This window comes from Astatotilapia calliptera, chromosome 23 (genome assembly GCF_900246225.1).
Source record: "Astatotilapia calliptera chromosome 23, fAstCal1.2, whole genome shotgun sequence".
Taxonomy (NCBI): Eukaryota; Metazoa; Chordata; class Actinopteri; order Cichliformes; family Cichlidae; genus Astatotilapia; species Astatotilapia calliptera.
The window spans coordinates 31,831,394-32,408,109 of NC_039323.1; the positions used below are offsets into that span (position 1 = coordinate 31,831,394).

Consider the following 576,716-nt stretch of genomic DNA (forward strand, 5'->3'; position numbering starts at 1 on the left):
CACTTCACCCAACTTACACCAGAATTCCTCCTTTGAATCACCTTGTTGTTGAATTGTGCTATACAAATAAACTTGCCTTGCCTTGCCTTTTCTTCTGGCATCCAGCCTTTATTATCTCCCTTCAACAATCAGCATCAAACCTTGGGTTACCAGCTACCAGTGTTGGGAAGGTTACTTTTAAAATGTATTCCATTACAGAATACAGAATACATGCCCCAAAATGTATTCTGTAACGTATTCCGTTACGTTACTCAATGACAGTAACGTATTCTGAATACTTTGGATTACTTAATATATTATCATGCTTTTTACAACAACGTGAATGTACTATTGCTGTGATTTATTACTATTACTGAAGGTCCGCGACTCCGAACTGTAGTAAAGGGACCTCTGACTAATACGGCGGGGTCCCTGTCGGCTTGTGTGGGTCGACTTTGCTAGCGAGAGACAAAGAGAGGCGTTGAAAGGCTGCTCCAACGGAACTTATTGTTTTCGGAGGAAAACACGAACACTGTGTACAGTCGAGTCTTAATAGCTTACTTACAACTGGGCTCGTCAGGCACTCTTATTGGCTGAAGTGGTTATTATTATATTTACATGCTTCCAGCTCCCGTTTCTGCTCGATGACAACTCGTACCTTTCCACTCCCCTTTTTCTCCCTCCTCGCGCTCAGAGACCCATAACGTGTATGGCAGTCCATTCTCCCAGCAATACGGACTACACTGCCCATGATGCTACATTCTTTAGAGCTATAAATGGTAAATGGCCTGTATTTATATAGCGCTTTACTAGTCCCTAAGGACCCCAAAGCGCTTTACATATCCAGTCATCCACCTATTCACACACTGGTGCTACATTGTAGCCACAGCCACCCTGGGGCGCACTGACAGAGGCGAGGCTGCCGGACACTGGCGCCACCGGGCCCTCTGACCACCACCAGTAGGCAACGGGTGAAGTGTCTTGCCCAAGGACACAACGACCGAGACTGTCCGAGCTGGGGCTCAAATCAAATCAAATCAAATCACTTTTATTGTCACATCACATGTGCAGGCACACTGGCACAGCACATGCGAGTGAAATTCTTGTGTGCGAGCCCCACAAGCAACAGAGATGTGCAAACACAACAACACAAACGAGCAAAATACAAGAATGGCCAACCTGAAACTAATAAATATATGTACAATATATAATAGTGTATGCATTTCTGGATGTGTATACTAAATATCTTCCTACGTGTGTGTGTGTGTGTGTGTGTGTGTGTGTATACACATTTTTACAAATTAAATAGTAAAAATAATAATAATAATAATAATAATAATAATAATAATAATAATAATAAAATATATAAAATATACAGAGGCTCGAACCGGCAACCTTCCGATTACAAGGCGAACTCCCAACTCTTGAGCCACGATCGCCCAGAATGCTTGTAGCATTCTGCCTGTTAGCTTAGCACAACAACAGCAACAACGAAAAGGTGCTCTCTCACCCAGGAAACACACAGTCGCAGAGAGAGAGAGAGAGCGTCGCCCTGTAACCATGGCAACCGTAACGCTGCCGCCTGGAACAACAGAACGTAGCTGTCAAACAAAACCCAAACAGTCCTGACCCGCGACAAAATGAAACAGGAAAGTACCGCAGTGTAATCCATTTATTTCAACAAAGTAACTGTATTCTGAATACCACCTTTTTAAACGGTAACTGTAACGGAATACAGTTACTCATATTTTGTATTTTAAATACGTAACGGCGATACATGTATTCCGTTACTCCCCAACACTGCCAGCTACAAACTCATTACCCTATGTAACCTTCACCTCAACAACACAATTAACATACTCTTTCTTTAAGGTTGCTCCTACTGCATTTTGCTTTTTCTGCTTCCTACCATTGTAGAACAATTTGAATCCAATTCCAGTGCTCCTGGCTTGGCTTGCCTTCCACCAGATCAACTGCACACACAAATACCTCTACCTTTCTTCTCTCCATCATATTAGCCAGCTCTCTTGCTTTACCAGGCATAGTGACTACATTTAAAGTCCCCACTGTCACAGCTTCACTCCTGCCTTTTCTTCTCTCATGCTGCCTCCGAATAGCCCTTCGACTGCTAATGATGGAATTACAATGATATTAGTACAGTCAATTTCTTATATTGTAACATTATCAACTGAGTGATAACAAAGTTTGTTTGTTAGTTTGTTTATTTGGTTTTTTTTTTGGGGGGGGGGGGGTAATTAAGATTTACTGGGAAAAAAAAACATTTTAAAGGAGAAAAATAATCCACTCTTTGAAATTGTGAGGCATTTATTTTTTCATTTAGTTTTTATTTCATTTTCAGTTCTGGACATGACAGCATGACCGCATGTACAATACAACACTGAACGAAGAGGTTTCTAGAGTAATTTCAACACATAAACACACTTTGCAAACTTTCCAAGCTATTAACATTTCCCAGTCCCTCCTCTCCTGCTTCCAGTTGAACATGTTTCTGTTAAAAGGGGACCTATTACTCTTACCAATCTTTTTTTGTTATCCTCATGCACAGATATAGCTTTGCATTGTCCAAGCTAGATTGTAGGGCATTTTATCTCATGTTTCTTTATGCTCCCTCCTTTCCCAGTTTCCTCTGATTGACCAGCTTTCAGAAGCCTGCAAAGGGGCATCCAGTGCCTTGTAAACATCCTTCTTGTTCCTTTTGGGCATCAGCTGCCAATTTTTTTTAATATAAATTATTCATTTTCTCTTCAGCTTACAGCTTGAGCATTCTGCTTTCAGCGATTAATTTTATGTATGTTTGCCTAAGTATTTGATCCTTTGCTATACATGAACAACAAGCATTAATACATTACACATATGACATAAAGTAAGGCAAAGAATAACAGGTCCCCTTTCATTCTTAGCAGGTAGGTAAACTTCTGTATTGAACAACTATCTCCGACCATCTCATACCTTTGTTTCCCTGAAGGATCAGCTTTACATTATAGCATTCTTGCTAGCTACTAGCAAGGTTTTCACCAAACATTTGTGCTTTCTCTCTCTTTTTCACCTTCTTAACAGCTGGTTATATATTACACATGTAAAGCTTTAGTTTAGTTAAACATGAGAATGGTTGACCTCTAAGGTGCCGCAAAGCCTCTAAAACTGCTGCTGAGTCGCTACAGTAGTTGCTTTTGATTTGGTGAGTTTAAGAAGAAACTAGCTAAATATTCCCAACTAAACTGTTGCACTTTGTGCTGCAGAGATTTCAGGCAGATTCACATTTTCTGATATGCGCTTACCACCAGGCCTCAAACAAGCAGAATAAGTGGATGAACAGTCCTCACCTCTTTCATTAAAGCTCTCACATTAGTAAGTATATGAAGAGATATGGATTTTTGGGCCATTTATTGTACACGTTGAGGTTTTTAATTACATAGAAAAATTAAAAACTTGTGTTCCTTTCTCCTTTCTGTAGTATAAGAAAGTGTAGTGGGGGGAAACATTTACCCAGTTTACCCAAAACAGCACAATAATTAATTAACCTCCTAGGACCTGGTGTCCACATATGTGGACATCACATTTTTTTGTTGTCTAGACCAAAATATAAAATTTTGCTCTACAAGGGCCTGATATCCACTTACGAGGACGTTAGACTGCCACTGTTCTATCAAAATTTAAAGCGAATGTGCTCGTATGTGGATCTCATTTTTCTCAGAAACAAAAATCAGGCAAAAAAAAATCATGTAATTCTTTGTTTTTACATTCATCAGGTCCCAATGAGCCCAAATAGCAAAGAGAAAATATAAATGCATGCCATGAAAAAGTTCGGGTCTTAGGAGGTTAATGATCAATTATGTCATCCAAAAAACAATATTATACTTCATTTCCATTAAAACTTTTACTTGTGGCCAAATACAGGGAGTGCAGAATTATTAGGCAAATTAGTATTTTGTCCACTTCATCCTCTTCATGCATGTTGTCTTACTCCAGGCTGTATAGGCTCAAAAGCCTACTACCAATTAAGCATATTAGGTGATGTGCATCTCTGTAATGAGAAGGGGTGTGGTCTAATGACATCAACACCCTATATCAGGTGTGCATAATTATTAGGCAACGTCCTTTCCTTTGGCAAAATGGGTCAAAAGAAGGACTTGACAGGCTCAGAAAAGTCAAAAATAATGAGATATCTTGCAGAGGGATGCAGCAGTCTCAAAATTTCAAAGCTTCTGAAGCGTGATCATCGAACAATCAAGCGTTTCAATCAAAATAGTCAACAGGGTCGCAAGAAGTGTGTGGAAAAACCAAGGCGCAAAATAACTGCCCATGAACTGAGAAAAGTCAAGCGTGCAGCTGCCAAGATGCCACTTGCCACCAGTTTGGCCATATTTCAGAGCTGCAACATCACTGGAGTGCCCAAAAGCACAAGGTGTGCAATACTCAGAGACATGGCCAAGGTAAGAAAGGCTGAAAGACGACCACCACTGAACAAGACACACAAGCTGAAACGTCAAGACTGGGCCAAGAAATATCTCAAGACTGGTTTTTCTAAGGTTTTATGGACTGATGAAATGAGAGTGAGTCTTGATGGGCCAGATGGATGGGCCCGTGGCTGGTAAAGGGCAGAGAGCTCCAGTCCGACTCAGACGCCAGCAAGGTGGAGGTGGAGTACTGGTTTGGGCTGGTATCATCAAAGATGAGCTTGTGGGGCCTTTTCGGGTTGAGGATGGAGTCAAGCTCAACTCCCAGTCCTACTGCCAGTTTCTGGAAGACACCTTCTTCAAGCAGTGGTACAGGAAGAAGTCTGCATCCTTCAAGAAAAACATGATTTTCATGCAGGACAATGCTCCATCACACGCGTCCAAGTACTCCACAGCGTGGCTGGCAAGAAAGGGTATAAAAGAAGAAAAACTAATGACATGGCCACCTTGTTCACCTGATCTGAACCCCATTGAGAACCTGTGGTCCATCATCAAATGTGAGATTTACAAGGAGGGAAAACAGTACACCTCTCTGAACAGTGTCTGGGAGGCTGTGGTTGCTGCTGCACGCAATGTTGATGGTGAACAGATCAAAACACTGACAGAATCCATGGATGGCAGGCTTTTGAGTGTCCTTGCAAAGAAAGGTGGCTATATTGGTCGCTGATTTGTTTTTGTTTTGTTTTTGAATGTCAGAAATGTATATTTGTGTATGTGGAGATGTTATATTGGTTTCACTGGTAAAAATAAATAATTGAAATGGGTATATATTTGTTTTTTGTTAAGTTGCCTAATAATTATGCACAGTAATAGTCACCTGCACACACAGATATCCCCCTAAAATAGCTAAAACTAAAAACAAACTAAACACTACTTCCAAGAACATTCAGCTTTGATATTAATGAGTTTTTTGGGTTCATTGAGAACATGGTTGTTGTTCAATAATAAAATTATTCCTCAAAAATACAACTTGCCTAATAATTCTGCACTCCCTGCATGGTAGTACTCATTCAAAAGCCATAATATCAAGTGGGAAAATGGTCATAAATAAATAGGCTAGTGATTAATTAGCATTAATATTAATGATAAGATAAATGATTAATGAATATAAAAATAAAATAATAGTAATAATAATACTGGCACCAGAAAAAGATGCCCTGAATGACTGAAGATGAACAAAAATGGAACCGAAATCCTTCCATTCGCAGTAGGTTAGCCGGTCTTCATTATTTAGCAGTCTCCATCAAAACGTTCACCTTAAATAAACTTAAAGACAGAATAATATGTACACAGAATTTATATTTTCAACATAGTTTTCCCACTAAAATGTCCGTCCCAGCTAGCGAACAAACAAAGCCACACAAAGAGCACAGGCACTTGATGTTCTTTTCAGGATGCAACAAAGCAGATGCTGCTAGTTAAACTGGAGTAAAAGGATGTCACCAAAAAGAAACAGTATTTTCTCCACTTCACATTCTGCAACCATGCACGAAGAATTTAAAGAAGACCTTTGAAAAAGACCTCTAAGCAAGGGCATGGATATTACTCAGCACATGACTCACACCATAATAAGATGAAGAGTGACAAACAGAAGATTAAAAAAAAAAAACAGGGAAAAAATAAAACAGATGGCACATACACTGTAACCACAGCCACTGATGCGACCACCCGGCCCTCCTCGAGGCTTAGCAGGTGCCGGTGGTGCTTACAGTGGTGTAGCTGAACTTGGACATTGAGGTCGCCATCGATGTGCCCATGGAGGTGGCATTGATGCCGTCTTCCCCACCTTCCCTCCCACTGCACCAACAGCATTTGCGGCACAGACGGTTGCGACTGCAGCAGGCAAAAGTGGACAGCAGAGCCTTGCGAAAACGTGTGTTCATGAAGCAGTAAATGATGGGGTTGACACAGGCCGACGTGTAGGACAGGAGGTGGATGAAAGAGATGGGTGCTCCTGAGAGGGCTTTGGTGACAGACTTCATGTCAAAGGCTTTCCAGGTATTGACTGTGAACAAGGGCATCCAGCAGATGAAGAAGAGTGCTACGATCACCATCAGCATGCGGATGACGCGCCTCTTAGCCTGCAGCTTAGCCTCGGAGGTGTTGCTGCGGGCGCGCTCAGTCTTGACCTGCACGGTGCTAGATGAGGCAGAGAGGGTGGGAAGCTCCACAGAAGAGGAGGGCTTTTTGGATACCTGGATGTAGCAGCCATCATCATCGTCATTCGGCCCTGTCAAAGGTCTGTCTACACCATTTTTCTGGCCTGTAGAAGTACAGGGGGAAAGCGTAAGTTTGAGTCACCTTAAATCACGTGTCATTAACAGAAACAGGTGACACATGATTACAATACATTTTGGCTTCCTGCAGCTGACACAGCTGCAGACAGTTAGAAAAACCCCACCTCCCCTCACTAACAACTGAAGTGGTTAAATTTCATAACACTGAACAAACCCTTTAGGAGGAATTTCAGGGGTCGATAAATCTCCCGTTTGAACAACATTTAAGTATTAAACAGTTATCATAAATGCTATCCTGGCCAGCACACGTTAACATTAGCTGTTTAGCTATACCGATATTTTGACACATAGCTTCAGTATGTCCAGAGTTTGGAGAACTAATTTCACTATTTGTTTATTAGTAGGTTCTAAAAATATATTCTACCTCATGATCTTTAACGAAATAATCATCAAAATCAAAGTAATTTGTAAAATGAATAAAATTGTGGCTAGGATAGGCTCCACCCCTCCCTGCAACCCTGAATTGAATAAGTGGAAGAAAATGGATGGATGGATGGATGGATGAATGGATGGATGGATGGATGGATGGATGAAATAACATTTCTAAACTTAATCTTAAATACTTATTTTGTTAAATCTTACCCTCAAACACTCTCTGTATGTATAACCCATGTGAACAAGAACTAGTCAACGGCGGGGATGAAGAACTCCCTTTTAACAGGAAGAGATGTCAGGCAGAAACCAGGCTTTCCTCTGATCTTAATCATGGATTAGCAGGTGTGTTTGGGTTTACTTCACATGCAGTTCTTGGGTGTAACGTTTCCAAAGTTAAGCATTAATGACATTAGATTTCTCAGTAGTGTAACAATATAACAAATTGCTTGGAGCACTTTAGCCTTCATTTCTGTTTGTTCACACTTCTACAGTGGAAACAATGTGGCAATGGCTTTGAAAGGTTCATTTCCATTCTTACACGCTTTCATCTTTTTAGAACACCTGAATGAAACACATTTAAACAAAATGACTGTGATGCCAACCAAAATGTAAAACCTGATTTGCAACGCACCGTCTGCTAGTGTCTGAAAATTGCATAATTATCCTGTAGCTTAAAATAACCCTAACCCAACTCTAAATGATTCAACTCCATGTGGAATTCCATGCAAGGATGGAAGTTTATTTTGCTACGATCTATTTTCTAATTTTATTTCAGTAATAAATTACCATCACTACTGAATTCTGTTTCACATGTTCCCCACCTTGATGAATCACACTCAAGACTGGACTCCATGGAAACTGGTGCTGCTGATACACACAGTTATAGCAGCAGTTATAATTGACCTAAAGTGACCGTATTTCAGCTATAGCAGATATATTTTTTTCTGTTTCTGTTTAAATGGAGAATATCAGCCGCAAGACAACAACCCGAGTGGTTCCAAGGACAGTGGAGTATATTTTTGGATGGAACAGGTGCAGAACCTCCAGGTAGCAACAAAATATGTCATTCTCTGCTTGAGGCAGATTACACAAATGTCCCTTTGTATATGTGTAGAAATATTTATTTGCTGCTGTTGCCTGGAAATGACAGTGTGCTATCTAAGTGCATAACAATAAAACTCAAGTAGGCACATGTTTATTTTCACAATAGCATATGTCTTATATTTACTAGCCATTTATAGTCGGGGAACATTTACTGGCCCTTCTGATTGTTTCCTGCCTTCCACATGTAATTTATGGCAGCCCCATTTGGGTCTGGAGAAAGTGATTTTTCATCTTCACTACAAGTTAAATCAATGCAAACAACAATCCTTTCACAATTGGATTAAATGTATAATGGATCTCACCAGTTGCCTCCTTGCTCTGGCCCAGCTCAAACTGAATGCCCCGGTAGAGCTCTCTGGAGATCAGACCATAGGCTATACTCATCACCACTCCCGGGATAAAGAACAGAATGAGCAGCAGCAGCACGTACCTGAAAACAGCCAGAATGGAATAAAAGGGGTGTAAAAATCACAGATTTGCAACTAAATCAGTCCTCAAAGCTGAAGAAATCCAGCTGAAAAATTTGCTTGTGAGCGTAACTGTTTTTCTCTTGCCTCTGTATTGCCATGCACATCCAGGAGATGGGCTAAAGGCCCTACAGATGCTCCTCCCAACAGTTATCTTTACCCCCTTTGCTTCTTAGCAAAATGTACTGCAGCATCTCAGGTCAGTTCTGCAGCTCCTCTCTGCAGACCATGACCCCCCTCAGCACCCTGCAGTGTAACCCGCCTTTACACTCTGTTTTTCTTTGAGCTGTTTACCTCTGGTGATACTCTTGATGCTGCAGCGTTTGTATATATCACCAGTAGTGGGGTTTTTTTGGGTTTTTTTGCCGCAGCCTTATTGGAAGACCAGAACAACAGTATGAAGTTTTAACTTACTTACTGTACATGAAGACCAACTGGCATAATAATTACTACAAATTCTTTCCTTAAACACCTTTTTGAGATGCATGACACAACAGGGCTTTGCACCATGCTTTTTCCAGTGTCAATATCCCAACATATGTAGATTAGAAGATCATAGTGTAGAAAGTACTGTTTTTGTTTTGTCATCAATCAGTACAAGTTTGAGGATCTTAAGACATGTCTGAAAAACACTGGAAAAATACAATCCTTAGTTTGATAAGTTGGCGCTGAAGAATCCTGTCCATGCAGGACTATGTCATCTGCATAAAAATGTATTTTATATGTTTAGTTTTGCTTTACTTAGAAAAATGTTTGCTAACAAAAAGACTATGATCACCTCTCACCCAGTAAAAACTTGTTCAAAAGACAAATTTCTCAGTTTCTCAACATTTTCTACAGGTAAAAGGCAAAAATATCAAATATTACAAGTTATAAAACTATCCATCCATTCTTACGGCCATGGGTGGTGTCTAAAACATTGCCAACCACTATACTGCCAGGTATAAAATATAGTACATTTGAGTTAAATCTTTTTGGTAGTTGTCTTTTTTTGTAGCTTCAGCACTGTGAAAAGATATTTGCCTGCTTCTTTATTTCTTAGTTTTTTGCACATTAGCCACACTAAAATATAAATCATTTCCAAAGCATCTCAATCTGATTTGACTCCGACTTTGACAAGGCCACTCCAAAACCTTCATTTTGTTTTTCAAACCATTCACACCATTGCTGATGTATTTCAGATCATTGACCCACTGTATAAGTGGGTGCACAAGTGCACTTGAGCTTCAGGGCATGAACTGATGGCTCGGTATTCTCCTTCAGGAGAATCATTTATATCATTGTCTGATAGAGAGCACAAATCATGGTTCCATCAATTATAACTAATTTGTATCAAGTCCTGAAGGAAGAAAGCAGCCCCGGCCCACTAGCACACTGCCACCACCATGTCTGACTGTTGGTGTGAGTTTTATGCCAAATGATGCATACGTCCCAAAAAGCTCATTTTTGGTTCTGCTCAATTTTTGTCTCACCAGTCCACAGAGTATCCCAGATGTTTTTTCCCCTCAAAGATGTGATTGAGTTCTTTTCAGTCAGCTGTGTTTTTCTTCTTAGAACCCTCCCATGAATGCCATTTTTGCTCAGATTCTTTCGTATTATTGAATCATGACCCTAACTAAGGCAAGTGAGGCATGTAGTTCTCTGGATGTTGTTCTGAGTTCTTTTGTGACCTCCTGGATAAGTCATCAGCGTGGAGTTGGAGTAATTTTGGTAGGGTGACGACTCCTGGGAAGGTTAACACTGTTTGAATTGTTTTCACTTTTTGGATTAAAGCTCTGACTGTGGTTCACAGGACTTAGAAATGGCTCAACAAAGCCTTAGAGATGTCTTTCCCTTTCCTCACTAGATATCAGTGGCGTGCTTTTCAGTTGTTTCTTTAGATTATGGCATGATGTGTTGCTTTTTGACGTTTTTAGCCTATTTCGCTTTGTCAGACAGGTCCTGTTTAAATAGAAATCGGGCCTGGGTGAGGCTAGTGAAACTGAATCTCATCTCTCAGGTTTCAAAAAAATAGTGGATAATAGCAGTTAATTTATGACTTAAACAGGAAGTTAATTACTTTACCACCTCGGATCAGTTTGGTTTGGATAGTTTTTTTTTTCCTTAATAAATGAAATCATAATTTAAAAACTGAATTTTGTATTTACTCAGGCTATGTTTGTCTAGAATTTAAATTTATTTGATGATCTGAAACATTTAAATGTGATAAAAGGCTGCAACTACTTTTTCACACTGTTTCAACTACCATATTCAAACAACAACATATACATAATTCGGGGTTAAATTGAGCACAGTGCCACAGTGGTTTGCCTCACAGCAACAAGAGTTCAATTCCACTCTCCGGCCGGGGCTTCCTCCCACAGTCCAAAGACATGCAGTTAGTGGGGATAAGTTTATTGGAAACTCCAAATTGCCCATAGGTGTGAATGTGAGTGTGAATGGTTGTCTGTGTGTTAGCCCTGGATACGCGGCAGAGCCTGTTCTGAGAGGTACTGTAGCTGTAAAGATGAGATCCAACCTGTAGATACTATAAGGATAAAAGGTAGAATTTAGTGAGTGAATCTAATCAGCACCAAACTGTCTAGTACAGTATTATCACAAAATGAGTTTAGACCTACTTCAATTTGTTCTGCAAAACATTTCACAAAAACATAATTCAGCAGCACAGCATGCATAGATTCAATATCTGACTTAAAAACTTTAAAACGAATTAGAACAATGGATTTGGTGTGCAGTCCTAACTTTTGAAAATAACCTCTCATCTTCCTCTCCTGTGCGCAACACTAAGAGTGGGAAACTCAACATTCGCTAGCAGGCACGCTGTGCAACAAACTGCACCGACACAGTTTGTGTGTTTGGTCATGTTTGTCAAGCTGTTTGAAAAGTTCCAGTGGAAAGGACTTGGCACCTAAAAAAAATCCATTTATGCTTGCCTGTCTTCAGTAGCTCCTATCTGGATGCTGAGTATCATAGCATGACTTAAACGTTGTTTTTTTTACATCTGCACCATAAACGCATCACTGGGAAGAGAAGGCCAAATGAATGCACTGAAGATGTAAGCAGCCCGTGGGCTAACAATATTTTCTTATTACTGCAAGTGTTTCCATACCGCCGCGGGAAGCAACAAGAGTCTGCAGCACAAGTAAGAACTGGTCCATTTGACAGTCATTCGCATTATTAACCTGTCTACAAGATTCTATTGCTCACTAATTGAAGGGGCCAGAATGCCATTCTGGATCATTTCAGCCCAGTTTAACACTTGTTTATAATTGCAATGGGATTAAAAAGTCCCAAACACACTTATGTCTCAATCATGTCTAATACTCAGTACCCCAGAACTGCTAAACACAAACTAGCTGGAAAGCTGTCTTAAGTGAAGGGTAAAGTGACCTTAAACAGCTTGAATCAGACCGTTGATGAGTCGAATGAAAATTAGATAAATAAGCTACTAATGCTGTCCAGGTAGAAGCGTGTAGTTGTAAATGAGCATTTAGTACACATCAGCTGTTTGCTGCAGTTAGATAACTTGGTCATTTGAGATCAATAGCAAGAATCTCCACTCAAACCACTGAATAACGCCAATGATTTTAATTGTGTTCCACTTTAAACCAATGTGCGAGAGTTAAATATTAGAACTTTCTGTGTGGCTCTTATGCTGCTGATAAAAAAGGCTGTAAACTATTAAACCCAGAGTGTCCGGTTTGTATGTAAATGTGCACATAACATTTACAAATACAGTTAAAAGATTATCTAATTATTGGGGATGTTTTCAACTGATTTAGACTGGGTACACGAATGTTTTCTATTCACAGACGACAAAGAATACCAATCCCAGCTTTCTGCAGTGCTTAGATTGGTGGCACATCAAAGAAAAAGTTATGAACTGAGTGTAGAGCAAAAAAAAGAAAAAAGCAGAGCAAAATGTTGACAGAGGAATTTCTGAGTAGTGCAAAAAGGTTCAAAGGGCTTAGAGCCTCTGTCAGCTCTGTCACAGTATCTGACGGAAACCCCTCCGCACATATTCTGTGGAAGTCCTTCGACGCTCTGGAGCTTTGTTTGAAAGCTGCTGAGTTTTCCCACCTGGGACTGGAAAACCAGAGACTGTATTAGTGAATCGAATGAACGAATGTGTGTATTAGAGAGAGAGGAGAAGGTGGCGTGTACAAGTAAAGCAAAACACGAGCACGCACAAGCAAGGTAATAAATAAATGGACCGGCGCTGAGTAGATGCAGCCAGATCTCCCATTTGATTGGTAGTAATGAGAGAATGCTCTTCTTAACTGCCGGTGTCTGCGGTGCATCAGTCAGCACATAAAAGCGACAGCACACAGGAAGAGGCCATGTTTCATTCATTGTCTGATATTCTAATGTCTGCTTGGGCAACTCTCTGAACTCAGCACTTCTCATTAAAAATAAAAAAATAAATAAAGGCGTCTATCAGCTGGCAGTTTAATACTGTGGAAAATCTGTTAGACAAAAGCTGTGTGGAAGTGACCACGCGGGAGTGTGGAAACAGCATTTAAAAACAGCAGTAGTGGATCTGCGCTTGTTTTGCCTCAAAGGGAAAACCCAGATGGGTAGAGCTGAAGCAGAGGGAAAAAAACATGTTGAATATTCATAGCTACCTCTTTTCCCACATCACCTGAAAGCAACATGATTATCAAGCAGGAAAGATGCGTTTGGCTCGCATTAATCATCAAAGAAAATGATGGTGCATATGTCATAAATTTCTTTTGCACTTTTAATTTCCAGTCCTGTTCAGTCAGAGCTGGAAAGCACTAACTCAGCTAATAGTGCACCTGCTGGAGGGTCGCCACAAAGCAGGAGGCTCTTTTTTTTTTAATGTAAAAGGCTTTATTATTCAGACCAGAAAGTAAATGAGCAAAGCATAGCAGTGTTCAGAAAATAAAACACTGATTGTATTAAGTCAGACTACAGGTGTCACTCGCCTCTGTCAGTGCGCCACAGGGCAGCTGTGGCTACAATGTAGCTTGCTATCACCAGTGTGTGAATGTGTGTGTGAATGGGTGAATGACTGAATGTAGTGTAAAGCACTTTGGGGTCCTTAGGAACTAAGTAAAGCGCTATACAAATGCAGGCCATTTACCGTTTACAGGTGTTCACGGCGCCAAAAACTTGAAGGTTATCAGAAACGAACACGTGTAACAGCAGCAAGTAGTCGAGTCAAAAGTTCTCCAACTAAACTAAACCGACTCTATAAAGGAAGATTCTAAACTACATGTTTCAGGGTTCAACTTTTTATTTGCTCTGCGTGGCGTTTTGAAACCAAAAACTCTGATGTTATAATGACAATAACCGAGGCAATTCAATATTAATAGAAACCATTTTCCTAAAATGTAACTGCAGGTCACTCTGGTGACCCGTGTGCCCTATCTCTTGCCTAATGACAGCTGGGAAAGGTTTCAAGCAGTTGAGGAATTGGTTGGATGGTTTGATGGATGGAGGTCATAATAACAGCTTGCATTAATGACTCATTCAGTTGGATTCCAGGGAAGGAAATTAGAGGCAATTTTTAAAAAAACAAAACAGATAAACTGTAGAGTTATTTGGGCCAATAGACCCTGGCAGTAAATCCTAAAACAGATTTACAATGAAACAAAGAGCCCTTTTGAAATGTTTAAATGTTGCATTTACAATGCAGCACACAGTCATAAATGATCAAGGATTGTCAAGCTAATTTAATATTTGTGAATGATGCAAAATATAGTTTAAAAGCAAACATTTTCCCTCAAACGCATTCTCGCCCATGTAGGCCAATGTGATCAGTGAGCTGACGCTTTAGACTGGCCTTACCCCAGAATGCTGAAGTCCTGAAGTCCCAGATTTTTACTCATAACATGGCGTACGGATTTTCTTCACCATCAGTTACAGTGAAATATGCTGTGTTAGGCAAAAGACACCTGCTGCAGACAGATTATCTACAGGCACAGCACCGATGATGAGGCTGATGATGATTACTGTTTTGAGTGCATGAATCCTTTCAAGTAAGCACACAATATTTAGTCATATAGCACTTCACAGACAAGAGTCAAAGAGTGCTTTACAGTTTGCAGTGTTTTAAAGGTTAGAGTCACTAAAAATGTCTGGTATCATTACCATCTTGAGGGTTGTTTTTGGCAGTTTTCCCTTTGGGAATATTCTTCAAAAATACTTAGCATATCTCACGGCTCTTTATTTTTGCCCATTTATATACTATAATCGAACCCACAGAGGCTGATGCTCCAGAAAACTTAACAAGCCAAATTTATTGCTTTTTAATTAGCACAACAGTTTTCAGTTGTGCAATCATGATCAATTTGGTCTTTCACGTGATCAAATAGCATTAGGGAACCCAATGTGTCACTGAAAAAAAGGAGTGATGGCTGTTTCTAGGCCTACACAGATTAAACCATTTAGTCATTAAACCATTAATGATTTTATAATGATTGATTACATCTGTCTGTTTTCTTAGCCACTCACTCAATCCAGGGTTGTTGGGGGTGGCTGGAGCGTGTCCCAGCTGTCTCTGGGCAAGACCCAGGGTATGTCCCAGTCAGGTTGCTAGTCCATCACAGGGCCAACACAGACACAAAGAAACCATTACAGCTGATGTAGCAGTTACATGGATGTCTTTGGATTGTGGGAGGAAGCACACGGAGAAAACCCATGGAAGCGCAGGGAGAGCATGGACGCTCCACACAGAAAGGCCCGACCAGCTGGCAGATTCAAACCCTTGCTGTGAGGCAACAGTGCGAACAACTGTTCCACTGTGTCATAATCATTATTTTCCATTCACAACAATTTTGGTCAATTTAATTTTAAATTAGAGAAAAAAAATATGCTTTTCTTTCAAAAATGAGGACATCTGAGAATGATCCCAAGCTTTCCAGCAGTAGTTTATGTTAAGATCAAAAGGGGGCTCTTCAAAACTCTTCAAATGGCTACAAAGGATATTTGTTCAGCTTTATTTATATCTCAGATTTTAGTTGGACGATAAGGTCGAGAACTTAATACATCTTCAAATTGTCTCTAAGGTTGTGGATTTTAGCTGTATGGTTATGCATCTGAAAACTACTAAAACAAACAAAAAGAAGAATTAATAAATTAATTGCAAGAGTCATCTTTAAATAAAATTGTAAAATCCAGCTATGCTTTGCTTTATTAAGTCTGAGATAGAAGCAGAGATTGTACATAAAAAGAAATCCACCATAGTTTCACTGAGTAGGAAGTCCCATGGTGAAGCCTCCAGCAGAATTTATGGTACCACATTAGTCTATGTAGTTTTTGGCTCCCAGAGTGATGCCTGTGTGCAGAACTTAATCTGCCATTGATAATGTTTTGCGTTGGTAGAATGCTAACTGGTTGAAGAAGTGCTTGAACAGGAAAGGGAGTGACAGCGCACACCTTCATGAGGAAGAAGTGCAAAATGATAATAACGATCAACATATTACACTGGCTATAGTGAAGAGCTGTCATTATTATTAATACAGTTTCACGATAGAGAAAATCTGTTCTTTCGTGACTTTTATTCTGGCTGCGGCAAGAGCTAAATTGAAAGGCCAACAACAGAACAACAAGTTTTTTTGCAGTTGCATTGAATGTTAGATAGAAAGCACTTAGGCATAGAAAAGAGTGCCTTTATGAATAACATGCTTTGGGTGCTCTAGTAGAGTAGAAAAGTAATGTAATGTGAGAACCAGTCCATTTACCAATCACCTAAGTCACCTACAGATAGCTATTAAAAGGAATGCAGATGTGCAACACTAACATAGGCTTCTGTTTTAGACCCAAATCTTGCACTCGTTTATCTACTGAAAATCAGAGCTCTGATCTGAATAGTTGATCAGCTGTAATTTAGATACGATTTAGATGTATTTTAGGTCTAAATAAAGGTCCAACGCTGATAATGAAAAATCGACAGAGTCAAAGACACTCCATTCATAATGTTAGAACCATACAGTTTCCTTTTTAATGCAAAATGTTATCTGCTCAGATCAAAACGTGGAGTGAATAATGAATAAGATTAGTCATCGTTTCAGAGTACTTTTTGCAACTTTGTCAGTGAACATGATGTGTAAGTGCAAATATATACTTTGCTTGACTTTGACTTTTAACCACTTTATGGCTCTTTTATGGATCTCAACCTAAAAATGGCTGCTTCGGTGATTAGGTGTCCATTTCATCTAGCGAAAGCTAGATTGTGTTATCTCTTAGGAAGCTTTAACCCCTGACAAGGAATTAAAAGTTGAAATGTGCTTGTACTCTGTGACATGGAAACTTTTGACATCTGAGTCTTGATTGTCTTCTCCTTCCTCCTCCACCTCCTCACTGAACAGGCTAATTAACTGCTCTCCCACTGCCTCATCTTTCTCAGTGAAGCTTAAGAGCTTGATAGACAGTCAGAGAAAAGAGAATTCGTCAGTGTTCCACCACAAAAGGCTGTCAAAAAGAGAGAAAAAGAGATGTACAAGTTCTGGCCATGTTCATCTTCTTCTTCACTTTAATTGCACCATCGTACAGAATCCAAAGTTTTCACAGACAGATCTATAAAAATCCCTGAGTAGTATATCCCAAGAGGATTTAACGTGTCTTCTCTGAGGTGGTATCCATCTATTTGGGGGAGCTTTTGAACAAGAAAGCTGGTTTTACTGGCCTTTAGAGAGCTATAGATGAATAGATGAATTTCCTAACGTGGAGCAATCCAGACTGTAACGGCAATAATCGGTTCTCTCTTGACCTTCTCATAAGATTTGCTCTTCCCTCTTTCTAAGCAAAGAGTAGGGAAAGAAGAAATTATTGCATTAATTTAAAAAGACAGTGAAATGATCACACTGAGGGTAGACACATTATCTGCAGAATATTTGTGTAATAATGTAGTTATTTCCTTTTTTTCCTAGTGCCTCCATTTATTGGTATAACCCCTGCTAAGCTACAAAAGTGATCCATCTCATATTGGCTCTCAACAGGAACTGCCTGCTCACTAATTTTGTCTTATAAAACTTTCACCTACTGATTTCATTCATTTTTCAAACACCCACTCCATAGCCACCTTAGCAACTTCAGCCCGGGGGCTCATTTCTAAAATGACAAGAATTTAAGAGCCTTCTCTTTTTTCATCCCTCTCACATTTCTTTCTGGCCAAAGAGAAAATCCACCAAACGCTTGGACACAGCAGCATTTATAACTGTGAAACTGATCACCAAATTAATTTCATTTTAAGCACCCTCACATTCTGTGAATCTGTTCAAAGGGTTAAAGTAGATTTGTACAAAGTTATCGTGTCAAGTTTGACTTCATTTTAAAATTAACACTTGCAGCTTGAAAGAAGAAATGTTTAAAGACAGTTAGACCTGACGGTTTTTAACAATAATGCTAAAGTACTGTCAGATTTGCAAACAAGCTAAAAACAAACAAACAATCCAGTTAGCAAGCTAGGGGGACTTTTCAAAAAGCGATTAAATTGTAAAAAAAAGTTCAAAAAATGTAACACTGTACTTTCTTGGCACCATAGAAATGTACTATGCACAACACTGGCTTTGCTCATAGGAGAAGAATTGTTTGAAGATAGAAAACAGGAGTTTATAATAGAAATGTGTCTCGAGCAGTGTTGGTCAAGTTACTTGAAAAAAGTAATCAGTAACTAATTACTGATTACTTCCACAAAAAAGTAATCCCGTTACTTTACTGATTACTTATTTTCAAAAGTAATTAATTACTTAGTTACTTAGTTACTTTTTAAAAACACGATTTACAACCTGAAGAGGTGATAAAGTGATAGATCTTTCAGCCCAATTCTACGTTTTCTGCATAATCCATCATACAAAATGTAATCAAATGGAAAAGTCTCTTTTTAAAACTTGTTTTATCAGCTTTAATCTTTCAACTTTATGCATCAAGCAAAAATTTAATTATATGCAACATTCTCTGACTGGAAGAAATTTGTTTAATATTTAAACCTATTTTCTGCACATTCCAGCACATAAAATAAAATATTTTTTGTGTTTACACTCACTCTTTCAAATAGATGCAAGTAAAACACAGCAGAAAATAAATAAAGTCAAAGACTCAGCGGTCCTGTTGCTCTATTTTCACCTGTAAAGCAGGAGCGGGGTAGGCGGAGGTTTACCCTGGTGCAGGTATGCCGCGGTCAGTTGAAGAATCCACGAGTTTCTTTGTGAATTTCCCATTATGTCATAGTGCACTCGGTGCTTGCTTGGAAGTTTAGGGGTTATTTTCGCAGTAAAAAGAAGTTTTCTTCCCACGCACGATGGACGCTAATGTTTTTGTCACTTTTTATGGAATCAAACTCAAAGTAAGGTCAGTACTTCCACGCTTAAACGCTGCACGCTCATACTCTCTCCCACAATCGATATATGATCCACTGTTGATCTGCACACAGCTGTTGTCACTAACGGCGCACTCACTTACGTCACTGTCGTGAGACATTCTCGCAAAAAAATCACGGTTTTAGTAATCTAATACGGTTCTGCCCAAATAGCAAAATCACATTAAATTAATGTTGTTTTTTTCATCCAAATCATCATTATGGTCAAGATTGAAATCTCAATGCTAAATAAATATCAAATCAAAGTTAAAATATTGATGAAACCTGACAGTGTAATAGTAATGCCATAGGAAAAATATTGATTCAAAGTTGTCCTGTTATAATTAGCTACTGAAAAGACTTTGATCTATAGTTGACCAGATTATACTGGCAGGAGATGGATTTGTAGTTGACAGGAAAATTGTATTGAAATGTCATCAATTTATAGTCGAAAACTTGATTCCCAAAAAGTTGATTCTGCTTATCTGGACGCAGCGTTTTCAGTAAAAGAAACTTTTAGTTACTTCTTCTTGGTCACAAATGACATAATTCCACTTAATGTAAGTGAGAATCCAAGAATTTCCACACTTTTGGAAGCAAAGCCATGGAAACTGTATTCCATTTCCATTGCATTCATATTTTACTCACTTATCCCTGTCAAGGTTGTGAAGACATCACACCAAATAATTGTAATGCATGTGAAGTCTTGCTTTTCACAGACGCTGGCAAGAGTTTATCTATTGAGAATGGTAGATATTATTGCTTTAAAATAGCTGGCAGTCATCATTTCCAAACTAGTCATCCAGCCCACACAGATATTTTTTTCTTTACATAAAGACATGTCTGATAAACTGATTACAGACCATGCTTTTTTTCACCTATCTTTTATATTTCTTTCTCTGGCGGCAAATAGTTTAACATAACATGTTAATAAGCACTTACCAGGCCTGCTCAGATTGTGGATTGGGCCAGTCCAAGCGGCACATGCGGCCCACAGTACCATTATGCCTTGGGAAAGACTTGAGAGTGCTAAACACCGGATAGGGCACCATGATTAACAATGACACCACCCAGGTAGCAGCGATGACGCGATAGGCGTGAGATCGGGTCTGCCATGCACGGGATTTCAGTGGGTTACAGATGGCACTGTATCTTTCGATAGCAATGGCCACCAGGCTGAAGGTGGAGATGCTGACGGAGACTCCTGGAAGAGAAAATAAATGAGACTAAGAAAACATTTGCAAAGCCAGTCGACTCACTTCTTATACACAAAGAGACACATTGTTGCAAAATTTACATTCTACGTTCGTACTTCTCAATAGATAAATCATTTGGTTATCCTTCAGTTTGGACTCTCCACAAGATTCTCCGGGTGCCACCCTGAGATACCGAAAAACATCTGAACTGAACTAAAAGCATAAAGTGAAAAAGAAGGCAGACATATTTGTTCATTCATTTGACTGAAAACATGCTTTACTCCTGACTTTTAAGTGGCACACCTGGCAAAATCGCTCTACATCATGTTAAAATTGCATTTAACATTTTGTATTGTGCTGCTTAATTGGATCCCCTGTGTCCACAAGAGGAAAACATGAGAAAGATAATGTTACCTGAATTATTTTTATGACATAACCCATCCCCTTGGAATATCTCACAAAATGTGCCATCACTTTTACTCAGTATAACAAATATCAACCTGTTGACAAGAAACATGTCTATGTACTAATGGCACATTTTGGAAATAGAGCAGTACTAAGCACATACATTTAAGTCTAATATTTGCTCATCTTTTAGTTAACACTAACAAACAAATTGTTTGTTTAAACATGTCATAAGCAGCCGTGACTATTTACAGAGGAGAAAAGTATGTGAAAGAACACACCCTTGCAATACAAGAGCCTCCTAGTTCAAAGTCAAATAAATGTCAGGCTGCTCCATCAACAGTAGCAATGTGGCCCTGTTTTCTCTGGACCAAAACTGACTGATGGCAACAGTTCAGCCACAGATCCAACAGGATACTTTTCAATGCTGTAACTAAGTGCCAAACATCGCCCAGATTAGGTTTAAAGTCTCTGCTATCTGGATATCAGTCAGACTAGAAAGCCAATTTAACTTGTGGGCTTTAAGCACCCTTTTAGAAATGTCAATGCACTATGCACTTTAGACGTGAAGCATACAGAGCATAATTTATGTGATAACAATGTTACCAGTGATGCCATCTTCACTGCCTGGAGAGTGACATCGCTACCCAGACTGCATTCCAATGTAAGCAAGAACTTTAGCTTAGGAATGAAAGGACCTTTACAAGTCTAACAGGTTTTTGGTATGAGTTTTAAATAGCTGATGTTAAAATCCAGGTTATGGTCACATTTTGTTTTAGACACATGGGAAACAGCAAAAAAGGCTAAAGGATGTTACATTTCAATTAAGTCTTGTAACGAGTGAAAATCAGCTAAACTCAAACTTTACCACAAAGCCTAACCCAGGTCACCAGAGACCTGGTGGATGTTTAGAGTTTACAATTCATTTCAACTTTATTTATACAATGCCTAATCACAACAACAGTTGCCTCAAGGTGCCTTAAATTGTAAGGTAGACCCTATAACACAACAAAGAAAGGGAGGCGACCCCCACGTGGGGGTGGGAGGGAGGCCTCCCATATTCAACGTGCTGGGACATGATGAGTTTGTTGTTGTTGTTGTGTGTATGTGTGGCTGGCAGCTGAAAAGCTGCAACTGGGGAAAAAAAGTGTGTCAAAAGTGTGAACTATGTGGTCGGGTCCGTCCTTACTCCCACAGACACAAACCAAGGCCAAGTTGAATTTGCAATAATCAGCTGAGGGGGAATGAAATAACTTGTTGTGTGTCTGTGCTCGAATTGTGAGTCCAGATGAGGCAAAAAGCACACGCACATACCTGTGTGTCACAAGCAGGAATAAATTCCCTGCGCTGAACCTCTGTTGCTATGAGAGGCAGCAACCTCAATCCTCCATTTCTTTGTCACGCAGCATATTAATCCCCATTCATTGTTCCTCCAGGACGGAAGAACATATCCTGCCTAAACCAGGGCTTTACGTTATCACTCATGGGAGGAAGTCATTCTGCATTCTCCTGTGAGCACGGTGCAACTCAATTTACAGGAACAATACTAAGCTTTTGAGTGGTGGTCAGAAACTGTTTCCCTTCATCCTTTGGTGCAGGCTTTTCCTGCAAACCTGTGATTAAAAAAACCAAAACTGTGTTCCTTTCTATTGTGATAAGCTTTTCTATCTTATCAAAGGTAAAAGATTAAGGATGTAAGTATATATTGAGTGAAAAACGCAAGGATTGAAACCCCCAGAGAAAAAAAAAGGGGAAACAGCAAGGATAGTTGGTGTTGGATTTGATGTGGATCTGATGGGAGCAGGGAGGAGCTGTATCTTATTCCTGCGCCACCAGAACAAAGGAGCTGACTGGCAAAGATATTCAACAACAAAGAGAACATCAGCTGCACAAAAAGACGTCTGAATGCCTTTTCTGTTCCATGAGCTGTAGAAAAAACAGTATTTCAGTTCTTTGCAAGACGGGTAACCTTTTGATTGCTGCTTCACTTGCATGAAACCTGAAGGGATAACAAAGCTGCCCCTTGATAATCAGGCAATCATTAGTCCAACCAAATCAGTAAACCCAGTGCAGTAAAAAGTATTTTCCCCTCCTTGATTTCCTAGTTTCTTGGTATATTTGTCAGATCATCAAACAAATTTTAACTCTAGACAAAGATATTCTGAGTAAGTACAAAATGCATTTTTTAAATATTATTGTAGGGTCTTTGCCTAACAGTATAAAGCACCTTGAGTTGACTGTTGCTGTGTGAAAAAGTACTTGCCTTCTAAACCTAATAGCTAGTTTTGCCACCCTTTACCGCAATAACTGCAACATGAGTCCTTCACATCGTTGTGGAGGAATTTTGGCCCACTCATCTTTGCAGAAGTCGAGCATTAAAGGCCAGTTGAAGGCCGTGGAGAAGCATAAGTCCGGTCTTTGACTTGGCCTTGGACAGAAACCTTCCAAACCATCCAGCTTTTGTCTCGTCAATCCACAGAACAATTTCCCGAAAGTTGTAGGGATCATTAAGGTTTTGTCTTTTTTCTTGTGTTCTTTTAAGTCAGCAGTGGTTTTCTCCTTAGAACCCTCCCATGGATGCCCAGTCTGCCCACTTTCCTTCTTATTGTTGAATCATGAACACTGAGCTTAATTACAGTCAGAATCAGAATACTTCATTACTTACTTCAGGGCCAAAGGTATAAGATAAAGCGGATATTTGAAAGAATACTCATCATGCAAAGCTCCTCTAGCAAAATGTAATCTTCCTTTTAATACTTGAACTTGATTTTTTATGACCCTCGAAAACTATATGAATAGTGAAATTATTATCCTAAATATGCAATGATTATTTGAATACTTTGGCTTAGCACGAGTGGGGGCATTCAGACTATAAGGTACTCCTCTCCCGTGGGGTGTGCAAAAATACCGCAGTGTAAGAAATGTGCGTTGCTTTGTAAAAACTGCAGTGCAGCTTGTTGATTTGGCCCATCGCTAATACTGTCAGACTCACATTATAACTGTAGAACATCTTCCTGCATCCTTAATTTTGTGTATGTCATGGTTTTTGTAACAAACTACACTTTTAGTTAGAAGTCCTGTTTTTTCTCGTTTTGTTTCTTTGATGGTTCTTCCCCTACTCTTTTATCTGTTTTATCTGTTGACTTTACTTGGTTCACCCTTTTAGTCTTGTTAGTTCTTGATTAGTTCTTCTTGTGGTTTTTTTACTTTTGCCTTCCTCTTTTGTTCTTTTTCCACCCTCATCAGTGTTTGAGTGAGTTCACCTGTTTTTATTGCCTCTCTCGGTCTATGGTGTGTATTTAGTGTGTCTCAGTTTCCTCAGTCTTGGTCTGTTTCCCATTCCTTTTGTCTCCACTTTGTTTAATTCTGGCTTGCACCTTTTGGTAGCTCTACTTCTCTTTTAGATTTCTTCAAGTTTTTTGTTTTTCCAAGCACGTTTGTATAAGACCTTCTGTTTAAATACACAATCTTTGAAATTACTGGCAGCCTGTTGCCCTTTTGTCTGCTTTTGGGTGAGTCAGTGAGCTCATTCAACAGGGCCAGGAGCATTACAAAAAGAGTTGCTAACAGGCAATTTGATCCCAATTGTAATGGTGCCAGTTTACCAAAATATGTAGAAACTGCATATGCTGCACAATGTGCAAACATAATGTATGTTTACAGGGTACCCTGTATTGTGTCCATGGATTTTTTTTCTATTAATCAAGAAGAGCAGTATGACCTGTTACCAGAGTGCTAAATATGCTGTTACACTTTTTGTCAAAGAGACTCTGACTGTGCCAGCCTGTTTCCATGAAAGAATCCTGACTGCCATCATTGTTGTCCACTGTCCACTGCATGTCTACGCAGAAGGAGGTGGGTGGCACAGTCAGCACATGCAAATCTTAACACAGAGCACAGACACTGTAAGTCGTCTCACACTGTAAGTCTCTCACGCCCACATGTCTCTTTCAAGTGCTAAGCACAGACATGGAGAGAGATCAAATCGCACACAGGGGTTTTCTTTTGTTATTGCTTGAAGTCGGCGATGCTCAGCCACGGCACCGGCTTACACTGATTGCAGAGAAAGGGAACACGGAAAGGGAGGAATGTTGTTATGTTCATTCTTTCACCGCAAGGCAAAGAAGAGGTATAATCAAATAAACAATGCAATGATGGAGAAATGCAAGTGTTATTTATATAGCACATTCAATGGTGCATTAGAAAGCAAACAAACAGCAGGATTAAAAGAAAGGGCAGTAAAAATCATTTGAAGTCAAATGTATTAAGTTTGTATTATGTTGTGTGTGTTTGTGGATGTAAGTTATAAATGAACACATGGTTGGGGACCAAGCCAACAAACATGGAAGATGCAGGTTTTAGGAATGAATGACTGCAGCAGTGACACTTTCATATATAGCCTGTAAACTGCATGAGGACTTCTGAGGACATATTAATAAAGATAAGTAGGTTTATAGTCATTACTGAGGCCTGTAGAGTCACAAGTTCACATGAGTGATGTTTTTAAACCCTACACTTATAGTAACTGATGGCCGTGAGGCTCTGTAGATCCATACTGACAGGAAATGCACTTTCAGGTGATGTACAGCACTGATCCTTCAGTGATTTAAACTCATGACACTGTTACACAGACAGCACAAGGAAATTCAAACCAGACTAATGTGCTCTTAGTCGGAAAGTTTGGCCCTAATTCTTCAACCCTTTCAATATTTCAGAGAAAAAAATATCAGACCATCTGTTTTATTACAGCCACTAGAAGTCAACACTGAGATGAGATCAGCACCATCGATGGACCGATTTATGAAACCTCTAAAGAAAATTAAACTCCAACCAATACTGAAGGGGTTCCCCCACACTGGCCTCTGAGGTGTATTTTTCATTTAGCATTTTTCAGGTTTTTGACAGGACAAAGCTACCTACAGTGGCCCCCTCTTTCTTATTTTTAAAGTTCAGTCCCTCCTAACCAGGTAGAACTGCTTATATTGGTTTCGTAATAGCTGGCTTGTTAGCCAGGTTTTAGCTGTGCTCGGTATCATTCAGCCAGGCACCCTACTCCAGAGAGGATCTGTGCTATGAGTTGTAGAACCTGCAGCAAATAGCAAAATGGGTAAGCAGAGTTGGGGAGTAACGGAATACATGTACCGCCGTTACGTATTTAAAATACAAAATATGAGTAACTGTATTCCGTTACAGTTACAGTTTAAAAAGGTGGTATTTAGAATACAGTTACTTTGTTGAAATAAATGGATTACATGGCGGTCCTCTGTAATTTTGGTCATTCCACGCCGCGCATTGCGGCTCGAAACCCAAACAAAACACGCGAGAAGAGGCTGTAAAAAAGAAAAAAAAGCGTCCTGTTGGTGGCGTTAGTCAAACAATGGAGCCAGAGCCAGCCGGAGCCAGCCAACAGAGTCAGCAGTGCACGTTGGGCAGGAATGCGTTTCAGAGTTGGAAGTTCCAACACCATTTCATATTCAAAGAAGAAAGGGATGGGCGGAATTTCACAGTGCAATGCAAACTCTGCTTGCCAGCAAAGAAGATGCTCTCTGCGTCAAAAGACTCCACCTCCAACCTAAGAAAACATCTGAAAGTAAGTTATTTTAAAAAAACTAAAGTTAACATACTGCAAATATCTTATTTTAGTTGTGGTAGCTACCTAGGCTATGTGCCACTTCAGTAGCTTCGATATAATATTGCTGTGATTTTAGCTAACATTGTTAGCTGGCGTTAGCTAACGTTAGTTCATAGACGGGTAAACTTGATGGATAGCATTAACGAGCTGTAAATTATGGTGTGCAGTTGTGAAAGCCATCCCAAAATGATTAACAGTAGGGTGGACATTAAGGTTGGGCGAGATTAAAAATTTTTCCAACCGACAATCGTCAGTCAAACGATAACCAACATAATCGTGCAGGTGACTTGTTAATGGGCGGAGCAATGTAATAATGCACGGACTGATTTGCGCATTTAGAACATAAATAGAAAGTTTAGTTTTGGGGGGATATTTTTTCTTTTTTTCTTGTTGGAGTTTCTGTATTAACATAGCTACTTTTTGGATTATTCATTTATTTATTCGAGATGCACCAAATTGCACAAAAAACTTAACTTTACCTCTGATATTTTTTTATGGTCGCTGGAAGTGACATTTTGGTTTTTAACTTATTTGTTTTTTGGTCGAGTATCTAAGACATAAACACTGGAACACAGTTAAAGTGGAAAAAGAAGTCAGTTTAGTATTTGTTTTCCAGCCATCACCCAAAGGAGAGTAAATTCCTTGATATTTGACTTCATAGTCAATGAAGTGCAGCCCTTTTCTACCGTTGAGAACACCTCATTCCGTAAGATGGTTGAAGGACTAAGTGGGGGCAGGAGTCCTGTTTGCAGAAAAAACATTGATGACTCACATTGAGAAAACCTTTCCAAAAATGAAGGAAGCAATAACTGAAATTCTTCTACATACTCAAAATGTGTGCACAACAGCAGATATCTGGACTGCGCATCACAGAAGTTTCATTGGCATTACATGTCACTGGATCGAGTCAGACACATTGGATCGCAAGTCTGCTGCACTGGCATGTGAGAGGATAAGAAGCCATCACACTTATGATGTTATTGCCGCCAAAATAAGTCAGGTTCATGCTGAATTCCAAATCCAAGGCAAGGTTAGTGCTACAGTCACAGACAATGGGAGCAATTTTGTAAAAGCTTTCAATGAATATGGAGATTCAGAAACAGAAGATGATCTGGAAGACACAGATGATGTACAATTTAATGATGTCACTACAGTACTTGAGGAGGAGCAAGAACACGAGGAGGTGAACTTCTTTTTGCCACCACACCATCGATGTGCTGCGCACACACTAAATCTCATTGCCACGACTGACCTTGATAAAGCTGCTTCACAGCAGGGTGTTTCCAGAAAATTATATAGGAGTGCAAAGGCAAAATGTGCAGCCATCTGGAATAAGGCTCATCGCTCATCAGGTGCTTCTGATGTAATTGAAGAAATTGCCCAAATGAGATGTGTTGTGCCTTCAGTGACTAGGTGGAGCTCAGAATACCATGCAATCGAGAAGCTAATGAATCTACCTGAAAGTCAGCTCAATGAAATCTGTGAACAACTGAAGGTGGCAAAACTGCATCCTCAAGAGACAGTGTTTCTCAAAGAGTATGCAGCCACTCTGAAACCACTTGCCTACTCAGTCAACCTGCTCCAGGGGGAAAAGAACTGCTATTTCGGATATGTGATTCCCACCCTTCTCAGTCTGAAAGCAAAGTTATCTGAAAAGTTGACACAAGTGCAATTTTCAACTCACATCCTCTTAGCAATCATCAAAGCAATTGACACTCGATTTGCAGCTGTATTAGCCTCCCATGAAGCAAGGATGGCAGCATCCACCATCCCAAAATTTCGACTCTGGTGGCTTGCTGATGATGAGAGAGAATCCATGAGAAGAACAATGGTCCAAGAGGCCCGTCTCCTCAACACAGAACCTTCTAATGACACCAGCACCACTGGACATGCCTCAGTGGGAAATGAGCCGGAAGATGATGACGACAGCTTCTTCAGTTTTCAGAGGACACAGGTGACCTGTTCTACAGCGGAGGATGAGGTACAGAGGTATCTTCAAGATTCAGATAAGACATTGACCTCATTAAAGGGATATCCATTGATCAGAGCCCTCTTCTTAAAATACAATACAACTCTGCCGTCAAGTGCTCCTGTCGAGCGTCTCTTTAGCCACGTGGCATGCATTCAAAAAGCAGCACCTCATATGTTTACTGCAATTGTTCGCCAATTATTTGATTTTTGTGGCCAATTAAGGTTTTCAACCAAGCAGTTCAGCACTGACACCTTGGACAGTTCTTTGTTGCATGCCTTTGTTAAATGGCCATAAGGTAATGTTGCTGAGTTGCATTAAAACATATGTCTTGTTTTAAAAATTATATCTAGGGGTAAGGTTTAAAATGTAATTTCTCATTGTTACATTGAGTTTGAATATCTGAGTTGTATTGAAAAATCTTTTGTAATTTAAAATTATTGGTGGAAGAATAATATTGACAGTAAATGCCAAAATAATATATTTTTCATTTTTGAGTATAATTTTATATATTGCCTTTTTTTGTCCTAATAAGAAAACAGTCATTGAAAATGCTGATATTTTTTCTCCTTGTGCAAGGCTACTTTTTGTTTTAACTAAGTGATGTTGGTGACCATAACAGTAAATACTTTTCAATGGCATATTTTATGTTTGTCTTCCACTTGTCAGCTTTATAAATAAAAAAAATGTTAAGGAAAGACTATGCTTTTTTTATTATCTTTAAGAAGACAAAACAGCTTATACAAACATACCCAAGTCTTTGCTCCTCTACATTACATATATTATCTTAAGTTGGGCCTAACAGTTAATTGGTAAAGAAAAACAAACAAGGATTTGTAGGATGTGATAGCAACATTCATGTAGTTGTAAAAAGCATAACAATATATTAAGTAATCCAAAGTATTCAGAATACGTTACTCACATTGAGTAACTTAACGGAATACGTTACAAAATACATTTTGGGGCATGTATTCTGTATTCTGTACTGGAATACATTTTAAAAGTAACCTTCCCAACACTGTGGGTAAGCCAAGCTCACCAAGGCTGACAAGTAAAGGACTACCAGCTGCAGCCCAAAATAATGGAGATACTTGGTGTTGATTATTAAATTCACTTCTGGGACCTTATGAAGTGGAGTCAACTTTGGATACCATGGAAACCATCGGTACATCTCTTAGAGTTCAGTGAAGGCAAGCATTAAGCAGGACCGAAACAAATGTCCCTCACATACCAAGGGTAAGAAAAAAACTGGTGGTCAGTGGTAGTTACAGTAAATCAAAGGACATTTAGAGTGTTTTTTACTTGTTATTGTGTTATTTTCAGTTGAATTCCTGTTTCAGGTCCAGTTTATCTTTAAAACTAGGCACAAACACAAGATGAAATGTCTGGAAATTTGAAGTATCTAACTTGATTTGCCCTAATTTCCTTTGGGATTAATAAAGTATTCTGATTCTGATTGATTATCTTTCTTATTGCTACTTTAAAGTATTTCATCATATTTTCAAGCTAAATTTTAAAGGTACATATGTGGTTATTCGTTTATGTGCTTGAATGAGAAGTCTTAACATCAGTGTTGTTTTTAAGGCAGTATTTGGATCATTTTTCTCTAAACTTACTATCTTTATGTTTGTCAGAGCTGATAAACTGATGGAGGAATTTGTGGAGCCGAGTAACACCAGCAGCCAAATGCTGACAGCGGCAGAGGTAAGTCACTTTAACATGACACATTAGATAAGGAGGAGACATGGCATTCCAAGTGTAACCCACCTAAAATTGCCTCATGAAAATTAACTGCTGATCCCAAGGAATACCAGTAGGTGGCGCTATATTATGTAGTGCTTGTGACCTTGAGTAGCGAAGTAGCGAAGGAAAACAACGTTAAGGCTATTAGTGATGGGATTTCCGGCTCTTTTTAGAGAACCGGCTCTTTTGGCTCGGCTCACTAAAAAGAGCCGACTCTTTCGGCTCCCAACCGGCTCTTCGGGTTGTTTTGTTGCTTTATCTAATTTATTATTAACAATAATATAAAATTATGCACAAAAGGAATTACTAATGTAAAAAAAAAAGTGGTTTTATTTATATATTCATTCATTCATTCACTTCCGCTTATCCTTTCCAGGGTCGCGGGGGGCGCTGGAGCCTATCCCAGCTGTCCTAGGGCGAGAGGCGGGGTACACCCTGGACAGGTCGCCAGTCTGTCGCACATATATTTTTATATATAAATATATGTGGTGGCCCCTAAAGACAAAACATGTACAAACTCCAAAACACATTTCTAGCATGAACTGAACTTCCAAAACAGAGCTACCTAGATCACTTAAATTACACAATTGAAAGCATATGTGTATTGTCTGTGTATTTATACACAAGCACTCATATATATTCAAATAATTTAAAAAAAAATGTTCATTTACCTGTTACTACCACACACCAAATCCAGTCGTTTGTACTTGCTGGCTTCTGTAGCCACTTGGTAACAAAAGATCAACACTGCGCCTAGCATCCTGGAGCACTTCTGTTGTGTTTTGTACGTGCTTCAGAGTTCTGACGTGTTTTGAAGTTTGTACGTCCTTTGTCTCTTGGGGCCACCGTAAATATACTTTTATTTATTCACTCCACATAAAATGTATTCTCTGTCATATGGGCCTGCATGAATAAACTTTTTGAATCCTTTATCATTTTCATATAACTGAAAATAGTTGTGGATGATTACTATACCTTTCTAATGTGCCATTGTTGTCCCTGGCTCTCTTTCTCTCTCTCTCCCTCCTGCTCTGTTCCTCCTCCCCTCTCATCCCAGCGTAAGGCACAAGACTCGCATGTGGAGTGAAGCGGAAAAAAAGTGCGAGAGAGGGTGAGAGAAAGGAAAAAAAATCGCACCCACGGCACGCGATAAGGAGCCGGCTAGTGTCGTTCAAAGACCCGGCTCTAAGAGCCATTTCGTTCGTGACCGACACATCACTAAAGGCTATGTATGCTGGTCGGCGCAACTCACTGGGAATTTTTCCTTAGTCCTTGTTTAAAAAAAAAAAAGTTATGTGTGAAGACACGAAGTTGGATTTTACTCTTCCGCCTGTTGGGAAATGGAATTGTTGATGCCGATGTACCTCTGTTTTTATGATTCCTGTTCATTTCCGGTGAGTTGACTAACTTTGCTAGCATAGCAAGCTAATCGTTAGCTAAATGTAATGTAAATTTTATGTGTTCCTTTTAAGTGCTGTATTATCCTTTTTTTTCACTTGTGAATAATCTAAGCCAATTGGAGATGTTTTTTTTTTCTGAAAGATAGGAAGTACATTTTATTTCCTGTAAGGAGATGATAAATATGAGCAGTCTTTGGATAAATAGTACTGCGACCACGTTTTGCACTTCCCTCATGCATTGATAAGGTGCATTCTCACAGTTCAGTAAGAGCTGGTTTAATGTGACTGCTGTTCAAATCCGATATTTTCAAATCCGACCTGGGTCACTTTCGTATGTGGTACTGAATCCGATACATATCTGATGTTTTAGAAAGCGACTGCTGTGTGAACGGTCATGTCGCATTAAATCCGTCTTTTACGTCACTGACACAAAACAGACGCCAATTATCAGCGCCGGACAAGACATCGTGAGCGCTTCCTGGCCATCCAGTGAAACTGTTGGGAAGACAACGTTGGAGAAACGTGAACATTTTATTTGTACTGTATAATCTGCAGATTCTGACAAAAAGCTGCAACTATCCTTTGAAGCACCACTCATCTCTAAAACAGCAATAAGGATAATTATTAGGCCATATGTAAATAACAAAATAACTTTATAACTTAAAGAAAAATTGGGAAACGTAAAGTCCGAAACAAGTCTTTATATTAAGGCCATCAGTCAAACAATACTGTTAGGTCTGGATCTAACCAGAGCACGTTGTGTGTGATGTCTTCTTTTGCGCATGCGGGCCGCTTTGAGGGTTCACACTAGAGCGCGTTTGTTGTCACATTTTATTTGTAGTGTGAACAAGCAGACAAAAAAATCAGATTTGATCAAATAATCGGAATTGAACATTAAGACCTGCAGTGTGAACGTAGGCTAAGTCTCTGTGTGGCCAACACCAGACAACTTGCCCACATCGTGGCCTAAACCAATCATGAATGTGCTGCTTAGAGATCGACAGACCACGTGAGTTTCGCGCGTTGCATTGTAGGTACTAGTGGCAGCAAAATTGAAACACTGCATCAAGCACTAGCATTTCCAGCACCGGTAATCATTAATTCTGCGGTTTTAATCCATACCTGCATTTTATTTGCCCCAAAAACAATTATGTACAAAACGAAGGAGAACACAGCAGGTCTGTACAAAGACCGACTTGACAAAAAGGCAAAAACAAAGTATGAGGAAAAAAAATCAAAGGAGTGAAAGGGTTAGACCCATAGGAGCATACAGAATGGAGTAAAGACGTTAGCGTGCTGCCTAGGGCTGCCACGATTAGTCAGCTAGTCACGATTACGTCTAATTTAACAGTCGACGCGTTGTTTGACGCTTTGTAAGATCCCAAAAGACGCAGGAATAAGTAGTAGTATTTAAGAGTGTAATAACGGACTGAAACAGAAGATGGCAGCACTGTATGTACAAGGATGCCAGCTGCCGTTAAACCCCGAAGAAGAAGACGCGGTGTCCCAGAATTCATAGCGCGGCCCAGCTCAGTTGTCAACAATGGCAGCAGCTAGTTAGTTTTAATATTACTCTTATTATTCTTTCTGGGTCACAAAATAAACGATTAACATATTTTCAGGTCAGAATGTAGCTGTGTAAACTTCAAATATCTGCTCAGTTTATCAAGACACCACATATTTTCAAAAGCACTCCAACGTTTTCGGAGACGTCTGTTACCCACCAGCTCGATAGCTAGCCGGGGTTCAAGGCTAACTAGAGTTTGTTGAGAACACCGGACTCCCGGCAAATCGTTTTCAAACCCTCCGCCGTCTTTCGCTACTCAGGTTAAACATGATATATAAGTTACTTAGATAACTTAAAAATGTTATTGTTTGGCTTTTTTTAGTATTTTATTTGTTCCTGATTAAATTGGTTTGGCTGAGATTAAAGTTATAGTTTTTACCCAGCTGAATAAACGTCAAGCAGATTAAACTCCATTGAAACAATCTGCAAATGTTATTAAAATTTAATAAACTCTCATCTTGTCTTTATTTTTAGCTAGCACATACCTTAAACACTTATAGCTGTAAGCTAATAATAGTTATATAAGAGCAGATGCTGGTGCAATAAGCTGTACGTTTTACGTCCAATGGATGCATGATTTAATTAGTCGACTAATCGCAAAAATAATTGGTGACTAGTCGACTATCAAAATAATCGTTTGTGGCAGCCCTAGTGTTGCCCAACTTTCATCACGCACATATTTATTATTATATGGTCCTAAGTGTGAGTGCATACACTCAAAAAATGTTAAGTAACTTCAGACCCCTGCAAAAAGCCCAGGTCCAGTTTCTTTGGTGATTTGGACTATTCAATTTCACAGCTGTTGTTAAATTTTTTTCTTTCTTCAATGCAAAAAATAAATAACCATATCAATACAACATACTGGAAAAAAGTTATTCATCACTTGATTGCTTCAATACAACTCTTGGGCACATATATGCGGGACTTCTCGTGGCTGTTTTGATGTCGCTCTCCCGCTTAACCGATCAAATCTGGCTGTGGTAGCAGCTTTAAACTCCGTATGACCCAGGCTGATAGAGGGTGCCCAGTCTGGATCGCATTCCAGGATTTTGTAGGCTGGTTTTCCTACAAAACACAGCAAACATTAGCCCGCAAAGCCACAGCAAACAAAGCAGCATAGTGCAGCGAATTCAATTCAAATCAATATAAGACTTATTTGTAACCTATATCAACAATTTTGTTATGATAAATTACGTAATAACTACAAAAGAAGACTTACCTTTGTGGAAATGCTTGGAGCAGACTAACATGTGAGCTGGAGTGTTCTGGAATGTTATATTTGGTCTTCGAATGGCTGCAATCCAGGCCATCCGTTGGCTCTTTGTTACTTCGGAAACATGGCTTGAACAATTTCTCTTCCACAACGGAATCCGATTAAAACCAATCTCTCTACCCGTCGGCTTCCCGTCACTGTCATGCAACCGGCTATTGCAGTTAATAATACAACAGCTTTTGGCTATTCTTTGTTTCTTTTTATTGCTGTGTGACTGTTTTCTTGTGAAAGCCTGCGTGCGCTACTACCACTTGCCACTCGTACCTACAATCCTTTGCGGTTTTGATGTCACATTTTCAATCTCTATATGAACACGCTGCTGAAGTGCCGCAGCACCGACTCCGTGCTGCTGCACTTTGATCTATTTGTGTGTCACGCGCGTGTCCCTGCACAGACGCACAGAAAGGGGAAATTGATGGGTTTAGATTTTGTTATTGTCATTTGTATTAAGAAATATTTAACCATATATGCTTAGAGGTGTATAATCATTTGTAGATTGAAAGAATGTCTCATCCTAGGAGGTCTGTAACAACTCTGTGTAGCACGAAGAGGGGGGGGTGCGTTCACTCCTCTACAGAGTGTTCTGGCATAGATTACACACCTCCTAGGAGAGGTCGTATCTTCTCTTGTTGATATATGGCACATGTATATCTCTTTAAGTATAAGAGCCTTTTGTTCAGATGGACCCGCTCCTGGCACCAGCGTTTGGGGAGTCTTCACAGGGTTGACCTCACACACACACACACACACACACTATTCTTTGTTCACATGTATACCTATGTAAGATGTTATATGTTAATGACCCTATGCATATTCATGTAACCACAATAAAAGGAGTGCTATGGGGAACCTGGCTGAGAGTCTGACGGTGGTCAAGTGGTGGAACGACACTTGGCCCCAGCCAGGTCTCCCTCATGCATGAGTAAACCAGAGAACTTTGGTGCCTTGTGTCTTGCTTTTTGCTGCGTAGCAGATTGTCCTTAACGTTCCAGCGAATAGGTTTATGCTACAAACCTATCAGAAATAACATAGGGAATTACCACAATATCCAGTAGCGCACGGCGACACCCGCACATTTTGCCAATGTGCTGCCAAAAGAATCCTAGGTTGCACCGGTGCTACCAGCCAGCTCGAGTAAAAAAAAAAAAGTCTCCGCAACTCTGTGTGATCAACAACAAACATATTATGCCCATATCATGGACTAAACCAATCAGAGATAGTCAAAGGCTGAACCTCTCAGATGCCCATGCCCAAGGTAAGATGTTTAGATATTGAGATGTTTGGTTCGAATCCTTTGAGGCATTATAAAATGTTGACTTTTTTCATTTTGACTTTTGACCGTATTTTTCGGACTTTAAGGGGTGCTTAAAATCCTTTCATTTCCTCAAAAGTGTGCCTTATGCATGAGTTCTGGTTATGCTAACTGACCACGAACTGATTTTATGTGGTACACGGCACTCAAAAATCTGTCAAAATGTTTTAGTACGACTTTGGTAAGCTACGAAGCCGCAATGCTGACAGCCCTAAATTTTGGGGGGAAATTAGTTTCTCCATGTATGGATTTCCTCTGTGTTGTAAACGTGCAAATCAGTCCGTGCATGATTACATTCCTATCAAAAAGTCTGTGTATGTGCAAATGTATCGCCCATCGTTGATTATTGGACTGACGATTGTCGGTTGGAAAATTTTTACATATCGCCCAACCCTAGTGTGATACACAGTAGTAAACTTGACTGAAATTTGCCAAACTCTCTCTTTATTGCTAAGAGCTTTTACTCTGAAATTTATACACTCATTATGTTTACCTATCCCCCTTATGTGCAATATCACTAAGTGCAATTTTTCTGATGCAGCATAGTATTTTATTCTATTTTATCTTGTTCTACTCTATTGTTTTTCTTAATTTTTGCTGCTCTTAACTTTTTACTGTCCACTTTCTGCTGTGAACAAACAAATTTCCTACGTGTGAGACTAATAAAGGTTTATCTTATCTTATGTGAAGGTGAAAGGTCAACAGTGACATAAAAATGTTGCCAAAGTTAGTTTAGCATTTTTGGCATTACAGGTACAGCCAGGATATATTTTTACTTACCTTTCACTAAAATTGCATAATTGACTCCAATTATGAGAAGGGGGTAGATTCAGTTGAAGAACAGCTGGATCTGCGCACGAAAGTTGACACCAAACAATACCTCTGTGAGCAGTGTGGGAAAATGTTCAAAACATTAAGTTTGAAGGTCCATCAGCGTCTGCACACTGGATAAAAACCCTACTCTTGCGATAAGTGTGGCCAGAGCTTTGCTCAATTAGTTCATTTTCAGGTACATCAGTTTGGGCACAGTGGGGAAAAAAACATTCCTATGTGAAGCGTGTGGACTTACCTTCACTCACTTAAGTCCTTTGAAAAGACATCAACACACCCACACAGGAGAAAAACCATTCCCCTGTGATGAGTGCGGAAAAAGGTTCACTCACTCAGGTAACTTGAAAAGACCAGTGTACTCACACGGGAGAAAAACCATACTGCTGTGATAACTGTGGCAAAAGCTTCACCTAATCAATTCATTTACAGAGACACAAGTGCATGCCACAGGTGTAGGAAGCGTCCCCCCTACATCGGCATTTCCACAAATGTTTATCAAACTATTTCATAAAACCATTAACATAATTTGCAAGCGTTGTCATGGTCCGGGTGTGTGCTAGTGTGTCTCCCTCTGAACTGGCATCTCCACCCCTGGGAGGGGCCTCTGTGTTCTGCTGATTGCTCGCACCGGTGGGTGATTAAGCCGGGGACTCATAAGGCCAGCGCACTCAACCTCTCTTCACCAGATTCTCAGCTAACCCTACTTAGTGCCGGCCACCACAGTGATTTTGAACACGCCTTGAAAACTACCATGTCTCATCGTGTATCTTTCTTTCATAGCCACGCACCAAGTTAGTTAGTTACTGCTTCTTTTGATAGAGTTTTCAGATGCACTGATCAAAGCTTCACTCTCTGCAACTTGGCAGAATTGTGAGGATTTTGTTTGACGAGAGGATTTTCTGCTGCAATTCTGGATGAGGTGCTGACAAATTAATTACTAGACAACTAACCGAACCAAATGTTTACATTTCCCCCCTGCACTGTCTCTGCTCCAAATGAAGATGCTCTAATCCTTTTTTTTTTTTTTTTCATTAAACCTGACTCGAGTCAACACTCACAGCCTGATAACTGGCTTTTGAAGCTCTGAAGTTTGTTGTTGCAGATCTCTCGGCACACCTGAGCCTGGGAGAAAAGATTTGCATTCCTCGGGTGAAACCATGCCTGTTTATTCTAGTAACACCTATGTTAGGTTTTGTATTGTTGATTGTCATTTATGCTTAGAAATATCTACTTATATAGGCTTAGAGTTTTATAATTAGTTGTAGATTGGTAGAGGTTTGATCCTTAATAGTCTGCAAACTTTGTGTGCATTCCAGAGCACTCTGGGAGCATGGGAGAGGTCGTACCTTGTCTTATTGTTTTATGGTAGGATAAACGTATCTATATCTGTTTTAGTCTAAGTGCCTTTTGTATAGATGAACTGCTGGACTTCCAGACCAGCAGGTTTAGGGAAGTCATTTATGGGGTCACACTCTGACCCCACACACACACACACACACACAAAGGCAAGGTACTCTTTGTGTGTATGTATACGTCGTACGTTAATGAACCTATGCATATTCATGTAACCTCAATAAAAGAGCAGTGTTACGGGGGAGCAGACGAGAGCAACTGGGGTCAAGCGAAGGAACGGCGTTTGTCCGGTTCTCTCCCGTGCACGAGAAACATGAAGAACTTTGCCTACTTCGTGTCTTGCTTGCTGTGTAAATATATTGTCTTCAACGTTCCAGCGAATAGGTTCAAGCTACAAACCTATCAACCTAATTTTCTGCTTAAGGATGGCCTCAAGAAGTACAAAGCTCTTAAAACTGTACCAGTGGAATTAGTGTGTTACAGGTGCCAGATATCCTTACAGCTGTTTCTGTTCAGAAGTTTACTGTAAGCCACGAACCTCCCAAACTCTAATGCATTAATGCAAAGTGCACCTCAGAGGAATTGCATCACACAGCCAGCAGCAAAAACACAAACATGGATGCCTAAATATGATTGAAGATTGTGCTTGTACATGAAAGCATACTCTCTGAATATTACAACATCAATCTCATAACTGCCATGGAAACAGCACAGGGGCTATTATTCATATGATTACCGAGCTGGGGCAGATCGGTGGATGCTTAGATGAATGGGCAAGTAGAAGGATGAATGGTGTATTATACGTCTAGTGTGTGGCTGTGTCCCAATTAAGAGACCGCACGCTTGAAGTACGCATTTTGAGTGCGATTACGTCACCGCCACGCGACGACAGCTGTCCCATTTCGAAGTGTACTCCAAATGCGCCGTCAATTTCCCCAAATATCAAGCGTGGTCCGGTGCATGCGTCGTGGTCCCATATATCCCACAATCCATAGCGCGGCGGTGGGTGTGGATAATTTTGCCGCAAAATACGGCAGACAGCAGAAGGGAGCGGCCGAAGAGTGAACTGTCAAAAGTAAGTACTGAATATGATGTCACGTATTTATGTGCAAATGTTTAATAATGAAGAGCATTAAAACATTGCTGTTGGCCACATGTCGGCAAAGTTATGTGACAATAGTGATGTTTGTACTTTCAGCGTTAACTTGGTTTTAAAGCCTCTACTTCAATATATATATATATATATATATATATATATATATATATATAGTTGACCTTAATCTTACAAAGAATGTGATGATTTTATGGAAAATTAAAACACAACAAGCTGAAAGTCAGTGATGCTGCTCAGTTTGCAGTCCTGAATATCACAGCACAAGCAGGATTCACTGCACTGTTAATGTTAGCCATGTTATATTGCTGCCTCTGTTCGGTGGTGTCGAGCCAAACGGACTTTAACGTGTGTTTGAACGAGCTGACGGTTCACTCGTTAAGCTGAAAGTAAGATGCTTTAATCACAGGAGTCACACATGTGTCCACTGTACCATCTGGGAACTCTTCTTGTTTAGCACTCGTAATAACACAAACACTAAATCCTCCTTCTCTTGTGCTGTTGTGTAGCAGTGTATACACCTGAGACTGTCACCTGTCACCCAGCTGTATATAAACTCCGTCATGCTAGCTAGCACGCAGTACGAGTTATTGTAACTGACTATAAAAAGTCAGCAATATATGAAATATGAAAATAAACTACACCTAAACTTGGTTTATATCTGACCCAGATAGACTGCAGGTCATAACTTCTTACCTGGAGTTCAGTTCACCTGACACTTGCACCGGTGGCCGCCTTGAGCCTCTCCTCCTCCTGCCTCCCCTTTCCCTCATCCACATGCTGGCCTCTGTGGAAGCTCTACCATGGTTACCACCAAACAACTGAGTTATTTTTACACATCGGCCAGCATCTTGCCAATACACCACCTTTCATTGTTTATACAGTTACAGAAAAACCAAAACATCGGCTCATAAAAAGAAAAATCACCACCGGCCCGGAGCTGTGGCACGCGTGCCCAGGGTTGCTGACCCCTGGGCTAGATAGAAGATGTTGCTCTTGGAAGTAATGGATCAGATGCTCGTGGGGAGTTTGACAGGAGATGTTAATGTTTGTATATGAACATTGTGAGGAGGACGTGAGATTTTTTGGGAGAAGCTCAGGGTAGAGCTGCTAATCTTCCACATGGGAAAGGAGCCAGCTGAGGCGGCTGACTAGGATGCCTCCTGGAGACCACCTAGGTGAGGTTTTTCAAGGATGTCCAGCAGGGAGGAGACCCCAGGGTGCATGCAGGACATTCTGGAGATACATCTCTCGATTGCCCTGAAAACAGCTTGTTTATCCTAAATGATGGGTGATTGAGGAGAAGGAGGCATGGGCAGCTCTGCTTAGATTGCTGCCACTGGGCCTCAGAGATGAATAGAAAATGAATGGATTCTAACCCTCAGTAAATTGAAAACCATTCTTGCCTAAATACAGGGACAGGGTCAGAGCACTTGCCATCTTCTTAGACATTGCAGGGTTCAGAATCTTGGTTTAAGAAATTATTCAATACAACCATAGGTCAAACACATGACCCAAAAATGGCAGAAAAATCAAAGGTTTAAAACAAACAAACAAAAAAAACCTACAGCTCTCAATATGACAAGCAACTATAATAGGGGGATAGAGGAAATGCCAAAAAGAAAGTTGACTGTTAATAGGACTCTTTAAGACAGGAAATTATGAATAACACTTTGTTTTTCAAGACTGAGCTCAGGTCCTTCCTCTCCTTTTCTCTCAATATCTGTTCCCATTTTCTAACTTTCACTAGTTTCTGATCTCACTGCCTGATGAGACCAGGGCTATGACTGCTGGGATTTCAATTGTACTGCATCAAATATGAACTGGCCTGACAGAAGTTTGGTTTCTTGCCAGTCCAGTCATGTGTCTGTGGCAATTAGGGATGGGTATCGTTTAGGTTTTATCCGATACCGGTGCCAAATCTGTACTTTTGAAACGGTGCCGGTGCTTAAACGGTGCTCGAACCGGTGCTTAAAGAATGGAGAACACAAACTTTGTCCAAAAACCTATCATGTTCAGCTGGTTTTTTTTGTAAAAAGATAACAATGTGTGCCTTTTCTGCAGCTATGTGGCATATAAGGCATCACTCTTGGCTGGAAGCAGTGCTTAAACAATGGAAAAAACACAAAATTGGTCCAAAAACCTCTCATGTTTACCTGATTTTTTGTAAAAAGATAACAATGTTAGCCTTTTCTGCAGCTATGGGGCATATATGGCATCACTCTTGGCTGGAAGCAGTGCTTAAACAATGGAAAAAACACAAACTTTGTCCAAAAACCTCTCATGTTTAACTGTTTCCCACTTTTTCTTTGGTCATTTTAGCCTTTTTGGCCAGGGTGAAGGGAGTATCTGCCATCAAACAAGAAGACAGCCGCATGTAGCTATGATGATGTTTGCTAGTTCACCTTACATGCATTAATGTAATAACGTGGTTAGCCTACTCAACGTAAATTACACACGAACAACATGAAGCTACTCACGCAGAGAAGAACGGCTGCTGCTGCCATCATCATCCTCATCATTTCTGCTACACTGGCAGGGCTAGGGGCCAGGACTCTATTCTTCGGGTTTTTGGGGGATGTTGCTCCGGGTCCGATAACTGGCAACCCACCCGACGTGCACGGTGTGAGGTCTCGCAGCAAGCTATCAAATACGGTGCATTTCTCGGCTTTTAAAAAAAACGCTATGCGTCGCCAGCTGTTTCATCGGATTTGAGGTGTTACCTCCTTTGACAGTATCACAGTATCAGCTTAAAGCACTTGTTGCAGGCTGCTGAGTTTGCATCTTTTGCTGTGAAGTACAGCCAGACTTTTGACTGCTTCGCCTTGAGCATTTTAATCTGTAGCTCTGCTCTAACAGAACGTACGTACCTGGCCCCGCCTACTATCCTCGGAAACGTAAAATTATTGGCTAGAAATGTATCACAGCTCAGGAAAAAAAAGCACCGAAATAAAGCACCGAAATGTGCGCTGCTTTTCGGTCTGGTTACTACCGTTTATGTCAGAACCGGTGCCATCATGGCACCAGACACCGGTACCCATCCCTAGTGGCAATAATCCAATCAGACCACAATTTAAATGGAGAGATTAGGTGCTGAGTTGGGGTGTCGGGTTCGTTGAAAAATGAAAAATCATCCCTTCAAATACAATGTTCTGATGAATTATTGTTATCTTTTATTAAATTCATATTATCCAATAAAATACTTCCTTGAGTTTCCAAACACAAAATGAGAGGCAGAGCTTTCAGCTATCACACTCTTCTCCTGTGGAACCAGCTCTCAGTTCTAATTTTAAAATCAGTCTTTTGATAAAGATTAATTAGTTTAGATAGTTGGGCTTGAAGCCGGTGGCCTTAAACTACTCTGCAGTTATGCTGCTACATTATGAATATTAAATCACCTATCCATGGTGATGGGTGTTCCCATCACTTCCATGGCCACAGGTGTATAAAATAAAGTATCTAGGAATGCAAGCTGCTCCTACAAACATTTGTGAAAGATTGGATTGCTCTCAGGAGCTCAGTGAATACTGTCATGAAACTGTCATGAGTCATAAAATTTCCTTGCCGTTAACTATTTCACAATCCACTGTTAGTGGAATTATAACAAACTGGAAGAAACTGGGAAAGACTGCAACTCAGCCACAAAGTGCTAGGCCATGTAAATTCACAGAGCGGGCTCAGCAGAGGTCACCAACTTTCTACAGAGGCAATCACTACAGACCTTCAAACTTCACGTAGAGTTCAGATTAGCTCAAGAACAGCAGGTAGAGTGCTTCATGGAACGAGTTTCCATGGCTGACCAACTGGTACAAACCATGCTGCCACTGGACTCTAGACTCTTGTCCAACATCAGTGTCTGACCTCATAAATTTGCTTCTATAAGAATGGCCAGAAATTCTCATAAACATACTCCCAAACCTTGTGGAAAGCGTTCCCAGAAGAGCTGAAGCTGTTATAGCTGCAAAGGGTGATGTGGCATCATGTTAAACTCAATGGATTAAGAATGGGATTTAACTCGATTTCACGTGAGTTTGAAGGCAGAAAATACTTTTGGCGATAAAGTGTATTAATAAGAGATGGCCTCTTGGTGTGCCAGCAGTTACTTTACTGTTGGAGGTCTCTTCCTCTTAAAAGGGAGTTTGTTTTTCCCCACTGTCTCCAGTTTTGGATTGTTACAGTTATGCTCTTATATTTTATGGTCTTCACCTTTCAATAAAAAAAGCTTGTGCTGTACTGATCAGCAGCAGAAAACTGAATATGTATCAGGATGATCACTGTATTTCAGTTCACCTGGTTCTAATGTTGTGTCTGATCGGTGCATTATAATGAGCAGTATTCTGAAGGATGGGTGTACAAACGTGTACACAATACATATTTTTTGACTAGGTATAGTGACATGTTAGCAACCATGTCCAATCCAGAGAATAGAAAGACTAGTGGTAACTCTGTAGATCATTTGAGGTTATCTCACCAAGAGTGACTCCTTCAAATGCATTACCCTGCTAGAAGAGTTCCCTCATCATCTTTTAAGACATCTTAATCATTTCATAGGGAGAAAATGAAATGCTTTGACAGTTTTTTTGCATAGATGCAGCAAAGAATGATCAACATCTGCAGAAGAAGACACCATGCTAATTCCTGTGGTTCAGTGCTTCATCATTTCACTCATTCATTATGAGACTACTTTGTAGCTTAACTAAAACAAGCATAAAATTAAAGAAAAGTGATCAAAAAACCAAAAAGTTTGTATTTTAAGTCCAAAGCAGCTGCCCCTCCTGCTCTCTTCCTCCTTATCACAGCTGAGAGAGCCCAGTAATTGAAAAGGAGATTCGGCAAGCCTGTCCTCACAGATGGTACGTTGCATTTCTGAAACAATAATAGGATTGCGATCCTGACCGCTCGATATCGTTTCTCGACCATTCAAAAGCTCAAAGTGGAGCAAAGAGACAAAGTACTGCAGTCTATCTCAGTTTCGTGGCACTCTCTTTTGCTTTCAGTCTGACTCAGGCCTCACGTGGCACCTCAACTCTGGCCTGATGAGAGCCAGCTCATCGCTAAGTCACACTCCTGAAGATGTGTGACTGTTCGAGCACTTTCAGAGTGATGGTTAAAAGAAGCCAAGAGAAAAGCCTCTTTGCGAGACAGACCCTTGTTAAATATCAAGCAATTTTCGGCAGGGGGATCACAGGGTCTGATCAGCTGTGAGTCACAAAAGAAGGCCAGATTTCTCTTTTAGAAGAATAAAACACATAAAGCCCAATGACCAAATGGATCTCATATATTTAATTTTAAAAAAAGAACATGATAATAATCACATTAATGTAAACTCTCCCTTATTCTGGTTGTGCTAGTTGTGTAAGATTTCTGAAATAATGAGCCCAATCCGTATGTAACCAGGTCATAAATTACATATTGTTATATTTACACAAAATGTGTTCTAGACAAACCGTTCCTTTTATACCTGATTTTTAGGACCTCCAAGCCTGTGGTTCATTATCAGTTAGAGCCCTTCCTCATTCTTCTTCTTCGGTGCAACCCTATAAATACAGGGTAACCCTTTGGCCTCTCCCCTTTTCTACAATTCCCCTGTGGGAGAGGTTGGTGTCATTTCTTTACCAGCACTGTAAAACACACATATAATTTATATTTAGCCACCCTGATGTTTCCGATTGTGTTTTTAGTTCAATTATTGTCATCACTGTGCCTGTCTTTGCTAGATGCTGTAAATGTGTAGTACATGTCTGCCACATACGTGTTATAGGCACAGTCTATGCTAGCATGAATAGATCCTTCTTGCTGGCTTGGAAGTTGTGGTGGGTTAAGCTAACCCTCTTCCATACTGTTTGTATTTTGTTGTAGGAGCTGGAGCGGGCAAGTTAATGACTTGGAGGTCTGTGTTTCTTTTACCATTCATTGTCAGACACAGAGCAGGAACACAACAGTTACACGTACAAAAGTGGCCTTTTTACTTTTCTTATTCCATGCAAAAATACATAAATCAATAACGTTTTATTTGCATAAAGTAATTGAATTCATGAATTGTTTATACCACAGCTTTTCACGCTGTGTTATTAACCTGACTTTCTGTCACCATTTGAAACTTGATCAAAATTCTGTTGTGTGAATCAATGGCCTGAAGTTCTCCTCTAAAAGAAGAAACAGACATAGAAATATGTATTCAATATCTCCTCCTGTCCTCTCTTTCATACATCTTTCTTTCCTGAAACATAAAGCAACCCTGCTTGAGCTACTTGATCACAATTTTATTGGTGTCTGTATGAATGCATGGTAGGGATGAGAAGGAGAAAAAAAGAATGTGTAGAGTATACAGGTGAGACTGTGGGGTGACATTACTTTCTGATTTGTTGGACGAGTAAGTGCATGGGATTGCCCGGAAGGAATACCAATATTATACAACAAACTGGCTGATTTAATAACTCTTAATAAGGGTGTCAGATGCCGTTCAGGATCATCCCGGCCCACTTCATCCCCTGATTACCAGCTGTCACATTAACATCAGGCTCCTTTTCTGTAGTGCACCTGAATTGCAAATGAATGGATGGATGGATGGATATATATATATATATATATATATATATATATATATATATATATATATATATATATATACATATATATATAGTGCCTTTCAACTCTAACTGAGCACTCAAACACTTTTTAGACTACAAACCACATTCACCCATTCATAAAGTCTGGGGTTTATTATTTTGCGGAAGTACACTTCAACATGTAGCCTGGAGGAGCTGGGGAATAAACCACTGACCTTCCAAGTAGCACACAATGGCTGACGCATCCAAAAAAATTGGCAGCAACTCTGGAGCATGAGCAATGAGTATAGAGCCAAGGCCCACCTGTATTCATATTTACATAAAACAACTTCTTTGGTTCTTTTCCTCTGCTTTTGATTACACTCTGCTAGCATATGGCTTGCTTCCATCTTGTAAACCCCTTTTTCAAGTTACTCTCAGAGGGTTTGTTTGGTTTCCAAGCTCCACTCTGCCGATAGATGATCATCACAGGCAAATAAATGTCACATCTCCCATTCAGCTAAATCCATTAAACAGGTAGCATTTATTGTAGTGACCACAGTGGGTCTTGTTTTTACTAATTTCTTTAGAGTGTGAGACTTCTGCACTGTTTTAGCTGCTGTTGTTTGCTGCACACAAGACAGTGATCCATTTTCCCTTCCTACAGCAATCCGCCTCACTGTCAATCATGGCTTTTGATGTGTTGTGCTCTTATAATGAGCCAGCTTTGCAGTTCAGTTATGTAGCACCAGTTTATAAAAACAGTTGCTCAGAGCATGTTATACTGTAAGATAAAGACCCTAAAATAGTCCCTACAAACACACAGGTCAGATGATCCCTTCTTTGAAAAACAGCACAGGAAGTGGATCTCTTTAAATGCCTCATATACTAAGAGTGTACAGTTCAGCTCAGGTTTGGTATCAAAAGTCTCATGCTCACCCATTAAGTAGGTGACAATCTTGCACATGGTGGCTCCAAAGATGAAGTCCTCTAGCATGTTGGGGATAAGTGTAAAGGGCATACAGAAAATGGCCATCATCAGGTCGCTGACCGCCAGCGACAGCAGGAAGGAGTTGGTGACCGTCCGCATGCGCTTGTTCAGCATCAGGACCACGATGATCAGGAGGTTGCCAAAGACGCTGAGCAGGAAGATGAGCGAGTAGAGCAAAATACGCAAGGAGTCCATCTCTGATAGACACAAAGAGACACAGGGCATTTTCAGTTATAGGGAGGAATATTGTAAGCTTCTCTTAACAAAAACCTCAGTTTCCAGGAGGAAGTATTTTGTGCTACTGTAGTCCTGGGAGAGAAGAAATTGTACTTGTAACAGTAATAAACAAAGAATAAGAAGTGGAAAAGCAAATAAAAGCAGCATAAGATGAACACGGGTGCATTAATTGAACTGGCTGGCTGACAAACGTCTTTCACCAGGATCTATACACCCAAATTAATCCAAAAGCAGTTTTATTCATTTGCATGCAAATGCAAGTAACACTTTAATTATTCATGCAACCCTTGTATTAAATTAGATATGAATTAATAAAAAGAAAACATCAAGATAAGAAAATTTAAAAGGAGATAGTTGCATCAATACATGAAGACAACAGCCTGGATCAGGTTGTTCCCCTGGGAAATAAGACTCTGAGCACATAAACAACACCAAACCCTATTACAAGGCAGAATAACTTGGCTTAATCAACATCTTAAATCGTGCTAATGTCAATATTCCTCTCCTCACCCTGTGAATGGAAGCATTAGTAGTAATCTTCAAGAAAAAGATGAAGACAATATCACAAGCACAGAGCCGACCGTGTCAGGTGGCTCACTTGGGAATACAACCCAAACTGGAAAAACAAGATCAAAATTAAACAGTTCTCTTTTCATCAACAATAATATCCTTTCAGTTTGTAGGGGCAGGAGGAGGAGCAAGATTTGAGCAACAGCCAGATGTAATTCCAGGCCACAGTCATCAAAACAATTACAGTGAGACGCAAAAGCGACTAAGAAGAGATACAACTGACAAAAAAATCATAAAGAGACATAAATGACTACAAATTGATGCATAATGACTGAAAATAGACACAAAGTCACTGATTAGAAGGTAAATGACAACTGAACAACACTAACAAAGTTACAAAAAAAAACAGTTGAGAACTACAAATCAAAGATAATGACTACATGCTTATGAAAATAATGACACAAAGACCCAAAATGCATAGTGACTACAAAGGCTCCGATACAGATACAGGGTTAAGCAACAACATAGACTGGTTTAATTATACAAATTGATCATACAGACATGTGGTGGCATGCACTGAGATCTTAAAAAAAGAATATAATGAAACAGTCATCTACAGTGTGTTTCATAAGATTTCCTTCTTTCAGCGCTGCCATACAGCTAAGCATCAGTGGGTGCTGGATGGCCCAGCCAGAGGGTTTTTGGGATGCTCCCTTCACTAACACCGGCCTGCCACAGCGAGTCTGTTTGAGAATGAGAGTATCTGACAGGACAAGGCCGGGGCTGGCCATGTGCTGACTGAGTCCTCTGATTAAACACAGAGACATGCGAGAAGTCCGGAGGTTTACAGCAGAGCCTGCGCACAGAATGTAGCACATCACCTTTAAGGCAAGCATTGCTCATCAGGAGTAGAAGCAGGACTCAAATAGCGCGTGTTTGTGGGGCTTAAAACGCATCTTTGTGCCACAGTGAACACTGAGACAGCCCTAATCCTGTTAAAAAGAGAGGTTTTCCTTCCCACTGTCGCCATCTGATTGTGGGGGTTTCTTTCTAATATTTTAGGGTCTTTATCTTGCAATTTAAAACACTTTGAAGTGACTGTTGTTGTCCTCCCACACAGATGCATATTTTGAATTTCAATGTTTGCAAAACTTAAAGACCCACATAAATGACCCAGTTTTTAGAATTTGACTCAGTGCTTTTAATAATAAGGTATGTTTGATAGTATTTAATTTAACTACACACTTGAAAGCCTATTGCCAGAGCTGTTGAGCCGCAGCTGCTACGGTTATGTGACTTCAGTGTGCACATTAAAATGATGTATTTTTGATCTTTTGTCATTATTGTTTTGGTATCTTATTACCAACTTGCCCCATGTCCTCTGCTGTTTGCCTAATAGCTGTGCTTGTCTCTGTGTGGGTGTATTTACAAGTATTTTATGAAACACTGTGGGATAAATTGTGCCTTATGAGTGTGTGCAGCATGACATTACGTTTTAGTGTGAGAAAAAAAAGCTCTTTGTATCGTTGCTTTTATCCTGCTTCTGTGACTTAACTCTAAGCTTAATTGGCTGGAGAGCATCTTGCCAAAGGAGTGAAGATGAAAGTTGATTCAAACTGGCATATTCATAGTAATGTCCTCCCTATAAATAGACAAATTAAATAACATTTTTAAAGCAAACTATGAAAAAAGTTTGTCTGCAGTAACAAGTACAGAGTGATTAGACGGTCCGGTTTTGAACCGAAGACATTGCAGGTTAATGCTGATCACCTCTGCCACGTGAGAGATTCTGTCCCCCTTAACTGCAAGTATGAATTATTCCTTTGATGGAGAAGAGTCCTCTGCTTTTTGAAGCTGTTTCATTAGCCAAAGATTGCCCCATTTCAGAGATGTGACAGCATTCTGCCATGCTCTGCCATGGGCTACTTTTACGTTAATGTTCCTCATAATAACAACTTTTTAACTACAGGAGGGTGAGCATACCTTTAAACATTCTATTCCGTCCAAACCTGGTTCGCCCAGAGTTTTCTTCCAGTTCAAAAGGGACTTTTTTCCTCCTTCCAACAAGTCCTTCCTCATAGGTCTCATCCGATTGTTAAGGTTTGTCTCTAATATTTTAGGGTTTTTGCCTTACAATATAAAGCACCTTGGGGTAACTGTTGTAGTGATTTGCTGCTATATAAATAAAATTGATTAGAGTTGAGTTGAGTTAAATTCCATTCTTTTCATCATTTGAGCAATGTGTGGATGTCGGATGCTGCAGATGTTGCTATGCCCCTCTCACACAGGGTCAAAGGGAAAAAGCCTTCTTCTGGATCACAGAGGATTGTTTTAATCTTATTGCATTTTTTTTACTTGATTTGACAGGTGAGGCATGGATAGTTGTGATTGCTGTCATGACCTTTAAAGCAGGGGTGTCCAACTCCATGCCTCAAGGGCCGGTGTCCTGCAGGTTTTAGATGTGTCCTTGATCCAACACAGCTGATTTAAATGGCTAAATTACCTCCTCAACATGTCTTGAAGTTCTCCAGAGGCCTGGTAATGAACTAGTCGTTTGATTCAGGTGTGTTGACCCACGGTGATCTCTAAAACCTGCAGGACAGCGGCCCTCAAAGCCTGGAGTTGGACACCCCTGCTTTAAAGTGTTCAGTCAGACACAAAGCTAACGCATTCAGATCCCATCACATCAGGGGAACATATACTCAGGGAAAAAAATTATTTGAACCCCTGCTGATTTGGTACGTTTACCTGCTAACAAAGAAATGATCAGTCTATAATTTCAGTGGTAGGTTTATTTGAACAGTAAGAGACAAAACAATAGCCAACAAAAAAATGCATTTCAAAAAACTTAGAAATTAATTTGCATTTTCATGAAGGAAATAAGTATTTGACCCCTTTGCAAAACGTGCTTCAGCACTTGGTGACAAATCACAGAGGTCAGATGTGTCTTATAGTTGGCCACAAGTTTTGCACACATCTCAGGGGAGATTTTGTCCCACTCCTCTTTGGAGATCCTCTCCAAGTCATTAATGTTTCATGGCTGATGTTTGGCAACTGTAACCTTCAGCTTCCTCCACAGATTTTCTATGGGATTAAGGTCTGGAGGCCACTCCGAAATCTTATTATGCTTCTTCTTGAGCTTCTTCTTCAGCCTTGGCCGTGTCATGTCACGCTGGAATACCCACCCACAATGCATTTTCAATGCCCTGGCTGAGGGAAGGAGGTTCTCACCCAAGATTTGATGGTACATGGACCCATCCATCCTCCATTTGATGCAGTGTAGTCCTGTCCCCTTAGCAGAAAAACACCCCAAAGCATACTGTTTCCAACTCCATGTTTGACGGTGGGGACAGGGTTCTTGGAGTCATAGGCAGCATTCTTCCTCCTCCAAAGTTGAGTTGATGCCAAATAGCTCAATGTTGGTCTCACTTGATCACAACACTTTCACTCAGTCCCCCTCTGAATCATTGAGATGTTCAGTGGCAAACTCCAAACAGGCCTGTGCTTTCTTGACCAGGGGAACCTTGCAGGCACTGCAGGATTTCAGTCCTTCACGGGGTAGTGTGTTACCAAATGTTTTCTTGGTGAATATGGTACCAGCTGCCTTGAGATCATTGACAAGTTCTTCCTGAATAGTTCTGGGCTGGTTCCACACTGCTCTTATTATCTCATTATCATGAGATCTTACAAGGAGCTCAAGACCGATGGAGATTAACAGTTATTTTATGGTTCTTCCACTGGCGAATAATGGCACCAACTGTTGTCACCTTCTCACCCAGCAGCTTGGCGATGGTCTTGTAGCCCATTCCAGCCTTGTGTAGGTCCACATTCTTGTCACTGACATCTTTGGAAAGTGCTTTGGGCTTGGACATGGTGCAGAGTTTAGAATCTGAATAGATACCTGCGTAAAATAAACCTGTGAGCCAGAAATCTTGCTGATTGATATTGAGGATCAACTACCTATTTCCTTCATGAAAATGCGAAGAAGTTTGTAACTTTTTTGAAATGCATTTTTCTGGATTTTTTTGTCTTTGTTCTGTGTCTCACTGTTCAGATAAACCTACCATTGAAATTATAGACTGATCATTTTGTTGTTAGTTAGGGCAGACTTAACAAATCAGCAGGGTTTAAAATAAATCTGGCGGGGGGCTAAAGACATCCACTTTCAGTAACTAATAAGATGTAACTGGAACATGCGTTTCATTTTCACATTCAGAATCAGCACTACATTGTGAGGCTTTCATCATTAATTCCAAGCAGTAAGCTGTCACTGGCTCAGCAGCCTCTATCGTGTTAGATTTTACGTGATCCAGCCAAATGAAAATGGAATTATGTCTTCATTGAGCACCAGCGGTATACTGGCTCCCTTGAGCCTTATATCTGCAGGACAATTCACTTTGCTTCCTTTGACTCCCTCAAGCGTGACAGCTGTGCACAAATCAAAAGGCATCTAAAAACATGTGAATGAAAGGACAGGGTTCACCTCTCAAATGTTCAAGCCTTGACCCAGGGCTGGGTCTGTTTCTTTAACCTTTATATTGCTCTATTTGCATCCTATTGGCTGCTGCAATGCAAACTGTAATTATGTTTTCCCACAAGGTTCATTTAAGTTTCATCACATCACTTCACGTTGTCTTATCTTTACGAGAGGATTAGCACAACTTCATAGGCACAGCAAGCCATTTAAAAGTGTTGTCATTTTTTGGCTGTGGATTGTGCAGTGAGAGGAGTATTTTTTTTTTCTCCTTTCACTTGAGTGATGGGGCCGGTTCTCATCACGATACATGAATAAATCGCCACAAAGTTCATGAATAATGGATGCTAATAATCTGCAGGTCTGCGGTTTTGAACTATCCTTTTAATCACAACCTTACCGTAAGGCTGCAATTCATGTAGAAAGTCCCAGTGAGATGATGAAATAGTCCAAATTGTTAGAAATTGCTGTCATCTCTATCGAAATATGATGTTTCTCCTAATTACAAAGGGGTAGAAAACCCTTTGGAAGTGAACCTGAGAACCACAGACATGAATAAGGAACTTGCGGCAATCAGCAACAACAGGATTTGCAACAATTTGCAACACTCAAAAAAAAGCAACAGATTTTGTTATTTCAGTTGATTACTTGAGCATTCACTGAGCATTAAATTCGTTAATTAACGTCTACTGCTCATCAATTATTGGACTAATCTTTCCTGCACTAACATAAGCTCCTCTACTTTTCCCATTCCCATTTTTCTGTTTAGCCACATATATGAAAAACCAGCAGCCCTCATGTAAAGGTCTTCAATAAGTGGGTCTCTGTTATGTTTGTATCATTCACTAAAATAGCACAATTCACATCCTGCCATGTTCACGTAGCTTTATTGAGGAGTGCTCGCACTGCATGCAAACAACACTCCATCTCTGCTTGTGATTGCAATGCTCTGAAAACCTGAAGGCATCATGGGAAGCACACCAACAACATCCGTTTTGATGCACTATAAATAAATCAATATTGAGCGCACAGCTACACATATAATAGAATATCTATAGCAACTGAAAAAAAAGTAAGTTTACCTCCAGTAATATTCATCTCGTGTCCTGTTTTCTGACAAATACCCACAAAATGCAAAAGAGACTCTATGACCACACCTGTAGAATTACACAATTACACAATTAGTTTTTATATTTTGGTTTAATTTCTGTGTTATAAACATGTAACATCACAGTTACCTTCAATACCTATCATAGCTAGAACAACAGAATGACGGACAGAACGTGTTTCTACCAGTTTTCTCAAATTTTCAGAGCATTTCAGTGCATTTTGTGGAAGAACTACCTTATTGAACTCCAGTGCATATTCCATGGGAACAGTCACTGACTGCACTAATTAATTAAGTCATTAAGTAATGTGTCATTAGGTTGTAGGGAAAAATAAAAGCTAGCAAGCAAACCCAAGGGTTCAAAATTAGTTTTGGTGAGCAGACACTAATAAAAACCCAATAATACTTCTTTAACATTCCTACGAAGGATCTGATCACAGTGTATCTGGTATCTGACTGAGGACATACATATATCCATAGGTTGCCAGTTGACGTCTTGGTCCCTCTCTCTTCTCTCCTCACTGTCATCAACTTTTTCTTTCTGTAGCTTTTGCAGTTTTGTTTGTTAATTATGAGTTGAGTTGGGAGACTCTGCCAGTCCTGTTTTCAGTTTTGGTTCTATTAGTTTAGCTCACTAATATTGATTCAGGGAAAAGCCAGAATCTGATGGCCTTTCATGTGATTTGTTAATTGTCTTCTTCCTCTTTTCTTTGTTGTAGCGAGGGCTCTCATCTCATTATTTCGCTGTGTTCTTTATAAGTAACTGTACTTTCATTATACAAAGTTTGTTGAACTGCAGCAGCATGGTGGCGTCTCAAATGTTGGGTTCCCTTTGAGCCAACATTATGAAATCATAAGGGTGCGCTCTGTGCTCACTGTAACATTAGAGAAACTGAAGAGGATTCTTGGCCCTGTCATTTTGCATTTAGTTCCTTTACATTCATGCAGTACAAACAAAATCTGCTCGACCCATCCGATTTGATCATTTTGGCAGGAAGTCAGATACAACCAAATCAGTCAATGTAACCTTAGCCTCGAATGAAGAGCCTTTCTCCATTCTTTGCTGTTATTTCCCATTTATAGTGTTCCTACACTAAAGACTGCATGAAAAACAAACTGACTGAATTCATGTAAGAAAAGGCTGTTTTGAAATTGATCCATGTTGGTCTGATAGGCTTTCCAGGCACAAGACCCTATTGGTTATCACATATAAATTTCCTTTTCCTTATAACCAAAAGTGGCCGTGTTTTGGCGTCATTTCGCTGTTAACTAGTAAACACTCCACACTGTGAATAAACTACTACAAGCACACTTGGCGTTTAAGCTTTAGAGTGCTTCCTTCTAATGCCTCGTTTATTGTGTCCACGCAGCCAGTAGGTCAGCATCTTACATCACTGACTTCCTGTCTCTTTAATCTGCCACCTTGAAATTGCAAAGGTTGCTTCAAAGAGTTGACAGCCTGTCTCGTATCCAAAAAGATTCACTAAAGAGATAGGGATCAGGGCAGGGTGTCACACTCCACGCTTCTCTTTACCGACAGAAGAAAATCACTGAATCCCCAGGACTGATTTCACCCAATGACAAGTATGTAATTCTCTTTTCGACTTGTCTGAAATGATAAAAATGGATTCCTGCATTTTGGTGCACATTATCTGGTGGATGGATTTTAGCTTTACACAAGCCTGACTGATTTCATATTTAACCTCTGCACTACACATTACCACACTGTGATGCTTAGCTTTAAAAAAAGTGGTAGCAGATGAATCCTTTCACAGTAATTTAGCTCAATGTGCAGAAATCAGTCGACGTGTTGCATTTTACCACTGTAATGAGGTGAGTTACTGTAGCTGTCAGCACAATTCAACTGAATTAGTCTTTCCACTATGGCTCCCCATGAGAGAGGAATATTGATCCTACATTACTTAGATTTTTTTTCAGAAGTTGGAAGGATCTTGTTTGTACTGCAAGAACAAACTCAGCATGTATTCAATTACCCACAATGCTCTCTGTCTCTGATATTTTCATTTGCTTCTGATGCCACTGATTCCTTTTTTTCATCACTAACATGTTTTATTGCCATTAATTGAATGTTTTTGCTTAGAATCATCCAAGCAAACCAACCCACAGATGAAATATTTATTACAGCGGAATATGTAAAGTGTGAGAAAAACTTAATGGAAACAGCACATCCATAGTAGCAGTATGTGTGTATTTAAAGAAAAGCCGCTAACAGGCAGACAAATGTTGAGTACTACACAGTACCCAATGATGAATGAACTCTTTATTAAATTACTTTTTTTTTTAAATGAGACTTTGGAGGTTTGACATTTTCAGCTAATGTTCAGTGGCTAGCTAGCTTATTAGAAAGGTCACTGTGGTACTGGGTGGGTTGCTTGTTCTGGCTAGTGAAAAGCAGCTAAACTCCTTCTTAGTTTGCTCATCTAACTGCTCAAAAAATGAGAATAAGTTTATTTCCTCATACTTTACATTTGAGACCTACTTGCTTCACATAGCTTTCTTTGATTGATTAACATTTCTTGAGTTTAAAAAGTGTTTCCATATAAGCTAGTTTTTTTTGGTCTCTTCTTGTAAATAGGCTCTTAAAAACTGATTTGTGTGGTGCTATATGAATACGTGTTTCTTTGTGCTCTGGGTGAATCTAAAGCCCTGTCCACAGAACCGCTCATCAGGCATCACTGTATCTAGCACATGGCTGGTCGCTAGGCAACATTCCAGGATCCTGTTGGCTAGTCAACAGTCTAATGTATTTACCAACCATATATCAATGAATGGTATGTTTCATTCTCTTCAGTGACTTGTATGCATGTCAATTAATTGCATAAAACCTCATATAAGTTTTAAGGCACAGTAAATCATTTTTTGAGGCTATTTAATAGAAAAAAATTGTTGTACTCAAATATACATTGTTTACTGTGTAACTACAAATTAATGTATTCTCATAATCTTTTTTTATGTATGTGGCTAGAGACCGACCACATATGTAATACGTCTTATAAGTTACTTGTAGTTTAAATTTAAAGATTGCAAATAGCTTTTGATTGATTGATTGAATCTTTATTTTGAACATGTTGAAAAAGTACAACAAAATAGAATTAAAAAAGACAAATGAACAAAGCAAAACAAAAGGAAAACGAGCAACCACAACTCCAAATAACGTTCATGTTCAAAAAGGAGCAGGAAGAAGCATAAGCCTAATTAATCCCACCCCTTTTCCACTATCTAGTATAAATAGACTACAGAAATACCTCCTTGCAATTACATTACATGTTATGTGTAACATATATATATAAAAAAACACCCAGCACGCCCCTGCGGGCGGTTTATCCTTCAAGCTCGGGTCCTCTACCAGAGGCCTGGGAGCTTGAGGGTCCTGCGCAGTATCTTAGCTGTTCCCAGGACTGCGCTCTTCTGGACAGAGATCTCCGATGTTATTCCCGGGATCTGCTGGAGCCACTCGCCTAGCTTGGGAGTCACCGCACCTAGTGCTCCGATTACCACGGGGACCACCGTTACCTTCACCCTCCACATCCTCTCGAGCTCTTCTCTGAGCCCTTGGTATTTCTCCAGCTTCTCGTGTTCCTTCTTCCTGATATTGCTGTCATTCGGAACCGCTACATCGATCACTACAGCCGTCTTCTTCTGTTTGTCTACCACCACTATGTCCGGTTGGTTAGCCACCACCATTTTGTCCGTCTGTATCTGGAAGTCCCACAGGATCTTAGCTCGGTCATTCTCCACCACCCTTGGGGGCATCTCCCATTTTGACCTCGGGACTTCCAGGTTATACTCGGCACAGATGTTCCTGTACACTATGCCGGCCACTTGGTTATGGCGTTCCATGTATGCCTTGCCTGCTAGCATCTTGCACCCTGCTGTTATGTGCTGGATTGTCTCTGGGGCATCTTTACACAGCCTGCACCTGGGGTCTTGCCTGGTGTGATAGACCCCAGCCTCTATGGATCTTGTACTCAGAGCTTGTTCTTGTGCTGCCATGATTAGTGCCTCTGTGCTGTCTTTCAGTCCAGCTTTGTCCAGCCACTGGTAGGATTTCTGGATATCAGCCACCTCCTCTATCTGCCGGTGGTACATACCGTGCAGGGGCCTGTCCTTCCATGATGGTTCCTCGTCTCCCTCCTCTTTCTTGGGTTTCTGCTGCCTGAGGTATTCACTGAGCACTCGGTCAGTTGGGGCCATCTTCCCAATGTATTCTTGGATGTTCCTTGTCTCATCCTGGACTGTGGTGCTGACACTCACCAGTCCCCGGCCCCCTTCCTTCCGCTTAGCGTACAGCCTCAGGGTGCTGGACTTGGGGTGAAACCCTCCATGCATGGTAAGGAGCTTTCTTGTCTTTATGTCAGTGGCTTCTATCTCCTCCTTTGGCCAGCCTATTACCCCAGCAGGGTACCTGATCACGGGCAGGGCGTATGTGTTGATGGCCCGGATCTTGTTCTTACCATTCAGCTGACTCCTCAGGACTTGCCTGACCCTCTGCAGGTACTTGGTGGTTGCAGCCTTTCTAGCGGCCTCTTCATGGTTCCCATTTGCCTGCGGGATCCCCAGGTACTTGTAACTGTCCTCTATGTCTGCAATGTTGCCTTCTGGTAGTTCAATCCCCTCAGTTCTGACTACCTTCCCTCTCTTTGTTACCATCCGACTACACTTCTCCAGTCCGAACGACATTCCAATGTCATTGCTGTATAGCCTGGTAGTGTGGATCAGTGAATCGATGTCTCGTTCACTCTTGGCATACAGCTTGATGTCATCCATGTACAGGAGGTGGCTGACAACTGCTCCGTTCCGTAGTCGGTATCCGTAGCCAGTCTTGTTAATGATCTCACTGAGGGGGTTCAGGCCTATGCAGAACAGCAGTGGGGACAGAGCATCTCCTTGGTAGATCCCGCACTTGATGGTGATTTGTGCTATGGGCTTGGAGTTGGCCTCTAGTGTTGTACGCCACATCCCCATTGAGTTCCTGATGAAGGCTCTTAGGGTCCCATTGATCTTGTACAATTCTAGGCATTCCAGTATCCAGCTGTGGGGCATTGAGTCATAGGCCTTCTTGTAATCAATCCAGGCAGTGCACAGGTTGGTCAGTCTGGTCTTGCAGTCTCGGCTGATTGTTCTGTCTACCAGTAGCTGGTGTTTTGCACCTCTGGTATTCTTGCCAATTCCTTTCTGTGTCCCGCTCATGTATTGACCCATGTGCCTGTTCATCTTAGCCGATATGATGCCTGACAGGAGCTTCCATGTAGTACTGAGGCAGGTTATTGGTCGGTAGTTGGAGGGGACCGGTCCCTTCTTGGGGTCCTTGGGGATCAGGACCGTCCGGCCTTCAGTTAGCCATTCCGGGTGTCTCTCGTTAACTAGCAGCTGGTTCATTTGTGCTGCCAGACGCTCGTGGAGTGCAGTCAGCTTCTTCAGCCAGTAGGCGTGAACCATGTCGGGCCCTGGTGCTGTCCAACTCTTCATACTGGAGACCCTTTCTTGGATATCTGCCACTGTGATGGTTACTGGACCCTGTTCAGGGAGGTCGCTGTGGTCTGCCCTCAGATCCACTAGCCACTGAGCATTGCCGTTATGGGTTGCATCCTTCTCCCATATGCTCTTCCAGTATTGCTCCGTCTCCAGCCTTGGTGGTGCTGTTCTCTTATTGTTCCCTTGCCACTGAGAGTACACCTTTGCTGGTTCTGTGGAGAACAGCTGGTTTATTCTCCTGCCTTCTATCTCTCTGGTGTACCTCCTCAAGCGGCTGGCCAAGGCTGTGAGTCTTTGCTTGGCAGTTTCCAAGGCCTCAGGTATGGACAGCTTGCTGTATTTCTTAGGCACCTTATTTGTCGCACCTTTCTGCAACTCTGTTAGTTGGCTAACCTCCCTCTGTGCTACTTTGATCTTGCCCTCTAGCCTCCTTCTCCATGGAGGGTACTGCCCCTTGTGGCTGTACTTGTAGCCAAGCATCTCACTGATCACTGCTGCCGTATTGTAGATCAGCTTGTTAGTGTCGGTAATCGTGGTTGTAGGTATTGCCCGTAGTGCTGCATTAACATCATCTAGCAGACCTTCTGAGGGTACTTCACGTAATCTTGCCCTGCCCTAGTGCACAGGTGTACCTCAGACTGCCCACAACAAAAGGCCACCCTGGAATGTGCAGTTTTTTGCGCTATTGGGGGTCTGGGGACCCAGAACCGGTCAGTATCTGGTGTGACCACCATTTGCCTCATGCAGTGCAACACATCGTCGCATGGAGTCTATCAGATTGTCAATTGTGGCCTGTGGAATGTTGGTCCACTCCACTTCAATGGCTGTGCGAGGTTGTTGGATATTCGTGGGAACTGGTACACGCTGTCGTATACGCCGGTCAAGCACATCCCGAACATGCTCAATGGGTGACATGTCCGGTGAGTATGCTGGCCATGCAAGAACTGGGACATTCTCAGCTGCCATCTGCCCTGAACAATGTGAACCATGATTCATCCGTGAAGCGCACACCTCTCCAACGTCCCAGACGCCATCGAATGTGAGCATTTGCCCACACAAGTCTGTTATGGCGACGAGCTGGAGTCAGGTCAAGACCCCGATGAGGACGACGGGCATGCAGTTGAGCGTCCCTGAGACGGTTTCTGACAGTTTGTGCAGAAATTGTTTGGTTGTGCAAACCAATTGTTCCAGCAGCTGTCTGGGTGGCTGGTCTCAGATGATCTTGGAGGTGAACCTGCTGGATGTGGAGGTCCTGGGCTGGTGTGGTTACACGAGGTCTGCGGTTGTGAGGCCGGCTGGATGTGCTGCCATATTCTCTGAAACGCCTGTGGAGACGGCTCATGGTTGAGAAATGAACATTCAATGCACGGGCGACAGATCTGGTTGACATTCCTGCTGTCAGCATGCCAATTGCACGCTCCCTCATTGCTTGTGGCATCTGTGGCATTTTGCTGTGAGACAAAACTGCACATTCCAGGGTGGCCTTTTGTTGTGGGCAGTCTGAGGTACACCTGTGCACTACTCATGATGTCAGATCAGCATCCTGATGTGGCACACCTGTGAGGTGGGATGGATTATCTCAATATAGCAGATGTGCCCACTACCACACATTTGGACTGATTTGTGACCACTGTTTGGGAGGGATGGTTATATTGTGTATCTGGAATGAATTTTAGGTCTCTACGTCCATCCCATGGGGAATGGGAGCAGTAACAAAGGTGTTGCGTTTATATTTTTGTTGAGTGTATATACCCATACCAACATACCTGTGCACCCGCACACACGTGAAAATATTAGACAAGAACACCCTATCAAATCTCTGCCTTTTCCCTGTACCCTGTAAAAACCATATCCTTAAACCACTTTTTAAACTGCGCCATGCTTGGACATTGCTTCATATCTTTACTTAGTCTGTTCCACAGCTTCACTCCACACACAGAGATGCAAAAACTTTTTAATGTTGTACGGATACGAGGATGTTTTAAATTTTATTCCCCCCTCAAATTGTATCCCCGTTCCCTTTTAAAAAACATTTTTAGAATATTGTCAGGAAGCAGGTTATTTATTGCTTTATATATAATTTGTGCAGTGAGAAAATGAACCAGATCTGTGAATTTTAGAATTTTTGATTTTAAGAATAGTGGATTTGTATGATCTCTGTAACCAGTTTTATGGATTATCCTTATGGCCCTTTTTTGTAATATAAAGACTGATGATAGCGAACATTTGTAAGTATTGCCCCAAACCTCTGCACAGTAATTCAAATACGGTGCAATCAGGGAACAATAGAGAATGTGGAGTGATTTGTGGTCCAGAATGTGTTTTACTTTACTCAAGATTGAGACACTTCTTGAAATTTTGTTATGTATATGATTTATATGAGACTTCCAGTTTAATTTATCATCTATAATCACACTAAGAAACTTATGTTCAAGTACTCTTTCAATTTCCACACCATCTAAATGAATCTGCACCTGTGCATTTCTAAGGGAATGCCCAAATAAGATAATTTTAGTTTTACTTAGATTTAGCGATAGTTTGTTCCTGTTAAACCATTTTTTAATTTTGCACATTTCTGAAGTAATTGTATCCAGCAGCTCCTTTAGATTCCCCCCAGAACAAAAAATATTTGTGTCATCTGCAAATAATACTAATTTTAATATATCAGATGCCTTACAAATATCATTTATATAAATAATAAATAATTTTGGACCCAGTACAGAGCCTTGTGGAACACCACAAGCAATGTCCAAGCATGATCAGGAACGGACAGCCAGCTTCACAAATTGTTTCCTGTCACCTAAATAATTTTTCACCCATTGCAGTACAATCCCCCTGATCCCGTACTGTTCCAATTTATTAATTAATATGTCATGATTGATTGTAGGGCTGCACGATTTTGCATAAAATGAGAATCACGATTTTTTGGCTTAGAATTGAGATCACGATTCTCTCACGATTTTCTTTTCCAGTACAAATATTTATTGCACTTATTAACTGCACATCATCTTCGTAACAGTTGAGACTGAACATGAAAACAATAAATAAACATAAAAACAACAAATGTCTCACAAGTTTTGTTGTTGCCGCAAAATGTTGTAGTGCTTGAAATTCCGTCTTCACCGTTGCTCGACACTGCGTGTATAGAGCAGGTAGTGCAGCAATAGAAAAATAGTTGCAGGACGGCACTGTGTAGCGTTTGTCTAGGGTGTTGATCATTTTCCAAAATCCCTCGTTTTGCACAGTGTTGATGGGAGCCATATCTTTGGTCAGGTGATAAGTAATAGCCTCCATAATTTCTTTGTGCCTGTGGGAGTTCGACGTGTATAGGGAAGCGCTGTATAAGGTTCCCGTTATTGATGTTTGGGTGGTTGACCGGGACGGATTTTCTCCTGTCACTTTCCTGTCATCCCTGACGTGCTCTCCGTTGTTTTTTCCCTGCTAATTTTAGCATCACACAGCTTCTGTACCACGTGGTATAAGGCTCCGTAAACAGGCCTGTAATTTGTGAAGTGGCGTCTATCCCCGGTTTTATACAGCGGCACAACTTTGGCTATTTTCATTTTGTTTGGCACTTTTCCCGTCTGAAATGATAAGTTGCAAATATATGTTAGAGGTCCTACAATTCCTTCAATGACCTTCTTGACGATTTTCATGTCAATATCATTACAATCAGTAGATGTTTTATATTTATACATGTGTACAATGTCAATTATTTCTTTTTCCTCCACTGATGTGAGGAACATTGAGTTAGGGTTCCTATCAATCAGGTTTTCACTACAGTCTACTGATGGCAGTGACTCAGGAATTTGTTCTGCCAGTTTTGGTCCAATATTTACAAAATAATGATTAAAGCTGTTGACCTTATCAGCAGTGTTTTCCATATTATTGCCATTGTCGATAAAGTATTGAGGATAAATTTGTTGTCCAGAATTATTTTTAATGATACCGTTTAAAACATCCCATATTCCCTTCATATTATGTTTATTGTTGTTCAATATTTTACTATAATACTCCTTTCTACATACACGTATAATATTGGTCAACTTATTTTTGTATTTTTTATATTTATTTTCAGCATCTTTTGTTCTTTGTTTTAGGAATTCCCTATAGAGTGTATTTTTCTTTTTACATGCATTTTGTAAACCCTTAGTGATCCATGGTCTATCTGAATATTTGTGCTTTCTGTTGTATTTTATTGTTGGACAGTTTTTATCGCACAACTCCATGAATATTCTTAAAAATATGCCATATGCAATATCAATATCAGCTTCTTTGTACACATTGTCCCAGTCCTGATTTAATAGATCGTTCTTAAGTGCATTCACAGTTTCTTCTGTCCTTACACGTCTGTATCTCAGTTGTTCTTCATGCTGATTTTTCTTATAATTAGTGTCATAAACTGCAAAAACTGGTAGGTGATCACTGATGTCATTAATTAATATTCCACTCACAATGTTGTTTTCCATATTGTTAGTGAAAATATTGTCAAGTAAGGTGGCACAATCTGGTGTAATTCTGCTAGGCCTGGTTATTTTAGGATGTAAACTCAAACTGTACATAGTGTTTAGGAATTCGTCGGTCATTGTATGCTTTTTCGGATTCAACAGGTCAATATTAAAATCACCATAGATAAACATAACTTTTTGATTTGTTTTAGAGAATATTTCCTCTATGAAGTCATTAAATACTTGAATACTAGAGCCAGGTGTTCTATATATACAGCTAATTATTACATTTTTTCTCTTTTTCCTTATAAATTTCAATTGTTATACATTCTAGTAAATTATCAATTACAGTTGTCATACTTTCTACCACCTTGTAGTTTAGGTTTTTATCCACATACACAGCTACTCCCCCTCCACTCTTGTTCCTTCTATTTACAAAATTCACTTCATATCCCTCCAGTCCAAAGTCCATTCCTTTCTCCGCATTGATCCATGTTTCATGGCAATAATTCCAAATGGATTTGTCAACTCATTTAGATATTCCTTTATATTGTTGAAGTTGGCATACAGACTTCTGCTATTAAAATGGATTACTGATAATTTCTTTTCCGTGTTGATGGTGTGCTTAAACTGTTCATCAGTGAAGTAGCAGCAGTTACTGCTAATGTTGTAGAAGAAATTATTTTCCGGGTCTATATCCTTTTCTAAGTCTAGAGCATTATGGTCTGTGTATCGAAATGTTCTCAGTTCCAGATTATCATAAAGAGAATTCCAATGAGTTATATTGATATTGATATTGTTGCCGGATGCAGATGAAGTTCTTTTGGACTGTGCCATGTGTTGTGTTGTGTGTCACGTCACATGTGTATTCATACCTCCAGAGTAAGTTGACCTCAGTATTTGTCCAGCTCCTCCATATTTCTGATGACCAACACTTTGGCTTGTTCCGGTGTTCCATTGAGTTTAATGAATACTTTGCAGTTGGTGGTCCATGTATTTTGAATTTTTCCCTGTTTCTTCAAGTAACGTGCTTTCCTGGCAATGTCCGCATTTCTTTTTATCAGATGTTCGTTCATGAAGACATCGGATCCTTTCAGTTTCTTTCCTTGTTTTAACAGTGCTGTTTTGTGTTTTCTGTTTGCAAATCTCACAATGATGGCTGGTTTGTCACTGTCATTTTTTCGGGGTAGAGGGTAGCAAGCCTCAATGTTGTTATAATCCACTTCCACACCTTTGGACCGTAGAAAGGTAACCACTTGATGCTCCGTGGAGTTGACATCTTCCTCTAGCTAGTTGATGCTAGCATCCTTCCTCTCTCTCACCGCTACGGTTCAAAAACATCAACTTCTGAGTTTTCGAGAGGTCGCAAATGACGAGCCACCACTTCTGGACGGTTTCCCACACACGCTCTCAAAGATTAGTATCCACCAAACTATATATGACTATTTACGTATATAAATCTTGTAAACGTTTATGTACAAGTTACTTATAAACTTGGACCTATTCCATTACAAATACATATGAGCAGGCTGTTCATAGAAGCCACCATGTTGCCGCGTTGGACCGTGGCCAAGCTGGGCGTTGCCTTCTGCCTAATCACATTTTATGTAAGTGGTTAGAGTCGGCCACATATGTAGTACACCTTAGGAGATTATTTTAATTCAAAGATTTGAATTTCACAAGTAGCTCTTGCAAGCTAAATATGACCATTTAACATTCCTGCATTTATTTTAATTGTCTCTTTGTGGTTATGTCTTTCCCTTCCTTTTGCAATTGCTTATTGTCAGCAGATTAGACATGCAACCCTCCCGTTGTTAAGTGTTAGGCTGAGTGCCCTGAAAATCACACATTCCCTCTGATAAACAGCTTGATAACATTCTTAAATTGTATGAGAATTTAAGTGTCTGTGTAAAAAAATATTACATCCACTTCAAAGAAAATGTTACTAATGCCAGCTAACAATGCTCAACAGCAGCTAGCAGAGCTAAAACAAACAAACAAACAAACAGCTGCAACCCCAGTATCACTGTCATCAGTCAGAAGTGAGCACATTGACTCATATCGGACTCCTTTCACAAAAATGTACAGCTTTCTCTATAGTAAATAGATGTGACACTCGGGATACGGACGCTGCAGTCATATTGACAGCTGAGGTAAACAGCAGACTTACAGCCTGAACTCACTACAGATGAACAGTGACCAGAGATGTTTGTCCTTCAGCAGCCACCATAGCTGGGATTATGAATTTGAATTGGGAGGGGTACAAAACCAGAATTAAATTAACTGCAATTTGTAATCTACTGACATCTAATAGTGAGATTTTACCCAACGTTTAACTCAGGGTCTGCTCAGGATCATCCCTAATAGATATGTTGCCTGTCATCACTAAAAGTGATTGAAATTTACTGGCATTCCAAGGTTTGTGTTTGCTACAGGACTGGTAGTCTCTTTCTGTTTGAAGACCCATTAAGAAAACTTGCTGATCACTATGGAGTAAAATTCCTGTCAATGAAGTGTTAACCAGTAGGGGTAAAAGTAGGGGAATTCACTGTTTGACCCCCAATTTACTGAAACTAATTCAGTGGTGTTCTCATTCGCTTCTGTGTTCTCTAATTGGAGCCAGCAACTCATAGCTATTACAAGAGCTTCCCCTTTAGGGATTTCTGTGTTGAATTAAACATTCAGTCAAGGCGTTTGCCACTGAAATTCTATAAATCACGCTGTAAACTGAGCCAGCAGCGAGGCACCAGGAGACACGATGCAGCCCAACTACTAATTGGAACCTAAAGTTCACCAAGTAAGAATCAATCAAATATTAAAGCTCATATTTTAGATTCAATAAACTTCTTTTTTCATGTGCCACAGCTGTAAACAGGTCTTTCTTTTGTCTCTAAGACCACTCTGGTGAATCGCATGACAAAGGATTAACTGAGAATGACATTAACCACCCATTACAGTGGGGCAAAAAAGTATTTAGTCAGCCACCGATTGTGCAAGTTCCCCCACCTAAAATGATGACAGAGGTCAGTAATTTGCACCAGAGGTACACTTCAACTGTGAGAGACAGAATGTGAAAAAAAAATCCATGAATCCACATGGTAGGATTTGTAAAGAATTTATTCGTAAATTAGGGTGGAAAATAAGTATTTGGTCACCTCAAACAAGGAAAATCTCTGGCTCTCACAGACCTGTAACGTCTTTTGTAAGAAGCTTTTCTGTCCCCCACACGTTACCTGTATGAATGGCACCTGTTTGAACTCATCATCTGTTTAAAAGACACCTGTCCACAGCCTCAAACAGTCAGACTCCAAACTCCGCCATGGCCAAGACCAAAGAGCTTTCCAAGGACACCAGGAAAAGTATTGTAGACCTGCACCAGACTGGGAAGAGTGAATCTACAATAGGCAAGCAGCTTGGTGTGAAAAAATCAACTGTGGGAGCAATCATCAGAAAATGGAAGACATACAAGACCACTGATAATCTCCCTCGATCTGGGGCTCCACGCAAGATCTCATCCCGTGGGGTCAAAATGATCATGAGAACGGTGAGCAAAGATCCCAGAACCACACGGGGGGACCTGGTGAATGACCTGCAGAGAGCTGGGACCAAAGTAACAAAGGTCACCATCAGTAACACACTACAACGGCAGGGAATCAAATCCCGCAGTGCCAGACGTGTTCCGCTGCTGAAGCCAGTGCATGTCCAGGCCCGTCTGAAGTTTGCCAGAGAGCACATGGATGATACAGCAGAGGATTGGGAGAATGTCATGTGGTCAGATGAAACCAAAGTAGAACTTTTTGGTATAAACTCAACTCGTCGTGTTTGGAGGAAGAAGAATACTGAGTTGCATCCCAAGAACACCATACCTACTGTGAAGCATGGGGGTGGAAACATCATGCTATGGGGCTGTTTTTCTGCCAAGGGGACAGGACGACTGATCCGTGTTAAGGACAGAATGAATGGGGCCATGTATCGTGAGATTTTGAGCCAAAACCTCCTTCCATCAGTGAGAACTTTGAAGATGACACGAGGCTGGGTCTTCCAACATGACAATGATCCAAAACACACCGCCCGGGCAACAAAGGAGTGGCTCAGTAAGAAGCATTTGAAAGTCCTGGAGTGGCCTAGCCAGTCTCCAGACCTCTACCCCATAGAAAATCTGTGGCGGGAGTTGAAAGTCCGTGTTGCTCGGCGACAGCCCCAAAACATCACTGCTCTCGAGAAGATCTGCATGGAGGAATGGGCCAAAATACCAGCTACTGTGTGTGCAAACCTGGTAAAGACCTATAGTAAACGTTTGACCTCTGTTATTGCCAACAAAGGTTATGTTACAAAGTATTGAGTTGTATTTTTGTTACTGACCAAATACTTATTTTCCACCCTGATTTACGAATAAATTCTTTACAAATCCTACCATGTGGATTCATGGATTTTTTTTTTCACATTCTGTCTCTCACAGTTGAAGTGTACCTCTGGTGCAAATTACTGACCTCTGTCATCATTTTAGGTGGGGGAACTTGCACAATCGGTGGCTGACTAAATACTTTTTTGCCCCACTGTATATGCACTGAGCCTAACCGATATTGGGTAACCTTATATGACTGTGGCTTGGGCTTCATTCCATTCTTCCGCTGTCGTGAGTTAATAAAGCCAGAGTGCAGACAGAGAACATTACAGATCAATACAGCTATTCCAAGGATTTGAAACCGTGCTCCTGTTTGATGTGATCTTCATTAGTGCTGGTGTCACTATACACCGTGTAGATCTGTGATATACAGATGAGGACAAAATTATTAACCCCCCTTAAAAATCTCCTATTTTTTTAAGCATTTCCCAAATTCTTTTAAATAGAGCAGGGAATTTTTCCAAACCTCCTACTTTTATTTTGGATCCTTACATTATTATATATTGTGCAAAAAAACAAAATTGTTTCACAAAAACCAAAAAACTCATGATTAGCCCCCTTGATGCTAACAGTATATCCTTTACTGGATAACAGTCTGCAGACACTTGTTGTTTTCAACAAGTCTCACACATGTCTCCTAAATAATCCCAGTCCAGTCTTCTAGGGTGAGTCTCTCAGACTCCTCCAGACTTGATGGTCTTCCTGCATGGACCTGAGTTTCCAGTTCATCCCAAAGATTTTCAAAGGGATTAAAGCCAGAGCATTGTGCAGGCCATACAATAACATTCTCTTTGGTTTTTTGGAGGTAGTTCTCCAGAAGCAATGTATGTTTTGGGTTGTTGTCATGTTGGAAGACAAAGCGATGACTCGGAATCAGTTTTGCTACAGACTGCTGGAGGTTTTCTTTAAAAAAATTTCACTTATCTTTCTTTTCTCATGATTCCTTCCACCTTGACAAGATTGCTAGTTCCAGAAACACTGAAGCATCCTCACAGCATAGTGCTCACGCCGCCGTGTTTCACTGCAGGGACAGTTCTTCATGTTGCATGCCCCTTCTTTCTCCAAACATAAGCAGCATTTCTACGGCCAAAGAGCTCTAGTTTCATCTTATGTGACCAAAGGACACACTTTCAGTATACATAATTTTACTCCAGGTTGTTCTTAGCGGTTTGAAGATGTCTCTTCTGCAGAAGTAGAGATTGTCTTGGTCTGTAGCCTTGCAATCCAATCCTGTGCAGGATTCTAGTGATTGCCTTCTTTGGCTAAGTCACTCACTAGTGTCTTGGCAGTTTTTCTGGGGTCTTTATACCCATCTCTCACTAGTTTCTTTTTGCCAGGCTTGTTCTAAACTTTGTGACCCTCTTTGAATTTCTTCATACTTCTCACTCCAGGTCTTGACACTCAGAAATGCTCTGATAACTTTGTATATCTGTCTCCAGCTTTCTTTCTGGCATTATGCTTTCTCAAGTGACAACTCAAATCCTTGCTGAGTTTTTATACTATGTGTAAATGAGAAGAAAAACCTCTGTTTTAACTTGATTTTAAAAGCTTTGAGCGTTGAGTTAAAGCACATCATTGCACAGCAGTGGTTTTTGTTATGGCTCAATAAAAGGGGGCTAATGATTCTTGCTTTTTCTAAAATAATGCTGTTCTTGTGTGCAAACAGAAAATTCTAATGGAAGCTAGTATGTTTAAAAATGCTATATTAAAAATCCCTCACTCTGCAGAAAAAAGCACTTGAGAATTTTTTTGACAGAAGCTTTAATTCATATGTGGCCTGATAACTTTATTCTCATCTGTATGTGCTGTTTTAATGGAGTAACCTGATGAGAGGGCAAAGGCAGGAACTGTTTACTAAGAGACCAGGATTTTATCAAGATGTAGCTTCTCATTATCAGGATGATTCAAATCTTTATACTCACAGTGCATTCATGCAATTTGTTTCACCTCAACAAGTTGCTTCAAAATGTTCCAATTATTAGCTCTGATTACTGTGATCGCGTTATGACAGACAACACCACTATGTAAACACCCCAAGGGGACAAGATTCTAATTTCTTCCACAAGATACAACATTGTAGAAATGGGTACAATGTTAGAAACTCCCAGCTCTTTTACTGTGTATACTGTGCACAGCTGACTCTGCAGCAGCACGTCTCTTGTCTTGCTCTCCGGTTTTTCCACTTTTGCTCAGTGCCCAAGGCGACTTATTGGATTCCTTCTAAAAACAAATGTTCATTTAATGCTCATGAGATCCACTTCAAGATAACTCATCGCAAGACAGGGTGAGCTCAGCAGAGTGCCACTTTGAATCATCTGGAGAACGGAGAGTGTCTAAGCATAGCCAAGGTGCAGCTACAGATATTCCACATAAGCAGCACCGTGTCTGAACTGAACTGCTCTCAGGAGTCCAGAAGGATTATTTTTGAAATGATGCATGTCCGATGTTGTTTTAGTTCTGTGCAGTCGGTATTTTACAGCTGCTCTATCTGTTAAGCAACTCTTCAGACAAGCGGTAAAAACATGTCAGTCATCTGCAGAATGTAAATTTAAAAGAAAACCATACAAAGAAATCAAAATCAGAAAGAAAAAGGTGCAAGTGAATGAAAGCAATATATTCTTCCCACTGACCTCAGTGTGGACATCCTGAATTTCTTTCTTTTTCTTTAAAATCAGGTATAGCATAAGTCTTTCACATCCTGCCGGTTACTTAAATAGGGTAGGCTGGTTAAGATATATTAACCTACTCACAGTTTCTGTTCAACTGTCGCTTTGCAGCCCATCTCGACCTGAGGGCCTCCTTCTTTGCTGCCTTTGACACAATCACTGTCACATCTCATGTCACTAACGCCTGCTCTGTTCTGTGTTCCAGCTTTTCTGTTGCACTCGCTGACTTATGCACATCCACATGCATGTCTAATCCAGGACAGAGACACATAAATGACTGCAGATAACAACAGAAGTCTTCTTTTGAGCTGCCCTAACTGAAATCTGTTGGTTCTTCTGTAGTTAAAAAAGAACAAAACATTAAATACACCTTCTAAGTGCGTTTCAAGATGTTTAGTTTAATAATGAGATCCCTGCAAAGCTTACGCCATGTGATTTCTAAAAATACATTCATCGTATATTCATGTTCAGACCTGCCTGAGTGAGTGTGGAATCTACTGTACGCCAGTTTTTTAGAACAGCAGCATGCTCCCATTCCTTTCACGTTGTACAGTAGTTTGTGTCACGTCTCTCTTTTTGCTCATGCTTTAAACTTCCATTCCAGCCCAGAGAGGTAAACCTCACGACTTGAAGACTTCTATAGTAACTAAGAGAAAAGGAAATGCTTAACAGCGCAGGCTGCAGTTGTGATATAAAGCTGAATACAGCACCCTGTAATTGTTAGAAATACAGCTATAAACCACCCAACCATCACTTCTGACTGTTCATTAGACAAAATAATTTATTTAAAGATCCCATTCTGGGCTACAGAAAGCTGTGACTGGGATCTGTCACTATACAATGATGTCTTATAGGAGAAACAAGTGGGAGAGGAAATGATCTGCTCATTATTCTATAGTGAAAACATAGATTTCAGGAGTTCAGGAGGGATGCCAGGGACAAAAAACATAACTGTCAGCACAGTGACTGCAGATTTCTGTGTTTTCTTTTACATAAATAACATTAATAACAAAGTAAACAAAAGATAAATGAAGCATTCAAATGAGTCAAAACTCTCCATAAAGTTTCCAGGGTGAGCATCCCTCTGGTCCTCGCTTAATGCCCAACCTCCAAATGTGCAAACAAAACCTTCACCCATGGCGGAAGACAGTTACTAATTAATATGAATCTACAGCTACACTGTATAAACTAATGTGGCTTTATTTGAAATGTTCTCCCATTTTTGAGTTGATGAAACTGATTGTTGCTAAATAACTGAAGCTACTTTGTAGAGTAAATGAAACCCACTTCAGTGTGTGAGAATATATTTGCACTGTGTTCATCTACTGTAATAACTTTTTAAAATGAATTTCACCTAAACTACTTTTGATGTGGAATTTAACCTTAAATTTAACACTTTATGTTGAAAGCTATCATCAAGGTCCATTTATAATATTAAATTGATTTCTTTGTTTCTCTCCAACATCAAAACAAACCATTTCTGTTCCTTTTGCATCAGGAATTCAAGTGACGGGGTGGGGCTTTAATTTACTGCCCCAGCTGTGGATATCTGAGAGTAACAATACACATTCATATCCATCACTGTCTTATGGCCTGAGGAGACCCTGAAGGATGAAGATGAATAAAAAGAAGTTTATGTGCCAGCCAGCCATGTGAGGTGGACGTAGCAATGTGACCACAATTCTCACAGTGTTAGATTGCTCTCTGGGTAGATCACCCCACTGATGTTGATGCCTGCCTCACATATAAGGTCAATAAAAGTAATGCAGCACACAAGGAGGAATGGCTCTGAATTATTTAGCGAGGAAAGATTTGAAATTTTCTCGATACTGCAGCAGAGGCGGGGGGTGGGAAAAAAAATTAAAAAGAGCCTCTCAACCTCATTTTCCAAATCAGCCTGTGTGCTCAACTGGTGTCCTGATAGACTTATTGTGAGAGCCTTATCTTCTCTGGTGTTGGGCTTAATCTCCTGCCCACTTTGAGAGCGAGAAGAACAAACACTCGGAATTAGAGCTGCTTTTCACTCTGCACAAGGCTGCCGCTGCTGCTGCTGCTGCTCATTCTGATTGGGGCGTTATTGATGCAGAGAGAAGCAGCAGTAAATTGGAAAGCTGGGTGATTGGTTACATACAATGAGGATGAGGAGAGCTGATTTAAAAAGAAGAAGAAGAAGAAGAAGAAGAAGAAGAAGAAGAAGAAGAAAGAAAGAAAGAAAGAAAGAAAACAACTCCTGATTGCAAATGGCTTTCTTTTAAAAATACAGATCTGACACAGTGTGGGGGGGGAAATGATCTGTAGGTAAAACATCATTTGGTGTTCTACATATCTGAGTAAGGAGAGGAAATTACATGAGGTCTATTGATTGCATTTTTGTAACCAAGGAATTAGTCATTTGTCTGTTTGTAACTTGGAGGGAATCACCACTGTTAAACAAGAAATGAAAGCTGTTTTTTTTTAATCACTCACATTTAGTTTGTATGAAAAGATGAATATTGAAGAACAATGTTGGCAATTTAAGCCAAATCAGACTAATAACAATAACAATAACAACAACAACAACAACAATAATAATAATAATAATAATAATAATAATAATAATAATATTAATAATAATAATAATAATAATAATAATAATAATAATAATAATAATAACAACATTAGGGTTTAACACCTTATCTGTTTATACCGGGTCTGGGGCCAGGTGTTGGTGCCATCTGTAGCGGTTTAACACCTCAGCCTGGATGATTCATTTGTGGAAAACTGTGTGCTCTTACCTCTGGCTCTGGCCGGTCTGCTGGGGACGGAGCGGTTCGTGTTGCTCACGTTGTAGTCGCTAACTTCCACGCTGAGGTTCCCCCACTCCGTCACAGTCCCGTTCCCCGTCCGTAGAGCCATCCTCTCTTCGCTTCTGGTTTCACACCTGCGCTGAGTGACTGAGCCGATCAGCCCGCCACCTTTTCCTTCATAACAGCCGGAGAAGGGGCGTTTAGGAAACTTGGAGGCGGCCCAGAGTTCTGTTTGCTTTTCTTTTCCTTCTTCTTCTTCTCTTTTTAAAATCTCGAGCACGGTGGAATAAATGGAGACCAGGCGGAGTGTGACAGGGTTAACTGATGGGGAGCCGTGAGGGAAGCCCCGGGAAGCGCGCAGTACAGCGGACTGAAGCCCGACTGTGGAGGAATGAGGCTGCGCTGCTAAGGCAACTGAGGAGCTCTCACACTCTCTTCCTCTCTCTCTCTCTCTCTGTTCACACCACCGTCACTGCAACAGTTTAGAGAAATCATACACAAACTGGCTGCTGCTCATCCGTAGGTGGACTGACTTCAAGCTCGATCAGCTCCAGAGCTTCCTTTTCTAAGTGACACCACAGCAGTGGTGGAGACACCGTTTATATGAGGGTGTCCATGCAGGGCTACGTGCTTGGGGTGACGTTGGATCTCCATCCATTTTAACAAGATTTATTAAGAATTTGTGATAAATCCATCTGACCAAACCAATCATTTTCTTTATCACTCACTAGTTCTGTGCCATACTTATTCACTTGGTATTGATCTGATGCCAAGTAAATATGAGTATCTATCGCCAATACAGATATCGATATTTTCAGCTATGTAGGCAGATTATGTAGGGGAGAGTAGTATGTCATGATTTGTGAGATGAATCATCAATAATTTGAAAAGGTTCAGACGTTTTTCACAGTGTGTGTTTGAAGGTTTTTTTTTTCTTTTCCAGAAAAATAATTTGTTGAACACAGATCAGTGGGCTGCACGCTGAGGACAGAAACAAAGTAATCAGATACCAATACTGATTACTGATATTTGGATCGATCCACCCACATCTGTGTCTCACATTTGTCATTTGAATTGGCCAAAAAGCAAAAGGACTCATGTAGAGGAGGTACTGCTACGCTTGCATCCAGTGCTATATTTTCAATTCTGGACTCTATAGATTCACTTTGCATGATTCACAGCCCATTTTTCTTAGATGTGGGCCTTGGTGCAGCAATGTCAGCTCATCCTCTGTCTAAAACCAGCTGTTTTAGCACCTTCTCTTTAAGCAAGTTTTTTTTTTCCTGATCTACTGTCCCTCATAGGTAGAAGGTTTAAGCATCAGGTGTGAACCAGCATGGCAGCGTTTGGCTCAGTTGCATCACTTGTACATACACTTGTCTCACTCTTTCAATATGGCCTTGTTTGATATGAGCTCCCATAAGTACATCTGTATAATAAAAAATGGGGAAACACCATGCGTCTGCTTAATTATTATAATTTAAAAAGAGTGTTTTCATTGTTAAAATGTTTTTGGAGGAGACTGAGAGCGGTGTACCCCAGGAGAGGCCCAGGCGTTGTCCGCATCCCTGGGGCTGGGCCTGTGGTCAAAGCACGGGCAGACCAACTGCAGGCCTCCACCATCATTCCCATCCCCAAAAGGTCTGAAATAGACCATCTCAATGACTACAGACCTATGTCCCTCACGTCTGTAGTCATGAGGTGTTTCAATAGTTTCTCACCACATCAGAGACTGCTTACCTTCCTCTCGGAGTAAATCGGTCCACGCAGGATTCCATCACCATCACATAGCACTGAGCCATCTGGAGAACTGGAAGAGCTACATGATGCACGTCATGCACTACAATTCAGAGTTCAACACCATAGACATCCTCACCACCAAACTGGACCACCCTCAGGTCCCCTCTGCCACATTCTCCTGGATCAAAGATTTCCTGACCAACAATCAGTACTGCCACGAGCAGTAGAAGTAAAAGACACCTTTTCTTAAATGAACTGGTTGTAAAGCAGAGGTGCCAAAGAACAGATAGCTCAGTAGGTAGAGTGGTGGCCCCATGATCGGGAGGTCAGGAGTTCAAATCCACTGAACGGCTACCCTGAAGTGCCCCTGAGCAAAGTACTGTCCCTACGCACTGCTCCCCGGGCGCCCACTGAGTGAATGGGTTAAATGTAGAGAGGAATTTCCCCACGGGGATCAATAAAGTATACGTTACATGTTGCACATCCTGTGTTCGTGATGAGAACATATTACTGTGAATGTTATTGTCTTGGTTACATATTAGCTGTTATAAATGATTGTTTAAAGCGAAAGAGTGTCTCGGTATTTTCTCGTAGCCTGTGGAACAACTTTAAATGTTCCATTTAGCTGTTTGGCTAACAGGAGAAAGGTGAGACCCTCTGAGACCCCTGATGGGCAGCGTGATGGCTTTGTTTATGAGGAACAATCTATAAGCACCTCTGGGTTTCGTTTAGTTCATGTGCTGCTGCTTGAGAAATGATGCTTTGAAAAGTGTCTGGAGGTAGCGGGGGAGGAGGGGGACTTAGTTTGCACTGTGGGGGAGGAAGACTACACTATTTGTGTTTGTGATTTGTTATATGGTTGCTGTCAGTCCTGGGGATGGTTTTACAAGTACTCTTATTGCTTTTGTGCTGCTCCTATGTGTGGGTGGTGTGTGTGTGCTCCAGCTTGGCTAACACGTGTTGGTGGTTTTCCACATTTTGTAGGATAACGGCTTATTACAGTAATGCCAAAAGTCTCTCCCTTCCTCTTCCTCTGGAGCCTTCAGTGTTGAGAGTTTGGCAGCTGCTCTGCATTGATTTTCACTAGATAAAGGTCTTCACGCAGGTCATGATCAGCCTGTCTGATGAGATGGGGAATTTGCCTTTTGATACACGGGAGTGTCAGAACCTCCTCTTCCTTTTTGTAAAACTGGTGGAGTGAAAATTCACTGAAAGAAAATGCAGTTCAGCTAAAGCACTCAAGCTCCTGAGAAATTCAAACAGGCCTCTGTCATTCCACCTATTGTAAGATTTCATAAGTAGCTGAAAACACCGTAGTGAATATTAACGAGCATAGACCAATCTTCCCTAAAGCTAAAAAAAAAAGATGAAACAAACTTTGCATGAAGTATGATTATGATGTCATAATACAATCCCAATTTGAAAAAGTTGCTTTGCTGTCTGTTACGCCCCTCTGCAGCCCCTAACCTCTTTGCAGTGTTCAGCTGTTGCTAATTGACCACACCTGGTGAGGTATGGATAAAGGCATACCTGAGGCAGGCTTTCAGGAAGGCGCACCAGTCTTTGTCTTAGTGGTACCAGCTGTTTAAGCTAACTTATTATGTAATTTAAAATAAAACCTCTTCTTTGTGGAATTCTGGTGTTTATTTATATTGCAGCTTTTAAGCCAGGTCATAACATGTCTAAAATGTAAATATAGCCAAACTCATGAATTCATATTTTATCAAAAATAGAACATAGAAAATATATTAAATTAAAAAAAGGTCACTCTGAATTTGATGGCGGCAAAAAGTCTCATAAAAAGGTGGGACAAAGGCAACAAAAGGTAAGTAAGTGGTACTAAAAAGAAACAAATGGAGGGACATTTTGCAGCTAACTAGGTTAATGGAAATGGATCAGTAACATGCCTGGGTGTAACAAAAAGATCTTAGAGAGGCAGAGTTTCTGGTAAGTAAAGATGAGGAGAAAGACACCAATTTAAAAAGAAATCCATTTACAAATTGTGCAATCTGGAGAAATATTTGTGTGGCTGACATAAACGGTAATAACCACACCGAAAAGCAGCGCACATTTCGGTGCTTTTTTTCGGTGCTTTATTTCCCCTGAGATGTCACACACTTTGAATTCTAGCCAATCATTTTACCTTTGCAAGCGTAGTAGGCGGGCCCAGGTACATAGGTTCTTTTAGAGCAGAGCTACAGATTAAAAAAGGCTGAAAATCAGTGTTGAATGTCTGTGATCTTCAGGCCCTAAAGTGGCACTGCATTGTAACAGACATGATCCTGTCACATACACCATCACATAGGCTTAAGAACACCTCCAGAAGTCTGTGAACACAGCTCAATGTGCTACCTACAAATGCCGGCTATCATGCGAAGAAGAAACCATAAGTGAACATGATCTACACATGCTGCCTTCTTTTCTAAACCAACCTCCTCATTAAAAGTGGACTGAGGCAAAACTGTTCTGTGGTCAGAAAAATCAAAACCTGGCATTGGCAGTTTGCACAACTGGAAAGGTACTATCGATGCTGAACGGTATATATAGGTTTTAGAGCAATACATGCTCCAGATGGGTTCTTTGTCAAACCAAATACTACAGCTATTACAACAGCATGGGTGCAAAAGCAAGAATTGAGCCACATTCCTCTCCCAGAAGTCCAGGAGCTGGTCTCTTCAATTCACAGATGTTTACAGACATCTTCAAAGAAGGGGGGATGCCACAGGGTGGTAAACAGAGAACGCGTTACTGTAATCGGATTACTTTTTTCAAGTAACGAGTAAAATAAGGGATTACTATTGCAAAAACGGTAATTAGATTACCGTTACTTTCCCGTAGGAACGCTGCGTTACTGCGTTACTAAAACCGTGATTTTTTTGCGAGAATGTCTCATGACAGTGACGTAAGCAAGTGCGACATTCGTGACAACAGCTGTGTGCAGATCAACAGTGGATCATATATCGAGTGCGGGAGAGAGTATGAGCGTGCAGCATTTAAAGTGTGGAAGTACTGACCTTACTTTAAGTTTGATTCCATAAAAAGTGACAAAAACATTAGCGTCCGTTGTGCGTGGGAAGAAAACGTATTTTTACTGCGAAAAAAAACCCCTAAACGTCCAAGCAAGCACCGAGTGCGCAACGACGTAATGGGAAATTCACAGAGAAACTCGCGGATTCTTCAACTGACCGCTGCGGCACACCTGCACCAGGATAAACCTCCGCCTACCCCGCTCCTGCTTTACAGGTGAAAATAGAGCAACAGGACCGCTAGTCTTTGACTTTATTTATTTTCTGCTGTGTTTTACTTGCATCTATTTGAAAGAGTGAGTGTAAACACAAAAAAATATTTAATTTTATGTGTTGGAATGTGCAGAAAATAGGTTTAAATATTAAACAAATTTCTTCCAGTCAGAGAATGTTGCATATAATTAAATTTTTGCTTGATGCATAAAGTTAAAAGATTAAAACTAATAAAACAAGTTTTAAAAAGAGACTTTTCCATTTGATTACATTTTGTGTGATGGATTATGCAGAAAAAGTAGAATTGGGCTGAAAGATCTATCGCTTTATCACCTATTCAGGTTGTAAATCGTGTTTTTAAAAAGTAACTAAGTAACTAAGTAATTAATTACTTTTGAAAATAAGTAATCAGTAAAGTAACTGGACTACTTTTTGGGGGAAGTAATCAGTAATTAGTTACTGATTACTTTTTTCAAGTAACTTGACCAACACTGGTGGTAAACATGGCCCTCTGCCACCTTTCAGAGATATGTTGCTGCCATCAAATTGTAAATGAGCCAGTATTTTTGCTGTGTGGGATCAGTGTGATGTATTAAAATGGAACCCTGTATAGCTTGTAAAGCTTAGATTACCATTATCGTAGCGCCTGAAATTTAAATTTAAATTTAAATTTAAATCACAGCAGTTTAAATAAAACCATGTAACTAATCTTCAAAACCTCCTGTACAGTACATAACAGTAGTCATATAAGCATGTCATAATCTTGTTTTTAAATGAGTAAAAGATATTTATTTAATTACTCAGTAAATAAATGTTAATGGTACCTTTTAGATCCAAGAGTGAGCTGGTGTTCCACTTGGATCAATCCTAGAACCATTTCTCTTCCTGCTGACCATTTTCCAGTTGATTGTTGGCTATTTCTGCTGGTAGATCCGTTATGTTTGCAAGTTCAAAATATATGTTTCATAGAATGCATGCACGAAAATATTTTAGAGAAATATCAGCATAGACCAATATAGCCTTTGTTGATACCAGCATATCAGCAAATATAGTGGTATTTACCAGGATCAGTGTTATGTTACACAAATTTTGTGCTGGCAAAATCTTTAAAAGCTAAAAGAGTTCAAAACATTCTAATTATTTTGTTACACTAAAGACTTCTTTGTATCCCTCGGATAAAACAAAAATAAGAAAAATGAAAAAAGTATCGACTATCGGACAGATTGTTGTAAATACTGGTATCAGAACAGGAATTCACAATCACTATTATGATACTGAAAACATCCTGTCAACTCAATAAAAACCAAAAGTTCATTTAGATCTAAGCCCTTTCAGTTTTTGGTGGACAATGTTTGGAATCTGTTTAAACACCTAACACCAAATTTTTTTCAGCGTTTTTTTTTCTACTGATTATCTATTTATAGCTGTCTGGCAAGTGATCAGTTAGGAAACCCTGTCATAGATGATGTGAAATGTATTCTCTGCACTCTGCTTCTCACATTCACAGGTCTGAGAAGGTGTCTTAGCTGCCAAAGCTAGCTACAACACCAGCTGAAAGTAAAATCTCTTACACTTCCAGGATCCTTAAAGGGTTTCAGATTCTCTCCTCAGATTGAATTTAATCAAAATTCTTTAAAATGGCCGCCATAGTGATATAATTACTGATTTCATTATGGCCAGTATTATTTCTTCCATCGATGTAGCTGACAAATAACGACCGACTTAATCCCTCTTATGTAACAGAGCATCTATCTAACAGGTGTACAGGTGTGCATTGCCTTAGGTGTGTGTATTTCAAGGTTATTAACACAAAAAGTGTTTTACATGTTCTTTACTACACTTTCTTTTTCACCCAAAGGTATTCTTCTTATCACAATTACCTTAACTTAAAACAGACAGAGACTGGCTTCTATCCAGAAACACAGACCAAAACCTTTAAACTTCATCAGTTAGACGGAGCACTGCAAATACCCCTTTGAATATTCACAAATATAGCAAATTCAAAGAAGTACTGAAAGATATACGGTACATTTGCTGCTGCCTGTGCACAATAGTTACCATTTCTGTTTTAATAAATGTTGTGTCCAGTGTCACAGATGCCTGCTCTGTTCAGGGAAGGGATAACTGCAGATGGAAAAACAATCTTATTTCAACTAAAGTGGTCCTGACAGCAATTTACTAAGTTTACGTACAGACTATGTTACCTTTTTATAAACTCTCACTAGCTGTTTGTCTTTTCTTTTCAGTCTTTGCCAAGCAAATAAAACCATTTTGTTTTTCTGGGAGATTCCCTTCTTTGTTTTCTCTCAAAGTACATAACCACCTCCCCTAACAGGAAAAAACATACTAATGGGGGCTCATTGCTAAAGTAATGAAGCCTTAAGTGTTTCACAGAATTAGAGACAAACACATACTTGCACAAATGCGAGTGCAGCTTGAGCAGGCACTTCACTTCCTAAAACTATCTGACCTATAAGAACCCTACGGCGTCCAGGAATGTGCATCAAAAACTTGCCTGTCTTCTCAGCTTTTGCAGGCTGCCCAGATGTTGACACAGCTTTTCTTCCCCACATGCACGCTCCAAATTTATTTCCCCACATAAAGCAAAGAGTCCAAGGCTGAGATAAACTGTTGGAGTGACCAGAAAATGTTTGACAGAAAACTGTCAGGCAGTGCAAACTTTGGCTGAATGTGCCTCCTGAAACGAGTCCCAAATACCCTGAGTGTTTTAAGCATCCAACTTAATGCAGCTCTAATCCTCAAGATTAATCTTTTTTCTCATCTCTGCACAAGCCAAACTTTGACATATCACTGGACTTGAGGTACTGTGTGTTTGCACACACACAGTGTATTTAAAATGCTGAGGCTTGTGTCTGAGTCCAACTGAACTGCCTGCCTCGCTCATCCAAGAGTAGTACTTTCATCTATGATAATGAAGAAAGAGAGCATAAAGTGAGCTTTGATTCTCTATCTGGGACACACACACATACTGAGTTTGAGGCCAGAGCTCAGACAGGTCTTGTCTCTACATCTTATGAGCAGTAGCTCCCAAATAGACATGATGCACTTGTCAGCAAAGGCGCGGGAACAAAGGCTGGGGTTGCTGGAGTGTAGTTAACATGCATGCAAACATTTTGCTGTCAGTGTATAACCACACAGCAGACAGACTGAGACAGAGAGAGCTCAGAATAAAGAAAATACGGCATTCCTACTCTAATTAATCTCAGCGGGCTTAAAATTGAATTAAAAAAACACATTGGTGAGCATTATGCAACTTTAGTTCTTTATGACAATATAACAATTATAAACACTCAGGAGACCCTGTTTGAGAGACCTTTAACTTTTGAACTTCAGATGGTGAGCGCATTCTGTACTGGGTGCACAGGTGCTGTTGTTTGAAAGCACTTCTGCCTCATCACATATAAGCTTGTCATAGAAACTGTGTTCTATAATAAGTATCTTAGCGACCTCTGCTGGTCAGTATCAGCATGTATGATAAGTGTTTTGTGTAAAGAACAGACCATAATTTCAAAATGTGTCTTATTTTAGTCAGAAAAACTGTTCATTTAGAGTATTTTATCATTAGGTGAACAAAATTTAATGTACATAGCCTAAGCCTTTTGCTAAGTTGTTATCGTTAAATAGAAAATTCTGTTCTCACACGCCAAAATGCCAAACAGCTAATATGTCATCTTCAACATTTGACATATAAAGTAAAGAATGCTTGAAAAAAAGTTTTTAAAAAATGTAAATATCTATTCAATTACTCAATTTTTAACTCTGAAACAAAGTTACATTTAGTCATTTTTTGTTTTGTTTTCATTTTGTCTTTTAGATTTGTAAGATTTAAGATTTAGATTTACTGTAAAGTATAAATTATCAACTGCACTATTATTATTTATGATTCTTAGGTTTATTTTATTGTTAATATTTATGCGACTGAGCCAGACCCCACACGAAGCTCAGGTGATTGTTTACATTTGCTTGATTGAACACAGTGCTCTTTGGTTCGGCACCCGTTCTCAGTTAGGCCAGCTGTCCAGCAGACCTCACGTTCAACATACCTCCCTCTTCAGGTCCCCGGCGTCACTGAAGACTGGAAGAAAATTACTTCCACCTGCCCCCTCAGCCTCCCTGGCAGTGCCCCTTGAGCCCACTGCACCACCCCTACCCTGCAGCAGCGCCTGAAGACCACATGTTGTTTTTATTTTTAATGCTGATAACATACTCATTTTGAAATAACAGCTAAAGTCAATCAGGTTATGTTCAAAGTTTAGTTTCTCATTTTCACAGCATAATCTTCATGGATGATATTAAATATCATCCATGAAATTCGGGATGGGTATCGAAACCTGGTTCTTGTTGAGAATCGGTTCCCACTGTTTCAATTCCTTGGAATTGTTTGTCATTTTTACAAATGATTCCCTTATCGATTCCAGTCGCCCGAATGATGTCACCACATTGCGGAGCGTCATTTACCTGGCAGGAAACATGGCGGCTCAAACGCTCAAAAGTTTGGTTATACTTTAGGAGAACGGATGACAACAGGGCAACTTGTAATACTTGCAAAGTAGATATTTCATTTAAGGGAGGAAACACTACGAATATGCAAAAGCATTTGCTCACAAAACACGCGATAACCTCGTGAATCTCAACCCAGCAGCAGCGGTAAGGTTTGCACGTCCTCTCCCGGAAGGTAACTAATCAACTAACGGTGCATATTATGTTAGCGCGATCTGCCTTATTACAAAACCTTCCATTACTGTGCATTTAGGTGACCATGATGAGAGAGACAGACAGAGTAGGGGTGGGTTTTGATTACCGATTTATCGATTAAAATCGATTCTGGATAACGTGATATCGATTCATTAAAATCCTGAATCGATTTTTTAATATAAATTTATTTTGCCCGAAATACCAGAATATCAGGCTAAACCTTACTAAATTTCAACAACCACCAAACAGCTAAAACAGTAAATGAGAGCAGGAACACGGATTCTGCACAAAGACATAAACACAAAGCACGGACTCGCCGACACATCAGAATCAGATGTCGCCTTTCTCACCCGACGGCACGGACACGGTCGGGGCTGAAAGCCGACAGCTCGCTGATTCTGATCCGTCGGCGGGTCCTCGCTTTGTGTTTACGCCCTTTTTTAGATTCTGAAGCTGCAGGTTTTAACTCTCTCCAGACAATATTGACTGAACGAGCAGCAAAAGAAGATCCAAACTTCACATAAACATCATCATGAATTCCCTCTTACTTTTGTTTTTTTGCTTCCACCATAATCACACTTCATGCACAGCTCTCTCTCTCTCTCTCTCTCTCTCTCTCTCTCTCTCTCTCTCTCTGTATACTTCAAGAACAGTTTCCCGTCTAAAAATCTGTTTTCTGCATTATTCGCTTGCTTGTTATGCACAAGTCGTTGTTTACAGCGCTGTCAGCCGCTGTTTTTTTCCTTTTACTTACTTCCGAAAAGAAAACCTAATTTCTGCCATTCAACAGGCTACTGAACAAATTTAAACTTTTTGAAATTATGCAAAATTGCAAAACGCTTAGCTGTGTCTCTAAAACCTCTGTAACTTTGCTCTGCTTCACTTGAGCAGCATCAGGTACTGTTCATATGTTGATTAATGACTTTCTTTCATTTTTGATCTACTGCAGAATATTTTTATAAAATCCCAGGCCAGGAAAATCACCTTCATGTTTTTCTGTGTTCTATCCTCAGCTACTTTGACACAAAGGCATCTGCTGTGATGCTTACACCTTTGATTAAGTCTCGCAAGTGTCAGCTTTCTTTTATAAATATAAAATTATGGAAATGTAATGATGCATGATCTGAATTATAGTATTTCTGACTGTCTGAGGCTAAATTTTCCCGAATCGAATTGAATCGATTCAGGACCTTGTGAATCGGAATCGAATCGATTCTAGAAATCAGTGACGATACCCAGCCCTAAGACAGAGTCTGGCTCAGATGCTGGCAGTTCTCGCTGCAGTCTACCGGTAGCGTCTCCTTTCAGGCCAGGATTGACGAATGTCACCGAGCAGTGACTAAGTTTGTGGTCAAAGGCTTGCACCCATTTGCCGCAGCAGATGATTTTCAGTAAGTGAATGTGTTTAATTGTAGGCAGGGACATTACTGGATATTCTTGTGTAATTGCTACAGAATAATTTATGTTATACTTTGTTATTGCTACAGAAGAATATTTATTTTATTATTTTACATTTACAATTTTTTTTTCCTGGGGACCCTGTGACACTCCATTGAAGAGGCTGTGGATCTCTTAAGATCTCACTGTTGGGTTTGTAAGGCCACGTTACTCCTAAATTTCTATTATGTTCAAAGAGAAGATATAAAACAAAGTTCTAAGCTAATGGACCTTAGTGTTCTCCTTTTTTAAAAAGAATCGATAAGAGAATCGATAAAGAATCGAATCGTTAAACAGAATTGAAAATGGAATCGGAATCGTGAAAATCTTATCAATACCCATCCCCCACTACTGTGATGTAGTGATCAACACTGAGATGAAAGCACTGAGCAACATCGTTAACATAACATTCACTTTACAAGGACAAAATGACTTAACCCTTGTGTTCCCCTTTGGGGCAGCCCCAGACCCCGGGGGTCCCAAAGTACCCCACCCTCAGTAGAGACAGGTGAATGAAAATGAAAAAAACAGAACGATCATTTGGGGTCGAAGAGTGCCCCAGAGCGATTCTAATGGGTTCGTCAGGGGATCGGGAAAGAAAACGTAGCACTTGGGGGCCATGCACAGAAGCTGCTGCGGCAGCGTGGGAGTCATTGATACCCCAGTACATAAAAATGAAGCATAATCACAATAATGATAATAATGATAATAATAATAATAAGAAGAAGAAGAAGAAGAAGAAGAAGAAGAAAAAGAAGAAGAAAAAGAAGAATACAACACACAGACGCTTCTGAGTTTTATTTCATTTTATTTGAAATTACACTCACGATACAACTGAGGCAATCTGGAAGGCCATACCTTTTAGGGACATGCGCAATAGGGAGGGTGCATTTTTAAAATGCCTCCCCCCCTGTATTTTTGATTACAATATCAACAAACTGTCCGTGTTTCAGGTGCTCGGTGCTGTACAGTGCCTTCGGTGGCTGTGAATACATGATCAGGAGACGTTGAATGGAAGGTATGAAACTCGGCGTGAGGAGTCTTTTCCTGATGCTGTAATAATGTTCAGCGTAAAAGTCATCCTCCAAGTGTCACAGCGGGATGGAACGGACACACGCGCAGGCTCTGAGTTGGGAAACACAAGAATCTTTATTACAGCACACCAGGTGATCTATTTACAGAGGTGAGGGGGAAGCCGGGCTCCGGGGCTCCACACACAAAGGGAAAAGACGCTGAAAGTCCACACGCACTCCGTCCACTCCTCACGCTCCTCTCCACACTCCACAGAAAATACGATGATGTACTCCACTCCTCGCACACTCAATCAGTCAGGAAACACAGGGGTTGGTCCAGGGAATGCGGGTCGGCAACGGTCCAGCGACGAGAAACACAGAGATGCCGTCTTATAAAGGAGCTGGAACCCTCTCGTAACGAGCCACAGGTGCGTGATGGCGACCAGGTGCATGGACCAAGGGCAGAAGCTCGACCGGGTAGGGACAGGGACCCTGACACCAAGACTCGCAGACACTCATGTTGTCTCTGGCTGGGGTGATTGGTCTTGCACCCGTTGCATGCTTCGGTGCGGTACTCGTTGATCACTAGGTCGAGTAGGTGATACACCTGCGCAGTTTTCACGGTATCGACGAGTAAAGAAGACGCCCAACCGTCAAGCTCGGCGTCTTTAACTGAGAATATCCAAGGGCTCCACCGAGCCCCACGAGAACATAAGATGTAAAGTACACTCCTGTGCCAAATAATCCCAGGGAAGCGAGGCGGAAAAATTTACACCGCTCCTTCAATTCGATCCTCTCCTCTTCTTCCCTTTTTCTTTGTTCTTCCTCCTTTCTCCTCTTCAGCCTTTCTCCTTCGAGTTTCTTCTGGGCCGCCTTATACATCTCGTTGGTGTAGTGGTTTCCTCCATTGAAATCCACCATTTCATCTATTTCATCCAAAAGACAGCCCCAGAGTGTCGATCACAGCGATATTTCTTCCGTCTTTGCCCTCTGCCTCTTTTCTGAGACAGCCGTCGGTGACAGACTCAGGCGAAATGGTGTTTCCGGATGCACTCTTTCCCGATCCTGTTTTACCGACCAGGAGGAGTCTCAGTTCTTCACGGGTCGCAGAGCCTGCGGGGTTGGGGAAATGATGGTAAATGGCCTGTATTTATACAGCGCTTTTACTAGTCCCTTAAGACCCCAAAGCGCTTTACATATCCAGTCATCCGCCCATTCACACACACATTCACACACTGGTGATGGCAAGCTACATTGTAGCCACAGCCACCCTGGGGCGCACTGACAGAGGCGAGGCTGCCGGACACTGGCGCCACCGGGCCCTCTGACCACCACCAGTAGGCAACGGGTGAAGTGTCTTGCCCAAGGACACAACGACCGAGACTGTCCAAGCCGGGGCTCGAACTGGCAACCTTCCGATTACAAGGCGAACTCCCAACTCTTGAGCCACGATCGCCCCTCCCCCTGATAGTAACATTTGAATCATTCTAGAAAAAAATAAAATAAAACACTACGTTACACTAGGCTATTCTTTTGTTATCTTTGTATTGATGTTGACAGCAAGCAGTTTGTCCACATAAAGCGAGTACCACAAGCAGCACACAACCCTGGGATTGCACTTTACCTCTGTATCGATGTTGACAGCGAGCAGTTTTCCCACATAACGCCAGTAGCACAAGCAGCACACATCCCTGGATCCGGCCTTTGGTTGCCAACGTTTTCAGTAAGCTAAGAAAAGAAGAAAGAAAAAAGAGGTGAAATTAAGGCACATTCAAGGAAAGTATTTCAGATCAGATTAGCAAGTTAAACCACACTGAAAATGCACGTTGAATAAACCATGGCCCCAAACTGCACGGTTGTCCCATGTGTTTCCCCCGTAGCTGCTCCAGGCTCACACACAATGAGCCCTGGTTTTGCGACGCAGGCGTAGCAACAACCTCCTTCTACTCCTCACTGCCTCCTGTATGTGTGTGTGTGTGTGTGTGTGTGTGTGTGTGTGTGTGTGTGTGTGTGTGTGTGTGTGTAGGGGGTACTGGGTTCCTCACAGACGGTGGTGTTCGTGAAACCCACCCTCCCCAAAGCTAAGGGCTCGCCAGCGAGGCGCGTGAGAGCGAGGAAAATGTTTTTAAAAAGGGAAAGGAGGATGAGGAGACACTGAGGGTCCGAGGTCTAAACGGAAGGCTGTGTTCAGGTAACCCGCCCTCCGCAGACATAAGCGTACGCTAGCAAGGCTCTTGAGAACGATGTAGAGGGAGCAAGGATGAGGATGAGGCAAGGAGTGTCTGAAGTCCAAACGGAGGGCGGTGTTCGTGTAATAGGCAGGCCACATAGCTGCTCTTTCACTAGCGAGGCAGATGAGAACGAAGGCGAGGGAGCAAGAAGGACGAGGGGCATGGAGAGCCCGAGGTCCAACTGGAGGGTGGTGTTCACATAATAGGCAGGCCAAGCAGCTGCTCTTGCACTAGCGAGGCGCTTGAGAACGATGTAGAGGGAGCAAGGAGGATGAGGAGCAACGGAGAGCCCGAGGTCCAACTGGAGGGCGGTGTTCGCGTAATAGGTAGGCCAAACAGCTTCTCTTTCACTAGCGAGGAGCATGAGAGCGATGAAGAGGGAGCAAGGAGGACGAGGAGGCATGGAGAGCCCGAGGTCCAACTGGAGGGTGGTGTTCGCGTAATAGGAAGGCCAAACAGCTTCTCTTGAACTAGCGAGGCGCATGACAACGGTAGAGAAGGAGCAAGGAGGATGAGGAGCAATGGAGATCCCGAGGTCCTCACCGAAGGGGGTGTTCGCGAAACCGGCCCTCCACAGACCTAAGCATACACTAGCGAGGAGCATAAACGGAGGGCGGTGTTCGCGTAATAGGCAGGCCAAACAGCTGCGCTTTCACTAGCGAGGCCCTTGAGAACGATGTAGAGGGAGCAAAGAGTACGAGGAGCAACGGAGAGCCCGAGGTCCAACATGAGGGCGGTGTTCGCGTAATAGGAAGGCCAAACAGCTTCTCTTTCACTAGCCAGGCACTTAAGAATGATGGAGAGAGAGCAAGCAGGACATGGAGGAATGGAAAGCCTGAGGTCCTCACCGACGGGGGTGTTCGCGAAACCGGCCCTCCGGAGACCTAAGCATACGCTAGCAAGGAGCATGAGAACGATGTAGAGAGAGCAAGGATGAGGAGGAGGCAAGGAGTTTCTGAAGTCCAAACGGAGGGCGGTGTTCGCGTAATAGGCAGGCCAAGCAGCTGCTCTTTCACTAGCAAGGCACTTGAGAGCAATGTACAGGGAGTGCAGAATTATTAGGCAAGTTGTATTTTTGAGGAATAATTTTATTATTGAACAACAACCATGTTCTCAATGAACCCAAAAAACTCATTAATATCAAAGCTGAATGTTCTTGGAAGTAGTTTTTAGTTTGTTTTTAGTTTTAGCTATTTTAGGGGGATGTCTGTGTGTGCAGGTGACTATTACTGTGCATAATTATTAGGCAACTTAACAAAAAACAAATATATACCCATTTCAATTATTTATTTTTACCAGTGACACCAATATAACATCTCCACATTCACAAATATGCATTTCTGACATTCAAAAACAAAACAAAAACAAATCAGCGACCAATATAGCCACCTTTCTTTGCAAGGACACTCAAAAGCCTGCCATCCATGGATTCTGTCAGTGTTTTGATCTGTTCACCATCAACATTGCGTGCAGCAGCAACCACAGCCTCCCAGACACTGTTCAGAGAGGTGTACTGTTTTCCCTCCTTGTAAATCTCACATTTGATGATGGACCACAGGTTCTCAATGGGGTTCAGATCAGGTGAACAAGGTGGCCATGTCATTAGTTTTTCTTCTTTTATACCCTTTCTTGCCAGCCACGCTGTGGAGTACTTGGACGCGTGTGATGGAGCATTGTCCTGCATGAAAATCATGTTTTTCTTGAAGGATGCAGACTTCTTCCTGTACCACTGCTTGAAGAAGGTGTCTTCCAGAAACTGGCAGTAGGACTGGGAGTTGAGCTTGACTCCATCCTCAACCCGAAAAGGCCCCACAAGCTCATCTTTGATGATACCAGCCCAAACCAGTACTCCACCTCCACCTTGCTGGCGTCTGAGTCGGACTGGAGCTCTCTGCCCTTTACCAATCCAGCCACAGGCCCATCCATCTGGCCCATCAAGACTCACTCTCATTTCATCAGTCCATAAAACCTTAGAAAAACCAGTCTTGAGATATTTCTTGGCCCAGTCTTGACGTTTCAGCTTGTGTGTCTTGTTCAGTGGTGGTCGTCTTTCAGCCTTTCTTACCTTGGCCATGTCTCTGAGTATTGCACACCTTGTGCTTTTGGGCACTCCAGTGATGTTGCAGCTCTGAAATATGGCCAAACTGGTGGCAAGTGGCATCTTGGCAGCTGCACGCTTGACTTTTCTCAGTTCATGGGCAGTTATTTTGCGCCTTGGTTTTTCCACACGCTTCTTGCGACCCTGTTGACTATTTTGATTGAAACGCTTGATTGTTCAATGATCACGCTTCAGAAGCTTTGCAATTTTGAGACTGCTGCATCCCTCTGCAAGATATCTCACTATTTTTGACTTTTCTGAGCCTGTCAAGTCCTTCTTTTGACCCATTTTGCCAAAGGAAAGGAAGTTGCCTAATAATTATGCACACCTGATATAGGGTGTTAGACCACACCCCTTCTCATTACAGAGATGCACATCACCTAATATGCTTAATTGGTAGTAGGCTTTCGAGCCTATACAGCTTGGAGTAAGACAACATGCATGATAGACTACTCATACAGTAAAAACCTAGAAACTACAATATTCTCTTTAGACGCAGAAAAAGCATTTGACAGAGTTAACTGGAAATTTCTATTTGCAACTTTACACAAATTTGGTTTTGGATCCTCTTTCATAAACTGGTTAAAAATATTATATAATTCCCCAACAGCTTGTGTTAGAACAAATGACCAGACATCCTCCAGCTTCTGTCTCTTGAGGGGCACCAGACAGGGATGCCCACTCTCCCCTTCACTATTTGCAATTTTTATTGAACCACTAGCAGCAGCAATTAGACAGAATTCAGTAATTAAGGGCATAAAATGCAAGAACGTGGAACATAAAATCAGCCTTTATGCGGATGATGTGTTACTCTTTCTCCAAAATTCACAAACCAATATCTCTGGGGTGATTGAATTGATAAACTCTTTTGCAAGAATATCAGATTACTCAATTAACTAGTCAAAATCTACAGTCCTACCGATTAATTGCTCCTTCCATAATTCCTCTTCTACACCACTGCAATCGGGAAATATAAAATATTTAGGTATTAATGTTTCTCCCAAGCTTGCAGATCTAACTAAATTAAACCATATCCCACTTTTAAAGAAGGTAGAAGATGATCTGGCTAGATGGAAATGTCTACCCATATCACTCATGGGAAGGGTTGCCGCTATAAAAATGATGGTCTTACCAAAAATAAATTATTTATTCTCAATGATCCAAACTAAACCGCCACAAGATTGGTTCAGATCTCTAGATTCATGTATGTCCAAATTCCTTTGGAAAAATAAACCCCCACGTATAAGCTTAAAAACACTACAAAAGACCAAGGATAAAGGAGGACTAGAACTGCCTAACTTTCAGCACTACTTCTTAGCCAACAGGCTTCAGTTTATCTCAGGATGGCTAAAACACACCCTCTTAGATGAACCTTGGCTAGATGTAGAACAAGCACTCTGCAATAATCTAGAGATCTCAGACCTACCATTTATCAGCTCAAACATCCAACGACATGAATGCTTTAAAAGCATCAACATCAGCTCTTCTCTGACAGCATGGTGGGAGTTTCTAAAATTGACGGCGTCTTCATTAATCCCATGCAAACGTACACCTATCTGGAACAACCCTGACATATTACAAAACAATAATATGATAAACTTTTCAGATTGGAGTGATAAAGGAATCAAATATTTAGAACATATACTAGAAGGAACAGAATTTATTTCATTTGACGGACTAGTTACACAATATGGGATCAACAAGAAAAGATTTTTAGAATATCAACAAATTAAATCCATAGTAAAAAAGAAATTTAAACCGGGTCAAGTTGAACTACAAACACCACCAAGTGTGGTTCAATTTCTTACTCTTAAACCCCCCAAATTACTATCCAAAATATACAGAATGCTTTCTAAAACAGATGAATCAATATCACTTCCTATTGCAAAATGGGAAGCGGATTTATCAGTTAACTTAGACCTAAACTTCTGGTCTCAGATTTGCTTAAAAACCTTTCATCTAATTAGAAATCCCAGTCTTCAATTAATTCAATACAAAATATTACATAGAGTACACTATACAGGTCATCGGATGTTCAAGATGGGCTTTACGTCTACCAACAACTGCTCACACTGCCAAACCAATTCACCGGACAATTATATCCACGCTCTTTGGTTCTGTCCACCAGTTCAGAAGTTTTGGCGCGAGATATGTGAAGACTTATCAAAGTGTCTGAAATGTAACATTCCAACTTCCCCCTTAGTGTGTTTGTTGGGCAGCTTAGATAATGTCACTTCAGAAAAGAATATCGCCCATATGGTTTTCACTGCCCTATGCATAGCCAAGAAAACAGTCCTCATGAACTGGAAAAATAAAAATGATCTTAATTCTAACCAATATAGAAATTATCTATTAGATTACATTAGTCTTGATACAGCCTCTGCCACCACATCAGATCAATTGCTCTGGGCTCCTTTGATCAGCTCCATCACCTAGTGGGGGTGGGGGGTCATAGTTTGGTCCCGCCTTCACTGTTGTGATTGGTGTGGGGGTAGGGACAGGCTTAGGGCGTCGGGGGGTTCCCCGGAGGCATCTTCCTTGGGGGGCTCAACCCGGGGTAGCGGTCATGTCCGGTTAGGGGCTCTGTTGGCTCTCCGGTGACTGTTTCTTCGCGGCTGCGTGCAGCGGGGCTAGGGGAGGGTCTGTGCTGACGGACGTGGGTTACTGACCTGGTAGCCTGGCTGGCCCTGGGTGGGTCCGGGATGGGCGTGAGGTTCTGGGGGCGCTCCGTCTCTGGGCTGGGACCCGGACCGGGCCTCGGGGGCTTGGGTCCTGGTTGGTGTGTTGCCGGGGTTGTGGGCGGGTGGGTGCATGGGGGCCCAGCCCTGGAGCAGGGTGCCGCCGGTCCGTCGAGCCACCTGGGGGGCTCTTCAACTGGTGGGGGAGATGGTCACATCTTGCAGGAGCTTTCCTCTCCTCAGGAGCTCCCTCTGCAGGAGGGGGAGATACAGGAGAGGTGGAGGAAGATCTCAGCCTGGGTGTTTATTGTCTTATGTAGTCTGGAAGATGAGTGGATGGTGGGGTGGGTGCAGTTTTCTCTGTGGTGGGGTTGGGTGGACTGTCCCGGGCTCTGTGGGGCCGGGCGGCGCTGCTGCACTGGGCCCGGTCTGGATGGGCCTGGGCCCCCTTTCCCTGGCGGGTCGCGGAGTATGGGGGTGCCTACTGGGGTCAGCGGGGGAGCTGGCCCCAGGGAGGGGTCACTTGCCCCTCCCTTCCTTCCCTCCCCATCTCCAGCTGCCTCCCTCTTCCCGCTCCACCACAACCACCCACACATGCAGGGCCTTGGAGTAGGGGTATGTCACCAGGGTGCAGAGGAGGCTACCCCCCCCCCCCCTCTGTCCCCTTCTGGCTGCCTCTGCCTCAATTTTATCCCACAACTTAGACATTCACATTACTCACACTCTCATTACACATACATATAGGATCTTGGGGGTGGGCACGATACACGGAGTCCAAAGTACCATCAGGGTGTACACCCCACCCCTGGCATCGTTGCCCACCTCTCAATTTTAAATACACGTAGACATTGAGGGCTAGCAGGAGGGACCATGCGCTTACCTGCTGCTCTCTGGCAGGTAGCTCCATGCCCTCCTGGGTTTTAAATGCACCTTAGAACACACATGCATCAACATTACAATGAGCGGGTGGAGGGAGGTTTGGAGTCTTCTCTCACCCCCGTTCTCTGCGACCTGCTGGAGCAGGGGGGCTAGGAGGAGGAGTTGGCCGTCCGACTGCGGTCTGGAGTGTGGAGCCTTCCTGCTGCTGCGGAGTCGGGGCGGTCTGCCTCCCCCCACCGCAGGGAAAAGGGAAACACCACCTGGGTCTGGGTGCAGTTCCCCCCTCCAGGGGCGGGGGCACCTAGACCCGGTTTGTAGAGTACGCTTGGGGAGTGTGATCGTGTGTACAACGTCTCTTTATGTCTGTCTCCACGTTGGTTGAGTGTGGAGTAAGTGCATATGAGAGCATGAGGGTGGGAATGGATGTTTGTATCTGTGTGTGCCTGTATGTCTGTGTCTATATGTCAGGTTGGGTGTCAGGCGCCACCTCTCTGGGGACATCTCAGGCCCTCCAAGGTTTGGAGGCCTATCTCCCCCTACCACCACTTCCCCTGCCAGTGGCGGACCCCCTCAGACATCGGTGCGTTGGTGGTTCTTTGTGTCCGGGGATGGGCGTCCAGGTACACACCGGCTCACTCCTTGGCGGCCGCTTATCGGGGCCTGGAGCCTGGGGCTCGCTCGGGCCACTTCGGAGGTGGGGTGCCCCCGGCCTCTCGGCCTGGGGCTCGGTCACTCAGGCGCAGCTGGCTGCCGGCGGAGCTCACGGGCGCGTCACTGCAACTCCCCCTGGCTTCTGCTCCGCGGCTGCTGAGTGAGCCCTCATCTGGGACTCTCCTCAGCTCTTCAGAATCAGAATCAGAATCAGAAACTTTATTGTCATTGTCATGAGAACAACGAAATTAAGAATGGTCCCCGATCATTGCATCATCCGCCGGGACAGTGGCGCAGCTGCCCCTCTGTTGGTCTTCCTTGGTCTCTTGTGTTCTGGGGGCCTCTGGATGTCTGGAGTTTTGATCTCCTCCACACCTGCTTCACGCCCTGGAGGACGGGGCTGTGGCCCCCCCACACCCTCTAGCAGATTATTACATGAAGGAACCTTTTAAAAAAACAAAAAACAAGCGCGTCCATGCTCACAGGTGTACACACGGGTGATCACACCCACAAACTACACCCTTTTTGGCTCCTACCTCAAAGCACACTGTGTTCTGTTGATCTTATGTGCTGCACAATAATGTTTAACATTTAGTATTTACTGTCATATTCCCATATATCATTGTGATGTTGTTTATTCTATTACTCTTGTTCTCTTCTGCTTGCTTTCTTTTTTCTTTCTCAGCAGGTGATCCAGGTGATTGATATATGCATTTTTTTTTCTCTGCCCGTTCTGTTGGTTTTTGTCTTTTGCCCTTCTCCCCCGTCCCTCTTCTCAGCTGTTTCTCTTTCCCTCTTTCTTTCTCCCCTTCTTTCACCCAGTCAAGTCTGTCCCGTATTCAGTAAGTGAAAATAAAATAAACAATAAAAGGTGAATCAAATGGACCATTACGGCAAGGCTGGGATGGTCAGTTTGGTAAAGTAAATCCGTTGGGCATCTTTCTTTGCCTTTAGACAACAATTCTGATGGCAAAAGAGCCAAACGGGACAGGCCAAAAAAAAAAAAAAAAAAAAAAAAAAAGACAACATGCATGAGGAGGATGATGTGGACAAAATACTCATTTGCCTAATAATTCTGCACTCCCTGTAGAGGGGGCAAAGAAGACGGGGAGCAACGGAGATCCCAAGGTCCTCACCGAAGGGGGTGTTCGCGAAACCCGCCCTCCGCAGACCTATGTGTATGCTAGCGAGGATGTAAAGAGAGCATAGATGAGGAGGAGGCAAGGAGTGTCTGAAGTCCAAACAGAGAGTGGTGTTCGCGTAATAGGCAGGCCAAGCAGCTGCTCTTTCACTAGCGAGGCGCAGGAGAATGATGGAGGAGCAAGGAGGACAAGGAGCAACGGAGAGCTCGATGTCCTCACCGACGGCGGTTTTCGCAAAACCCACCCTCTGCAAACCTAAGCGTACTCTAGCGAGGAGCGTGACAAGGATGTAGAGGGAGCAAGGAGGACAAGGAGGCTCGGAATGCCCGAGGTCCAACTGGAGGGCGGTGTTCGCGTAATAGGCAGGCCAAGCAGCTGCTCTTTCACTAGCGAGGCGCAGGAGAACGATGGAGAAGGAGCAAGGAAGACGAGGAGGCAACGGAGAGCCCGTGGTCCTCAGGTCCATTTACGCGTAACCCAAGGCCCATCCGACAAAGCGCTCACCTGCGAGGAGCAGGAGAACGGAGCAGAAGGAGGTCGCAGGACGGGGAGACAGGAAGAGTCCGAGGTCCTCACTGAGGCCGGTTTACGCGAACACTGCAGAGAAGGAGACATTGATGATGATGATGATGATGATGTGAAGTTGAGAGTTGTTTGCTCCGGCGGTTTGGGGTCCCTCCAGACCCCAGTGTTTGCCATCGTAACTTACGAATGTGCATTGGGGTTGTGAAATACCCCATCGTGGGTACACTTTGACTCTATAGTAATCGTGGAGTAGAGAGCATCCCTGGTCCTCGCGAAGGCCAGTTTACGCGTAACCCGAGGCCCATAAGGCTAAGCGCTCACCTGCGAGGAGCAGGAGAACGGAGCAGAAGGAGGACGGGGACTCAGGGAGAGTCCGAGGTCCTCACTTAGGCTGGTTTACGCGAACACTCTCGAGAAGGATACGATGATGATGATGTGAAGTTGAGAGTTGTTTCCTCCAGCGGTTCGGGGTCCCTCCAGACCCCAGTGTTTGCCATCGTAACTTACGAATCAGAATCAGAATCAGAATACTTTATTGATCCCTGGGGGAAATTATTTTTTGTTACAGTGCTCCATTATAAACAAACATTAAGACAAGACAGACAATACGCTAACTAAGAATAGTACAATATATACATATATATACTAGAGATGGACCGATCCGATATTACGTATCGGTATCGGTCCGATACTGACCTAAATTACTGGATTGGATATCGGAGAAAAATAAAAAATGTAATCCGATCCATTAAATATCACGAAAGCACCTCACAAAACGTGCAACACGCCGTAACTCGCCTCAGAACGTTAGCACGTCGGAGCAGTATGCATCACGTGATAGAGCGGCTGTGGCATGCGGGACCTGTGGTGGTCTGGATAGCATTTGGAGCTTCGCTAGCAACCCGGCATTTCATCTCCGACAAAGTTATCCCCGAGAGAAGTAAAGCAAGTGTGTAAGTCCGTCTCTGAATGTTTGTAAAGCATTCCTGCGTTAAGCTTAACAAGCGATATATGGTGCGAGTGCCTCTTCTCTCCCCCTCCCTCTCTTGCTGCTACTTCAATCATGAAACTGCTTAATGATCAGCTGATCGGCTTTTCTGTCGCGAGTCCATCTCTCTGGTTTGTTTTTGGCCCACTTTGCACCAGAAAGAGGAAACCAGCGGATAAACAATAGCAGCACGTTTAAGCTTGATAAGCTGTTGTTAGAATTTATTTAATATTACTTTCTACACCAGGATCTTTTTCTACGCAGCTGACGCTGGTAACTGTGCAGGGGCGGATCTAGCAAAGTTTAGCCAAGGGGGCCGATAGGGCATTAACAGGGAAAAGGGGGCACAAAGACATACTTTTCTTTCTTATTCTCATTTAAAATGTCTAGCTTTTAATAAATAATTATCTGAATCTTACACCCAAAGTTTTAATCTGATGTAAAATGTATAGAAGTCCATTACTGTATATAGTAACTGTTAAGTCTAATATACCCTAGTAAGCTATAGTACTTTTTCCTTTGGGAAAGTACCATCTGTGCAGTCTGCAATTCTGTTGAAGAAAGATGTTGAATCTATTTAATTATTCTTGAAAAAATAATTTATTTCTGTGCTTTTTTTTAAATCAATTAAGGTTGATTACATCGATTAAGCATCATGAGGTGGAGCGTGAGGGGTGGTTCCCTATTTTTTATTTATTTATTTTTGTTGTTGCTGGGAGTTGGAACCCTATTAGTTAGGTTGCTTAATATTTACGCTAAGTACTCTTTAAAATACCAGAATAGGGAGGATGGTGTAGGTTTAAGTTTATTAGATTGATCAGTATTGCTGAACTATGAAATATTTTTTTTTGCATACAGGTATAACAGAATAGCTTTAGCGTAGTTGTTGTTTTAAACTTGAGTATGAACTTATACAAAATGCAGCAAGATATTTAAAAAAGCAGTTTTGTTGATTAAAACACACTATATCGGATTCATATCTGTATCGGCAGATATCCAAATGTATGATATCGGTATTGGTATCGGACATAACAAAAATGGTATCGTGCCATCTCTAATATATACATACATACATAAGTCACTCATAAATAAATAGCTGGAAAAGAAACGTGTAGTTGTAGCAGTAACCAGTGTGTTAAGTGGATGCGTTGTACAGGGAGATGGCCACAGGCAGGAAAGATTTCCTGTGTCGTTCAGTGGTGCTTTTCGGTAATCTCAGTCTCTCACTGAACGTGCTCCTGTGACTGACCAGCATGTCATGGAGTGGGTGGGAGGTGTTATCCAACATTGTCTTTATCTTGGACAGCATCCGCCTCTCCGACACCACCTTGAGGGAGTCCAGCTCCATCCCCACAACATTGCTGGCCTTACGGATTAGTTTGTCAATGTGTAGTCCAAGGTATTTATAGTCCTCCACAATGTCCACACTGACCCCCTGGATTGAAACAGGGGTCAAGTGTTCCCTGGTCTTCCTGAAGTCCACGATCAGTTCCTTGGTCTTTGCCACGTTGAGCTGCAGATGATTCTGCTCACACCACGTGACAAAGGAGTCGATCACAGCCCGGTACTCTGTCTCATCATCCCTGCTGATGCATCCAACCATCGCAGAGTCATCAGAAAACTTCTGAAGATGGCAGGTCTCTGTGCAGTGGCTGAAGTCTGTGGTGTAGAGGGTGAAGAGGAAGGGGGAGAGGACAGTCCCCTGTGGTGCCCCTGTGTTGCTGATCACCTTGTCAGACACACACTGTGGGAGACGTACATATTGTGGTCTTCCTGTCAGGGCGATCGTGGCTCAAGAGTTGGGAGTTTGCCTTGTAATCGGAAGGTTGCCAGTTCGAGCCCCGGCTTGGACAGTCTCGGTCGTTGTGTCCTTGGGCAAGACACTTCACCCATTGCCTACTGGTGGTGGTCAGAGGGCCCGGTGGCGCCAGTGTCAGTGCGCCCCAGGGTGGCTGTGGCTACAATGTAGCTTGCCATCACCAGTGTGTGAATGTGTGTGTGAATGGGTGGATGACTGGATATGTAAAGCGCTTTGGGGTCCTTAGGGACTAGTAAAGCGCTATATAAATACAGGCCATTTACCATTTACAGGCCAGGTAATCAACAATCCAGGACACCAGAGAAGCATCCACCTGCATCGCTGCTAACTTATCACCCAGGAGGGTCGGCCTGATGGTATTGAAAGCACTAGAAAAGTCAAAAAACATGACCCTCACAGTGCTCGCCGGCTGGTCCAGATGGGTGTAGACACGATTGAGCAGGTAGATGATGGCGTCCTCAGTTCCGAGACGAGGCTGATAAGCGAACTGAGGGGGATCCAGATGTGGTCTTACTAGGGGTCGCAGCTGGTCCAGGATGAGCCTTTCCAGGGTGTTCATGATGTGGGAGGTCAGTGCCACGGGCCTGTAATCCTGGGGGCCACTGGGACGTGGCGTCTTTGGTACAGGGACAAGGCATGATGTCTTCCACATCACTGGGACCCTCTGCAGACTCAGACTCAGCATAAACAGTTTATGAAAGACTCCACTCAGCTGGGGGGCACAGGTCTTGAGGACGAGGGGACTCACTCCGTCTGGTCCAGCAGACTTGCCTGAGTGAAGTCTCCTCATTTGCATCTCAACCTGGTATTGAGTGAAGGTGATGGGTGGGGGAGGGGTGTCAGGAATCTCACAGGAGGTAACAGCGCCATGTGAAGAGAGAGGCTGGCACAGTGGTGTGGCTCTGGATTCCAGGCTGACTACAGGTGAGGTTGTGGGGGTGGGAGCAGACACTGTGGTGTCGAATCTATTGAAAAACAGATTCAACTCGTCGGCTCTATTCTCACCTCCCTCAGCTCCCCTGCTGTTGGTTGGCCTGAATCCAGTGATGGTCTTCATGCCCCTCCACACCTCTCTCATGCTGTTCTGCTGGAGTTTCCACTCCAGCTTCCTCCTGTAATTGTCCTTAGCCTCTCTGATCTTGTCCTTTAGTAACACCTGGATCTTCCTCACCTCCTCTTTGTTGCCCCCTCTGAAAGCCCTCTTCTTGTTGTTGAGGAGGGCTTTGATGTCCTTAGTCACCCACGGCTTGTTATTTGGGTAACAATGAACAGTCTGAGCTGGAACAATGGAGTCGGTGCAGAAAGTTATGTAGTCTGTGATACACTCAGTAAGCCCATTGATGTCCTCGGCGTGAGGCTCACAGAGTGTTTCCCAGTCGGTCACCTCGAAACAGCCCTGTAGTTCCGCTATTGCCTCCTCTGACCACCTCCTAACAGTCCTGGTGGTCACAGGTTCCCTCCTCACAATTGGCACATAGCGGGGGGTGAGGTGAATCAGGTTATGATCTGACCTACCAAGTGGGGGGAGGGAGGAGGAGCTGTATGCATCCTTGACGTTAGCATACAGTAAGTCTAAAATGTTCTCTCCCCTGGTGGGACAGTCCACATATTGTTTGAATGTTGTTAGTGTATTGTCCAGTGATACATGGTTGAAGTCACCCGAGATCACAATAAAGGCACTCGGGTGCTGAGTCTGTAACCGAGCTATGGCAGAGTGGATAGTGTCACATGCAGCTGTGGGGTTAGCAGAGGGAGGAACATAAACAGTCACCAAGATGACGTGAGAGAATTCCCTGGGTAAATAATACGGCCTGAGTCCAACAGCACACAGTTCAGTGTCCCGGCAACAAATCTTTTCTTTGATTGTTATGTTGGCAGGGTTACACCACCGGTTGTTAACTAAAACAGCAAGCCCACCTCCTTTCCGCTTACCGCTAGCGATGCTGTCCCTGTCCGCCCAAACAGTGTGGAAGCCTTCCACGGAAGCATTCTCATCGGGAATGTCCTGGTGCATCCATGATTCGGTGAAACACATCAGGCTACACTCTCGGTATTCCCTCTGACTCCGTACCAGTGCTGAGAGCTCGTCGATTTTATTTGCCAACGATCGCACATTTCCCATCACGATAGACGGCAGACACAGTTTATACCTCCTCCTCGCTTCGAGCCTCCGCTGTCTCACCGTCTCCTTTTTTCTTCTCTTCTGTCCTTGACCTCTGCATCCCCGATGTGTTTTCCTCCAAATTTCAGCTGGTACTTCTGCGGGCCTGGCCAGCGAGCCGGCCGGCATGAGGGCGATCAGCTGATCTCTGGAGTAAACAGTCCGTGTGTGTAGGAGATGTGCCGCGGTCCCGCTCCTTGATAAAAGTAACAGTTCCACGGCCACCAGAAGAACAAAAACTCTCTCAATCCACATGATTGAGTAAGAGATAATAAACGGATGAAAATACAAGTCAGAAAAAAAAAAGAATACGTAAGAAAAAAGAGCTAAACTAAGAGAAAAGCAGGAGCGACTGTAACAGGCTGCACGCTGGTTGGCGCATGCGCACATTGGGGTTGCGAAATACCCCATCGTGGGTACACTTTCATCCCATAGTAATCGTGGAGTAGAGAGCATCCCCAGTCCTCGTGAAGGCCGGTTTACGCGTAACCCGAGGCCCATAAGGCTAAGCACTCACCTGCGAGGAGCAGGAGAACGGAGCAGAAGGAGGAAGGAGGACGGGGAGGCAGGGAGAGTTTACGCGTAACTTGGGGCCCAGCGCTTGCCTGCGAAGAGCAGGAGAATGGAGCAGAAGGAGGTAGGAAGGCGGCAGGGAGAGTCTGAGGCCCTCAAGGAGGGCGGTTTACGCGAATTCTGCCCTCTGTAAAGCCAAGCGTCCAACAGCGAGGCCCAGGAGAACTGAGGAGAGGGCCGGTTTACGTGAAGACTACCCTCTGTAAAGCTGAGCGTTTGCAAGCGCAGGGTAGAAGGAGCAAGGAGAAGGAGGAAGGAGACGATGATGATGATTATGTGTAGTTGAGAGATGTTTGCTCCGGTGGTTCGGGGTCCCTCGAGACCCCAGTATTTGCCATCGTAACTTACGAATGTGGTGTGGGGTGGCGAAATACCCCATCATGATCACTAAGGGGTCACAGAGTACCCACGGAGCACGGAGCGCCCGCGGTCCCCACTTGGGCCGGTTTACGCGTAACCCGGGGCCCATCCGGCTAAGCGCTCGCCTGCGGGGAGCAGGAGAACGGGGGAGAAGGAGGAAGGAGGTCGAGGAGGAACGGAGAGTCCGAGGTCCTCACTGAGGCCGGTGTACGCGAAAACTCTCGAAAAGGAGACGATGATGATGATGATGTGAAGTTGAGAGTTGTTGCCGTGGCGCCTTGGGGTCCTTCCAGACCCCAAGGTTTGCCATTGTAACTTACGCAATCGATGGAGGGTTACAACCAATTAGGTGCCTTTGTCCGACGCTGTGACGAGACCCGCTGTAGCCGGGGGTCCGCCTGACCCCCATCTGCCCCCACCGCGAACCAGTGCCCTGTTTCGCGACGAGACCTGGGTCCGCGCTGCCGGGGTCTGCGTGATCCTCCCCCCCCCCCCCCTTCTTTTTTTTTTTTGGTCCAGGGCGCACATGGGTTAATATAGCCACGGAGTGATGTCGGGGTCGCGGTGGAGCTGTCCGTCCACGTACAGCCGGTCCACAGTGATGACAGCGCGGGAGCCCTTCTGGATGAAGCCGCATCGGATTGGGAAGAGGACCCTGCATCGTTCCAGAATCTCTTTGGGGAACTGGTCGTTCACGCTGAAGTCCGTTCCTTTTAATTCCCTGCCGCGGCTTTTCACAATGCTTTTGTTTTCATTCTAATTCTACTGTTTTTATTCAAATTCCATTGTTTGTTATCAAATTCTGTTGTTTTCATGCAAATTCTTTGGTTTTTGATCAAATTCTGTATTTTTCGTTCAAATTCCATTGTTTGTTCTCAAATTCTTTTGTTTTCATTGAAATTCCGTTGTTTTCATGTTAATTCCGTTGTTTTCATTGAAATTCCGTTGTTTTCATTCTAATTCTACTCTTTTTATTCAAATTCCATTGTTTGTTCTCAAATTCTGTGTTTTTCATGTTAATTCCGTTGTTTTCATTCTAATTCTGTTGTTTGTTTTAAACTTCCATTATTTTCATTCTAATTCCATTGTTTTGATTTAAATTCTGTTGTGTTCATTCAAATTCCATTGTTTTGATTCAAATTCTGTTCTGGGGTCCGTTCTTCGTACCTCGCTAAGTAAGTTAGCTGGATTTGATTGTTGACGATTTCGCGTGATCTTGGATCATTCGGTTCTCCGAAGCTGATCTGGGACTTGCTGTCATAGCAACAGATCCGTAAGCGTAAACCTGCTTTGGAGCAGGCTTACTTTATGTAAACAGGATTAGATCGCGGCCACGCAGGTATGTCCACTTCATTTACACGAAAGCAACAGCGATATTTTACCACTGTTTGTCCAAAAATAGATATTATCAATGTAACTAAAGATAATGCAGTATTTGATTCTTGTATTGATTTCATACAGATACATACAGGTCATTTCCTAAAAAAAAGGGAAATGTACTATTAATCATTCTATTTCATGTATTTGATTATTTCAGATGTAATTCATATTTTAGAGTATTAATTAGAGATGGACCAATCCGATATTACGTATCGGTATCGGTCCGATACTGACCTAAATTACTGGATCGGATATCGGCGAGAAATAAAAAATGTAATCCGATCCATTAAATATCAAAAAAGCACCTCACAAAACTTGCGACATGGCGTAACTCGTCTCATAACCGTAGCACGGAGCAGTGTGGTCACGTGATACAGCGGCTGTGTGTATTTGTAGTCTCGCTACCAAACCAGCATTTCATCTCCGAGGAAGTTATCCCAGAGAGAAGTAAAGCAAGTGTGTAAGTTCCTCTCTGAATGTTTGTAAAGCATTCCCACGTTAAGCTTAACAACTGATATATGGAGCAAGTGCCTCTCTCTCTCTCTCTCTCTCTCCTGCCGCTACTTCATGAAACTGCTTAATGATCAGCTGATCGGCTTTTCTGTCGCGACTCGTCTCTCTTGTTTGTTTTTGGCCCACTTTGCACCAGAAAGAGGAAACCAGCGGCTGAACAACAGCAGCACGTTTAAGCTTGATAAGCTGTTGTTAGAATTTATTTAATATTACTTTCTACACCAGGATCTTTTTCTACGCAGCTGACGCTGGTAACTGTGCAGGGGCGGATCTAGCAAAGTTTAGCCAAGGGGGCCGATAGGGCATTAACAGGGAAAAGGGGGCACAAAGACATACTTTTCTTTCTTATTCTCATTTAAAATGTCTAGCTTTTAATAAATAATTATCTGAATCTTACACCCAAAGTTTTAATCTGATGTAAAATGTATAGAAGTCCATTACTGTATATAGTAACTGTTAAGTCTAATATACCCTAGTAAGCTATAGTACTTTTTCCTTTGGGAAAGTACCATCTGTGCAGTCTGCAATTCTGTTGAAGAAAGATGTTGAATCTATTTAATTATTCTTGAAAAAATAATTTATTTCTGTGCATTTTTTTTTCACACTGCATCAAATTAAAGTTGATTACATCGATTAAGCATCACAAAGTGGAGGGTGGAGGGTGGTTCCCTATTTTTTATTTTTTTTTGCTGGTAGTTTGCAACCCTATTAGTTAGGTTGCTTAATATTTCTGCTAAGTACTCTTTAAAATACCAGAATAGGAAGGATGGAGCAGGTTTAAGTTTATTAGATTGATCAGTGTTGCTGAACTATGAAATATTTTGGGCGCAGTGTACTTTTTACACACAGGTATAACAGAATAGCTTTAGTGCTGTTGTTTATTTAAACTTGACTATGAACTTATACAAAATGCAGCAAGATATTAAAAAACAGTTTTATTGATTAAAAAACACACTATATCGGATTCATATCGGTATCGGCAGATATCCAAATTCATGATATCGGTATCGGTATCGGACATAAAAAAGTGGTATCGTGCCATCTCTAGTATTAATAGTAAATTACTTCATGTGATCAAGATGAGACCACGGCTATAAAAGCGAAGGTGGATTTGGGAAGTCTGTCACAGCCATGTCCTGTCCGTACGCAAGCCACCCATTGCGGAAGGTGCAAGATTGATATGGAGAGTTTTCAGAATTCAGCGTATATTGCGGGATAGACAGGATCCTTTAGCTCAGCGTGACAGTGTGCTCATAGAGAGATATCGATTTTCCCGTGAGGGTATCATTTACTTAACCAACTTGTTGACGAGGGGGTGCAGGACCACAACCTGTCTTTTTTTGCTCTGCCCTTTTCTTGGTTGCTGTTATAAACAAACAAACAGATTATTTCAGGGTCTCTTTTCAAGAGACTAAAAGCAATATAAGTGATAAATATTACCATTCTGTAGAATATTCTTATATTTCACTTTTACTTGTTCCCATGTTCTAGTGGGTCCTGTTGTGGCTCTAATGTGGAAGAGGATATAATGTAATATAATATAATGTGATATAATGTAATATAATATAATAAATTTACCCTACCGCCTACTGGTGTTGGCCAGAGGGGCCGATGGCGCGATATGGCAGCCTCGCTTCTGTCAGTCTGCCCCAGGGCAGCTGTGGCTACAACCGTAGCTGCTTCCACCAGTGTGTGAATGTGAGAGTGAATGAATAGTGGCATTGTAAAGCGCTTTGGGTGCCTTGAAAAGCGCAATATAAATCCAATCCATTATTATTATTATTATTGAATTACTTTAGTATGTGAGGACTCAGGGCTGTGTGTCGGACAGGGTCGTCTGCAGTACGGGGGCCCCACAGGGAACGGTTCTGGCTCCGTTCCTCTTCACCATCTACACTGCAGACTTCTCCCACAATTCCACCCAGTGCTTCCTGCAGAAGTTCTCTGATGACTCTGCAATAGTCGGCCTCATCACTGATGGGGACGACAAGGAGTACAGAGGTCTGACCCAAGACTTTGTGGACTGGTGCCAGCTGAACTACCTCCAGATCAACGCCAGTAAAACCAAGGAGCTGGTGGTAGACTTCCGCAGGCACAAGCATTCTCCACTGCAACCACTGAACATCCAGGGTATGGACATTGAGGCTGTGGACAGCTACAGGTACCTTGGTGTTCATCTGAACAATAGACTGGACTGGACTCATAACTCAGACGCCCTCTACAGGAAAGGGCAGAGCAGGCTGTACCTGCTGCGGAGACTCAGGTCATTTGGAGTGGAGGGCCCACTCCTGAAGAAATTCTATGACTCTGTTGTGGCTTCTGCTATCTTTTATGGTGTGGTCTGCTGGGGCAGCAGCATCTCTGCTGGGGACAGGAAGAGACTGAACAGGGTGATCCGAAGGGCCAGCTCTGTTCTAGGATGCCCTCTGGACCCAGTGGAGGTGGTGAGTGACAGGAGAATGGCGGCTAAGCTGTCATCCCTGATGGACAACATCTCCCACCCCATGCAGCAGACTGTGACAGCACTGAGCAGCTCCTTCAGTGGGAGACTGCGGCACCCACGGTGTGGGACGGAGAGATTTCGCAGGTCTTTCTTCCCCACTGCTGTCAGACTCCATAATAAAGACTTTAACTGATCAAGCACACACATCCATACATATGCAATAATACTAAGTGCAATAATCCTTTCTGTCATCGTTGTATTTTTACTCAGTTGTATATAGCATTCGTATTCTATTTTTATCTTATTGTATATTTTTATTCTATTTTATTCTACTGTATATAGTATATTATTTTATTCTATTCTGTACAGCTGTGTACTGTATTTATTCTTATTGTATTCTAATTTTTGCGTCATAACTTTTGCACTGTCCACTTCCTGCTGTGACAAAACAAATTTCCCACGTGTGGGACTAATAAAGGTTATCTTATCTTATCTTATCTTACGAGTTTAATTTGTCAGCAACATTCTGCCAGCCCTCTCTCCTTGCTTTTGCAGCCTTTGCAGTTTTCCCTTGCGTTTTAATTAAACTCTGAAACTCCTGAAATCCCTCAATCAAGAGTTCTTGCTCTGCTGCCGAAAAATACTGAGCACGCTCCTTCGACATTTTCGCCGACCAATCAAAGGGTTGCCGATCAATGTTTCTACTATCGATGCGTAGCCCCTGTTAAGCCACCCAGTGATCTCACATTACTTCATCCAGCTATACTAATCGTCAACAACAGGTGTGTTCGGAGAACCGGAATAGCGAGCTGAAAGTTGGCGCAATTGATTTGATCTTGGATGTGTCATTTGATCTTGGATGTAGTAAACGAGGTACGAAGATTCCGTTGTTTTCATTCTAATTCCGTTCTTTTCATTGAAATTCGTTGTTTTCATTCAAGTGCTTTTGTTTTCATTCAAATTCCATTGTTTTGATTCAAATTCTGTTCTGTTCATTCTAATTCCGTTCTTTTCATTGAAATTCCATTGTTTTCATTCAAATGCTTTTGTTTTCTTTCAAATTCCATTGTTTTGATTTAAATTCTGTTCTGTTGTTTCAAATTCTGTTCTGTTGATTCAAATTCTGTTCTGTTCATTCTAATTCCGTTGTTTTCATTCAAATTCTATTCTTTTCATTCTAATTCCGTTCTTTTCATTGAAATTCCATTGTTTTCATTCAAATTCTTTTGTTTTCATTCAAATTCCATTGTTTTGATTCTAATTCCGTTGTTTTGATTCAAATTCTAATCTTTTTATTCAAATTCTATTGTTTGTTTTAGAATTCTGTTGTTTTCATTAAAATTCCGTTGTTTTCATTGTAATTCTGTTCTGGGCCCTGTTTCAGGAAGCCGGTTTAGAAAACTCAGAGTGAAAAACGATACGCAGGGTTGAGTAACCCCGAACTGTCCAACTCGGAATATTCGGTTTCAGAAAGGCTGATAACAAGTAGTTCAGTCAACGCGGAGTTGCTTTAACCCCAAGTGAAGCGCGCGGACGAGGATACATAAAGCCCTGATCAGTGGAGCACAGATTAAGCGAGTCACCATGGAGACGGAGGGAAAGAAGGCGCGGTCAATGTATTTTACAGCGCTTGAGGCCGAAATTCTGATGGCAGCATATGCCGATAACATGCAAATTCCGCGGAAAAAAGTAACACAGCGACAGCTGCAAAAGAAAGTGAGCATGCATGGCAAAACATAGCCGACAGAGTCAATGCGTGAGTGTTAATTTAAACATTGATCTAGGGATTTCCACCCATTTAACACGTTATTTTATCATATGTTATTTTATTTGTTATTTTATACATTTTATTTTGTGACGTGATGTGAGCGCAGGTGCAACCCAACAGGCCCCAAACGTTCCTGGCAGCAAGTAAAAATGAAATATAAAAATATAGTCCAAACAGGTAAGGTGTAATTGTATTATGAGCCATAGTGCTTGGTCTGTTTGTCCGATGTAAATCAATTGCAGTTAGAGGCTACATTAATTTTCTTTCTGTAAGCACTTATTGAAATTATCTGAGCACATTACAAGTACATATTTGCTTACTCTGTATGCTCAAATGTGACCCGTTATAGCCAACAGAAAAAAAGCGGAGGCCCGAAAAACAGGTGGGGGTCCTCCACCACCACCACTCACAGAGGCTGAGCAGTTGGCCCTCAGCCAAAACAGTGGGCGCCCTGTGGCCGAAGGCATCTCTGCGGGGACATCCTCTGAGTCAATAACCCCGCAAGACACAAGTGCCTACATAGGGGGTAAATTCAAAATAATACATGATGTGCATACATCCTTTCTTCACAGTCACCTTTGCAGTGCTACTCATTCATTTGATAAACTCTTTACCATAATGGATTATTTTGTAGTGAAGTTATTTTCCTACTGATTTTGCCTTCCCTCAGTCTTGGTTGTCTTTGAGAGCATAATGACAATGAAGTGTAAGGTAATTGGTATGTTTGTTAATTGCCATTTGGTCCCTTGTAAGTTATAAGTGACCTGTATAAACCTCATATTCTATCAGTTGATGGTGATGGTGTACTGCATCTGGTGCAGCCTCCTGTTGAGCCAGACCAACATGCAGTTGTGAGTACTCTTAATACTCCACAGATTATATGAGTTTACAGTAGAACAGCAATGTTGTTTATTTCTTTACTACAGGAAAATAATGAAGAAACATTGACAGCTGTTACAGAGGAGGAAGCAACAGAGACACTTTATGAGGTTTACATCCTTTAATACTTTGTGTACAGGAAATACAGGTGACCAATAAAGCCAGTTGAACAAAAAATCTGTTTATTCTTCTTTCAACATGTTGAGGTGATGGGTCAAAAGAAATGATTGTGACATATGGTGTCTCTGACTGCACTTCCATCTTGTATGTCCGTGGGAGGGTCAGGATGTTCATGGTTTGGATCACTGCTGTTTGGTTCAGAAGGACAGTGTTCTCCTCTAATTGTGGCAATGTTGTGAAGAATCACACATGCCACAATAATGTCACATGCCCTTTCTGGGGTGACCCTGAGTCTTTGCAGGCACTGGAACCGGGCCTTAAGCATTCCGATAGTCATTTCAACTCTGGCTCTGGTCCTGCAATTAGCCAGATTATATCGCTGCTGTGGGCCCGGTTCAGGGTCAGGGTAAGGGGTAAGCAAATAGGGTAAACATGGATACCCCCTATCACCAAGCAAGTAGCCAGTGAACTCTCCTAAGACAGAAGGATACACTTCAGTTCAAATGTCCCTGAAGCAATTGGTCTTTATATATTTTAAAGTATTCTCAACTCACCATGTCCAAATTTTGTGCTCAGTGTACATTCACGGAATATTTGTGAGTCATGGACAGAGCCTGGCCACTTGGCTTCCACATTTGTGATAATGTTGGCAGCATCACATATGATCTTCACAGTGCAGAGAACACAAATTAGCATCCATTACTATGATGAAATAATTTGTTAGTTTGAAATGCTACAGGGAACTATGTACCTGTACATTAATGCTGTGGAAAGACTTCCTGTTCACATAGTCTCCTTCATTTACTGAAGGAGCAATGATTGGAATGTGAGTACCATCTATACAGCCAATCACGCCTGGGAACCCTGAAAATAAATGTAAAATTTAAGTAGTAGTTCAAGTATCACCACATCATAAATTAAGTTTTGGTCATCCTGATACCTGCAATTTTGTGGCATCCCTCTTTGATGAATCTTGTGGGTCTATGACCGGGGAACACCACAAACGGGTACAGGAGACGTTTCAGTGCAACTGTAACATTCCTGACTGCCCGACAGACGGTAGCCTTGGAAACGTGCTCAGCATCACCAATATTATACAGAAAGCTCCCGTTTGCAAAAAACCGAAGTGCAATACAAATAATATGTACAGAACTGAGAGCATGTCCGCGATGTGTCACATGCGTAATATATGGCCTGAGGATGTTATCCAAATAAATTATAGATTGTGCTGAGAAACGGTAACATTCGCACAGACAATCATCAGGAAATGATAAAATGTCCAAACGCGCTCTGATCACTCTCTCCCGGCGGAGAGCTCTGCGGAGAATTTGGGCTTCACGATCTACTGGCTCTTCAAGGAAGGGACACGCCATGTCTGACACTTCCTACTGTCAGGTTTCCGACAAAGGGGCGGAGACAGTCAGGGTTAGTTGTAGTAAACCTGCTAGGGGGCAGGTTAGCTTCACGGCGTGTGTCGTCATAGTGACTCACTGAGGCTTCAGCTGAACTCGCTTTGTGAAACCGAAAACCCAGAGTTTTCGTTAACTCAGGGTATACTTACTCAGTTTTTCCACTAAACCGGCTTCCTGAAACAGGGCCCTGTTCATTCAAATTCCATTGTTTTCATTCAAATTCCGTTGTTTTCATTCAAACTCTGTTCTCTACATTCTAATTCCGTTGTTTTCATTCAAATTCCATTGTTTTCATTCAAATTCCATTGTTTTGATTCAAATTCTGTTCTGTTCATTCAAATTCTGTTCTGTTGATTCAAATTCTGTTCTGTTCATTCAAATTCCATTGTGTTCATTCAAATTCTATTGTTTTGATTCAAATTCTGTTCTGTTCATTCTACAGTTTTTTTAATTGGTTTGTTACTATTTTCATAACTAAAGTGTGCATTTTCAAATCTCTCAGTACAAAACTCACATTTGATCACATTTGTAACACCACTAGTCATTCTTTCAAATCTGATGTCATGATTTCATTGTATTTGCACATATTTTCATTCCACTTAATCATTGTTGCAGAACATATGTTCATTGTGATATATTCTGAGAACATTTGCTTTAATCACCCAAGCAAAACCGTAAGCTCTTTTTTCAACTTAGTAGTTTTACCAATCATTTCATTCAGGAGCAAATAATACAAGGTAAGCGTTTCAAATTGTCCTTGGTGATGAATGAGTGTAACTGAACTGTAAAACTTTACACAACAAATTATTTACATAAGCACAATATATTTTTATTTTATTTTTACCACTGTTACACAATTAATCAAGCCGGTCATTAACATTGGGCCATAAATTTTCATCAACATCACAGTGGATGTCTTCGTTGTTCAGGCACCGTGGGAAAAATCTCTTGCCACGACGAATCCAGGCTTGACATTGCCCAGCAGTTATATCACCACAAGCTTCACACATGGCTTGAAGAAGGGAGACATGCTCATGGGGATGTCGATCATACACCTTCCACCTCCATGTAGAGAAGAATTCCTCAATTGAGTTGAGGAAAGGGGAATATGGTGGAAGATAGAGTGTCCTCTGTGTCTAGTTTTTGCCAGATTGAAACCGGCCTCATCAACAAAAATATACTTGTGATGATTCACAGCAGCGTCCAGCTCCATCACCCTCTAAAATGATTATTTAGTTAGTTTTTTTACAACTAGTAGTTGTCAGTACTGTCACAGTAATTGCATGCCAGTTTAGTGTTGTACCTGAATATATTCTGAACACAGTTGTTTCACCCGGACATTGTTCCTCTCAAAAGGAACCAAGTAAATTTGTTTCATGGAAACCTGGTGCTTCTTCTAAAGCCGGGCAATCGTTGGAAGGCTAATTGATGGCACATTGGCAAAGGTGTCATTGCTGTTCTCAATAGCCTGTTTGATTTCAGACAGACATGTCATTCCTTGCCCTGACCATTTCCACCACAGCCAACACCTGCTGGTCAGTCAAAACACGTGGGCGACCACCACCAGGTTGTCTCCTGTTAATTCTGAGGACAATCATATACTGTCAATATTGAAGTATTACAAATTACATTACTGTAAACTGACAATTACATGTTGTTCATCTATACAATAGAGTACTATATTTTAGAAGTGAAGTTGCTATAGCAGACATACCGGTTTTCTTGGCGAAAAGTTCTGATGATAGAGCTGACAGTTGACCTTTGTAAATTAGGCTGTACCAACCTGGCAGCCTCAGCCATGGTAAAGCCTCTGTTAACCACATGGTCAACAATGATGGCCCGGACTTCATTAGAGATGATGGTGCGTTGTCTTCTGCCTACATTTCTCTGAAGACCACCTCTCTGTTGAGGAGCACCACCACCTCTTTCTCTTTGTCTGTGCCCACCTCTCTGTCGAGGAGCACCACCACCTCTCCCTACGAGTCTATCCTGCTCCATATTTGAACAGTGCAAAGTCTCAAACAAAGTTCTACTTATATGGTAACTAATTGTGATCATCAGGGGGAAACAATTAGCAATTAGTATTTCTCGATTGAAAGCTCCTGCAGCAATGTGTAACTTACAAATGACCAGACAACAATCAGTCAAGTTGAAAATCCATGGACATAATGAAGGATTCATTGATTAAACATTAAGATCAGTTGAATTAAATGATAGACAAATGTATTAAACTGAATAATAAGAGATGCAAATCAAAAATTTGATAGTGATAACATTATGAAAGGCAGTAACTGTGAACAAAACATTTATTTAGATGAAACATTTATTTTGTGTAGTGAAAAGGATATTTTGTCATAATGTGTATTGTACTGACACAATTGAAAATATGCTGAAATGTTTGAAAAACGTGCACTTTTGATGATCTGTTGTGATATAAGTACTAAGAGTTTTGAAAATGTACCAATTGCTTCAGCTTCTTCAGGCAGAAAAACAAGCCCTGGTGAAATGTGGATGGTTTCGGACAACACCACAGGCCCGCGTGTAATGTGGATGGCCCCTGACAGTAACACAGGCAGTGGTGTTGTGAAGATGGCCTCACAGGAAGCACTGGTAGTGGTGTAATGTGTATGGCCTCAGCCAACAACAGTGGCCCTGGTGAAATATGGATGGTATTGGTCAGCACCACACACCCTGGTGTATCATGGATGGCATCAACGAGCAGCAGAGGCCCTGGTCGGGTGAAGATGGCCTGACAGGAAACACTGTCCGTGGTGTAATGTGGATGGTAGAAGCCAACAACAGTTGCCCTGGTGAAATGTGGATGGTATTGGCCAGCACCAAAGGCCCTGGTGTAATGTGGATGGCCTCATCCAGCACCAAAGGCCCTGGTGTGGTGATGATGGCCTCACAGGAAGCACTGGTAGTGGTGTAATGTGTAATGTGGAAAACTGCGCCAAACCAATTAAAAAAAACTGTAATTCCGTTGTTTTCATTCAAACTCTGTTCTGTACATTCTAATTCCGTTGTTTTCATTCAAATTCCATTGTTTTCATTCTAACTCTGTTGTTTGTTTTAAACTTCCATTGTTTTGATTCAAATTCTGTTCTGTTCATTCAAATTCCCTTCTTTTCATTGAAATTCCATTGTTTTCATTCAAATGCTTTTGTTTTCATTCAAATTCCATTGTTTTGATTCAAATTCTGTTCTGTTGATTCAAATTCTGTTCTGTTGATTCAAATTCTATTCTGTTCATTCTAATTCTGTTGTTTTCATTCAAATTCTATTCATTTCATTCTAATTTCATCTTTTTTCATTGAAATTCCATTGTTTTGATTCAAATTCTTTTGTTTTCATTCAAATTCCATTGTTTTCATTCAAATTCTGTTCTGTTCATTCAAATTCTATTCTGTTCATTCTAATTTTGTTGTTTTCATTCAAATTCTATTCATTTCATTGTAATTGGTCCGTGTACTTTTCGGTATTTGAAGTTTTGTTTCAGAAACCAAAACGAAAAAACGATATTTAAAAGAATTTTCATTTTTTAAATTTTTGATAAAGAATAAAATGGGCGAAAATAACTTGTTTTTTCATTCGGTGGTAACAAATAGCCGTCATACACTTAAAATTAGACGTGCTTTTTTGGATTTCTTCGTGATTCAAATAATGAAAGTATACTAGCGCAAAAACAAAAAAATAGACGCATTTTCAATGTCTGAAACGGGAAGTACTTCTTCTGCGCGTTTTTTTATGGCGCGCGCACACCGTCCCCCACACAAGAGATCGACGGCCTTAAAGTTACACTGGAATAAACAGAGGATGGACCATTACGTTGTTTTTAGGAAAACTAAGAGAGTGACACTCCGGGACGAAGACATGACTGCAGAAAAACTGGGTCGCATCTTTCAGGTAGATATGTAAACTTCGCAAACTTTGCTTTCAGCAGTTTTTTTATGAACGTTATTGTTCTTCCTTACTGCGGAACGGCTAACGTTAACATTTGGTGATTTCATGTAGGCCTACTTTTACTAATACTATGTCTAGCCGTCTTTATTGTGCTAATATGTGAATTGTGCACATGTGCTAATGTGTAAATAGTTATTCATTGACTTTTACCGGCTACGAGAGGAAGAATAAAAACAAGCAATAGAATTTGAATAAAAAGATTAGAATTACAATGAACAGAACAGAATTTTAATCAAAACAATGTAATTTGAAAGAAAACAATGGAATTTCAATGAAAACAGAAGCATTTGAATGAAAACAACGAATTTCAATGAAAAGAACGGAATTCTAATGAACAGAACAGAATTTGAATCAACAGAACAGAATTTGAATCAACAGAACACAATTTGAATCAACAGAACAGAATTTGAATCAAAACAATGGAATTTGAATGAAAACCACGAATTTCAATGAAAAGAACGGAATAAGAATGAAAAGAACGGAATTAGAATGAAATGAATAGAATTTAAATGAAAACAACAGAATTAGAATGAAAACAACGGAATTTGAATGAAAACAACGGAATTAGAATGTACAGAACAGAGTTTGAATGAAAACAACGGAATTAGAATGAACAGAACAGAGTTTGAATCAAAACAATGGAATTAGAATGAAAAGAACAGAATTTGAATCAAAACAATGGAATTTGAATGAAAACAACAGAATTTGAATGAAAACAATAGAATTTGAATGAAAACAATGGAATTTCAATGAAAAGAACGGAATTAGAATGAAATGAATAGAATTTGAATGAAAACAATGGAATTTGAATGAAAACAACGGAATTAGAATGAAAAGAACGGAATTTGAATGAACAGAACAGAATTTGAATGAAAACAATGGAATTTGAATGAAAACAAAAGAATTTGAATGAAAACAATGGAATTTGAATGAAAATAATGGAATTAGAATGTACAGAATAGGGTTTGGGTCCGTGTACTTTTCGGTATTTGAAGTTTCGTTTCAGAAAGTATAATTTTAAAAAAGAAAATGAGACACTTATTTAATTCTCAACTTAAAAAGCTAAAATGAAAAACGTAAAACAATTGTTTTTTTCATTTTGTCCTTTCGCACATCAGAAACGAAAAACCCAAGAAAAAAGAACGAGAAAGGGCCCTTTATTTATTTTGTCTGAACCGGAAGTTTTAGTAGGTCTACAACCTGTACAAGTGATGCGCAAACTTATGGCAAACACTGTAGTGTGGACATCATGACGTTGGAAAAATACTCAGACGTGATCATGGAGATGGCAAAACAAGGCCTGTCATCGGAAATTATATCAGAGCGTCTGTCATATGAACACGGGGAAGTGAGAGGATTTTCTGCGAGAAATGTTAGAAAGTTTTGTGCTGAGCAAATCACTAGCTGTCGACTCTCGGACACACGGTTGGAGCTTGAGGTGACACAAGCTATAAATGAGGTAAGGTACTTTCTTCCTTCACCTTATGACTGTGTATGGTTGTCTTAACTGGGTTGTAAGGGGGTTAGTCTAGACTGTGTGCGCGCGCCCGCGCGTTTTAGCGTCTTGCGGGTGGTGGGTAACGTTAGTTATTTTAAAGATGTCTCTCACTGGTATTTGTACAGTTAATTAGCACAATACTTTAGCTTTACACATTTGCTTTCAGAATAAGCTACTTTACATTTGTTGTTCTAGTAGTAGCATGATCTTTTATTTTAAACAGGTGGGCCCAACATATGGCCGCAAAATGATGAAGGGCTATCTGTCCACAAAAGGGGTACATGCTGCAGAGGGACGAATTGGGTCAATTTTAAGAGAGGTGCATCAACCTTATCATGAAGCAAGACGCCAGGTAGCCTATGTTATTTAATCTTCCACTAGAACTGTATTCCAATGTTCTTTGTCATATTTGTGATATACATCATGTAATGGTAGGGCCTAATTCTGTTTAACAGATGTACGCCCTGCTTTAACAGTTACTTGACTCTTCCTCAAACGTATGATCAAATCTGCCTTTATCCAGTCAGCTGTCATTTATTTTTGTGATTTTTTTGTAAGGGAGCTCGGAATCTTAATCCCACACCGTACCATGCTGAATGCATGGGGCACAAGGTTCACCTGGACCAAAACGAGAAACTTGTAATGTTTGGAGTCACCCATGTTTTAGCTGTAGATGGATTCAGTAAAAAGATTGTGAGTCATTCCACAATGCCAATCAAAAACAACTTGAGCATCTATGAATATGTTTTCAGGTAATACAACCTCTCAAACCATTTATTTCATCTTAAGTGTTTTGATGGACATGTTAGTCATATTGGACATGAGCTGCACCCAAATTTACAATATTTGAATTTAAATTAGACATGCAACAGATGGGTCTGGTTATGTTCCTGAATATAATATATTAAGAACTTACCAAACATTTTGATCAACATTTTCTATTAATGTAAAAATAAATAAAATGGAATTGCACATGAATCATTTAACTACTTTATTGCAATTAATCAGTGTTCATTTATGAATGGAACAAGGTTCTTGGATTTCCACATATCTTTCAATTGTTCTGACATACATCTAAAGTCTGAGCATGACAGTGACATTGCAAAGAAACTTAAGAAATATATGTTGTCCTACTACAACTAAAATATTACCCAAAAAAAACATGAATGAATACATTCAAAATAATAACACCTTTGCTGGTCTTAAAGCAAAATAGTTAATAAATGTTCTTTATTTTTCCTGTACCAGACCTGCAGTGATCACCTATGGTATGTGGGACCAGGTGCGAGTAGACCATGGAAAGGAATTTTATTTAACACTGTTCATGCAAGAGATGCTGTCACATCATCGCTTCAATCAGGAGAGACTGCCTTATTTACAGACCTCATCCACAAGAGTAAGATTTAAGTACCATTAACATCAGCTGAAATTCTTATACTATTACGTGTACTACTACGTACATTTAAGACATGTTTCTTTTAACTCTTTTAGAACCACACAGTTGAAAGGATTTGGCCTGAAATCAACAACCGTGTCAACTACCCACTAAAAACTGCCCTACTCCAGCTGATGGACCAGGAGGAGATAGATATGGAGGATAACCTTGTGCGATACTGTGTGTCCAATCTAACCTGTCAGCTGTGTAACATTGGTCTTGCAAGTGTGGTAGAATCATGGAATGCTCATAGAATCCCAGGTAAAAAAAAAAAAAAAAAAAAGTCAGATTGCTTACAACCCTGATAATGAACATTTAAACACCTCCTCTATTTTTTACAGGAAAAGGCATACCAAATCACTTTGCAGAACATGGGTGTAAAAGAAGAATTTCTCCAGAGCTCTTGCCAAATGCACTTGAAGCAGCAGACCTTTACAGGCAGCACTTGGGATCTGCACTCAAAGAATATTCGACTTTTGGAGTTGATCCCTTCACAACCGAACAGGACAAACTTAGAACAGAGAGTCATTTTGCAGAAAAATATCCTGATATTTCACATTTGTTTTTTAGAGCCGTAAATGGTGACTTTATGCCATACAAAGAAGCTCTGCTCTGTCTCATAAACATAACTCAGAGAAATGTATGAACCACTGCATCTGTAAACTGTACAGAACAGACAAAAAAAAAAATCAACTGACTGTAAACATTTGTGTGTACACACTACATTACTCCTCTGCAAAAAAAGATTTCAATACAGAAAATGCAGCTGTTAGACCAGTAATTTGTAGAACTCCGTTGTTACTCTCCCTGCATTTTGCACAGTGCTGTGATGTCTCTTGCCACTGTTCCACACATGTCTTGCAGCCAATAATGCTTCTGCAGCACAGTGAGAACACTGGATCCTCAATGATGTCTGCAAAAGTAAATCAGATAAGTGAGACTGTTATCCATTTATGTTGAATTTAGTTCAAACTATAGGTTCAAAGTCAGTCTTGACATAAATTTACAGACAGCATGCAGAATATTTTTGGTTATTCTGTAATTCCTCTTGTTCACGCTGTTCTGAGAAAGTCCCTGTCTATATTTTTGTCTATAATTGATGAGGGGCAAAATCAGTACATTTTCTCAATTAGCAAGCAAGAAAAATGAAAAAGTTACAGGTACTTGATTCAATATATGCAACTACAGTCCCATTTTAAATGTGAACTTTTTAGTTTTACATTACTGTGAACAGTGTACCGTCACCCATACTGACATTGTAATCAATTTGAAAAGCTATACTTTCATAGTCAAGATTGCAAGGAGAACCCAAATTAAATGTGCATGTAAACTTTTGAATGTTATGTTACAGTAGACCTGCATCTTGATTGTCTGTGCCTAAGTATTTAAATGGACACTGCTGAATAAAGAGCCTATGTTTGGTAAAAAAATGTTTGTCCAAAGTAATGATTGAATGTGGTTTGACATTGTTTTAATTGTAATTAAAATGTTAGTGTAGATGTAATGTATTTACTAAGCAACATTTGAACATACTCATACAAACCACGCAGCTAAATCCCTCCTTGAGTGTCTGCAGCTTGGGGGTTGTGACTTTCTGGGCAACTGCAAGATCAGTGAGCTCTTTGATTGCTGCTGTGACAGCTGGCAGACTTTGAGATGCCAACACCAACTCTTCTATTTTGTCACTCACTTCTCCCAAACTGGCACTGTCATCATCTTTACGGCTGCTACAAATAAAAATGGATAATCAGATGTCAAAGCTACTTACTGGCTTAAAGAAACATCACATCACTTACTGATAGATGATGATTTATGTAGTGATGTCTTACTGCTATTATAGGATTTAAATCAAATTAATTCTTCTATATTGATGTTCATCCTATAGTATATACATATTTATTCACATACCTCAGTTTCTTCCTCTTTGTTCCCTGGAGGCAATTAAAGTCTTGTTCAGGCACAGCAAGAATTTTTCGTGCATTTTGTCTCCAGTACTGTGACCCTACAGATGAAAAACAAAACCAAAGAAACCTGTTTAGAAGCCAATACCATATTACCCAATAAATATTACAAAGAGTCTGGTAAGACATGTCTCTCCATAAGATATGGGCTTTAGCTGTAATATTATGGCTCACCTGTTGTGCCCTCCGACTCCAGAATTGCATTGCCCTGTGCATCTGTCAAAATTATTGGGTTGTAATTACCAATGGCATCTTGCACTTTTCCTACTATCCCTTGAAGCGTAGCCTCAGACTCCAGGAATCGTACAACCACCATTCTATTGGGAATCAACCTCCCACCAACTACATCTGCAAAGTACACTGATCTGTAAAACAAAACATAATAATTTTACATATCTTGTAAAAGACAGCAGGCCACAAATCCATTCAGTGATTGCTATAGGCAAATTGTACTAAAACAGCTTTGCTATTCTTAACAATTCAACTATCCATGCACCTTATGTTTCTTTTTATTTTGCCTGTTCTGTAATTTAATATTCAAGAACACAGACTCATCCTACCTCTGAAATGTTTTGGAGGACATAGGGGAACTTGAAGTAGCCTGCTGTGAACGTGAAGGTGCAGACGCTGCCACAGCTGGTGCTCGCATAAATGCAAAACGCTGCCCGCTGGAACCTGCTGTTGGAATTGACTCCATGTCTTCTCCGTGGACTTCATAGTGACCTCTGGGTGTAAGGTCTAATGCGCTGAAAACACCAGAGACCGCACCGGGGAACATAGCCACGTTTGAATCATCCGTGATGTACAGAGTATGCGCGGATACCTGTTTAAGAAAAGTTTCCGTAAATCACGTTGCTCTGCTAACGTGTTACTCCTGTGCACACGGTTAATAGGCTCTAAAGGCTTACTTATTAGCTAGTACAGCAGATTTATCAGTCAGCTTAGACAAAAACTTCTGGTCTCAGGTATACTTAAAAACCTTTAAATTGATTAAAAATCCAAGTCTGCAATTAATACAATACAAAATACTACATAGAGTGCACTATACAGGTCATCGGATGTTCAAGATGGGCTTTACATCTTCCAACAACTGCTCACGCTGTCAAGGCAATACACCAGACGATTACATTCACGCTCTTTGGTTCTGTCCACTAGTGCAGAAGTTTTGGCACGAGATATGTGAAGATTTATCAAAGTGTCTGAAATGTAAAATTCCAACCTCCCCTTTAGTATGCTTGTTGGGAAAATTGGATGAGGTTACTACAGAAACTAATACAGTCCACATGGTTTTTACTGTCCTATGCATCGCCAAGAAAACGGTCCTCATGAACTGGAAAAATAAAAATAATCTTAATTCTAGCCAATATAGAAACCATCTAATAGATCACATTAGTCTCGATATAGCCTCTGCCACCACATTAGATCAATCCCTCTGGGCTCCTTTGATCGGCTCCATTAACTAGCGGGGGTAGGGGGTCGTGGTTTGGTCCCGCCTTAGCTACTGTGGTTGATGTGGAGTTGGGACGGGCTTAGGGCGCCTGGAGGACCCCTAGAGACGTTATCCCTGGAGGGCTTAACCCGGGGGTTGTGTTCATAACGTGGTTAGTGGCTCTGGTCGCTCTTAGAGGTTGTTCTCCTCGTGGCTGCGTGCAGCGGGGCTGGAGGATGGTCTGTACTGGTGGACGTAGGTTACTGGCCTGGTGGCCTGGCTGCCCCTGAGTGGATCCGGGGCAGGCATGGGGGTTTGGGGTTCGGAGGTGCTTCGCCTCCATGCTGGGGCTCTGGCTGGGCCTTGGGGGCTTCGGTCCTCGTCAGTGTGTCACCGAGGTTGTGAGCGGGTGGGTGCACGGGGGCTCAGCCCTGGTGCAGGGGGCCTCTTGTGCATTGGCCTAATTGGGGGGCTCTTCAACTGGCGGGGAGGTTGTTCCATCCTTGCAGGAGTCCACTCTGCAGGTGGGGGAGAGACACAGGAGAGGTGGAGAATAAACTTAATCTGGGTGTCTGTTGTCTTGTGTAGTCTGGGAGATGATTGAATGTTGGGGTGGGTACAGTTTCCTCTGCGGTGGGGTAGGGTGGGCTGCCCCGGGTCCTGTGGGGCTTGGCAGTGCTACCGTAGGCCCTGGTCTGGATGGACCTGGGCTCCCTTGCCTTGGTGGGTACCAGAGGACGGGGGTGCCTACTGGGGTCAGCGGGGGAGCTGGCCCTAGGGAGGGGCATCCTCCCCTTCCTCCTTTTCCTCCCCATCCCCGGCTACCTCCCTCTTCCCGCTCCACCACACTCACCCACACAGGTAGGGCCTTGGGGTGCGGGTGTGTCACCAGGGTGCAGGGGAGACATTCTCCCCCCCACCTCTGTCCCCTTCTGGCCACCTGTGCCTCAATTTTATCTCACAACTTAGACATCCACATTACTTATACTCTCATAACACACACATATATATAGGGCCTTGAGGGTGGGCACGTTAACGGTGTCCAGTGGACGGTCTGTGTACTCAAACCTACCTCTGGCGCCGGTGCCCACCACTCAATTTTAAATCCATGTAGACATTGAGGGTTCTCGGGAGGGGCCGTGCTAACACCTGCTGCTCTCTGGCAGCAGCACCATGCTCTCCCTTGTTTTAAATGCACTTTAGAACAACACGCAGCAACACTACACATGAATGGGAGGAGGGAGGTATGGGGTCTTCACACACCCCCGTTCTCTGCTAGCCATTGGGGCGGGGGGGCTGGGAGGAGATGTTGGCTGTCCGATTGGCCTCCCTGCTGCTGCGGAGCCTGGGACGGTCTGCTTGCCTCCACCCCGGGGGGAAGGGTAACATCTCTTGGGTCTGGGTTCTGTTTCCCCCTCTGGGGGCGAGGGTACCTGGACCCGGGGTATAGAGTATGTTTGGGGAGTGTGATTGTGTGTACATGTCCATTTATGTCAATCCTTACGTTGGGTGAGTGCTGAGTTTTTGTATATGTGTGCATGAGGGTGGGAATGCATGTTTGTGTCTGTGTGTGCCTGTTTGTCTGTGTCTATATGTCAGGTCGGGTCTTAGACTCCACCTCTCTGGGAACTCCCAAGGCCTTTCTCCCCTCACCACACTCCCTGCCGGTGACTGATGCCCTCAGGGGTCGGTGCATTGGTGGTTCTTGGTGTCCGGGTCTGGGCACTCAGGTATGTACTGGCTCACTCCCGGTGGCTACCTGGCGGGGCCTGGCGCCTGTTGCTCGGTCAGGCCTCCTCCGGGGTGGGGGGGGCCCTCGGGCCTCCGGCCTCTGGGCCCGCAGCTCGGTTCACTCTGGCACAGCTGGCTGCTGGCAGAGCCGGCGGGCACGCCGGTGCAGCCCCCTCTAGCTTCTGCTCGGTGGCTACTGGGTGACGCCTCGTCTGGGGATCCTCAGCCCTTCCCATGAGGGTGGCACGGATGCCCCTCCGGTGGTCCTCCTTGGGCTCTTGCACTCTGAGGCCTCTGGATGTCTGGGGCCTGGATCTCCTCCATGCCTGCTTCATGCCCTGGGGGACGGGGCTATGGCTCGCTACATCCTCTTGCAGACCATTACATGTGGAAACCATTTGAATACAAGCACGCTGATCCACACAGGTATGCACACGGGTGTTCACTGCTCGTAGACTTAAATTACACCTTTCTTGGCTGCTACTTCAAAGCACATTGTGCGCTGTCTGTCCTGCGTGCTGCACAACAACATTGAATATAATCTCCAAAAATATCCATCTAGAAATTGTGGAACAAATTCAAAATAATGTTCCTCAGTGTAAAATTCTGAATATCATCTACAGCATTAATATTATCAAAACATTCCGAAAATCTGGAGAAATCTCTTTGTGCAAGGGTGGAAATCAATATTGGATGTTTGTGATCTCCGAGCCCTCGAGAGGCACTGCATTAAAAACATATCCGTAAATGTTGGTTAAAGTTCTGTCATCTAAAGAAGAAACCATAAGTGAACATGATCAAAAAATGCTTCCTTCTTCTCTGGAACAAAGATCATTTAGAGGCAAAACAATTTTTGGGGACAGACAAATAAATTGACATTCTTTTTAGAAAACATGAATTCCACCTTCTCTAGATTTAAGGGCAGAGGGTCCATCCAGCTTGTTATCAATGTTCTGTTCAAAAGGCTTTATCTCTGATGGTATGGGGGTACACTGCCCACCCCCTGCCCCCTCTGAAGGACATCCACTGGTCCAGATGCGGCAGAAGAGCCACTAACATCATGAAGGACACCACATATCCCTGTTACAGTCTGTTCTGTCCTCTCCCCTCCGGGGAATGGTATAGGTAACTAAATTCATGCTCTGCAAGATTAAGGAATAGCTTCTATCCACTGGCTGACACTGAACGGACTCAATGTTATAGGACTGATGAGCAGCTGGCATTCTATTTCCCATTCCTTCTCAGACGTCAAGCAGCTGATCTCCTCGGTTCACAAATGTTTACAGACATTTTCAAAGATGAGGGGATGCTACAGGTTAAACAGTCCTGTGCCAATTTTCTGAAAATTTGATGGCAGCAAATTCTAAATGAGCCAATATTTGTGTTAAAGAGGTGCATTTTGAACCTTTCATTGGTTTTCTGCATGCTTTCATCAATAAAGTGTGTTCATAAGATTTGCAAATCATTGCATTCTGTTACAGAAACACTGTTGATGTTTTAGCTTTTGTCAAATGAAAACTAAAATGTATTTACTTGTGGTCTGTCATGTTTTGGCCCCAGTCTTTGGACCATGCAGTGATTTAGAAACCTTTATATTTTGAGCCCAAGGACAGAGTATGAAAGCATACCAGACACTTTTCCAAGTGTACATTAAAATAAAGATGATGACAGTGATGAGGAATGAGTGGGGTCAAATTATTGGTGCAACTGCTCCTTTATACCAAGAGAGAGTCTGCTATTTAAAGAGGTTATGCTATGGATCAAACTATCATTTCATGATCTAATCTAATCCACTTACAATAATTTCAAAGATCATCATCCACCTTTGTTCTGTGGACAAACACATACTTGCACAAATGCGAGTGCAGCTTGAGCAGGCACTTGACTTCCTAAAACTATCTGACCTATAAGAACCCTACGGCGTCCAGGAATGTGCATCAAAAACTTGCCTGTCTTCTCAGCTTTTGCAGGCTGCCCAGATGTTGACACAGCTTTTCTTCCCCACATGCACGCTCCAAATTTATTCCCCCACATAAAGCAAAGAGTCCAAGGCTGAGATAAACTGTTGGAGTGACCCGAAAATGTTTGACAGAAAACTGTCAGGCAGTGCAAACTTTGGCTGAATGTGCCTCCTGAAACGAGTCCCAAATACCCTGAGTGTTTTAAGCATCCAACTTAATGCAGCTCTAATCCTCAAGATTAATCTTTTTTCTCATCTCTGCACAAGCCAAACTTTGACATATCACTGGACTTGAGGTACTGTGTGTTTGCACACACACAGTGTTTTTAAACTGCTGAGGCTTGTGTCTGAGTCCAACTGAACTGCCTGCCTCGCTCATCCAAGAGTAGTGCTTTTATCTATCATAATGAAGAAAGAGAGCATAATGTGAGCTTTGATTCTCTATCTGGGACACACACACATACTGAGTTTGAGGACAGAGCTCAGACAGGTCTTGTCTCTACATCTTATGAGCAGTAGCTCCCAAATAGACACGATGCATTTGTCAGCAAAGGCGCAGAAACAAAGGCTGGGGTTGCTGGGGTGTAGTTAACATGCATGCAAACATTTTGCTGTCAGTGTATAACCACACAGCAGACAGACTGAAACAGAGAGAGTTCAGAATAAAGAAAATACGGCATTCCTACTCTAATTAATCTCAGCGGGCTTAAAATTGAATTAAAAAAACACATTGGTGAGCATTATGCAACTTTAGTTCTTTATGACAATATAACAATTATAAACACTCAGGAGACCCTGTTTGAGAGACCTTTAACTTTTGAACTTCAGATGGTGAGCGCATCATTCTGTACTGAGTGCACAGGTGCTGTTGTTTGAAAGCACTTCTGCCTCATCACATATAAGCTTGTCATAGAAACTGTGTTCTATAATAAGTATCTTAGCGACCAGGTCAATTACAAATTTTCTCTGGCCTGCTGCAGCGGAGGGGTGGTACAGTGAACTCAAGGAGCAGCAGATATATATACACACACACACACATATATACACATATATACACACATATATAACCATATATATACAACCTCTTCCGGCGCCCCCCGTGTGCGGCAGCCTGTTACAGCAGCTCTGCTCATTCTGAGTTTCTTTCTTTCTTATCTTTTTTCTCGTAATTTTTTTATAACTAACGTATTAGTAATTAGACTCTGCAACCATGTTCTACCGTTTTGTGCTAGTCCTGGTCGTTTCTCTCAGTTTATTTCTACTTTTTTCACCCGTGTCTGGGGACCCAGAGCAGAGATCCTTTGTTTACAGTAAGGATCAGCTGTTAGCGCTGCGTCCTGCAGCGGTACTGCCGGCGGACAGACCCGATATTCCCAGCGAGCTGAGGAGAAAAAGACGGGGGTGTCGTGCTGGGAAGGAGCGCCGTCGCCCGAGAAGGAGACGTTATCGACCATCTCTTCCTTCTGTAATTATTGGAAACGTAAGATCTTTGCCCAATAAGATGGATGAGCTCACGTCGCTAACCTGGTCACAGAGGGAGTACTGGCAATGTAGCATCATGATGCTAACGGAGTCGTGGCTAACATCGCTAACTCCGGACACAAGCGTGACACTACCGGGATTCCAGCTGCTGCGAGCGGACAGGACCAGAGACAGCGGTAAGAGGAAAGGAGGGGGACTGGCAGTTTTTGTGAACGACAGATGGTGTAACCCTGGGCACATCACTGTAAAAGAGCAACTCTGCAGCCATTAGCCATTAGCATGCGTCCGCACTACCTGCCCCGGGAGTTCTCGCATGTTATCGCGATAACAGCGTATGTCCCCCCCTCGGCCAACGCGGATGCAGCATGTGACTCTCTCCACTCTGTGGTCAGCAGACTGCAAACACAATCACCGAGAGCCCTTCTCATAATATCAGGGGACTTCAATCATGCCTCACTGGACTCCACACTGCCCACCTTCACCCAGTATGTGACCTGCCCAACCAGAGTCAATAAAACACTGGACTTACTGTATGCCAATGCAGAAGAGGCATACAGTTCATCACCTCTCCCTCCCCTGGGCAGATCTGATCACAACCTGGTGCACCTTGTCCCTGTGTATGAGCCCTTAGTGCGCAGGGAGCCACCAGCCACCCGCACAGTACAGAGATGGTCAGAGGAGAGCGAGGAGGCTCTTAAGGATTGTTTTGAGTCGACTGTGTGGGAGGGGATTTGTGATGACCACGGAGAGGACATCGACAGCCTTACTACATGCATTACTGACTATATAAACTTCTGTGTGGATAACACTGTACCTACCAGGACTGTACGGTGTTTCTCCAACAACAAACCTTGGATTACCCCAGAAATTAAAACCGTCCTCAAGCAGAAGAGGAGGGCCTTCAAATCCAGAGACAAAGAGGAGTTGAAAAGGGTGCAGAGAGAGCTGAGGGGACTGATAAGGAATGGGAAGGAGAGCTACAGGCAGAAGATGGAGAACCAGCTTCAACAAAACAACGTTGGTGAAGTCTGGAGAGGCCTCAGAACCATCTCGGGCCACAAACAGCAGAACTCTCTGCCTGGGAGGGATGTGAGATGGGCAAATGAACTGAATCATTTCTTCAACAGATTTGATTCAGCCATGAGGCAGTCTGCAACATCGGCTGCAGACTCACCCACCCCCACTGCTGCTGTTCCACCTCAGACACTTCACACCTCCTCTATTCACCCTGCTCACTCCCCCCCACCCCCAACTGCAGCATCCAATACACACTCAACACAAGGCTCCAGCCTGTCTCTCTCAACCACCCAGGTTAGGAGGGAACTGAGGAGGATTAATGGCAAGAAGGCAGCAGGTCCAGATGGCATCAGCTCGAGGGTCGTCAGGTCCTGCGCGGACCAACTGTGTGGGGTGATGGAGCACCTCTTCAACCTGAGCCTGAGGTTGGGAAGAGTCCCACAGCTCTGGAAAACCTCCTGTGTTGTACCAGTGCCAAAGACTTCACGCCCCAAGGACCTCAACAGCTACAGGCCGGTGGCTCTGACATCCCACCTGATGAAGACCCTGGAGCGGTTGGTCCTGGCTCAGCTTCGGCACCTAATAAGCTCATCACTGGACCCACTTCAGTTTGCCTACCAGCCTGGCATTGGAGCGGATGATGCCGTCATTCACCTCCTACATCGTTCCCTCGCTCACCTGGAGACCGCTGGAAGCACTGTGAGAATCATGTTTTTTGATTTCTCCAGTGCCTTCAACACCATTCTTCCCTCGGTTCTAAAGGACAAGCTGGTGAACTCTGGAGTGGACCATCACCTCACTACCTGGATCCTGGACTACCTCACCGACCGACCACAGTATGTGAGGACTCAGGGCTGTGTGTCAGACAGGGTCGTCTGCAGTACGGGGGCCCCACAGGGAACGGTTCTGGCTCCGTTCCTCTTCACCATCTACACTGCAGACTTCTCCCACAATTCCACCCAGTGCTTCCTGCAGAAGTTCTCTGATGACTCTGCAATAGTCGGCCTCATCACTGATGGGGACGACAAGGAGTACAGAGGTCTGACCCAAGACTTTGTGGACTGGTGCCAGCTGAACTACCTCCAGATCAAAGCCAGTAAAACCAAGGAACTGGTGGTAGACTTCCGCAGGCACAAGCATTCTCCACTGCAACCACTGAACATCCAAGATATGGACATTGAGGCTGTGGACAGCTACAGGTACCTTGGTGTTCATCTGAACAATAGACTGGACTAGAGATGGACCGATCCGATATTACGTATCGGTATCAGTCCGATACTGACCTAAATTACTGGATCGGATATCGGAGAAAAATAAAAAATGTAATCCGATCCATTAAATATCACGAAAGCACCTCACAAAACTTGCAACACGCCGTAACTCGCCTCAGAACGTTAGCACGTCGGAGCAGTATGCATCACGTGATAGAGCGGCTGTGGCATGCGGGACCTGTCGGTGGTCTGGATAGCATGTGGAGCTTCGCTAGCAACCCGGCATTTCATCTCCGACAAAGTTATCCCCGAGAGAAGTAAAGCAAGTGTGTAAGTCCATCTCTGAATGTTTGTAAAGCATTCCTGCGTTAAGCTTAACAAGCGATATATGGAGCGACTGCCTCTTCTTGCTGCTACTTCAATCATGAAACTGATCAATGATCAGCTGATCGGCTTTTCTGTCGCGAGTCCGTGTCTCTTGTTTGCTTTTGGCCCACTTTGCACCAGAAAGAGGAAACCAGCAGCTGAACAACAGCAGCACATTTAAGCTTGATCAGCTGTTGTTAGAATTTATTTAATATTACTTTCTACTCGAGGATCTTTTTCTACGTAGCTGACGCTGGTAGCTGTGCAGGGGCGGATCTAGCAAAGTTTAGCCAGGGGGGCCGATAGGGCATTAACAGGGAAAAGGGGGCACAAAGACATACTTTTCTTTCTTATTCTCATTTAAAATGTCTTGTTTTTAATAATTAATTATCTGACACCCAAAGTTTTAATTTGATGTAAAATGAATAGAAGTCAATTACTGTATATAGTAACTATTAAGTCTAATATACCCTAGTAAGCTATAGTACTTTTTCCTTTGGGAAGGTACCATCTGTGCAGTCTGCAATTTTGTTGAAGAAAGCTGTTGAATCTATTTAATATTTCTTGAAAAATAATTTATTTCTGTGCATTTTTTTTCACACTGCATCAAATTAAGGTTGATTACGTCGATTAAGCATCATGAGGTGGCGCGTGAGGGGTGGTTCCCTATTTTTTATTTATTTATTTTTGTTGTTGCTGGGAGTTGGAACCCTATTAGTTAGGTTGCTTAATATTTATGCTAAGTACTCTTTAAAATACCAGAATAGGGAGGATGGTGTAGGTTTAAGTTTATTAGATTGATCAGTATTGCTGAACTATGAAATATTTTTTTTTGCATACAGGTATAACAGAATAGCTTTAGTGTAGTTGTTGTTTTAAACTTGAGTATGAACTTATACAAAATGCAGCAAGATATTTAAAAAACAGTTTTGTTGATTAAAAAACACTATATCGGATTCATATCGGTATCGGCAGATATCCAAATTTATGATATCGGTATCGGTATCGGACATAAAAAAGTGGTATCGTGCCATCTCTAGACTGGACTGGACTCATAACTCAGACGCCCTCTACAGGAAAGGGCAGAGCAGGCTGTACCTGCTGCGGAGACTCAGGTCGTTTGGAGTGGAGGGCCCACTCCTGAAGACCTTCTATGACTCTGTTGTGGCTTCTGCTATCTTTTATGGTGTGGTCTGCTGGGGCAGCAGCATCTCTGCTGGGGACAGGAAGAGACTGAACAGGGTGATCCGAAGGGCCAGCTCTGTTCTAGGATGCCCTCTGGACCCAGTGGAGGTGGTGAGTGACAGGAGAACGGCGGCTAAGCTGTCATCCCTGTTGGACAACATCTCCCACCCCATGCAGCAGACTGTGACAGCACTGAGCAGCTCCTTCAGTGGGAGACTGCGGCACCCACGGTGTGGGACGGAGAGATTTCGCAGGTCTTTCCTCCCCACTGCTGTCAGACTCCATAATAAAGACTTTAACTGATCAAGCACACACATCCATACATATGCAATAATACTAAGTGCAATAATCCTTTCTGTCATCGTTGTATTTTTACTCAGTTGTATATAGTATTTGTATTTGTATCCTATTTTTATCTTATTGTATATTTATTTTATTTTATTCTACTGTATATAGTATTTTATTTTATTCTATTCTGTACAGTTGTGTACTGTATTTATTCTTATTGTATTCTAATTTTTGCCTCATAACTTTTGCACTGTCCACTTCCTGCTGTGACAAAACAAATTTCCCACGTGTGGGACTAATAAAGGTTATCTTATCTTTGTCATGGTCCTGGGCCATGTGGGCCCAGTATTCTCAGTTCCTTGTATTTTTGTATTTCGTTCCTTATTTAGGTCATGTTTCCTGAGTTGTCCTGTTATGTTGTTCCTTATTTGACTTCCCCTTGTGACTCTTATCCCCTGTGTGCCCCTCTATGTATCTGTGAGCCCTCATCTCCCCTCGTGTTTCATTTCCATGTTTCCCCAGCCCACTATGCCCGTGCTCTCTCTCTCCTCCTGTTTGCACCTCTGTGTACTTCCTGTTTTACTTTGACAGTCTCCCGTCAGTGTTGTTTACTCCTGCCATGTCTTGTTATGTTTATCTGTGTCAGCTGTGTTCCCATGTGTGGCCACTTCCCCTGATCATCCCTCTTGTGTATTTAGTCTCTGTGTTTCATGTAGTCTGTGTCGCGTCGTCTGTGTTTCCACCCTCTATGTTTCCATGCCCGGTCTATTGCATTCTTAGTCATAGCTTTACCTTAGTTATTCCCAGTTTAGGTTTCTGTTTAGCCACGCTATCCCTGCTGTATTTGTATACCTTGTCATCAGCCACAATAAAAGGCTCGCTTTTGTTTAAAGTTCACTCCTGTCTGCTCACCTGTGTTCGCACCTGGGTCCACCATACACACCACCGCACGGTCTGTCACAGCGGACCGTGACAGTACGACGCGACCATGCCGGACCCAGCGACACAAAGACTGGAGATTGTCCGGACAGTGGAGTCGCTATGCGACAAGTGGCTGCACTGTTCCAGTGAGGAGGAACGGGAGGAGTTCGCCCGCCAGGTAGGGGTGTGCGTGTCTGTGTTCCCCTGGTTATGGGAGACGCTGCACCCCCTCGTCAGCGACCTTCTCGTCTCCGCTCTCCGACTCCGTCCGCAGCAGCAGCGGCCCGGTGGGCGTGCACCTTCACCAGAGCCATGCCATCGCGCCGTTGCCCCGCCGCCTCATGAGCCAGTGGCGGTCAGAGTCGGAACGGTGAGGCTCACCACGGACACACCATTGGCTCACACTTCATCAGCTTCCGCATCTTCGCCACCGCCTGCCTGCACGGAGATGCCCGAGGCTGTTGACTTCGGTGAGGAGGAGCTGCAGCAGGTGTTGCGAGCGTATCGGGAGGATGAGCTACGCTGGAAGCCCTGGCTTATCTCCGAGGAGGAGCTTCCGCCAGCCGCCCCGCCTCGGACCGGCCGCCCGTCCTCGCTGCCTCGATCGGACTACTCTTCTCCCGCTTCCTTTCTGGCGCGGATGTGGTCGGAAGACGAGGAGCCAGTCGCCACAGAAAACCAAGTTCCATCCGCGTCCACTTCAAGACGGAAGCGGCGTTCACGTCGCCGTCGCTCATCGCTTAGGCATGTCTCGCCCTCCACTGAACGACACGAGGAGGCTGTGGAGGTAATGGATTTCGACCTCGAGGAGCGGCAGAGCGCCGCATGCGCGCAACTGGAGGAGCAGCTACGGGGGAAGCCAGGGCTCGCTCCTCACTACGGTGAGATTTTCCGCGGGACACGCCTTGCCTTTGGGGGCCCCCGGAGTTGCCAGGAGCTCCCGCCTGACGCTCCGCCAACACTCGCCTCCTCAGCCTCTGCGTCACCGCAGGAGGCTCCACTTTCCACGTTAACGGGGCCCACGGCCAAGAAAAAACGGCGTTCGCGTCGTCACCGCATCACCCGATGCTCGGAGGTGAGTGAACCTGTTCTGTCAAGCCAAGTTTCCTCTGAGCGGGTGGCATGTGAAGTAACTACAGACTTAGCCGGTGATATGGCTAGCAATGAGCTATTCACCAAGCCACAGGCTAGGGACAGTCCTTCTCAGCCGATCATGACTGCTTCACTCAATCCTGCAGGGACCACAAAATCTACACATAGACTGAAAGAGACTTCCACTGATTCTCAGGGTAATAGTGTGAGTAGTGGGGTGAAGGTGTTTCCTTTTGTGTCTTTTACCATGTCTGAGGTTCCATCCAAGTCTGAGCTATCTGTTTCTGAGCCTGACCTCAAGAACTGTGTTTTCTCAACTCCGGGGCCCTCTGAAGCCACAGTAAGCAAGGATATTGCAGAGTTGGCAAATCATGGATTAAAGTGTAACATGACTAGTGATCCTGTTTTCCCTGCTACTCTTGTGTTTAATGAACTGAAAACGGTGAACGCCGATCATGAACTCACTCTAACCTGTCAAGATGAAAACATAAATGCTGATCATGGTAACCTGGACTGTGTAACGTCACAATATGAATTCTGTCTTCCTGAAGGTCATACACAGGGTGATTCTGAACTGTTTTGCTCCAGCACCAGTACCTCCACTCAGGAGATGGAGGCTGAGATCAGGGTTAATGTGACACCGTTTTCTCCTGTCTCTGTGAACTCATCACTGGATAAGATTTTAGCCTCGAACAATGTTGTAACCACTCACTCTCAGCCTGAAGTGTCACCTGCTTCAGTTAATGGTTTACGTACCGTTTTGCCTGTATCTGTCTCTCCACTCAATATAGTCATCACTCTGACGCCACAGATCACTGCGGGTGCAGGTTCCAACAAACACATCCATCCAACACACCACAGTCATGCTACCACGGTGACATTGGTTAGGTCCATACCTGTGTGTTTACTGTTTTTTCAGGAGTTAGCTCCTGATGATCTAAGCCTTGTTTTTGTGGATTGAGTGGCAATTCTTGTTTTCCGTATGGTTGAACCAGCTCCTCTGAGCCGCACACTACCATCGGTTAAGTCCAACCAGCTTATGTTGGCCTCTCCTAGGATTACTGAGACTGGGCCAGTAACCTGCGAGCCACCTTGGACTGATGCAGACTCTGGGAACCTAATGATTGCTGGCTCTGAACTGGTGGTCCCTACCACTGTTCACTTCACGGTTTTTCATGCCAAGATGTTAAGCCCTATAGACTGTTTTCTACCTGTTTTCTCTCTCTCTGGGTTTGTGCCTCAGCAGCCTGTGTTTCCTCAGCTCCTAGTCCAGCCAGGGGCCTACATAACTGTTTGTCCTGCATCTGCTGTTGGACTCCCAGGTGTGCCTATCCGGCACCCTGCGGCGACACCATCGCTTCACGTCACGTTAGCTGGAGGGTCCGAGGGGCCCGTCCAGCCACCCGTCTCCGCTGGGGGGTCCGAGGGGCCCGTTCAGCCTCCTGTCTCCGCTGGAGGGTCCGAGGGGCCCGTTCAGCCTCCTGTCTCCGCTGGAGGGTCCGAGGGGCCCATTCAGCCTCATGCCTCGTCAGCTGGAGGGCCCGAGGAGCCCTTCCAGCCTCCTGTCTCCGCTGGAGGGTCCGAGGGGCCCGTTCAGCCTCCTGTCTCCGCTGGAGGGTCCGAGGGGCCCGTTCAGCCTCCTGTCTCCGCTGGAGGGTCCGAGGGGCCCGTTCAGCCTCATGCCTCGTCAGCTGGAGGGCCCGAGGAGCCTGTCCAGCCGCCACCTGCGGCCGCCTCGTCGTCGCCTGGTCCTGCTTCAGCCTGTGCTTCGTCTGGTCCAGCTTCATCCGAGTCTTCGTCCTCGCCTGGTCCAGCCTCCGCCTATGCTTCTGCTACGCCTGGTCCAGCCTCCGCCTGTGCTTCTGCTACGCCTGGTCCAGCCTGTGCTTCTGCTACGCCTGGTCCAGCCTCCGCTTCAGCGTCGCCTGGGCCAGCCTCTGCTTCAGCGTCACCTGGGCCAGCCTCTGCTTCAGCGTCGCCTGGGCCAGCCTCCGCTTCACCGTCGCCTGGTCCTGTGCCCTCCAAGCCTCGGCCGGTACGCCTGACACTTGGGAGCCGCCGCTGCCTTCCGCGCGGCCGGCCCCCTGAACTGCTCCGTCTCCTTCGTCGCCGCCGCTGCCTTCCGCGCGGTCGGCCCCCTGAACTGCTCCGTCGTCTTCTTCGCCGCCGCCGCTGCCTTCCGCACGGCCGGCCTCCGGACCGGCTCTGTCACCTGTGCCACCTGCCTGGTCGGCCCCCCGACCGTGTGACCCGTGAACTCTTGTGCCTGTGGGCTCTGGGTCGGCCCCCTGAACTGTATTTGGACTGTGGTCATGTGCTCCTGTGTTTTCTGTTGTTTGTTTTGTTTCCCGTTCTGGTCCCTCCGTCCTGGTCCCCCGCCTCCCGCCCTGGGTGGGTTGTTTTCTGTTTTTGTTTTGTTTCTCGCATTTGGGCTGTCGGGAGCCAGCCCTTTAGGGGGGGGTGATGTCATGGTCCTGGGCCATGTGGGCCCAGTATTCTCAGTTCCTTGTATTTTTGTATTTCGTTCCTTATTTAGGTCATGTTTCCTGAGTTGTCCTGTTATGTTGTTCCTTATTTGACTTCCCCTTGTGACTCTTATCCCCTGTGTGCCCCTCTATGTATCTGTGAGCCCTCATCTCCCCTCGTGTTTCATTTCCATGTTTCCCCAGCCCACTATGCCCGTGCTCTCTCTCTCCTCCTGTTTGCACCTCCTACTTCCTGTTTTACTTTGACAGTCTCCCGTCAGTGTTGTTTACTCCTGCCATGTCTTGTTATGTTTATCTGTGTCAGCTGTGTTCCCATGTGTGGCCACTTCCCCTGATCATCCCTCTTGTGTATTTAGTCTCTGTGTTTCATGTAGTCTGTGTCGCGTCGTCTGTGTTTCCACCCTCTATGTTTCCATGCCCGGTCTATTGCATTCTTAGTCATAGCTTTACCTTAGTTATTCCCAGTTTAGGTTTCTGTTTAGCCACGCTATCCCTGCTGTATTTGTATACCTTGTCATCAGCCACAATAAAAGGCTCGCTTTTGTTTAAAGTTCACTCCCGTCTGCTCACCTGTGTTCGCACCTGGGTCCACCATACACACCACCGCACGGTCTGTCACAGCGGACCGTGACAATCTTATCTTATCTTATATACATAGTATATATATATATATATTAGGGGTGCAACGATATTCGTATAGATATTGAACCGTTCGATACAGTGCTTTCGGTTCGGTACGCATATGTACCGAACAATACAACATTTGTAATTTATTTTATCAATTTTCCTTCTGACGATGTTGTCTGTGTTGAACGCTCAGTGAATCTGTGTATTAACAAGATGGCGCCGAGTATGGCAGCCTTGTCGCGAGCTCCCCCAAGCAACAGCTTTTTTCTGTGTTTAATTTTACTTTTCCTTCATTTTTTCGCGAGTAGCACATGTCTCCTTGTGTACAACCGACAAACCTTACCGGACATAAAAGACGGGCTTTCTTATAACTTTCCGGAGTTCAAGTTTTGCAACACGGACGCTCCGTTTGCAGACCCCCCATTCATCTCACCTGAGACGCCTTTGTTCTCTGGCCCTGGAGGCCGCAAACGTCGACGCAGAGGGAGAAGATCTGGCGTTCTGGTTCGACTGAGACGGCGCACTAACAGACCACCATTACCCAGTTTATTACTGGCTAATGTGCAGTCTCTGGAGAACAAGCTGTGCGAGCTTCGGGCACGGATCTCATTCCAGCGAGAGATGCGGGACTGCTGCGTGATCTGCCTCACAGAAACCTGGCTATCGGACAAGGTACCGGACTCCGCAATACAACTACCGGGGTTCTCCGTGCATCGCGTGGACAGGTCACAGGATCTTACTGGGAAAAGCAGAGGCGGTGGTGTGTGTTTCATGATCAACAACAGCTGATTATGCGAACGTGCACCCGGTCAAATCCTTCTGCTCACCGGACCTGGAGTACCTGATGATTAAGTGCCGGCCATTCTGGCTACCAAGGGAATTTACAGCAGTGATTATTACGGCTGTTTACATTCCCCCACAAGCCGACACTGACCGAGCACTCAGGGAACTGTACAGCGCGATCAGCAGCGAGGAAACCGCACACCCAGAGGCAGCGTTTATCACAGCCGGAGACTTTAATAAGGGAAACCTGAAGAAAGTCTCACCCAAACTCCACCAACACATCCATTTTAACACTCGTGGAGATCGGCTACTCGACCACTGCTACACCTCTTTCCGGGATGCGTACAAAGCCCTCCCCCGCGCCCCATTCGGCCAATCAGATCACCGCTCCATCCTGCTCCTGCTCGCCTACAGGCAGAAGCTGTAGTCCACCCAACCCCTCTGTGGTGGGGTTGGGTGGACTGTCCAGGGCTCTGTGGAGCCGGGGGGCGCTACTGCACTGGGCCCCGGTCTGATGGGCCTGGGCCCCCCTTCCCTGGCGGGTCGCGGAGGGTGGGAGTGCCTACTGGGGTCAGCGGGGGAGCTGGCCCCAGGGAGGGGTTACCTGCCCCTCCCTTCCTTCCCTCCCCATCTCCAGCTGCCTCCCTCTTCCCGCTCCTCCACAACCACCCACACATGCAGGGCCTTGGAGTGGGGGTATGTCACCAGGGTGCAGAGGAGGCTACCCCCCCCCCCCCCCCCTGTCCCCTTCTGGCTGCCTCTGCCTCAATTTTATCCCACAACTTAGACATTCACATTATTCATACTCTCATTACACATACATATAGGATCTTGGGGGTGGGCACAATCACGGAGTCCAAATCACCATCAGGGTGTATACCTCACCCCTGACGTCGTTGCCCACCTCTCAATTTTAAATACACTTAGTCATTGAGGGTTAGCAGGAGGGACTATGCGCTTACCTGCTGCTCCTTGGCAGGTAGCTCCATGCCCTCCTGGGTTTTAATTGCACCTTAGAACACATATGCATCAACACTACAATGAGCGGGTGGAGGGAGGTTTGGAGTCTTCTCCCACCCCCATTCTCTGCGGCCTGCTGGAGCGGGAGGGCTAGTAGGAGGAGTTGGCCGTCCGACTGCGGTCTGGGGTGTGGGGCCTCCCTGCTGCTGCGGAGTCGGGGTGGTCTGCCTCTCCCCACCGCAGGGAAAAGGGTAACACCACCTGGGTCTGGGTGCAATTCCCCCCTCCAGGGGCAAGGGTACCTAGAGCCGGTTTGTAGAGTACGCTTGGGGAGTGTGATTGTGTGTACAGCGTCTCTTTATGTCTGTCTCTACGTTGGTTGAGTGTGGAGTGAGTGCATATGAGAGCATGAGGGTGGGAATGGATGTTTGTGTCTGTGTGTGCCTGTATGTCTGTGTCTATATGTCAGGTTGGGTATCAGACGCCACCTCTCTGGGGACACCTCAGGCCCTCCAAGGTTTGGAGGCCTATCTCCACCCCCCACCACTTCCCCTGCCGGTGGCGGACTCCCTCAGGTGTCGGTGTGTTGGTGGTTCTTTGTGTCTGGGGGTGGGCGTCCGGGTACACACCGGCTCACTCCTTGGCGGCCGCTTGTCGGGGCCTGGGGCCTGGGGCTCGCTCGGGCCCCTTTGGAGGTGGGGTGCCCCCGGCCTCTCGGCCTAGGGCTCGGTCACTCAGGCGCAGCTGGGGGCCGGCGGAGCTCACGGGCGCGTCACTGCACCTCCCCCTGACTTCTGCTCCGCGGCTGCTGGGCGAGCCCTCATCTGGGACTCTCCTCAGCTCTTACTGGGACAGTGGCGCGGCTGCCCCTCTGTTGGTCTTCCATGGTCTCTTGTGTTCTGGGGGCCTCTGGATGTCTGGAGTTTTGATCTCCTCCATACCCGCTTCACACCCTGGAGGACGGGGCTGTGGCCCCCCCACACTCCCTAGCAGATCATTACATGGAGAAACCTTTGGAATGCAAGCATGCTGATCCACACAGGTATGCACACATGGGTATTCACAGACGCGGACTAAAGCTTTCTTGGCTGCTGCCTCAAAGCACACTGTGCGCTGTCTATCTTGCGTGCTGCACAATATCGTTTATTACTTAGTAAATACTGATATCTATGACTAGCTAGTTTATTGTGATGGTGCTTTGTTTTCTCTATTATTATGTTGCTCTTTGTTGTTTGCTGTCTCCTCTGTTTGTTTTTGTTTGTTTGTTTGTTTGTTTGTTTTTCTCCATACAGGTGACCCAGGAGTTGTTTTTTTTTTTTTTTTGTCTCTCTTCCCCCCCCTTCTCACCGTCTCTTCTCCCCTTTGGTTTTCTTTCTTTCTCTCCCCCTCTCTCTCTCATTCATTCCCCCTGTCCTATTTATTAAAAAAAAAAAAAAAAAAAAAAAAAAAAAAAAAATGACAAAGGATGAACTGAAGCTCTGCCATCACGTAATGTCGCATACTGCTGTTTCTGATGTCATTTAAGGAAAAAAAAAAAAAAAAAAAAAAAAGAAGCTGAAACAGGAAGCTCCAACCCGGAGGGCGGTGCACTGTTGGACGGACCAATCGGAGTCTGCGCTGCGGGACTGTTTTGATCACGCGGACTGGGAAATGTTTCACGTGGCTGCTAGGGACATTGATGAGTACACAGACTCAGTCTGCGGATTTATCAGGAAATGTGTGGAAGATGTCGTCCCATCCAGAACAGTTAAATCCTTCCCAAATCAAAACCCTGGATTAACGGAGATGTTCGCGCGGCACGGAGCACCGCCTTTGCCTCCGCGAACACATCGGACTACAAACACGCACATTACAAACTCCGGAAGACGATCAAAGCAGCCAAACGTGAGTACAGGGACAGGGTGGAGCAACAGTTTGACAACCCTCGGAGTATGTGGCAGGGACTAAACACGATCACAGACTTTAGAGGGAAAACCAGCACACCGCAGACCATGGCCTCTCTGTGTGAGGATCTAAACGTATTCTACGCTAGATTCGACACAGCGAACACCATGAGACCGGACAGTGTGCGCACCGCGGATGACGTCAGTGCGCACACTGTGTCTGAGGAGGATGTGCGGAGGTGCTTCAGGAAGGTGAACGCACGCAAAGCTACTGGTCCGGACGGGATTCCCGGCCGCGTCCTCAAGTCATGTGCGGCTCAGCTGGCTGGAGTGTTCACGCACATCTTCAACCTTTCCCTCTCTCTGTCTGTAGTCCCAGCCTGCTTCAAAATGGCCACCATCGTCCCTCACTGGACCCTCTACAGTTCGCATACCGCCACAACAGGTCCACTGATGATGCCATAGCCCTGACACTACATACTGCCCTGTCACACCTGGAGAAGAGAGACACGTATGTGAGAATGCTGTTTGTAGATTACAGCTCAGCATTCAATACCATCGTTCCCTCGAAGCTGGACAGGAAACTGCAGGATCTAGGACTGAGCAGCTCCCTCTGCAGCTGGATCCTTAGCTTCCTGTCTGACAGACGCCAAGTGGTCAGACTGGGCAGCATCATCCCCCATCACACTGAACACTGGTGCTCCACAGGGGTGTGTACTGAGCCCTCTCCTGTACTCACTCTACACCTACGACTGCACAGCCACTAACAACTCCAACATCATTGTGAAGTTTGCGGACGACACTACAGTGGTGGGTCTTATCACCAACAGTGATGAGACAGCTTACAGGGAGGAGGTCAGCGCCCTGACCCACTGGTGTCAAGACAACCATCTCACCCTCAACGTCGCAAAGACAAAGGAGTTGATAGTGGACTTCCGCAGGTGCAGAGAAGTACACACCCCCATCACCATCAGCGGCGCTGCTGTGGAGAGAGTGAGCAGCTTCCGGTTCCTTGTGTCATGGTCCTGGGTCGGTGACCCAGCGCTTTTAGTTTGTTATCCTTTTCTAGATGATTGTTTAAGTTCTGTGTTATTTTCGATCTGCCTCTGAGTCTGCGTCTGTATCTGTCTGTCTATGGTGTCTCCCCATCTGTTTGTGAATCTGTCTGTTTAGTTCAATGTCTTGTCTGGTTCCATGTATCTGAGTTTCCTGTTTTATTGTGAAGGTCCGTGTCATATGTGAGTGTGATCAGTTTACGTTTCCCCTGTCCCGTCAGCCCAGATTCCTCCCAGCTGTGTTGCCCTCCTGTCTCTCATCCCCTGATTACTGGTGTGTGTATTTAAGCCCTGTGTGTTCTCCTGCCTGTTGCCGGTTCGTCTGTGTTCCTCCGTGTCAGTCTGTGTAACTCCGTGTCAGTCTGTTACCCTGTGTTCCACGGTGTCCTGTTCCTCGTCTGCGTCTCTCTGCTATTCATCATCCGTTGTCATATGCTCCCAGGTCTGTTATTTTTAGTTCTCCCAGTTTAGGTGTCTTTAGTTGTTTGTTATGCCCCACTGTTTGTTTGCCACTACACCTCTGTAAATAAAACCACCGGTATCTCATCCACTGCCTGCATCTTGGGTCCTCCTTCTAAATCCACACGGCTCGCCTCGGCAGCCGTGACAGTACGAACCGGCCACTATGGACCCAGCAACCCTGGTCCGGCTCCAGCATCCTCATCAGCTGCTTCGCCTGGTCCGGCTCCAGCATCCTCATCAGCCGCTTCGCCTGGTCCGGCTTCCGCTTCAGCATCCTCATCAGCCGCTTCGCCTGGTCCGGCCTCCGCTTCAGCATCCTCATCAGCCGCTTCGCCTGGTCCGGCCTCCGCTTCAGCATCCTCATCAGCCGCTTCGCCTGGTCCGGCTTCCGCTTCAGCATCCTCATCAGCCGCTTCGCCTGGTCCGGCCTCCGCTTCAGCATCCTCATCAGCCGCTTCGCCTGGTCCGGCCTCCGCTTCAGCATCCTCATCAGCCGCTTCGCCTGGTCCGGCCTCCGCTTCAGCATCTGCTTCAGCCTCTTCGTCTGGTCCGGCCTCCGCTTCAGCATCTACTTCAGCCTCTTCGCCTGGTCCGGCCTCCGCTTCTGCTTCAGCCTCTTCGCCTGGTCCGGCCTCCCCTTCTGCTTCAGCCTCGTCTGGTCCAGCCTCCGCATCCTCATCATCTTCGTCTGGTCCAGCCTCCGCTTCCGCCCCGTCTGGTCCAGCCTCCGCTTCGCCTGGGGCTGCAGGGGCCACGCAGCCTTCAGGTCCCCTACTACCACCTCCACATCGTCGGTCATCTGCCAGGCCGCTTGTTGGGCATCTCCGCCACCGTGGACGCCCTCCTGAACGCCGCCACTGCCTTCCGCGTGGCCGGCCTCCGGACTTGTTTCCACGCCGCCGTTGCCGTCCGCACAGTCGGCCCCCAGAACTGTTTCCACGCTGCCGTTGCCGTCCGCACGGTCGGTCCCCAGAACTGTTTCCACGCCGCCGTTGCCGTCCGCACGGTCGGCCCCCAGAACTGTTTCCACGCCACTGCCTACTGCGTGGCCGGCATCCGAACCTGCCCCGTTGCCATTCGCATGGTCGGCCTCCTGAACTTGACCATCTGGGCCTTTTTGGACTCTGTCCCTCCGTCCTGGGCCCCCTCCGCCCGCCCTGGTTGGGTTGTTTTCTGTTTTATTTTGGTCCGTTTTTTCGTTTCTGCTGGGCTGTCTGGTGCCAGCCCTTGAGGGGGGGGGGTACTGTCATGGTCCTGGGTCGGTGACCCAGCGCTTTTAGTTTGTTATCATTTTCTAGATGATTGTTTAAGTTCTGTGTTATTTTCGATCTGCCTCTGAGTCTGCGTCTGTATCTGTCTGTCTATGGTGTCTCCCCATCTGTTTGTGAATCTGTCTGTTTAGTTCAATGTCTTGTCTGGTTCCATGTATCTGAGTTTCCTGTTTTATTGTGAAGGTCCATGTCATATGTGAGTGTGATCAGCTTACGTTTCCCCTGTCCCGTCAGCCCAGATTCCTCCCAGCTGTGTTGCCCTCCTGTCTCTCATCCCCTGATTACTGGTGTGTGTATTTAAGCCCTGTGTGTTCTCCTGCCTGTTGCCGGTTCGTCTGTGTTCCTCCGTGTCAGTCTGTGTAACTCCGTATCACTCTGTTACCCTGTGTTCCACGGTGTCCTGTTCCTCGTCTGCGTCTCTCTGCTATTCATCATCCGTTGTCATATGCTCCCAGGTCTGTTATTTTTAGTTCTCCCAGTTTAGGTGTCTTTAGTTGTTTGTTATGCCCCACTGTTTGCCACTACACCTCTGTAAATAAAACCACCGGTATCTCATCCACTGCCTGCATCTTGGGTCCTCCTTCTAAATCCACACGGCTCGCCTCGGCAGCCGTGACACCTTGGTGTACACCTGGCTGAGGATCTTACGTGGTCAGTACACACAAATGTAGCCGCTAAGACTGGTGGACCTAAATCTTCACCACCACCACGTCTGGTATACATACAAGCGAAAAAGGGGAGTGGGCGGGTCAGCGCTCAGGGCACAGAAACTAAGCTGGCTTCAAACACATTTATTTCCATAAAAAAAACACAGCCAGAGTCACAAATACAAGATAAAATTCCCCGTATACAATAAAAATAGTGTTGCAACCCGCTAAAAACCCTGCCGGCAGAAATAACTATACAATATTAAAACAAGGCTAAATGAATGTTTTCCATATGCTAAAATTACCCTCCCATAGTCCCATAATCCCACAGTCCAGCCACACCTGGGCGAATGGTCCTTATATGAAAGAGACAGGAGAGGAACTTCTCTTCCAGTATGGTAAAACTCGTCAGCAACAGACCAGGGAGGGGGCTCCTATCGCAGACCTGTCTCCTCCTGACAGCGCGTCGCCGTACAGTCCCGCCCCACTCCACACCTGAACACGGCCTCCCTCGTCTCACCGTCAGATGCAGGCAGAGGGGCATCCCTGCCCTGTCGTGCATTGCAGCCATCGCCACCCACTGTTGCCGTTCCTGCCGTTAGGACTGGATCGCCGAACAACTCGCAGCGCCCCACAGTCAGGCAGCAGTTCGTTCCACACACGTGCGGGGTTGCACGCGTTCCTTTTTCTCCTCCTCACCCTTCGTGTGTCACTCCTCTCTCCTTTTGTCTCTGCGCTCACCATCCCCTTTAACAGGTCTACCTGGTGGCTGATAGGCCACCTTGGGGAACGCCCCCACCTCACAGGTGCCTACAATTATCTGTTTAGTCCACAGTGGGTTAAAGGAACATGGTACAACATTAACACAAATATAAATATGAGGATAAAACCATGCAGTATAAATATCAACAAACAAACATGCAATATAAATATCACTATAAAATCATGCAAATAAAATCAACACTATGTACCAATACACAGATTGATAAAACATAAAAACACAAATTTCCGCTGTGTGACACAAACAAAACAGTGAAGAAGGCACAGCAGCGCCTCTTCTTTCTCAGGAGACTGAAAAGATTCAGCATGAGCCCCCGCATCCTCAGGACCTTCTATCACTGTGACATTGAGAGCATCCTCACTGGATGCATCACCACCTGGTATGGCAACAGCACCGCCTACAACTGCAAAGCTCTCCAGCGAGTAGTGCGGTGCTCTGAACGGATAATTGGAGGTGAGCTTCCCTCCCTCCAAGACATCTACAGGAAGCGGTGCCTGAGGAAAGCGGGGAGGATCATCAAGGACTCCAGTCACCCCAGCCATAAACTGTTCAGACTACTTCCATCAGGAAGGAGGTTCTGCAGCATCCGGTCCCGTACCAGCAGACTGAGAGACAGCTTTTTCCATCAGGCCATCAGACTGCTGAACACGTCATAGACACCTCAGCTTCACTACTGGAACTTTAACATTATGCACTCCATACTGTACAGTAATGCCACTGTTTTGCACATGTCTCAACTCTGTATATTTTATATATTTTATTTATTGTTTACTCTATTTAATTTGTAAAATATGTGTACACACACACACACACACGTAGAAAAATATTTAGTATACACATCCAGAAATGCATATACTATTATATATTGTACATATATTTATTAGTTTCAGATGTAGCCATTCTTGTATTTTGCTTGTTTACGTTATTGTATTTTGCACAACTCTGTTGCTTGTGAAGCTCGCACACAAGAATTTCACTCACATGTGCTGTACCAATGTACCTGCACATGTGATGTGACAATAAAAGTGATTTGATTTGATTTGATTTGTTCGACTACTCCGCCTAGGCTGCACTGTCGAGCGCAGATCCACTGAGCGCTCAACACAGACAGCATAGTCAGAAGGAAGAGCGCAGGGCAAGCTAGCGAGACAGAAGTTAAGCTCTCCTTGCAACAGGCAAATTGAACCTCATTCAGATCTGGCGTTTGGAATTATTTTGGTTTTCATGTGACGTATGACCCTGAAGGTAAGCGAGTCATGGACTAAAGTAAAACAGTATGTTGGATGTGCCATGCAATGCTCAATTACATTGGTGTGAACTAGTGTGTTAGCGCAGTTAGCTCGTTAACGTGTTGGCCGTCTAGCCCCATGCACGGAGCGATCGGCGGTAGCTCGTTAACGGAGATTTGCCGTGTTGTGGCGTTAAGGTCATTTCAACGAGATTAACCTGAAAGCACTAGTGGGAACACAACGAATATGACTGCACATTTACGCCGACATCATCCTAGTGCAAAGACAAGTGGAAGCAGACAAAAAAAAGCAAGCATGCTACTAACTTTAGCCGAGTCATTTAGACAGCTGTTAGCACATGATTCTCCTTATGCTGCTGAGAATATAGCCCAGAAGAAGCGGATAGTATAGCTTTTATTTTGGAAAGAGCCATTTCTCTGTAATAAACTCTCTTTTCCAAAGATGAGTGATTCCTCAATCAGATACAGGGCTTGCAATATCGCTAGCCCGACGTCCCGGAGCTAGTGATTTTTTTCAGTCGGGCTACCAAAATCTATCTCTTCCCTGCCCGTCGGGCTATTGTAGGAAAAATATATGTCAATGCTTTTGCATTCTTTCAGAAATGTAGCTGGGTAATTATGTCATTGGCATCGGTGAGCCACTGTCAATATGTGACATATTGAAGTCGCGTTTGAATTTGCGCTTGTTTTTTTGCTTTCACTTTGCAATCGCGCGAACTGTGTATAGAGAGCGACAGCACTGATCTGTAATTTGTGCACCAATTCCTCTGACATCGTCTTATCAATTGTTAGCTTACTATGCAAACATGACAAGTGAAATCTCCCGCAACTTAAACATGTGAGAGGTTGATCGCGCAGAGAATCGCTGAGCTTATGTGAGTGAGCGTGTAAAAGCATTTCACTTCTGCTGAGCCAAATAAGACAGGTCAGGGTGAAGAAGTGACAGCCAAAGAAAAGCTTACCACAAAACGGAGAAGTTATGACAAATCAGACTATAAGGCAAAAAGAAAGTGCAGCTTTATGGTTTCATGGACAAAAGAATTTCTGTGGCTGGATATGATGAGCTAAATAACCAGGGCTGCACATAAGTGGTCCGCAGGTGCGCATTCGCTGTCAAAATAAAGAACATGCACAAGGGTTAGGGTTAAATTTAAAAACTGTACTTTTGAGTTAAAATATATATATTTATAATTTTAATAAATGACAAATTAAAAATGCATGAACATTTTTTTGTATCGAAAAAATATCGAACCGTGACACCAAAGTATCGAACCGAACCGAACCGTGAATTTTGTGTATCGTTGCACCCCTAATAGATATATGGGGGAGACTGACGGGGAGAGTGTGTGCAGTGGAGGAGCTGCGAAAAGACCTGGGCCCGTAACCCTAAAGATTCTGAGAATCCTCTCAGAGAGCTCCTAACTTAACCTAAAAATTCCTTGCCAGGAGTTTTAGCTTAGAAGTGATTCCAGAACATTTTCAGTGAACTCTGAGCAAGGAATGGATGGAAAATCCTATCTTAGTGAGGAGGTGTGGTTGACCCCGTTGCTAGGTATGAGTCATCATTTCAAAAGCCGTGATTGGTTGATCCTACAAGTTTGATGGAAATGAGCTTTTGGTGATAATGAGCAAAGGATGTACCCTCAAATCAATAAACATATTATATACTCTAATCTTATGCTGACTGTAATTGTAAATAATATTTCACATTCAAGAAAATATCTGGAAAATGAATAGTAAGCTGTAGGGGTTATAGCCATTAGAATCTAAAATATGTGAAAACTTAAACTCATTACACCCTGTTCAAATAATGATTCGTGTCTTATTTGCTCATATTAATATCCTAGCTGGCATATTTTGTACTTTCACTCCCATATGGACCCCGTTGAAAACAAGATGGCCTATCTCAAGAGGCTGTCCTTAATGAAGTAGAAATCACAACGTTACAAGTCCAGTGTGGTCTTAACGAGGGTAACACGGCTCAGCTTTTAGCAATGTCTGTGATTGAAGACCCAAGTCATCACTGCTGCATTGTTGCATTTTCCCGGTTGCCAAATACCTCGGGGTTGTGATTACTTTCGTCTCCGGTGTAATAGCGTTGTGGCGTCGAGTTGGTGAAGTAATTGCATCTCTAAGGAGATCCACCACAAACATGATTCCTGCACGATCCAATCTGTAGCATCTCAATAATTCCCTGTCATCCAGTGTTTGCAGGACATCTCTCCTGCCTCTTCTGTTGGCCATTTTGTGCAGCTGCTTAGGGGAACTCCTAAGCCACTAAAAGTCCTCTTCCCTGCTCTTAGCAGATCTCACCTTAGGAGCCCTTTTAAGCGCTAGGAATCTTGAGGAATAGCTTTTATATTAACTGGGATTGTCGTGTCACTTTTAGGGGAAATTCTAAGAAAACGTCATGACTCTGAGAATTTTCTTAGAATTTGGCCGCTAGGAGCCACTTTTTGCACAAAGATTCTTTAGGGATACGGGCCCTGAACTCCTGGCCCAAGTGTGCCATACCCTCAGCAATCTGCTTAGCAAAAAGAATAAAAGCAAACAAAAACACGTCAAGTGCACTCTCTGTCACAATGTGCATTTTCAGGCCTGGACAGGCCCACCCTCTGCTCTCTCACTGCTCTCAATATCAGCGTTAGCTCAGATTTCAGTGATAATCATTATTTGATTCAGCTTTTGCTATGGTCCCCCTAAACTGCTTTAATAAAGTATCCTGCATTCAAAAACTCTAAATTGTGGACATAGACAGTAAAGGTAAAAGCCTGTATATTATAACAATATCACTCAAACGGTTCTTACAGGTTACTCTAGCCTTAAAAATGAACATATCCTTGGGTCCTATTTTCCAGGCCACTAAATTTTAACTCACTTATCAAGTGCATGGATTACAGAGGAGACCTGCTGTGAATATGACTGGAGCATTGTACTTGACCGTCAAGGCCACCCAGGCCATAACACCTTCAGAGGGAGCAGGATAAACATTCAGAGGCTGTTCAGGGGGGTTCTAAATCACGGCTCCCTCCAAGCTCTGTATTGCCTACTGGCTGATACTCAGAGAATCAGATCACCTGTGCCTGACACTGACATGCCTTTGTTCATGTGCATCATTGCTACATTAATAAATTGTATATTGCAACAAAATGCATTATTCTGCTTTTTTTTTATTGTGAGAGTTAAGTAAGCCATGTCTGTCATCTACATAAGAAATCATAATATTTTAGGGTTTAAAGAATAGCTGTGCTCACTAACCAGAGCTGCTTCAGTCTGCAATCCCCTCCTCTGCACTAGCCATCAGTACTCATGACATGTAACCAATCAGATCCAAGACAGGACAGTGCTCGCGGCTACAAACAGAGAGAAGCAGCTGCATCAGAGCCAGAGTAGTTCATTTTTTAATCGCTTTAAAGGGGCATCAAAACAAAACACCAAGTATGTTCCATTGCATTGCTAAAAATAAATTAAAAACAGGATGCAAACACTATATTGAGGACTCTACAGTGGAGCTTTCAGGTTAACCTGAACCCCGGGGATTCAATAATGGCATTACTTTAAAAATGTAAAGCCTCATTGGATGAAGCCAATAAATGCCTTGTGTTCCAGCTGAGCTCTGCAGATGTTGACCAGCTTCATATCAGAGATGAGGAAAAGGTTGTTTATGCCTGTGGTATACTGTACCTGAACTCTGCTGTATTTGAAAGTATTAGAACCTGTTTTATATTTTTTATCACAGTTGCTGCTGTGGTTTGTCAGTGCCTGCCTGCTAATATGAGGCTGAATAACGCTGAACCTTAATCTTCATCCCAGGATAATGTTCTTATGAAACATTTTAACATTTTTTTTTTACACCTATTTTTTCCCTTTTTTTTAAACTTTCATTTTTGTGTGTTCTTTAAAGTGGACGTTTGTAACATTAGATGAGGAAAAAGTTGAAACTCCACCCCAGATTTATGCTCTTTATGTATAAATCTTATACCACATGACCACACACCCAGCCCATCTTTCTTGGTGCCCCATTGGTGAATAAATACTAATGACTGGGAGGATCCGGGGCAGTATCCAGGACACACTGGAGAGATTATATCTCCTGACTGGCCTGGGAAAACCTCGGTGTTTCCCCGGATGAGCTGGAGGAAGTGATTGGGGAGAGGGAGGTCTGGTCTTCTCTGCTCAGGCTGCTGCTGCCCCCACATCCTGGCCCCAGATAAGTGAGAGAAGATGGATGGATGGATGGGTGTTTAACATTTGTTTTTCTTTTTTCCAGTTCAATCACACAATTGAGTGGATTACTTTCTAAAGGTTAATTGTGAAATTTCTGAAAAGACCTTTTCTGTTTTTAATCAGCTTACACTGTTTCTAGATTTTTCTAATGCATTTTCTTATCTAACCTTCTCCCTGTTATGCTCATAGAGTGAAAACATGTTTATTAGGGGTGCAACGATACACAAAATTCACAGTTCGGTTCGATACTTTGGTGTCACAGTTCAATATTTTTTTGATACAAAAAAATGTTCATGCCTTTTTAATTTGTCATTTATTAAAATTATAAATATATATTTTAACTCAAAAGTACAGTTTTTAAATTTAATGTTGCTGAAACAACAAAGTAATAAAAAAATAGATCTCTCTGATCGAGAAATCACTCATCTTTGGAAAAGAGAGTTTATTACAGAGAAATGTCTCTTTCCAAAATAAAAGCTATACTATACACTTCTTCTGGGCTATATTCTCAGCAGCATATTAAACATATCAGGTCCCCATAAGGAGAATCATGTGCTAACGGCTGTCTAAATGACTCGGGTAAAGTTTGTACCATGCGTGCTTGTTGTTTTTGTCTGCTTCCACTTGTCTTTGCACTAGGATGATGTCGGAGTAAATGTGCAGTCATATTCATTGTGTTCCCACTAGTTCTGTCAGCGTAAATCTCGTTGAAATGACGTTAACGCCACAACACCGCAAATCTCTGTTAACGAGCTACCGCGGTTCACCCCGTGCGTGGGGCTGGACGCTGTCAACACTTTAACGAGCTAACTGCGCTAATGCACTAGTTCCCACCAATGTAATTGAGCATTGTGTGGCACATCTGACATACTGTATTTACTGCGTATTCCTCAGATGTTCTGCCTCTCTAAGATGTTCTTTTTAGGTCTGGTTATGTTACTTACTTGTTCCCAATAAACCAAAGTAGGTGCAAAATGTTCCACAAACGGGCTCTTTTTAGTGTCACTTACTTACCTTTTGTAGCCCTTGTTCCAACTTTTTGGATGCCAAATTAAAAATGGCCTTACTTTTTAAAAAAAGAAATGTTTCACTTTAAGTTTAAATTGGTAATATATTTTCTACGCTGTAAAAAATATTCATAAATTAACAACTTTTTTCCCATATAATTTTGTACAAACTGTTCCTATTATTTTTAAAACATGTGAAACATCAATACGATTACAAAAAAATAGTTGGTAAATTAACACGTCAAACAACCTGTACCTGGGGAAAAACATTATATTTAGTTTTGATCAGAAACAAAGGCCCAGCTCAGGCCCTCTACAGTGTAACTTGAACAGCAGTGAACTTTGAAATTAGCATATAGGAGGCCATCGCAGATTGTGTAATGTGAACAGAGACAGAGGGGAAGAGACTGTGAGAGCTCCTCAGTTGCCTTAGCAGCGCAGCCTCATTCCTCCACAGTCGGGCTTCAGTCCGCTGTACTGCGCGCTTCACAGGGCTTCCCTCACAGCTTCCCTCACTGCTTCCCTCACGGCTCCCCATCAGTTAACCCTGTCACACTCCGCCTGGTCTCCATTTATTCCATCGTGCTCGAGATTTATAAAAATCTGATAAAAAGAGAAGAAGAAGAAGGAAAAGAAAAGCAAACAGAACTCTGGGCCGCCTCCAAGTTTCCTAAATGCCCCTTCTCCGGCTGTTATGAAGGAGCCAGAGGTAAGAGCCAGAGGTAAGAGCACACAGTTTTCCACATCTGAATCATCCAGGCTGAGGTGTTAAACTGCTACAGATGGCACCAACACCTGGCCCCAGACCCGGTATAAACAGATAAGGTGTTAAACCCTATTGTGTTTAATGTTATTATTATTATTATTAACTTCGTTCCTCTTCAATATTGTTCAATATTGATCTTTTCATAAAAACTAAATATGAGTGATTATTTTTAAAAAGCAGCTTTCATTTCTTCTTAATCATGTTGTTTCCCTTCAGTTTACAAACTGATTAGTGACTAATTCCCTGGTTAAAAAATGCAATCAGTAGACCTAATGTAATGTAATGTAATTTCATCTCCTAACTTAGATGATGCAGAACACTAAATAATGCACTTTTACCTACGGATCATTATCCCCACACTGTGTCAGATTTGTGTTTTTACCACAAAGCCATTTGCAATCAGGAGGGTTTTTTTTTTTTTTTTTAATGTCCTCATGTGTTTAATTAATCACCCAGCTTCTCACTCAGTTTTCCATTTTTTTCTCTCTCTCTGTCTGTATAATTAACCCACCTGTGACTAAATGTGCGATCAGACACTTACAGCCAGACAGCCAGTTGATGACTGATTGTTAAACTGGAAACTGTTAGTGGGATTGGTGCTGATTGGTGCTTGGTGTTTGCATGTTTGTATGCTTTGGCTCTGATTCTAACTTACCTTCTGTTCCTTTCTGCGCAGGAAACCAGACCTCGTGAGAGAGTTGTCTTGTCTTTGATCAGAAACAAAGGCCCAGCTAAGGGTTTAGTCAAAAAGGGTTTAGTCAAAAAGAGGATGATCGCTAATGGAGATAGCAGTGACTGAAGCTCCAAGCAGAATGATCGTCGTGCATTTTGAGTCCACCAGCTTACATCAAACATGACACATTTTGAGCAAAAACTCTGTTGTTCAGTGAATAAACTATGATATTTAATCTTTAATTCCACACTATAGGAAGTTGAAGGGAAATGCATTTAAAAAGCTGAAACGCTACAGTGCAGTCGATGCACACAGTACAAATACATTCTCTGAAGTCACACATTAAAGTGGGCCTTGTTTACTCTACAAAGTAGCTTCAGTTATTTAGCAACAATCAGTTTCATCAACTCAAAAATGGGAGAACATTTCAAATAAAGCCAAATTAGCTTTTACAGTGTAGCTGTAGATTCGTATTAATTAGTAACTGTCTTCAGCCATGGGTGAAGGTTTTGTTTGCACATTAGGAGGTTGGGCATTAAGTGGGGACCAGAGGGATGCTCACCCTGGAAACTTTATGCAGAGTTTTGACTCACTTGAATGCTTCATTTATCTTTTGTTTACTTCGTGTTAGAAAATGTATTTATGTAAAAGAAAACACAAAAATCTGCAGTCACTGTGCTGACGGTTATGTTATCTGTCCCTTGCATCACTCCTGAAATCTGTTTTCAGTACAGAATGTCTATTTTAATCATTTGTGCATTCCTTTAGACTTAGTCCCTCAATGAACAGAACATATGATACATGCATGAAGGAGACAGAAAGAGCTTGGAGCCTCTTAATATACGTAGATTAATTGTATATCTTCTATATGTCATTTTATAAAACAATATCCATCATCAAGAATAATTACAGGCACACTGTTTTAAAACTGTTGTTGTCTCAAATGTCCCTCCTTTGTCTGAAAATATCATGTAAATATCAATGTTGTTAAATAAGTTTTATGTAGTTTTATTTTGTTTTACATTCTTTTTATATAAGGCATTCAAAAGACTTAGATGGACACAAAAAAAAGTCCTGATAGTCTTGGGAATATTTCAACACACCAAGTATTGGCAACTAATTAAAACTGCTATAACTTCTAATCATTTTCTTTAAACTATGTGAAAAAGTACAGTGGCTGAGGAGATGCTCTGCAAGTACACTTCATGGATTAGAATTTTTGAGTACAAAGAGTTGTACATCAACTGCACTTTTTTAGAAAGCAATGAAACTTTAAAACTCTATTTCTGAAAAATTACTTGAAGAACTAAATATAAGTGCCACAAATTGCAGAATGACTGAAATCAAACAGCTCTCATCTCAGGGTGGCTCCAGTGACACCTGCTGCTAACAGTATGCCGGAAAGGGTCACAGCAGTGTTGGCTACAGCACCGTTAAACGTCTTGTCGTGGGCGTAGGTGATGATGTACAAAACTCCTCTGTAGGCCTCCTCGCATGTAGGCTGGATCTGATCCTCAGGAAGCTCAAACCTGTATGTCCCATTGTCTCTCAGCTCAAAGATGTAAGTTAAAGGGATCCCCTGCATCCGAGCCCAGTCAGTGGCTGAACCAGTTATGGGGTCTGGAGAAAGAAAAGCAGCAGTTATATTTTTTTAAAAACAGAGATACTGGCAATAAATTTAACTGGCTAGCAATTGATATATAAACCCACATAATACATCGGGCGGGGTTCCTACAGTGTAGTTTGTTCGGTGAACCTTCCACATTGCTTCTGTTGCTCCCTGACCAACCATCATCTGAGGAATCACAAAGAACTTGTCATACAGTCAATAAAATATGGATCCAGACAACCTTGTTCTTGTTCTGTATGAAAAATTTAGTGGTGATATGGAGATTTCAGTAGGCAATAAATACAGATTTAAATGTTATCAGTTCCTTGAGTATCCCGTTGTCTTAGTAGTTTTCCATCTTCCAAAAAATTCCAAAAAGCTGATTAGCTTTTTGGAATTTCTGGACTGCTCTGTACATACTTATTAAAGGCACTGGTTATGTTTTCATCCTGCTGTGTTTTGGTCCACATGCACACTCAAACATGATTACACTAGGCCTTATGTATATTTTAAACTCTAAACTTAAACTTTAAACTCTGTGTGGAATCTTGTTATCGTCATTATTGAACGTCCATTTACCTGTTTGCCACTCCACTTTTATCTATTACTCTTTTACTAGATGAATTAACAATAATTACTCATTCTGCTGGCTGTTTGCCTTTTTAATATAAATGCATGCACGATTAGTCATTGTCAGGCTATAAAGATGCATATGTGTGTGTATGTTAATTTTTTTTTTAAAAAGCATTATTGCATTTGTTGGCATAAATACCAGTTCATCATAGTTGGGAGCGGTGTAGTTGGGGTGTCCGTAGGGAATCAGGAGCATCTGGCCATAGGAGTGGATGTTGAGGAAACACAGGAAGCTGTCCTTTCGGCTTCTTACAAAGTCAGTTACAGCCCTGGTCTCGAGCTCAGACATAGCTTTGCTTCCAGGGTAGAATTTTGAGCAGCAGTTAAATGAAACCCCAATAGCTGTGAATAGAGGCCAAGGAGGATGATATGAAAGACATATAACAATAATACCTCTGTTTTCAAATTCTTTTAACAAAGGTTAACCTTTTTACATAGTGTGACCTGTTAGGTTGTAAAATTTGGCCAAAAGCTGCAGTTCCTCTAATAGCCACTAAAGGCTGCTTCATGTGTGACTCCTGTATTAAAATGTCCAGAACATTAAAAACCATATTGGCTTTTTCCACCTCCTTTTTTTTAAAGAGACAAGTAGTTAAACAGTGTCTCACCTACCTCGGATGAACAGCAATACACAACACATTCGTTTTATTTATTTTATGAGAAATAAGCCAAAATGCAGAAGCAGTGTGTAAAAGAAGAAGCATGCCTTACTGCTTCTGTGGAATTAGAAGGGTAACTAGCACCAAGGTCCTGCTATTCAAATTCACACTGATCATCAGCAAGTGCAAGCACCTCTAAAGAAGCAGAGGTTTTGGAAGTTTTCTGGAGCATTCATGTGTGTGTTAACAAAATGCTAAGATATAAGCTTAGAGAAGTAATTGTTCCTATCTATTGAGAAAAGTTATAAGGCAAGGCAAGGCAAGTTTATTTGTATAGCACAATTCAACAACAAGGTGATTCAAAGTGCTTTACAGAGACATTAGAAACAAAAAACAAATAAAAAGCATGATTTAAAATTGATTAAAACGAGCAAATAAACTAACTAACTAATTAACAAACAAACAAACAAAACAGTATATAAAATCAAAACAGATAAAATCAGAACAGTAGATAAAATCAGTAGTTAAATGTGAGTTTTGAAATTTAAGCTTAAAAGTGTGGATTTGGTGCTTTATTCAAATGCAGCTGAGAATAGGTGAGTCTTCAACCTGGATTTAAATAAACTGAGTGTTTCAGCTGATCTGAGGCTTTCTGGGAGTTTGTTCCAGATATAAGGAGCATAAAAGCTGAATGCAGCTTCTCCGTGTCTGGTTCTGACTCTGGGAACTGATAAAAGACCGGATCCAGATGACCTGAGGGATCTGGATGGTTCATACTGGGTTAGGAGGTCATTGATGTATTTTGGTCCTAAACCATTCAGAGCTTTATAGACCAGCATCAGAACTTTAAAGTCTATCCTCTGACGGACAGGCAGCCAGTGTAAAGACCTCAGAGCTGGACTGATGTGGTCCACTTTTTTGGTCTTAGTGAGGACTCGAGCAGCAGAGTTCTGAATGAGCTGTAGTTGTCTGACTAATTTTTTAGGTAGACCTGTAAAGATGCTGTTACAGTAATCAAGCCTACAAAAGATGAATGCATGGACTAGTTTTTCCAGGTCCTGTTGAGACATCAGATCTTTTATCCTTGAAATATTCTTGAGGTGATAGTAAGCTGATTTTGTTATTGTCTTAATGTGTTTTTCTAAGTTTAGGTCTGCATCCATCACAACACCCAAATTTCTCGCCTGGTTTGTGGTTTTTAGATGTATAGATTGAAGTTCTCTGGTGACCTGTAATCGTTTTTCTTTGGCGCCAAAGACTATTACCTCAGTTTTGTTTTTGTTTAGCTGGAGAAAATTGTGGCACAACCAGTCATTGATTTCCTCAATGCATTTACCAGGAGCCTGTACAGGGCCTTGGTCTCCTGGTGACATTGTGATATATATTTGTGTGTCATCTGCATAGCTGTAATAGTTTATTTTGTTGTTCTTTATAATCTGTGCCAGTGGGAGCATGTAAATGTTAAACAGAAGGGGTCCCAAGATGGAACCTTGGGGAACTCCACATGTGATACTTGTCTGCTCAGATGTGAAGTTACCTATTGATACAAAGTATTTCCTGTTTTCTAAGTATGTTTTGAACCAGTTTAGTACAGTTCCTGAAAGACCTGTCCAGTTCTCCAGTCGTTTGAGTAATATGTTGTGGTCAACTGTATCAAATGCTGCACTGAGATCCAGTAAAACTAAGACTGACATTTTTCCACTGTCTGTATTCAGACAAATGTCATTAAACACTTTGGTCAGAGCGGTTTCAGTGCTGTGGTTCTGTCTAAAACCTGACTGGAAGGCATCGTAGCAATTATTCTGTTTTAAGAAGTAATTGAGCTGTTGAGAAACTGCTTTTTCAATGATCTTACTTAAAAATGGGAGATTTGAGATCGGCCTGTAGTTTTTCATTTGTGTCTTGTCAAGATTGTCCTTTTTCAGTATAGGTTTGATTACAGCAGTTTTTAGTGATTCTGGAAACACACCTGATAATAAAGAAAAGTTGACGATCTGTAACAGGTCTGACTCTAAAGTCTTTGAGACCTTTTTGAAAAAACTTGTTGGCAGGACATCTAAACAGCAGGAGGAGGAGTTCAGTTTACCTAAGATGTCCTCCAGGTCTTTGCTGTTAATAGGGTGAAACTGTTTCATGGTGTTTAAACAGTTTTTCGGTGGACACAGTACATATCCTGAATCTGCTGTTGATGTACCAATTGCTTGTCTAATCTTTTGGATTTTGTCTGTGAAGAATTTGGCAAAGTCATTGCAGGCCATGGTTGAATGAAGTTCAGCTGCCACTGGCACAGGAGGGTTTGTTAGCCTGTCAACTGTAGAAAATAAGACCCGAGCATTATGGCTGTTTTTAGTGATGATGTCAGAGAAGTAGGACCTCCTTGCACTCCTCAGTTGTAAATTATAATTGTGAAGTTTCTCTTTATAAATGTCATAATGAACCTGGAGGTTTGTTTTTCTCCATCTGCGCTCAGCTTTCCTACACTCTCTTTTTTTCATTTTTCACTAGTGTGGAGTTTCTCCATGGAGACTTTTTCCTTCCAGAGATAACCTTCACCATAATGGGAGCAATAGTGTCCATTACATTTAACATGTTAGCATTGAAGCTATTGACGAGCTCATTGACTGACCCTCTGGACAGGTCAGGTGTTAATGGGAAGACCTGGTTAAAAATTTCACTACTGTGTTCAGTTATACACTGTTTTGTGATCACTGTTGTTGATATATTTGTGTGGGCTGAGATTTTACTTTCAAAGAAAACACAGTAATGATCAGACAGGCCCACATCAGACACAGTAACCTTTGAAATGCTCAGGCCTTTGGAGATCAGTAGGTCAAGAGTGTGTCCTCTATTATGTGTGGCCTCTGTTACATGCTGAGTCAGCCCAAAGTTGCCCAGAGTGTTACTCAGGTCTTTAATGCCATTTCCACATAATTTAAAATCCACCATTACACAATGAGAAAGGTTATTCAAGTGGAAAACATTCATAAGTGTTGCCATATTCCCAGAAGTAGTCATCTTAGCTAATTCACTACATGGTCAGGGAGGTGATGGTTTGAGTTGAGTCAGCCATACACGCCTGTATACCAAAGTATTCTACAGTGAAAATGAGACCTCTATCTGAAAGCTAAAGTTTGAATGAGATTGGGTCATGCAACAGGACAGTGATTCCAAACATATCGGCAAATTAGTAAAAATAGCTGAAAAAGAAAAGAATCAAGATGTTTCAATGGTCCAGTCAAAGTAAGAACAGCTACATCACTCACTTCCCCAGTTGGCATCAAAGTTGCGGTTGAGATCGGTGCCATAGCAGCTGCAGTCCTCAGGACCTGGTGACCTGTTCTTCCTCCACAGTCGAGTCTGAGTGGAGCAAAATGTTCAGTCAGTCATAAATAGAATGGCAGCACAACATTTTTGTAGATATTAAATGCTTCCTGTGATTGATGCTGTTCATTATTATTCCATGTGTCTTACTGTAAAACATTCAATTATTTTGTACTTGAAGGTTTTTGAGCAATAATCATCCTATTATAGCCTGTTCATCTGTGGTTTGAGATCCTGAGTGCACAACCCTAGAAATGTAATTGGATAAATATCTATCTATTTAATATTTAATTTAATATATCTATCAAATACGAGGACTGACTGTCTTATTTTCCCACGTGTAGATGTAGCCGTCTATATTGAGCACTGGAGTGACGTAGAAGTCCACGTTCTTCATCATCTGTTCCATTTTGGCATCTGTTTTGTATGTCTGCAGAATCTGTTTGGAACAGACGAACACACATCAGGGGCAGGCTGACACACTGGAGGACATTTAGTTATTAAATTAGATTCATTTTGTCAGACAGGATGTTTTCTCCTCACAACAGAAAACAATCAGGACAACAAATGGAATAACGAGATTTGTTGTAAATCTCTTTTTTCCTCTTTCTTTTCCATCTCTCTTTTTGTGTGTGTGTGTGTGTGTGTGTGTGTTTTATTTTGTTTAACTCTATAACGTCCACCACATCCACATTGGCGACCAAACTATAAGTTCATATGTTCATATGTAAAAAAAATTTTCAAATATTTCAAAGAACATTTAAAAGTAGAAAGAAGCTTGGCCTGTTTGGAAAACCTGTAATACCAAAATGTATAAGACATTATTTGAAATGAAATTTTCTTGTTTCTAGAATAAAAGTGGCTAACAAAATCCCCTAGCATTAACTTTACCCCTAGAAGGGTCTCACGAGTCCTGGTGGAGGTATATTGACAGCAGCTCTCTTACCTCTCTAACAAAGTACTGGCAGAAGGCTGGAGCGATCCATTCTCTGGCATGTATTCCACAGTCCATCCAGATAGCTTTCTTTTCCTTTCCAGTATTCAGGCCAATCTGGAGAACAAATATCAAACATCCGTGTGCATCAGTATCCGTTTGGCATATGACAGCTTGTGATCTGAAACTTTGTTTACCTTGAGCAAGCTAATATCCCTGCTTTCATAGGTCTTTCCATATTTCACCACGGTTACAACATCAGGGTGATCCTTTACCATCTGTTCCATCCAGCTAGTGATCTGCAAAGTGTAGTACCAACATTGGCAGCATATCAAAACTCTACTAAATTTTCACTGGTTATTTATCCATGAATTTGCACATCCATCATACATACATTTTGATTCAAGAGTTTATTTGAAACTTTTGGAGTGATCTTGACTAATAGTTCTGCAGACTTTCCAAAGGTTTTTCAAAGTTTCATTTGGACAATGGTTTCTTTTTTTACTCATTTTCAGTCTAAGCCACTATAAATTATTCAAGTATAACAAGACGCCTAACTCAAAGGGTAAACCAGTGTTGCATCTCTAGAATAAACAAATTAGCAAAGAACCAGTTTTAAACTAAACTTATGGAATGCTGAAGCCAAATAGTCATCAATCTATACAGAGTAGGTCAAGAGAGAGATACAACAGTCCTGGACTGTCTGAAAAATGTGAAGGAGCCTCTGTTGTGGTTTGGAGTTGTATTTCAGCCAGTGTTATTGGTGATCTTGTCAGATTTGAATGAATATCTAAATGCAGAAAAGTACCATCAGAAAATTTATTTTTCAGCCCCCAAATAATTCCGAACACAGTGCCAATGCAGTCAAGCATACCTGGATAGACAAATACACAATAGAACACTATCAGTCATGGACTAGTGTCCGCAGACCCTGAAATTGAAACTTATATAAGCAGTGTGGAATCATCTTGATGGAATAAAAGACAACCAACATCCAAAGAAGAGCTTTAAATGTCTTTGGTGAAGCCTGGAGAACACACGGAAGCCTGTTTGTGTTTGTATATGCCATTTAGGAAGTTATTATAATCTTGAATATATTGAATGAAAGTCTGGATTTATTGAATGAAAACTGACGTTGCAAAGGCTCTGGCGCCATCTTGTGTTTTAGATGTGTAATATTATAGCATGCGATGTTGCTGCAAGTAGCTCTGTGAATAAGTTAGCAGGGAATCAGTATTCCTATGTAAAGAAGACATAAATCTATAGAAATGCTTGTAATGTACAAGCTAATATGAGTAACAGGGTACAGTATGGTACTGCAGACGACAAAATTTAGGTGCTGTTTAATCATGGAAGACCGAATGTACTGAACCTTTTGTTTACCTTACTGAGGGAAGTGCTAAACATGCAAAAATAAGAACTAAAAAATAAGAATGTAAAGGAGGGTCCAGCCGTTGAGCCGTTGAGCAGGCTAGGTCTGGCCAAAGTTAAGAGAATTCATGGGGTCTGTGTATTGCAGTCAATATTTTCAGTACCTTTAGTTAGTTATAGGTACTGGGAATCAATCTGTACATCTGGTCTGATGAAGAATATACTGATTTATTGACTAAGTTTCATCACCAGTAGTACAACAGTGATCGTTGTTATTACTATTCTTGTTATTATTATTATTATTGTTATTTGAACGCTCCTTACCTGTTTACATATGGGGGGGGGGGGCACATAACATGCTATAATACACATCTAAAACACAGCGTGGCACCAGAGCCTCTGTAGTTAGCTTATATTCAATATATTCGGGTTTCATTCAATATATTCAGACTTTTATTGCAATATATATGTATATAGAAATAAAATGATATTTTATATATATATATATATATATATATATATATATATATATATATATATATATATATATATATATATATATATATATGTGTGTGTGTGTGTGTGTATGTGTGTGTGTGTAACAGCCACCTCACCTCTGTCAAAGGGTGGTATTTATAGTGGTCGTACTGCACTCTGTTGCACATAAAAAACAAGAGAAACATGAGAAGCAGTGGAAGTGGATCATACCTAGGGATAGGTACCGGTATCCGGTGCCATGATGGTACCGGCTCTGACATAAACGGTAGTAACCAGACCAAAAAGCAACGCACATTTCGGTGCTTTATTTCGGAATGTTTGGATTCTAGCCAATCATTTTACCTTTGCAAGGATAGTAGGCGGGCCCAGGTACGTACGTTCTTTTAGAGCAGATCTACAGATTAAAAATGCCCAAGGCGAAGTGGTCAAAAGTCTGGCTGTACTTCACAGCAAAAGATGCAAACTCAGCAGCCTGCAACAAGTGCTTTAAGGTGATACTGTGCAAAGGAGGTAACTCCTCGAATCTGACGACGAACCTGGCGACGCATAGCATTTTTTAAATGCTGAGAAATGCACCGTATTTGATAGCTTGCTGCGAGACCTCACATCGAGCACATCTACTGCGGGTGTGGTGCCTGTTATTGGACCCGGAGTTAGCAACATCCCCCAAGACCCGAAGAGTAGAGTCCTGGCCCCTAGCCCTGCCAGTGTAGCAGAAATGATGACGGATGATGATGGCAGCAGTAGCCGTTCTTCTCTGGGCGAGTAGCTTAATGTTGTTCGTGTTTAATTTACGAGTACAGTAGGCTAACCACGTTATTAAATTAATGCATGTAAGGTGAACTAGCAAACACCGCCATAGTTACATGCGGCTGTCTTCTTGTTTGATGGCAGATACTCCCTTCACCCTGGCCAAAAAGGCTAAAATGACCAAAGAAAAAGTGGAAAACATCTAAACATGAGAGGTTTTTGGACAAAGTTTGTGTTTTTTCCATTGTTTAAGCACTGTTTCCAGCCAAGAGTGATACCATATATGCCCCATAGCTGCAGAAAAGGCTAACATTGTTATCTTTTTACAAAAAAATAGCTAAACATGAGAGGTTTTTGGACAAAGTTTGTGTTCTTGATTCTTTAAGCACCGGTTCGAGCACCGTTTAAGCACCGGCACCGTTTCAAAAGTACCAGTTTGGCACTGGTATTGGATAAAACCTAAACGATACCCAGTGTTGGGTAAGTTAATTTTTACTCAGAATTCTCTTGTTAGTGTGTTGCTTCCATAATTGGATTACCCAGCGAGATTGCCAGTCTTCTAGCTTGCTTACTTGCCACAAGTGCACTGTGCCACCTACCAATAGAAAGGAAAAAAATAATGTGCATATTTCCACGAGAGAAATCCCACGCCTGGACCGTTGTTGACCGCCACCATGATTCTAGCCTACGTCACAGCGTCATGTGCGCTTTTTACATCCAACACAAAAACTGCAGTCGTGGTGCTTTTCAATTGTAATTATTATTGTAATCATAAAGCCTTTAAATGAAAACAAATGCTGTTGTGACAGTGATGTACACTGTTTTGATGGTATATATGTATCAATCTATCAATCGTTTGTTGTAAGATTCAGATAATAATTTTTTAAAAGCTAGATATTTTAAATGAGAATAAGAAAGAAAAGTATTTCCTTGTGCCCCCCTTTCCCTGTTAATGCCCTACCTGGCCCACCTGGCAACACTTTGCTAGACCCGCCCCTGCACAGTTACCAGCTGTCAGCTACATAGAAAAAGGATCCTGGTATTATTTGTCTCTCAGAAACAGTTCATAACTTCCCTTCAACTCATTCATGTCACCTAAAAGGTAAACCTGTTTCTCCATCACCTGTTCAGCTCTGATGATTCTTTAAGGACATCTCCTGGTTTCATCTTCATGTTTCCCTCTCATCACATAACCAAACCATATCATGACCATCAGGTTTACAGCTGTGGCTCCAGCAAACATCAGCTGATCTTAGAAAGTAATATTAAATAAATTCTAACAACAGCTGATCAACCTTAAACACGCTGCTGTTGTTTACCGCGACCTCCGCTGGTTTCGTCTTTCTGGCGCAAAGTGGGCGATAAACAAACAAGAGAGAAAAGCCGATCAGCTGATCATTGATCAGTTTCATGATTGAAGTAGATACAGGAGAGGGAGGGGGAGAGAATGAGAGAAGAAGAGGCAGCTGTGCAGCGTAAACACAGAATAACTCCAGCTTTGTGCCTTTTTCATTGTAGCTGAAGTCCGGGACAAACTGTGTTCCTTTTCACCTCATTACAAAATGCGTAATATTTTCTCTGAATATGAGACAATTCCGTTTGGGATGGTTGGCAACTCTAATAATTAACCTTATGAACAAATAAAGTTCAACATCAGTAACATCATAGCACCCACCCAGCTGTTTAGAAACTCCCTCAGTACGAACTAAAATAAACTACACCTAAACTTGGTTTATATCTGACCCAGATAGACTGCAGGTCATAACTTCTTGCCTGAAGTTCAGTTCACCTGACACTCGCACCGACGGCCGCTCCAGGTCTCTCCTCCTGCCTCCCCTTTCTCTCATCCACCTGCTGGCTTCCACCACTTGCTAATGTTACTGAATCTGTGGAAGCTCCGCGATAGCCACCACACGCAGTAACGAATAACGACCCTATCTAAACCCCAGTAACAATTAACACGTTCCTGATTCTGGCATAATAACTAGTTATTATGCCATTATAGTTAGCTCATTACCACAATAATAACATAGTTACTGTAACGCGTTGCACATCTCTGTATAGTGACTGGTCTTATGATTTAAACAGGCAAATGTTCAGCATTCAAACTACAGGTGAAGAATAGTCAAACCAGATGTTTCCCCCTTATGTCGATATCAGCTAGTCAAGTACACACCTACACAGCATGTCAACAAACCGTGAAAAAAAGCCACACACAAAATGAACGATTGCTGGTAAGGGTTTCTATACATTAGTATGTACGAAGGGTATGTTGTGACTTACCTTCAAAATTACTGTGGTCCCTCGCTATAACGCGGTTCACCTTTCACCTCGCTGTTTCACAGATTTTTTTAGTGCAAGTTTGCATGCTTTTTTTTTTTACGTCACATTGTGTCCTGCGTCCTGATCGCTGCAGACGATCTCCTCCGTGACTTCTCTCCTGTACAGTACAGAATCGCTGCATAGATCGCTAGCAGTGTACTGTATGTCCACGATGTCCACAAAACGTTTTGCACCGTCAAAAAATAAAATTGGCTAGTTGATTTCACCTATCGCAGGTTATTTTTAGAACATAAAACCTGCGATAAATGAGGGACCGCTGAGAAATATAACATTTGAATCCCTTTTCTCTTTTGCCCTGAGGCGCGGGGGAAAAAATATCGACAAGTCGATGAACATCATTTACATATATATTGGGTAAATGCCCAAGACATCTAGAGAAATGTAAATCGCTGCTTGATTCATTCATTTGATTAACTTGTTTTGGACCGTAAACAAGGCGCGAATAGGACACCGGAAACAAAGCTCCCCACAGGAGTTTCCGCACCGGAAGTAGCATATGCTAACGTGCACATACATGTCTATACACGTACCGCCGTTACGTATTTAAAATGCAAAATATGAGTAACTGTATTCCGTTACAGTTACCATTTAAAAAGGTGGTAGTCTGCCATACCTCTCTCTGTCTCTCGCTAGCAAACTTGACCCAGACAACAAAGTAAAGCTAGTTTTCAGCTACCAGCCCGACAAGGAACCCGACGTATTAGCCAGAGGTCCCTGTTTTATATATGCACGATTCGTTTTCTATACCAGATTGCTGCTAAAAGTGCAGCCTCACCTAATGTCCACCCTACTGTTACTCATTTTATATTAAGATTTAAAAATCTAGTTGGTATCGGTATGGCGAGTAACCTTCAGTAATAAATCACACAGCAATAGCACATTCATGTAGTTGTAAAAAGCATGATAATATATTAAGTAATCCAAAGTATTCATAATATGTTACTCTCACTGAGTAACGGTATATTTTGGGGCATGTATTCTGTAATCTGTAGTGGAATACATTTTAAAAGTAACCTTCCCAACACTGATACCTCATTATAGTCTGCTGTTTTATCAATATTGTAGTTTTTAGTTACAAAGCTGCAATACTCAATTTCTAACAGTTTTAAAGGCATTAAAATATCATACATTTCTACATTAGGTACTGTTCTTAATTTTAATGTTAAGAAACTTACTTGACTATTTCAAATTTCTGGGATGTTATACGTGATAAATGATTCACAGTTGTAGATTAAATAGATGAGCACTATGTAAAGTCATCAATATTAGCTCTAAGGCAGATTTCTGTTACAGCTTCTAATACCAAATATTGTTGTTGATTACTCAGATTATTCTAGAACCTAGAATTAATTGAAAAAAAAAAAGCTGTCATCCGCAGCTACCCTTGCTGCAGCATTTTGGATCAATTGAAAGCTTTTCATGGAGGTTTTCGAACAACCTAATAATAGTGAGTTACAATAGTCCAGCCTATAGAAGTAATACATGCATGAACTAGTTTTTCAGCATCACCGTGAGGCAGGATGCTTCCAATTGTAGAGATATTGCACAAACACAGTTTACAGTACCAACTGTCTGTCACCTACAATCCAGTTCTGAGATTCCTTCCCAGGCGCCTTAAAGCCCACTCACATCTTGCGTCAGTTGATCTCAATAGGTCACACAATTGTCTTCAAGAAATTTTAAGAAGCCGTAGCTTATCTTTCCAAGCTCCTTAAATAAACACTAGAAAACAGGTCCTACATATTTTTATATACAGTTTATGCGCATTGAATGATATATCCTCGATAAATGATCACTAGAAGATTCCTCACAGTGTTACTGGAGTTCATGGTAATTCCACTCAGTGTGGTTAGACAATGTTTCTAAGATTTTTGGGGTCGAGTACAATAACCTCAGTTTTATCTGATTTCAGAAGCAGAAAATTCAGGAAAGAGTTCATTCAGGTGTTTGTCTTTAAGACATCTCTGCAGTTTGAGTGTCATTGGACTTCATGGATTGATAAAGCTTGGCAAGAGAACAGGACTACGTCACCCACATTTGAGACATTACGAAACCAAACATAATTCAAAGTAATTATATGCGATAAGTGTTCTGTTGGGCTCGTATTTATTTGGGGTGGATTTGTTTCTTTTAAAGCAACGAGCATCTGGGACCACCGGGGTAGAGCAAGCCCTCAGGTGATAGGTGCATTGCTGGCAGGTTGCACCAATAAGACTATCTTGTGGTCGTTAGTGACCTTTCCCATTTTGATGTTTTAGGCCTTTTGCAAACCCTTTGTGTTCTTTTAAAATAATAAATTTTAACATATCTGACTGATATTGACCCTCTTGTCCCGTTTATTCTGGGCTCGTACCTGTAAGAGCTCTGGGCCTGAAAGTTTGCACAAGTAGTATAGAGGCCCTTAGTGATTACATAGTGATTACATATATATATATATATATATATATATATATATATATATATATATATATATATATATATATATATATATATATATATATATATATATATATATGCTAAGATACTGCGCAGGACCCTCAAGCTCGAAGGATTGACCATCCACAGGGGCGAGTGGGGATTTTTTATTTTATTTTTTTTGCTAAAAACCTGAAAGTACAGTAACTGATATTTTGAAGGTAGTTCATCTATTTACAAAAATGATCAAACTTATCTAATGAAAAAAACTCACCTCTCTTTTGTTGCTGTGCCCACTGCTGAGAGCAGCACCACAAAGCTCAGCCTTACAGAGATAAGCATCTTTGTGAAAGTAAAAAGTCCTTGTAACAGTCGGCTATACTGGTCGCAGGAAAGCCCTATAAAAAGACGCACATTTGCCTTCAACACAGACCACTGTAAGCATACTATCACTTGTTAATAATTGATCTGAACTAACAGTCCTTTATGGATGTGTAATCCATTTAAATCATCAACTGCATGAAACCATAGTCGAAAAAAACTGTTAACTCCAGTGTAAACTTTTTGCTGCCATCAGCCTCCGTCACATTCTTTCTCAGTTTTATACTTTATGCACATGCTTTCCAGACGTAACACGGAAAAAAAATTAAACATGATGTGAAATATGTGTGCAAAACATTATGGAATAGAATGCACTTCGCCCTCTTACAGAAGCAATAATGAGATGCAGAGAGTCTTCCTGGACCTCCAGAAAAGGACACAGAGTGGCCAATTAACTAGATTGTCCTTTACTCACAAATGAACAATGATTGGTTTATATTTTAAGTTGAGTCTGTCTGTTGGAAAAGCTGGAATCAGCAAAGACGCTGCAAGCTGATAAAAAAAAGAGCAAAGGTCTTTTCAGAAATGTCACAATGAACTTTTAAAAAACACAACTGTAAGTATCACACCACATTACCCTGTTAACAGGGATTTTCTTCCAGTCACAAACAGGACTGGACAGCGGTCAGTCTGTCAAGAACATGCAGGTTCATATATCTGTGGAAGTCCTACCTATCCACTGTGCCTTTCACCGATGATGCTAACATTTTTATATTTACTGTTTTTGGGTTACGCAGCAGGCAGGAGGGAGGGCCCATATGAAGGACTCATAAGGACTCTTGTAAGGACTCAGAAACAGCAGGTTGAACTTAAAGGGAACCCCGGCTATTAACACATATTTGCGCTAAAATATGTACTGTGCCTTCAATAACATATATGTGGTATTAAAATACACCAAATGTTTTCCTTTTAAGCACATTTTATATAAAACCGATTTACCAGTAGACCGCCATTGTTATTTACTTCTCAATGCACTCTGTGCTGTGACGTCACATCTTTGCACCGCATAGAGTTCACAGTTAGCAGCACACTGGAAATGGCTTCCCCATATGGAAAATATATATATAAATCTTATAAAGTTTGTATCTGTCTTTATGTGAAACTTGTATGAAAAGCATATAAGAGTGGAAACAGATGTAAGATCCCGTGAAAAACTATATAATGAAACTTGTATGTTTTGGATACTTACTAAAACAATGTATGAAAGTAATGAGAAAGTGGCCACTTTCATGAGTAATCACATATAAGTTTTTACTATCTCTTTTCCTTTTTTTTTTTTTTTTTTTTTTTTTTTGTGTGTCCCGTTTGGATCTTTAGCCATCAGAATTGTTGTCTTAAGGCCAAGAAAGATGCCAAGCGGATTTATTTTACCAAGTGGATCATCATGGCCTTGCCATATTGGTCCATTTGATTGACCTTTATTATAATTATGAATTTATTTTATTTTCAGTTGCTACAAACGAGACAGACATGACTGGGGGATAGGACAGGGAGAAAGAATGAAAGAAAGAGAGGGAGAGAAAGAAAACCAAAGGGGAGAAGAGACGGTGAGAAGGGGGGGAAGAAAGAATAAAAAACAAAAAAAACAAACAAAACACCTGGGTCACCTGTATGGAGAAAAAAAACAGAAGAGAAAGTGTGGGCAAGAGATATTTTATTTTGTATTCTTATGATCACAGTTATAATCAGAATTATCATTGATTAATCATTTACCATTGTTGAATTAGTTGACAGAATAATCTTTGAATCACATCTATGTTACTCTGAGCAAATACTAATGCACACGGATTATCAGTACTTTAGTCAGTCTATTGTTGTTCTGTATTATTCTTTCTAGTTGCTTAGGCTGTTAACCGCTCGGACTTGTGGGTCCTGTTGGGCCCTGGGCTGTCTACATTCAGTTCTGCACGTACTCAGGCCTGTAACAACATGCACACACTTATGTAAAACACGCACGTTCACACACACACTTAGTAAGAATAGGAGGGTCGTCTGAGGACAGTTTTTCTAATAGATATACTTTCACAAAATGCACAATATAATACACACTTGTTTTTCTCTAAAAGTAGCAGTTGATGTCCATATAAGGAGAACTTTTTGAGTGTGGGGAACTGTTATCATTTCCAGTAAAGATCTAACTGTGACGTCATCATGGTAATATAAGGATGCGGGACGGTCCATTCGCGAACCAACCTCAACAAAAGCAAACAACAAAGAGCAACATAATAAAAAAAACAGCACCATCACAATAAACTAGCTAGCAGTAGATATCAGTAGATACTAAATAATAAACGATATTGTGCAGCACGCAAGATAGACAGTGCACAATGTGCTTTGAGGCAGCAGCCAAGAAAGCTGTAGTCTGCGTCTGTGAATACCCATGTGTACACCTGAGTGCATACCTGTGTGGATCAGCATGCTTGCATTCCAAAGGTTTCACCATGTAACGATCTGCTAGGGAGTGTGGGGAGCCACAGCCCCGTCCTCCAGGGTATGAAGCAGGTATGGAGGAGATCAAAACTCCAGACATCCAGAGGCCCCCAGAACACAAGAGACCAAGGAAGACCAACAGAGGGGCAGCTGCGCCACTGTCCCAGTAAGAGCTGAGGAGAGTCCCAGATGAGGGCTCATTCAGCAGCCGCGGAGCAGAAGCCAGGGGGAGTTGCAGTGACGCGCCCGTGAGCTCCGCCGGCAGCCAGCCGTGCCTGAGTGACCGAGCCCCAGGCCGAGAGGCCGGGGGCACCCCACCTCCGAAGTGGCCCGAGCGAGCCCCAGGCTCCAGGCCCCGATAAGCGGCCGCCAAGGAGTGAGCCGGTGTGTACCCGGACGCCCACCCCCAGACACAAAGAACCACCAACGCACCGATACCTGAGGGAGTCCGCCACTGGCAGGGGAAGTGGTGGTGGATGGAGATTGTTAGAGTTTGTATTGTTGATTGTCATTTATGCTTAGAAATATTTAACCATAGATGCTTTGTGTGGCGAGAGGTGAGTTCTCCGCCACTTTGTGGGGCGTTGAGAGGTTCCGCGGGGTCCAGACTGTGCTGGACGATAGGCCTATTTTGTGTTGTTTTTGTTGTCATCGTTGTTGTTGTTGTGTGGGTGTGTGCGGAGCAGAACACGTGGTCTGTGACACCGACTGTTGTTGTTATCATGGGTTTCTAAGCAACCAAGAGTGATTCGGAGGGAGACAGACGTTTGTGCTGGACTTTGCTCCTGGCAGCACAAAGTATTTATGTAAAAAAGAGAGGGAGCGACGGCTCCACAGCTGCGCGGGTTCACGCGAGCGCGGTCACGCGGGTTTCACGCGGACCTGAGCCGTGCGGTTAATCGCAGGCTTAAAAATGGAAGAGATTAAAATGTTAGAAGTTTTCAGAAAACACACCAGCCTTGAAGAGCGTGTGGAGAAGGCCAGCCCACATCAGCAGCTATGCTCTGGTGGGTGGCTGTCCCCCCACCCCTTGCTGACACAAAACGTTAACTCTTCAGCCTGTGTGCCAGACCATAGATTTAATTTAGGTGGATAGTTGTTAAAAGTAATCTACATTAAGCTTGTGGTTGCTCAAATTCAGTACAATGACATATGAGGTGAAGTGAGGCTTTGATGGCCTATAAGTGAAGTTCACTGAACTAAAGAATGTGGTTTGATGATTGTTGACATGCTCTCCAAATAGAAGTTTTTCTTCTTAGCAAGGAAATACAGGTGCAGCAGTAATCTCCTGAGAAATCTTCAGAGGCCCAGTGAGAAGCGTGAACCATTCCAGGCATAGCTGACAGCCAGGCAGTGGTTGAGGTCAAAGGTCAAGCTGGTTGGGGCCCATCATGAGATCAGACCTTGGAGCCACAGCAAGGACCATGAAACTGCCTGCAAAATAGAGGAGAGGATCGTCCACAAGATGGGAGGCCAGGAGAGAGGCTTCAGGAGGATCAGAGATCATCTTCAGCACAGCAGACATCACACAGAGAGCTGTGCTACTGAGCTTCCAGGAGATTTTAAATAAAATGAAAGATTCAATATTGACGCTGAGGAAGACAACTAAGGTGTACGACGTGCTCTGCCTTAAACCTTCAGCAGCGTTGGAACATGAAAACTCGTGGGATGAGGGGAGCGTGCCAAGCTCCATCGACAGCGCAGAAGGAGTTCGAGGATGACATCATGATTCTGTGAAAGCACAGGAACCAGAAGCTATGGTGGTGATGACAGCAGTTTCCTATGAACATCACCTAATGCTGTGCCACTATACTGTGCATACGATGACACTCTGAAGGCTGCTGGGATCATAACAGCAGTAAGACAACAGAACCCTGCACCCTTTCCACAGAGGTGTTTCTCTGCAGAGCGTGGACAATTAAGGAGTCATAAATATCCCCCTCACAGGATGAAGGCTTGAATGAGGTGATGGGGGTTGGTGGAGGCCATAAAACTAGAGTGCTGAGAAGTCTGCAGCTCTGGAAATAGCTGAGACCCATGTTGACAAACAACAAAACTAACTGGTATGTTTGAATGTTTATTCTACATACATTTGGACTCTGGTCCTATGGACAATGAAACAACTGGACGAGACATGTATGACGCCCTGCAGAACTCAAACCACCCTGCAGAGAGACATGTGATGTGCACACCCGGAGGAAGCACCACCAAGCTGAGATGTGTTTGAAAATGTTACTTTCTTAGTTTCACTATTAAATTAACAATTTCTTTGGTTGCTCGTAAGATGCAGTTTGCCATGAGATGAGCTCAATGAGGAATGGGATAACTGCTGATACATTTGTTAAACTGTGTACTTTTGCAATAATTTAGGGTAATTTGACATATGCTGAGTATAAAAATGTTTGCATTGAAACTGTCAGACATGAGGTATTCATAACTGGGAACTTTTCTAGCATAAAGGTCAAAAACGGGGGAATGTTAGAGTTTGTATTGTTGATTGTCATTTATGCTTAGAAATATTTAACCATAGATGCTTAGAGGTGTATAATCAATTGTGTAGTGATAAGTTGTGTGATCTTTAACAGGCTACAGAGGCTTGGTGTGTATTCCACACTAGAATGCACACCTACATCCTGGGAGCACGGGAAGAGGTCGCATCTTGTCTTAATTGTTTTATGGTAGGATTAACGTAGCTACGTCTGTTCTAGTCTAAGTGCTTTTCTGTTTAGATGAACTGCTGGACTTCCTCACCGGGGGGGGTCTAGTCTACCCTCTTCCTGACCAAGGATGTTTGACCCTTTGATCAGCAACACACACACACACACACACAGGCAAGGTACTCTTTGTTTGTATGTAGACGTCGTATGTTAATGAACCTATGCATATTCATGTAACCTCAATAAAAGGACAGTGTTACGGGAGGACGGACGAGAGCTACTGGGGTCAAGCGAAGGAACGGCGTTTGTCTGGTTCTCTCCCGTGCACGAGTACCATGAAGAAGTTTGCCTACTTGCGTCTTGCTTGCAGTGTAATTATATTGTCTTAACGTTCCAGCGGATGGGTTCAAGCTACGAACCTATCAGAGATAGGCCCCCAAACCTTGGAGGGCCTGAGATGTCCCCAGAGAGGTGGCGTCTGATACCCAACCTGACATATAGACACAGACATACAGGCACACACATATACAAACATCCATTCCCACCCTCATGCTCTCATATGCACTCACTCCACACTCAACCAACGTGGAGACAGACATGAAGAGACTCTGTACACACGATCACACTCCCCAAGCGTACTCTACGAACCGGCTCTAGGTACCCTTGCCCCTGGAGGGGGGGAACTGCACCCAGACCCACGTGGTGTTACCCTTTTCCCTGCGGTGGGGAGAGGCAGACCGCCCGGACTCCGTAGCAGCAGGGAGGCCCCACACTACAGACCGCAGTCGAACGGCCAACTCCTCCTCCTAGACCCCCGCTCCAGCAGGCCGCAGAGAATGGGGGTGAGAGAAGACTCCAAACCTATTATTTTCTTTTCTATTTCTTTTCCATATGGGTCTGTTCAACCTTTCCAGTTTGAACCAGAGCAAACCGAGAGAGAGAATGAAAATAGTCAATCAGTACTTAGTTTAGATGAAGATGAAAACAATCCGTCACACGAGGACGCGAGAGTGAGGGAAAACTATTCAATTCAATTCAATTTTATTTATATAAATCACAACATAAGTCGCCTCAAGGCGCTTCATAGATACAGAGAAAAACCCAACAATCATATGACCCCCTATGAGCAAGCACTTTGGCAACAGTGGGAAGGAAAAACTCCCTTTTAACAGGAAGAAACCTCCGGCAGAACCAGGCTCAGGGAGGGGCGGTTGGGGTGAGAGAAGGAAGACAGGATAAAAGACATGCTGTGGAAGAGAGACAGAGGTTAATAACAGATATGATTCAATGCAGAGAGGTGTGTTAATACATAGTGAGCGAGAAAGGTGACTGGAAAGGAAAAACTCAATGCATCATGGGAATCCCCCGGCAGCCTATGTCTATTGCAACATAACTAAGGGAGGATTCAGGGTCACCTGGTCCAGCCCTAACTATATGCTTTAGCTACTGGTGTCTATGCGGCTGCCTGCCAATGGCAACGGCGACTGAGAGCGTTTGTTGTAAAGAGCTCAATTTTATGGCAGCAGCTATCCATAGTATCACATAACAGCATGATAAAAACATTAATAGAATTCTAATTTTTATTATACAGTGAAATTACTATATCGTTATTTTTACAGATTCTCCATGCAACATAGTGCACCAAAACTTTGAAGCCATCGTGCCAAACTAGGTATCCCCGCCAGAATTTGTTTCCCCTGCATCGGGAGCATACACTGGCCTTTCGAAATCATGGACTATCAGTATCCCACGTTCGTGATTTTTAGTTCTTAAACACTTCTTATAATGACTAACTACTCCAGAAATTTGGGAGATGTTAGCTCTTTATACAGTAAAGTTACAGTGGGATACAAATAATATCAGGCTGATCATGCCACAAATTTGTTCCCCTGTTCAAAGACTTAACGCTCCTGAAATTTGGGAGGTTTTGGCTCAGTACAGTGTTGTACAGTTACAGAAAGATATAAATAATGATCAGTCAAAATGTCATTGGTTTATTTAAATAATCCCGTCCGATGTTATGCCAAAGTCCCAACGCAGGGGAAACAAATTCTGTCGGGGATTCAAAATTTGGCACGACACCTGTCGCCATTGACAAGCAGTAGCGGCATAGACACCAGTAGTTTTCCCTCACTCTCGCGTCATCGTGTGACGGATTGTTTTCATCTTCATCTAAACTAAGTACTGATTGACTATTTTCATCCTTTTTCTCAGATTGCTCTGGTTCAAACTGGAAATGTTGAACAGAAGCCATTTCCAGTCCGCTGCTAACTGTGAACTCGATGCGGTGGATTTCCAGCTCTTTTTACAGAACCGGCTCTTTCGGCTCGGCTCACTAAAAAGAGCCGGCTCTTTCGGCTCCGAACCGGCTCTTCAGGTTGTTTTGTTGCTTAATTAATTTATTATTAACAATAATATAAAATTATGCACAAAAGGAATTACTAATGTAAAAAAAAAGTGGTTTTATTTATTTCTGAAGACCTTTGCTCTGTTTTTTTATCAGTTTGTAGCGCCATTACAGTTTCCAGATTGTTATCATCAGTATAGTAAACCTTAACTCTCAAACTTCTTGATTACACAATGACATTCAAGCAGCTCTCTGCCAGACTGACACATTATAACCTGTTCTTAAAGAGACAGACACAAGGTAAATATATAAAACACCAGATACTAGTTTTACTTGTTTTCTGAATTATAACAGACGAGACACCTGCCAGGTGTGTGTAACACTGTGATCCCACTTTATACCTGAAAGAATGCTGACCTGATTCTTCATTCGGCCTCTACAAAGGGACTCGAGGGCAATCTAGCTGATAACTCACTCTGTTTCTTTTTCTGTAGGATTAAAAAGACTCTGCAGGAAGATAAACTTTGGAAGACAGACAGTTGACATCTAGTTATATACATGTATATGTCCTAGATATTTCTTTCTACATCTCATTATTACTTCTGCAGGGGGGTGAATTTCATTCAGTTCCATCGTGTTATATTTTTTCCACATAACTTCCACAAATGTGTCAGTTCTTGCAGAAAATATGCAGACAAAACATGACACTGGCCAAGATAGCAGCAGTCAAGAATGAAAAGTAAGAAGTTTGCATTTACAAAAGAGAGCGACTTTACATGTCAGCACAATCACCGAATTTTATGGCCATGATCATGGGCAGTTAATGATATAAATAGATGACGGATACATTACTTTCCATTGTAAAGTAATTCACTTAGTCATTTCAGATCAAATATTAACAAGTAGTAGAATGTATCTCTTTACTGGGCTTCCCTGGGATCAGTAAAGCAGACCAGTACAGACAAGGACTTTACTTTCACAAAGAGACAATGCTTGACTGTGTGGGAATGAGTTTTGTGTTGCTGCTCTCAGCAGTGGGAGCAGCAACAGTGGAGAGGTGAGTTTTGTTCATTAAATAGATCTGATCAGGGGTTGTTGTTTTTTTAAATAGATAATTACCTTCAAAATATTCTTAGCATACAAATCCTTGTGATGTTGGTATAAGTTGGACAAAGCTTTCACTTTTGTTACTTCCTTCATTTCTGCTACTCTTCACTATTTGCTGACTTTCATTGTTTAAAGTGGTACACTGAAGATTAACGGCTGGGAAGCGTTCAAGACATTAAGATGGTGTTGAGAATTTTAAAGTATTTTTAAAGAGTAAAAATGATCTACACATCGACACATCTGCACATCATCAGCTACAACCTGTTTAACTAAAAATAGCTTAAAGACAAATAAATATTAAAACTGAGATCATTTTGTATATTTATGTGTACACAAACAAGGAAGTTGTCTTGATGTAATTTTTTTATTATTATAAATACACATATATTCTAACTATATACAAAAGGGTTTTGAATTGGGGACAGGGGTCAATATGGGCTATTGTAAGACAGTTGAGCAGAGAGCAGGGCGTGGAGGGTTGTAAAGTATCCAATGGCCTAGTGAAAGAAACTTTATTGTGCTTTTAAATATATAATAATTTTTCATTTGGTGGTAGCAAGATTTTTTTTTAAGTTTAAACATGCTCATCTTCATCCTTCTTCTCTGTAATAATATGGAGGAGGCTGGCTGCTGTAGTCTATAGAGCAGGGGTCCCGGGAGCAACTTGCAGCCCACGTCACCCCTACTTGCGGCCCGTATATTGACATGAAGAAATATAATTCAGTTTGGCCCTTGAAGTTACTTTTTTTGTTAGGGAGGATTTGTTTGTTGTTGAGTGCAATGTTAAAATAAGTTTTTTCTTTTTTGTACTACTTGAACACTTAAGTCGCCCTCACATGAGACGTCAGCGCCGGCAGTGGCCCATAGCTCATTTAAGTTTGAGACCCAGGCTCTAGAGCAAAGCATTTTCCTATTATAGCACTTCAGCTGCTCAGTAGTTCATGGCACCTTTTCTCTAATTTTTTATTTCATAATGTGTCAAACATGGTTGAACAGATTCCTTTACTAAACACCTATGTTGCTGTAATTTGTGCAGAATGTGGTTTTGTGAAAAATTTGACAATGGACCCTTGTACCATCACCGATGCTGGCTTTTTAGCTTGTACTGACCAACAGCTGGATAGACTGCCTTTGAAGCAGTTAAAAATTGATTATTGCAGGCTTGTAATTTTAAAAACTATTAACTACAACCCAGATAAAAGAGCATACTATTATTGAGGTATGATTAACGTCAACTGCTTCTCAAGATTTTCGTGTATTTTTTGTGCAACAGAGCCCAGTATGACTACTATAAATACCACCCCATGTCAGAGGTGAGACACACATAACTCAGATGCCACATCTCTCTCACACACATGCACACACACACACATTTTCTAAAATATGCTGTTTATACAGAACTGTACAAAAGTCTTGAGCTAGCCCTCATTTTGTTAATGTTTTCCAAGAAAAACAGGAAACAGATGCAATAATTTACTGGAACATGCAACATTTATGGAAATGTGATAATTTTGCACCTCGCCCCTGACTCCTCCGTACAGATTGATCCCGATTTGAACCAAATCAACCTCATCACTCCATAAGACCAATTTTGGTTCAATTCAGTTTTATTTCTATAGCACCAAATCACAACAGTTGGCCAAAGGCACTTTCTTTGCTAAGTTGTCTATTATAGCGATGCAACACCGGTTTATCCCTTTAGATATGTGACTTTTTTAACTTCATATTTCCATAAGTTCATGGTGATTTAACAGTTGTTTAATGCACACACACACAAAAAAAACAATACTCTTCTTGAAATGGCCAGATACAAGAACTGGACTGAAAATGGGTGAAAAAGAAGCAAGTTACCGAAGAAAAACTTTGAAGGATATCCAGAAAATCTGCAGAACTATTGCTAAAGACCCTAAGTCTGGAAGCAAATTATCAAGAAATGAGGGGTTTGATACATGTTTGTGAGTGTGTGGATATTAGAGAAAGACAGCTAACCAGTCAAACGTTTGTAAGACTGCAGTATATGTTGGTACTCCATTTTACAGATCACTAGCTGGATGGAACAGATGGTAAAGGATCACCCTGATGTTGTAACCGTGGTGAAATATGGAAAGACCTATGAAAGCAGGGATATTAGCTTGCTCAAGGTAAACAAAGTTTCAGATCACAAGCTGTCATATGCCAAACGGATACTGATGCACACGGATGTTTGATATTTGTTCTCCAGATTGGCCTGAATACTGGAAAGGAAAAGAAAGCTATCTGGATGGACTGTGGAATACATGCCAGAGAATGGATCGCTCCAGCCTTCTGCCAGTACTTTGTTAGAGAGGTAAGAGAGCTGCTGCCAATATACCTCCACCAGGACTCGTGGGACCCTTCTAGGGGTAAAGTTAATGCTAGGGGATTTTGTTAGCCACTTTTATTCTAGAAACAAGAACATTTCATTTTAAATAACGTATTTGGTATTGTAGTATTTCTTTTTAACTATTTTAAGTTTGAATTTTCCAGAACACGCATAAATTCTATTAAAAAGGGTGGAGATTAACCTAACCCTACCCCTAGTTTGATTGCCAGTGACCTGACCTGAGTGTGATTGATGTTAAAAGGCAATAAATATATAAATAAAATTAAGATTTACAGCAAATCTTCTAATTTGTTGTCCTGATTGTTTTCTGTTGTGAGGAGAAAACATCCTGTCTGACAAAATGAATCTAATTTAATAACTAAATGTCCTCCAGTGTGTCAGCCTGCCCCTGATGTGTGTTCGTCTGTTCCAAACAGATTCTGCAGACATACAAAACAGATGCCAAAATGGAAGAGATGATGAAGAACGTGGACTTCTACGTCACTCCAGTGCTCAATATAGACGGCTACATCTACACGTGGGAAAATAAGACAGTCAGTCCTCGTATTTGATAGATATTTATCCAATTACATTTCTAGGGTTATGCACTCAGGATCTCAAACCACAGATGAACAGGATATAATAGGATGATTATCTGAGTAACTGAAGATGTAACTGATTAAATGAGCCATAATTCAATCTTTGAAGAAATTTATTTCTTGTGCTCAAAAACCTTCAAGTACAAAATAATTGAATGTTTTACAGTAAGACACATGGAATAATAATGAACAGCATCAATTGCAGGAAGCATTTAATATCTACAAAAATGTTGTGCTGCCATTTGTTTATGACTGACTGAACATTTTGCTCCACTCAGACTCGACTGTGGAGGAAGAACAGGTCACCAGGTCCTGAGGACTGCAGCTGCTATGGCACCGATCTCAACCGCAACTTTGATGCCAACTGGGGAAGTGAGTGATGTAGCTGTTCTTCAGTGAAAGCTGATCGTTGCAGTCTTTCCTTTTTATTTATTTTTTTATTGCTGTTTTTGAAATTATGGCCAAGCATGAAACTCTCCTCAGGTCTTTGGAGAACTTTTGGCATCTTTTACCTTATTTCTGTGACTCACTGGTTTTATTAATGAAACTCTTTTCCACCAATCTGTGCTTAAACCATATGCATCACAGTTTTATGTACAATTCTAAGATTCATCAGTGTCTTCTCAAAAGAACTGGTTCCTAGCTAAACTCAGACACTACATAAACATCAAAAATGAAAGACAGACTGCCTGAGATAACTTAAATACACATCGTAGTCTAAGGAGCTTAGAAAGAAAAGCGTCTGGACTTCTTTAAGCTGCTTGAAGACATTTCACCTCTCATCCGAGAAGCTTCTTCAGTTCTAAGAGCAACTGGTGGAGAGTCCCAGATTTAAGCCCTATGGGAGTGTCCCCAAGAGGGTCATGGACCCCCTATTGATCCTCTACCTAATCACATGAGTGAAGGTGTGAAAACGGGTGTAGGTCACAATCAGCCAAGGTTTCAGGTGTCCTATCATGTGATTTCCTGAGGTGAAAAGGCCCAGGGTGTGAGTGGGCGTTAAACCATCTGGGAAGGGATCACAAATCTGGATTATAGATGGCAGACAGTTGGTGTCGTAAACCACCTCCTCTGTTCAAAGATGGTCGTCCACAGTGCATATAAATGGCTTCTTTTACTCCTCTTTCAAACCGTCTGTCTTCTCTGTCCAAAATGTGAACATCGGCTTCCTCGAAAGGTCACTCTTGTTTGAGGATGCCAATGTTAATGCCCACTCACATCCTGGGCCTTTTGACCTCAGGAATTTATGATAAGGTGGGGCTAGGTTTCACAGCGGTTCCACCCAAAACCTTGGCTGATTTTGACCTGCCTACTGGTGGTGGTCAGAGGGCCCGGTGGCGCCAGTGTCCGGCAGCCTCGCCTCTGTCAGTTCGCCCCAGGGCAGCTGTGGCTACAATGTAGCTGCCATCACCAGTGTGTGAATGGGTGGATGACTGAATGTAGTGTGAAGCGCTTTGGGGTCCTTAGGGACTAGAAAAGCGCTATATAAATGCAGACCATTTACCAAAGAAGTCCAGATGCTTTTCTTTCCAAGCTCTTTAGACTACGATGACCTGGATGACTGAGAACCTTCACAGACTTAAACACACATCTTTAAGTGTGCATTACTCTTATTCCCTATATACATGACAATGAAGTGCACACATTTCATTAATCAGACAACACTGTCACAACACAGGAGTCATGGTAAAGTTCTAAGTTATTACATGTCAGATGAACAAAGCTGACTCAGTGACTGCCAGGTTCCCAGGTCCTGTGGCTGCCAAAGAAGCCCAAATCATCACCTCCCATTTTGTAATGAATTGGCTGGGATGTCCTGGGAAGATTGGCAACGGTCTTGAATGTTTTAACTTGTGAATAATCTCTCTCAGTGTGGAATGATGAGCTTCAAACTCTCTGGAAATGCTATTATAAGCTCTCCCAAATTAATGGACAGCAACTATTACTTCTCTAAGAAGACTGCTGATGTCTTTTGTTCTTGGCATTGTGGTAACACACACCTGAATTCTCCAAACCAGCAAACTGGCAACTTTTATAGAGGGGCTCAGACTTGCTGATGACCAATTAATGTAGTGAATCTGATTAGCAGGGCCTGGCTGCTACTTACTCTCTTAATTCTTATGTTACCAGGCAGGGTGTTCTAAATTTTTCAAACACTGCATCTGCATTTTGGCTTACGTTTTGTAAAATAAATAATGAAACAATGTAAAATGTCATGCATCGTTGTTCATCTAAGGGAGTATCTACCTAGTTTGAAGACCTGCTAAGTACCAGATTATATGTATTTTATTATACTTTGATATGCAAAAGTTAGAAAACCTTAAAAAAAGACTACTTCTGTCAAGCGAGGGTGTGTCGCAGGCAGCGAGAGGACCCAAAATGTAGGACTTGGCAGTCAGGCTTAATTGAACTCAAACAGCTTTAATGCTGCAGCTCGCAAACAAAATACAAAACAACAAGACACACGACTTAAACTGACAACAGGAATGATGACATGGCAAAGATCAAAGGGAAACTGAGGACTTAAATAGACATGAGGTTTATCAGGGAAAGAGACAAAGCTGGGGAAAACAAGGCACAGGTGAACAGAATCAATTAAAGAGCAAGGGGGAACACAAAACCTGAAGGACAAGAGACTATCAAAATAAAACAGGAAACTAACACTAAGATTAAAACACAGGAATTTAGCAGGCCAAAGTAAACACGAAGACAAAACTGACTAAACACAGACATATCAGAAACACAAGCTAGGCCTGGGGAACATAGGAGGGCTCAATACAAAATCAGAATGAAAACCTAAGGTAATGAAAACCTAAGCCTAAGGTAATATTTGAACTGAACACTACAACAAAGTCAAATGGGAAAAATCAAACAGAAAACGGAGTCCCAAACAGAAAACGCTGGGTATCAAATCAAATCAAATCAAATCACTTTTATTGTCACATCACATGTGCAGGTACATTGGTACAGCACATGTGAGTGAAATTCTTGTGTGCGAGCTTCAGAAGCAACAGAGTTGTGCAAAATACAAGAATGTAAACAAGCAAAATACAAGAATGGCTACATCTGAAACTAATAAATATATGTACAATATATAATAGTATATGCATTCCTGGATGTGTATACTAAATATTTTTCTGTGTGTGTGTGTGTGTGTGTGTGTGTGTGTGTGTGTGTGTACGTACACATATTTTACAAGTTAAATAGAGTAAACAATAAATAAAATATATAAAAATATACAGAGTTGAGACATGTGCAAAACAGTGGCATTACTGTACAGTATGGAGTGCATAATGTTAAAGTTCCAGTAGTGAAGCTGAGGTGTCTATGAAGTGTTCAGCAGTCTGATGGCCTGGTGGAAGAAGCTGTCTGTCAGTCTGCTGGTACGGGACCGGATGCTGCAGAACCTCCTTCCTGATGGAAGTAGTCTGAACAGTTTATGGCTGGGGTGACTGGAGTCCTTGATGATCCTCCCCGCTTTCCTCAGGCACCGCTTCCTGTAGATGTCTTGGAGGGAGGGAAGCTCACCTCCAATTATCCGTTCAGAGCACCGCACTACTCGCTGGAGAGCTTTGCAGTTGTAGGCGGTGCTGTTGCCATACCAGGTGGTGATGCATCCAGTGAGGATGCTCTCAATGTCACAGTGATAGAAGGTCCTGAGGATGCGGGGGCTCATGCCGAATCTTTTCAGTCTCCTGAGAAAGAAGAGGCGCTGCTGCGCCTTCTTCACTGTTTTGTTTGTGTGTACTGACCACGTAAGATCCTCAGCCAGATGTACACCAAGGAACCGGAAGCTGCTCACTCTCTCCACAGCAGCGCCGTTGATGGTGATGGGGGTGTGTACTTCTCTGCACCTCCGGAAGTCCACTATCAACTCCTTTGTCTTTGCGACGTTGAGGGTGAGATGGTTGTCTTGACACCAGTGGGTCAGGGCGCTGACCTCCTCCCTGTAGGCCGTCTCATCACCGTTGGTGATAAGACCCACCACTGTAGTGTCGTCCGCAAACTTCACAATGATGTTGGAGTTGTTAGTGGCTGTGCAGGTGTAGAGTGAGTACAGGAGAGGGCTCAGTACACACCCCTGTGGAGCACCAGTGTTCAGTGTGATGGGGGATGATGCTGCCCAGTCTGACCACTTGGCGTCTGTCAGACAGGAAGCTAAGGATCCAGCTGCAGAGGGAGCTGCTCAGTCCTAGATCCTGCAGTTTCCTGTCCAGCTTCGAGGGAACGATGGTATTGAATGCTGAGCTGTAATCTACAAACAGCATCCTCACATACGTGTCTCTCTTCTCCAGGTGTGACAGGGCAGTGTGTAGTGTCAGGGCTATGGCATCATCAGTGGACCTGTTGTGGCGGTATGCGAACTGTAGAGGGCTTCTCGAAGCATTTGCTCACGATGGGGGTCAGGGCTACAGGTCGCCAGTCGTTCAATGAGGAGATGGTGAAGGATTTGGGTACAGGGACGATGGTGGCCATTTTGAAGCAGGCTGGGACTACAGACAGAGAGAGGGAAAGGTTGAAGATGTGTGTGAACACTCCAGCCAGCTGAGCCGCACATGACTTGAGGACGCGGCCGGGAATCCCGTCCGGACCAGTAGCTTTGCGTGTGTTCACCTTCCTGAAGCACTTCCGCACATCCTCCTCAGACACAGTGTGCGCACTGACGTCATCCGCGGTGCGCACACTGTCCGGTCTCATGGTGTTCGCTGTGTCGAATCTGGCGTAGAATACATTTAGATCCTCACACAGAGAGGCCGTGGTCTGCGGTGTGCTGGTTTTCCCTCTAAAGTCTGCGATCGTGTTTAGTCCCTGCCACATACTCCGAGGGTTGTCAAACTGTTGCTCCACCCTGTCCCTGTACTCACGTTTGGCTGCTTTGATCGTCTTCCGGAGTTGGTAATGTGCGTGTTTGTAGTCCGATGTGTTCGCGGAGGCAAAGGCGGTGCTCCGTGCCGCGCGAACATCTCCGTTAATCCAGGGTTTTTGATTTGGGAAGGACTTAACTGTTCTGGATGGGACGACATCTTCCACGCATTTCCTGATAAATCCGCAGACTGAGTCTGTGTACTCATCAATGTCCCTAGCAGCCACGTGAAACATTTCCCAGTCCGCGTGATCAAAACAGTCCCGCAGCGCAGACTCCGATTGGTCCGTCCAACAGTGCACCGCCCTCCGGGTTGGAGCTTCCTGTTTCAGCTTCTGCCTGTAGGCGGGCAGGAGCAGGATGGAGCGGAGATCTGATTGGCCGAATGGGGCGCGGGGGAGGGCTTTGTACGCATCCCGGAAAGAGGTGTAGCAGTGGTCAAGTAGCCAGTCTCCACGAGTGTTGAAGTGGATGTGTTGGTGGAGTTTGGGTGAGACTTTCTTCAGGTTTCCCTTATTAAAGTCCCCGGTCGTGATAAACACTGCCTCTGGGTGTGCGGTTTCCTCGCTGCTGATCGCGCTATACAGTTCCCTGAGTGCTCGGTCAGTGTCGGCTTGTGGGGGAATGTAAACAGCCGTAATAATCACTGCTGTAAATTCCCTCGGTAGCCAGAATGGCCGGCACTTAACCATCAGGTACTCCAGGTCCGGTGAGCAGAAGGATTTGACCTGGTGCACGTTCGCATAATCACACCAGCTGTTGTTGATCATGAAACATACACCACCGCCTCTGCTTTTCCCAGTAAGATCCTGTGACCTGTCCGCGCGATGCACGTAGTTGTATTGCGGAGTCCGGTACCTTGTCCGATAGCCAGGTTTCTGTGAGGCAGATCACGCAGCAGTCCCGCATCTCTCGCTGGAATGAGATCCGTGCCCGAAGCTCGCACAGCTTGTTCTCCAGAGACTGCACATTAGCCAGTAATAAACTGGGTAACGGTGGTCTGTTAGTGCGCCGTCTCAGTCGAACCAGAACGCCAGATCTTCTCCCTCTGCGTCGGCGTTTGCGGCCTCCAGGGCCAGAGAACAAAGGCGTCTGAGGTGAGATGAATGGGGGGTCTGCAAACGGAGCGTCCATGTTGCAAAACTTGAACTCCGGAAAGTTATAAGAAAGACCGTATTTTATGTCCAGTAAGGTTTGTCGGTCGTACACAAGGAGACATGTGCTACTCGCGAAAAAATGAAGGAAAAGTAAAATTAAACACAGAAAAAAGCTGTTGCTTGGGGGAGCTCGCGACGAGGCTGCCATACTCGGCGCCATCTTGTTGAAGAGGGTACAAAACCCAGGATCATGACAACTTCCTTTTTACAGTGACTGTATCTACATACATGCTAGTATTGAAGTTTAGTGTTGCTTAGTGGAGAAAGACATGCTAAAAGTAAAGATGAAAGCAAAGAAAACACTAAACTTTGCTTCCTCCAATTTGCCAAAATCAAGATGCTAATGCTAATGTAGCTTTAGCTTATCACGCTATACAAAGACCATTAAACCTCATCCGTGAATAGGAAACAATGTTAACAGACTCATATTTTGTTTGATGTTTGAACCAAGTAGCCAAAAAACGTTTATAAGTTATAGATATATGCTCCAAAGGTCAAAGTGTATATCATGACATCACCTAGAGACTTTGGACTCCATTTTGAAGCCTCAGCATTTGGTCACTTCCATTTTGTTTTTTTTAGAGTCACAAGTATTTGAAGATGAGTGTAGAGTACAAAGTTATCTGCTAAAGCTATTGGCTTTATTAGCAAGCTCCATTAAGTATAGACACACATATCTGTCAATTATTACTAAGCAACAAAACTGATAAAATACCAGAACTTTAATCACCGCTCATCCACGTACCAGGCTACATTACCTGTTAGATAATTCCATTGCAAATATCACAACAGCAACAAACAGCAAAAACAATAGCGATATGCAGTTCAGTGACTTGAATTAGCGAGACACTGTTTAACTACTTGTCTATAAAAAAAAACAAAAAAACAATTAAAACAGGAGTCTATGAGGTTTGACTCACTTTGGGAAGCAGCCTAAAGAGGAACTGTAATTTGTATCCTAATTCTTCAGTCCAGGGGTTACTACTACTTCAAAAGGTAAACTTGTGTTAATAGAATGTGAAAATAATCATGTTAATATTATATGCAATTCATATTCTCCTTCTTTGCCTGCACAGCCGTTGGGGTATCATTTGACTGTTGCTCAAACACCTACCCTGGAACCAAACCAGCATCTGAGCCTGAGGCCAAGGCTGTAACTGACTTTGTAGGAAGCCGAAAGGACATCTTCCTGTGTTTCCTCACCATCCACTCCTACGGCCAGCTGATCCTGGTTCCCTATGGACACCCCAACTACACTGCCCCCAATTATAATGAGCTGGTATTTATATCAACAAATATAGTGATGCATTTTTTTACACTTTTCTGAGACACTCTTTATAGCTTGACAATGGTTATATCTGTGTGCATTTACATTAATAAAGAGGATAGCAAGTAAGGAAATGGGTAAATGCACTAGGACATTAAATTCATCCTCATGTGCCAAGAAAGAACAGTGCAGATGAGGTATTGGGTCAAAAATCTGGAGCCAAAATACCAAACTTTGGTTGGTCGTTTAGGGATTCAATTCTTCTAATCTTGTTAGGAATCCAAAACACTCAAAATAAATCACTGATAAAGACTCTCATCTTTCCCAAAGTAGTTCCCAGATTGACAACAAGATGCATGAGATCTTTTAAGTCCTGTAAGTTCCAAAGTGGGGCCTTCAAGAATTGGACTTGTTTGTCAAGCTCATCCCACAGATGCTTGATTGGATTGAGATCTTGGGAATTTGGAGGCAGAGCCCAAACCTCAAACTCATTGTTGTGTTCCTCAAGTAATTCCTGAACCAGTTTTCCATTGTTCTTCCTGAAAGAGGCCAGAGCCACCACGGAATACTGTAACCATAAAATGAAAGGGTGTACACGGCCTGCAACAATACTTAGGTAGGTAGGTAGATAGTACTGTCAGTCCTTCCATCCATGTGGTAGAACCCAAGGTTTCCCAGCAGGAAATTGCATCACACTGCCTCTGTCTGCCTCTGCATCCTGGTGCAACATGACTGGTCTACAGTTATGCCGCCCCATGCAAAAGAAACTGTGATGAACCGGGTATTCTGACACCTTTCTATCAGAATCAGCGTTACATTTGTCTAACAATTTGAGCTACAGTAGCTTGTCTGTGGGAGCAGACCAAACAGGCCAGCCTGAAGCCACATGCTTCAGTGAGACTTGGCCACCGATGACCCTGTTGCTGTTTCACCAATGTTTTCTTCTTGGACAACTTTTGATAGATACTGACCACCGCAGACCAGGAACACCTCACAAGAGCTGTAGTTTTAAGATTACCCAGTTGTGTGGCCAGTTACTCAATTACTCACTTAAGCTTGCCCACTTTTCTGCTTCTAACACTTCAATTCTGAGAACAAATTGTTTACTTGATCCCTAATACATTGTACCCACAAACAGGTGCCATGATGAAGAGATAATCACTGCTATTCACTTCACCCATCAGTGAATCGCAGATATATAGAACAGCTACAAGGTTTTAAGTTTTTGCTGTTAAATAAAAGACATATATATAGCATTCTGACAAGTTTCATTTCATATCAGTCTTGTATAATGGCAGCCTAGTGGGGCAGACATTAGTGTTGTCACACTCATCCCGGTGCCTGGTGACTGGTTCCAGCTTCCTCCCACCCTCCAAAGACATGTAGGTCAAACTGACTTTAGATATGGGTTAGATAAAGCTTTTAGCGGTCAGTAATATTGTGAATGAGCTAATATAAACACTAATCTGTTTCCAACAGTATGATGTATAATATATATTTTTTAACTGTATCAAAATAAATTAATGCATTGTCATGTAACCAATTTTCTACTTTAAAAAAAAAGAAGAAAAAAGATAGAGTTCATTGTTTTACCTTTACTTTGTGGTACAAAATTGTCAACAGAGCTTTAGGAAAGATCTCTGTAAAATACAAATAAGTACAGCAGTGAAATTCTGCATTACCTCTTAAAAGGTACAAAACTTACTTTGGTTTTGGAGAGTGTATTTTCTGAGATTACATATAATTTTTAAACTCCTGATGCAGATCGTTTGTTGTGATTAAGATGAATCTAGTAGGACCATTTTGATGTGGAACATTTGCAGGTGAAAAATAATCAATCACAATATAAACCATGTGACACCATGTCCCATGCACACTTGTTATTTCAGCCATCCCATACCAGATAATGTAAAGACATTTTTATATGTCTGGCTTTGCTAGATTTTATTTAGCTAGCTGATATTAAAATTACACGACTGAGTCTTAGTTACCAAAAGAAAATATAAAGAAAAATAATGCTCTCTAACTTGCGTTGATGATTCAGTACTTTTAATTGCTTTTAACTGAGTAGAGGCTGGAAAGCAGCCATTATAGATGCATGAAAACTCAAAGTCCACAAAGAACAGTAAATTTTAAGAGGAGTAACAACACAGCTGAACTGATCACAGCCTGTCCAATAAATCTACTGGAGCTTACAGTACAAATTAATTTGGAAGTTTTATTAACACTAGTCTGATTTCAGTATATCTATACTTGGGTATCTTCACTTTCCAAACCCAGCATTAACTTCTGTACAAAAAGGATTAAGATGAACCATAAATCATGCAAAGCTACTCCAGCAGAATCAAAGGATAAACATATAGAATAGGATAAGGGAACAGTAGGTCACAAATACTCATGGAGCACCATAACTTTTAAAACAGTATTGATTGCCTTATACAGTTAGTGGCATTTCATATCTTTCCTCTGAACTTTTATTAATGAAAACATACACCTCCAGATTCTGTGGACTCATGTTTAAGTGACTGTATGCAAAAATTCCTTTCTAATTCCTCAGATGATGGTCGGAAAGGGTGCAGCAGAAGCAATTTGGAAGGTTCACGGGATGAACTACACTGTAGGAGCCTCGCCTGATGTACTATGTGAGTTTACAAATCAGCTGCTAATTATAATAAAATAAACTGCCCATATCTTTAAATATTATGTTTGAAGGATTTTTAGGTGGTTCAGAAATGTAACTGCTAAACTCTTTCTCCAGACGCCAACTCTGGTTCATCCAGAGACTGGGCTCGAATGCAGGGGATCCCCTTAACCTTCACCTTTGAGCTCAGAGATAACGGGACATACAGCTTCGAGCTTCCTGAAGACCAGATCCAGCCTACCTGTGAGGAGGCCTACAGCGGGGCTCTGCACATCATCACCTATGCCCACGACAAGACCTTTAGCGGTGCTGTAGCCAACGCTGCTGTGACCCTTTGGTCCATACTGTTAGCAGTGGGTGTCACTGGAGCCACCCTCATGTGAGGTGGAGTGCTGTTTGATTTCAGCCATCCTGCTGTATAAGGCACTCATATTTAGTTCTTCACCTCAAAGTCAGATTTAGAAACAGGATAAGCTTTAAAGGTTCAGTATTTGCTGGAAAGAAAAATAACAGTTAATGTAGAATTCTTGTACTCAAATTTTCTTTTATAATAAATAGAATAGTACTTACAGAGCATCTCCTCAGCAAATGTCCTTTTTCACAAGGTTTAAAGAAAGTGATTCTCCCCAATAATATTAGGACATAAACATTGTGTAAAATGCACTTTTTTCTTGCATTGTTTGTTTGTCAAGGCTAACAAACTGAGAAACTTGAATGCCTTAAATAAAAATACTGGCAGTGGCGAATGCAACCCCTCAGCCTCCAGTAGCTGCACCTCTGGTATGAATTTCAAAATCCTGCCTTGCCTTTTTCTCAAGTTATTGCATTCACGAGATTTTCACAAAACTTCACTCTGACCTTGAGGTCAGGGTCACTGAGATTTATTGCATTATTTCAGAAAATACAGTATGTAATGTAAAAAAAAAAAAAAGACATGTGAGACAACAGCAGTTTTTAAACAGTGTTCCTGTATTATCCTTGTGGATTAACAGTTTTTCATAATATAACTGGAAGTTTCAGGGTCAACTGTCTTTGTTCCTGAATGGTTGAAAGCCTTGTTGCCTCAAGCGGGCCAGTGGCATGAAGAGCTGCTGCTCTGGAGGAAAATCATCCCAGCGTGTCCACGTCCAGCCTGCAAAATGAGAAAGCAACACATTTTGTTTCATCAGCTGCTCACTGGGTGCTTAGTGGAGGTGCTTTCCCCCCACTGAAAAACAGCAGTCCCACTTCACATACCTTCATTTTTGTCTGGTTCCAGGTTTTGTGGCTCTCCTGACTGCCTGTCCAACTCTCCTTGCATGAATATGGTAACATAATGGTACTGTTCCTCCAGCTTGATGGCGTTAACTACTGATGCAAAGTGGGTGTTCACCAAACCCACCCCAGCTTCTTCCAGCACCTCTCTGTGGGCACATTCCTCCCAAGTCTCCCTTTGAATGAAATAAAAAAATAACATCTTATTTAACATTAGCTAAAGTACATTAACGGGCTTCTAAGGCTATTTCAGCTCTTTCTGCCTCCATTGTCTGCATGCATGGGAGTGCAAAAAAAAAATTAGCAGCACTCCTGAGTTGTTTTGTTTTCATTTTTATACTGAGAAAATGTAATCTGTTCACAATTTCCAATTTGCCAAAAAAATGTTTTGGTCCAAAGTTTGGATGTATATGGAAGAGAGAGGAATTGCAGAGCAAGCTGGATGAAGTGGTAGAGATTGTGCTCCCAGGCAGGAGGCAAAGAGGAAAACCACAAATATGACTGGTGGCTGTTGTGAAGGAGGATATGCAGAAGGTTGGTATGACAGTAGACGCATTTATGCTCAAACATTGCGTCAGACGTTAAAGTGCAACAAAACATATTGGAAATGGGTCCAGAAACCATTTTTAATTAAATATAACGTAAAAACTATTTGATAAATGAAGCTAAAAATTTAGCAGCAATCATTACATATATCAAAACTTTTCACCATAAAGTTTTAAGGCAAATCTGAGCTGATCAAGCAGAGAAGAATGCCCCATTAGCATATATCACAGGTAATGGGATAAAGATGGTGTGGGACCTCTCGTCCCCATATTTCAGCCGGTTAGGGGACGGAACTACACCTGGTTGTCGCACGCCAACCACTTTAATTAAAGAGAAAGAAGAAGAAGAAAACTATGTCAGATTTATGAATGGAGTCTACAACGTCAATGTATACCCGAACTCCAGGTGACCTCCTGGGAGCTGGTATGTCCCTTTTCCCACCGCACTCTTCCGTTTGCCCAAGAGTACACAGCCTGGGTGAGCAGAGTCCGTTACCAGCACCCCGACCCCGACTCCAGGACGTTTAACGACATTATTTGGCATCTGAACGAAACTGAAAAATGGCTCCGAAATGAAAACAAGTTAGTTCAAATCACGCAACACCGCTATGCTACACAGTAGAGAAGCTCTTTGGATGACACAAGAAGCGTCTCCACCTTGTACTTCCGTGTTCGCTTAAAGCAAGCCGTGTCTGTTCTTGAGTTAGCGTTAAGTCGTTTTTATTCCGTCAATCTGGGTAGCAACAGCGATAAGCCGATATACTACCTTATATTATTAGTTCTATTTATCCGCTTCTTTTTAATTTAGTTAAATAGAAATGACTCGCACATTGTTCACTTTTGTCAACATTCGGCAAGTGGAACGGGTTATTTACAGGCTATTGCTTTAACATGAGTGCAGCACTGCCATCTAGTGAGTGGTTGTAGTTACACTAATAAAAGACCTGAGTTCAGGTATAAAAGTGTACAATAGTGGAGATTAGGGGCTCAGAAATTACTTTATTCATGATAAAGTTACAGTTCAGCAGTCTTTATTTATTTAAAAGATTTCAACTGACAAATAGTTCAGTTATTTGAAGGCAAACACAATGCAGAGAAAAGGTCAGGAAGATAATAGTTGGATATGTGCAACAGCAGTTTAAATCCTCATGTGGAGAGGAAAACAAATATATTTAATGGGTTTTCCGATTATGGTACAGGCTCACACTGTGTTAGCGTTGTAATTACCACTGTTTTTCCAGCATGTAGACATCAATCATGGTGTGAAAAGTCATCAGACTCTGAGCACAAAACATTTATATTAAAGAAAAAAAATTTTTACTGCCCAAAGATACCCACCACATCCTCTCTCCTGCCTACTGCTGCTTTAGCTGACATGTTCCTCACCCAAAGTTAAGTCTTATTCAAAGATGACCGTGCAAACGTGTCGGGTTTTTTTTTTTTTTTACTTTCCAGTCTGTTCCCGGTGAAAATTTGTTGGTGAGTATTATTTGTAGTGTCACATTTACTGTCTGATCAAAAGGAAGTCTGTCATTATCCAGTAAAAGCTTTTGTGAAACTGCAGATTAAAAGGAGTCAGAGCAACCTCCCAAATAAATGAGGCCAAAATAAACAGTGCATAATGGGCAGAAAGGAAGCTGGTTAAAATACACAAATTAGCTGGATTTGGATTTGCACTATTTGTGCCTATTTTCAAGGAGGCTGATGCTGGTAGTGAGACATTTTGGGAAAGTAACTGTGCCCAGTCTTTTGGACAGACACCTGAAAGTTGACTATTTTTCATTGTTTAATTGCAACACCCTCCATCAGATGTGTTCTATAGCTGCTCATGAAACTTGCAGAAAGATGCTGATATATTTTGGACAGTCCTACAAAACTATTTTAGGTTGTCAGTATTTCTCAGATGTCTTAATTGAACATGCCTTATTAGGTCATGCCACAGTGCTTCAGTGGGTTACCCCCTGTATCATTTTTGATACATAGAGATTTTATGTGTTTTTGAGACTTCTACAAGTATCTTTTTTCTTTTTTACTCCCTTGACCTTTCCTTAAAGCTAAACTGACGTGTTGCCTTTCACAAACAAAATATTTCAACAGCAGGTGGGCGGGGCTTCCTAAGATCAGGGGTGGGGGAACTCCAGGCCTCAAGGGCTGGTGTCCTGTGGGTTTTAGATATAATCCTGGGTCAGCACACCTGAATCAGATGATTAGTTCATTACCAGGGCTCTGGAGAACTTCAAGAGGAGGTCATTTAGCCATTTAAATCAGATGTGTTGGATCAAGGACACACCTAAAACCTGCAGGACACCCGCCCTTGAGACCTGGAGTTCCCCAACACTGATGTAAATATTAGAGCTATCCATCTCACTGACGTACCCCAGAGGTAACTATGGGGGAAAAAATACTGAAACTGAACAGTCAGCATGAATTTTGCAGGGATTAATTGAACATAACTCATTGTAGACACTTTCTGTGTTCAAAGCTACTCATTGGTTAATGAAAACTTTTACCACACTGTTTTACTAACAAACAATATATTCTGTCCCCAGACAACTTTCAGCTATTCTGACATTTCTATATTTATTTTTTTAATAAATATCCTGTAAACATTTAGCAATACAAATAACTTGAATAAGTGATAGCAACGTGAACACTGTAAAAATGTTGAGTCTCAGGTGGACTCGGGGAAGACAGGACTAGCACCGTTGAAATGCAAAGCCCTGGCCTTAATTCAGCATCAGTTGATATCTCAGCAACACACGAATGTCTTGGAAACAAAATTTAAATGTCTTGTTTTTATTTATAGATGTAGTTCATTTTATAAGATGTTTTAATTCATTTTCTTTTAAAACAAACTTCTACATCTAACATTCTAACTGTATGTACACTCACTGGCAACTTTATTGGTTGCACCTTGCTAGTACCAGGTTGGGCCCTCCATTTGTCTTCAGAATTGCCTTAATAGACCATGACATAGATCCATCCAGGGGCTGGAAAGTCTGGTAATACATGGTACGGCTCATCAACTCTGGAAATCCTCCAGATATTTTGGTCCCTGCTGACATGATAGCATCACACAGTTGCTGCATTTCTCTGTATTTCTGTGGCAGAGGTTTTGTTGATTTGTCTGATGATAGGTCAGTTTTTTCTATATTGTAACCACATCTATTCTAATGTTTACCACAAAGCAAGGACTGAATTTTTCAATTCTTCTATACCAATAATAATCTCATTTATCTTGTGGCCGTATAGGGGGACTTAAGCGCAAGGTCATGTACTACTAGACTGAAAAGACTAGAATTAAATAAGAGTAATATGCTGCTTAGAGTTTAATACCTCAGCGTTAGAATCTAATAATGTTAAATTGTCCTCATAATAAAGGAATAATCTACTCAAGTAGATTTTGCTACTACATGTAGTAATATTTACTTTCATAAAGAGCCCGAATATCTGTGCCATACTTTGTGATGTGCGGATTTGTCCACTCACACCTTTGGTTTCCTGGCATTCCACAGTTTTCCACCGACACCCGTTCTCCCCGCTAGACCTGCCTGGTGGCTCTGGTCCCGCCCAGCTCACCTGAGAGTGACAGACACTTTCCTCCTGTGAACCCAGGCTTCACACTACCTTCTGAATCTCTGGAGCTTGTTCTTCGATTCTTTGCGTGTTTAAAAGTCTCTGACTTGCTAACCATTTTGACTCTTTTTTTTTTTTTTTCTTTTTTTTTCATTAACAGCATTATGAGTGCAAAGCTGTGGACAGAGGAGCAGTTTAACTGCCCCGTGTGTCTGGATCTGCCAAATGATCCTGTCACCATCCCTTGCGGTCACAGCTACTGCATGGCCTGCATTAAGGACTACTGGACTAAAGATGACCCCAAAGGGATCTACAGCTGCCCTCAGTGCCGTCAGACCTTCTGCCCCAAGCCCTCCCTGTCCAGGAACACCATGCTGGCAGAGGCTGTGGAGCAGCTCCGCAAAGGAGCCCTCAAATCTGAAGTGCGTCAATCCATGCGACTCGCCAAAGAGAAGCTTTCCTCCTCGGTCGTACCATGTGACATGTGCAAAAATGAAAAACGAGCTGCAGTCAAGAGCTGCCTGGTGTGTATGAGCTCCTACTGCGAGGCCCATCTGAAGCCTCACCAGACAAAGAAATCCCTAAAGCAGCATGAGCTCATCCCACCGACAGGCAACCTGGCCGAAAAGATCTGCACCCAGCACAAATACCTGCAGGAGTTCGTCTGCCGACAGTGCAAGATGTTCATCTGCTGGCTGTGCACCAGCAACCAGCACAAAGGCCACGAGAGCGTGTCCACCAAGGTCGAAAGGCTGGAGAAGCAGGTAAGCAGAGGATGGGTGCTACATAATGACTGGGGCCAGTCAGACAGTTACCAGGGTGATCTAAAGTAAAATTAAAATGACTGGTTTGGGTGTTGGGAAAAATCTCCATAATTTTGTAAATGGAAGTTTACAGTCAATATTCTATAAATAAAGCATATCCGCCCTTCTCTGTGCTGTCCATTATTGTGTATAAAAGGTTTATTTGAAAGAAGTCAGTTATTTCCTTTTGTGTGCGATGCCGGGTGCAGCCAGGCTGAAGACATTCCTAACAACATTCCTAGCCTAGTCATTCATAATGCTCCACCCTCTCACGTTGTCTTCTGTGCCACCTACACACCTGCTTCCTTGTCTGTGGGATTGTTTCTCTGATCTCGTGTCACGGCGTGCGTCTCTGCAGAAATTGCTGTCCGACCTGCAGTCAGCGAACCAACAGAAGCTGAAAGAGAGAGAGCAGGAGCTGAAAGACATGAAGAAGATGATGGAGCAGATGAAGGTTGGTCAGCGGTAGACAATTTTTTTTTTTTTTTTTTTTTTCTTTTAAATGGAAAACAGGTTTTCTACAGGGTTTAAATAATATGATGGTGGTTGAGGGGCCTTAATTAGTTTTGTGTTTTCCTTGTGTGCGCAGCGTTCTGCTGATGTGGTGCACAATGAAGCGGAGCAGGTGCTGTCGGAGCTGCTGCGCTCCATGGAACGTCTTCAGGAGCTGCTGGAGGAGGTGATGGATCAGGCCAACCAGGAGAAGATGGGCCATGCACAAGAAGTTACAGATAGTCTGGAGGCTGAGATCAAGGAGCTGAAGAAAAGGGACACTGAGATGAAGGACCTGGCAAGCTGCGAAGACAACATCTACTATCTGCAGGTAGGCCGGACTGTGAAGCTCACTGAGTGGAAATATTGATCATGGACACAGCAGTGATTGCTTATTCTTTACACGTCTTATGACAGAAGGATAACAGCAAGAGTGTTAGGGAAAGTTTACTAGATGGTAATGAAACCTTTGGAGACAATGGCACTGTGGAAACGCTAAGGTTTTTGTTGGGAGTGACATCACATTGAGCATTTTGGAGACAAAATTAAAGCGACATGGTTAAGGTTCAAAGGTGACAGTGGATATTTTGAAGGATGTTAAATGGAGAGTTTGAGGCAGGTGGAAAAGAGGAAGACCACAGAGCAGGATATACAGTCATTTTTTTCTGAATCTCAAGACTCCTGATATCCTGATTAAATAATTTTTGTTGTGTTTTTTAACTAACTGCCATGTTTCCTCAGACGTACGAGTCTATGTGCAGTCCTCTAGAGTCTGGGGATCTGCCAGCTGTGAAAGTCAATCACGAGGCTTCCTTTGAGCCTGTACGAGATGCCATCCTGGGTCTCAGGGAGCGAGTGGAAGATCTATGCAACCAGGAGCTGGGCAAGATCACTAAACAAGGTCTGTCCAAAGAGGCCTTTTGTTCTTATTCTGTCTTATTTTGTACCTCATTTAATGTAATTATCTGTGTTCTTTTAAAGTGAATGACACAACACTGTTCGCTCTGGGAGACTGTAAGTTCCAGGCATTGTTTATAGTTCGTTTTTGTTTTTTTCCAGCGTAATTATTAATGCATTCAAGTTTAGTGTGTTTTTTTTGTTTGTTTTTTTAATTGAACTTCTTCTAATCTTAGCCAACCGAAGCGGACAGAAAGGAGGGATTTTAAAATGTAAGGTTTGAATTTTCTTATTAAATCCAAATAAACGTTTTCACATTTTGCATGATGTTGGCAGAAAGATACCGATTTTCCTTTTTCTCTAGTGTTTTCTGGTCTCAGTGCCCGCAACACAAACGCCCGTCCACAGGGTATGTTTGGTGTTTTTTTTCTGACCACATTTTGTCTACCATGACTGCATATTTACATCTTGTCGTCCAATCTTGTTTAAATATTTGAAATAATTTGTAATTTCATTCTTTTTCTACAGCTTCTACACCCACTATCTCAATTGGAGGGCGAAGTACAGACAAACGAGGACTTGGTACTGTACTCTGATGATTGTTAAGCTTCATTTGACAACGTACAAAGGATTTCCCTGACATTGTCACTTTTTTTTATTCAGGTATAGGACTCAGGACTCAAGATGTGAGGAGCAGAGACACAGCACGGGGTGAGAGTTTGTATTTGTGCCGCTGTTTAAGCATTAATTTAAATTTCGCTCACAGCAGGGATAAAGTAGAGAAAAGTTTGTTTCAAAAGTCAGTTTCTTCCTTGGTTTTTAGACAGAGCTAACACAAGCTCACCCAGACTGCAGGACAAACAGAGGAGAGAAGACAGAGATGCATGTGAGTTGACACTGGCATTAATATCATCACCCTTCATGACAGTAATCTGGTTTTTACTTCCTACTGCAAGGTGTTTTTTCTGCTTAAATGACAGTTCTTCCTTATTTTTAGTCAAGGCACATTGTCTTGAGTTACTCGACATTTGCATTTTCTGTGGCTCAGTTTCTCTTTATTAGAGTCACCGGGCTAACAGTATTCTCACTTAGGCAGAGGGTGGCTGTCTACAGGTCAGTCCTGGGTGGTGGTTCTTCTGCTGCTTAATCTTGCTAGCAGCACACCGTCATCTGCACCTGTTCTATGCTAAAGGCAGATAGCGTGTACGCATTGCGATTGCCACACACAGAGCTATGCAGATGACACTCAATTATACATACTTATTACACAGGGAGCACTTTCTTATTAGACTGGAAAAGCATTATACTAAATGCCAGTCCATTTCCATTAAGCCTCATCCACAGTGACTTGGATGTCAGGTATGACTTTGTAGCTGCTTTGTTGCTAACAGGAAGACATTCATACGCTAATACAGTAAACCTGGTGTAAATCTGGTGAACAGAGTACATCGGCTAAACATCAGTGTGTTGATATTGTCATTGTAACACATGTAAATCTATTTCATGTTGCACCATGAACGCGTTAGTAATTGTGAGGTGGGCCTTCTGCTGTTGAAAGACACAAAACTATTGTTGAAACTCAAACAGAACTTAAACAGTTTGTATTCAATTGCATTTAAGAAATATATATAACAGTAGTTATATTTAAGGATGTCTGATTACTCAGGCCTCACTACGTACCTTTACTTCAGTCTTCTTTTTTCATTTTCAATGTCAGTTTTAATTCTTGAACTATAATCATTTGCGTGATTTTTAGATTCCTAAAAGTCTTTTTTTTGTCCTTTGTGTTGACATTCATCGTATCCACTGCCTAATGACACTATTTTAGCTTTCATTCCTATCCCCTTTTTTAAATTGGGGGCCTTAAATGGCCATGTCAGCGATGTCAGCGATATCAGCTCTCATAGTCTCTTTGCTCATACAAAACTTTGAAACTTTGTCCATGTTTAATATGACCATACCCCATCGTAACAAACAGAAAACAGGGAAAGATATAATGGTCACCTTTAAGTGACATTCTAAGATGAGACGTTTTTTATAACAAAGAAGCACTAGTGACTAATATTAAATCTCAGTGTAAACTCTGGACTCTGTGACCACTGTGAACATATTTGAAGTGACGTTAAATCAGTTGTGCATGAAGTACCATAGATAACCGATAAAAGCAGATGATGTTCTGATACCATACTGATGTTGTCACCAATCACTTATATTTGCCATAGACACTTTAAATTTTGATTTAAAGTTTATGCAAACACTTAATTTTCGTATGGCTTCGATAAATTAAACTCAATTTTATTTCATGTGTCTTCCAAAAAGTGAGGGAGCCTAACCCCAGAGCCAGCACCAGATCCAACATCAGCATCGGGTCCAGCATCAGCCACAGACTGAGCCCCAGAGCTAGCCCCACCCCCAGCCGCAGAGAATCTCAGTCACTCTGGAGTAGGTCTAGCCAGAGCCAGGCCACAACTCCTACTCCAGTCCCAGCCAGCCTCACTCCTGCTCCTACGCCTGCTCCTGCTCCAGCACGGGCATCTACTGGACGTATGTTTGGATTGTTTCCATTTCTGTTTCCATTTCCATTTCTGAAAAATAAGTTTTCAAAAATTAATAATAATATTAATACAGCTTTGACAAACACTATGACGTGGATTTGACATCTGATTCTTGGTATTCTCAGATTTTAGTCGAATGGCGTCGATCAGCAGCATCTTCCGCTCCAATCGCCGTGGCACCAGCCAGGCTACTCCAGCCGCACAGGCCAGCAACACACCGTCCGCAGGAGGAAATCCATGTAGGACCTGACTCCAACAACACTCATACTCTCTTTGCAATCTCAGTAACCAAACCATTAAGTGACTAGTAGATGGGGTGTTTCTGAAGAAAAGATGAAAAAGTGGTTAACATGGTTACATTAAAAAGTTCACTTTTTATAAAAGAGGTTCAAATTAAAGTAAAAGTAGTTCAAGTGTCAGTTTAAATGACGCTTCGTTTCAGTTTAGGCTTTGATAGGTTTTGGTGTTGATCATGAAAATGAAGGAAGACATAAATGTCAGTGCTGAATAAAGCTGAAGTGTCAGTTTGAGTTAGAAAAAAGTGCAAGCAACAAGTGAAGCTGGGAATCAGCTGAAGTAAAAGTGCTGAAAAAGTCGATCATTTAAATAGTTTAGTTGCAGTGACATTGAAGTGTAGAGAATAAAGCAAGCTGGATGAGAGGAAGAAAAGGAGTTACAGATCGCTGTGTACTTTACAGGACAGTGAGTGGAAGTGTCAGCTGATGTGTAAAAACTGAAAGTTGGAGCAAGTGTTGTTCAAAGGAGGAAGCCTGAAATGTTTTGAAGTCGAGGTGTGAGGAGTTGGAATGACGGCATGAATATTGTTTAGCATGTAAGCAGTGAAAGCATTGAAACATCAGTTGATGTTGAAAGATCCGAAACTCAGTACCAGTAATAAGGGGGGAGAATCTTGCTGTTTTATGGTTATTTTTCTGCCTTTGCTTTTGTGGGAAACAAGATGATGATGATGATGATGATGATGAATGAGAAGTTGGCTAAGTGCTAGATATTTATAAGTTATTAGATGGTTTTACATTTAAATAGACAGCTTTGACTTCTAGTTGAAGTGTTTACTGACTGAAGCACTCAAGAGCAATTAGTGACATTAACAGAAGCAATCACTCTGTCTCTGCATTCAACAGGGGGCATGGCTGAGCTGTCTGAAACTCCCACAGAAAGTAAGAAGATTGCCCTTCTATATATAACATGAATGTATTGTCCCATCAACTGTTCAACCGGTTGAATAAGTTAAGCAATATGCGTTTCAGTGACGTCACTAATGCTGTTTTCTCATTGGTCAGTTAACCCCGGTCTCTTTTTGGATACGCCCACTCCGGACTCCATGAATCACGCTCCGGCTTTCCCCGCCTGTGAGTCATTCAAGCTTTAGTCATTTTGGTATTGAGAGAAGAAACATAAATGGAAATCAAACTATTTGATGTACAGTAAAAAAAAAAAAAGATGCATTTAATTTTTTTTTTTTTGTTGTTGTTGTTTTTTTTACAGTGAGAGAAATCAGCCTTGACAGTATTCAAGCCCCGGAGCCGAGGACTAGAGAGGAGTTCCTGCAGTGTAAGTCTGTACAAAATGACAGATCTAAGCACAAACTGGGACCACAAACTGTCACTTTTTAACCATTCAGTCAGTTTATTCATTCAGTCACAACATACTACACAGACCATACAAATAATATAGGATCAGATGCTCATATATAGGTCTGGCCTGGGTTCATATCATTAAAAGTACCATATGTTCCAAGAAGAGGGGGGGGAAAAAGTAATGACAACAACAAGCAGATAAACAATATTCTTAAATGAAACCTTCAAAAACATATTTCTCGAGCATTCATTGAAGGCCAAAACTCAGTTACACATTTTTGTTCTCATATAAAAATCTTTTGTTTTGTGTATATAAGTGAACTGTAGTCACATAGATGAAGAACTCCTAATGACTGTGATGTTTTTCCTTTAATATAATGAGCATGTTACCAGGTGAATTTGTGATCAGTCACAACATTGAAGCATTTTTAAAGACAATGAGCTGCTCATGGTGCTGTTAGTGAGAAATATACTGTAGTATCATATTATATAATAAACTCAAGGTATTCATGTATAGTTATTTAGTATCCATTACCATTATTTTATTAAACATCTGTCATGCTACCTTAAAATTAACACTGCCCAGAGAGTGAGCCAGCTTGGAGGAGGTTTGTGCTCTCGGAGGGCATCTTGTTCCACTGTAGTGTATCAGAACATAGATGTTGACGTACAGAATTGGCCGTGATGTCATGATAAGTTGTCAAAATATTTTGTCCTTGAAATGTCTTTCCTAGACTCGGTGAGCTTGACCCTCGACTCCAACACGGCCCACAGGCAGCTGACGCTCTCTGAGAACAACACTAAAGCCGCCCTGCAGGGGACAGCCCAGCTTTACCCCGACAGCCCCCAGCGTTTTGATGGCTGGACCCAGGTGATGTGTGACAGTCCGCTGTATGCCCAACGCTGCTACTGGGAGGTGGAGTGGAGAGGCCGGGGCTCCTCAACCGGCATAGCTTACGGGGCGATGGCCAGGAAGGGCTCGGACGCCAGGTCAGGCCTCGGATACAATGCCCAGTCCTGGACCCTGGAGCTGTCGGACACCTGCTGCACAGCCATGCATGACAATCAGAAAACGGACATTCCGGTCGTGTACTGCCCCCGTGTGGGCATTTACCTGGACCTGTCCGCGGGAACGCTGTCGTTCTACAGCGTCGCAGAGAGCATGACCCACCTCCACACCTTCCGAGCCAACTTTACGCAGCCGCTTTATGCCACCTTCTGGGTGGGGAGCGGAATCGGGGTTGGGCTAGACTTCAGTTCAAGTTCTGAGAGCATCAAGATCTGCCCCCTGTGAAGACCAGAGAGTTGGTAATTCACTGACTGACTTCAGAGCTGAACACAGGAAAAACACAAGTGTTCCTGCTGATTGTTAGAATGACACACTGACTGAAATTATTTGCAAAGTCATCTATAAATATATGTATGTGTGTATATGTGTACATAGCTTAAATGCACTTAGTTAGCTTCTACTATTCACAAAAAACAAAGAGTGCACTGTTTTTAGCAAACAGGAGATTTCAATGCCACAGATTTTGGGTTGAGGCTGTCACAATATCAGACTGCATAGTTATCATGGCGCTGATGCCATGTCTTCTATAGAAAGAGAAAATAATCTTTAACTTTATTTATTCCACTTTTGTATTTAGTTTTGTTTTGTTTTTGGGGGGGATCAAGATGTTTGGGTAACCAGGTGGGTGCAGGTGGTGGTTATGACTGAGATATCAAATGAGTAAATGTCATTATCAGAATGTAAAAAGCATCAGCAAAGTGTATAAGGGCTAAAATATTTTTTAAAAGATGGTATTTCGATGTTGTGCCTAATAAAGAAAGTAATAATAATGCTTGACTGAAGTGTGATGAACAAATGCCACTGATATGTGCATATGTGGATATCTGGCACAGGACACGGTGCTGCCTGTTAACAAAGTACCAACTGCACTTCAAGCATGCAAAAAGTCGTTTATCTAATGTAGTCAGCCATCTCCTCCTGGTGTATGACCTTTTGTGTTTTGGGTTGTTTGTTTGTTTGTTTGTTTTATAAGGCATGTTGGTTACTACTATTGCAGTTCTTCTAATGGCCACTTAAGACTGGTTTCAAAAGTAAGTCAGTCCACATGTACATTCATGTTAAAATGTCCCAATTTGATTGTTTGTTTTTTAAATATAACTCTTCCATTTGGGAACTACTAAGGCTTGGAGTTAGGGCCGTGGTTGCTTTGAATTACAGGTGAAAGAGAATCAGGTGCCATATTTATCCCATATTGGCTTTTCTTCATTGGCTTCCTGTTTATCCACAATCAAATTTTAAATCCTTCTCCTCACATAGTCTTGTCTTGTATAATCAGGTCCCATCTTATATTAAAAACCTTGTTCTACCATATCAGCACTTTGTTCTCAGACGGCTAGCTAACTTTGCAGAGTATTTAAAACTAGGATGAGCGGCAGAGCCTTCAGCTTTCAGGCCTTTCTTCTGTGTAGCCAGCTCCCAGTTTGGATTTGGGAGACAGATGCTTTCTTTACTTATAAGACTTTTTAAAAACTTTGTTTTAATAAAGCATAAAGTTGGCACTGGATAAGGTCACCATGAATCCTCATTTAGCTCTGCATTTACTCAATATGTATTATTACTCTGGCTCCCTTCCACAGCCCGTCTCCCTCACCTCACCATCTGCCAGTTGTGTCAGATGGTGAGGTGTTAACTAAGCAAGTTAGCATTAGCTTAGCACTTTAGTCTCTCTTCCAAATACGGTCATTAACCCAACTATCTTTTATGTACAGTCTGTGGAATCCACTGAAGTTAGATGGCAGTCTTAAAATAAAAAAAAATCAAACATTTTAGTCCCAAACTTTTAATATCCCATAACTAACAGAGAGATTGTCACGAAATTTGCAATAGAATTAGTGTATTGCATACAGTGGACTGAATTTACACCCAACTGCAAACCATTTGTCTGGAATTTAAGTCAACTTCCATCAAATCATAACAAAACAGTGAGACGGGCAATATATTTTTTTTTTTATTTATTTAAAAAGATAGACATGAATAATAGGCATGAGACATGAAGGAATCGCAGGACATTTTCTCTTATAGCCAGAGAACCTCCTGCTTCAAGGGGATGGAAGTTATCCAACTTTATGAATGTACCTTCCTTCCCCTCTGCAGTCCTGCTCTCCTATTAAACATTCAGCTGAAGCTCTTGTTGCCCTTTAAAGCATTATTGTTAATTAGCTGCTAAATGCATCACAAACACATGTATAAGCCAGAATATTCAAAATTAAAAATAATACTGAGTTTGGATTCCCTTCATGTGAAAAGCACAACAAAATGCTACTTATCCAAATTTTTATGGAAAGATGTTAGCTGATATTGTTACAACATTCACAATTATGCTAAATGTCTCTTATTTATGTAGATCAAACTCTTTCATCAATAAAATAAAGGTTAAACACAAAAAACTAAAAGTGCAGTTACTGGAGATGGGGGGGCGGGGCAAGGTCTGGTTGGGAACAATAGCACTGAAGGGTCACAGGGATAAAGCACAAAGCTCTAAGTTTCCTTATTTTTAATGCTATAGCCTGTCACATGTACAGAATGATGTCAGATGTTTTCCTACAGAACACTACCACCTGCTGGCCGATACACAAACTGTATACATCCATGAGATAAAGGAGAAACATATTTTGATCAAATCTTGATCAAATCTGAATTAGGTTAACAGCTAAAATAATAAGTGAGTGTTTTTATTCCCTCTTTACAGCCCAAACCTGAACAGCTATTGTCAAAGCAAGCAGTGACCCTTAAACCTCTTAATCCCACTAAGTGCAACTCATGTCCAAATACAGCTTAAAAAAGGAACTCAAACTAGAGCAGTGCTAGTTTCCACATACGGCCTCATACCATTAAAAACACACAAACATAAACACGCACGCACACGCAAAACACAAAGACCTGAAGGAAAACTTTCACCCTATTTGTTTTTTTGCCTGATGTCCCATTTGGTTTTGTCTTTGCCTTCATCCTAACTGTCTGCCAACAGGTGCATGCTGGGACCAGCAGACAAGGTGGTGTTCATGCAGGCGTTGGGCATGGTGCATGGACGGTCACTGGACATCCGTGCAACACTGTAAAACTGTTACAATAATACTGGCATGTTCAGCTGCTAAACCAGCGAGTGGTTGAAGTCTCCAAGCTTGTCCTCCTACCTGTATGTATGAAGAAAGCAACTGCTACGCTATGAGCTAGCAGGATATTGTTCTATAACTGAGAAGCCCTTAAAACAGCAAGACCCCAGAAGCCCCCCTACCCCCTCTCCCTTATTTTCTTCTTCTTTCATGTTTTAGGGTTTCTGCCAGTGTATTACAAGCTCCTTAAACACCAGATATTTTTGTTTTTACACAACAGCTCCATATATTAATTTAGCTAATACGTCATTAGCCTACTGTTACTGTTAACCACTTTACACACATAAGACCAGCCCGAAAAAAGTTGTTCAAATTGAATAGTTTTGCTTTCTAGTTGGTATCCATCCACTTATGTCCACTAATAACAGAACTGCTAGGCTTTTTTACTGTATGCAAATGATGTTTAGCATGATTGGTGCTCTCGCTTTTAAAAGCTGGAAAGCCAAAAATAAACTCTACAGTCTCTCGTTACCTGTTGTGTGCACAGGTGTGTCACAGCTGGTCAATGGGAAACGGTGTGTTTCCTTTTAATCCTACTGTACACAAAGTGCTTGCAATTCAACTACGGCTGCAGCAGGGGGCGCTCATGGCACAGTCCTTAATGAATAGGAATGAATGCAGGTAATGCCAAAATAATTGTTTGTAGTCAAAATTATGCACATGTATAGGGCTGCCACAAACGATTATTTTGATAGTCGACTAGTCACCGATTATTTTTGCGATTAGTCGACTAATCAGATCGTCATCCATTGGACGTAAAACGTACAGCTTATTGCACCAGCATGCATCTGCTCTTATATAACTATCATTAGCTTATAGCTTGGAGTGTTTAAAGTACGTGCTAACTAAAAATAAAGACAAGATGATAGTTTATTAAATTTTAATGAAATTTGCAGATTGTTTCGGTGGAGTTTAATAAACTCCTTGCTTTCTAAAATATAACAGGACACCGGAGAATATTCTCGAGCATCTCACACTTCTGATAATCAGCTGTCTGCCTGATGTTTATTCAGCTGTGTAAAAACTTTAATCTCAGCCAAACCGATTTACTCAGGAACAAATAAAATACTAAAAAAAGCCAAACAATAACATTTTTAAGTTATCTAAGTGACTTGTATATGTTTAACCTGAGTAGCGAAAGACAGCGGTGGGTTTGAAAACGATTTGCCGGGAGTCCGGTGTTCTCACGGGCTCTAGTGAGCCTTGCCCCCGGCTAGCTATCGAGCTGGTGGGTAACAGACGTCTCCAAAAACGTCGGAGCACTTTTGAAAGTATGTGGTGTCTTAATAAACTGAGCAGATATTTGAGGTTTACACAGCTACATTCTCGCCTCAAAATATGTTAAACTTTATTTTGTGACCCAGAAATAATAAGAGTAATATTAAAACTAACTAGCTGTCGCCATTGTTGACAAGTGCGCTGGGCCGCACTATGAATTATGGGACACAGCTTCTTCTTCGGGGTTTAACGGCAGCTGGCATCCTTGTACATGCAGTGCTGCCATCTTCTGTTTCAGTCCGTTATTACACTCTTAAATCCTACTACTCATTCCTGCGTCTTTTGTGATCTTACAAAGCTTCAAACGATGCGTCGACTAATAAATTAGTAGTCGACGATTTTAATAGTCGACGTAATCGTGACTAGTCGACAAATCGTGGCAGCCCTACACATGTATGTTTAAACTTTTGCACACAATATTGTTAATATGTACAAACTGAATCGAACTGAACAAATTTATGACTTTTTGTTTTGTTTTTTTACAGTAAAGCTAATTTTGCCCATAGCATTCTTCTAGTGTATGCTAATGGGTCGTTAACCAAAACTTATCAATTACCAAGTTTGTACAGTTATACATTTATTACAACAATATAGATTTTCTGAACATTTTTTTAATGACAATTGTGAGAGAAAAATGCCTGCTTTCCAGCCTGGGCTACTTGAACCCCCTATGTTAACTGATATGGCGGAAACCCCGTCTTCTGACATAAACATACTGACACCCTTTTCGCCCTTCTTTCACTTCTTCCTTTACTTTTCTCTAATCAACTTCCACAAACCTTCGTACACTTACATTTTCCTTTCTTGCCCTCCTCTACCCATGCCTAACATCTAGAGCCTCACTGGAGAACTACTGAGTCTATTTAATATAAGACTGAGAAGAGGATGACCCACTCAGAGGCAAGCTAAGGCCTTTTTAACTATCAGCATGGCAGACATCCACATACACAGAAAATGCAGGGTGGCTAAAACAGTCAGTATCATTAAATTGTGCTTTAAAATTAAGTTCCAAAAAAGGACGGATTGTTCTGCCCACCGCTGCCCTGACTTCTCTCTCCAAAGGCAGAAAGGAGGAGAGATGTGGTGGAGGAATAAAGGAGGGGACTGATGTTCTGTTAAGTTCAACGGTTGGCCGAACTTGGGTAGGAGATAGAGGCAAGATGCCGCCGTCTTTCTTTTAGGTTCCCCCATGGAGGTGGGGGGATAGCCAGGGTCCTGGGGTGAGGAGGAGGAGCTGAGTGACCGGCTGACTTTCCAGCTCGGGCACCAATCATAGCCGGGAGGCTCTGGTTGCGCCTCAGGCCATCTAAAAGGCTCCCTCCACCTGCTGACACAAATGTGGCAGAATCCTGGCGTGGCATTGAAGCATCAGACTCAGAACCATGCAACACCTTAGTGAATCCCAGCTGCCGGAGCTTCTCCACCAAACCAACACTGGCCGGGTCGGGCCTGGATCTGCCTGATTTGGCGGATGAGATGAGGGCTGGGGTTTCTTGGGATGGGCTTGGTAGGTCAGGATGCGGAGCGCGGCCCAGGTTTAACCCATAAACGTCTTGGAGAAAAAGCTCTGCGGGCCGCGAGGCCAGGAAATTGTCAGCTGGGTGTTGGCGGGGCTCTGTAGGCACTGGGGAAGGGGCAGGAGAGTGGGAGGGGGAGTTGGGGGGCGTGCTTGGCAGAAGCTGGAAAAGGGGCTGCCAGGGGGCGGGTCTCGGGGTTGGAGGAGGGTTGGAGACTTGTGCAGAAATACCCCTCTCTAGGACCAGCTTGGTCAGGCCACTGGGGGGTGCAGGCAGACGTCGAGGGGGGAAAGAGTCACCCAGACTGAGTCTGCAGGGAGTCACAGGGGTGCTGGGACCCGTCCTCATGGAGCTAGGCGTGTTCGCCATGTGGGATGACTGAGAACTGAAAGCAAGAAAAGGAGAGTCTGTGTTAGAACAATAACAGTGTTTATGGGATGCTTATTTTCTTGAAGAGGACTCACCTTGGGGTGACCTGTGTGATGTCACACGGGTGCAGAATGCGGCAGGTAGTGAAGGTGTAGGTGGAAAAGGTGGAGCTCTGACACTTCCCTGGGTTTTGGACTGAACAAACAAGAAAACTTCAGAAAACCAAACACGCGCACCTTGGAAATGATGAGCAATAACAAGCTACAAAAAGTGATTTTTACCAGAGGAAGATACTGCTGTCGATGTCAAGGTTTGGCTTTGTGATTGGAGTCCTGCTCCAGAGGCTCCTGGAATGGGCTGAGGCGATTGGCCGGGTTTCTCTGTGGCATGAAGGGGTGTAGGGCAGATGTCTAACCTGATGGAGGAGGAAGCAGCTGGACTCCCAGTGGAGAGAGGTGGCACTGGGACAGATGATACCGCATGCTTTCTGTCCTTTTTCTCCTCGGGTGTAGATGAGCAGCGCACGTTAAAGGTGATTCCGCCTTCCTCCTCCTCATCTTCCTCCTCCTTACTCCGCTCTGCTGCTCCTTTCTCCAGGATACCATTCCTTCTGTTTTCTTCATCTTCTTCATCCTCCTCCATGTCAGACAGGTGGTACACAGCGTCCTGAGCCAATGGACGAAAACCTTTAGTCACTACTCCAGGGTGTGGGTCCAGGATGGTTCCCAGGTGAGGTTTGGCCAGCTGCTGCCAGTGGTGCAGTGTCAGCGAGCCTGAGAAAGAAATGTCAGCATGTGTTACTGCATACTCTGCATTTAATTATTAGTTATTAATAATCTCTGGCTCTCTTCCACTGCATGTCCTTGTCCTGTCTTCCTCCCCTCACCCCAACCAACCCCAGCAGATGGCCACCTCTCCCTGAGCCTGGTTCTGCTGGAGGTTTCTTTAATTGGATTACATCACCTTGTAGTAAACGATAACCTTCGAGGTGTTAACAAAGCAAACATTACCTTCCATGGGTTTGACAATCTGGAGCTTCTCAGGCAGGAAAGTCTTAAAAACAGTGGAGGCAATGGAGAGATCCGACAGGTTGGAGAAAGACGAGACTGCACTGCCCATTGGTGAGCTGCAGCAACTGCCTTCTCCTTCCACCTCCGCCAGGGCCTGCACCTTCTTTTCCCGCTCCGCCTGGAAGAACTGTCGCTCGGACAGGAAGTTCTGACGGCGCAATGACAGGCGGTGGAGTGCTCTAGTGAGGTCGTTTCCTCCCGGACAACCAGGCTGGCCCACTCGGCCCTCCTCCCTGCAAAACATGCATGTTATGACCTGAAATCGAGCATAAATCTCTTCCAAAACAGAAAATGCTCTTTGAAACTTACCCCTGTGTGGACTGAAACGGCTGCGCTGTCATCACCAGAGAGCTCTGTCCGGAGCCAGGGATTGGTGGGTTTGCTGAAGCTGATCGTAGTACTGAGGCATTAACGGAGCGGACTGTTTGGAAGACTCGCTTCTGGGAAATTCTATAGGAAAATGAGGTGAAAGGTCAGAGACTAGACCTAAAATATAATGCAGACACCTAAACTTTTCAAACCCATGAAAAGTCTGGAAAAAAGTACGAGTTCTCCAACACCAGCTGTCATCCTCAGCAGCAAACACATTCTGCAGCTTTTAACCTTTGGTCCTGAAAGGCGGTCTCCTCCTCTATACTCAGCTCCTTCCTCATAGTTCCCTCAATCTCTGCTGCCAAGGATTCCTGTAAAAACAGGACACATACGGAGGATTAAAAGTATGCTGTGGATTCAACAAAAGTAATATTTACAGTCACTGTTCAGTTTAATTCATCCAAGCCTAAAAAATAAATGCACACAGGCCAAAAACTGCAGCTCCTCAAGTGGCCACTTCAGGCTGGCTCCCAAAAGCAAGCCAATATCAGCACGCCCCAGGGCAGCTGTGGCTACAGTGTAGCTTGCCATCACCAGTGTGTGAATGTGTGTGTGAATGTGTGGATGACTGAATGTAGTGTAAAGCGCTTTGGGGTCCATAGGGACTAAGTAAAGCGCTTTACAAACACAGGCCATTTACCATTTACATTTACCAATATCCTACAGACTCCCACATTATACTCAACAAAAACTTTAAAGAATATGTCTAAAGCCAGATACGGTTACCTCCTTAAACCCTTAAAGCCTGAAATATGAAATGTGTTGTGCAGTTTATTTAGGTTTTTCAAGGGTAAAATAAAAATCTCACCGATGTTGTAGAACTCAAAAAGTCACAAAAAACTTTATGTAGCAAATACAACACACTGGGTGTTAAAGGGTTAATAGCAGCTGTATGATTCCTTGTGAACACATGTGCCAGGGACTGTATCTTCCTCTGTGTGCTCCAAATAAAAGTTCAAGGGTGCGTTTCTCTCACCATGGGGTAGAGGCCGTAGGGAAGGTGCCGGCGCATCCCAGCTGAGGGGCTGTTTTTACTGCGCAGCTCTTTGATCTCCTCCTGCGACTCATGGAGCATCTCTACACACTCAGCATTCCTCTCGGCCAGCTCGTTGAGCTGCAGCAGACACGTGCAAATAATCGGGCAAAATTACTCACAAGTTTGTATATTTATATGAATTTATTTAAAAAAGTAAAATAAAACTGGGAATAGGAGGTGGTTAGTTTGTGATACTTCTCAATACTCTGACCTAAATTTACTGTTTATGCTTTTAGGACACAGTTTTTAGGGAAACACATCATTTTCCCTTGTATTAGGAATGATGTTAGGAATGAAAATCAGATCAGACTGACAGATTTGACAACGTTAAAGCTCTAAATTGCTGTAAACCGGCTCCAACACAAACCATAAGTGTGGTTTCTTACAAAGGCTTGACATAAAAGCTACAAACCTACATTATATGATCACATTTGCATCTTTGTAGAATAATTAAACTGGTCTTGCTCTAAAAAGGAACTTGAACACTCGTATGAGACTGTACCTCTGCTGTGAGCTGTCTCTGAGCATCTTTGGAGGCCTGCAGGTGGATCCTGAGCTCCTCTTTCTCCAGAGCCAGCTGGAGATAAACAGCATCACACCAAGAGCGTTCACACACTGTGCCAGCATCTACAGTAGGTAATCAGTGCTAGCAGTTAAGCTTGCCCACCTCCTTCACTCTGTGTTGCAGCTCGACTATTTGGGAAAGCAGCTGAGCGATTTCCTCCTGGTGTCTGAGCAGCTCCTCGTTCTTCTGAGATAGATCTTCAGTCAACGAAACCATCTGGCTGTTGGACTCGCCTGACCCCACGTGTGATATACACAAACACACCAAAGATTAAATTCAGATGCCTGATCTGTAAAAGTTCCTTTTGAACATAAGTTTGCAAACTTCAAGAAAAACTCACGGAGCTCTTTGACACAGTCGCTCACTAGCTGCTGCTCCTTCTCCTCATAGGTGATGGTGTCTCTTTTGAGTTGACAAGCCTGGATAAGTCAAAAAAGCTCAGTTTGCAGCAGAGATTATACTTCAACATCTGCTTCTGATCAATTTGCTTCCCAAAGAACGACATACCTCGGTTCTCAGTGCCAGATTTTCTTCCTCTAGGTCCTGCAGCTTGCTCTGCAGGGACTCCAGCTGACTAAGTGCAGCAGCGGCGGTTCCCCCCGGCAGGTGAGGTTGCCGCAGTGGGGTCGACACGCTGGAATCGGTCTCGCTCTCCTCAGAGGCGCTGGCCACCATCCGCAGCAATTCATCCTTCTTACTGAGCTCATGTTGCAGCTGATGAACCTGACCAATGTGGACAGTTTAGGAAAAGTGATTGGTGTTTACAGGATTTTAACATTTTAAAGCTCTCTTTTTCTAGAGATACAAAAATCTAACTTTCAATTTTTTTGGTTGAAGTTTAGTTTAAAGCTGGAAAGTGAATGGAATATTTGTATGTATACAGCAAACATGCATGACTTGTGGCAGAAATACCATTTTATTGAAATAAAATGGTATGTTATTTTGGCTGCAGATGCATTTAAAAAATAGTACATTATTAATGTATATCAAGCATTTTTTGGTCCATGAGATATTCAATTCAATTCAATTTTATTTATATAGTTCTAAATCACAGCAACAGTCACCTCGAGCCGCTTTATATAGTTCGGTAAACACCCTACAGCAATACAGAGAAACCGCAACAATCAGAAGACCCCTATAAGAAAGCACTTGGCAAAAGTGGAAAGGAAAAACTCCGTTTTAAGAGGAAGAAACCTCTGTCAGAACCACGCTCAGGGAGGGGCAGGCATCTACCGCAACTATTAACTAGCTAACTAACTATTAGGAAAAGGTGTACCACAGGGATCTATTTTAGAGCCCCTTTTTATTATTCAAATGTCTAAATGCTTTATTCTATTTCTCTTTTAAAAACCTATTACAACAATATCACTAGATCATGCAGACATGTTGAGGAGGTAATTTAGCCTTTAAATCAGCTGTGCTGGATCAAGGACACATCTGAAACCTGCAGGACACCATGCTCTTGAGGCCTGGAGTTCCCTCACCCCTAATTTAAATTGATCATACTATCACCCTCTCTTTATGTAGCACAAAACATTATTTACACATTTTAAAGTGAATAAAAACAGTTACCTGATCTACAGACTGTGCTATCTGCTCCTCTAAGGCCTCATTTCGCTCCTGTAGCAGGTGGTTCCTCTGTAGAAGTGACTGACCAATCCGAGCTGCCAACTCCAAATCTCTGTCCCGCTGTTCAAATAGAACACAAGGCACCCAGGGTTAATCAGTTAACTGGCTGTTGTTTTCTTAGCTGAAAAAAATTATCACAAATGAGGTCAACGCCCTACCTCAGCCAAAAGGTGTGTGACCACTTCAATGTCATTGTACGTCTTGGTCATCTGTTCCACTCGATCAGCACTGAGGACTGGCCAGAGGGAAAACGTTAACTTTTAGGCAGCAAACAAGCAAAAACACACACACACACACATCTAGGGATGGGTACCGGTGTCCGGTGCCATGATGGCACCGGTTCTGACATAAACGGTAGTAACCAGACCGAAAAGCAGCGCACATTTCGGTGCTTTATTTCGGTGCTTTTTTTTCCTGAGCTGTGATACACTTCTAGCCAATCATTTTACGTTTCCGAGGATAGTAGGCGGGGCCAGGTACGTACGTTCTTTTATGCAGAGCTACAGATTAAAAATGTCCAAGGCGAAGCGGTCAAAAGTCTGGCTGTACTTCACAGCAAAAGATGCAAACTCAGCAGCCTGCAACAAGTGCTTTAAGCTGATACTGTGATACTGACAAAGGAGGTAACTCCTCAAATCCGATGAAACACCTGGCGACGCATAGCGATTTTTTTTTCTCCAAAAACCAAGAAATGCGCTGTATTTGATAGCTTGCTGCAAGACCTCACACCGAGCGCATCTACTGCGGTGTGGTGCCTGTTATCGGACCCGGAGTTAGCAACATACCCAAAAAACACGAAGAGGAGAGTCCTGGCCCCTAGCCCTGCCAGTGTAGCAGAAATGATGACGGATGATGATGGCAGCAGCAGCCGTTCTTCTCTGCGTGAGTAATTTACGTTGAGTAGGCTAACCACGTTATTAAATTAATGCATGTAAGGTGAACTAGCAAACATCATCATATCTACATGCGGCTGTCTTCTTGTTTGATGGCAGATACTCGCTTCACCCTGGCCAAAAAGGCTAAAATGACCAAAGAAAAAGAGGGAAACAGCTAAACATGAGCGGTTTTTGGACAAAGTTTGTGTTTTTTCCATTGATTAAGCACTGCTTCCAGCCAAGAGTGATACCATATATGCCCTATAGCTGCAGAAAAGGCTAACATTGTTATCTTTTTACAAAAACCAAATCAAATCAAATCACTTTTATTGTCACATCACATGTGCAGGTACATTGGTACAGCACATGTGAGTGAAATTCTTGTGTGCGAGCTTCACAAGCAACAGAGTTGTGCAAAATACAATAATGTAAACAAGCAAAATACAAGAATGGCTACATCTGAAACTAATAAATATATGTACAATATATAATAGTATATGCATTTCTGGATGTGTATAGTAAATATTTTCCTATGTGTGTGTGTGTGTGTGTGTGTACACATATTTTACAAATTAAATAGAGTAAACAATAAATAAAATATATAAAATATACAGAGTTGAGACATGTGCAAAACAGTGGCATTACTGTACAGTATGGAGTGCATAATGTTAAAGTTCCAGTAGTGAAGCTGAGGTGTCTATGACGTGTTCAGCAGTCTGATGGCCTGGTGAACCAGCTGAACATGAGAGGTTTTTGGACCAATTTTGTGTTCTCCATTCTTTAAGCACCGGTTCGAGCACCGTTTAAGCACCGGCACCGTTTCAAAAGTACCGATTTGGCACCGGTATCGGATAAAACCTAAACGATACCCATCCCTACACACATCTAAAAAAAATCTAGAATCCACACTCTGGCATGCACACTGTGCATCCAAGCAACTCCACACAAACATGAAAATAAAATCAATTACTGGACACGTCTTTAACATGCATGGTCTACTACATAATAAAGAATTCTGACCACAAGCAACGTTAGGAGCTACTTGGCTATTATAGCCACATAACATCACCATTCTTTACACTTTTTAGCATCTGATTATGGACGCGTGGTCCAAATTATGTCCACTAAATTGCTAAATGATTATTGCTGGAGCAATAATTATGCAACACGTGCTAGTGGTCTGAATTTAAAAAGAACACTAGCTTTACAAATTAATAACTGTACTACAAGCTGACTACAGTACACAGTACAGTACTACAGTTGGAAGCAGAAGACCTTTACTATGCAAGTCTCTTGTCTTATTGTTTACATGCAAAAAGTGGAGAGGGGCTCCCAATCAGTGGCCTAGGAACGGATCCTAGATCACATCCTAGAAGTGTGTGGCCACACTTTTGACAGAAGCCCCTCTCTCACACTTGAGTTAAATGAAGTTCCAGAGAAGAACAGGCAAGTAGGAAAAGTAGGATACCTTTGGAGAGGCTCTGAGAGCCTGGGTGGGAATAAGAAGGAGGTTCCAAAGCAAGATATGCTAGTGAGAGAGATGCAGAGAGAGAAAAAGAGGGGAAAGTTCAGATGGTGTAGAAGTAAACCAGCCAGTTTTAAGACAGATGGAAAAAGAAAGGAAAAGGAAAGAGACAAACACTGGCAGAAAAATGAAAGTTTCAATAAACCAACATCATGTAGAGACATTAGTTTGTTGAGAGTCAGAGAATCTACACATCGATTAGTCTGGTCTGCTTTTAGCACCTGAGTGGGTGTCACCAGCGCTGCACAGTTCAGCGTTCCACCTGTTCAAAGAAAAGTGGCAACCCTAATCAATGAGCCATCTGGTTTCAGCTAGAAGCCCTTTAACAGAGTGATGCGTGTCCCCAACACTCATTTAGAATATTTACTTCTGTTGGTTTGATCAAAAACTTACAACCTTATTACAACTTCTTTGTGCAATCCCAGTTTACTGCTTACTGTACAAACACCTACAACTACAATAACAAAGTGTAATCCAAGTACTGTTAACGATAATCTAACCTAAAGAGCGATCGCTTACTATGACACAGCGTTGCACAGATTCACATCGGACTCACTATCTTTTTTTCTGAATAAATGTAGTGTAATAAAACAGTTTCAGCAGGGATTAAAAGTAACAAGCTGAGCTAGGCAGCTGCTCAAATGGATGAGAGCATTCATCCAGTAATCTGAAGCCTACAATGACCTCTGAATCTGGACACTGCACTCCAACAACCAGCGGGTAAAAATAACCTCTGCCCAGCACGGCTATCCTTGTTACAGTTACAGTGCATACATAATGCATATAATGTCTCAAGTTACTGTTCCACACACACAAAATCACAGACAAAAACATACACTAATACCTTTACCTGCTGCTGAAAGCATGCCATCATTGTATGGGTTATGTATGTCCATAGTCTGGCTTGATCATGATCAGATGCTGCATAAATAAATGAAACTGTTTACACCACATGCTGATCGCAGGGTGGGAAAGCAGTGCGGGTTGTATTGACTTATACAAGGCAGTAACTGAACTCTGGCCGCAATAAATTTCATAACAGCAAAGTCCAACCTCTGTTTCATTTTGACATAAATTCATGAACTACAGACACACAACAGGCCAATGGGTGGTCAATGTGTTACTTGTTAAGTAACATGAATCTCCAGAGTCATGGCTGCTTGAACCTTTGGCATCAATAAACTCAACATGTGATTATACAACAAACTCAACTTCAAAATGCAGTGTGAGGAATAAATGGTAGAATCATATGGACGCACCAATATGACACCTGGATCAAACTCAAAAAGCTTATCTCTTTCAAATCAACTCTAGGTCGCTCTATGTTTGCTCCGTCATGAGCCAGCAGAAATGCACAGGTTAATAACTCGAGTTAATAACTCATGCAAAGCTACTGGAATTGAGCATAAGTACCCTTTATTCACAACTTTGTCTTTTCCCAGACAAGAAAGTTTTACGACTCAAATCCTGGAGCGTAAAAACACTCCCAGCTCTTGTTGTCAGGCTTTGAAAAAGAGATGGGACATCATCTCGTCGAGCCAAATGACAAGATCCTCAACAGCCATTAAATTACAGTATAAACTCTTCAAATTTCACAACATGACACTAAAACCAGGATACTTGATACTCGTATAACCATAGTGGAGTACTGAAATATTTCAGCGTCAACTGCAAAGTCTAAGTATGAATGTCAAAATCAGACCTCTCTAAGTGTTTTCACACATCTTAACATGCCATGCCCCAGCACATGTTATTAATAGGCTGTGTTTAACTTTGCAGAAGTGGAGCAAACAGCACCATGAAACTGAGACTCCTCCAATGTCCAATTTCCTCACATGTGCAACTAAAACACTTCATTCATTACTTGTTTTTTTTTAAGTTACTATTTATTTGAGAAATGCTCAAATTGTTGGTTTGATCAAACATTAATAAAAGGAAATGACGAAACATTCAGTGAACTGAAACAATCAAGATCTGCTCACGTTAAATCAAATAATCTTCAAACGCAGGAAACAAAGCGTTGGCAATTATGAGAAAAACAGGAAGTTTATCCTGTCTCGTTCCAGCATACTGCAACCTGTTTAAATGTAAACACACCATCAGATTTGCCCACTTCCTTTCTAGTAACACACACAGACACTTTGCCCTCTACGCTGTCACGTTTTGCCTGACCTTGCTGACATGCTTACTGAAGCTGGATGCCTGTCTCTCTCTCTCTCTTTCTGTCTTTCAGACATGTACTGAGGACTGAGCCCATGCTCACCTTCCACAGGAAACTTATCGTACGCCTCCTCATTGTGGATGTTTAACACTGGCATGTTGTGTCTCCTCTCTGTGCTCTCTTGTCTTCATTCTCTATCTATCCACACCGCCTCTCTTGTTACTGTCCCGTGACTCACTCTGGCTTTGGTTTTGAACTCCGCTGCACTTAACTGTGCTGGATCTTTCTCTCTCTCTCTCTCTCTCTCTCTCTCTCTCTCTCTCTCACACACACACACACACACACCCACACACACAGTGCCACAGTCACACAAGCAAAGACAAACAGACACAATGACGAACGCTGTGCGAAATAATGTCCACACTAAATCCCTGCGACTTTAATTGAACGGCGCCACATAAAAAGAATCCCTCACATGCCTAATGCACTCACACATACACACACACACACCATCTGCTCGGTTCTGTTGTACAAGGCTTAACCAATCAAAAGGACGTCTGCAAAAGGAAGCAGCTTTGCAAAAATATACCAAAATGTACACACTTACTCATGTAGCGGAAAGTCTCCTCAGCCAGCATGGGGGAGATGGCGCTGTTCCCGGGACCTTCGTCTGGGGAGCAGCTCGGGGAAACCACCCAGTCCTGACTGTCTGACAGGTACACGGAGCCAGAGCCGACCGAACCGGAGCCCAGTGAGCCGGAGCCATAATTCCTCCCGCTGCTGCCCAGCCCCTCGTCTGGAGGAAGACAGACAAAAAAACTCATCACCAACAGCTGGTGGAGCAACCATTACTGTCATTATTGTTGGGGTTTTTTTTAATGTTGTTGTTTGTTTGTTTTTTGTTTTTTTATTAATCTTCTAGTCAATAATAGTTGACTAAGTCTCTGTGTCTCCTATGACAACTGGGACAGGCTGCAGCACAGGCCCTTGAATTGGATAAATGGAAGGTGGATGGATGGAAAATCTTCTAGTCTAAAATTGTCCATAATGGCAGGCATATGATGAATTCCTTACTTTTTGAGAATTAAACAATAAAAAAGTCAAACAAAAGAGCTGCTCTATCACAACAAGGTGCTTAGGCTGATTTAGAAATAGTATGAGTCCATTGGTGGGCCAGCAGAAGTTCACAGCACTCCTGGCAGTGCGTGCAGAACAAATAGCAGATGGCAGTGTGGAGTCAAGCAGCCCTTCCCATCTTGTGTTTTCCCTAACACCTGGCTCACTGGCCAGCCTGCCCTTGTAGCAGTTCTCGATACCAACTAACTGCTTCTCCAGTGGATTTCCAGTGAGTTGGATGTACTCCAACTGTACCAACTGGGACTGCAGCTCCCCTTTAACCCTAGATAGATCTCCGATTTGAACTAGAGAGATGTTCAATGTCACTAACCGCTCTCTAAGATGGTGCAGATATACTGATTATGCTGTTTAGTTATTTATTCCCCACAAAGCACTTGAAAAATCAATTATTTGCCACAAAAACAGACAAAAAGTGTGTGGGCTGAGGTATTATCATGGCACAATGGCATTCCATTAAGTTGATAAATGAAGAGGGAAGCTTTTATTTTGGCAAAGCTGTGCAGCTCCAGTGAGATTTGCGTGTGGGCTGATGAACAGTGTGTGTGTGTATATTGTCTTGGCTCAGGCACTGTACAAGCCGATGTCCTTCCACTCGAACAAATATGTGGTTTACTAGGACAAACAGAGCTAACTATAGCATCAGGCTTAAAGGCACCACATACTGTACCTCAGGGAGACCTGATACTCACAAAGCAGCATTTAAAAATGTGCACAAAGCAAATCGGTGGCTGTACTGCAGCTTTTGATATATGATATTTATACAGAAGACCATCTCACCTGTCTCCGTGCTCGACTCTTTCTTCTCCACCGCCCGGGGTTTGACTTCAAACATATCCCGTCTTTGGAAAGGGGGAGTGAGGAGGGGAGGCTCTCCCACTCGTGAAAAGAAGAAGCTGGACAGAACACAGGAGCTGCTACTGGCATGACATCACATCCTGTTCCTGTGCTGACAGGGCGGTGTGCCCATACACACCGCTACCTGAAACAGAAGAGAGAAGTGTTAGTGGTCTCACAGATAAAGACGTGACCTCCACAGAGGCTGAATGAGGGGCAATATTCATGTCCAGGTAACGTGTGCAGCTGGTAATAAAGCAGACTGACTCATTTCCTTCTTATGCTCTCCATCACACCTGTTTTATAACATTTAGAGCCACCCACAGTGTTTGATTTTTGAACCACAGATATCGTTTTCAAGCAAGGACAAATCTAAAATAAATGTTAAAATGCTAACGCTAAAAGATTTCTTCTACTTCTACTAAACAAACTAAAGGTGAGGCTCTGAGATTTTGATTGAAGAAATGTTGTGACAATAACTCCACATACAGTTTTTAGGGAGGGGTGACATTGAGCCAGCCCACATCCTGTTGCCTGTCTCTGTATGAACTCTTCCAATGCTTAAAGGGATGACCGAAGGTAGGGCTGTTCCATATAACGATATATATCGGACGACGATATAAAAACGTCTATTGTTTCATTTTACGCTATCGTTGCTTTCGTGATGTCGCAAAATAAACTGTTTACGGCAATATTTTTTCACCGTTTTGATGGTCACTGTAGTGGCTATATAAATTTCTTAAAGTTCTCTCTTTCTCTTATATTTAATATAACCACACTACCGACGACAAGAGCCTGTTTTTATGCGTTGTCGTTAGCAACAACGAGGGTAAAACCATCGCGTGTCCGCTTGTTTATTTTCTACATAAACCTTTCACAATAAAGCTCAAGATCCTGTTGAGACCTTTCAAAATAAACTGAATCACGTGAAAGAGTATGCAGAGTATTTACGGATGAGAATTAAAAAAGAGCCGCCAGGTGCTAAAAAATAAACCTCAGACTCAAACGTTAGAACAGGCTTTTCCCCGCAGCACGCCGTGTAATAAATACCCACAAAGAAAACGGCAGCCGTTACAACTTATGTCTAAAAATGTGTCGTTTCATGCATCGGTTAAAACACTCAACTCCAGGTACATGACGCGCAACTGGAAACACTTCCCGCAAGTCGAGCTGCCCGAGATTCACAGAATTTACAGAAAATGTTAAATTTTTGTGATTTATATCATTATCGGGACTAGAGCTGGGCGATATGAGATTTTTTCATATCACGATATGTTTTTTTCATTTCAGGCAATAACGATATCTATCACGATATAAGCCAAATATATTTGTAAGATTTAAATGTGCCGTTGCTCACAAGTAAAATGTGAAATAATCAGCAGCTTGTTTTGATTTAAATATTTATTTCCCATAATAAGTTCAACAGGGTAGATGTACTTAAGGAACATGAGACTTTTTCAGATAAATAAAGGCAAATATTGCAAACTACACAAAAGGCAGCCGCTAAAGCGTTTAAGTTTCAAAATAGAACAAACAAAACAGGCTACTAAATTGTCAATTCCACTTAGAAACAAAATTTTAATTCTAAAAATAAATCTTAGTTTGTTTTACAGAAGAACAGACAAAATTGACTAACTTTTGTCAATATCAAATAAACTGAGAACTAAAAGGAAATTCTCAATCTCTCCTTGTTGTGTAGCTTAGCTTTTCAAACAGTTTTAACAGTTACTTTAGTCTGACAAAAGCCGAATGACGAATTAGCGCTTCCAGTCAGAGATTGAGCATGCACCACTTTATTGGATTTCCTTGTGCTGTACGTAACAAGTCACGTGACGTGACGCTGCGGCTGTGATTGGTTTGGCTCTGCGCTACTTAATTTGGATTGGCTGTTCTGTTTTTTTTTAAGAGGACAAGAGCGGCGAGGCCTATCGCAATAGTTTAATTTTTCTATCGAGAAAAAGTTGTTTCGCAATACATATCATTATCGTTCTATCGCCCAGCTCTAATTGGGACGATAGATGTCTTATATCGGGATATGAGATTTTGGTCATATCGCACAGCCCTAACCGAAGGAATGAGACAGGATGTGATGTCTTAAAGGGATGGGACATGTGCCTCTAGATATATTCTTATTTCCTTACACACATCTTTAATCTCAATTAACTGGCTGCTGTTGGAGTCATGAAAAACATAAAAAAGTCAAAAGTTTTTCAGTTTGCCAGACTACATTTCCCATGATCCAGTTTGCTTGATTTATATAGACGTTATATAAAAGGTGAACACAAATTCAAGCTCTAAAATGTGAACACAGGATCTCTGTTAACAATATGACTATGACGTCATCAGGGTTATTTCTGTGGACTCTAGCCCTCTACAGTGGACAAAGGAGATGTTATACAACTCTTTCCACGAACTGAGCAGCACTTCTGTCCAGTCAAGTGATCATCATGTGTAAAAGTACATCGGTGTTAGTACATCTTAGTAGTTTTCAACATGACAAGCAATTAGAAAGAATCTAGGTTTAAAGAAATTGCACATTGCCTAACTTTTCAGATCCAGGGGTTTCTTCTATCTTTCATATACAGTCTGTGAAAGAGACATGCTAGGAATAGGCTGAGTACCTTTTGCATCAGCAGCCTGTGCATGCAGATGCACACAAACTCTATGTGGGTGTTTATCAGAGAGCATGCCTGTGGAAGGACAGAATCCTTGGGCAACATTCATACACTCCTTACATAACAGTGACACTTAAACAATCATCTCCATAATAGAGGAGATTAAAGGAGATGAGATGCATGCAAGCCTAAACTTGCTGCTTACCACTAAACACCTGGTAGATATAATGGACCTACCCATTAATGACCAGTTGACTCATCCTAGGGTTCAAATGATCACATTAGGCCGTGAAGCAATTTTAAGCACAGAATATTGCATGTGTCAATCATTAATATGAATCTCTATCAAACAAATGCTTCTTATTTTCTCTCCCATTTAAAATGCCAGGACTGATGGTGTCCAAGTGCCTCTGAGTCACTTCATGACTGTCACAGGCAGACAGCTTCCTGACTAAGCACTCAGAAATTAAATGGAAATTTGTGGTTCATTGGCTAGGCTCATACACACAAACACAACACTCTCTGGCTTCACTGTGACCACTGCTACTTAAGAGAGGCGACGGTATAAAGATGTAAAATCCACAGCAGTAAGGAAGCAGCCCTGAAAGTAACACTTAAACAGACTCATCACCGCATCACTACACATAGCACGAGTCTGTCCGAGCTCTTCCACAGGGACTGTCTGCTTACATCAGCCTTTCGCAGGCGTCACCTCCCTTCATGTCTGATCTACACCTTCAGCTCAATGCTCAACCTGACTTTGTTGAAGTTAGCTTAGAATGATATCTCTTTTGACATTTTCCCTTACCGGTTATTGGCCTTGCTTTTTAATCACAGCATCTGCACTGAGCCCGTGATAGAGCGGACAAACTAGGGAGGGCATGTGCACAGGGGAGGCAGCGCATTTGATTGACTGCACCAGGGGCTTTAGATGCATAACCAGAAATCCCTCACAGGAACATCAGCATTCCTTGTCATGACTGGCCAAAAGGAATTAAACCAAGTCACATACAGCATCATAAAATACTAATCTGATCTGATCTGACTGTCAACTATAATCTAGATCTGGACAGATATACTCATTGGCTGATACTGGCAAAACGTATGTCATCCAATACGCAGTTAAAAGATAATATTATCTTAACCACAACAACATGCATTAAAAGATGCTTGGGATTATCTAGAGAGTATTATAAAAAAAAATCTCACTGAGTGGCTCCACATCCGTTGTTTACGATGCGATGTTATCAGCACTGTCTGCACCACACGGAGCAGAGCAAGATCATAAAAACCTCACCACAATCACAGCAAGCAGTCAAGCAGTGTAAAATAATGCAGAAAAATTTTAACAACGACCCCACAAATAGCCTTGTCAGTGCATTCTCGAACAAAGGTTATGGATATATATGTAAACTTTTTTTTTGCTTATATCAGGTTCAGATTCTTTTAATACCATAAAACATCGATAAACTCATATAAATCCAGTTCACTATGACCCCAAACAAACTCAGTATCTAATGATTCACCATGAACACGTTAACTAAGCAGAACTTAGTTTGAAAATAACCTTTAATTTGAAATGTTTTGCTGTTTAGTAACAGCACAGACTGCCTCCCCTACAACCCCACGGATTATGTGTTACACAAGGTGCTACATGAATTTGAATTATTATTATTATTATTAATAATAATAATTCAAATTATTATTATTAATATTAATAATAATAATAATAATAATAATAATAATAACAATATTAGTAGTATTAAAATGTTTAACCACATAAATAAATATGAAAAAGCTACGGTATTCTTCAATTTGGCATCATTCATTCAGCTGATAGCATTTAACAGGGAGTTGCTGGGATAGTTAGTTCAGCCACTGCAGACATGAAACTCTCTTGCTAGCCCAAGCTTTCCTGATATCAAGTACTTTTTCTTGGAACCTTTATCGGCTGAACTCTCCAGAGGATCCAGACACATGAAAAAAAAAAGTTAAGCTAGCGAATGAACCGTAAGATATTGCACACCTGTCTGTTTTGTTTGCTGAGCTGACCATTAGCTAAAATTTACTCACTCCGTTCTTTAGTTATACTTTTGTAATAAAGGCTAGTAAGAAGGTTATAAGAGATTTATATAAATAAATGCGAACTAAAGTTAACCCACATGTTAACCCATATGTTTTGCATATCGGCTAACAAGAAAACTAACAACCAAAAAAACTGTAAATACGTTAGCTAGCTTAACCATCCTGTGGCTGGCTGACAGCTTCACTGTTGCTCATATCGCGTTAGCCAACAACCGCGAGCTTAAACAATCAGCATCCCTTCCGCGTTGACCGTTATACATTATACAGCTTAAAACACATTTTATTAGTTACAATGAGGCTTACCCTATATCAGTATTATTCCAAATCATGGGCAGTTCCAGCAATACATGCGGTGTCTGTCAATCCCTTCACCAAAGCCTCAAACAATGGAGGGGAAGCGAGGGGAGGGAGGGCAACAAGCGGTCATCAAGTGGCGACAGAAAGCCTAATGACGTCTTTATTCAGCGTCAGCAGTCTGTGTCAAATTAAAAGTCCTCTCAAAACATTTTCGCTGGGGCTTATTTTGCAGTTTGTCATTGACAGTAAAACTCGTTACTTTTCCCATAAAGTTATACAAAATGAAGGAGCGGTGTGAGCTGTAAACGCTAAGTCTTTCAGCATAGCGGGGTGTCCTTGGTGTTTTTGCTTTGTTTATGTGAAAGCGCGGAGCTGCTGTGGGGTGAAGGTAAGCTGCTCCGTTTCTTTTCTCATATAACTGCCAGGTTTTACTTTAATGCTCAACCAGCCAAATATATATATTGTATGAATGTTCTTCGCTACCAAAACAAAAGCTCCCATAAATGTCCTGATATTTAATAATTTAATATTTAATCCGTGCAACAACTAATTATCTAGCTAAAATGTGACAGTTAGCTTAACATGCATATTAATTAATGGACGACAATAGAATAATAATCATCCACTGCTTTTACTGAAATGGCTGCAGTGAATGTAACCTTGAAGTGGGGATGAGTTTGATTGCGAAATATGACATGAGGACGACCTTTAAAAAAGAAAGAAAGAAAGAACTATAAACAAAGACGTTAATAACAGAGCACTCTGTTTTCCAGGATCACCCCCAGCCCTCAGTTTTCCCCAAAGCTAAAACAGCGACTCTCCTGAACGTGGACACTCTTTCCATTTCCATCAGCTGATGCAGCCAGGTAAGCTGCAGCCTGGATGGATGAATGGCCGAGGCTGGATGTAATGCTGCTGCTGGCTGCTTTCTAGTCTAGTGGAGGTGTGGGGTGGTGGGGGGGAGATTCTCGGTGTGTCTCACATTACATTGCTGCTCTCTCTCCATCGCGATCGGTCTCCTGCAGCCTGCGAGCGGATGAATGCCCGAGTCTGTGGTTTTGCCATCGCCAAAAGGACTCCATGTCTTTCTTGGTAAGAATATCGCTCCGCATGTGGTTTTGCTTGGTTGATGCCCTCTGGTGTAGCTGAATGGGTACCTTGTTACTTGTATAGTCACGAATCAGTTGTCTCAAGCCGGTGCTGGGACATTCTGAGTTCAATCAGTCTAATGTATAGACATTCAGAAATGCATTTGGCATCAGCCGATTTCAAATCAGTTTTTTGTTAGTTTGTGAGTAACACGAGCAGTCAGCCTGTTATTATACATGTAAATCTGAGAAGGTTAGATATTAATACTGGCTACCTGTGCACATCCCTCACATCTAAATGGTGCATCTGATTATGTATGCAGCTCTTCTCTCACTCTTTTGGGACACATAAGCTGCCTCTTTGCTGCCTGTTACCATCACTCTAACTCTCTTTCTCCATTCACCATTTACGATAAAAGCCCCGGTGAGAGTGCCTCCATGGCCTCTACTTCCCCTGTGCTTGCTTCTCTGCCTCATTTCACTCTGACCCTATCCAATCCCCCGTGCTGCCTGGCAGCACATCACCCTACACTTTCCACCCCCCTCCTCCTCCTCCTCTTCCTTTAGAGCATGTCTCACATGTGCTCCTCCTCCCCCTCCTTCACTAGGACTGTTCCTGCATCTCCCACGCTCAGGTCCAGCCCATGGACATAGAGGAGCGCTATGAGGACATCAGCCACCAGTTCCTGGTCAGTAGCCAAGACTCTGTCAGCATGGAGACAGGCGTCACACTGATGCTCTTTCATCGTATTATCATTTGTCACCTGTCTGGAGCTGCTTATTACTTACTCAGTCTTGTTAAAGACAGTTTTAAAAGAGAATGAAATCATTTTAAAGATGACCTATTAATAATAATAATAATGGATACTTTATTGATCCCCATGGGGAAATTACTTGTTTTTCTCTGCATTTGACCCATTCACTCAGTGAAGCAGTGGGCAGCCCACTAAGCAGGCACCCGGGGAGCAGTGTGTAGGGACGGTACCTTGCTCAGGGGTACCTCAGGGTAGCCGTCAAGTGGATTCGAACCGCCGACCTTCCGATCATGGGGCGACCACTTTACCTACTGAGCTATCCCTGCCCCACTTATTATGACCTATCATTTTTTTCTCTTTGAAGTTTGAAATTAAAATGAAAGATTAGATTAGAAAAATTAGGTCTCAATGTAATTATCGTTGTAGAACATATATATATATATATATATATATATATATATATATATATATGTGTATATATATATATATATATATATATATATATATATATATATATATATATATATATATATATATATATACATATATATATATATATATATATATATATATATATATATATATATATATATATATATATATATATATATATATATATATATATATATATATAACAGGTTGCTTTAGGACTACATTAATATGTTTAGACTGACTAGACCTGCAGAACGGTACAAGTGTGCAGTACAAGTCCCTACACCACATTATACAACACTTCAAATATTTGTATACCAAGCTAGTAATTATGCCAATTATAACAGCCTAAATTTACATATGATTGACTTAAATTTTTATTCAGCATTTACAGCAGTCTGAAGATTTGTGCCTCCTAGACGGCCAAAAATACACTGATAAGTGTGCATGCACTCACCACATTATTAGAAACTTCATTAGACCGTATTTAATGTGGTCATTCATTGGTGAATCAATATGTAGCTTAATAGGTTCCCTTTAATTCTAATAATAATACCTGAGGCTCCAATAAATTAGCATCCTACGATTCCCATGATGCAACTTTTTTTTCTTACATTTTGAATGCTCTGCTATATTATACCCTCAGGTTTTGGGGCGTTACTATGACATCATCAGACTTTACTCCAAAGCTCCTTCCCCACCCCTTCACCAAAAACATTAAAATTTTCCAGTCTAGATGCTTTCTTCTATATTGAGTACTTTATATTTAATATATACATTATTAGCAACTTAATAATAATTATGAATGTACAGCTAATGTGTGATATCACTTCCTCTTGCTGATGCAGAGTAAATCCTGGGGTGGAGTGTGTATCCCTGAAATCCATCCAAGACATACACAAGTGTCTCTGTGAAACAGACATCCCCAGAAAGCCTCTGCATCACTAATACTCCCAAGCATCCTCCCCTCACTCCCTCCCCTTTGTTCCTCTCTGTGTTACAGCGCCACCTGCTGGCAGCCACCTCACACAGTGTGGAGCAAAATAGAAACCCAATGTCACTGTGACACTTCATCTCCTTTGAGGTTGTAGCTGGAGAAGATTGTAGGGTTAAGTGGCAGCTGGTGGCTCAACAAATGGAGGAGGATAGGAGGAAATCCTGCCCATTGGTATTATTTTACATTAGCTGCTTGCTTCCAGTTTGTGAACACAACTGGAACAATTTCAGTGCAGTCAGTACAGAAATTAGTGGGAAAATGTTCAGTGAACACATCGGTGGTGTGTTCACGGTAAACATATTTGAGACTCGTCAAATATGTAAATGAATGTTTCCTTCTGCTCTGGGCTCGACTGCATTCCTTTTAAAACCTTACAGATATTTAGTTGTATGCAAAGATGGGATTGCTTGAATCAGGCAATCGTTGCATTTAATTTACATTTAAATGAAATAATTAGGAAAAAGTGAAAATAACAGAATAATGATGATTCTTTTTTGCAGAAGAGATGCTTTCAAATATTACAAAGTAATGAATGTTGTAAATTGTGAAGACTGACTTTGATTTGCTCTATTTTTTCAAAGCAATTGTTGCATTTTTTACTACACAACATGTACTTGATGTCTTTAGCTGTGGTGTTCCAGGATAAACCATTGTTCCGTCCCTGCTGACCTCATACACTTCTGTTGTTATTCAGAGACTTTACACCCTCGGGCCTTATTTATCTTCTCTCGCATAGCTGTTTAGGCATGCTAGTATCAACAAAGGTAGATTTTATTCAGTGCTTAAACTCTGATGTCATCTGAAACAGAACAGACATACTTCCAGGGATTCCTCTCTTTAGTATTTTAGTCTGCTGTTTTTTGTATATTGATGGACTATCACAGTGATTTAAATACCTTAGATATGAAGAGACACTCAAAGTCAGACTCTTCAGGATAAAATGGTTCGGTCAAAAAGCTTTTTAGTCTTTCCATCAGGCTTGTTCCACATTTCAGCACCAACACTGCTTCATAAGCACCAGAGAACAGGATACAGTCTGTGTCGATTACATGTCCGTAAGGTTAATAAGACTCGCAAGTTTATAAAATCTTCTACAAACTAATTTTGTTAGCAACATATACACATTTGTGCTTATAAACACTAATGATTTATTTGGGGAATTTGTGTATTGCATGACTTTTCTTAACCTCTTAAATACATAGTGGCACCTCTGCACTATTTGAAAAGCCATTTGCCAAAAAAAACCTTAGACTTTGCACGAGTTATGACAGAAACAGCATATAGTGTTGAGAGTGAGGAGCCAAATATGAAGACAGTCAGGACTGATGAAGGTCGCAGATGATTTCCTGTACATTTTAATCTGTGTATGCTCTCTCCTGAATCATGTTTGTTTTCTGTTCTGCTGGCCTTGTTTGTGTGTACGTCTCTGCAGAGCTGTGACGGTTCTGAGTACACTCTGCAGGGCCCAGCGGGTGGCGATGACATCACAGGGTTGTCGGCCGAGCCGGCCCACTACCAGCTACTGTCAGAGCTGGGTAAGGACACACATCCAAGCATAAAAATGAGTTAAAGATCTTTAAAAAAATTGCAGTGCAATTCACTTCATGCCAACTCACCGTGTCACAGGACGGGGCTTCAATAATCTGAGCCAGGTGAACATGGCTCGCCACATCCCTACTGGCCAGCTGGTGGCCGTCAAACAGACCAACCTGGACGAGTGCACCGAGGAGGAGCTTCTGCAGCTCATGGTGATTGCAGCCCTACATGCTGTCATGTATTTGAGATATACGCGGTTGTACACGTGTCTTTATCCACTGGATATTTCTATATTAAATCCCAGAATGAGGTACTGCTGTCCCGTCTCTTCCGTCACCCCAACCTGCTGACTTCTCGCCTGGTTTTCAGCTCCTGCTGCCAGCTGTGGGTCCTGACACCGCTCATGGCCTACGGTCAGCCACAACCACACATCCACCGCTTTTTATCCTAATGTAGAAGCTTTCATGGCTTTTTTTATTTTTCCTGTGCTGTGATTTTTATAATTCTAGCACTAGCTCCATAATTAGCTGTTCGACTGGTCTCTTCCCTCTGCTTTGCTGTGCAGGTTCTGCAGATACTTTACTGAGGACATATTTCCCAGATGGAATGAGTGAATCCTTGATAGCGTACCTGCTGTACGGTGTGCTCAAAGCATTGGAATACCTGCACCGGATGGGCTACATTCACCGGTCAGTGGAATGTACAAGACACTATAAAGCTAAACTATAAGACAACATATGTGTTAGAAGGGGAAGAGTATTTGTATCTTTTGTAATGTGTATTTTTTACACCTGTATCTGTCCTCTCAGAGGGGTGAAGGCCAGTCATATCTTGCTGTCAGGGGAGGGGCGTGTTTACCTCTCAGGGCTCCACAGTGTTTACAGTATGATGCGTGAGGGCAAGAGGATGAGGACCGTGTTTGACATGCCCCACCACAGCCCGGCACTGCTGCCCTGGCTCAGCCCTGAACTACTGCGACAGGTCGGTGTCATGCTTCCCCTTCAAAGTGAATTCTGCACATCCCCAGCTCCCCAGATTTTTGCTCTGCCATACCTTGCATGATTCATACTTTAAAATAATTCAATAGTCAGTGAGACTATCTCATGTCTCTATGTTGGTGTTGTTAAACGTTGCATCTGACCAATACGATTGTATGGAGCCTTTGTTTATAGAAAATTCTCTTCTGGAACAAATGATTTCTGGTGTTTTCTTTATTAGTTTATACAATATGATACAAATATTATCAAGTTAGGTTCCTGTTAGCCAAATTTAGGTTATTCATGTAGGTTTGCTAATGATGGCTTTTCAATTCAGTTCAATTTTATTTATACAGTGCCAACTTACAACAACAGTCACCTCAGGGCGCTTTATATTGTAAGGTAGACCCTACAATAATACATAGAGAGAAAAACCGATCATATGACCCCCTATGAGCAAGCACTTTGGCGACAGTGGGAAGGAAAAACTTTTAACAGGAAGAAACCTCCAGCAGAACCAGGCTCAGGGAGGGGCAGGGCCATCTGCCACGAGCGGTTGGGTTTTTAATAGCATTAGCTAACTTCTTGGCTAATCCTAACTGAATAGTCAGACAACATGATTGGTCAGTTAAAATGACCAATGATGATGCAGAAACAACACCAACACAAGGATATCAGATCTTACTAGTGCAGCACTTTGGGAAGACTGTAAACATATGTTTTATTAGCTAAAATTTGCAGATGTTCCCTAGGACAGGTGAGCATGCCACTTCATCAGTGAGTTCCTCGCTTGTTTTCTAAACACCAAGATAGTCCAGTGGTCAAAGTCAAAGTGGCTACATATAAAGTCCCCACAACAATAGCCAAACAAACATGTATGTGTGTGTAAGAGGGCTCCTCACCCTACACACATGCTCTTTTTTTAATTCCATCTCCATTTAAGCCGAGTTTTGTTCTATTGGCTGATCAGTAGGATGGTTGAAGGTTCTGTGCTAGATGACAGTATTTAGAGGACCAAATACTGGATCAAAAACATCATCAAAAATTATGTTTGTTTGTTTTTTCTTTCGCTTTTGTTTTGTTTGTTTTTTTAACTAAAATTTAGCCTGTTATACGTCTCCTCTTTGGTGTTGTCCTCAGTAGGACCTGCACGGTTATGGAGTCAAGTCAGACATCTACAGTTTGGGCATTGTGGCCTGTGAGCTAGTCAGCGGCAGGGTGCCTTTCCAGGACATGCCACCCACTCAGGTAATCAGCTATACCCAAACTGCTCTAGAAGAATGTGTAGCTACACATCGTTGTCTATAGTTTGTGTCAGTGTGTGAATCTTGCCACTCAGATGCTGCTTCAGAAGCTGCGCGGTTCCCACTGCTGCCTGCTGGACGTGGCTCCCTTCCCGCTTGGAGAGCTGGGGGGTTTGAAGGTGTCGCGCTCTGGGGTGGACTCCGGCATTGGGGAGAGTGTGGCCACGGGGAGCCTGACGCACAGCACCACTGCTCCTCCAACGGACCGACCTCAAAGCCCCGGACCCAAAAACCACTCTGCCACCCTCCACAACCTGGTCCAGCTGTGTCTGCAGCAGCAGCCTGAGCGCAGGTGATTTCAGTGAAGCAGCAGTCAGATGGAATTAAAAAGAAATACAACCACATTCACCTACAGCACAGACACACAGACTTTAATGCTGGTGTTGGTTCTGTTTGTCTTCCAAAGGCCATCAGCATCTGAGCTGCTGACCCACGCCTTCTTCAAGCAGGTGGGTTCCTTCAGTTGGACGTCTTCTTTGAAGGCAAAACTCCAAAAACAGAACAAAGGCAATAAATTTAAAAGAGTAGGCTTTTATTTTGAAAACTTTATGTTTGAGCAGGGACTTTCTGTTCTGTTACAGGTGAAGAGGCACACCAGTGACTCCTTCCTCAGTCTCATGTACCCAGCAGTGCCCCTCGCCAGTCCTGAGGACCCTCCAGTATCCAGCCCCCCCACCCCTTCCTGTCACACTCCAGCGTCAGCCACCGCCGACTCCACTGAGGCCGTTTGGGATTTCTCCTAACTGCAGCATCTACACTTCCATTGACTAGCAAGCCAAACACAAGACAATCAAAGAAAAGCAATGAGGCCAAATTCTACTGTGCTTTTAATTTTTATTATTAACCCAACTCTCTGAGCCTTTTTAAATTGTTTTTGTAGCTTTTTTTTATGCTTTTTGAAGGCGACTTTTTGGGTCACAGAGTGGTGAGGCAATTGTGAAAGTGCTGGAACAAAGAAGCTGCTCTGATTTTATAGTAACGATAATAATGGGCCGTCAGCGAGCGAAAGGAATAAGAAAAAAACAAGTTGCTTGCTAATAATCACACACTTCCTCTGAGATAAAAGCCCCCCCTGTTAACAGTTGTGCATATGTTTGTGAGCATTTTGTTGTTTTTAAAATGTTATATCCATGTTTGCATTTTTTCTTTCAGGTGGGTGACTCTGGTACAACCAAGAAGTTATTTCTTAATAGTAACCACTTTTTGTAAGATATCATGTTTGTGTTGAATTTTCTTTAAAGTGGACCTATTATGCTCTTTTACAGCTCCATAGAGTTCCACTGCATGATTCACAGTTCAAAGTCTCCCTTATTTGTCTCATCCTGGGCTTTTGTGCTACTCCTCTGTTCATGTTGTGTCTACAATTGACCATTTCCATTCTACTTAAGCCTATTTTGTTCTGACTGGCTGCCCTTCGTTAACTCCTCTGTGTTCACAACCTGGGATGACGGTATTACTTTAACATGATACAAATCCAAGAATAGAAAAAAACAAAATAGGTCCACTTTAAGGCACTGTGTTTTTAGACTGTGAATAGTGAAAGGTACACTACGTGAGATTTAAACATATGTGCATATATATTCATCTGTGTTAGAAATGTTCAAGTTTTCTTCAGTGACAAAGTAAGGCAGTAGAAGTTGCCTTTATACTCATGCAAACAGAAACTGCTGATATCTAATCCGGCAAGCTTTTAACGGTTGTTTTGCCAAAGCGTAAAAAATACTGTACAGCCAAAAAAAGATTAGTCTGCATACCAGTTAGCTTGCCTGCAGCGAGCTAGTTTGTTTCATGGCAACTCTTTATTAAATGTTTTGTTGACACCAAATTTTAAGAAAAGTTCTTAAATTGAGGCCTTGGTTATTCCCTATATATATATATATATATTTTTTTTTTTTTATATATTCAAAAATTAAACTCTTTGGTTTTACCACAGGTTACATTGTTTAAAGAGCAGAACAACAAAACAACACATCCACAATCAGCTGTGTAAATACATTCCTGCTGTAGGCTTGAACATATATGCACATAGAGTTCCTGTATAGTATCCTTAAAACCTGTCATAAATCGGGAGGGGAAGGGGGGGGGACTGTGCTATGAACAATAGAATACATGAGCAATAGAATATATCTAGTGTTCCATGTAGTAGTTAGAAGCCACAGGTAGAAATAGAAAAACAAAGTTTCCTGTCCCAATCATGGAAAGAAGATTTCTACTGTGCTCTATGACCACTTCTCCAATAATGCCTTTCTGTTTTACTGAACCGTGCATTTAGAATACAGTGATCTCTCTGTAACTGTGATTAAGTGTACTGTGTATGAAAACTGTGACTTACAGTACATATCAAATATGGTAGCTGTATGAGCCTTATATATACATGTGTTATAAAATGATACCGAATGTTTTGCCAACTTGTGGTCATAAATCTTTTTGCAGTTTTTGTCTTTTGGTGGTGTGATGGTTGGCACTGTTGCCTCACAGCAACAAGGTCCCAGGTGGGTCAAACCTACCAGCTGCGGCCTTTCTGTGTGGAGTCTGCATGTTCTCCCTGTGCCTGCATGGCTTTCTTTTAGTACTCCAGCTTCTTTCCACAGTCCAAAGACATGCATCTTAGGTTAAGTGGTGATTATAAAATATGTTATGTGTATGTTAGGTAGATAAAGTGCTTTAAGTCATAGAATAAAGCACTGTATGAATGTATGGTGAATGCGACACTCTGAATGTGAGTACGCTGCATTACGTTGTGAGAGACATATTTAATACTAACAAATAAATTTAGATGGTTATTTTTCAAACTTCAAGAAAATTGAGTAGCAAAGTGGTCTGTTATTATATGCAATGCTCTCTCAAAGTTAGGTAGGTACTAGAGGGAACTCCAACAGGTCTCATAGATGTTCTGCTGATCATCTTGGAGGGACGCTTGGCAAGTGTGAGGAGAAAGGACTCCCTTTTAACAGGAAGAGACTCCCAGCAATGCACAAGCTACAGAAGTCTGTGAAGGTTCTCAGTCATCCAGGTCATCGTAGTCAAAGGAGCTTGCAAAGAAAAGCGTCTGGACTTCTTTAAGTTACTTGAAGACGTTTCACCTCTCATCCGAGAAGCTTCTTCAGTTCTAAGGTCAAATGGTGGAGAGTCCCAGATATAAACCTAGTGGGAGTATCCCCCCTGCTACAGAAGTAAGAAGCAAACGCAAAGCAGGAGATGAAGCATGGCTGAATATGTTTCCAAACCAACTTCATTCTAAGCCAAAGACTAGAAAATATGGTGAAGCATATCTTCCCTTTGGCTTCACCTGCACACAAGTGCCAAGGTAGGTCTCCCCTGCAGAATTGGTTTTCCCTTCATCGGGAGAAGCACTGGGCTGTTCAAATCACGGACAAACAGTATCCCACATTCTTGATTTTTAGTTCACAAACACTTGTTGTAATGACTAACTACTCCTGACATATCAGGCTGATCCTGCCACGATTTGTTCCCTCGCTTCAAATCAGGGACAAACATTATCCCACAGTTGTTTGTTTTTAAACCCATCTTGCACAGAGAGGCATTTTTTGAAAAATGTATTATAGCAATGTTGAATATTATTACACAGGAAAAAAACAACTACGCTTAAAATAATTACACCGTGACGCCTCTGCCTTTCTAAATGGAGGGACAGTAACTGCGTGTGTATATGTAAGTGTGTAAAACCTGCAGATAGTCAGATTAACAGTAACAGTATTTCGTCTCTATCTGCCATTCTGCAATTCATCTCATGTAAACAATAACGTGGCGCACAGCGTGACGTGAAAAAAGAAGGCACATACCTTTGGTGACCAACTCTGTATTCCTCGTCCACGTGAAGTTTTTAAAAAAATCTCCGTTTTCGGTGATTGGAAACGCCGTTTACGTGTGGACGAAACAGCTGCGTTTTCAAAAATACCCGTGTAGGTGTGGACGTAGCGTAAAAGAGTTAGTAGTTTACTTTCTTACTGCCTGTAATTTATTGCAGATTACTTGTATTTGCTTAATTGTTTGCTAAATGTTTAAGTTGTGAAATAAACCGCAATGGAGCAAAATATGGGTGTGTGTGGTTGGAGGATGTGTTTGTGCGTGTGCGTGCGCACGGGGGGGGGCGAACATTTTTATTGTAAAACAAAGGGGGGCCTAGCAAAAAAAGTTTGGGAACCACTGTATTAAGCAAATCTGTCCACAGGATCCATTTTTCCATTCCAACCTCTCCACCACCACGGGCAAGCACAAAGGGCTGTCAAAGGATGTCAAGGCCGAGATTGTAGTTCTCCACAAGGCTGGAATGGGCTACAAGACCATCAGCAAGAAGCTTGGTGGGAAGATGATCAGTGGTCAGACAAAACCAAAATGCTTGGAGGAAGCAAAATGGTGACTATGATTCAAGAAACACCATTCCCACAGTCAAGCACGGAAATGGAAATATTATGCTTTGTGGCTGTTTTTCTTCTAAGGGTACAGTACAGCTTCAATCCATTGAGGGAAAAATGGACGGACCCATGTACTCTTTAATCTTGGATGAATACCTCCTTCCCTCAGCCAGCATGACAATGACCTAAAACATACCTCCAAGGCCACAAAGGAGTGGCTAAAGAAGCACATTAGGGTCATGGAGTGGCCTCAGGCCTGACCTCAGTCATGCAGAATTTTCTGTGGAGAGAGCCAAAGCTTTAAGTTTATGACAGCCAGGAAACCTAAAGGATTTAGAGAGTTTCTGGAAAGAGGAGTGGGCCAAAATCCCTCATGAGATGTGTCCAAACATGGCGACCAACTACAAGAAACGTCTTAGAGTTGTGCTTGCTAACAAGGATTTCTCCTCCAATAATAACTCATTTTTGCTTGGGTAGCCAATACTTATTTCACTCATTAACCCCCCACGACGCATTTAAGTGACAGAAGGAACATCAATTATTATTGCTATTACTACTATTACTATTATTATTATTATTAGTAGTAGTAGTAGTAGTAGTAGCGGCAATATTAATTCTTTCTGCATATGACCATTTCTAGAGGTCTGAAAATTGTAGTTTTTCTCTGCTCCACTGGGCGGCAATAGAATATCAAAACAAACAGACCGTAACCCAACCCCTAGCAACCACGTAGGTCCACATCGACAACGTAAGTGAGTGAAAACTGTCGCAAATACTCTGAATAGTGTCATATACATCAGAAGCATATTTCGTCACTGTTTAACAGCTTCATTTTTAAACGATAAGTAAAAAAAAACACACCCTTGCCTTCATGAACGCCTTCGAGTGGCTCGTTTTTGTATTTTCGTGCTAGACGCTGCAGTCTCTTGTTTATCCGGTTCCCCCACCAAATTAAAATCCCCTTTTACGCTTGTTATACTGTACACAGTATATGAAGTACTGAGAAGTAAAGTCTAGTTTAATAAAAGTACAATATTACAATATTCCTTTTTACACTTGCTTTTGCTTTGGACTACATATTAGGCATGTCTTTAGTTCTTATAACTATAGGAACATGTTGTTATTTCGAGCCATTACACTTTCCTAAATGGTACTATATGCCTACTATGACAGCAAGATAGACCACAACCCTCCATTTAGGGAGAGTAAAATTGTGGCTCCCTTGAAATAAACATCATATAAACTTAATAAGCTCCTTATAGTGTTATATTTAGCTTTTTATGTGTAATTATTTTAGTTTCATTAAAGTATTCTACTTTATTTATGACATTTTGATTATGAAGGTGTTTACAGTTTTGGCAGCTGTAACACCGGTGTTTTCCAAATTTTGGAGCTAAATAAAATATGTTTATTTTATAGAAATCAGTCGACTCTTATTTTTTGAAATAAGTCAAAGCGTTAGTCCACAGGAAGTCGCTGTGCGTCCTTGTTGTCGGACGCTGGACGTAAAACCAACTACCCTGGAAACGGTGTCAGTGACAGTTGGTCTTTTCTTTGCACAGGTGAGCGGTCTGCAAGTTATCGATAGGTCTATTTTTATTTCTGGTGTTTTTATCGGTTTATTACTTTCATGTGAACCCTCTGTAGCCGGGCAGGCATTGGCGGATGAAGCGTTTGTGTCACATGAGGAGGAGGAGAAATGGTGGCTTAAAAAATAGAAAAAGGCTTCTTTTTTTTGACAGACAGCTAGCTTATAGCGAGCTTGGTCAGGTAAGGTTAACTACACAGCAGTGTTTGCCCAGGGTGGCCGAAGAGACTGTACGGAATACGCTAGTTATTCAGCTTATCAGAAGAGCACACAGTAGAAAATAGGCATGTGTATATGTATGTGTTTTGTCGCGTAGTTGACCGCCACAGTACATCTGAGCTCGGAGCCAGCTGGGCTGCTCAAAGTACACAGGGAGTAACGTTACTGAAAGTATTTTGTTGCTTGCGGTCGATAGCCTTGCCATTTGGCTTACAGTGACCAAACATCCGCCTCCATCATATGCAATTGTCTGTGTTGTTATCCTTCATAGCGCAAACGCTGCTGGGAATACCTCCAAGAAGAAGAACCGGGAGGGGAAAAAAAGTGGGAGTCGAGGCCCAGCTGCTCCAGAAATTCCAGCTATTGCACTCCGGGGGCTTCACATTTCTCCTTTGCCATGGAATATATTTTTTAAAAGTCTCCCTCTATCAGGCTGTTGCCTCAACACGTTGCACAGCTTTCCCCACTCTTTTTAAAAGGACTATCACACCTTTGTCAGAGTTGGTAAGTCATGAGCAATGAAGCCGTTTAGCTCATGACGGGGAACCATGAAGCAACCAGGGAAGTGACCTCTGTGGACACCGCAGCCCGAGGGTGCCCCTCACTGGCACCATGGCATCCAACGAGAGACTGTATGAAGTCTGGATGCTCTACTGCACCAAGGTAAGGTTTCTCCTTTTCCACACACACTTCCCCTGTGGAAATGTCATTCGTGTGAAGTAATGGACCGAGTGAGGGCATTTCCTCCCTGGCAATTGCCAGGGGGGGGTTATTCACTCATGCTATTTATGTTTTTTGAAGTCTAGCAACAGATTAAGCCCATTTGCTCTGACAGGCTGTGGTTATGAGAAAGTACAGCCTGTGCTGACAGACAGGTTGAAGGCAAAGACAATTAGTGCATTGCGGTAAAAGGCAGACTAATGAAATTGCTTGTAGATCCTGAAGGAATTATTGCAGCGAGACACATTATGTTTATAAATGAATAATTAATTCACTGAGGACAAATTTTGTCATAACGTCAGGTGGATGTGGTTTCTAATGAATGTTAAATTCAACCCCAGCGAAGATGCATTCTTAAATGTATCATGGTCGTGATATGTTGTTAATGCTCCCTTACTTTACCAGTAGAGATGAATGAAGGCATGCCAGAGTAGAGACAGCACCCTTTGAGTCAGCTCTTGGCAAGATTTAATTCACCCTGTGATAAAGCATGCGCGCATCCTGCCATCCAATCAAAACGGGCTGCCTGAGCCGCTCCTCACGTGAGCCTGGCTGCAGTCACACTACCTACCTCCCACAGTAATCCCTCACAATAACGCACCGTGCATAGCCCTCTGAGAAGTGTGGAGGGCTGTGAAGCTGTTACACTTATTTTTAGATTACGACATCCAATAATCCTCATCCTGAGAAGTAAAGCATTTGAATGCTGACACACACAGAGTGTTTAATACCAGCGAGCTGGGTGCCTGGGGTCTCTGAGATTGTTGCAGTCACCTGTGAAAAAGTGAGCATATACATTACATTTGCTCTAGCAGGACTTTTTCTTTGCATTGACTGAGCATTATATTGCAGGGAAGGATCATTTCATTCGAGCCTGGCTTTCAGCCAGAGTCCACTGAGCTAATCTTTATGTCTGCATGAAGCAAAAGAGATGTGGCGATAGATGCATTCTAATATATATGATATACATGTGCATGTACAGGTGAATTGAATCATTGTTGATCTTGTTACAATGCTGGGATACACTGGAGCTTTGCATTCATACTAATGCTATTTGACAAGGACACCTCTGAAGCCCAGAGCCTGTTAAATCAACACTAGGGAGATCTACACAGTATGGGGCAGACCATTTTAATGATATGGTCTGTGTGTGGGTGTGTGGGTTGTCTAGCCTTTAGTCACATGGTCTAAATTGGTCAAGGAATGTCTCTTTCTGAGGCTTGACTCTTGTCTGAGCTCTGAGACCAGCCACACTGTGTCCCACCAAGTGGTCAACTACGACCGGCCTCTTATCACAATTTTCTCTTCCCAACTCTTTCTCATTGCAAAGTAGCGAAACAGTTTCCTTGTTTTCAGGGCTTCTGCAGGTCATTAGAAAATCTTAAACGGTTTGAAGGGCAGACGGTGCTCTGCCCTTGTTTTTATTCAGTGAGCTCTGCAAAAGCTTTGCGCTCCTTTATGAAATGGTGTAGGAAGCCTGATCTTAAAGGAGCTCTTATTAATTTATTAATAACACCCATGGCTGCTAAGTGAAGTGGTCTTTGCGGGCAGTTCGTTCAAACCTTTATTGGCCAAAACGGTGGACACACTCAAGTCTGCCTTTGATTATTATTCATGTATTTTTCCAAAAGCTAGGAGACCAGCTGTGTGTATATTAAGTATCAGTAAAAGAACAAGGTTGACTTGGATGAAGCAACCAGGTAGGCACTTGCTATGTAGCTAAGTTACATCTAGCTGGCTGACTGACTGCCCCCATGTTGGCTTTCAATGTGAAAAGTCGATACTATTTAGCTTTATGACTTTACATCATTTACATCCCCAACTGCCATTTCAACTCATATATGACTTTGCTAGTCACAGTGATAGCATGGCAACAGCTTGTTGAAGATGACCAGCTGAGGTATAAAAGATTCAAAAACGTAGCTACTGTGATGTCACCCAATGTCCAGTTATGAAGCCTTGATATGAGTGTTTCCTCTTTCCTCATCTTTATTTACACAAAAACAAACAAACAAACAAAAAAAAAACAGGATGAAGAAGTGCAGCTCTGACTGTGAAAGTGCTCCTCTTTTGGCTAACATCTTATAATTGACAAGTGATTACCCAAAGAACATCCATTCCAGATCCATTCTGAAAAACAATTTAAGCAAGATTTACAAAATGATTATAAACTCAGGAGTGAGGTCACTACAGAGAACTATAGGTCTCTAACTCTAAATAGTTTTGTCCAACAACAGCTTATGTCATTTGGTGGTCTTCAGGATAAATTTTTCATTTATTTATTTCAGTTTTAGTTTAGTTTTGTTTTTAAATCTCTTCCACATTAACTTCCTTTTTCTGACCCTTAAGCTACAACTGTCCGTTAGCCAGAAAGATGACTCGGGCATCAGGTTTTGGTCCTGAAAACCAAACAGTTTGACTCGAACACTCTGCTGACGCTAACCAGCTTTCCCCTGATGGCCAAATTCCAGGATGGGCTTTATTACATAGATATAGCTATTTTATAGCCAATTTCACCTAACTTATCTGCAAATTCACACAAATTACATAATGCCTAACTAGCAGCTAGTTGGCTAAACCTAGTTTGCTTTCTCACTAACGGTGTCACTAGCTAAGTTCTATCTGATGCCACAGCCTTTGTGTTTGTTTTGTTGTCTGTATGTGGAGCTTGTGTTGAATCGTTGTGCTGGGAGCCAGAGTAAGGCAATGGGAATAAGCATAAACGTCACATTCTTTGGATTTTCATGGAAAATTTGACTCAAGTCCTTGACATTGAAATCAGACCACATGCTGTTAGAGGCAACAAAGAGCGTCAGGGAAAATCTACTGTTCGAATTTGGTTGGAGTCCTTTTAAACATTAGCAGTAAAAAACAATTAATACATGAAACAACTGCCTAATTTGCAATGAAATGCTAGTAAAACACACAGTACTGCATTTAAGCTATAGTTTAAACTTTATAATAACCTCTAATTCAACTTTCAATGATAATGCAATTTATCTTAGAGTTAGTAATTTGCAATATTATAACACTTTTAAGACTTAATGATTATCCTGAATGCTGTATTTACTCCTGAAACTTGACTATGTGACTCAGTTAGATGACTTTGGAGGCATCTGTCATATTTGTGTACTCATCCTGATACACACCTCTTTCATGTGCCTTGCCTGGTTAATCACTGACAACAGTAGAGTCATGGCAGCCTTTAGTGTCAGAGGTTAATACTGGCACTGTTGTCTAAGAAAGAGTCATTCAGGTGAGTGGTGTTGACAGTAGAAACTTTTACAACACAACCAGCCCTCGGCTCCATTGGGAGAACCAGCTCGTCCTGTTCTGTCAGTCAGATGTCTGCTTTCTGATTATCTCTCTCTGAATCATTATCATTCACCTGACCACTTGGTTCCTGGTACTGAAAGAGGAAGAGGCAATTTTGTGTTTAGACAGACGTGTGTCTCTCCTAGAAGTTTGACTTATGGCATTAGAAAACTGCTTTTGAATACACTTTAAGCCAGAAGTGGCAGCTGGCCTTTTGGCATACTGATGAAGTCAGAAATTGTTGGTTGAACAGCTGTAGCATCAGTTCCAGTGTGGAGAAGTGTGCAGGAGTTGGTGTTTGTGTATGTACCAGGTCATATTAGCCATATCTGAACACAGGCACAACATCACAGCTTTATACATCATGTTTATTCTTTGGGTAGGGTAATTTATGAAAAAACAAATAATAAATTAGGTGCCTTCAGATTACACTCAGCACCATATGTTGCTGGTATACTGGCCTTTGTTTTCCCTTGTTGAATGACAAATGTGTGTTTATAGTGTTTTTGTTTTGTTTCATTCATTTCCTGAAACGGTTGTCGACTGTAGTTTATAACAATTGTTAGGACTATTTGCTACCACAGATTGATGCACATTTGGTGCTGTTTTCAGTATTTAGGGAAGTATAGGTGGGCAGAATGTAGTATTTTGTCCTCCAGTGTAGTTTCAGGCTGTGCACTCTAAAGTTTTGAACACTATTATGTAAAATAATATTTACATTAAAGTAGGGCTGCCACGATTAGTCGACTAGTCACGATTATGTCGACTATTAAAATCGTCGACGACTAATTTAATAGTCGACGCATCGTTTGAAGCTTTGTAAGATCACAAAGGACGCAGGAATGAGTAGTAGGATTTAAGAGTGTAATAACGGACTGAAACAGAAGATGGCAGCACTGCATGTACAAGGATGCCAGCTGCCGTTAAACCCCGAAGAAGAAGAAGCTGTGTCCCAGAATTCATAGCGCAGCCCAGCGCAGTTGTCAACAATGGCGGCAGCTAGTTAGTTTTAACTTTACTCTTATTATTCTTTCTTGGTCACAAAATAAACGTTTAACATATTTTCAGGCGAGAATGTAGCTGTGTAAACCTCAAATATCTGCTCAGTTTATCAAGACACCACATATTTTCAAAAGCGCTCCGACGTTTTCGGAGACGTCTGTTACCCACTAGCTCGTTAGCTAGGCGGGGGCAAGGCTAACTAGAGCCGTGAGAACACCGGACTCCCGGCAAATCGTTTTCAAACCCACTGCCTCTTTCGCTAGTCAGGTTAAACATATATATAAGTCACTTAGATAACTTAAAATGTTATTGTTTGGCTTTCTTTAGTATTTTATTTGTTCCTGAGTAAATCGGTTTGGCTGAGATTAAAGTTATAGTTTTTGCACAGCTAAAACTGTCAAGCAGACAGCTGATTATCAGAAGTGTGAGACGCTGGAGAATATACTCCGGTGTCCTGTTATATTTTAGAAAGCAAGGAGTTTATTAAACTTCACCGAAACAATCTGCAAATTTCATTAAAAATTAATAAACTACCATCTTGTCTTTATTTTTAGTTAGCACAAACACTTCAAGCTGTAAGCTAATGATAGTTATATAAGACCAGATGCTGCTGGTGCAATAAGCTGTACGTCCAATGGATGATGATCTGATTAGTCGACTAATCGCAAAAATAATCGGTGACTAGTCGACTATCAAAATAATCGTTTGTGGCAGCTCTACAATGATTAAAGTCAGAAGGTCAAAGGAATGCTTACTGTATCTTTGACCTTTCATTATATATTGCTAGTAGGGAATAGTTGGGAAACATAGTAAAAGCTTAGTCTGTATGATTACATTTACATTGTTTGAAAAGTACTGTTGGTATTCATTATTTAAAGCTTCTAAAGCTTCTAAATTAATGTATTGGTAGATGTCAGTTATTATGTTGTATGCATTTCAATGAGAATCTGCAGACTAGGGCTGGGCGATATGACCCAAAATTCATATCTCGATATTTTTTAGCTGGATGGCGATATAAGATGTATATCTCGATATTTTTTTAAGCCATAAAGTAAGAACAAAAAGAGAGTTCTTAGTCAAAGCTGTGTCCCAGATGTCACACAGGCACTTTTATTAACATACAGCACAGATGTACATGAAAAATTACTCAAAATTAAATTATGAGCATTCATTAAATAATAATGCTCCATAAATAAAAGAAAACAATGTTGTTTTTGTGCTAAACAAAGAGCTCACAATTGTGCCGTCAAAATGTAAACTAAAAGACGCTGAGCATAATAACAAAGACAGACAGATTTCACAGCTGCTCGGTTCCCAAGTTTTACTGTGTGACTGATAGCCTGGAGTTTGAAATCCGCTTCATAACCACGTCTCTTACAGGTGCCATTTATGGTCCTTATACACACACACAATACGGTAATATTACGTTGAAGCACAGTACGTATCACTCCGCGAAGCTCCTCGGTAGCCGTAATGCGCCGACAATCTATCAAGCGGTGCAGCTCCGTAGCTTACCAAAGTCGTACTCAAACATTTTTGACAGATTGCTGAGCGCCGTGTACCACATAAAATCGGTTCGCGGCCATCAAGCACAACCAGAATTCATACATAAGGCGCACTGTCAACTTTTGAGAGAATGAAAGGATTTTAGGGTTAGCGCGGTTAGCTCGTTAGCGCGGTTAGCTCGTTAGCATGGTTAGCTCGTTAACACGTTGACGCTGTCCAGCCCCACGCATGGGGCGATGCACAGTAACTCGTTAACGGAGATTTGCCGTGTCCATCTTGTCGCTGCCTGCACGTGAAGCGATGGGGGAGAAGGGGGAGTTGTCTTCAGTGAAGGCGAGGCGGAGTAACGTTGCGTAGAGACAAAAGTGGACGAAAGAGAGGCAAACTTGCGGCTCCACAACTATAATTATAACGTAACATAGACTATATCGATATAAAGGATATTGTCACATCTTATATCTCGTATAAAAATATATCGATATGTTTTAAAAACTCGATATATCGCCCAGCTCTACTGCAGACTAACTCCAGTTTGCTTCTCTGAGTTATAGTGAAGCAGAGAGGTCACAGACAACAGCCAAGATGCTTATGTAACGAGCGATCCTCTTCGCTGACTGTCATTGGTTCGTGCCATAGTGTTGTCCCCCAGCAGCGGCTGGTGGCTGCCGGCATACAGTGGCGCAGTAGCTCTGCTCTCTCGCCAGTGTTTTATCCAGAAGGGCTTGTCAGACAGTGGAGGGTTTAGCAGATTCCTGAATCGTGCCAGTTCCGCTCTTAAGGCCATTATGTGCTGCAGAAAAGCCTTTTTGATTTAACCAAGCACAGGGAACATTTTACCCTCCTGTGGCTTTAAAGTTGACTCTGGTAACTTAAGAGGAACAGTCCTCACTCTCTTTTTCAACTGTCCACAACACAGGGGATTCACAGAACCATCATCCTGTGTGATGTCACCCCACACCACCCTGCTTTTTCACTGGATTGGAGCAAATGCCAGTAATTTGCATAAACCCTTGCTCTTATGGGAATCAGCATGCAGTGAAAGCATTGGTGGAAATCGGAAGCAAAAGAGTCAAGCTGGAAATGGTGCAAGGTTTCAGATTTTCACATATTTGGTCAAGTAGATTACCCAGTCTAATTTCTGCTGACACACACACACACACACACACACAAATAATCATGTGCATACTCCATACCTCATTCAGTCTGACAAGCTCATGCACTCAGGCTTCGGTTTACTGAATGAACTGCTCCGTGAAGTTTGCTCCCTCAGGCTAACTTTCTTCCCTGGTGCAGTTCTTGCTTCTCATTTTCCCTCCATGCTATGAATATCTCTGGCATAACACTGATGTCACTAACAGGGTGTATCAGACGTGCCTCGTGCAGTGTGGACCCCTATGCACACGCACGCACACACACACGCACACACCCACCCACCTCTGGCACTTATGTCATGGCCAGAGGAGTTGTCACAGAGTGACGGGTAGTGCTGTAAGCCTGTATGGCAGCAGAAACAGAAAAACCACAGCCGTCTATTAAATCTAAAGGGAGGAGGCCTTTAAACATTGTGGTTTCAGCGACTCTATGCCACTTCCACCTAACCAGGTTCCCCTGAACTGCCACCCGACCAGCTGGCTGACCACGCCTGTCTAGCATCTCATAACAGATCAAGTCAAAACGATGCAACTAAAGATCCTGGCAAAATGACGACATACAGTTTTAGAGTTATAGAGCATTGACAGAAAAGCAGTATTTAATGCCCTAGGAATGAAACAGCTTCCCTGGGAACGCCTTGGATTCCCCACAGTGGAGCTGGAGGTGGTGATTGGTTGAGTGGCGTCTGAGCATGGCTGCTTAGACTGTACCTGGACCCAGATAAGTGGTAGAAAATAAATGGATGGTCAAGAATGAGAATAGACTCCAGAAGGAATTGTTTTGTTGTTGTTGTTGTTGTTTTTTTTGTTTTGTTTTGTTTTGTTTTTAAAAAATGAGTAACAATTAGAAAATCCAGCATTGGTCTCTCTTTAGCCCTTCAGCTTTTTCTTTTCGTTCATGCATGTCTCTGACATTCGAAATGACTGAGAGCTATTGATAAATCCAGTCTGGGTCAGTGGGGATTTCTCTGTTAAGAAGGACGTGCATTGGTCTGTGTTGCTGTTGACCTTGGAAGGTTTACAGAGGTCAGTTTAAACAGATATTTGGGATTGTGATGTAGCTGGGCATAGAATTTAATATGATAATGAACTAAATCATAGAGGCATGTGATTCTCTCATGGGAACTGTCTGTATACACATTGGGACACAAGAATATTGTGGGAGTCTGGCTGGACAAGGTGTGTGATTGTGTGTGTGTGTGTGGGGGGGGGGGGGGGGGGCTGTGATGAAGGCTGAGGATAAACAGGGCAATGTAGAGCAGGGTGTGTCCCCTGCCTGCCACAGTACAAACCCTCAATGGGCATCTGTGCTCCCAAGCTGCTGCCTAAAAGAGGACATTCTTTAAGAGACATACACACAGTCATTCAGCCACAAACTCACTTGAGAGGGAAACTACTGGCTTAAATCATCATCTTCTAATTTCCTGGCAGCAGCATTCATATGTACATTAAGACAATAGACTGTTTATTGCTCTGGTTAAAGAGCAGTGTGGGCACCATCCAATAGGGCTGGGCCATATTATACCGTTCACGGTAATACCGGTATAATGTTAGGCAACAATAGGAAAATGAAATATCGCGATAGAATATGAGTAAAACGCGCATGCGCAGTGCCTTTGTTTTCATACGCACATGGCCGATTGTTGAGTGAAACAGATGAACCAGAATTGGTTTGTAAAAATGGTGCAACTTCAGTGATGTGGAACTGGTTTGGTGTTTGTCCGTCAGACACACGACAAAGCACATTTTTTTGCAGAACATGCAAGCGGCTGTCGTTATTGTCGTATTTGTCGGACTTAGGCTACGTTCACACTGCAGGTCTTAATGCTCAATTCCGATTTTTTGATCAAATCCGATTTTTTTTGTCTGCTCGTTCACACTACAAATAAAATGCGACAGCAAACACGCTCTAGTGTGAACGCTCAAAGCGGCCCGCATGCGCAAAAGAAGATGTCACACACAAAGCGCTCTGTTTAGACCCAGAGCAACAGTATTGTTTGACTGATGGCCCTTAATAAAAAGACTTCGGAGTTCACGTTTCCCAATTTTTGCTTTAAGTTATTTTGTTATTTACATAATAATGTAAATAACCTAATAATGATCCTTATTGCTGTTTAAGAGAGGAGCGGTGCTTCAAAGGATAGCTGCAGATTTCTGTCAGAATCTGTAGATTATACAGTACAAATAAAATGTTTACGTTGTCTTCCCAACAGTTTCACTGACATCTACACTGGATGGCCAGGAAGCGTTCGCGATGTCTTCTCGGGCGCTGATAATTAGCTTCAGTCTTGTGTCGGTGACGTAAAAGGCGGATTTAATGCGACTTGACCGTTCAAACAGCAGTCGCTTTCTAAAACATCGGATATGTATCGGATTCAGTACCACATACGAAAGTGACCCAGATCGGATTTGAAAATATCGGATTTGCGCCGTTCACACTGTCATAGCATGATCGGATATGGGTCGCATAGGGTCAAAAAAATCGGGTTTGATGCGCTTTCGCCTGCAGTGTGAACGTAGCCTAAGATGCTCGTAAATCTGGAGGTAATCTGGGTCCTAAACTCCGTATTCTTCAGGTCAAAAGAACACTGCAGCATCACTGAGAGTTAAAAACTGTCTAAATTCTTTCATCTTTAATAAAACGATCAGCATTGCTGCTTTACCAAGTGTAACTATGAAGTTTAACTTCCAGGCATCCATGAAAACAAAATTTATTACATTTAACGGAGTTAGAAGTTAGCAGGAAACTAGCGGAAGTTAGCTCGCTAGTTTCGCTAGTTACCTAAGCATGATATTGCATGTTCTGACTGAGAGATTTCTGAAAAAACTCGAACGTACAGCTCTGCTATCACTTCCAACATAAATGAAGACAGGAAACTAAACAGCAGTGACGTTTGTAGGGTTACTGAAGTTGGGCTAGCTGGTATATAATGATGTGCTACGTGATCGCTAGCGACACAGCTATGTTAGCATAACATAAACAGTGAAGCTGGAGGACGAACACTAACACTTTTCCACTTATAAAAGTTAACGTTAAGGTTCCTGATGGTTAGAGACAAATGCAATCGCATGGCAGGATGCTGTAAACGGACCAAACTTCAGTCAGGAGAACAACTGAGATAATCCATCCACAATACGAGGTTAGTCATTAATATACTGCAACAACATGGGAATAGAGCAGCGGCCAGAGAATTCAACATTAATGAATCAATGGTACAGAAGTGGAGGAAGCAAGAAGAATGAGTTTAATAAAGTTTGATTTATCTGACTGCTTTGTTTCGCTTAATGTGCCTTATAATCCCGTGCACCTTATGGTCCGAAAAATACGTACTGCACACTGCAGTTTAATGTAGCAAAGCACCTCTTTTTAACTTCAGTGGATATTATACATGGTTATGCTCAGGATATGTCAGCACATTTCTACTGGAAATGCCTTTTGGTTAAACTTTCAGCAAGGAATTTGCATTTGCACTGTTACATTTTTATAAAGCTTTAATGTACATAAAAACCAGCTTCTTGTTTAAGTGAAAATAAATGGAAGGTTGTGTTTTTGCGCTAGTAATGTTGTGGAGTTGTATTTTGTCTCGCATCAATTATATCGTCAGTTATATCGTTATCGCAAATTTTCAAATATATATCGTGATAAATATTTTTGACCATATCGCCCTGCTCTACCATCCAATAATAAATGTTTTTCTCTGTCATTGTAAGTGACGGGGTAACACGGGGAAAGAAGCACACACAGAAGACAGACCGTGGCCTCCTAGCAGAACATATTACACACGTGGTTCCTGCTGAGTTCCAGTCCGACATCTCTCTCTCTTTTCTTCTTTTTTTGTCTCTTCCACACACACACACACACACACACGCGCACACACACACGCGCGCACACACACACACACGCACACACACGCGCGCGCAGACGGAGGTCAGCGTCACAGGATTATTCTGATGACTTCACTTGGAATAGCACAGCGCTGGCTGATTCCCACTCTGACACGCAGACAGAAGCAGTCTCCCCCTCTGTAGCCAGGGGCTGTGCTGGCTAAGAAACACTGATTCTATTTTTTCCAGCTAATATTTTTTCCTTAGTTCTGAATTAGTAGTCTGCAAACTCTTTTTGTTTATGCAGGGATTTGATAAGGAGTTTTGTAAATTGGTTTATGAATTGCCTTCTCCTTCACCGTTTCACGAACATAGGTTTTATATGGGCTGGCTGCCTGTATGAGTATATTTTGTGACTTATTTTAACCCCATCCTCAGTATAATATAATTTTAATGTCCCATCTTTCTGTCACTCATAACCAGCCTCACGATTTATGTGTCAAGTTTTACTTTCCAGCTGCAGCTGGTTTGGCTAGGTTACAAATCATAATATTCAACTGCTTCTCTAGGTCTTGTGGTAGCTTGGACTACAGCTGGCAATGACAACTTCTGGCTCCAAAAAGCTAAAAGGGTGGCAGCCGAAATGCTAATTTGAGGCTTCAGAATGTAGAGTCCAAAACCAATGGGTGGCGTCATGGTAACGGCATCAGTCTTTAATATACACTCTGGATAAAAGTCACTGGAGTGAATTATTCCATTATTTATTTGTCAAGTCGGTCTTCCTGTTTGTCGGCCTTTGGAATGATGGGATGTTTTCTGAGCTCCCATATAAGTGAAGTCACAGCAATGAGAAAGTGCCAAATACAGAGTTACTTAACATCCAATCAAAATCAGTTTTATTTTACATAGGGCTGCTCGATTATGGCAAAAATGATAATCACGATTATTTTCACTGAAATTGAGATCTCGATTATTTGACGATATTTATTTAACCCTTTAAGACCTACCATAGAACCAAGTGAGTACAGAGGTCTGACCCAAGACTTTGTGGACTGGTGCCAGCTGAACTACCTCCAGATCAACGCCAGTAAAACCAAGGAACTGGTGGTAGACTTCCGCAGGCACAAGCATTCTCCACTGCAACCACTGAACATCCAAGGTATGGACATTGAGGCTGTGGACAGCTACAGGTACCTTGGTGTTCATCTGAACAATAGACTGGACTGGACTCATAACTCAGACGCCCTCTACAGGAAAGGGCAGAGCAGGCTGTACCTGCTGCGGAGACTCAGGTCGTTTGGAGTGGAGGGCCCACTCCTGAAGAAATTCTATGACTCTGTTGTGGCTTCTGCTATCTTTTATGGCGTGGTCTGCTGGGGCGGCAGCATCTCTGCTGGGGACAGGAAGAGACTGAACAGGGTGATCCGAAGGGCCAGCTCTGTTCTAGGATGCCCTCTGGACCCAGTGGAGGTGGTGAGTGACAGGAGAACGGCGGCTAAGCTGTCATCCCTGATGGACAACATCTCCCACCCCATGCAGCAGACTGTGACAGCACTGAGCAGCTCCTTCAGTGGGAGACTGCGGCACCCACGGTGTGGGACGGAGAGATTTCGCAGGTCTTTCCTCCCCACTGCTGTCAGACTCCATAATAAAGACTTTAACTGATCAAGCACACACATCCATACATATGCAATAATACTAAGTGCAATAATCCTTTCTGTCATTGTTGTATTTTTACTCAGTTGTATATAGTATTTGTATTTGTATTCTATTTTTATCTTATTGTATATTTATTTTATTTTATTCTACTGTATATAGTATTTTATTTTATTTTATTCTATTCTGTACAGTTGTGTACTGTATTTATTCTTATTGTATTCTAATTTTTGCCTCATAACTTTTGCACTGTCCACTTCCTGCTGTGACAAAACAAATTTCCCACGTGTGGGACTAATAAAGGTTATCTTATCTTATCTTATCTTATCTTATCTAAGTCCGCCAGAGCTTATATTATTTTTTTACATGTTGTAGTGCCATTTGTGGGAGCATTTCAAGTTGCTATACAATTGTTATAGCCCATATTTTAATAATATGTATACATTAAGTCCAGAGTAACTACATTAATTGCAAAAAGTGCAATAAACTACAAAAAAATTGAAAATCGTTTTTGTTTTTGTTTTTTAACATATATTTCTACTTGGAGAAATTTAAGAGGTTTATCCCTCAAAACTTTAAATACAAAAAAGTTGCAAAAAATAGTTTATAACAACAGGAAATTTATTTTGAGTGTCTTCATAGTTTTATTTTGGAGATACAGCAATTTTTATATACTGCAGGAAAAACAAAAACAATCCTATGATGCAAATTTGCAAAGAAAACAGCAGGTGCATCAAAATAAACTATTTCCAGCAGTGCAATTCGAGTTCTAAGCATCCCAGCAACTATTCAGAAAAGTCAAACATGACCAGTATAGGCTTTTAAGGCCTACAAGTAAAAGAAACTACATTTTCCGCGAAAATGACGTCACTTCCGGTTTCGGGCAGGAAATGGCGGACATGTGATAGTTAGCGGTGACGTTTGTTTCAATGTGCGAAGTGTTACGAGCAGCTGATCGGATCGGCAAAGCGTGTTTCTGGAATATTATGTTTTTGTTCCTGCAAGCGCTTTTTATGCCATTTTTGCAAAGCTATATGTGGAAGGAAACCGTGACTGAGGACAAGCTGATGGCATCAGATGTAAGTACAACTCCTCCGGTTTATTGCGCTAGCTTACACGGTTCAGGTTCTACAGGGATTTAAAAATAGTTACACAAAACAGAGCGTGCTGCTCTGACCGGCTTTAAAGGGTTAACAATAACAATGTATTGAATAATGACTTTAAAAAATAATATAAAATAGTGTGCACCACCACTGAAGTTTTTTTTTTTTTACCTCTCTTTTCAACCAACGGCAGTCACTCTCTCCTCTCCAAATAACTTCTGCTTAGCTTTCCGAGCTTCCCTCGGGTCCTCTTAATCAGCGGTCTCCAACCTTTTTTGCGCCACGGACCGGTTTATGCCCGACAATATTTTCACGGACCGGCCTTTAAGGTGTCGCGGATAAATGAGGGAGGGGATAATAATCGGCTCAGTCATTTTTAATGATTGTTGAAAGCCCAGATCGTAATCGTGATTAAAATTCGATTAATTGAGCAGCCCTAATTTTACATATATTGCATACGGGCATTGTATGATGTGAGTTCTTGTTATAGCTCCCTTTGTACAAATTTCGTTAGGCAGAAGCAACAGAACGAGAAGAGGAGTAGCATTACATCGCTTCAAAATTCTTGTACTTCCTCATGGCTTGAACGGACTCAAACTTTTACCTCTCACACAGTTTTCACTGGATTGATTGTCATAATATCAGTAGGCAGTTCCCTAGAGAGTGAATGCTAAGGCCTTTAAAAAGCTCCGGGCTTTTTAGTTAACTCTATAAAGGGGGTCAGAGGGGTTACCACCAAATCATGATCTAAATATTTAAAGACCTCTGAACGAGTAGGGGTCAGACTACTCTACCAAATGCTCAATAAACTGAGTGTTGCTATAATCTGCCATGTTTAACTCTTCAGTTTTCCTTGACCTAGATTGCTCACTCACACCCTCCAAATGGCCCAAAGTCCTTATGACAGCATCTGTTAAGAGTGCTTGAACAAGAGATAACTTGTGTATGATGAATCAATGATGCTTTCAGAGTTACGTCTGTGATACAGAGCTGAAACGATCAGATTTGTGTGGGGGTTTTATGTTGTTGTTTGGGGTTTTTTGTTTGTTTTTTTTCATTTTAGTAATTTTCTTAAGAGACATTGGCAAGTATTTAGTTGTTACAGCTCTGGTTTTTAAGCAAACAAAACACTAACTTGACATTTTCTAAACAAAGCACTTAACCAAACATGAGCAGTAGATTAATTAGAGACAGTAAATCATCCTTAGTTGAAGTCCTGTTGCAGTATCTGCTGTAACAATACTACTTGCAAATGCTGTTACTGCCACACACACCCATCAATTATGCTCAATGTTCGGAGATTATATGAACAATGTGAAAAATATGTTTCTGTACGTGTTGCTTGCAGCCATTCATTTTGAGTGTCCTCAGGTCAGACCAGTTGGCATCGATTTTGTGTGAGCAATGGGGAGGGACACAGTGAAGGCTTTGGATGTCCTCCGCCAGAAATTTTGAACATCAGACTTTATTTCCTGAATTCCGGATTATTACATTCTGATTATGATACATAGGTCTTTCTTTATATAAAGCAAAACAAACAAAGTCAGGCATTAGGTAAGGAAAATGTAATGTTATAGTGCAAAGGATGTAGCAGTGACAAAACAATTCATTGTTCTAAATATGTTACATTTACTAATGCAACATATTACATGTAATACTGCATGTCACAGTAATAAAAAAATTTCCGGAGTAATTTATTGTAGCACTGTCACTTGTGTGTGTTGTCTTGTTTGTTCCTGTCTGGCCAGTCCTCATCTCCAGCTGATGCTGGTATCCCATCTTTCTCTGGGCATTGTTCCATGGAATTTAGGAAATGCCGGTCAGCCGGCTGCTAGAAATGTGACTGTTAGGAACACTGCCGGGCCTGTTTTCCATTCAGTCAGGTGCAAGTTTTAGCTTTCACACCCTAAGAAAAACGCATGTGTGTCACCATCAGTTACAGGAACCACGGCCTCTCATTCTTATTTTGCTTGTATACACTAAACCTTAAATTCAAATTCTGTTGCTTCTGAATATGAAGCAATGCTGTGAAAAGAGGTTCACAAAAGTCTGGTCAAACATTGCAGCTTGTTGTGTGAACCACATAATTTACACACACACACACACACACACACACACACACACACACACACACACACACACACACACATAAACACACTGCTTGTATAAATATGAATCTATTGATTTTTTTTTTTTTAAATAAAATTTTAATCAATTTCTTGTTTTCTCCAAAATCTAGGACATGATTATATACAGGAAAGCTTGACACAGTATGCAAAAGAAAAAACAAATAAATAAACAAGCAAAAAGTTTCATAATTGTCAGTTTCATAATTTAAAATTTTTCTTTGACTGGGAACCTCTGCAACAGATATGGGAAGAACTTTCTGAAGAATATTTGATCTCTGTTGTAGAGTGAATGCCACTGGTGTGTTCAGCTATTATATCTGCCAAAGGTCGCTACTTTGATTAGTCAAAAGTTTAAAATACATTTTGGTCTATAAATTGATTCCTTGATTTATTTTTTAACTCCTATTGCTTATTTGTACTATGCTTTCATTTCAGAGTGCAATGAGATTTTAAACTAGATGTTTTCACGTAAAATATGGAAAAACTCGGGTGTTCTAAAACATTTTGACCAGAAGTGTATGTATGTGTTTTTCTTGCTTCTAATATAACCAGAGCCAAATGTAGAAAAGGCACTGGGAAATATTTACTCAATCCTAAATGATGTGGGGTGATTAGCTAAATCTGATGTGCACATAAGCATAGAGGTAGTGTGCTTAAACTGAAATCAGCTTAGTTTTATTCTTGAGATCATTCTCCTTCTGCTTGTCTAACAGCATAGGTAAACACAGAGGCTAACAGCTAGTCCTCTCCAGCATCAGTGCTCTAGTTCAACAACCAAATCTGCGTGAGATTAATATCCTTTTTTTATCCATGTTTCAATTGAAATATCATCATGCTACATTATGTCTTTGGACTATTTTTCTAAGGGCAATTGTCATCTTATAATGGGGTGACCGTGCTCAAGGGGTTGGGAAGCGTATATGTAACCGGAAGGTCACCAGTTCGATCCCCAGGCTCTCTGTCCTGGTCGTTGTGTCCTTGGGCAAGACACGGGGTGGCTGTAGCTCAGGTGGCAGAGCAGATCAACCCCTAATCAGAAGGTCGGTGGTTCGATCCCAGGCTGCCCCCTGCCTGCATGCCAAATATCCTTGGGCAAGATACTAACCCCATGTTTGCCTACTGGTGGTGGTCAGAGGGCCCGGTGGCGCCAGTGTCCGGCAGCGTCGCCTCTGTCAGTGCGCCCCAGGGCAGCTGTGGCTACAACCGTAGCTTGCCTCCACCAGTGTGTGAATGTGAGAGTGAATGAATAATGGCATTGTAAAGCGCTTTGGGTGCCTTGAAAAGCGCTATATAAATCCAATCCATTATCATTGTAAAGATTTTATGTATCTGTCTTCCGTAGTTCCTCCTACATGAGAAAACCAATCTTGATGTAACTTTGCAGAAGTAAAATTAAATATCTAAATTTCATATACAAATATTTAATAGGAATTCCACAATTGTATAGATTTGTACATCAGCTGAGTATAGAATGAAATGTCAGACTAGAATGGTGACCCCCCCAATATAAGCATACACATGTTTGCTGTTTCCTATCCCTGTGAGGACCATTCACTGGACAGTGAGGAAGAGTGGAACTGCGAAACAATTTTGAGGTACAGTTAGGAGGTCATGGGGCAGTGTTGGGGAACATTGAAAGAACTACGAAGGGATGCATGAGGTGCCAGGATTCAATGGTATTCCAAAAGTCAGAAATCTGATGTCGACCTCACATTTACCAGCAACTGCTTCCTGAAGTTCCACACAGAAAAGTCATTAATGTCTCACACATACACCACACAACAATAAATTAAATCAAATTACAGTCTGTCCGCTGTCAGCCATTTATTTATTCTAAGTATGACACATTTGTCTACAAAGGTAACTAAAAATACTGTTTCCTCTCTGCACCCTTCTGTTCTTTTCTCAGAGGGATCCAGACTACTTGAAGCTATGGCTGGAGATTTTCATCAGCTCCTACGAGCGATGTCTCGATGTAGACTTTGAAAAGACACCTTCAAGGTAAACTGTGGCAAATTGCAATGCTGAGTGCCTGAAGCTTTCTTTCAGTATAACATATATAATGGTCATAAACCGGAATTAGCATTTACACTGAATAACCCATTCTTATTCTTTAACCAAACCACACTGGTTTGGCAGGAGAAAACACTGACAATGACTTGTCTTCTTGATGAGGAATATTTTAATAGGATGGTAATTTACGCTCTTATTTCTAGCATGTGCACCATTATTAGCTAACAATGTTTTCATTTATCAGCAAATTATTTCAAAGTAGATTGCCAACACAATTTGTGTTGTTCCCTTTTGGTACGTGCACTACTAACGAAGCCTCAAGTTTGGTATTTTGGTTGCTGCTATGTTTTGGTTTGGGTTTTATTTAAATTGTATTCAAACGAGATGTTAATATGCTAATATACTTAATAATACACCAGTGCCATCTAATCAGTTGTAAGGAGCGGGTTCAGAGCTACCTCCTCTTGTATGTCATCCACATCATGACCACACACCGTGGAGCTTTCCACAGTGCAGCCTGAAATAGCATGGCCACAACAGATGCTTTTGTGCAGAGTGGTTTAATTTTGTTGCAGGTGATGCTCTGCATCAAAAGCACCATGCCAACACAAATCAGTTAAGTGAGAGACACCCACTCATCATTGGAGAGCGTGTATCTAGGATTTTAGAGCAGCTTGGTTAACACTGTTCTGCCACTTGTGATCGCATGAACCTCAGATGAAGCCTTATGAAGTCAGTCACATTTTATGAGCAAGGCAGAGCCACAGGATTGGGTGGAGTAGGATGGCAGAATATGGGTGTTTCAGTCTAATTGGCTAAGGTTTTTATCTGCCAGCCTGTTATTTGCTTTTTTCGTCCTTTGAATGATGTCATGTTCTTCTTCCTCCTTGCATCTTTTTCCTCTCTTCCCTCCATTTGTCTTCTCCCCCATCCTCTTCATCTCATTCCCTTCCTCTGCAGCTGTCACATCTGCTTCCCTACCATGGGATTCTCTCTCACATATATGAACAGAGTGCAGCAGTCATGCAATTTTTTTCTCTAGTAATGAATGCCTGAATGCACCAGGCATGTGTACGACGCGGTGAGAGCAGATGGTGCTTTGATAATCTGCTGATCCTGGTACACAAACATGGAGTCGACATTCCTTTTCATCCAGCTATGTGCTTGCGATGCTTCTGTGTCTACAGACCAGAAGAGGTTCCCCCGGTGTTGACGCTCCTCCCAGACAACATCCTGCAGGTTTTGCGCCACCAGTTACTGCAGTGTGTCCAAAAAGCCTCTGACGGCCTGGAGCCCGAGCAGCAAAACCTAGCACTGCTGCTGCTCAAATTCCTCATCATCATCTGCAGGTCAGGATGTTAAACATACACATGCTGTAAAGTTGCTGAGATGAAATTTCACTCTAATGAAGTAGGTGTTCAAAAGTAAGTGATGGAGAAGTTAACAGTTGACTTGTCTTGTGTGTTTGTGTGTCCATGATTCGATGTTTACGAAAGGAACCTATCCAATGTGGAGGAGATTGGTACTTGCTCCTACATCAATCACATCATCACCATGACAACACTTTATATTCAGCAGGTCTGACTCCTCCCTTTTTCTTTTGCACATATTTCTGTGTCCTGTGGTCTTGAAGAATGTATTAATTTAGAGTGGAAAAAGAAGCTCAATGTTTAGAAGTTCAAATCTAATATGCATGCTTTTTGATATTAATTTAGCAGAAGATGAACCCATCTCCAAAATGTCATAGACTTAAAGATGAAACCTTCCTTAACACAATTTAAGATTATTTCATTTATTTACCTTTAAACTGTTTTATACTGAAAAAGGAAAGGAAAGGAAGGACAATGCAAAAAATGTGAGCTCTGTTTTGTTTGACCAACGTTTGAGACATTGGTGAGCTGATGTGATGGTTTTAAAAGTCCAGAGAATGTCAGTTATAAACATACAGCATATGGAAAACTTGAATGTAGCCATTGTAATGTCACCCACTGATGCTGTTTGACAGACAATTCCATAAAAATTGCACCAATTCTATTTTTTTCAAATGGTGGACATTTTTTTTATTTAATTTGCTTTATTTTTTTGTCTTTGCAGTCATTGTTCTAGTAGTTCTAGAGAAAGATACACTGCACAATCTTCTCCTTGTCTTATTATTTATTATATAGATAATGATTGTTAAGACAGCATGTCTGCTTGATCTCTGAAGTTGAACATTTTATCACAGCAAGGCTGCAGTCATATTCATCACTTTGTAGTTTCAATTAAGTGAGATTTAAAACATCAAGAAAATTACTTTCTAACTTGGAGAACTACTTGTAGAATTAATGGAAAACCTTTAAAGATGATTTAGCAAATTAGGGGATCGGTGCTCTGCTCTACTGTGCAGTGACAAGTTTGCAAATATGACCTTTATGGAAACGTTTCCCTGCATTCTCACTAGAGATGGCACGATACCACTTTTTCATGTCCGATACGATATCATAAATTTGGATATCTACCGATATGAATCCGATATAGTGTATTTTTTAATTAATAAAACTGTTTTTTTTTAAATATCTTGCTGCATTGTGTATAAGTTCATAGCCAAGTTTAAAAAAAACAAAAAAAACCACTAAAGCTATTCTGTTATACCTATATTCAAAAAGTACACTGTACCCAAGATGTTTCATAGTTCAGCAACACTCATCAAGCTAATAACCTTACACCTGCACCATCCTCCCTATTCTGGTATTTTAAAGAGTACTTAGCAGAAATATTAAACAACCTAACTAATAGGGTTGCCAACTCCCAGCAAAAAAAACCAAAAAAACAAGGGAACCACCCCCCACCCTCCGCCTCGTGATGCTTAATCGACGTAATCAACTTTAATTTAACCCCCTAAGACCCGAACTCTTCCACGGCATGCATTTTTAATTTCTCTTTGATATTTGATCTGATTGGGACCTGATGAATGTAAAAACAAAGAATTAGAAAAAATTTTATTTATTTTTTTTTTTACCTAATTTTTGTTTCTAAGAAAAATAAGAGCCACATATGAGGATATTCATTTAAAATTTTGATAGAACAGTAGCAGTATAATGTCCTCGTAAGTGGATATCAGGCTCTTGCAGAGCAAAATTGAGTATTTTGGTCTAAATAACCCAAAATGTGATGTCCACATATGTGGACGCCAGGTCCTAGGAGGTTAATGCACGTGTTTAAAAAAAAAAAAAAAAATGCACAGAAATCAATTATTTTTCTACAATAATTAAATAGATTCAACATCTTTCTTCAACAGAATTGCAGACTGCACTGATTGTATCTTCCCTAAAGTACTATAGCTTACTAGGGTATATTAGACTCAATAGTTACTATATACAATAATGGACTTCTATACATTTTACATCAGATTAAAACTTTGGATTTAAGATTCAGATAATTATTTATTAAAAGCTAAACATTTTAAATGAGAATAAGAAAGAAAAGTATGTCTTTGTACCCCCCTTTTCCCTGTTAATGCCCTATCGGCCCACCTGGTAAAACTTTGCTGCACAGTTACCAGCCGTGCGTAGAAAAGGATCCTGGTGTAGAATAATAATATTAAATAAATTCTAACAACAGCTTATCAAGCTTAAACGTGCTGCTGTTGTTTAGCCGCTGGTTTCCTCTTTCTGGTGCAAAGTGGGCGATAAATGAACAAGAGAGACGGGAGTCGCGACAGAAAAGCCGATCAGCTGATCATGAATCAGTTTCATGATTGAAGTAGTGACAGGAGAGGGAGGGATAGAGAAGAGGCAGTCGCTCCATATATCGGTTATTAAGCTTAATTTGGGACAAACATTCGGAGATGAACTTACACACTTGCTTTACTCCTGTCTGGGATAACTTTCTCGGAGATGAAATGCCGGGTTGGTAGCGAGGCTACAAATGCTCAACCAGACCGCCAACAGGTCTCGCACGCCACAGCTGCTCTATCACGTGACGTATACTGCTCCGATGTACTAAGGTTATGAGCTGAGTTACGCCATGTCGCAAGTTTACTGAGGTGCTTTTGTGCTATTTAATGGATCGGATTACATTTTTTATTTCTCTCCGATATCCGATCCAGTAATTTAGGTCAGTAATAATAATAATAATGGATTGCTCGAGCTTTTCGAGACCCTCACATTCACACACTGGTGGAGGCAAGCTACAGTTGTAGCCACAGCTGCCCTGGGGCAGACTGACAGAAGCGAGGCTGCCATATCGCACCTCTGGCCATCACCAGTAGGTGGCAGGTGAAGTGTCTTGCCGAAGGACACAACGACCAAGACAGACAGAGCTGGGGATCGAACTGGCAACTTTCCGTTTACAAGATGAGCTTCCCAACCCCCTGAACCACGGATACGTAATATCGGATCGATCCATCTCTAATTCTTACCCCCCCAAAAAATCACCGTCAACATAGCCTGATGCATCTCACCAGCAAATCTTTTAGACTGATGGAAAAAAACTGCTTTGGTATGTTGGGGGTAGGGGAGGAGACCTTTATTTCAATGAAAAGAACAACTCTCAAATGCTTGAGCACAGAGGAGGATGGATTATGGTTTTGGTTTATGTTGTAACTGGGGTAGGTGTAAAAGATTTCAGTATTGGATGAAAGAATGGATTCAGTTAAAGGTGACCAACTGCTGTAATATCCACCTCTGTACTTTCATTCTTCGACTAAAAAGAGCAGCTGTGTATGATTCACTGTTCAAAAAGAAGCCTGACCTTTTGGTCTTCCCATTTATGCAAACTGAACATCCTCAAAGACCTTTACCAAAAAACCCAAACAAAAAAACGCACAAACATTCTGCAAGAGTGGGTCACAATCCTCCAACCATGCAATGAGATTCTCTCCTTGTTACTTTAAAAAAGCATTTTTTTCCTTCTTTTTCCCTGTTTGAATTTGTAAAAGATGAAAAAAAATTCTTAAAACAGAAATAACTGAGTAGAAATAACTAATAGCTTTTACTTGGCTACCTACTCCCAGTAACAGAAATTTGGGTTAACTATTACACACAGCTGACTGTATTGATTAAACAGAGAAAGTCTCACTGAGACTGAATAGTATGTGCAGTATGTAATGTGGCTGTTTCTATTACAGCTGAAGAGTAAGACCAAAGAGAAGGAGATGGCGGACCAGAGTCAGGCGGAGGAGTTTGTCCGTCATGCACTGGCATTCTGCGAGAGCCTCTACGATCCATACCACAACTGGAGGCATCGAACGTGCGGGTAACAACATCTAGCTTTACTGACAATCACACCTGAGGGGAACGCGGTCCGCTTCAGAGTAACAGACTGTTTTTATTTGGTTAAAAGGAGTTAAAATAATTCTTGACAGTGAAATTTAACACCCCGTGTTTAGCAGCTATGTGCTAGCAAGCTGCTGCACTTTGGATTTTTGACTTGGTGGCAAATGCTCACTGCACATGTAGGTGTGCCTAGTCTCACAGTCTGTTTCCCCATTCTTGTGGCTGATAACACCTCATATCTTATTACTGGTAGTCATTTTTTTCCATTATCAGTCATCAGACTGTTGGTAAAACATCCTAACACACATTGTTTGTCTTTTATTTAATTTTTTTTCATCAGATTTGTGTTCCTTGCACAAGTGAACATTGCTAGAACCATAAATATAATTTATTTTCTGGGTTTGCAAAGCTAGGACTGGAAACTTTTTAAAGCTAAAGACTAAACTTTATGTTGAAACAAACTATTTTGCTTTACATAAAACTGCTTTAGATTATTTTTCTTATTTTCAAAAGTCAGACTGCAGTTTGATTTAGTTTTCACTCCTAGAACTGCAAAGGGGATGAGGGTTAGTTTGTCCTGCAACACCAACAGCAGAAATGGCAAAGAAGTCATTTCCTGAAGGCCTTATTTACAAAATATGCAATGATGGGATTTTATTTTAAAATTTACCTTTTAATATCTGATAATACATACAAACCTACTGAAGGTGCTCTCTTGATAGCTTATGAAGAAGCTTACTCCTCATTGGTCTGTTTCCTCCTAGGTGTGTCATTCAGATAATAATTTATATAAAACTGTGGCTCTGTAGTTGGCATGGAAACGCAGCAAGGAAGGTTAACTTTGCCTTGATTAGGTAATCTGCTCAGTTCGGGTCCATCATCCCCCAACCAGGCAAGACAGATGGCTGCCCTGCCGCTGAGTCTGGTTCTGCTGGAGGTTTCTTCTGTCAAAAGGGAGTTTTTTCTTCCCACTTTTGCCGAATGCTTGCTCAAAGCAGGTGGTTTGATTGTTGGGGTTTTCTCTGTGTTATAGTCGGGTCTTTACTAGGGCTGGATATCGTCACTGATTTCTAGAATCGATTCGATTCGATTTAAATCGGGGAATTTTGCCTCAGATAGTCAGAAATATTATAATTCTGATCATTTATCAGTCCATATCTATATTTTTATATCTATAAAAAGAAAGCTGACATTTGTGAGACTTTATCAAAGGTGTAAACATCACAGCAGATACCTTTGTGTCAAAGTAAATAAGGATAAAACACAGAAAAACATGAAGGCGGTTTTCCTGGTCTGGGTTTTTATAGCAGATGACCTTAAAAATGTTGTGCAGTAGATCAAAAACGAAGTGAAGCAGAGCAAAGTTACAGAGGTTTGATTAGAAACACAGCTAAGCATTTTGCAATTTTGCACAATTTTAAAAAGTTTAAATTTGTTCAGTATTGAACAGCAAAAATGAGGCTTTCTTGTCGGAAGTAACAAACCCCCCCCCCCCCAAAAAAAAAAAAAACAGCGGCCGACACCGTAGACTGGTGGGTAATAAGTAGGGGTGGGTTTTGATTATCGAGAGAGAGAGAGAGAGAGAGAGAGAGAGAGAGAGAGAGCTCTACATGAAGTGTGATTTTTATCGTGGTGGAAGCAAAACAGCAAAAGTCAGAGGAAATTCGTGATGATGTTTATGTGAAGCGTAGTTTGGATCGTCTTTGGCTGCTGGTTCAGTCAATATTGTTTGGAGAGAGATAAAACCTGCAGCTTCAGAATCTAGCACAAAAAGTAAACACATAAGTAAACACGTAAACACAAAGCGCTGGCCGACACTTCAGAATCAGTGATCTGTCGGCTTTCAGCCCCGACAGCGTGTCCGTGTCCACGTACGTGCCGTCGGGTGAGAAAGGCGACATCTCACTGATTCGGATGTGTTGGGTCCACGTTTTTGTGCAGAAGCCTTGTACCTGCTCTCATTTACTGTTTTGTGGTTGTAGAAATTCTGGTGTTTCGGGCAAAATAAATTTATATTTAAAAATCGATTCAGGATTTTAATGAATCGATATCATGTTCAGAATCGATTTTAATCGATAATTAAAACCCACCCCTAGTCTTTACCCTACAATGTAAAGCACCCTGACGAGACTGCTGTTGTGTTTTTTGGCACTATATAAATAAAATTGAGTTGTACTGAAAATGAACAGGAGCTGTTCCTCAGTGTGCTGTGTTTGTTCCTTCCAGGGAGCAGCAGATGGGTACGGTAGAGAGGAGCAGGCAGAAGTACAAAGCAGCTCCCCTCACTGTTGAATTTGTTCCTTTCTTTTACCGTAAGTGTCTTGCTTTTCACTCGAGCCCTCACTCCCACTCCCTTCAATGTACCAGAGTGTTTTTTAGAGGTATATGAATCAAATGTGCAGAACTTTCAGCTGCTCTGAACTTTACAGTGTGCCACTATGTGCACTTATTTTTAAATGTGTATATGGTCCTTCTTCAGAGTCCTCTTCAAGTAAGGATGTAGAAGCAGTTCTCAGTACATCCCACTACTGTTCTGATTACAGACCATAAGCTCTGCTCTCCTCTGTCCTCCCCTATCATCTCGTCTAAGAGCTCCCACGCCATCACTCTCTCCCACCGCCTCCCCCTCTTTCCTCTCTGGGTCCTGGTGAATCCGTTCTTTGTGCATTTTTTTCTGTTTACCATTCGTGGAGATGAGCAGATAGTGAATAGTATCTGTCAAGCCACTTCAGCGCTGCTGGGGGCCATTTTAAACAAATACTCCTTTCTGTCCTGTGTCAAATGTGTGGCTGCTGTGGTTTATCACAAAAGATAACACCCAAGGCTCAACCAGACTTCTTTTCCCGCTTGTGTGCTTTGGGTTGTGGGCAAGCAGCAAGTCTGTGAGAGTACTGTTCCTTTCATTAAGCATGTTTGTATATTATGTCTAAATTTGTAGGATTGTAATTAGTGTTATTCAGGGAACTAAATTGAATTGTTTTGAAATGTATGGGATGAAGGAAGTAGACATCACGGAGCCAAAATGTCGGATTTCTTTTCCCCAGCTGGATGTGTTGACAGATGAGTTAATGGGTGACTGGGACCGCTGTAAAACTAAAATTACTACAACGTGTGTGTGTGTGTGTGTGTGTGTGTGTGTGTGTGTGTGTGTGTGTGTGTGTGTGTGTGTGTGTGTGTGTGTGTGATAGTTAAGGTCCTATCTTATTTGCTTTGCCGATTTCGTCGACCCTCCTTTCATAAAGAATATGAGAATTTGCTGTTTCTGCATCTGAATTCATGCAGTGTTTACTTGAGAGGTGGAAGTTGAGGAAAGCCACACTTGTGTATTTACATGTTTGCCCCCCTTACAGAGTGCTTCCAGGAGAGCGAGCATCTAAAGGAGAGTCTGAAATGTTGCCTGCTACACCTGTTTGGAGCAGTAGTTGCTGGAGATCAGGTAAGCTTCAGCTTAAATGAGCTGGGCTTGCTGGCCATAGATGTGGTGATAGAGTGCTTTGAGATGCCATTCATCATTATTATTAGTAGCAGTAGTACTAAGTAGAACTGCTTCTTGTTAACTGTCTCAGACTATGTTGTGGATATGAAGGAGTGACTTTTGGTTTATGGTTTCTTTTATTTCTCTGCTTTATCTGATTGGTTGATCACCAGCAAAGGAATACAGCATTGATGTTTAAATGAGCACTCTTCATCTTGAATGCAGTGCATGAGTTGCTATTGTATTCTTTATTTTTCAGTGGTATTGTTGTTTATCTTGCCGCTTTCCCACACTCTAGGACGGCGCTTTCAATTCTCTCTGATCTCAAGTGACTTGCTTTGACTAACTCACATTGTTTCCCTCCCTCCACCACTGCAACCCCGGCAGAGGAACGCTCTCCTTGCAATTTCTCCAGCCACCATGGAAGTGTTGATGCGGGTCCTGGCTGACTGCTCCATGGGTAGCTGCTCCTCAGAGGAAGGCGAGGACTGGGATAGTGAGGCCCCGGACCGTAAAGCACTGCTGACGTTGGGCTGCCTGCGGGAGGTGGTCCAGCGGCTCCTGGCCTCCAGCTCAGACCAGCGGCAGGTGGAAATTGCCTCAGTGCTGGAAAACTACTTTAAGCTGCTCAACTCGGACCCAGCAGCTGTCGTGGCTGCCCAGCAGCAGCAGCAGCAAGCCAAGGGCCGAGTGCCAACACTGGGTCGACACTGGGAGAGCAGATTTGTGGCCCTGCAAGTAAACATGCTAGGTATGATCTTAATCCACAAAAGTGTGTCTTTCATCATTTTGAAGACATTTTAAATTAGTTACCAGCTGCTACATTTTGTTTAAAGATAATTTTCAAAGATGGAAGCCGAGCTAATCTAACAGTGTTTACATTCTGTTGTCATTCATCTCTCTACTCCTTTTTTATTTGTCTCACTGTGCTTCTCTTCGTCTTTGCCCCTCTGTGTTGATTTCTCCTGCCTTTCAGACACTATCAGGGACATGTTCCTATGTTCAGACAGGCCAGTACTACAAGCCATCTTCCTCAACAGTAACTGTTTTGAGCATCTCACACGACTGCTCCAGAACAGCAAGGTAAAAGCACAGCTCCTTTTTTTTCTGTTTCTTTTTTTTTTTTTGTCTATTTATAACCCGTAGATTCAGCTGGCATCGAGAACTGTGCAGGATCTTTGTTGTTCTTGTTAGTATCTTGTATCTGATACCCCAGCCTCCTAAGGCTGTTTGTGTTTACACACTGATAAGGAGGCCGCACTGTGATGCAATGCTTGTATTGTATCTTGTCGTTTTTCATTGTATTTGTTATTAAAAAAAGAGAGAGAGAGAGAGAGAGAGAGCAGGAAGCCAAACACATGGAGCTGTGAGAAGTGGGGTGATATTCAGAGAAAAACGATCATTTGCAAATTTGAAAGTCAAAAAAATACTAAGACTTTTTTTTTTTATGTTAAGGAATTAAATCTTCAGCTTCTAAGACTGAATCTACCTCATCATACCCCAGATACTGTTGCTAAACAGGGACGTGCAAGCTCATGCATAATCATGCACACCTTGCATGAATATGCATGAGGCCTCGGATGGAGCCTTTTTATGCGGAGTTTGCATGTTCTCTCCAGGTCCTCCGCCTTCCTCCCACAGTCCATAGATGTGCATGGGATTAGATTAATAATGTTAACCCCCGAACCTGAATTCGATAAGCAGAAGAAGATGGATGAATATTTAAACACAGTATATATGATGTAAACAGCAATATGCTTGCACTTGCTGTAGTACGTGATGCAGAGCAGCTATCATCCCCACCAAATAAGAATGTTGTTGCCCTCTAAATGGGCTCATCACACAGCCGTGTCTCTTTAAAGTCTGGAGGTTTCTGATAATTTGGGGTTTCCAGGCTGGAGTTGGGTGTTTCCTTATTGCTAAATTTGTTCCAAAGTTACTTGATTAGGTTCTACAATTCAAGTGCATGACGAGCATCAGCATACTGTCCTGCATCTCAGATATTATTCAGGATTTTACTTGTAAATATGTGACTTTTTCCTCTGAATACTACACCCATACCTGGGCCCACAGTTGCACTAGATGGTATCATATGGAATCACATTAATGTGTAATTATTTTTCAGATTATTGATTCACTTGAGTAGCATATGAGTTGATGGAAAAAAATTTATTTATTTTTTTTAATATGGAGTTGAAGTTCACATCTTAGAAATCGGTTTTATTATTACATCTCCGGTCAGTCTGCTGCAGGTGACACATTTGAAGTTGAATACAGTTTTGTCCAGGTCTCGTCAATCCTGTTTGTCATGTTTAATATTTCACTTTCAGTGTGAGAACGAGCATTTTGCCCTCCTTGCATGTTTACCTCTGCACAGCGCAGCTGGATCACCAAACAACGCGTCCACACGGTGGCATTGCTATTAACCTAGCACCCTCTCCTCCACTTATAACATCTTTCCTCCTCCCCTGCACTGTCCTCTGTCTCTCCCTTGTCTCTTTCTATCAGCCTCCCCACATGCTATGTTGACATGTTGCCTGTTGTGTCTATCAGCTGGTTAATGCTAGGTGCACGGCGGCAGACAAGGACCAGAAAGATATAACCAACAACAGGTTACTGACAGGCGAGAGGGACACTCAGGTACCGCCGAGAAAAGCCCCACATTATCTCACCCCCTCCACATCATTCATCTGCCCTGCCCTTATTCTCATCTGCTACTGCTGCCAAATCCCTCCACTTTCATCTCACCAGAATCATGAGGCCGCTCCACAGCAAGACCCTCATACTGCCTTACCTTTCTTTATTATTATTATTATTATTATTATTATTATTATTATTATTATTATTATTATTATTATTATTATTACGATTTTACTTAGATTGTGAATTAATAGCACAATAGAGAACACGTCGATGTTTTCCTACTGCTGGTCCCAAGCCTGAATAAAAGGGGAGGGTTGTGTCAGGAATGACATCTGCCATAAAGTCTTTGCCAAATCAAACATGCAGATCATCAGGAATGAAATTTCCATACCAGACTGGTCATGGTCTGGTTGCCAATAAAGTGCCATTGGAAACTTTGCTATTGTTGGCTGAAGCCAACATGACAGAGGAAAGAGGACAAGGAGACTTTGTGGTGCAAAGTTTAAGAAAGGTAGATGTTAGCACAGAAAAAGTGGGAAAGTAAGGGAGATGAAGTAAGTAGTACTGAGGCGGGACACTTAGGAAGGAGAAAAAGACTTGTATCAATTGGCTGGGCAGAGAGATTGAACTAGAAAGGATGTGCAGCAGGTTAGGGTGATTTAAGATAGAGATGGAGAGTATGTTGAGAAGATGGAAGGAGTACTTTAACAGGCAGATGAATAAAGAAAATGAGAATGAGGAGGACTGATGGAGGTAAGTTAGTGAATCAAAAGGTACAGAGGATTGGTAAAGAGGAAGTGAGGACAGCTGTGACAAGGATGAAGCTGGTCCAGATGACATACCTGTGGAGGTATAGAGCAGTGGTCCCCAACCTTTTTTGCGCCACGGACCGGTTTATGCCCGACAATATTTTCATGGACCGGCCTTTAAGGTGTCGCGGATAAATACAACAAAATAAAACTAGTACTGGTACCGAAAAAAAGAAAATTTATTCATAACACAAGTGAAAAGACCAAGGAAAACAGAGTTAACGATAAAAACAATAACAAAATAACGCTGAAAACCAAAAAAACCCTGAAAACTATACACTTCACACAGCCTCAACTCTCATGGCCCGGTACCAAACGACTCACGGACCGGTACCGGTCCGAGGCCCGGGGGTTGGGGACCGCTGGTATAGAGATGTCCAGGAGATTTTTTTTAACACTTTCAGTCAGACAAGATTTGAGGAATGGAGAAAACGTGTACCGGCAGCAGTTTTTAAGAACAAGGGTGATGACGGGTGATGTAGTAACCACAGAGGGATAAAGCTGATAAGTCAAACAATGGGAAACAGTTGTTGAAATTAGGTTAAGAGCAGAAGTGACGATCAGCAAGCAGCAGTGTGGCTTCATGCCGAGAGAGCACTACATATACAATGTTTTAGAGGGTTGATACAGGAAGTCAAAAAAGAGGTCCACTGTGTATTTGTGGATCTAGAGAAAAGATATTATTTGGTGCCAGAGTATGATGAGAGGATGCTGGGGACAGTGTGAGATGGAGGCAGATGATTCACTGTGGCGAACCCTAAAGGGAGCAACCAAAAGATGATTAACAGAGAATCCTCTTGCTGTCAGGGTGCTGATCATTCTTTGTGACTGCAAATGCAGCTAATGCATCATCAGGCGATAGCTCATAGATTCAGAAAATGTTTTCCTACCTTTGCTCTGCACAGGGACTGTTCACCAGCAAACCAGATCCTGCTCAGATGGGATTGGTCAATAGAACTAAAACCACAAGCAGACTACAAACCCAAACCAAAATGCTTCTGGTACCTAAAATCTTTTCTCTTGCCTACAGAATCTTTTTACACAGATATAAAGGTACATTCCCATTAATCATTCCCATAATTAATTTGAAAGGTTCATAAATGTTAGGCTCGATCAGGATCCGTAATTTGTGCCGATAATGCACCAAAAAGATGTCTCGCCAAACAATAAAGAAAAACAGCTTCCAGCATGAACAGAAAGTAACATGTAGCAGCAGGTAAGTTAACCTATCTCACCTACAGAGATGAAAGATTTGGTCTACTTTAGTGAGTCAACAAATACCAGCTGAACAGTGAAAAGTAAAACTTTACTAAGTTCACTAAGTTTTAATATTTCCTGCTCCTTCTTTTACTTCAGCTGTCAGTCAGCGCTCTTCACACAGAATGGAAAGGGGAAAAAAGCAGACGTTCGCTCAATTTAGAGCACAAATATAAATGCGATGAAGTGGGGAGACAAAAACTGATGTTTTAAAACTTCAACTGAGCTAAGGTGATAAACAACCACTCAACAATGTGATTTTTGTGGCCTTGCTGTGGAGTGACTTCGATGCCTCGTGTGTTAAAGCAATTTCCTCCCTCCCCTGAGCACCTCTTCACTCCTATACCCACCTTCTCATGCATTGTCCTGGTTTTCTTTGGTATACTAAGGGCTCCACTGGAATGCTATCACAATGGCCTGGTGTGTGTTCTCACAGAGTTCAGTGGTTTGAGGTAATCTGGACTCTGTGACGATGATCTAAGTGTTTTGTTTTTGCCACAGTCCCTCTCCAGCTGCTCCGAGACTCTGCAGAGCATTCTCATGTCAATCAAATAATGGGTTTAGTGACCCAGAATGTGTCGGGCATGAGCAGGACAAAGCTGGATGGAGATGGATCTGTGTTAAATGTGTCATGGTTTGGCTTGTGTTTTCTGGGTTGCATGCTTTGTTTTAAATGTGTGTGCCACTGTGGAAAGAAAAACAGTGAGGTACTTCTTTGTGGTTGACTGTCTGTGTGGAAGTGGGTGTTTCTTTTTGTTTTAAACTAAACCTTGATGTCCCGATGCTATTAAAAGGATTGCTTTTTACCTGGAGCAGAAGAACAAGTCTTACCTTCACTATAACATCTGCAGTACAAGCCTTGATGCCAGCTCCTACTGCAGGGTTCTAACCATCATCAGTGATTTTTACTCACTTTTTACACAAACAAAATGAATCAGACTCCAAGGCATCAACTAAAGTTTACTTCTTATCTTTTTTTTATAGTGATGCATGTTGTTTTTAGGCCCTGAAAGAAGTTGGTCTTCAGTGTTGCAATAATCTGTCAGTACCAACTTTTCCTACTAAAAGAACAACTTTTTAGCAACGGGGACAGACTAGTTTTTTTTCTTTCAGGTGTTTCAAGGGCGGTTGGACTCCCTTGCCGTAGCAACCATCAAAGCCCTAACAACAGTGATGCACAAATCGCCAGCTGCAAAGGTAAAACTATTGGTAGTCTGTTACTTTCAATTTTGCAATTTTAGATTTTTAGAGATTGCTAGCGACTGTGGGCTAAAAGAGCTTAAATAGCACACCTTGTATATGAGAGCCTGCTAAACAACCATTTGGCTATCAGCGGAGTCAGCAGGGTTTGACTTGGTGGCCTCCTAATATATCCTGGGAAGACTGAGTGACTGGAGACTCTTATATCTTTGTCGGTGTGCTGTTCTATGCCACACAGATGATAGAACAATTGATATTGTTTCATTAAAGAGACTTTCATTTAATGCTAAGTGAATAAAACTTGTAACGTCCTGAAACATTTCTGAAACATTACAAAGACGTTTAGTTGGAGTCAAATTGTTACAAAATTCCTTGTGGCTCTCTTGATTTGTACAGGAGGTTTTTAAGGAGAGGATCGGGTACAATCACTTGTACGAAGTACTTATCTCCCTCGGGCAGCCATCTCGACACCTCCTCAAAGAGCTGATGAATATGGTGAGACAAAGACTGAAGACTTTTATTGTCTGACTTTCAAATTTCTATAATTGTCTGAATAATCCAAAGTGTTTAATGGCTGTATTTCCTAAATCGTTAATGGATGGTGACTAGAGTTCTCTCTCTGTGTGTGTGTGTGTGTGTGTGTGTGTGTGTGTGTGTGTGTGTGTGTGTGTGTGTATCCAGGCAGTGGAGGGTGAGCACACCTCAGTGGGCCTCCTGGGCATCAGTAATGTGGAGCCTTTGCTGCTGCTGGTCCAGTGGCTCCCAGAGCTGGACTCCTCAGAACTGCAGCTCTTCACAGCCGATTGGCTCCGCCGCCTTAGTTGCCTCAACCGCCAGACCCGTGCTACCTGTGTCAACGCCGCCATGGTCATGCGCGCACTAGCTGCCTTGGAGCGCCACGAGCGACTACACAGAGCTTGTGCTGAAAGCCTTTTGGGGCTAGTAGGCTCACTTGGGTGCCAGTCTTTGAGTGCCAGGGAACTGTTGGAGTTCTTGCGTCTCCTTCGGCTTCCAGAGTCCAGCCAAGCACATCCATACGTAGGTCCTGCTCTGAAAGCCCTCCTCGCCATGGTGCGCAAGCAAGGCTTGGAAAGTGCCATGCAGTACTTTGACTTGTCGCCCAGCATGGCTGGCATCGTAGTTCCAACAGTGCACCGCTGGCCAGGGTCTGCCTTTAGCTTCCTCGCCTGGTTGTCACTGGACCAGGACCAGCTGGGCCCATCCAGCAAAGACAAGAGAAAACAGCTGTACAGGTCAGAAGAAAAGACATAAATATAGGCAGGAATAACTAGGAACACATTTCATATTTAAATCAGTGTTGAAGGATGTTTATCATCTTAAATTTTACATATAATGTTAACCTTTGTAAATCAAAGGCTTTTGACAATGGTAGGCAGTAATCTGGTAAAAACCCATCTGTAATCTGTAATTCTATAATTAGCACTCAATCTTTCGAAGCATATTGGATTATTCTGCATTAAATAGTTAAAATAAACAAAGCTGCATTGAGAAGGGAAACGCTGTTTTTACCAGGAAAAAAGGGAATCCAGTCCCTTCGTACCTGAAGTAGTAACCTCAGTGTAACCAGTGTAACCTTATAGCAACAATTTCAGTAAAAAGCTATGCATGTTAAACACTCAAAATATTTCAAATGGTTTTCTTTGATTCTCTACAGCTTTTTTACTCCAGGAGGAACAGGTTTTGAGGCCTTTATCAGCTCAGCAGGTGTGCTGGTTGTTGCCGTATGCACAAAGAAGGAGTATGTCACAGTCATGCTGCCTGATTACTGCTTCTGTGACTCTCTCTGGGTGAGTCAGATTTAATGATGTCATTTCTTTGCTGAAAGGGTAGTACCACTGAAAAATGCGTCTCCAGAGCACATGAATACATCAGTATTTATCAGAGATGAATCAGAAAGATGTGTAACACCCTTGACTGTTCCTTGAGTTAATAAATCCAGCTACACAAAGATTATATGTGTAGAGTATTTATTTAGATGAATACTTCATTTGGACCTCTTGTGGAGTTGTAGTTTAGGAAGTTGACGTCTAATGGAGGTGTTTGAATTTCTGTCCACAGCACAGCATCGGTGTGGTGCATGTGCCTGGAAAGAGGCCATTTGGACAGAGTCTAGTCTACATTTATGTGGACGGACAGCAGAAACTTTCTGCCCCCCTCAAGTACCCGACCATGACAGAGGTGAGACCTGAACCTCCGTTATTATCATTATTATTATTATTATGGACCAATCAGCTTATCTGTCACAACACCTAAATTTTACAGTTTCTAAAATATTTTTGCTGTCTTATATTCTTTCTTTGTTTCCCACATTCTTCTGCTTTACTCTTCCTGCAGCCGTTCACCTCCTGTTGCATCGGCTCAGCAGGCCAGCGCACCACCACTCCTCCACCCTCCCAGATCCCAGACCCTCCCTTCTCCTCGGCCACCACCCCTACCACTCGCTCGTCACTGGGCGGCATCCTGTCCCCTCACACCTGGGGAGGCCTCCTGGGAGGGAAGCCTGAGTCTGTGACTAAGCTAATCTCAGCGGGCACTCAGGATAGCGAGTGGGGAAGCCCCACGTCCCTGCAGGGCCAGCTAGGAAGTGTCATGGTGTTTCATGAACCACTGCAGCAGAACCACATAAAAGCCATCTGTAGTGCTGGTAAGTGATGCGAAATTATGGAAGAGGTGCAAAATTAAAAATAAATGTAAAGAAGAAAAAATTGAACAAGAATGTGGTTTGAATCAGTTTTATAACTTAAGGTTTTTTTCTGCACAGGTCCAAACTGCATCTCTCCATTTAAAGCCCAAGAATCAGAGCTTGGGGACCTTTCAGCCAAATTGTTGCTGCACTACTCACCCAAGGTGCTTACTGTGATTACTGTCTCAGCCACGCCTTCTTAGAATCAGCTGTGTGTAGCAGCAGATGGGATTCTCTGGGGTTACATCACTTCCTTTTGTTTGTGTTTAGCTGAAACTTTACCTGCTAACTAAACAAAGTCCTTTTGTTAACAGGCCTGCAGAAACCCCATCTGCCTGGACCTGTCTCCAAACATGCTCCACGGACGCCTGACAGGGAACAAAGTCGTTAACTGGGATATCAAGGTGGGCGGAAACTGAAACTCGTGCTGTCATGGAAAAGTTTTATGGCCAGTGGAGTATTTGTGCTTGTACTGCATGGATGTAATATACACACTATTTTAAAATGAACTGAAGGTCCTTCTAGAAGCACATCTTCCCTCTCAGCAGCTATTTTTAGAATGAAATCAAGGCCATTGATGCTTAAAGTTTATTTTTTTAAAAAAAGGAAGAAGAATTGAATCAATGTAAAATGTGGCTTGGTCTTTAAAGTGCTGTGATTGGTTGGTTGGCTGTGTTTGATGTGCTGCCTGTGGGAGGGTAACTTTGGACAGTGCCTGAAATGATTCTCCTTACACGTTCTGGAGTTTGTGTGAAAACTGGTCAAATCATATAGAATGTTTGGTAAGTTTGTCCCAAAATAATGTTTTAAAAGCTTTAGTCCACAGACGTTCCTGAGGATATTATGACTTTGGCTCAGTCCACAATGCTGACATCAGTTTCTGACATATCCCAACAGAGCACTTGAATAAATTAATCATCCAAATCTGTGTTCTAGAGCAGCGGTCCCCAACCTTTTTGCGCCACGGACCGGTTTATGCCTGACAATATTTTCACGGACCGGCCTTTAAGGTGTCGCGGATAAATACAACAAAATAAAACTAGTACCGGTACCGAAAAAAATAAGATTTATTCATAACACACATGAAAAGACCCAGGAAAACCGAATTAACGATAAAAACAGTAACAAAATAACGCTGAAAACCAATAAAAACCCTGAAAACCATACATTTCACACCTGAGCCTCAACTCTCGTGGCCCGGTACCAAACGACTCACGGACCGGTACCGGTTCGAGGCCCGGGGGTTGGGGACCGCTGATCTAGAGAACAAAAAAAGCTTTTGGGTATGAAAAGTAAAGTGCCTTAAATCTGTAGTTTTTATTTTGACCACTAGGGGGAAGGCAGGGGTTGGACGACCACCATCTTTAGTGGTGCTGAATTTTCAGCTTTCTTTTTCAATTCTGAGCACCACACGTCCCCCTACTAAGCTCTATGATATTGATCTTTGGCAGGACATGATCAACTGTGTGGGTGGCCTGCCAATTCTCTTCCCAATCCTGGAGCAGTTGGCTTTCGTGACTCCTGATCAGCAGATGAATGATCCCACAGCTGGATCTGATTTCATCACCCCAGATGTGACCACACCAGCCGATGGCGATTGGGTCATTCTCCCATCTAACAGGTCTTCAGGTCTGTTCTGATACAACTGTCAAATCCTTGTCATGAAACAAACAATTGTGTTAATGGGCAGAATAAGGAAATAAACTGAGATACATTTTCTACCTCAGAGGCCCGCCTGGAGAAGAATCTGGTAGCCACATTCCTGTTGGTGCTGAAGCATTTTCTGCAGAGACACCCAATCAACCAGGAGAATCTGCTGTACTTACATGGCGTCGGGACACTGGGAGCCCTGCTACAGAAGGTCTTGGTTTAAGCATGATTTTGCATATGGCTAATTTGGGTGGATACATATTTACAATTAAATATAAAACCAAGTTCATTCTGCAAATTGTTACTTTCTATATTTACAGTTTTGTTTTGTTTTTTCTACACTTGGCTCTGTGTGATGTCAGAGAGAGGACATGCCTAATATGGTCATCTCAAGCACGCATGTCTGTCAGTGAGCACAGAAGCTCCACCCACCTGCAGTTTAAGCGTCCTGTTCATGAGGGGCAGCCAATCAGGTGGGCTGGACCAAGGTCCAGATAAATAAGAAATATTTAGAATCTCTTGTCCAAGAAAACATCCAAAGATAAAAAAAACAAACAAACATATGGAGCTTGAAATGAGCAGAATAGCCTCGCTTTAAAGAATGTCAAATTTTCTGATTTTGGTGAAAGTAAATGCATTTCATCTTATGTTAGGTTTGAGCATATCCTGTCAGCATTTCCTTTAGTATAGAGGGATGTTTTAATAGTATTTTTGGTGCAAAGCATCCATTAGATTTTATTTCAGGCAGTACATTAATTAAACCAGGCTGTGCCCAGTGACCATGAGCCTCTTTTGTTTTTCATCCTATTCAGTATGGATTAGTTTGACTCTAAGAGCTTACAGCTGAGGAATTCAGACTGTCTGGCTGACATCATTTGATTTCTGATACAAAGGACCACGTATTCTTTATAATTATTTCACCTCCGATCCTTTTTGTCCCTGTCTGTCTGTGTTTGTTCCTTGTCTGTGTTTTTGTCCTTTTGTTTGACCCTTCGTGTGCTGGTTCTTTAATCTTCAGCTCTCCAATCCAAACCCTCCTTTTCCTCCTCAGTCTTTTGTCATGTTCAAGTCCCTCTCTATTTATTTACTTAGCGAGGAGACTGAGTCAGCATTTACACCAATGGAAAATAAAAGCCTCCACAGAGACCGAGATTAAATGAAAGTGTCTTAGATGTGGTAACAGTTGCTCTAGGCGATGTAACCACACCCTTTAAATGGTATCCAAATAATCCACTAATATGCTTACTTCTTCCCTTATCTGTTTATGGGTACTGAGTTATGGGTGTCACATGGCTTTATGGTGACCTGATAACAAGCTTTTCTTTGTTTCTTAAAAGGTGCATTTTCATATCATACGTGTAGTCAACTGTACTGTGTTTCCTCTGCGTGTCATCATTTTTCATGGGTGTCTGAACATGTTAGTGTTTGAGTTAATAGTTATGTTTGTGTGTGTTTAGCTGCCAGCTGGGCATGTTGGCGTCAGCGTGCTGGTTGCTGTGCAGCTCCTGATAGAACAAGTGACATATGAGAAGAATCAAGCTCTGCTGCAGCAGCTTCACACTCATCTGCTGTTCAATTTCAACATCTGGAACAAAGGGGACTTCCCGCTACGCATAGGTTAGATCTATACATTTGTATTTGTGTGCCTTTGATAATTGTTTCAATACACATGATTTTACAGTTTCTCATCTACACAACAAGGTATTTAATACCAGGGTCACAAACGCAGCTACTCTACATTTGATTCATGCTCTGTTGATGTCCTGTAACTCTGAGCCAGACCAAGGAAGCAGAGCCAAGCTCAGCTAACAATCCAGGCACATGAGCTGATCTAGGTGCACATTCAGCTATTGCTTGTCATATTCTTCCTATTTAAGGAACTTTAACTTGCATGCAGTTTCTGCTGCCTCTGCAAGCTACTTTGCAACACACCTCAACCCTAGACTTTCCATTTCATACCATTTCTGGCTTAATCAATACATTTTTCCATGCACAGACTTTACTTGTATTGGCAGACACAAATATACAGTGGGGCAAAAAAGTATTTAGTCAGCCACCGATTGTGCAAGTTCCCCCACTTAAAACGATGACAGAGGTCAGTAATTTGCACCAGAGGTACACTTCAACTGTGAGAGACAGAATGTGAAAAAAAAATCCATGAATCCACATGGTAGGATTTGTAAAGAATTTATCTGGAAATCAGGGTGGAAAATAAGTATTTGGTCACCTCAAACAAGGAAAATCTCTGGCTCTCACAGACCTGTAACGTCTTCTGTAAGAAGCTTTTCTGTCCCCCACTCGTTACCTGTATGAATGGCACCTGTGTGAACTCATCATCTGTATAAAAGACACCTGTCCACAGCCTCAAACAGTCAGACTCCAAACTCCGCCATGGCCAAGACCAAAGAGCTTTCGAAGGACACCAGGAAAAGTATTGTAGACCTGCACCAGACTGGGAAGAGTGAATCTACAATAGGCAAGCAGCTTGGTGTGAAAAAATCAACTGTGGGAGCAATCATCAGAAAATGGAAGACATACAAGACCACTGATAATCTCCCTCGATCTGGGGCTCCACGCAAGATCTCATCCCGTGGGGTCAAAATGATCATGAGAACGGTGAGCAAAGATCCCAGAACCACACGGGGGGACCTGGTGAATGACCTGCAGAGAGCTGGGACCAAAGTAACAAAGGTCACCATCAGTAACACACTACAACGGCAGGGAATCAAATCCCGCAGTGCCAGACGTGTTCCGCTGCTGAAGCCAGTGCATGTCCAGGCCCGTCTGAAGTTTGCCAGAGAGCACATGGATGATACAGCAGAGGATTGGGAGAATGTCATGTGGTCAGATGAAACCAAAGTAGAACTTTTTGGTATAAACTCAACTCGTCGTGTTTGGAGGAAGAAGAATACTGAGTTGCATCCCAAGAACACCATACCTACTGTGAAGCATGGGGGTGGAAACATCATGCTATGGGGCTGTTTTTCTGCCAAGGGGACAGGACGACTGATCCATGTTAAGTACAGAATGAATGGGGCCATGTATCGTGAGATTTTGAGCCAAAACCTCCTTCCATCAGTGAGAACTTTGAAGATGAAACGAGGCTGGGTCTTCCAACATGACAATGATCCAAAACACACCGCCCGGGCAACAAAAGAGTGGCTCCGTAAGAAGCATTTGAAAGTCCTGGAGTGGCCTAGCCAGTCTCCAGACCTCAACCCCATAGAAAATCTGTGGCGGGAGTTGAAAGTCCGTGTTGCTCGGCGACAGCCCCAAAACATCACTGCTCTCGAGAAGATCTGCATGGAGGAATGGGCCAAAATACCAGCTACTGTGTGTGCAAACCTGGTAAAGACCTATAGTAAACGTTTGACCTCTGTTATTGCCAACAAAGGTTATGTTACAAAGTATTGAGTTGTATTTTTGTTATTGACCAAATACTTATTTTCCACCCTGATTTACGAATAAATTCTTTACAAATCCTACCATGTGGATTCATGGATTTTTTTTTTCACATTCTGTCTCTCACAGTTGAAGTGTACCTCTGGTGCAAATTACTGACCTCTGTCATCATTTTAAGTGGGGGAACTTGCACAATCGGTGGCTGACTAAATACTTTTTTGCCCCACTGTAAATATTGCTTCATTATTGTCAGGTAGCCTTACTGCTGCTGTCTGCCTTTTGGCTTTCCATATTTGCATCGGGAACACAAGCTTCACACTTTATCTTCAGTAGTTTAGCCTTCATTGGTCTGGCTGTTTTGACTAAAGAAGCTCTGACAGAATTGTCAGTCATATTCCTTTCAGATTAGAGTTGAAATTGTAAAGTGTATGTTTGTTTATTTTTGTTTGGTTGTTTTTTGTCTTCTGCAGAACTCATATTTTGAGTCTCATAAAATGTTTGAGATTTGATACTCATAGCAACAGATGATATCAGCAGTGTCCAGTGAAATAAGATCTTATGTGAAAGTTAAATACCGATGAAAATGCATTAAAGATGTAAAACAGCGGGTCTTCAGAGTTTATGCTCCTTAATGAGACAGATCTTGTGCCCTTTATTTGTAATGCAGGTCATATCCAGTACATGTCCACTGTCATCAAAGACAACAGGAAGCAGTTCCGGAAGAAATATGGAGTTCAGTTTCTGGTGGACACCATACGCCTCTATTATGGGTAAGACTCCAGTGGGGGGTGGGTGGGGATCTGTTTGCCAGGCTTTGAACTGATTGTCATTTCTTCCATATTTTAGGAAGAACACTAACAAAGACAGTGACTTGAGCGAGGATGACGTTCGGACCATCCGCGCATCTCTGTGCAGCCTCATCAAGTACTATATTAGTAAGGGCATGTCGCAGGAGGAGATGCAGAGCATTCTGGGATACATCGCTGCCATTGGAGACGAAGATCAGGTTAGATTTAGGATTTTATAGTTGAGGTCCAGTTTTAGCATAAACCTGAGAAACATCAGAGGAAGCAGAGAGGAACTGCTTCCCTGAAATCTCAAAATATTATTATTATTATTATTTTTTTTTTTTTTTAAGGAAATTGCTTCTTTTCCTCTGCCTGGTTGTTTTGCTAAATCGTTCAGCTTAATAGGATTGTCCTCAGGGAAAACCAATACCCCACCCCACCCCCAAAAATATGGAAACCTCACTGTGGGAGTACTGCATCCACCAAGAACAGAAGGTTAATCCTTTCTCAGCCTTACAGTGAGCCAGTCAGTAGTTTTGTTGGATCATAAAGACTGAAATATGTCAGGTCAGCATCTTAATAAATTTGGAGTAGGTCATGTTATTATTAGCACCTGCTTGCCAGGTGACCTATAAATTGTGAAACTGGATAATCCCAACAATGTGCCATTTAGAGGATTTCAGTGTGAAATGAGAGGAGCTTCCACTGCAGGATATGGTGTTTCCCAATGAGACCAAAGTGCAGGGATGCCTGCACAGGAAGCTTTACGCTCGTTTCCCACCTGGCAGCTGTTCTGCTGGCCTCTCTCTTTCTCTCTGCATTATTTTTAAACATTTTCCTCTCAGTCAGCATTACCCATCAGCAGCTGTTAGCTGACACTGACATTAACCGTTTTCCTTTATGACTCTCGGCAGATAACCCTTTCACTGGACTTGTTTACTGTCAACAGTTTGGTGATTTCCATTTACCGTTCTCGTCAAACCTCCTCCTCTCCCCCAATTTTTGAGTCCCACTTCATTTAAGAAAACTTAAAAAGTTGTATGTGGAAGGTTACATCACCTCCTGTGAGCATATGGTCAACATAATCAGATGATCCAGGCATCTGCTCCCTCACTTTCTTATTTATGTCGCACTTAATTAATTTTTTCTGTGAACATTTAGATTTTTTTAAAGAGTATATCTAAAGATAGTCCTCAGTGAAATCAAAACTCAGCTAAAAGCAGGCTTAAAAAGTGTTGTTGGGTATGTACGGTTTGTAGTATAGTTTATAGCAGATAGCTTTGCTACCAATGTGAAACAGCAAAGGTTCACTTAAAGCAGAAATGAAACGTGTCTAAACCAGCAGATGATATGAAAATTGAAAGTATAGTACAGTCTTTACTGGAAGATGTGATGGGTGAACTGTGGTCGTTTGTTTTGCAGCTGTGTGCTCTGCTGGAGCTGTTGCTGAGCCTTCTGCAGAGCAGCCCAGCCAAAGACCAGCTCTTCCTGCTTCTCTTTGAACCCGCGGCGGCTGACTCCTGCTATGCTCTCCTCCTCAATAACAAACACTCAGATCGACTCCGAGAACTTGTCTTTAAGGTAGGTGACAGAAGCGTCATTAAAGCCATCTCAGTGTCTTAGCATAGATCCACAGTCATCAGTGTTGATTGTAACTTAATATAGTTAGGTGTTTCTAAATAGAAATAATGCACCATGGTGATAAGAAAGGCAAACTTTGAAATTTGCTGTTTTATATTAAATAATAAGGTGAGAAATGGATCTTATATATAAAGATAAACTAATATCAGTGTCAGACATCAGCTGATGCATGCTAGCACTGACATCAGTGAGTTTGTGAGGTTTACTTTAGCCTTGGCCTTCCTGATCTGATCCTGTGCTCTGTTTTGTCTTGGAAAACACTCATGCACATTTTTGCGTGTACATGCTGTTTGTGCATGTAGCCGCCTGCTTGTTAATATGACATTCTGAGAATTCACCAGTACTACCGAAGAGGAATATCCTACATCCGTTTCAGCACAGTTACTTTAAAAAATGTTCAGAATCATTGATTTGTGTGATTCTCTTCCGCTTCGTGCAGTTGTTTGAGCGAATGTTGCGCTGCGACCGGCTCTATGAGAAAAATAAGCAGCGACTGCGGCTGAGGGAGGCGGGTTACTCCGGTCTATCGCTGCTCTTCTCTGAACTTCACATCACTCCCACCCTGATCCGCTGTCTCCTTAACCAAGTCCTCCATACAGGTCAGAGCTTGCTTCAGTGCATTTTAAAAATTTGTGCTTTTTTTTTTTCTTTCTTTAGTAGGAAAACAAGTACACATATAGGAACATAAAGGATTGGCATAATGCATAACTTGGTTATTCTTTAAAAACAAAAGCACTGTGGATTATACTTTCACGCTGATAACACACTGGTGCTAAAGGCAAAAAGCATTTATATGGAGACAGGTAAAGATACTTTGGACAGATTGGTGGGGTACAGGCTGTACATTTCGGTCACTGAGGGGAAATAATGCATTAGCACTTCAATGAACCAACCAATACTGAATATACTTGGATCAATGTAAAAGCATATGTGTCTACAATCTGCAGATCAAGTGGTAAACTACAAGGACCTGATGGCTTTGGTCCAGCTCACTCACCGGGCCGGACCCAGCGTGCGACTCATCGTCTGCAAGAGGGTGAGGGAACACCTGCACTTAAACCTGCTGCACTCACACCATTCATCATATTTATTAGCAAATTAGCACACAGGAAATGACTCCTGCAATCAGTGCACAGTATCTAATCCTTTGCACAATATTTTCTGTTTCCTTTTTCTGTTTCTCTTCATACGTTATTTCCTTTTTATTTATTGAAGTGATAATAATAATGCGTCCTCAGCTTAAGCCTGGAAAATTCCAGCACTCACTGCCACTATTTTCGCCGCCTCCACACATTTAGATCAGTGCATTATACTCACATCCATGTGAAAACATCAGCAGCAGAGAGAATACAGTGATGAATGATTTAGTCTAAAATAATTATTGAACATTAGTAGATCAATAACATATGAACAGCTGAGAGGAAACAGTTATAACTTTAGTTGCCCTGCTGTTACAGGCAGTGATAAAACATGGTATATGATCTCTGTATAGCAACTACACACATTAAACAAATCTCGAGCGTTGCCTTCTTTCATCTGCAAAATCTAAGTGCATGCATTTGTGACTTCCAGCCTGGACTATTGAAACATTTTATTATCAGGTTGTCTTAAGTTCCCTGAAAAGCCTTCAGTGTGCATCTATATGCCACTATTAACGTTTGTCTACTCTCTCTTGTAGTTTTGTGTTTTGTCTCGTTTGTTTCCAGTTCGTGCTCTCTTCCTCCCCACTGCCACCAAGTGCTTGTATTCTGGGAATCATCTGATTGTTGGGGCGCTCTGTTATACTGTTGGGTCTTTACCTGAAAATTTAAGCGCTTTGAGACAACTCACCTTCTTAACTGACAATACATTAATAAAAACACTGTTATGTCTATATGTTCTGTTCCCTGAAGGAAAGGAACGACATACAATATATATTGTATGCAATATCACGGTCTGTGTGACCTGTGCTGACATATGCATGGGCCTGCCTGCACAGCCTGTCATCATGGTTACCCCTAACCATTCACCGAGCCCACATGTGCTGCAGGGGAACCTGGTGATGTCTCTCATTCCTCTCTTTCAGGGAACAGAAGGAAGTTATAGACATAATGCTCTTAGCCTTAACAGTCAGAGTGGCACTGCATTAATCATAGATACCATGGCATGGCCAAAAACTTTACAGTTGTTCAAACTGCGTTCAAACTGGAAAGTGAGTGTGTTTCCAGTCAGAGGAAAGCTTTTTGAATGTTCCCTAGAGAACCTGGGTTCTCTGGAGCACCAAGCAGGAGCGTAACCGTCTAGATGGGCCAAAATGCAGACACCCTTGTCACTTAGGGGAGTTAATTCTGGCTTGACCCCGAGACTGGTTCTGCTCAAGTTTCTTCCTATTCAAAGGGAGTTTTTTCCTTCCCCCTGTCCCCAAGCGCTTGCTCGCTCGCTGCCTTATCCTCCTTTTTTAACAGTGATTGGGTCATAATTCACAAAGGAACATAATTCCTCAATAGCTCTGGACTCTACTGATAGTAATCATAAAGTTGCAGTCAGGTAAGTGTTTAGTGAGGTAATACCAGTGAGGTGATGTTTAAAAGCCTTAATTCAAGTTCTTTCCATCTGTAACTTACAGCTTGCCTTTGAAGATTTTTGTTTTGTTTTTTGTCATCTTCAAAGTTGAATCTACTACCTCCTCTTTAGGTGTACCAGCTGCTTCAGTCCCAACAGGATGCTGCTGCTCAGATCTCAAAGCAGCAGTGTTGGCAGGACACCCTCATGCGGCTGTACCTAAGGGGCGAAGGGTCCTTGGCGCTGCGTAGCTCAGATACTGTCAGCACCTGCAGCCTGGAGCTGAGCCGGACCAGCGGCGGTAGCAACCGTCTGGAGCTGCCGTTGGAGAGGAGGGCACGGGCGGGCAGTGCCGGGCGCTTGGACCGGGTGGAGGATGACCGGATCAGCATAAGTGATACCCGCTCTGTGGACAGCCTGGAGAATGGCGACGTCATCTCGCTGTTGGATACGCCGTCTTCCTCTGCCTCCACCGAGCCGCAGCCCCACGTCAAGCCCTGGGTGGTGGGAAGATCAGGGGGCTTGATGCTGGATTTGTCCCATCTGCAGGCATATGAGGGTGGAGAGAGCGGCAGCCAGACACCTGGGAGCATGCCCAGCACACCCTCACCACTGGAAACCTCGAAGCCTTTCCCAGGGAACTCCGGGGATCGAGACGCAACTTCCTCCCTCACTGAAGACAGCTTCCTGTTTAGTGACAACATCTCGCTGGGGGAGTCTTTCAACAATGTTGAGGTGATCCTTCGAATCTTCTACACAGCTTTGCACTTGATTTAAATTGAACATGTTATGCTTTTGCTTATTTTTCAAATAAAATAAAAAAAACAAGCCCCAGAAAAAAAATCAATAAGGAATATTAAACTGGGGATCCTGTTAAGCTGCTATATCAGAGCCCAGGAATAAAAAAAATAGTTATTTTCAACAAGTCCTCAATTAGTCCATCTTTCACTATTTATTGATATTCCTACAGTCTCTGCATTCAGCATCAAGCCTATTGGCCTCTATTACATAAGAGACTTTTAAACTGGCTCAGAGATGTTGTGTTTTAATTTTAAGGCTCCAAAATCTTAAGCAAACATTACTCAATCAGGAGAAAATGGTTCCCTTTTTAGGGGCTAATGTTCAGCGGCTTTAGTGACTGTTAACCAGCACTGTGTGTGTGTGTGTGTGTGTGTGTGTGTGTGTGTGTGTGTGTGTGTGTGTGCGTGTGTATTCATTGTAAGGAGCTAATGGTCAGCCTGAGTAACAGTTTTAATGCCCAGATTTAATTTGTTGTTATGTCTATTCTGTCTTTTTTTTAAAAGTGTTGGCTTGGCTTTAGGATTCATTCAAATATTGAGGTACGGGAAGAGAAGATGTTAAACCGGGGGTCTTGCCACACAGTCTGGTCCAGTACATTTTGTTTGTTGCATTTTCTTCATTCTGGTGAAGAAAACACAAAAATCACAAATGCGCACATTTTTGGGGGGACATGTCCCCTGTATCCCTTTTTACATCTACATCTTTGTACAGAGTGACAGCACAAACTGTGGCTGCTTGCATCTCCTCCTAAAACTCTCTAAAACAGAATTAAAGAACTGGAGTCACGGTGCAGGAAGCGTCTGTTCCTGCAGAGGAATAGTAATGACGTAAATGCCAACAGATGGTCTCTAAGGTAAACATGCAGTAGTGATGTCAGTCGGTGGAATCTGAGTGCAAACTGTAAATGAAAACCTTCCATCAGTCATGGATCTGATTATTCGATTGAATCCAATTATCACTTGCAAGTTTTCAAAACAACTGATCTCAACCTGCAGTCCGATGGTATATGGTAGTCAGTATTCTGATGTTAATGCTAGTAAACAGCATGAGCTTCCGACTCACTGAGGGAAATGTCACTGTCACCTCAGGGTGCCCACCGCTGACTTTTATCTAGTAAGCTTTTTTCCATCACTTCAGTGTCTCACTGCAGGGAAGAGCAGAGAGAGACAACCTGTCTCTTCCCACGGCAGGATGCTGTCAGTTAGAACCTCTAATTTGACATTTTCAAAGTGGTTTATGGAAAAGGAGTCGCTGCTTAATCTTAAGCCTGTTTCACAAACCGCTACTCAGTTTACCCAGAATTCAGTGCCCAGTAGTCTTTACATATAATTAATGGCTGAAATACTTTATATATCTATGTGAAGTCCAGTCTATTCTGAACAGCATAAAATTTGGAAACTATCTAATTAATCTGCCATCAAAGGAGGGTCATAGTGAAGCTGTAGGAAGGTTGGAGTAAAGCTTGAAAACATTAAATGGTAAAATAAAAAGTACTCTTTTACGTACGAAGCACAACGTTAAGGCTGCTTAATTCCTGTTCACATTACGTTCTGTTACACTCTCCATTAGATGAATAAAAGGCACTTTATTTAATCTAATCTACTGTAATTTTGTGTTCTTAATACATTTTGCTGAAGGCGAATTCTGGAAGCTTATGTGGGGATATTCATCTTTAAAGACAATTAGCGTGTCAGTAAACTACACATATATCTCTGGCTCATGTTGTGATTGTCATTTCCGCTGTGGCCTTTAGTAAACCTGTGTTTGACCCTACTGATCTAATGACAGCTCTCTCTTTCTTTGGTCTAATGTCGCCCCCTAGCGTGCAGAAGAGGAGCTGTGCAGCATGTTGCTGGAGATCATCCTGTGTGTGATGTGGCGAGGCGTCGAGGGCTCCGATGATTCAGCGTGGTTGGAGCGTGGTCAGGTCTTCTCTGCTCTCACCAAACTGGGAACTGCCAATGAGCTGCTCCTTCCTGTTGACCAAATCAAGCTCAGGTCAGCCTTCTATTTGAGTTTTAACAGTGCTGGGCAAAGTCGAAGCTTAAAAAGTGTTGAATGATCTCCGTGCGCTCTCTTTCTCCTCTAGTCTGATGGAGCGTATGTTGGAGTGGGCGGTGAGCGACAACCGAGAGGCTTCAGCTGCTACGCTACCGCAGCACACCGAGAATGCAGTTCGCCTGCTTCACATGGTGCAAGACTTCCTGCAGGCAGAGGGTCTCATCAACCCAGCACTGTGGACAGAGAAGGTGCTGGAAGAGGCGGTGACATTGATGGACAGCCTCATGGTGTGGTACTCCTCTGGCTCCCAGTGGTTCCAGCTCTCCCAGGTTGGACTGAGACTGCTCCTGGGCTTCATGGCTCAGGAAGACCCAGAGGTGAACCTTTTTTGTTCAGTGCTCCATCGTCATACTGCATCGCATGCACACACAGTAATAAATAACCATTGTCCCAGGTGTGTGCCATGGCCACCGCCAAGCTTAACGGCATCCTGCAGACCAAGGAGATTTCCAGCCAGGACGAGGCATGCTACCTGCTAGGGAAGGTGGAGGGAATTCTGCGGCGCTCCATCCAGGAGCAGACCGAGGAGATGTACTCTTTCCTGGTTCCACTGCTGCGAACGCTGCTCTCCAAAGTCCACCGCCTCCTTTACATGGAGCTGCACCTGCCTCAGCTGCCCGACACCAACGGGAGCCCCTCCTTCTTCGACGACTTCAAGCTTTACTGCAACTCACCCGAATGGCGTGTCTACCTCGATAAATATGTAGGAGATTAGAATATAGTGCTGCTGTTGCTTCAGGACAAAAATGAAAGAGTTACTCATTTTGCCCGTCTTTTGTCTGTCTTCAGATTATTCCGTACATGAAGCAGTATGAAATCGAGATGTTCAGTCAGGGCCACGAGACCATGGCTCTGTACTGGAAAGAGTGCTACGAGGCCTTCATGGTCAGCCTGCATAAGAGAGAGCGGGAGAGAGGAGAGAGCAAGATCCGCTTCCAGGTTAGCTGGCATGTTCGTGAATTGGTGATGACTTCAGAGAGCTCCTCTTTGTAAAAATAAAAATAAATCAAAATTCTGCTGTCTCTCAGGAGCAATTTGTGGAGCCTTTCTCACGCCGTGGCCGCCAGGAGAACCTCCGCTACAACAGCATGTTGAAGCAGCAGCACAGCCAGAATAACGCCACCCTGAGGCAGTGGAAGGCAGCGCGGCGGGGTCTGGTGTGTGAGAGAGGGCCCTGGGCTGACAGGTACTGATTTCAACTCTTGTTCTTCCATAGTATGGTTCCTGTTGCTGTAAAAGGGCAGGGATAGCTCAGTAGGTAGAGTGGTGGCCCCATGATCGGAAGGTCGGGGGTTCGATTCCCCTGAACAGCTACCCTGAGGTACCCCTGAGCAAGGTACCGTCCCTACACACTGCTCCCCGGGCGCCCAGTGGCTGCCCACTGCTTCACTGAGTGAATGGGTTAAATGCAGAGAGGGATTTTCCCCACGGGGACCAATAAAGTACACTTTCTAAAAAAATAAAGTACACTTTCTAAAAACAAATGCTCTCAATATGAGCTTCAGGCTCAGAAAGACGAAATGGAAAGAATGACACTGGTATGAGGAGGGAAAAATATAAGTGCATAAATAGAATAGAATTAGATGGGTTTAAGTTTAAGTGTGATTTGGAGGTATTTAAAGTCTCCTATGTAACATTTTTAACAGGCGCCAGGATGAGATGCACTGGAGGGTATCGAGTGCTGAAAACTACTCCCGCATGAGACTGAAGCTGGTCCGTAACTACAACTTTGATGCTCACAGAGAGGCCAGTGCTCTGAGAGACAACCTGGGTGAGATAGCATTTCTTTTTCTCTCTGAAATATCTCTCTCTGTTTAGACGAGCTCCTGCCACTTGAGTTGTCTCTGTAGAGAAATGTAGGCTTGAATATTTTTGACTTTAGAGTCTCTGTTTGGCAGCAGGCGCTGCTTTAACAGAGGCATCAGTGGGTGGATGTAACGATAGGGGAAGTGTGTGTGTGTGTGTGTGTACAGTATATCATGAACACACTCATCCAACCTACTTGCGATAAACAGATTAACAGAAACAGATATGAGAAACAAGTCAGAGTCCTTCTAGAAGCAGGTCTCTTATGCAGCCATCTTTTAAATCCATGTGTTTTAAAGATATTTTGAACCTTAGCTTTGTCCCAGTGTAGTGCATGAATACATGCTTGCATAGGATTAACAGCTCAGTCCCACCAGAGCAACACAGCTGCAGCTTTGCTGTGCACATACATCACTGCAGCATCAGAGGTTTGCTTCTCAGCTGTTTTTGGGGACACGAGCAGGGCAGCAGATTCCTATTCAGCCTCCTCTGGGCCCATGTTGTCTTCTTAAACAGTGTCTCTGAATAATGTCAGATATCATCTTGGTCTTTGTCTGCCTTTGAGTAGTTCCTCTTCAGAGATGATGGATTAGTTTAAGCACCACGTGTTTTGACAGATTTGTGGAACTAAGAGTAAAAAAACACTGATGTTGTTATTCTAGGGCTTAATCTTATAATAAATCCTTCCAATTTGCATTTTTGCCCAGACAAAGTATATGAACGGTTATATGGGAACCCCAAAAACAAATTGCGTACATAAACCTGTAGAGCTGAGCTAACCCAGTATGGTTTTGTCATTTGATGGCCCTTGACAGGAGAGCACAGAAGCTGATTTTTAGCAGTGCTGCGTAATATTAATTTGCCGCCTCAATTTTTAATTTCCACCCGTCTCACTTGCTTTACTCAGGTGTCCATCAGCAGCGTTTAAACCCAGAGTCTCTGCTGCTGGAGGCAGTGAAGCAAGTCAAAGTTAGCGACCTGGAAGATGACATCCTGGAGCTGCCAGAGGACGACCCTGTTGCTGCCAACAACCAGTCAGTCACCAAATAATGACTGTCAATCAACAGAACATATTCACGTGTAGATGTGCTGAGTTATTGAAAGGCTTTCTAAGCAACATCCCACTCTGGTTCCTGCAGGGTTGAAGCAGATGAGGCGGGCCAGAAGGAGAAGCTGGTGTTGTGGGAGGATTGTGAGCTGGTGACGATAGTGGACGTGGTTCCCGGCCGCCTGGAACTCACCACACAGCACATCTACTTCTATGATAGCAGCCAGGAGAAGGAGGAAGGTGAGGAAGCACAGAGAGAGAGAGAGGTGGAGGCCAAAAAGAGAGAAAGACAGAACAGACTTAATGCTCGATGTGTCATTTTTCCCCCCCAAAGGAGTGGGTCATGACTTCAAATGGCCTCTGTCGCAAATCCGAGAGGTCCACCTTAGACGTTATAACCTGCGGCGCTCAGCTCTGGAAATCTTCCTAATTGACCAAACCAACTATTTCCTCAACTTTAAAAAAGAGGTGCTGGCACACAAGTGTTATTTTCTATGAGCAGCAAGTAAATTAGTGAAAGAAAAAAGTAGGATACTAACACTGTGTTTTTATTACAGGCCAGAAACAAAGTCTACAGCCGCATGTTACTGCTGCGATCCCTCAACCTATATGAAACCCGCTCTCCTCAGGAGCTCCTCAAAGCCTCCGGACTCACACAGGTCAGGACTCAGTAACAGTATCAGCCTTCTAACACAAACTCTGCAGCTTCTAAAAGACCAAAGACCAACAGTGTCTTTTACCACTGAGGAAAAAATCATTGAAATATTAAGCTCTGTCTGCAGAGAACAAAGGGTTCTTGGGCAACATTGAGTAGAATGAGCTCACAGGATTTGTGTCTTGGTTTGGTCACAGAAATGGGTGAACCGAGAGATTTCCAACTTTGACTACTTGATGCAGCTCAACACGATTGCCGGCAGAACGTACAATAACCTGGCTCAGTACCCGGTGGTACGTTCATCACTCAGTACAATACTGTACAGCTGTGAAACCCATAAGCCTGCTTTCTTGGTTCATTTCATTTCCATTCTGACTGAATCATTTGTGGCCGTTTGTTCAGTTTCCCTGGATTCTAGCGGACTACACCTCAGAGGAGCTGGACCTTTCTGATCCTCGGGTATTCAGGGACCTGTCAAAACCAGTCGCTGTGCTTAATGAACGCAACGCAAAGGCGGTTAGAGAAAAGTACGTTTCACTCTCGTACTGAATTAACATCCAAATGTTCTGACGAGCATCTTGATCATTGAGAGCATTAACTAACACATTAAATGTGTCCGTCAGGTATGAAAGTTTTGAAGACCCAACAGGAACCATAGACAGGTTCCATTATGGCACCCACTACTCTAACGCTGCCGGCGTGATGCACTACATGATCAGGGTGGAGCCCTTCACGTCGCTGCACATCCAGCTACAGAGTGGACGGTAAATGTCTCATTATACATGATTTATTTTCCCATCCTCTTTCCTCTTGTTTATGTGCATCTATCTGTATGGCTGTAGACTCTAATCATAGCATGAAAGCCTGCAGAGCTTAATCTGTACCACCCTGACTGTACCAGGTTCGACTGTGCAGACCGTCAGTTCCACTCCATCCCAGCCACATGGCAGACCCTCATGGACAACCCCAACGACGTGAAGGAGCTCATCCCTGAGTTCTTCTACTTCCCAGAGTTCTTAGAAAACCAAAATGGTGAGATTTCACTTTTTGGTGTATGTATGCAGAAATCTTTTCAGATATTACAGCTACCACCAGTTTAAATGTAGTCCTTTTTGTGCTCTGTGTGGCTGTCATAGACAAATACGATTAGATCCTCATGCTTTGTTCTCGTTGTCTCGTTGCAGGATTTGATCTGGGTCGCCTGCAGATCTCCAAGGAAAGAGTAAATGATGTTGTTCTGCCCAAATGGGCCAAGTCCCCTGAAGACTTCATCTACAAGCACCGCAAAGCTCTGGTGAGATGCAGTTTTACTGCCACTGCTGTGTGATGTCACTCCTTAGGGATCATTCCCACAGCAGAGACGCTCACAGTGCAAGTCTGGATGCATCGCAGACTGACTGTTTCCAGACAATAGTTGAGTTAGCTGACATATCGGGATGCTTCTTAAAGCTGCTTTAAATAGATCATATAGATTAAACAGATGGTGATAATGCACCTAGAAGCACAACATTTTAAATCTAACACAACTATCAGTCATTTGAAAGCATGCAGAAGGAAGGCAGTAATAGTCAAATAGTTCCAGGTAAAAATCAAACATATGTTTCTTGTATAAGAAAGAAATGATGCAGTACTCGATTACCTGTGACTAAAACCTGTAACTGCAGATGGACACTATCTGCTTTGGAGTGTTTGGGTTGTAATCGCATTTTTTCTGTTACAGGAATCAGAGTATGTGTCAGCCCACCTCCACGAGTGGATTGATCTGATCTTTGGTTACAAACAGAGGGGCCCTGCAGCGGTGGAAGCCCTCAACGTCTTCTACTACTGCACATATGAGGGTAACGAATCCACAGCAGCCGTCAGGCTGTCACATCTCACCGTGACTGTTGCGTTTATAAGTGCAGTAATTTATTAGTATTAAGAGAATGGTCTGGGTTTGCAGGGGCGGTGGACTTGGACGCCATCACTGATGAAAAGGAGCGTAAGGCTCTGGAAGGCATGATCAGCAACTTTGGTCAGACACCCTGCCAGTTACTCAAGGTGCAGACTCACTCTGGCATCTGTTAGTGAATATCTGCTGCTCTCAGTCTGATATTTGAGTTTGTGTGCGTGTGTGTTTAGGAGCCCCATCCAGTGCGCCTGTCTCAGGAGGAAGTGGAGAAAAGGAAAGCTCAGTTGGACTCGTGTCCTACCAGCATGTTTGAGCACCTCAGTGACCTCAAGTCCTTCTTTGTTGAGGTATTAGCTCAAATAAAATAAAATACTGCAGTTTCTTTCCTAACATGTCAGATGCTGTGAGCTAAAATTTGACCAAACGTATTACCGTGTTTTTATGAAGGGCATCAGTGACAATGTGCCGCTGGTTAAGGTTGTGGTCCCAAAGAATCAGTCACATTCCTTCATCACCCAGGGGAGCCCAGACACCATGGTGAGCCATGATTTTGTACTTGGCTTTTCTGGTTTTAGAAAAGAATCAAGGAAAGGTGAAGAGGAATGACTGATCAGTGGCAGTGATGCCTTTGTGGTGTTCATGCTGTCTGCAGGTAACGGTGAGTCAGAACTGCTTGGTGGGGACCCATGGGTGGCTGCCTTATAACAAGAACATCTCCAACTACTTCACCTTCATTAAGGACCCCACAGTTTCTAACACCAAGTAAGGACACTGCACCATCATCATATGCATATCATATCATCAAAAGTCAGCATGTCTGTTTATACTATAAAGCACTTTTACTGGGTTTGACTCTGGTGCTCAATTCATTTAGAATAGATTTGCATGTCCTGCAAGGCAGTGGGCATGGTGGGCACTGTGCAGTTATCCATGGATCAGCAGGGTGTATAACACTAATAATGATGATGATGATGATGATGATGATAATAATAATGGAGTTTATTTGTGTATACTTTTATTTTATGTAATATAAATTATTGTATATATTTTATAATCTAATACTTTTAGCCCAGTTTCATCAGCTTGTACAGGACTCTTAAGTATAATAACAAACAACTAAATGTTGGTAATATAACATGAAATACATATTTTAATAGAATGTAACATCTGCATTTTTCTTTACCTGTAATTGGTGAAACACCATGCAACAGCAAGCAGTGAGCAAATCAAGTAACGCCCTTTATATCTAGATGGATGGATATTCTGCCTGTAGCGTGATCTCTGTCTTCTTGTCATTATCTCCTCACAGAACCCAGCGCTTCCTTTCAGGACCCTTCGCCCCCGGTGTGGAGGTAACCGCTGGATTGTTTGTGGTCTCCCATGATGGAAAGTTGCTCTTCAGTGGTGGGCACTGGGACAACAGCCTGCGGGTCACTTCACTGGTTAAGGGAAAGACTGTAGGACAGCACATCCGGCACATGGGTAAAGAAGGAAAAGTCTTCACTCGCACCGCATTGAAAACTATGATATGACAGTCCTGCCCTCACTAGGTTAGGTTTGTAAGGTCGAGGAGCAGGCATGTGATTGGATAGCTTCTAAATTGAGAGCTTCTAAGTTGTTCTAGATAGCAAGATGGTAAAAAACCTGAAAAAGTGATTATCAACCCAAAAAGAAACAACCACTGGTCAGGTGTATTGCTGTATGTGATTTTTTTTATTTATTTATTTTTTTGTTTTAACCTGTGCTTTTTTTTTTCATCTCTCCTTCAGACATCGTGACCTGCTTGTCAACAGACCACTGTGGCATCCATCTGATCTCTGGCTCCAGAGACACAACCTGCATGGTGTGGCAGGTTCTGCAGCAGGTTCGCACAGAAACACACTTACAACACGTTATTACTCTGAATTGTCATTGCACAGTCATACGTTTTATAATCCTACAACAGAAATCGAGTACTTTCCCACATGGGTGGAAAAAGCAAGTCAAGCACAGTGAATAATTACCATATGTACAGAATAAAATGTACACAGTATGTGCAGAAATAAGAAAATAAAAGTGCAAAAATAAATCCTAATAAGGAGCTATTAACTAGAAACTGTTTGTGACTTCTTGTCTAAGTTGGATTTAGTTTTAATTCCAGTTTGAACCTAAGAATGAAAACAATTCCATGATTTCACTTTTTAACAGAAAATGCTGATTAAAAATCTTTTGGTTTGATTGTGGACTTGTCTTTATGCCAGGGTGGAGCTCCTGTTGGTCTCCATCCCAAACCTATTCAGGTGCTGTATGGACACACGGACGAGGTGGTGAGCGTCAGCATCAGCACAGAGCTGGACATGGCTGTATCTGGAGCACGGGTAAGTCTACACGCCTGACTGCTGCTGAGGGCCTGCAGCTGCTTTTCATCTCATCCTGTCTGCTCATTTAAATTCTAATACCACCGTGAGAATGTGTGAAAAGCTATTCTAATCACATGCTGAGTCAATGAGCTGGAAAAGGGTTTAGTGCTGGAATTGTGAGTCTTTGAAGACGGGCAGACCTGAAAGGTTTGAAGCCCCCCCCCTAAACTAAACACATGCATTACTTTGAGCTTTGTTCTCCGTTCAACAGGACGGGACGGTGATCATCCACACTGTGCGCCGGGGTCAGTACATGCGCTGCTTGCATCCACCGTGCGACAGCTCGCTGCCGCTCTCTATCCTCCACCTGGCTGTGTCCTGGGAGGGTCACATGCTGGTTCATACCTGTCTGGAGGGCAAAGCAACACTCAAGGTGTGTGCACATTTTAAGTTTTCAGGCTAACACACAATCTAAAAGGTGGGTAGGACTCTCTGCACATCTCTACGTGTCTGTTTTTTTTGACAGTCAGAGCAGGCCAAAAAGCTATAAGCTGACTCAGACCTCTACATTTAAATAAATATAAACTAATAATTACAACACAGTGCACGTGAAACACAGAACAAGCCACCATGGAACAGACCTAATCTGACCAGCAGACACTTAAAGATCACATTGATAACTGGGCTTAGACTAGTAAGTATGCGCACAGGTGAGCAGAAGGGAGCGTGAGAAATGCAGCGTTTCAAGGGCATATGTGCTTATATGTTGGTTTATAGTCAGACTTCTTTTAGATTAAATCTGAATTCAGATATATAAACTCCTTTGATCTGCAGTTAAAGTTTTAAATGTTCTTCTGTTCCCCCCTCTTGCCAGGATAAAAACGCCCTCCACCTGTACTCTGTAAATGGGAAGCACCTCTGCAGCGAGCCTCTGATGGAGCAGGTGACAGACATGTGTGTTTCTGGGGAGTATGTAGTCATCGGCAGCGAGCAGGGATACCTGTCCATCCGTGACCTCTACAGGTAAACTTATAGAAACAATATTGGTGATTTTGAATCAACATTAGCTGTTGGTATTTGGCTCTTCCACCAGTTGTTCTGTTTTATAAAGCCTTTCATCGAAAGCTTTGAAGAGTAGAGGCCTTTGTGCTTTAACGTTTTAACTGTTTCGGAGCATAACGAGCGACACCGTCCCAAATAAAAATTGCTCGCTGGCAGCTGCGCGTCCTACATGCATGGAAAGGTTACAGATATTAACCTCGAGCTTGTTTCTCCTCCGCAGCCTGTCTCTGTGCGGAGAGCCCATGGCCATGAGGGTGCCAGTGTGCTGCGTCTCAGCCACCAAGGAGCAGAGCCATGTGCTGGTGGGACTGGAGGACGGCAAGCTGATCATCGTGGCCGTGGGCAAGCCGGCGGAGGTAAAGAACTCGCTGCGGAACTACATCGCTCAGAGCCTTGAGGGATCGCCGCTCATGGCGTCCCCCCTACTGGCCCCGCTCCGCGCTCGTTCACCAACACGCCTGCTCCACCAACGTGACCAACTGGTGTTCAGCCCCACCTCCACCTCCCACAAACCTTAGCAAGCTCTAGTGCTGTTCATCCCCTATAACACTTTTATTGCTATAGATTTAACACACACACACACACACACACACACACACACACACACACACACACAAGACCTGCTGCACATATACCCCACGTTGACCTTTTAACCCACAGTCACCTGTTCTTCTCAGGGATGGCTGTCTCACACAGTCATATGGCTTCCTCACAAAACAACTACACAGGCACACAAACACATCTGAGCCACATTCCTTCAGCCACTAGAACCACAACTGTGAAATCGAAGCGACTTCTTGTGTGCACCTCATTCTGTGTTTTTGTTTCTGTTTTGTATTTTCGAATACTCGACATCTGTGCAAAACTCCATCCGATGCTGTCTACCTGAAGTGTCATTACATTCTGTGTTTTGAGTGTGCTCTACGGACTATAACAAAAAATGCTGTGAAACAGACTAATTAACGATTCTGCAAACTCAAGCCATATTTACAGTGTAGCTACAATCGAATAATCACTAATCCTGTGCCACACCGGCTTAATATGATCATGTAAATAGTGTGTTAGCACACATGTAGGAGGTTGATCCAGACAGTCCCCCTTGGAATCACTGCGCCTTCCAGTTTTTTATCTTTTCCATTCAAATTGACTCGCACCAAAGTGACTCGAGCTTTGATTTGTTTTTCTTTGTTTGCCTCACTAGTCATTTAAGCTCCAATGAACTAATCGATCACTCATGAATCATGTTACCCCCTCACCCCCCTCCCCCTGTTTCCTTTGACTTCACGCTTTTCTTTCCCCACTCTCCCCCCCCTTCCTCCGCCTCACTTCTTCCACCTCCTCCTCCACTCTTCCCAGATGCGTTCGGGCCAGATCACACGGAAGCTGTGGGGTTCCAGCAAGAGACTGACTCAGATCTCCTCGGGGGAGACGGTGTACAACACCCAGCAAGACCACAACTGACCCGTTCCCCACCTGTCCCCCGAGCCTTTAAACCATCCCCTTCAAGCACGTCGCACATTGTCATTTCATATCCGAGCAGATTCTTTCTCCCATCACCTCCCACGGTTTTATCAGGGGGTAGGTTTTGGGGTGCAGGAGCACCACAAAGCCTGCATGCCCACATGTGCATTTGAGTGCTCTTGCTTTAGATTGTGATCGCATGGCGCTGGCGCCGTGGTTCCAATGCAGAAGTAGCGCCAGCCTCAGCAAAACCACACCACTGCCCACTTCTCGCACACGCCACAGCTGCCCTCATCATCAGAATCTTTACTACAGTCAGCCTCATTTAACGGTTAACTAACTGTTCTCTTGTATGTATGCAGGGATGGATGGATGTGTGTTTGCACACAGTTTTGCTGTGTGCTATTTAAAAATATTGTTTCAAGTGGCCTTTTTGCTCCCCCACCCCCTCAGTTAGCCTTAGGTGCAGACACTCTGCCTGTGATCTGCAGGCCAGGACGATTCATGGTTGCCTCAAAGCTGCCACCACGCAGCCTTATGCAGTAAGACGGCTCCACCACTCACAAGACCAAACTGTCTGCATTTTTCTATCGTTTTTATATACCCGTGTGTGTGTGTGTGTGATCTTTTAGTGATGTTTTATTGGGAGTTTGGTTTATGTGTGTGTATGTCTGTGTGCGTGCGCATGCCCAGCAGCTTGGCATCTGTTCATATGCATGGCATTTTGGTTTTGAGATTAGACAAGAAATAGTGATGCAGAAGTCAGTTTTTTGTTTGTTTGTTTTTTCGTTTTTACATTTGGGGTGTAGCTGACGTTTTTTGTTGAGAAACATCAGAAAAGGTGTTTAAAGGTACTTTTTGTAGTGCCCCCTCCCCTTTCCAAAGTGTAACTAACAGTTTCACCACTAGGTGGCAGTGTTTTTACCAAACATTATAATTTTAACATTGATATTAACATGATGCACCGTTTCCTCAAGAGGCATTGCCTGGTTAAACGATAAAATAATGACTCGCTTCATCACCTCGTGGGAAAATTGGTTGATATCTCGTGTAAACAAATCCATTCACATTCTGTTGGATGCTTCAGTTAATTTTTGTTGACGGGATTTTACAAAAAGTACTTTTAATGTTTTGTCATTAGCATATCATTTAAGATCTAGTTTTGTAAATAAAAATAAAAAACACTACATTCTCAATCACAACAAGCTTTGACATGAAGACTTATCACAGCAGTGCAACGAAAAACGACTATAACGTCACGTTTCTCTGTACTTCATTGAATGTTTTTAAGTTACTTGAATCTGTTTCTATCCATAAGTGAAAGTAGCAGTTTTTTTCACACATTGTCTCATGAGTGACATATTTAAAAACTATTCTAACTGTTTAGAAATGAAGGAGAAAGTAGAAATCTTTAAGGGCTTTACGAGATGTCAGTGTTATCAGCAATACAGCTCCTTCATCGCATGCCTGTTGGTGCTTCCTTTCCTCTATTTCTGTCCAGCATGCCTCGCTCAGTCAGATCCTCTATTTTCCAGTCTTCCTATGGCTAAACTGGGACTGTAAATGGACTCCCTCTCTTCCCCTTCTGAATGCCTTTAGCTCTCATCATTGCCTCAAACCCCATCTCTCTTTTATTATTTGTGCTTCTCGCTCGTTTTCCTGTTTATTTTAAAGTGACTGATTTCAGAGTTTTCCTTGTGTGGGGCCTCAAGAATGTTTGGGTCAACTGGGACAAACATGCATGTGAATGTGATTGCATTACTCTGTAATATACCGCAGTATGAAACTGCTGTGTGATTCATAATTTTGCACCATACCTGAGCGAGTGAGTGTGCGAGTGAGAGTTTATTTTCCGTTGCCAAATGTTTTTTTTATTCCTGTCTGATTCTGTGAACTTTTGCAGCCCTGTGGGTTTGGCACTGGGCACAGAGTCGCTCTAACGGTTTTCTCTCGTTTTTTTTTTTTTGTTTGTTTTTTTCTGATTTTTGTATTTTGTTTTATTTAAATGTCAGTTTGGTGGATTGCAAAGACCAATCTGTGTCCTCCTTTAAGAGATTTCTGTGAAAGGTGCACAAAATGTTCTATTAATGCAGTTTATTTTTCTTTTGTTTATTCACATTTTTCATTCAAAGACCACTGTTTGAGTTATTCCACGACTGCAACAGAGTGCCTTTTATCCCAGCGTGGTGTCCACATAGAGGTAGATTTCTCCTTCTCCTTCGTCCCAAACTTTGTTGTGAATCAAGTGAAAGCAGCATTCCACACATTAGTCCGTCGCAGTTGCACCGGGAACCAAGAATATGGGACTTCCAAGAAAAATCAAAGTACTATTTTGTGTCTTAGCTACATTCTCTGTAACTGTCACCAAAATGGATGTGTGTATATCTGTGATTATTTATGAATACAGTATATAATGTACAGCATGATTTTTATTTTGGCGTCGTTAAAATGTACTTTTGCACTTTCCAGGTACTAAATTGTAACAGATTGTTTTAACTTTGCTCCCTAATCTGTAAAAACTGCTTTGTATAAACAAGTGGAAAATAATCATTAAAGTCTTGTCTAAATTCAAAGGACTTTTTACTCATTTCTTAGGGAATAAACTTATAGGAAGAAGAAACGCACAGATGAGTAATATGCTGTGTTTTTATTCAAGAATGCACAATCAGCTTGTGGCAGGGAACACAAAGGTATCGTAGGAAATGATACCCGCGAGCCCGTCTCACGTTGCTTCTTTGCGATTTCTCTTACGTAGGAATCATGTACGTACAGATGGACGCTCTCTTCAGATCACAGTTGGCAGTAGTCCACCGGCTGTTGTCTGCAGTGTGGATAGGAAAAGGATCATAGTAGATTAGTCCAGCAGGATAAAGATAATCCCAGTTTTTTATTAGGTGTCTTATCAATTTTATGTGACACAGACAGTACTCTATAAAGCTTTGTTTAAAAGGTGCTTTTATGACACATGCCTCACAAAAGGAACCCTTGTCTAATATAGCACTCATGACTGAGATGAATAAGAAGATCAGGCATTTTAGTTGGCAAACTATTATTATTTTTAAGTCTCTTACAATTTGAGGCGGGAAAAGTTATAATATAGAACCACTGCCTTTCAGTGGTAGAATCCATAATTCAAACGCTGCTCAAAAAAATGAAATGAACACTCCTTAATCAAGTCAGCTAAACTTTTGGTCTGGTCAGTTCGGTAGCAGAGGGGCTTGTTAATCAGCTTCAACTGCTTGGTGTTTAACAACAGGGGCAACAATGAAACAACTGCTAAAAAAAGGAATGTTTTCACAGCTGGAGACCACTGATGTTTTTTTTACTATTTTTCACTAGTTTTGCATTTAGCTAGGCTCAGTGTCACTACAGCTAGAATTAGGTGAGACTTGGACCCTACGGAGGTTGAACAGGCAGTCCAATTCCTCCAGGATGGCCCATCAATCACGCCATTGCCGGAAGGCTTGGTGTGTCTCCCAGCACAGTCTGAAGCATGGACGAGATTTCAGGAGACAGACAGTTACTCTAGGAGGGCTGGACAGGGCAGGGGAAGGCCATTACCCCTTAAGAAAGACTGATATCTGCTCTTTTGTGAAGGAGGAATGGCATGAGCACTGTTAGAGCTACAAAATGACCTCCAGCAGGTCACTGGTGTAAATGTCTCTGTCCAAACAATCACAAACGGACTTCATGAGGGTGGTCTAATGGCCTGACGTCCTTTAGTGGACCCCGGTCACTCCTCAGCACCATGGAGCCTGATTGATATTTGCCACAAAATGCCAGAATTGGCAGATCCGCCACTGGTGCCCTGTGTTTTTCACAGATGAAACCCTGAGCACATGTGACATATGTGAAAGCGCCTGGAGAACGTTGCTGTAACATCATTCTGAATGACAAGTTTGGTGGTGGGTCGAGAGAGGCACACAGACCTCTACAGACTTGGCAAAGGCACCCTGACTGCCATTACAGATTAGGATGAAATACTTGGGTCCACTGTCAGATCTATACTGGTGCATTGGGTCCTGGATTCCTCCTGGCCTGTGATGAGAGTATGCAGGCAGTTCTGCATACTCTCACTTGCCTGACCTAAATCCGACAGAACACCGTGGGGACTTTATGTTTTCATCCATTAGATGCTGCCAGGTTGTACCTAAGGCTGTCCAGGAGCTCAGTCATACCCAGCCCCCAAATGTCATCTCATTAAGAGCATTTCCCTAGCATTGTCAGGTATGCTTACAAGCCAATACAAACTACAGATTGCCGTTCTGAGGTACTGCAATTAATTACTTTGATATTTTGGTGTGGCTTTGAATTTAGCCCCCTGTAGGTTGGTAATTTTGAATTCCATGAAACGACGTGCATCCCTTCATTCCTAACACATTAACCAGTCCATATCAGTATAGATCTAATCTTATCTGATGTGTTACCAAAGTGTTGCTTTAATTTTTTTGAGCAGTGTATAAAACAGTACTGTACTTTTGCAAGCAGGCTATTAAAGCATAAAACGGCAATATCGAGGTCTAAAGTTCAATGCCATTACCTAACAACTCACACCAAATTAAGTGAGGCTGTAGCTACAACACAAAAGTGCTGTATTATGGTGGGGTCTTTATCTTACAACATAAAGAGCCTTCAAGGCAACTGTTGCTGCAAGCTGGCACTATAAAAATAAAACTGAATTGAATTTAAAGCAGAGGTGTTTCAAAGTTACTCTCTGGAAAATGCTGGAATAAATTAGTAATTAGTGTGAGAGTAGCGTGGTTCTTACCTAGCTCAAACATCTCCACACAGACAGGTTTGTCAGTGTGAATGTTGGGGTGGCCTGGCATCCAGTCGCTAAAACCCCACTCTGACCCGTCCACCCATGACGCCTCTTGGTTCTGTGGAGTGCAGAATACATATGAAAGGTTAAAACAAAATGTAGTCTTAAATAACCCAATTGTTTGTAAACTGTCAATAAAAATAAAATGTTAGCATATGAGACCCTTTCTATGAAGAAAAGTATGGCTAATATGACCATATTACCACTTCACTTGTTTTAAAACATCACTTAGTCACAGGACACAACAATTGCAATACTTTAAGATAAAAGTTTGAAGGTCAATGTCTCATCAAGGTAAGAATAACACTATCAGTCCTGCTGATAAGATATCTGATGACACTCTCCTTGGCCTCCATTCATTGACACAGCTCATGACCAGACTGCTGGCATTACAGCCACTAAGAACTGGAGTAAAATTGTGGTATAAGTAAGTAGAGAACACCCTGAAAAACACACTGTTGTTTTAGCACCACATGTTTTGAGAAAACCTTATATACCTATATAGGTCGCCAATTAACATGATAAACTTGCCGTGACTGTGGCTCCCAGCCAGGTTAGCACAGGGCTCTTCTTACCACCCATGGTCACCAGGGAAATCAGATGGGAATGCAGATCACCACTGGTTACAGAAGCAAGCTCGGCATGTGGGGCAAGAGTTCTGCATTTGGCCTGTAGATTGAGAAACATTTAATTTACATCCTTTAAATGAACAGGGGATTAGCTTTTTATATGTTTTTGGAATGGTACATAGTCTAACCTGAGCATCCTTGAAGGACAGCGGTGTAGGGTTGAACTCATAGCACTTGTTGTTGATAATCTCCCCCTGACATGCCACTTTTGCTCTTTGGATGAAGCTGTAAAAGGGCTCGGTTCCCTGTCTGAAGCCTCTTTGGAGAGGCAGAAATGGTTCGGTTCCCTGTCTGAAACCATCTCTGAGTTTCATAAAGGGTTCGGTTCCCTGCCTGAAGCCATCTCTGAGTTTCATAAAGGGTTCGGTTCCCTGCCTGAAGCCTCTTTGGAGAGGCAGAAATGGTTCGGTTCCCTGTCTGAAACCATCTCTGAGTTTCATAAAGGGTTCGGTTCCCTGCCTGAAGCCATCTTGGAGTTTCATAAAGGGTTCGGTTCCCTGCCTGAAGCCATCTTTGAGTTTCATAAAGGGTTCGGTTCCCTGCCTGAAGCCATCTCTGAGTTTCATAAAGGGTTCGGTTCCCTGCCTGAAGCCATCTCTGAGTTTCATAAAGGGTTCGGTTCCCTGCCTGAAGCCATCTCTGACTTTCATAAAGGGTTCGGTTCCCTGCCTGAAGCCATCTCTGACTTTCATAGAGGGTTCGGTTCCCTGCCTGAAACCATCTGGGAGATGAGAAGGATTTTCCACACGGACCCAACTACCACCACTCCTTTGGACCGGAACATCAGCATCGGCTGAAAGACAAAAGACATTGGAAGTAAACAAGCTTCTAAAATCATAACGATACTCTAGAGGTGACTTAGAGGGTACATTCGCTAAGCTAAATGTGATCAAAATCATGTTAAACAGGTTATCATGTTCATTTCTTTGTTCATGATGAAAAAATACCTAACAATTTATTTTTAGTTAAACCTCAATAATGTCCTGGGACTGAATAGAAAGGCAAAGAGTCATTACAATAAAAAAAATCATCCTGAGGGGGCTCAATAGCTCTACCAAATTTGAGAGGATAATATGTTAGTTCTTGAGATGTCAGCTACTGGCTGCCCTAATAGAGGATGACCATTAACCATTAACCATTTGGATTCATTCACTGGGGAACGTGAATAAATGTGAAAAATGTAATTTGAATCCAACCAAAAGTTGTTGAGATATTTCAGTCTTGGCCAAATTGGCCTGTGTCAGTAGGATCATGTAGGTAGGAGGTAAAAGTAAGCTCTGTACCTTGTCTAAAGCCATCAGGAAGGAATTGATGGACATCACTTGATGACTTCTTCAAACCTCTAGGGGTTTTGATTGGGACAGCTTGGAGGCCTGCAAAGGATTACAGTTACACTATATAACTATAATATACATGAAGCTGCATTTGCACACCCTGCCTTCGACACTGGTGTTCGACTTGATTAACATTATAGCACTAAGCTTGCCAGTTGATGGATACATAAATGTGTGGCCTTTTAGGTCAATTATTAACTATTGTGCAATGCTGATATATAGGCCACGACCTTTCTTTAACAGTGTGATAAATCAATGATAACGGTCAAAGTCTACGTTCTGTACTTCCATTAGGGAAATACAGAATGTTTACTGTCAGTTGTTTTGCTGCCAAGGCAAGAAACAACAGAGCCAACATTAATTATGTCAAGGACACCTCAAAATAAATAAAACATTTGACACTGACCAGCCAGGAAAGTTAATATATTGACTGAACCCTACTGATGTTTCACATAATTGTATTAGTTTTTAAAGATAATTGAAATATAGGGATGGAAGTTTGGATATCAAAATGTTTTTATATCTAGATCTGCTGTGTCGGAATTGCATGATTCTAAGATAAAATCTGTTCTGTATTTTGCACTTATTTCATGAACTCATCATAAACTGATATGTAGAGAAATAGGCCCCTCTTCCCCAAGGATTCGGGAGACTGTAACTTTCTTTATGTTGAAGATTAGGCTTAAGAAAGCGTTCTGCATTTAAACATTAGTCATTATTAATCTCGGCCTCTCTTCCACAGTGCATCTTTTGTCCTGTCTTTCTCCCATTACCCCCAAGCGGTTGCGTAAAATTGCTGCCGCCACATGAGCCTCGTTCTGCAGGGGGTTTCTCCCTGTTAAAAGGGAGCTTTTCCTTCCCACCATAACGAAGTGCTTACTCAAAGGGGGTTGTTTAATTGTTGGGGTTTCTCTCTATTATTGCAGGGTCTTAACATTACAATATAAAGCACCTGAGGCAACTGTTGTTGCGACTTGGCAACAACATTTGCCTCAGAAACACATCATCTGAAAATTAGGTGAGCAGTAATGATATGAAACAAATATCTAGCCACAAATAAATAGGCAAGTTTTACTGCACCAGTGAAAGGTGAAGGCAGTGAGATCTTACCTGACAGTGCCAGGAGCAGTAGCACTAACTTGAACATCCTGTAAGGAAATTGGAAGAAAATGTTTTACTTCTTCTTCATAAGCCTATACAACCTACAAATGTATCCAGGCTCTCCTTAACGGAGTTGTTTTTAACCTCGTTTGTATCCTGCTTACCTGAGGCTGTAATGAGGAATGCTGCAGCAGTTCAGAAAGAAAAGGCCACCTATTAATATGTGTCTTTCTTGGTCATAAACCTTTTTAAAGAGATTACTGATTAATCTAATCTAAATCTCCTGTAGCTCTTTATTGACTGATATTTGATGACCTTTGCCTTCACTCTAAACTGATAAAGATTTGAACTCAGCACTAAATGTTGGCTGTCACTGTCAGCCACTGGCCTCTGACCCAAAGTTATCAAACACCTAGTTTTCCTTGACATCCTATGATACTGTATGCATTCTGTTTTCTAGGGCATGCAAGCATGTGAAGGGTGAATAGCACTTGGTTTAATCAAGGGAGCTCAATCAATATTTGTGAATGTGGACAGAGAGAGACGTTACAACAGATGGTAAACGTGACGCTCGAGGCCACTAAAGGTTGTTTTGGGGGTGACTGAGGTATTTCACAGACCTTTGATGTTGGTGTAGAGCGCTTGTTCAACTTTGTAACCCTGTAGCCATCAGGACATGGGGTGTAGATGGTGGTTAATATTCACTTTTTATTAGCAATGATTAAAAAGCGAGTAACTTCTAACTTGATTCTTCTGAAATGCCTCAGATTTAATATCTCTCGTGAACTCGTGGTGCTTCAAAGATGATTTAAAAAACAGTTCAAAAGTTCAAGGTCATTTTTGACATCACTGCGCTTCTTCGCTGGTCAGAGTAACGCGTGAAGGATTTGACCTTTATTAGGAAACACACTGAACTTTCTAGATGTCTATACTCACACACACGGCGGGGCGGTGACTCCGTAAGCAGCCCTCCACTCGGAGACGTGCTAACTCCGCACTACCGGCTGACGCGGTAATTTAAAACGAGCGTTAGTACAGTTTGATTGGCTAGTTTACACACTCACGTAAGCGGGCACGGGGACGTTTGTTCTTACCGGAATCAAGTTAGCGCCAATGACTTTCAAACTAAAAGCAAAATAATACATTTCTAATCATGAAGGGAAGCCAAGACGTTTGTTTTTTATTAACTCCCACTAGGATAACGGTTTTATTTTATTTTAAACTGTGGGTATCAAATTATTATCCATAGATGGACACAATATGTTAGTAGCTAAAACTTTTATTTTGACGACATGGCAGGAAGTTGTACTGCGCCTGATTGATCTTTGTTTGTCAGGAACTACACACAGAGAGTCATGTTTGCGATTTGACTGCATAACCCTGGGCGGTGTTGATAGTTATCTGTCAACTTTGTGTTTTGTTGTGGAGTATCATTGGTGCTCCACTGCGTTGTCAGGTGATTGATTTGGGGTCTTAGACAACAAGCAGTTGCCATATGTTTCACGTTATGCAATGACAGTGACAGAGTGACTTTTTGCAGCTAAAACAAGCTAGCCCCACTAGCCTGCTCGATCGGTTCAGTCAAACTTCTTTAGGTCTCTGCTGAGAAGTTACGCGCTCGACAGGTGTCTGCCATTCGCAGCTCGTAAATCCTCTCCGCTAGTTTTCCAGCTTCATTTTTGTGCTTCAAATGGCTTTGGTAACAACGTTAAGACGGCTGGTTCAGAATAGTCTACGTGAATATTCGAGGAAGGCGTCGGCAGTAACCTGGCCTACGAAACAAAGGAGTTTTTCCATCGGCACTCAGCCTCTCAGGTAGGTTATTTTACTAAAACACCTACTATTAACAGGACTCCCTAACCTGGTGATGGATTGAGCCGCACGCCAAACTCCAGTCAAAAAATGTGCAATTTATTGGGGCTCTTCTTTCCAGCGCATTCCTGGCATGCAAAATCATGTAGAAAAGAATGTCCCTTTCACAGAGCAGGGTGTTTTGTGTCGTGCTGTTTCAAAACATTTGAAACTAGGCTCATGTTGTTTTTCAAAACGACAAAGCAGAAACACTTAAATTCCAGCCTAGCGGTGGGCCATTTACTTTAAGTCAGTTTAAATGGACAAGCGGGGAGAAAGCAAAGGAGAGGAAAGTCTACGTGCTTTTAGGTCTCAGGAGAACTAATTTGCAACTTAAATGTGCCAATATTCCAATATGTGTTGAAATACTGAGGGGCGAAATGTGTAGTAAAATATATGTGAGTGTGTAATTGGGTTGATGAGGCAAGATGAGTCATAATATTAGTTCCTAGAAAAAGTGGTGCTTGAAGTCAAAGTGATTAAGAACACCACACGTGTGCAGCTGATGTTCTTAGGAGCAGGCTGAAGCCTCACGTGTCCCCAAGGTGAAAGTGAGCCATCTTCCCACTCAGGTACAAGGCTCTTACCACAGCTGGGCTTCCCAGTGCCAGCCACCCTGTTGGAGCGCACCATGACTGTTGACCTTGTGCTTAGGTTGAAGGTTTTTTTTTTTTTTTCTCCAGGCTTGCCTTAAACTGCCTGACACTGTCCTTGTGTCCTCACGTCGCCCTCCCTTAACTAACCAGTTTAACGTGATTGATGCCAAGTGCGAGTGTGTTTGTCCTGAGAGGTTGTGCAGTGCAGGGCCCTTTCAGGAAAGAGCATGAACAAGGTTTTGTTTTTAAAGCGGATTATAGGGGGCTTGTGCGTTAAATCTATGTCGTAGGTACGTCATTACCCCAAACCCCTCTGAAACTACATTGTAACCTGACATGCACTTTCCTTGAAATCTCAGACCATAAAGGACTTATAAATGGGAAATTTTAGAAAGTAAAGCGATCGATTGCATTTTATATATTTGTGCCATATCCATCCATCCATCCATCCTCAAAAGTGTCAAAATAGCAGGGCCATTTAAAAGCAGGAAAGTCCATCACAGGATTTTCAGACACACTGGGCACAGCCACTATGTCAGTACAGAACATCCTGAAAAGGAATGAAACCTCTTGCACTGAGCTACATGTATTACATGGATTGGCTTGTCCAAGGATGGCAACAATAAGGCTTGGAGAACAGCGAGAGGTCATACTGCAATTTGCACTCATCAGCTGTAAAAATCTGAAAGCCTGAATGGAATTTGCAGAACGAGCAGAAGTCTACAAAAAGTTATTGTTTGCCAGTTTACAGAGAGCTAATCTGGAGAAGTCCTTTATTAAGAGAGGACTTTAACCAGATCTTAACCTAAATTAACCCACACTTCACCTCCCGAAGAGAAGCATGAAGGGAGAAATTGGTATGATGTTGGGAATTTAATTGCAACAAAATAAAAGCATTAAGCTATCTGTCATTTAAAAAAATTGTAGGAATATGAGAAATGGGTGTACTGATTTATTGATTTTTCACTCAGGTTCTTGTGTAACTTGAAGTACCCCAGTCTTTTCTCCCTGTCTCTTCCTTAAGAACGGCTTCTTTGTGACAGCCACATTTACACTAAGAGCTTTTGTGATGAGGCTTCATTGGACAGTAGATGGATGAAGGTCCATCTATCAGGTCCTGTGTCAGTTACAAGGTCTGGACTGAAAATGAGTGAGAGAGCAGCCAAAGCAAACTTTGAAAGACCTTCAGAAAATCTGAAGAACTGCTGTGAAAATGACAAGTCTGGCTCCTTGGAAGCAAAATAAAATAAACATGGAGGGTAGCTTAAGACTTTTACACAGAACTGTAATTAGATTGGTTGCAGCAGATGGCCGCCCTCCCTCAGCCTCCTACTTCCTACTGTCACCAACTGCTTGCTCATAGGGGGTCGTCTGATTGTTGGGGTTTTCTGTATTATTTTAGGGTCTTTACTATATAACCTTGAGGAAACTGTTACTGTGTTTTGGTGATATATAAATAAAATGGAATTGATTGTAAATAGCAGAGAATAAAAGTGCTGATTTCATGCACACAAGTCTTCAGTGCACAGCACACATATACCCCCCACCATGCAGAAGAAAGGTGGTTAAAGAGAGCTAGACAAGCTTATTTCAGGATGACTTAATGAGCTTCACTATGGACCAGTATAATGTAAATGATGAGTATTTACTCATTATCGAATAATGAAATTATAAGTTTAGAAATTAGCATAATAGGTTGACCTCAGTGTTGGCATCCGGTATCAGTTTTTAGACTAAAACTTGGGACTTGGCAAAGTTTGTGCTGTAGTTTTCTCTTAGAGTGATAGACAGGAAAATTCATTTGTACGTGTTATTTTTAGGTCCCTGCTGTTCCTTCATTGTGGCCTTATGCTGTAAATGTAGTTAAATATTGGATATCATGGGATAGACCCCGCAACCCTGAAAATGATAACCAGAGAAGGATGGATGGTTAAACAAGTTCATGATCTCTTTGTGTGTGTTTCTTTACTCTTATTCTTTAGGATGCAGGTGGGCGGAGCTTGTATGATGCAGTGTACATGAGATGAAATTTTAGGGATCTCATTATCTGTAGCTGTTGGTCATGAGTCTCCACCACAGTAACAGTATATGACAGAAAATAAGGAACAGTAGATGTTCTCTTTAGGGCACTGAGGCATCTTTTGACTTGAATGTAACTATCAGTAGTGGCCACCAGAGGGCAGTGACCTCTGGCAGTTGGACTGTGCAGTGCTATGTAGGGGAAACTGGATAACGTACGTAAAATACGTAAAACCTGTAAGTTTATCAGTCCAACAGTTGGGTTCCAGTGTTCCTGTCAATCAAACTAAGGTCATGGGTTTTTTTGTCTCAGATCGGACAACAAGGTGACGGTCAACTTCATCAACCGAGACGGGGAGAAGATCACAGTGAAGGGATTGCCTGGAGATTCTCTGCTAGACGTTGTCATCAATGAAGACCTCGACTTTGATGGTTTTGGTACGCACAGAGCGAGTTTCACAGGCCTGGACTTATCAGAGAGCTGCATGTATGTGCGTGAGCTACTTCTCATCCATTGTGTGGAGTTCTAAAGGTGTGTGTGTGTTGTAGGAGCGTGCGAGGGAACACTGGCGTGCTCCACATGCCATCTGATCTTTGATGAGGAGATGTATAAGAAGCTGGGGCCCATCACAGACGAGGAAATGGACATGCTAGACTTGGCCTACGGCCTGACTGACACGTAAGGAAGCACACGTGAACACTCACAAGGCCACTGTGCTAAACTGTCATTACACTGATTTTAATTGATGTGATAGTTTATCGACACTCTGCTTATATAACTGCAAGGCCATGTTTTAAATAGTGTTTGGAGAACGTGGATCTTGGCTATGTCAGCTTTTGTGTGATTCATTATTTCTTTTTGTGTTAATTGAAGGCAAGTGATTGGATAAATGATTAGAGGCTGAAGCTTTTATCACAGTAGTCCTACAGCCTGGCTGATGCAGAAGAATCAGTTCTGGTGGATTTGTCAGGGCTGATCAGTTAATCATTGAGAGACAAAGGACTAAACATGAGAGCTTTCTTTCACTTGGGATATCAGCTTTATTTGCAAACAATGTTGGACACTGTTGTTAAAGCAGCTTTCAGTTTCAAAGCAAATGGCACATTCATGGCTGTCTAAAAATGAGAAGCATCCTTCATCAGACTTGAATTTAACATGCTTCTCATCTCCCCTCCCCTTTGCAGATCTCGTCTGGGTTGCCAGATCTGCTTGACGAAGTCTCTGGAGGGAATGGTAGCCAGGGTTCCAGAGAGTGTAGCCGACATCCGACAGACCAAAGATGGATCATCTTAACAGGAAACATGTGGCTGAGAACATGAGTGTAGAAAGTGAGGGTACAACACATGCGCACAGAGACGATGGTAGGTGGAATCTGCCATAGAACTCTTTCCCACTTTCTTTTAATAATAAAGTCATAGCCTACTAAAGTGAGCTCTCAAAAACCAGGAAGCTCAAGTATGCAACTTTGACTTTCAAATTAATTTTTTTATAGAATGTAAACCTGCAGTACGCAAGATTTTTTAGACTAACAAGGCTGTAATGCTCGGCTTACAGGAGAAACCTGCAGCCCTTAATGTGGAATCAAAATATTTATGAGATATAAACTGCTGTCTGTTCTGTTTATTTGAATCACTGCCTGGGGAAAAAAAATAATAAAAACGTTACTTACTTGTTGTACCTTTTCTTCCTGCCCAACTTCCTAATTGTGACTAAATTTACAATGTGAGCTCACGTTTATATCTCAGCACAGAGCTGGACCTTCTGGAAATGTACACACTTCCTCACATGAACAGTTAGTCATGTTGGCGGAGGACCCAAACTGCCAAAAGAAATGTGACTTGGTATGTAAAATCATGTAGAATCATAAACCTCCCATATCACACTTTGACTGATTTCAGTTCAAAGTGTCAGGTATTTAAAAAATAAAATAAAATTATGCCAATTTTGTCAGTTTTTCTAAACACTTTAATAGTTTTGTTGCATTTACTGGAATTCTTTTTTTTTTTTTTTCGGAACTTTTTGATTTTGGTATTTTTGGACTTCCATAAATGTCGACTCAACAAGGCTGAAGGAAAAGGTGGTACACCTCACTGAAATGTTCATGTATTGAACAACAAGAAGTTCAACACCTTACAGATTTCTTCTGCTGTCCCCTGAAAAATGTTTGTTATTTTTGATCAGATTCTTCATGTAACCTTAACAATTTCATCTTGTTTGTGTACACACAACCATCTGCGTTAAACAATGAAAGAAAAATAATAAAACTTCCTCTTTCTAACAGCGTGCTGAACTGTTGGTTCTTTAATGTCACGTTAAATGTGCTGTTTGTACAAAGAAAAAAGGACTAAGGTATCCATTCCCATGAAATCTCCCCAAATTAAAGCAGTAAGCACACAATTAATTTCAGCTCATTTTATTTGCATATGCAAAAGTATAGTGACAGCGTATAAATACATGTACATATATAACAAGGAGGCAGTAGACAATATTAGGAAGCAACAGTCCTGTGGCCTGTTTCGGTGTTTTAAGCTGCATAAGATGTAAAGCTCATAAAACATGATTAATTTCAATCAGTACAGGCTTATGTGAACAGCATTGTTGGCAACAAAAACAAAACAAGAAGCTCTAAATGTTGCTGCTGCAGTCGTCAGTATCACAGCAGGCTGATGTGAGTGTTAATGCCAAGAAGCATTAGAAATGAACTGCTCAGCTGACTGTAATCAGAAACGTCTCCATGTTAATATTTATCCAAACACTACATCTGTTCACTAAAAAGCATTAACGCTGGAAAATAGTTAAGCTGCTAACAGTCGACATGATCCCGAGCAATGCTTGATTTCTGGGGAGCATTCTTCACATATACAGGATATACACGTACGGTTTGTTTAAATATACTGAATGATGTCATGCTTTTATACCTTTCCAACATGTCACAAACTAGTCTACCTACACATTTACGATACTTCTGAGTATTGTAAACAACTGAGCTGAAGCCAAACTACCGATCAACACACAGACTGAGCTGTAGTTCAGAACCAGACTATTAAAACGTAGAGGCAAAGTCACAGTGTGTACCCAGGCTGCATTTACACTATTTATAATATGACTATTAATTTCAATAAACATGATTGTACCACCTGCTTTCTGCAAAACTGTGGTTGAAGTAACATGTGATACCAAATACTGCATGTTGCCCATAATCTGTTTAGGCTGCTTGGGTGGGACTTGAACCAAAACAACACAGTTTTTCTGAGCTGCAGTTAACCAGAAGGCATTTCTCTGAGTGAGTCTTTGTTCATTATGAAGAAGGCAATGCCAGGTGTGTTTTAGATTGGCAGGTTTTAACTTTGGCCTGATGTACATTGGAAAAAATAAAAAAAAATCAAGACAAATTTTTCTGCTTTGATCAGAATGAATGTTATTTGAGCTTATTGGTTATACATTAGAACACTTTTTGCATGTGTAAACCCAGCCTTTAGGACATTTAAGCAAAGGGTTAGGGGGAGATTCACTTTACTTTATTGGCATTAAGCACTAAGCAAAAACTCAAACACACTTTTACTTTTTGCTCCATGTCCACCTTAGCCAACAGATTACATTTCATGTGGTGTTCCAGATAGCAAAATGCTCCCAGTGACACCAAAGCCTTAGTGTGTGATGACGGAGTTCATTTTAAGGTTATGATACGACCACTGTGCTGAAACTGAAATGCTCTGTTTGTTCCACTTGTTGGAGCGATGCTGTACTTCAGTTTGTTTTCACCAACTCATCAAACGTAGGATTCTTCAGCAAACAGGAGCTGGTCAAAGTCTGGCTCTGCTGTGGGATCGCTGCATCTCTTCACCCACTCCCTGCGGCTCTCCACCAGGGCAAGCACCACCTGGTGGCTGCTCTGGGGATTGCTTTGGGGGTGAGAGGAGAAGTAGTCCCGCACTGCTTTGGTGGCACAGGGGGAGAGGCAGTAACGGGCCTCTGATGTGCCTCCTTGTGAATCCACCCCGGACACTTTCAACCCCGGGTCACTGGGCAACCTTGCCCGGGTGAAGGTGGCGGCTCGGTCCACAACTTGACGTCCCGGTTCGGAGCCGCGGCGCTGATATAGCCGGGCGTTGTGGTCCTGCTCTGTGGATTGAGACTTGGGTCGCTTGAATAGGGACAGTGATGGCCCCCCGTGCTTGTAAAACACAGACGGCAATGGCTGCTTCTGTTCAGTCACATCACTTTGCACAGCACACTTCTGGGCGCTGGTATCACTCCTGGGATTTTTCTGTCTTAAAGTTATTGGGGCCTCTGGGGAATGGAACCAGGCAGATTTAGGGAACTGGAGGTTTCCTGTAGAGTGATAGTGTGAAGGGGGACTGGAGGAGTCCTGCTTGAGGAGCCCTGCTTTTCCCTTCACATGGCTCCCTCCTGCTCCACCTGCATCTTTGGGAGGTCTACAGGATGTTCTGGGTTTGGTTTGGCTGCCTGAGACCAGGTTTGCAGCTCCTTTCTCACCTGCTTTTCCTTTTTCTGGTTTCCCAGGTGTGAGCGACTTATCAGAAGGCCCTCCCTGGGTGGAGACAAAGGTAGATCACATAAACAACTGTTGGAAGTTTTAGTTCTTGAGCTTTGAGAGCTAATGTAGTCCAGAGAATCTAACCTCTAAGGTTCATCTATTCATCATTCAGGCTCTTCTAACTCCATCTTACAGTCTTTATACAGTAAGGGGAGCTGGTTCAGGCAAGTTTCTGAGGGAATATTGCTTCCATCTGTTACTTGGTCAGCTTTAGGTCAAACAGTCCAAAAAAGTTTCTAATATTATCAATACTCGTAATAATGCAATACAACAGGGATATAAATAAAATTGAACTGAATTATGGCAAACCTTGACGTGGACAAAACTGTTGGTAACTTTCCATTATAGAAAGAAAAACCCACAACAGTCACTGCAATAACTTGAAAAGGACACAAGCAGTATCCATTCATCCAGAGTAATAATTCATATTGGTTTACTGAAAATTAACCGCTCCAGCAGTCTCAGGTTTGAAGGGTGCACGTTAAACTTTAGTCACAGGAACATCAAGCTGTGTGGAGTTTTATAGCCCTTAACCACAATTCAAAAGTGGTCCACACATCAGGGGTGTCAGTGGTGTTCGGATAAAGTTCAGCAGAGGATAAAGTCTAGGCTAGGTGAGGTGTTATCCAAATAAATGTTCCAGCTATCTGGCACCAGAAACACTAGTTTGTCTCATTCATGTCACCAGTGTAACACAGCACTTCATTTTTGTATTAAGCTGCCACCTGTCACACAAAACAGCTCCCCCAAAAAGGTTTTGGACAAAGTGAATGGTTGCCTGTAGGTCAGTGGTGTGAGACGTTTACATGGTGGGCCACATACAGCCCGCTTTGATCTTAAGTGGGCCGGACAACTGAAACGCTGCTTTCTGTCAGTGTAAAGAAGTCACATATTTAACTGTTTTTCTGCATCATAAAGAGAAAGCTGCTGTCAGAAAGGAAGACCTGTCAGCATAACTATTTGGACTTAAATTGTAAGAATTAAATGTGTAAAATTACAGAAAAGGTTCTCTTAGCTGATCGCCCAGACTGTCCAGTTTTTTTTGTCTTGTTATTTTTTTAACTGTAGTCATAAAAAAAACCCAGACGTTTCTATAGTAGAAGGTGAAAAACAGAAACTTTTCTGTCATTTAATTGTTTATTGCTTAATGACTTTGTGTAGTATGAATGTTCATAAATTATAAGTCCAAGATTTCTGCTTGTGCTTGCTTGTGATGTGCCATGGCTCTGTGCTACATGCAGACATTTCTGCATCTCTGCCATTCAAAGACACTTTGCATATAGTTTATTTTATATAACATTCAGTACAGAACTCTACATTTTCAAGAAAGCAATTTTGTATTCAGTGTTTTCATAAAAGCCTTATTTTTATGCATTTATTAGGGAGAACACACGTGAGGTTTAAGGCCTGGACAAGTTTAAACCTTTTGTCCTCCACAATGGAAAAGTGCCTAATTGTTTGACACTCCTACTGTAGGGTTGTCAGAACAAATAACTAAACTGCTAGTGCTAGTGCTGCTAATGGTAAGCATATACTTGGCTTTGGTTCTCTGGATCGAAACTTCAATTCCATTCAATTAAATTTTATTTATACAGCACCAAATCACAACAACAGTTGGTTCAAGGTGCTTTGTATTGTAAGGTAGACCCTATAATAATGCAACAGAGAAAACCCAACAATCATATGACCCCCTATGAGCAAGCACTTTGGCAACAGTGGGAAGGAAAAACTCCCTTTTAACAGGAAGAAACCTCCGGCAGAACCAGGCTCAGGGAAGGGCGGGGCCATCCGCTGTGACCGGTTGGGGTAAGAGAAGGAAAACAGGATAAAGACATGAAACTTGAAATGAGGATCCATTTTTTAAAGTGTTACCTTCCTTAATCACAACTTTTTACAGGCAAGCAGTCCACACAGCAGAACTAAAGTCAAAATACTTGCTATTGCCATGTTTCACAGCTCACTAACAGCATCTGGTTGATACTGCCCTCTGGTGGTGTGTTGTTGCAGTGCATTACACAATACCTTCTGGGGTAGCAGTTAAACAGTGGGCGTAGATGTTTTTAGATCTTTTTCCCTCAAGAAACATTCCTAATTAGAGGCCACATTTCAAATGAGAGAGCGAGATCTTAATGATTTGCCTGGATACATTTAAAGGTACAAAGTACAGCCGGAACTTCATTCACTACCTCTTTAACAAACTATGTTTAAAAAAAAAAACCCCACTTATGTTAAACTATGTTTAATGTCCAGAAAGATTTTTAGGACATTAAATCACACGGGTTGATTCTTCACATTTTTTGATTGCATAAATTCATTTTGAAATTCTGGTAGGAAAGGAAGGGTGTGTGACTTGAACACAAAGGTTCCCTGGTCAACTACTGGAAGAGGATAAGGAACTGTAATCCACTGGAAGAGGTCAAATGTCACTGACCAAAAGCAATTCAAAACAAAGGCATATGATTGAACACAACATTTAAATGGGACTGCATTTAAATGTTTTGTTTTGAATATGATATGGGATGAAAATGTGGATTTGAATGATTTTACACCCAAACTGCGGTTTTACATAAAAACATCACATACCACTGCTTCACTTACTGCAGTCTTGTCCTCTTCTTGCTTCTCCAAGTTGTCTTGTTGGGTGAGTGAAAGTCTCCGGTCTTTCTTCAGCCATGAATTTGGGTGGAGACCCCTACAGCCCATTAATGTCCCCCAGCTGACGGGTTCTTTGGGTGGGGAATTTTTGGGGCAAATCTCCTGCTCTGCATGTTCAGTGGAGGCCAGTACAGAGCTGATGGTGAGGGGTGTAGAAGGGACAGAGGTGGAAAGAGATCCAGAGGAGGAGTTGGATGGCAGATACGTCTTTTTTGGGTAAAGGCCCCTTCTGGTTGCCCAGGTCTGGTCACCACTTAGGGAGTCTAGAGAATCAGGGGAGGAGCGGGTTGGTGCAGGGGAGGTGGGGGTGGATGAGAGGCTGGAGGAGCTGGCTTCCAACCCAGACTCACCTCCATACCTCCTATTTTGAACTCTGGAGTACATTCTGGTGACTGTGTGGTTGCTAGGCTCCTTGGAAAGCTCTTCCTCACCGTCTTCATCCTCACCAGTGACACCATCTGTGCTGGCTGATGCGCATGGCCGAAACTTGGCCACATATGCTATAGCTGGTTCTGAACGCCGCCGCTGCATGTTCCGACCCTCTAGGGACAGCGACTCCAGGGTGGAAGAGGTGTCCACAGTTGCTGCATCCTGCCTGGGGCTGGAGAGGTCTAGTTCCTGTCTTCTGTGTCTTCCCAGTGGATTGAGACCTGGTTCTGGTGCAGTATCCTGGTCGTAATCACTGAATGTGAGGATGGAGTCCAAGCTGCCTTGTAGGGGTTTAGGCTGGAGGCACCTTCTGTTGCAAAGGCCTGGTGAGCCACCACTGCTGTTGTCTAACTCATTCTCGAGACTGTCATAGGATGAATCGGTCAGAGGGTAAATCCAGGATTCTGATAATCCCCAGGAAAATTATGGATAATTGGATAAGAAGAAGAAAAGAGAAGGAGGACACACTATAAGAGATGTATGTAGGTGGGTGGAAAACAAGAAGCATAAACAATATTGTTAAATACTCTATGCAGTGATGTTTTTGTTTTCTGAGACCTTTATAGAAACCACAAAGTCCTTTGTTCTTGACTGTCTGTGAAGACATTTGTTCACCTTTATCTTAATTCACCTTAATTTACCAAATCTGTACTTGCACTCCTCAGTGAAACTGGAATATACTTCTCGAAACAGAACAAAAGTTCGTGAGAGCTACAGAGGGAGGAGAGTAATATTTGCTGAATATAAGACACAAAGATACAACGTTACTAGCCTAACTTAAAACCTTTGTGAGCCTCTCACAAAAGCATCTTCATGTTGTTATTCAACACTGTGCACACAACGGTTAGCAACATCACAAAGCACTTCCATGTACTTTGTACAAAAATCTTTAGTATTTGATCATAAAATAAAGAACATTACACACCAAAACAGCTTTTAAAATACAGCTGTTAATGGAATTCGGATTAAAAGTGCTAGATAATGCTACAATACATTGTTTAGGGTTTTAGGGTCTGTTTCTTTTCTTTGACTTTAATAAATACCTGTAGACTCACATGGCATGCAGTAAAACCAACACAAGAGCACTGTGTGCTGACAGGTATGCTCTTAAACACAGATTTCAGGTTTATATTAGCAGACTCATTTGTAATGAAGTAACTCTTCTTTGAATAAATATATTGGTCTACCTGATCAAGTAGCATTTATTTTGGGCAAGCAAGGCAATTAGTGCTTGTCCAGTGAAATCTAAAGATAGACCTCAATTAAAAAGTACTAAGTGAAAGCAGTTTATCTCCTTTCTTCTCAAACAGAACTCTGCTCGGTTCTCAGGATGTTTGCATCTATCCTTTGAAATACTGTCATCTTGTGGCCACAATTGGTTATAATCTTTTGAACATGATTGTCTGTAGCTGATTCATTTAGTGGACATCTGTAAATTGTAGCTACATCAAAATAACCTGGTTTACACTCCCTCAAATGGGCTCGGCACTCCTTCTTTAAATATTTATACCATGTCTATGTCATGAGGAACTTGTATGAGTATACAATGCATAAATGTATCAATTCAAATGCCATTAGACACACTTTATCCGTCAAATAATAGCACTCTTACCAATTAAGACTGTAGACATTTTAAACAAGCATTCAAGCATTCAGTGGCAACACAATTATTCAGGGTGATGAATTAGACATAAAGATAACAGAAAGTTCATTAAAGGCTCTCCAACTTGTGAGAGTTTAGCCTTGAGCAAACATTTGTCTCATTTGTTTGGGTACCTGTTCCCATCTCCTCACTGTTGAGTCTCTGTGGAGGCCCTCCGAACAGGGAGGAGGGATCCTCTCTGAGAATCTCCTGACAGTGTTCAATCATGAACTTCACCAACTCACAAACCTACAGGCAGAGAAAAGTGGATACTAAGCCAGTGTAGTAACATAGGTCGGAATGCCAGTCTTCAAGGCTGCGTGAAAGCACTTTAAGCATTTACAGTAAGCCAATTATCTGAGCAGCTACTTGATGTTACAAAACTTCATACTATGTGGAACATTTCTCAGACTTTGCTCCGTTCCCGTCCCAAAAACAAGAAGTCAAACTGGTTGGAAATGAGAGCTTTCAGCCTCTATGAAGCAGACATTCCAGTAAGAAAACCTTGAAGGTGTTTAGTGTTATGCTGCTCTGACTAACACAAAAACAACTTTCAGTTGACTGTTTAATCAACTTAATACGTTCTGTAACTAACATAGTAAAGACTTGAACGTGGGTTCATTTATCCTAGTCTCCATTAGGAAGATATTTTCCCCCAGACCAGCAGATCTGAATTGGCAACTTCTCTGCTCTTTGTCACTGTTTTTGTTGTCTGCAGGTAAAAATAATGTTTTCCTTGTGAGTGAACTGTGAAGCTGCCCAGACTGATGTATTCAATTATGTTGCACTGATCCTACGAGTCAAAGTCATCATAGGAGTGACAAACTCTGTCTGAGGTTTGGGTCAATTTGCAAAGCTGTTAAATTGATATTTCACCTTAGAGAAATTTTTTTGAACAGGGCCTTGAGGAGAGACTCAGTATGGCACAATTGCATTCATTTAGCAAAACTTTGCTAACAAAAATTCTGATGTGATGCTGTTGATCTTCCACACTCACCTTCTTGGTTCCTTCTCCCTCCACCTCAGGGCTACACGGCACTCCAGGTGGCCAGAGCATGCTGGGAGCAATGCACACTGACAGATTAAAAGTAGTCATTTGGTTCTCCTGGGCATTGCCTTGGATACCGTGAAGAACAGCCAGCAGGTAGCGTAGCAGGAGTGCGTTCTCTTTGGGCAGCCGGCAAATCATCCTTCAGGGAGACAAAACAGTGATTGTGTAAAATGTGTTTTAGCTCCTGTGATTAATGTTCAAGCAGTACAGAGCGTGTTGTATGTTACCTCTGTACATCTTGCACCTGCTCCTCCTCCTCCTCCTCTTCTTCCAGCACCTCCATCCAGTCTTCATGGAGCTCACAGCTCAACAAGCTGCCCGGGATGCTGCGCAGGAAATCCTAAAGACAAGCATGCACCAACAGTAAAAGAAGAAAGAACATATCAATCGTGAAAGGAACAATTTTTTGTTCCACATAAGAAACCCTTTTGCTCCTCCCTGAGCCTGGTTGTGCCGGAGTTTCTTCCTGTTAAGATGGAGATCTTCCTTCCCACTGTCGCCAAGTGCTTGCTCATATGGGTCCTGTGATTGTTGGGGTTTTCTCTTTATTATTGTGGGGTCTTTATAACATAAAGCCTCTTAAGTTGACTGTTGTTATTTGGCACTAACGAGCTCAAGCCTTTATAACATTACATAATCACACATTCTGATTACAGTTCTGAAGAGTTCATACAGATCATACATCCAATCCACGACAACCTGTTTCTCAACCGAATAATTGGGTCATTTTAGATCAAAAAGAGGAGTGATCTGAAGTGTCAAACTTGGATCTCCAAGGGCCAAAACCATGCACTCTGAATATACTTAGAAGGAGCTTACCACACAACAAACTCACAGCAAACAGTTTCAAAACCCTTAAAAAAAAAAAAAAATCAATAAAAAAAGGGCAATTTAAGAAAATTGCAATACACCCTGATGCAAAAAAACATAATGACATTTTATTCTGATCTTGTGGATACATATCTACCTGTATCACCCTAAACCCTCGAGGGTTGGTGTCCTGCAACTTTTCCATGGCTGTATCCCAATTCAGGGTCTGCAGCCTTAAAGGCCTCATTTTAAGGCCGATTACGTCACAGTGGCGCGCCGAAGGCTGTCCCAGTTCAAAGGCTGCTCGAAATGCGGCCCTCAAATGCGTCCTTCATTTCCCTGAATTTTAAGGCTGTGGCAGTGTAGACTTCGTGGCCCAACATATTCCACAATTCATAGCGCGGCAGTCGGTGTGGATAATTTTGTGGAGCGGCTGAAGAGTAAACTGTGAAAAGTAAGTACTACTAATAATAATAATAATGGATTGGATTTATATAGCGCTTTTCAAGGCACCCAAAGCGCTTTACAATGCCACTATTCATTCACTCTCACATTCATACACTGGTGGAGGCAAGCTATGGTTGTAGCCACAGCTGCCCTGGGGCAGACTGACAGAAGCGAGGCTGCCATATCGCGCCATCGGCCCCTCTGGCCAACACCAGTAGGCAAGTAGGGTAAAGTGTCTTGCCCAAGGACACAACGACCTGGACAGAGAGCCCAGGGATCGAACCGACGACCTTCCGGTTACAGATGCGATTCCCAACCCCCTGAGCCACGGTCGCCCCAAGTACTGAATATTATGTCACTTATTTATGTGCAAATGTTTAATAATGAAGAACATTAAAACATTACTGTTGGCCACATGTCGGCAAACTTATTTGCCATTAGCGATGTTTGTACGTTCAGCTTTTACTTGCTTTTAAAGCCTTTAAAATATAATAATACAATAGCTGACCTTAATCTTACAGAGAATGTGATGATTTTGTGGATAATTAAAGTCAGTGATATATCCACAAACACAACAAGCTGAAAGTCAGTGATGCTGCTCGGTTTGCAGTCCTGAATATCACGGCACAAGTACGATTCACTGCACTGTTAATGTTAGCTATGTTATATTGCTGCCTCTGTTCGGTGGTGTCGAGCCAAACGGACTTAAATGTGTGTTTGAACGAGCTGACGGTTCACTCGTTAAGCTGAAAGAAAGATGCTTTAATCAGAGGAGTCACACATGTGTCCACTGTACCATCTGGGAACTCTTCTTGTTTAGCACTCGTAATAACACAAACACTAAATCCTCCTGTTTGTAGCAGTGTATACACCTGAGACTGTCACCTGTCTGTCTGTCCTTCACTCTCTCTCTTTTTCTTTCTCTCTGATTGTGGAATAAAAGTATGAACATGTATTTATAAGTCACACTTGTGTTTGAATCCTGCAGCTTATCACACATTTGATTTCCATGTGTGACAACTGCAAGTGTCCAGAGTGAGGACAGACTGAGGGACCCACTGCTGCACATCATCTGTGAGGCTTTGCACCCCTGATACATACTGAAGGAACAACATTTGTCTCTTATGTATAATACATCTATATATACACTGTCAAAGATACTTGAGTGTCTTTGAGTGAAGATTTAAGGTGTTAGGACTTATGAATAGCTGCAACTTGAATCTTTACTGAAGCTCAGTATTTGACACAGAGTTCACTCACATGAATTTCACTCACATGTGCTGTACCAGTGTACCTCCACATGTGATGTGACAATAGAAGTGATTTGATTTGAGAGTTCAAACTCACTGCTGCAATAACTAATAATGATTAATATAATAACTATCATATTGGCCATATCATATTTACACTGACTTTAGTCTCATGAACAACATTAACTATTTGTTATTTACTAGCTAATCTTATATGATTGTTCAGTACAGATATGAAGCCCAACAATCATGTTTTACAGTCCTGTGGTCTCAGCCTCAGATACTTATTAAATCACACAAAGCTCTTGTAGAAACAAACAAACAAATGAACAAAATATGTTCTCCTTCATTTCTGTCAACCACACGTTTCCAGCTATCATGGTTGCTAGGCAACCTGGGCAGCGCGACGGAGGCTAGACCGTCCCATTTCACAAGCCTCACACTTCCGTCTTTGAGTACGCGGCCCTTGAGGACCGTTGAGGCTGCGTACTTTAAGGCTGCAGACCCTGAATATACAGCCCATGTGTCCCTGTTGATGAATCTAACTGCACATTCAAATTAAACTTGTCTCTATCAGTTGAGATGTGAAGATGTGATGGGGTAATAGAAACGTAGCTGTAGTTGAGAGTTTTTCTTTTGTGCTAAATGTACTTGAATTGAAATCACTATCGACTGCTTTGTTGTCAAGCTGTGTAAGCTAGCCTGTTAGCTTGTAGGTGCTGTGGAGATGACGCAGGCTACAGGAGCACCGATTGTATAGATGTAGATAAGAACCTATAGGTGGTTTAGGGCATTCTGCAAATTAATCATCCTTTAGTGAGTTGAGCGCCTTAGGAAACAAATCCACATTGTAATCTTGAGTGTGCCCGTTGGCTCATGTGACAATGTATTCAGTCCTGTGCTATGTTGTTGTTGCAACAGATACATATTCCCAAGTCTGAAATTGTGCAACAGCACAACAGTGAAAAAGACATTCAGATTAATTGATGGGAGTGCATGTATGAAGAACTTTTGTTCCTGAATCCAGTAGGTTCTGGTTGGTCTGTTTAAGTCGGAGTAAAAAAGTCCTCTTATATAAAGTAGAGAAATTATTACAAGAAATTATTCAGTGTTAATTGGAAGTAACAATTAACACTGAATAACACAGAATTATTTCGAATTAACACTGAATGCGCTGTGTGAAGACGTTGTCGAGTTTAAGCACTCATGCACAGAGGCTCTGTTATCCCTCCAGATTAAACAAGATTATAGTCTAGATTATATTAACAAGCGTACTATGCTCCTCTGCTATGAACAGGCTGTCCTGCAGCTGCGTACACTACAAAGATGCAGAAGAAGCTGATTAATGCCGTCTTAACAGATGTGGGTCAGTAAGCGTCAGAGATTCACATACACAAAGAGCACACCATGGTGCTGTAAACCAATCTCCCACCTTAAAGACTCCAGCTATGATGAAGATGTGGTCTCGCGTCAGAGGAAGCTGAGATTCTCCAGCATCCAGAGCATCCCGCAGCTCCCTGACAGCTCGGGCGCCTGCCGGCCGACGGAAAATCCCACGTGTCCACGAACCCTCGTGGTACAGAAACGTCAACATGTCCTGTGAGAGAGAAGAGATAAAAATTAGAGAGGGCATCCTTGTTTATTTTTTTAAAGGTACAGTGTGTAAAATCTCACCACTAGATGTCAGTAAATTGCAGATTGCTGTCAGCTGTTATTTCTCCCTTCCGAATTCAAGTGCATAATCCAGCCAGCCTGGTTGTTGTGGGACAAACAAGTCAGGCCATGGTTCTGTACTGAGTGTAGGGTATAAGTCCATTGTTTGCCCCAGCTAGCAATATGCTGGTGTTCATTTCTATTCACTCTGAAGGAACGTGCAGAATTTCATAAAAGGAGTTCAATACGAGTTGATGAGCTAGTGAAGCTCCTTTCTTTGACACAAAGCAAATAAACTCACAGGATGTGAGAATCAAACTGTTTATCTGAGCAAAACCATAATTTTTTAGGACACTTTTTAAAAAAGTTTTTAAATTTGAGGTTATTGAGTTATTGAGCTGTATACCTACTTTGCCAAGATGAGGAAAAAGGCCCAAACTCAAAGCCAGTGAAAATATGCAGCCAATGCTTAAAAATAAGCTCTTTTATTGCACAAACCAAGTCCAAAGAATTGTCTTTAGACCTCCGAGATCTGGGGGAGTTCCCAATAAGCACAGAGGCCTCCATGATCCATAAATGGAAGAAGTTTGGAACCAGGAAGACTCTTCTTAAATCTGGCCACTCTGAGAGATAAGGGTAGAAAAGCCTTAGTCAGACAGGTGACCAAGAACTCGATGGTAACTATGACAAAGCTCCAGCTCTGTGGAGAGAGGAGACCCATCCAGGAGAACAACCACCTTTGCATCCATCAGTGTAGATTAGCGAGATGGAAGCACGTGATAGCTGGCCTGGAGTTTGCCAAAAGGCACCTGAGAGACACTCAAACTATGAGAAACAAAGTTTTCTGGTCTGATGAACTCTTTAACCTGAATGCCAAGTGTCATGTCTGGAAGAAACCAGGCACTGCCCATCACCAGGTCAATACCATCCCTAAAGTGAAGCACGGTGGTTTCAGTAACATGCTGTGGGAATATGTTTATAGCAGCAGGGTCGAGGGAAAGATGAATGCAGCAATGCACAGAGACATTCTTGATGATAACCTGCTTCAGAAAACCAGAGCACTCTGGACCTTAGACTGGGGAAAAGCTTCATCTTGCAACAGGACAACAACCTAAGCACACAGCCATAACAAAGGAGTGGCTTTGGCACCACTCTGTGAATGTCCTTGAGCGCCCAGAGCTCAGACTTGAATCCAACTGAACAACTCTGGAGAGCTCTGAAAATAGCTGTGTACTGACACTACCCATCCAACCTGATGGAGCTTGAGAGGTTCTGCAAAGAAAAATGGGAAAACTGCCCAAAAATAAGTGACAAAGATTGTATCAACAGGTTAAAATTTCAGGTTAATATTTACATTCATGCTGATCTGTAAGATGTCAATAAAAACGTCCATGAACCAAATGAAATGTGTGCTTTCTGTCACTCAGTGCACACGCTCACCATGACTGGCTTTGGCAGAGTGTCCCCTGCACAAACGGAGCTGAGTGGCTGGCCGAACAAACAGCCTCGTGCAGTGCTGAGGGACAGCTCATTCAGGTTCGAGGAAGAGCCTCGCCAGAAGGCCCAGGCGATGAGCGAGCGCCTCCTTTTGAATGGCTTCCCAGAGAAATCTGAAGAGATGACAGCAGCCCAGAAAGCATGAAATTGTAATGCTCTAATTTTTATTTTGAATTTCTTTGACACAGAATGGATGATTTTACCTGTGTGCTGTTGTGGCGGCTCAACAGGTCGAGGCTTGAGGATGAACTGAAACTGCTTGTACACCTGCAGCTGCTCTGCCTTCAGTCTGTCTGCAGGTGGAGCAGCAGCATCCCTGCCTCCTCCCTGAGAGTATCTCACATGACTCATGTGGATGCTGAAGGGAAACTCATGACCTAAGAGAGAGAGAAGAAGAGACAATAGTGCTCCCTGAAGGCTCAGTGTTGTTGCTATAAAACAAGATCACATTATGAGTGAGCACACACTCTCTCTGGAGCTACATCACACTCGTCTCCAGGGATGAAAGGTACTAGTGTGCCTAAAAAAAACCATCTCACCCCTGTGTCATGCACATGAAGATCAAAAGGAAGAGAATCACACAGCTGGTTCAGGAAACAAACTAAATACAGAAAAACAACTGACAGTCTGTTCAACTAGTGTGCCCCAAGCTCACCTACCAATTAGAGGATAAGGGGCGTTGTCCCTTTTGGAGAGGACCCACAGCTGGAAGTCTTTGATATTTCCCTAAAAATAGAAAAGAAAAAGAAAGATGAAGAGTCAAGGAGTCAGGAAAACAAAATACACAAAGGAGTCCTGAGAGAAAACCACAGCAGGCAGAGCAGAGATTCGTATTCTTTTTGACTTTTCACATGCTGTTTGTGTTCACACAACCGTGGGGTAAGTAAGAAAACACAGTACTGAGCTTCACTGGCTTTTTGCAAGGTCGGGCACTGTTTCTTTCATCAGATGGCCAAAGTGAGTATTATAAAATAGGTAAAGAGCCAAACACTGGACATTTGAATTGAAACATGACAACTTAATAATAATCAGAGGTGCGGTGCTGTGTATTAAGGTAAAAGAACACCGCTCATACTCAACTACAAACAAGCACATGGCTAAACGTTGGATTGACTTTATGAATAAAGTGTTTTTGGATTATTACTTACGATGATGCCAAACTGCTGCAGGGCCAGGCGGATCACCTCATTGGTTGAATCTGAGTTGCTGACTGGGATCGTTTTGGCCTAATTACAGGAAAAGCAGCACAGAAACACAGGAGATACTGATGAGGAGGATGAACAGAGCATCGCACTGCACTGCGAGTTGTAACAACACCCTACAGTTGTACTAGTATACACAAATAAATCAGCTGTAGGCCCTACAGTTTAAAACTTACAAGAGCAAATGTATTGATTCCTTTCCCGTACACCCTCACAGGTATGGTTTTTGGTTCTTCTATCTCTTTTTCTTCTTTTATACGACTGGAAAGGAAATAGTGCCTGTAAGAATAACTCTTTCTCTAACACACACAGTAAATACGATACTTTGTTGACACATGAAGGAAGTGTACCTCTTAAGGAGGGCGAGCCATTTCTCCTTCTGTTCTGCTGAGCTGAAGGGAAGCACAAACATCAAAAGAGCATCATGTATCACTGCAGACTGTGTGTGTGCGTTCATGTGCGTCAGTGAGTGGGTCATAATACTAACTGTTTTGCTTTTTTTAAGTACAGCAACTTGCAGCATTCTGCAGAATTTCAGGTTGCAGGTCACAAAGTCAAGCTTAGCTAGAATCTCAGCCTACCAGATCAGCTGATCTCAGTCCCAGCCCTTTCGCACATCCACTTCACGCAGGTAGGGTGTGATATTTAGTTGCTTTGGTCTGCACACAGTTGCCGCAGATCTGCAAACCACTTTGCAACCCACTGATCTATGTGTCTGTTCTGTGGGTCTTGCTGGTGCTCATGCCACACGCAAAATATGCAAACTACTGCAGACGGTGTTACTGCTTAATCCATGACTATAAAACTTTTACAGCCACAGTACACCCGCTGCTTCACAGTCTGTTGCTAACGTTCTCAGCAACCACTTCTAAGCCTGCTGTTAAGGCTCAGGTAGCTGCTGCAGTATTCACCTGAACGATAGGTGTCACCACACAGACAATACCAACACATAACCGCCGATATAGGAAAAGAGGAAATCCAAACTGAAAGCCAAGACATTGCAGAGTGCAGAAATAAGACCTAAACTGCGGCATGTCCCAGCAGTTGTGACGTCAAATTTGTCGCACAGCTCCAGGTGACAAGGGGTCAGCGGTGAGCATAAAAAACAGCCTTAGTCTTCCTTCAGAGTAGGATTCCTGCAATGACTTCAGGCAATGTGGTGTTACTTCTCTTGACAACATCAAGTTGATGTCTCCCAATTTTCTTTTTCTTTAGTGAAGATTTGATGCAAAACATAAAGGCGTTACCCTTTTTCTCTTTGCTAATGGGTTCTTCCAAGATTTCCTGGAGCAAAGCAACACTCCAAAACATACTCATTTAAACCCCACACCCCAAATTCTACAGATTCAAATAAGTCCAAGACATTTTGACTAACCCTGCTAACAAACAGAAGAACAAAGAAAAAGTGTCACATATCTAACAGAAAATTTACTTGCCCTTTGTTTCTGTCCTAACCAAGCTGACATGATTCAGGGTGCATCAAATCCTGCTTTGTAGCTCAATCAGCGCCTCTTGGCCTATATTCTTACTCTGCTGCTCAAACTTCATCAGCTCCCTGGACATATAGATAACATCACCTGGCAACTGTGGCAAAGATCAGCATGTCTCTCTCTTCCAAGACACGTGGAAGCTCGAAACAAACAGAATGCTAAAGGCAAAAAAGTCTCTTCTTCCACTATTCAAATGTTTAAATTGACACTTATATATATATATATATATATATATATATATATATATATATATATATATATATATATATATATATATATATATATATATATATATATATATGTATATATCGTGAACCTCAGTTCACGATGAAATACTTTTACTCCTCATCATAAAAGCAGGAATCAGAACTTCCTTTTGAAAATAATGGATAAGAACAAGGCCTGATGTGTTAATGGTTGCACGGTAGGATGTCACTGAGCTCTTTTGCCTCATCCTGTCTGTTTTCTGTTCCTTTGGCATTTAAGGTCAAGTTTACAGCATCAGCAGCATATTTTCTGTGGAAACATAAACACCTTCACAGCTGTTGACGTGAGGCAGCGTCAGCGTGAACAAAGTTTGTACAAATGTCGTTTCTGGGTCAACCACATCACAATGAGCCCATGTTAAGGACTTCTAAACACCTTGGTATAAAAGAAAATGTGTTAAAATAAGTACAATTCACCACCGTGTATGTGTGTGTGTGAATATTTGTGTCCGTATGAGTGCAGCATGTGTGTAGTACTGCTGTGCATCTTTGTGTGTGATACCTAAAGGTAGCGACACAGTTGCAGGTGGGCCACCCCATTACAAAGCTCCTCTCTGGGTTTGTGCTACCCTCACACACCTCGTCCATGCAGCCTGCCGTCCACATCTCACACACACGCACCTGGGCTTTCTGCTTGAAGTGGTTGGCTGACCTAGGAACACACACACACACACACACCTTACACTTAAACCTTACACCCAGGCATTAACCTAATTACCGTGTGAAGGACAGGAAGAACAGCCAAAATGTTCCTAATCTGCTTCACAGAAAGAAAAGAATACACACACACACACACGTCGGGTATTCATATCTTGTGGGACATCTAATTAACATAATGCTTTCCCTAGCCCCTTAGCCTAAGCCTAACACTTTGAGTCTCAAAAATGCCTTCAAACTTGTGGGGACCAGGATTTTGGGCTGTTGATCCACAAGTATAGTGAACTTCTAATTTCTGGTCCCCACAAAGATATGAATACATGCTCACACACAAACACGCACGCAAGCACACACACTTGTGCTTACTTAGCTTTGGCAACCACCAGAATGTCAGTAAAGAGGAAGAGGTGTCTGTCCTGAGTCTGCATCCCCGTCTTTAACTGAGCATGTCCTTGGAGAAGAAACGACCTATCAGAACTAGTCAGGAAGGACTGGATCAGCGGACACGTCTCTGGACACATGGGAACCAGGAAGCTTTCTCTGGAACATGAATAAATGGAACAGATTAACCTCAATACACTGCGACAACTTATGATACATCTCTTTCACTTAATCAGTGGGGTTCTCTATGAGTTTGGTGGTTTTTCCAGCAGCCCTTCACATTAAAAGCTTTGGCTCTGTTTAAACTAGAAGAACAGCAGCTTCTTCCTGCTCTGCTGCTATTCCAGCATTATGTGTTAATTGTCTGCTGTGGTTCAAAAGCGTGCAGTTTGGGTAATTGCACCAAGGTCGAAGACCATCAGCAGTACATCAAAGATGACAAGCAAGTGATGTCCTTCAAGGAGAAGCTGCTCAGTTACATGGCAGGCCCTCCCCAAATCACTTTACTCTGAAAGTTTTACTTGGGGAAGACACTAAACCTCAAGCTGCCTTGAATGCATCACAGTGTGAGGGTGCGTGAAGGTTCTATAGGCAAAACAGAAGTGCTTAGCTGAAGTAGAAAAGCATTGTATAAGTATCAATCCATTTATCAAGGGTGGAATTTCAAAGAAAAGTAAAGAACACCAGTTACAACAGTGAAATTCTCTCCACTCATTTCTTCTCACATTTAGTAATTTAATATGACTAAAGATCTTTACAAACAGAGCATATTTAAGCACTTTCACAAAATGCTAACAAACTTATGTAGCACTGTACTGTAATACTTTTAAACGATAACATTCAGAGTTCATATGTTGGTTTATAACATTTTTGAAAGTTGAAATGATCTCAGCATATCAGTGAGTTATACTATCAGATGAAAAACACAGCATTAATTTACATGATGATCTAAGTCACCTGTTAATCTTTCGAGGCACTCTCACAATAGTGTCACACTGTAGGACGCTACATCCTTCTTTTATATACAGTCTATCACTGCGACCCCATACAGAATCCAAAAGTAATTAATGTTTGCTTTTTTTCCCTTTTGAAATTAAATGTTAATTTTTAAGATAAACTGTATGTCATCTGATGGGAAAGGGGAGTAGGAACCATGAATTGTACTTGTTATTAACCTCTGGCTCTCTTCCACAGCGGTTCTCTTATCCTGTCCTCATTATCTCACCCCAACCGGTTGCAGCAGATGGCCGCACCTCCCTGAGCCTGGCTCTGCTGGAGGTTTCTTCCTGTTAAAAAGGAGTTTTTCCTTCCCACTGTTGCTGGAGTCGCTAGAGGAGGTCATATGACTGTTGGGTTTGGCCTTGAGGCGACTGCTGTTGTAATTTGGCGCTGTATAAATAAAATTGAATTGAATATAAATATTGTACCTGAGACAAAAGAGCAAACAGCCTTCACCTGAATGCTTCATGCCTCAGGAATGTTCTACTACAATAATTACTTTGATATGACCTGTGCTACCACTTCTTATTTAATAGAGTAACTTGTTTTTGAAGCAGCGTGACTCACTTATAATGCTAAGCAGCAGCTAACTCATTGGTCGAAACTTTTCTGTCTTGTAAGAAGATATTTGGAGGTTTACAACATTAGTTTATCTCAAAGCATCTTTGGACGTCCCTGTAGGTAATAAAAAAGAGTCAGCCTCTGCCTCTTAGGCCGAGAGGTTAGTGTCTCTGTTATTAGATTATTCACTTCAGATCTCTGGCTCTTTCTGGCATCCTTAATCACCCAACACAAGATAGCCTGCAAGTACATCAAAGCACTCTCCCTTATGTAAAGTTCACGGGAGTCACTGGTGAGTAGGGTGCGAGTGAAGTACTCTGGAAGCCAGAGAAGAACTTTTAAAAGTTTTATTGATGACATTTTTGTTTTTCCCTCACTGGTCTAGCCCTTTTTCTTCTGCTATTTTTACAATATAAATTCCAATTCGTATTAACTACTAATTAATTCTCAGGCATCTCACTTATACTGTTAATTGTTTCACATTTTATATGAAGCATTACTCAGTTAATATTAACTAAAAAAAGAAATAGGATGGAGACAAAAGTACGTAGGTAATATAAGTTAGGAACATGAACCCTAATTAGTGAAAATGGGATTCCTGTTAACAACCACACTTGTAACGCACTTGAAAAGTATTTAATATTCCTAAAATGTATTTGAGTAAAAACAGAATTACATGATGAGACAAGTCATAAACAGTCATGTACTTAAGATGCTGCTGTATAAAGGAAGTGGATACCAGATTTAAAGAGCCCATTAAACTGCTTTACAACTGTGTGGCTCACTGCACATGTACAGTGTTTCTAGTATGCACTTCCATTCGCTTCTTAAAACTAAATAAATTTTTTCAGACCTTGGAAAGGTTTTATATACCCACACTGAATACAATTATGTGCAAATCATTTAATCTACACTTGAAGTTCTGAACCCCACTGTAACTGGGTTTGTTGTTACACCACAAATGCACGTTAAAGCTCAAGAAGACAAGAAGGATTTTATTTTCTCTAACTTTCCTACCGCAAATTGTTATTCAAACAATTTGGGAAAAAGGCCGAGTGGTGCTGCTATCTCTCTTCATAAACCTGTGCCAGCATCTCAGAAGTCCACTAATTAATCCTATTGTTCCAATGGGAACAAGAGTCTACGTAGTAAAGGCACCCCGCCAAAAATCAGTCCTGTACCTTAAGTCCTGATAAACCTTAAATTCTTGAGTTTTTGTAAGGACCAAACAAGCAAAAAATAATGTGTTAATTAGTGGGTTTCAGGACTGCTTTGAGCCTATTTGGTTACCTTTGGACAGGACCAGGCAAACGCTTTACCCTTTTTCCAGTCTTTATTTCATGCCAAGCAACCCTATGAGTAACTTAGAAATGGTGTCATCACCAGCAGAGCAGCTCCACACCTACTGTGTACATGATTTACACGTTCAGCACTATCTGCAGCACATTTAGCATAGTAGTATCACAGCTACTCTGACAGAGTGCAGTCAGGTGGTGTCTTCATTGTAACTTGCTGACTAGTTTTATAAAATTCTTTGTTGAAAATCAAATAAATAACCCCGTCATCTTCTCTTTTTATCTTTATTTATTATCACACAACATACAATATGAGCTCATACGTTGATATCTGAATTGACCCACCTACTCTGTAGCTGATGAATCTAAATTGGATATTGATGTGAGATGGATAAAGTGTATAAAAAACTGTATGAATAAATGTTTAAATGTGGTTTGTCTAAAGGTGCTTTGAGTGGTCACTGGAAATGTGCTATACAAGTGCCAGTCCCTATAAATGTATGTGCCAAAATGTAGAGCTACAGTTGCTTTATAGTTTGCATACACTCACCAAGGGCATGAATGTCATGACAATTTTGGCCTTTTAATCATTTCTTTAAACGGTAGAGTGCACTGATTGCACAGCAAACCTATTTAATGATTTGTCAAAACTTTGCAAAAGTCTGGGACAAGTCCCAAACTGTCATCCTCAGAGAGAAGAAGGGAGGAAATTGGTTAAGATTGGTTAAGATCAGGGGTCCCCAACTCCAGGCCTCGAGGGCCGGTGTCCTGCAGGTTTTAGATCTCACCCTGGGTCTACACACCTGAATCAAATGATTAGTCCATTACCAGGCCTCTGGAGAACTGGAGAGGTCATTTAACCATTTAAATCAGATGTGATGGATCAAGGAAACATCTAAAAACTGCAGGACACCAGCCCTCGAGGCCTGGAGTTGGGGACCACTGGTTAAGATGTTCAGCAACAACCCATGAACTTCAAGGCTTAAGCCTGCCATGAACTGGAAACTGCTGGAACACCAGTGTCCTTGTCCACAGTGAAGCGACTTCTATAACACCATGGACTGAAAGGGTGCCTACAAAGACAGGAGCCCCTGGTCCAAAGTTGACACCTCCAAGCTTGAGTAAAATTTCAGCTTCCAATTAGGGCAAGAAAAATGTCTCTGATGAAAGGTTTTATGGTCAGATGAACAGACGTAATGCTTTCAAACATAAGAGCGTTGTGCCAGCTGCCAAGCATGTTGGTAGTGGCATCATGCTCTGGGGCTGTTTTTCGGCAAATGGTACTGGTACATTGCACAAAGTAAATCAAATAGTGTAAAAGGATGAGTCCACCTAAAATTTCTTCAACTTCACTTCAAACCAAGAAGCTAAACAGTTGAAACTTGGAGACAACTGGGTTTTACAATAAGGCATCCTGAATACACAAAGAAACTGGTTTTGGAATAGATAAAGCAATCATACATTTCAATTGGCCTTATCAAATCCCTGATCCCAACCCTGTTGATGTATAAGTATGCTTAAATGCTGGGTCCATGCCAGGAAACCATCCATCCATCTTCATCCGCTTTATCCGGGGCCGGGTCGCGGGGGCAGCAGCCTAAGCAAAGAGGCCCAGACCTCCCTCTCCCCAGCCACCTCCTCCAGCTTATCCGGGGGATGGCCAAACTTCTCACCCTATCTCTAAGGGAGAGGCCAGCCACCCTTCGGAGGAAGCTCATTTCTGCCGCTTGTATCCGTGATCTCGTTCTTTCGGTCACTACCCACAGCTCGTGGCCATAGGTGAGGGTAGGGACGTAGATCGACCGGTAAATTGAGAGCTTCGCTTTTACACTCAGCTCCCTCTTCACCACGACGGACCGGTGAAGCGTCCGCATTACTGCAGCTGCAGCCCCAATCCGTCTGTCGATCTCCGGCTCCCTTCTCCCATCACTCGAGAACAAGACCCCGAGATACTTGAACTCCTCCACTTGGGGCAGGAACTCATCCCCGACCCGGAGTGGGCACTCCACCCTTTTCCGGCTGAGAACCATGGCCTCAGATTTGGAGGTGCTGATCCTCATTCCCGCTGCTTCACACTCGGCTGCGAACCGTTCCAGTGCGAGCTGGAGGCCCTCACCCGATGAAGCCAACAGAACCACATCATCTGCAAAAATCAGAGATGAGATTCTGAGGCCACCAAAGCGAAAGCCCTCCGCCACTTGGCTGCGCCTAGAAATCCTGTCCATAAAAATTATGAACAGAACCGGAGACAAAGAGCAGCCCTGGCGGAGCCCATCACCCACCGGGAACGAGTCCGACTTATTGCCGGCAATGCGAACCAAGCTCTTGCAACGGTTATATAGGGATCGAATGGCCCGTAGCAATGGGCCAGACACCCCATATTCCCGCAACACCTCCCACAGGACACCCCGAGGGACACGGTCGAATGCCTTCTCCAAGTCCACAAAACACATGTAGACTGGTTGGGCAAACTCCCATGCACCCTCAAGTATCCTGGAGAGGATAAAGAGCTGGTCCAGTGTTCCGCGACCAGGACGAAAACCGCATTGTTCATCCTGTATCCGAGGTTTGACTAACGGACGAACTCTCCTTTCCAGCACCCTGGCATAGACTTTCCCAGGGAGGCTGAGGAGTGTAATCCCCCTGTAGTTGGAACACATCCTCCGGTCCCCCTTCTTAAAGATGGGGACCACCACCCCGGTCTGCCAGTCCACAGGTACTGCCCCTGATCTCCACGCAACATTGCAGAGGCGTGTCAACCAGGACAGCCCTACAACGTCCAGAGCCTTCAGGAACTCGGGGCGGACCTCATCAACACCAGGGGCTCTGCCACCAAGGAGTTGTTTAACTGCCTCAGTGACCTCGCCCCCGGAAATTGGCGGGTCATTCCCCTCATCCCCAGACTCTGCTTCCTCCTCGGAAGATGTGTCAGTGGGATTAAGGAGGTCCTCGAATTATTCCTTCCACCGCCTGACAATTTTCTCAGTCGACGTCAGCAGTGCTCCGCCAGCACTATACACAGTGCAGGTAGAGCACCGCTTTCCCCTCCTGAGACGTCTGACGGTTTGCCAGAATCTCTTCGAGGCAGTCCGAAAGTCTTTTTCCATGGCCTCTCCGAACTCCTCCCACACCCGAGTTTTTGCTTCAGCCACTGCCCGAGCCGCATTCCGCTTGGCCTGTCAATACCTGTCGGCTGCCTCTGGAGTCCCACAGGCTAACCAAGCCTGATAGGACTCCTTCTTCAGCCTGGTGGCTCCCTTCACCTCTGGTGTCCACCATTTGGTTCGGGGATTACCACCACGGCAGGCACCAACCACCTTGCGGCCGCAGCTCAATGCAGCAGCTTCGGCAATGGAGACGCTGAACATGGTCCATTCGGACTCAATGTCCCCAGTCTCCCTTGGAATGCTGTTGAAGCTCTGCCGGAGGTGTGCGTTGAAGATCTCGCGGACTGGGGCCTCTGCTAGACGTTCCCAGCACACCCTCACTACGCGTTTAGGTGCACCAGGTCTGTCCAGCGTCCTCCCCCGCCACCTGATCCAACTCACCACCAGGTGGTGATCAGTTGACAGCTCAGCCCCTCTCTTTATCCGAGTGTCCAGAACATATGGTCGCAGGTCTGCTGATACGATTACAAAATCGATCATCGACCTACGGCCTAGAGCGTCCTGGTGCCACGTGCACTTATGGACACTCTTATGTTCGAACAGGGTGTTCGTTATGGCCAAACTGTGATTAGCACAGAAGTCCAATAACAAAGCACCGCTCGGGTTCAGATCAGGGAGGCCGTTCCTCCCAATCACGCCCCTCCAGGTCTCGCTGTCGTTACCCACGTGAGCATTGAAGTCTCCCAGCAGGACAACAGAGTCTCCAGGTGGCCAGGAAACCAACCAATTAAAATTAATTTCAATTTTCTTGGCAGAATGGTAAAAAGTGAATATTTTCTTAATCAGAGTATAACATCAAGTCAATTAAACTTTGGGATAAACTTCTGGTCAGTTAAATAGCAGAGGGGTTGTTAATCAGTTTCAGGTGTTTCGGTGTTAATAAATGAACCACAGGGGGACCAGAGGGGGAGCAATGACACAACCCCAAAAACAGGAATGGTTTTACGGCTGGAGACCACTGACCTTTTTTCTCCTCCTCATCTTATGTGACTGTTTTTTTTTAACCAGTTCTGCATTTAGCTAGATTCAGTGTCGCTACTGCTACCATGAGGTAATACCTGGACCCTACAGAGGTTGCACAGTTAGACCCATTAATCAGTTTCACTCAAATCACATGTGACAGATGTGAAAGGTCCTGGAGAAGCTTTGGAGAATGATATGCTGCCTGTAACATTGTTCAGCATGACCAGTTTGGTGGTGGTCAGTGATGGTCTGGAGAGGTGTATCCATGGAAGGATGCATGGACCTCTGCAGGCTGGGTAACGACACCCTCACTACCATTAGGTATTAGAATGAAATCTTTGGGCCAGTGATGCTGGGTTCCTCCTAGTGTATGACAATGCCTGGCCTCATATAATAAGAGTATGCAGGGAGTTCCTGCAGGATGAAGGAATTCATACCATTGACTGGTCGCCGTGCTTGGGCTAAATCCAATAGAACAACTCTGGGACATGATGTTTTGGTCCACCTGGAGCTGCTAGATTGCACCTCAGGCTGTCCAGGAGTTCAGTGATGTCCTGGTCCCGATCTGGGAGGAGATCCCCCAGGAACATCTGTCGTCTCATTAACTCAGATGTCAGGCGTGCACACAAGCACATGAGACACACAAACTACTGAGTATCATTTTAAGTTGCTGCAATGAGCAGTGACAGCCTGCCACTTCTTTTTTCATTTTGATTATCAGAGTTTTCTTTGAATTGCCATCAAACGATCTGCCATCCTTTCGTTCCTAACACATTACTCAGTCCACATGTCCAGCGTGATTTTTCCCCCCACAGAACTCTGATGTGTTCTTTTATTTTTTTGTGCAGTGTATTTGTGGATTAGAGAAAAAACTAAATAATTTTGGACAAAGAACAGTTCAAAGAAAACATTAAAAGCCCAAAATTACCATGACATTTATGCCTTTGATAAGTGTATGTAAACCATCCACAAGTGGTGAATTTGTTGGACAAAATCACAGTGAAGCTTGGAAACATGCTAAGAAGGTGTGAACCAGCTACTATTAGGTTTTAACAAGGTTTTCTTCTTCACTTTCCCAGTGCATATGTTCAAAGACAGAGGCTATTAATAGCTACCTGATCCTCTGATAAGTATGGCAACAGGAGGATTATCTATCCTAACAGATCCAACACCTCACTTAGGGCGTGTGTGTGTGCACGTGTGTGAGAGTGTGGCTTCAGGGTTTCATCAGTGGCCTGGGCTGCAAGAGGGTTTCTGAGAGGGTTGTATGTGACTCATTCACCCTACTTTGGAGACACTAAATCTATCTCTGCTCAAAGACTTTCAACCTCAAGTGTTTCCGATGACCAGTGTCTTTACTGTTCTTTGTCAAAAGGTGTCTACAAAGGTTTAAAAAACAAGGCTAACAATTAAATTGTATTAGTATAATTTTAGACTTATATTTAATTTACAATTAAAGCTGTTAACTATCAATGCAGATGGTTGTTGCTTTAAATCACAAACACTGTGACATACAGGTGCCGCATATTAAGATCATATGGTGGCTCCAGTAACTAGCTTTACAGTGAAAAGTAAATGAAACATAGATACCAGAGTCAGCCTGACCATGTCTTTTACAGTACCTGGAGAGAGTCTTGGACCTGGTCAGAGCCTTGGTGATGACCAGAGATGGGGCGGACTGACGCCGGTAACTCTGAGACTTTGTGCGCTAAAAAAGCAAAAGAGAAAGATGGCTGATGAAGGGGGAGGGAAACATTTCTAATATTAAAATTGCATTATTAATGCAAAGCTACAAAGCTCGATACGCAATATTTTTTCACATTTTTACTGTGACATTCATACCACATGGCATCCATCAAAGAAACTATTTTGCAATTAAAAATTACGACTGTGTATGGTATATGGAGCTTTGTTGTTTCTGATTGGCTGGTAAGAGAATAACACCTCACAAGAAATGAGAATGGTAAAAAAAAAATAGCAATGGTGGAAAAAGTATCGTAAGAACAATTGCGAAGTTGTCTGCCACAAAAAAGAGACATGCTTGTCAGCCTCGATAATCTACCTAAATAATGTCATTTAAAGTTTTGGTTTAGTACTGCAACTCACACAATATCTGACCACACTGCTTAGTGAGTGCTTACTGAGAGTTGGACTCGATGCTTATGTGATGTTTACACTCTCCTCATTTGTTATGCAAGTGTCCTAATGTTCAACACATTCATCACAGCATCAGGGCTGACTATGGCCTCCAAAAGGACAGGGACAGCAGAACTGAGCTTAAAACACAAAGGAATGCCAGAGCATTTCACAGCAGCCTCTGTTTGTTTTTGCCATGACAGTTCTGACCTTTCTCACATGTTAGTAAAAATCCAGTGTGTGTAAAAACAACATTTTTCATGCTACCTTCCTACTTTCACTTGCTTGGGACCATGTTGATATCCTGTTTTTCTTTACAGGATCTGATTACCCAGGTTTCCCACATAAGGATAATTAAAGTTTCATTGAATCTAATTGTAGAAGGATTTGTCAGCATGAAACAGGGCTGCAAACAAACATTACATAACTACAGTTCTTTCACTGGATGTCAGAATACCACACTGACTAACACAATCAGCTAATACATTGATCAGTGGTTTTTGGACAGGTTAAGTGGGTTAAGGTAGTCTTTTGTTTTGTGTAGTTATTACATGTAAGTCATAGATATGTGAAAAGTGTGAAAACACATTTTAAAGATAACAAGCTCTTAATCGTGCTAGCAGCTCCATCATTCTGTGATTTCATAAGTCTACTGCTAATGTCAGCAGGCTAAAAGAGGTTACAGTGGTTCCACTGACCATAATTAGCTTGTCATTAGTGGTATTTATCATGTTTCATATAAACAGTTTCACATATAAATGTGTCTCAGGAACAAATGTGAGCAGCATATTTAGCTAAAAGTGCAGTCAGGTTGCATTTTGGTGACTGTGAAAATTTTTAAAGAATGGTGCAACTGTGTTAACTGCAATAACTTTTGGGGATAACGCCGCTAAATTAGCCTAATATCAATGATATTGGCTTTTTGAGCCATTGGCTTATTTCAAATAAGAAGACATCTATCAGTAGCAGTGGCAAGTTCTTCTGTTGTGATGCATTAATGTGTTTCTGGATGTTTGAAGAAAGTGTAATTATTAGTTTAGCAGTTAATTTATAATGGTTTGTTTCCCTGACAATCAAGCAGATTAGCTTACTAGCTATAGTGCCAGCTTGGTCATGTGACCTTTCCTGGCAGGGTTGTAGCAATCCCTTGCAAAGCTTGACAGGATTCATCCTCTGGGGACCACGAAAGCCTGTATCATTTCGTGTTAATTCGTGATGTCACTCTGTCCAAACACTAACCTTAGAATTCTAAATGTGGGAAAACCTCAGTCCGTCTTCATCCTACATCCACCATGCACGTCCACACATTTTTCACAATGTAATAACATTGATTTAGCTAGGTCACAGGCTGCTGAAACATTCCTTGTACTCCAGTTACAATATTACAATGTTACCTTTCAGTCCTAAAAATACACCAATGTTAGCTTCCGTGAAAAAGTGGGTTTACTGTGGGAAACAGCGACTATAAAAACCCCCAATTTGTCTAACATAAACATAACCTAAAAATAGTTTAAAAAGTAACTGTAGTGATGATGAACTCACTAATGTAACAGGACAATTGCTCATGCAGCTTTCTGCCCTTTCCACCAGAGTTTATAGTATTTACACAAACCGTTTTCCTTACACTGACACCGTGTTTCTGCATTTTTGCATTTTTGACTCAGCACATTCATCAAGCACAGCTGATGTGTAACAGTTATCACTAAACCAAGGACAGAGCGCTGGCTGTGCAGTGAAGGAAGACTTTGTACCACAACTTTTTACAGTAACTGCAGAGAAGAATCACTGGGAAAAAATACTTTCAATGAATGGAACAATATGTATACCTATAATAATTAAAAGCTATTTTTATTACTGATCTAATTAATTGATAGGTTATTTTTAGTGGTGGCAGTAATACTGCGTGGTCCATTGAACACAACAGTCTGATATTTGATGGGTAACAGTTTAATTATTTCCACTTTTCTGTCTCCTCCTCACTTCAGTAAAGGATTAAAAAAGCTTTAAATAAATGAAGTGATGTTTGATGTATCGCCCATGGCAGCCTGTACAGGACAGTGTGCCTAAGGAAATAGCTCTGAAAAAAGCAGAACACTATATTTGGTGTGTGTATAATATCATCATTATTAACTTTTAAAAACGTGTTAATCTGTGATATGAATTCTCTCGCCATCTGCCTTTTGTCTTATTTTCTGCAAGTAAACCTCCACTCATTTATCGGATAATTACCACCACAAAGAGTCACAAAGTAGTGACACTTCTGAGTCTAATTGTCAGCGGGATAGTTTTAGACCATCATGAAATACAAACAAACACAAAAACAATTGATTTGCGACACTGGCATAACAAACAGAGTCAAATTCTGTCTGCACCACATAAAGCTACAATTCTTCACAGTTTCTATCTTTACAAACTGAAACAAACAAACATTTGATGCTTTTTACTCCAAAATAAACTTGAATGACTACCTGATGATCAGAATAGATTAGCTGTGGACTGACAGCTACTGTTTCCAATACAGAAGACACTGCATTTATCATAGAAATGGTTTCGGTACACAGAGAATAGTTAATACCAGTAAAACTGAAACGCATGCTTTGACTAAACAGCCTGGGGATGATAATCGATAACAATAAAACCCTTTAAATCTGATTAGCATTTGAACACATGTATGAAGTAGTTAGCCTGCAGAAAGAGTAAATGTGAAGTGTATACAAGACACACCACATTTGAACACCTCTTTAACTCACACGTACCGTTTAAATGCCACAATTATCTAAACAAATACAGGAATTTATGACATTTTAAGTGTTTATTTTGTCGACAAGGCCATGACTAAAATTTACGTCTATAAATCTATTCATTCTATAAGTTCATGTATTAATGTCTGCATTAAGAAGTTTTTATTTCTTAATAAGTAAAATAAATTGATTAAAATAACTTAAAAAGTTATTTTACTCTTCTTATGACCCATGAGTTAAAAAGAAAATTAAAATCAGAAAAGGGGCAGAATATCTTGAGATGATGTAATAATGACATCACAGGCTACCAACGTTAATAATCAGTAGGTTATTAAAACAGTCTGATGACACACTTTGTTTAGATCAGTGTTTTACTGGAGCTTGAAGACACTCATTAGTTTACAACCTTGATTTATTTTTTTAATCTTATAAGTTGACCTCCTGTAGAACTGCAAAACTATCACTGACAAAATTTCCCAAAAGCTGCTTCGGCTGTTTGAACACCTGTCACACTGATCTAACCTCCCAACCGACACACTCATTCATAAAGTGAGTAGGCTGTCCCTTTTCACGCGATGTAATTAGACAGAAATGAATTAGAAGGAAGTCTGTCTTTACTTTCAAAAGAGCAGAACTGTCTGCTAAGGTGAGTGAAAACACAGACTCTTACGCGCAAACGTACCCGTTTGTGTTCCTGCTGCGCGCCGCCTCGACTGAGGCTGTCCTGTTGCTGCTGTGGAGACATGTTGTCCATCCAGCCTCCAGACGCCCTCCGGCTCACTGTCCAGCTGTCCTCGGGTGATGCAGGAGTGAAAGAAATCCCATTAATAAACTCCGACTCCCGGAGATACGAACCATTTCACCACAAGCTAAAAACTTGTTTGCGATTAGATCGCGTGAAGGAAAAACTACACGAAGGAAATTTAATATTAAAAAAAGAAATAAAGAAGGAAAAAAGGTCGGGAGGAAAACTAGCTCAGGTTTCGTCTATCTCTTTGCCATCAACGAATAGCCGTGCTCATGCGTCTCCTGTCTAGATTATCAGTTGCTTTGCCACTTCTTAAGGCGTCTTTACGCATAGAACGGAGGCGGCGCCATAACGCTGCAAAAAATAGGTCCACCTATTTTTAACCAAACTGTTTCATTTACTCAGCGAACAATCAGATTTACCCGAAAACAAACAATGCTAAAGGTATGATAAGCTGTTTGCTTAGGGGATCAGCTTTTATCGAGAATTCTACAGGGATTCAGCAAGTGGGCCAATGAAGTTTCATTACTCAAGCAAACAACATTAGAAAAAAGTCCCGTTATTTTTACTGTCAGCTCGTTACTGTGTGCTGAATGAGATCTCTGTAAATGAGTTTATGTGTTAGATTGGTCTCTTGTTAAATCAAGTGACACAATTACCTCATTATCTAATCTGAAGTTAAATCAGAGTGTAACAGTCTGAAGACCTAACGTGCATCTTTTCAAAAACATCCAAAACCCAGTCAGTGACACCTTTGTAAGGCCAAAATGTTAAACTTTTACGCATATCCCAATCTTGAGATGCCATTTTTATAATGCTAGTTGTTAAAAACATTGGTTATCAGTCATCACCTCATGTTATGAATATGAGATAAGTTTCTTTTGTTGCAATGTCCCGAGAACTAAACTGATATAAAAACATGAAAACAGGAGGCTACTCAGGCACATTTGGGAGCTTTTCTATGTTGACTAGGTATGTTGGTATGAATTATCCCACTTTTTGTCAGTCATATGGAAAAGAAAGTTTTCACAGAACCCTTTAATTACTTAAAATAATAATTTTCAGTATGACTTTATCAGTCTCTCACTTCATTATCGGGTCACATCAAAGGTCAAGGTCAAGGTCAAGGTCAGATTTATTTATATAGCACATTTCCAACAGCCGATGCTGCACAAAGTGCTTAACAATAACAATAAAATTAAAAACTACAGTGTAATACAATAATAACAATAGAAACAATAAAATAGAAGAATTAAAACAATACTAACTAATTCAGATAAATCCAAAATGCTTGGGTCATAATGTGTTAAAAGCCAGAGCGTAAAGGTCACATGACTATAGCTAGTTAGCTAATTTTGGTCCACTGTTGTGTACAACATTGCTTCAGTTCACTGAGGTTTGTGGACATCTGTTTATACATAATTCTCTTAAGGTCTTCCTGCAGGATTTCAATCCGATTGTTCAGTCTGATGTCACTAACCGTGTCTGGACCTAAACTCCGCTGCAGGTCCATATATCAAACAAAGTATGGCATTACTGAGAGTTGAAAAACTGTCTAAAGTCTTTCATCTTTAATAAAATGATCAGCGTTCTGCTCTACCAGGTGTAACAATTGAGTTTAACATCCAGGCATCCATGAAAACGGAATTTATAACATTTAACGGAGTTAGAAGTTAGCAGGGAGTTAGCTCGCTAGCTTCTATCTAAATACAATATAGCATGTCCTGACTGCGGGGTTTTGGAAACAAATTAAAACGTACAGCTCTGCTATCACTTCCAGCATAAATGAAGACAGAAAACTAAACAGCAGTGACGTTTGTAGGGTTACTGAAGTTGGGCTAGCTGGTATATAATGATGTGCTACGTGATCGCTAGTGACACAGCTATGTTAGCATAACATAAACAGTGAAGCTGGAGGACGAACACTAACACTTTTCCACTTATAAAAGTTAATGTTAAGGTTCCTGATAGTTAGAGACAAATGCAATCGCATGGCAGGATGCTGTAAACGGACCAAACTTCAGTCAGGAGAACAACTGAGATAATCCATCCACAATACAAGGTTAGTCATTAATATACTGCAACAACATGGGAATAGAGCAGCTGTGATAGAATACAGCATTAACGAATCAATGGTACAGAAGTGGAGGAAGCAAGAAGAATGAGTTTAATAAAGTTTGATTTATCTGACTGCTTTGTTTCGCTTAATGTGCCTTATAATCCCGTGTACCTTATGGTCCGAAAAATAGGTACTGCACACTGCAGTTTAATGTTGCAAAGCACCTCTTTTTAACTTCAGTGGATATTATACATGGTTATGCTCAGGATATGTCAGCCCATTTCTACTGGAAATGCCTTTTGGTTAAACTTTCAGCAAGGAATTTGCATTTGCACTGTTACATTTTTATAAAGCTTTAATGTACATAAAAACCAGCTTCTTGTTTAAGTGAAAATAAATGGAAGGTTGTCTTTTTGTGCTAGTAATGTTGTGGAGTTGTATTTTGTCTGGCATCAATTATATCGTCAGTTATATCGTTATCGCAAATTTTCAAATATATATCGTGATAAATATTTTTGGCCATATCGCACTGCTCTAGTAGTGAAGACAGTCAGGGGTAAGAAAACAGTCAGCTATGTTAGCATAATATAAACAAGCTAACTTTTTTTCCACTCAATAAAAGTTACCGTGAGTGTTCTTGGTGGTCAGGAACAAATGTAATCGCATGGCAAGATGCTGTAAAAGGACCAAACTTCAGCCAGGAGAACAACTGAGATAATCCATCCACAATACGAGGTTAGTCATTCATATACTGCTGCATGGGCTGGGCTGTAGTTACATCGTAAGGTTTTAAAAACTGAGCTTAAATAAATGATTAGCGGTAATAAAAGCCGAGGGAGGTCAACAGTGATCACTGTCTGTTTTAGGAGCTTTTTCAGATCAAATATAAGAAAATACATAACATTGAACATGTTAACAACACAAAAGCCATATTAAACACAGACTACTTTAGGCCTGGAAGTAGGATTCGTTGCATCATCACTGAACAACCGGATAGGGTTGAGGTCAGAACTTTGCATCATTTTAACACCTCGATTCTTTTATTTTTCAGCCATTGTGTTATAGATTTCTTCTATTTCATGACCCAATTTCATATTTGACTCTAAAATACTCTGGTTTACAGAGTTCATGATTGACTCAATGACCACAAGGTGCCCAAGACCTGTGGCTGCAAAACAACCCCAAATCCTCACCCCGCCTTGCTTGATTGGTATGAGCCATTTTTGCTGATATGCTGTGTATGGTCTTCACCAAACATGGTGCTGTGCATCATTACCAAACATCTCCACTTTAGTGCAGTCGGTCAAAAAGACATTGTTGTAGAATTGTTAAAGTTTGTTCAGACTTTGCTGTCATGTTCTTTTTAGAAAGAAGAGGCTTTCTCCTAGGAACCCTTCCAAACAAGCCATAAGTGTTCAGTCTTTTCCTGGTTGTATTGTGAAAATTGAACTTTAACATGCCAAATGAAGCCCATGAAGTTTTTTTTTTTCTTTTTTCACTTTGTGCCTGTTCTGACCAAACTCAGCACCCAGGAAATCCACTCATGGAAAGATTGCCAACTGTGTTAAATGTTTTCCACTTATGAATAATCTTACTGCGGAAAGTTTGGATATGGCCTCATAAACCTTCCCAGATTAATGGGCAGCAACAGTTCATCATTTCTGATGTTTTTCATCCTTGCTTTTGTGTTAAGAGGCATCTGAATGCTGCAGACCTACAAACTGCCAAAACCTCTGCATGTTTCGAGGTGCACACACTTGATGATGAATTAATTAAGGGTGTACTAAGTTTTTCACAAGACTACAGTCTTTTTCCACATGAATCTAAATACAAGTAAATCATAATTTAACAGTTTTCATTGTTTTTGAATATCAATGTACATCTATAGATAGAAGATTTAAGGGGGGAAAGTAAACTAAAAAGGGTTTAGGACTTTAGATTAACTTATTTGCTTCCATTTCTTACAGTAATAGCTCTGCTCTCAACTGGATAAGAGGCAATTTTATAATGTCTCCTTTAACAAACATAAGAAAGCTGGCTAAAATAACATTCTTAAAAATATATCTTTATCCTAACTTCCAATCAAAACTGAAAATTAGAGGTTAACACTGAGTCAATAACGCTATTGTTTTTTTTAATTTAAAATAGGGTTTTTTTTGTTTTTTTTGCAAATGGGTTTAAACGTTCTATCCAAGTACTACTACTTTGTTTTCACATTTTACAATTTGTCAATGGTTACATTTTTTTTAATTTTGTCCACACTGGGGGAAAATGAGAATTTAAGTAATGTCATATTACAATTTAAGTAGAAAAACATGAAATTGAATTTTCCTGTGAGAGCGTTGACAGGCCAGCAGGTAGAAATTTATTTTAAAACCCCAGATTAGTCTATTTATGTTCCTGTTATCGAGTCTTTCATAGTAGGAAATATAGCATACAACACTTCATTTTCATTTATTTTAAATCCCACTTAAACTGAAAGAAGTGTTCATCAGATTGTTGATACGTGTTGGGCTTGGTACTGAGTGGAAAATACAACGACAAGTAGAATTTCACAAGAAACAAAAGCAAACTTGGATAAGAGTACGAAACAATACACTTAATTCTGCTCAACAGGTGTTTTTCTTTCCCTCTTTATCCTTTTAATCCTTTGGCGACCTCTCCGTATTGTTTTTGGACCGTTTCCTGCAGGTCAGGAACTATTGCTTCAGGGTCATTTAAGTATGTTAAGAAATTTGCATGCAAGAACAACGGGGGCCGCTTCAGAACATTCGTGCTGCATGTTTCACAGTAATTGTTAAGGCTTTGGAAAGCAGTGTATCACAAAGTATTTGAAAGTAACTCCAGTTTCAAACAAAATGAACTTTTGCCACATTAACAGATGTTATTTAAATCCAACAGACATGAGTTATCAGAACAGTGCGAGTGTGACACTCACATTCGGCTGAAGACATTATTAGATTCCTGCGTGTAACAGTGAAACAGTCACGAATAGTACCGACTGTAATCTAGGCCACAAGGTTGTAATGTAGTATATTCAGGGCTTAAAGATTATGATTTGCCTTCAATTGAATTTCACATAAATATGTAATCTTGCATTCATAATGCAGTGTATAAGACCATAATAAAGGTTATTGTGGCTAAAGTTGATTTAATCTCAGAGTGCTTGTTGGAAACAGAGCAGGGAGTTAAGTTAATTCAACGCAGCACGTAGTCAAAAGGAAAAATTACTATTAGCCCAAAAATTGGTTGTACTTCTAGAACCAGAAGTGGGCCACAAACTGGGCTAAAGAAGAACTAGGCCACAGAAGAAGACGAACAGAGACTAGGAGTATTCATTCCCCAAATTGGCCACGATCAGCCCCGTTAAAACTGGATCACTTCAATGATTACCTTCCTTCATGTTGATAATGAACAGCCTTGGGCATGACAAAGAAAAGCAACATGCCCCTCCTTGGCGGTTCCCAACCTTTCTGCTACAAACACACTTTTTCCACCCTCAAAGCATCAACCAGCTCTGACTGTGTCAAAGATGTACTCACATTTTACTGCAAGTCTGCCAGACCTGAGCAAGACTGGGGAAAAAGCCTTTTGGTAAACTGAAAAATGACGATCAGTAATAAACTGTATCATTTTAGGAACCATTTGTCAAATGTGATAACTAATACGTTCTGAATAGGCATTGTGTAATACATGTTGAACTAACAAACAAGCTACTATTACATGCCAGGACTCGTGCTTGTGTGACAGCTAAAGATATTTCCTGTCCCTGGGATCCTCTGACACACCAAACTCTTTTCCTCCTACCTGCCAGCTCCATATTCAAAATCATTACATATATGATACCCAATAATCAATGATCCCTCGTCTGGACATCTTTCATTTTTGTTTTATTTAAAGAACTTTTTTTTTTTTTTTTTACCACGTTTGAACTTTCATGTTGATCCACTACAAACATCATTTTGAAAAAGTTGGGACACTGTGTAAAATGTGAATAAAATCAGAATGCAATGACTTGCAAATATTATAAACCTATTTTTAAATCCACAATAGACCATAAACCACCAGTCCAACCACTCATCATCCTAGTACACATCTAGGATGATGACATCGAGCTGTCATATTTGACAGCTCGATGTCGCTCGAGCAGCATTCTAAGCAGCTGGTCCGAAACTGTTTTTATCATTTACGGAATATTTCTAAACTCAGACTAATGGTATCAAAGCTTGAACTTGAGATGATTATTCATGCTTTTATTTCTTCTCGTTTAGACTATTGTAATGGCCTTTTTACTTGCTTTAACAAATCAGCCTTAAATCGTCTTCAGACTGTGCAGAATGCTGCAGCACGTCTCTTAACAGGCACCAAGAGAAGATCGCATATCAGTGAGGGGAGGCCAGTCTTGGCCTCCCCTCACTGGTTGCCTGTAAATTTTAGGTTTCATTTTAAAATTTTAGTTCTAACCTTTAGTGGTCAGGCTCCTCGATATTTATCTGACCTGCTGAAACCACATACATCTTCTCGGGCTTTAAGGTCATTAGATCAGAGACTGCTGGTGGTACCGCGCTCTCGTTTTAAAACCTGTGGTGATCGGGCCTTTCAGACTGTGGCACCACGGTTGTGGAATTCTCTCCCACTGTCTCTTCGCTGCACGGACGCCATTGATTCTTTTAAGAAACAGCTGAAGACATTTTTATTTAGAAAAGCATTTGATTAATTTCTTCTTATGCTGTTTTTATAGGTTTATTGTTTTACATTGTTTTATTTACTGTTATATTGTTTTTATATGCCCATTTTCTGTGTTGTAAAGCACTTTGTGATTTTTATCTGTGAAAAGCACTATATAAATAAATTTTACTTACTTACACACATATATGGTGTCAATTTCAAAATCCTACGCCGTTTTGTTCTCAAATAATAGCATTCACGAGGTTTTCAGAAAACATAACTTCTGAACTCCAGGCCGAGGTGACTGACATTCGAACTCATCCGAGATTTTAGCAGATGCACCTATGGTATCAATTGAGCTACCAATGAAGCTCCTACATCGCATCATTCTTGAGTTATCGCATTCACAAATTGAGGTGTCCATGCTGTCCAGTGGGGTGATGACAACACCTCCCATCAGCCTTTTAACAGTTGAGGGGTGAAAATGTATTTTGAATTTGGTGGCAGCAACACATCTCAGTAAAGTTGGGATAGAGTTTTAGTTACCACTGTGTAGCATCCAGACTGCAAATGTGTGGGAAGGTTTGGCTGCAGGTTTCTACTACGACAAATCCATTCTGTAGCAATAGGTGCAGGATCTGGTTTGGCATCGTCTTACTAACATAATCAAAACCTCTAAAAAACAAAACCATCATAAGCATTTGTTGCTCTAAAACCTGTATATACGTTTCAGCACTGATGGCGTCTTTCCAGATGTGGTATATGCGACTTCCAGTAAAAATGATGAATGAATGAACTTGGTGTTTATGACAAGCCACGTTGCATCTCTCCTGTCCAGAAGATGCAGCAACCATGTATTCCATAACAAAATTCCAAATTTTGATTCCTATGAGCACAGGACAGTTTTTCACTTTGCCGCAGTCTGTTTTAAATGAGTTTTGGCCCAAAGAAGGTCAGCAGAATTTCTGGATCATGTTCAAATATGGCTTCTTTGCTTGATCTGCATTTATGGATGATACAGCAAACTCTCTTCTTCTAGAAGTGTTCCTGAGCCCATGCTGTATATTCAATGAAAACATACTCGTTTTAAACGCAACGCTGCTCGAGGACCTGCAGATCATAGACATTCCACATTAGCTTTTGGCCTTCTGCTGTGCACCGAGATTTCTCTGAATTTTTCAGTGACACTGTAGATGATGAAATATTCAACGTCTTCACAATTTTACACTGACAAATATTATTCTCAGTACTATTGAATTTGTAGGGGCTTTTTTCCCCCTCTTTTTTTGCAGATTGCTAAACTCCTGCCCATCGTAATTAATTAGTTGCACATATGTTCCAGAAGAGTTTTCTTTTCAGTATCATTTACTTTATCAGCTTTTTCTTGCCCAACAAAGACACATGTTGCCGCCACCTAATTTAACTATATATATATGTATTCTTGTTCAAAAGAAATTTTTCTAAATAATTCGTTAGTTTTTAAGCCTTCCTGTCTTAAAAAGAAATTGACTAAAAGTATAGACAAAATATGAAAAATAGCGATTACAATTCTGTAACCAAAATGTCCTCTGTTGAAGAGATAGTACTTAGAATTGAACTCCGGCTGGGCAGTGGGTCAACGTACCTCTTATTCTTTTATTTATTTGTTTGCCTGTCTTGTCTGGCAGTGTAGCAGTGAGAATTGTTGTCTGAAGGCCAAACAAAAAGCCCAACAGATTTATTTTCACAAGTGGACCATTACGTCTTTTGCTACAAATGGTCCACTTGATAGTCGTAGTTTATTAGAATTTTTTCATTTTTATTTTGAGTTATTACAATCATAACAGACAGGACTGGGGGATGGGAAAGAAGAAAGGAGAAGTTGGGGAGAAAGTTAACAGAAGACGAGGAAGAGAAAGAGAAAACACACACACACACACACACACACACACACACACACAGAAAATCTGTTTGACTACCAGTTGAAAAAAGCAAAGAAAACAACACAGTAGGGAAACCACAGCAACAACCAATATATGCATAAGTAGCAGTAAATGATAAATATTAAATGTTAAAGAACACCATAAAGTACTGATGATACATAACATGTTTAGAGGCAGCAGCCAATCCAGACAATGTGAACACCTGTGTGTGGGAGCGTTTAAGTATTTAATAGTAGGTACATGGAGCCACAGGATGGAGGAGACCCAGGGCCCAGACATTCAGATAAAATACTCCCTTGTAGTTAGACATTTAATGACAAAAAGTGGCTTTAAACCCCAGGGTAATCCTTCATGCTGTATCAAGAATAAAACAAAAAGACTATTATTAAAAACTCAGATTTTATACAGCTGAGGCCATATTGCTACTGTGACACAGAAAAAATAAAGAGTACTAAAGGATGACTGTGTAGAACCTAGAGGTGGGAATCACCATACATCCCATAATACGATATTATCACAATACTTAACGCACGATACGATATTATTGCAATTTTTAAAAATATTTTGCGATATTCAGATTCTGTACATAAAGGTAAACTTTATCAATATTCATTTTATCTAATATCAAAGTCTCACACTCAGTCTTTCTCTCATTTCAGTCAGTTTTATTGTTGACAAACTGAACGGTTTGTATTACAGTCTAGTCCAACTTAACTGAATGCAACCATCTGGTACAATTATAGCTATTCTGAACTATGAAATTTATGAAAACTATGCAGCCCATTCAGCAACTGAAGAATTTGAAAGTAAATTATTTACCATTAAATTAAAACAAAATATAATTTTACATTAAATAAAAAAGTTTTAAACTTAATTAAAATAAAACATGTCTTAAATTAAAATAAGTAAACTGTCATGTTTATTGCTGCCAAAAAACAAGTTAAACACATTTGGACAGTGAAGGAATGTCAGGATTCTTGCTCAGAAAAAGGATCAACATGCTCTGAAGTCAGAGTTCCAGTCCACAAAAACTTTTTTTGTAACAAAGTATCGATTTCTGCTGTCCCTGTATCAATACATTATTAGCAAACAAAATATCACGATACTACACAGTATCGATTCCCCCCCCCCCTAGTAAAACCAGAAAGTGAGAAATCAGAGTCATCAACAGCACTGTGGTTTTACAAGTCTTTTTATTTACAGTAAATCATTTAGTGGGAGTAGAAATTTAAATGCATTTGTTTTACTGTAACAAGTCGACCAACTGATATGAACCACCTTTCATATCTAAAATCTTTTATAACTACACAATGCTGGCTTCACCTAAATCATAATTCAATGGAAAAATTATTAATGACATATGACTAAGACTAACAAGACTAAAAATAAGGGGTTCGGAAACAAGAAGTACTCAAAGCACAAACCTCAGCTAAGGCAGCGTTTACTTTTAAGGGAATATAATTGTAATTGCTGTGTTTTCCTTGTTCTTTTTAAACATACTTTAAGAAGACTGCACAACAAAGTGCAGCCTTTTGCTATTTTCTCTGTTGAAACCCATTTATATATACTTCCCATCATTTTTTGCATATTTATTTTTTGTTTTAAGCAAAATTCATTTAGTAATAAATATCAGTGGAAAAACATTTGTGATAACATGTTTATTTAAAACAAAAATCTGGAACATTTTACATGTTTTCAAATTCTTATGTATTAAAACAGTTATAACCTGTAACTGTAATATACTTAAAGGCATAATGTAATTATCAATGATACTCAAAGTCTCCCAGGCCAACATGTTTTTGCCAGTCTGGAAACCTACTATCATTTTAAAAGGCTGTATGTAACATTAGTATCACTTTGTCCTTCAGATCAATCTATTGACATTCAAAGAGAGGTCAGAGGTCGAATGTGACATGATATTTTAAATATTTTTCCTCCAGTTCTATATGTTGACAATAATCACAGTTTCTAAGCTATAATGTTTTTGGTCATTTTTGACCAATAAATCATGAAGTCGACATCCAAGATCTTTGTGGATGTAACTCAAAAGTTTTATTTATTTATCAAATAGAAATCTTTAAACTAAGCATACACAGACAGTTTACCTGTTGCTTGGCTGGATCACTGGAATCAGTGCAGGATCTGTAAGACATGACAAATACAGGAAATAAAGCAAATGTTTTCCAAGACTGAAAGCATGACTAAGGACAACTCTGAAACTTTAAAGTTGTAAAACATAAGTGCGAAGTGTAATGCAAACGATAGTGGGCAGAAACAATGTATTTTCACTCAGTCTGGAGTAATGTAGATGTGAAGCCAGAAAGTAAATGAGCCAAAGCTACCTCAAAACTGATGGTTTTGGACCAACTGAGAAGTCGACTGATTTTTGTTTTCAACAAAACTTGCACTGGAATCAAACAGGAATGTGTGCATCAATATACGTGGACACGTGCTAAACTAGCAGTTATGAAGAGGATGAATGGGTTGGTTGTTAAGAAGGTCCAACTCATCTTTGTTAAGAATCGAGGTGTGGTCAATTTCAGCTCAAAGGTTTACTTAGAAAAGCAAACTGTCTTTAGCAAGTAAGTAGTAAGAGTTGGTGCTGCCGCCCAGTTACTACAGGACAATTGGTTCTCATTCACACACAAGCTCCGTTTGAAATACAGAGAACCAAACGGGTCAAAAAGCCAGTGCTCGGTAGCAAATTTGGTTGTCACGTCAACTGGCACTGAAAATTTGTCTTCTCAACTTGAACATTGTCTTTTAAAAGAAAAATACAAAATAAACCATTACTAGACTATGGGAAGATCTCTTATCTGGTAGCAAATAGAACAAAAATGTCAAATAAGTTGTGAAATCATCATCTTACTATGATAAGATATACTGAGCAAAGACTCACTCTTGATGCTCTGAGACATCAGTTGGACCAAATCCTACACATCTCAAATCATACAATTTAGGTAAGGGCAATCAACTATACAAGTTATACCAAAAAAAAAACAACAAAGAAAAAAAACAAAAAAAACAACAACACACATGCTGATGGATCAGTCATGTGACCTGCATTTGAGCAGGTGTCCACAACACAGGGCCCACTGGGCTGCCCTTAACTGGTCCATTATAGGGTCCAAAACCAACTAACAGAGCAGCCTTGTGTGGCGGAGGTGTGGTCTTTGGCTCTGCTACAGGGGAGCGAGCGGTGGTTATGTACAGGACAGGGGGTCGACCACCTGATCCTGTACATCAGCCGGAAGCTGACATGTTGTGGCGATATGGGAGTCCATGCTGTCCAGGAGCGTGCCTGTTACCGCGTGGGTACTGAGAGCAGATTGGAAGCAGCAGCTGCCCCATCAGCCTCCCCGGCACCACCCCTCCCTGCAGCAGAGCCAAAGACCATACCTCCACCACACTTTGCAAACTGTATCCAATAGCATTATATTCATTATATACAGTGGTTTGCAAAAGTATTCGGCCCCCTTGAACTTTCCCACATTTTGTCACATTACAGCCAAAAACATGAATCAGTTTTATTGGAATTCCACGTGAAAGACCAACACAAATTGGTGTACATGTGAGAAGTGGAACGAAAATCATACATGATTCCAAACATTTTTTACAAATAAATAACTGAAAAGTGGGATGTGCGTAATATAGTGGTGACAGCATCATGCTCTGCTTCTCTTCAGCAGGGACAGGGAAGCTGGTCAGAGTTGATGGGAAGATGGATGGAGCCAAATACAGGGCAATCTTGGAAGAAAACCTCAAGTCTGCAAAAGACTTGAGACTGGGGCCGAGGTTCACCTTCCAGCAGGACAACGACCCTAAACATAAAGCCAGGCCAACAATGGAATGGTTTAAAACAAAACATATCCATGTGTTAGAATAGCCCAGTCAAAGTCCAGATCTAAATCCAATCGAGAATCTGTGGCAAGATCTGAAAACTGCTGTTCACAAACGCTGTCCATCTAATCTGACTGAGCTGGAGCTGTTTTGCAAAGAAGAATGGGCAAAGATTTCAGTCTCTAGATGTGCAAAGCTGGTAGAGACATACCCTGAAAGACTGGCAGCTGTCATTGCAGCAAAGGTGGTTCTACAAAGTATTGACTCAGGGGGCTGAATAATTACGCACACTCCACTTTGCAGTTATTTATTTGTGAAAAATATTTGGAATCATGTATGATTTTCGTTCCACTTCTCATGTGTACACCACTTTGTATTGGTCTTTCACGTGGAATTCCAATAACATTGATTCATGTTTGTGGCTGTAATGTGACAAAATGTGGAAAAGTTCAAGGGGGCGAATACTTTTGGAAGCCACTGAAAGTGATAAAGCTTCAATCACGTCGTAATCTGTTGGTGGTTGCACTCTACTTATCGTATTATTTATTTTATTGCTTTATTACTTATTCTGTTTGTAAAAAAACAAAACAAACCAAACCAAAAAAACCCAACTATTTATTTATTACTTTAAAAAAAATTAGTTTTTTGTTCATTATTTTGTTTCTTTTCGCTCCGTGACCGTGCGTACATAAGTTTGTTCCACCTCATGTTAACATGTGATGCAAATGACAAAGCTCCTGAAGTGTGGTGAGACAGAATCACTGAGAGACTTAAATCCTTCTTGCTGACAGAAACCTCATTCGTGGCTTATATCACACCCAAGATGGTTAGGTAAAGGAGGTGAGCTGAGATGCATCGTTGATCTACAACAGCCTCTTATGAAAAGACAGATTAAAAGTGGAGAAAAATTAAGACTGTTCAGTGGTGATCTTGTTAAACGTATTTTTCGTAAAGGTCCTTTTTAAATTGCCCATTAGAAAATCCAAGTGCTTAATTATGTTGTAGTCTTACCCCATTTGTGAGTCTTTCCTTTTCCCCTTTAAGAATCAAGTGTTAATGACTTGCACCATCTTGTGCTCACAAGTGGTGTTACATGAGTGTAAACGCTCATGTAACACCATCCTAACTTCAGTGGATATCTGTCAGCACAGTAGAAATGCATTGTGGACATGAAGTCATAGCATATGGTAATGCTAAAGGTTTACGATTAACTAATCTCAGGTTTAGCTTTATTACATTAAAAGGTTGTCAAATCTCCAACATCAAATTGATTCTGTTGCTTCCCATAAAAAAGAAAAGAAAAAAAGACTTGACAATCATGCTTTCAATTATGATTGCAAACCGAGAATGGTAACGGCACACACATAAATGGATCAAGTCCACAGTTTTACACCCCAAAGTGACTTCATAATAATATGCACACTGTTAAATATATTCACATAGCCTGCACCAGTGAGCAAGGAAAGGCAAACTTATACATACAGAGAGTAAACTATGAAAAGCACACAAGTCATTTATGTATGATTTAGAATACAAACATGAAGAGAGGAAAAAGTTATTTACCTGCTGTAATCTATTCTTTAGCACCGGTCACATTTCCCAGATCCACTGACACAGAACCAGGAACATCTTTTGTTTTTTTAAACAAAGTGAAGCACGTGATTATGTACAGAATTGCAACACATACCCCTTTAAAATTGACAGGGCACACAAAGACGCAAAAAAGCAATCTAAAGAGAAGGGTCTCACCCACACCAAAACAGCAAACAGGTGACAACAGTACACACACACACACACACACACAGGGTGGGGCTTAAAATGTTAATGCAGCATACCAATTATTGTTTGTGCATCATTTACAAAAATTTGAACGTCATTGTTCACTGCATATTAATATTTAATCTCTAATTTAAAAAAGTTAAAGAATCTGTTTAACTAATTTTCAAATTTTAATTTAAATTATTACAATTTAATTGATATTGTTTATAGTAACTTGAAACAATTTTCACTAAAGCTGAACTTTGACATTCAGTCATGTATTTAATTCCATGTTTGAATTAATCTCTGTTTCTCTTCCACAGCATCTTTTATCCGGTCTTCCTTCTCTCGCCCCAACCAGCCGCGGCAGATGGCCCCGCCCCTCCCTGAGCTTATTTCTGCTGGAGGTTTCTTCCTGTTAAAAGAGAGTTTTTCCTTCCCACTGTCGCCAGAGTGCTGCTCATAGGGGGTCATATGATTGTTGGGTTTTTCTCTGTATGTATTATTGTAGGGTCTACCTTACAATATAAAGCGCCTTGAGGCGGCTGTTGTTGTGATTTGTATAAATGTATAAAACACAGCTCAAACACTGAGTCACTTAGAATATCCTTGTTTTTGAAAGAAAACTCTTTTCTCTTGCAAATGTAGAATTAGAAATATTTCAACAATAAATGATTACCCAGTCTTTAATATTTACAAAAGTCCTTTTCTAGTAGGCTTAATTCCTTTGGTCCAATGACACGAATCACCAACTGCAATCTTTCTTTAAAGAAAATTTCAATTTTTGTCCATAATCTACAATAAAAGCCAATTTATGAATCTACGTTTTTCTGAGCTATACCAGTTCACAAAGTACTCCAGATTCCTGAATCTCTCTCTCTTTTTTTTTTTTTGTCCAAGTGAAAATGAACTGCAGTCAGCTAAATAGCAGAGCGTTACTACGCTCTCTTCTGCTTCTTTGTGTATTTCAAACAATGTTGATGGAGCTGAGATCATTTTGGAACTTGAAACAAATTAAAAACATAAAAAAAAAAAAAAAAAAAAAGCTGTTATAAAGGAAATGACTGCAAATGATATACTGCCAAATTAGCATTATGAGGAAACCGATATTGGAGCCAGTACACACTTTACTTTAGAAAAATCATTTTTTCACTATTGTATTTATAGAGCAAAGTGCTGCATTATAAACTTGACCTGCATTAAATTGGGCTTTACAAGAATACAAAGACACAGCAGGATGAATTGAAGTCTATAGCTCGATCTGCACTTAACATGTCTTCAAGTGGTGGCTTCATTAAACGGTTCCCACAATACAATACTTTCGAAATAAAGAGTGAACAGGCAACTCCACAATGATGGGTGGTAACATATATTGGAAAGAAAAAAAAAACAACAACTTCTGAGCCAAAATGTTAAAAGAACAAGAAAAGTAAAGAAACAAAGACACTGGGCAAAAACGGGGGGGGGGGGGGGGGGGGGGGGGGGAATTGGATGACAATTAATGACGAAACAAAAAGATGCTGGACAAGAGGCTTGACACCCTTTCAGGTATAGTGGAAGAGGTTTGGAGGGGGCTCTGCTAATGGAAAGAGAGATTTGGGTGTTTTATTGCCACACCGTGTGGATACTGCTTGATGAGGCACACTTCCCTTCAACAGGAAGATGACCTTCACTATGCAAAAACTATCTGGAAAAGAAGCAACAGCACTGTTCAACATAATTTGTGCTCATGGATAAGTAGATCCACTGTAATTTTATTAAAAGCAGTACACATTACTCATGATAGAGTCTTAACTACACAGTAAGTGAAAGGAGTGCTTAAAAAAAAGAAACTTTTTGATTAAAAGGAAACAAGTTCCTACAAATGTTTTATTTCTCTTCACCATCAAATACAGGATGATTTAAGCTGCTGAAACATTCACTCTCCATTAGTCTGAACAGCTCCTCAAAAATTGTAAGAATGTACAAAGGAAACACCACGATCAAAACACAAAGGAAAAAAAAAGTATTATAAGGACATAAAAATTTACCTTCCTAGCAATTTACCTTTGCTGGATATTTATCATTATAGCACTGACAGGTAGCCACAAAAACCAATACTGACTATAGGTCAATGTGAAAATTCAGAGAACATGCTAGCACGTGTTCTTTAATGGTTTGTAGGTTGGAAAATGTCAGAAAAAGCAAGTACAACCGACAGTCACATGGAGATACACTGCATGGACAGAAGTACAGGGTTAAACGCTGGCAACAAGGCAGCCTGTGAAAGATCTTGCCTCTGATATATCACCACAATGATACGTGGTATTATTGCAAAGAGGAAGCGTTTAGCAGGTCCCCAACCTTTATTGGGCCACGGACCGGTTTATGTCCGACAATATTTTCACGGACCGGCCTTTAAGGTGTCATGGAAAAATACAACAAAATAAAACCAGTACCGGTACCAAAAAAAGATTTGTTCATAACACACGGGAAAAGATCCAGGGAAACAGAGTTAACGATAAAAAAGAAAATAGCACTAAAAACCAATAAAAACCCTGAAGACCATAAATTTCACACCCGGTCTGTGGCCCGGGGTTTGGGGACCACTGATTTAGCAAAAACTGCAACTTAGCAACAGTTTCTTTTTGGAGCGGGGTCACTGGCTGCATGGATACAAAGTGTGGAATATTTGCTGACAACCAAGTTCCAGACCTCCTCTACCATTAACATCAGCACAAAAACTGTAAGCCAGGAGTTTCATGGCATGTAGTCCCATGGCTGAGCAGCTCCTGTAGATGTAATCTACCCAGTACTTTTGTCTAAATACTGTACTTCAATATTTGACTCAAATCTAAAGTAACAAGTCTAAGTTTCAGTTTGCTATGCCAAATTATAAATATTTCAAAAGGTTACCACTTGTTAATCTTGATAACCCAGTCTTGGAGAGATATTCAAAATCCCATGCTGGTAAAGCTCGTCAGCTTGTTACAATGAACATAGCAGAACACGTAACAGGAGCTGAAAGCAGTTCCTAACATCTCGAGACAAACATTTTTACCGGGTGTCTGACATAACTGGAAGGGTGCGGTGGGGGACCCAACAATATATCAATATAATAATATATCGCTTCCCATACCAATGTCTTGATTTGGTGCTGTAAGGTAAATGTGTAGTGAAGAAACAGAAATGTGATGCATCATAACTGTCTTGTAATGAATAAAAACAAACCAAAAATAATAATCACTGCTGAATCACTGCATCATTCAACTGTTTTTGTAGGTGAAACATCACCATAGCATACTATAGTACATACTGTACAGTTCCTACCCATAGTTATCATCGTTTACTCATTGTGCCTGCATACAGGTCAGCACACACTGAGGACGGCAACATGTTATCATACATTCTTGAGTTCACTTAATATTTGTTATTTAAAACTGTAACATTTGTTTTAAAACGTCTTGATGCATTCTCAATCATCCAGGGAAGTAAATCTCCAAAACGTTGATTCTGTTTATCTGGACGTAGCGTTTTGTGGGAGAAACGTTTCATCACTCATCCAAGTGACTCAGTCTCAGCTGACTGCAGGTTTCCCCAATCTTATAAACAGTACATCTGCATAATGACTGAAACCAGCCCACTGAAGGAACAATGGGTTGGGAGGTCAGGAACAGACCACTGTTCCTTCAGTGGATGCAGATGTGCTGTTTCTCGTAGTGTTTCTCCCACAAAACGCTACGTCCAGATGAACAGAATCAACTTTTTGGAGATGTAACATTTGTTGGTACTGACTGTCAAATTGCAGGAATAACACCACTATTTTTTTGAGAACTTTGACTTTGTGTTTTTGTAACCTTATTTTAAAATTCCCTTAAACCAACTTAAAAGTTTATCTCACACAATAGAAGTCATTACGACTGCAAACCTGCCTACCCTTAAAAGCATCCCTTAAAATGCTATGGAACTATGGATCCACAATGAAAACCCCCCGCTTCATTCGGACCACAGAGGGAAGAATCATATTCTACAAAAAAGTAAACACTGAGGACAAGTTTAAATAAAAAGCATGTTCTGTAATTTTATCAATTACAAAATAAATGCCCAGGAAAGGTAGCGGGCTTGTAAACTGTAAAAACAATAATTAGGGCTCATTAACACAGATCCATGAATACCAAGAGAGGTTAGTATCTACGACGCTTGTTATTTGGTCCATCAAAGACTCCCCCCACAGGACTGCCCCTCCCAAATCCTGGAGCTGGTCCAGCCTGGGGGCCCAGTGGTGCTGGCTGCTGCGGCTGCTGCTGCTTTGGAGAGCCAGCATCGGGTCGCCCCACCATGGGTCCGCCTTGTGGGTATCTATCATTTCGCTGTGTTATCATGACGTTGGTGTTGTAGAAATGGTGGGAACATTGAAGGATTGATATAAAAGTTGTGTTGCAAGTATGAGAGAATTTTCCCCCCACAAAGACATGAACAGAGGCCAGAAGAGCAATGATGCAAGGAGCAGGATTTTCAAGAATGGGTTCAGTCAGTGTTTAGTTTGATCCAAGTGTCATCATCCAACAGTAAACGGGAGAGAAATAAACCACGTAGACAAAGGGAGAGAGAGGAATGAAACTGTTAGTTAGGTTTCCAGTTTTAACAAAGCTCGTAAAATCTTAATTTTTCCCAGTATAATGTTTTTAAGGCTTGGCTGATGTTCAATTACTTTTTAAAATCATTTTTAGAAATTTCTTGGAAGCCAAATGAAACTTTTCTTCTGGAAAAACATTTCTTTATTTCTCTATATACATTACCATGGCTCCATTCTCTGACATCAATGGTGTCCCCATTTTTGCTGTTCCCTCTGGGCCAGTGGGTCCTCCCCTTCCACTCATGCCCATCATTTGACCTTGGTTACCACTGGGCCCCGCAGAGGCCTGGTTATAGCCATCTACACGCAAAACAACGGAGCATTGGTTGGTCTTTTGGTAGTTTAGTGTAATTAATGTAAATCAACGGTAGCTTAAAGACAGAGCTATTGTTAATATTTTAAAAGTTAACATTGGTTTTTGGTCAAAAGGTAAAAGATCCTGGAGTCTACGAGATGTACTCGAGCAACAAAAAGGGAATTACTATTTTGAGAAATTTCATAGGAATCCATCCAAATCTTCATCAGCATCACAGTTAAAACCAGGATGTCAACCTCAGAGTGACATAAACAAGATAAAGCCAAAGTCACCAGAATAATGAGGATACATCACCCAAATGTTTTTGCAGAATTTCATGGCAATTCAACAATGAACCAACTAAATGACCGACAAGACCATAATACTTGAGATAAAATAAATAAATATATTTTACAACCAAAAACCAACGTTAAGTTAAAATAGTGGACAAGGACTATGTTCCGACAGAATTATAAAGGCTGCCTCATGGTAAGTAAAAGACAGAAAATAAATAAATAAAAATAACACCAACTCCTAAAGTCCATAGATTTCTAATAACCCTTGGATTGCACATCACCATAATCACAATAAATACAGAGCTGGAGAAGCTAGATAGTAATAGTCAACTACCCCCCCCCCCCCCCAAAAAAAGACTTCTACAAACATGTGATTCATTATTTAACCCCCACCTCAAAAGACTGTACATTTCTGGAGCTAATAATCAACTTGACTTGAAAATTACTCTCAATTCAGAATCAATGATCAACATAATCCTATTTACTGAATTAGGCCAATATTTCTTTTACATGATAAAAGATGTGAGCAAAAAATAAAGAAAATCATTCTTTAAGAAAATCAATCATACTTCTAAATTATAGGAGATAGAAAGAGCATTGTACACAAGTTTTCAAGCATTTTGAATGAGGATTAATCACCATTTGAAAACTGACTATTATCAGAATACAAATAAATAAACAAATAAAACGCATACTACATATTTTACTTTGCATTCAGGTATAATCAACATGACTAGATCAGCGAAGGCAGTTTAACTAACACAAACATCTACATATCCCCCATCAATAGTTTCAGAGCAACATCATAATTCTGCCAGACTCTTATTTACAAACAATGCCATACATTCAGTGTATTCATATATTATTTCATTTACTGGTTAAAGTAGCATACTCAGAAAAGAACTTTATGGAGTTGTCACTGGGACAGGCGAAAGTGATATCAAAGAAAACAAATTAAAGAAAGTTGTTCAAAGTGTATCTAACACCATTTATATATTAAAACAAATGACATGTGTTAAAGAAGCAGTGTGCAGGACTTGGTAGAGATCAGGTAGCAGACTGGAACCAACTACAGTATTTGTACTTCACTCTGTACATATATATTAGAAACATAGAGCTCAGTGTTTGGGTATTATTGGACACTGCAGAAAAATGACACTATGACAGGCCTAGTGAAAGTGGATCTGTTGTTTCCATGTACAAAAGAAGCGTTTCTTCTAAGCTAACAAAAATATACGAAATTACATGGGTTTCTACACTAATGAAAACACGATTAAGGATACTATTCAATTTCCTCTTACTTACATAGTAGTAACTTTAATTGTGAGATTTTGGAGATGCTACACATCTACCTTAACAGTTCCCCAATTTTTCCATCTTGTTGCATTAAAATGTTTTCTGTGACAGCTTGCACACTGTTTTAGCATTAGCTAAACCTTGATGGAACATAAAAGACTGTCATACATAGGGATGGGTACCGGTGTCCGGTGCCATCTGACATAAACGGTAGTAACCAGACCGAAAAGCAGCGCACATTTCGGTGCTTTATTTCGGTGCTTTTTTTCCCTGAGCTGTGATACACTTCTAGCCAATCATTTTACGTTTCCGAGGATAGTAGGCGGGGCCAGGTACGTATGTTTTTTTAGAGCAGAGCTACAGATTAAAAATGCCCAAGGCGAAGCGGTCAAAAGCCTGGCTGTACTTCACAGCAAAATATGCAAACTCAGCAGCCTGCAACAAGTGCTTTAAGCTGATACTGTGATACTGTCAAAGGAGGTAACACCAAGAATCCGATTAAACACCTGGCGACGCATAGCGTTTCTTTTTAAAAGCCCAGAAATGCGCCGTATTTGATAGCTTGCTGCGAGACCTCACACCGAGCGCATCTACTGCGGGTGGGTTGCCTGTTATGCAACATCCCCCAAAAACACGAAGAGGAGAGTCCTGGCCCCTAGCCCTGTCAGTGTAGCAGAAATGATAAGGATGATGGCAGCAGCAGCCGTTCTTCTCTGCGTGAGTAGCTTAATGTTGTTCGTGTGTAATTTACGTTGAGTAGGCTAACCACGTTATTACATTAATGCATGTAAGGTGAACTAGCAAACATCATCATAGCTACATGCGGCTGTCTTCTTGTTTGATGGCAGATACTCCCTTCACCCTGGCCAAAAAGGCTAAAATGACCAAAGAAAAAGTGGAAAACAGTTAAACATGAGAGGTTTTTGGATAAAGTTTGTGTTTTTTTCCATTGTTTAAGCACTGCTTCCAGCCAAGAGTGATGCCATATATGCCCCATAGCTGCAGAAAAGGCTAACATTGTTATCTTTTTACAAAAAACCAGCTGAACATGAGAGGTTTTTGGACCAATTTTGTGTTCTCCATTCTTTAAGCACCGGTTTGAGCACCGGCACCGTTTCAAAAGTACCAGTTTGGCACCGGTATCGGATAAAACCTAAACGATACCCATCCCTAGTCATACATTATAACACTGCACTGGATGTCATGGATCTCTTACAGCAATCCACAAAGTTACCAAAGACAGATTAAGGTAGGGCAGGCAAGTTACAACTAGCTAGCTAACGAATCGTCACTTGTGTCTTGGAAAATTTTTAGTTATTAAAGTAAAAAAAATATATTAACCATTGCTATGTACAGTTACATAATTGATTGTTAATTAAAATCAATACTGTTTATTATTAAAGTTAATATCATGGATCACATTAGCTGATAAAGTAATTTGTAAAGCTACTCAACTAGCATTTCCACTCACACAGCAATAACGTTAGCAAGAATTGATGGTGCTATAACTTAGCTAAACTACATGAATTTGATGGTGCCAACAATGCCTGATGACCTGACATTACTTTTACAAAGAACATGAATTTAGCAGCTGATGAGCTCCAGAAGTGAAATTCATCCTGTAACAGAAATCACTCACCAACATTACCCAATACAAGGCCAACTATAAACTGAAGCCCCTGCTTGGGTCGCCCGTTTTATCTAATACATTACAACACTAATTACTCTTGCTTTTTCGAGGCACTAAAGAAGGCCGTTATGGAGCAAGCACAGACAAAATGGCTTTTATTTTTGCAGAAAAATTGCAAGCTCCATTAAGCTTCTGTTAAGCTCCATTATAGTCTGTTCACAGATTGCAGAATTATTCATGTATTCAGATGCTTCTATATTGGCAGAGTTAAAGTACCACCAGACGCTTGCCCTAAATCTACAGTGTACCAAAAGCTTTGTAATATTAAGCTTCTTTAAAAAAAAAAACTGAGGAATACTTTGACTTTTTAAAAATAATAGAGAAAAAAAAATCATGTCAAATGTATGACACCTGCAAATCATTTTTTTAAAGCACTGTAGACAGTTACACTGAAAAGCACACATTACGAACCAGATACAGTACTCTCTTTAAATGAAGTTAGCTAGACATTTTGCTATGAGTTATTGAGTTGCTATGAGACATTTAAATGAGTTACTGCAGAATGGTTTATAAGGTGATGTGCAATCCTAGGTTATAGTCTTTATGCTAAACAGCTAACATTAAGATTAATGTGTCGAGTCTATATAATGAGAATCCACAGTCCCCAGCCCCTCATCCTGCACTCAGAAGATCACAAATTGTTGAAGACATGATTTGTATTCCCAACATGAAAGAAAAAGAATTAAGTCTGCATGTACTGCAAGGCTAAAGGCCAAGACTTGTACAACTTAAAATATCACATAAATGAATATGTTTTTAACATTTATTATCTATTATGTCAGACCCACACAGAGCTGAGGATGAAGGCTCAGAGACCCAGTAGTTCTCAAACTATCAACCCCACCACCCTAACAGACAGTACCCATTCAGCACACTGTAAATTCTTGTTAGTATCAAGTCCATGTTATTGTGAGGAACATAGTTTATTTTTACTGCTGTGTACTGCATCCCAACTGACTCCATTTCCAACTGAAAAAGCATTAAAAACACTCCAATATATGTTAATTGCAGTGTTGGAAATAAGCCACTAGGAATGCAAGAAGAATAAACCTGAAACATGAAAACAAATCACTTGATCTGGTTTTTGTATTAACCAGTCCTTACACAATGATGCCCATACCTCCCATATTAATGGCTCCACGAGGGCCCAGCTCACCCACTCTCATTTCCTGTTCTCTCTGGAAGAAGTGAAGAGAAGCCTTCAGAATAACACTGCTAAAATACAAACGCTCAGCGGAGAGCCAACTGCAGAACACTCACACTCACAAATCATTACATTTCCACACAATGGCAGACAAGCAATCTCACACTTGGATGAATAGCAGTTGTAGTAAAGCTAGAATTTAGTGTTAGCTTTAGTGCTTCTTTGACTCTATTCAAACAAGGACAAATTACTTTTGTAAAAATATGTATCAAATAAAACTGTTAATATCTGACACACCAAGTTGGCAAATTTCATAAAGCACGTTCTTCATATGTGAATCCAAGGACGGCATGGTGACTGCAACAATACTGTAAGGGAGCCTTCATTTGTAGTAATTTATCAAGTTACAGAATGTCAAGGATGGAGAACAAAGTAAATAGAGTCCATTTTGCCTCTCTCTCGACCAATAACAACAGTTTTTGCAATACAGACCCGCGTCAGTATAAAAATGAAAGCACTTGGACATATCTGAGTACAGCATGTACAAGTGCATTTCTCCTTTAAATAATTAAAAATATTATATATAAATACAATATAACTGGTTTGTAATTTTTGTAAATCCAAAAATGTTGTTCTGAAGTTCTTTCCTTGTTTTTTTGTTTTTGTTTTTTTTACATAAACATATCATATAACAACTAGTGTTGTAATTTTTGGTTTGCATTGGAAGCTAAGCACAAAACGCACACAGTCACCATATTTACCCAAAGTCAAAAATCTATGTACATGTACATTAATGGTAGCAGACAGGCGAGGATTTGGTGATACCCGCTTAAAAGGTCATTTTGGTGTGTCCGACCCCATGGTCACGCTCGCTTTTCCACACGCACACAACACCCCTACTAAGACATTTCATTTACACACACACACACACACAACACCCCTACTAAGACATTTCATTTACACACACACACACACACACACACACACACACACACACACACACAATCCTGCAGACACAAAAAGTAATTAAGATTCAAAACAGACCAAATCTAGTATGAGAAAACATAAAAAAAAAAATAATGTTCTATTTTAATATAAAGTAAAACTTGTATGAGTAGGTCGATATGCACATTTCCACAATTAAATCACAATCTATACAACAGACTTTCATAATACAGTTCAACAACAATCATGAATGTGGCCTACATCAAAGATATCATTGGAGAAGGTGGGAGAGGAAACAAGTTACTGGAAATACTGTGATTCTAAACTTCTGTACCATTTACTGTACTTACCTTTTAAATGGTCACTATGAAAAACTGACTGACACTAGAAAACTGACTAAAATTGCACTAAAGTATCTATCAAACAGTGATTATTTTACTGCTACTTTAAACTCTAGAGAGCAACAAATGCAAGATTTAGATTCTTGGGAGACAATAAAACCTACAACATTGTACTACAACCTACACCTAAGTACTACAAATTACAAGGACATGAGCAAGTTTAAAAAAATATTTTACTCATCATTGCAAGATATTACTATTATGTGGATATATACTATATCCACATTAAGTGGCAAATGTCCTGACAAACAAAACATGAAACCCTCTTAGTTGTCTGGTTAATACAAAGTGGTTTCTAATTGCTCTTTCTCAGGTATTCTACTACAAAAATATTCATGTTCATTGACACTTCCATTTTTTGTACTGTATTTTTTGATTACTACTCTGACTAAAAGTCATAAGAGACAGATGGCAGACATTGGTAGGTCTAAGTACATTTGTTCAGCATCCATTTGCTATGTGAAAGTAAAGAGACGCCAACAGGACCTTTAAACACAGCAAAGGACACGAAGAGAAAAGTTATAACAGAAATCAATAAAATGCAGTATCATACGAACAGCTACACACCTACATGACAGCATAGTCAGATCATTACAAATAGTCACTGCTGTTAACACTAAATGTTGCTTTTTACCAGCTGATCATATACAGAGCCCTCAGCATGTTTAAAAACGAGATATTTATAGACTCTGTAAAGATATTTTCAAAGTTAAGCCCTACATGTTACACTTTAATAAGATAGAACAGGTTGGGGTGGATGTCACATGTTTTATTACATAACTAATATTTTCTTTTAAAATCGTAGCAAAAATGTCTATGTAGCAAAAACTCTATTCACACAACCTGTATTGAGATCATGAGAACTTAATTTAGAAACTGGCAGTGCAACAGAGCTACACTATTTGACTTCAGATTTTGTTTAGTGCATGTGCATCCTGCTAACTGAAACGAAACTAAGGCACATCCTTACAAAAAGGTGGATTGCCACATAAGACTGTTGAGCACTAAGACATTAATAGCTTAATTACCTAAAACAACACTTCTGCAAAAATACTGCTAATACTTAATTTTTATTTTGTATAAAAGCTTTTTGTAGTTCTTTAAGAAAATAAAAAATTAAATAGACCCCTTTTAAAAGATAAAAATAAATCAGCTTAAAGTTTTGAAAACATTGTCATGATCTTCTGAGCTCAGCATCTGAACTACACAAAGTCTGAGACGGATGTAGTTTCTATGAGGGTCCTAACTACGACCAGTCTTGCAGTCATATTTTCTTCCTTCATTACAATTTTATTTATTTAAATAAATAACTAAATAAGAACAATCAAAAAACGCCAAGAGTCGATTAACAATCCTCACAATAGTGGAGCAGTTATAGCTGCATATACATTTGGGATGTGTTTGTTAAAGATAACACGTTTAAATAACAACACATCTAAACCCAGTTTCTTAAACCATGCTGGTGGTTTACAGCGTAATGTGTGATTAGAGATTTAATGATGCATTGGACAGATTAGGCTATGTTATTCCATACTGTTAGCAGACACATAAATGTGGCACAGCCAATTAATTTTTGCTTTATGAGGAAAAAGAAAAAAAGAAAGAAAGAAACAAATTAACACCAACATGCTGAATATGTATCACTGACTATGTTACGACAACAAATAAGGCTTACTGTAAATCCTTTATTATTTAACTTAGGAATAAATATACATAAACTACATATACATTAATATGGTATTAAAAAAAATATTGTAGGTCACCATTTATTGAGTACTAACTACGAACAAACAGTTTTCTCTATACATATTTACATCGTTGAAATGCCTAATAAGCATTTCAGGAACTATGTGAATTCTACATCAATCACAATAATCATGCATTTTGAACCCCCACTGACAACTCTGAGTATTCAATGGCTCTGACTGCAACTAATAAAGCATTACAAGCTTTCATAAACAGGAGATGAAGTCAAATAAAGCTTGAAGTAGAGCTGGGCGATAGAACGATAATGATATGTATTGCGATATAACTTTTTCTCGATAGAAAAATTAAACTATTGCGATAGACCTCGCCGCTCTTGTCCTCTTAAAAAAAAAGAAAAAAAGAACAGCCAATCCAAATTAAGTAGCGCAGAGCCGAACCAATCACAGCCGCAGCGTCACGTCACGTGACTTGTTACGTACAGCACAAGTGCCAAGCCGCACATGTGTATTTGTTTGGGAAGCAGCCAGCCACCGTACCGCCCGGGTAATGGAGGAAATGAGTGTGCTGACTAGAAAAATCAACCGAGCATGACCGAAGAGAAAACAGATGATGGTTCCAATGCCGGAGAGATTGTCGAACGGAAGAGCCATAGAAGTTCCGTAGTGTGAAGGTATTTCGGCTATTTCAAGTCTGACAAAAAACAGAGTAGCGTGCACTGTAAATTGTGCCGAAAGCAAGTCTGGAAATACAATAAACTGGTGCATGCGCTACGTCCACACGTACCCGGGTATTTTTGAAAACGCAGATTTTTCTATCCGTTTGCGCCTTTCGTCCACACGTAAACGGCGTTTTTGGTCACTGAAAACGAAGATTTTTAAAAACTCCAGCCAGGGTGGATATTTTTCAAAACTCCGTTTTTGCATTTACGTGTGGACTAGAAAAACGGAGAAAACGCAGCGTCAAAGGTGTGCGCATTTTTTGACGTCACACTGTGCGCCACGTTATTGTTTCGGTGAAATGAATTTCTACAATACTGTTACTGTTAATTCTACTCTCTGCAGTGTTTAAATGCTTACACATACACACAGTTACTGTCCCTCCACACATACGACTCTGTTCTGCTTCTACGCCCCAGCTTTGTTTACTTTTTCCCACCGAGGCTTCTAGACTTCTAATTGGCCAACATTTCTGCACGGTTAGGAATCTAGCGCCACCTGCTGCTTTGGCATGTTCATAGCAGCGTTTCCCTTCATTTCTGCCTTTATGTGTGGACGGGATTATTTTTTAAAACGAAAACGGAAAATCTCAGTTTTCAAAAATACCCGTGTACGTGTGGACGTAGCCTCAGTCTCTGACTGGAAGCGCTAATTCGTCATTCGGCTTTTGTCAGACTAAAGTAACTGTTAAAACTGTTTGAAAAGCTCAGCTATACAACAAGGAGAGATTGAGAATTTCCTTTTAGTTCTCAGTTTATTTGATATTGACAAAAGTTAGTCAGTTTTTTCTGTTCTTCTGTAAAACAAACTAAGATTTATTTTTAGAATTAATATTTTGTTTCTAAGTGGAATTGACAATTTAGTCTGTTTCGTTTGCTCTATTTTGAAACTTAAACGCTTTAGCGGCTGCCTTTTGTGTAGTTTGCAATATTTGCCTTTATTTATCTGAAAAAGCCTCATGTTCCTTAAGTACATCTACCCTGTTGACTTATGGGAAATAAATATTTAAATCAAAACAAGCTGCTGATTATTTCACATTTTACTTGTGAGCAACTGCACTTTTAAATCTTACAAATATAGTCATTTGGCTTATATCGTGATATATATCGTTATTGCCTGAAATGAAAAAAACATTTCGTGATATGAAAAAATCGTATATCGCCCAGCTCTAGCTTGAAGTCAAATAAAGCTTGTAGAAAAACTACAAAAAAAAATATAGTGAGTCAGATTCTTGTCAGTTGAAGTGACGCAAAATGAATCCAAACAGGAAAAACATGTTCTGCTCAGCAAAGACCACAGGCTGTATATAAAATATAAACACAGCCACCGGGTCAGGGAAGTGAAGCTAATCTTGACGTTCCCTCACTATCACTGAGGGCTGCTACATGTTAGCTATTTGTATTAACTTGTTAGTCGTATAAACTGGGTACAAAGTTAATATACCAGTGAACTCCAGTCACAGAAATGTTTTGAATCATGAAATTTCATCAGTGTCGTCATTTGTTAGAAAATTTGTGTTTTCTGCTTATTTTTGCATAAGTTGGCTTATTTTACAGTTACAGAACGAAAGATTCCAACTTACAGTTTTGGCAAATAGAAGAATTTGAATGCTATTTATATATCTACAATGCACACAATAGTGTTGGTATGACCAAGTGCTGTGACCAGAGAAAGGGAAACAGTTATCATTCCTAATAATATCACTTATTAAAGTTAGCAAGCTAGCCTGTGATACCTGACCTTTAAGTGGTGTAACTTCTTGTTCCAAATAACCACTTCGGTAACAGCCACATGCCAAGCTCGCAGTTTCCAAAAAATAATATTTCTTTCACTAGTTTGACAAAAGAGCATGCAGCACTTTTCCTACTAATCAAATTTGCTGTCAAACTAGATTTCTACACAAGTCTGACTATAAAAGAAATGTCAGTTCTGGGGATGTTTCTATAAGGATAGCGACCTGAAGCACAAACTAAACCCAACATTTGTGCATGTGGTCTGACATACTCACACTACTTCTGCTCTTAGAAGCCAAAAATGATAACTTCAACCAACCCAGCATGTTAAAATTATGGGTTATTTTGGAACTGATGTATGAAGTACAGGATACATCGTCATATTAAAACTACTTCCTCAAGAAAGGAATAAAAGTGATTGCAACAGATAAGACACACTACTAGTAACAAAGTCCAACAACTGAAGGTTATGAAGTAAGATGTAAAGGTACAGCTCTGTATTGATGGCTATACAGGGTGTATCACACTACTTAGGTAGTTTCATCAAAGTCAATAAGTCAATCTCTTTATATTCCTACATTTAGACCTTTGAAAATGAAATATAAAACAAAACAAAATCTATGGTGCGATGTGACATGCATAAATATACAGGTTGTGTATGTAAGTATTAAGTAAGAAAGTATTAAAAAAAACACCAGCCTTTAGGTTACATTACTGGCAGATGCTATTAATTTTAGGTGGCTGTGTACCCTCACATCAGTATAGAAAGTAACCAGGCAGGTGGATGTATGTGCTCCATCTGTACTCACGTTTTCCATGTAGTTTGGTTTGAAGCCATCTGGTTGGCGTCTCAGGTCCTCCTGCTCTCTGTGCCTCATCAGCTCCTCCTCCCTCCTCCTCCTCTCCTCCTCGTGCCTACAAAGCAAAGAGTGAACAATGTGTGAACAATTGCAGATCGATTAACACAAACCTCAATGAGCTTTAAAAGAAAGCATCTTATCGTCAGATTGATTCTAGTCCAGTAATTTTCATTTATTTTTAATATGTAAACAACCAAAATAAATGGGACAAGTGGGGTAAAAATGAACCACGACTTTTAACCTAACAGATCTGTGCCTCGAGAGAAGCAAAACAATATCATTTGGCCCTTTACAGTAAATACTAATCACATTAACCGCTTAAATAAAGAAGCACACCTCATCTCTATCTGCTTTCGTCTCTGTAGCTCTTGGTTGCGAAGCTCCTCAAGTCTCCTCAGCTCCTCCTGACGTCTCATTAGGTCTAGATCAATGACAGTAAACGTAAAAAAGTTCATCCAAGAAATGAGAGACTCACTGGAAAGGCAACTGATTGTAAGGCTACATTATATTGCATGATATTTATTTTCACCAAGTTCTGTGAAATAACAATTTTTCTTTCTTTCATTTTTTAAATCAGAGAAAACACTAACAGTATTATTAACCAGTTCATTTCGGAAAGGTCCATATACTTTTCTTCCATCTAAATATATGCGAAAAGCTGATTAGCATCTCCAAAACATTACTAGATATTATCCACATTAGCAGGCTGGTATTAAACTCCATATGTAAAAATGAGCAATAAAGGTCACAGATCACACCTTGTCTCATTAACATGAGCTGATGTTCATGCTTGGCTGACTCCAGCTCGGCCTCCAGTTTCTCTTTAGCCTCTTTAATGTTCCTGTCCACCTGGTCCCTCTGCTGTTTCTCCATCTCATCAAGAGCTTTCCAACGAGATGAGAACTCAAACTCAAACGTCCCGGGCTGAGCAAAACGTGGCTTCTGTTCTCGTTCCCTGAGGAGAAAATGCAAGTACTGTCAATAAATCCGAATTATAGCATTCCTCTGATACGGACCTTCAGTTGTCTACAACAGTATCAAAGGAAGGAAACAAATCCACTGAATTACGATGTGACTGCAAAATGACTCATTGCTTACTTATAGTACTTCGGAGTCTTTTGGAGCAGTTTTTCAGAAAGACCATCCTCATCATCAAAGTGTTCTGCAGGTTCCACAATGGCAGGACAGGGTGTTCTGAAAGAGGTGAAGAAACTGTTAATTCTAACATTAGCAGATATTATCGTATGTACAGAATGATTATTTACACAGAACTACTGTACAGTAGTTCTGTGTAAATAATCATTCTGTACATACGAAAAATTTTTAACCCTACAACCGTTTATAACTTGCATAGTTCACATTTCTGTATAACTGTATATCTCATATTTCTGTATAGTTTTTTTTATTTCATATTTATATCCTGTTCATAGCCTGTACATAGCTTGTACTCACTACAGCCTGTACATACTTATAGTTATAGAATATTCACAACATACTTCATACCGTGTACATTGTAACATACCATAATAGACCCATTTCTGTAATATACTTACATATCTATATTATTGCTAATATATATTGTAATATATCTATATCACTAAAGCACTTCTGGATGGATGCAAACTGCATTTCGTTGCCCTGTACCTGTGCATTGACAATAAAGTTGAATTCTATTCTATTCTATTCTATTCTATTGGTTAATAAAATTTGGGAGATCCGCATATATGCATTTGGCAACCTGTTTTGCCAAATGCCATGAGGACAGTTAATTTTCCACTGGACAATCTCCTCTTATTTTAAAAATTCAGTCACTTCTCACCAGCTATCCCCAGCCCTTCCTGGCCTGCATTTTTTGCACAACTGCTGGCTCACTGTCCATGCTGCTATTCGAGCATTTCTCAGTACCCTTCAGCTGCTTCTCCAGATGGACTCCAGCTCCATTATCTTGGACTGCAGCTTCTTGACATCTCCTCCATGCTGTAGGGTCTGTTAGAATGTTCAGTAGGAGGAAAACTGCTTCATGTGATGCTAAGCTACTACTACTGTCACCAGCTGAAGTCCCAGGAGATTTAGTTAGGATTTCATTTGTGTGACAACTCTCACCGGAGAATGATTTGATTATATTGCTCACATATTTGTGACAAAGTGATTATGGAAATAAGTTCTGAAAGCATGTCCAATTTGTGCAGACTCATGTATCTGTACACTCAGACTTACTGTATTAATCCTATGAAACATCGCCACAGGAAGTACTGGGGATACCGATGAAGGGTGACAAAATTAATCCTAAAACCATCTTTTTCACTTCTATAATGGCAAGGACCTAATGTGGTGTTGCTGCATTTTTAAAATAAAAACAAGTTACTTTAAAGAACCGAATGTAATTACAAACTCAACACCAGAATGAACATATTCAAATGTTTTCAGCTCATTAAATAGCCTCATCCCTCTGCTCCTTACGTGGTCAGCAACAGTGCTCCCTCGGTGCAGCGCTCCAGAGCTTTACGCGCTGCTACTTTGCTTGCAAACTCCACAATGCCTCTCCCAGTGGGACGACCTCGATCATCTGTCACAGCAATAGCCCGTTCCACTGGTCCAAACTGGGAAAACGCCTGAGGATACAGCGAAGTTAGGTAACCATAAATGCATAAATCATTGTAGCAATACATGCAGATTTTACTAAGTAGTTTTCTTCTCTTGTCTACTCTACCTGTTCCAGCAGTTCATTTGTCACCACAGGCAGCAGATTGCGCACTGTGAGCGCAGAACCGTGTGTGGCAAAGCGGACTCTGATTGGTCGATTATTCAAAATAGTCCCATCCAGCTCGACTTTAGCGATCTCTGCTACAGTTCGGGTTTCCTGAAGGGATAAAGACGCATTCCCTCAACATTGCTTTCACGCAACATTGTTAAAGTGTGCCTGACATAACGTATAGGATGTAGAATTGCAAAAAAATAAATAATTTACTCTCAAATATAAGACGCTACCTTCCAATATATATTAATTAGTAATGCTACATAAAAGCTTGCTATATGTGTGTGTGTTTATTATATTTGAGGCTTCACGTTAAAACCAACAAGTAGAACTATTTTCCATACCAAACGAATGAAGCCGAAGCCCCGCTCTCTGTTGATGAACACCTCGTTGACGTTCCCATATTTAGAAAACAGGTTTTTGAACTCCTCCTCTGGAATATCCGGCGGGAGACTGCCGACAAAAAGACGGGAGCGCTGAGTGAACGTCTTTTCACCGGGCTTTCGGAAACTAGTAATGTCTAGGGTCATTTCTGTCGGGCCTTCGCCGCTTCCTTCCACAGCTCCTTCCATTTGTTCAGTAACGGGGGACTGCCTCGGCGGCGGGGCCGGGCTGTCTTTGTTCGCCGATGTCTGCTCCGCCGCCGGTGAGTCGGTTCCGCGTCTCGCCGGTTGAGGAGAATTGTTGCTTTGCATGTTAACTTGTTGCATATTTCGATTAGCCATGCTTGGAATACTTTTGTAGAAATTTGCCCAAGTTTAATTAACTGGCTGCACACCAGCAATGCCTGCAAACGCCTCCTTCTAATTTTAAAGATGGCGACGGCTGCGTGCGCAACTTTCTTCCAGTTCTCGTGAGATTTGTGGCAGACGCATCGGGTAAGCGTTACCATAGTCACTACAAGATTTGATGGTTCGTTTTAGTGTAAAGAAGTATTTACCAATTACTGTAGAAAACAGTGAGAACTGTGAGAAGAGACTTTTGCAACTGACCCTGTTACTAGTAACAGCACGTTTGAAGCTGAAGCTCCGGCGCATTCAACACACTTACGAAACGAGGCTTGGTTCGTCTGAACAGAGTCACGTGACCAATGACGTCCGAAACTTCATTGGACACAATTCAACAGAACCTTCATTCACCATGGAACACGTTTTAACAAGGAAGGTTAATTAATCAAAATGATTTATTATAATCATAGACATAACGTCATTTTTTCACCCCAAAAAATACATGTTCAAAGCACCATATCAGCCCAATATCAAACAGAAGCTGTTAATTCAGCTCTGTAGAGTGGGCATCATAATAAAGCAGTTCATTTTAAGTTGTAGATTCATGCTGCTCTTCTTATTTTTGCCCACCAGATGTCACCAAAGATGACTGTGTTGAAGAGCTTCGAGTAATGAACCTTTTCTCAATACAAGCTTTAATGCTTCAGAAAGCTACATTTGGCTATCACTATTACACATGTTGTATTGTATTGTTGCTGCTGCTGCTGCTGATGTTACTCACATCATCCTCAGATACTCAGTCTGTAGAAAGTTATATATTTAAAATATATACTCTACCCATCAAAACTTTGGACACACCTTCTCATTTAATGTGTTTTCTTTATTTTTACTACTTTCTACTTTGAAGATACATACTGAAGACATCAAATATATGAAGCAAATATATGGAATTATGCAGCAAAGAAAAAAAATATATATAAAAAACTCTGAATTTGTCTTATATTTTAGATTCCTGAAAGTAGCCACCTTTTGCTTTGTTGATAGCACTGCAAACCCTTGGCCTTCTCTCAGTGAGCTTCATGATGTAGTCACCTGAAATGGCTTTCACTTCACAGGTGTACCTTGTACAGTGTTCATTTGTGGAATTTCTTGCTGTCTTAATGGGGTTGGGACCATCAGTTGTGTTGTGCAGCAATCAGGTTGGTACACAGCTGACAGCCCTATTTGACAACAGTTAGAATTCATATTCAATTCAATTCAGTTTGATATTATTTATACAGCGCCAAATCACAACAACAATTACCTCAAGGTGCTTTATATTGTAAGGTAGAGCCTAAAATAATACATACAGATACATACAACAATCATATTGTGGTGTGTTGGAAGCGGCTAGTTATCTCCCATCATGCCTTGGGAATATGTGTTGCTGTTTAAGATGTTTATTCGGGTTCTTTTTTCAATTATTGACTCTGCCCTGAATATTTCCCCAGCTTCTTGTATTAATAGTTCCTCAGACACCTGTGAAAGGTTTTTGAAGTTTTTTATCAATAAGATAAAACAGCTTCGATCTATGATCGCCCTACCCTCACATGACGTGTCTAAAATATTCACCTGCTCTGCTGTTTTTGATCAGTTTGAGCCTGTGTGTCTTGATCAGGTGGAGGAAGTATGTAGTGGCACAAAGACATCATCGTGTCCAAATGACATTATTCCAACACATCTTCTAAAAAAGATTTTTAAGGTTGTCAGTTCTGACATTTTAGCTATTTTTAATAGCAGCCTTAGCTCAGGTGTTGTGCCAGCCTGTTTTAAACATGCTGTTGTACAGCCTGTACTTAAAAAACCTAATCTTGACTCCTCCGTCCTCACTAACTTCAGGCCTATTTCAAAGCTCCCCTTCCTGTCGAAAATTTTGGAAAAGATTGTGTTTGTTCAGCTGCAATCTTTTCTAAATGGACACAATGTTCTTGAGAGGTTTCAGTCTGGTTTTAAAACTCTTCATAGCACAGAAACTGCACTTTTAAAAGTTCTTAATGATCTTTTATTAGCCACTGACTCAGGTGACTCAGCTGTGCTTCTGCTTTTAGATCTGACCGCTGCCTTCGATACTGTTGACCACAGTATTTTAATCTCACGGTTGGAGCATTGTGGTGTAAAGGGCACCCCATTAGAGTGGTTCAGGTCATACCTGTCTGACAGGACCTTCTCTGTGAGCTTTGGCGATTTTATCTCTTCCTCAGCTCCCCTTACTTGTGGTGTTCCCCAGGGATCTATACTGGGGCCAATATTGTTCTCCATTTATATGCTGCCTTTAGGTCAAATTTTTAGAAAATACAACATTTGTTTTCATTCATATGCCGATGATACTCAGATCTATCTTCAATTGAAGGGAAACAGTCCTGCCTCACTAGAACCCTTACTTCAGTGTCTCGGTGAAGTTAAATCCTGGATGGCCTCTAATTTCCTTAACTTTAATGAGAACAAAACTGAAGTGATAATTTTTGGACCAAGCGGTAATCCCAACACTTCTAATTTTAACCTGCACAGTTTTGAGCCTTTTGTCAAATCACATGCCAAAAATTTGGGGGTTATACTTGACAGCAATTTCACCTTTGAAAAACAAATTAGCTCAGTTGTACAGCGGTCTTTCTTCAAACTGAGGCTTTTATCTAAGGTGAGATCATTTTTATCTTTTAAAAACTTTGAACGAGCGATTCATGCTTTTATTATATCCCAGCTGGACTATTGTAACTCCTTATATGCTGGAGTCAGCCAGACCTGCCTGGCAAGGCTGCAGTTGGTCCAGAATGCTGCAGCTCGTCTTCTGACACGTACTAAAAGATGTGAACACATTTCCCCAGTACTTGCCTCCCTTCATTGGCTCCCTGTCCGCTTCAGAATTAATTTTAAAATTTTATTGTTGACTTACAAAGCCCTGAATGGACAGGCTCCCGGGTATTTGTCTGACCTCTTGCAGACTTATACCCCCCTTAGATCTCTTAGATCAAGTGATCTTTTGCTTTTAGCTGTACCAAGGTCGAGGCTGGTTCATAGAGGTGATCGAGCATTTGCAGTCGTAGCGCCTAAGCTGTGGAATAATTTACCCCTACACATCAGACAGGCTCCTACTGTCAATCTTTTTAAATCTTATCTTAAAACGCATTTTTATTTACTGGCTTTTAATACAGCATGAGAGTTATTTGTTATTTGTTAATTCATATTTGGTGTTTGCTTTTAATACTCTAAGTTGTTTTATTATGTATGTTGTATTCTTGTACAGCACTTTGGTCAACGCTCCTGTTGTAATTAAATGTGCTATATAAATAATTAAACTATTAAACTATTGTTTATGGTTACGTGACTCTTAACTGTTCTTGTTGATGCTGCAGTATAAATTCCCAGACAGTTATTGTTAATGTAAAGAATGTAGTGCCATGAGTGAGTTCAGGCTTGTAGTTATTGACCCTCTGAAACACAGTGTAGTAGAGGGAAGTGTACAATAAAGAGCTCTCCCTATCCTTTTGGGGTAGAACAGCAAGCTTAATGTCTGTGTAGGTGCTTTGTTGTTAAGGTTCCTCAGCTCGACACAATATGACCCCCTATGAGCAAGCACCTTGGCGACAGTGGGAAGGAAAAACTCCCTTTTAACAGGAAGAAACCTCCGGCAGAACCAGGCTCAGGGAGGGATGGGGCCATCTGCTGCGACCGGTTGGGGTGAGAGAAGGAAGACAGGATAAAAGAAATGCTGTGGAAGAGAGACAGAGATTAATAACAAGTATGATTCGGTGCAGAGAGGTCTATTAATACATAGTGAGTGAGAAAGGTGACTGAAGAAGAAAAGCTCAGTGCATCATGGGGATCCTCCAGCAGCCTTTACCTATTGCAGCATAACTAAGGGAGGATTCAGGGTCACCTGGTCCAGCCCTATCTATGTGCTTTAGCAATAAGGAAAGTTTTAAGCCTAATCTTAAAAGTAGAGATAGTGTCTGTCTCCCGAATCCAAACTGGAAGCTGGTTCCACAGAAGAGGGGCCTGAAAACTGAAGGCTCGGCCTCCCATTCTACTTTTAAATACTCTAGGAACAACAAGTAGGCCTGCAGTGTGAGAGTGAAGTGCTCTAATAGGGTGATATGGTACTACAAGGTCATTAACACAAGATGGGGCCTGATTATTTAAGGATTTTGAATTCAATTCTGGATTTAACAGGAAGCCAATGAAGGGAAGCCAATACAGGAGAAATCTGCTCTCTCTTTCTAGTCCCTGTCAGTACTCTTGCTGCAGCATTTTGGATTAATTGAAGGCTTTTCAGGGAGTTTTTAGGACACCCTGATAATAATGAATTACAGTAGTCAAGCCTGGAAGTAATAAATGCATGCACTAGTTTTTCAGCATCACTCTGAGACAGGATATTTCTAATTTTAGAGATGTTGCGCAAATGGAAGAAAGCAGTCCTACATATTAGTTATGTTTAAAAATAAATTTCCATCCCATAGACTTAAATCCAGGACCCATGAAGTGCCAACTTTATCTAGTTATTATTTATATCCAGCAGAGGTCACCTTTGTTAAAAACTTGAACTCTTCATGCTCGTTGGTTCAGTTTCTGCAGCCTGATTAGTTAAATAAAAAAAAACAAAAAAAAAACCAAATGCACAGTGATTTATTATATATTGTGTCACTTTTTTCTTCCTGCTTCCATTCATCACACAGTTGCTGATGAGTGTTATACATTTGCAGTCATTTTTTAAGACTTTAAAACTCTTTATGCAATCAGTCATAACACTCACATCCTTAAATCATTCATCTATATGATTATTGTCCAGCTGTGTTGTAATGTTCATCGTTGCTCTCCTGGAGTGTCTCGTCGGAACAGCAGGCTAGCATGTGATGTCATCAGCATATATATTAAATATAAATTTTTGTGCCTTGACCTGTTTTGACTGGGGAGATAGGATTGGTGTTTCAGTTCGTGGGACTTTAAGGACAAGTCTGTGATTCAAAAGTAAAAATCTAATGTGTCTTCTCTTCTAATAACCATCAGGAGTCTGAGCTGCCAAGGGATAACTCTCCACATAAATGTCTTTCTCTACTTCATCCTTACCTTGACTGTGCCCGTTATTGTGCTCACAACCTTAGTGAAGTTAAGTTAACTACTTCTGGATGCTTTGTGAGGGCATCTACCTGCACACTCTGGTAGTTCTTTGCAGAAAAACAACATTTCCTTTAGTATTACCTGCTGGGCTGGGGTAAGTTAAAGACATATTAGACCAGGGGTGGGCAACTCCAGGCCTCGAGGGCTGGTGTCCCTGCAGGTTTTAGATGTGTCCTTGAACCAACACAGCTGATTTAAATGACTAAATTAGGTCCCCAACATGTCCTGAAGTTCTCCAGAGGCCTGGTAACGAACTAATCATGTGATTCAGGTGTGTTGACCCAAGGTGAGATCTAAAACCTGCAGGACACCGGCCCTCGGGGCCTGGAATTGCCCACCCCTGTATTAGACATATATACATCCATATTGACGCATGCATACTTTCTGGCCAATAAACATAAATGTCACACAACATATTTGATTTCACAGGCTTTCCAATTATACCGACAGTGATATACTCGATAGCGCATAACTTTGGAGCCACAGATCATTTCAACAGAAATCACGTGTCAAGCAAAATTGGGAGGAAAGGCGATTTAAGTGACTTTGAATGCCTCCTTTTTGTTGGTGTCAGACGGGCTTGTCTGAGTATTTCAGAAACTGCTGATCTGTTGGGATTTCCCCACACAACCATCTCTGTGGTTTACATAAGATGATCTAAAAGCAGCAGTTCTCTGGGTGAAAATTCCTTGTTAATGTCAAAAGTCAGAGAAGAATGGTCAGACTGCTTTGAGCCGACATGAAGGGAAAAATAACTTGTTACAACCAACGCACCTAGAAAAGCATCTTAATAGAGGAGAAGACTACATCAGATATCACTCTTGTCAGCTAAGAACAGGAAACTGAGTCTACAATTCACACCGGCTCACAAAATCTGGACAACAGACGGTTGGGCAATTGTTACCAGGTCTGATGAGTCTTGCTTTGAGCTGCAACATTGAGATCAAAGGGTCAGAATTTGGTGTAAAGAACATGAAAACATGAATCCATCCTTATAGGATCGCATTAGATCAATGCTTCAGGGTGCTAATGGTGGAATATTGTTGCCGACCATTTCCATCCTTTTATGACCACAGTGTATACGTCTTCTGATGACTGCAGAATAAAACAAAGTGTAAAAAAGCTTAAATCATCTCAATATGGTTTCTTGAACATGTTCACTGTACTCTGGCCTCTACAGTCACCAGACCTTAATCCAATAGAGCATCTTTGGGATGTGTAGCTGATAAATCTGCCATGGACCAAAATCTCTGAGGAATGTTTCAGCCACTCTGTTAAATCTGTCCCATATAGAAATACTTCGGGGTGGCTGTAGCTTAGATGGTATAGCAGATCATTTACTAATTGGAAGGTTGGTGGTTCGATCCCTGGTTGCTTGAGAAATATCCAAATATACTTGGGCAAGAAACTAACCCCAAGTTTCTTGTGAGTGTTAACATTATATAGAACGGAGTATAGGAATAGGTGAAATAAGTATTGTCACCCTTTGAGTCCTTAGGTGGAGTAGAAAGTACTACACAAGAAACAGTCCATTGCTTCTCAGTACTTCCATACTAAATAAATGCACTGAAGGCAAACAATACGGGTTTATATCAGTTTTTTAGAATTCATCCATCCATCCATCCATCTTCATCCGCTTTGTCCGGGGCCGGGTCGCGGGGGCAGCAGCCTAAGCAAAGAGGCCCAGACCTCCCTCTCCCCAGCCACCTCCTCCAGCTTATCCGGGGGAATACCAAGGCGTTCCCAGGCCAGCCGAGAGATATAATCTCTCCAGCGTGTCCTGGGTCTGCCCCGGGGCCTCCTCCCGGTGGGACATGCCTGGAACACCTCACCCAAGAGGCGCCCAGGGGGCATCCTTGTCAGATGCCCGAACCACCTCAGCTGGCTCCTTTCGATGTGGAGCAGCAGCTGCTCTACTCTGAGCCCCTCCCGGATGGCCAAACTTCTCACCCTATCTCTAAGGGAGAGGCCAGCCACCCTTTGGAGGAAGCTAATTTCTGCCGCTTGTATCCGCGATCTCGTTCTTTCGGTCACTACCCACAGCTCGTGGCCATAGGTGAGGCTAGGGACGTAGATCGACCGGTAAATTGAGAGCTTCGCTTTTACACTCAGCTCCCTCTTCACCACGACGGACCGGTGCAGCGTCCGCATTACTGCAGCTGCAGCCCCAATCCGTCTGTCGATCTCCGGCTCCCTTCTCCCATCATTCGCGAACAAGACCCCGAGATACTTGAACTCCTCCACTTGGGGCAGGAACTCATCCCCGACCCGGAGTGGGCACTCCACCCTTTTCCGGCTGAGAACCATGGCCTCAGATTTGGAGGTGCTGATCCTCATTCCCGCTGCTTCACACTCGGCTGCGAACCGTTCCAGTGCGAGCTGGAGGCCCCCACCCGATGAAGCCAACAGAACCACATCATCAACATTTTTTAGAATTCATTCCTCCATAATCATTCTATCCACTTTGTGCAATGTGCCAATACCACTGGCAGCAACACAGCCCAAGAGCATGATGCTACCACCACCATGCTTGACAGCATGTTCTCATGTTTGAAAGCCTCACCTTTACCCCTCCAAACATACCTTTTATCACAGTGGCGAAACAGCTCAATCTTTCTCTCATCTCATCAAAACCTTTCTTCAGAAGGTATTTGGCTTGTAAATATGGGCAGCTGCAAATTTCAGTCAAGTTTGAAGGTGTCGATTTTGGAACAGGGGCGTCTTTCTTGGTCAGCACCGTCTTAGTCCATGGTGAGGTAAAATAAGCTTCACTGTGGACAGTGATGCTGACGTTTCAGTAGTTTCTAGTTCATGACAGGCTTGAACATTTATAGTTCCTGAACATCCTAACCATTTTCCTCTCATCTAACTAACTTGTACTTTGAATTGTTTTAACTTTAAATCTACAGTTGTACAATCCTTCTTTTTCCACTTTGTTCTTTGGATTTTCCACATTGTTCTGAGTATTGGTCAATCCAATGAGTCCAGTCAAATGAACCCTTTTAATGCACAGAGAAACTACCAGCTGTAATCAAAAATAAGTAGTAATGAAACATTAACAAGCCTTAGCCTTGTCAAGTTATAAAAGACACCATAGAACTGCTGTTACAAAATATATTTGAATCTATCTATCTACCTACCTACCTACCTACCTACCTACCTACCTACCTACCTACCTACCTTTGATCCATTGTGGATTAGAGAAAATCCAAAAATAAATTAACATTTGTGCATCCTGTTCTTGTTTTTGTTTTTGTTGTTGTTGTTGATTTAAGTTATTACACATGTATGGTACCCTGGAAAAAGAACAGTTCAAAGAAATCATTAAAAGAACAGAATTGGACAGGTGAGAGATGGCAGCATAGTAAACAACCTCCAGACGAAAGTCAACAAAAACCATTCCGAAGCCAATAAAAACAGAGGTAAAAACCACAGTGCCTTAACTTTTAGAAAGGGGTGAAGATGACAACCACCTCTGAGAGTAAGAAATCTGTTCTACCTGTCGATAAACTTAACGAAATACAACCCCCTGAAGAACCTAATGATAGCCGCCACACAGCAAACTTGGTTTTAGGCAGCACCAGCAGAGGGGAGGATCTGGTGGATTTATCCATGATTCTCACAGAAATACGCAACTTCAGGCAAGATGTCAAAGCATAAGTCGACGATATTAAAGGAGAAACAGCGAAAACCAACACAAGGCAGGATGAGGCGGAAGCCAGAATCCTGGAAAATGAGGAGAGGCTGCAAAAAACGGAGGCTTTATCGGAGCTGCTAAAAAGGCAGCAGACCCAGCTGAGACTAACCGATCAAGAGGGACGCTTAAGAAGCGAGGCTGATGGACTGAGCAGTAAAGGAAAGGAAACCCAAAAAACAAACTTGGTTTAATTATGCAAATAATCTAAATCTTGGGCCCATAAAAGAGGTCAAAGTAACAGAACTCCACTCAAAAGCTGGCAACAAAAAAAAACTACTAACTCAAACAAACTGCCCTACCCTTACATAGTGGCTGATCAGCCCACAAAGACACAAAAGCGGTATCATACAAAAAAAAACCTAACTGAAACTAACATAACAGATTCCATTTGCCCCCCCATGATCAATTTGCAGGTCTCCATATGGACTTTCTCCGCCCCTTTTCCACTTCTTTATTCCTCAACCAAAGAACTGGGAGCAGCTGCTGCTGAGATTAAATCATACACATAACAGTGAAAACTAAAATATGAGCACTTATTTTAGAAGACCGTTTTATGTGATTGTATATGTAAATGAATTCTAAGCCTAAACCAATTCTTTATTACCCCATATTTAAAGAAAGAAAAATGTAATTGTAGTGTTATGTATAAGTCTATTGTAGCACTGTGATGTTTGATAACTATTACCCAATATATGCAACTGTAACTGCAGCCATCACAGAGAATATAGACCATTTGACAGGTTGTAAACAGTGATGACGTAGGCAGTAAAGGGGTCTACTGCACCGACATTTAACGCGGAAAAAAATGCAACTGTACATCACTGATGAGCGCTAATTGGATATATTTAGAACAAGTGTGAAAATCTGTACAGGGCTTAATATAAATCAGCACCCAGTGTGAGGTTTATGCTGCAGCTGCTTCATATTGGCACAGTGTTGGTAACAAAATCTTTTTTGTATGTTTTTGGTTAATTAACAAGTGGATTAACCATGAGCTTTTTAATTAATATGATATTTTTAATGCTAAAATCTAATTATTGTTGTTGACCATGAATTTCATACAACAAACAAAAATAATAGTAAAGCGCAATTTTATAAAAACATTTTTATTAAAAGTTTTTACACACTAAATGTATAAAATTTGTACAATTATTTTATGCGTTATTTTTCAGACTCATCTATTCTTAATGCAGCTGTTCTGAAATATGTACAAAAGTGGTCATGATTAAACGCTTAATCCCAAGAAGAATTTTCTGCTTTAGTCCCAGTTGGTTTCCAAAGGAAATGTTGATCACTTCCTGTCCAGGACTCTGCTGTCTTGTATCAGATAAATCAATGGTTTGTTTCAGGAAAATATTTTTCCTGTTAAACATCTAGTCCAATTTTGTTAATAATACTGAATTTAAGAAGGTTTGGTCTTTGCTACAGAAGTGAAGTTCCACTCATTTCTAAAGTAAATGTTGCATTTCAATTGCCAGTCTTGGTAGCTGGGAATCGGTCTGCCAGGACCTCCGCTCCTGGCCGCTGCCCGACTCACATGCCACCTGACCCCTATGGTGCCTCCTGCGGGTGGCGGGCTAGCAGAAAGATGGGCTCATGTCCCTTTTTCGGGCTGTGCCTGGCCGGGCCTTAGTCCATGGCAGGCCCTGGCAGGGTGAACTGTTCCCTCGATGGTCTTTTCATAGGGGTCTTCTGAATCCCTCTTTGTCTGGTCCCACACCCAGGACCAATTTGCCATGGGAGACCCTACCAGGGGGCAAAAACCCCCAGACAATATAGCTCCTGGGATCCCTGGGACACACAAACCCCTCCACCACGATAAGGTAGCGATTTGCGGAAAAAAGTGTGGAGTGCCCACTCCGGGTCAGGGACGAGACCCTGCCCCAAGTAGAGGAGTTTAAGTATCTCGGGGTCTTGTTCACGAGTGATGGGAGAAGGGAGCAGGAGATCGACAGATGGATTGGTGCAGCGGCTGCAGCGATGTGGACGCTGTACCGGTCTGTTGTGGTGAAGAGGGAGCTGAGTGTAAAAGCGAAGCTCTCAATTTACCGGTGGATCTACGCCCCTACCCTCACCTATGGTCACGAGCTGTGGGTAGTGACCGAAAGAACGAGATCACGAATACAAGCGGCGGAAATGGGCTTCCTCCGAAGGGTGGCTGGCCTCTCCCTTAGAGATAGGGTGAAAAGTTTGGCCATTCGGGAGGGGCTCAGAGTAGAGCCGCTGCTCCTCCACATCAAAAGGAGCCTGTTGAGGTGGTTCGGGCATCTGACAAGGATGCCCCCTGGGCGCCTCCTGGGCAAGGTTTTCTGGGCATGTCCCACCGGGAGGAGGCCCCGGGGCAGGTGGCTGGGTGGAGGGAGGTCTGGGATTCTCTGCTTGGGCTGCTGCCCCCGCGAGGATAAGCGGAAGAAAATGGATGGATGTTGCATTTCATATTCTATTCCATGTAGGGTTTAAGTAAGATCCTTCTGTGTAGCTTGTAAATGTGCACAATGCATTGAATGAGTCTACAGTTCAAAGTCTGTATCTCTACAGATGCATTTTCCATTGATCAGTCAGTACCAGTCCATATTTTAGAGCACACTGACTCCTACTGACTTAAAAAAAAAAAAAAAGTTAAAGTCTTTATGTCCCCCGATTTGCAGCAGGTGTCTTCCCCACCCTGAGCCTAGTTTAGTCAAGTGGTCTCTTCCTATTAAAAGGGAGTTCATCCTCCCCAATGTTGCCATGTGCTCACTTCTAGTGGATCATCGTATCATTGCTGTCGTATTGTAGGATCTCTACCTTACGGTGTGACAAGCTTATGTTGTTTTGACCTCCGGTCTGCACAGTTGCTTTTAAAATGCTCATACGGCTCATGAAATATGAGCCGTATCCAACATATGCTTTATACTCACTGATTCAGATTCATCACAGTTGGTGCAATAGGAACCACAGTTTTAGGAATTTTCTGCGTGTCTCTCCTGCTCTTACTTTTTGTCATTTGAATAGTGTGCATATTTGTGAGGTGCTCTTTCAGCAGTAGCCATCTGTCCAGACTTTATAGCATATTATAGCATATCTGTGTGCCTACTACATAAATTCCTCTATGTGCCAAGGATCTGAAGGGCTGCTATCTCACTCTGTGCTCTTTCTACAACGGATCACATAACCAGTCAGGTCAGAGGGCTGCTGCCTGTCAGTGATGAGCTTATCTATCTGTCGCAGCATACCATGTGTTTGAGTCAAGGAATGCGAATGAACAAGCAGTTAGTGCGGCTTGTATCTCAGTAATTTCCTCAAGAAAAATGCAAGCCCTGAAATTTCCATCTTTGACTCTGAAACGTAATCTGAAAGAAACACATTCATGCATGCTTTGGTAGTACAGACTCATGAAACAATAAAGGAAATGCAAGGCATTGGACCAGCACTTACCAGAACACCATTCCTCCAAAATTATTGCTTTGTTTGGTGTTTTGTAAATTGCGATGTTTAACATGTCAGCCCAAAAACCTCCACAGGCCCAGATCCTTCTGTCGCCCCTCACACTGTATGTATTTACCCCTATACTCAGGACTATATTATCACAATTGATCTTTCAGAACAATTATACTTTGACTAACGATGCTTGTCCACATTTAAGAGGTATTGTGGAGGACTGCAATCCCGAGGTCCTTAATCAGCAGGCGCAGTACAAGGACATTATGTCGGAGCTCTACGGATGAGGCAGCTATTTTCTGTCTGGGGGAGGGTTTGTCGAGGGTGAGGGTCACTGCTATGAACCTCATGTATTCGCTCTTTTTTTAACCTGTTCTGGACTAATTTCCACCTACTGTATAGTTATTCTGTTCTTATCATTTAAGGTGAATGTGCACTTTGTCTTTGTTCTATAAATCAACTGAATATAGAATGTGTCATGTCTGGCATTTCTTAAATCTTCACAAGAGAGACTACTACTTCCCACATGTGCACCATATTCAAGAAATAATTACTTTATCACTGACACTAACTGTCTGCAGCAGGTCCACTCCTGTGCCTACCATAGCATAGTTATTTCAGATCATGCCCCACTTACTCTGTCTCTGCCTCTTCCACATCTTCCTATAAAAACTGCACAATAGGATTTCAATTCAACCCTTCCGTCAGATGACAGTTTTGTAAAGTTTCGCCAAGATGAGATATGCTTTTATTTTGCCACTAGCTCCTCCCTTAATACTTGCAGCCTTGTTGTATCACATGTCTTTAAGGCCTATATCAGAGGCCAGATTATTGCTTATTCAGCAAAAATTGAAAAACAGTCCATTTATGAGCGAAATAAGTCAATGCAACAAATTAAGGCGGCTGATGACCAGTATGCTCTCAAACAGAGTCACGAAATGTTTAAAAAGCATGTTGAACTCAAAACAAGACTTGACCCACTCACAACTTAATCAACTGAACGTTTGCTCTTGCTTGACAAATCAAAATTCTACATGCATGGTGACAGACCCCACCAATTACTGGCAAGCCTTCTCAACAGTTCTAGGGCAAGGCAAAGTATTCTTGAAGCTCGACCACAAGATGGCAACATGGTTACAGATCATGAAACATTACTGAAGTATTCAGGGATTTTTACTCAGAACTTTAACACCTCAGAATCACAAACTGGCTGCAATGCAATTAATGACTTTCTACCTAAACTTAACATTCCTGAAATTCCACCAGAACTTAAAACAAGGCTGGATGACTCTACCTCTCAGTCAGAAGTTTCCTTAGCTACAGCCTCAATGCAATCTGGCAAGTGTCCAGGTCCGGACGGTTTCCCATCAGAATTTTTAATCAGAGCACTACATTACTGTCTGCGCAGCTTAGTATAACCCTCACCGACTGCATTAAACAAGGATCTCTTCCTCAGTCATTTTATGAAGCCTGTACCACACTTATTGCAAAGAAAGGAAAAGATCCGATGGAATGTGACTCTTTTAGACAAATTTCTCTTGAACACAGATGCTACAATATTAGCCAAGATTCTTGCCCGTAGACTACAATTGGTTCTCCCAACAATTATTTCAAAAGCCCAAACAGGCTTCATTAAAGGTCACCGTTTTAATGTAAGAAGGCTATTTAGCATAGTTTATTTCAGCTCTACAGATGCTGATGAATATGTTGTCTCTCTGGACACTGAAGAAGCCTTTGATCGAGTTGACTTCGACAATCTCTTTGCAGTCGTTCACAGATTTGGTTTTGGAGCAAAATTATGGATGGAATAAACTGCTCTACTCTCAGCTATCTGCTACAAAACAGACTAACGTCCAATTGTCAAAACCATTCAAACTTCACAGGGGCACACGCCAGGGATGTCCTCCCAGCCCCCTGGATTTTAATCTGGCCGTAGAACCCCTTGTCATTGCGTTTCACAGTTGCAAAGAAGTACACGGCATTTGGAGAAATACCATCGAACACAAGGTCTCGCTTTATGCAGATGATCGCCTGCTTTTTATTTCTAAGCCTTCAACTTCATTACCATCTACATTAAATCTGCTTGGTCAATTTGGTCAGCTTTTGGGTATAAACTGAACCTTCTGAACACTTACTGAAAATATGGGGCCAGTATAAGAAATACTTTCATCTCTGTGACTTCTCCCCTCTCAGCCCCACTGCATCTAACCATTTCTTTAAACCTTCTACACAGGACAGTGGGTTTGTGGAGTGGCACAGAAGTGGAATAACTTGCTTTAAAGACCTGTTCATAGCCAACAAACTAGCATCATTTGAACAACTTGCTAATAAATACAATCTACCACCAACACACTTTTTCAGTTACTTGCAAGTCAGGCACTTTATTCATTCCCAGATTTCAGGCTCAAGCCCTCTACCAGAGCTACACTATTAGAAACTATCCTACAACTCAATCCGACCAATAGAGGGCCGATCTCCCTGCTTTACGATAAAATATTAAACTTGACACAAACCCCTTCATCCAAACTCAGAACATTATGGGCAGAAGACTTAGACATGACAAAACATGGGCCTCCATAAGCTAACATGCATCGGTGTAACTTTGTGCTGAAAATGGGGGGGGGGGTCAAGATCTCTGTCTAAATAAATAAATTGGGTAAATTCCCAGATGATTAAACATGCAACTATTTTGCTGGTAATAACTGAAATGAGTAAAGAAAATCAACAGCCTATTTATGCGAGGTAATTCATAGTTTTATTGGGGGGGGGGGGGGGGGGGGGGGGGTCATAGCCCCCCAAACCCCCCTGGAAATTATGTCCCTGCTAAGATGTCAACACAACATCATTATGTGCCTGCCACTGTTTAATCCAGTTTAAAGTGGTGCATAGAGCCCACTTCTCAAAATCCAGATTATCTCAGATCTATTCTGAAATCACTCCATATTGTGATAGATGCAAAACTGCTGAAGCCTCACTGATCCATATATACTGGTCTTGTCCCAACTTGACCAGTTCTGGACAAAGGTTTTCCATACCTTGTCCAGGATTCTCAGTGTGATGCTGCCACCTGGACCCCTGCTTTCTCTCTTTGGCATCAGTGGGAATGAGGCACCTCTACTGGCATTCTGTTCCCTCTTGGCCAGGAGGGCAATTCCACTGAGGAGGCTGGACGCTGCCCCTCCCACTCACAAACACCTGATGTAGCGGCTAAAACTGGCAAAAATAACACATTCACTTAAACTTCAGCAACACTGTAAAAAGTATTTTATCAAATTAAGAAAAAAAAGGGAAAAAAAAAGAAAAATAGCGTACATATACTTATTAATTCGTTTATGAAAGTAATACATTTTGATAACTAACAAAATGCATATTTTAAAAAAAATCATAAAGGGAAATTTTTGTATATCAGTGCATTGCTATATATAATATATAAATCCCCGCCATGAAAAAAAGGTGAATTAAAAAACATTGTTTTTTTTTATGATCCATTTCTATTTGTGGGAGTGCCGATGTCTGTGACGTTGCAGCCTCCCCCTCCCCTCCTCAGCCGCGCCGAGCTGCACTTCACTAGTTTCTGAGCTTCATCCGCGCCGAATGGAGAGCGTCCTATCGAGCATTTAAAGCTGGTAAGTTCTTATTAAAATAGTGTTGCGATAAAGTCGTAGAGTCAAGCTGTACTAACACATGTAATTTTAAATCAATTCCGTGCGCACCAGTGCAATTGAGAAGCGTTACGTTTAGATGAATTGAAGATATGATATTTCATGAAATGCTGTCATGTTTTTGATCGTGAGATTTAGTTCATATTCACCATTTCAGTGAAGAGCAAATATAGTTGTGGAGACAGCATATGATCTTAAACTGAACTATGTGGGAACCCAGTAAATCTTTGTACCTTGTTAAAAGTTGTAAATTTACTGTGATTACACAAGTTTCCATGGTGCTTTTAATGTGGTAGACTTTGTGTGAAGTGCTACAGTCCGTAAAGTATTATCTACATACATTATATTCTGCTTAATGATTGAATAATTTTGACAGCTATAAGAACATTACATTTTAGTTCATGGGCCGCATATAACCCAGTTTATTCTGAAGTGTTGCCAAACCAGTAAAGCTATATTTAATCTGCCTTTCTTTTCAAAAAGTACAGTTTATACTACATGTTTCATTGCATGTCCTTCAAAGTAGATGTGCCAATGAACAAAACCTGGAGTTTTTGGGTCAGTTCTGGTCCTGACCTACATGTCTCACACCCCTATTTTACATATAAATATGAGCAGCTACATTGCAAAAATATTGTATTGGACTCAATTAAATCCCTCCTTATAGTGTGGAAGCTATGCTACCCAAATGTTGATAAAAATTTTAAATACACACAAAGTCCAGTTCTTTAGACTTGACCTCTCAGCACGACTGCTTTGTGGTTTTAAAGCCAAGTTTTGTAGTTTGGTCACAATAGGTTACAGTTTAAAGTTGGAGCAGCTTTAGAGATAACAAGAGATAATAATCCAATTATAAATGTTATATAGCACAGGTCACATGTACTTCTAAGGAATGTCTGCTTGTCATATTATCTTGATTTATGTATCATAATGAATCAGCTAATACAAATAGGCAGTAAGGAGACTACATTCATTTAGAGTGTCTGGCCAACTGTGACCTTTTTGGTCATGTTAAACAATGTTAAAATGTCAGATGCTTTATGAGCTAAGCAAAAACCTCACAAAAATCACGCAGTGATGTAGTGTGTCAGTAAATCCAGATGGCAATGCTTGGGAAGGGGACTTTATATTTATGACATTTCAACCACCTAATTATACAAGAGAAACAAGAATTTTGTGAATGCAGTCAATTATCTCTGACGTGATAGATAGGGAGAAAATCAGTGGAATGAAAGAAGTTAAGCCCCTGCCATATGTGTCTGGTCAATAGAGCTGAGCTGCTGATCTTCAAAGTCAACCCTGGTGGTCTAAATGTTGATCAAGTATTCTTTTGAAACACATGACCAATTTGGAGCAATAAGCCAGCTATTTTTGTCAGGTCAGACTGCAGAGTGAGTTAGTGGATTTTACTAAATTAGATCTATTAGCTCAACAACTGAGTTTGCCTGGGTGTAAACTAAAGGAAATGAAGACATTCTGAGTCAAGTGCAACACTAGAACATTATGATTTTGGTAAAGAAGGTTGTAGTTATTTGCTAAAAATTGCAATAAAAACTTAATATACATTTCATTATGATAGTTTGGCACTGGATAATTGTTGCCATAATGGCTAATAATTAGCCATCAGCACAGATAATGGTTAAAATAAACAATTTATATTTATATATGGGTTACACTATTATATACTATTAGTTCATGTCTAAACGTAGTAGTTGAAATAGTAGTGGAAAATACTAATAAAAAAATCTGTGTATAATGAATATCTAGTATCAAGCTAACATTACTGGATTAACATTTAACATTTAAGCTAGCTACATAGCGTTAGGGGGCAGGTGGCTAAATAAAATTGTTCAAAATAATGGCCAAATGATATATGTAAAAAGCTAATACAGTGACCACACAGATAAATGATGATGATGTTGAAATGGTTGTACTACAAAAGTACATAATTTAACTAACCCTGCATTCAAGTTCAATTGTATTGTAAATATCACAGCAAAATTAAACATTGTTCAATTTAAAAAAAAAATCAGGTTAAATTACACTGAAATGATCTCATCATCAGTGAGGTGATATTTGAGTTTATTTGACATAGCTGTGGCTGTGGAGGTATAGTTAACTGAAATGGTTTGGAACCACTGGAGCCGCCATTATTATTAGATCAATTAATGTTTTGCTCTTTTTTGTTTTGAACTTTTTTATGTGACATATTGTAGTTTCCAGTTGTGTTCTGTCACTAATTAGTCTTTCATTATATTTGCCTCCACATCTTCTCTTCTAAGATGTAACAAGTTGCACATGTTTCTGCACATTACTTTCTTTTATGCCAAAAATGAAGTGCAAATAATTCTAATTATGAACTTCATGATGTCCATAAGACAGTTTAGGTCTGTCGCTTTTTTCATTAGTGCATGTCAAGTAATATATATTCATAAGATTCATCTTAAACTCCGAGCCATTTCTTTCAATTTAGCCCATATATCTGCATCACATTAGTTTTTTTGTAATGTGTGGATGCATCCAGATGTGTAACTAAGCAGGTAACAATCTGCAGTTTACACTATCTCTGAACTTCATCCCCTGTTGTCTTGACGGACTCTCCTTCAGATTCTTTTAGCCTTCTACAGCCTTTTAACCGGGACCCGAAGGAGTTGGTTGGTGCTGATTGAAACCTCTCCATCCCCCCAGTTATAACAGGGAGCCTTTGTATATAATCCCTGCACTCCTGCCTTCTCCTCTCAGACCTAAAAACAGATTTTACTGCAGGCAAAGCCAGGGATCCTTCAGACAGCTCAAAGTTTGGGACCTAATCTCAAGTTTTTCTTTCAGCATACAGCGTATGATTAAGAGCTATACAGTAGCACTGTGCTTCGAGGAGCTTGATGAATGCAATAGGAGGAGACCTCTCTGACGACTAGGAGACCGCTGTGAAGGCTTTAGATTAATCCTGTTATTAAGCCTGATTTACAGACCTTTTTGTGTTTTCGTGTGTTTATTAGTTTCTCACATGCTGAAAAGACATGCAAATCTAGAGAGGAGGTTTTAATTATTTTAATCCTGAATATTAACTACCACTTAGACACTGTGGCATTCATTTTCACATTTGAGAACCTGGACTCATTGAAAATTAACATTTTAGCCTGAAAATGTATGTGGTCAATCAGTTACTAAGCTTCCTTTTAATGAAATTATTTTAGTTTCAGGTCTTATGACTTATAATCATGTCTTTGTGTTGGAAGTAAAACAAGTGTGTTCTTGTAGCACTTTACATTATGGGTGTTTGGACCAAAGTAAAGATGTGGATCCATTTTACTGGGGCATGCATAATGCAAAGAAAACAAGCATTTACAGCCCCACAGTCTGGCACAGTGCCTGGGGATAAAACATAAAAGTCAGGGATAAAACCAGGTCATCTGGTGTGTAATTCACTGATTGACGTCTCAGTGAATCTAAAAAGAGGGAGTGTTCTGACTGGACTCTAACTGAAAGCTCAGGATTGAGATATAATATCAATACAATCTCAAAATCCTCTATGAGGCTTTAATTATAGCAAAATAAATAGCTTTACTACAATGACTCTGACTTATTGTTGGCAATGTGGACCAAACTATCACTGCGGTTGAGCGGGGGCTGAATGGCTAGTAGCAACAAGCCAGATACTCCATGCTCCTGAAGCTGCATGTTGTAGCTCTCTTCACGACACAGACACTGGTCGGTTCTTTGAAACAGGCGTTTATTACTTGGGCTTTCTCTCCTCCTCAGCTTCACCATCACCAGTACACCAGTACGCCAATACGCCATGAGAACTGGTCACGAGTGAACAGTACAAACCATTTAGCAACTTCACAGTACACATATTAAGTCCAAACACAAATAAAAACATTTCTCAAATGACAACTACCTCACTGACTGTTTGTCCTGAAAAGAGGTCCTTAAGTCCTTGTGCTGCTTTTCTTTTAATAAACCTTTAGCTTAACACGCTTCATGAGAGACATCTGCTCCCTCGCAGTACACGAAAGGTCTCGCTTACTCTCGTTAAGGGTATTCTCATGAGACACCAGCTCTTACACTTTACACATGTACATTTCAAATAAAGATATTTTTAACACTAACTATATATATTCATGAAATTTTGTAATCCATTATAAATCAATCATCCACATCATGAACTCTACACAGAACATTATTTAACAGCATTTACACATGTGACTGAATACAGTCTCCAAGTCCACAAAGCACATGTAGACTGACTGGGAAATTCCAACACAACCCAAAGAGTCCAGAGGTCCATGACCAGGAAGAAAACTGCTTTGTTCCGCCTGAATCCAAGGTTCAGGACATAGTCTCCTCTCTTGTACGTTGACGTACATCTTCCTTTGGAGTCTGAGTAGTGTGATCCTCCTGCAATTTGAGTACACCCTCTGGTCAACCTTTTTAAAGATGGGAACATCCACCCCAGTCTGCCAGTTCAGAGGCACTGCCCCAGATCTGTATGTGATGTAGCAGGGGGATGTCAACCAAGAAAGCCCCATAACGTCCAGAGGTTTAAGGAACCCTCCCCACTGATCCTGCCACCAAGTAGTTGTTTACCTGCTTCAATGACCTCACTTCTAATAATGGGCAAGTTGTCCCCATCGTCCCCAGACTCTGCTTTCTCTAAGCATTGTCACTGGGATTGAGGGGATCCTTGAAGAATTCTGACTGTACCCTCAGCTGAAGTCAGCAGCACCCCTATAGATAGATAGAGCACCACTTTTCTCTTGTGTCATCTGGTGGTTTGCCAGAATCGTTTCAACGCTGACCAAAAGTCTTGTTCCACGAGCTCACCAAACTTCTCCCACACCAGACTTTTTGTTTCAGCTACTACATAAGCTGCAATCTGCCAGCTGGTACCTGTCAGCTTCCTCTGGAGTCCCACAGGTTACCCAAACCATACTCTTTTTTTTCAGTGATTACAGGAAGGTTGTGTGTACCTCTGAAGTATAATTTGGTGCATAAGCTGAAGTAATAGTCAGGGACAACTCTCTTCCACGGGGAGAACCCCAACATATAGAAAGTACTCCAATGGGGGATACAAGTATACCTACCTACCCTTGCCCGCAATCTCTCACCAAGGGCAACCCCAGACTGGAGGGAGCCCAGCCCCTTTACAGGAGACTGATTCCAATAACCTCAACCACTAGCTCAGTCTCCTTCTCCACGAGACAGGTGACATTTTGTGTCAATAGAGCTAATTTCAACAGTCAGGGATCGGCTCATCAGGTCCTCTCCCATTCCAGCTGATATGCACTACACTTGACCTCTATGGTGGCTCCTGCAGGTGGTGATGCTGGTCAGTGGATGCTGGGGCGCATAGTCCACAGAGGATACCAACTTTCTGCAGGGTCAATTGCTACAGACCTATAAACTTCATATTACCTTCAGATTAGTTCAAGAATAGTTTCTAGAGAGTTTTATTGATTGGCATTAAAATAATGAGAGCATTAATATAGGTTTACATGACCAGTGTTCAGTTTCTTGAGTAAAATATGGAAATATCAGCACTTTCATTATCTGTTAAATCCAGAAAGGGATGCTGAGGCTTAAAGCTGGCTCGTAGAGTTCCTTTGACATTTGATTAATGAAGCAGGCTCACAGCATGAGAAGGAACACAGGTGGTCACATTTATAGACTTATTGGTTCTATTATTAGCCACTTGAAGCCTTTTGTTGATGTTTCGTTGAGTTCAACTGTGGTTTAATCATGCTTTCTTGTACACCAAAAATAACAATACATTAAAAAGACTCTGTAGTATCTTTAAAAAAAGCTCAGGGAGGCTGAGTGTTTACATTCTTTATCCGTTTAAGATTCTCTAATATTGTGATTTTAATCCACTCATGTTCAACAGGCCTAAGTGCATGAAGACACTCTGGTGCAATAATGGAGGCCTGGCCAACAGTGGCCTGGGTCCTGCTGCTGACCACCATCACTGACTGGGTGAAAACTGCGCAGTCACGGGACTTCACCATGAAGGATATCATCCTGCTGCACCCCTCAAGTAGGAGTATAGGAGTACTATTTTACATCTCAATTTGTTTAAAGGTTTGATACTGAATATGACTGAATAACATTAGCGGCATTGTTTTTAAATAGCGTGCACTGAACTTGAATGGAACATTTTAATAATATCTATCGGAAACAAGCTGCAAGAAAAGCAGAAAGCAAGCACGGTGTAGAAAACAAAACTGTTGTTTTATTTAAATAAATAAATGTTACAAAGGTACAAAAGTCATGTTAACTGAATGAATAACGAGTGAGTACAGATGCATTTAAACGCTACACATGCACAAATAAAACTTAATGGAAAGTTTCGTTTTGTATTTAAATCAGTTGTAGCTGCCAAAACAACAGTTTATTACAATATGTTAAAATATAAATATATAAAAGTATAATTGGCATCCTTCTCTGATTGTAAGCTGGTTCTGCAGCTTTCATTCTCTCAACCATTGACGTATGACAGACAAACAAAAGCAACAGATTAGGGCTGTTATAACATAGATTACACTGATTGAAATGTGTGTTCTTAAAACACTAACACATATTAAGTAAACTTATTCCAGTTATAAGTTACAGTTCTGCTATTTAACTTGCACCTTTAAAAGATCAAATGTATTTCATCTTTATTTGGAATTAATTCTTGGAAATAACACTGATGAATCCCTTTTCAAAATTCCTGAAAAAAATCTTGGAAACTTATTACACAAGGATGTGGTTCATGATCATCAAAGCGATTGGTTTGTGTCTTTGTTGAGAATAACAGGATTGTTCTTTGACTGAAAAGTGGCTGGTCCTTGTTTGATCCCTGAGTCAGAGACGTGGAGTAGACTGATGAGTATCCATAAATCTTTGGAGAGCATCTATGACACAGGCTACAGATTTATTGCTTCTTTTTTAGTAATCAGTATAATTGTTAAATAAGCAGAAAATCAGAAGGTGATTGACCAAATGACATATTTTTAATTAACCCAAAGTTTCACAACCAGAAGCGTGTTTGTATAGTTTTTGTGTACCTGCCAGAGCCTTCATGTAAAAACGAGCTGCAGGACTCACATGAATAGAGACAAAAAACTGAGAGGTTCACCTGAGCTGAATTTCCATTACCAATGATTTTTCCCTAGCTTAAAACACCTTTCACTCGTTAGGTTACCTGTATATTCGGATTCTGCACTTTACAACTCTTATTATTATTTCAAAATGCGGATCCATATAAATGTATACACTTGGGTAATTTCATCTCAAATCAGGAAGTTTTTACATTTTCCGCTTATCCATCTCTGATTTGCATAAAAGTAGGGACTGTATAAGGATGTGAAAGGAACAAAACAACTGTGATATACTATACATGTTTATTCACACACTGAATGAATTAAAGAACTAATAGTTAAAAGTCAAAATACAAATATTTAAATGAATATATGAAATGTGCTAAAACATAAATATCCAGTAAAACCGCTAAAGTGTCTTACTTTAATGAGAAACATGTTAGACAGTAACATGATTTGTTTTAATTTAGTAGTTTTAGTGGATTTTTCTCAATAGACAGAAATTTCTGCCTAGAATAAACAAAAAACTGGACAACAGCTTGTTTTATTTTAAATGATTAAGTGTCCAATGTATTTACCAAGAAAGTGCACCTATGCTAATGCCACTGCCCTTTCTAAAGTAACAGTCAGATGACAGTCACAGTTATTAACACAGTTAGTAATATATGCATAATTTACATGTTCCCCACTGTGGTATACAAAGCATTGTAGACCAGTGGGTTTTGTGTTACTAATGACCAAAAAAAGCAGTTTTGTCACTTGGTATTCACACATTTCAATTGCCCATCGAGAACTTATGGAAGTTATTTGTCTACATCAATCATGACTTACTTACTCAATAACTTTTCTTTTTTGGGGCAAATCAGAGGTTACTGATAAAACAACAGGGTGTTTTTAAGTGTGCAAAGAAAAAAAAGCAGCTAATTTTAGCCTGCTTCTAGGTGGTTTCTAGGTAAAGTGATAGTGTCGTAATATGCCACAGAAAACTGATGTTTTGGGGATAAAAATTAAATGTTAGTATTGTGAAACAAAAATAACATGATGTCATCTATGCCATTGTAGGTGCACAAATTGCTCGGCCTCGTGGAATTGTGAACAACACAAACACAGTCTTAAGACTCATAGCGACACACTTTTTTCAAAACCTTTTCTGCAACAAATAATGTTAATATAAAATGAAATTGGTCTGGGATGAACTTGCAGTTAATTTGAACCAAAAAAAGACTGGTATATACATTTATTTACGTAACCTGTAAAGTGCACTATACTACAGGCCACAGTCATACAGCACTTTATTTTAATAAGAAAAGCATCAAACCTGAACAGTGTGAACATTGTGACATGTGAATTAAACAAATACATCAAAATAGAAATGGTACAAGAAATATGAAAACAGTTTTACTATGTACAAACAGCAGCAGTTTTGATTTGATTCTCATCTGTGAGAATACTTACAGTGGGGCAAAAAAGTATTTAGTCAGCCACCGATTGTGCAAGTTCCCCCACTTAAAATGATGACAGAGGTCAGTAATTTGCACCAGAGGTGCACTTCAACTGTGAGAGACAGAATGTGTAAAAAAAATCCATGAATCCACATGGTAGGATTTGTAAAGAATTTATTCGTAAATCAGGGTGGAAAATAAGTATTTGGTCAATAACAAAAATACAACTCAATACTTTGTAACATAACCTTTGTTGGCAATAACAGAGGTCAAACGTTTACTATAGGTCTTTACCAGGTTTGCACACACAGTAGCTGGTATTTTGGCCCATTCCTCCATGCAGATCTTCTCGAGAGCAGTGATGTTTTGGGGCTGTCGCCGAGCAACACGGACTTTCAACTCCCGCCACAGATTTTCTATGGGGTTGAGGTCTGGAGACTGGCTAGGCCACTCCAGGACTTTCAAATGCTTCTTACGGAGCCACTCCTTTGTTGCCCGGGCGGTGTGTTTTGGATCATTGTCATGTTGGAAGACCCAGCCTCGTTTCATCTTCAAAGTTCTCACTGATGGAAGGAGGTTTTGGCTCAAAATCTCACGATACATGGCCCCATTCATTCTGTCCTTAACACGGATCAGTCGTCCTGTCCCCTTGGCAGAAAAACAGCCCCATAGCATGATGTTTCCACCCCCATGCGTCACAGTAGGTATGGTGTTCTTGGGATGCAACTCAGTATTCTTCTTCCTCCAAACACGACGAGTTGAGTTTATACCAAAAAGTTCTACTTTGGTTTCATCTGACCACATGACATTCTCCCAATCCTCTGCTGTATCATCCATGTGCTCTCTGGCAAACTTCAGACGGGCCTGGACATGCACTGGCTTCAGCAGTGGAACACGTCTGGCACTGCGGGATTTGATTCCCTGCCGTTGTAGTGTGTTACTGATGGTGACCTTTGTTACTTTGGTCCCAGCTCTCTGCAGGTCATTCACCAGGTCCCCCCGTGTGGTTCTGGGATCTTTGCTCACCGTTCTCATGATCATTTTGACCCCACGGGATGAGATCTTGCGTGGAGCCCCAGATCGAGGGAGATTATCAGTGGTCTTGTATGTCTTCCATTTTCTGATGATTGCTCCCACAGTTGATTTTTTCACACCAAGCTGCTTGCCTATTGTAGATTCACTCTTCCCAGTCTGGTGCAGGTCTACAATACTTTTCCTGGTGTCCTTCGAAAGCTCTTTGGTCTTGGCCATGGCGGAGTTTGGAGTCTGACTGTTTGAGGCTGTGGACAGGTGTCTTTTATACAGATGATGAGTTCAAACAGGTGCCATTCATACAGGTAACGCGTGGGGGACAGAAAAGCTTCTTACAGAAGACGTTACAGGTCTGTGAGAGCCAGAGATTTTCCTTGTTTGAGGTGACCAAATACTTATTTTCCACCCTAATTTACGAATAAATTCTTTACAAATCCTACCATGTGAATTCATGGATTTTTTTTTCACATTCTGTCTCTCACAGTTGAAGTGTACCTCTGGTGCAAATTACTGACCTCTGTCATCATTTTAAGTGGGGGAACTTGCACAATCGGTGGCTGACTAAATACTTTTTTGCCCCACTGTATGAGAGTCATAGTTTATATACTTTAAGAGCTTTGTCTATCTTACATCCAAACCTGAGCCCAGTATCCAATCCCCAAAAACCTAACACACGTCTTTGCAAGGAAGTCGGGGCACCTCGGAAAAACAAGCCTCAGGATAAGATGGAAACTCGTTTCAGGAAGATTCGTACCAAAGTGCACCTGGTTTTGGGGCCCCTCCAGCTTTGATTAACAAGCCCTTCACATCTTCTGGTCCTATCTGTGCTTTGAGGGCAACTTCATAACCATGTCAGAAGCCAGGGAAAAGGCAGGGGTGGTCGAATTTTAGGACATTCGTCTCTCTTATGATTCTGAAATCACCCAGAAACACAGAGAATGTGTACAGTGATTGAATGAGCTAATTAAAAAAAACACCCCAGAAGGTTGATGAATGAAGGTCCCTTTCTGCAGGAATGATATTACACACAGGACGAATGAAAACACGCCTTCTTCACTTATTGAACTTAAAACTGAATACAGTTGTGTCTCCACAGCTACTCCTTACCCTGGCGGATTCAAGTGCTTCACATGCCAAGATGCTGTAGACAACTACGACTGCAACCGCTGGGCCCCGGACGTATACTGTCCAAAGGGTACGTCAGCTTTTGATTCATCTGTGGCTGCCTGCTCAAGGAGATGTCAGTTCAAGTGACTTCTCTTGAGAAACGTGTTTCTTTGGGAATGCGCTACAAACGAACATCAACAAAAATGATTAAAATAAATAAAATAGATTGATATAAACAATATTTATAATAATTTGCTAGGACTTGGTAGGAAGGAAGAACTTTTAAGCGGAAGTGGCTTACAGGTGGTTTTGGAGGTGAGTGGAGGGAGATGCTAGCCCCCCCCTTCTCCAAAATCTCATTTGCATGCCCTTTTTGCCAACACTTCAGCAAGGTGTGACGACTGATGGCTAATCTTGCTCATCAGTGTAGAACGTAGTGATGAACAGGTGTTCCCACAGTTATCTTTCATCAGAGGAACTTTGCTTCCTTCTTCTTGGAATTTTACTTCGCACGTTCGGTCGACTTCACGGGGATCTACATCTGCTTGGCAACTGGAACACATTCTTAATGTGCAGTTAGAGTTGATGGAAACACGTTTTCCCAAACTCAGTAGGGCCAGAGCCCACTGTGGAATCTGAAAATCATCTACCTGCCATCCAACTCTCTAAACAAACTGTGATCACCAAAAGCTGAAAGTGTCATGCACTGAAGAGTACCGTTTGGTAGTTCTTATCTTTCTAAATTTAAATATTTGTTGGCAGTTTTAAACTTTGTACTCCTCATATTGGGGCTGCCTGTGAATCTGTCAAGTTATTAAGACATAATTGGTCACATGAAGGGAATTTTACTGTCCTTCAGATACTAAATACTGCTCCACCCTCCACATGATGGATAGAAGTGGGGAAAGTGTGTCTGTGACCAAGCGCTGTGCCACCTTGGAGGAGTGTCTGTTCACTGGCTGTGCTGACGTTGCCGATACTGGCTACCAGGTACGTGGAGAGCTCTGCCTTCAGATGTCTCCTCAACCTTAACGTGATAGGCTTTCCTCTCATCCCTCAGGTGTGCTCTTCCTGCTGTGAGGGGAACATCTGCAACGTGTTGGTGCCCAGAAATGACAGCAGTGCCATTTTCTCCTCCATTTCTCCTTTGGTTAGTTTGAGCGGGAGTCTTCATTCTAGAGCGCTGTGCTTCATCATCATCGCCATCATTGTTGTCATCTTCACAGCTGGACGTGTTTGAGACACGTAGAAAGAGAACAGCTGGTATGTGTAGTGGCAGAACTGGGACCTGTGTTGGCTGCGTGTTTCAGTAACTGAAGGTTTAAAGACATTTTTATATGCAAGACAACTGATTCAACTTTGGTTTCCTTTCTTCTTTTCCACTTTTTTAATAGTCGATCTGCATTTCTGTGTTTTCTGTTATATTTATAATGTTACTTTGTATATAGCTCATAATAAACATCTCTGAGTCAAAAGCTCAGGCTTCACAATGATCTAAACACTGTCTCAGATATGTCTTCTACTCCTGGCTCTGCGTGCCGATGCTGACTATCCCTAATATGGTAGATCATTATAGACTTAAACAATAATAAGAGAAGACATCTGGATTTTTAAAACCTAAAGAAGTCCAGTTGCCTCCCTTTTTCAAGCTCTCAGGACTCCCTAATATGGTCATCAGAGCACTGGTTGACAGCACTGAAGCTCCGCCCACTTGCTGTTCAAACCTGTTTGCAAGACACAGCCAGTCACAAAAAAGCTGAAGTACATAAATATAATTTAATAAGCAGTGTGTCCATGTTCATCCAGGTCAGTGTGCATTCTGGGAGCTGTTCCCATAATAAATTGAAATCTTCTGAAACTATTTATACTATTTCTCCATCGTTTCTTTACACTGTGTGCAACAGATCAGAGAAAACCAACACTGTACTTGCTGCTGTAAAAAGAATATGAGCCGCTAACATGTTAAGGTGTTTGAAACGGAGAGATTTTCCTGGTAGTTAGCACCAACAGCTGTAGAACATCTGTCGCAGTATTTCATAAATACTCAAACTGTAAAATATGAACATTGTCTACAGATGAAGCACATGGTGAAATTGTTTCTTCTCTGAGTGTCTCCCTGCATGCAGAGCAGGGTAACGCTTCTGTCAGTCAGACACAGCACTGACGTTCGCATTAGAGTGTCAGTTAGATCCTTAGCAACACAGAGGTCTGCACAGATGCTTTGTGTTACAACATTACACAACTTCCCATTGATACAAACCAGCTCCATAACAGGAAACGTTAGCGGCTTCTCCAAACCATAAACAGAACCCTTCTGTTTGAATTTGATTCTATTCTATTTAAAAAAAAAAAAAAAAAAAAGTTTATTCCTCATCATTGAGTGCGTCTGAAAATCCTTGAAGTCTAGCAACAGCAGCACTTTGAACAGGTGCATTGGTGAAAATAGTCCCCACAAACAAAGGAGTCCCCCTGAGGATATGGCGGATGACTGTGCAGGAGCTCGACACCTCGATGTGAAAGCCCCGATGTCCCAGCTCACTGTCTGTTCGCAGTGTGGTTTCGCCCAATGGAGACGCAAAGAACTGTTGAGGAAAGGGGGGAAAATTCCATTATTAAAACAATATTGTTCTGTTTGTTGTCCTCAGTTTTCACAGCTGAACTACCAGAATTTGAGTTGACAGGAAGTTTAACGGGAAAAATCTCTAGAAATGTTACAAGGGAAAATACATTTTTCCAGATTTTCCAAACAATGTAACCAAAAGGTTTATAAGCATGTGTGGTTTCACATCATAATGTGTTTGGGCTTTTCCCACCCAACAGACAACTACTTCAATATAACATTTTTTCTATCAAAGAAAATTAAACTAACGTAAGCTTCATTCATAGAATAAGTATATGCTTTGTGAGTTTAGATTGCAGATTGAGACAGTAAAGAACAGGCACAGTGAACACAGAATTACTCACTGCTGCTCCCGTTGTTGGGTCAATGAAGTCCGCCCAGTATCCTGCAGTCCACAGAGCGAAACACATCTCCTTTGCCCCGCTCACAAACTGCAGTTAGGACAAAGTCACAGTCACCAACTGCTACAACCTCTGAAGTCTGTAATGGGAAACACACGAGGACTTACTTTACTTAGCAGCTGGTCTCTATCCAGCTCTGTCTCCTTGTCCTCTGACCGACCGCTCGTCTGCGTGACCGTCACCACTGTGATGGAAACTGTGGGCGCCGAAGGAAACAACTGCTCCAGATCTGAGACACAGAGGCGCACGTATGTTAATAAAGCAAATTATAACTCTTTTCATCTCTGTATGACATGCCTCAAACTAGAGCTGGGCGATAGAACGATAACGATATGTATTGCGAAATACATATATATATATATACATATACTTTTTCTATCGATAGAAAAAGTATAACTATTGTGATAGACCTCATCGCTCTTGTCCTCTTAAAAAAAAAAGAAAAAAAAGAACAGCCAATCTGAATTAAGTAGCGCAGAGCCGAACCAATCACAGCCGCAGCGTCACGTCACGTGACTTGTTACGTACAGCACAAGTGCCAAGCCGCACATGTGTATTTGTTTGGGAAGCAGCCAGCCACCGTGCCGCCCGGGTAATGGAGGAAATGAGTGTGCTGACTAGAGAAAAATCGAAGAGAAAAAAAATTTACCGAAGAGAAAACAGATGATGGTTCCAATGCCGGAGAGATTGTCGAACGGAAGAGCCATAGAAGTTCTGTAGTGTGAAGGTATTTCGGCTATTTCAAGTCTGACAAAAAACAGAGTAGCGTGCACTGTAAATTGTGCCGAAAGCAAGTCTGGAAATACAATAAACTGGTGCATGCTCAATCTCTGACTGGAAGCGCTAATTCATCATTCGGCTTTTGTCAGACTAAAGTAACTGTTAAAACTGTTTGAAAAACTCAGCTATACAACAAGGAGAGATTGAGAATTTCCTTTTAGTTCTCAGTTTATTTGATATTGACAAAAGTTAGTCAGTTTTGTCTGTTCTTCTGTAAAACAAACTAAGATTTATTTTTAGAATTAATATTTTGTTTCTAAGTGGAATTGACGTCGTCTGTTTCGTTTGTTCTATTTTGAAACTTAAACGCTTTAGCGGCTGCCTTTTGTGTAGTTTGCAATATTTGCCTTTATTTATCTGAAAAAGTCTCATGTTCCTTAAGTACATCTACCCTGTTGAACTTATTATGGGAAATAAATATTTAAATCAAAACAAGCTGCTGATTATTTCACATTTTACTTGTGAGCAACGGCACATTTAAATCTTACAAATATAGTTATTTGGCTGATATCGTGATATATATCGTTATCGCCTGAAATGAAAAAAACATATCGTGATATGAAAAAATCTCATATCGCCCAGCTCTACCTCAAACCATTCTGTTTGTTGTAGTTGTGAACTGAGTTTTGTAACCTTGGAAACGAAAAAAATCTGAAAAATGTAAGTTAGTAGTTTTTTCCCTTGTATGTGTATAATCTTTTTTTTTTTTTTTTTTTTTTTAAATACACAGACGCAAATTCTCATCTATAGATGCACAAACATCAATCTTTTAGATATTTTGGTTTGCAAGGTTACAAAACTCAGTTCACAACTACACAGTCTGATTTACAAGTACAAAATATTTATGACCACAATATTCAGTATTTTTTCTTCTATATCATCAGAAATATTGTTATCGTAAATTCTTAAATATCCAGATATCATTTTGGCTTGTGTTGCCCACACTCACAGTCAGCGAAGGTAATGCTGGGTGAATCTCTCTTACCTTTCCTCAGCAGCTCTGGGCAGGAGTTTATGGCACAGTCTGTTTCTGTCTGATTAAAGTACTGCTCAGCTTTGCTTACTCTCGTGGAAATAGGCCCCAGCTTTCCCTGAAAAACAAACAAACAATCACACACCCTCTCAGACAAAAGTGGTAAAAATGTAGCTCTGGCTTATTTTTTCAATTTTTATTTATTTATTGTTAATTGTCATACTTGGAATCTTACAATGAAGTGTTACTGACATCTGTGTTTCTCCTGAAACCAATGAGCCACAGCAGCTCACTTACATTTAAAATAAATCAAAGACATTGACTTTAATTTGTTCTTTCTGCTGCTCTGAACTGTAGTCCTAAAAGCTCTGACTGTGTTACAGCTCATAATGTAACTATTCAAAAATCTTACATGGAACTCGTTGACAAACTGGGCCAGTATGAACTGGTGTCTCTCTGTGCTGCTTGGAACCGTCAGCACATCAGGCACCGTCTTGTGAACCGGAGCCTTCTTTTGGTCCTCCATGCCCTCCAGGTGGCAGTCAAACCCAGCGTTACCAGGCAACTGGAAGCGCTGGTCCTGAGGTCCAAATGGTCCCATGTTCTCATCAGGCCACACAGTCCTTGGGCCTGGAGTGATGTGACAAAGATGATTTGTCAGCGTTTGCTGCCACAGGTGCTAAACAGTTTACTACTGAAAACTGCATTGCAACACTGCCTGACGTCCTTTCCTGTTCGACTCACCTGAGTCTGTATGTGATACCGCTATGTAAGGCTCATCTGAGCTCGCAGCAGAGAAGGTTCTGGTTGTTCCAGCCCTGAGAGAAGCTAAAGCTCGACAGCCAGCAGCACGAGACAGGACCGCCCTGCTTTGACCACACAGCACCTGCAGACAGACGACGACATGTGTTAACAGACAGATACATGAAACAGGAACAGCCCTGCCCACGGTGGACTGTCTGCAGCTTCATACTTTTACTGTATGTTTTGTTTAGGACAAACTGGATGCTGCCATTTAGTTCTGGTTCTCTGGAAATAAAGAGACAGATGCATCTAATACGTTGGAGTATTGAGGAATTTAATGCTTTCCTGTGATCAGACTAAAACTTTTCAATTTTTTTTGGAATTGATCTCATAAAGAGGAGAGGATGACACAGTTCAACACATGGACTTCCTATATAACATAGCTTCTAAGACCTTATCACTGCAGCTGACCTCTCCAATCTTCTAACAGAGGTCTCCTAACTGTCTCTCGCTCAGATTTTAAAACCAAAGATTAAAACCAGTGCTTTTGAGGTAGTGGCGGGCAGCCAAACTGTGAAACAGCCTCCCTCCACCAAACAGGTCAGCTGATTGTGTCATTTCTTTAGACGACTATTACAAACTCATTTTTATGAGTTAGCGTTCCCTTAATCTTTTCTCTTTTATGTTGAGACATCGTTTATTTGAAATCTGACAATTTTAATGTTATTTCAAGCTAACTAAGACGTTTGTCTGCATAAAAAGAGCTTTGATTTTTATGTTGTTTTTATTCTGACTGGAAACAGATAAAAACATATTGTTCTCTTTAGCATTTAAACAATCTGAACATGTGGTTTGATGAAGTTTTGACCTTTTAATATGAAAATACTGCCAATAAAAAAATTTAAAAAAACAAACAAAACCCCAAAATACTCATTAGCGAGGAGTGGTTTCAGACAGTGTGCTTTAATGCTACACTTGAGTGGTGAATAAAAATGTTACTGGCCTGAATGGGCCAACAGCTAGTACTGCCTGTAACTGAAACCCTATATTTAATATCAATATAGGGTTTCAATGATTTCAAAATCATTGTGCAGCGTTTTAAAATGATTTAAAGTTATTTCTTGGACAATCAGACATTCTTTTTAAAATCTACTCTGGCCTAAGTGAATAGCAGTACCCATAACATTAGCATGAGCCATAACATTAGCATGAGGAAAATGGTCACTTACATTAGACATTGTGCTTAGTTTCCCTCGCCTTTTATCCTTGAACCTGTTTGATGAAAGAGTAACAAGAAGAAGATAGAAACTGTTATTCCCAACAGAAAACGGAAAAGAAAACTTTAAAACTCCCAAATGTTAGCTTTGCTAACCAGCCGAGCTAAAATAGCTTGTATGATGCAATGACTGCATGTGTCCCTCCATGAAGAAACACATGTGACCAATACACTTATTTCACACATTAATCTACACAGACTATAATCCTCTAAAATACCTTAGGTTCAACTATCAGCTAGCTAACAACACAGCTAGCTTTGGCACCAGCTATCACAAGGAGAGTCGTTCGGTCAGCTGATATCTACTCTTATCACTTTCTCTTTTTTTAAATAAGAGTTCATCTAAAGCACTTCCTGTTTTCACGTGACCTTAAAAAGACCACTGCACAGTGCAAAGCACGAGCGCCTTCGTGTTCATAATAAAGAAAACAAATGTTATTGTGTTGTTGGGAGTACAGCAGGAAAAGTACACACTGTTCCGTACCTGGCGACTTGCACGTACTGTATGCTTTTACAAAACAAGGACGGAAAGTCAGGAGGGACAAATGAATCCCGCACGACTTCCGTAACGCCCTCCTCTTCTTCTACACGTATGTATGCTCTGTGTGCATTGAGCGCCATCTAGTGGGCGGTTTGCAGTTGTCTCCGTTAGTGAGTGAAAATTTTCTACGATTACTTCTTGTCAATACAAGAACATTTGCTTTATGCTTGTTGTTTAATTCTACAGAGTTTCTATTCTTCTTTCTTTGTCAGAAGCTCGGCCTTGCTGGGTGCATTTTCTTAACTTGTTACGCTGATGTTTAGGTCTATAACTGGGCAAACACTAAAGAAGACAGAGGAGTAAATCATACCTGTATCTGTGCTGAATGAGAATGAATAATTCCAAATCAAAATCAATGAATACACAACACTTTTTTATTACGTCTTTCTTCACCCGCTCTATATTCTTAGATGCACTGTATCAAAGACTCTTAAATCAGCATCACTTAACACAAACTTTTTAACAGACATTTCCTCTCACTCCACATCTCATCCAGGCATTTCTTTGCAGCCCACATAATTGCATAGTCTCCGATCCAATCACAAGATCAGCCTGGATGTGGAGCGGAGATTTTGCAAAGCATACAACATTTCGACATGGTGAAATTCAAATGATCTTTTTTAAATCTCAGCACAAGATGGCAGCAAATCAACAGTTAACAGAACCAAGGCAGTATTTATAACAGCAGTACTGATCTGCTTCGCCCTGTAATGTGACACTAATGTGTCTGTCTGTTACCTTGAAAAGTTTTCATGATATTCATGATAGCTGCCACATTGCAGCTGCTTTTATGTTCAGCACATGCTGTTCGTGAGAGATAAACATGAAGCAGGGAACCACTGTACTCACAAATGCATTTTTCTAAATGATAAAACCATTCACTTTTGTTGATTTTAATGGGTCTCGGTGTGATGATAATTGTGCTTTGGTGGTCATTTGCATTCATTAGGATGACAAATGACAGAGTGTCAGTAGGTTTTATTTCTGAAGACAGAGCTCTGGTGTCCAATGGAAGCACCTTAAACTCATTTTCACTTTGACTTTAGTCCTTTTAAGGTTTGGCTTGCTGAATTTCTGAGAATTACCTTGAAAAAAAATGTTTGTACTGGACCTTTCCCAGGTGGGATGATGTGAAGAAACAGTATTCACTTGTTCAGCAAAATCCCCTCCCTTGCATGATAAAGTGTAATAATCAGAATGAAAGAGCTATCTTGGCCAGAGGGGCATTATTTACTGTCAGAAGTAGCGAAGGACAAGGACAGGCAGTATTTGCTGGCGTAGACACATCCCTTTAGCTGACTTGGATGAGCTGATTGACACTTTCTCTGAGCCGACGGGATATGCAGTGGGAGTTTACCCTGGGACCAGCACGCACTTGTGTGTGAGTGGTGATGAGGCATGCGGAGCCATGCCGAACGTGGCTGTCAGTACGTCTCCCACAGGATCATTTGTTACAGCGTCTAGGCTCGACGGGGCTCCTGTGCATATTAAAGTATGAGATTTTTATTTGGCCAGCAGCAACTAAATTACACATTGCATTTAGAATAGAAAATGCATTAATTTACTTGTTTACTACTCTAGGAAGTACTTTAGTTACACTGTTGTCACATGACTTTTATGTTAGCCTGCCACATCACCTATGATACTAGAGGTCACATGGGTGATGTTACACAGGCGATGTTCAAAGCTAACTAGCGGTTAGCAACTTAACATCCATTTTCTTCTAGCCCCCAACAACCCGTGTTGTTTGCCGTAGGGCGAGAGGGGGGCACACTCAAGACAGATCACCAGTTTGTCACAGGGCTAACAGAGCCAGACACCCCTTGGCCCCTCCCATTCAGACGTATGGTCAATTTAAGATCACCAATTAACCTAACCCCACTAACTGCATGTCTTTGGACTGTGGGAGGAAGCTGGATGATCTGGACAAAACCCACACAGGCATAACAGTGGTAACCAGGTCACCTTATGTCCACATATCTGCATAAATCCCTGTACTAATATAGAGGTAATACAGAAGCACTCTCAGTTAGCACCATGTTTAATGACCCAGTCACAAAATCCTGGTGGTTGCCTGGCGATTGCATTGAATTTTTTCATATTCGGTAACCAAGTGCAAGTAGTTGCGGTGTCCAATTTCGATGGCAAGGTGACTGCAGAGCTTGCGGCAATGCTTGGTGGGAAGCAACCTGTCTCCCACTGCTTGTAGTCTGACTCAGAATGACTGCAATCATTCTCAGACAGACTGGAAAAGATCTGCAAATAACTGCCATTGGCTTTTTAAATGTAGAAAGATTGGCAAGACTTTGTATTGGTTTGCAACAGTTTGCACCAAAGAGCACATCTGCAAAAATAAAGAGCCCAACTCAACTGGTTGCCAGCTATTTGCATTCCTGTGATATTCCTGTATTCCTATAAAGCAAGGTTGCTGAGCACCTGTGTCATTTTGGACTTAAACATTAATATTGATGGAGGAATTTCGGTTTTAAATCTATGAAGTTCTTGCTGAAGGCAACAGATTTTCACTGATTAATTACAGTTAATCACTGGATGATCACAAACAGATTGCATGTAATTGCCAATTTGACCCTGTTCAAACACAGAATGATAGCAGATCGACTCCATCTTATTTGTTTACTTGTTTTTACTTAATTTTATCTTTGACTTGATGCACCAAAGATGAAAACAGCAACTCACTATGAATGATCTCAAACATGGTCCCTGCCTTGGAAGCAATCATTTTTAGGCTGCTGGGGGATTCCCATGATGCATTGAGTAATTCTTCTTCAACGTCCTTTTTCACTCACTATGTGTTCATAGACCTCTCTGCCACGAATCATACTTGTTATTAATCTCTGTCTCTCTTCCACAGCATGTCTTTATCCTATCTTCCTTCTCTCACCCCAACCGGTCGCAGCAGATGGCCCCGCCCCTCCCTGAGCCTGGTTCTGCCGGAGGTTTCTTCCTGTTAAAAGGGAGTTTTTCCTTCCCACTGTCACCAAAGTGCTTGCTCATAGGGGGTCATATGATTGTTGGGTTTTTCTCTGTATGTATTATTGTATGGTCTACCTTACAGTATAAAGCTCCTTGAGGCAACTTTTGTTGTGATTTGGCTTTGTTTAAATAAAATTGAATTGAATTGAACCCCCAAGACTGAATGTCACCCATTGGTTAGTGCAGCCTCAAGCTCAACACTCTGGGTGTCACGTGGCGTTCTGAAACTGGCAGTAATGGATGAATGGATGGAGTAAGGGACACTCCACTCTTATGCAGTAGCGCATTGTCAATCACAAGGTGGAACTGCTGGTTCACAGTCCTTTTTGACTCTGAAGGAGACCATAATTTACAAAACGAACAGCATGTTACATTCAGAAAGACTCCAATAAGACCAGAAACTCACCAGGAAAATGTTTACTGACTTCATAGATTAGATACGCCATAGGGTACATGCAAGCCATGTCATTATTATTCATAAAACACACTTAGTATAAGGGTTATGTTGTAAAGATTGGATAGAAAGCACTAAGTTGTAGAAAGAAAGGCGTTGTTCTTAGGTGTGAATGAGCTGTGTTGTATAAAGCACTTACCTAACCTCTTAACATCCACTTTGTCACCAGCACCATCACCATTCATGTCAATCTCTATCAGGCTTTTTGTGCAACTCAACACAATCACCTCAAATGTTCAAGGAAACAATTACATGAGGCAGTTAAGTCCAATTCAAGGTGCATTTTTCAGTCCGTTTGTCTGTGGCTGTGGTCAGTATTAAACCTCCACCGGGTGCTGGACTCACTAACACACAGTGTAAAGTAATAGCCCACTGTCAATCTAGCGAAACACTTTTCTCTGGACAGCACTGTCTGGCTATGTGAGAGGAATTCCAAAGTGCAGCACAGCCTTAAGAGCTCCAGACAAAGTCATGAGTCAGTCGAGGTCTTTTTGTTGCTGTGCTCTCAAGCTGCACTGGATGTTGTCTGGAATCAGCAATTTTCTATTGCCTTTTCATCCTCTGTCAAAAACCATATTCCCATCTCGCACACTGTGAGCTACCTGCCTGTGTCAGCACACCGTTAACCGCACTCACTCCTTAACTAATGATAAAGTGAAGGCCATTAAGGGTGTGTTTCCCCATCTCCTGGGTATGTGGAAAGGACAAACCAATAAAGATGGGAGAGTTACAGGTTTTGGTCACCCCTCACAGCCCATGCATGCTCATACTAGATATAAAAGCTGGTGCTTATGTGTAAAGTGTGTAAAGTCAATTTGTCTCCAGGCTACAGTACAGTCCTTCAGGTTAGTGACTGCTTTCTTTGACCAAACTGGAGACGTAGGCTTTGGCACTCATATCTATGATATATTTCATATTACCAAGCTCATCAATGAATTATTTAGGGTTAGGGTTGCTTTTTAACCACATTCTAAACAAGCAAAATTTCATTCTGAAACCATTCGGTTAAAGTTGAATGTTCTTAAAGACTTTAAACAGAGAATAGTCTTCATTATAAGCTGCTCATTGCAGGTGTCTGAGGCATAATATGCTCTGATTTATAATGAAATCCATTAGCATTAACGTTTACATGGAAATTCACTTGAGGGACTTCAGGAATTATTTTTTCCACGTAGCACCAGATAGGGTGCTAAGTGCCATTCTCCTGCTTTTTTTGTTTATCTGCACTGTAGACAAACTCATCAAATGGGGAAAGATGGATCCCAGAATTGTACACTGTTTCACACAATGATTTTAAGCCACTTGAGGTTGGCATCAAATGTCAGTTTATCCCTATAGACTCCCTTACTAAAATGACCACGTTTATAGCATTAAAAGGACTTTATAGCAGAGACTGATCTAACTAATCCAAAAAGTTTGTATTTCAGTTTTGGTGAGTGAAGTTTTAGCACTTCATTAGCCTGTTAATTAGCACTAACTAGCCAATATATACATGCACCTTGTTAACCAAGATTGCTAGCATTAGCTGGTAACTTGGTACTTGGTACCCTTTTATCTGTATAACTTCTGGCTTCCAGGCCAATAAATCCTGTCGTGGAAGACATCTTTTACACTTTCTGTGAAAAACATGTATGCACAATTGTTGCGCCCCGAACTTTAGGTCTCACTTAATAATATCCAAATCTGAAGCACTGGCTGAATTTTGTGCATGCATTTTTGTTCAGGGCATTTAAACTGCTTTACTTTAAGTGTCTCTCTTGGCATTATCTGCTGCTTTCCAGGGAGAGAGCTCGGAAATGTCTGAAATTTACAGGGCTTTGGTCCAATTAACAGGTTTCTTTGATGAGGTTAATCATTTAAATATGCTAAACCAACTTTCATTTTTCTTTTTTTATGTCTTCCCTGATTGCGCCAACTTTGTGAGCATGGTCACAGTGGGCACTGATGCAAAATGCATGAACCCCTCCAGAAACATATGATTATATGAATACAGAATAAGCGCACATACGCGATGCTACCTCATTAATGACTGTAAACCCCAGGCTTACACTTGGGGAAATAATGGAGCATTTCAGCACTACTGACACTGCTCGCAGCATTTTGGAATCGATTTTAATAAACAAGCAGCAGGTGCAGGCACGGAGGAGCGGTAAATTTTAAAATAAGTACTGCAAAGTCTCGAGCAAGTGCAAAGGATATGATTTATGGTAATTTTTATAACAGCACACAAACAAATGGAATTCTACAGAGAAATTAAATGATAATATCATTTACAGATTTTTAAAATCTTAATTTAAAAGACCCAGATGAGACAATTCCTATGCTAACAGTTTCTCAGCAGCATGGTATGTGGTTCACTTCATATTTAACAGTTCAATGTCCAATGTTCTTTATTCATTTCTGGGTTTACTGAGTTTAAACCTCTTGACAACAATGAGGCAAACACAGGGTTAGGGTTGTATTTAGCTGCATGCTAAACAAGCATAGCATCATTAGCATAATTTACTATGCGCGTTTAAAAAGAAAGTTTAAAAAGAAAATGTGTAAAGAAAGCGACTGGACTTCTTTAAGTTAAAGAACTTAAAGAAGTCCAGTCACTTTCTTTCCACACTCCTTAGACTACTATGCCATGGATGAGTGAGAACCTACACAGCAATACTATGCTTGTTTAGCATAATTTAGCATAGCATAGCATTCCAGATAGATATGAACCTTAAACCTACCCCAAACTGCCGAATCATGTATGTTGAATGCTTCTAAATGACTTTTATAAAGTGCTGATTTGTTTCTGAATGTACTTTTATTTACCTATTGTGGACTGTCAAACTGAATTGTGGGATAAATAGTTTTTTGAATCTGAATCAAAAACCAGGCAAATGTTAATAGGTTGAAAAACATTGTTACCTACGAGTCTTACACCAATGTTGATTAAACAAAATAGCTAGTTGAGGGATGGGGGTCAGCCATATCAGCAAAAATTATCATTAGTAATGTTAGCATTATGGAGAGGAGCAACCTTAGAAAACAGGTTTGTAAAATAAACTGTAATTTAAGTTGTTGTGTGTTTAGTTGATTTTCTTTCACATTTTCAAAGTAAAGTTTTTGCTTCTTTATAACTCACATATAACTGACTGCCCTGACATGTTTGTGCTGTTGTTGCCTTTTTGGGCATTTTACAGTGATCTTAGCATATGTGTGTATATATTTCCTCATTAATTGGTAGGCTGAATCCATTGTAATAAACAAGCAGCAGGTGCAGGTACCGAGGAACGGTAAATTTTTAAATATGTACTCTAAAGTCTCAGGGAAGTGCAAAGGACATGATTTATGGTCCAGAAACATCCCACGAGAGGATTCTGCTGGTTATCTATCATTTGGGTTGTTGTGTGGTCCAAATATGGGCACTTTTAGTTCCAGAAAGCATGGCAGTGTTTAAAAACTCAAGGCTTCGAAAACCAGATTCCAAAAACAGCAGTCAGCTCCACAATCAGTAGTTTCATTTTTGATATGCCTACTACAAGTGTGACTTCTGACCACTCAGCAAAGAATAAGAACAATTAAAGAGATGTCATTATGTCAGAGCACAAAATGCAGGGTCTAGCTGCATATGTGAGAACAGAACAGATAATCACATTTCAGGGAGATGATGAATACGGAAATCAAAGAACTGAGATTTATAATAAATGATATACCTGCTGTGGCATGCACTGTAACATGCATTACATTTATACAATGCTGGATTGAAACACAGACTGCCATTGCCATCCATGCTGTTAGAATAGCACAAAGCATCTACGACTACGGTGAAGCTTACAGTCCAGAGCAACACACCAACACAAACCTATCAAAAAAAGATTTAAAACCCTGCTCCACAAAGTTTTTAACACACAGTGAGTCTAACTTATCCGCTCTCTGTGAACTCCAGCGATTTGTCTGGTCCCTTGGTGCTCGACAAAGTTAAAGTAACTCACTATAAGCTTAAGTTGGCAGTAGCAGCAGTGACAGGAAGGGTCAGAAATAATAGAATATCACTGTAGGTGCTTGCACCTGATGCTCATTTGTCGAAGTCTGTTCCAAAACGCTCTGAGCACTGTCAGCGCTGCTGAACTCTGCAATTACGCCCTTTCCCAGTTGTGAGCCTCGGGGCTGCAGTCACTAATGAGGCAGCAGCGTGTGTATGTGTGTGCTGTTACACTGCGCACATAAGATTATGTATATGTAGCGACGGCCCCGGGTATGCAGCTGCAGCACCAACTGATGTTCTACTAGCGACTGGTGGCAATTTAAGGCGGATTCTAAATGTGCAGGTAAATCTTCTGCAGCTTGACATCTCTTATGGCTGTTTCGCTTTGTTCAGTAACACCAGCGTCACAGCTGAAACAGCTTTTTTATACAGCAAGGGGTTCATTAAAATTCAGGTGAGTAGTAATTATATGGAAGATAACTACATAGCTTGCATATGAGAACACTCAGGCGTGTGGCGCTCTGATCATTTATGGCTTTTTACATATCTTTACATCTTATAAATCCAACACTGTGTGCTGTAAAAGACTCAAACGGGCCTCTTCTAGCATTCAGTTTTGAATGATACTCCCAACACAGTTTCTCCTGAAGTAGCAGCTATAAATAAAAAATATGATTACACATCTATTTCTGACCACCCTGCATGCTTTCATTGTGAAGCAATGCTTCCCCTCCGCTTCAATAGCTTTTCCACCAGGTTCCTTTTGAACGGTCTGCATACTTCAGAGGGAATCTGGCAGCACAGAGAGACTTGGAGTCTCAGTATTAACCACATAAAAAATGTTGTGGAGCAAAAAGAAAAAAAAAAGGAATGCAAGTAAGAGTTGTGGTTCAGTTTTGTCATTTACCTCTTAAATTGTGAAAATCTTTTCATCCACCTGCTTTATAATGCACATTTTTCAGTCTGTGTATTTAAAATCTTGACTAAAATACTTAAATATGAGACAAGTAAATCAGACAAAATGCATGGCACACATGGCACAGTTGTCATGAAGAAGAAATTAATCACAGACACCAATAACTGTTTTTCTACAACCCCTAAACATGCTTTTTAATGCTGTTTCGTTGGCCTTTTTTCACAGCCTGAGGGGAATGACTTGGTTTTAGCCAGCCTCAAGTGGCCAATAGAGGACCTGCAGTAACCAGCACTGCTTTGAGTTCATTTTTCAGCCCTGGAGGTAACCTCTTCATTGAGGGCAGAACCTCCAAGAATTAACATACAGTTCAACATGATTACAACAAAAGCAACCTAATTCCAGTAATACCATTTACATGCAACTCAGCAGAACTTGACAACTGGTAATTGTAACTGTGTATCAGTGTATTCATAAAAACATAATGACTTGATTTTCCATCCAGTATATAGGTATAGTATTGAATTGTATTATGTAAGTCATTGTGGAGGGTTTGGTCACAAGAGCTATGTGCTGCTCACTTTGAAGGTCAGCCAGGCAATGACAGTATCCCTCTTTTTTCTTTCACCTTTTTAATCAGGCAAAAATGATTAGAAACCCCTAGCTGCTAACATTTAACTGACATCCAGTGACTCCTGCTAAACCTGCAAAAATGTGTTTGCGTAACTAAAACATTTTCAGTTTGGAAACATTTGTGTGAGTCGACGCTCATCATTTTTGAGGCACCAGAGGCGAAGCAGGGTGACATTTCTGTAGGCACGTAAAATGTTGCCACTGTCTCACAGCACTGTCTGCTTAGATTACAGCAGCAGAATGTGCTGTGTCGACAGGGAAAGCACTCTGAAAGTGTGAAAAAATATCAGAGTTCTGACATGTCTGATTTACAGGAAATGAAACTAGACCACTTCACTTCAGTGAGTATTAAAAGGGCCTGGTGAGTAACAGCTTATGTTAAACTGTGTGTGCTTTTTGTGCTGTCTAAATGCAGGAAAACAGCCTGAATACTAATGAAGTGATTATCCACAATTTGACCGCTATGACAGAGAGAACTGCTGTTTTCAGCCACAGAAGTAGACTTCACTATCATCCTTTACCTTTTTATGCAGAGCTTTTTCACAGATGCTATCTGCAGTGTGTGAAACCACACACTGCAAACTGTTTGTTATGCTACACCATGAGGAAAGGACAGAATTCCAGGTCACCGGAGTTGTTCTTATGGTTGTTACTCGTATATCACATTGTATAAAGCAAGAGTGGGCAATTCATTTTTCCAAGGGACCACATGAGAAACTAGGACGGTGCAGGTAAAGGCTACTGCACTACTCCTACAAACCCATCCCACAAACACGTCCTCCCTTTCCCTGGATTTCAAAACAGGTTGGTTGTATACTTTGGCCCGCAATGAATCTTGGGATAGGGTGAGCCGCAAACGGGAGATTTGTTCTTGTAACGTAGTCTCATCTCTGTGCCTTGTCCTCTTCATGTGATACCACACAGTGATACCCTGTGGAAATTAGTCATGTCTCTGTGGTTGTTTACAATCATGTCCCAGTTGTGTCCTGTATCTGTCTGGTTTCTCTGTGTCCTGTCTCAATGGTCCCCTTTTAGTTCTTAGTCCTGCTCACTGTGTTAGGTAATTCCTGTTTTATTTTGATGGTTACTCATCGCGTATGCATTATGTTCAGTTTTGCTTCCTCTGTCTCATTCGTTAGATTCTATTCAGCTGTGTTCCCCAAGGCGTTTCCACTGTCTGCTTATTGCCTCTTGTGCATTTAAACCCCCAGCTCGCATCTGTTCTTTACCATGTCCTCATACCCTCATGTTGTGTGTTCTGTTGGCCTGCCTGCTTCTCATTTCCAGTCAATTTTTGCCTGCCCGGCTCCATTATTGTTTTGTTTACGCCATCCGTTGCCAGCAATAAAGCTGTGATGTTGAGTTTATTTCTGTCCCACATCAGGTTGTCTTCCTGCCTGCCACACAGCGGTCCCATGACAGTGGGATGTTTAACAACAAGAAGTGGCAGATACAATCATATCATTTTGAATCAAAGACTGAACTTTTAACCAATCAGTAAAGGATATAACAAGGTGTGAAAGGTTCAACCAAAGGTTCAACCGATCAAAGATGAACTACAAAGCAGTGGGTGACGACTGAATTGCTTTACAGGTGGACAGGCCTTAAGAGCCACACTTGTAACATAGTCAGATCACATTGTTGTGACAACTCTGCTCTAATGAACTGGCTGGGTCTCTGCTTGCTTACGTTCTGATTATAATGCCATATAATGACAAATCTGATCATCTCAAAGAAATATCTGCTATCTACACATGAGAAGAATAGCATGTAAAAGAAACATGAGTAGAAATAAACAAATTCCCAGTTTTACTCATTATATAGAGGAACAATAACGTATCATTGTTTTAATGTGACGTCCTCACATGATCTGCTTTCACTTTATCCACCAGGCCCTGTGAGAAAAACCTCCACACCTCCTGGCTGACTGACACAAGACGGCATTGCAGTGACTGTGTAGGTCACAAAGGGTGTGTAAGAGGGCTTGGCAATACTGCAGCTTATAGTGCCCTGCTAACTTGTGCTTTCAGTTTCCATTCAAAACAACAGAAGATCATTGTCCTTGTCAGACCTAGGGGGGTAGCATTTTTGGGAGAAAGGCGACAACACTGTGACTCTAACACAGTTTGATAAAGGAGATGAGTTTTTACACTCAGTGCCCAAAGGTGGCGCATTAGCTAATCTCACTGTTGAATGCCTCCATTTGTATTAGAGAAACACTGATGTCTGATAAAGTCATGCCACAGGGACTTTTCATGCAAGACAACAATATCAACAGAAAGGCAAGTTGGTGGCTTTGTAGTACATTGAAACATTCATTTGGCTTATGAGCACTCGATCAAAGAGCTACATGACACCATATTGCAAAGCCTAATATCTTATTTTAGTTAATAATTCTTAGAGTAGCAAGGCCTATGAAGTCTTTAAGCTTACTGTATGCTACATATCTGTGACACACGTGTGAACTCGCCCTAACCGGGTAACACTGAAACAATTAAAAGCATCAATTAGCCTCCAGAAAAATGACCACTGCTGTTAAACAGGAGGGCAGATAATGTTAGCAGACAGCTGGAGGTGTTCCAGTGAGATCGTCACACACCATGAACCCCGGGGCTTATTTAACTCTTCATGCTTGGATTACACACATCAGCATGATATGATGTCTAGAGGCAAAGCACCTTTGAGAAACACGTAGCCTCACGCTGACCGAATAACCTCAAAATATTAAAGGTCAAAAGCAACAAAGACCAAAGATTTTTTAAGTCGACTAATGTTTATACTTATAATATGTGGACTGCTGCATTGTTAGCAGGCACTCATGTATATGTGATTACATTGTTTAGTGTAGTGGATTAAAAAGTGTGTTTTTATAATAGGATCTATTGTAATCTATTGTGGTCACTTTGACTGACAGAGCCAATTCAATCTTCATGACCATTTTCATTCAGTTTTCATGCTGGATTGAGCAAATATGCCAAGTTTTACCACAAAAACACAACTATCAGTAAATTGTCCTGTCCCAATAGAACAAAAGTTTGTAGATGGTGCTCTAATTATAACTCAGAAATATGTGCATTTTGTCATTCAAGACCTAGGTCACTCCAATATAAACTTTTAAGGATATATTTAACAAAATTATATTTTCAGTTATATTTAATTTGCTCAACACAGCATGAAAGTCAAAGGAAAATGGCATTTTCTATGTGCTTTATTTTTCAGTATTGTTAAATTCAACTATATATGATTCAGAAATCACTAATTGTCTTCTGCAATGCATTTTTTAAAATCAGATTGTGCTCAATATGAGACTTTGCAGGAATGCTGGACATTTTTTCATATTTTAACTAGTCAATACATTTTTTGATGTAGCTGTCCCACATTGCAGGTCCTGATTCAATTCGATGGTAAGAAGGACCAGTTAAAATTTCAGGGTTCTATGTTTAATAGCTTTTAGGATATTCATGTTCAAACATTGCCACAAGTTTCAATGTGTGAAAAAAGGGTTTGAAAGAGGGTCAACAGACCATCTCTCAAAAAAAAAATCTTGAAAAGTATTTTATAAATGAAGCTAATATCAAACAGCATGTGTACAGTGGTCCCGCGTTTATCACCGGAGTTACGTTCTAAAAATAACCCTCGATAGTTACTTCGCGGATTTCACCTAACTTCATTTTTTACAATCATTACAGATGTTTTAAGGCTATAAAACCCCTCAATACACACTTTATACACTTTTCTCAGGTATTAACATTTTCACACTTTTCTCTCTTGCTTAAATACCCTCAAAGTTCAAACCTTCGTAGAAAAATTTGCATCTTCTTCTGCCTTTTGGGTGCTACCGCAGGTGCCGTTGACGTTGCAAATGTTTTGTCGACATTGTTGTGCTTGTTGTGGAGAAAAATTACAATCATACAATCGTGCAGCACTTCACAGTCACACTGCTAGCGATTGAAGATTTATGTAAATTTGACAAGCTGAACATATTCTGTACTGTACAGGAGAGACAGCACAGAGGAGATTGATTGACAATGGTCTACAGCCAATCAGGATGCAGAAGATGTAAAGAAACAAAAGAACAAAATTGCACAAAAATAATCCGCGAAACAGCGAGGCCGCGAAATGTGAACTACATTATAGCGAGGGACAACTATATCTTAAAACTATATCATAAAAAATGTACAAAAACTGGAGATAGCTGGAGATAGAGGAGGAGGTTTTCTGATCTTAAAACTAGTTGTCAAGCATTTCAAGTTTAGAAGTCTTACTAGTTAGGTAAGCACGTCCTTGTTTTCAGGCAGCCTCAGTAAAATGCACATGAATCCTTATAAATCATTTCAGAACATGAGCAGAAATCTTTTTGAAACACATCCAAGGTTTAAAATCCAGAGGGAAATCGATTAATATTTAATTTATCCTTTAAATCTCAGCAGGATGCTTTCCCTAAAGACACAACAGTAGCTTGATACTCAACAAACCTTTTGTTTTTTCACTTATTACATTGTGACTCAGGTAAGCACAAAAACAGACAGAAGACTAAATTATGTGTGCTGGCACAACAGGGATAATATTATGTGAGAGAAGTCATGAATATTTCATGAATATTTATTCTAAAGCAATAAAAAAAATACCAAAGAGACTGTGTACATGCTGAATTGTTATCTGCTTCCTGAAATTTGTGTTTTACTTCACACAAATAAATAAATTTACAATAAAAATTGATCCAGACAATAGGAGAAGAGAGAACTCCCAGACTTTCTGCTTAATGTCTGTCCTCAGATAATCAATCAAAATCTACTACTAATCAATCACCTGCTACTGTTCAACAGTGTACTGCCATCCTCAAACATGGATTTACAAGATACTGACAATGCAAGACAGATAACAAATCAAAATCTTTATCACTGGGCAAGACGAGGTCATACAAAGATGTTCGGTAGACAAATCAGACAGGAGGCAAAAAAAAGAGAAAATGCTGAAATGTAATAAGGAAGGAAATGCAAGAAACATACAGTAGTTCTAGCCATAAAGCTTAACTGCTTTGAACAAAGACAACTGAAAGGTGGATGACAGCTGTTGGATGTAGTGGGAGTGACTGAACACAGGTGGTTCAGAAAATTAGAGGGAAACGGTGAGGCAGACGCTGAGTTAGTGGAAACTACAATTTAAGACAAACAAGGATTACAAAATTAAACAGGAAATGGTAGAAACACTATTTAGCATTTTTTGGAGATTTTTTTATGTCTACTTTCACATTTAAATCACTGTAAGTCTTTTCCTTTTCCCCGCCTCTCGTTTCTAGTTAACGTACATCTTACTTTATTTAACTGCCTCTTTGTGTAGTTTTCATTATGGCACATTTCTTTCAACAAACAACAGCCTCTCATTATGAACAAATCACAGTTTTCCACTTTTGCTTTGCTCTTAGAATAATGACACACCTCTCTTGTGGGGTCTTAATCTCGTTCTATTGTCTCACAGAAGCTGGCGTCCCTTCGGGTGAGTTCTATGGCTGGCTCCTTCTCAAACCATGCTGCTGAACTGTTGTTAATACACAATTATTGATTATAGCAGCTTTCATGCAAATCCATCTTGAATGTGCAGTTATATTAATCCTCTGGGCAATTCGCTGTTCCATTCTCGCGGTGTCGTTAACCTTTGCTCTACAGAATCGTTAATTAAAAGCATTGTGACATATTAAAGTGTGCATGCCATTTTCCCTAAACAACTTATGCTATATAAATCCACCCGCTGCCACGCTTCACCTGCTTTTGTGTTTTCCAGTCTGCAGGCAGGGCCATAGTGGGGAGCACTGAAGCGGTGTCATGCTGCTGTGCTGTTAGCAGACTTTGTCTCCCAGCTCTGTGCCTGCATCCTGCACAGGATGAGCAAGGCATGCCAGACAAGGTGAGAACGCTGACCTCTCTCAGTCCGACAGAAGCAATGATCCAACCACTGCTGACCTAATTTGGTGGGGTATCTCTGATCCAGTCATGTTACTGTCAGCAACCACGCCACTGTTTCAGATCCCTGCAGCTGTTAACTTGGCAGGTGGGGAGATGGTGGTGTGTTAGGTGATACAGGTCTGCCATGTACTTCTGTTGCTATCCCATAGTTGCTATCACATTTAGGCTGTGTCTCAATCTCAGCATTTGTTGTTTGGTTTCCTAAACTAATGTAAAAATGCACTAACCCTATGCAAAAACATGGTCTGACTTTAGCTTGCTGTTCGTAATAAACTAGTATGCTTGTCTTTCAATGTGTTTTCAGCAACTGGTTTCAGATCCCAAAAATTGTTGTGTATGTTGTCTATTATGTGACATCAGGTGTTGATTTGGGTTCAACAATCTAAGCAGAACTATTAGGAAACATCTTTATATGCCAAAGCATTCAATAAGTCTAGTCTTTGCTCTCTGGGGTATTCATGAATAGGAAAAGTTATACACTGTATTTTCTGTGGTACTGAATGAGCAGCTGTTTCAAAAGGTCAGCTGGAGTAGCCTGAACACTCTGACATTAAAAAAAAGAAGGGGTATATGTAGATTATTTCATTACCTTTCTTTATAGTTTGGGGTAGAAAAATAAATGTGTAGAGTAAAGCCAAGATGACATTAATTATCCTTATTTATTATTTAAGGAATATACGAGATTCATTAACCACAAAAGAGGACAAATGACACCAAAAATAGAGAACTAACCATCTCATTTGTTTCCTCTCCCACTGGATTAAACCAATTGATTCACCCAGAGTACTCGAGGTCAAAAATTGGCTGTTTGCCCAATCAATAGCCACCTCACTGCTACCTATCTGCCAATCAATAAGCCTACCTGCTTTAATCTTTCCACAAAGCCATCCCAACATACACTGTCCACCCATATGGAAAAGATATATATAAATCTTATAAAGTTTGTATCTGTCTTGTGTGAAACTTGTATGAAAAGCATACAAGGGTGAAAACAGATATAAGATCCCTTGAAAAATTATATAATGAAACTTGTATGTTTTATAATAATAATAATAATAATGGATTGGATTTATATAGCGCTTTTCAAGGCACCCAAAACACTTTACAATACCACTATTCATTCACTCTCCCATTCATACACTGGTGGAGGCAAGCTACACTTGTAGCCACAGCTGCCCTGGGGCAGACTGACAGAAGCGAGGCTGCCATATCGCGCCATCGGCCCCTTTGGCCAACACCAGGAGGCGGTAGGGTAAAGTGTCTTGCCCAAGGACACAACGACTAGGACAGAGAGCCCAGGGATCGAACCGGCGACCTTCCGGTTACAGATGCGATTCCCAACCCCCTGAGCCACGGTCGCCCTTTTGGATATTTACTAAAACAATATATGAAAGTAATGAGAAAGTGGCCACTTTCATGAGTAAATCATACAAGTTTTTACTATTTCTTTTCCATATGGGCATCCTCAGTGTGGCCCTGCATCGTCTCCAGTGGCAAAAAACTCATAACAGAGCCTAAATCGGTCTCAATTTCCTGAGTTTAAAATCAATAAAGAGAGAGAGGTGTTCATTTGTTCTTGTGATTCTAATTGCAGTTTCTCATTTTCTGCAATACAATGTTATTTCATTTTAATATTTATATCTAAAAAGGCTAAACTAAATCTAGTCTGACGACTAGACAAGATACGCACTAAGTGAATAAAGACAATAGCAAATTTATTGAGCAGTAGCATCCGCAAGGTTAGATAAGCTGATATGGGATTACAAGGTCACACTGAGTACAACTGAGAACCAATAGTAAAGTTTTCTCATAAGGTAGCAAACCATCAGTGGCTATTATGTCACAGCTAAACTAGCTTCTGGTTGTTAAATTGCTTTAAGCATAACCTATTACAACCCATATTATCACCTCTATCAAGTGACGCCTATGTGTATGTATTCTACAGACATAGAGTAACATTCAAATTGATTAATAGTCTTGTTTCTTAGCATACAAGAAATATCTCTTTTCTTCTGAATCTGACAACACCAGTGAGCAAAAAGAGTCATTCAAAATGTAGTGAATCAAAGAAAGATGGACAAAAAAATCAATAAAATAATATACATCTCCAAACTGCTAAAGTAGATTTGGGTCAAAAAAATGTCCTTGAAAAACACATCTGTGTAAAAGCTAGATATGGGACTTTTCAGACACCTGGTGGCAACTAGAATGACGTGTAAGTGATATTAAAGTTGATATTACAAATGTATTGTATTTTAGACTCTAGCTTATGTCGAATCATGTTAAAATAAATCTGAATTTTAATGTTGCCTGTGTTAGCTATATTTTCTGTGTGCTCATATCACAAAAATATCTGTTTACCTGCTAAGTTGAAAGTCAGAAGCTTTTAGGTTTTAACTGAATAAAAATGGTAAAGATGCAGGCAGAAAACATACTGAAGCTGGAAACAAATTTCACTGAGTGAAAGATATTACATTCATGTATTTGTACAAATGTAATAGATGAATAATATCAAATATCTGAACAGGTAGCCTGAATTAATCCAGTTAAACAGATTCATGTTTATTCTCTGTGGGTTTAACTGACCGGCTTCTCTAATATAAGGTGGATAAAAAATGCTGTCTAAAGCAGCTTTAGTGATATATTGCTGGGTTCTATGCCTGATGGACTCACAATTAACCATAAAAAATTTCACTGGTTTTACTGAAAATGTTGGAAGAAAAAGGCATTAAAAAACAGGCTAAACCAGACACAGAAAATCAGTCTGACTCGATAAGTGCTTTTTTGGAAAGAAGAACACCAGAGAAATATCTGTTTATGAGCAGTGAGGGAGAAAGAGAACAAATCCAAGTGAAAACATAAAGAGAGAAAAGGAATAAAGGATGAACTTGTGGAATACTCCACAGTAACAGACAGTGACAGATCCAAAGTACCAAACCCACTACCCCTACTGTGCACTCACAGTGTAGCAGTGGGGCCAAATAACGGAGATAAATGGGCTTTGACAGCACATTACAAAGCCTCTCGGCTGAGCTGGGCATTGTGTGTTTTAAAGGAAGGTGAAGGACGTGCAACACAGAGAGAGACGCACAACTACGTTCGAGCCTGTTCAGGCTCCCCATATTATCATTGACAACATCTCTTATCACATTTTGGGAAATATAAGTCCATCAAATTCTTCTTTAGAATTAAATGTGCAGATTGATCCTACTTCAATGTTTTTAGTGAAGCAAGCAACGTGTTGCTAACCTGCCTTGTTGCTAACGACCACAGCTGAAACACCTACGTACAAGGCAACGAAAAATACATGACTGCAAAGTAATCATGTCACGAAATGGTTGTGAACAGACAGCTACACAACATCCATGTTATTACTGAACACAGTTTTTGTCTCAGCAGTTTCTTAAATGTTAGAAAAAAAGTTGATATTCATTTAGTTTAGCTTAGCATAAAGATTAGCTTAGCATAAACATAAGATTAGCATAAAGATAAGATTAGCATAAAGACTTAATGCTGTTGGGAATGGGTGACCTCACAATACTAATGTTAAAAGTTTTCAAAAACAATCTGACTATGCATCTTGTTAGTTTAACTTTTCACCCTAAACAATGTTAAGTTAATAAAGAGACACTATAGCTGTGTCCCAAAACCTAGGCCGCATCCTTCGGAGGACCCGGCCTTCGCGGTCTACGTGGGCCGGGTCCTTCGAAGACTGAGAAGGCCGAAAGTGTGAGGCTGTGAAATGGGACAGTCTAGCCTTCAGATTTGTGTCACCGCTGTCTCAGTGGAGTTTAATAAACTCAGCCGTCTGCTCCTTGCTATCTAAAATATAACACGACACTGCCGTAAATTCTTGACCATCTCACACTTCTGTTTAATCAGTTTTCTGTTTGACGTTTATTCAGCTGTGTGAAAACCACGGAGAAACCCATCCGAGGGATTAATAAAGTTTTATTTAATCTAATCTAATCTAATCTAATAACTTTGATCTCAGCCAAACCAATTTACTCCAGAATAAAACACTGAAAAAAGCCAAACAATAACATTTTTAAGTTATCTGAGTGACTTATATATCATGTTTAACCTGTGTAGTGAAAGACTGCGGGGGTCTGAAAACGATGAAGCCGAGAGTTCGCTGTTCTCGCCGGCTCGAGTGACCATTGAACCCCCCGGCTAGCTATTGAGCAAGTGGAGAACAGAGCACTTTTTACAAATACGCAATGTCTTGATAAACCGAGCAGATATTTGAAGTTTACACGGCTACTTTCTCGCCTGAAAATATGTTAAAAGTTTACTTTGTGACCCAGAAAGATTAATAAGAGTAATATTAAAACTAAGTTTCCATTGTTGGAAACTGGAATTGGCTGGGTCGTGCTATGAATTCTGGGATACGGTGGGCCACGAAGGATACACCTGACCCATCCTTCAAATCTGGGGAAAAGGAGGACGCATTTGTCAGCCAGGTTCGGAGGAGTCTACAAATTGGGACAGCCTTCGTCACGTTGCTGTGAAGCTACATTTTAAAGTCAAAAAACGTCTTTTAGACATGAATAATTATCAGATCAGATGTCTGTTCTTCTTTTTTAACCTTGTTACATCCACCAGGTTATTGGCAACCCATTGAAAAGTTGGGTCTAAAAAGTTAACATCTGCCAGTCTTTACAAGTCTTTTCGGATGGAGGAAACAAACTACTGATAAGACTGTTGAGTCACCAGTTAACCACATGTCTATGGACGTGGCTTTTCTAACACTAGCCCCAAGAAAACATTAAGCTTTACCTTTGGTGATTCCCAGATACAATTTGATAGTTTTCTAAAGTGTAGGCCAATATCTATGTTATAATTATATTACTATAGCCCCCAAAGGACCCGATGTTATGTGAATACAGGACCCTGGGAACACAGTAGGCTTTGACTTGTTCCTATTATGTGCCAGTTGGGAGACACAGCACCCTTGGAAAACAGGAATGGCTACATTCAGGTTAACCGTCTGTTGCCCCTAGCTTCATATTTATCATACAGACACAACTGTGGTAGCAATATTTTTCCTAAACTCTCAACAACAAGATAATAATTTTTCTTTTTAAAAAAAATCTCATCTTATCTCTGCTGTGAAAACACAATACATTCAAGTCAAATTAGGCCTCTGCTTTGTGAAGACAGTTATTTCATCAAGGTTGCACCAACCCCGCTCAAAGTAAATTAAGCCAGCCGTCTGGATGTGCAGGCATGTGTGGAATCTGTGTAATTATCTTCTTGCTCTGAGGAACCTTGAATGATTGTTGGCGTAAATTGCAGTGATGCGCTACTTCTTCATTTTCTATGGAGTGGTTCTTGACCAACCAGGATTCAGCTGTTTTTTTCAGGCACTCTGCAAAGGATAAAAAGAACCTCTTCCCTTTACCTCTGTACACACACAGTGTCACCCTCAATTGCTTATTCCTACACATAACACTCACACACACAGCAAATATGGTCAAGGACATGTGGGACCTCTGAGAGACATTGTTGAGAGCTGATGGCCTTTCAAAAACAAACGCAGCACCAGGGATGCAGAGAGACAGGTCTGAAAGAAAGCTATCAGAAGGAGCAGCTGGATTGGTTGTGACAAGACACTGATGGGATAGAGAGGCTCCACGAATATAGAAAGCCCTGCCATCAGCAGTTCTGTGCCTTCAGGTAATGGGCAAATAACATGAATTCACTTCCTGGCTGATGCACTTACTGCGACTGTGTGGCACTGTGTGGCACTGTGAGTCCTGCGAGAGTGCTTTCTTTTGTCGCCTTGAAGGGCAATGAGGGTTAGCAAGGGGAAGCGGTCGCATCTGGTTGCACCACTCCTCCCAGCAGATAAACTTCCATTTTTGCCTGCCTCTGCTGCCTTGAATGTTTCTGCTGAGCATCCAAAATAGACGAGCGGAGGAGAAATTTTGTTCCTCGCCACACAAAACCAGCAGATATGAAATAGTTCCGATTCACTTTTACTCCCAACAGATGGAAGAGAGGCGCCTTTTTCCGATCTGCAGCTACCAGGCGAGCGTCACTCAATTACCCAGTGGCAGTTTTGTGACCTTGCACAAGATAGGAATGACCTCGCCAGCCTGCTGAGCTCGTCTTTTTCCTTTTTTTCCTCTCTTGTTTTTACAGGGGACGGCAAATCCTCCATCACAGCATGAGCAGATTGATGCCCTAAGTGCATGACCTCATGTTAGACATGAGGGTGACAGCGACCCAGTCTGCCATCTCTATATCAACGTCTTTTGTTTCATGATTGGAGAACCAAAAAAACATGAAACCTCCCTGATTCTAAAGAAAAAAGCTCTTTTCATAATGCAAAAACAACCAATATGCTGCGTCGTTTACGATCTCTTTTGCAGAGAATAAAGCAGTGTTTAACACAGGCTTAAAGCCACTAACACAGATAATAAAAGATAAAGGCGAGATCATTTAACCATGCTAAATTCATGCAAGGAACTACATTTCCCCCATTTTATCTGTCAAGCTAAAACTAATTGTACAAAGTCAACAGAACATCAGATACATGGCAGTGTGGTTGCATATTAGCTCCATGCATGCATTATGTATGTTGCTTCTGGGTGTATATGGTAATAGAAAGAAAACTGTGTCACACCAAGCAGACTACACAGTAACACATTTCTCTTTTAAATGAATGTGAAATAGCAGCTACAGTAGATGCAACAGCATTCAACTGTTATTCAGCGCACCCAGTGTAATCTACTAGAACGCTCTTATTTAAATTTAAAGTAACTAAACTGATCAGGGACTATATTGGTTAGACCTGTTCACAGTGATGGTCCCTGAGATTGATTCCCTCCATGCATAACCTGAGATTCTCTGGTCAAAGGGAGGAATGCAATATGAATGAAATGGCATAGGTTTGATATCTGTGGTTTTCTGGTGTTGGTACCTGGAAAAACATGAACGTTTGGGAACAACTGACAGGAAGAACTCTGTATCTGCCTAAATTAAAAATTCAAGACTTTCTAGTATGCCATGAGGGTTTTTCAAACAAGTCACGTTCTAGACTCAGAGAGGGTATAAATGAATACAATCTGGAGCTACGGCAGAATGTTGGAATCAATGCAAAGTTGCTCTGAGTAATAACCTTAATCTCAGGGTGAAACTTTCTATCCCAGTGAGAGTACTCATTGGGAGGATGATAATGCCTCCATAATCACCATGAGCAGTCACTGAATGAAAATTATGTGAATCACACGCTATGGCAGTGGTTCCCAAAGTGGGGGGGCGCAGAGCCATGAATTAAAAATAAAGAATGTTTGGACACTGCTAACATAATGGAGAGGTTTTTGATGGGGCTCACACACAACGCAAAGCAGATGATGAAGCATCGCTAAATATGTTTCCAAACCAACTTCCTTCCAAGCCAAAGACTAGAAAATATGATGAAGCATCTTTTGGCTTTGGCTTCACCTGCACAACAGCGGTGCCAAGGTAGGTTTCCCCGACAGAATTAGTTTCCCCTGCGTCGGGAGCACAAATCACAGACAAACAGTATCCCACATTCTGGATTTTTAGTTCACAAACACTTCTTACAATGAAATTTTGGCGATGTTAGCGCTTTATACAGTAAAGTTACAGTGGGATACAAATAATATCAGGCTGATCCTGCCCCAGTTTGTTCAAATCACAGACAGACAGTATCCCACAGCTGTTTATGTTTTTAAACCCACTTTGCACAGAGAGGCATATTTTGAAAAATGTATTGATAGCAATGTTGAATATTATTACACAGGAAAAAAACATCTATATGTAAAATAATTACACCATAAAGATGGTTTGTTTAGTGGTTTATTTAACTGCAACCTGTAATTTATTGCAGTTTACTTTTATTTGTTTAATTGTCTGCAAAAGATTTGAGGTGTGAAATAAACGTCAATGGAGTTTTAAAGCAAAATATGGATGTGTGTGGTTGGAGGATGTGATTGTGGGGGCGCGGCGAAGATTTTCTTGCAAAACAAAGCGGAGCCTAGCAAAAAAAGTTTGGGAACCACTGCGCTATGGCCTTCACAGTCATCAGATCACAACTAAACTGAATACCTGAGGGAGATTTTGGAGCAGTACAATGACAATCATTAGTTTTCTGAGTCACATCCCATTCTTAATTAACAGGCTTTAATATGATGCTGTCTGTAATTCACTAATGCATCCCAAAAGTGTTCTATTGGGTTGAGGTCACGACTCTGTGCAGGCCAGTCAAGTTCTTCCACACCAAACACACTCATCCATGTCTTTATGGACCCTGCTTTGTGCACTGGTGTGCAGTCATGTTGGAACAAGAAGGGGGCCAGCCTTTGTGGTAGTACCACTAACAGCTGATCGTGGAATATTTAGTAGCAAGGAAATTATTCCTGAGAGCGACCCATTCTAGGTGACTGATTTTATACACCTGCGGACCTGAATTCAATGATTTGGATGGGTGACTGAATACTTTTTGCAACACGGTGTATGAGGCATTGATGTTTTCTCAGTTTCTTTTTGTTCTTATGCACATTTAGTGGAAAAACAACTAAAAGGTTTTTTGTTTTGTTTTGGTTTTTTTTCTGGAAAGTGATGTTCAGAAAACTCTGAATTAGATGATTATAGTTTTGTTTATAATCACTTACTAAATGAGTTTTCTCAGTCAGACCACATTAACGCTGTTTGATGCTCTTCATTTCTAACTCCCCCTCCTCACATTACTGCACAGCAAATGGCTTCAGGCAGCACCCGCATTAAACTATAATGCCTTGATGAGCAGTGACAGTGATTGGAGCACAGCCTCTGATTAAAACACACACTCACCTAACTGTCGACGGGCAGTGATATGATCAGCAGCCATCATTGCTGTGCACTGTCTAATGAAGTACAGCTCCATATTTAATATGTCAGCATGCATGTGGGTCAATCGGAGACTGAAGTGTTGTGACGCTGAAATCAGTCTTGATACAGTAGCTTTCTGGTCGGCAGTACTACACTGACACCCTGAGGCCTCTGTGTCACTCTTCCACTACATGATAATGCTGAAGTCGTTCATAGAGCACAATTTCTGGTTGAAAACATGCACGTCTTACTTTAATGAAATGCAAAAATAGTGCAGTTTGAAAAAAATGCAACCATGCCTCAAAACATTTGACATAACAGATACATGTGTGGTGTGATAAAGCATGCACCGAACTCTAAAGCGATGAAACAAATTAATTTAAAGGCAGAAAGTGGTGTTATCAACATTTTACAGAGCCTGCAGAACGTTGGCTCGGTGTGATATCATTTTCAGCTTCCTAGGGGAATATGCCACTGTTCATTTAATCTGTAGCTCCCTGTGACTCTTCTCTCAAAGAGGCAGAAAACAAAGGAGGCAGAGAGAAAGGAAAACACAACTCGTGTTTCATTAAATCAACAGGAAACCAGAAATCAATCAATGCATGCCATTTTTGCCATTTTCTTATCAACATACACAGAAATAGAAGAAGAGGCATCTTGCAAACTGACGGCTTAATATTCAGTTTGAGTGACAGGTTCGGCTGTTCGCACATATGTTTATGAATCCAATTAGGGTCGCGATTATTTGCTACCATTATGTCAACATTCAGTGTAAAGAATAGATCATTTTTCACCTGGAACTGAGTGGAATTACATAAAACGCTATAAGATCCCTTGTGGTTAAGATTTGATCATTTTGTTCACATCTAAGCGATAATAAACCTCAATCAAATGAAATTTCTTTCTTGTAAACCAATTGGCTTATGTGTAGTTTTCACAATATTTCAAAGACATCTCTGCTGAGTGACACAGGATGTGACAGCTGGCTGTGGAGCCCTCAGTGCTCCGCAGTGACACTCTGTCCACTCGCATCAATGGCACCGCCCCCCACTGCAGCCTGTCACTACTCTGCCTTTAACCACCTGCTCGAGGGTGAGCGAGTGTGTGGGTGGGGGTTGAAGCAGCAATGGCTTCACCTGTCTACGTCTGGCCACTTCTGCTGCCACCAAATCTCTGTTTTTATGGGTCACAATGTTGATAGCTCCTTTTTTTTCTTCTCGTCATTGGGTACAAAACCCCAAAAGGCTAGCAAGTGCTTCTCTTTCTACAAAGAGAAAGAAGCATGTTTATGAATGATATTTGATTCTGTATTAGCTCACAGTATCAAAGGATTAGGAAAAACTTTTAAGAGCCAATAAAAATATGGAAAGACTTCACTTTTTAATTACAGGTTTCAGGCATTGATTTATATGTCCTGTATGTATCTAGTTGAAAAATCTGTCGACAGTTTTGTTCTGTTTTTTTAAAGCCTGATAGAAGATGTATTGTTATTAAAGAGAGAGACGCAGTGGCCCTAACTAAAGTTTATACAATCTGCCAACAAAACTTCCGAAAACTCACTAATTAGGTATAAAAAAAAATTTAAAGGGAAAGTTTAAGTTTTTGAACTCTTAATTGGGCCCTCAGGGTAAAACTCCAAACTCCAACATTTTTAATGTTCTCACCTCCGACAATATAAAGGCAGAAAGTCTAGATTTGTTTTCTTCTGCTATGAGTATCTATGCTAACATAAGCTAAGCTAACACCTACTGGCTCTAGCTTCATATTTAGTGTCTAATCTGAGTTCTACACAGAAAAGTAGCATTACTGTATATACTGTTACACTACTTTTTACAGTATGTAATGTAGAAGCACTTTTAGGGTCTTATTGACCACTCAAAACACTTTATAAGTCACATTTTAACGTTCATATAACACTGTTCTGTACACTTTGAACACATCCATGACTTTAGAATCACCAATTAATAACAATTATGTCTTTGACATGACATGACAGCGCTAACCTCTGCACCACCACTACCCAGTATCATTCATATGTAGAACCTCATGTACATTTACACTTAGTGACTCATTTATAGAGTTTATAGCATTTTACTCAGGATTAACATAGTTATTAGTAACTAACAAGAGTAGTTAGTAACTAACAAGAGTAGTGTAGCTTTAAAATTTACATCCTTACCTGTAAAAACAAGTCACTGCAATTGCAAACTAAACCACATCTCACCTCTATCCCCTAAAACGGCAAAGAAAAGACTGGGTCAGAGAAAGCAGCGCATTACAACAGACTTCTCAATTTCGTCTCCGCTAATTGTTTTGATTTTGCAGTCTGTGCCCTTAATTTATTCACTATAACTGTTCATTTCATTTCTTAATTTTCAAATACAAGCAGATGTCTGATAAAATAGATCTCTGTGCTGCAAAGTGAACACATAGTGCAGACAGAGAAACACTGATTTGCTGCATGAAATCTGACACTCTTCTGACACTAATTTGGGGTTGCTTCACTCTAAAAAGTAATTCAGAGACTTAGTAAATATCACTATAAATATAAGTTAGATGAGCCTGATAAAATCTATGAATATCCTTTTAGTAATTATTTGAGTTTGAGAAGTTGAAATAAATGTCTAAAATATTAACGTATGTGTTTGTGTTAAATTAAGGTATTCATTTACATTTATCTCAGACAAAAAAATTCAGTATGTGGTTCACAGAATACCTTCTTTGCATGTACTTAATATTTTTGTTTAAAATTGAATCAAAATATTTGAGAAACGGGTATCTATACTCATCAGTATCCTGTACTAAAATCATTAATTATTCAAATCAATATTATTTATTGTCAGCAACTACAACTGAAAAGTGTAAGTAAAACATGATATCGTAGAGTAATTGAGTACCATGAGCCTTTTTCATTGTTTAGTTCATTTTGTTTTTTATATTCTGAGCTTTTGTGTTTGCTCTCCTGGTTTGCCATTTATCCTTCAAGTATGTAAGGCTTTGAGCTAAAAGGGGAAAGGCTCTTGTCTTTTTAGTGCTTGTTTATTTTGAGTTATTGCCATGTTTATGAAAATTAAATTTTCATTTGGAAAAATGTTTAACATGTGGTCATTTTTCATACATGTATTATGAAACACACAACTAGATATTAGTTTGTTTGGTTTTTTAGACTTAGACTTCCAGTGAAATACAATAACATTCATATTTGAATGTTAGGGGGTGATCATGGCTCAACAGTTGGCAGTTCGTCTTGTAATCAGAAGGTTGCCCCGGGCGCTGACAGTCTCGGTTGCCTACTGGTGGTGGTCAGAGGGCCCGGTGGCGCCAGTGTCCGGCAGCCTCGCCTCTGTCAGTGCGCCCCAGGGTGGCTGTGGCTACAATGTAGCTTGCCATCAGCAGTGTGTGAATGGGTGGATGACTGGATGTAGTGTAAAGCACTTTGGGGTCCATAGTGTCACGATCTGGTACAGGGATTCAAACGCAGAGCGGTAAGGTATCTCCAAGGTGTAGTTTATTTACAGTGCCAGTGCAATATATGTACAGTGAAGGGATCCAAAACTCCGGGGGAATCACAGGGTAACTCGCTCACGTCTTCTTCGCTCACACTCACACACGTTCCCGCAGCAGGGAGGTCGCAGGTCCCGGGGGGGGGGGGGATCTGAGGCAGACGAGAAGGCAGGTCACCAACTAATCACAAATCACGAATATGAAGCACAAGAGATGTGAGAACACTAACGTTAGGGGTACAATCATCCAGCGACGAGAGGATCTGTGTTCCAGCCTCAAATAGTGCTCCCGGTGATGATGGGTGAGTGTTGTCAGGTGTGTGTGTGGGCCAAGGGCAGGAGCCCACAGTGAGCTCCGCCCAGGCAGAGAGGGAGAGAACAGAAACAGCAATTGTAGCCTTGTGGGGCCGACCGGGCAGGCACGGAGACCATGACAGTACCCCCCCCTCAACGGGAGCCTCCCGGTGACCCACCAGGCTTACCTGGATGCCTGCGGTGGAAGTCCCGGAGCATGGCCCCATCCAGGACAGCAGCTCGAGGCACCCAGGAGCGGTCCTCTATCCCGTAGCCCTCCCAGTCAACCAGGTACTGAAAACCCTGACCCCGGCGCCGGGAGTCCATGATGCGGGTGATATTGTAGACCAGCTGACCATCCACGAGCCGGGGGGGCGGCGGGGCCCTGGAGGGAGGGCACAACGGGCTGGAGAGCACCAGCTTGACCTGAGACACATGGAAGACATTGTGAATGCGCATGTTGCGCGGCAGCTTGAGGCGGACAGACACAGGGTTCACAACGGCTTCCACGGGAAAAGGGCCAATAAACTGAGGAGACAGCTTCTTTGTCTCAGTCCGTAGCGGCACAAAACGGGTAGCCAGCCATACCTGTTGACCGATGGTGTACACGGGGGCCGGTGTCCGGCGACGGTCAGCGAGGGTCTTGTTCCGCTCCTTAGTACGGAGTAGGTAGTAGTAGTCGCCCGCCAGGCACGACGGCACCCGCGGAGGTGAGCCTGTACAGAAGGAACGGAGTGCTCACCTTCGATGGCCGGGAGCAAAGGCGGTTGATAGCCCAGGGACGCTTCGAAGGGAGACTTGCCCGTGGCGGAGGACGTGTGGCTGTTGTGGGCGTATTCAATCCATGGAAGCTGTTCACTCCAGGTCGATTGGTTGTGCGAAGCGACACAGCGGAGGGCAGCTTCCAGCTCCTGGTTGGCCCGCTCCGATTGCCCGTTACTCTGTGGATGGAAACCGGAAGACAGACTGACCTTGGCCCCCAGTGCGGAGCAGAACTCCCTCCAAACACGGGACGTGAATTGCGGCCCTCTATCCGAGACGATGTCCTCGGGGATCCCGTGAAGATGGAACACATGGGAGGTGAGGAGCCGGGCCGTCTCCAAGGCAGAGGGGAGCTTCGGGAGGGCGACGAAGTGTGCAGCTTTGGAGAAACGATCGATAATGGTAAGTATGGCGGTGTTACCAGCGGAGGGCGGCAGCCCCGTGACAAAGTCCAAAGAAACATGGGACCACGGTCGGGCTGGTGTAGGGAGAGGCTGCAGAAGACCCGGTGGAGGGCGGTTCGAAAGCTTATTCCGGGCGCAGGTCGAACAGGCCGCTACGTACTCCTTGGCATCCCTAGCCATAGCAGGCCACCAGAAGTAACGTCGGAGGAACGAGCAGGTGCGGAGGACCCCAGGATGGCATGAAAAGCGGGCGGTGTGAGCCCACTGGAGAACCTGAGAGCGGACGGCTGAAGGAACGAAGAGGCGACCAGGTGGACCAGTGCCAGGATCCGGTTCGGTCTCCTGCGCCTCTTGGATGAGCCCCTCGATCTCCCAGGAGATGGCTCCAATTACGCAGGCGGCCGGGAGGACAGGCTCAGGGTCCTCCCCAGTGATGGAGAATTGCCTGGACAGGGCGTCTGGCTTTACGTTCCGTGTTCCTGGCCTGTAGGTGATAGTGAAGTCAAAACGAGCAAAAAACAGCGCCCACCTGGCTTGCCGGGAATTGAGACGTCTAGCCGAGCGCAGGTACTCCAGATTCTTGTGATCCGTCCAGACGATGAATGGTTGTGCCGCTCCCTCCAACCAATGTCTCCACTCCTCCAGGGCCAGCTTGACGGCCAGAAGCTCCCGGTCCCCGATGTCATAGTTACACTCTGCTGGGGAGAGACGGCGAGAATAAAAGGCACACGGGTGCAGCTTACCGTCCAGCTGTTGAGACAGAACTGCCCCAACCCCGGAGTCCGACGCGTCCACCTCCACAACGAACTGCAGTGTATGGTCCGGTTGCCGGAGTATGGGAGCAGTGGTGAACCTGTCCTTGAGCAGGGCGAAGGCTCGCTGAGCGGCAGAATCCCACTGGAAGGGAACTTTGGGAGAGGTGAGTTTAGTGAGAGGGAGAGCGATTCTGCTGAAATCGCGAATGAACCGTCTGTAAAAGTTGGCGAATCCCAAAAAACGTTGCACTTGGCGGCGATCAGGAGGAGTAGGCCATTCCACCACAGCCCGCACTTTCTCCGGATCAGTCTGCAAGTCCCCCTTCTCGATAATGTGGCCCAGAAAACTCACTGACGCCACGTGGAAATCGCACTTCTCCCCCTTCACAAAGAGCCGGTTCTCCAGAAGGCGTAGCAGGACCTGCCGGACATGGACCTTGTGCTCCTCGAGTGTCTTAGAAAAGATCAAGATGTCATCCAAGTACACAAATACACAACGGTTAACAAAATCACGAAGGACATCATTAACCATCGCCTGAAACACTGCGGGGGCGTTAGTCAGCCCAAACGGCATCACGAGATACTCAAAGTGGACCCGATGCGTATTGAACGCGGTCTTCCACTCATCCCCCTCTCTGATGCGCACCAGGTGGTAAGCGTTGCGCAGATCCAGCTTGGTAAAGACGGTCATGCCTTGAAGCAGTTCAAAGGCGGAGGAAAGCAACGGCAAAGGGTATTTGTTCTTAACAGTGATCTGATTAAGGCCCCGAAAGTCAATACACGGCCGCAGCGAACCATCCTTCTTATCCACGAAAAAAACCCCAGCCGCGACAGGGGAAGAGGAGGGGCGAATCAACCCTGCCGCCAGCGACTCCGAGATGTAACGCTCCATAGCATCCCTCTCAGGCCGGGAGAGGCTGTACAGGCGGCTAGACGGCAGCGGAGCTCCAGGAAGAAGATCGACGGCACAATCGTACGGGCGGTGCGGGGGAAGGGACCGCGCCCGATCCTTACAAAAAACATCCCGCAGATCATGATAAACCCGCGGAACCATCGAGAGGTCCGGGGCGTCCGACGGCGAGGCCGTGGGTGGGAGCGAAACGGGGGAAGCCGCAGCCCGGAGGCAGTTCATATGGCAGGCCACACTCCAACCTAGTACGGCACCCTTCTCCCAGTCGATATGCGGGTTGTGGAGGACAAGCCAGGGGTGACCCAGAACCAGCGGAGTGAGAGGAGCCTTAAACGAAAAAAAAACAAATCCTTTCTGCGTGATTGCCCGAGAGAGATAATGAAAGGAATTCAGAAACATGAGTGATGTCAGGCAGGCGCTGGCCCGACAGTGCGTGAACGCGGAGGGGGCGTGACAGAGGCTCCAAGGCGATGTTCAGTTTGGCGGCGAGTGAGGTGTCAATAAAGTTCTGCTCAGCCCCAGAGTCAATGAGAACGGAGAGAGAATGAGAAACAGTCCGAACACGCAGAGTAGCCGGCAAAAGAAGTCTGGGGAGAGGGCTTTCACTCGACAGATCGCCCACCAGCACCCTCACGATCACTGGTGAGCGCGCCCTTTTGCCAGCGTTGGGCAGGAGGAGACAGAGTGGCCTTTACGGCTGCAATAAACGCACTCACCGGAGGCAAGACGGCGCTGGCGCTCCGCGGGCGACAGCCGTGAGCGCCCAAGCTGCATGGGCTCTTCCCCATCCCCGGTGTTGGCGTCACACGACCCATGGGCTGCAGTAGGGGTCCCACAAAAGTCCAGCGGGGCATGCCCCGAACGCGCGCGTGCGCTCCAATGTGCGCGCACCTGATCGTCCACCCGCATACACAAAACCAGAAGCGCATCCAGGGAGGAAGGCAGTTCACGGAGCATTAGTTCATTCTTTATTTCCTCATTAATATTAGTGAGCAATGCACTTTTAAGGGCCTCTTCCCCCCATTTCGCCTGTTCAGCCAAGGTAGAAAAGTCAATAGAAAAATCAGCCATGCTGCGTTTACCTTGTTTAAGCGCAAGCAAGCGCTGGCCGGCGGTGGCAGTTGTGGCTTTCCTGTCAAACACACCTTTAAACTTAGTAAGAAAGTCAGAAAAGGTGATGTCCGGCTCCGCCTGAAGCGCAGCTTGAGCCCAGGTTAGAGCACGGTCCTGGAGTAACTGGACGATATAAGCGATTTTCGCACCATCAGTAGAAAAGGCTTGCGGTTGCTGGCGAAACTGAAGGGCACACTGAGTGAGGAAACCAGCACATTTATCAGTCTCTCCCGTGAAAGCCCTGGGAGTGGGGAGGAATCTGTCAACGTGAACAGGTGAGGGAGCAGGTGGCGCGACACTTACTGCTGGAGCTGGCGCCATAGCTTTTCCTTAGTTTATGTCCAGTTTAGGTTTCTGTTTGAACTATTACTCTTATGCTGCCCTCACTCTGTTTTGTTCCTTTCATCAGCCAGAATAAAAGGCTCGCTTTTGTTTTACTCCACTCCTGCATCCTCGCTTGTGTTCGCTCCTGGGTCCACCACACACATTTCCGCACGGTCTGCCTCCGCAGACCGTGACAGACCAAGCATGTCAGTGTTATTTACTCAATTTTTTCATGTTTGTGTAACAACTACAATTATTCATATCAACTTAATATGTTTAAGTTATTTTAGTTATACAATTGATCAATTATATTTAACAGATTTGACTGGTTTCCAATCTACTCAATATTTTTCAGTGTAAAAGTGTTGCCTCAAAAATCTTAAGTAAATGTCAGTTTTATTTTTTAGAGTGTAAATCAAAATGTGTCCTGCTTCATGGTCATGGTCAAAACCGAACGTGAAACTCAACACAAGATACAGATAACAGTCACCAAATTAAAATGGGAAGTGAGATATAACTAAACATGGGAGCGTTGAAAGATAAAGGAATCATTAGTAACTTAACAGAAGGCTCAAATAAGAGGAATAGAAAATAAACCTGTCATGATCCAGCTGTGTGCAGGCAGGAATTAGACCCAAACGCAATTCACCAAAACGGGGACTTAACTCAAAACATAGCTTTATTAACAGAACGGACGAGGCGATACAGAAATCAGTACAAAGCTAAACTGGGAAAACTAAACTCACTGGGAAAGTCACACAGCTAAGAGGGAGAACGCGACACCGAGCTGAGGGAGACTCGGACATAAGTACACAGGGGGTAAACGAGGGAAGTGGGGGCACACGGGGAACACAGGTGACACTGATAATTATAACGAGACATGGCAGGATAAAACACAACACTGACGCACACTGACGGGAGACTGTCAAAGTAAAACAGGAAGTACACAGAGGTGCAGACAGGAAGGGAGGAGAGAACACGGGGAGAGCTCAGACATAATGGGCTGGGGAAAACATGGAAGAAAACATGAGGGGCACGAGGCATGGGGGAGGACACAGGGTAAAGACATGAGGGGAGTTCTAATAAACGAAACTGAACAAGCTAGGAACCAAAGCATAAATAGAGAACAAAATACAAAAACACAAGAGACCTTAGAACGCTGGGTCAAAATGACCCAGAACCATGACAAAACCATAATAAAATCTATACAAAACTTAATGAAAAAATAGCTCTATATACTAAATACTGATTTAGTTTCAAAACAAACAAAACTCAAACATGAACCATTCTCAAAATCAAAAGGCATAATGAATTTAAAAAACTGAGACATGACACTATCCACCTGACATCTATTTACATTTAAGTGTCTGCTGCTGTGGCCGTCTTTTATATACAGTCTATGCAAATCCAAGCGGTCAAAAAGAAGAACAAAGAAATCAATGCAGCTTTTATGTCTACAACATATACTAAAACATCTGATTATAAAACAGCTATTAATATTTTTACATTATCGATCATCAGAGCCAACAGCACACCAGCCCCTTGTTTCTGTGTGAAGACTGCAGCGCACGATGGTGATTAAATTACAGCAGTTATCTTTATCATTGTCACAGCTGGGGACACATATTCATCACAAGATTAAATCAACTGGAATACTGATCTAACTGTGAAGAGATCAGTGTGCTGTGCTGTCTGACACACGCTGAGAATCAGATGCTGTGAGATAAAAAGCATAAAATGAAGCGACTTATTTGTGTAATAAACTGGGACGTTTTGAAAGCTGATTTGATTTTCTGTTACTGTTTAAATGTTTAAATCTCTAAGAAATAACAGGAAAAACTGTCAAAGAGAATGGTCTGTGTTTTTTTTGTATTGCACTTTTCAGCTGTGCCCTTATGTGGATTTAATGGTAGCTGGTTTCTTTTAACTGCAGTTTTGTGCATGAGCCCAGTCAAATAAACTGACTGTGTAGGGGCACATGTGGAATTTTGATTCAATATCGTGTGGAAATAATATCGCCCACCCTGTCTTAGGAGTTACTATTACATATAAAATGCTTCCAGTGTTTACCGCAGGCAGGGAAAATCAGTTTTAATCTAAGCACACAGAGATTACGTTTCAAGAGCACCTTTGGGTTGCTGCAAGTACGACTTGGACCGACGCTCTTATATGTAAAAGTTTCCAATGCACGTACAAAGAAAAAGCTGCAGTTGGCAGAACAACGTCAAAGGTTCTGTGAGAGTTTCATTGCTTGGGTAATATTATTTGGAAATCAACCAAAGCGATCTAATAAAGGTGAGTAACAATGTTTCCCCTGAATCACAGAACTCCCAGGCAAACATGTCCTGCAGTATATTAAATTCCAAACTTTTCCATTTACAAAATGGGAGTAGAAACACCAAGTAAGAGCTCCAGGGACACAAGAGAGCAGCTTAGAAAGAGCGAAACAGCAATAATAATAAAGAAAACACGATTACCTGGATTTTCTTTACTTCATTGCTGAGATATAGAAGGCAGTTGTAGTTCAACACAAATTTCAATTAACACTATATTCTTTTGTGCTTCTTCCCGAGGAAGTCGGGATTTCAGATTTTGCAATTTCACACTTTATTAATTTAAAAAAAGAAATTCATGAAATCTCATTTCCTAATCTAACGCCCTCCATCATTCTTATCTCGCTGACAATAAGAAAAGATTATATGGTGCCAAATCATATGCCAAAAATAGAAAACTAGGAGATTCGATTTTCTCTTAGAGTTCCACAAATGACTTTAAATGTGGAATGCTTTGATAGATTAAATAGTTTACAACGGAGCCAGTTAGGAAAACACATAAAAAGTAAAGCTAAGAGATAATAGAAATACCCCATGCACTATATTTCATTTATTTTAAAGCTATACATACTTGGGTTTTTCCCAAAGCTTTAAGCATAAATCCACAGGAAATAAAGCAGAAGCAGCATGTAAGAAATAATAAATAATATACCTTTAATGGTCTTTAAATATGAAAATGACATCTCTGGATAATGAATTCCTTTACTTTTAGGTACTGTAAGTATATTTGAATATTTGGACTTATGATACCAGCAGGTGGATATTTTAAAAGTCTGTGCTAAAATTCACAGTACAATTAAAGTTCCTTTAATTGTCAGTTTTTGCACGTGAAGTTGATGGACCATGACAACTCATTTGATTATATGACATTAGAACAGAGGCCTAAAATGATGAGGCATTGCATTTTGATGCAAAACATCTTTAGTGATGGAGGTTTATATAAGTGATCAAGCTATTTGTTGGAGGGAATTTGGCCCAAGCATGTGCTGTGTGGACTTGAAGGGCACATGAGCGCATCTCTGAGGGTGCTTCTGTGATATCGGTTGTTCTCCTTGTTATGACCTCTTCAGTCCCCTTAAAACTGCAGCAACCACTTGGAACGCATCGCACTGGACTCTCATTTCATTCTTGCTAACCTCTTTTACAGGCCCACTCATTTCTTAAAAATTGGAGGGATGAAAACCTCTTATTATAAAGCCCTTTGCAATCAATAAAGGGTGGAGATGCTTCCCTTATTGAAATATGCCTCCTCTTAGGTGAGGTGTTTCATGCATGGCCTATTGGGAGGAGATCACGGGGCAGACCCAGCTGAAATTATGTTTCAGCTGTCTTGGGAACCGCTTTGTGTCCCCCTGGATGTGGTGCCTGGGAAGAAGCCTGGTTTGGTTTGTGCATTTCTGCTGCTGACCCAGATAAGCTGAGGGACATGCATAGATAGGTGGATGGATTTGTTCACAGTCTTGTCCTTTTCTGTAAAAAAAATCTCAGTTGTATTATTACAAAGTGCAGATCTGCTTGTTATATCAGCATATGACTTTTATATTTCAAATAGTGTGAATGTGAAATATGAAGGAAAATGTAAAAATCATACAAACTACTTCAGGTCATTACTAAAATATTTTGCTGAGACATATTAACACTACAGCTCCCTACAGGCTTCCAGCAGTTTGTAATCTGCATCAACTAGCTGCTCGCTGTTGATCTGAAATGAGAAGAGGAGTGAAAGCAGAGACCTGGAATGGCGCTGACTTTCCTGTGTGGATCTCCACATCAGTTTTTCTTTTCCTTCCTGTGTCACTGGCTTGGTCAGTAATCAGTTTGTTATTAAAAAAAGAGAGAGAGAGAAAAGCACTTGCCTTTTTATGTGCAGACTTGCTGCACAGCAGGACATTCATGAGCCCAGCGACAGTGACCTGCTGCCTCTGTGGAATAATCTGTTCCACAAAGCTAGAATGTCATCACATTTCAGGAGCAAGCGGCTTAAATGTCTTGTATGATTAGCTGACTACTGCTGTGTCTTCCTCTTTCCTTTTTGCATTTGCATGCATGTTATATCCATGTGTTTTTGTTTTTTTCCCACACATGCAGCATATAGACATCATAAAGAACTCCAGATGTCCAAACACTGGGAGTGAACACCACCAAAACATCTAAATCTGTAAGATGCTTAACGCCCACACAACACCTGTGCGTTTATTTTGTGGCTCAGCCAATCGGCTAGCTCAGTTCCTCCGACAAACATCATCTATGTAAGGAGATGTAAAGGTGTGTATGCCTCTCTGTCTCTCTCACGCACTGTTTGCCTCATTCTGTTCAACACAGTGTGGCAAACCTTCTCTTTGACTTAATCCTGATTCATCTGTCTTCTGCATATGAGCGATATGCAGCTTGCTTTTGTTAGAGCGCTGTCCTCTGGCTGTAAGAGAAAAAAAAACAGATTTATTCTTTACTGCCTGAAAGTACAAAGCAAAACATACAAACTGCACAAAGCACAAAGAGCCTAAAGCGTCAGACTGGCTGCTTTTATCATGAAAAGGCTGCTGCTGGACTCCAGCAAACAGACTGCAGATACACTTATTATTATGGATGGCAACACTGCCAAAGAACAACTTATTTGTTTCTAATTTGTCTTCAGTTTTCGGTGGAGTACAAGAACGATCATTGTCTTTGTCTACAAAACTTGAAGTAATCAAGTCACTAGTAATGACTTCATGAACTTCTTCACAAATAAAATTTTTATCATTAGAGAAAAAATTACCAATAATCATCCCACAGATGTAATATTATCTACAGCTACTCTTAGTACCATTGATATTAAGTTAGACTCTTTTTCTCCAATTGATCTTTCTGAGTTAACTTCAATAATTACTTCCTCTAAACCATCAACGTGTCTTTTAGACCCCATTCCTACAAAACTGCTCAAAGAAGTCCTGCCATTAATTAATTCTTCGATCTTAAATATGATCAACCTATCTCTAATAATCGGCTATGTACCACAGGCCTTCAAGCTGGCTGTAGTTAAACCTTTACTCAAAAAGCCATCTCTAGACCCAGCAGTCTTAGCTAATTATAGGCCAATCTCCAACCTTCCTTTCATATCAAAAATCCTTGAAAGAGTAGTTGTCAAACAGCTAAGAGATCATCTGCAGAGGAATGGTTTATTTGAAGAGTTTCAGTCAGGTTTCAGAGCTCAGCACAGCACAGAAACAGCTTTAGTGAAGGTTACAAATGATCTTCTTATGGCCTCTGACAGTGGACTCATCTCTGTGCTTGTCCTGCTAGACCTCAGTGCAGCGTTCGATACTGTTGATCATAATATCCTATTAGAGCGATTAGAACATGCTGTAGGTATTACAAGTACTGCGCTGCAGTGGTTTGTATCATATCTATCTAATAGACTCCAATTCGTGCATGTAAATGGAGAGTCCTCTTCACACACTGAGGTTAATTATGGAGTTCCACAGGGTTCAGTGCTAGGACCAATTCTGTTTACATTATACATGCTTCCCTTAGGCAGTATCATTAGAAGACATAGCATACATTTTCACTGCTATGCAGATGACACCCAGCTCTATCTGTCCATGAAGCCAGATAACACACACCAATTAGTTAAACTGCAGGAATGTCTTAAAGACATAAAGACCTGGATGGCCACTAACTTTCTGCTTCTTAATTCAGATAAAACTGAGGTTATTGTACTCAGCCCTGAAAATCTTAGAAATATGGCATCTAATCAGATTCTTACTCTGGATGGCATTACCTTGGCCTCCAGTAACGCGGTGAGGAACCTTGGAGTCATTTTTGACCAGGACATGTCCTTCAACGCACATATTAAACAAATATGTAAGACTGCGTTCTTCCATTTGCGCAACATCTCTAAAATTAGAAATATCCTGTCTCAGAGTGACGCTGAAAAACTAGTTCATGCATTTATTACTTCCAGGCTGGACTACTGTAATTCATTATTATCAGGATGTCCAAAAAACTCACTGAAAAGCCTTCAGCTAATCCAAAATGCTGCAGCAAGAGTCCTGACAGGGACTAGAAAGAGAGAGCATATTTCTCCTGTTTTGGCTTCCCTTCATTGGCTTCCTGTTAAATCCAGAATTGAATTCAAAATCCTGCTCCTCACATACAAGGTCTTAAATAATCAGGCCCCATCTTATCTTAATGACCTTGTAGTACCATATCACCCTATTAGAGCGCTCCGCTCTCGCTCTGCAGGCCTACTTGTTGTTCCTAGAGTATTTAAAAGTAGAATGGGAGGGAGAGCCTTCAGTTTTCAGGCCCCTCTTCTGTGGAACCAGCTTCCAGTTTGGATTCGGGAGACAGACACTATCTCTACTTTTAAGATTAGGCTTAAAACTTTCCTTTTTTCTAAAGCATATAGTTAGGGCTGGACCAGGTGACCCTGAATCCTCCCTTTGTTATGCTGCAATAGATGTAGGCTGCCGGGGGATTCCCATGATGCATTGAGTTTTTCCTTTCCAGTCACCTTTCTCACTCACTATGTATTAATAGACCTCTCTGCATTGAATCATATCTGTTATTAACCTCTGTCTCTCTTCCACAGCATGTCTTTATCCTGTCTTCCTTCTCTCACCCCGGTCGCAGCAGATGGCCCCGCCCCTCCCTGAGCCTGGTTCTGCCGGAGGTTTCTTCCTGTTAAAAGGGAGTTTTTCCTTCCCACTGTCGCCAAAGTGCTTGCTCATAGGGGGTCATATGATTGTTGGGTTTTTCTCTGTATCTATGAAGCGCCTTGAGGCGACTTTTGTTGTGATTTGGCGCTATATAAATAAAATTGAATTGAATTGAATTGAATTGAATTCAGAATCTGTTTCAGGTCATGTGTTATGCCCTTGCTTGTTGCTACGATAAGTCAGAAGATCAATTTTACTTGTGCCAGGAAAGGCTGAAAACCATCACCAAGTGGCGCGAACCATTATGTAGTGTCAAGTGGGTACATTAGAAAAAATAAGCTCATAGCTTAAGGTTCATATCACCGTCCAGTCCTGTTAAAGCTTAAGGACACGTCCATTTAAGTTTGACTCTCTTGTTCAATGACTTCATTTCCCAGATGACTTTGTGTCATCTTTAGTTTCCAGAATTACTGAAAAAACAATTTCATTTGGCAAAATGTCTTAATTCTCCACCACCCCTCCTGTAATATATTTGATCTTTAAATCAATTAAATGTTTACATAAAGTGGAAAAAAGGGAAAAGTCATGCTAACGTACACAAATAAAAAGATTTAAGTATATTTTGTGAATATTTCACAATAGCTGTATAACTTTCAGGAACCAGTATATTTAAGGCTGGCTCCAAAAACAAGTCAGTTCCCATAGTTTTCATCAGTTTACATCATGTTCACAGTCTGATACACAGGTTTTTAGCCTCTGCGGATAGTTTACACCTTTATAACAACTGTGTGGTGCATGATTTGTTTCATATCCTGACACTACAGCCTCCTTGTCCATTAGTATATTACTGTTTGCCACTGATTTCAGGGTTTACCATTAGGTCATAGTACCTGGTACCGGGTACTTTTTTAGTCTGACAAAAAGCCACAGAACGAGCAGCAGGTATATTCTTGCCTCGACGTCCACCTTTGTTGTAGCGTTCGTGTCGCATATTAATTACATCGCGGGACAAGCATTGCTATGATGACAAGCACATACTGGGTTGTAATGGAAATGGAATGGAAAAGGGACTAAACACACTGAACTGGACTTTTTCATCATGGTGGTCCTTCTAACGCCTTTTGAAGCATTTTTCATTTAATTATCTCACGAATAATATTACTCACTGTTTGGTAAAGCTGTGCAAGAAGTCTGTGCTTCAGTTTTTGTGACTTTCATTATTTCATAAATCTTTTGCTTAGCGATAATTAGCATATATATATATATATATATGTGTGTGTTTGTATACATTTTATAAAGACTGCCTGTTAGCAAAGCTTGCTAGCCTGTGCTGATAACTCATTATTTAATATTCTTGTCCAAATATTGTCATTTCTGGCTCCAAAACACTGACATGGCAATGGTGCTAATGCTAAGGCTACGAAATGTGAAATCCAAAGATGACATCACAGTGGCTTCAGTATCTCCATCTTTTAGTTACAGTTTATGGCTTACAGTTATAGTTAGGTGAGAAAATAACAAAGTAGGTTCAGTTTTTACAATTTCTGGCAGGACTAAATAACAAATAAACTACCTCTTTACCTTTAAGTTTTAATAAATCTTCATAAACCCATGAATGGAAACATGTCTCTAAGCTAAAAGAGCCTGTTGGCTGCTAAACCTTTATTTTGGAGGTCATGATACAAACTCAGATTGTGCTGTATCTGATAACATCATCTTATTCTGTGCTCTCCCCTCACACCTAGATAGATGCTTTGTTTTGTTTACTATAGCACAGCTGTGATGAACAGTTAAGTAATGGATAACAAAACAAGTATTTTTTTTCATTGTTTGGAGTTGTTGTTAAACAGCTTGGCCACAGTGCCAGAATCACTGCAGAGAGATGTCGTCTGAAGGCTTTATTCACAGTAAACATGCAGAAAGCTCGTAGCTCGCGGTGAACATGCCGCCACACTTTCAGCCCATCTGAAAAGGTCGAAAAAAGGCAGAAAACAATCTGCTGCAGAGACAGACACAATCAAAACAACTGAAATGTACTTTTCACATCTTCTCGACTGCAACACTATAGGCAACATTCAAGTTTTTATACAGCACCCTATCCGTTGCTTTTACACCCGTTACGTGTCTTGGATCCACAGCTACAGCCAACAGAACATTCTTGCTGTGAAGTAACACAAAGACTGAAATATATTTAGACAACTTCAGCTTTATGATTTGAATTACATCAAATCATAGTCACAACCGCTTTGTTTAATGGTTCATAAATACAAATGTTTAATCGGCCAATCACATGGCAAGAACCTCATGCATTTAGGTGTGTAAACATGGTCAGACGATGTGCTGAAGCTCAATGGGGAAGAAATGTGGTTTTGAATGTGGCATGGTTGTTGATATCAGACGGATTGATCTGAGTATGTCAGAAACTGCTGAGCTGCAGGAATTTTCCAGCACAACCATCTCTAGGGTTTACTAAGAAGGGTCCGCAAAATAGAAAACGTCCAGTGAGCAGCAGTTCAGTGGGGAAAATGCCTTGTTCAGGCCAGAGGTCGAAGGATCACAGACAGACTGCTTTGAGCTGATAGGAAGGCAGCAGTAACTCAAATATCCACTCATTATAACCAAGGTATGCAGAAGAGCATTTCTGAACGCACAACACCATGAGCCTCCTACAGCAACAGGAGACCACATCAGGTGCCAGAGAACAGCACAGACTTTAGAGAAAAGAAGAATTTAGAAGGGAACAAGAAAGCATGGATCCATCCTGCCTTGTATAGCATCACTGATCCAAGCTGCTACTGCTGCTGGTGTAATGATGTGGGGGATATTTTCTTGGCACCCTTTGAGCCCCTTTGTACCAACTGAACATTGTTTAAACATCGCAGCCTGCCTGAGTATTGTTGCTGACCATTTATGAGATAGCTGCTTTCGGGCAGGATGAAGCACAGATTGGCTTGTTGAACAGGACAGTGACTTCATTGTGCTCAAATTGGCTCCACAGTCACCAGATCTCAATCTAATAGAGTGGAATTAACATCATGGATGTTCAGCCAGAAAATCTGCAGCAACTGTGCGACGCTGTCGTATCAACATGGACCAAAACGTGTGAGGAATGTTTCTAGCACCTTGTTTTTCTAACATAACATGACTTAAACAGGAGGCTATACATTTATTGTGGAATATTTCCAGCTGTGGATTAACCCACGTGTGGTGTTCTGGCCTGTCTTGAACCAATTAATTTATATTTCCCTAGAGCCAGAGCTGTGAGAGATTTTGTACCAGTTTAACTTGTTTTCCTTTAGCTGTAGTTCAGCCTGCAATGTCCAACTGTTTTGTGTTGCTTTATTTATGTAAATTATCAATATCAGCATAAAAAATAGACACAAAGTAAAAGAATGGCATTTAAAAATGATCAGGTCATCACTAGTTTGATTGGAGGTGAGGTTCTAAACAGAGTTTTTGTTATTATAGGTCATGTGGTCTTACACATACACAGCGACATTGTTAACAACAAGCAGAGGGCAAAGTCTGTATACGTGTCCACATATTTACAGTGCATGCATTCTTGTTAGTGTGCATGCAGCTGTGTGTCTCTCGTGCAGAGAGGAGGGCGTCAAGTTTACACAATCTGACAAGCAAATCTATGGCCGAGGAAAAAAAACAACAAAAAAACACCCAGCCACTGGAGTAGAGGTCTGAAGCCTCAGAATTCAAAAAGATAAGTCTTCTATAAAACGCATCACAGATATGACATATCTGGGTCTCCACCAGCGTGGAAAAATTGTCTCAAGCTCGTACAAATGAAGTCACAACAACTCGCTGTCGTATTTCTGCTCCGTGCCGGCGTCGTTGAGTCACTTCTGTTCAAGGATTTCAGGTTTAAATTAGTCAAGCTGCTCCTGCTGTGCTGGATGGTTTCACAAACACACATTAGGACTATTTCTAGGCGTTCAGTCTCACTTTAAGCAACATACAGTGCCTGAGTCTATCTGCTTCACATGTCAAAGACTTTCTCTTTTTACCGTCATTTAAAAATTCTCCAATTTTAAAACAGTCACCCACATGTACAATCACAAACAAGCGTGCGTTGTTACGTAAATGCACTCTGCACTGGTGCCACTGGAATCGCTGCACCAGCATGTGCGTGCATATTCTGAGAAAGTCCTCACGAGAATGCAAAGATCAAACATGTGGTGACATATTTGGGTTATTCAGGGGTTTTAGACAATTTTAACCTCAGTTAGACATCACACACTTTTGAGTCAGTCACAGTGTGTGGAGGGTGTCTCTCTCTCTGATTAGGCATCCAACATGTGGAGCAATTTACTTTTTTATTTTAGGAATGTTTTTAGGAAATGCGGTTCTGTAGTTTTGTTGGTCAGTTAAAGAAATAAAGTGTGGCTTTTGCATAGTAAAAACCCAGCTAAAATACACACACACTCAGAAAGAGTATATATATATATATATATATATATATATATATATGTATATATATATACACGTGTATATGATGACTGAATGACCTTTGCGATGTAGATGCTGGAGGAAAAACAGCTACTAGAACAGTCTTGATCAAGAACATCAGTGGTGTCGAATCATGTATTTAGTATCACCTCATAATAATATTTCCAAGCACCGCCCTAAGGGATGGTCTGAAAATGACTGTTTCATTTACAGACATCTTTTATCCTCCTGTCTTTACAATTACCAATAAAAAGGTCTAAAACTTACAATGTATTGATGTATATGTTGTGCAATAACAATCAAGCCACACCCAGAAACAGAGATCGTGTGTTTAACATGTCGTTTGCTTAAAAAAAACACTTTTCCAACATGTCAGCAAGTTTCCCCTTCACCACTCTACCAAGAACCACTTAAAAGGAGCATCTGGCTATGACTTTGCTTGATATAAGCCTCTGGATAGACTCCCACTGCCTTTCCCTGGCTTTCACAGTGTGTAGGAAGCCAGAGGAAAACACAGAGGAGATAATAACTAACGTGCCAAACCTGGAGCGAGATCAAAGCAGCCAGGCTGACATGAAACCTTTTTAACATCACAGCAGCAGTAAGCAAGTAGGTGGTGAACGTTATGTTACGCAATGGTGGTGGCTGTCATATAAGGCTCCAAACACACCCAGAGGTGCTCAGTGAAACGTTTCTATTTACCTCACATTGAACCTGACAACCTTAAAATCCCTGCACAGAGGTAATTCAGCCCCATGTAGAAACAAAGGCTGATTCCCATAAATGTCTGCCAACTCTATTATGTTATATTATATCCAAATGGCACTTGGAGCGGCGTGAAGAGAGTTCGTTGTTAATTGATCTTTTATGGTGGCGCTGAGCAATTTCTAAAAGCAATTAAATGCTTTTCAGTTTGTTCTCCGCAGCTGATGAGTTATTGTTATCATTGCGTGCAAGGTGTGAGGATAGGAAGCAGCTGCAGCACATTTTAATTGGTCACGTGTCTGAGGCAGCATTAAAAATGCTAATATGGAAACATGCTCATGCCACGATTCGTTAGGTGCAGGACTCCAAAACTGGTGAAAAGTGAAGGGGTTTATTTACAGTTGCACACCAGGTGAAATATATACATATGCACAGTGAAAAAGGGGAAGATGGGCTCCAGGGAATCCAAGGGAGAAAGGTCCAGGGCAGGGAAACGTTAACACTCCTCTTCACACAGTCCGTGACTCACTTGCACTCCTAATCTAATCCACGAAAGTCGACTCGCGCTCATTCACATCCACAGAAACAGGCTGGGGTCCAGGGAAGTCTGTACAAGGAGAGGAGAAGGTCGTTCAAGGACTATGAAACTACAAGGAATTACTAGGCGAGCTGGTGCTACACTGACACTAGTTAGCACAACGATCCAGCAAAGAAGCTCCACTGAGTGTGAGGAGCAATAACCCACAGTGAGTGATTATAGTAGATGGGCGACAGGTGAGCATTTGAGCAACATCGGGTCCTCCAAAGGCCGGGTAGGCTGGAAGTGAGCAGTTGTGAAATCGGACAGTCTAGCCTTCAGATTTGCATCACTGCTGTCTCTGTGGAGTTTAATAAACTCAGCCGTCTGCTCCTTGCTATCTAAAATATAACAGGACACTGGCATAAATTCTCGACCATCTCAAACTTCTGTTTGATCAGTTTTCTGTTTGACGTTTATTCAGCTGTGTGAAAACTAACTTTAATCTCAGCCAAACCGATTTACTCATGAACAACTAAAACACCGAAAAAAGGCAAACATTAACATTTTTAAGTTATCTAAGTGACTTATATATCACGTTAAACCTGAGTAGCGAAAGACCGCGGGGGTATGAAAACGATGTGGCGGGAGTTTGCTGTTCTCGCCGGCCCTAGTGAGCCTTGAACCCCGGCTAGCTATCGAGCTATTGGTAACAGACGTCTCCAAAAACGTCGGAGCACTTTTGCAAATATGTGATGTCTTGATAAATCGAGCAGATATTTGAAGTTTACAGAGCTGCATTCTCGCCTGAAAATATCTTTAAAGTTTATTTTGTGAACCACAAGGAGTAATAAGAGTAATGTTAAAACTAAGTAGCTGCCGCCATTGTTGGAAACTGGAATTGGCTGGGCCGCGCTATGAATTCTGGGATATGGTGGGCCACGAAGTATCCGGTCTTTAAGTGATGACGTGATGAATCCTACTTCCGGGCCTAAAGTAGTCTGCGTTTAATATGCCTTTTGTGTTGTTAACATGTTTAATGTTATGTATTTTCTTCTATTTGATCTCAAAAAGCTCCTAAAACAGTCAGTGATCACTGTTGACCTCCCTCGGCTTTTATTACCGCTTAGGAACCTTAGGATGTAACTGCAGCCCAGCCCATGCAGCAGTATATTAATGACTAACCTCGTATTGTGGATGGATTATCTCAGTTGTTCTCCTGGCTGAAGTTTGGTCCTTTTACAGCATCCTGCCATGGAAGAATGATTTTTCAGTTCCCTTTATTTACTTCATGGCTTTATTGAAAATGTTCTTATTGTCTTAAAGGGCATGGCTATCTTGTGAATAATCACATTTTCTTAGTCCAGTCAAGGTCACAGAGCTCAGCTCAAGGCTTCTATGGGACCTATATCCATCCTTTATTTACAGTATTAAATTAATCACAAATATAGGCCTGTTTATTGCAGTGTTCAGTTTCTTTCGTTCTCTGTTTTTAAGCTACTTGATAATACCGGTCATAATATGCACGCAATTTCAGCACAGTGCTTGACCCTTGAAGGTCAATATCAAAAAGAAAAATAACAAAGCCACACAAGGCAAAGGAACCATCCATCAGGTTTTCCCTGGTGGAGCATTTTCCTTTGATCCTGCGATGTTCACGTCAGCTAATCAATATTCTTTGATTTATGGTTATGTTACATGCATGCAGTCTCTTTGTTTTAGTCAGAAAAAGAGCAAGACACATTTTCATGTTTTTGGGCCATTTTTTTGTCTTTAATAACCGAAATGTATTTCTTTATTAAGTTCAATTATATGTAAAATATTGGTTGATGTTAAGTTTAAAATTCACTTGTCAGTTAAATAGTCATAAATACCAGGGGACAAAACAGAGTCTTCAGTTTTCTCATTTGTCTAAACTGACCTTGAAATTCGTATTTCAGAAAGGTATTAATGTTGCAGACACTGCAAACAATACTCCCTAGGAGATGAATCTGCCTTCATTAGAATAAAAATGGCTAAATGACATTTATGGCAACAATAACAGACAGATTTCAAATAAGAGCTCTCGAGGCAATCAGCATAAGAAAGCTTTCCATCCATCTGTTATGTGCATATTTAATTTGCACAGTGTTTCCACCACATTTTATATTCTTCCTATAGGTTTTAAAAATGTCGGTTTACGTGCTCTCTGTAGTTCTACGTAGATCGACCGGTAAATTGAGACCTTCGCTTTTACACTCAGCTCCCTCTTCACCACGACGGACCGCTGCAGCGTCTGCATTACTGCAACTGCAGCCCCAATCCGTCTGTCGATCGCCGGCTCCCTTCTCCCATCACTCGCGAACAAGACCCCGAGATACTTGAACTCCTCCACTTGGGGCAGGATCTCATCCCCAACCCGGAGTGGGCACTCCACCCTTTTCCGGCTGAGAACCATGGCCTCGGATTTGGAGGTGCTGATCCTCATTCCCGCTGCTTCACACTCGGCTGCAAACCGTTCCAGTGCGAGCTGGAGGCCCTCACCCGATGAAGCCAACAGAACCACATCATCCGCAAAAATCAGAGGTGAGATTCTGAGGCCACCAAGTATATATATATATATATATATATAAGATCTGGGCCATCAACACGTACGCCCTGCCTGTGATCAGGTACCCTGCTGGGGTAATAGGCTGGCCAAAGGAGGAGATAGAAGCCACTGACATAAAGACAAGAAAGCTCCTTACCATGCATGGAGGGTTTCACCCCAAGTCCAGCACCCGGAGGCTGTACGCTAAGCGGAAGGAAGGGGGCCGGGGACTGGTGAGTGTCAGCACCACAGTCCAGGATGAGACAACGAACATCCAAGAATACATTGGGAAGATGGCCCCAACTGACCGAGTGCTCAGTGAATACCTCAGGCAGCAGAAACCCAAGAAAGAGGAGGGAGACGAGGAACCATCATGGAAGGACAGGCCCCTGCACGGTATGTACCACCGGCAGATAGAGGAGGTGGCTGATATCCAGAAATCCTACCAGTGGCTGGACAAAGCTGGACTGAAAGACAGCACAGAGGCACTAATCATGGCAGCACAAGAACAAGCTCTGAGCACAAGATCCATAGAGGCTGGGGTCTATCACACCAGGCAAGACCCCAGGTGCAGGCTGTGTAAAGATGCCCCAGAGACAATCCAGCACATAACAGCAGGGTGCAAGATGCTAGCAGGCAAGGCATACATGGAACGCCATAACCAAGTGGCCGGCATAGTGTACAGGAACATCTGTGCCGAGTATAACCTGGAAGTCCCGAGGTCAAAATGGGAGATGCCCCCAAGGGTGGTGGAGAATGACCGAGCTAAGATCCTGTGGGACTTCCAGATACAGACGGACAAAATGGTGGTGGCTAACCAACCGGACATAGTGGTGGTAGACAAACAGAAGAAGACGGCCGTAGTGATCGATGTAGCGGTTCCGAATGACAGCAATATCAGGAAGAAGGAACACCAGAAGCTGGAGAAATACCAAGGGCTCAGAGAAGAGCTCAAGAGGATGTGGAGGGTGAAGGTAACGGTGGTCCCCGTGGTAATCGGAGCACTAGGTGCGGTGACTCCCAAGCTAGGCAAGTGGCTCCAGCAGATCCCGGGATCTCTGTCCAGAAGAGCGCAGTCCTGGGAACAGCTAAGATACTGCACAGGACCCTCAAGCTCCCAGGCCTCTGGTAGAGGACCCGAGCTTGAAGGATAAACCGCCCGCAGGGGCGTGCTGGGTGTTTTTATATATATATATATATATACAGGGAGTGCAGAATTATTAGGCAAATGAGTATTTTGTCCACTTCATCCTCTTCATGCATGTTGTCTTACTCCAAGCTGTATAGGCTCGAAAGCCTACTACCAATTAAGCATATTAGGTGATGTGCATCGCTGTAATGAGAAGGGGTGTGGTCTAATGACATCAACACCCTATATCTGTCACGGTCCGGGGCAGCGGCCGTGTGGAGAGCGGAAGGAGGACTCAAAACGCAGCACTTATTCAGGTGTGAGGGTGATTTATTGATAATATCCAATATAAAGTGGGGATGGTAAAACAGAACTAAGGATGAACTAACTGGGAGAAACTACACAAAGAAATAGCAAACCTGAGCATGAAGGGAGAACAGCAGGGAGAGCACGCAGGGGATTACACCAGGTATGAACACAGACGACGCGACGAGGAGCAGAGGAAATCACACACTATAAGTACACAGAGAGACACTGGGAAATCACACACAGGTGGGAGACACAGCTGGACCTGATTAACCTGACGAGACAGGGGAACACTAACACCAGGGACCAATAGAGGGAGCACAAACTCAGAACCCAGTACCTAAAATCCCAAAACACAAACCATCCCAAAACAGCCCATGAATAATAAAGAGAATAATAACAATAAAGAACATAAACACAAAGTCACTGAGTCATGGCCGCAGGACCATGACAGTACCCCCCCCTCAAGGGCTGGCCCCAGACAGCCACAGAAACACACCACCAGACCCGGGCGGGTGGCAGGGGGCCCAGGACGGAGGGACCGGGCCATGACCAAAACGAAGGCCCCAGAGTCCCAAACAAACGTTCACAAAACTCATAGGGGAGCCGAGTCCGAAGCACAGTTCAGGCGGCCGGCCACGAAGAAGGCCGTGACGGCGCGCAAAAAGTTCAGGGGGCCGACCGTGCGGAAGGCAACGGCGGCCGCTCAGGCGATGGCGGTCCAGGGGCCGGCCGTGCAGAAGGCAACGGCGGCCGCTCAGGCGATGAGGGTCCGAAGTAAGAAAGGCTGAAAGACGACCACCACTGAACAAGACACACAAGCTGAAACGTCAAGACTGGGCCAAGAAATATCTCAAGACTGATTTTTCTAAGGTTTTATGGACTGATGAAATGAGAGTGAGTCTTGATGGACCAGATGGATGGGCCCGTGGCTGGATTGGTAAAGGGCAGAGAGCTCCAGTCCGACTCAGACACCAGCAAGGTGGAGGTGGAGTACTGGTTTGGGCTGGTATCATCAAAGATGAGCTTGTGGGGCCTTTTCGGGTTGAGGATGGAGTCAAGCTCAACTCCCAGTCCCACTGCCAGTTTCTGGAAGACACCTTCTTTAAGCAGTGGTACAGGAAGAAGTCTGCATCCTTCAAGAAAAACATGATTTTCATGCAGGACAATGCTCCATCACACGCGTCCAAGTACTCCACAGCGTGGCTGGCAAGAAAGGGTATAAAAGAAGAAAAACTAATGACATGGCCACCTTGTTCACCTGATCTGAACCCCATTGAGAACCTGTGGTCCATCATCAAATGTGAGATTTACAGGAAGGAAAACAGTACACCTCTCTGAACAGTGTCTGGGAGGCTGTGGTTGCTGCTGCACGCAATGTTGATGGTGAACAGATCAAAACACTGACAGAATCCATGGATGGCAGGCTTTTGGGTGTCCTTGCAAAGAAAGGTGACTATATTGGTCGCTGATTTGTTTTTGTTTTGTTTTTGAATGTCAGAAATGTATATTTGTGAATGTGGAGATGTTATATTGGTTTCACTGGTAAAAATAAATAATTGAAATGGGTATATATTTGTTTTTTGTTAAGTTGCCTAATAATTATGCACAGTAATAGTCACCTGCACACACAGATATCCCCCTAAAATAGCTAAAACTAAAAACAAACTAAAAACTACTTCCAAAAACATTTAGCTTTGATATTAATGAGTTTTTTGGGTTCATTGAGAACATGGTTGTTGTTCAATAATAAAATTATTCCTCAAAAATACAACTTGCCTAATAATTCTGCACTCCCTGTATATATATATATATATATATATATATATATATATATATAAACACCCAGCACGCCCCTGTGGGCGGTTTATCCTTCAAGCTCGGGTCCTCTACCAGAGGCCTGGGAGCTTGAGGGTCCTGCGCAGTATCTTAGCTGTTCCCAGGACTGCGCTCTTCTGGACAGAGATCTCCGATGTTATTCCCGGGATCTGCTGGAGCCACTCGCCTAGCTTGGGAGTCACCGCACCTAGTGCTCCGATTACCACGGGGACCACCGTTACCTTCACCCTCCACATCCTCTTGAGCTCTTCTCTGAGCCCTTGGTATTTCTCCAGCTTCTGGTGTTCCTTCTTCCTGATATTGCTGTCATTCGGAACCGCTACATCGATCACTACGGCCGTCTTCTTCTGTTTGTCTACCACCACTATGTCCGGTTGGTTAGCCACCACCATTTTGTCCGTCTGTATCTGGAAGTCCCACAGGATCTTAGCTCGGTCATTCTCCACCACCCTTGGGGGCATCTCCCATTTTGACCTCGGGACTTCCAGGTTATACTCGGCACAGATGTTCCTGTACACTATGCCGGCCACTTGGTTATGGCGTTCCATGTATGCCTTGCCTGCTAGCATCTTGCACCCTGCTGTTATGTGCTGGATTGTCTCTGGGGCATCTTTACACAGCCTGCACCTGGGGTCTTGCCTGGTGTGATAGACCCCAGCCTCTATGGATCTTGTGCTCAGAGCTTGTTCTTGTGCTGCCATGATTAGTGCCTCTGTGCTGTCTTTCAGTCCAGCTTTGTCCAGCCACTGGTAGGATTTCTGGATATCAGCCACCTCCTCTATCTGCCGGTGGTACATACCGTGCAGGGGCCTGTCCTTCCATGATGGTTCCTCGTCTCCCTCCTCTTTCTTGGGTTTCTGCTGCCTGAGGTATTCACTGAGCACTCGGTCAGTTGGGGCCATCTTCCCAATGTATTCTTGGATGTTCGTTGTCTCATCCTGGACTGTGGTGCTGACACTCACCAGTCCCCGGCCCCCTTCCTTCCGCTTAGCGTACAGCCTCCGGGTGCTGGACTTGGGGTGAAACCCTCCATGCATGGTAAGGAGCTTTCTTGTCTTTATGTCAGTGGCTTCTATCTCCTCCTTTGGCCAGCCTATTACCCCAGCAGGGTACCTGATCACGGGCAGGGCGTACGTGTTGATGGCCCGGATCTTGTTCTTACCATTCAGCTGACTCCTCAGGACTTGCCTGACCCTCTGCAGGTACTTGGTGGTTGCAGCTTTTCTAGCGGCCTCTTCATGGTTCCCATTCGCCTGCGGGATCCCCAGGTACTTGTAACTGTCCTCTATGTCTGCAATGTTGCCTTCTGGTAGTTCAATCCCCTCAGTTCTGACTACCTTCCCTCTCTTTGTTACCATCCGACTACACTTCTCCAGTCCGAACGACATTCCAATGTCATTGCTGTATAGCCTGGTAGTGTGGATCAGTGAATCGATGTCTCGTTCACTCTTGGCATACAGCTTGATGTCATCCATGTACAGGAGGTGTCTGACAACTGCTCCGTTCCGTAGTCGGTATCCGTAGCCAGTCTTGTTAATGATCTCACTGAGGGGGTTCAGGCCTATGCAGAACAGCAGTGGGGACAGAGCATCTCCTTGGTAGATCCCGCACTTGATGGTGACTTGTGCTATGGGCTTGGAGTTGGCCTCTAGTGTTGTACGCCACATCCCCATTGAGTTCCTGATGAAGGCTCTTAGGGTCCCATTGATCTTGTACAATTCTAGGCATTCCAGTATCCAGCTGTGGGGCATTGAGTCATAGGCCTTCTTGTAATCAATCCAGGCAGTGCACAGGTTGGTCAGTCTGGTCTTGCAGTCTCGGTCTACCAGTAGCTGGTGTTTTGCGCCTCTGGTATTCTTGCCAATTCCTTTCTGTGTCCCGCTCATGTATTGACCCATGTGCCTGTTCATCTTAGCCGATATGATGCCTGACAGGAGCTTCCATGTAGTACTGAGGCAGGTTATTGGTCGGTAGTTGGAGGGGACCGGTCCCTTCTTGGGGTCCTTGGGGATCAGGACCGTCCGACCTTCGGTTAGCCATTCCGGGTGTCTCTCGTTAACTAGCAGCTGGTTCATTTGTGCTGCCAGACGCTCGTGGAGTGCAGTCAGCTTCTTTAGCCAGTAGGCGTGAACCATGTCGGGCCCTGGTGCTGTCCAACTCTTCATACTGGAGACCCCTTCTTGGATATCTGCCACTGTGATGGTTACTGGACCCTGTTCAGGGAGGTCGCTGTGGTCTGCCCTCAGATCCACTATCCACTGAGCATTGCCGTTATGGGTTGCGTCCTTCTCCCATATGCTCTTCCAGTATTAATTATATTAATTATATTAATTATGCAAATTATAACAGAGGTACAGACAGTATTGAAGTAACAATAACAATATTTGAGATAAACTATTGTATTCATGAAACAAAGCCGCAGCAATGCAGAGAGTTGTGTTTCAGGACATTGCTGGGTGGATTCACACTGGGAAACATACACCGGAGATGTCATCAATTGTATTCTGAAGGCAAGTTAGCTACTAGGATGTTTAGAGAGCTTAGCCTTCCTTCTCCTCCCTGCATCTCTCTTTGCCTGATTCTCAATCTTTTTCTGTTTCCTCTTTGAACTGAGTCAGCATCGGTCCCAGCTGAGAGGAAGGAAAGACGAAGAGAAAGAAGAGGAAAGAGTAGAGCGGAGGAGGGGCAGTGGATGGGAGGTGGTGGAGGGGGATGCACTTCCTGTGAAACCTCCAGGAGTTTCGGATCTGGAAGATGAGCTCAGTTCATAAACACACACGTGCACACACACACTGCTGCAAAGATCAATTGTTATCAAAGGGCCACCACAACGGCTAGATGTGTTGGACCCCGTTCTCTTGATGTTACCTGGAGTTTTCCTTTTACAGTCTTTTTTATGAGGATTACCAAGTAAGTTCAAAGGACATTTAAAAACAATTATGCAAAAAGTAAAAATGAATCAATATTTTATTACAGATGATCAAATTAGAACAAAAGTTTTCCAGTTTTTTTCTTCCTTCCTGTTTTTTCATCTTCTTTTCCAGAAGATGAAATGAATCCGAGCAGGGTGTGGTGAACTACTGTCATCTAATACAGGAGATTCAGGAGGATTTGAATGGAGGAAGTAGCATTATTGATTCTTGTGAGTGTGTATCTGTTTCTCCAAATGGTATTCCTTAACTCTCTTTGGGAGCTTCCCAGAAGAAAACACCGAACAACTTTACACAGAATCGATGAGTGATAAAATACTTAATATAATACAAAAATCCATTAAGATAAAAGCTTGGTTTAACCTTTCATGCAGATCCAAGAACCAGCGTATTTAAAAAAACATAGAAAAGCAGCTTCATAATTTGTTACAGTCTGACAGTCATTTAAAGGTTGGGAAATTTATGTACACACAAACACAGTGTGTTCTTTTTTCCAAGAAAGTTTACATATAAACCATTCATGATGAAATATCTTTCTTTTTACAAAATCCAGTATTTTGGCAGACCAATCATTACGGATGGAAACTGATAAGAATTTAACGATTCCAATTCCATTATCAATGTCACATATCGATTTGATTTCTTATCGGTTCTCATTGACTCCGCTTTGAGAGCTGGACTAACTCTAAGCAGCATAGCAAATACATTACATTCATGCTAATTAACTGCATGCTGTGTGGTCAAATGTTTGTGCATGTTGGAGGTATTTCTTTGTTGTGATCAGTGTTGGGCTCATTACTTAAAAAAAAGTAATGCACATATTGCACACTTACATTTACATTCTATTTGTAAAATGACCTGAAACACACCGTCTTAAGGAATAAAAACCTGCAGGCTACAGTCCCACACACTAACACAAATCCCTGTCCTAATGAGGACACACATATGATCTTTCTCCGATAGCACAAAGCAAAGATGTAAACCAAACCACAGAGACGTCAAAGTGTGGCTGCTGAGCTGGGGTCAGCATTCACTCAGCTTTATCACTCTAGGTACTTGGTTAGCTTAGCATGATGCCTATGCATTTGTTTAGAAAGAGCTGAAGTTGTGTTACCAGTATAATGAAGCTGTTTCCAGTTTGCCTTTGCTCTCTTGTTCTTTTGTGCACTAAAAATGATTGGTACCGGTTCTCAGTTTCCCATTCTTATTGTTATTCTGATTGATTATAAAGTTGGGGGCTAATTAGCCAGACAAACTTGTTTTCAGGTATAACCTTAGCGTTTCCTCTTTCAGATGTTGAAACTATCATTAATGGAGCAGCTATAGCAGCCGTGATGTCTCCCTGTGAAACCTCAACAATGGAATTTTTGCTTTAACATTTATTTTTAAGCCTAGCATGGGCTAGTGCTTAGTTAGTTAGTTACTGTGGCATTTGATGGGTAGCAATTTTTGGCTAGCAAAAACAGACTTGAAAGACAAATTGACACACTGGAGCCTGTATGTATCAATTATGATACACTAAGCCTTGAGGGGGTAAAATTATTATATTACCTCTATACAACCTCTAGACCTCTTTCACTACAGCTGGAACTTTAGAACAGCTCTACGGAAGTCCACTTGCATGTTTCCATCTGCAATTTAGACATTAAACTTTCCAAAGGAAGCAAGAATAACTGCTTAGTTAACCTAATCCAACTCTGATTGTCAAGTGTCATCGCTGATAATAAAGCCTGGGGTCTGGCTCAACACCAGTACCAAACAGCAGTTTTCCGTGAATGAATCTGAAAGTCTAAGTGGTCTATAAATATTCCATCATGAATCCGGTTTTACATATCAGTCTGTGGGAAACATTATTTTTAGCAGCAACTAAGTATGAAAACCAACTGTGGTAACCAACTCTAGCTTTTTTTCTTAACTAATGTATCTGAGAACATGTCATATGTCATGTATCACATAAAAGTGGACAGACTGAGGCTGAGCCCAAGGTCATGTATCGATGCTCCTCATGTAGGAGGTATTTTATATGGATCAATGGAAAAACAACATGGATGATTGCCTGGTTTCATGGCCCGTCTTTGATCCATTATTAATGATGTCGAAGTACTGATTTCTGGCATGTTGTGTGTGTGCAGGAGATGGAAACAGGTTCCTCTGAGGATTTTTTTGTGCACACAGCATATATTACTGGCAGTAGCTATGAGAGAAACTGTCCTTGGCAAATAGCCTAGAAAAAGTTTTAAGAGTGATGATTTTGGCTTGTGTTATGGGGGTGAATAATGTTACAGGTATTAGAAAGATCAATATCATTATCATGCTTCTATGGAATTGAATTTTTTTTTTGTAATTTTTCTGTCATCACTACTGCAGTGTTTGCACTCTCTTCTCTTTAAAACCACTATGAACTACATAATGTCAACCCTGCTAGTCCTTTAAAATAAAAACCTTGATATGTCTATCAAGTGAAATCTTGGAGAAGTTGCTAATAACCAAATCTACAACGTCAACAACAAGAAAAAGATTTTATGTTTTTCCCACAGACAGATGATGAAAAACATCACTGGTAAGAAAAATGAAACCTTGACCAGTTCATCGCTGTCACTGAAGCCCGTAAAACAACCCCGGGAATCGACATTCTAGGATTATCTGTCTACCTGAAGACACTTGAGTCAGGCATTTGTGACCAGGTACAAGAGGAGAACACAACACTTCACAGTTTACAACAGTGGTAGACGTACTCTTCAAGCTTAATAAGGTTTGGTTAGGTTGCTGTATCAGAGTGTTTAGTTCATGCATTTATTACTTCTAGGCCAGACTTTTGTAAATCATTATCATCAACCTGGCCTAAAACGTCTTGAAAAGCCTTCAGTTGATCCAGGCTACCTCCACACGTACATGGGTATTTTTGAAAATGAAGATTTTCCGTTTTTGTTTATAAAAAAAATCCCGTCCACACATAAAAACTAAAAACGAAGGAAAACGCTGCTAGGAACATGCCAAAGCAGCAGGTGGCGATATATTCCTAGTAGAAATGTTGGCCAATCAGAAGTCAATAAGCCTGGGTGGGAAAGAGTAAACAAAGATGGCGCATAGAAGCAGAACTGAGTTCTATGTGTGGAGGGACAGTAACTGTGTGTGTATATGTAAGCATTTAAACGCTGCAGAGAGTACAATTAACAGTAACAGTATTTTGTCTACGTCCGCCATTGTAGAAATTTATTTCACCGAAACAATAACGTGGCACACAGTGTGACGTCAAAAAATGCGCACACCTTTGACACTGCGTTTTCTCCGTTTACCTTGTCCACACGTAAACGCAAAAACCGAGTTTTTGAAAATATCCACCCTGGCAGGAGTTTTTAAAAATCTCAGTTTTCAGTGACCGAAAACGCCGTTTACGTGTGGACGAAAGGTGCAAACGCATAGAAAAATCTGCGTTTTCAAAAATACCAGGGTACGTGTGGACGTAGCCCCAGACTGCTGCAGAGAGAGTGTTAACTGGGACTAGAAATAAAGAGCATATTTCTCAAATACTGTGTTTTCCTCATTGGCTCCCGGCTAAATTCAGCATTGAGTTTGAAATCCTTCTCCTCAAAATATTGACTAATCAGGCCCCATCTTATTTTAAAGACATTGTAGTACCATAGTACTATAGTACCCCAATAGAGCGCTTCACTCCCAGACTCCGGTTCCTAGAGTTTAAAAGTAGAACGGGAGGCAGCTTTTGATTTTCTGCATGTTTATACACCACTGCGGTATTTAATCATAAACCCAGACTCTTTCCCCTACAGTTTGCCTTTGTCTTTGTCTCTTTCTGCTTTTTCCTCTTTGCCCTCACCCCAAACCCGTCATGGCAGATGGCTAAAAGCAATTCTGCAGAAGAGGTAACATTTGTACTGATGTAACTAAGCTGTATTTGATTAATGTGTGTTTTGAATTCCCGTATGTACAATGCGCCAAATTGGCATTTCTCAGGACAAAAAACTGAAAGAATTTAGTTTTTCTGGCAGCTATCTAATCCTATAGTAGTTTTAGATTACAAATCTTCCAACCAGGTAAAAATCCTAGCACTGGTGGTGAACCTGAATCTTTCACAGAGTTAAGGTGGAATTTTATAAAACAACACCAAAAAACAGGATCTGTGTTTTTCTCAGGATGCTATTAGAATGCAGTCATTGATAGTACAACCCTTCACCCAGAGACTCAAGGTAACAACACAGAAAAACATTTTTCATTTAATGGGACTATTAACAGATCTCTTAAGGGACCTCTTTGAATGTCTAACATTAAAGCAACACAAGGCAATTTCACATGCTGGCAGCCGCAAATGGAGCTGAGAGATAAGTGCTTGAAATGTAATGAGTTTAGTCACCAGAAATACAACAAAGTGACTTCAGTAAATTGCACTTGGTGTGCTTAAGCAGTACAATAGCAAAGGACACCACGGGAACAATCCAGACAAAAGGTCAGACGATTTCAGAATGGAGAGCTGTCACTTCCTGCAGTCTTTGATCAAACTGGAAATGATTGTATCTTCGTAGATCGCTGAGACAACAGATTGGGACTTGCCTGCCGTAAAACACCACATTTGCATCAAAATCTTCATCACCCAGCATTCATGCAATATTAAAATATCATATTAAATGCCCAAATTTCCTCTCTGTGGCCCGAGGGAGCAGAGGAGGTGAATTATTTCGCAGCTGCAGCTGTCTGGTTTTTGTACAGAGTGAAAATTTTACAACAGGTTTGATTTTTGCTATATGGGAAATCCTCCCATCAGCGTCCGTATCCATCACTTACTTTCCATCTGTTGTTTTTTTGTTTTTTTTGGGGTGGGGGGGTGGGGGGGGGGGGGGGGGGTTCTGAATGACCTACACGTGCTGTTTCTGGTGTTTTGAAGAACCTGTGATTAAATGATGCGGCATGTTGTAAAACACCTCTGGGAACATTCGTCAGGTTACTTCTTAATTTTCCAGATGGCTTGGGAAATATGCAGAATGACAGTGGAGGTACAGCCTTCCCCCCTTGTTTAATCGAGTTTCACTTTTTGGGGCCCACACCTCACAGGGACTTTGAGTCATCCATAACCTCACTGAGTTTTAATTGCTTCTGGCTGTGGAGCACCTCGGGGGGAAAACTGGCAGCTGGACAGAATTCCTGCGTTAGGAGGTACTCAGACACACTTTCACTGTGCTAAAAGGCTTCATTTCACTCATCATGCACACACTAAGTGGATTTCTAAACAAAGTGTGCCACGGATACACCAATTCTAATTTGTGGCAGTGCTAATAGAGTGTCAAATGTGTTAATTTTCATCATTTTTGAGAGTGTACTCAAACCTTGCCTCTGCCTTTGTGCTATATTGTTTGCGAGTTCAACTTAACGAGGCAATTATGCTACATTTGCAGCTCCCATAATTTATAATGATTACATAGCAGAAAACTGTTTAAATGGCTTGTTAGCTTGTTAGCACGATTGCTTCCCTGCCCACAAATTCACCTTTTCTTCTATTCGAATGCTGCTTGAAAAGAAAAACGAGAAGCTTCACTTCTTTGTGTTCTAGTGTTGAAAGACAGCCTTGATATTCCTCCAGTGGTTTTTGTTCTCACGCCTGAGGTATCTCCTCATGTACAGAAAGGAGCACTGCAGATTTCTTATTTCACCTTGGGTAGAATGAGCATGCTCATTGCCAACAGACTTTAACATGTCTGACTGAACCAAAGTCAACGATGCACTCTCCGCTCAGTAAGCTGCCGGCCTCTCTGGTGCAGTAGCATGTATGTGAATGTTGCTAAGAAGGTTTCTAATAATAGAGTGGCTGTGGCTTCTTCCATCTGCAATCCATAGTCAATCTGCGGCTTTGCTCACAGATGACTGATAGGTTAAGAGTCAGTAGGCTGCACATAGCTGATAAGCCAAGTCTGCACAACCCCGTGGACTCTCCTCTAATTTCCACAGTCAGTTTGATTCCAGAGGTTTCTGTGTGTATTTGTCTGTGTGTGTCCTAGGCCACCTAACCTTGACATTTTTTGCCACTCTACAGAGATACTATCTTTCTAGTGCATTGGAAGAGCAAAGACAGAGTTACTGTGTTGACCCTTGAAACTATAACATGTTCAAGCATGCAGTGATCCTACTGAAACCTACAACAGGTCATAAGGCTCATTATTAGTTAGATACTGTGCTACAAATAGTTTAGGGTATTTAATGTTGATTAATGTTGTCAGAAATACAGACTGTATATAAAAGATGACAGCAGCCACTTTGATGTCACACAAAGCTTTGAAGGTCTTTGTGGTTAGACAGTAGAGTTCTCCACTAAGCAGAGCATGTGGCTGTTTCATGAGGGTGTTATAGTCTTCGCAATAAACAGATTCCTCAGTGTGAACAATATTTTTGTTACTGTAAACTTTCTGGGTTCAATGTGTCATCTGCTTGTAGTCTGATGGTATTGACCAGTCAAGTTGTAGCAATAGTGCCGAACAGGATGTCTTATAGTTGTTTGTTGCTATGTGGACACCATGTCTGCACCAGAAGCCTTAAATATTGTCCATTGTCCCCAGAGTTCAATCAGCAGATTGGGTTGCAGGTGTATTTACTGACTGCTGGGAGCTGCTTGAATTTTAAAATAAGAGCTGTGTTGATTAGGGATGGGTATCGTTTAGGTTTTATCCGATACCGGTGCCAAATCGGTACTTTTGAAACGGTGCCGGTGCTTAAACAGTGCTCGAACCGGTGCTTAAAGAATGGAGAACAAACTTTGTCCAAAAACCTCTCATGTTCAGCTGTTTTTTTTTGTAAAAAGATAACAATGTGTGCCTTTTCTGCAGCTATGTGGCATATATGGCATCACTCTTGGCTGGAAGCAGTGCTTAAACAATGGAAAAAACACAAACTTAAACCCTCTCATGTTTAACTGTTTCCCACTTTTTCTTTGGTCATTTTAGCCTTTTTGGCCAGGGTGAAGGGAGTATCTGCCATCAAACAAGAAGACAGCCGCATGTAGATATGATGATGTTTGCTAGTTCACCTTACATGCATTAATGTAATAACGTGGTTAGCCTACTCAACGTAAATTACACACGAACAACATGAAGCTACTCACGCAGAGAAGAACGGCTGCTGCTGCCATCATCATCAGTCATCATTTCTGCTACACTGGCAGGGCTAGGGGCCAGGACTCTATTCTTCGGGTTTTTGGGGGATTTTGCTCCGGGTCCGATAACTGGCAACCCACCCGACGTGCACGGTGTGAGGTCTCGCAGCAAGCTATCAAATACGGCGCATTTCTCGGCTTTTAAAAAAAACGCTATGCGTCGCCAGCTGTTTCATCGGATTCGAGGTGTTACCTCCTTTGACAGTATCACAGTATCAGCTTAAAGCACTTGTTGCAGGCTGCTGAGTTTGCATATTTTGCTGTGAAGTACAGCCAGACTTTTGACCGCTTCGCCTTGGACATTTTTAATCTGTAGCGCTGCTCTAAAAGAACGTACGTACCTGGCCCCGCCTACTATCCTCGGAAACGTAAAATGATTGGCTAGAAGTGTATCACAGCTCAGGGAAAAAAAAGCACCGAAATAAAGCACCGAAATGTGCGCTGCTTTTCGGTCTGGTTACTACCGTTTATGTCAGAACCGGTGCCATCATGGCACCGGACACCGGTACCCATCCCTAGTGTTGATGCTGACTGAGAAATAAAGTTATTTAAATTTCAGAGTACCTGTTCGGTTTAGCTAGCTTTATGCAGCTGTTAATGCTGGTAATGTTCCCTTAATTTGAGAATGTATGTATGCATGGCCTGATGAAGCTTGTGTAACAGAATTTGCGGACATGTACTCCAGCTGAGCAGCTGTGTTCAGCAGCTGGATGAACACAGAATAAGGCTCACCCATCTGGTAGCAAAGGTACACAGGTAACCTTCATAGCTGTTTGCTAACATTACAGATTACTGCTGATGACTCCAGCCTGCTGTTAAAAATAAAAATGCAAATTCTTCCATCTGATAAAGACAGAGGTTTACTTCAGTGCTCACTGAATATGGTCATACATAGAAGCGGTTAACCAATAGTTAGCTTACGGAAGAACTACATTTCACTCACTGTTGCTGACTTTTAAGTCGCTGTTAACGTGATGATTGAAAGAATAGCAACAGCTGAAAAACAAGAACAACAACTGTTGTGCCTCGTGCAAAATAGAAGTTAAAAAAGTGGACTTCAGTTGTGTTTTCTGGGGTTTCAGTGTGAGGTTAACATGATTACAATTGCAGCAGACACTGAATGCTAATGGTGCTTTTAGGGCACTGCTTCCTACTGTGGTTGCACTTTCACAATATCTTTGTGAGGCAGCGTTTAACCCCAGGTGCCTCGAACTAAATGTAAAATGCGTTTGTTTGGTAGCAGTTTAACTCCAACTGCATGCAGCATCATCTCACTGGAGAAACACAAAAGGAAAGAGAAAGCTGTCAGGAATGATGACATAGTAAACAATTATTGTTGGCTACTGATACCTAAACAAACAGAAACCAAACAAAAGGGGTAAATGGACTCCACTTACACTATTAATATGGAATAGTGGCTGTATTTTGTGGAAGCTGTCATGTTGTGAACAATGTCCTATGCTAAAAAAAATTAAGAAAGTGTGGACGTGCCAAAAACTGAAGTCTTTGTTGCATCACAAAAAGACTTTAAAAATTCAGCTTTCTATTTTTTTAACCCCACAGTGAGCAAAAAAAGTGACCTTTTTAACAAAAAAATTATTCTATGTCAAATAACAAAGCTTGACATATTCATTATTTCTTAAATATTTTTGTGTTATTTAAGAAAAGATAGATATTTAAAAAAACAAATATTTAAAAAAAAAAAGACAAATATTTAAAAAGATAAATATTTTTCATAATTCTTCCTTTTAAACTTCATGGTTTAATGTTATGGGTGTGGCCACTGTGATTGACAGGTAGATGTTGATAGAGGTAGCTCTAGCTTACTGCTGCAGTTTGTTAGCCAAGCTTGCTCCCCAAACAGATTTGATTCCAGCTCAAAGCAACTGTTATTGCTGGCAGCTGGCTATTTCTGTCTTTTATTTACAGTCTGTAAGTCTACCCAGTGCCTTCTTTTTGCGAGTTTCAGCCACACTGGCCAAGTGTGAAGCTAATAAGAAAGGAAAAAAAAGAGTTACAATGGAGCTTAAATATAATTATTGAGCCACCTGATTAGTCCATATTAAGTTGATTAGCTCTGTAAACAGTTATGTTAATGATACTGCAATTCCATCTTCTGCTCCATCAGTAGGGAACCCAGACAATCTGAACCAGGAATTGTCCCCAGGTGAAGCTGCTATACTTGTACATCTTAATTTTTCACCAGTAATTTCTGCCTGAATTCAAACTCCACGTGATGATATTCCCTTTTGTTGCTATCTTCCATCTCCCCATCGTCAGAGTCTTTTTGTCCCCACTTTACACAGAAACTATTTCAGAGGCTCTCTGCTGAGCTAATGCAGCTGAATACATTACAGTCCATTAACAAACAGCCGCAGCAGGGCTGTAATTGTGATTTAATAGCCTGAGACAGGAGACACACCAAATGGAAGTCTGATTAAGAGGGTGATCATTAAGTGTGAACCATCTTTGAAATGTGCACAAACAGTATGTTGAGATGGCATTCGGTCTTAGCACAAGATTCATCTGTGGGTTATTTATACAGTGCATGCAAATACTCAGGAAAGCAGGATTTCCTTATTTAGCATGTTTATTTCTGGTTGCACAAAGTTGCACAGAGAGTTTATCAGCGTTGGTGAAAAACTCATCCACACACAGCAAAAACTTGCAGTTGCTTCCTTTGCCAATCTAAGACATTCACAGATCCACAGGGGAAAACCACGTCCGTCCTCAACAAAGGATGAGATTTTTAAGCAGATTGAGTTACAGCTCAGCAAACAAACACACCGCAGGGTTTCAGCAGCACACCAGGAGTGGCTGACAACTGATAAGCGTCTTTGGCTTGATGTAGCATCAGTGGCGCAGCAGGGGTTTTTGGTGGGGAGGTATGAGTGCGTGTGTATGGGTGTTGATGGGTGGTGGGCATGATTAATGCTAATCAGGGCAGGTGGGAGTCCTGCATGCTTCTTTTCTTCACCAGTGAAGTAAACACACTCAGCAGAAGGGAGAGAAACTCTCTCTCTCTCACACACACACACACACACACACACACACACACACACACAAAATGATACTCTTGTTTCTCTAATCTTTCGGGGGTCCTCGACTCATGGGGACACTGCAAATTAACTAACACATAAACAAACCCACTGTTAGTGGGTTTGTGTGTGTGTGTGTGTGTGAGTGTGTGTGTGTGTGTGTGTGTGTGTGTGTGTGTGTGTGTGTGTGTGTGTGTGTGTGTGTGTGTGTGTGTGTGTGTGTGTGCCAAATTCCCTGTCTGTTACTGCCAGACTGGAGGAAGTCATAGCTGAGGTTATAAAGGTGCTATTGCTAGTAACTCATACATGCTTGTCTTTTTCCTGACTTTACACTATGACCCAAAGACCTCCTTGTAATGAGTGTCTGTTCTAACTTTTGAACCATTTATCTATCTAAAATGTCTAAAAAGCATTAAAAATGGCTCATTAATGTTTTATTAGTGTTTCAGAGAGCAGGGAGAGTGTATTTTTAGATTTTGCACCACTTTTATTTCAAAGAAAATTCTGTCACAGAATAGCACGTCCACTATTTATGAAATGAGAACATAACAGCCTTAATTATTTAATAATGATGAGGTCAGATTGATGGGCGCACATGGCAACAGGAAGTGAATGGACGGGTTGAAGATCAGGTGTAGAAGTTGGCAAGAAGATGTGGAGGAGGAGGCAGGAAGCAGTTAGAGTGGACATGCCTTAGATAAGGGAACCCAGCCCATGGTTCAGACTTAGTATGAAGGCAAAAAAGGAAATTGTTGTCATTTTTCTGAAATATCCAAGTGTAACCTGGAACTATCTGTGTGACAGCTGCAACATAAGCTGGTCAAATTCTGTAAATGCTGACATCCCACAGTTCCAACCTGCATTCAGACTGTTTACTAAAAAATGTTATTTGTTTGTTTGGGGGGTGGGGGCAGTGGTCAATACTTCACAAAACAACAATTGCTTCAAGAGATTTTATATCTTAGAAGGGCTTCTCCAAGAGTCAACCTCCAGAAAGCAAGTACTTGGTAACAGTGGGAAGGAAAAACTCCCTTTTATCAGGAAGAAACCTCCAACAGGGGCAGCCATCTGCCGGGAGTGGTTTGGGGGGAGGTGAGAGGAGAGAGAAAGGACAAAAGAAGCACCTGTGGAAGCGAGCCAGACAGTAATTTACAGTTGCTAGGTTTCCAAAACCATCTTCTTCAAAGTTTTGTCTTCCACTATTTACCGAGCTGATTTTTTAGTCTTGCAGTCGCACTGAAAGGCTAATGATTTTAAACAAAGCGGACCGTGAGCACAGCAGGAAAATACGCTGTGCGCTGAAGGCATTTTTGTGAAGAGGACCTTGACAGTGACAAGTGACGTGACAGATATGGTTTTCAGTGCTCGTAGTAATGGAATTTTTAAGGAAAGTAAAAGCTGAAACAACCTGGGTTGAAGTGTTGAAAGTGACTTTTTTTTTTGTTCATTTTACAGACATTTCAACACGGCAGACGTCAGTAATGTCCTTCATCACATTATTAAGCCTATCATAAAATCGTGTGGACGCATGGAGTACCACAGTTGTCTGAAAAAACATAGGAGGTTTTATACTACAATCCAACAATCCAACATCAAAACTTCAGATACCCAAGACAGAACGGAGGATGGAGGTGGATCTGGACAGGCTGCTCCTTTTTCCAGGGGGGATTTTGGGATTGTTCAATGGCCAGACATGGGCTCCGGCAGTAAGACTAGTGCTAGGTGACCATAAGGGGCCTGTGAAGCTCTGTCTTGTGGCAGAGGAAGCAATATGTTCTGTAGGAAACTCAATAGCAAGCCCTCTCACAGACCAGAGCCTTAGGGCTGCTTGTCTGGAAGGTGAACTTCTGGGTTTTGCTGAGATGACACTAGAACAGATGAGAAGAGAACAACTGCTGGAGTAGCAGTAGTGGGAAATCTAGTAGGAAAAGTTCTGGGGTGAGATCCAAAACATCAGTAAACAATGAGGCCGAGGGGCTTTGCAGCTTCACAGCAATCCTTCCTGCATTTTCTGAAACATTTCACTTTAAAATGCAACATCATCACCTCATGGTGGTTATCTTACTTTAATTAAAACATTAATCAAAGTTAAGGTACAACTGCTCGGGACAAGGAGTGTTTATATGAAATGCAATGGCAGTCCATTGAATAGTTTGAGAGATTGCCAACTCATTCTAGCATGACTAAAATAAATGGGGTACTTTTGTGTTATATTCTGCTTCCCTTTCATGAGGTCAACAAGTTTACATCCTAAACTAGAATTAGAAGCAAAGCATCCGCTGCAATAACTGAATCATCCATGTGACCCCAGTAGACCATTAGATGATATAATTGCTATGACACAGATACTTTTAGAGCTTAAACAGGCAACAGAGACTCTTCTGACAACATGCTCAGACATGTGTTGAGTCAGTCGATGTTTGGCCCCCGACCAAAAAGGCCAAGGCGGGGGAGCAGATGGCAAGGAGAGCAGAGAGGCAGGAGGTCAGTGGTTTGGATATAGCCCACAGTGAGGATCGCGCATATGGCAAAGCAGACTGGGAAGGAGAGGAAAGGATGGGAATCCAGGTTGCTGGAACATAAAGAAAATCTGTTGCATCAAAAATCAAACATTTAAAATGTTTAAGTCCAAACAACTTTAAGCTTTCTTGTCTAACCTCACTTCTTGTCAAAATCCATTGAAAAACCTGGCTGTAGCGCCAGTGCTGGCAAACTCTGCACCCCAGTAAAACAGGAGTGAGGAACTTTCCCCACAGAAAAATCCCCACGAGGAGCGTGCAAAGATCTTTTCTGTTATTCCCACAGTCCTCCTCCCCCACGGAGAGCAGCGGTGAGCCAGCAAGTTTCCAGTTTCATTGAAATATGAGCTGATTTCATGAATGCTGGAGTGGAAAGACAGAGTAAATTAGCAGAAAAGTCCCCTGTTTAATGTTCAGGGCTTCATTTGTCATGACGGATATGGCTTTCGGTTCTCTACAATAATGAAAATCAACACAAACAGGAAGACGTGTATTTGTAAGAATGCACCAGTCCACTCAAAAAATAGTAACTATAAGAACAAGGATTGACAGATGACTCAAACTTAATGGTACTCACTGAGGAACTTAAATCATATATTTTCACTGACTACATCTACAGTGATTACATGTACTGTAACTCAAAAAACCAACCAAACAAAAAAACGAAAACGACAGATGTGAGAACCTCCTCAAATGAAACAGTAATAACAAATGGTACCATCTAGGCCTGAACAATGAAGCCAATGTGTAAAAAAATAAAACAAAACAAAAAAAGGGGGGCGTAGTACCCCCACTGGCCACTTGGGGAAAGGCCACATTAAATTAAGATGTTTACAGTCTGGTGTGTTTAATTTTAGCTTCTCTTGTGAGGATTTAAAGTTGATTTTGGAATTATTAAAAAAATAATGTGTACCTGCTGAGACGTACAGGCCGTACTAGAGGGGTGTATTTCAACTTTGGTAAGTGAAACTAGGATTTCGTTCATCAGTTACTTAACGGCAGTTAGCATGTACTCGAGTCTGTTTATTGTAGGGATCAAATTTTCGAGCCAAAATGCTAACGCTAATGCTTCAAATGAGTTCACAAACCAAAAGGTCACATGGCTGTGTCCATCATTTATTTACAGTTTATGGGGAATAGTGCATCTGTCCATTGACATCCAAATTTTGCTTAATTATTATCTAAAAAACTGGAGATAAAAACAGTGTCATTAGATCATTAACTGAGATAGACTACCAATCCTCCTCCTGGATGCACCTAAATCATTGCATCATTGAATTTAAAGGATTCAAGGAGCTTTATTGTCATTCGCACCACATATTTACATGTACACACGGTCCCGGAGCGAAAAGAAACAGAAGGACGAAGAAACGGAATTTTTAAAAAGTAATAAATAAATAATTTTGGGTTTTATTTTTTTAAAACAAAACAGAATAACAAGCAATGGAATAATACAGTAAATTGAGTGCAACAACCTGAGTACCAGTATGAAGTATGGATATAGAATGCAGGTATAAATACTTTAGCAGCAAAAGGGCACGACGACCAGCATTGATAAAGTGACGGTGTCAGTGAGTGTCAGTAGTGATTAAGGTGCTACAATATCACTTCTTGTCCATTTATGCATTGAGAAGTCTCACAGCTTCTGGAATGAAGCTGTTTCTCAAGAACTCTTAAATTTAAATTGTCCCAGAAAAGGAGTGCTACATAAGGTGTTTTTTGATCTACAGCTCTCATTTGAGCTTGCACACATTTTTAACACTGAGCACATTTCAGGCCTTACTGTGATTATTTCTTCATAAAATTTAGCTGAAGCAATATCTGAGTATAACCACTCACGCGTTGCTTCAGCGCTGCTACTTTGCCTAGTTGTGTCAGCATTTTAGATTAAGCCCCATGTTTGCCACCAGTTCATTCATAATGAACTAAAGGCTTGTCATTAAGCCCAAGCCGTCTGCACGCCTCAGAGCCACAGGGAACACGTTCTTCTCTTCATCCTCTTTTCTCAAGACCTTCAGCCTGGGTCCAGCATTTTTCTGAAAAAAAAAATCCCCTTATTGTTTTGCTTTCAGCCTTTCTCAACATTACAGCTGTGCATGACTGATTGTCTCAGGCAGGAGGACTGGGGGGAAACAATGCACCACCAGTTTAGATCTATTGATCTACACGCTTCCAGTCTGTGTCCGTCCCAGCTGGTACTGCAGGAAAATAGGGAAACTGTGTTGAGTGGGGGTTGGTAGGGGTCCTCACATATGGCCTACATGAAAAACTTGAGGAAGCCAGCAGATTTAAATTCAGTGAACTCAGAGAGTGTGAGAAAATTCAAACATATGAAACATAACAGCTTACTTTCGGCTGAGCTTCCATATGGGTTCCATACTAGACAAGACAGTGGCGAAAAACCAATATGTGGCTGATCGATTATTACTCGTGCTCAATAAAGCTGTTGCTTCACCAGAACAGTTCGTCTAGGCAATTTCATCTCCTAATCAAGATGAAAAAAGGAGCTTCTTGAGCCCTACAAAGATGGTGATAAATAGTGTCCTTCTCTTGCTAAGCCTGTTACTGCTGACGGATTACGTAATTTATTCTGTTTTGCACTGGAGAGTGGGAAAAGGTTCTTTGGCTTAATATTAAAACAATATATCAAAACCATATATACGGGAAACCCAGAGTGATGGTTTAAAAGGCTCTTCAGTTCAAAATCAAATAAGCAATAAAAATGACTAAAACTCGAGCTTTTGTGCTGTGAAAGTAAGAAAAATGTCCGAAGAGTGGCTTTGTGTGAAAAGTCTAACCCCTTCCAGCGATGTTTCCAAGCACCCAGTTTGTCAGCTGTCAGCGTAATGGAGGGGGAGGCAGGTGTAAACAAAGGAAAATTCAGACAAGATTCACTAATCTCTTTTCTTCTGCCTTTCGGGGCTGGCTTGCTAAAGGCTACAATGCAGCTCCTCTTTTTCACGTGCCAAACAGGAGAAGCGTTGTCACATTTCTCATACAGCTGCTGAATGTATATGTGAGTTGTGTCTGTGCCAGAGAGAAAGTCAGCTGATTCACAAGGCCAGGAAGAATCATCAGCTCTAAAGAGAAACGGTGGCTGAAAAATAAATGGGTGTGAACAGATTAAATGACAAGACATTTGAATTCAATTTTATTTTATTTATATTACAACAGTTGCCTCAAGGAGCTTTATATTATAAGCTACAGACCCTATAATAAGATGCATTCATATATTAATTAACCAAGTGAACTTTGACCTGACTGTGCAGTCTCAAGGTTGTTGGGACATTTCATTAAAAGTTAAAAATGTTAACCCCAGGGTGGCACCAGAGGAGAAGTTTATGGATAACCAAAATAATGATATGGTTCATCATCCGAAAGCATGCATCTCTGCAGGAAATGTTCTGATCTGGATTAAGACATGACGACAGACTAGCTAAACATTTTAATGCTACAGTAGGGTGGGAGGAAAGGAAAAGTCCAAGGACGACTAAACGGTAACTCGTTAGTGCAACTCATCACATGGGAACCATGATCATCAACAATGAAAGCTGATACAAAGATTAAAATTCAGGCGATGACAAAGTTGTAAGGAGCTATCCTCTGGAAACCACGAGTACAATCAGTCTATCATCAGAACCAATTACTCAATGAGGACCAAAAATATAGGTATGAAATTTCATCACAGCTCATATAAAAACTTGGAATTTAATGTTTATTTTTAAAATTCTGGACCAAAGTGATGGGCACAAAAAAAACATACAAAACCAGCTGCAAATCATAAGAGCACAACCTTGGGATAAGAGTGGAAATCACTTGCATAACGTGTGCAATGAGTGGATTAGTTCACTTTACCTTCCATATGTCTGGGACATGCCTGTGTAAAATGAAGCGTTGAGGAAAGCATACAGTGCAGGACAGGGTGGACTGCAGAGCCTGATTTTCTGCCAGCTAATTCCACATAGTGTTGTCTAACCAGAGCTCCGCCCAGGCGCTCTGCTTTAGTGGGATTCCTTTCTTATTACACAGTCTGGGTGAGGCTAAACAGAATTATCATCAGGACCCAGCTGCAGAATTAAGGTTAAATGTATTCGTTGTAAGGGTCTGTGTCAGTCTGTGTTTCTATTATAGTGTTTCGTGGTTTAAACAGCTGCACGTCGGACATGTTAGCGTGAGGAATGCTCTGCCTGTAGCTGTCTCTGTACTTTGCATTTAGAGGGAAACACACCCATTCTTAATGCAATATGTTGCAGGAGTTACTTTGGTGATAAAGTGTTGAAATTCAGTTTGCGGTTTGCTTTTTCTCCCACCCTGCCTCCCTCTACCCACAGTGCATTCCTGGCATTTGTTAGGTCCCAAGTAGAGCACTTCTCTTGTGTCTCATGCAATGTTAAAAAGGGGGGAAAACCTGTGAGGTCAAAGTATTTACAACATTTACAGTAAGATCTTTATTATTATTACATTTATTTCAATCACATAAAACATGCATGGAGACCATGTAAAGGTTTCTATGTGTCTCTGCCAAGTTGCAACCAAACCTACGCCCTTGCTCTACATGCACTGCATTCTCATTTATTTAGACTGGACTCTATAGACTACTCCCTTATGAGGTCAATGAATTTCATTTCATTCTGTTTTCATGGATGCCTGGATGTTAAACTTAATTGTTGCACCTGGTAGAGCAGCCACACTGATTGTTTTACTAAAGATAAAATAATATGGACAGTTTTTCAACTCTCAATGATGCCGCAGCCATCGTTTGATTTTGGGACCTGAAGCGGAGTTTGGGTCCAGACACAGCTACTGACGTCGGACTTAAAGACCGGATAGCAACATATAAAAACAAATGACATTTAAATTCTAAAAACATTACGCCAGATAGTGTAATATAATACCATTACACTGACTTTGATATAACTTTATGGTTACTTTAGTAAAATACATTGTATCTATGCAGTTATTTAACATTACTGCAGGGCTGAAGAAAAGTCTCTGCATGGTTATCTTGTTATTTTAACCCTGGGGCAAGGCTGTCATGTCACCAATTTATAATGTTGCAGTTTATCAAATTATAAGCAGAAGAAATGTTGGCATCACGTAACCAGTTTGTAGTTTCTAAAGTTCATTACAGCAGAAATAATGATGATTACAGAGCGCAGTGGACGGCCCATTGAAAGCACAGAGAGATTTGCAGATGCAGAGGGGCACTGCAATGTTACAGCACTAGGAAAGGATAATATCATGTTCTTATTAATTATTTTACTATGTTATTAATATAATACATAACATCAGAAATAATTGTGTTTTTTTAATAATTGTATTTGTTTGTTTGTTTGTTTTCTCTGTGTATACAAACTCTCTCCACCTCCTCAAACCGAGGCTTCAGTAGAGTATTCCACACCAGTGGGTAGCATATTACATTTTTGATGGATAATCAGAAACACCATAGCTCAGTGAAATAATGCTAATAGTAATAATCATCACTAAAGATGAATAATTTTTGGAAAGACTCCTGTTCTCATTTCCATTAGAGATAAATAGAACAAACAGGATAAATAAACTATCAGTTAGCATTATAAATTTGGCATAATGACTACACAGGAATAAAAAGCTTTGCTGTTTTTAAAATCTGCCCACCTACATCTGTCAAGCTCACCAGTTAAGACCATTTAACAATGAGATTTGGGAACAGAGCTAAGCTCATCTTCCTGCTTTTTATTCACTGTACAGACTTCATTTAGATTTTATTTGTCAGCAAAAAACATCAGATAAATTAATTCCCTGTAATGTATCATCAAACAGAATGAATGTTAACACAGAGGTCAAATCAACATTTTTTATAACCTTAGCAGTACGTCGGTCCCCTCTTAAAACGTTGCCAAGAAGGTTTAAATCTCACATCAATGCATCTTACTTGGAAAGATCTTTCATCAAAGCAGCCATCAGGAGCACAGTTGTGTGTCTTTCATCTCTGGCATTTATTTCTCACCTGACAAGCCCGTTTTCCTGTCACTGACAAACTAATACATCTTAGTCCTCATGCATATGATGAAGTCACTGCATGATATATAGGCTTGCTATGTGAGGAAAAGCAGTTTGCATGCTTGACGGTCTCTGGGAATTTACCACGGGCCCTACATGGCTGCCTGCTTCCAGTAATACATTAGCTTTTCAAGCAGACGAGTCAGTGCAGTCTGACTCACAGAGACGTTTTTGTTTCTTACTGTTACAAAAACCCGCTTTCACAGGAGTGTCAAGACAGTCAAGGACTCAAGTCAAAGTTATTTTTCTGAACCAAGACTGTTGTCAAATTGAAAGAGATTTATGTTAACACTTATGAGTAAATACTGAACTATTCTAAATTGTTTTTGTCTTTTTACTTATTTTATATGCTGATGGAGAACTGACTTGTTTATGTGTGAACCCATACAAACACAGGGACAACATGCAAACTCCACACAGAAATGCCCCGGCCAGATGGTGGGGATAAACTCAGGACTTTCTTCCTGTGAGGCAACAGTGCTAACTGCCACCACCAAGCTAACTTGGTGTTGTAGCTTAAACTGTGTAGTTCAGTTCCAACCGTTTACATACGACTTATTTTATGCTGTAACAAGCACATGCTTTATCATGTACACTTTCTCTTGAATTGGCTGCAGATGATATTCTTAGTGTTCTTAGTATTCCCTTATTGTATAACTAGCTGTATGGCTTACACTACCCACAGCTCGTGACCATAGGTGAGGGTAGGGACGTAGATCGACTGGTAAATTGAGTAATATTATTAGAAAACACTGCATGCATTTTAATTTCTATGCAGATGACACGCAGCTTTATTTATCCATGAAGTCAGATGATACATAAAACACTATTTCTAAAATTGGAAATATCCTGTATAAGAGTCATGCTGAAAAACAAGTTTTTTATTCATTTATAACTTATAGACTGGACCACTTTGCTCTTAGTCTGCAAGCTTACTTGTGGTTCCAAGAGTTTTCAAAGGTAGAATGAGAGCCAGAGCAGGTTAACCCCTAAGCCTTCTCTCTAGGAGTAGAGTAGGGTCTTGCAGGTTCTTTATCTTACCTGGGTGGTATACAAATAAAATGTAATTGAGTTGAATTAAACAACACAGACAGTAAAAAGATGGACATAACCACAACATCATCCACTGGTTAGGAATGTCATATTATAAAGCCTCATGTTGAGAGCTTTGTCACAAAGGAGGGGCCTTTCTGAGTGTAGATTAGTAGCTAGGGTATTTGATTAAATGGTAAAAGGCCTGTATTTGTATAGCGCTTTACTTAGTTCCTAAGGACCCCAAAGCGCTTTACGCTACATTCAGTCATCCACCCATTCACACACTGGTGATGGCAGTGTGTGAATGGTGACAGCCGCCCCAGGGCCAGGGCGCACTGACAGAGGCGAGGCTGCTGGACACTGGCTCCACCGGGCCCTCTGACCACCACCAGTAGGCAACGGGTGAAGTGTCTTGCCCAAGGACACAACGACCGAGACTGTCGGAGCCGGGGCTCAAACTGGCAACCTTCCAATTACAAGACGAACTGCCAACTCTTGAGCCACGATCGCCCCCTTTAACGCCCCCGATTATCTCATATTGCATCAAGTTGTCTCGAATACCAGTGGATACTGAGATTAAATTATAGTTGGCAATCATATAACAGTCTATCATGGATAAAAAGAAAGCATTGTAATGCTACATCATTGTGCACCTAAGGAATTTTAACAGAAATTCCAAAAATTAGATGAGATTACAAAACACAACAAATTTTCAGAAGAGTGAATTACTCAATCAACACAGGCTGTATAGAAATGATCCATTATTCTTTTTTTAGTCCTGTTTGGAATGTCATCAGTAAATATAACACGCTACAATGTAGTGTAGAGAAGCTGTTAGCTACATGCACAGGGCATCATGTCTCGTGACCTGCTTAATCAGAGAGAAAAAGAGCCAATGTGCTTTTCTTGCCTGGTGAGCATAATACCTCATAGATGTTTGACAAAGAGGTGTCAGAAGAAAAGGTTTCCAAAATGGCAATTTGTTGTATCTATGAACTTAAAGGTGGCGCTAACGTTTTGCTGTTTGTCTATGTAACAAAGATAAGTACAAAAGCCAGAGCGCAATATTGCAGCAGCAGCACAAAATGTATCAAGTGTTTCCTCGTGAGCTTGCTGTAAAGCAAAGATGGCGGCTCAAGTGGTCGGTGGCTCTATCCCATCTCGAAGTGTCCTTGGACAAGATACTGAGTCCTGTGCTGCACCCAATGCATCCACGTGAATGAGGGCTAGACTATAGGACAAGTGACTTATTTGAATGAAAATCTACACATCCCCCGTTTATCTGACCAAATGATTTTTTTATTTTTTTTAGGGGGCAGGGTTGGAGGTCTACAGGGATTTCCTTACTTTATTTGTATATAAGATATAAATAATCCATTACATGCTGAGACTATGGCCAGGTTCGTGGACTTTTTGATAATTTCAACAGCTCTGTCTAAATATTCAAATTGAGCTGCATCAGTTTTCTCTGTAGAAAGAAAAGGATTGAGGTGGTGCAGGTTCTCCACCCAAAGTTACCTCAGACCTCTCTGTCATTTAATTTCCTTTTGATTAAAGATTACTCTTCTCCCTAAACAACCTGAATAGAGGGCAGAGTAAAGTTTAACAGTAAGCACTCATAAATCCCCAGAAGAAAGGATGTATATTTATACTTTCCAAGAGATTTGAATCCCAGTCTTTCTGTACGTTTCACATATGAGAGACAGCAAACAAAAGCTTAAAGCCACCTTCACATTTCAGCTGCAACGCTCCGAGTGGAGGAAATGAGCAGGCCTTACACAAGCTGCACCTGTACAAACAAGACAACCGATCACAGGTGTGCCTTTTGTCCAGGCCTGAAATAATGTAGCAAAACATTTATTTGTACGGAAATGGCGGTACATTAAAGACCACTCTTATAATACACAAGATATGGAAGCTTGTCGTCTGTGTGCAGTGCCTTGTCAAATATTTACACGCCACTCCCGACGCACCTACCGAAAGAGACAAAAGTAAAAAGCCTGTTGCTGTTTTGTTCTCAAGGAAAATTGCCAATCAACCCAGACAGCAGGAAAAAGTGCGCACCATTTTCAGGATGAAAATGCCCCAGGTGAGTAAATGTAAACGTGGGTCATCACATAGAAAAAGGAAAACAAACCCAAAAACAAATGCTACCAACCACAAATGTAAACTTTGTAAAGTCGCATACATTACAATGTCTAATAGCTTAATAATTAAAATTATTATAGATTCAATTCCAAATTTTGAGATTTATTGACTTTTTAAAGTACAAAATGATTGAATATATCAATAGAAGAGATAAACATATGATTTGTGAACAGGTACAGTCATTTCATGCTCCTTCAGATAGCTGTGGTATCTGTTTACATATAAACACTCAGATGGAGCTGGAATGAAGGGACACCTATGGAGGGGGGCCTCCATAGGTGTCCGCATCTGATTTTGGTATAAAGTGTGTTTTTACTATGCCAGATTCCCCTCTGCTTGCATAACATCTTTGGTTTACTGTCAAAACAGTGTGTCTGAGTATGTGAAAATGAGAATGATTGCATGGGCATCACAGTGAAGCTGCTGTATCTAGGAATAAATGTTTAAGAAACAGCAATCAAGCAACTGTGTACCAGAAAACTCTAAAACTATTTACAGAAAACCTGATTCTGATTAGAATTTGTCCCCTGCTGACTAATCCCTTGAAATGGGGTCAAGTTTCTGCCACATTGGTCATACTTTCACATGCATTTTGGGAAGGGTTGGAGTATGGGGGGATCGTAACAGTCTGGTTGCAGAACAATAAGCTGGTTATCTTTAATGTATGAGATTTGGATTTTTGATGGGAGAGTAAATAAATGACTGTACAGAATCTCTCTTAACAAGCACAATAGCTGAAGCCACCTTTTTAGGTTCTTTGAATGGATTTCTAGCACACTTCATGCCTCGAAGCACATTGCTCTCTTACAGAAGCATAAATGAGGTTGTCCCATAGATGCATTGGAGTTTGTAGATGTTGTTTCTATTGGAATTGTCAGTGTAGCCATGAGGCATCTAGTCTGCTGGAAATCTAAAGCAAAAGAGGATCTAAATCAGAGCTTCCCTTTGTGAACTCAAAGCACAATAAATCTTATAATGTCTGCATGGCATTTAACAGTACGTGACCATCCATGAAGGATAATCAAACTACATACTGAACTTATGAACTGAGATCTCTTTCTTCCCTTAATGAACACAAACACACTTCTCTTCAGTTTTATTGGCATTTATTCTAAAGGGAAAAATATAGAATTCAATAAATATTATGGCAACAACATTGACAAAGACATTTTGAAGGTGACATCAACATTCAAGAAAACGTGTGTATACACCGGAAAGAAAGGATTGGGAAAAGAAAATAGGGACACGGGCGCTGAGCTGACAAATGTGACAGCACTGGCATTTGAACAAGCTAATTGAGAAACTGATGGTCACATTAAAAGTGCATCAATACCGTTGATATTTAAACAGCTGCGTCATTGCACTGTTGTTTGAGAGGAAGGAAAAAACACTAGTTCAAAAACACTTGTTTCTCAAGACTAATTTTGAAATTGACACAAATCTCTTACATTATGTGACATTACTGCGGAGGTCATGATACTCAAACACTGAAATGACCCAAGGAAGAAAAAAAAATACAATCATCCTTTCCGAGTTAAGGTCTGGTCTAGGGCTGCCACAAACGATTATTTTGATAGTCGACTAGTCACCGATTATTTATGCGATTAGTCGACTAATCAGATCATCATCCACTGGACGTAAAACTACAGCTTATTGCACCAGCAGCATCTGCTCTTATATAACTATCATTAGCTTACAGCTTTAAGCTTTTAAGGTGCTAACTAAAAATAAAGACAAGATGATAGTTTATTCAATTTTAATGAAATTTGCAGATTGTTTCGGTGAAGTTTAATAAACTCCTTGCTATCTAAAATATAACAGGACAACGGAGTATATTCTCCAGCATCTCACACTTCTGATAATCAGCTGTCTGCTTGACGTTTATTCAGCTGTGTAAAAACTAACTTTAATCTCAGACAAACCGATTTACTCAGGAACAAATAAAATACTAAAAAAAAAAAAAAAGCCAAACAACAACATTTTTAATTTATCTAAGTGACTCATATATATTTAACCTGAGTAGCGAAAGACGGCGGTGGGTTTGAAAACAATTTGCCGGACCGCGCTAGTGACCTAGCCCCCGGCTAGCTATCGAGCTAGTGGGTAACAGACGTCTCCGAAAACGTCGGAGCGCTTTTGAAAATATGCGGTGTCCTGATAAACTGAGCCGATATTTGAGGTTTACACAGCTACATTCTCGGCTGAAAATATGTTAAACGTTTATTTTGTGACCCAGAAAGAATAATAAGAGTAATATTAAAATCCTGCTACTTATTCCTGCGTCTTTTGGGATCTTACAAAGCTTCAAACGACGCGTCGACTATTAAATCAGTCGTCGACGATTTTGATAGTCGACGTAATCGTGACTAGTCGACAAATCGTGGCAGCCCTAGTCTGGTCACAGCTTAAAGTCGAACAGCAAAATTCATCTCCAGAGGTTTGCGAAACGTGCAGTGCAGTGAGGGCTAGCAAGCTAACTGCTAAGTGGACTAGTTAAAAAAAAAAAAAAAAAAACAAACAAACATGTAATCTGTATTGTGGCATTTATGGTATTCCAAATATCTGATAATCTCTTCTTTTAATACTGAAGAGGGCAAAGTCCTTCTAATTACAGTGAATGTATGTTTCTGCATTAAATCTGCGCCATAAGTATGATGTAACTCTTCTAAAGCCCTACGTGATAAACTGAAGTGCAGAAATGTACTAAAAATGTAACCTACACATTGAGTCAACATAGCCCACACAGGTAAAAATGGTGGCAATACCATCTGTCACTAGCATAGGCTACATGGTAGACTCAGCATGTAAGTCTAAATTGAGCTTTAGCAAGTTTACCACATATCAGCAAAGTTCTTCATCCTTTGGTTGTCTCGCTCGTTTATTCAGTGACCAATACAGTAATCCAGTTTGCAGATATTTACCGTATGAGACAAAAACTGTTCCTGTCATGGGATGGTTCATTCCTGCAGAGGTTTTTGTAGTCTAGCTAATCGACCACAGCTTCCTCCAATTTGGACATTTAGGGTAAGTTATTGTTGATCTTCTTCTGTTTGAATCCTCTTTTAATGTGCTGTGATTCGTGACGCAAAGATTCCAGCCTGTTAAAATCGAGGGGATCCTCCAGAAGATGAGAAAGTAAACCAAATACCAAAAACTCCAGTTTTTCTAATGTCACTTGGGGCTAGCTCCAAAAGCAAGTCCATCCCCAGAGACTCCTATATTAAAATGCCTATATTTACAGCATTTATTAAACAAAAAAATAATAATATCTGCAGGCTGGTACAGGAAACAGTTTGAACCTTGATGACACCTCTTAACAGTTTTTATAACTCGTCCACCTGCATTCTTCTTAGTAGCCAGCAAAGGAAAAACTTCTCTGGCTGCAAAAACACACTGGTTGTAGGTCTAAGGTGAAACGGCTCTCAGCTCCTTTGTTCTGTGACGACCTTCTGATTTTATATGCTCAATTGCTAGAATTGGTTCATAATGAGAAAGAATTGTAATGATCCTCATTATAGAATGAAGGATATAGCTAACTACAACTGTTAGCTAGTTCACTAGCTAACAACCTGTAAATATACAGTCTCCATGGTCTCCATTGGTATCTCAGTCATATCTGCCTCTTGCGCTTCAAATCTAATTTCAAATCACCAAGATGGCAGCCGACTAGCTTACTAATCAGTAGGTGAAATCACACTTGCTACATCTATCTTTTATCTGTGGTTTGCTTCTGTTAATCCAAGTTACGTATCTGGATGCGAATATATCTTCATCCAGCTCAGATCTGGGAGCAAAATTCTAGTATTTTATCAGTCAATTGACATTTGTGTATTATATTCAAATGGAGCTAGCTAACAAAGCTCGTTAGCATTAAGTCACAACTTCATCTTCTTGTCCAAAATGTAACTTTTCGTTCAAAAAAACCCAACATGGTTGTGGCTAGCATTAGGGTTGTGGATAAGTCACAGTGGCTATGTCCATATTTCATATACAGTGTTCTATTTTTGGTTGCTAATTTTTGTTAAGCTAAAGCTCACTGGACCCATTTAGGGCCCAACAAAAGGGTTAAAGTACACCATTTCTGTTTTTGGAGAAAATAAAAGGCTAACCTGCACTGTTGCAGTGTGCATTTGTTTTCATGAGTCTATCCATAGTTGCTGATGTAAGAGAATGTAGTATTGGTTCAATCTCATCAGGATGAAAATAAAGCAATGACACAGTTATACACCAATGACTTCACATTACACCGACAACATATCAGAGACAGGGGACACTCAGCTTCATGTTTCCATTGAAAGAAATTAAGAAATTCTTCTAATCTGTTCTGCACACAGACTAACAGTTACAGGAGTAGAGGTGGGAGTGAATCAGTTTCAAACCACAGTGACGAGTTCTTGTATAAGCCCTCCGAGGAAGAAGTCTTTGATCCAGCACAAACAACAGCAGTTCCTCTTTATTTCCTCCCCCTGAGGCAGCACCCCCCTACCTACCACCCCATTGCCGGCTCTCGCTCTTATTCAGGAGACCACATGTTCCTACGCATCTTTTTATAAATGAGCATTTCCTAATGACATCATTCCCCCTGCTCATTTCCTGTTAGCATGGAAAGCCTTGACTGCATCCGCTTTGTCCTCCCAGAGGAAGCAGGTCACATCCCCAGGCAGGTGATAGATAGCTTCCTCTTTTGGTGGGGCAGGGGTGGGGGCCGCGTTGAGTGGGATGCTTACTATGCATTGAGTTTTCATTGGTGCAGAGTATTCCAGTAACATGTACATGAATTAAGCTTATAGAACCCCTTTCCAGACAAATAAGGGGTCTTTAGCATGCAGGAGGGAGCATTGCCCCATAACTTCCTGCTTGCACTGTGCTCTGTCCTCATTCTCCTCAGTCTGATCTGATTTGGTCGGTGCAATCACATGACCGAGCAACTTTTGGCTTTGTCCTTCCGGAGGTCCGAGGCCACGGCCGCCAGGTCAGGTCTACCAGGCATGTGTGAAATCCTCTTGCTAGCACGGGCGGTCTTGCTGCGTTTGACGTTTTTGTTGTTTTTGTTGATGCAGGCCAGCGTGGCCACATGGAAAATGTCTCTGACGCTGTTTTCTGACTGCTGGGCCGAGCACTCGATGTAGGGCGCCGAGATCTGCTTGGCCATGCTGGAACCCTAAGAAGGAAAACGTTCAGGCTTACTGAGATTCTGTTTTTTGTAAAGAGCTTGCGTCAATAACGAAAGGATTTGCACACTTTCACAGGGGTCAATTAAACATGGCAATGACCTGATTAGAGTCAGGAAATTGGAACCATCTACCATTTCAAAATGTTCTTTTAATCTACAAACCTGGTCGTAAGAAACTGGCGCTTGTCGATGGTTGGAAAGCTCCACAAGTGTGCTCAGATCGGTGCGCAGGTCCGACTTGCAGCCGACTAACAGCATCTTGGTGTTGGGACAAAACTCCTGGATCTCACCTTTCCACTGTGAAGAAAGACAAAATAGCCTCAATCATTCAGGAGTTCTGACATAAAAAAAAGTAAATTTTGTGTTTTAAAACAATGTTTTTCTTGTGAGTGTGTTCAAATGTTTGTTGCTGTAATAAAGAATTTGATGAAATCCCCCCCTCACCTGCCCTTTAAGTACAAAGGTTAAAGCTGCCACTTCCTGAAGCCCCTCATTTCTTTGAACCCTAGAAAGGAACTAGAAGTAATCTCCATGTTTCCTCCCTGACAACAATAAACGCTCTGTGATCAATGGCATTTCTCTTGGGGCTTTAATCTGAGGCTAATGTGCCTCAGGGCTGGCTGTCTGGCTGGTCAGGGGATCAAGTTCATTGACATCTGAGGAGGAAGTTTGTTTGTAAAATGTGTCTGAACAACCTAAAAGCCTAAACCGAGGTTAAGTCTCATGTAGACGTTCATCGTCTGAAATGCATTCTTCGACTAGCACAGCTTTAAGCACTTTAAACTTCAGTTCAAGCTTAGCAATTAGCTGTATATGACGTGTTCCCAATTACTCACGACAGGTTCAATTACAGTGTGCAACACAAGACAACAAATGGTTAGATAACTAATGTTACCCATCAAAGCGGCAGACTGAAAGGGACAAAAAATCTCAGTGCATCTGAGGTCATCTCTGTTCCTAATGAGCAAGACAAAACTGTTTCTGTCTCGACCGCTAATTCTGGTAAATGTGAGTTGCTTTGAAAAAACATTCCAGGTCGGCAGAAAGCAGCGCAAAAACAGGAAATGCCTTGCAAAAATAGGAGCACATGCCAGGTGTGTTTTAATGTGGGAAGATAATGACTTTTACATTTTGTAGTTTCTCCACCAGTCAGATGACTGACACCACCTGTGTTGCTTGATGTACAGCACACGTTTGGACATGTGAGAATCAGCCAGTGACACGTCCAGCCACTGCAGGGTTTTGACCTGACACTGAAGTCACATTACAGCTATACGACTTCACATGACTGAGATCACAGAAAAAAGAAATGACTGCAGACCTTTGATCCAGGCCTCTGTCACCAGTTCAGACAAAAATCAAAGTACTTGAGTGGAATGTTTAAAAATAGAGCTTAAAGACGTGTTTCCTGCATGGATTTGCCCGAGAGGAGCAACAAACCTTTTTCATTACGCTGTCGAGCGTTTCTGGGCGGCTGATGTCGAAACAGATGAGCACAGCATCGGAGTCGGGATAGGACAGGGGCCTCACGTTGTCATAGTATGGAGATCCTAAAACAAAGGAAAACAAGAAACTTGAACTGTATTCACACACTGTTGCGCAAGGACAAAACTGCTGTATGCATAACTGTGCGAGCACCCTCTTTTGTTCCAACAGACAGCAAAGAAACACGTGGCCAGCTCAGGCTAAGAAATGTTCCTGATTTAATTTGCAGTTTTGCTATTATTGGATAATCTTCGCAGGGATCCAGCTCAAGGGACATCAGAAGAAACTTGAGGTGTTCTTATTTAAAACTTTATAGATTTCATTTTTTATTGGAAGACCTGAAATATGTCTAGCATTGAAGGCTTTTGCTTAAACAAATGAAATAACAGTATTCGAGTGAGGGGCAGGATCAAAGTCTGTTTCAAGAAAGCACAAGGAAGACCAAATTATCACTTGAGCACTACAGATAGTTATTCTCATACGTCATGATTGCAGCTCAGCCATAATCCATGGCAACTAGGCGAGAAAAACAAATAGTGCCGCATCAGTAGAAAAAATGTGCTGACTACAACAAGATCGTTTACCGAAACAGAAAATCTCTCTGAAGGAATAGAACTTCAGAGCGAGGAAATGACTCCCTCCTCAAATTGAAACCATGTGCAAGGGCGACGCCCATCTCACTGCCTGACTGAAGCGCATTGGAGGTTGGGGGGAGGGGAGCTTGCCGTCATGTCAAGGTGAGTCAAGATCACATGGCAAGCAAGAAGTGACCACACACACAAGCAGCTGCCAAGAATCTGGGGAATTTTGTTTTTGGTAACTTTAGGTTCCCTTGGGAAGTCTTTTATAAACACGGCTGCAGAGAAAATTCTGGAATGCACTGGTTCACACACACACACACACACACACACACACACACACACACACACACACACACACACACACAGTGCTGGTGTTCCTAATCTAAACAGTCTGGATGGGAGATGACATCGTTTTAAACAATGCTTCCAGGCCTGGGCCCCACACAACAAAGCACGACTAAAGTGTGTGTACAGACATCTCAAATATCCATGTCCATAATGTTCCACTCCATGTATATGCAGGAGATCCCAGTTATTATATAGAACTACACAAGAATTAATATTGCATGTAATTCAACACTTGGCATGAAAAATTGCACATTAAGCTTTGCTAATGGCAGAACTGCTTTTCATTTAGCAATGTTTACAAAAAAATGATCTTAGCCAACATATACACATTTTATTACACTAAAAATTACATTAAAGTGTAAACTAACGCAATAATTTTACAGACTGAGGAGAAAAGCTGCTGAGACATTGCACTTCATTATTTTGCATTTTCTGTCATTAGCTGTCAGTCATTAACAACTGCTAAATGTTTTAATTCCTTTCAATTGTTAGCAAGAATTGCTAGCAGTTCTTGCTAATTTGCTTTATGAATAGCAAGTTTTCACAGTTGAAATATTCATAAGCAAGTTATCTGGGCCACCAAAGGGCCGTCATTCATTGCAGTATGTGGGCCATCTGTAGGTGATGTGCAGCCACGGGCCAGTTGTAGACACACTGCTGGCCCAGAACAGTTTCCGCGCTGGCCACAGATGTCAGCCTAATGTGTACCTTAATCAAGCCATGCAATAACAACATGTGCCAGAACATGCAAAACAGTGCAAAAGTAACATGCCGAAACTCTGTTCAGACAGTGAATGGACTGATTTTTATATAGCGCTTTTCTACTCTCCCAGTTTACTCAAAGTGCTCTATACAACATGCCACATTCACCCACTTTCGCTTAACTGAACGCTTCAAATCATTCATACACATTCTCACTCTTGACATGCAGACTGGAGGAGCCAGGGATCGAACCACTAACCTTCCGATCAGTTTGTAACCTGCTCTACCACCTGAGATATGGCATGCCATTGCATAAACAGTGGCGTCATTGCCAGACCTGGCACACATCTGGTTGATATACACTCTGCCAAAACACCAGTCAGTCCGAAGTGCCAGCTTGATTCTAGATCTGGGCCAGACCTGTTTTCTGTAGGCCTGGGCCACATAAACCAAGCCACAATCAAGCCAGAAATGGCATGCCATCACATAGACAGTGCCATCTATGCCAGGCCTGGATGACATACGTCTTATCATGTCAGAAGTCAGCCAGCAGTGCCGACTTGATACCAGATCCTGGCCAGACCTGCTTGATGTGTGGGCACTAACACACACACAGACACAGTTACTTTATCAACTGACCCCTGAGCTCCTAAGTGTCCCTCAAACCTCATTCAGGGATCCACTCCTCATTTCTGAGGACAGAAAGTGCACATTCCCTTGGTTTCCTTCCATAAAAGGTATTTACATCCATATCCTCTAACTATGAGTAGATTGTAAAGTAAAAAAAAACATTGACTATTATCATATATAAATGCACACAAACACATCTCTACACACATATGCAAATGCATTATATTGCCTGAAACAAAAAAGAAAAAATATCAGGCTTACTGCGCAGTGTTGCCTTGAGGCAACGAATGAAAATTAAGTTTTACTGTATAAATAAATTGAAAAAAGTAGAACAAACAAATATGCTTCTTAACATATTCATGCACATACAAGTATTTTTAATATACATTTATTTCACTATAAACATGTAAAATAGTGATCTTTATCTTGCCTCCTAATGGAGAGGTCTCTCATGTACTGCAGCTTGCAGAAAGGGGTCCTGCCCCCCCCAAATGAAAGTCACACCACCTTCAACTCATCGTTTTATTGGAAAGAGATGTGCCTGGTAGCATTATTTCCGAAAAAAAAAAACGTTTTTCTTTTTTGAAGGGCCAGTGTAAGGCATGAAAATGTGGTTTGTTGCCTCAGGGCAACGCTATGCAGTAGAGGGTTAACAAGTCTGGGACCTGTCTTGACCTTTGTGGACACTCCCGGTGAGATCATGGCTTGTTTTGGGTCAACTGGTAGTTGTCAATCACAAGTCGTTAGCCAATAAGCATGTGGTTTCTCAGTCAGAGCCACCTTTCTTGTCGCATCCAGTGTCATGTCGAGGTAGCCACATGTGTTTTCAGGATAGGTTTTTTTTGCAGTAGATTTATCACCCTCATCGGTATATTGTGTGTATCCGTTCAACTCCTTAACAGTTGTGGTGGACTTCCCAAGAAGGCGGTCGCCTTTCCCAAACATGGGACAAACGAAGTATTTCCAGTCTTAACAGTAAAATCCACAGTATCACCATTACAAAAGTTCAACTTCACGAGCTAACTTATACAGTCTGATATATTGGCTCAAAAAGGATTATGATTATGATCTTGGCCTATCAAAGACGTGTCTGCATTGATGCATATAACCTGAATTTTTTTGCTCCCTATTAATCTGTACCTGCTCCTAAAATCTAGTGTTGGAATGAACTGAATAAATTATTTTGATGTCTTGATCTAAACAGTGTAGTTTGGATGGGAACTCTGAGTGTTTTGGAAAGCAGCCTGATAGGTGATACCGCCTAAACAAAAGGCCAGATGCTGAACTGTTATCAAGGGAGCACAGCAAATACAAGGCGAGGAGGAAGGTGGTATCCCCCACAAGACCACAAGAATTTATTTCTTTCATGACCGTCTCGCAATCGATCATGACCACAATGGGCTGTTCGATTGTTTTTATTCCAGAGCTCGTAGCCTGGAACAAATCAGTGGAAAAATAAAACCTTGCGACTAAAAGGGCATGCTGTAGAATCGGTTGACATTTCACAATGAATAGACTGTTTTTATTAACCTAATGAGAGGAAATGCGTATCTGAGCTGCAGTGTGAAGTTGCTGTGTTATTATGTCTGCACATATTTCTGTGAATTTACCTGCACGTTAGTGCATTTATAGCAATAAATCCAACGTAAATCCACTGCAATTTCAACATGGTGCATTTAAAATTCGACCCTCTATGGAAGCGTTTTGCTAATAACTTTTAATAGCAGATGTTTCCTTCTTTGTTAGCTGTTTAGAGTCGTTACTGTGTTAGCTCTGCATCTGAGACCAGCCTCTGCTTTAAGGTCATCTTCCTGCCAAATGGAAAGATAAGAGGAAATCCCACAGCTAACACACACACAAAGACCTGGTAACTGTCATCTAATTAGCTCCTGTCATTGTTCTCCCACAGGATCTCTAAATCTGGAAGAAAGACACACACCCTGTCCTCCCTTATTCTGTCCTTTCGATATGTCCTCCATCCTCTCTCGCCTCCTATTAACCATAGCCTGTCTTGTGTCTTGCTGTTGGGCACAATGACATAAGCGGAAACTGTAGAATGCCACTAAATGCTCACTGTTGTTGTGATCAAGAAATAAATAAATGCAATGCAATTAATGCAATGAATCTACATGAAATAATGTGGAAAACACATTCTGGTCTATTCATGCAATCTCAAAATATTCCATAATGTTAAAGACATACAACTTCACACAATAACAGCTTTTGCTTTATCTCACACAAGCACATGCAGACCTGAGGTAAGCCAGCTGTGGCTGACAGTCTACAGTCTGGATGTATAGCAACAGATCTGCAGGCCTGCTGGTTTACTGCATAGCTAACATAGCTGAGCAGAACGGAGCTGCTGGGCGGTGAGCTTGTGTGTGCATAAATACATAAAAAGAGGCATTAGGCCTTTGGGGGACACCTGTGGAAACAACAGATGTTGACAGGCACGTCTAGAAATACAGCACTATCAAGTTTATACGGCTCGCCTGCCAAGCACACGCACTACAATTTGCACTTATACACTTATGACTATCTGCTGTAGTTGCTGTGGTTACCATGATATTTGTTTGTGTAAATCTAAAATCTGGACATGAAGGATTAATAAAGTAACCTTTGGTATCACAAAATATGCTCAAATATAGCAGGTTAACAAAAGATATCTTTGGACGCAATTTAATAATTCAGTGTGTACTGTGTTAAATAGCCAAATCTAATATAGCAATACCATTGTAACATGTTGTGTTAACACATGTAAGTGGTAACTGGATGTACTGGTACTTATGGAGCACATTTATACTCAGTTTGAGCACTCAAAGCACTTTCTACTACGAGTCCCATAGCCTAGCACTTTTATCACACTCACACTGGATGTGTAGGGGGCAACCTGAGCCACTGTCGCCCCTGTTGTGCATGTGTGTTATGTTAAAGTTCACTATGATGCACTACAACATGCTCTAATACCTTAAAAAGTATATTATTGAAAGTTATGCAACATATAATAGGTGAGCAACCATTAAGATTTAGCATTATAAATGTGTGTCATGTGTCATAATACATACATAATACTTCAAGAAGCCTGGAGAACTATTCCTGAAGACTACTTAATTGAAAGACAAAAAAAACTTCCCAAATACTTCAGCAAATGTTGCCAATTTCCAATGAAATTGTAAAAACTGATTGTTTTCTTCCGTATATTGGATTTATATTTCTTCATGTTTCAATAAATATAAAGAAGCTAGAGGTGGCTCAAGATTACTGCTTGGTACTTTACACTATACTGTACCGTTTCAGTACATCACGGCACATTACGTTACACTAGGATCGATTGCAGTGTAGCTAAATTTGTTTAAGATACAATACTATCTTATGGCACTCCATGAGCCATGATAAAGTCTCGAAATCAGTAACTGAAGAAAGTCCACCAGAAGGGCTGAAAACAGGAAATCTATTTCCCTTCTCAAATTGTGTAATCCAGCTGAAAGAAACTTCCTGAAAAGACATTGAGATATGATAAACTTTACTTATACAAGCTTTCGAGAGGTTACTTTGGCCACAATAACAAAGTACAAATTGGGTAAGAGTCAAGAGTTGGGCCAAACAGGATGCTGGTGAAGCATTTAGGACAGTCAGATGTTTCTCAGTGATGGGCTGGCAGGACACATGCACGGGGAGCCAAGAACGCAAAGTGCTCAGTGTGAAGGCCGGACATGGATTTTAATGTCAGGTGTTTAAAAAAAAAAAAAAAAAGTCCTTCCATGACATTAGCAGACAGGAAGTCCATTAATCTCTACCAGGATCCCACTGCCCTTCAGTTCATACACTGCTTCACCATCACCATCCCATTGTCGGTCAGCAAATTCTACCGTGATTCGATTTCTCCCCTCTGGAAACGAGGTAAGGCTTTAGTGATCCACACCACTTCTCTTTCACTGGCTGAGGATCTGGGCCTGCTGGGTACAAAGGGGGTCTTTGTAGTGGAGGAAGTAGAAACCTTTAGTCTGAGGAATGCCAGACATGCGGCTCCAATTCGCTGAACCCAGAAATGTGATCCAATCCAACAATGGTTACAGACTGAAGAATCGTGGGGGGGGGGGGGGGGGGGGGGAGTGTGTGTGTGTGTGTGTGTGTGTGTGTGTCAGAGAGAGAGTAGCAGAGGAGCTTACTGAGTGCATGCAAAAGTCCCATAGTTAAGCTGTCCTGCACTACATGGGAAACAGGACATGTGATATGCTCTAGTAACTATAGAAGGGCAAGATGATCTGTCTGCTCTGACCAAGCTCTGCTATTATGCATCTTCCATTACAACTCCTTTATCTGTCTTTCTTCCCATTTTGCAAAGTGGGTCAACTTTGAATGTGCGCAGTAAACAAAAAAAAAAAAAAAACTAATTTTCCCCATATATATATATTCCCTGTGATAAATATTGTCAAATGAGATCCACTGGGTCTGATGTTTCCCATTGGGATTTCTAGAACTGGAAAAGTCTGAACTCCTCTAGTTCTTTTATTTTTCCTGTTAAGCTCGAAAACGTATTTGTTGTAGCTTTGGGAAATTGCCTAACAGTTGGAACAACTGTGCAAGACCAATTTCGGAAGTATGAAAATACTAAGCCGTTTCCTGCAGTTCAGTTCCAGCGTAAGTATATTATGAATATTTCAACTGTGAAAAGTGCAAAATCAGTTTAAAGCAATCTTCTGTGAGCCTCGGATTAGTACAGAAACGATTAGAAACGACAGCAGTTTTGAAGTTGCTTTCATCGACATTTTAATATAAACAAAGAGGTCATATGACCAAAGAAAGTCTCCGGTCTCCTTTAGCTCTACTACTTGGCCTTTTAGCATCTTTCAGCTTGTTGTTTTGGTCTAACTGCTCATAGCTTTACAGTCTTGGTCTTTCTTAATGACTGTTTCCAGGTGCAACGAGCAGCTGTTTTCAGAGAAAGGATACATTTTTAAAAACAACAAATGCCACAGCAGAGCAGATTGGCTAGCAGCTGGTGGTCACAGCAGGAGCTGATGGAGACCAAAACAGAGAGCGAATATAATGTATGTAGAAATGGGTCACCTAAACCAAAGCTCTGTGAATGTTTCGTTTTTTTGCTTGTTGTTCCAACACCAAGGAGTTAAAAATGAAACCCACTGAATAAGGGAAAAAAGTCGGAGCCATCATTTGTAAAAAGGGTAACTCCTACTTGGTGGTTGCTTTCCAAATCTAAGAATTTGATGCTTGAATTGGGGGGTTTTTTTTTATGTTTTGTGGGGTTGGTGGATTTTCTGATTTGAAAAAAATAATCCATGCTCATTTCCACTCTGTAAAACGAGAAAAGACCTAAGGCATGCAGGTGCTGAGCCACGGGGGTTGCTCTGTTTACCCACACGGTTTTCCTATCCTCCTGTTTGACTCTCAAACAAGCACTTTTCCTGCTCATTCAGACACGGAGGCAGACAGGCAGACAACGTAAACCACTTCCCCTGTTGGTGAAAGAAGCATCAAAGGCTCGCGCCTTGGCCCCGGCGGACCTCACCCTGAGACTGGGGTGGCAATGCTAGAGCAGACAAGTAGGTTGGGGAGAGGGGGGCAAATGGAAGGCTGTATAACTGGCAGGAATTTACCTTAATGGGCCGAATTACTCCCTTCACCATCCCCTTTAAACACAAACACATAAACAGCAGGCTGCTCATTAGGCCACTCATCACTGCAGAACAAAGACCACCTCGGTGTGTGTGTGGAGGTGTGTGTTTGAGAGGGAGGGGAAGAGCGGGTGGCAGTCCACAATGTTTGTCTTCCTCCCTCCGTGTTGGTCTTTGTCAGAGTGCAGGCCTGGGTCTCACACACACACACACACCTCAGGAAATAAGGGATCAATTGGATTGGCTGTGGCAGATGGGGGTTTCAAAAAAAAAAAAGGAGAAAAAAAAAAGGGACCAGTCAAGCTGAAAGCTGCATCAATTGGTCACTGTGTGTGTGTGTTCGTGTGCTGGGTGTGGGTTTGGAGTGAAGGTAGGGGTGGGTTGGTATAGGGGTATCTGGCACCTTCTAAAATCCAATGATCTAATAGGAAACCACCCCCAACCCTCCTTTTATGAAACAGAGAGAAAAAGAAAAATGGCTCCAGGCAGGCAGCCAACACAATTCAATAAAAGAAAATTCTCACTCGGGCCAGTTTTCATTTCTTCGCCTTTCCACATTTACACACAAAACTGGAGGGATGAAGGAATTTTCAATTTGATGTCCTTGTTTCACTTTCTTGTAGAGTTACTGAGGCGGCAAAGGAGCGCCACTCTGCAGATGCTTTTACTTTCATTTGCTCTGAAGTATAAAACAGCTCAGAAATCTGGATTTTAAGAAGCTGCTGTTGGATTTTCCGGTCTGACGTTTCAGAAAGAAAGAAAGATCTCAAGCTGACCTCGGTCTTCAAGTTACCCAAACGTCACTCAGGAATTCCAGGCCAGGGATTTTCCTCTCATTCCCACACAAACACCACATGCTCACACACATGAAACATACACCTCGCTGCTGTGCTATTCAGTGCTCAGGCAATGATCGATGGGAAAATGGGTTTGTTTACGCACACGCACACACACGATGCTGGTTTTCAGAGCCCAAACACAAAGTCTAACCCGCAGGAGATTAAAAAGAAAAAAAGCTGCTGAGCCAATGTTGCTCAACCTTCCCGAAAAGCACAGGAAGCAGGATGAATTTCAAAGTGTGTTCACCAGATGTATGAATATGAGCTTCGTTCAGCCTATCATTATGTTTCCTTTCCTGTTTCCACTTAAGCTTTGCTCAGCTGGGAGGAATTCATAAATCAGATCCATTCCACTGAGGCGTTCCTGCGCTCGAACTGAGCTACGAGGCTGAACGTTTCCATGTAGGTAAAAGGTAAGCCCCGATCTAATCTGAGGGGAAACGTGCGGTTTCGAGGAACAGCGACTCCAGACTATGGGAAAGGATTAACTGTGCTACATTGATTAAAATGGGTCAGAGATTAATTTCATTATTTGAGAAAAAACAAAGCTGCCCTGGGACTCTCCTGTCTCCTGATTTGGACATTCTGGGCTAAAACCTGTTATTTATTTATGACGCAGTCAAACATGGGTGAATTCTACCCCACAAAGTTAATAATAAACTAGCTCCATATCATTCAAATCAGCAACTGAGTGACTGATCACAGAGATGCATGTTAGAACATGTCCACACCACCGCCACAACTGACACAAGGTGACACTTGGAGCATGAGTCAGACAGAGAGGTTGTTGGAAGTGAGGATTACCTGAGGTGTCCCACAAACTGAGCTCGATCCTCTGCGTGTCGATTTCAAAGCTGGCTGTGTAGTTTTCAAACACAGTGGGGACGTAGCTCTGCAGGAAACATTTAGAAGAGGGGAGGTCAGGGAGGAAGCCTGCCAGGTTTTAAACTTTGAAGAAACTGAGCAACGTTAGATTTATTACCCTATTACCACGATCGTGTACTACAAAGGTGTTGGTACTACTACGTTTAGGTTTCAGATCCCAACACGTATCAAGCACTACAACATGAATGTCCTTCATCACTACTGGAACAATCCACGTGACACAGCCAGGTTCAGAAGAACAATGAGATGCGCTGGTCGTGGTATCAGTGTGTGTTATTAACATGCATCATGTCCAGCAGGCTGCAGGGTCTCACCTCAGGGAAGCAGTCTTTGGCGAACACGTGAAGCAGCGCAGTCTTCCCGCACTGGCTGTCCCCCACCACCACTATCTTACACTTCACACTCTGACTGGGATCCATGCTGGATTTCAGAGATAACTTCTGACACGAGCGTCTCTCCTTCATTGATTTGAATCGTTTTTAAAAATGAGTCCAATCCTGGGTGGGTGGGTGTGTGTGAACCGTCGAGAAGCAGCTGGTTTCGGTGCGTCCAAGCCTGCGCGCCTGCTCTCCTCCCCCGGTGTCTCCGCCTGCTCTGAGCCGGTAAATTCCATTTGCCTACATTTATAACGTCGCAGGAGCCAATGGCAGCAGCTCTCCGTCCGTCGGGATGAGGCACGTCCCTCCCTTCGTCCAGCGAGCCTCCACACAGACGCACGCCGGGCCAGGCACCGTGATGGCGCCCCCGTTTGGACTACACACAAACCTCAGCTTCAACATCAAAACAATAAAACACAAACTAAGATATTTTTTTAATCAGTAAAGTAAATCAGATTATAGTTTCCATTTGCCAGTTTTTTAGAGTGAATTGTGCGCAAAATTTAGACTTACAAGAAGAACAGCGCCAGTACAAGGCAATTCAAACTATTTATGTTGCCTTTCCTTTATATATTATAACATGATTTTATAAAATAGTGACTGGCCTGTCTTGAAACTATGAAATAGGAAATCTGCAACATAACAGCATAAAACTGTATTAAAGTTTTAAAATTGATGGAATACAGCAGATACATGCAAACATTTTATTTGCTATTTATTTGCCAATATACCAAATATAAGTCAACAAGGCCTGTGCTGATACTTACCCAGCACATCAATGCATCTATAAAATATAGATATTTATTATTTTTATAGCCACAGTTCAGCCGTTAAGTCCTTCAGCTGTGACTATGGAGTCAAGCAAGTAAATGTAGCCCAAATCAAGAAATGATCAGTGCTTGTAGGGCAGTCATGAAGATAGGTGTGCTTAGAGTTACCACTCAGTTATCCTTGTAACTAAACACGGGCAAGCAAAAATCAAAATAACCTTGCTGCTGCTGTAACTAGGTGGAATTAACCCTTTATCATCCAAGTCTCATACAGGCTTTTTGTCGCTAGCACAAATGATAATGGAGTTACTGTCATGAACAGCTGGGCTTCCATTTAAGCTTCAACAAAGAAGAAAAGAACAAGAGTAGAAGAAGAAGACAGATTAATATCAATAACATCTGTGTAATAAAACACAACCTTTGACCCTGGAGTTAAGGAACACGTCACAGTCATTCTATGATATACAATTCAATTCAATTCAATTCAATTTTATTTATATAGCGCCAAATCACAACATAAGTCGCCTCAAGGCGCTTCATACACACACTGTCTGTTTACTTTCTTTAGCATGAGTGACTAAAAGGCAAAGGGTAATAAACATTTATGATTCTATAATTGTCTAATATGACACAGTGACTATTCTAACAGACAAAATATAATGTGCAATTTGAGCCCAGCATTGCTGTTTTAGTTGAGTTTTCTTAAAACACCCTGTTGTTATAGTGTTTGCTACAAGATCAGTGTGGAGGAAACCACATAAAAAAGGTTTAAAGGTGCAGAGCAGGGATGTGAAGCTCATTGTACAACGTGGGCCACTTTGGCCTTAAGTGGGGCATACCAGTGACACTCGCCTTTCAGTGTAAAGAAGTTTAACCATGCGCTGAATCCCTCAGTTATCTTAATAAAAGAAAAAATAAGTGCTAATTCAACAGCATGTCTCAGTTTTTCTGCACGATAAAGTAAACATTTCTGTAGTAAATAGAAAAAGTCTGATATTAAGTCATTTCTGTCTTCATGAATGATCCCAGAGGTTTTTATCAGTAGAAACGTTTTTACAAAATACAGGTAAAAGTCAAAAAATGTAAAAAAAAAAAAAAAAAAAGTCAAAAATTTATACCTTTCTTCACATTTTCCAAAACTATGCCAGTTCTCGAGTTTCATCTTTAGAAAGATCTAGCTAAAATTAATCAATAAACTGAGCTGGAAAACAATTTCTAATTACGCTCAATGAGCACCAAAATAATAACTTTTTTGATTCGTCTGTAAAACTGCTGCTGCATTTTAAGCATTAAAACTCCGTGCTGTTTATCATGAAGTGTTAGGAATGATTTATTAAATAATGAATTCACCGCCCCTCACATTTTAAACAGTGTGTGATTCAGTTTCAAATGGTCGGCGCACTCTAATCGAGCCTTTTGTTACTCACAGCACCACAACTTATTACGGTCCTTTGTTTCATACACATTTCACTCAGCCCTTTCACAGAAGGATTTTCATTTCTCTGCCACATGACCAAAACAATAAACCCAGTGAACCCAGTAGCACATGCAGCTTATTTCCAATGCACAGCATTAGTCGTTTCCATGGAGGATTCCCCTCATTATCTGTGAGTAATACATATATTTACAGTAAAATGCACAGCCACACAAAATATATCAGCTGTCTTCCAGACATTTATTAGAAGAAGTGGAAACTCAATTTCCCGATGGGATCAATAATGTGTCAGAACCACATTTTCTTGTGTCTTTTTCAGAACAGGAACCCTTCTGGTTTAAAGGCCTCCTCTCTGTGCCTTCAGGCTACGTGTTCCCTAGCACAGTGTCACTGCTAATTTTCACAAAAATGAGGGGAACAGCGGCGTTCTACAGCAGCTCTCCCCTCTGCCACAGAGTGATTGGACTGCGAGTTGCTGGCAGCGTTTTTACAGTGGGACAGCTCCACCCTGCAGGCTGTGCAGTGGGAGTCCCGTCTGTTGTGTGGGAGCTCTGCCTCCAGGACACAACACTGCCAGGAGAGAATGGACTGGGTGGGGGGATTGGCAGGGTGGGGGCTGCTTGGCTGCTATCTGTGTACCATATGCATTTGACCTCATTCAAATTCTGTCAGAATTTGAAGATAATGGAGGCTTTACCTGCCTAGGTTGCAAAAAACACCGTTGTTTCTGTGGTGACTCCCTACCTCGTCACTTTCCCCTCATCTGAGCTTTATCAGCTCTACATCAGTAAATAAACCCAGCCTTTTAGAGATTGCAGTGGAGACGCGTCAGAGGAGATGGCGAGCAAAACCACATTAACTGAGTTGTTTACACACTGCGCCCTGGTGCCCTTCTCCAGCTTTAGCGAGGCTGTCTCGTCTGTGCTTGTGTGCGCTGCTCTCTGCTGCAGCCTGAAGCTTTGCCAGTCTCACTTGGGTGCAGCCACACATTTGGGCTAAAGTGAGGCCGTGCAGGGTGACATCATGCAGAAACATCTTAAAGGTAAACTGATATACGAGACAGCATCAGCCTGTAACAGTGGATGCCTTCAGGGGCTGCTGTGATCATTTTAAAATCTCTTTGTATTGTCCTACATTTCCTGTACAGTAGTGCCACAACACACCGCAGAGATGGAGAATAAAAGTGCCCGAGCGCTTCCAGGTAATGGAAAGAGTCATACCATGGTCGAGAAACTCAACATGTTTCGTTTCGAGTCATTCTCTGTGAATAACACTAAACATGACACTGGCTGGCTGGACGTAAATGACGATACAGACCCGAAGCATGCACGCAGTGCAGCAAACTGGGCTGGTAGACAAGTACAGTTGCCTAAATACTGTACATGCTTCTCAGAATAGAAATGAGGGTACCACCTGTTTCTGGTCACATGGTGCTGTCAGCATCAAGCGGATCTCGTGTATTTCCACAGGGGCTGCTCACAGCTAATTTTCCACAACCTTTCCATGTTTAAACTTTCATTTACATTTTTAATCATAACAGAAAAAAGAAAATCCATAATTAAACAACACTGGTAGCTTAGCATGATGAGCATGATGTGCCTCAGTGATGAGGTCGAGGCATCCTCTATTAATAAGCCCAGACACTGCCTTCTGTTTTTCCTTTGGGAATATCTGTGCTACTTAAGTATCTGCACTGGCTGTAACATTAGGATAAAACGTTTTACAGAAAACGGATTTCTGTGAATGTGCTGTATGCAGCAGCTGTAGCTGTGATGTATTACGTCTGAATACTGGCTAAATAGGGTTTTTTATTGCAAATAATGATGAGAATTATTATAATTAATACACATGAGTGCTTAATGTTTTAGATACCTGACCTTCATTCACTGCATAACTAGGTCAGATCATGTTTACCTTCATAGAGAAAATACCTCAGAGCACCAAAACTGTATTTTCCACTGATTAAACCCATTTCCACCAAGAAGCCATCACTATTGGTGATATCCAGCACAGTTTAGGTCTGGGTCACACACCAGTGCTGGATATCACTGCTGGGAAAAACTTCTCAGAACCCTGAATAAGAGGAATTTCCCAAAAGGCTGCAATGACTTCCAGAAATGTTGAGCAATCGCAGGGAACCGTTTGATAAAAACAGGTTGCAAATTAACAGATCAACAGTGAGTAACAGAATAGAATTGGATCCAGGTCTGAAATGACTTGGTTTTAGCTGGCAGGCCAGCAGTGCTAGAGGTGTGTGAGTAGTCTAGGTCACTGGGTCTCTTCCCCCTCTGCCCCGACTGCCCCACAGTTATCTCTGTCGACGTGCATTCAATCAGCGGGGCCGCTGACATTTACTGCTAGGGCAGCGGCAGCGTACGCTTGGTTGTTTCAGCTTGAGAGGGGTTTCCTCGATGGTTAGTCATTGTGACTGGGGAATTAAGGGCAGATTCAGAACAACTCAGGGAGAAATAGCGATAGACTTTATTTCTCCTTTATTGGAAAAAAAAAACGTGCATGCATCGTGGGTCACGGTATCCATAAAGAGGACATTCTTACTGCTAGCAGTCAGAGGTTTAATCACATACATTCTTAGACAAAAACGAACATAAATTTGACATAACCTTTAAATCACCTGCTTCAAAGGGTCTCGGAAAAGATAAAATACAATTTGTTGAACACGAGACGATAGATTCTCAGCCTTGATCTCAGGCTCACAGCAGGCGGTCACAGCCTAAAAGGGCTCCATTTTTAGGACCAGGACAGATGTTATTTCACACTAGCCGAGCTTGTGAGTGACCCAACATGCGACGTGTGTCTATGTGTTTGTGTGAACACAGATTTCTTTTCTTTTTTGCAAATCCTGTGAAAAAAGCAAATGCTTAAAGCAATAATCATCCCTTGTAATCACTGGAGTTACTGTAATTCCGCCTTAGTGGTGTCATTATTTACCTTTATCTTTCACTAAGCTGAAGTTTACATACTGTTGCTTTGGGTGTCAACTTACAACATTGTAGTTTACAGTAATAACAGAGATAATTTCATATTAAAAACCACAGCGCAGGTTCCTCATGTGTATTCTGAGAGAGACCAGTTCTGTCAGCTAGCTAGCTAGAAAAGTAGTGAACATAACATGGAGTGAAACCAACATGAATATTATTTATGTAGCAAGTAGCAAAAGAGGGATCAATGTGATTGAATGTATGGATTCATGGAGTTTGAGAACCACTCTCGTGACTCTTTCTAGCTGCGGGTTTTCCATAATGTTGCTGTTGTTTCTGTGACGTCAGTGCCACTTCTAATTCATCAGTCAAATATGTATATTGCTGTATCAAGAACATTGATGATATCACTGTACTCTACATTACTTCATGTATTGCTTAGAAGAATGGAGACATTCACCGAACACTTCTGGGAAGATTTCCAAAATTCCTTTTAGTATAAAAAATCTCTTGAGAAATTTTCCCCCCCTGTTTCCAGGAACCTTCAGAGTTCACTCTGTCCATTAAGGAGGAATGAACAAGTTGTTTTACCTGTTACTCTACTGTTGGAGATCCTTTAATCTCCTGTACCAGTAGTTGTGAGTAACTTATGTGGGCTCAGTCTGTTTTTAAGCCTTTGATGGGAGTGTACAGTTTTACCACATACTGTGAGTCACCTGCCATCTCTTACTGTTATAAAACATTAGTAAGGAGGACCTAGAGCTAAAGGTAAACTGCCAGCAGGCCAGACTAACACTACATGCAAAATCCAACAAATGACAAAAAATAGAGCCAGCCTTACATTCTGGGGTTTCTGGTGCATGAAACGGTGGTAACTTGGAACCCCTAATGAATCCTAACAAGCGTCGTCTCCCTTTCCTCCCTGCTTGGCTTACTAACACATGACATTTTCTGTTAGTAAACCATTAGCTTAATATCTTCTGATGAATGTACTGTAGGGCAAAGAGGGCACGGCATACACACTATGGCAGTAATATGTTAGACCGAGTACAGGAACTCTGTCAACTGTCTCCCATCAGTCATTAGGTCTGTTCAGGCATGGATACGCACACTTGCCACGAGGCAGCGTGTGCACTCTCTGTGTCTGTGTGTGTGTTTAACTGACAGAAGGATGAATCGTTTCTAGGATGACCTGGTTTTTCAGGGAAGTTTGAGCATGTGTGTGGCTGAATATATGCGTGTGTGGAGGTTAATGGCGCATAAAATGATGTCTTTATTAGCATAAAGCTCATGATGGAAAAATAATCATATCTGTCAGCTACATGACAAGAACAAAGGAAGTCTGCGAGTACTCATTATGATGACAGTAAAAAAGTCATTAAAATGCTACATTTACTTTTTTAATCCCACACTGAAAAAAATAATCAGTGGGATAAACATGAAAAAATTATTGTAAGCGGTTGCACGAAATTAAGTTATGTTTGGTTAACCATAGTTTTTTTATGTTATACCTGCACACATTTTTCTGGTAACACGAACATGACTTTTTTATGTTGTTGTTATGTTTTTCATTCCGGTCAAATATTTATAGAAACCACTTGTTTATCAGACATAAACTTTTTGTGTTAATTGTATTGGACTACTATGTGTTATATTGACAAGATTATTTTATGGTAAACTTATTTTATTTTATAACAAATTTCTAATATATAATATATAATCTAATATATAATTGAGTGTTCAATAAATAAAACTAAATTAAGGCTGATCTTACTGTATGTACTGTACACTTTCTCTCAATCAAAGAAATAAGCAAAACATTTTTGAACAATGACAGTTGTAACAATGGACTTTCAATTCAGGCTTCCAAAATATACATGAGTCATATTTGTACAATGCATCTCTTGAAAAACATTCCACAAAGTTATCTGCTGTAACCTGAATTCAACATTGTGGGGCCTTATGACATCGTGCTTATGTAAAAAATAGTTTTTTAAATGTAAGAGCCATAAGGTAATATAGCAACAGGGGTGTAATTATTAAAAAGACACAAAGAAGAGACTTAAAATAACATTATAACCCACAAGCACAAAACCAAGAGACCTAAACTGATTAGTATTGGCTTGCTTCTATCACTAAACATCACAATCACTAATACTAGACGATGCAATCTGTTTGTAGTGGTGCACCTTGGGAAAAAAATTGCAAACTGGTGAAATTGGTGCAAGGCACCATTTCCATTGAGAAAAATGGAAATTCAAAGTTAGAATTTTTTTTTAAAAGAGCCATGGCTTGAAAAGTGAAAACTGCAGTAATAAAGGCCCCAAGTTGAAAAGTGCCAGAAAAATAAGTTTCACTATGTACTGCAACTTTACCAGTGCTGGCTTAAAAGAAAGGATGGTACATATTCGAAGAGGTAAACATGTTGTTCCCACATCATAACTGGAAAACTGTTCAATCGTACAGTCTGGTCCTGAAAACCTGGGCCTTCTTTGAAAGGCTGTTCCTTTTGAGCTCCATAACCAGTTTCTATAATACCTCGAAGGTATACTTTTCCAGTGGGTAGGTGAGGTTCAAAGTGTACATTGGTCCAAACAGCATTGTAGCTGCTAGGGTATAGTTATCCAAATCCTGCCAGACTCTCTGGCCTTCAAGGACTATCCCGATGTCCTCAGGGCTGCCATTGGCATCTCTTGACTTTATGATGTAAATTCTCATGGTTGTTTCCTTATTAGATCGTTGGATAATGGCTTCATCTGTGGCCTAGAAAATGCAGAATTCCAAAATTTAATTAAACAGAACACTGGTCAAAGAACATTATACCAAATCTTATTTCAATCTGTGTCACTATTCCAAAAAATGTTAACATTAACACATTAGGTGAACAAAAATGGATTCATTACAGCATGTGATTTCAGTCCTCAGAATGCTTAAAAAGGTAATGCATGAAGTGAAATCTCCATGCAAAGAAGCAGAATACTGTCAGAGCATAGAGAGGTGTTCAACTATGAACTCCACACATAGTTCTAATGCAGGTAAAAGAAAAAACAAAACAAAAACGCACCCATGCTAAATTGTGAAAATCCCAGGTGATTTTTAACATACTCCTGGCATAGATTGACAAGCAGCATTTTGTTAAAATTATTATTTTCCCTAAAGTGTATACACAAATTAATTTTTTTCTTACCTGGGCCATGGGCTCCAGAATGTTCTGCAGTCTTCCTTCTATTTGTCCTCCTCGCCTTTTGAAGACCTTTATTAGTTTGTCAGATAGCACATCTATCTGCGAGAGTAATCTGGACTGCAGTGGCATGGTGGTAATGCACTTAAACTCTGCATTTATCTAAAAAGAGAAGTTGTCACATAAAAATGCTGTCAAAATCTCAAATCTCACAAGGTTACATCCACACAAAGTTGTTATTTTTTTGTCATATTACTATTTATTAGCTATGGGTCCCATGTTGCTGAGCAGCTCCATAGTTGCCCTTACTTCCATACCACCCAAAGCCTGTTTGCAACCACAGCAGTTGCCTCCTTCTGGCCATTTTGCAGTTCTGCCAAATGACCCAGAAACTACATCTATTATTGTCATATACACATCAAGGTCTTTCATTAATACTTAGTTAAATTAGTTAATTTGACCTTTCCAGAAAATTTACCTTACAGAATGTGACATAACATATGCAAATCTTCACCCCCCCACCCCCACCCCCAAACACACACACAGAGCCCACCCCATGGCAAACTAGCTTATTTAACTGTTTAACTAAAACATTTTAGGTACAACCAGTTAACTAAATGGACACAAGTTTGTTAGTCTGTATTCACTGAGAAAAAACAAGCGAATGTGACTGGGGACACACTGAAAAAAAGCTAATGCACATAATATTGTCCCGCAGCTTAAGCTAGCATTATCGTTAGTTAACTTAAGGAATTACTTGTTTTTTTTCCATTATGTTGCTCAACAGCAATTCATGAGAAAAACTTCCCCATCTAATGGATGTTCTCTTCGTTTCCTCTCAAACATGTAGTTTTCAGTTTACCTCGACAAAGTAAAGCTCAGCACCAAACGTAAACTAAGCAAAGACAAAAAATGGCGGACTGCCACAGTGAATTTTCCCTCGCAGAACACACCCCGGGGGGGGGGGGGGGTTCAACAGAAAACATAAGTATTTTCTGTTATTTTGATATGACTGGTTTAAAAAGACTGAACATCCTTCTAAAACAAGTGAAAGGCGTGAGACTTAATTATGTTTAGACCAAAAATATAAATGATTCATGTTCGATATATTTACTGTATTTTTACTAATTTAACAACCTCATCATTGCATTAGTCGCTTTATGCTATAGCATTACGCTTACATTAGCTTGAAGCTCAAGGTCATCATTTTATTTAATTTCTTTTTCTGGGCTTACAAACAGGACACACAACATTTAGATAACCGTTACACTGAATCTTGGGTCTGTGTTGAGTCTTCCAGCTGCTGACTACAGAAGCTAGATTGACCTTTCAGCATGTTTATAGCGGCTGTGGCTATGTGCTGGTAATGTTACCGTGTGTGAGCAGTCACATTGGCAGCAGACATGTTTCAACAAACTAGTCATATCCCGGCCCTACATTAGCTTGTTTAATGGTTAAGACACTGCAGGTACCACCACTTACTACAGACACCGATGCAAGTTTGTAATAGTCTGTTAATTTAGAATGAAAGAATATACAAACAATATTAACTCACATTATATATGTTAATTACTAATTTGCTTATCGCATAATTTCGGTTACCATTAGCTAACTGGAGCCTAACATTGGCCTTTCATGGTTTTCGATAAATAGCCCACATACCTGTAAAATAACAATACCCCAGTAAAAGTCCACATATATAAAGGGTCTACACTCTTTCTCACTGGTGTGTTAGCTTTAAAATCTTATTTACCTTCAAGTGTAAAACTCCAGATGGTAGTAGATTTTCCAAAGCGAGAGACAAAAATGGCGGACAGTGCAGCCGATTTTTCCTTTCCAGGGGGCGGAGCTTGAGGGTAAAACACGACTAACTTGTTTCTTTTCAACATGATTTGTTCTAAAAGAATGAATATTCTTAAAGAATATGTGAAAATTAAAAGACAAAAATATGTTTAGATGTGAAATTTAAATTAGTCATGCTGGATATATGAAGTAATTCTATGCAGATTCAACAACCACCCTATTGCATTTTTTTCAGTGCACGTTACCTGATTTAAAGTGAACTTTTATGATTAATATGCTTACCCAATGCACATTTGTTAACTCTATTTTAGTAGCCACAAAGAAGAAGATTTGTGTTTGAGCAGAGATGTTATAAGAGACAAAGAGATCACTCAGAAACCATAAATGAAATGTATGCAAGAATTAAACACTAATAAAGATGGTAGAAGAAATAACGTCATACTGGGGAAAAGCCAACAAACCTTTTCAAACCCTCACTCAACATGTGATAATAGACTCTCTGCATCAAATCATATCTGTTATTAATCTCTGTCTCTCTTCCACAGCATGTCTTTATCCTGTCTTCCTTCTCTCACTCCAACCGGTCGCAGCAGATGGCCGCCCCTCCCTGAGCCTGGTTTTGTCAGAGGTTTCTTCCTGTTAAAAGGGAGTTTTTCCTTCCCACTGTCGCCAAAGTGCTTGCTCACAGGGGGTCATATGATTGTTGGGTTTTTCCCTGTATGTATTATTGTAGGATCTACCTTACAATATAAAGCTCCTTGAGGTGACTGTTGTTGTGATTTGGCGCTGTATAAATAAAATTGAATTGAATTGACTGTACAGACTGTAAATTTGTACATGGAATTTATAATAACCATTGAATTTAAAGGGTTGTTATCTGTCTAACACATCCACCCCATCTCCTAAACCTCCTCCCTACATGCTACTACTGATGTTTAGTCCAGTTCTTGTGTATTCTGGCAAACTTTAGACTGTTCTCCTTTCTCCCTTCCTTAAGAATGGCTTCTTGATAGTCATTCTTTCATCAGTCGATGGATCAGCTGAAGGTCCAGATGCATCCCTCAGGTCCTGTGCCAGCTCTTTGCTGGATTCTATCCTATTTCTTGGATACTGTTCGTCCACTGTAGATACACCTGTCACGTCTTTTTTGGCCTCAACTTGTCCAGTGTTTTGAGAACACATCACACTGTGCAGAGATATGATAGGTGTCATCATGCTTAACCACATAAAACTCAAAGTGATCAGGGTGAGTTTCACAAGATCTTGCAGTACTTATGATTTGATTCTGAGAATTTACTCATCTTACTTGTTTGTATCTTGAAGAGGTGATTCAGATAGGCAGCTGGCAGGCAGACGGGATTTCAGAGAGAGTGGGCAGGCAGGCGGGTAAAAGGCAAGTATTTTCCTACACAGGTTCAGCGACTGACTGGAAGGTTTAGGTGGTAGTGGAAGTGGAAGAAACTATGTGTCTGTGTCTAAGTGTCTGTTAAACTCCTCAAGGCGACAGGAATTCAAGGGAAAAAGGCAGTCACTCAAACTTCAGGCAGGTAACTGCAGGGTGATTGAGTGGAAAACATAGGAACTAGTTAGAGACATGGGAGGCCTAATTACCACCATAACAATGGCAACTGTCTGGTGGAGAGGGGCAGCTCAAGCTGGTTCTTAAATACTGTGAGCTGATGAGTTAATGGAGAACTTTTTCTGGGAGAAAGACTTCATTGTTTACAATCCTCAGTACTGTCTGCAGCCCATGTAGGGCACTCAACTACAACTGAGTCATTGTCATTGTCCATTTTCTTACATTTTTAATCAATTATCATTGTCAATTTTAACAAAAACTGGGGGAGTGACTCCAAAATCCAGTATTTTTGATGTCATTTTTTCTCTATTTAGTTCTAGTCTTTGAAAAACAGTAACAGTAACAAACTGTTTTCACCAATGACAAGTTCTCACTGTATGTTGCAGCCAGTAGGGCTTCCAAACCAGCGCCTGCTGTAATTCCTCATGATCCCTGGAAATGTGTGGCTGCTCTGCACGGATGTGGCTTTTTTTTATTTTAATCAGGCAAGACCCACCGCAGCCACTCTGATGACTCAAATCACATCACAGGCCCAATACAGAGCTGAGGTGGCATGTGTTTGGGTGCGTGTGCGTATGATGTGTGAGGTGAAGATGAGGGCGACAGCTAGGAAACAGCCGCCGGTGTCATCCAGCTTTAACGGGAATGATAAATGAGAAGCTCCATATGTGCGGCAATAACTTTAATGTCAGGATTTCAATTTCCTCTTTCAAATACATGAGAAAGATAATATGACAAAGATAATTGTCACATTAAATGTTAAATAACCACCATTGATTTAATGATGAGTGGGGTTTTTGATATGCTTTTACAAGGCTTTGAGGTAACATACTGTGCCCTCGGGCTGCTGTTTGGGAGGTCCTCAGCTGTTAAGTACAGACAGCAGTTGATTGCAATTTCAAATGTATGACCCGAGGCATCATCTTATATTCCAAAGCAGCACAGATTGAAATCTCAGCACAAAGACAGTCAATTTAAATATATTAGGATTTTACTATTTAGAGGTCCCACATAATATATAATTTTATTCTGTCTGACTTATTGAACTATTGTTTTCTCTGAATGGTTTTAGAAGTCTTTACTACAACTAGCAAAATACTAACTAACGAATAAAATAAGGTTTTAATTTTGTCTATAATCATCTGACCTCTGTGACCCTGTCTAGTGACTTTGCTACAGCTATCTGGATGTTCAGAAGAATATGCTGTATTTGAATCAGTTACAAAAAGTCTACTTGCTTAGGTTTTTAAAGCTAGTTTTAAGTTAGCATTAAAGTGGTATATAAAATTGTTGACATGCTAAAGTGCGATTACTTTTCTATTTTATTAAGGCTTCAATTAAATTTCCTTGACTCTTTTTAATATCTATATATGCGTATTTTTATTGAAATGCGTGTAGTTTGGTTGTACTGTAAATATATTGCTTAGTCACAACTCCAACCTGAAACTGTGTGTGGATGCAGCTAGCTAAAGTTTAACTGCACAAAGGTTTGATAAACTTAGTTTGTATGCAATGCCCCAGCTGAAAAAAGATGCATGAAATCTGATCCTGAATGACTTCTTACTAAGGTGTGTAGGGGAAGCAGATATTCCTTTACTGTGCTTTCTGTCTCTTTAACCTTTAGTTAGCTTGTAAGATCATCCTTTTTTCTGACGCATTTGATTTAGAGAGTTAACACAATGTAACAGTGACAAATTGGGCAGCATCATTGAATGAAAATTTGCCTGCAACTCCACAAAAGGCCTTCACGTCATTTTTTTCAACTGGCTATATATAGCTAACAACCAGGCCATCTCTCTGGCCCATATATGTTCTAACTCTCCAGCAGTCCTATATGAAAATGCCAAACATGCTGCCAGCTGGTTTGAGAGCCTCCACAGGGCAGCGATATTCTAAAGTACACTCTCTACTTAATGTCAAAACCACATTAGACACACTTTGAATATGGGAAGATCTATTTACCTACACAGTGTATACTCATTGTTTTGCCCTATTTGTTTAAAAGCAGGTACTGCAAATAAAATAAAATAGTGTAAATGATAAAATTAGAGAATGCTGAACTCTTTTGAGCTATCGCTCGACATAATTATTTTCTACTTTTAGTGGCCATTTTTATGCATTTCATGAAGTGATTATAAATAATTATTTGCCCTAGAAAACTGTGAAAATGTTTGTCTTTAACATACAGCATAAAGAAACAAGTCTAAATACACTGTGTCACATATCTCAGTGGGGAAAAATCATGATGGATATCTCTGCTGATTTAGAATGTGTAGGAATAAAAGGATGCCATATTGTTTAATGGAAATGAAGAGCCTACAGAGAGATGAATTCCAAGACACCCAAAAAACCAAAAGTGAAAAGAATATTTTGCCAGAATTTCATTGCACAAACTGAAAATGGTACTCAGTAATTTGTGAGGTTCCCACGTGTTTGTATGCATGCCTGACAACTGACCTGAGCCAGCGGATGGTGTCTCCTCCCAGATCTGGACCAGAGCATCACCAAACTCCTGGACCATCTGTGGTGTAACCTGCCGGCATTGGATGGAACAAAACACAATGTCCTAGAGGTGTTCTGTTGGATTTAAGGCAGTCAGTCAGTGAAAGGTATCGATCTTCATCTTTTATGAACTGCCTACATACTCTCGCTGTATCAGGCCAACCATTGTTGTGCACTAGGACAAACCCAAGACCCACAGCACCAGCATGTAGTGCAAGTTAGAGTGCCATTGCCTATCATTTAAGCACCATCACCATCACTGACCCACCACCAAACTGGTAATGCTTCCAGTATGACAACAACCCGAAACTTACGTTGCTATTGACCGGTCTGCACAGAGCACAGACCTCAATCTCACTGACAAGGTTCATGTCAGAAAACCATCGAATCTGTGGGAGCTTGAAAGATTCGTCCTAGAAGAATGGACTGGGATTTCTCGGGACACTGCAGGCTGATATCCAGCAAAAGGGTACCCAGCTGACTTTAAGCATCTGGGGGCTAATCATTTTGACCTGGTACTTTTGTTTTTTGAGAAATTATTTTATTTTTGCATGCAAAGTAAAATAATGTAAGCCTCCAAAATAAAACTAGGACGATAGGAAAAGCCCCTGGAAATTTATTTTTAAAATTCATAGCAGATCTAATTATTCTTTCCTCATCTGTATTATTCTCATTAATTTTCATTAACATCACAATAATCTGGAACCTACTGTTTGATTCTTTCATTTTTAAGCTTGACCAAAAAACCGACCACCACTCTCTGCTTCTTCTCGCATCTGCTTAGGTGTGGTTTTGGGATGTGATGTAATGGGTAAATAGTATGATCAGAGTCAAAGCATATCGGAAATAAATGCTTTCAAATTTCACTCAAGCACCCTGATGACAATCGATTTTCCACTACAGCGTCTGAAAATGCTCTTATCTTACTGCAGTGTGCCGCTCAGTGATAAGAGCATTACAGGTCGGAGTTTTCTTTCTCTTTGTTGGCATCACTGTGGGGAATCTTTATGTGATCTCTGGAGCTCCTCCACAGCTTACCTCCCTACTGTTATTCCTCTGTGCTGTGGTTTGGAAAACAGCAGCAGACATGATGAGGCTGCAGCATGGTGAGCCAAATGGTAACACTGCCCACATCTATGAGAGGTGGGCCCATGAGGGGGATGGGTACAGAAGGAGGAGGTGTGATTGTGTCAGCATCTGTGAGTGTGCATTTATCTGCACAAATATTGAAAAGTCTTCATGCATGCTGGGGAGAGGCTTGCTGATATAGAGTTAAAAAGAACTTTATTTTGGGGTTATTTTGTGTTACCGTGGTGCTGTTGGTGGGATTTTGAGGAAGCGGGTGTTGACAGCAACATTTCTTTGATTTGGTGATGGCCTGAGGTGTGTGCAGGCTGCCATGAGCGGGGTGGGTGGAGCTGAGGGGTAAACACGTGGGGTTGAAGTGTGTGTCTGTGTGTCAGTCGAAATATAAAACTGAGGTTACACGTGAAGACACCAAAGCACACGGCATTACGTCACTTCAATGAGATTGTGTGTATGGGAGGTAATTTAATTCATAAATCACACTTTTGTCTTATTCTCACCAACACCGCCTGACACAGACCATCACATGTGAGGCCGAAGGTTGGCATCATGTGACAAGAATTATAAGAAAAGGTTGTGATGCAAGTATGCCCATAAGAAAGAATACCGGTAACAGTTTTTGCATGTGTGTGAAGCAGCACGAAAATGTAGGATGAATGAAGTTTAATTATAAAGAAATGCAGTTTGATTTGGGGAAAAAAGTCAAGCTTGGTATAAATAAAATATTTTGAAAAACACAAATACAAGAGAAATCCGTCATTGATTTGCATACATGCATTATGATAATGGTTTGTGTATGATGTGCAGGTATGTATTCATTTTGATTCATGCACTGGATTCCCTACATAATTCCCTACAATTACTGCACATCATTCATGTTAGACTAAGTGTTTTGGTCATCTATGGCGTTATGAAAAAAGTATCTGCCTCCTTACTTGATTTCTTAGTCTTCACATGCCTTACATGTTGCAGATCAGCAACCAAATTAGTAAATACAAACTGCAGTTTGTAAATGATGATTTCATTTATTAAGGGAGAAAGCTTTCCAAACATACCTGGCCCTTTGTATAAAGGTAATTGCCCCCTTGTGAAATCATGAATTAACTGTGTTAACCCCAGTGCCTTTTGTGTGTGTGTGTGTGTGTGTGTGTGTGTGTGTGGGGGGGGGGGGGGGGGGGGGGGGGTTGAGTTTAGTTTCACTAGCAGCACCTTATTCCTGACAGACCTAAAAGACTAAAAGATTTCACACAGCATATCTAAAGAAGCCACTAAAGTCAACAAAGTATTTGATGCCTATCAGTCTGGAAAGGGTTACAAAAACATTCCTAAGGCTTTGGGTCTTCAGTGAACTATGGTTAGAACCATGATCCATAAATGGAGAAAACTTGGAACAAGGATGAACCTCCAAAGGAGTGGCCAGCCTACTAAAATCCCTCCAAGAGAGCATCGACGACTCATCCAGGAGGTCACAAAAGAACCCAGAGCAACATCTAAAGAACTGCAGACCTCACTTGCCTCACTTAAGCTCAGTTGTCAACAATAAGAAAGAGACTGGGCAAAAATGGCATCCGTGAAAGAGTTCCAAGGTGAAAACCACTGACCAACACAAACGAAGACTTGTTTCACATTTACCAAAAAAGGTCTTGATCATCCCCAAGACTTTTGGGAAAATATTGTTTGGACTTTTTGGAAGGTTTGAGTCCCGTTGCATCTGACATAAAGCTAAACAGCATGTAATAAAAAGAGCATCATACCAACAGTCAAACATGGTGGTGGTAGCGTGATGGTCTGGGCTGCTTTCCTGCGTCAGGACCTGGACGACACACTGTTATTTATGGCACCATGAATTCTGCTCTCTACCATTAAATCATGACAGAGAATGTCTGCCCATCAGCGACGTAAAAGTCTCATTGCCAGTCAATGCAAACACTTGATTGCAGTTATTAGGTAGGTGTGAATAACTTTTTTCCCTTACTAAATATAATTATCCTTTAAAAACTGTATTTTTAATCAATTCTACTTACTTTAGGCTAATATTACAATTTGTTCAATGATCTGAAACATATGTGACAAATATGCAAAAGAAACCCTAAGAAATCAGGAAGGGGGGGGGGGGGGGATACACAACCCTACAAGCCAAAATGCTCAACAAGTAATGTAATGTAATATGTGGGAGGCAACTGGAGCTAAGAGTGGAATTCCTTGTAAAACAAGGGTGATATCACACAGAGTACATGTGACAAATCTGTGAATGCAGCAGAGAGTTGGTGGGCTGAGGGTGCAGCTAAGAGGGGGAAATGTCACTTGTCTCTCCTGGTTTTGGTTTGTCTCCACTTATAAAACTCCCATAAAACCAATAATGTTGTGCAGATGTAGACATTTTGCCCGTGAGCTAACAACATAGAGGGCGCAGTATGTCGAGAATGCCTTTGATCAAGGCTTTATGAAGGAGACGAGAGCTTTTGATGATTTTGCTGACATTTCCAGGGGACTTTAAAGACTTGAGTGAGGCTAATCAAACCAGTGTGCTTTCTCCCCTTTTGAGGTTAGGCAGCGTGGACGGGGTCAGCTTCTTAGGAGTTGGAATATTTTTTATATACATTGGAGTCCAAGTGCGATCTGAAAAAGGTATACTGTACAGCAGAATGCTAGATGCCAGTGGGTTATGCTGGGGGGTTTTGCCATTTGATTTTAGGCATAATACTGAAGTCTTGTTTTTAATTAAGGTATTGTCACAGTAACATGATGGTGCAGCAGCTGGCTGTCAGTTTTCGTGTAGAACAGCATTTCTCTTGATATTGGAAGCTTTAGATGATGGCAGCTCTGCAAATAATGATGAAGTACCTGAGTTTAATGATAATGAGAAACCAGTTTTTGTGCATGATAGATAACAAAACTCCCCGAAAACATTCAGTTGTTCCAAAATGCTCTTGTCAGAGTACTGAGACCATATTTCTCACATACTGGCTTACTGTTAAATCCAGAATTGAATTTAAAAGTCTTCCCCTCACAAACAAGATCTTGAATAATCAGCCTCATTTTATTTTAAAGACCCCGTAGCACCGTATCACAAGTAAACCACATTTATTTGCGGCTCTTTGGATATTTTAAAGCAGAGCCTTCAGCTTTCGTGCCCCTCTTTGTAGGAACCAGCTCCCAGTTTGGATTCAGGAGACAGACCTACTCTTTACTTTTAAGATTAGGTTTAAAATGTTCCTATTTATAAAGTTAGGGCTGGATCTGGTGACCCTGAAAGCTCGTTTAGTTAGGCTGCAAAAGACCTAGGCTGCTGGGAGCTTCCCATAATGCTTTGCAGCGTTCTTCTTGACATTTTGTTTAGTTTTTTTGTTTGCGTTTACATACCAGTCTGCATTTAATCATTAGTTATTATTAATCTCTGTTTCTCTTCCACAGACTGTTTTTTCTCCTATCTCCCTCCCCTCACCCCCTACCATTCACTGCAAATGGTGGCTCCCTGACCCTGGCTCTGCTGCTGGTTTCTTCCTGTTAAACAGTAGTTTTTCCTTCCCACTGTCTCCAGTGCTTGCACATAGTGGTTGTCTAATTGTTGGGGTCATCTCTCTATTATTGTTGGGTCTTGAGATGACGATTGTCGTGATTTGGTGCTGTAGAAATAAAACTGAATTGAACTGAATTTGATTGATAGACAATATTAGTGTAAAATACACAACCAATTAACTGTGGGAATCATTGGCTTTCATTACAAGTAAGAAAACTCCTGCAAAATTATTATTGTGATGGTGATTTTTTTTTAAAAAGCCATGAATTTTGGGATCAAATAATATAAAAAGCTTATATCTTGGTATATTTAGCTGTCATCTCTCCTGTTGTTATGACCACATTTCACCTCACTGTCATATTAGTTTATCTGATTTGTTTTCTCTTGAGGTGGACTTTCGATAAATCTTGGTCCTTTGTCTAAGCTTTACATTTCGCATGTGCAAGTGCCATATATCTTCCCCACTGATCTCTGATGCCTGCTGAATACAAATGCTCTCATCTCTCTCTGTCTCGCACACACCTGCGGGAGCAAACACGCCCATGCTGACATCTCCTACTGCTTCAGGCTCCTGATGTATCCACAGCCTTTTCTCATAAGGTGTCACCTCTCTCTTATCCATTTATTCATTGTCTTTCTAATACAGAGGAACCCAAAACTGTTTGATAGCTCTGGTGTGGGTAGAAAGAATCAGGGCAATGGACATTAATTAATTATACATGGATTCATTTTACATAATCTGCTGTCTGTATAGTTATGTAAATCTTTAAATTATCAAAAGAGACCTCTTGGATTTTCATTTCGGGTGGCATAGACAGTGAAATGTTCTCATTTTTGGGGTCCAGTTCATTGCAGTTCTTTCTACACTGTAATTAAAAGCGATTACACGGTCTGGCTCTTCACAATGCCACAAATTTTATTACCACCCTTGGAGCCTATCATGGTCTGTGCAGCATCTGTATTGGAAGGGTTGGACCTAACTGATGCCTTTTCTGTGGTGGGATCAATTTTAAAAATGTCCAGGCCATTAAACCATACAGGGGCTTTCACATAAATGTGAACTATCAGACCTGTTTCTGAAAAATCGTGACCTCCGGGGCACAGCCACATACACTTTAAAACAAGACAGAGTGCCCCCACTAATCTATAGACCCACAAATCACACGATGCCACGTTGTGCCACCTGAGAAATACGCTTCCCTCTGATGCCTGGTACCTTTTGTCTGTTAATGGAGCTGAGAGATGAGGCATCTAACTGAGATCTCCCACATGGTAGCACAAGCAATCATTTTGGAGCAGCTGCAGATGATGACTGCAGAAAGTGAACTGTTTAACCCATTAAATGGGCCAGTTTTCTTCACAATCATTATATGATCAGAATATGATTTCTGTCTCCAAAGAGACAAACTAACATGTTGTCTGTTTTAAAATGTCAAATTCATTTTGGTGACTTGGCAGCTTTGCTGAGTTTCCAACTAACAAGTATTTTTACATCGTGTCATTTAACAAAGAATTATGTAAAAGATAAATTGGTAACTTGCTAGGTAAGCTCATTAAAGTTCTATTCAAATAAAATTCAGGTGGTTAGGACCCAGCCACAACCTTTGGGGATGTAAAATCAAAAAAACGAACCCAACATGAAAAAGTGCCGAAAACTGCAGTTCCTCCATTGGCCACACGAGGCTCTCTCCAAAAGCAGGTCAACCCCACAGACTCCCATGCTAAAATGACCAACTTTAGCTTTGAAACTAGCATGTTTATACCCTGGTATATAAAAGATTTGAGTAGAAAGTAGGCTAATTTGGCCATTCAAGAATTTTCTGAGTATTTTATTAGCCTGTTATGTAGGATTAAGTAATTAAGTCTTTGTTTTGCATATTGATGCAACTTGCTAACCACATTTGCTAGCATTAACTAAAAACTAATAACCCTCCTATTCAAGTACTGTCAAGTCTGTTTTTAAAAGAAATAAATAAATGAATAAAAAATAATAATCCTGAGGACAAAAATACTTTTTCAAAATATCAAAGGTCTTGGTCTCTGTGTAGCTAAAAAGTGATGTTTGGGAACTAAAAATCTCATTTGTAATAAAAAAAAAATGTTTACACTCCAGCATGAATTATACAAAAAAGCTATTATTGCCTGGTCAAGTTTCTTTGAATGAACTGAGTATTGCCATCTTGGAAAGGAGACAAAGGTTAACTCATCGGAATACAGGAGAAAAATAAACAGCTCATACTAAATTTCACCTGACAGTTAATTCTATCTAATCACCATCAAAGCAGGGCATGAAATAAAACATTTACAGAGCAGCTTTTATTCGTTTTTGCATTTCTTTGACGGACCTGCCAAAGACATGTCAGCTTCAGCCTCGATTGTCCTCCATCTTCGAATAAGTGAAAAGTTGTCATTCTAAATTGAGAAAGGTCCACATGTGGCATCCGTGTGTTGAGCGTTTGCAGCCTGCGGTGTCAAAATTTAACAGGCAATCACATTTCTTCTTCACACCCGACTAACTGCGAGCTTTTGAAATGGTCAGAGGAGAGGCTGATAATTACACTCACTCTTCCTGGATCGGCTCGTAAGTGAGGGCGAACAGCTGGGGAGTCGAGATGTGAGGAAGGAAGAAGACAGAGCAGATGATGTGTTGTAGTCAGAGGACAATTCTGATTTAGTGCAACAGTCTGATTTTCACAGGTTTGTAACACGGTGCTAAAAGAAAGTGGTGAAAATAAACAGCAAAATTGCCATAACAGCTATGGTTGGACATGTTGCAAATAAATCAGTAATATTTAGAAGTAAAACTGAAAGTAAAGTGTCTGAAAGGTTCAGGTTTAAGAAGTCGCATCAAGTAATACTTTAGACAAGGTAGTGGTGTGTGATGCTCAGTTAATACCAGGTTTTCTGTTTTAGTTCATTTTTAGTAAGTTTAACACAGGGGTGAGGCATGGACGCTAGTTTTTATGGAAAAACAATGAATGACTGTGTTCTTAATGACTCAGACACAGACTGAATGAAACTGAATTATGCTAAAGTATAATGAAATCATCGGTGTATGAAAAGATCAGTCTCCTCTGAGGGTGTCTGGCCTAAGGCACCCAAGTGACCTGAAAACTGATTTGCTCACAGTTTGCAGTAAGTCCAGAAAATATGGTGAATGTTTCGAATTCTGAGTAGTTTTTTTTTGTTTCTGTTTTTTAGTGACGGCAGCATCCAACAGGATTATTGTGACTACAGGGAGTCAGCACCTTGAAAACACAGAACATGAAAGTTTAGTGATGAACCCTGGAAACTAACACATATGACATATTTTCAGATAAGGTTATTTATATTTTTCTAGTTTGCAACATGAACTTTCTTGCTGACAGTTAGCTGAGAAGACTGGTACAATGCTCGTGTCTGAGTGTTAATTACTGTTCGAACAATCATTAGCTTAGCGTCAAGAATGGAAGCAGGAGTCACAGCCATTATGGCTCTAGATACACATTAGATCTTAAACTTAACATTTGACACAAGCTTCAGTGTATGAACATAAAGCCGACAACACAAAATAACGGTGAAAATTAGCTCAAGGATCGGAGATCATCATGTACAGGTAGAAATGGAGGCTGCCTTTGTTACCTGATGAACATCAGGGTCTGGCTGCTGGGCTGGGGTCAGGATAGACTCAGCTTTAATGTGACTCTGGGTCCTTGGCTAGCTTTGCCCTAACATCTATTCAGATGTTTGCAAAGAGTCAAAGTTGTGTTAGCAACATAATGCAGTTGCTTGTGTCCTGGACACAGTCTGCATATCACCAAAGCGCTCTTATGCTTTTGTGTAATGAACATAAAAGTAATTTCTACATCTCTTTAGAATAATGTTAAGAAAGTAAAGTCCAATAAAGTAGGATTTAGCATATTTAGGCTTGTTGTTACTTGCCATAAAATGAAAAGAAAAAATGACATAATTAGCAACAGACAGGAATTTGGACAATTGCACATGTTTTGTAGTTTTTCCTCTAAAGACCCCTACAGTCGATTCCAACAATTCATACTTTAATCTCCTCTTGGTTGTCTGATTTAAAATTTAGTGTAGTGCTGTACAGAGGCAAAACTACAAAAAGCGGTTGGTTAGATTCATTCTTGAACTCCCTGCACACGTGTGAGTATAATTTATTTGCCAAAAAGGAAAAAGAGAACACACAATAAATATAAAAAAAGACTGGTGGTGTTATTGTTTCCAACTTCTGTTTCAATCCTGCAATGATATTTGAAATGTCTGTGAATTCTTTTGGGCTCTATGTGGAGTACAAATGTGATGTAGTGATAGTCCTAATGCTATCAACTTCTTACTCTTTGAAAGTGATGTTAATATTTTTATTCTTAAAGTATGGCTCCCAAATATTGAAAAGAAGTAAATAACTGAAATAAAGATATACGAGACGGTTAATAACACCATAATGAATGCAATGGAGGAGATGCATGTTAAACATTGACTGTCAGTCACACTTGCGTACCAACTGCAAAATTCCACGGTGATTCACTATGCTTACATTGTGGGTCATATGTTGTCAGACCAATTAAACACCATTTGTCCTTTTCTCCACGGATAACACACAAACCATTTTCCTGGTCTGCTGCCCCCAATTTCTCCTACAAGGCTCTTCCATCACAGCTTGCTAATACCCATGCACTACTGCATTTAGGCAGAGCAGCAGGGGGGGGGGGCGACTCATATCCCCGCCTGCTTCCCTTCTCCCGGGCAGGGTGATGATCTGTAAAGAGAGTCATTAAGACGTAATTTGTGACTGTGACGTGCACACACACACATTGCCTGAAGAATGCTATCCATCACCTGAAGCTCTATTCCAAACTGTGGAAAAGGAATGATGTAGAGGCCTGCTGCTTCTCTCTCTGACCTTTGACCTCCATGATGTGTGCGCCTGAGCACAACCGCACAAAAATACACACTTTAAATTAAAACAGCGAATAGTCGTGTGCTGATAGGTAACATCCGATCCACAGAGGATTTGGAGAACAAAGGCTCTTACTCTTCTCTTGCGATACTTTACCCATAGTTGAAATGTTCTCTGGATTTTTGGGGCCTTGTTTTGTTTTTTTAAAGTAATTTTGCATTTTCTTGTAGCTGTTTTGAGTCTCTTTAAACAGGTTTTGTAGCATTTTGCTATTTTCTGTAGTTCATTTGTCATTTTTTCTGTTTGCGCTATTTTGGTATCTCTGTAGTAATTTACCCTTTTAGGCTGTTTCTTTTGTTGTTGTTGTTATTTGTTTATTTATTTATTGTATTTGATTTGTATGTTTTTATAGTTGTTTGGTGACCATTTGTATCTTTGTAGTTGTGGTATGCAGTGTTGGTCAAGTTACTTGAAAATAGTAATTATTTACTAATTACTCCTCCAAGAAGGTAATCCTTTCACTTTACTAATTACTTATTTTCAAAAGCAATTAGTTACTTTTTAAAAACATGATATACAACCTGAACAAAGCAACAGACCTTTAAGCCCAATTCAATTTTTTCTGCATAATCCATCATATAAAATTGAATCAAATGAAAAAGTCTCTTTTAAAAAAACGTGTTTTATTAGTTTTAATCTTTTAACTTTATGCACATTGAATTAAGCAAAAATATAATTATATGCAACAGTGTCTGACTGGAAGAAATTTGTTTAACATTTAAACCTATTTTCTGTATATTCCAGCATATAAAATAAAACAAAGCTTTGTGTGTTTACACTCACTCTTTCAAACAGATGCAAGTAAAACAGCAAAAACTAAATCAAACTAGAAAAATTTGCATTTCCTGCGAAAATGCTGTGTGGATGCCTTAACGCTGAAGATGTCGGCTGAAAAAAGCTGAAAAAGTTGAAAAAACAAAAACAAAAAAACATTGCCCTGAGCAGGATTCGAACCTGGCCCTTCTGATCTAAAGGCAGCGTCTCACCTCAGTGCGCCAATCTCCTTCTAACAAATAGAGGTGGATAGACTGACAATTCTGGTGAAATTAGCAGAAGCTGCTTAGAATTGTGCTGATAAGAGGTGAAAAGGCTAAAAACTTTGCAGAAAAGAGGTAAGGAAGCAAAAAGATGAGCTGCAAAGAGATGAATCAGCAGAATTTCTGCTCAAAAGAGTTTTTTCTGAAAACAGCTGAGATTTGTGCTAATAAGAGGTGAAAAGGCTGAAAGTTTTTCAGAAGAGATGAATAAGCAGAATTTGGGCATAAAAGAGGTGAAAATTCTGCTGAAAAGAGTTCAATCAGCAGAATTTCTGCTGAAAAGAGTTGAATGAGCAGAATTCTGCTGAAAAGAGGTTTTTGCTGAAAACAGCTGAAAAAGCTGGTATTTGTGCTGAAAAGTGGTGAAAAAACTGAAAATTGTGCTGAAAAGGGCTGAAAAAGCTTAAATTTGTGGTGAAAAGAGTTAAAAAAAAGTTTAACTGTTGACTGAAAGAAATGTTGCCATAAGCGGGATTTGAACCCGGGCCTCCCAGTCTGAGAACGGACGCTCATCTCACTGAGCTAAAACACAGGTCAAGCCGGCAAGGAAAATCAGTGAGGCCACTGATAATATGCAAAAAAGGGCAAAAAATATTGAAAAGAAAAATCAATATCTCAAAAAGTATAGAAGTTATGAGCACCAAAAGATATAGCACCCATTAGCAGAAAGAGCAGAATTTTTTAAGATTTGAACGGTGAAAATAGCACAAAAGCTGTGGGAGTAGCGGTCCAAAAAACGTACGGAAGCAACTAGAATAATAAAGAACTAGAAGAATTTGCATTTCCTGCGAAAATGCTGTGTGGATGCCTTAACGCTGAAGATGTCTGCAGAAAAAAGCTGAAAAAGTTGAAACAAAAAAAACAAAAACAAAAAAACATTGCCCTGAGCAAGATTCGAACCTGGCCCTTCTGGTCTAAGGGCGGTTATTTAGCTCACTGAGCCAAACACTTTCTCACAAAGAAGAGGTGGAGAGACTGACAATTGTGCTGAAATGAGCGGAAGCTGCTGAGAATTGTGCTGATAAGAGGTGGAAAGGCTGAAAATGTTGCAGAAAAGAGGTGAATCAGCAGAATTTGGGCAGAAAAGAGGTAAATCAGCAGAATTTCATCTCATACTCATCTCACTGCGCCAAACCGGTTCTCATATGATACCACTTCTTACAGGGTTCACGTTTACTAAGGCACTACCCAAAAGGCGCCACAAGAGGGCACTCCAACACAAGAGATGACCTATTTACACTGATGCACTTAGTAAACAGTCAGCCCCCTACTTAGCTACTACATAATACAGTGATATTACAGTATACAAATTCACACAAATACTATGATTTGGCAGAAATACTATGACTTAGTAGTAATACTATAACATAACAGATTTCCTAAAAAAACTATGAAATTGCAGTAATTCTATGACTTGGCAGAGATACTACGTTTTAGCACAAATACTATAACAACGCAGAAATACTATGACTTAGTAGTAATACTATAACATAACAGTTCAATGTTCTTGCACAAATACCACAATATGGCAGAAATACTATGTTTTAGCACAAATACTGTGATTTGGTATAAATACTATGATTTGGCACACATACTATATTCCGCAGATACACTATAACATAACAGATATTCTACGACTTAGTAGTAATACTATAATATAACAGAATTATTAATTGGGCACAAATACCACGATTTGGCAAAAATACCATGATTCGGCACAAATACGATGACATGGCACAAATACTATGATTGGGTACAAATACTATGACTTGGCAGAAATACTGTGATTTGGCAATAATACTGCGTTTTAACACAACTACTGAGATTTGATTGAGATACTATGATTTAGAAGAAAAACTATGACTCCATACAAATACGATGCTTTCGGACAAATACTGTTTTGGTTCCAATACTGATGTGCAACAAATACTATGATTTGGCACAAGTACTATGATTTAGTACAAATACTATGATTTGGCAGAAATACTATGCCTTAGTAGTAATACTATAACATAAGAGATATACTATGGTTTTGCAGACATACTATGTTTTTACATAAATACCATGATTTGGCACACATGCTATGATTTAGCAGAAATACTATGATTGGGTACAAATACTATGATTGGGCAGAAGTACTATGTTTCAGTACAAATACTATAATTTGGCATAAATACTATAATTTGGGATAAATACTATGATTTGGCACATATAATATATTCAGCACATATATTATAAAATAACAGAAATATTATGATTTAGCCCCAAAACCATGATTTTGCACAAATACCATGATTTTGCAAAAATACTATGATTTAGCAGAAATACTATGATTTAGCAGAAGTACTAAGATGTAGTAGAAGTACTTTGCTTTAGCAGAAATACTATGATTGAGGAGTAATACTTAAACATAGGACAAATATTGATACACAGACACACATACACAGACAGTAAAGGGAACAGGAGCTGTTGAGAGTCTGGGCTTGGTATATGTAGGTCAGTTAAATTAGCTGCACCTGCTGTAGTCAGCCCTTACACACACAGACACAGAGAGAGGTGTGAGTTTTCTTCAGTGTATTTCTGACATTCAGGATTCCCCTCGAACAAATGGCCATAATTTCCTAACCGTAGGGGCTAGAACGGTCATTCAGACATCGTTTTGTTCAGAAGAGATGGGGGAATCTTCAGGTCTTCATAATTCAGAGATAAAATATAAATTATTAAAGATATATGACTTGTAATACACTGTAACTGAGTAGAGGCGAAGCAAAAACTGCCTTGACTTGCTCTCAAACAACCTTTGGTAATTCTAAATCTATTTGGAGTATCAATATCATTCTTTCACCGTAAGAGACAGCAGGCTTTGGTGAACAATCATGGAAATTTTCAGGTCTCTGTGGAAATCCATTAAAAAGATATGATGAGAGAAAAAAGTGCCTCATTTCCAGAGTTTGAAATCTGAAGAAATCTGAGCGAAGGACGAATTTCCTACCCTCAAACAAGTCTAACTCATTTCAGAACGGTAATAGGTGAGAAAATAATTCTTGAATTGTGAGCGTCAGGAGTGTCTGAAGATATACTGGGACAAGCCTTATGTCTTAACTTTGCTTCATTAAGGAGATATGACGATTCGAATATGCCTCTCATTACAGAAATCAAGTGGTGATTTTGAACAAACTCTCCATTGACTTTCTATGGAGAGTTTTGCGACTTTGTGTTGGTCTGAGGAGATTTGCCAAAATTCTATAAATCCCACAACAATGATAGTGACATTTTCGGAAGGCCAGCAAAAATACCTACGTTTTGATGTATAATTTGTGGAAGTTGAGTGAAAATTGAGCAAGTAGCAAGAAGTTGTTCAGACATGAAGAGAAGACTGCAAAACCTTCAGTGGCACACTGGAAGCCAAGTGCATAGAAACCATAACAACGCATGTATTTTGTGAAAAATCACAATTTTGCAACTGAAAACTTTAAGAGGCATAAAAGTAAAACAGTAAATGATTTGAAAAAGCTGATTTATACCTGAATAGCCCAATAATTTGAGAACATTTTAAAGTTTGAATGGTTGTTCTACGTGAAAATATGAGGAAGTAGTTAAGTTTCAAAAACAAGAAAATTTTAGCAGAATTGCAGAAGTTTCCCATTCATTTCAATGTGACAAATTAAGCTTAATATTTTAAAAAGTATAATAGTGAAAAATACCAAAAGACATAGCACACATTAGCAGAAATAGCAGAATAGTTTAGAATTTGAACGGTGAAAATCGGCTGAAAATTGTGGAAGTAGTTAAGTGCCAAAAAGTGTACGGAAGTATCAAGAGGAACTCAATAGTGTGGATGCTTAAAGCATCCACACAATAAAGAGAAACAGGAACTCAATAGTGTGGATGTCTAAGGCATCCACACAATCAAAGACTCAGCAGCACTGAGTCCTGCCGCTCTTAAATCTATTGTCACCTGTTTAGCAAGAGGTTTTCCCAGTGCCACAGCGGTCATGTCAGTGGGAGGATCCGGGGTTTTTTTCTGTGAATTTCACATTCCTGTGGCAGCGAGCTCGGTGCTTGCTCAGATTTAAAGTTTCATTTTTCGTCGTACAAAGAAGTTTTCTTCCAACGCAGAGTGTATAGCGAACGCTACTGTTTTTGTCACTTTTCACGGAATCAAGCTCAGTAATGTGAGTACGTCCATGCTTTAAATGCTGCATGGTCGTACTCTCTCCCACAGTTCGTTTTATCCATTGTTGATCTGCACACATCTGTTGCCTCCACGGGCGTCGCACACTCGTACGTCATTGTCATGAGACACCCACAAACAAAATCACGACAGTTTAGTAACACTGTAATGCAGTGTGCTTACGGGAAAGTAACAGTAATCTTAGGGCTGCTCGATTATGGCAAAAATGATAATCACGATTATTTTCACTGAAATTGAGATCTCGATTATTTGACGATATTTATTTAACCCTTTAAGACCTACTATAGAACCAAGTCCGCCAGAGCTTATATTATTTTTTTTACATGTTGTAGTGCCATTTATGGGAGCATTTCAAGTTGCTATACAACTGTTATAGCCCATATTTTAATAATATGTATGCATTAAGTCCATAGTAAGTACATTAATTGCAAAAAAGTGCAATAAACTACAAAAAAAAATTGAAAATCGTTTTTGTTTGTTTTTTTACATATATTTCTACTTGGAGAAATTTAAGAGGTTATCCCTCAAAACTTTAAATACAAAAAAGTTGCAAAAAAATAGTTTACAACAACAGGAAACTTATTTTGAGTGTCTTCATAGTTTTATTTTGGAGATACACCAATTTTTATATACTGCAGGAAAAAAAACAAACAAAAAACAATCCTATGATGCAAATTTGCAAAGAAAACAGCAGGTGCATCAAAATAAACTATTTCCAGCAGTGCAATTCGAGTTCTAAGCATCCCAGAAACTATTCAGAAAAGTCAAACATGACCAGTATAGGCTTTTAAGGCCTACAAGTAAAAAACTACATTTCCGCGAAAATGACGTCACTTCTGGTTTCGGGCAGGAAATGGCGGACATGCGATAGTTCGCGCTGACGTCTGTTTCACTGTGGGAAGTGTTACGAACAGCTGATCGGATCGGCAAAGCGTGTTTCTGGAATATTATGTTTTTGTTCCTGCAAGCGCTTTTTATGCAATTTTTGCAAAGCTATATGTGGAACGAAACCGTGACCGAGGACAAGCTGATGGCATCAGATGTAAGTACAACTCCTCCGGTTTTGTATGCAAAACAAATTATTGCGCTAGCTTACACGGTTCAGGTTCTACAGGGATTTAAAAATAGTTACACAAAACGGAGCGTGCTGCTCTGACCGGCTTTAAAGGGTTAACAATGACTTTAAAAAAGAATATAAAATAGTGTGCAACACCACTGAAGTTTTTTTTTTTACCTCTCTTTTCAACCAACGGCAGTCACTCTCCTCTCCAAATAACTTCTGCTTAGCTTTCCGAGCTTCCCTCGGGTCCTCTTAATCAGCGGTCTCCAACCTTTTTTGCGCCATGGACCGGTTTATGCCCGACAATATTTTCATGGACCGGCCTTTAAGGTGTCGCGGATAAATGAGGGAGGGGCTAATAATCGGCTCAGTCATTTTTAATGATCGTTGAAAGCCCAGATCGTAATCGTGATTAAAATTCGATTAATTGAGCAGCCCTAAGTAATCTAATTACTTTTTTTGCAATAGTAATCCCTTACTTTACTCGTTACTTGAATTAAAGTAATTGGATTACAGTAACAGATTACTTTAACATGTTACTGCCCATCTCTGGTGGTATGTGCTTGTAGTTCTTTTGTATAATTTTATTTTAGTTTTGTAGTCATTTTGTACCTCTTTGTAGTAATTTGTTTTTATTTTGTAATTTGTAGGTTTTTGTTGTTGTTTTATTACCTTTCCCCCCTTTTTAGACACTTTCACTTGTTTTATTTGTTTGTTTTTTGCATAATTTCGAGTTTCATTTCGTATCAATTTGCAGTTGTTTGGGTCCTCTTGAAGTCATTTTGTGTGTTTGTGTTTTCCATTCTTTCCAGTAATTTTGCTTTTGTTGTAGTTGTTTGAACCTTTGTAGTTTTCTATAATTCTGTCTTCTGCTACTTTTACGTTTTTGTAATATTCTGATCTTTTGCCTCTTTGTAACCAAATAATTAGATCAGAATGGTTATTTGTTTTGTTTCATTTTGTAGTAACTTTGTATATAATTGAGTTAGTTATTCTGTTGTTTTGGATCCCATTTTGCATGCCCTTTGTAGTGTTTTTTTTTTTTTTGCTCTTTGCTTGTTTTTAGTCAATGTGAATGCCTTTGTAATTTCTACAATTTTGTTTCGTTTGATCTTTCCAGTAACTTTGCTTGTTCCTTTAGTTTTTCTGATCATTATGCTTATTTAAAAATTGATTTCCAACCTTTTGTAGTTTATTTGTTCTTTTTGTAGTAACTGTCTTTGTAATTTTGTCCGTCACTTGGTTTGTTCTTGAAGTTGTTATCTTTATAGTCACTTTGTCTGTTTGTTGTTGTTTTGTGGTTGCTTTGTGGTCATTCTGCATATATTTGCAGTCAGTGTTTGTAGTGGTTTGAGTCATTTTCTAATGTGAAGTGTGAACAATAACATTCATCAGAGGCACAGGGTTCAGAGGCCCAATTACAGGTTTGAAGCCCAGAAGACCTCGTTCCTGATGCAAACGTCCTTGAGATTTCCACTAATGCTTCCTTTTTTGGCCTGCTACTGTTTCTGACCTCCATCATGAAAGTCACACATGCTTAATATATTCAAAAATGCTGGTACCTAATTACACTTTATGCATAATGAGGAGGGTGGGTGCGATGAAAGGCCAGAGTCGGAACCATTTCAGGAAAAATAATTCATGCCGTCTGCTTGTTGACTCATTCTGTTCTACCACAATAACTCCAGCCCCCACCCCAATGATGGCTAATTGTTCAAGATGTGCTATCAGAGGGGTAGGAGAGAGGTCTGGGTGTTACCAGGCGGTGGCCTCTCTTCTGCTCGTCTTTGATGAAGGGTTCTTTTGTTGGAAATGTAATTCCTTCGCCCGCATGGTTGTTTTCATTGTATTCAAGAGCTTCCCTTAACGACGCCCAACGTTGCAGCTTGCCAACCTCTTCCACTACGTTTCTATGGTAACAAGTAAGAGTGAGTGCGTCTGGGAGATGACTGATTGTGTTTGTGTGTGTTTATTACGGTGATGTGGCTTATTTTTACATAATGAATCAATTATTGAGGCTGTGCAGCAAGCTCGTCTGAATAATTGCAAACCAAAAAAAGAAACAAAAAACCTTCTACACATAACATGTAATGCGTACTTCCTTGGAAAAGGTGCAACACTGTGTTGTAACACTCTGTATGTGTGTGGAGGGGAGATGATGTATAATGGGACATCCAACTGATATCATTCGCCTGCCAATCTGCACCCTGCTCGCCAAACCCAGCCTCCATAATTGCTTTATTGAGGCGAGTCATGGCAGCTACAGTGTCTCTATTTATACACAGCCCACAGTATAGATGAAAGTACTCTACCGCCCCCTGCTGCCCAATGCAGGCCTTGCATTCCAGTAAAACGAGGGTTCATGGACACGAAGTAGTAAAATCCTAAAGACAAAGAAATGTAGAACAGATGTCACTGTAGTAAATTCTCAAATACTAATAATGCTTAAAAATGCTAATAATAAAAAACTTAATAATCATCAAGAAAATCCACACAGACAAATCAGTTTTGTTTTAATTTAATTTCACATAATATGTGACTAAATGATTTGGTCATGTGAGACAGGCTGACATCTGTCGATGTTTGTCTATGTTTTGTCTTTAATTAAGATGTGAAGAGGGGTAACTAAGACTTATCCCCACTGCTATGAGAAGAGAGTCTGGATTGCTGTTTAAAGGCTTAATTATTAACCCATCCATAAACAAAGGGGAAGCTTCACCATAGAAACAGAGAGAAAAAGCAAAAACACAAATTATACAGTACTGATGAAATATCGCATCAGTACTGTATAATTTATTTCTATAGTTCTAATCATTAGCTGCTCAAATGAAAACTCGCAGTGTCAGTATCAAACAACAATCAGTGCATCTGTAACAATAACAAGATAAATATAGATTTCAGTGTTGGGAAGGGTTTGCGAAGAGAAAACTACTCCCCCTTGTGGTCAGTGATTAAACTACACCCGTTCATGATTCCTACTAGATTGCCTGAAATTTACAAGAGTGTCTTTGAATTTAATTATTCCTTCTTTTATTTTCTTATTGAACAGCAGACTAGGGACTGAGGGGCTGATGGCTTTAATGCAGGAGTCCTCAAATATGTAAAGAACATCGTCAAACTGGAAACTGAAAACACCACAGATCTGATTTATTAGATATTTATCCGACAGCCCCACCTCATGGTAAAATATCTTATGAACTCTTAAGATTGATTGCTAAAACTCAAACAAAGTTTTCAGTTTCTGGATGGCTTTCTGGACTCCTGAGGTCACCTTGGAACGTTGCTGCTCAGTCAACGATATTTGCATGAGGTCAGTTTCTACAACATACCTGACAGATAAGTCAGTGCCCGCAAAGCATCTGCCCAACTCCTTCTTGTGAAATGTTTTGATGTATCTGAATATGTAAGAGTCAACCCAGATATCATCCTGACCTTCCGGAGAGACTCCACACGCCACTGTGGGACCTTCAGTATATCTCTCCGAGGTTTTTGAGACATCTTTAAATTCAGTCTGGAGCTTACTTCTCACTGCTGAGCTGCTTGGATTCTTCAAACAGCCCATGCTGCTCTGGTGAGACCCCAAATCACCCTCTCTTCTAATCTCTGTGGCTGAAATCTTGCCTGCTCTGGGATGTTTTTGTGAGGCACTGTCATTATAAGGCTCTGTTGTTGATATTGCGATATACTGGTTGAGGAAGGCCCGATAAGGAAGATGCTTTGATTTCCTTCTCGACCACTTGTATGTGGTTGGCCTTTCTTTGTTCTGTTGGCTGACCTTCCAGTTTGTCCTTTCCATTGATGCGTGCTTTCAAAATCCTCCCTGGAGCCAAACTCTCAGAGGAAACTTTTTGCCTCAAGGAGGCATTTTGAGTCTTTGAGAGAAGTCTTTGGATTTCATTTGCCTTACCTGGGCTCTGTGTTGATAATGTTGATAAGCTGCTTGCGGGTTCCCTCTTAGAGCTGCTGTGGCTTACAGAGTCGACATACTTGTGATGAGATATTAACCTCGTATTATGACCAGTTTCTCTTGGGTTAATACCAGCAGTTTGGACTGTGACTGCAGATTGAAGCTCATTGGCTCTGCGAATGAGGTCCCCTCTCAGGGCTTGGACAGCTGCAAAAGGCCCCTCAATGAAGACTTTCCTCTCCTGGGGCACAGGACGAAAACGCAGCGATCTGTGAGCTGACCGCAGGCTCTCAATCACCAAGTCCCGATTGCCGCCGAATATAGAAAGATCAACCGTAGCGCTTGGGACGTAGAAAAACACCTGCACCACAGAAACGTGCTTGAATTAGAAACTTTTATTTTGCAATCAAAAGCTTATCAAAAGCAAGTGACTTAAGTAGGCATGGTGTTTTAAAATCACACTGATACTTACATCTGTGCTGAAGGGAAACACAGTGAGGACGAAGTCTTCAGGAAACTGGCTGTCTGTCATAATATGCTGCTTCTTTTCCACCACCCTCGCTGCATCTGCCAAAAGTTAGCACAGTTCTGCTGTGGTCTCTACCCAGGTCATTGTTATAATGATGCCTCATGAACCCACAAAGCTAGCACACTTTTTTTGTCACTCAGAGTGCACAGAGCTTGACTCGACTCATTATCTACCAGTCTAATGTTAGCTTTTATATAACAGTACATCACTTTGATAATATCAGATTAATCCATTCATCAGTTAGGCACACATCCAAGCTGCAGATCATACAAAAATCAAATGTTTCATTCATACATTACCCTTTCCACTCAGCATAATGTAAAAGTGGTTCTCAGGGGAAACTGAAATTGGTTCCCGTGGGTACCAATTATAGTGAAAAATAGCAGATATGTTTGACAATGACGAAACAGTTTGTGTAAGCCCTTTAGGTATTTGCAATTCCACATGGATAAGGTGGCCTTAGTTTGTGTCTGTCATTTATTATTACATTCACAGAGCTCCGGAAATAAGTCTCCTATTTTAAAAAAAACAGAATATGTTCAAACTCATAAAGCAGACTGTATTGTCTGACTAAGGTAACTGGAACACTGCACCAATCAGGGAGCACTATTTTAATTTCTAATAATCCCATTGTACAATAAACAATACACCCGGCTTTAGAGTTAAACAACAGGCTGTATGTTATGCAGCAATGATAATGTGTCTGAACTGAAATAAACTTCATATTTTTGATAGAAGACAGTACATACAGATTCAACTGTACGTTGTTTTTAGGCCTTTATTGTAGTAAAATATCTGTATACATGAGTGTTGTCACAACACTATGAAGTTTTAAGATGTTGTTTGCTACATTGTTTTTTATTTTAGAACTGTGAACACAAAAATCATAAATTGAAGAAAACAGACTGCTTTTCTTTTCTTTTTCTATTTTTTGAAGAGTTGGGCCGAATCTAAAGTGCTTCAGAGACAGGCACATTTACATGCGGTGACTTATTGTGAAAAGTAAAAATCACAGTAAGCGGTCATTAAAAAGTGTTCATTGTTTACAAACTGATGAGTCATCTCATAAATCATCATACAGCCTGTATAGGCTGAAAGTGTCGGCGATACTGGCCCTGGGTTTACTTGGAAACGGACTGAAATCAAAATTTGAAGTATTGCAGTAACATTTAGCTTAAATTAGCGAAGAGTGGACAACTTTTTAAGAGCAGCTTTTTGGGCAACTTCATTTAACTCACTGAGCGCTGGAAGAACTGCTCATACGCAGATTAGCTTTTGTTGGTTGGAAGGGGACACCCTCAAAAACTGCTTGTTGTCATTAATGTATTTATTGAAGGACGCACAGCTTTACACACTATCAGTAGCGACATGTTAGCCTATAGCCTGCCTTTAGCCACCACCTGCTAATTTACCTTCTTCGTTTTCAAAAGTGACAAACGCAACTCCGTCCATGTTGGTGGGATATTTGACCTTTTCGACGTCTCCTCCATCACTCTTCCGGGTGCTTTGGAAGTGAATGGTCAGCTTATCAGTTATCCTGCCGGGGGGCAACACATTGGGAACACCGGAGACAACCACCGTCCTGCTGTTCTCCCAGGAGTCGGTCTCCATTACCCTTTTGTTATGCTACATTAGCACTGAAGCGTCGACATAACGGTTAGATACTCCCGCGTTTTTCGGCCACACTAAACCAGTTTTCTGTTAGTTTCACTTTCACTCGTTAATTCCATAATGTTCATAATGCAGTAACGAACTTTGCCCACTAGGTGTCTCTGTTTCACTACATCCCAGGCTGAGAGGAGCGTTCGTTCAAAATGGCTCATTCATGCAGCTGGAAATGAGGCTGCAGAGCAGAGCAAACATCTCCGCAGTGCCCAAAAGGCACAGATACAAACCTCATGGCAACATCTTCCACAGAGTTGCCTCATCTGTTGCTCTTCTCTCCCATACCGAAGCGACATCTTGCTCCCAAGGAAACATTTCAATTAGACCTTGAAATTGCTGACTGCAGCTAACTAGTGGAAAAAGTCAACACTTGTGGTGCAAACATTTATTAGAATCTAATTTTTAAAAAATGAAAGAAAAGAAGAAGAAAAGCCACGCCATACACAGAACACCTCTCATGAGTCACACAAACAGAAATCCAAACAAATTAAGCCAAGTAGTGACAAACTCGATTGTATTATTCTTGTGCATATAAACATTTTAATATATAAAACAAAGTGGCCTGGTCGAGTGCAAACAAACAGGTATTAAGGGTTAATAAAAGAAAAACCCAGGCTCTGTCCGATACCAGTCAAATCTCCACCTCTGATCATCACTTCAGTGCAAATGCAACATTCACGGTGTTTAATGGTGACTTTAAATAATTCAGGTAGTTTATCTGTGATTCAGTGTTTCTTCTACAAATGCTGCTACGTGCCGTTCTAGAACCTTTAAACACCCAACGTGACACATTCAGTTCAATTTAAACATAATTATATCATCTAATTTTCAAAAAGTGGCAAGAAAAATAAATAAATTTGGTATTAAAACAGCCGCAGTAGACACACTAATGTGATAGCTGGCAAACAAACCCCAAAAGTCTCCAAACACTTTGACTTCAGAACAGCAAACTCGAGTTTAAGAATAGAAGTGGGGCGCTGAGCGGAGCTCTGCAGCTACGGACAAATGTTACAAACTGGTGCTCGGTTTCCACCCTGCACAGACCTGTTGGCCGAAAAAAAAAGGGAAAAAAGCTAAAAGAAACTAAAACAAAATAAAAATGAACATTCATTCTTCAGACATTTGATGTTTCGATTTGGACAGCGTCTGGGAGACAGTCCAGACTGAGGCAGCAGAGGCAGGTGGTTGGATGTGCGTTCCATGTGTGCCGCTCTGAGATCTTAGCAGCTATGAGCCAGTCCTGTCTGAGTCGCACAGCTCCCCTTTGTGTCCGCTGCCGGTTCTGAGTTTAAAGGCGGCTCGGGGGCCTGTGGGGCGGAACACGGCGCTCGGGGTTGTGTGTCTGGAGGGGAGCATGGCAAAGATAGGGCGCGACGAGGCCAGGTCTCTGCCGGGAGCGCCTCGGGTCGAGTTGCACAACCGTGGCTGCTGGTCTGACAGCCGGCGGATCGATTCGCCCCCTTTGTACATCTCTGCCAGGAGGTGGTGGGAGTCTGTACAGCTGATCCCCTCCGGAGGATGTGTCACGTCCAGAATCTGACTGCTCACTGCAGACGCACACAGACAGACAGCGCTGTGAGCAGTGGAGCCAATAAATAAAACAACTGTCATGGGTGAGCAGAGGGGGGGAAACAAACAAAAAAACGACAACAACATCAGACCTGCACCATCGGGAGGCTTCAAATAAAATGCTGCTGTCAGCTTTAAATCTTTGAGTTGGAAGGACAAACAGATCTATGCGTCTGGTTATAATTTACTGGATTTTTTTTTTTTACATTTTCTTTAAAAAGAAAAGGTCCATCTCTCAGTCTTAATTCCTCTGTAAAAGAAGCTGCGTATGAGCCCCAGTCCTTGTTGATTGCCCCTAGTGGGATTGTTGACTAAAGCGCCTGAATAATGAAGGGGAAAAAAAAATCTCAGCACCTGCAAAAAATGCAGCGTGATATTTGAAATAATCAGCACATTTGTGTCAGTGTTAATACTGCCAGGACTGCAGGTTCCACTGCCAGGTGTGATTTCTGCCCCGTCTGGAAATTATTTCTGCTTACATTCACAAACAGACGCTTTCTCCACAGATACGGAGCACAGCAAGCAGATTTTGACAGAATAAAAAAGGTGATGTTACTCCACTTAATCTGGCAAAGAGACTACACAGCAGCTGGATTTATCTGGTGATGAATCTCAGCACGAGTTTCTGATAAACACCTAAAGGCTGACATTCCAGCCAGCGTGCGTGTTTTTACAAACTGCTGGCCTGAATTTGAAAAGAAAAAAACCCAAAACACTACATAATATTCTGGACTAGGATTTGGAGCTTCTTCTGTGTTGAAGAGGTCAAATCTCGGTCAGAACCTGCCGCTAACTCGAGGTTCACTAAGCTTAAGCCTCCCTCTGGTCTTCCTATTACCTGCTTCACCTACACTGAGATCTGAAGAGACTGATTTTCTGCCGGCCTTCCTCCCATGACTGCCACGCCAAACCCCCAGAGGAACCTGAGGAGACAGAAGATGCCAGTAAGGTAGGTGTGCTTGTGGGCGGCAGGACAAGGAAAAAGAAGTCAAAAGTGGAAAACCAGTACTACCTGATGTTTGGCCATCATGTGTGCAGTGTGGATAAACGGAGGTCTGATGGAGGGTTTGTACTGCAAAGGCTGGCCCAGTAAAGAGTAGTGCGCTTCACCTGGTAATCAGAGTCAAAACAACCTTTTCAAATATCAGTTTGCAGTCATTTAAATCGCTTTAGAACCTAACTGCAGCTACATAGACAGTAGCTAACTAAAGTACTCGACAATCAATGATTAAAATATAAACTCCAAGTATAGCTGCCAGTTTAAACAAATGATATATGACATTTATTGAATCCTGTGTGCTAGAACCTGTTTAAAAACACGCACGCTTTAACATTGTTCATGGCAAGCAGGAAGTTGGGAAGTCAGCTACTGCTTAAACTACTTTGCAGCATGCTTTTCAAGCAATTTAGTGCAATTTGTCCCTTAATGTTAAATCTTAGGTTAGACATCTTTTACAAGCACAGCTGAAGTTACTGTTGTATTAAAAGTTGCTGCACAGACCCTCAAGTGTTCTCCAATGCACTGACTCCTTCATTTAGCATCAGGAAATGATGCCCCTCAGCAGGATTAGTTTAAAACACATGATCATGCTCTTCACTCCAATCTTAAAACCTCAGGAATATCAGTACATAAGCAAAGGCTTGTGAATATGGAAGAAGGTTTCATTCATCCAGATAAGAGATGCTTCAACTGTACATTTTTTGATGTTGAATGCATTCGTGCGCCATTGAACTGCACAGTCACTGAGTTTTGAGGATACCATGTTTGTAAGCATGTACTGCAATACTACTGCGCGTCTCTGACCTTGTCCACTGTGGCAGAAGGCTGTAGGGAGCTGCGGGTGGTGGGCCATGACAGGGATGGGTGAGATGCCTGTTGGGAGGCCCTTGACGCTGGGCGGCTGGCCTGGCGAGGGAGTGAGTGCCGGAGACGAGGGCAGGCTGCTCTACATACAACACACCGATGATGCAGAGAGGGGAAACCGGGAGGAAACACAAACACTTTCATTCAAAAAAAAGAAAAAGAAAAAAGCAACTGTGGCCATTTCTTCCTTTCACAAAGTCATTCTGTGGTTCAAGTCATTGCTTTAATGTTCCATTCTATCCACATTAGTCCCACTAATGTACCATTACACCCTAATGCCGAGGACTATTTTCTCCTCATTTTCAGGTTTCGGCAGCACTCACTTCATTTGCAGAGCCTATTTACTACGACATTTAACCTGCCTGGAACAGCAGGCAAGCTGAGTCTGGCTCAAGGCGACAATTCTCACGCAACTGTCAGACGCGTACAAACAAACTAAATTGGCTTTCAAATTGCTTTCTTGTGACCGTCTTAACTTTCTGACACGTAAAGTATGGTCCTATGTAGAAAACATCAGCTGAACAAATTTACAACTGAATTCAAAATTATTTGGAAGTTGCTCCCGTCAAATGAAAACCTCTGGGTCGCCGAGCTAATTAAATGGTTTCAAAGGAGAAACTATGGTCTGAAAGGCACCGCTGTTCTTCTGTGATTGCCTGATGGATGCGCCTGGGCAGCGTTTGTACCTGGGTGTTGTCCGGAAGCGGAGGGAGCTCGGCGGGCCTGCGGTTGCGTTGGTGCTCGGGGCCCAAGTGTTTGTGGCTGAGTGGTTTCCTCTGGCAGGGGGAGGGGGCCCGGGGCTGCTGGCAGGGGGCTGCTGTCATTTGCAGCATCACCATGCCGCTGCTGGGGGCCGGGGGTAACAACCCTGCAAGCAGACAGAAATGGAAAGGTTGAAGCAGTGTTTGTGTCGGCAAGAGGCAAATCAGGTCAGCAAAAAAAAAATAAAAATCCACTTATTTAATTCGTCACATCAGCTCATCATTTATGCACCAAAGTAAATGTGTTTTTGCCCCAAAGCTGCGTTTCAGCACTTTTGTTCAGCTACACACCTCATCAGGGAAAACACTGCTCCTACACCGTTAGCCTCTCAGCAATTACGTCTTAGAGCCTCGACTATAAGGGCACATTGGAATTGGCAATCAGAGAGTCCATTCCCTATTCCTGCTAAATCCTCTGCAATGATCCAGGAAATCCAATTATGTAATTATTTTGTGGCACATGAACATGACTTTTAAAACAAAACAAAACAAAATTAATAAAATAAATCAGTGCCCCGAACATACATTATACCTCCATCTAATTAACTTCTGTTTACATGAAGCTCATATGAGGCGCAAATCATACACAAACTTTGCACAGCTGATGCTGGTGTCCATTTAGGAAATAAAACCTCGTAACACTAGCAAGGACGATGGGTATTTGGACTTAATTTGTAGATTATTTCTGGCCCCGGCCTAGCCAATTAAAAGTGTTTACTGGTCACGCTGTAGGTAAGGCCGTCGTGAGACCTTCATCCGACCTCATTACTGGAAGAGCTAGAAATGATGGCTCCCCCTCCACTGTGCTCCCATAATAATCAGACATGAATAATAAAGGTCATTAGTAAGGAGACTGCCCCACCTGGGCCTCTGGACAGCAATTCATGTCCAAAGAGACGGAAAAGAGAAATGAAAAAATGCGTTATTGTAGCTTTGTAAGGCACGAGTCCATTTTATCTTTATTTACCTTTTAATGTGCTAAGGTAAACTGGGAGACAAATTCCCAGGGTTTTTAGAAGTAGAATGGGAGGCAGAGCCTTCAGCTTTCATGTCGCTCTTCTGTGGAACCAGTTTGGATTCAGGAGACAGAAACCCTCTCTGCTTATAGATCAGGCTTAAAAGATTCATTTTTTCCAAAAGCATATAGTTAGGTTTGGAACAGGTGACCCTGAATCCTCCCTTAGGTACGGCGCAATGAATCTAGGCTGCTGGGGGCGTGACAACCAGGGTTCACAGCAACTTTAAGTGACATTGGGCCACATAGGTGGATTTTGAGCAAAGCTTTCTTCAAATGCAACTACCACCAAGAGAGCCATATCACTGGTGGTAAATACATTAGAGGGTTACCGAGGCAACCGGAATCTGGAATGTCCGCTAGCAACCAACTATCAAAGCGGTGCATGATCAGCGAATCGCTTCCTGTGTAAACACCCCTGAACCTTGAAGATAACCGTAGTTGATTAGCAGAGTTGCAGCTAAAGCACTCGACAAACACATTAGCTTTCATCCTCACTTCATTTCAAAGGCATAAAAGGTGGAACATTTAGTAAATACTCCAATCTTCTTCTGCACTGAATCGCACAATGAAACCAACAGTCCCGCTTCAAGACTGTCAAAAAATACATTGGGAAATACATTTTTACAACGTGAACAACGTACCTCTGTAGAAAAATATGGCAAATTAAAAAAAACAAAAAAAAACAATCAATATTTATGTTGTGTTTATTAAAAAAATAGACCCTTGTGAGCGCTGGTATAAAATCGGATAAATATCGACCACATTTTCTTATGAGACGGGCTACGCCGTCTACCATCATCAGTTTATACAGACACATCTGTGTGTTTGATTGAACGGGAAATACTTTGAAAGTTAAATGACAGAAGTTCTATAGGTTTGAGAAGTGGGTTATGAAGCAAAATATTAAAGAGTAATATTACCAAAGCCTGAATATGAAAAAAATAAAGAGTTATCATTAAGAGTAGGACCAACTGGGAAATAAGATGCTAGAGACCCTCTATAACCACTGGAGCACCGCAACGGCAATACCAACAACTTCTTCTGATGAGTCATGACATCAGTCATTTCTTACTTTATTGTTTTCTTTTTTTTTTGTCTCAATGCAGTCGTTGATGTCACCTTAACATTTGCAGTGGTCGACCTAATCACTGTTTAATCTCCATCCAGCTCTGGAGGAAGAGGGACGTGAGCAAATCACTTTTACTTATTCAAACTCCAGGGACCTCCCATCACAGGGCCTCGCGCTTTTTCATTTCAAAAATCCAGAGTGTAAATCTAATCATGCATCTGCCGCACATACAAAGGTAAAGTGAACTCAGGGAAGATTATTTCATTATGAAGTGCAGGCTGTGGCTACAGAGGAATCCGGTCTGCGGTTATTGACACTGAAAGATGAGCAAAATAAAGAATGTCAGAGCGCTGGCAGTGATGGGGAATCTCCAGGGCAGCTAATGTCAGAAAAAAGCGAATATTCTCACTTTACTGCGTGATGCTACTGTAGATCACCGTGTGTTTCTATCTGGACCTGTGAACAGGCTGCATGCCAGCCTCAGAGAGGAGGGTACCTGCGTACTGCTGGCCCGGGTGCTGCTGGGAGACGCAGGGGGACGAGGTCTGAGGAAACTGGAGCTGCTCCATCATCGGTGTGGGCAGGAAACTCACTGTTGAACTGAGGATGAAAACACACACGGGGATGTTCAAAATCATACATTTCTGGAGACTAAAACTATTTTAAAATGTGAGCGGATTTTGGCAAGTGAGTGAAATATGAAATGTTTATGATCCAATGACCACACTTAAAATAATTCAAGCTCCAAGTATGAGTGAATAAACCAGAAGGTGACACGGGATAAAGTCTGTTAGCGTTTTAGTTTATCAAATCATCAATGAATGGTTACTGGAAGTCCACTACGCTGCGGACACCCAGGACTTGAGTTTAGAGAAAGTTTAAAAACCCCCTCTAAGCCTACACAGACGTACACCTTGAGGAGATCTGAGGTGGGAGTATTTATTAAAAAAAAAAAAACAGAAACTGGAAAGTAGGCGCTCTGCTCTGTAAGCAACCTGCCTGCAGGGACTCGTCTCCAGCTGGTGAAAAAGCGGGCTGCAGGTGGACGGTCGGTCCTCGTGGGAGCAGACTGAGCCGTTCCAACACTGCCACATAAATCATTCCCGCACTGACTGCCCTACTAAAGCAGCCTCATTTTACAGCTGGGACGATGAGAAAGTGACCTCTCCTCACATGCGTGCATCTCTGCATTGTTCTTTTGCTGGTGACGACTGCGTACATGGCCGCGCTTGTCTCTGCTGTTTGTTACGTATACGGAGTCCCAGTGGTGCTCCTCTCGCCAGTATCCAGATTGATTGGGCCCACGGAGGTAGAAACTAATTACATGTTTTGCTTTCTGTGAGCTAGTTCTATCAATCAGCTATAATGAGAGGCTCCACACTACTCCGCAGCAGCCGAGTAATGACAGGAAAATGGCAAAACCTCTTGGAGGCGGCGTCAGAGTCGACATTCATCAGCTGCACGCAGACCCAGTTTGCCAAAAGGATGGTGGTAATAACTTCTTTTTTTTCTTTCCCTCCACAGTGAACAAAGATGACCTTGGCTCAGAGGCGCTTTGGGGATTCACTCATCAACCCCGTTTGGTCTAGAAATAAGAGGCACCTTCAAGCACCTGGCAAATCGTTTGTTTTCTGGGACAAAGAACATCTACAGTCGGGCTAATTTCTTCCATCTAAATCTGATTAACAACTTCGATTTAAAACGCGCCATTAGGACGGGATGAACATAAATCAGAGGCACTTTGTTATCAGTGTAAACATTCAGCTAATAATTACAACTTCACCTTGATACTAATTATTTATCAATGTAAACTTTGTGGCTTTGAAGCAGTTACACACACCCCTACATGTGAAGAGTATCGGTGTTCATACAAATACTTGGAAAGTTTATTTCCAGTGCAGTTAAACACGTCATTTCAAATCAGCACTGTGACGTTTGTCCACCTGAGAGCAGCAGTGAGTTGATGTTCTGTTAGTATGAGAGTGAATGAATAGTGTTATTGTAAAGCGCTTTGGGTGCCTTGAAAAGCGCTATATAAATCCAATCCATTAATACTCCCTTTACCCCAAAATCTAACAATACGTGACCGCAGGATTTTATTTATTTATTTCATATGAGGGATCGCGTCGCATCCCAGCATCGGATGCCCGACGGGTAAGCTGTTCAAAATGAGAATGTGACTAACAGCTGCTCTCCTGCTGAGCTGTATCTGATTTGAGAAACGCCTAGCACGCGAGCTTAAAAAGGAAACCAAGATGGTGACTTCCAAAATCTCCTTTAATATAAAAAGCTAAATTTATTTTCCGAGAAACTGAAACAGATGATCGCCCATGATTTGGATAAAAGAATTTCAACCTCAGCCTTTTCCCAAGGAGGGGTGGGAGGACAAATCCCACGCTGTGTGTTTTGGCAAAACTGTGTCTGTACATATTCATTAAAAAGAAAAGATTGGGAGAATTTGTCATAGAAAAAAAAAGCCCCCGACTAATTAGTGTCCAGGGACTCAATACCAGCATCAAATATCCTTTTTTTGATGGCCACATAAGAAAAACCAGTAGTGCACGAGCTAAAGTAGAAATCATTATGTATTCTTTTTAGATCCATAATGAACAGACAAGCAAATGAAAAGGTTTAATACGGGTCCTGTATGGACACAAAAGACTATTTTAGTCGACCTCTGAGCTGCTGCTACCTGATCACATCCTTTCACCATCGGAGAAATTCTGGGTCGACACTGACACATACGTTTAAGATGATAACTATTATTATCGATATTATGGCCGCATTCTTAGTTTTACACAATGAGGGGAAAAAAGAAAGTTCATTGTGTTTGAAACAATAGTGTGCAGGATTGTCACAGATGTAGATCCATACCTCATGGTGGTGTGCTGGTTAGGAGGCAGCAGGCTGTAGCAGGGCTGCATGCCAGCGACAGCCACTGCCCCCTGCCCCGGCTGGCAGGACACAAACACTGGCTGCTGGTACGTCTGCTGTGGAACAGAAACCTGCTACAGGGGGGAAAAAGAAAGAAAAATAGTCTCAACATGTTCACTGTTCTTTCTTTAGCAGACATTTTAAAACTCAGAGCCATGTTTTTGCATTTCCTAATGTCAAATAAAGACCAACAAAAGGCCTCGAGCGAGGCACGTTTCATTCATAGCAGTGCTCTTATTAATCTAGCTGGGGGAGCTCACGGAGGCGTCCCATCATCAAAGTACCTGATAAGACTGCATTGGAGGGTACTGGACCATCATGCCTTGCATCTGGTTGCCCATATTGCTTTGCTGGTTGCCAGTGAAAGCGAGGTTGGGTGTTGGCTGCACGCCCACTACTGTCTGGTAGCTGGACGCTGGGTTTGGCATCACGGCTTGGTGCACTGAGGCAAAATGAGAAAAGGCACAATGCTGTGACCGAATGAAAAGAGACCCCTGATGGGTACGCTGCGATAACAAACCGCCAAAAGTGCAATTAAGGAGTCGTGATTTCGGTGTAGCGCGGCAGGAGAGGACACTCAGGAAAAAAAGCCGAGGCTATCACGATTTCACAAGACAACTGTTCAACACTTTATTGATTTTCAAAGGGTATTTGCTTCTTAAAACAATCCCAACAATGAGCACAGAACCTCCATCAAGCTGAGAACAATAGAAGAGTGTTTGGGGAGTTGAGCTGTTAAAGCTAAAGCAGGTCTGGAATAAATGAGAAAGTCAATATATCTGATTTAGCCTGCAGTGGCCTAAACCTGCAACTTGAGTAGACGAGACACTCGTCTGATGAAGGTAAATTACAAAAACACTGTCACTTTAATGAGATTTCTCCTTCCTACGATACCTTTTTGTTTTTAAAATTTAGAGAGGGCCAAATACAAGGACACACAAGAGATGACACAAAGTCACGCAGGCAGGTCCGACGATTCTCCAAACGCCCTAAAATGGCGATGCCTGCACCTAACCCGAGGCTGTGTGTGTGTGGGGGTGGAGGAGACTCGGACACTTAAATGTCAAGGTGACAAAAAGACAAATACCGTCCCTTGTGACACTCATGCAAAGTAATCTGAGTGACTAAGGAGAGGATGTCCTTTTGTGAAGGTGTCTTTACAGTCTGCCGCCCTGGGAGAAAAGTACGACGAGACAATGAGAGCGCTCGGCGAGGAACGGAGCAGGAGGACTATTTTTATCCTCCCTCGCCTCCCACCTTCACTTACAAACCAAGCATGAAATGACCGTAATATCAAAAGCACCCGATTTTTATTCCATTCCAGCAGGGAGCGACGAGGGGACGGTTCTGACTTCTTTCCTTCCATCAGACGCAGATAATGACCGACTGTCCTGATTGTTGTGCAAGCGTGGCTGACCATCCTGACGGTCTTGTTCGGCTTTCAGGATTAAAGTCATGAGGGAGGAGAAGTTTCTACTCTGTAGAGTTCTTCCTCAAAGAAGAACGAGGAGTTCTTCTTTGAGGACTGGATTCCCAGATTTCGTTTTAAAAGCTGTCCTCTGCTAAGGTGCTCGCACAGTCTAGCGACGACAAGGTGAGAGGGCTGGAAAAGAGACCGGTTCACTGTGAGATTCATAGAGGCCTCTCAGACAGCGTCCCGGCCCCGCCTCCCGTCTCTCAGGCTCCAGATTCTTCTTTCTTTGTCACAAATCATACGGAACTGAGGAGAAGGACCTCTAGAAACCTCAAAATATACTCCTACTCCTTCCATGAAAAACACACAGGTGATCAGTTATATTAACCTTAAGATGAATTGAAAGTACTGAGGTTTTAACCTCTGAGTCACTGATGTTCTCGAGCCGTCTGTCATTAAACTTTCATGTTTCCATTTCCATAAACTAACAAGCAGGCTTGGCAGCAAGACTTTTCCGCCATTATACTGCGAGCCCTAGACTGCACCATCATCACTGCAAGAAAAACCCTGACTGGTAAATGTGTCACCTGAAATTGCTTGTACTCCAAGAGAACTGTAGACCAGTGAAAACTGCCTGCTTGATTTGAACACAGTAGATTGTTCCACTCTGCGTGTGGCTTGGTCCCAGGGGATCCCCTGTTCAGACAGTTTGCTTATGTTACATCAGGGGAAAAGGAAAAAGGCTCACATATAAAAAGGTGTAAGGACTTGAAATGATGCTTGAAATTCTCCCTTTAAAGGAGCTTCTGACAATATGTTCCTGTTAACTGATTGCAGCTATCGATAAGAGGGACACTTGGACACTCACGCAGCTATTAATGCAAGTAACATGAGAGGTATGCTACAAAAAGTCTTAATTTCTTTACATCGACCTTTAAAGGAGTGAATGACTAACTGCTTTTTCACCCATTTTCAGTGCATTCCTGATACATGGTTTGGGGCTACATTTCAGCCAGAGGCTTTTTATAAGACGTCCATTTTATTAAAATGTATGGAACTATGAAAGCAAAAAGTACAGTCAGATTTTGACTGCACATGCAATATCAATTGAAGGCACAGAAAATGCATCGATGCACCACTAACAGTCATGGATTGGCCTCCCCAGACCTCAGCTTTACTAAAACTGCGTGGGATCCTCTCGACCGTGAACAGAATGAAGCCGGGACTACTTTCATAAGAAGAAAGCTTCCTTAAGAGAGCTCAGACTGTGTTGACAAGTACTGACAAACAAGGTTGTTAGAATTGCACAAACTGTTTTTGTCATATATTGTCCATTTATGTTTCCATAAATTGCTACATCTATATCCGATTTTCCTAGTAAAACACAAAGAAATGAAAGCTGGCTCAAGACTTTTGCACAGTACTGTATATCAGTACTCAAGGGGGAAAAAGGCCAATGAAATTAGTCAATATTTATTTGTTCAGATTTGCACTGGTTAAATGTTTGAATGGAGAAATGTTGAACACATTTGCTTTAAAAATAGAGCTCTATTATATTTTATATAATTTGGTTTGGCATCAGTTGTCAGACTGTCAGCAAGTTGTTGGTCTGGTTTCTCTCATCAGTTCATCCCTATTCTAAACACACACGGCGGCTCTGTGCTGTGCAGGAAAGCTTATTTATTTGCAACTGAAATCTGTTGAGCTTCAGATCTAAAACATTTTTTATTACTGTCTCTTTGATTGAATATATAACTATATTCAATCAAAGTGAGATTCTCTCTCTAGGCTTGACATTTAGTTTGTAGTAGGAGCAAGAGCAGCAAATCCTCAAAGGAGCAGCAGAAACCAAAGAAAAGTTGATGTACGACTCAAATCATAGCTGTATTCTTTCAAGAAAATATGTACCATCTTTAGAGGACATTAGCTTTATCAATTGTCTATCTAGTAGTGATGTTCAATTTATATAACAATGCCTTCTAATAATTTCCTAACAGCAGTGAAGAAGAAAAAAAGGAACACTTCAGTCCTTTCACATATATTACACGATGCTTTCTCAGAAAGAAGCTAAAGCCCTGTGGTAGTGGTGACTGTCTGATGCAATTGAGTGGAAACACTGACAGGTTCCTCTGTGGCCACTGGCTGGGCCGTCGGAGAATTTCCATTGATAACTTATTTATTGTGTGTGCAACCCACGCTGCAGCGTCTTCACCTTTAGATGCTCTTCTATGTGTGCATCTCTAATTAATGCAAAAAACGAAGGAGCAAGAAGGCGCTGGAGTCATTTTTTTTTTGTTTCCCAGAGAAATAATTGCTGTCCTTTGCCTTTGTAGGTCAGCTCCATTTGTTCGCTGTCTATTCCCCGCATCCCCAGCAGGGAAGCCACATTTGCAGCTTACAGATGACAGAATAGTGCCGCAGCCACTTATGGAGACGTGTGTGCCTGATTGTACAAGTCACAACTCTGGGGCAACATTACATCTAGTTAAGTAACAGAGAGTGTAGGTAGGTGTGTGTGTGTGTGTGTGTGTGTGTGTGTGTGTGTGTGTGTGTGTGTGTGTGTGTGGTGAGGAAAAAGACCAAGCAGGAGCTAACAATCTCAATTCCTGTGGCAAAATGAAAAAAAAAGGGAAAAAACGAAAGACAACAGAAACTGAATAATCTAGTGATGACTCCCGGGGAGACATCTGAACTCGTAAAAACAAACAAACAGAGGGAAGGAAGGGAGGAATATCTGTCCTTCACAGAGACGTCTGACATAAAAATGCTCTCTAAGAGCTCAAAGTGAGAAGTTAACAAAGTCTATTGAGCATGACTCATGACAAAACAGCTAGGCTGAGCTTTGCTCCTAACAACACGGAGCCTCAAATTCAAGGAAAACTGTGGATCTTATTCATTAAAACACCCTTTGATTTCCTTCAGATCCACTGTGCGACGCTTTCAAAGCTGTGCTAATTAGTACTGTCGGTTCAGCACAGAAGAGTAGAGGTAAAAGTAGAGGGAACTGCTGGCGTTTGGTATCCCAGTGTGCAACTTTAATCTGAATTTATTATCAATCAAAGAAGACAATTTATAACGGAGCCACGTGTGGCTGTGAGCACATCAGTGCGTGTCAAAGATAATAAGGACAGAAAAATGTTTTTCGCCGCTAAAAAGAAACAGGAAAAAAAAACAAAGTGAAAAAAATCAAGTCATATTTTTTTCAAAGTAACAAAATTAAAGGTATTGAAGTGGATGATTAGTTCACTGTGTTAAGAAATTGCTCAAAACCCTTTAAACTCAATGTAATCTTGTGACAGCGATTACATAACAGCGTAATAGTGTGTGAAAGTGAGTCCAAAAATTATTCTCCTTTAAAATGACATCCAGTGGGCTGGATCGTCTTCGGCTGGGCTGATTCTAGACCCCGGGCCTTATATTTGACACCTAACATGTGAAACTGGGTTTAATAAAATTATTGTTTTTATATTAGTCGGTTAGTCACCACCCTCACCCCGTTTAATCTGCTAGTACATTAGTTGCCAAAAACACCACAGTCACAAAGTCAGCAGTAGCAGCGGCTCTTTAAAATGACCGTGTAAGTACCTTGTTGCTGGGGCAGGTTTTGGCTCTGTGGGCAGTTATAGGGCAGCGTGCTGACAGGCGGCCGGTAGTGCTGCTGCTGCTGCGTGCTGGAACAGTGTGGGTGGTGGGTTGAAGAGCAGTAACACGAGGACATCTGCGAGAGACGCAAAACACAAATTCAACAAGCGCGTGACGCATCAGCGGTCCCATTTGAATTGACTTCACAGCAGGAGGAGGAATGAAGGATTAGTCATAAAGCTGGTTTTCACTGCAGGAGTGACTCATCATGACAAATTAGCACATTCTGAGACGCCTCTGGACAAGACGGCGGGATTTTAGCTGTGCAGCTGTTAGCTGAAGTCCGTACCTGTTGGACAGGCTGCTGGATGTAGGTGTGCTGCTGCAGGAGTGGCTGGTTCAGGGCGGATCCGGGAAAAGCAGCATGACCCAGGGCGGAGCTGGGATATGTGTGATTTTGGGCCGGGGTTGGGAGTGGGATGGGCTGACCCTGCAGCACCCCCGGGTGTCCTCCTGATGGCCCTGCCACTATGTAGCTAGCAACCTGCTGTGGAGGAGTGCCCTGCAGCACCACAGCAGAGGGGTGGTGGTGGTGGTACACAGAGGGATAGTGGCGACCGTCAGGAGCTGAAGGGCCACTGTCATTGGCTGGCTGCTGCGCCAGAGTCATGTGGCTAAACTGGGCGTTGAGAGAGTCAGGCTGCAGAGATAATTATGGGGAACACTTTTAATACGGCACAGATTAAAATCAACAATAGACAGCAGTAGATTCTCAGAGCCAGGTCACACAATTTAACACATTTATTCTGCTTATAATCTAGATCAATATACAGCTCAACCAGCGCGTTTCTAATCCAAGTGTTAAATCAAAGACATCTCATATCGACTTTCACTTTAACTAAATGCAGATAGCTCATATAACTGACCCAACTCCTCATGAGTATCAGCAGCCCAGGTCATCTCTGACATGTTGCTGGAAAAATAGTGTTTTTAGGCATGGATTATGCAGCACTAACATCTGGTGATGAATTAAATATTAATGGAACTTTCCACAGGCGTAATTAGTCACAGAGGCATGTCTTTCACTAAAACCAGGTCAAAAATGAGGTTAAGCGAATGCATGATCTATATATGTGTGTAAATGGCTCCGGCTGGATTTAGATACACCTTTCCACAACATAAGTTAGCAGAATAGTTATTCGGAGGCGTGTTGAGATCTGCTTTTCTAAAGTAATGCATAGAAAGGACAAGACGTGAACTATGAGGATGCAAAACTCCATCTGCTAATTTCATTATTTCTTTTTTTTTTTTTTACTTTGATTTTTATTAGGTTATGTTAACATAATTTCATTATTTCTATGAAATAAGATAATTCACAGACTACCAAAATATAAATACATTTGAATCAATATTACTGATACAAAAGGCACATCAATACAGTATGGAGACCTGGGTCTAAGGAGAGCTCAGAGGACTTCTTTAGCACAACCCAAAACGAGTGGATTCTTTTTTCATTTTGGACATTTGTGTCAGATTTTAATGAACTAATCCAACTGCTCAGAGAAGAAGCCTATAAATAAGCTCTTAATGAGCCAGGTCTGACAGGAGATGGAGCGGGGGAAGAATAATAACATGGAAGAAGGAAGTTCGGTACCACAGTGTATTGTTGGTTAGGACAGACGGGCAGGAACTGAGAAGGAGGAAGAGGAGGAGGAGGAAGAGGATAAGAAGAGACCATTGGGTTGTGGACAGGCTCAGAGGGCGGCTGGAGAGGAGGACAGATCGGCTGAGGAGGGAAGGGAAGAAATGGACAGAAGGACAGGAGACAAGATTGGACGGAGGATGTTAGTAAACTGGTGGGGCTCACTAGCGTTCCTTCACATATTTGTAATATATTTTGTAGGTTGGATTTACTGAAAGCTAACACTAGCTCAGTCTCACACAAAGCCAATATTAGCTCAGGCTCAAATAGTGCTACACTCCACTGAATGCTAAAGTTATCGCAAACGTGGGTAAAGTAGCTAACACATAGTTAATGTGCTAACATGCAATTAGCCAGACTTTTTATAAGAACTATACTATGTAGCTGGACATGCTAATAAATATTCTGTTTAATCAGTTTGTTAAAGTTTAGTTTTGTTAGTTTAGGACATGGTTTAGTGAAGCCCCATGTCTACACTCTGAGTTAGCGAGGTTAGGAAGCAGTTAGGAAAAACGTGGAAACTGGTTTAAATGATAGAAAAATCCCTGAAAAACAAAATACCGCCCACTGACCTGGGAGTGAAGGTGATTGGTTGGCTGTTGCTGCACTGTGGCGGGAACTGGCTGCTGTGGGGGTTTCCCCTGCTGTTGGATCCTGCCAGCAGCTGGGGCAATGCTGGCTGGGTTATAAACTACAGCGCTGCCATCAGGATGGATGAAAGGCTTGCCTGTCAAATTTAATTCATAAGAGACCGAAAACCACTGTGATGCGAGCGTTTCTCACACACAAATAATTCAGCTTCATGCAAAGAGGATAAAAAAAAAAACAAAAAACTTGAATGATGACAGTGAAGGACACACCCCGACGGGTCCATGAGGGGAGAGTCAACAGGAAATAACGACCTTGGCAGCGTTTGAAGATCAGTTCGGAGACCAAAAAGTACACAACTGCGCGTTGGGCCCGTGATGCATATTTACAGATTTCTCCCATCTGTTCGCTGCATTTTGATCAGCACGCTTTGGTCTGACTACTAATTTGACAGACAAACCGAGTGCAAGCCCGTGCCAACCTGTAATTCTGTTCCAAAGTTATGAATTTTCATTTGGAAAGCAGCAAATTACAAGATGGGGGATCGTATTTTTGGATCGTTTAATTTGCAGTAGACTGTGGCTGGATCACCACACTTATGAAGACACAGGAATCCTTTTTAAAAAGTCATTTCTGATTTTATCCAATAAGAATACAGAGGCTTGGCATCACCCACCTGTGTGTGGGTTGACCAGAACGCTGCCAGGTGGTATCCCTGAGGCTTCCAGCGGTAACAGGTAATAGTTTGCTGCGTCTGTAGCTGGCGGCGGCTGTGACAGGAGGCTCTTGGTCATCTCAGGGTGTCCGGCGCCTCTGGCGTCAGCAGCAGGATGGATTAAAGGTGCGCTGGGAACGTTGGAGCGGGAAGAGGTTGAGACTGGGAGAGGCAGCTGGGGGCGGGACAGCGAGCTGGACGAGGAACCGACGCTGCTGCACGATTCTGAACCTGAGGAGAAGCGGAACAGAGGGGTGATTATCCTCTGCCTCTAGATTTTCCCACAGCGACTCAAACTTGTCGCTTTTGTGCTTTCGTTATTCATGTGGGAGGAGAAGAGCCTATGGTGATAATGAAACACGGGAGGATATTCGCAGTCATGCCTCTTGCCATTAATGCAACCTCTCCTGTGGTAGCATTGCATTGCAGTCTCTTGAGGCAACTGTTGATTGAGAAACTGGTAACTCTGCACCGTCTGTGATGGATCTCTCTCTGTATAATTAACGAATGTTGTGCAGAATGGTGAGCGCGCGAAGGGGGTTTAGGGAGGAGGGACTGACACTCCAATCTGGTGTTTAGGATTTTAGCTGGCCGAGTTTAATATTGTTCCCATTAGAAAACTTGTTAGAGGACTTTCGCGGAAGGAGGAGAGCAAGAATAGCCTGTAGTTAAGATTAAATTTACATTTAAAGAGCTTGAAACAAAATAACAATATCACAGGCTTCGAAAGAAGCGGTATTTTTATGTGCTTTAAACACACACACGGTGGGACCTAATCCATTTTAAAGTAACAACAATAACACTACACAGATATGCACCATTAACGCAAAATTACCAAACCATCATCGCTGATGCTCACATTTATTTGTATTTGTCATGCAAATCGATTGTTATTGCAAAGCTCGATTGTGCAAACGCGGGTAAACATTTCCAGCCTTGCGACGTGTGGATTATACCTGAAATACCTTGAACATCCAGTACAGTTGAGCGTTGTTGTCCAATCATTTTTTAAACCTCACTGAAATGTGTGACACTTGCCAAAATGCCAGCTTAATTACCAGACGATGGCTCTTATTAGCCATCCTTTGCTGCAGTTTCACGGCCCGATGTCGTTTCATATAGTTTCGCTCCAACGCGGCCATAAAAACCTGAAGACGGCCTCCCTGCACCGAATCCCCCGCAGAGCATACGCAGTAGCAGGTGACGTTACCGTTTGTACCCGTGTCTGCCATCATGAGGCAAACTGAACTGATCACGTCGGGCTCGAGGCCGTTAAATATTGAACAACTCTGACTTGAGCACCAACTGAGTCTGAACACATGTTGTCAGAGCTATGAAAATGGGAAAAATGGCATGTGTGGCAGAATACTAGTTACTGCATTAGCATAATGAGCGATGACAGCACCTTACATTTCTTTCAGTGTCATTATATCTTTGTGTTTGTGTAGCATATTACCACCAAATACACCTGTCACAGTGGCTCAAGTCTGTGCTGTTGCAACAACATTTCAGGCCATGGTGCAGAGTTAATGCGGCTGTAAAGATCAAACATATTCTGTAACCTAATGTAGAACAACAGATCATCCTTCACAAGCTGTTCACATGGTTTCTACGTAAACGTCTAACCCGCAAACATATAAATATAGATTTTTAGCAGAGTAGAAAAAGCAAATGACCTCACATTTGTTTCCGTGGATGTTTTCCACCACTGGATTCAGAAAACACATCATAAATAATAAGTTGTGTTCGTGATTGCGAGTAAGAAACGGATAATTCTGTCATAACTCAGTCAGAAAAGCTGAAAACCCCCCAAAAATTTTTTTTAGCTTCAACAATACTAAAGCTCCTTTTTTCAGGTGATCTGTGGCAGTGAAAGCTTATTTGAGAGTGAAAGACAAAGGCAGAAGAGAAAGGCAGCACAGGCGAAAATGTCTCCTCGACTGTGAAAAATCACACGATTTAAGGAAAACTGGGGGGAAAAGAAGCAAGAACAAAATGGAGAGCAGAGGTCGCCCAAGGACTGCTGCTTGTTACTGAGATAAAGAAGACAAGCCTGTAATGCAGAACATCTCATCGCAGCCAATCGGGTTACAAATGGATCGTACTGTGGAGTAAGCACTTGCGGTTGAGGAGCAGCCTGAACTTCATCTCGGTGACACGGCACTGACACTTCCCTGTGCTTACACTTATACATTATGCAGTAACTCCTCACTGTTCGCTTTTCCACTGCTGCTGCACCACATTTAAAGAACCTCCTCCATCACCAGGTTGATGTGCGGTAATTAGTTTTGACAGCTGTCCGGCTGCGCTCGCCCCGCAGACTTTTATCGACCGCGGCGGGACGACAAACATTCCTTCTGATGAGAGCTCAGGTTCCCCCCCCCACCCAAAAAAAGCGAGCATTTTGCTTGAAGCTCTTCTGCTACTTTCTTATTTCTGTTTCTCATTTACCATCTAATTAGTGAATCCTTCCTCCTCATGCTGTGACAGAGTTTCCTCTCCTTCGTCTGCACGACTGCATGAATAAATTAGATGCTCGCTCGCTAATGAGACAAATCCCCCATTAGTTTCATTTAGAACAAAAGCCATCAATCACATAAAAATCTACATCTGATTGAATGTCCCTCCTCAAAAATCAGTTCATTAACAGTCTGTCGATAACAGAATAATGAGAGCTGCACTTCATTCAAGCGTTTTACGTTCAGACTGCACCGTCGTTCCATTTCAAACCAAGTGAGGACGGTCTGCACCAATATGTCGGCTGATATCAGCTGTTACGACTCGTACTGTATATTTATAGCTAATTCTGCACTAACAGGTTAAGAATAGCTGAAACTATTTTTTTAAGGATGATTTCTTAATATCAGTGGTGGTAACTGCCCAAATTGTAAGAAATAATTAATGGTGTGAACACCATACTGTGAACACACCACTGTTAGGAAATATCTGTGTCCACAGTGTCTATCAGTACTGGACATCATCTGAACACCGTGCTGCTCGGCTGCCTCTTGCCTGTTTTCGAGAGCCTCCCGGTGCTCTTGCTGCTGGCTGTGCTATCCCCTCTGACGAGGACGGGGGAAATGCCGCTGAAGCTGCTGGCCTTGGTGATGGCGGGCCGCGGGGCAAGTCGGTTGGAGCTGTCCGAGCTGTCGGTGCTGCTCCAAGGCCGGGGCTCGCCGTGTCGCGGCAGCGCTTCTGTCTCCGAGCTGCTCTGCCGGCTGGCGCCAGACTGGCCGGCCCGTAACCTGAAAGGCAAGAAAGCATACATTTTCAAAATATGTTATCATCATTTATTTCTACGTCTGTGATTAGGACGCTTGTACTTAAAGGGCTTTTTTTTTTCACCCTTACATACTGGAAATTGCCCCAAAATGGTTTATGAGCCGTCAAAAATGATTCCCAATCATTTTTCTTGTTGACTGATTGAGGATCAACTATTGTTTCAGCTGGAAAAGTTTAAAAAAAAAAAGTCTATTTTTGGTGTTTGACATGTTACAAGATGACTGGAGACTGTAACAACATATCGGAGCAGTCCAGCAAGCCTGTGTCTACTCCTAACAACAACCTGCACAAACTCCTAAATATACGATCACTTAAAGAAAGAAAAAAAAAAAAAAGAAAAGATCTGGTGTTTTCATTTTGGGGGGAAAAAAATGTTTTTGCGGTTTAATTGGCCGTTTGTTGGTGTGAATAGGCTGTCCCACATGAGGAGGTCTGGGCAGAAAATCCAGTTAAACAGGAGCTTTCTCCAGCAGCAAAAACAAATCCTCACATCAGCAGTCCTGTTCCTGAGCGAGCCGATTAAGACAGACAGCGACTCAAAGGGTTTTCTCTGGAAGGAGCTCAGACGTATGTGTGCGAGGATGGGTGTGTGTGTGTGCGTGTCTGTGTGTGCGGACCCACCTGAACATTTGCCGCCTCTGTTGGGTGCTCATGCATGCGTCTTCATCCTGAGCACTGAAGGGAGGAGAGAAGCATTTCAGAGAGCAGGCGCTGACAAAAATGAGCCATCTACCATTTTAAAACGTGGCAGGGCTGCCTCTAATTGCTGCTCTGACAGGAATACTATAAAAGTGATTGAACTTCTGTTAAAGTAGCGGCTTTTCTGAAGAGCTCCAGTTCCCCTTTATAGGATGAAATCAGCCCTACCTTGCCCAATTACCTGACAATTCATCATCCGCGTTAGCCAGACACGGCTTTTGGGGGAATATTTCTATTTAATGAAATGTGGCGGAACGTCAGCGATCATGTGATTAATGCCATTTCACTACTTACCTTCTATCCAGTATGAAGTGATCTCCCTGCGAGTGAAGAGGGAAATTACTGTCAATAATGTGGAAGAAAAGCCAACTCATCTCTACTGAAAGATGTTTTATATTTATGAAAATTCTCTGTAGTATTGAACAATTTGTCAATAACTGTGTTAACAAAACGTGCCATTGCACTGTGGGCTCCAAAGCATGCATGTCTACCAATAAATCTGACTTCTTCACAAAGATGGAGGGCCTTGAAAAATCGGAGTGCACCCCCCTCCGTCTATAATTTCAAAAATCCTGCCGTGGTAATTGTTAGCAAGAAATCTAGTGAATTTGCACATGAATAGAAATGACACAAAGATTTGTGCAACATGGCCCCCACCACACCCCCCCACCCTCAACCCCTCCCCGCCCCACTCCGCCTACACAAACAGCTCTCACATCATGTGCAAATATCCTTTCTCTGGCTCGCTGGTACTCCTCCTCCCTCTCCTCCATCGATTTGCTCCTCTTGTCAGCTTTCAAACGCATTCGAATCTGGCAAGGACACACACACACACACACACACACACACACACACACACACACACACACACACGCACACACACGCACTTCTTTAACAGCTATGTCAGGGACGCCAGATTGTCCCACTCTTACCAACATGTCAGAAATGAAAGTGACAGCTTGGTGGAGGAAAGAAAAAGAAAAGAAAAAAAAGAAAAAACACCTACCGTGCTGTCTTCACGATCAAAGCTGGAGTTGTCTCGTTTGAGAATGTAGCGTTTCTGAAAATCGTCCGCCCTGTCATCCTTGATGTGCTCGGAGAATTTCTGATCGGGTCTGTCGGTGGGGGGAATTCGCAAGAGTTTTAGTGGCAGCTTAATTTCGGGCGGATGCTGACAGCAACATATGTTAGCAGCGCGGCAAATCAACTTATCTCTCGACTGATTGAAACAGCTTATGGCTGCAGAAATTCGCCACCAATTAACCTGCAGAAATATCACATGTTGTAGAAGAGCGATCCCGCTAACGTTTAGTTACCAATAGAGCAGGGCGATATGATCAAAAACATTTATCGTGATATACATTTGAAAATTTGCGATAACGATATAACTGACGATATAATTGACACCAGAGAAAATACTTTACAACTCCACAACTTTATTAGTGCAAAAAAACCAAAACCCATCAATGTATTTTCACTTAAACAAGCAGCTGTTTTTTATGTGTTATGTAAAACATTAACAGTGCAAATTCCTTGCTGACAGTTTAACCAAAAGGCATTTCCAGTGGAAACTGGCCGACAGATCCTCAGCATAACCATGTATAATATCTACAAAACTTAAAGAGGTTATATACACACAACACGGTAATATTATGTTGAAGCACAGTACGTATCACTCCGCGAGGCTCCAGCCTACGGTAGCCGTAATGCTCCGACAATCCATCAAGCAGTGCGGGTTCGTAGCTTAGCAAAGTTGTACTAAGACATCTGACAGATTTTTGAGCGCTGTGTACGTAAAATCGTTTCGAGGTCAGTAAACACAACCAGAATTCATACATAAGGCACACGGGATTATAAGGGGCACTGCCGATTTTCAGAAAATCAAAGGACTGATTTTAAGTAGAGATGGACCGATCCGATATTACGTATCGGTATCGGTCCGATACTGACCTAAATTACTGGATCGGATATCGGAGAAAAATAAAAAATGTAATCCGATCCATTAAATATCACGAAAGCACCTCACAAAACTTGCAACACGCCGTAACTCACCTCAGAACGTTAGCACGTCGGAGCAGTATGCATCACGTGATAGAGCGGCTGTGGCATGCGGGACCTGTCGGTGGTCTGGATAGCATTTGGAGCTTCGCTAGCAACCCAGCATTTCATCTCCGACAAAGTTATCCCGAGAGAAGTAAAGCAAGTGTGTAAGTCCATCTCTGAATGTAAAGCATTCCTGCGTTAAGCTTAACAAGCGATATATGGAGCGACTGCCTCTCCTGCTGCTACTTCAATCATGAAACTGCTTAACGATCAGCTGATCGGCTTTTCTGTCGCGAGTCCGTCTCTCTAGTTTGTTTTTGGCCCACTTTGCACCAGAAAGAGGAAACCAGCGGCTGAACAACAGCAGCACGTTTAAGCTTGATCAGCTATTGTTAGAATTTATTTATTATTACTTTCTACTCCAGGATCTTTTTCTATGTAGCTGACGCTGGTAACTGTGCAGGGGCGGATCTAGCAAAGTTTAGCCAGGGGGGCCGATAGGGCATTAACAGGGAAAAGGGGGCACAAAGACATACTTTTCTTTCTTATTCTCATTTAAAATGTCTAGCTTTTAATAAATAATTATCTGACACCCAAAGTTTTAATTTGATGTAAAAGGAATAGAAGTCAATTACTGTATATAGTGACTATTAAGTCTAATATATATACCCTAGTAAGCTATAGTACTTTTTCCCTTTGGGAAGGTACCATCTGTGCAGTCTGCAATTTTGTTGAAGAAAGATGTTGAATCTATTTAATATTTCTTGAAAAATAATTGATTTCTGTGCATTTTTTTCACACTGCATCAAATTAAGGTTGATTACGTCGATTAAGCATCATGAGGTGGAGCATGAGGGTTTTAAGTGTGCCGTATTTTCCAAAAAACACGGTATATAACGACGGCTCGCTAGCATGCGCTACCAAAAATAGTACTGTGATGTGTATCTGACGGACGAAAGCCAAACCAGTTCCACACCACTGAAGTTGCAGCATTTTTACAAACCAATTCTGGTTCATCCGTTTCATTCAACGATCCGCTTTCGCTCTTCTCATTCTGCGTCGCCGCCATGTGCGTATGAAAACAAAGGCACTGCGTGTGCGCGTTTTACCCATATTCTATGGCGATATTTCATTTTCTTATCGTTGCCCAACATTATACCGGTATTACCGTGATCGGTATGATATGGCCCAGCCCTAGTTAACAACTTAAATTCAAATAGCAAACACCTCCAGGACACTCACATTCTGGTGTTGGTGGTTTTGTTGATCACCACCGACTTCCCACTGGGGTCCACGTTGTGATCCATGCCGAAGTAGGCCGCCACTCGATGTAACAGCATCCTGTGGTAGGGCGTCATGGGTGGGAACTTTCTCTTTTGACTTCTACAGGTAAACACAAAGAAATTACAACATTACAATTAACACAAAAGGTCCCAACGCCAGGTTCAATGAGTGGGGGGATTAAAGCTGCATTCAGCATCCTGAATAGATGTCATTTTTGGGGCTGTTTTGCACTTCAGAGGTCACTGTGGGGACACTCAAAGCCCTCTATCTCTGGTTAAATGTGTTTAACTCAGTAAAACCAGGTGCTCTGGTGAGTTTGGTAAGGACAGGAAGTGCTTTTCATTCATTTCTTACTCATTATTGCTGATGAAATCCAAGATGTCCTGTTCCAACTTCAGCAGCATGATTCGATCCCTAGGAAATGAAACAGACAAGACCGTCTGAGAAGTCAGTATATCTTTCCATTTCTCAGGTTATCCCTCTGTCCCTCTGTCTTTACACAATGTTTACATTTTATTGATGTAGTCAAGTAGACATTAAGAATGTTAGCTAAATGCTAACACTGTAGCTAGCAGGGAAACAGTGGCTGTATTAATTATTCAAGAACACAGAATCAGTTTTCCTCTTCGTTTAGTAAAACATGAACTAATCATTTGTTTTGTTCAAAATCAATGAGCAAAATTATTTCAGCGATCTATCTTTGCTTAAATTAGAGAACAACAGTCAGTGTGGCTGAAAAGAAAACAATTCCTGATCTTTTGAAAGACCACCGTTCTGTTGTTTCAGCAAGCAAGGTACATGCTAACGCAAATCACTTATAAATGCTCTCTAAAGATTGTGTTTATTTTTCCTGCTTGTGCCTTTTCCCTCCAGAACATTTTGTTATGGGACTCTACAGAAACTCATGTTTACTGAACCCTTGTATATTTGTAACACTGAATCATGTCTCATGACTTCTGTGCAGCAGAGGAGGTTACATAAAACGGGTCAGCGTGACACACGAACTAATAACAGCTACAACGGCTTCCTCCATTTTGGACTTAGCACTGCCGAGATAGAAATCCCCAGCACAGACAAAGCTACCAATATTATAATATCTCTGCAAGTGAAAACATACGTAACATAAAACCACTGAAAGGATCACACTTCAGATTTTACATTTTGCCATGACTGGTCTGTGAGCCCCTGACATTCAATATTTAACATCAACTTTTTAACGTATCCTAAACTCACCTGGGGTTGCCCTTCAGTTTGTTGACCAGGAACTCATGGAGATCTATCCCAGTTGAATCTGTATAGTCTTGACTGGAATCTGATAAAAGGAGACACACACCCCGATTCACTGAACGAGGCTAACGCCTAACAAATCCAACCAAACTAACTTTACCAGAGTGTAATTTTCTTGCAATGAATAATAAGATACTTAAAATGATGCACTCTGTCAACTATCCAAATTAATGACAGTTAAAGAAATTTGTAATATTAATATGCAAATTAGTCACCTATTCGTGTGGGAAAACCTAAAAAGCCAAACTGCACGCCTGACACAGGAAACCACCACTGAGGGTGACATCGTTCAACGTGATGCCGTTTGATTGGTTATTAGTGGGACTGATATTTAGGAGGGGGGGGGGGGGGATCTGCTGCCAGCTTGTATGAAGCTGTGAGCACTGCCAGCATTTAAGAAATGAAGAAGTGGTCGGGTAACAAAGTTGACAATGAAAAACATGTTCCTGTGCACCAACAAAAGAATTAGACTCGTGAGTGGGAGTCGAGGGGGACGCTGGAGCCCAATCCCCTTAGTGGGTGTCTGGTTTCTATAATTGGAGGCTGCCTCATCAGTGGTGTCGCTCCACAGAGGGAAGCAGACACCTTTATGCGCCTGTGGGAATCCATATAATTGCTTCACACCTTGAGCTTGTCGCAATTAACTGAATCACGCCAATTATTGGCCTATAATGAGATATCATTTAAAATGGAGAAGTGCTTTTGGACAAACTGGAGGACACAGAGCCAGAAAAAAGAAAGGTGGAGGATTGGATATTCCTGGTGACATGGTAAAGGATATAATTATTACAAGAATGTAATTTGGCTGAGTGACACGGATTGTGTGATAAGTATCATTAACGCATTTGGCTTCATTTCAATAGTTTGCCAATGACACTCTCACCACAGTGCTGTCACGGCTCGTCTTCACATGTATGTGTTTTCTTTAGTTTGTTTCTATATATAAACTCACATTTTTGGAGCAATGTTTATAAACGAGGCCTCAGGTGTTTAGGATATAAAGAAAAGCTAAAGCGTTGATGGAAACGGTGACAGGTCTTCATTTTGAAGTGTAACTGGAGCGTAGATATTCGTTTCCAAAACGGCAAAAACAAACATTTCTCACCTCTCGACAGCATTTTTTTCTGCGTTTTCTCTGGTTTGTCCGCCTTGTCGTAGTTTTCTTCTTTCTCGGCTTGGACTTGTGCAGCTCGTTCTTCCTTTTCAAAGGGCTGGAGTAGGAACCCATCCTGTTCACACAGGAAAATATAACTGAGGAGCTGCGTGAAACCAGGTGGTTTGCAAGGAAAAAGAAATAGGAAAACTGAATGCCCCGCAAATGCTAGATGTGACCGTGAGCAGACATGAGACCTTAATCTAGAAAAGGACGTCAAACACAAGCATTTAATTCTGGGTTAATTACAGAATAGGACGACCACTGTAATGGAAACCTGTTTACTTGGAAGTAAAGGTGTTTCAAATAACTAAGAGACAGATTAGCTTGTTTTTCTTAAACCACCTGAACAGAACTTGAGCTGGAGCCTGAAATTAAACAAGGCAGCATTTCCTTCCTTACGATCCAGCAGAAAGAGGTTTTAGCTATAATCCCCCTCCAACTGGAAGGATTCTTTAAAATGACTGTGTGGATTTTTATTTAATTTAAATCTATTTAACATGGGCTTGGTTTACCTCAGTCGTACTCTTCTCCACCACACACACATTCAGAGCAGTATCTGATTTGCTTTTCAGGCAAGGCTGAAAGGGAAGTTGAACAGTGGAGAAGAACTGCCAGCGCTCTGTAAGTGGATTACACACAACTGTGGAAAGCTAACATCAGAGAATCTGTGAGAGCGAGATGAATGAACGAGAGCGAGCGAGGGGTGACCTAGCGTTGGGAGAGCAGCTCATAACCGAGAAAGGTCACAAGTTTGATCCCCGTAACAGCTGCGGAGCAAGATAATGAGACGCCGCGTTCGCCTTCGTTTTAAGACGCTCCGAATGTATGTGAAAGTGTAATATGCTAATGAGAAACGTGGCTGACTAATTGCCTGAGCGAGACTGGGGAAAAAGCGAAAATGAGTCTAGGATTGTGTGCTGTGGAAGTGACAGCAAGTTCAAGCGCGTGTCTGTGTGTGTTCGTCTGGGTGGGTTTGTCAAAGCAAAAACATTTTTCCCCCCTCCCGGTGAGAAGCGCTGATGTTTGCTGCTTAATGCCACCCTCGGCATCACATGGAAGCCGCCTGGTTGATGTGCAGCTGTTGCGAGCTGCCTCATTTGTTTCCTGACATCCATTTACCTCGAGATAAAGGGAAAACAGCGTGAAAATGATGGTCTTGTGAATATATAATGAACATGCTGTCACTCGGAGACAAAAAAAACCTGAAAAAAAAAAGTGCATTCAGAGCCCCCCCACCCACCCACCCCCAAATATTGGCCATTGATTGGAGCTGACAAGCGGGCCAACAATGTAAGGGCAGACGTAGATTTTTGTTTTTCCTACAGAAAGCAGCGACGTCTTGGACTGTCCACAGATCCACACGGGCCTTTGTTACTACCTGACAGTAGAGACAGTAATTTGAAACTGTGAACAATGGGACACGCTTGGATTGGATGATCATAAGAGTTTGATTGAGAATCAGCACTCATACTAATGTGTTTTCCCCCCTTCTTTCTCTCCTTATTGCATTACCTCACCCCTCTAGGTTAGTTTGTCGCAGAAGGAGTCTCGACTCCGGGGGCAATAACGGGAGCAGGGGAAATATCAGGAGTATTCAATTAGAGCGTGCCACAGCTCTCTGTAGCTGACGTGTGGAAATTGTAATTTCCTCGACATGATTGATGACAGTAATACAGGACATCGTGTGAGTGCAGACGATGCGAGACCGTTGTGGGAATAACACCGCCCTCTGGTTATGGAGCTCGGTGCTGACTGGCTGAAATGCCTGGAACAGATACACCTGTGTGTAAATGTGCGTGAGCGTGTGTCTGCCAGGAGCTGTGCAGAGCGGCATGTAATGGGTAAAGTTTGACGGGAGGGGGCTTTTGCCCGGAGATATGGCGCAAAAGAAGCGTCGATTTAGCAAAGCAGCAGCTGGCTCGCTGCTGGAGCTCCGCGCTTTCTGTTTTGATGATGTGATGTTTTCATCAGACGGCTGCAGCCAGGTATTTAATCACAGCTGTCAGATGAAGGCCGCTAATCAAGCATCAGAGGTCCATCTACTCAATTGTAATGGGCTGAAATGAAGAACTGATCCCAGGTCAGCACTTTCAAGGCAAGTGGCCCTGTAGCTTAACAAGCTGGGCTGAGGCATCAGACTACATTAAACTGGGCTTGATGAAACATGAATTCACAGTGACTTACAGTCTTTAAAGAGAGCACTTTGCTCTTTATTAACAGAGTATGCTTACAATTATAACTTATGCTAGAATTAAACTTTATATATCTTCATATGAGGCTCTAGATATACTATGATTTATAGCTTACATGTGGGAAAGTTATCCCAATTATCTCTTTGGATATCAATAAAACCAAGATTGGTGAACTTCTCTCTTAAATTTATCTCAAACTAAAAATATTTCAAAACAATTTGTTGCTTTTTAAGTTTAAACAGGGCCTATTACGCTATTTGTTTACGCTATTTACCACTGTATTTTTACCACTGGACTGTACTAGAATAAGTTTACAGGACAAACAGTTCAAAATAATGTACTTATTCCTAATCCTTACAACAGGGCCTTGGTGCAAGCCCTCAGTTTTCATCCTGTTCTTTTTTGTGATTCACACGCAGAGCTGTCTGAGATGACCATATTAGGGTTGACCACTTTCCATGACATCACGCAGAGCTGACAACAGCGAAAACTGTCTGAACTCGAGCATTTACGCAGCCTGAAGAATGGTGAACACAGACTTCTGTGAAACCTGCTTTATGTTTACTAGCATCCAGTATCCACCTGTTACAGAAAATAACAGGAAGTATAATCAATCCACCTCACCCCTAAAGGGCCACAGAGGAAGCAACTAGCTGTGGTGCGGCAACCAAAGACCATAGACCAGGCTTGGCCAACTCCAGGCCTCGAGGTCCGGTGTCCTGCAGGTTTTAGAGCTCACCCTGGTTCTACACACCTGAATGAAATGATTAGTTCATTACCAGGCCTTTGGAGAACTTCAAGACATGTTGAGGAGGTCATTGAGCCATTTAAATAATCTGCGATGGCTCAAGGACACATCTAAAACCTGCAGGACACCGGCCCTTGAGGCCTGGGTTTGGACACCACTGCCATAGACATTAAATGACAATATGCGATGACAAAGTTGCTTTTATGTCAACAGATCAATGAATAAATCAAAAAGGATCAAGACCCATGCAGCAGACTGTGACAGCACTGAGCAGCTCCTTCAGTGGGAGACTGCGGCACCCACGGTGTGGGACGGAGAGATTTCGCAGGTCTTTCCTCCCCACTGCTGTCAGACTCCATAATAAAGACTTTAACTGATCAAGCACACACATCCATACATATGCAATAATACTAAGTGCAATAATCCTTTCTGTCATCGTTGTATTTTTACTCAGTTGTATATAGTATTTGTATTCTATTTTTATCTTATTGTATATTTATTTTATTTTATTCTACTGTATATAGTATTTTATTCTATTCTGTACAGTTGTGTACTGTATTTATTCTTATTGTATTCTAATTTTTGCCTCATAACTTTTGCACTGTCCACTTCCTGCTGTGACAAAACAAATTTCCCACGTGTGGGACTAATAAAGGTTATCTGAAGAATCAAGTTAGGAGTTATTAATGAAGTTACCTCCATGTGTCAGGAATGTGTTCAACTCTCTTTGCTCTGAAGAAAGACTTCCAGAAACAGCTGAAAGCAACAAGCTAACCTGAGCTCTTAAAGCTCTGTCAAAACCAGCATTATTTTCACTACTAGTGAACCCTGTTAATCTGATCTGTAACAGCCTCTTTAAGTCATGGTGAAGACTTCAGCGTAATGAAATTTCTAAAGTGTAGTTTAACTGAATGAGGAAAACTAATGAGAGGAGTTTGTTGAAGCACTGTGTGTGGGCTCCATACACGCTGCAATCTTGTGAGTGCCTTTATGTTAATGTAAAAACATAAAATCAGACTCGTGCTGACCTCAGAGCGATGAGTAAATGTTACAAGGTCTAAATTGGCAAGACTGCCGCCACAACTTTGCAACAGAAAAGAGATCCAAGTGCCAGGACAGGACAGGAAGTTGACGGCCTTATTTTTAAACTTACCGGGTCAACAGACCTTTGCTAGGTGAGAATGATGATCTGATCAACTACAGTTCTACAGGGCAACAGCTATATGCAAGCTCCTAAATCTAAGTGTAAAGGCAATGAACTGTCTCACACTTACTACACCAAATACAGCTGACAGGGATGAAACCAGCCTGCGCGGATAAATGTGTGCGTACAATCCTGAAGCACAGAGTTGGGTGATTTTCTTCATAATCCGATTGCTCTGTTGTGGATAACAGATACCATTGCTGCAGGGGCCCGGGGTTAATGTAGCGCTATCCACCTTCCATTTACACGCACAGGCACACACACACGCACGCACACACGCGCACGCACACACACACACACACCAGTGAAAGAACGAGGCACTCGCATGCTGGCGAGTTTATTTCCCATTATCAGCGTGAAGATAAAGAGCATAAGCTGCAGCAGTGGGAGAATCTCGTTCACATACAGCTATAAATGGTTTAGCCTGCTGCAATTAGTGAACCTAAGTGGACGGATATCAGCTAAACGGCTAAAATGGTATGAACTAATTCGCCTGCCTCTTTTTAACCATTTTTCTTTAGTTGTAACTCATTCAGTCAGTTATAAACGGCTCACTAACACACATGCGCCGTGAAACAAAGTTGAGGAGACAGACTAGCATCTCTGCAAAAGCACAGCTTCGTTGTTTCTTATTTAGCATTAAAGCAAAATTCCTTCTGACACGACAGTCAGCAGAACCATTAGTTGTTACCAAGTAGGTTGACTTGCTAATATTAGCTTAGTGTGTTAGCACTAGGGTGGGCATGTGAGACCCTTGTGTTTTCATTTGACCTCATCATGGAAAAACGCCATCTAAAAACAGCTACAATTACAATAAAAATGAACAAACTGTTCGTGATACTACTCAGGTAGTGCCACAATATATGGTCCAAACTGGCACGCCTCTAATGTGCGACGCTGGTTTCATGGAGGTCTTTACCTGGGGTGCTGCTGAAGGCTCAGGAATAGGGCAAGGAAACGACTCTTCACACACCGCCAGGCTCCGCACGAGCTTTAGCCTGGTGTTGGACTAAGGGGGTAAGGAGAGGGGTGCAAGTAGGTGGGCACAGTTAAATCCATGCACATACATACCTGTGTCAATTTCATCACACATCACAGTGACAAGCCAAAGTGAAACAGCCAGCGAGCACAATCAATTCTTACGAGCATGTCACACAGATCCAATAATTCACATTTCAGCAGACACAAGTTTTCCCCGAGTGACTAAGCTTTTCATTGCTAAGATTGTAGCTTCTTATAACTTCTCGAATAACCTGATCAGAGGGAACTTAAGTTTAAAAAAAACAAAAGGGAAAAAAAAAAACCTCAAGCTTTCTCACATTTTTCTACAGGAAACATCAATGCAGCAAGCACAAAAGAAACGTCCAAACTAGCCGTATTCTCATTCATAATTCACATCACAGCCTCTGCTATCAGTCATGTGACGGCATCTCAACACATTGCAGCAAAGTCATTTCAGACATCTGCGTGACAGGTAACACGGGTACAACTTCCATCTCAATCCAAGCAAACAACGCAAGTCAAGTGCACGAGACAGGTCGGAGCATCCGTGCGCAACATGCATGTCGAGAGTACCGTACCTTAGAGTACTTCACAGGCTGTCCACAGGTAGGGGAGGGGGTGCAGGGAAAGGAAAATGAAATCAAACAAACCACAGATGCTTGGGAAAAAAAAAAAAAAAAAAAAAGGGAGGGGGAAGACTTTTTTTGGGGGGGAAAGAAAGTAACAAATGATATTTGAATTAAATATGAGTGGCCTACATTTTGTGCATGGGTGCACTTCTAGAGCTTGAGCAACTCCAAACAATTCATAGGTTTCAGTTTCTATGATGTCTTTTTAATGTCTGTTCGCAGGCTGAAGAAAAAAAAAAAAAAAAACTTAAAGAGCACAGAACAAAATGTGCTGACACCAGTCTGCGAAAATAAAAGATATTAAATGAAAATCTCAAGTTAAGCAATCACCGTTTTTATATTAGCACTCCATTTATACAGCATGTGTGGTCGTTTTATCTAATGCTGCATCCCATCATCATCATCTGCTATATGAACCCCTGAATTACTGCACTCAGTCTTTGATGCTGTTCGGTCTCATTTGACTGAACTTAAGCTGGTGTTAAATGCAAGAAAATACAAGTATATGCTGCTCTCAAACAGCATCTAATCTTTCTGAAACTGCGCTAGGGGCTGAAGTCGAGATGGTCATTATATATTTAGGCGTGATAACTGACCAGAGCGTGTCGTTTAAAATGCTCACTGAAAACCTCATGTTTAAGATGAAATTTGCTTCTTTTTTTTAAAGGAGTAAATCCCATTTCATCCCTCAGGCAACTTTTTTCTTTAACCTTTATTGGATTAGAGTGATCTGCTCATTAGGAAACACCTAAAGTAGCTGGATATTGAGTGGTTACAGAAAGGGGATATACCCCTGTTCTTTGTATGCTGCTGCTCAGTGGGCGTCTACATGGTTCGAGTTTCTCTCACTGATTGGCTCATAAAGATAAATCTCAGTGGTTCTCGCACATACCCTCACTTGGGTGGCCTGGGTATATTCATAACCATCCAAGTTTATTTTTGTTTGAGGCTGCTGATTGCATTGTTATCGTGGATGAACTAAACAAAATCAATCTACTTTTCAAACTATTCCCGTCTTATGGTGAAACTTCAGTTGTTGCAAACCAGCTAGCTCCAGTCTTTACAGTCTAGAATTAGTGATAGTCTTTATAGTCCAGGCTGTAATTGTTGCTGGTCTCGATGTCAATCAGCTTTTTCCAGTCTCTCTTCTCACAATTAGACAGACTACAACTTGAAGAGCAGCTGGCGATGGTGGTCCTCGTTCCAACACGAGCTTAAGGGCCAATCTAAGCAGAAACCAGGCTAGCCAACCACCAAGGCTGAAGAACGTCCAAGCTGATGAAGCTGAAGTCTGTCCAAAGAAGAGCATACGGCAAAAGCAGCAGCCTTGCAGCCAAATTCAGTGACAAAATATAGGTTTTGGCTTTTTTTAAATTTTTTTTTATTAACTCATTCACTACCATTGACGTCTATAGCCGTCAATTGCAGTGAATGAGTCAATGGGTTTAACTCATTCACTGCCAATGGCTGGCAGTGAATGAGTTAATCAATAAAAACATTTAAATATGTACCCATACTCGTTATATTGTTTGCCTTGCTATATCACAAATATGATGTGATGCTAAGGGAAACACTCACTCTGTCCTTGGACTGGTTCATTTTTCCTTTTTGCTGGAACAATCTACAGAAAGACTGAAATGTGACCATTTCAGTCTTTCTGTAGATTGTAGACCATCTGACTAACATCTGTGAGAATCTGCATCAGCTTAGTGACTGCACTGAAGTTCTGACCTTGATACGTTATCTCCAAATTCTGCACTATTGTGTGTTCATTATTGTTAAAGTGTCTGCTCAACCCTTGGCCAAATCACAGACTTTCTCTGGATAAATAATGGATAGATAATCATTTACTGGGAGCAATGAATTAATTTCTGGATAGCATATGCTACCAAAGTGGCTGCACTGCAGGACCCCTTCCTTTCACACACACACACACACACACACACACACACACACACACACACACACACACACACACTCTCTCTTAGCAAGATGCCGCAGAAAACAAAAGCCAGACATTTGGCTGTGAGGGATTCGGGTCAGTTTTGTTCGTTGCTCCATTTAGCTGTCACGTGAAAGCAGGCGCTGGATGTAAGGTGCAGAAAGCAGAGAGAGGCCGCCCGCCTACTAGTGTGTGAGACAGCTCGGTGCCTCTGCGCTTCACGCACTGGTGGCTCTGTGTGTGTGTGTGTGTGTGTGTGTGTGTGTGTGTGTGTGTGTGTGTGTGTAAACAGAAGGTCTCTCAGTAGCACGTAAAGGGAAGAGCGGAGGAGGGAAAAGGTAGGGAGGGGGAGACCTGGCAGGAGCCATTTCAGTGTAAATTGTAACAGAGCCCAGTCCTCTGTTTCCTAATCCCAACACACACACACACACACTAACGCTGTCCTTCCCACCTGTCCTCTAAAAATCAAAAGGACAACCTATCCCCTCCCTCACTGAGCTCGAGGGCCGCTGTTTGCCTATTTCCAACGCCTGTGACCTGCCGTGCCCCTTTTCTATATCAGGTAATATGGATGTGGAGGAGAGGGTAGCGGGGGTGGAGGGTGGTCAGGGACCGTGAGCGCACCGCTTCACCGGCTAATTGAGCGGTGTGGGGCCGGTGGGGAATGAACAATGCCGCCAGGAGATAAAGGAAAGGGAAAGCGGGGGGAGAGAGGGAAAGGGCTGAAGTCAGCAGAAGTAGGGCGGCCACCAGCCACCTGTCCTGCCGCAGAGGACAGAGCTGGAGAGCTGGAGGCAGATGGTGGCAAAGTCACCCTCTTTTACCTCTGTCGGAACGCATTCCTGCCCCCCGATGCCGCCATACCCACCCCCGCCTCGCCTCGTTTAAGGTACCGCTGTCCTCTCCCTCATTTCTTCCCCCACCCGTTCCTCTCACAATGAACATTTCAGGCATTTAACCGATGCCCTTACACAGAGCAGCGGAATTAGCTTCACCTCCTCCACCGCTGGAAATTACAAGCGGAAAGGTCGGCTGTGTCAGTGCCGTCAGCATATCCCGGCATTCCAGTAACCATAAAATCACTACATCAGGGAGAGGAAAAGGCAAAAAAGAAAATAACACACAAAACAGAAAAAGCAGCACAATCGCAAGTAGCCTACATTTGTAGAGGTGACATGAAGCAGAGTCACTCAGCTAATGGTCATACCAGACCACACAATGCTACAGCAGCAAAATATATGAGTGGATGAACTGGATTGTACAATTGGACCAATTTACTGCTTATGAAGTCAACTTTTTAATCCAAAAAGAGCATTTTGGGCTTCAAAAGCTGCCTTCTAGTTTCAAACATAGTCAATACTTTGGCTAAATATATTTTGGGGTTTTTGAGCTGATAGCTGAAATTCTTTCTTTGTTGTGGTGGATTAAAATAATTTAAGGAGGAGAAATCGTCCCTCTACTTTCATCTTCTTGCTACTTTCTTGTCTCGCCTCTGCTCTCCTTTCTTTCCTTCATTCTCCAACACCGTGTCTCTCGTGTTCTTCCACCTTCTTCCTCTCCCTAATCCTTCCTTCTTACAACCTCTCCACACGTCTCTCCCTCCCTCTTCCTCCTGTATCTCCTCCTCTCTCCCATGCTGCTTCCCCCATGCTGGTGTCATTCTGTTCCTCAGGGTAACATAGGCGCAGGAAGTTGGAAGATAAGCCTGGATTTGAGCCCCGATTATCTGCCTGCCTGACTCCCTCGCGCTCCCCTCCTCCAACCACAAGGCCAGATTGGCCTGAATCCTATTTTTAGGCAGCAGCCAAAGAGACAATCCTTCGTCTTTCCTGGATTTTGCTTCTTTGACCACACAAGAAGAGATTTCACAGTTTCACCATTTAGATTTTAGTGTGCATTCCTCTGTGAGGAAAACCTGTCAGAGCCAGTTTTTGCTCTAAATTAACAAATGCTAATTTTTTTGCACCCCCAAAGCACAATGTTGCAATGACAAAGACCTTATTAATTAGCAGTTTATGTCAAAGTGTTCTCAGCTCTCCTGAAGCCTCAGTAGATAACCAGTTTAATGTCTCCTGTGGAAGATCCGTGACTTCTTAACAACTTTAACAATTCTCAGCAGCCAGGTAGACAGCAGTGAAGAGTCTCACTATGACTGACCTCAGTGCTGCTGAGGCAGAGTTGAACCCTGCATTATTATTTCTGTCTGCGCCGATTATACATTTCAGAAATAATATTTCCTCGCTGAAAAGGCTGGGAGTGCCGCAGGTGACAGAAGATGCCCAGGGCAGTTGGTGTTCGACGTTGACTGCTACTGAATTTTCATGGAAACGAGGTGTGGAAAAGAAATGACAGACTTTGCTGAAGTTGTCAGGTAAGTGTCCTCAGCTTATTGAGGCTCCAGTCTACCAAAACACTGTGAAACTGACACTTCATTTCACATTAGTGCTCATTCAATTCAACTTTATTTATACAATGCTTCAAGGCACTTTATCTCGTAAGGTAAAGATCCTATAGTATTCTGGAGGAGACCTCTACAAGCAAGTACAACCTGATAATAATGGACCACTGTACTCCAGCCTAAGTAATGAAAACATGAGCTAGTTTTTCAGCATCAGCCCTAGAAAGTATGTTTTTACATGTTAGAGATATTCAGCAACGATTCATATTTGTTTAACATCTGCATTGAAGGACACGATCAAAAATGCCTCCCAAGATTTCTCAAAGTCTTTTGGATGCTAAGTTAATGCCATGATCCAGAGTTAAGTATCTGTTTCCAACTTTTCTGTTCTGAGAAGAGTATAACGTATAAAGCAGTGGTACCAGCACAGAGCCCTGTGGAACCCTGGCTAACTTTCATGTTAGCACACATCTATCTATGATTCCAATTATTGCAGTGCATTTCCTTTAATACCAATCTCTGTAGTTAAACACTGTAACCATTGGGAGAAGCACAGATATGAGCTCACTGTGAGAAGAAAGTCATTTCTAACCTCCACCTGTCCCATTTCTGTATTATCCAGAAATCTTTTAACAACTACTCTTTCAAGAACAATTGAAATGAAAGGATTTTGGATATTAGTCCATAACTAAGAGACCTGGATCAAGTAAAAGATTTTTAAGTAATAGTTTAATTCAAACCATTGAAACGGAAAACTGTGCAACCCTGAAAGCCTGTCATACGCAACCTTTTTGATAAAGATAAACCGATCGTATTAAAAATGTAACATCTATTAATGGTAAATATTTTTGAACACTGTCGTAGGAATGGGGTCTAATAGACATGTTGAGGATCTAAAGGAAGAAATTACTTCAGATAGTTAGTTATAACGCTTATAAATGTTTTATTTGTGAAGAAACTCATGAAGGCTCTGATTCTTTGTCAGTCTGGTTGTAGTGCTGAATGTTTGACTCCCTGCTATTAGTAACAAACTTTTGCTGCTTTCTTTTTGTAGTCACAGTATCCAGAGTCGTACGCGATGAGGATATAATGCTACTGACAAGATAATCTACTCAGGTATCTGCTCTGCACTGTGTTTGCACATGGAAGCACTTCTTTACATTTCATTACAGCACTTTCACAGAAACACCCGGTGTACCAAAACAGTGTTTCTATCGCTGTGCAGTCCATAATTCTAAAATTAAATGTTACAGTCACACAGATATGGAAGAATTGTTACTGACACGTTTTAAGGTTGAACATAAATCAGCATTCTTTACCTGTATGTCCTTTTTATTGTTGCAACCATGTTCATCTCTGCTGTTCTGGCTCTGGTCAGACACCTCAGTCTTGGCGTCTTTTGCAGATGACGCGGGTTCGGCGGCTTCGGAAACCTTCATTGTTTCAGTGTCGACGTTATCAGACATTCTCATTGCAAAGTCTTACAGGGAGATGCTGGCAAATACAGAGGACCTGAAAGACAGGAATGTGTCGATGAGAGCTAGCATCTTTGGGAGAGAAAGAAGTTCGGATGATTATGCTTGAAGGGTAAGTTCCAAATAACAAGAAGCTAGACGCCATCATTTCAAAGTATTTTTATTAAATTTGAAACACAGATTATACAGAATTTTATTATATATTTTTTTATTATATCAGCTCTTTAAAAACAACAACAGTAGTGGCTGATTCAGACACAAAAAGGTAAATTGGGCGTAGTGACAATTGTCTGATCTATTCAATTATGTTAACTTTGTGTGTGTTGTTCAATATAATGTGTCAGTAACAGAGTACCATTTGCTAGCAGGAGAGCTAACATAGCATGACTAAATCTAGAGGTACTTTACATTTTGTTAAACCAACAACTTTTTTACCTTTGCAATGGTGTCTTTTGTTGATTTTTTAAAAAATTTTTATTAACTGCAAATTCTGGTCAAGAGAGCTGACGTGGCAAAAAACTAATGCCAACACCTTTACAGACATATTCTCTCTCACTTTTCATCATGCTATGTTCATTTAAATTTTCATTCGAAAGATAAGTGTTAGAATTATTATCAACTGTTTACATACTAAATTAGTGATGGCATGCAATGACACTAAGATTCAGGAGTTGTAGAGACCTTCCTCAATCTTTACGCCGACTGGGAAAGACAAAAAGTTCACACAATTTTAATAATTATAAATAAAACATGAAAGAATTATCATTATCATCATCATTATTATCATTATTATTAAACGCCATGGAAAAATGTGTACATTTAAAAAACATAAGGTAAATAACAACAGCATATAAGAGTATACAAAAGTAATAAGTGTATTAGTACTGCATTGTGGCACATTAAATTATTTCCTTTGTTGCAGTAGCTATATTCTGTGTCGTAATAAATAAAACTTACTTACTTTGTGTTATTAGATCAGATCCACTGCATTCTTGTCTAAAAAGTGCTGTGTAATGAAAGTTTGCCTTGTGGATATTATTTTGAAAAACAAAGCAACAATGCAGCAGGAGACATAACTGCACCGACGGTATGTGGGTGCAATATGGAGCCATACTGTAATTGACTTTGTCCATGATGGGTAGCTTGAGTTACTGCAGAACAAACATAGGTGTTACTAATAGTATTATTGGATGGTTGGAATTCAGCCATTAGTTCATTTTAAGTGGATTTGAGTTTGACAACCCAAGCACTTTTCAGACATGGATGTATCATATTGCTGGCTTCAGTTTGGTAAAACATCCAACATTTGTATGAAAGACAAAGAATACTTTGTCTTTCATACAAATGAGCAATGTAAATGCATTTTCTTTGAATGAATTATTTTGGGTTTGTTTTTTTTTAAATCCCTCTTGTTTTAATGACCCGTTTGTAATGTTTCCATCTTCGTCGACTCCTTGCTGCGTAGCAAAATCGTAAAATAGTTCAAATAGATGAAAATAAAGTATTTTTTAAGAAAGTAATCATAATTTTGGTGAGCTGAGACACACAGCACATTAAATGTGCCTGCATGCAGTTTAGACATGTGTAGTGTTGAAAGTGATGCCAATTATTATGAGAGCAGACCTACTGAGATTTCCCCTGCAAATTCTCCATAAAAGAGACCAAACATAAAGCTGGCACATTTTGATAAATGTAAAAGACTGGATAAAAGGGCCAAAGAAAGTCTGCAGTGACAAAGAGCTATGCAGTAGCAGGCAGGAGAAAGAGGAGGGCAGGCGGTCGGTGGCACCAACACAGTCTGTGGTCATCAGTCATTACTTTTTCTTTGCGCTGTCTCGCAGCTCTGCAGCTGTTCAGCCCGAGACAATAGGCATGAGTGGACGAGATGCAGCAGGCGCACAGCTTAGTGCTGTAAGAAAACACATTAATATTATAGTGTTTGTTTCAGTTTGAAGGGGGCTGCTTTAGAATATCAGCAAACACACTTTCTAGTTCCCACATGAGGATGTTTTTTTTAGAATTAAACATAATACGGTGTGATTTACATTTTATATTATATTTTATAAAAGGATTTTACTCACGGATTTTTGTATTATATTATGTTCCAAAGAAGAATGCTGTAATTAAATCTTTGTTTGTAGTTATGCCCAAAGCAGGAACACTCCCATCATGATAACAGCTGCAAAAGTTGGTAGGTGTGTTGTTAACGCAGAGCACGTGTTTACAGTCTAATGTGGCGTAGAGTAAAAAGTAGGCCTTTCAAAATAAAATGCCTCTTCGTGGTTGCTGATCCCAGAACATAAGTTGCCTTGGACCTATGGCCCACTGCAGGACGCATCTGTGTAATACCACGACCTCCCCGTGTTTTAAGTCATGGTGCGAGTTCATTCATGGTGATATGCCTTAATTGTACAGCTTGGTCCCATGCAGTGTGTAACATACACAGACTCACAAGAAGGGAGGGTAGACATCTGGTACATGAGAGCTATGATTAATAGGTTAATTAGAAATGGGCTCATCAAATTCACATTGCACATCAAAAACTGGAAGCACACATCACAGCACTTACTCTGTGCTTGGGTGTGTACGTGACTGGCTGCGTGTGTGTTCAACCTATTTGCCCGCAGTGATCAGAGCAATTTTCCTATCTGATCACTGAGCAGCAAAGCGGCTGCCTGAGACTTGATTGTTTATATCCATCCCAAAAGAGCTGAGGCAGCAAGAGGGAGCTGCTCTCTTTAAAAACGTGGCATCCAATTCCTCCGTGTCAAAGTAATTGACTTTTACAGCGGTCCACAGCTCAGGCGGATGTACCGCTCACCCAGTGGTTTGCATGGCTAAGAGTTTTGCTAAAAATCTAGCCGGGCACTGGAGAATCAGATTTTGAATTTCTATGACCTGTCAGAGGTTTGACAAAAGCAATGCCGGCTGCTGCTTTACATTATTTTCACATTCTGAAGGAAAACAGCTTAATACTCCAGAGTCCTGCACATGGCTTTGAATATTTAGCGTCTGTTGCTGACATTTTGATGAGTGAAGTCTCTTGAGTCGCTCTGTTGAAGATTTGCAATATTGGACAGATATTTTCGAGCGCTGGGCTTGTGATGGATAGCCATTTTGTCCCTCACCGAATCACTCATTCTTCCAAACACATTTTATCATGGGACTGGAGTGTTAGACTAAATTTGGCTTCAGACTTTGATGCATTTGAATTTCACCGTCTCGTCTCTCACGGCTGAGGTAATTGCACAGTGTGCCTGTTTAGAATCCCCCATGCTTAGACTGCATAAGTAATACAGATCATCATTTGGTCCTTAGTGTTACATTAAAGAATTCAGGGAGTAGCAAATTGGTCTCTTTATGAGTTGGAGCGAAAACAGACATCAACATTTTTTTAAAATATGTGTATTTCAATACAAACAAACATCGTTTAAAAAATAAAGGACTGTTTTTAAAAAGAAAAAATACAAATTTTAATTAATTTGGCAAAGTTTTCATGTATTATGTATTCTTCAACGATGCTCGAAACTCTATACAGTTACCCAGGAAACTACTCGATACTTGACACTTTAGCCCAAAAATTGTGTTTTACCCTGTTAAATTAACACCATCTATTACAACATTACAGACCGGCAGAGCTGACAACGTTAGCTGCGTAGCACCAATATTTACGCTTCGTTTTTATTATTAGCCACAAGCCATTTGCGAAATGATCACTGGCAAAAGGCTAATGTGGCTATTAGGCTATTAGGTAATTATTAATTGTTAAATGGATAATGTTAATGTGTGTTAACGTGAATGAGCATCTAATCTGATAGTTGTTTTTTTTCCCCCAAAGGGTTTTTTTAACAACCCTAGTTTTACATACAAAGGACTACAAGTTGTAAATGCTATGTGCACTATTACTATCAAATTCAAACTGAGCATAAAAGAAAGAAAAACAACAACTTGGGCATATAATCTGATGTCTTTTATCTGTGTCAGGGTTTTAAAGATTTCCAGAGGTATACATTTGTAACATGCCAGTCCTGACGTCGAGTTCAGTTTTCACTTTGGCTGATTCGTATATTCATTCGAAGAGCCAGAACTGGCAGCACAGAAGACCATTTTTTCTACTGTGCAATGGAAAACTTTAAAAAGAAGAAGAAATCCGCAGCAGATTGGGAGGTTAAAACCCAACCCCAAATGAACTGCAGCACATGTCCACCTAATAGAGGTGGGAATCACCATACATCCCACGATACGATATTATCACAATACTTAACGCACGATATGATATTATTGCAATTTTTTAAAATATTTTGCAATATTCAGATTCTGTACATAAAGGTAAACTTTATCAATATTCATTTTATCTAATATCAAAGTCTCGCACTCAGTCTTTCTCTCATTTCAGTCAGTTTTATTGTTGACAAACTAAACGGTTTGCATTACAGTCTAGTCCAACTTAACTGAATGCAAC

At 41.5% G+C, this 576,716-nt stretch overlaps 19 protein-coding genes across 55 annotated transcripts in view; 7 read left to right on the forward strand and 12 right to left on the reverse strand.

Moving 5' to 3' along the window:
- Positions 1-5,408: 5,408 nt before the first annotated feature.
- On the reverse strand, positions 5,409-72,943 carry LOC113016497 (cholecystokinin receptor-like). The gene is made up of 5 exons (XM_026159370.1): positions 72,474-72,943; positions 46,304-46,552; positions 19,967-20,228; positions 8,536-8,663; positions 5,409-6,720 (listed from the first exon to the last, which is right to left on the reverse strand). Exons 1-5 carry the CDS (start codon positions 72,592-72,594, stop codon positions 6,143-6,145), a joined length of 1,338 nt encoding a protein of 445 aa, XP_026015155.1. The 5' UTR covers positions 72,595-72,943; the 3' UTR covers positions 5,409-6,142.
- Positions 72,944-114,419: 41,476 nt separating this feature from the next.
- LOC113017007 (uncharacterized) lies at positions 114,420-116,812 on the forward strand. The gene is made up of 6 exons (XM_026160258.1): positions 114,420-114,672; positions 114,935-115,063; positions 115,270-115,463; positions 115,960-116,107; positions 116,203-116,407; positions 116,488-116,812. The coding sequence occupies exons 1-6, from the start codon at positions 114,463-114,465 to the stop codon at positions 116,790-116,792; spliced, it is 1,191 nt and encodes a 396-aa protein (XP_026016043.1). The 5' UTR covers positions 114,420-114,462; the 3' UTR covers positions 116,793-116,812.
- Positions 116,813-116,870: 58 nt separating this feature from the next.
- LOC113017008 (uncharacterized) lies at positions 116,871-119,004 on the reverse strand. Its single transcript, XM_026160259.1, has 5 exons — positions 118,668-119,004; positions 118,282-118,472; positions 118,055-118,148; positions 117,680-117,873; positions 116,871-117,059 (listed from the first exon to the last, which is right to left on the reverse strand). The coding sequence occupies exons 1-5, from the start codon at positions 118,883-118,885 to the stop codon at positions 116,872-116,874; spliced, it is 885 nt and encodes a 294-aa protein (XP_026016044.1). The 5' UTR covers positions 118,886-119,004; the 3' UTR covers position 116,871.
- Positions 119,005-149,875: 30,871 nt separating this feature from the next.
- On the reverse strand, positions 149,876-164,900 carry LOC113016901 (carboxypeptidase O-like). 2 transcript variants are annotated; one of them, XM_026160068.1, is made up of 10 exons: positions 164,849-164,900; positions 164,414-164,537; positions 158,748-158,787; positions 156,960-157,061; positions 156,775-156,879; positions 156,151-156,267; positions 155,771-155,864; positions 152,048-152,250; positions 151,377-151,461; positions 149,876-151,286 (listed from the first exon to the last, which is right to left on the reverse strand). In XM_026160068.1, the coding sequence occupies exons 2-10, from the start codon at positions 164,479-164,481 to the stop codon at positions 151,021-151,023; spliced, it is 1,080 nt and encodes a 359-aa protein (XP_026015853.1). In that variant the 5' UTR covers positions 164,482-164,537; positions 164,849-164,900; the 3' UTR covers positions 149,876-151,020. The 2 variants fall into 2 exon arrangements, with proteins under 2 accessions (XP_026015853.1, XP_026015852.1); XM_026160067.1 differs by lacking the exon at positions 164,849-164,900 and having other exon boundaries at positions 164,414-164,677.
- A 10,006-nt stretch (positions 164,901-174,906) lies between these two features.
- cpo (carboxypeptidase O) lies at positions 174,907-186,708 on the forward strand. Its single transcript, XM_026159499.1, has 7 exons — positions 174,907-175,202; positions 175,283-175,387; positions 175,840-175,956; positions 176,280-176,373; positions 183,099-183,301; positions 185,847-185,931; positions 186,048-186,708. Exons 1-7 carry the CDS (start codon positions 175,113-175,115, stop codon positions 186,311-186,313), a joined length of 960 nt encoding a protein of 319 aa, XP_026015284.1. The 5' UTR covers positions 174,907-175,112; the 3' UTR covers positions 186,314-186,708.
- Positions 186,709-186,773: 65 nt separating this feature from the next.
- nudt15 (nudix (nucleoside diphosphate linked moiety X)-type motif 15) lies at positions 186,774-188,273 on the reverse strand. Its single transcript, XM_026159500.1, has 3 exons — positions 188,125-188,273; positions 187,167-187,360; positions 186,774-187,062 (listed from the first exon to the last, which is right to left on the reverse strand). Exons 1-3 carry the CDS (start codon positions 188,271-188,273, stop codon positions 186,953-186,955), a joined length of 453 nt encoding a protein of 150 aa, XP_026015285.1. The 3' UTR covers positions 186,774-186,952.
- On the forward strand, positions 187,968-199,489 carry trim25l (tripartite motif containing 25, like). 4 transcript variants are annotated; one of them, XM_026159497.1, is made up of 17 exons: positions 187,968-188,153; positions 191,466-192,069; positions 192,467-192,562; positions 192,698-192,931; positions 193,342-193,501; positions 193,582-193,614; positions 193,734-193,769; positions 193,862-193,906; positions 194,026-194,079; positions 194,161-194,208; positions 194,321-194,383; positions 195,817-196,041; positions 196,178-196,291; positions 197,195-197,230; positions 197,354-197,422; positions 197,559-197,624; positions 198,385-199,489. In XM_026159497.1, the coding sequence occupies exons 2-17, from the start codon at positions 191,470-191,472 to the stop codon at positions 198,942-198,944; spliced, it is 2,439 nt and encodes an 812-aa protein (XP_026015282.1). In that variant the 5' UTR covers positions 187,968-188,153; positions 191,466-191,469; the 3' UTR covers positions 198,945-199,489. The 4 variants fall into 4 exon arrangements, with proteins under 4 accessions (XP_026015282.1, XP_026015281.1, XP_026015279.1 ...); XM_026159496.1 differs by lacking the exon at positions 187,968-188,153 and adding an exon at positions 188,254-188,311; XM_026159494.1 differs by lacking the exon at positions 187,968-188,153 and adding an exon at positions 189,992-190,071.
- A 4,212-nt stretch (positions 199,490-203,701) lies between these two features.
- On the reverse strand, positions 203,702-221,326 carry trak2 (trafficking protein, kinesin binding 2). 5 transcript variants are annotated; one of them, XM_026158546.1, is made up of 17 exons: positions 221,204-221,326; positions 216,144-216,345; positions 214,837-215,025; positions 212,012-212,071; positions 209,827-209,903; positions 209,612-209,728; positions 208,547-208,762; positions 208,380-208,458; positions 208,142-208,272; positions 207,977-208,051; positions 207,415-207,552; positions 206,670-206,749; positions 206,376-206,516; positions 206,007-206,299; positions 205,278-205,769; positions 205,092-205,191; positions 203,702-205,012 (listed from the first exon to the last, which is right to left on the reverse strand). In XM_026158546.1, the coding sequence occupies exons 2-17, from the start codon at positions 216,196-216,198 to the stop codon at positions 204,232-204,234; spliced, it is 3,024 nt and encodes a 1,007-aa protein (XP_026014331.1). In that variant the 5' UTR covers positions 216,199-216,345; positions 221,204-221,326; the 3' UTR covers positions 203,702-204,231. The 5 variants fall into 5 exon arrangements, with proteins under 5 accessions (XP_026014331.1, XP_026014332.1, XP_026014335.1 ...); XM_026158547.1 differs by lacking the exons at positions 214,837-215,025; positions 216,144-216,345; positions 221,204-221,326 and adding an exon at positions 214,332-214,549; XM_026158550.1 differs by lacking the exons at positions 214,837-215,025; positions 216,144-216,345; positions 221,204-221,326 and adding an exon at positions 212,290-212,308.
- Positions 221,327-221,348: 22 nt separating this feature from the next.
- On the forward strand, positions 221,349-229,365 carry stradb (STE20 related adaptor beta). Of its 2 annotated transcripts, XM_026158551.1 has the most exons (13): positions 221,349-221,585; positions 221,971-222,063; positions 222,223-222,289; positions 222,894-222,974; positions 225,902-226,004; positions 226,096-226,217; positions 226,310-226,418; positions 226,571-226,694; positions 226,815-226,986; positions 228,126-228,230; positions 228,322-228,578; positions 228,693-228,735; positions 228,868-229,365. In XM_026158551.1, the coding sequence occupies exons 3-13, from the start codon at positions 222,278-222,280 to the stop codon at positions 229,027-229,029; spliced, it is 1,290 nt and encodes a 429-aa protein (XP_026014336.1). In that variant the 5' UTR covers positions 221,349-221,585; positions 221,971-222,063; positions 222,223-222,277; the 3' UTR covers positions 229,030-229,365. The 2 variants fall into 2 exon arrangements, with proteins under 2 accessions (XP_026014336.1, XP_026014337.1); XM_026158552.1 differs by lacking the exons at positions 221,349-221,585; positions 221,971-222,063; positions 222,223-222,289 and having other exon boundaries at positions 222,941-222,974; positions 224,476-226,004.
- A 4,794-nt stretch (positions 229,366-234,159) lies between these two features.
- Positions 234,160-295,951, forward strand: nbeal1 (neurobeachin-like 1). 3 transcript variants are annotated; one of them, XM_026158373.1, is made up of 55 exons: positions 234,160-234,224; positions 234,741-235,132; positions 252,786-252,877; positions 254,077-254,238; positions 254,386-254,467; positions 257,997-258,124; positions 260,371-260,456; positions 261,495-261,580; positions 262,007-262,370; positions 262,596-262,702; positions 264,173-264,259; positions 267,442-267,525; positions 267,925-268,023; positions 268,210-268,781; positions 269,204-269,336; positions 269,608-269,727; positions 269,884-270,193; positions 270,311-270,396; positions 270,547-270,636; positions 271,684-271,861; positions 271,960-272,093; positions 273,340-273,499; positions 275,952-276,054; positions 276,131-276,290; positions 277,495-277,653; positions 278,153-278,312; positions 278,661-278,749; positions 280,387-280,989; positions 282,878-283,053; positions 283,145-283,433; positions 283,511-283,819; positions 283,906-284,055; positions 284,145-284,302; positions 284,763-284,887; positions 285,830-285,956; positions 286,062-286,210; positions 286,305-286,438; positions 286,528-286,629; positions 286,823-286,918; positions 287,028-287,152; positions 287,249-287,389; positions 287,527-287,657; positions 287,810-287,919; positions 288,346-288,463; positions 288,568-288,665; positions 288,747-288,863; positions 288,964-289,053; positions 289,169-289,278; positions 289,826-289,998; positions 290,286-290,380; positions 290,757-290,873; positions 291,127-291,288; positions 291,730-291,878; positions 292,138-292,273; positions 293,274-295,951. In XM_026158373.1, exons 2-55 carry the CDS (start codon positions 235,082-235,084, stop codon positions 293,376-293,378), a joined length of 8,277 nt encoding a protein of 2,758 aa, XP_026014158.1. In that variant the 5' UTR covers positions 234,160-234,224; positions 234,741-235,081; the 3' UTR covers positions 293,379-295,951. The 3 variants fall into 3 exon arrangements, with proteins under 3 accessions (XP_026014158.1, XP_026014161.1, XP_026014157.1); XM_026158376.1 differs by lacking the exon at positions 264,173-264,259; XM_026158372.1 differs by having other exon boundaries at positions 292,138-293,341.
- A 59-nt stretch (positions 295,952-296,010) lies between these two features.
- Positions 296,011-305,049, reverse strand: LOC113015976 (alpha-N-acetylgalactosamine-specific lectin-like). 10 transcript variants are annotated; one of them, XM_026158386.1, is made up of 9 exons: positions 302,201-302,422; positions 301,885-301,924; positions 301,429-301,449; positions 301,274-301,311; positions 300,113-300,202; positions 298,958-299,622; positions 298,732-298,869; positions 298,147-298,258; positions 296,011-296,199 (listed from the first exon to the last, which is right to left on the reverse strand). In XM_026158386.1, the coding sequence occupies exons 4-9, from the start codon at positions 301,308-301,310 to the stop codon at positions 296,126-296,128; spliced, it is 1,116 nt and encodes a 371-aa protein (XP_026014171.1). In that variant the 5' UTR covers position 301,311; positions 301,429-301,449; positions 301,885-301,924; positions 302,201-302,422; the 3' UTR covers positions 296,011-296,125. The 10 variants fall into 10 exon arrangements, with proteins under 10 accessions (XP_026014171.1, XP_026014173.1, XP_026014170.1 ...); XM_026158388.1 differs by lacking the exons at positions 301,885-301,924; positions 302,201-302,422 and adding an exon at positions 303,126-305,049; XM_026158385.1 differs by lacking the exons at positions 301,429-301,449; positions 301,885-301,924 and having other exon boundaries at positions 302,201-302,268; positions 302,359-302,422.
- On the forward strand, positions 302,587-307,654 carry LOC113015978 (adrenodoxin). Its single transcript, XM_026158395.1, has 4 exons — positions 302,587-303,079; positions 306,044-306,168; positions 306,280-306,409; positions 306,916-307,654. The coding sequence occupies exons 1-4, from the start codon at positions 302,955-302,957 to the stop codon at positions 307,022-307,024; spliced, it is 489 nt and encodes a 162-aa protein (XP_026014180.1). The 5' UTR covers positions 302,587-302,954; the 3' UTR covers positions 307,025-307,654.
- A 474-nt stretch (positions 307,655-308,128) lies between these two features.
- On the reverse strand, positions 308,129-349,104 carry LOC113015974 (rho GTPase-activating protein 20-like). Of its 2 annotated transcripts, XM_026158377.1 has the most exons (17): positions 349,084-349,104; positions 338,264-338,369; positions 334,327-334,412; positions 325,705-325,878; positions 325,184-325,333; positions 323,276-323,317; positions 323,102-323,186; positions 322,872-322,949; positions 322,383-322,449; positions 321,927-322,100; positions 321,667-321,836; positions 320,006-320,170; positions 316,294-316,406; positions 316,013-316,205; positions 315,150-315,264; positions 312,873-313,777; positions 308,129-310,283 (listed from the first exon to the last, which is right to left on the reverse strand). In XM_026158377.1, exons 2-17 carry the CDS (start codon positions 338,333-338,335, stop codon positions 309,501-309,503), a joined length of 3,372 nt encoding a protein of 1,123 aa, XP_026014162.1. In that variant the 5' UTR covers positions 338,336-338,369; positions 349,084-349,104; the 3' UTR covers positions 308,129-309,500. The 2 variants fall into 2 exon arrangements, with proteins under 2 accessions (XP_026014162.1, XP_026014163.1); XM_026158378.1 differs by lacking the exon at positions 349,084-349,104 and having other exon boundaries at positions 312,888-313,777; positions 338,264-339,358.
- pspc1 (paraspeckle component 1) lies at positions 349,008-371,867 on the reverse strand. Of its 5 annotated transcripts, none has more exons than XM_026158380.1 (10): positions 371,374-371,867; positions 370,985-371,134; positions 370,735-370,886; positions 369,373-369,468; positions 369,033-369,229; positions 368,611-368,695; positions 368,224-368,329; positions 361,889-361,946; positions 357,355-357,491; positions 349,008-349,120 (listed from the first exon to the last, which is right to left on the reverse strand). In XM_026158380.1, exons 1-10 carry the CDS (start codon positions 371,752-371,754, stop codon positions 349,109-349,111), a joined length of 1,374 nt encoding a protein of 457 aa, XP_026014165.1. In that variant the 5' UTR covers positions 371,755-371,867; the 3' UTR covers positions 349,008-349,108. The 5 variants fall into 5 exon arrangements, with proteins under 5 accessions (XP_026014165.1, XP_026014168.1, XP_026014164.1 ...); XM_026158379.1 differs by lacking the exon at positions 349,008-349,120 and adding an exon at positions 356,164-356,925; XM_026158383.1 differs by lacking the exons at positions 357,355-357,491; positions 361,889-361,946.
- A 15,724-nt stretch (positions 371,868-387,591) lies between these two features.
- lypd6 (LY6/PLAUR domain containing 6) lies at positions 387,592-400,048 on the forward strand. 2 transcript variants are annotated; one of them, XM_026159632.1, is made up of 5 exons: positions 387,592-387,651; positions 393,575-393,724; positions 398,340-398,438; positions 399,210-399,340; positions 399,411-400,048. In XM_026159632.1, exons 2-5 carry the CDS (start codon positions 393,607-393,609, stop codon positions 399,588-399,590), a joined length of 528 nt encoding a protein of 175 aa, XP_026015417.1. In that variant the 5' UTR covers positions 387,592-387,651; positions 393,575-393,606; the 3' UTR covers positions 399,591-400,048. The 2 variants fall into 2 exon arrangements, with proteins under 2 accessions (XP_026015417.1, XP_026015418.1); XM_026159633.1 differs by having other exon boundaries at positions 399,391-399,583.
- Positions 400,049-400,107: 59 nt separating this feature from the next.
- On the reverse strand, positions 400,108-405,669 carry mmadhca (metabolism of cobalamin associated Da). Of its 2 annotated transcripts, none has more exons than XM_026159631.1 (8): positions 405,629-405,669; positions 405,098-405,140; positions 403,869-404,010; positions 403,537-403,754; positions 403,137-403,242; positions 401,479-401,600; positions 401,315-401,401; positions 400,108-400,932 (listed from the first exon to the last, which is right to left on the reverse strand). In XM_026159631.1, exons 2-8 carry the CDS (start codon positions 405,104-405,106, stop codon positions 400,714-400,716), a joined length of 903 nt encoding a protein of 300 aa, XP_026015416.1. In that variant the 5' UTR covers positions 405,107-405,140; positions 405,629-405,669; the 3' UTR covers positions 400,108-400,713. The 2 variants fall into 2 exon arrangements, with proteins under 2 accessions (XP_026015416.1, XP_026015415.1); XM_026159630.1 differs by lacking the exon at positions 405,629-405,669 and adding an exon at positions 405,363-405,622.
- A 78,067-nt stretch (positions 405,670-483,736) lies between these two features.
- On the reverse strand, positions 483,737-497,827 carry rnd3a (Rho family GTPase 3a). The gene is made up of 5 exons (XM_026159145.1): positions 497,470-497,827; positions 497,075-497,162; positions 487,490-487,599; positions 486,212-486,346; positions 483,737-486,037 (listed from the first exon to the last, which is right to left on the reverse strand). The coding sequence occupies exons 1-5, from the start codon at positions 497,617-497,619 to the stop codon at positions 485,789-485,791; spliced, it is 732 nt and encodes a 243-aa protein (XP_026014930.1). The 5' UTR covers positions 497,620-497,827; the 3' UTR covers positions 483,737-485,788.
- A 32,271-nt stretch (positions 497,828-530,098) lies between these two features.
- On the reverse strand, positions 530,099-534,004 carry LOC113016158 (uncharacterized). The gene is made up of 3 exons (XM_026158763.1): positions 533,445-534,004; positions 531,976-532,070; positions 530,099-531,864 (listed from the first exon to the last, which is right to left on the reverse strand). Exons 1-3 carry the CDS (start codon positions 533,641-533,643, stop codon positions 531,250-531,252), a joined length of 909 nt encoding a protein of 302 aa, XP_026014548.1. The 5' UTR covers positions 533,644-534,004; the 3' UTR covers positions 530,099-531,249.
- A 63-nt stretch (positions 534,005-534,067) lies between these two features.
- The window catches only part of LOC113016157 (R3H domain-containing protein 1-like), a 53,568-nt gene continuing 10,919 nt past the window's right edge, over positions 534,068-576,716 (reverse strand). For 4 of the 10 annotated variants that reach the window (XM_026158751.1, XM_026158754.1, XM_026158752.1 and 1 more), the window contains exons 3-27: positions 572,099-572,291; positions 566,389-566,406; positions 565,728-565,817; positions 560,614-560,737; positions 559,455-559,533; positions 558,576-558,635; positions 558,180-558,320; positions 555,901-556,009; positions 555,611-555,706; positions 555,189-555,214; positions 554,817-554,870; positions 553,926-554,158; positions 550,875-551,144; positions 550,183-550,337; positions 549,563-549,694; positions 548,258-548,608; positions 547,912-548,044; positions 543,197-543,354; positions 542,853-542,986; positions 540,475-540,578; positions 537,817-537,998; positions 537,071-537,212; positions 536,279-536,376; positions 536,105-536,189; positions 534,068-535,244 (exon numbers count right to left, since the gene is read on the reverse strand). In XM_026158751.1, the coding sequence (XP_026014536.1) occupies positions 534,925-535,244; positions 536,105-536,189; positions 536,279-536,376; positions 537,071-537,212; positions 537,817-537,998; positions 540,475-540,578; positions 542,853-542,986; positions 543,197-543,354; positions 547,912-548,044; positions 548,258-548,608; positions 549,563-549,694; positions 550,183-550,337; positions 550,875-551,144; positions 553,926-554,158; positions 554,817-554,870; positions 555,189-555,214; positions 555,611-555,706; positions 555,901-556,009; positions 558,180-558,320; positions 558,576-558,635; positions 559,455-559,533; positions 560,614-560,737; positions 565,728-565,817; positions 566,389-566,406; positions 572,099-572,251 (3,447 nt within the window). In that variant the 5' untranslated portion in view covers positions 572,252-572,291 and the 3' untranslated portion in view covers positions 534,068-534,924. Of the gene's footprint in view, positions 535,245-536,104; positions 536,190-536,278; positions 536,377-537,070; positions 537,213-537,816; positions 537,999-540,474; positions 540,579-542,852; positions 542,987-543,196; positions 543,355-547,911; positions 548,045-548,257; positions 548,609-549,562; positions 549,695-550,182; positions 550,338-550,874; positions 551,145-553,925; positions 554,159-554,816; positions 554,871-555,188; positions 555,215-555,610; positions 555,707-555,900; positions 556,010-558,179; positions 558,321-558,575; positions 558,636-559,454; positions 559,534-560,613; positions 560,738-565,727; positions 565,818-566,388; positions 566,407-572,098; positions 572,292-576,716 lie in introns of those variants that run through there. The other 6 variants (XM_026158755.1, XM_026158760.1, XM_026158756.1 and 3 more) reach the window with 6 other exon arrangements.

Bases quoted from the DNA above. Each gene is read 5' to 3' on its own strand.
- rnd3a (XM_026159145.1), bottom strand. From the start codon at position 497,619: ATGAAGGAGAGACGCTCGTGTCAGAAGTTATCTCTGAAATCCAGCATG. The intron at 487,600-497,074 runs GTAATCCTCACT...CCTTTGTTTTAG, and splicing joins CAGTTTGTGGGACACCTCAG to GATCTCCATACTATGACAAC. The intron at 486,347-487,489 runs GTTTGTTGCTCC...CTTTCTTCACAG, and splicing joins TCGACAGCGTAATGAAAAAG to TGGAAAGGTGAGATCCAGGA.
- cpo (XM_026159499.1), top strand. From the start codon at position 175,113: ATGGAACAGATGGTAAAGGATCACCCTGATGTTGTAACCGTGGTGAAA. The intron at 175,203-175,282 runs GTAAACAAAGTT...TTTGTTCTCCAG, and splicing joins GGGATATTAGCTTGCTCAAG to ATTGGCCTGAATACTGGAAA. The intron at 183,302-185,846 runs GTATTTATATCA...CTAATTCCTCAG, and splicing joins CCCCCAATTATAATGAGCTG to ATGATGGTCGGAAAGGGTGC.
- trak2 (XM_026158546.1), bottom strand. From the start codon at position 216,198: ATGTTTGAAGTCAAACCCCGGGCGGTGGAGAAGAAAGAGTCGAGCACG. The intron at 212,072-214,836 runs GTAAGTGTGTAC...CTCTCTCACTAG, and splicing joins GGAGACTTTCCGCTACATGA to CATATCTTGCTTTGGAACCT. The intron at 208,273-208,379 runs GTGAGTTTTTCT...ACGTGGGGTCAG, and splicing joins CGACTGTGTCAAAGAGCTCC to GCGAGTCCAACAGCCAGATG.
- LOC113015974 (XM_026158377.1), bottom strand. From the start codon at position 338,335: ATGGACAACATGTCTCCACAGCAGCAACAGGACAGCCTCAGTCGAGGC. The intron at 325,879-334,326 runs GTACTGTAAAAG...TTCATGTTCCAG, and splicing joins AGGTCCAAGACTCTCTCCAG to AGAAAGCTTCCTGGTTCCCA. The intron at 323,318-325,183 runs GTATCACACACA...GCTTCCCTTCAG, and splicing joins AACTGTGTCGCTACCTTTAG to CTCAGCAGAACAGAAGGAGA.
- nudt15 (XM_026159500.1), bottom strand. From the start codon at position 188,273: ATGCCAAATAATGTCGTTAAACGTCCTGGAGTCGGGGTCGGGGTGCTG. The intron at 187,361-188,124 runs GTATACATTGAC...TTTCATTCAAAG, and splicing joins GGAGGTCACCTGGAGTTCGG to GGAGACTTGGGAGGAATGTG. The intron at 187,063-187,166 runs GTATGTGAAGTG...CTCATTTTGCAG, and splicing joins GGAACCAGACAAAAATGAAG to GCTGGACGTGGACACGCTGG.
- LOC113015978 (XM_026158395.1), top strand. From the start codon at position 302,955: ATGGCTTTGGTAACAACGTTAAGACGGCTGGTTCAGAATAGTCTACGT. The intron at 303,080-306,043 runs GTAGGTTATTTT...TTTTTGTCTCAG, and splicing joins ATCGGCACTCAGCCTCTCAG to ATCGGACAACAAGGTGACGG. The intron at 306,410-306,915 runs GTAAGGAAGCAC...TCCCCTTTGCAG, and splicing joins GCCTACGGCCTGACTGACAC to ATCTCGTCTGGGTTGCCAGA.
- lypd6 (XM_026159632.1), top strand. From the start codon at position 393,607: ATGGAGGCCTGGCCAACAGTGGCCTGGGTCCTGCTGCTGACCACCATC. The intron at 393,725-398,339 runs GTAGGAGTATAG...GTGTCTCCACAG, and splicing joins CATCCTGCTGCACCCCTCAA to CTACTCCTTACCCTGGCGGA. The intron at 399,341-399,410 runs GTACGTGGAGAG...CTCATCCCTCAG, and splicing joins TTGCCGATACTGGCTACCAG to GTGTGCTCTTCCTGCTGTGA.
- nbeal1 (XM_026158372.1), top strand. From the start codon at position 235,082: ATGGCATCCAACGAGAGACTGTATGAAGTCTGGATGCTCTACTGCACC. The intron at 262,371-262,595 runs GTATGATCTTAA...CCTGCCTTTCAG, and splicing joins CCTGCAAGTAAACATGCTAG to ACACTATCAGGGACATGTTC. The intron at 262,703-264,172 runs GTAAAAGCACAG...TGTGTCTATCAG, and splicing joins GACTGCTCCAGAACAGCAAG to CTGGTTAATGCTAGGTGCAC.
- stradb (XM_026158551.1), top strand. The intron at 226,419-226,570 runs GTCAGCCACAAC...TTTGCTGTGCAG, and splicing joins GACACCGCTCATGGCCTACG to GTTCTGCAGATACTTTACTG. The intron at 228,231-228,321 runs GTAATCAGCTAT...CTTGCCACTCAG, and splicing joins AGGACATGCCACCCACTCAG to ATGCTGCTTCAGAAGCTGCG.
- LOC113017007 (XM_026160258.1), top strand. From the start codon at position 114,463: ATGACGTTGGAAAAATACTCAGACGTGATCATGGAGATGGCAAAACAA. The intron at 114,673-114,934 runs GTAAGGTACTTT...TATTTTAAACAG, and splicing joins TGACACAAGCTATAAATGAG to GTGGGCCCAACATATGGCCG. The intron at 116,408-116,487 runs GTAAAAAAAAAA...TATTTTTTACAG, and splicing joins GAATGCTCATAGAATCCCAG to GAAAAGGCATACCAAATCAC.
- LOC113015976 (XM_026158390.1), bottom strand. From the start codon at position 301,310: ATGTTCAAGTTAGTGCTACTGCTCCTGGCACTGTCAG. The intron at 300,203-301,273 runs GTAAGATCTCAC...AATCCTTTGCAG, and splicing joins ACTGCTCCTGGCACTGTCAG to GCCTCCAAGCTGTCCCAATC. The intron at 298,259-298,731 runs GCAAGTTTATCA...TGCACTCCACAG, and splicing joins GGCTGGGAGCCACAGTCACG to AACCAAGAGGCGTCATGGGT.
- LOC113016901 (XM_026160068.1), bottom strand. From the start codon at position 164,481: ATGCTTATCTCTGTAAGGCTGAGCTTTGTGGTGCTGCTCTCAGCAGTG. The intron at 155,865-156,150 runs GTCAGTCCTCGT...TGCTCCACTCAG, and splicing joins ACACGTGGGAAAATAAGACA to ACTCGACTGTGGAGGAAGAA. The intron at 152,251-155,770 runs GTGAGTGATGTA...CTCTATTCACAG, and splicing joins CTTTGATGCCAACTGGGGAA to CTATTGGGGTTTCATTTAAC.
- LOC113016158 (XM_026158763.1), bottom strand. From the start codon at position 533,643: ATGGAGACCGACTCCTGGGAGAACAGCAGGACGGTGGTTGTCTCCGGT. The intron at 532,071-533,444 runs GTAAATTAGCAG...AACTTTTGGCAG, and splicing joins CACTTTTGAAAACGAAGAAG to ATGCAGCGAGGGTGGTGGAA. The intron at 531,865-531,975 runs GTAAGTATCAGT...TCTGTGGTGCAG, and splicing joins TGTTTCCCTTCAGCACAGAT to GTGTTTTTCTACGTCCCAAG.
- LOC113017008 (XM_026160259.1), bottom strand. From the start codon at position 118,885: ATGTTCCCCGGTGCGGTCTCTGGTGTTTTCAGCGCATTAGACCTTACA. The intron at 118,473-118,667 runs GTAGGATGAGTC...TTTGTTTTACAG, and splicing joins TCCTCCAAAACATTTCAGAG to ATCAGTGTACTTTGCAGATG. The intron at 118,149-118,281 runs GTGAGCCATAAT...TTTCATCTGTAG, and splicing joins GGAGTCGGAGGGCACAACAG to GGTCACAGTACTGGAGACAA.
- LOC113016497 (XM_026159370.1), bottom strand. From the start codon at position 72,594: ATGGCTCTACGGACGGGGAACGGGACTGTGACGGAGTGGGGGAACCTC. The intron at 20,229-46,303 runs GTGAGCATGAGA...TTTCTCTTCCAG, and splicing joins GATTGTCACCTACTTAATGG to GAGTCTCCGTCAGCATCTCC. The intron at 8,664-19,966 runs GTAAGTGCTTAT...GGCTGTTTTCAG, and splicing joins CCACAATCTGAGCAGGCCTG to GTACGTGCTGCTGCTGCTCA.
- trim25l (XM_026159494.1), top strand. From the start codon at position 189,998: ATGTGTTGGATCAAGGACACACCTAAAACCTGCAGGACACCCGCCCTT. The intron at 192,070-192,466 runs GTAAGCAGAGGA...GCGTCTCTGCAG, and splicing joins TCGAAAGGCTGGAGAAGCAG to AAATTGCTGTCCGACCTGCA. The intron at 192,932-193,341 runs GTAGGCCGGACT...ATGTTTCCTCAG, and splicing joins ACAACATCTACTATCTGCAG to ACGTACGAGTCTATGTGCAG.
- pspc1 (XM_026158379.1), bottom strand. From the start codon at position 371,754: ATGGCTAATCGAAATATGCAACAAGTTAACATGCAAAGCAACAATTCT. The intron at 368,330-368,610 runs GTGTGCTTCTTT...TTTGCTTTGTAG, and splicing joins CGAAAGCAGATAGAGATGAG to GCACGAGGAGGAGAGGAGGA. The intron at 357,492-361,888 runs GTATGGGCATCA...TTTTGCGTGTAG, and splicing joins TGGAGCCATTAATATGGGAG to ATGGCTATAACCAGGCCTCT.
- mmadhca (XM_026159631.1), bottom strand. The intron at 401,601-403,136 runs GTAAGAGAGATT...TCTGTGTCTCAG, and splicing joins CCCAGAGCTGCTGAGGAAAG to ATCTGGAGCAGTTGTTTCCT. The intron at 401,402-401,478 runs GTAAGTCCTCGT...TCCTAACTGCAG, and splicing joins GAGACCAGCTGCTAAGTAAA to TTTGTGAGCGGGGCAAAGGA.